A 510,507-nucleotide genomic window follows, 5' to 3' on the forward strand; every position below is an offset into this window, starting at 1 on the left:
GTATCAGTAGAGATGTATAGGGGCTTTGTACAGAAAATGTCGTGCATACAGGTTTGTTGTATCAAGGCCAGATGTTTTACTGATTGAGAAAGATGTGCAGCTAAACCAGATAACTTCTTGGGAACTACAGCATTAAGTCATAAACAAGTGCCATTCACACCCAAAGCTTGCAGGTAGTCATCACTTCCAGTATTCAGAAAGTGAGTGCTTATTTATGAAGAATTCACAAAGCAACGTACGGCCCAAGTGACTCTTACTATTCTAGTTGAACAAATGAATTGATGCTGATACATATACCAATGAAGTGTCATGGCATTATCATATGCACAAAACTTTAGAGGGACGTAATTTTTGCAGATTTTGCGGTTACTTGGCTGTCTGCGAAAATTTCACCCTCAAAAATCAATGATCATCAAGATTGGCTCATTGCTAAATAATAATAATTAGTAATTTAAGTGAACAATGAGCAATCCTAACAGCAAAAATCCTTAATCCACAAAAAAATGTGTATCTTGAAAATTTGTACACATAGGATAGTTAAACAAACACATAACTAAAAAATTTTGCAGGTGATATATCTACCACATTACTCTAGGGTGACATGTACATGATTCTGTGTCAACATCAGTAGTTGTTAGTAAAGTCTCATGTAAGGGTAAGGAGCAACACTTATAACTAGTCAAACTGAGCAAGTTCTGTGAGTCAGTACAGGCAAATCCTCCTGAGGGAGACACCATACCATATAGGCAATGGTGTCAGCGACCAAAGTTCAAGTTTTCACACACACACACACGTAGCCAATACAATAAAATAATATCAGTTATAATCAATGTAGTAGATGTTAGATTACAAGATGATCATACAACATGGTGTAGTATAGCCCCCACTTGTTCTATAGGCCTTGTTCCATCAACTGTCTCCCATCTGTCATCCAGGACAGGTACATGGTACAACATATTAATTGCTAACAAATTGCTGCTACTAGGTCATCTCATTATGACTGGATGATACACAGCTGAGTATGAAATAAGCTAATGAACTATTCTAGGAAATTTATGAAAAATTATGTTGATGGGTCATTAGAGGAGTCCAGTCAGGACATGAATTAATTTGTCCTTGAGAGCATATATCAGGATTTTTTTTGAGGGAGAAATTTTTGCAATTTTTAAGATTGGCGGCTGCCACTTAAAATCTCCCCCATTGATAACTTGTAGCTGATCAAAATGACAGCTTGACATTGTGTATGAATGTATAAATGATCCTGAAGTGTGTAAATGTCCCCCTTCAAAAGTTTGAAGCTTCAGTTGCAATCCACTTTTTTTCCTCGATAAAAATCCTGCTATACACTATGAGAAATCAAGGGGCATGGCTAGTCCATGTGAAGAACATAGTAAAAAAAACAACAAAAAAATAGCTGATTCTATTAATTTTATTCTCTATATGGATTTATCTATGGTAACACAGATACTATGGTAACACAGATACTATGGTAACACAGATACTATGGTAACACAGATACTATGGTAACACAGATACTATGGTAACACAGATACTATGGTAACACAGATACTATGGTAACACAGATACTATGGTAACACAGATACTATGGTAACACAGATACTATGGTAACACAGATACTATGGTAACACAGATACTATGGTAACACAGATACTATGGTAACACAGATACTATGGTAACACAGATACTATGGTAACACAGATACTATGGTAACACAGATACTATGGTAACACAGATACTATGGTAACACAGATACTATGGTTGTTTGATAAACAAGATGGCCATGATTAGTGACTGGTACACGTCATCACTAATGAAGTCTGATTTCTTCATAACAGAATTGTTTGTCTCATGAAACTTGAAGACCTCCTCTCAAATATACCCACCTACCATACCCTTTCATTGATATTCATACAGTAACATTACGTTTACAACATCACATAGATGACATAATTTATATCAGTTCTTCACGTGGAATTGTTCTATCCTCCACCTGGTAAGGCATATATTGATAGCACTGCCTACCAGTGTAATGTAGATGGATATTCACAACTCACTCCTTCTAGCATTAATATATGATAATTCCCACTATCAATGGGTAAATATAGCTACACTGCCATTAATGGCTCGACAACCTTTCAGACCTGGGCAAGCTTCTGTACTTAGATAATTATCAGTATACAACTTGTCTTTTCAACTTTGTGTTTACAGAATGGACTTCTGTAGCCCAACACATGCATTTGCATAGTAAATACAGCTAACATTGAGGTTAATAATAATGTCCATGTGTTTGCCTATTGGACACTGTATGGTCACTTAAAGGGACAACATGTTCAGTTTGATGACATGTTTACTCATATACTTCCATTTCAGATTACAACAAATTATAGTTTTAACCAATCACCTTACAGAGGTATATCAGTTGGTAATAACAATAATCTCCACAGGTTATTTTATTACATTGTTCAATGGTACAAATAATCAGATGTGTATGAATATCAAATCACTGTAAGTGTGATTGATGACAAACAATAATTAGATGAGGAAGAAATAACTGCTAATTTAAATGCTTTTCAACACAGACCAACACACTGAGTCACAAACACAAATGAATTAACAGCCATCGTGGAGTTTCACAAACACATTTAGGCAATAAATTCGCTTCATACGGTCAGTGAAACTGTCACCCACTGACATACACACAGACGAACAGAACTACATCATTGTCCTTGACTGTACATTGTGGGGGCACTTGCACTTCGTTGGCATGCCCTAATAAACAAAAGACTTGTAAAGTATTATCGCTTTGAGTTGGAATTTGCGTGATGCTTGCAACTGGCATTAACACAAGCAGTGTCAAAGAAGGCGAAGTGAGCAAGTGATAAAACACAACCAAAGACAAGAACACTTCCCAACACTACAAACCACACACATGCCCTGGTCCCTCAGTGAGGAAATACTCCGAAGTATTTTGCCACCCGCTAGGATTCTTCTAATTTCGCGCACAGGTATCCGGATTTTCTCGTAAACTGCCACAACCAACCATCACTGTCCCTCCCCTTATGTAGTATCGAGTGATCATGTTGCGCAGTTTATTAGCGGTCAGGTGGAGACCTCGCTAAGTTATTTATCGTACAAGATGTTGCCGTGCAGTAGCAGCAGCAGCAACAGTGACACTGGAACACACTGGAAAAGAGTTTCGTGGCTAATATCGTATGTAATTTTGTTGGTGGCGGGTACGTTGTTGTTACCAACTGGAACAGTTGGTCAGAATCCGGGTGAGCATTAGTAAATGTTCCTTTGTGCTGTATTAATGTTGTAAGTGTAAAGCTGGGAATAAAAACCAAACACGTTTTAGTGTAAAATATTGGGTATGCCGCAAAGTTGCGAAGGAGCTGCAGCTGCTATAATACTTGATATTGTTGTTACAGAATGTGCTGCAATTGAGCGATTCGGCACACCTCACAGATGCCCAAATTCACACTGCATAAACGCATCAAGACTGTGCGACGGCGCTAACGATTGTTTGGATTGGAGTGACGAGCAGGATTGCCGTAAGTTGACAAATCTGTAGGGAGTAATGTAACGGGTTACTGTGCTGTATAACTGAATAGCAAAATGGTGACAATGAAATATAGGCGGTGCTAGGGTTAAGTGTTTAAAGTTGATCATTTTTATGATTTCGCATCATGCAGCTGAATTATCCCACTATTGTTTACAGAAAACCAAACCTGTAGTGATAACCAGTTCAAATGTAGTCAACATGGCAACTGTATTAACTTACACTGGAAATGTGATGGTGACAGAGACTGCTCTGATGGCTCAGATGAACAAGATTGTGGTAAGTCTACCAACTACTGTGTAATGGATGGGGAGGGAGGGAGTTTGGTTGGAAGAACTTTGTGAGGAAAATGAAATAATTACATCAAGTTTATTTTGCTAACTAGCTACTTGTATTGATCAGTGTCAACGGTGTGGTGTGGTGTGGTGTGGTGTGTAAATCTGATCAATCAAAGTATGAATTGTATTCTGACTTGAGTTTTTATATCACTTAGAAACTGGATATGATTTTGATGATAAAAGGTTTTTCAAAATTTGTTTTACACATATAGGATTGGAAAACTTGTAGTGCTGGTTATATACACTGCTCCCAATTCACCCCATACCAATCTGTTATACTGCTACAGTAATGTGTTCTGGGAAGTATAATGGATATCATATGAAGTGTGTATATGAACTGTTATCACTGACTGGTGTGGTGTGATCTGTTATCAGACCTGGTATAGGATTGAGTAGGAGTGGGATGAAATTAAGTTTGAGGAGAAATGTTACAATTCCACAAGTCTTATAGTGCACAATGTCATGTAAACACAACAAAAAGGATGACTTCTAAGTAACAGCTAGTAATATGATTTTCTAAAATATACATATTAGAAACAGGTGGTCTCATTTTAACAAGCAATTAGTAGGTGTTGTAATGTACTAGGCCAGTAGTGGTTATGTGTCAGTATAACTGGTGTAGAAGTAATAATTTGTAGTGTTTTGCTATCTCAAAACATGCTGGACTCACACACAAATAGGACTTTATGGATACAGAAGACAATTGAGGACTTCTACATAATCCAGATACTTAGATAGTGTTCTAAATTATCTCTTAGTGTATAAATTTACCTGGACATTACTGGTTGCTGTGGTTGGTCCCCAAAAGTGTATCCATGTATTTCACAGGTCATAAGCCTTGTATACTTGTTTACTGGCTGGGTCATTACTGCTGCAATATTAGCTTTGCTCTTATTCCCCATACAGATACACAACGACCTTGTCACCATGATGAGTTCCGATGCTCTAATGGTCGTTGTATACCAGCTAGTTACAAATGTGATGGAGATAATGATTGTAATGATGACAATGGTGATGAAAGCTCTGGTGAAAGCTCTGATGAAAAGGACTGTGGTAAGTAGTCCCAACTGTACCATAGGCATCTCTCTGTAAAGGACACCCCAAATAAAGGACACTGTACCACAAGAACAATGATCAGCCTCTTCATAGTGACTACATGTGTGTGTGTATATAGTGGACCTCTCTTAAAGGACTAAGCTGGGGCTCACACCTGTACTATATATAATATAACGACAGAATTTTGGCCCAACAAGTCCAGCTCCATGCAACTGAACTTGGCTGCCACAATGTCTTGTGTGCATATTTGTGTTTATGTGGTTGTCGAGGTATGTTAATATTAATTTACATCTTATCCCTTCAAGTGGTTTTCCATTTAACCGTTTTATTCCTTAATGGTGAAACTGATAGTTTGTTTAGCACATGCTGACCTTTGCAACTGACAGTAGTCAACAGTCTAGTATGTCTTTCTTGTGGGCTGTCCACTAGACTATGGTGACATGTGAACTATTTTAATTGCCAGCTCATGTTTTTGTATTTTATTCATTGCACAGTATCAGTTTCTTGTTGTGAAGGTGCTAGTTTGTACCCAGTGAAGTGTTACTGGTAACTTTGTTACTGTGTGACCACTAATTGGACCAATTATATGGGAACAAATTAATTCATGTCTTCAATAGTGTGTGTTGGCGTAATGGAGGCCCTACACTTGTGTAGTGTAGTGTGTGTGTGTGTGTGTGTGTGTGTATGTATCTGGTGTAAATTGGGAAGCAAATGCCCAGCTGTGTTAGTCTTGCTAAGCAGTATTGGGGCTGTTATAGACCTTTGAGGTTCACAGTCTCTCTCCGTGAGACCTGACAGTCCTGCATCCTGTCCCAGTGCCTGAGTGATGTACAGGCATCCCAATATTGGGTGACAGTAGCTGTGTTTTTCACAGCTGCCGGAGGCTTTGCTTTGCTCTTTGCCAGTGTGTATTGTGGTAAAGTTTACTCACATTGTCCCAGTGTAGCCAATTGCAATTGTTAATAGGACCTGGTGACGTAGTGTCAAGTGGGCATACAAATGTCCAATTCTTCGTTCATAGTAGTATTGTGTGGAACTTTGGGTTACACGACCTCTATCCGTGTGTGATCGAAACTTGCTTCACTGTGTGGCGATAGAATTGTTTTGTAGCAGCTAATCATTTAAATGCTAGTATCATTGCATGTAGGCCCTACAGGTAGACAGTTTCACATTTCAGCTTGATGATACTCTGTGTGGGTATAGATGTGTAGGGTGTTATGAATCATATATCAACTAGTATGTGTTGTCCATCCAGCCCAGCTAGTGTACCCTAACTACACTGAGCTACATGAGTAATTGAAGGACATAAAATGGTGGGCAGTAGGGGACCAGCTGCTTCACCTCACATTCCAGTGTGATAATACTTCAATTGTGGTACCTCAAGAATTTGCTACTGACCAATAGTCTCCATAGAAGGTGTAGTGTGAAGCCTGTTAGTGGTACTGCCATCTCTATATTGTAGCCACCTGTTTAGCAAGGCCACCACAGCTTCTGTTTTGTGGTGCCAATAGTACACCTCTTTTGTGTGTATTTGCCATGTTAATGTTAATGGTCTTTGTAAGAGCTTTCTTCAACAAGGAACACCTTGCCAATCATTGTTTACCAAATGATACCACCCTGTTGCTATGGGTAACAACAGGTCATGAAACAGTGTAATTATTAACATCTCCACACAATGGTCCACCATATCTATTCCCTGCTGTTATAGTTGTGGAGTGCAGGGAGTACCAGTTGATGTGTCAGTCAGGCGAGAAGTGTATATCACTTAACTGGAGGTGTGATGGAGAAGATGATTGTGATGATGGGTCTGATGAAACTAACTGTAGTAAGTCTCAACTAATGTAGAAAATTTGATGTGATGTTTACAGACAATACAACTAGAACACATTAACAACTTAAAACAACACTAACACAAGTTAGAAGGCCTACACCTTTCTGTGTTAATTATGGAATAACCACCAAACCTCATCTACAACACAATGGAGATAAGGTTTACTGTTGTTTTGTCATGGCATAATGAGTGGTGAACTGCCACCTACACTACTGCTATACTAGGACAAGTTACTGTTGACTAATTTCAGTAAAATTACACAAATGCCTCCACACAAAACTGAACATTGATCACACGTTCATCACTGATATACTACTATATGTGAATGGCTGTATTGTGAGGCTGAGTGGTTAGCTATAATACATGAACAATAAGTGGTCTAGCACACCAAGTAAACAAAATAACTAACACACACACACACTCACAATAGTCCTGGTGATATAGAATTATTATTATTACTGTATAGCGGGTTTTTCTCGCGGCCAAATTTACTTGCGAACATAAAATCATGCGACACTTAATCTCGCGAGGCGGATTTATTACTCGTCATAATAAGTATTCGCGTACAAGATGGAAAGCAGTGAAATTTGTTATGTTTGCCGTGTTTCTTTGTATCTATGCTTTTATCCATGATGAATTGATGCAGGCGCCTGAAGTTTGCTAGGAAACGAATAGGGATGTTTAGTGAAGAAACACATGTTGTGTAGGGGAACGAGCAACTGATCAGTTGCTTGAGCTGTTACAAAACATCAGCAAGCTGTTATGTACAAACAAGCACCTGGTTTGTTGTGGAACGTTAAAAACCTTTTGGTAAACAAAACTCCACATGATAAAATATGCCGCAAATTTTAATATTGCAAAGTTCCCAAAACGCGAGATTAAACTCCTCGTGATAAAAACCCGCTATACAGTATGCTAAGCATATAGCTAGTAAGAGCTGTCCTTATAAGATAATTACATAGCGAACAACGTAGACGAATGTCCTAGGTATAGCCAGACATCTCCTCATAGTTCTTAGTAGAATCGATATTACAAAGATACTTCACATGTGTGCACCTGTATGTGTGATTGGTGAGACCTGTGTGCATCAACTAACTTGGTGACTTATAGCATAGACTAGCTGCTCATTTGACAAGCTATTGTGGCCACTTACTTAGAGCCATTGTGGCCTTTATATTGGATGTATTTTGTTCTTGTTTGAAATCATTATGCCTTTTATTTGAGATAATGTTGCATACACTGCTCTTAATACTCTATGTAGTGTACGGTAATCACATTGTAGTTACTGTTATATTTGATACTTTAATCTTCACAGCTGCTATTACCGTCGCTTATTGTCCTATCGGAGATTTTGACTGTAGAGGGACTAACGCCAGCTCCCAGACCACTCCACAATGTGTCATGTTCTCCTGGGTGTGTGATGGTGAAGCTGACTGTGACAATGGCTTGGATGAGCAGATGTGTAGTATGTTTGTTGTGTATGTGTACTACTGCTATTGTAAGCCTCATTGTGTCTTTTATTAAGATCCGGGCATTACGCCACCGTTGTGTCAGCCTGGCCAGTTTGCATGCACTTCAGGAGAATGTATACCTGAAGTGTGGAGGTGTGATGAAGATGTGGACTGTGTTAGTGGAAATGATGAGCTGAATTGTGGTAAGTTGTAGAGAGAGAGAGACACACACACACACGCACGCATGCACACACACAGAGAGGGCACACATACTGCAGGACAACCTGTCTGACAACTTCCCAACTCCTTCATAGAAAGTGGCTAGCTATTAGCTGAGTAATAAAATTTGAAACTTGTTTCAAGCCAGTTGGGAGGGTTTAAACATCCTGGACAATAATTTACTTGGATCTGATGATCACATCAGGGTAATAACTCTGTCTCATAGCATGAAGTGTATATGTATAGTATTCCTGTTCGTTGGCTTGCAAGGGCAATGCAAAGGACAGATCTCCATCAAGAGGGATGCTTCTGCACATATTCACACAAGAAACAGTCTACACCGTTCACTACAGATTGTACTGTGTTGGCTAGTCAAGGTGACAGTTGAGTGCACACAATTAGTCCACTAGTTACACAGTCACTGCTGATACACTTCTTATTAGACCACTAGCTACTTTTTGTACACTGGCTATACTGGCTGCTGCTGACACCATCATGTAGTTGTGGGTGCAGCTGCTGGAAATGTAGTGTAGTGTGTGCCCACATGATCAGCCAAGCAGAAACAGGTTTAACATAATCCCTCGTCTGTGGTGCTAACTGACTGTGTAGTTGTGTCCATCACGATACTTTGTAGTGCCTTGTAGCAGATAATGTATGGCATACTGTAAAGGAGATGTGAAGGTTGTGTATAATGTGGTAGAGTATTCCCAGGACTTGGAATGGTGCTATGATTAGATCAGTACAACTGAGAACACAAACAGAAGCAGCTAAAGGTCCCCTATTGTTATCCAGTACTCTCCAGTACTACTATAATACTGACAGGCTTTCAAAAGGTTTGGTCCTCACGAGTCTGATTTACCTTTGCAAGGTTTATTGTGAAATAGAGTCATAGTTGTGAAGAGAACATAGTTCACTGTGCATACATGTTAGTGTATGCTATATGTGATGTGGAGGTGACATAGTTGTCAGTTATGTTATTACCTCACCTGCAGATCCAGTTTGCCATCAACACCAGTTTCAGTGCACATCTGGGGAATGTATTGATGGTATGATGGTGTGTAATGGACACCCGGATTGTTTTGACAGCTCCGATGAGTTGGTACCCACATGTGGTATGTCTGTGTGTATGTCTGTATGTCTCTCTCTGTGTTCATTGTAGTCGTGTGTGTGTGTGTGTGTGTGTGTGTGTGTGTGTGTGTGTGTGTGTGTGTGTGTGTGTGTGTGTGTGTGTGTGTGTGTGTGTGTGTGTGTGTGTGTGTGTGTGTGTGTGTGTGTGTGTGTCACTCATACTATTGTAATGTGTAGTGTGTACCTGTGTACATAATCTGTACAGTAGTTTATTAAGTGACTGTTTTTCTCCTATAGAGAACTTCATCCAGGTCCGTCAGGTATGCCAACCCAACCAGTTCCAATGTACTGACTTCAGTCGCTGTCTGTCTGGAGAACATTACTGTGACAACCGCACACAATGTGCTGATGGCTCTGATGAGCAGGACTGCTGTAAGTAATAGCCTCAGGGAGGGAACCTTGCAGGGTGTTTAATAAATATTTAAACTCTTAGTCATATCCTAGACATCTGCTGCTCCACCAGCAGTGGAATCACTTTAGGTTTGGCGGAAGCCATGGGGTGGGGGGGGGGGGGGGGGGGGTATTGTGTCAGCAATAGACTACCATATTGTAATATCAATACCCGTGATCCCAGTGGGGGGAACAGTACAATTAGTGTTACTCTTCTGTTGTTTTGTAGTTTTTAGCTCATGTTTCCTACCAGCGAGGCTATCAATAGATTTGTTATCAAACTAACTGTCTTAGTTTATTCTAGTGTGTGTGTGGTACTGGCTGCTATCGATATTGTAGTTTGTTATTAAACACTTCAGTAGCATGGTGCTGTTGGTAAACTGTTCCACCTCTGTGTGTCAAGGATGGTTGATTACAATACTGATTAGAAGGGAAAGTGCATTAGTTCAAAAAATTACTTGTCAGCTGTTGAGCTGTGTCATACCAAGTAGCAACAGATACACAAAACAAGGACACAACCACAGTGTACCTGTTGTTATACTTGTGATTGTGGCTTGTTGTAAGAGTTGTGGAACATTATTTTGTGGCTACAGTACACTTGGTATTAGAATTTTAAATGGTTCTTTTTTTCTTTTGATGTTAGATGACACTTTGCCCAACCCATGTTTATAACCAGGTATATATTTTTATCATCTTTCAAAGGTAGGAAGAGTTTTGTGGTGTGTCCAATGGAGTCTTTGGTGTTTGTTTACATACCATAACCATGGTAACATTATGACATCATCAACCCATACATCATCAGCAAATTCAATTGTAAACAGTTAGGAAACCTCAGAATGATACAGGCTAGGATTTGGGTCTCCACTGAATTATCATCTGTGTACACAATAATGTAGTCCTGTATGATGGGACCACTTGGTACTGTAAGGCTCAGGAGGTCCTTCCTTTCTTCCTGAAGCTCCTTCCAGTTCTAAACTTTACTTGTCTACTCTGAAATGTGGATGTCATACTAAGGGATACTTTGGGGCCTTGGGGTGTCCTCAATTAGGTAGTTCCACTATAATCCACACATCTACCTTGTTAGTTAATCGTCATATCGATGAATGTCAGCTGGATAATGGTGGTTGTGAGCAGCTGTGCCATGACACGCCCACCAGTCACTTCTGCTCCTGTCATCATGGCTACCAGATCAATTCCAACCGACAAACATGTGATGGTGAGTCAGCTGAAACCATCCTAGTGTCATTGAATAGTATTGTAACTATACAGTGTGGCCCTAGGATATATGGTAATATATTACTATACTATTTTATCTGTGAAAGTGGACTACCTATTACATCATATTACATCATTGTGTAGATGTTGATGAGTGCAGTGTATCCACCCCATGTGCTCAACTGTGTAGTAACACTGTTGGTAACTACACTTGCTCCTGTGTGGATGGTTTTGTGGCTGATGGGCCACACTGTCATAGTCAAAGTAAGCATCTATTAGAATAGCTGGTCACACTATACCTGGTGTTAAGGCTTTGTTATGTGTTGTGGAGATTTGTAAGGTCTCTGACACAGATACAGAGATGTCAATGTTGATTGACTTGTGTGACAAACCTGTGCTAGTGATCACCTTGTTGTGATCAGTGAGTACATGTATGACCAGTTTTTGTCCTTACCTGTATTTTAATATATTCAATCCCCCCACTAGTCACAGGTATACCTGGGTATAACCCTGGAGCACACTACTGTAATAACATTGTTAGGATATTTCATGGTTTGTTGGTAATAACTTTTTTGCTGAAAGTTGATATGCAATTGTTGCTTTATCACTGTGTAACCTGCTGGAGGAATTCTGCTGTTGTTTTGGCCAAATACTACATGTAGTTGAGAAATTGCTTACTAAATATGTCATGTCCCTGTGCCATTTATTGTAAGAGCTGTAACATGTGTTATTGTTCACACATCTCATGTTGTCCTTGGGACCACTACACTGAGAGGTAGTACTGGACTGTTATTAGCTATTGTCAGTTCTACACTTGTTGGGGTGAGCATGAGCGAGCCCCACACTAGCGAAAGAACTATGAGTCACCGTCCATTACATGGCAATTTACAATCAAACATGGTCATCGTTCATTAAATGGTGTAGATTACCGAATTTCCTTATTTGTACTGTAAACGAAGACTTGTACAATGGATAGAGATTAGGAATGATTACCAGCTATCTAAGAGGCTGTCCACATGTTTTGGAATCTTCGATAACAGTGGAAGCACAAACTCACAACTCCAAGATAATGTGCACCTTCACAGTGATAATCCAGACTATCTGATAGTACTAGTGATGACATTGATAGTACTAGTGATGACAATGATAGTTCTAGTGACGACAGTGGTGAAAAGCTACCATATTATTCACCATGTCCATGTGAACTAACTACGCAGTCTTAATTCTCCACCTACTGGGGAAGTACTGGCGATGCAAACCCCGACCAAGTCTCAACTTGCAAACCCTGGGAATACTGTAGCTAGGAGGGGATTTGTACAGTTGTGTGGCATTGGCCTAGCAATGAGTTAGTTCGAGTGGATTCTAGTATGAAAGTAGTAGCTAGCACCTGAGATACTCTTTCCTAAATTCTGCTGCCTCAGTGATTTTCTTTAGTGAAGTCACGGGAAATTTAGGGATCAACTCCCCCACCATCCCCGACCTTCCCCCACCTTCAGCCTGTGTCTGTGGTAGTCGGACATTACATTGATAGGCGCATAAAGCGAAATGTAAATGCTTCAACTTATGAATTGATTTTAATTGTAATATTGATGCAGTTACCGTATAACGGATTATTTTCGAAGGAGTTTAATTTTTGAATTGTTTGAAAAACATAGCTTCTACAAAAATTTAACTATTCAAACACATTAAAGCTGCCTTGTTCCAGGTCGGCTGATCCTGGGTTGAAGAAATACAGAACAAATCATCAAATACATGATATCTCTTTTCATACCTAGGCCAGCTTTTATTGATGCTGCAATGGCCACGCCCACAGCAAATTGACAGTGAGGATTACCCATTTTTCATTGGCAAAACCACCTCTCCTATAGTGGACCAGTCCCAATACAATAACGCCTAATGAATGTCTCAATTTCAGTTGTACCATTGCGCATGGTCACCGTCTTCACTTAATTTAATGCACACTTACGAAAATAATTTTAGTGGCTCTCAGCATGACAAAAAAAATTATACTTTCAAAATTTATTTTAGCCGCTCTTCGAAATTTTCCCCTTCAAAATTAACCCATTATTCATTGCTGAATGAACATGTTCCAATATTGTAATGACTGCCACTACTTCACTACTTACAGAACAGAAACAATGTCATACTGTCACAAAAATCATAAAAACATAATTACAACTACACAGGCTCGGCCCATTATGCTGATAGCATCTGTCTAGTTACTATTGCTATGCGTTTTGTTGTAATGATCATCCCTTGTTGTCTGCAGGTGGCGATGCCTGGCTGTTGTATTCCAATAGAGTTAGTTTACAGCACACCTCTACTGATGGTCAACATAATCAGGAGGTCGTGCCCTTGTTGAATAACTCCATAGCTGTGGATTTCCATTACAGGTCTGTGTGTATGTGTGTTTGTCCCTGTGTATATGTTTTTGTCCATAAGTGTATCAGTTGTACTTTTTATACTGAGAAGATATTTGTAATGTTATGTTGTTATGGTACAGGTTGGGTTATGTGTACTGGACTGATGTGTTCCAGAAGACGATACAACGAGGTTACCTCAATGGATCTGGTATGGTTAACACTGTTATTGGAAGTGGACTGGAGGAACCAACAGGTTTGTGCAGTCTTTGTGTGTGTTTGCTCGTAAGCTTGCTAGCCCTGTCTGTCTGGTAGTCTGCATGTCCACTCTTACATTACTCCATGTTACCCATACAGGTATTGCAGTGGACTGGATTACTGACAAGTTATACTGGACGGACAGTACTACTAAAGTTATTGAGGTGTCCGAATTAGATGGTAGCAATCGTAAAAGATTGTTCTGTGCCGACATCGACAACCCTCGACCCATTGTAGTGGACCCCTTCAACAGGTATGTTGCTGTAACAGTGCAATAGTGCTCTAATAGAACACACATGTATTATCTTGTTCCCTTGTATAGACACATCTACTGGGGAGACTGGGGTATCAATGCCAGGATCGAAAGAGCTTCAATGGATGGAACTCAACGCACAGTCATACACGGCACCCGGCTAATCTGGCCTAATGCACTTACAATCGATTTGATTGGACAGAGACTGTACTGGGCTGACGCTAAGCTACGCATCATTGAGACATCACATCTTGATGGAAGCTACCGACAAGTGCTTGTGCAAAAAGTGCTTCATCCATTCTCAATTGCCTCATTTGGCAATGACATCTTTTATACCGACTGGGAGGGAAGTGGTGTGTACCGAGTGGGCAGATTGTCAGGGACAATGGACAATGCAACACGAATAGTAGAGACAGCTCCAGTAACCACGATGGGAATTAAGGTTGTACATCCATCACTACAGCAACCAGGTGAGCATTATTTAGAACATTTATGGTCATGTGTTACATATGTGTACAGGTGATAACCCTTGTTTCCCTGACAACGGTGGGTGTAGCCACTTGTGTTTGCTAAGTGCCTCATCACCTGGGAGAACCAGTTGTGCTTGCCCAACTGGACGTCGTCTCGATAGCAACAACAAGAATTGCCTGCGTGAGTTGGTTTTAAGTCTTTTTGTCAGTCTCAAATGTATTACTATTTTATATCATCAGCAACATGTATTTATACTGTACACTGTGTATTTCACAAAATAATGTAATTCATCAAATCAATTAACCGCATGTTGTTCCTCTAATTAGCCTTAATGGAGTATTTGTTGTTTACACGTTCTACTGATATTCGGAGGATTTCATTGGATGATCGTTGTTACCATGACACTGTACTACCACTTAATGACCTGAAGTATGCCGTTGGACTTGACTGGACAAGAAGGAGGATGGTTTGGTGTGATGTCACAGATGCTGCTATTTATACAGCTTCTTTGGAGGTGGGGAGTTTCTTTAGGATTTGTAGCCAGTATACTGAGACCTGATTACATGGTTTAGAGGGATTCATGGCAATGTCTTTCTCTTCCTCAGGGTACTGACAAGAGAGTCTTGACAATGGCAGGGCCGGGATCACAGCTAGTTGATGTTGCTGTTGACTGGGTCAATGACATGGTTTACTGGACGGACTCTTATCTTGATCGTATTGAGGTGGTAAACATGGCAGGGACCCTGCGTACTGTGTTGGTCTACACTAAGCTGGACAAACCTAGAGGGTTAGCTCTACATCCTTTGAAAGGGTAAGGAAGTAACTGTTTATCACCGTACGATATGGAATAGCGGTGAATTTTAAAAGTTCGTATAACTGTGATTTATTGATATTTCAGAGCTTTCCCCAGCAAAATAAAGTAGAGCAGTAAAACTGTCAATTTTCTACCAACATCAAAGTCAATTTGTTAATTATATACATTCCTTTTACCACATCAAAAGAACAGCAGAGTGGTGTTGCTGCACCACTCTACTGCTCTCCTGTATTTGTTATCATCAGAGCCAACTTTTCTGTTGTATGGTAGGAGGTGCTTGTACCGGGGTGCTTATTAACAGAGGATATGCACATTTGTTATTTGAACAAAAAATGATCAATATAATGAGATTATTGATGTACCCAAGAGTTTTTGACTGTTAATGACTATCATGAATCCCATACAAAAGTGTGGGTAACAAATGCAGCTTGGACTATAACTTGCCACATGAGCTACCGATGGGGCTCCTCCTTCCAGTTACTCTGTTATACACATAAAGAATCTATTGCTCTGGAGAAACTCTCGTAACTGGTCTACTTTTTGCAATTCACACTTTCTGTGCATACTTACAATACATTCATTCGCCATCGTCACGTTGTGATGTCACGTATTGTTTTCAGTTGTAAAAGTGTGCATATCTTTTATTAGGAGGTGTTTGTGCTGTATAATAAGGGGTGCTTATGAATTGGGAGGCGTTTGTTTAATAAGGGCGCTTGTGTATTAGGAGGTGCTTGTATATGTCATTGTGTGTATTTGTATACTGTGTTGCCAGTGTTACAGAAAGTTGTGTATTAATAAATGTTCACTCTGTATATGTGCAAATTCCAAAAGTTGTAAAAAAGTTTGTCATAATTTTATACATTTCAAAAAGTCGGTACACATGTATTATGTATGTGCTGATATGATCACATGTAGTCATAGTTGATTGTACTACCTCACTAGACTGATGTTCTGGACTGATTGGGGTTCTACTCCCAAGATAGAACGGGCTAACATGGATGGTACTAATCGCTCAGTAATTGTCAGTACCAACTTGGCCTGGCCTAACGGGATTGCTATTGACTATGAGCGAGATATGTTGTACTGGGTAGATGGGTACAACAAGTCACTGGAGTATTGTGATTTTTATGGGAACAATCGTGGCACCCTGCTCAGTCAAATGGTGCTGCATCCGTTTGGTATCACAGTGTATAAAGAACACGTCTATTGGACAGACTGGGAGTCACGGAAACTGGAACGAGTTAACAAGATCACTGGAGAAGATCGGCTGGTGTTGCATAGCAACCTAGCCTGGATGATGGAAGTAGTGGTTGTCCATAGCAACAGACCAAACAGTGAGTACACATTTTGTATGACAGTCTAAAACTAGTAGTCTATGGTCTTGTTGAAACTTTAGTGTTGTTATATATTGCAATGTGTTGTTACACAATTTTGGTATTTAAGTGATGGTCTCCTTTCCAATTTCCAACTTTAACCGCTTGTAACTACAGGAGTTACGAGCAGTTAAAGTTGGAGGCTTGGAATAGCTACTTAACACTGAATTACATTTACAATGTAATACTCATTCACCTCTAGTAACATCCAACCCTTGTGCCATCAACAATGGAGGATGTAGTGACTTGTGTCTACTCCGAGCATCTGAAGATGATGGGATAGTGGCTAGTTGTGCTTGTAATGCTGGACTGAGGCTGATGAGAGATAACAGAACATGTGATGAAAGTATGTGACTAGTAACTGCAACTCAGATCCCACTTATCCAGATTATCAGTTAACTAAAAATTACTGCTCTATTTGAGTAGTGACTGTTCTATTAGGGTAGTTGATAATGCAGATATATAAATACTTATACACAGTTTCAGAGGTGTGGACTTTTCAGCCTTATGAACCACCCCTGATCCCAAGGGGTTCAAATAACTGTGGTTCCACTGTAGTGCTTATTAACTGGGTAGTGACTACTTACTAGGCAGTGTGTACAATAGCTGTACATGTCAATGTACTGTCTCCATTGCAGATCCGGATACTTATCTTGTATTCTCAGTATTTCAACAATTACGCAAGATGACCCTTAACACAGCCAACCCTGTGGACATGCATATCAACATCAGTGATGTCACCAACGCTGTAGCAATCGCAGTTGATCCCATCAGTGAGGACATCTTCTGGGTGGATACCAATAGAATACTACGAGGCTCTCAGCATACTGGCCATACTGAAGTGATAGCTCACATGACCAGCACATCATCCGAGAGGTTCAGTCATACTGGCAGTACAGCATATGAGGGTATTGCCCTTGACTGGATTGGTCATAAGGTATATTGGACTGACTTTGAGAACCGATATGTTGAGGTGGTTACGTATGATGGACATGTGAGGAGTGTCTTGTTGACTGTAAGAGATGGGCTGAGTGGACCTCGAGCCATCACACTGGATATTAAGAACAGGTGAATTATAACTTTTATAACTTTTGCATTGGCTGTTTATACATGCAAAACTAATTTAATACAAACCCCATCATGTATCCTCTTTATCAAGGCCTGTATACTGATTGGTTGAAATTGTCACTTATGAGAGATATGGTGTGTGTTTGCAGTAGTTCCTCCATTATTTGGCCATTAATAAAACAAATTATCCGAACAGTAGAAATGACTGTTCTATTAAAGTATTTTGTTTAATGTGTGTATTCTATTAGAGTAGTTGAACAGGGCTCTGTATGTAAATGAATGAACTGGACTTTTTGATTATCTCAATGACACACTCCTAGTATAGCGGCATAGCCCTAAAAATTAGCCAAATCACATGCACATTTTCATAAAAGCATGAAATTTTCCACATAAACAGTGTTCCTCATAACATGTATTTTTGATATAGTGCCATCGTAGATTTGACCATTTTTGTCCAGAAATTTGATCATTTTTGTCTTTATCTCCCTGAGGCATTAATTGACATGTTAAAACATGGTACCAAAGTAAAGATCTTGATGAACGAAACAACTTGGTTTTTATTTGAAGTTAATAGGTAATTCTGTTTTGAAGTTATGATTGTTTTTGTTTTTTTTGTTATCTCCAAAATTGAGTTTGCCTGCCCTTGGAGTGTAAATTACTCATGGGGATGTAAATCATCTCAAAATTCATAGGTAATATAATTTTGGAATGAAATCATCTATTAACTTCAAATAAAAACCAAGTTGCTTCGTTTAACAAGATCTCTATATTGGTATCATGTTTTAATGAGTTAATTAATGCTTCAGGGAGATATACAACAAAAAAAAATCTAATTTCAAGATAAAAATGGCCATAAAGATCACCAAAGGTCAAATCTGCAATGGCACTATATCAAAAACTTTTGTCATGAGGATTACTACTTATGTGGAAAATTTCATGCTTTTATGAAAAACTGCACAATTTTTGCATTGTGTTGCTATACTGTCAGGGCCCAATGAGTTGGGACCACTATATGTTGTGATTACTAGTGTGTTTTGGTGGCAGGTATTTGTTCTTTGTTGATTGGGAGATGACTGATCAAGGCCACAGAACTGTAATCAAGAGATCAGAACTTGATGGATCAAATTTGAAGGTTATTGTTGATCGACACCATGCTGGTCAAGCCATTGATCTTGCTGTTGATTACCAGGGTATGTCTTGAGTAGGAGAACTTAGTAACAGTGGATGCTTAAATGTAAAATGTGTCTAGTTCATAGGGAGGGCTTAGCGGCAGTGGGTACTTAAGGATGCAAGTAGGGTTTAGCTTAGATTTTTGTTGATGGTGATTGCTGGTTGTACAACTGAGTTAATGTATTCCACTTGTTACAGGAGACACCACTAAGTTATACTGGACTAATTCAGATCGTAATGGTAACCCCTCAATAATATCGGTGGATATTGATGGCGGTGATAGACGAGTGTTACTGGAAGGCCTCACCAATCCTAATGGTATAGGTGTCACTACAGATCGTGTCTACTGGAGCACATGGAACAGTGGTAACATCTCTAGTGTTGACAAGATGACTGGTTCTAGTATGAACACTGTGATACAGTTCCCCCGACAAGCTATGGGTGACATCTCCATATTTAGTAGTGACCAACACGAACACTTGGCCAATTATGACTATCCTTGTAACCCTGAATCACATGAGTGTAGTCATCTGTGTCTGCCGAACAAGGGTAGTCGTGGTTACCGTTGTGCCTGTTCTACTGGTATAGTGTTTGATTCTAACAGAAACACCTGTAATAAAGGTAAGATCATGTGATCTAGTGTGAATCATGTGATCCTGATATGGAGGGAGTGTACTGTTGTTAAATGTTGTAATGTTCCCATCTATAGCTCCTATTGGGTTCCTGGTATTGGCACAGTCCTTTGATAAGGATGTTAATGGATCACTGGTGAAGATCTCTCTGGATACTCCAGGCAGTTATGACAAGACCACACTACTACCAGGAATACACAACCCAGTTGCACTGCAATACTACCATATCAATAACTTCACTGGGTACATCTTCTGGAGTGACCCCACGATGAGGTTTATCGGGAGGGTGGCATTTAACGGCAGTGACCCGACAGTGATAGTTCAAGATGTGGTGTCTAATTCTCTGGCAGTAGACTGGATAGGAGGTAACCTCTACTGGACGGAGTTTGAAGGTGATGAAGATGTGGTGAACAGATCAGCTCTCTATGTGTCCCGGCTGGATGGGTCGTACAAGAAGAAATTATTAAGCACTGACCTGGGTAGACCTCGTGGTATAACTGTCTATCCTAAGGAAGGGTGAGTGAGCAAGTGTGTGTGTTTGGGTGTGTAGTGTACAGGGACCTGGGAAGTGGTCTACTTGGCTTTGTTGAATAGGGACCTGGTGATAACTGGGGAAGTAGTCTATCCAGCTGTGTTAATGGTGACCTGGTGTTAACTGGGGAAATAGTCTACCCAGCTGTATTAATGGGGACTTGGTGTTAGTAGTCTACCCAGCTGTATTAATGGGGACCTAGTGTTAACTGGTGAAGTAGTCTACCCAGCTGTATTAATGGGGACTTAGTGTTAACTGATGAAGTAGTCTACCCAGCTGTATTAATGGGGACCTAGTGTTAACTGGTGAAGTAGTCTATCCAGCTGTATTAATGGTGACCTGGTGTTAACTGGGGAAATAGTCTACCCAGCTGTATTAATGGGGACTTGGTGTTAGTAGTCTACCCAGCTGTATTAATGGGGACCTGGTGTTAACTGGAGAAGTAGTCTACCCAGCTGTATTAATGGGGACCTGGTGTTAACTGGTGAAGTAGCCTACCCAGCTGTATTAATGGTGACCTGGTGTTAACTGGTGAAGTAGTCTATCCAGCTGTATTAATGGTGACCTAGTGTTAACTGATGAAGTAGCCTACCCAGCTGTATTAATGGGGACCTAGTGTTAACTGGTGAAGTATTCTACCCAGCTGTATTAATGGTGATCTAGTGTTAACTGATGAAGTAGCCTACCCAGCTGTATTAATGAGGACCTGGTGTTAACTGGTGAAGTAGTCTACCCAGCTGTATTAGTGGTGACCTAGTGTTAACTGGTGAAGTAGTCTACCCAGCTGTATTAATGGTGACCTGGTGTTAACTGGTGAAGTAGTCTACCCAGTTGTATTAATGGTGACCTAGTGTTAACTGGTGAAGTAGTCTACCCAGCTGTATTAATGGTGACCTAGTGTTAACTGGTGAAGTAGTCTACCCAGCTGTATTAATGGGGACCTAGTGTTAACTGGTGAAGTAGTCTACCCAGCTGTATTAATGGGGACCTAGTGTTAACTGGTGAAGTAGTCTACCCAGCTGTATTAATGGGGACCTAGTGTTAACTGGTGAAGTAGTCTACCCAGCTGTATTAATGGGGACCTAGTGTTAACTGGTGAAGTAGTCTACCCAGCTGTATTAATGGGGACCTAGTGTTAACTGGTGAAGTAGTCTACCCAGCTGTATTAATGGTGACGTAGCGTTAACTGGTGAAGTAGTCTACCCAGCTGTATTCATCAACTCTTAGTACCTGTATGGTACATTTTTCAGAGACTTAACTGCAAGCTCTTTCCCTTTTACTCATACAGTAAGATATTCTGGTTGGATTGGTCACATTGTGATGCTAGTCTACACTCCTCCAACATGGATGGGACAGACAAACAAGTCATTCTACAGTTGACGGACAACAAGAATTGTAAGATCAGTTGGCCAAACCAATTAGAACTAAACCACATCACAAATGAGCTACTCTGGGTGGATGGTTATCTTGATAAGCTTCAAAGCGTCAGTGTTACTGGTGCCAGCCATCGTGTGCTATTGAGTAATATCACCTACTGCTTCGGTCTGGGGCTAGATGGGAATGGAGATGTGTACTACACATCATGGAATATTCACGACTACAGTTTGTGGAGATGGAATAGTAACATTTCCACAGTGAACGTGTCCATACTGCGTAATCTTCCCTCTAGACCGATGGATGTTGCTGTTGTGAGGAGGGACAACAGACCTTCAGGTATTGTATTGTGTCTACTAACAAGTGTGTAATGTATCATCTTTAAATCCTGACCCTTGTTACCTGAACCCTCCAGCAACTGCTCATATACTCTAACATGACATACACCCTAATTGAACAATCATTCAGATTAATAAGGGACAGGACAGCCTTTGCCTCAAGTCTCTTGGTTACAAGCTGGCCATATAGAAGCCTGTAAGATTGCTCAGTTCACTCTAGTTACCATTTCCCTACAGGTATTCATGATCGAAATGCTTGTGCCTTCAACAATGGAGGATGTCCCTACTTGTGTCTGCCCAGTAACCACACCCACTGTCAATGTGCCTGCCCTGACAATGTGGAATCCTGCACTGAACATGGTGAGAAGTGTAGCCTCTGTGTGTGTGTTTGTGTAGTGTAATGTAGTGTAGTGTGTGTGTGTGTGTGTGTGCTTGTTTTATTGTACAATAAGGTATCATCTATGATGGGTCCAACTTTGCAGTCAATGCATACCTGATAACACTAATTATACTTGGCGAAACTGTCCATGTTTTTACCTGATATAATGGTGGTCATGTGGTTACAGTGTGTAGTGTATGACTATGAAGATATTATCACCTTCACAGCTTGTCCAGACCCCACCATTACTCCTTCAGCTACTGTCAGATCTCATCCCTCAACCCATCATGTGTCACCAACTGAAACAATCATCACTCCTATCAAGACTAAAAAGCCACCCGAACCACCTTCCTCTAGAGGCAGCTCTTCAGGTACCAAAAGTGATGTACTGTGTTGTGGCTACTTCTATTATAAATCAGTTAAGGTTCTGACTTCCATATTAGGAGGCCAGATCAACAACACTTCATGTACTGATGTATTCAGCACCGAAGGAGGTTGGTCACGCCTCATAAGCCTATGATGTAAAATGCAACTAAGCATCATTCTAGGTGTTAAGGCTTGTTTAGCAGCTAGGAAAGCAGCGCATTGTACTGAGAAGGTTTGTAAGGGCACTGGGATGCTCTGGTATGGACATACAATCTGTCTTTCAAAATATTAAGAAGTGTGAATGTTGAATTAGTTCAACCTTTTCTTTGAGATCACAAGATGAGTGATGACGCGTGACCAACCTCCTCTGATTCAGCACAAATGTCTAACTCCTTACAATGTTCTTATATTGTTAGTATAACCACACACTGATACACCCCTCAACAGGTGGACATGTTGTGTTGTTGCTTCTTGTAGATGACTTCACTGCAGCCTTCATCGTGCTAGCTGTCATGGCCGGGTTAGTGTTGTTTGGCCTCATCATGATCATCTACTGTGTAGTAAGGTGAGTGTGATCATGTGATCACTAGCAGTAGCCATGTGTGTGTTCTGTTAGAGTAATTGAGAGCTCTGTAGGCTTTAGTTATCCATACAGTCACATCACTGAATAGTTTCTGGTACATGGGTGTTAGGATAATGAGGGGAGGGGGTCTCATTGTACAACTCATTTAGTGACTTCCTTATGTGTGTGTGTCTCTTTCTCTATTTACAGATACAAAGGGAGATTACCTGGTAGGTTTAGTCCTCGTGATAGCAGTACCAGTTCTCTACTAGCTGTGGTGAGTTGTTGTGTGATATCGTATGGTGGAGTGTTTTAGGGAAATTTTTCATGATTTTTTTAGGATTTTCAGTTACGCGTGAAGAATGGTGGCAATCCATTATCCTTGACAATTAGCTGCTATATAGGGCTGGGACGAATAGTGAAATTTACTTTCAAACGTTCGCTAATAAAATGTTTGAACATTTGAAGCTTTGGTGGCAACTTTCTAGTTACAGGTTTTCTTGCATTTATGCACATTCTTCTTAAGTTTTATCTCTCTAAGTTTGTAAGCATTTGGAAAATGCATAGTAACAGTACTGAATGACACAATGAATCGATTGCAAATGGGAGTGTCCACTATACTGCAATCATGCATAGACATACACCGAATATGGTAGCAAGCTAAACTGCGATGGTTTAAAGTGGGCTTGGCACATGATGAATGATTGCAAAGACAAACATTGATTTCCCAAGATGAATAAGCAGTTGCAATAAAGACGATGACGTTTATTTGTTGTTCTTTCGAAGGTTATGAGTGCATTCGAAGCTTTGAAGGATAGTTTTAAAATTCGAAGTTTACTTAACCATCAAACCCATCAAACCCATAAAACATTTGAAGCTTCATCCCAGCCCTACTGCTATATATGGTAGCTCTGATAAGGTCCTTAAGGTGTCTGACATAATGTATTATGTGTTTGCTGCAATACTGTTTAGGTCCTTTTTCAATTTTACTAATAGTTGTCATTCAATTGCTAACTGCTTTTATGTTGACCTGTGCACTAGACACTAATGCTGTAGTATGCTTTAATGTTACTGTATTCTGTTGTATGTAGTATGGCCGATTCCGCAGCAGAAAACTACCAGTGAGTGCATAAATGTGTATTAATGCAGTGTGTGTTGTGTCTGTGTCCCCAATTGTATTGTTCCTTACCACAAACATATTGTTGCTTTCCACTTTGTCACGTTGTCCTACCCTTTGCTGCAGGAGGAGTCACAGAATGGCTGGACTGATAAGCCAAACAATTACATCGATCAACTGCCAACCACCAAACAGCTTGAGAGTGCTGCCAATGGAGTATGTAACTCCCACCCTCCACCCCTGGTGCAGAAAGGTCGCCGCTCAATGAAGGAAATGGATGGGCTCTGCCCTAAGACAATCAACGAGAAAGCCAACAACCTAAATGTCAATCCCGGTACTCCGCCCTCCCCACAAACCCCCAATGAACATGAAGCTATGGTCAGAATAGAACCAGCTAAAGTTGTCTACGAATGCAAGTCTAGTTTTGTATAATATAATACCTCAAGCCATGATGACTTAATGTCCTACTATAAAGTTGTTATTGTGTATTCTATTATTTTTGTATTCCACTTGAATTGTACCAGCTGAGCTGTGTTGTCTGTATGTGTGTATGTCAGTGTAACTGTATTGGGATATATTTTGCTACTACACCAAGATGTAGATTTCATTAATTCTATTTCATTACCTATTACTCTTGTGAATTATGTGATTATCATAATCTAGAGTCTGCACTACAAGAACTGGCTCACATCAAATAACCATTTAATACACTACATTCAGTTTAGAAGGCTACATGGTCATGCTAGCTATTATGATCTGAGTATAACATCTGAAGACAATGTCTTGGTTTGTTAACAGAGCAACTATAACTTGTGTAGATTAATTGTTTGGTGAACACAGACTTGGGACTCCCACTATTATTGTATATGAGCTGCTGAATATTATTGCTGTACATTGTAATACCTACAAGATGAGCCACATTTCCACTTACCTTTATCATACCACCCCCAATTAGTTTACCTATTGTGGGGTTGTGTATAATCAAAGCTCCTGTAGTCTGGGTGATCCATACCCATCACTAATTGCAACAAAAAATTTTTTTCTTCATGGCTAACTTCATAAGAAGTGCCCAGATCAACACAATAAAAATGCACCCAAATTCAACTTGGGAGAAATATGATGTGAATGTTCTATTAAAGTATTTTATCCCAGCTATTTGTCTTGTGTAACTGTAGGTGTACTCTGATTAAACTACTTCTACAATGGTTCCTATATGCATGCTGGTTTATAAGTCATTCTGATAAGTTTTCAATGTTTCCATGACGAAGGGAAGGTATATAGATGCCATAATGGCACTGCTGTCAGTGCTCAGGAATGCATTAATGAGAAATGGAGGCAGTAAAGTGGAACCTCTATATTACAGACCTTTTGGGACCCAGAATTTTTGGCCACTTTTTGCTGTAAAAGAGGTTTTCCTCTTTTAGAGGTAAAAAATGTATTAACCAGACCTGTTGAGACCAAAATTTCTGTCCTTATTATGGAGGTTTGTTCTACTGTGTCCTTAATTCGGGGAGTTTGTTAAGAGAGGTTCCACTGTATACAAGTTACGTCCCTCCCAGGAGAGATATAACTTGTATATATATGCCACCAATATAGCTTTTTAGTCAATAGTGTAGCATAGATGCTATTGTAAGCCATAAATTGCATGCTAAACTCTAAAACAGCATGCGTGAATGAGGAAGCGGTGCACATGGTTTAAATCCCACAGTAGTCAGGTTTCTTTTACTGATGGCTTTTAGTAAGGATATTATTGATTTGTACTGACAAATTAGTAGCTATATTATCAAAACAATTTGCAAAGTTATAGACAACTAGCTCCAGTATTAGATCATAGACAGAGCTAGTAACCCCAGGCCCAGGTACGGAAAGTACATTGAATTAGCTCATATTTACCACTTGTATCCAAAAAAAAACAAATTGGCTTTAGATATCAGATCAGATGTAAATGGAACATCAGTATAGCACTATAGTATGTTCACGTTGAGCTGAATCCTCAAAAACATTTAATAACTCATGGATGATGCAATTACACATGATCTTGAAATTTGGCTCATTTGTAGTACTGCTTGACCCGCTAAAAATATTTCAAAATCTTTCTGTTCAAATGTTTGACATAGTATTTATGGCCAATCAAAATTTTCACAATACATTTCCTATGGGAAGCCATATAAGTACAGTATCCATTACAGCCCTTTCCCGAACTTGTAATGGAGCCAAACCATACATGTCTGTTGTTGACACCTTTGCTGTTGCAAATAATCATCTGGTTTGCTGAAATGTTAACTCTGTTGAGAAAAAATCCATTTTTTATTTTTAGCTGTTTTTCAGGATTCAGCTCAACGTGAATATACTATAGGTATGAGGCTATTATGCTCCAAAAATTTTGCATTATGCTTTTGAGAATTGCCCATTATTCCCAAAATTATGCCACCATAATTGGCTAATAATGCCAGTTTATTCTGTATCAGACCATTTTCCTTGATATAAAGCTTCAAATAGTCTTGAATTCTTTAGCTGGTTGCGTATTTCATTTCAATGTGACTGCTTTATTAGAGTAAATAATATTCAGCGACAGTCACTGTTCTATTAGAATTTCTGACTGCTCTATTAGAGTATTTCGATCTTCTTTAACGGAACTGTACAATCTGCAGATTTTCCTACTGTCAAAGCTTTTAATCACCTCAAATGCATAATTCCTGACTCCCACACATACCTATTATGCCAGCATAATCGCCGCATCCCTATAGCACATAACTGTCAAGGGGACTGGATATTGGAGAGCCTTAACCAAGAAAGGAGACATCTCTCAGACCAGTTAAACTGCAATAGATCAGAAATTCAATCATCTTTATGCAATGCAATACAATAGAATTGACCACCAAATGGGTCTGCCACCAATTACATAAGGATACAGTTCTAAATCAATAACAACAAACAAAGCCATGACAATAATGTGCTCTACAGTGACATGCTCGTGTTGTATACAGCAGATTTTGATTGGTCTCCTGTACGTGCAATGATCAAGATTGCTGAGGGTGCATTCTACAGAGGTGATTAGACTCCCAAGGACTCAGACGGATGTATAGTTTGTTGATGGTCAAGTTCCACACAATATACACATCGCTGTAAATGTTCACAAGTAGCAACCATTAATTTTTGGCTTGAAGAAAAGTCATTTGATGTAGCTATGAGCAAACCAGCATTATTTAGATAATTTTGTATGATCATTATTACTTCTCACACCTTAATGGCATCACAGTGGTTTATGTTCAGCATAAAATGACCTTGGAATTAGCTACTTATGTTTTCATGTTGTCTAAGGAATGATTCACTTCATTGTCCTGCATTAATCATAACTTGCAGAAAATTACCTCCTGGAGTTTAATTGCCTTAATTGACAGTATGTGTCATAAACACTAGTGAATTACTTTTACTGTTATTGCTGTATACACGTATCTGGTGATATAAATTGTGTGATCAATATAACCATCACTTCTCCAATCATTTATGAACTTCTTACATTGAAGTTCCTTGTAAGTCCATTGTAATAATCTCAATGCATCAAGCAATGTCAAACAATTTCCCTATACAATCTAATTATCATTGAGTGAGATCAAGTCCCAGATGTTATATCATAATATCTTTTCCTGCACATAAACAATTGACCCATCAAATATGCTGTTCTCCTGTACTTTACTCCCACAGGGACAACTTGATCATCCAGTTCAACAGTAAGATATTCTAAATAATATTACTAGCTATTGGGATAGATATGGAGAGAAGGTGCTATCCATACCTCTTTCACATAATTACAATCAGATGCAGAGAAAGCACTGAGAAGGGGAGGGGCTCAAGACAAAAATATGTTTGGGCAACATGGAACTGGGGTTGGGGAGGGGGTGTTTTCAGAAGAAAGATTTTCATCATAATTACTAACACAGACTGCTTTATTAGAATGAATGATTGTTCTATTAAACTAGTTTGAATTTCGGTTATTTCCCAAGGTGCATTCTTAGTATGGTGATTTAGGAATTCCATAAGTGTTTTATAAAGAAAAACATTCTGTTGCAATTAGTGATGGCCTACCTTATTTTGACTAGACTACTATTATCCCCACCTACAGGAAATAATTGGGATTTGACCACAATAATTTAATTCTCCACACCTGGAGCATATTAGTGGTCAAATCCCCACATAGTATGGCCCAGCTCCTATATAGCTTGCAAATTAACAAATATTAATTCCTACCTACCGGTAGAGTAGAATTTCATATTAATTGGACCAAAATCCCCCACTGAGCGTGTAATAGAGGTATGTAGGGGCAACTGGGAGCAGCAGCATAATCATTTACATGAAAAACTTGAAAGAATTGGCCAATCAATGTTAAAAGCACCACCAAAGGTTTAATATAATTCATGGTGACAAGAACTGCTTGAATCAGCAACTACCATAATGTTTATCATTATTAATAAATGACTGGTGAAGCAGGAAAAATGATTCTTCCGTGTGCAATAAAGTAACACAAAGCAATCCCATTAATCTGCTGTATAAATCATATCCTGAATATTAAACATTTAAAAAATACAACAATTATGTGTACACACATCAAATTACTAAATTACACACAATTACATTCAAACGTTGAGCAGTGAGGGGCATTAATAAGAAAAGAGTTTCAGTAGGCGGTCAGGACATAGAGGGTGCCAATCTTATCAATGGTCAGGAAGATGGTGAAGTCAGGACTGAACATGATGTGTTTACCAAATAGTCCAGTAAGGAAGAACGTTCTCTTCAGTTCACCATTTGTACTCCACCACTAGAAATGTCATGAAATAGCATAACAGTTAGCAACAGTAAATATTACAATACATTAAAGGTCATTTCACAGAGCCTCTACTAAACCTACATAGTATATAATTGATAAAGTATACTACAAAATTACACAGAGAATTTGTTGCAACAGAATCCTGTGCAGTGTTACTCTTGTCACTTGCTATAGTGCTAGTAACGCAGACCAGAAATGGACCAATAGAATTCTCTTATGTTAATAGCTATCCCATTAAAGTATGCAATGAGTTGTTAATAGCTGGGATGATTGGCCTTTTTAGCAATGAGGCGTCCACACTACACTTCATGTAACCAGGAAACACACACACACACACACACACACACACACACACACACACACACACACACACACACACACACACACACACACACACACACACACACACACACAGAGCAGACAATACCTTGATGCTATCAGACAGAGTCACTATTTGGGTCTGATCAGGAGAGAAGGAACAGTCGATCATCCAGTATAACGAGTGGGTGTGTCGCTGGAACATCTTATCACTAGTGAGGTCCCATATCTGTTGTGACGACATCATAACATTGTTCACAGGTTATCAGATCATTGTAGTAAATACTCAATAGCTGGGACCACGATATACTTATCATGAGCCACGATAGTGGGTTCATAATAGGGATTGCATGTTTTTTTTTTTTGCAAAAACTAATAGAATGCACACCTAAAAACCACCTTGGAAAGCATCGTCCAACTCAAAACAACCCTCTGGTGGTTATTTGCAATGAGTATTGGTCCACTAGTAAGTATCAAGTGGAAAGGAAACAGTATGTGTATTTTTACACAACTGAAATTTGTTGTTTTGTTCATCTTCATATTATTATTATTCTTCTTCTTTTGTTTCACTTATGTACAGCAAAAGTTATCCACTTTTTTGAGCTAAAAACTATACAGCCATGCTTACTGAGTCCTTCCACATGTCCACGATGTATTAATCAGCCCGTATTCCACAGATCGCGAACCATCCTAGACCTTGAAAATTTTCTAAGTTCTCTTCACCATTACACTATTGGCAGCAGTTTTGTATACTAAAGTAGTATAACAATAAAGTGACAGGATAATAAGTAGAAAGGCTTGTTGAATGGATCATTGTGCATGTCCACGGCCTATTTTTAATTTCATTTTTGAATGGAAACAGCCCAAACCAGGCCATTTCTTCTTGCCAAAATGCCATTATGTATGAAAATCCATACAAGATCACACTCAAAGTTAGGTTTTTTGGTGCGCTGTTTGTGGCTAATAGAATCTGTCCTTATTAAGCTCAGTATAGGCCAGGAAGCTTAATCTGATTTAAAGTACCATTGCTTACAGACAGGTGGTTATAACAGGGTCACACACAATTCAGTAGCAACGTTAACATGACATTTTAGGGTTTAAAAGAGTTTCTGGATGCATTTTTAGCTGAAGAATAAAATAGTCAGTCAGGGAGTCTGGGGCATACCCCTATATTTTGCCTCCATATTTTTCAGATTTTAGATGATCTGAGATTAGATATTAAGACTTATACGGTAAACGCCTTGAAGAACAAACGTCACGCTACTCTAATTTGATTGTTCTATTACAGTAGCTAGCTGACTGAAATCACAAGTATTGCTGATAACAGCCATAACAGGTGTTAGTTAAGGTGCAGTTGGATTTATATATCAAAGAGGCCACAAAAACTGATCTAGATATGCTACCAAGCACATACGCCAGGTTTGATTGTCGTTAAACAGAAATCTTAAACTACCATGACAAGATCATGCCTTACACTCACAATCATAGTATCACTTACTTTGTCATGTACCAAACAATAAGAAACTTTGATAAAATCTGATTAGCAAAAACTCTTTAACAAATCGCTGCACTTTGTCAGGTGTCACTACACACTGTACATGAATGATAACAACAGTTGGAAATATACTTTGGTGGAGTAAAGTTCATCAAAATAAAGGACAATCCACCAAATTTACCATGTTATATACTGACAAAGCTATCTAATATACAGGAGTAATGTCAATTACATAGTTCATCCACTACTTACGACCGTACTTCTTAGTACTTGGTTGTATAACTAGATAGCTGAATAAACAAGACTGAGAGTGTATCTTTCTGAGACTGTTCTCATTGCTTAATACTTTCACTAGGTAGTAGTACAAAATTAATGATGTGGCATTATATGAGGGATGGAAACTAATTATCAACTTAGTGGCTTTAAACTAACAATAGACCAAGTATAAACACTGGAGGGTATCAAGAAGAGCTTCCTTACTTATAATAATGTATTAACATAAAATTGATGCTTCATCCTTTACCTGTAGTGATCCATCATCATAGCCGACACAAAGGAACTTATTGTTAACAGCACACACACGAGCACAACGTTTGTATGGTGGTAACAACTTCACTTCTTTACCATCAGACACACGCCACACCTGTAGAGGCATTATAACACAATCCTAAACTCTGTAATGAAAGACAGTGAGACATGGCTATATAGTGAGTTACACAGTGACTTATTGTAGCAGGTAGCTACATTAGGCAGGTCACATACACTCTAGTCATTGCAAAAACAATACACCCACTAAAAATATCCATTTAACATGCCAAATATGGTTAATTTACTAACCACTGCCAAGTTCTGGTGTCCACTTCCACTGGTAGTGGTTGCCGCTAGCAGCTGATCATCAGGTGATACATTGATACACAAGATGACCAGCCCACCATTGTCATGGTTACCAAACTGGTATGTTCTGATGGTCTCTCCAGTATCAGTGTTCCATAACTGAAGAAGATAACAAGATGACAGACAGGAAAACAAGATGACAGACAGCACAATGAAACTTCTTTATACCATCAATTATCTGAACCTCAGGGGACTAGTTCCGTGGGGATTACCGCTGGCATTCATATAACTGACAGTGCACTTTAAAACAATGTTAACACTTTGGGAGGTTTGATTATACCCAAGCTGTCGTGAAGGAAAAATAAGCAGCTAGTTAGTTATAGGGTGATACTTTTGACCAGAAAAGCCCAAACCTCCACAATCTCTACTTATCAAGTTCCATAAACAACACATACTTAACCAGGCGCACACCCCGCAGGTTGGACTTAACCAGGCACATGCCCTGCAGGTTGGCTGTGGGGCATGCACCTGGCTACTGATAGTGTGTGCGTGTGTGTCTGTGTCATTTTGTCCACGTGAACAAACAGTTTTGTGTCAAAATCAGCCTGCATATGTGAAATGAAGGCTTTGTTAACACTGTATAACAAGAAGCTAAGCTTTATTCTGAGGCCGCTATTTCAAAACTCAGGTTAGACGGGTTAAAGAACACATTGTGAAAAACTTTCCTAATGGGTTGTATGGGCGTAACACAACAACTGAAAAACAGCATACTAGACCTTATAGGATATCAGACATAACAAGTTCCTTCAAAGAGAAAGGGTGATTAACCACCCATGCCAATACGAGTGAAACCACTGGATCATTTTATACACATGCCTGAAAGATTTGATTGTGGCTAGGCAGTAGGTAACATTGCAGCAACATTTGTTATAATAAGCGGACAGGTCATAAAGATATCATGGAAAAGTTGAGTTTTGGCGAATTGTGGGGAATTTACAAGTGTTCTAAAGTTAAAGGATAAGCTTTATTGTAGCATGTGTTATCTGTAATGCGGATATGGTCAGTATTCGAAAACGTGCTGATACGCTTGTGCCTTGTGTACGTGCAATAAGACAGTTCTCACCTTCAACTAATGTTTCCCAACTTGTAAAATGTCAAGGATACTGAAACACCTCCATCTGAGTGCTTCTTGTGGCAACTCGTGATAATAGTCACGTGAGCATTAATTTATTCCCATAATTGATTTCGTCCTGAGCTTTTATAAAACAAACCAGACAGTACCACTACCTCATGAGTTAGAGGCTAACCACACGGTAATATCAGATATGTATACCCAAAATTCTTTTGATCTGCCCACACAAAGTGTTATACAAATTGTATGGTATCTTTTATACTGAGAAATACAATAGTCACAAGGCTGTTACAGGCAGGCTACTTTTGGCAATTACTGTACTGCAAATGAGCAAAATCTAGGCATGTCCATTCAAATATTTCACCTTTCCCCCACACATATACACACTAAACACAGACACACTCACCTGTACACTACCATTCTCCTGTGCTGACAACAAGCTCACATGATCCAACAGGAAGTGACACACCCTCACACCCTGGGAAATCCCCTCATGGCTGGAGATCACATGACCACTATTAGTCCACCAAACCTAGGGATCATGTGATCCATGAAGGCAACATATTGATCACACTCACCTTGTGCTGCCCTGGTGACACCGTGACAACCCTTAAACCATCCAATGAAAACACACATCTTGTGATTCTGTCTGGATGGGCTGATTGTACTGTCCATAATGGATCACCAGTCTCCGTGGCAACCATCTGTAGAAAATTTATGATTTAAGGAGATCATGTGATCTGAGCCCCACCTACCAGCAGTTCTCCAGCAATACACCCAATCACAATCCTTGTACCATCTGGTGAGAACTGCCATGATCGAGGGTTACTAGGAGTGGACAGGACACGAAGCAGCGATGCATCCTTGCCATGTAGTAACTAGTGAACCAAATGACAGTAGTGACACATACTAATCATCAGAACCCTCACAAATCAGCAACCTCTTAAAGTGACATATCATGTCATGTTGTTGAGAACATGTTAAAATCCCTCAAAGAAAACTAACTCTTGCTCTCTACATTGTAACATGATGCTTACTGGGAATGGAAACAGAAGTTGTGCATGTGATAATTTTATATTAAAACTACGCAGTGGGTGGTAAATCTCTTTTGAACTTATCCGTGTTTTGCCTTCTCTATTTCTGAGTGTGGCAGACAGCTTTGTACAGCACAGATATACTAGTGGACCTGAATTAGGGATTAAATGTCCACTGGTCTCTTGTTTCCCTAACTTTTTTTCTATGATCCCTAATCATACTTATACTTGCTTGCCTGTAATGTTATTGCAACTGATGAACTCACATATACTGCATTGATGGTACCAGAGGTAATGTTTTTGACTGAAAGTCCCCCCAAACTATCAATTACTGACTTGAAACATTACGCTTCATGTTCAGCCATTTTCAATACAAACAAAGAGCAGTAGGAGAAGTACCTCTGCAATCAATCCAGTCACCATGAAAAATATGCCCATTTACAAATGTAGAGGGAAACTATCGCGTTACCACAAATCGACACCTTGGGCTGTCAGCAAATGGGACACAAAGGAAGACAAAGGTAAGTCCATGATGCATGCCAATACTAGGGGGATGCCCCAACAGGAAAAAAATTGAATGTTTTGAGATAGAGTATATTTTCAGCAGTGAATGTGTACTTGGATAGGATATTATGACAGGATACTTCTGTGGCATTATGGCAAGGACCATTACTAAGACATTGTACAAGTAGATAGATCAGTAAATGAAGGAATTTCAGATTGCACAAGATTAATTGCACCAGAGTAGTTAGTTAGATGACTGCTCTATTAGGGTATTTCATCTCATGCACTCCCAGCATTGATTCATGTGGAGTATTCCATTACTGCATAACAAATCCCAAGGAAAAGTAAGTTGACTAATGACAATAAGAGGTACAATAGTTGCTGTACTTTAGCAACTGGGCATTGGGAGAAGTGAGGGCCTCTAGCTACTCTTCAAGTAGAGCAGTCTGCCCCCCCCCCCCTTCCATTTCTCCACCCGTCACACTATACAGTACTAGTTACACACCATACTGGATTACCTTCAGTTTATTGTCTTTCATATCACAACAAGCCATGATTGGTTCATACTGGTCATTGGTTGCTTGGTAACTAAAGTGGGCAGCAAACCGACGGTAGAATTTCATTGGCTCTTCTTGTACTTTGGTCACGTCCCCACTCTTCCACTCATTTTTATGAATCTGACCAATAACATTGATAACAATGACTGGTAACCATGGTTACAGCTCACTTTGACAACACCCATATCATTAGTTGACAACAACATCTCGTTATCAGGTGAATATCCTACACACAATACAGCTGAGGCATGAGTGGTAACCAATGACAACAGTGATCCATCTGAGGTGTTCCATAGCTACAAAACACAACACATTGGAAGGGAGCTAGGGAACTCACTATGGCAGAACAGTTTCACATTGTAACAAAGTTCAGTCAGTTAATGTCATGCAGGTACACTAAGTCATGTGAGACACTTTTCTCTGGTTAGTACTCTAATTTGACCAGCTACCTTTTCATAACCATGTGAAAAGAGAAAGACCTTATCAGCCTGTTTTGAACATCTGTACAATACATGTACATTCCCCAGTTTTAAGTCAGGGTAGACTGGAGCAATGGAAGTAAAGTTTCTCTCACCCCACCGGCACTAAATCTAGTACCTTATGATTACAAGATTAACATAATCATACGGTAGCTCAACACGAAACAGCTACGGCCCCTCAGGCTATACTAACACAATACCTTGACACTGCCACTTTGCTCCCCTGTTATCACGTGGTTACCATGGATACTGAAGTGACAAGCTTCAACTGAGGATGAACACTGTAGGACTCCCACACACTTGTAGTCACGGGTATCCCATAGCTACAGCCAAGTGAATAGTACAATGGGATATTTAACTAATCAGATCTCACCCTTGTGGTGTGGTCAATACTACCACTACAGATCATGTGATCCCTGGAGTTGAGACAAGTGATCTGTTTAGTGTGGTCAGTCAGTGATGTAATATTCTTTCCCTGATTGGTCCAAATCTGTGTAGGGAAATTTGGTTATCAGTGATTAACTAACAAGTATTGTGTACGTGTGTATGAGTTGGACAGTATACTACATATCACGTGAATCATGACAAAAGCATACTAAGACACCTCGAGAGTTTCAAGATATAGTTTGGTACTGAGTCAAAGTAACTATTATACTGATAGCATTGTTTATAGGATGGGTACAAGTCATCATGATACTTGGTGTAAAGAGCATACACTAATTAACACATCATGATATCCCAACATTGCACACCTTGATTGATCCATCAGTGGCACATGTTGCTAGTGTTTTCCCATCACCAAGGAAACAGCAGTACTTCACACCCACAGATTCAGGGGATGGAGCGTCCACCAAATGTTGATGATTCCACTTGCATAACAACTCTTGTTGCTCTAGCGACCACAACTGGAGAAGTATCACATTATGGTAACTGAATATGTACAGTGGACACAACATGACAAGAATTATCCTAATTTTGTCATAATGAAGAAATTGAACAAACTCTTAATGAGATATTAAAATTGTATGATGAACCAGACTTGTAGGACTTCTAATTAGGGAGTAAAGCCATTGTACACTGCATAGTTACATTACTCTAATTATCACCCATCACTCACGATGATAGTTGAGGCTACATCACATGACACAATTTGGGACTCATCTGGGGATACATGACAACACTGCACACCAACAAGGTGACCGTCGCAGTCAGCTAAGTGTTTGCCACGTTCTGCATCCCAAACCTACAGGAAAGAGTATGCCATGATATCAATGACTCCATCACCACACACGTCACCAAGGAATACATGTGTGATGTCAGTATACATAGAGACCTAGCAACAACTATATTATTCACTGACGTTGGATGCTTTGTTGTATCAGAGTTGCTAAAGGATTAATTGAACAGTTGAAATATTAAACAACTAGGAGTGATGTCTTCCTCTGGAAATATTCAAATCCAATATCAGCAATAACGGTAGCCATTTTGTTCAATCAATCACGTGATGTGATAATGAAACTAAATTGAATGGAAGAACTTACTTGCACTGCTGAGCTGACATGTAGTTCAGCTATAACTAATTTAATAGCAACATGTACCCTTGTCACATCCTTGAATTATTCTGATAAAAGTCGTCCCTGCCTGACATACAAGTGTGCCATAGAAATTATGTAGGTGTTGTACCTGACATAAAATTTTAGATCGCCAAATCCATGAAAGCTTTCGACACTTATAGCTACACTATCATCTTACAAAGCTATTATTGCAATTTCCATATGTAATTCCAATTCATCAAAACATTCAGTGTAATAACATATATGGCAATACTGTCAGCAGCTGACATACTTTGAAACTACAGTAAGTGTTTGAGGAGGAGGCTAGCTGGTATTATCACAAAGCCTCATAGTGCATGTATTTATGGCATGAGTTTGTAAAGTCTGCTTTGTCAATGATGTTATTATTGATATAAGTTTGCATGTGTGTGTACTAGTACAAGTGTGTACATATGTGTGTGTTGTGTGTGCTTGTGTGTGTGTGTGTGTGTGTGTTGTGTGTGTGTGTGTAGTATGTGTGTGTGTAGTGTGTGTGTGTAGTGTGTGTGTGTGTGTGTGCGTGTAGTGTGTGCATGCGTGCGTGTAGTGTGTGCACATATGTATGTGTTGTGTACGTATGTTGTGTACATGTGTGTAGTATAAGTCATACACACCTTCACACTACAATCCTCTGAGCATGACACAAGGTATTTCCCAGATGATGACATCACACAGTGGGTCACATGATCCTCATGTCCATTAAGGTCATGTATTACACTGCCCGTGGTGTGCTGCCACACCTGCAGGAATACATATGACATGGTCACTATAATAAGGTGGTCTTATTCATAAGAGATTGGAAGCACTTCAAGTGCTACTTAAAAAAATATTACATATTTTGTGAACCTCATTCATCGCAATACAAACATTAGCTACCAGTGGGGCTTAATGGGGATCATCAAATATTTAAATTGTACTTTGTGTAAGCATTAAGGTAATACGGAAACAACTCTAGTCACGTATCTTCTAGCACTGACCAAAGCATGTATATTCTTGTGAGAAAAAAACAATGCTGCCACACTCTGTTATATCTTCCACACATTTTATTTCATTCCAAAAGAATTGGCCTTCTGTGCAATTAATTTCTAAAGGTACTTAATCACTTCTGACTGCAGCAGCAGCAGCAGCAGCAGCAGCAGCAGCAGCAGCAGCAGCAGCAGCAGCAGCAGCAGCAGCAGCAGCAGCAGCAGCAGCAGCAGCAGCAGCAGCAGCAGCAGCAGCAGCAGCAGCAGCAGCAGCAGCAGCAGCAGCAGCAGCAGCAGCAGCAGCAGCAGCAGCAGCAGCAGCAGCAGCAGCAGCAGCAGCAGCAGCAGCAGCAGCAGCAGCAGCAGCAGCAGCAGCAGCAGCAGCAGCAGCAGCAGCAGCAGCAGCAGCAGCAGCAGCAGCAGCAGCAGCAGCAGCAGCAGCAGCAGCAGCAGCAGCAGCAGCAGCAGCAGCAGCAGCAGCAGCAGCAGCAGCAGCAGCAGCAGCAGCAGCAGCAATGCATGTAATAAGAACTTCTCCTCCACTACCACATGTGAATAGATTGATTCTTCTTTTGTAACGGGAGGAACATAACAGAAAACAAGCTGAAACGGCCAGTGGCAATTGCAGACCTATAATATGGCACATGTATAGTTGCAGAATTTCAAATGGTCTAGGGATGCAATCGTAGGACTTAGCAACGAAAATTTGTTAAAATGATGTAAAATACAAATTTATATTGCAAATTTCTCCCAAGGTTATTTTATAATTTAACATTATTCTCCAAGATGAGGAGGAGGGAGGGGGCAGGAAATGGCCACTTCAATAATTTTAGTAAATGGTAGTACGGGCACACATGAAAATGATGTTAATCATGTACTGTCCAACTACTGGTGTCTTCTTTCCTTGGATTCGGCATCAGTTATATTCATGTTACAAAAAGTGAATGAACAAGTATAAGGAAAACTTAGGAGTTCAAAGAAGGATTATAGAAACAAAAAGTAAGGGAGGTTGCCTACACCTGAAATGGATATTTAATCTCTAATTCAGTTGTGGGATTAAAAGTCACTAGTATATCTTCAGGTGTAACGACCTTCCTTGTTTCATTTTTTTTTACCCCTAAGTGTCCATGAACCTCACATTCCTGATTTTTCCTTATACCTTAAAAACTTTGTTCAACTACTCTAACTCAGCTGTCACTTTAATGTCAAGTCACAATAGCAGCTGGTACACACAGATACAAACAGTACCTTGAGCTCCATTTCACTGGAACAGGACACGACTTTCTGTGAGTCATGTGAGAACTCTGCATGGAACACATAACCATTGTGTATCTGGCTGCTTAGCAACAGTGACTGCTCTGATTCTGATGAAGTCTTGTTGCTGGTGAAATAATACCAAGTATAGTAATAATGACACTAAACATAGTTGTACATTAAAGTACCATATTTCCTTGGTTAAACGCTACATCTTCAATAGAAGCCACACTTGAGTGGTGCCACAATCGACTTTGAAAGCCATTGTTATCAAGTGGTGGCCAATATAGCATAGTTGTCAATATAGCACTTAACCAAGTAAATATGATGTAGTGTTAACAGTAATGACATATAGCACTTGTTCAGTGGAAACCACTGGACTAAGTTGATCTGTTCTCTACAGATTCAGTCATCCCAGTATTACACCACCAACCACACCAGCTCCTGTATCTCCCGCATTGGAATATGTTGTCCAGCTAGAACCCACAAGAAAGTTATAGAGTCTGTAATACAATTAAAGCAGAGTCACCAGACCAGATGGTACATAGTGACTTGGTCTTGCAATATAGGCACATAAAAATGATACTTCAATGTTTACAGAATTCTCCCTGCTTGCAATGCTGTGCATGTGTGTACACAGCATATATGGGTATGGGTTGGTCTGAACTGTAAGGTACTAATAATAATAATACGTAAACTGATTTTTGACGATATCTCATAATTTTAAGCACAGTACTTAGAGCTGGATAAACACACGTACACACAAACTCACCACCAACAAAGAGAAAACAATTTCTCAGCTTTGGCAATTTCCATTGCTTGTTTGTATATATCTGATGTATCCGGTAGCAACAAGGCTAGTTGTATGACATCATCAACATTGTGATCTAGTACCAACTTGTCCATGTTACGACTGACAAACCTCTGGAACAGTCCAGCCCGGCTACATGCCTGTGTGAGAAAATGATATATCACTACACCATATCGTGTACACCACACTTCTTCAAAATTGTGATCCACTCTCTTCTTGGGAGATGTCCCTTTACCTAGCTAAAGGATGCTGAGTATCCCATTTTATTAAGCCAGGAGGGTAGATTGGCAAGATTGGCAAGAAAAATTATCAGGAACACCTGATCCACTGAAGTAACCTAAGCCACACACATCACTACATAAGTACAGTACATACACACAAAATACTATCTATGACAACACACACTAACACACACACACACACACACACACACACACACACACACACACACACACACACACACACACACACACACACACACACACACACACACACACACACACACACACACACACACACACACACAGAGACACAGACACACATCTTCAATACACTTTCTGACCCTACGTACAATACAAACACAACACACATCACACTCACATCTCCAATACATTCTCTGATGTACCACCTCAATACCACACTGGGGGCACAATGTGCCAGGCAAACTCTCAACCATCGCAGGTCACTAAGCAACAATGACCGGGTCACATGATCTCCTGCCATTTCCAGGTGATATAACAACTGCTGATGGACATAGCCATCAGGTTTAACCAATGGGAAGTCTCTGTTACATTGTGCCCGGTACCTATCAACAAGTTTCTTATGGTAGTCACGTGTGGCTTCTTCCTGGGTAGTGTCTCTGAGATAGATGATAATGATGTCATGAACAAGAAATGAAAAATATCCATCATTGCCTGAGGGTGGTCTGGCATAGGCTAGTGACTGGTCTGCTAGTTCTGTAGGGAAGAAGACAATCATGTGATCACCATAAGCACACTCATCCTTTACACACTACATAAATGATATTGTGAAATGTTTGCATGTATGGCAATTAGAGCTAACTAGCTATACTAACAGTGATGTTCACTGATAGTAGCTATACGTGTGTCTACTATTTTAGCCAATCTGAGTTGTGCTAGTTTCATATGATATGTGTGACATGCAAAATGTATGATTCTTGTTCAATTTCAGTTAACCGGATACTGCGACATCAGAGTAGAAGTGAAAGTGATAAGGCTCAGTCGGCCTCTCTGTGTAGTATGCATTCATCTGGGAGGGGTGGAGGAGGTGGAGGGGAATGCTCCCTCTTTTGTTTTCAAGATTTGTAATACTCCATAACTCTCTCTCTCTCTTAACATAAAAGCTGACAGGTACCAGGTAAGTATGAAGATTGCTATATCAAGTACTACAAGTTCATTACATTTACTTTATCAAGTTTGAATTTTAGTGGTGTAACTTTTACTGTGATGCCCTTGACTGTATAACCATGTTATCTGTCCAGTAACCCCTTATGATACTCTAATTGAAATGCACACACATGTACAGTTGCACACACTTACGCAACATAATCGCTTCAGCATCCATTTCATCAGTGTCCCACACAACTGCAAGAGCTTCTGATGTTATGGCAACATTGTTGTCAAGGACAACCAGGTGATAGAAATATTCCCGTAACTCTTGGTCTAGAGCTGAGATACTGAGTTCAATGGAGCTCAGCAGTGTCATGTTGCGATATTGCCATCCCATTGGTGGCCGGCGCAATGCAATACTCAACCGACGAGACCGCAACTTTTCCATACACTGAACCCAACGAGCATCTGTTGGATTAGTCCTAAGAAGGGCTCCAATTAGAGATATAACCAAGGGTGATCCATTGCTAAGTTGAACAATAATATCAGCATGAACTGGTAACTCGTCAAGTGATTTCTGTACCCATTTAGCAAGCAGCAGACGTAACTGTTCTTCTGTAAACATATTAGACACATCAAGCGATGCTTTACTAGGAGTGGAAACTGACTGAGCCACTGAGGCATTCCTTGTAGTGGCAAGGACACGACAACGTACAGAGAAGTATTTGGCGACATCAGCTCTCCACAAATTGTCCAATACAAGAAGACACTTAGGATGTTGCTCCATAATAACATTTTGAAGGTAGCTTTGTGCAGCTCTCAGGTTTGGTGGCTGGTACCGAGCTTTGTCTAGTCTTAGAATAAGATTCTGCATTTTTACTAACAGTTCGGACTCATCCATGTCTGAGGACAATGCGTCTCCTTCGCCCATATCCACCCAGTACACACCCCCAGGAAACACCTCTCTTAATAATTTAGCATCTCTGAGTGCTTCAGATGCTAGTACACTCTTACCACACCCAGCTATTCCATATAATACCACCCAACCATCTGTGTTGTGTAGACCTTGTAGTAGTTGTTGTACAAGAGTGGAGGCCTCGGGGCGGTAGACATGTGTTGACCTCACTAGTGGAGGAACTTGACCTGTTTTAAGGACCTCTTCAACTTTTGTGACCTCTAGAAGGAGAGGAGACAACATACATAGATTAGAGACACTAAACTGGTTGGTGAAAACATTAGTTAATACCCATGACTGAATTAGAGATTAAATGTCCACTAGTAGATGTGCAGGTGTAGGCAACCTCCCTCATTTCCATACTTTTATTTCTGTGATTCCTAATCAAAATAAATTACTAATTTCTCCTTCTACTTGTTTGTTTACTGGTTTTTTTTTGTTTTTTTTTGTAACATAATTATGACTGGTGAACAAGTATACACTGCATCAAGAAAGAATTAATGGCATCATACTTAATGTTTTTGAAGTGGCATTAATTATGCTTCGTTTTCAGCAATGTTCAGCCCATTACAGAACATTGTGAGAAACAACTGCAGTCAGTTCATCCACTGTGGAAAATATGGATGATTTCCGCTATAAATGTACATTAGGGAAGCCATACATCAAGAACTACCATGAATCATCTTGCGTTGCCAGCAAGGAACACAAAGGAGGACAAAGGTAGTTCTGAAGACACTTTTGTGCTTGTAACCAATACCACCAAGACACATCGTGAGGATGGTTTCTGGTCAATGTTTTCTGTGACAGATGCAACCTCCATGATCCCTGATATACAGCACATACACATACCTACTAGATCCTGAAGAGATGTCAACATTTGATATTTAACTTAACACTCAGATGTAAATTTAAACACACAAGCACAGAAGCATTTACTACATCCATCAAATGGGTACAGATTGTTCTGTACAGGATCACAAATGACAACCAATAAACTCTATTAGCATGTGTACTTATATTGACCATATCCTGTATACTATTGTTCACTTGTTTTAAGATCAGAATAAACATTTTAAATGACTGGATGAGCTCTTGAATGTTGACATTCACTCTCACGCCTTAATATAGTATGTGTTGTAACACTGCTAGTACCATATACACATGTATATACAGTGACTGATACTACAACTACATAGTACAATGTCTCATGCACACACCAAGCATATCGTATAGCCTAAATATTTTGAGGGGGAAAATTTTTGCTGATTTCACAGTTAAATTTTACCCTTGAAATATTTAGACCTCCATATAGTCTAATACATTTTGAGAGTGTTTGCAAATCCACGAAAATTTTATTTTTAGCAACATTGCTCAACCTCGAAATATTTCCCCCTCGAAATACGGTACATGAGACAGTCAGGCAAACACACATACAACAGGACAGACACACAGACAGATGTCCACACCTTGACTACTATCATCATGTGACCCCAACAAGTAACTGGCTAGACTAGAGTAACCATGGTGATCCAGCGCCTCACGAAACTTCACATAGCCAGCTGCCCCTTTAGATGTGACTACCTTGAGCAGTTGTCTAGCACGCTTTACCATTGTATCTGCCTCCATGATCTCTTCAGCTTGAACATGATCTACCACACCCTCTCCAATCAGCCAATCAATGACTGCTGATACATCTAATGACTCTGCTATAACGTGACGATGATGCAGCCACAAATAACGTTGTTCCTCTGACAGGGCTGTGCTCCAATCAGGCGGGCTAGGAGGCTCCATGGGTACTGTCATCAGAGCATCAGCAATATAGCCCACCCTGTCTCCATATAACCCCTCCGCGTCTCTTAACGCGTCAATGAACTTCTGATAAACGCTGGGATCAGCTATAGCTTTCTTGTAGACTATCAGTAATATCTTGGAACATTTCGCGTTCTTAGTTTTCTGAGAGTCTACCACTTCAGTATCCAGAGGTGTGATAACTTCGTGTGACTGAAGATACGGCAGCACGAGTTCAGCATCAAGCGAATGAACTATTAACACATGGTTACGAATAAACGACTCCTTTAAACCTGTCGCCATACTCGCGTATATCTGGTGCGCATTATAAAGAAACTGCATACATTGCGAAATAAATAGGCGTGTATTAATTTAAAATGCATCATTATAGTGGCGCTTATTGCGGCACAAAAATCATTTCAAACATCTTTCAAAATAAGTGGCCCCAACATAACCACCCCTCATTGATTTTGTAACATTCTGTTCAAACAGTCTACGATTCATTCTCAGTACTTCAGCAGCTTCTTTGTTCAGTGGGTCCTCAGGGTTTGGTTCCTATAACAACAACGTGATAATGTAAACAATGACAGTGTTCTACATACCACAGTAACATTTGTGACCTTATAAGGAAAATTATACTATATATAGATATTTAAGCATGAATTGCACATGGTTAGACATGGCACACTTGTTTTGCTAAATCAGATTTTTTGTTGGATTACATATACCACATTGTGGCCAATAAAAGGTTGACTAGTTGTTACTGAGGGTGCCCTACTGCGAATTAACACCTTGCGCTGTCAGCAAAGATAAATGGACACAAAAGAGGACACAGGTAAGTCCATGAAGCATGGGTTGTACGTACTGTGGTATGTCAAAATGCACTTTTTGGCCTAAAGCAACATCGAACAGTGAAAAAACCCAGTCCGTAGCCTCAGCCATTGAAGGCACGATTCAGTCCGTCAGTCAGTAGAAAATTCTGTTTCAAAAAAATTGTAGCAACCTATTGGAAGTATTTTGGGTCGTACTAGGTTATACCTAACCAATACTGCCAAGGCACCAGGATGATATTGTGAAGCTGTTTTTTTTGGGTGATACTAAAAACCCAAAACTCCATGATCCCTAATTTGTACAGTATGATACACATGCTGATCAATATGAGAACCCATGGACCCTAGACATCCTCTATCAACACAAAACATGCTCTGTACACACTAGAGGACCAGTTGTGTACCATCTCTTGGATGTGACATAAACAACTTGTGCAAACTTCTCTAAAGTATTTGAACAAGATTATAACCAGGTTTTTACCATTAGTCTTTTCCTTCACAAAGAACAAGCAGTATAAAATTTTACGGAACGTGTTTTTGCTATTGAATTCATTACCTTTGCAAGTGTTACTGCAATAGGATTCATCACATTAAGTTTGCAGGAAATTTCGTCCTGTAACACTTATCCAGTAATTACACTCGAGTTCTTGCAGATCTGGCCATATGAACAACTACTAGTGTATGTGTAGTAAGAATGTGATGAATGTTTATGGGGAAATTTTGCAATAACAATAAGGCTTCTGAATCCTGCTAGTCAGAACATTGTGAAACACTTCGTTTTAAAATTAATATATATATATACATATATATTGATTATGCTAGTTTGTTCACCTTTTTGATTATGCATAGCATAGCCATGATATACATGTCATGACCATTCCATTATAATTAATGGATATAATATTAGGGGACTGCTTTACTAGAGTATTTCAACCTACTGCTGTATTGAGTTTTGTAATAGAAGATCAAGAGGTGTGGTCATCTTGTCTCAGCCACATGATGTCATTAAGGTAATTAGTGAAGTGTCCTGGTTTCGAGGCCTAAAGGTGATTTACACTAATACAAATGAGAAGTATCCTGATCATTCACTAGTAGATGTGTTCTAATTAGAGTGGTCTAAAGGAGTGAATGGGATCATGGAGAAGTGTCTTTGTATCTTTAGTCTGTACACACTATCCCACTTGTCAACAACTCAGGTTGCCTCTTATGCATATAACAAGAGCTAGGGAATGTACATGTCAAATAACAAGTGCACATTGACAATAATAAACTTGTGACTACTTAGATGATCAATAAAATGGTACTAGAATTGTAGCGATGAAATCAGTTGTACAGTTGTTGTACGTATGCTTCAGTTGCCAGGAATACCACCAGAACAAAACTGTCAAGTCTACCAGAAGTGTATATACATCATAGCAACATTTCAGAATGCTTTTAGCATGACAAAAAAATTGTTTGAGGCTCAACAAAACATTAACCTGAGTTGAGCATCTCAGAATACGTTCAAATCGTGCCTTACCCAACCAATTCCAGCCCATTTTGTTTTGTTATGCAGCCAGATTCAATTAAAATTTACTTAGAGTTGTGTCGTGGTTAGAAGGTAGTATGAATGGGATGTAAAACTAGCAGTCACAAATGTTATGGCAACTTTACTGGTTCACCAAACACTGTTACAGACGTTTACTGTTGTTGATTAGTAGTAGTCATCATACGATGTTATGGATGATGTCACGAAGTGTAAGGGAGCAACGCAAACACAAAATGAAAACTGCCGACACAGGAAGTACTCTTGAACTTTGGAACAGTGTGGGTAATTTTTACCCAAAGTTCATGCAAAGGAGAAATGTAATTGATTTGTATATTTATCAGCCTCATTTAAATCACAATTTGAGGACATCTAGACATCTGAGTGACCAAGTGAATAAGTAGAATTCCTAAAGAAATGACTTTCTTTTGAAGTCATTTGGAACACTTTACGAACATGCATTCATTCATTCATTGAGTTTTCTATTTAAATTCCCACTTTAGTATATGTCACATAACACAGATCATAGATCACAGAAAAAGCTCTTTGTCAGGCTGACTGAAACAATACAAGCTTCTAAGAAGAAGTGGTGCAATAGTTGTCAAGTATATCAGTAGCAGCACCACTGTCCTTTAGCCAGTTTACAGAGTACAGAAAGTGTTCTGTAGTTTTAGCCTGGGAGATAATGTAGACAAAAATTATCTAGATACCTAAATCACATAAGATAACCCATTTGCTTATCGAGACAAGAGTAGTGAATCTTTGTAAATCAACCAGTCATATGGAACACTTGTGGAAAGGTGTCAAACTAGTTGATAATTTTTTTTGCTTAATAACCACTACTCAACAAATATTTAAAACTGTGTTTACAAAACAGTCCTATGATGTCACATCATTATTAATATTATTGAAATCGAAAGGGTGGTTACCCTTATCAAGATATAGGTTTTACTATTTTCACAACAGCTGTACCCTAATATTAATATCATATAGTAGGGTCCACAATCCGAAAAATCAACTTTCACAAATCAATCTCTCTACCATTGTGGGATGTTCATTGTAGTACCTCATTGCTAGATCCACCATGAAACCAGAGGCACGGTTGTTGTCTTCACAGAACTATTGATTTTAGTATTTCGTGAGATGCAAAAATTATTTTTTAAATTTCGGGCTCCACACAAAGAACAGGATAGAACTTGCTGCTTAGCTAGATATTATCTAGAGTTAATGTAGTTAAAAAGTACGCACAGTAATAAGCAAATGATTCACTGGGTTCCCGGCACAGGGTTGCTTTCTCTCAAAAAGCAGAAAATGAAACACAAATTTTTGAATTCAAACTGCCCTACCAGCCAAGACAAGAAAAGCCAACTCTTCCTCATAGTAATGTGATAAGGTTAGATGCATAGTCTGTCTATGCTGTTAGTTTGGAAAGGATCTGAGACTTCTCACCATCTCGGTGAAGAACGTCAAAATTTTCGTGCGTCATTTCAAGGGATTCTCTCAATGGTACCAAAGTGCTTTCCAGTACTTCTGATGCCACACTGGTCACTTAATTTTGTTTAAAATGATGATAAATGATGGTTCAAAACGTTTGGTAGTAGTAGTAGTAGTTGGTGTTTCTGTGATTTCATATGATGTAGTATACCAGCAGCTCACCAGGAGCTCCATCCAGCTCAAATAAAAAATGAAAGATTTTGTGCATTTTTCGGTTTGTTTTGCAGCATAATGGTGATGTAGGGTGATCTAGTGAAGATTTGAAGCTGCTGTGGAGCGTGAGAGGTGAAGTCAAATTTGGACGATTTTGCTGCCTCCCTTGATGCATAGCTTAGAGCGAGGCGTAGAAGCTGTGAATGAAATAATAATTGACAACCGCTGCTACCAAACGTTCAGGGGCATCTTTTGCCATAGTTTTAGTCTATAATTGATGATTGTTGTGGCTGCAGAAGCGCTGGAAATGGGTAGAATTCGCAACACAATTCTTTGATGCTGCAAAAAATTTTGATGCTCGTCACCCAGATGGTGAGAAGTCTCAGATCTTTTCCAAACTAACAGCATAGACAGACTATGCACCCAACCGTATCGAAACACTATGAGGAAGAGTTGGATTATCTTGCCCTGGGTGGTAGGGCAGTTTGAATTCGAAACGTCGTATTTCTTTGTCTGTTTTTCAAAGAAAGCAACCCTGTGCAGGGCACCCAGCAAACCATTTACTTATTTCTGTACGTAGTTTTCAACTACAACAACTCTGGATACGATTTGGCTAAGTAGCAAGTTTCATCCGGTCCTTTGTGTGGAGCACGAAATTTTAAATATAAATCTTGCATCTTGTGAGATACTGAAAATGATATTTCTGTGAAGACAACAATCGTGCCTCCGGTTTCATGGTGGATCAAGCAATGGGATACTACAATGAACATCCCACAATGGTAGGGGGATGGGTTCGTAGAAGTCGATTTTTCGGATTGCGGACCCTACATATAGAGACTAAATCTGAATTAGGGATTACTATATCTGCAGACAGAGACAACCTATCTTTTTTCACAACATTTTGATCTCCAATTTTTCTTCTACTTGTTTTTACAATGTAACTATGACTACTGAACCCACGCATACAGTAATTACGCTTCATTTTAGCCTGTTACACAGTGTTACAAACAAAGAACACTATGAGAAGTGTCTCAACAATTAATCCAGTTGTTACAGAAATACAAACAATAAGCATGATTGATACAGAGAAGCCATATTTGTGATCGCAAATTAACACCTTGCATTTGTCAGCGAAAAGAACTTCGAAATAAAGGAGGAGAAAAGTAAGTCCATGGCGCATGTACATACTGTGGTTGGTGATAAAGCATGTCAGGGGATGAAGTGATATTGAACAGTGAAGAAATCAAGCCTTATTCATTGCTTGTTTGAAGGCATCAGTTAGTTAGTCAACATTTTGCTAAATAGGAATTTTGATAGAAATTTGTTGGAAGGGTTTAGGATCACTCTGAAGACATTCATGGGCTGGGATATGTCTACCGTATCACCAAGCTGGAACAGTGAGGCCGTGTGCTGATCATTAGTTTCTTCCATCCCATGGACCAATAACTAACATGTTATCTGCAACCTGTGTAGCTATATAGCCTAGTTTGAGGTAGCATTGTTAAGATGCAGACTAGTGCTGGGACGAATGTGAAAGATTCGAAGCTTCGTCCGAATGTTACATAATTCGAATAGAGATACACGTGATTCGAATCCATTATGAGTCACGTGCGCATTGTTTACAACCGAGTAAAACGCCATGGCATCTGGTTCAGGCGCCAGCTTGGATTTAGGTGACCCTTCCCGGCGTAATGGGTCGGATGTGTGGCAGTACTTTAAGAAGGACGGGAGCAGAAATGTTATTTGTACTCTTTGTAAGGGCAAGTTTGCTTACCATGGCGGCACGTCAAATTTACGGGACCACCTGCAAAGAAGCCATTCCACTGTGTACGCTCGTAATTCTGGACAGCCCAAGATTGATTCAATAATGAAAGTACAAAAGTGTAGCCCAGCGCGTGCGAAGATTCTAGACAACCTGATAGTTGGACTGACCGTTCACGATTTACGACCAGCGAGAATGGTTGAAGGACGGGGATTTCAAGAGCTAATGGAGTACTGTGAGCCTGGATACACTGTACCATCACGGAAACATATCAGTAAGCTTATGTTCGATCGATACACAAATGGAAAAGCATTACTCACTGACAAACTTCAATCAGACGCATTCTCACTCTCCCTCACCACCAATATATGGACGAGCAGTTCTACAGAAGCTTACATTTCACTTACTTGTCATTTCCTTACTTCACAGTGGGAATTCGTTGATTGTGTACTTGCTACAAGATCATTTCCTGACCACCACACAGGAGAGAACATTTCTTCTACTATAAAGGAGGTGCTAGAATCTTATGAAATTGCTGACCGTACAATCAGTAGTATTGTACATGATAAAGGATCAAGCACGAGACGTACGGGCCACTGATCTGTTGCGAATTGAAAAAGGATGGGCCGGAGTGAATTGTTCAGCTCACATCCTGCAACTTTGCATTAATGATGGATTTAAAAATAATACATCTATTGATAGAGCTCTTGGTGCTGCCCGTAAATTAGTAGGCCATTTCCATCACAGCACATTGGCAACAGCTGAATTATACAAACAACAGTCTCAAATGAATATGAATCAACAAAAACTCAAAATAGATTGTACAACGAGATGGAATAGTACTCTATATATGATTCAGCGTTTAGTAGCTAACAGGTAGCCAGTTTCTGCTGTACTTTCAGATACTACCATTACAAAAAGGCAAGACCGTACCCTCGATCTCACAGCTCATCAGTGGGTTTTACTGGAAGAGTTAGCTAAATTGCTTGAACCATTGGAAGTAGCAACCGTTTTCTTTTGTACAGAAAGAAAGGTGTCAATATCTTGCATTTTGCCAATAATGCATAATGTGTTTACTAGCATGGACAGTGAGGAAGGTGATTCAGCAAGTATCATTGCATTCAAGACAGCTGTTAGAGAATCCATCATGAGAAGGTGGAGCTTGGATGGAATTGAACCGGATTCACCACTTGTGTTAGCTGCTGCATTAGATCCTCGATTCAAGAGCTTGAAATTTCTTACAGATGACTTGAAACAATCAGTCAGAGAAGAGCTGTTGCAACGGAAGGATGCTGATTGTGGAAACCCCACTTTTCAGTGTGTTGCTGTCAAAGAGAAGGCGCCATCTGAAACTCCCCCTGCAAAAAAGAAAAAAACAGCATTGGATATATTGTTAGGAGATGACAATGACTCAGAGGGCTCTGAAAATGATAGAACTTGAAGATTTTTTGCTTGAGAAGTCACTACCTCGTAATTCTGATGTAATGATTTGGTGGAATATGAACGAGCACAGGTTTCCAAACCTAGCTAAACTTGCTAAGGTTTACCTTGGCATACCTGCTACATCTGCCTCTTTGGAGAGATTGTTTTCTAAAGCAGGAATCATAACAGCTAAGCACCGAAATTGTTTAAAAGCCAAGAATGTTGAAGCCATTGTTTTCTTGAACAAAAACTCAAAGTTTCTTAACCAGTAGGCAGTGGTTACTTATTAGTTGGCTGTATTCTTCAAGTTCTTAAGTTGTAATTATGTATAGTTTTGTATAGTACCCTTGACTCACTTACAGCTTTGAAACAGTTTTAAAAGTGTTTTGTTATATGAAATGTAAGAAACAAATAATTCGAACATTCGTTTACTTTATTTATAGAATATTCGAATGTAGAAAATTGACATTCGTCCCAGCACTAATGCAGACATTGTGTTCCTAATGCTGTTGCATCATACAGTAGGATAGTACTGTATAGTAGGGACCACAAAGAAGCAAGTGTGGCCGACAGGATAACATCACCCAAAAACAATCTCAATTTTCCCTGATGATGATGAGGCAGTCAGTATTGGTTAGGTAAAACTAAGCCCAAAAAAGTTTTCAGACTGACCTGAAATGCTTTCAACAAGTTGCTACGGAATTTTTAAAAAGACTTTTTAAATGGAATTTTCTACTGACTGACTGAGTAACTGACTGATGCCTTCAGACAAGTGTGACTCGATAACGGCTAAGGCCATGGGCTTGATTGTTTCACTGTTCGACATTGCTTCAGCCCAACAGATGCCTTTTGGCATACCGCAGTATGTACAACGCATTCTTCATGGACTTACCAGTGTCCTCCTTTGTGTCCCATTCATCTTTGCTGACAGCGAAAAGTGTCGATTTGGTGGTAGCACGTGATGGTTTCCCTTCGTAACGAAAAAGTCTGTATTTTTCATAGTGGCTACTTTGATAGCAGAGGTGCTTTTCGAACGGTTCTTGATTTGTACTGCTGTGTAACGGGTTGGACGTAGCCGACAAAGAAGCATAATGGATACTTCACTTTTCAGACAATAATTGATATAACTGGGGCGCGTGACACCATTTCTTTCTTTCAGTATGCATGGATTGCAGAGGTGCTTTTCAAACAGTTCTTGATTCAAAATGCTGCGTAACGCGTTGAGCATAGCTGACAACAAAGCGTACTGGATACTTCACTTTTCAGACGATAACTGGGGCGCGCAGCACCATTTCAGATGTGACATGCGTGGGTTCACCAGTCACAATAATTATTTACAAAAGAAGTTAACAAACAAGTACACAGAAAATTTGGAATTTTCAACTAGAGTAGGGACCATAGCACATCGATAGAAGTATTGAAACAAGCTGGAGTAGTGCATGATATTAAATCACAGTAAAACAATAAGTTATAGTTATATCCCGGTACGAGGGTGATATCAATGTTATTACACGAGTCCGAGGCGGAGCCGAGGACGAGTGTAATAACAATAATATCATCCGAGTATACGGGATATAACTGTTTTATATCCCAGTGCGCGGGAGTGCGCAGAAGTTTACGGATAGTAAATTAAGTTCCGGTTTGACTTCCTGTCACTGTGCTCAAGATTTCGTCCGAATTGTGTGGAGATTCTACTTCGTAGCTACAAGAGAGACCTTACATACTGCCTACAAACTGTAGCGAAGGGCGGTGTTATGAAGCAGTGGTTCCAGGTACGATTCGCCTTCGTCAGAAATTGGTATGGTGGTGTCGCGTGGTGTGCAAGAGAAAAATAAAGACCAACAAGTAGCTACCATAGTCCAAGATAGAACGATGAAGCTAGAGGAAGTTAGTTCTTCACCATAGTGACCGTTGGGAGTGATTGCTGGAGCGAAAATCGTCACGGACTATTCTTGACATTTGTTAAACTAGCTATCACGGTATTGGTAACTTGTAGTGTTATTGTGTAAAGGATTAACAGTTTTCTTGTAAGATTTAGGTAGTTTTAAGTGCTGTATCGGTGTGTTTTGTATCAATATTTCCTTATTTGGCTCTTTGTTCCATTGGTAAACAATGCCATTCGCGGTTATTATGATGTCACGAAAGAGACTGAGTGGCTCCGCAACAGGGTGATAAGTTAGTTATCACTGGGTGATAACTAATATATCGTACAGTAGCAGCACCGCTCTGTCTAGCTGTATGGTAGTTATAACCCAGCGCGGCGCTTTGATACTCCCACGCACTGGGGTTTAAGAAGTGTTATATCCCTACTGTGCAGTTCCATTATGGTATCTTAAGCACAGTAGGGATATAACACTTCTTATTTTTTTACTGTGATATAATATTGTGCACTACTCCAGCTTGTTTCAGTGCTTTTTATCGATGTGCTATGGTTTCTACTCTAGTTGAAAATTCCAAATTTTTCTGTGTACTTGTGTACTACAAACTCTGATCAGATTCAATGCTGTACGTGTCAACAGATCTCTAATAATATTATGCCAACATCACAGGAAAACCTGGGATAGTTAGGATACCACACCAACCTCGGGATCAACTTTATCCTAATTAGGTAACTTACTTGTGCAATGCAATTGCCACACTTGTAGGAGTGCTCTATTTAGTGTGACCAAAACAAGTGTGATTGATCTAGTAGTCTAATCTATCTCATAACATGTTCTTCATAGACTACTAGTGTGAATACACTATTATAGTTTGTATTGCTCCATATTACTCAATTGCTTGTCATATCTTCTGTTAGACTGAACATATAACAACTATTCACTAGTGTAGGGTTTGTGCAAATAAAACGAAAAGACTGAGGGAAAACCAAAGTATACTTAGGACAGTAAACTAGATTAGTCTAAATGTATTGATCAGCTGTTTTACTATTGTTGTCTATACAATTTTTATAGTCTAGAAACTGTTTCGTGCATTTCATAGCAAGATGCGCTAGTGCTAAAATGGACATGCCCATAGAAGTCCTGTTTTTAGGATAACTGGATTGTTCCAAAACTATTTTGCATTTATTGGACAATTCTGGATAAGTGTTTGCTGTTAGAACAGTTGAGTTAAATCGTTCTTCGAGTTGAAATCTATTGCATTACAAATATTGTACATCAGAGGAGACAGGTGGTGACTACCCTCAACTGTTTTATCATCCCAGATGAGTCATGGCGCACATAACTACATATTCGCACATAACTACATATTCGTATGGTCAACACCAAAATGCACAAGAAAGAAACTGTGAAATGGCTATGGATTGCAACTTGACTGGGTCTATGGAGTGTAGGGCGGATCCTGTTGCTTGTTAGGGTTGGTTTTTATTCTTATAGAATGAACACTTCTAGATTGAGCAGATGTGTTAACAAGGTACATTACCTAACTCTATTGAAGCATACTAACCACCTAATAGAGTAGTGGACATTATGAAACCAGCCAAGCATGAAAGTGAAACATCAACCACCTTCAACCAAAGGAAACAATTTTAGTATTAAGTTCCTTCAACAGCTATGCACACACGCACATTAAATACACACTCACTACTGAGGACTTACCAAGAACAGAAACTGTAGTCCGTATATGATGGAGTTTATGGTTAATACTGGCTTCCAATCCTCCCTATATATAATGACACAATACACTTCTCCCTTCACTACAAGTAGATACCTTAATATATTGAGACAGATGTTCCCCTCTAGGTCAATATTAGGGTGGTATACTTGAGTCTCACACTTCACTTTTGGTGGGTCGTGAGGATAACCTTGTCCTATCTATTGGCACGTTAGTATAGTGTGTAATGTGGTGAGGTACTTACTTGAAAGTTAAATACAAATCTTCCATTTCTGTAAAATCCCTGTATGAGGTGTGGAGTTGTAGTAATGGTATTAGGCTGTTAAGTGATAGATTTACCTCATCTGGCATAATTATCAGCTTAAAATTCAACAAGTCATCAGGATTTGCGAACTCCATACGGCACGTCTTGGGCAGATTCAACTCTGCCACATCTACACCGGATTATAAATATGTCACTTATAACATGACGTGGTGTACCTTTCTGAACTCGTAGTTGAGCGGCTGAGGATTTCTTAGCGGAGGCCTGTCCCACGCCTTCTTTACCTTGTTGTTTCAGAGAGAATATTCTAATCATCGTCCCCACTCGTGTTACTATCCCCCGCCGTGCTCTTCCTTAACTGTCTTGTTGGCCCTTTAATTAGAATATTGGTTATGCGCCAGACAGCTAGCCAATCAGGTGGTTCGTGATGGGCGGGGTTATGGGGCGCTAATGAACAGGGTAGGGGCACGTGTTTGTAGAAATTGACCCATGGCAGTATTTGGACTAGTGGAGAAGAGCTAGAAGGGTGAAATGGCTGCGTTAGCTTGCGTGACGAATACCCACTACCTTCGCTTGTCAAAGCAGCGGAAGAGAAGACTGAGTCAAGTGGTAGACGCCAGTGAGGCTGCTAGAAAGGAAGCCAAGCGTTCACGCGTCAAACCCAGCAAGTCTCCCCTGGGGTTATTTTTACTCCTACCATGTGAGATGCAGTACATGGTCCTGGAGGAGATGGACTTGAAGTCGCTTATTGCTTTGAGCTTGACCTCGAGACAAATAATGTCACTAGTGGAGAACTACTCTGTATCTACAATAGGCTGGAAGGCCATTCTTGCTAACTTGTCATCTCCAGAAGATTTCAGACAGCTGGGAATACTGCAGAGATTAACTGGTAGTTTCTACTCCAGCAAGAAGAAGTTAAAGACTGCAAAACTAGTCCTGGAAAAGGTAAAAACTTGAATTGTTTGTTTGTTGTTTAAATACATACAATAAACATTGTACAGTTGGACACCACACACAGGACAATGTGTGAGGTTAATGGATGCCCTTATTCGTACAAGTGTTTTGGAGAATTGTTCAGTGTGTTTATTAATGGCTGGGCTGAGTGTGATAAGAAAAGAGCATTCACCTTGGTCTACACCATTGCTAACGTCAAGGAGAGGCTTGATAGAGTGTTGTCTTCACCTGCAACATTCTTATCTCATGAAGCTGATGTGAGGGCCTTACTGAGGAGTTTGTTCTTGGAGAAGAGTTCCTGTGAAAATGACTATGGCTTCTGGCTAACTATGATACTCAAACCATTACCACTGACTTATCAGTCACAAGTGCTCTATATCCTAACTGCTCCGACAGATTCGAATGGTAAGTGAGTAGCATGTGCATGCATGTGTAGTGTATTTGTGTGTGCATGCATTTTGTACATCCTTTTCCTTGCCTACACACAGGGTTTGTGTCATGGACACAGGAGTGTGGTTGTTCCACACTACAACACGAAAGTTGTACAGTACACTTCACTGAACTATCCCGAGCTCTGATGATACTATATAGTGATCGTTCAGAATGGAGTGAAGATGATATTATTAGCATTATTGATGAGATGACCAGTAAGTGTTGTTGCTGTCTGTTGAATCACTGCATCTACCAATGTTATTGTCAGGTTATCCCAATGAATGGTGTTTAGAAAATGTTGCTCGGCTCTTGAAGGGTTGTGGTCCTGAAATATGTAAAGAGATGTTTGGTAATCGTGTGATCAATGGTCGCTTGTCGGAGGCCTGCATCATGGCATACTACTTGGCACAAGTGTGTGTCAGCTCTCAGGATGAGACCAGTACACACACCACCTGTTGGTTCATTGATGTGTTACAACATGTCATATCACTACTACCAGCTAAAGATAAGAGCAAATTTGCTGCAATGTTTATGAACACATGGAGTGATTACCTGTCAGCTTTATTTGAAGATAATGCTGAAGATTTAGATGAAGCAGATAGGTCTGATTATCGGCATGAATTCAACTCTGGAATAACATCACTTACTAAATTATCAGCTGTGCTCATGTGTATGGCTTTAGAAGCCTGACCCATCTCAAATCATCAGCATTTGATGCTGAATAATCAATATTGTACTATATTGAATAACTGGTCCCCATAGAATGGGGATTAAAATGTCTATAATGAATTTTTAAATATTATGTATAATTCATATTACTTAAAATGATAAAAAAAAATACTTAAAATACATAAGTATATATTAAATAATAATTACCACCTAATTTCTTGGGGGTACTCTGCTAGATAGCTTCTTTAGACAGGGTTCTAGAATGACAGCTAGTTCCTCAATACGATGTTTAAATCTTGCTCTGTCTTGTGCCACCTGTTCCCAAGGGCCACGCCTGCATGCCCTGTAGGCATAATCCCATGCAATCATGTGATGCACTGTAACTAGCTGATTGGCTGGTTTAAATGACACCCTCTTGCACTGAGAGGGCAACTTCACCATTGGAATTTCCTCATCAACACTTTGTGCATCTTGTAAGGGACAGGATGATGGTTTAATAGCACAAGTGGGTGACCAGAATGTACAGCTCTGAAACTCTTCCCATAACCCATTATCCTCATCTTCATTATCACTGCAGTCAAAGTCGTCATCACTAAAATTACAATTACTAACATCAGAGAAGTCACTGCTTCCTTCAAATATTCCACTCTCTTGTCTGTGTACTTCACTGAACAAGGGGCTAGCACTATCAACTCGACTTAGTTCATTGTCACACAATTTGTTGTCGGATTTGCAGCCCAGGTCGGTGTATGGCTTGTTCGCCATATATCTCGATGTGTAAATGACTCGCCTTTATGATGTGTAGTTGATTTCTGGAGGTCTCGCTGGGAGTAGTCACTGTGGTACTGTGCTGGGGGAACAATGTTGGACAGCAATTGAATAACAACTAGTTGACAACTGTAGTGTGCTCCTCGCTGTACACTGCCGGCAACAGCCATGAAATAAGTTAACAATAAACGTCGAAAACTATCTGTCTCTCCACGCACGTGGTAGTTCCTAACTAAATCCTTACTCCTTCACTAGAGTGTATGACTTAATTTCTTCACTTTCTTGTAGCGCTGATCAATCTGTTCTATTGGAAGTGCAAACAAATTCGACGATTACTTAACAGTCAACTTTTCTGAGAAATGTGTAGTAGCGGAAACCAGACTAAGGATGACGAAATTCGTTTTTTTTTTGTTCGCGCTAAAAGCTAAAAATGCCACAACCAAAAGTGATATGTTACTATAATTAACACGATCAGTGACGTCACACAAAGCATACTTTACATTCCATTGCCAAAGTGAAAGTAACCCATCGTGTCCTTATTTGTCCTTGTTGATGTAGCATAGAAAACAGGTCATTCTGACTCAGCTATTATTATAGTAGTAGCTAACTTATGCTAGCTGCTGCTTTAGCACATACAGCATGGCCTCAGCTCAGTGCTTTGTTTTCTTAGCTACCCACTAGAGGGATCTACAAGGAGGTAAGTTGGAGGTGAGTCAGAAGAAGATGAAGAAAGAAAAAAAAAAACAGACCAGAGCAGCATGACTTGATCACAGACTAGTGATATGGCCCAGCAAAACATATTATTGCCTAGCGGTTGCTGAATAAACTGACATCAAGCCCATCATCAGTAATCATATAATCCATGCATTAGTTGCTATGGTCACTAATGGTAGTTGTGTTGTGGTTACACTGAAATCATATACTATACACCAGGAACATGTTATTCATGTGCTGGTAGTCATTGTGTTATGATAACTAACCAGAACACACACATATACCATACAAATGCCAGTAAAAAATTGTTGCAAGCTATAATTATTTTCTTTTATATAGCTTGTGTGTGTGTGTGTGTGTGTGTGTGTGTGTGTGTGTGTGTGTATGTGTGTGTGTGTAGTGTGCGGTAGAACTTTTAGAAGGGAGTGTAATAAGAATAGATACAAATGCCAGATGAGAAAAGGAAGCCTGTGAGTGAGCAAAGAGGAGCCGTTATGTACGAGATGGTTTAGGAGTAAGGGTGGCATGGCAGTACATAGATGAAGTGTTTAACCTGCTGTCCCTTATGGGACAAGCGTGACAGATAGTCGACAGCTTTTTCAACAAGACAGGTGTGTGTGCGTATGTGTGTGTGTGTGTGTGTGTGTGTGTGTGGGGGGGGGGGGGGGTGAACATAGCTAAGTGGTTAGGGCGTCCACCTGGTAATTGAAAGGTTCCAGGTTTGATTCCCAGCTGGGCTACTTTGGTGTTGTTGTTGTTTCCTTGAGCAAGAAACTATACTCACATTGCTCCAGTCTACTGAGCTGTTAAAATGGGGACCTGGTGCCAACTGGGGAAGCAGCCCACCCAACTGTAACATCAATGGATGCCTGGTATAAACTGGGGAAGCAAATGCCCAACTGTTCATGTCTCGTATAGCAGTTGAAGGTCCAGATGAGACTTTAGGTGCCCACACCTTCACCTGTGAGACATGGTACAGTCTCCTGCAGGTTACTAGTTCTGCGCATGCCCCAGAAGGGCATGCCTCATAGCACCTGAGTAGCACACAGTTGCCCCAGTGCTGGCACTGGGCAGCATGACCGCTTAGCGGCAGCTGAAGGCTTTGCTTTTGTGTGTGTGTGTGCGTGTGTGTGCGTGCGTGCGTGCGTGTGTGTGTGTGCGTGTGTGTGCCAGTGTGTGTGTGTGTGTGCCGGTGTGTGTGTGTGTGTGTGTGTGTGTGTGTGTGTGTGTGTGTGTGTGTGTAGTACGTAGTATGTGTAGTGTGTAGTGTGTGTGTGTAGTGTGTGTGTATAGTGCATAGTGTGTGTGTGTAGTGCGTAGTGTGTGTGTGTGTGCGTGCATGTGTGTGTGCGTGCGTGCATGCGTGTGATTATTATATGTGAATACATTATTTTAGCCAGTAGTTTAATTTTATTTAAAACTTTGCAGTGCTGCTTCACATGATGGTCCACTGGTATCCTGTGCCAGAAGTTATACATGAAATAAAATAATTACCTTAATTATGGCTACACCTTAAGTACAAGTGAGAATTACATTGATCAAGTTCTCAGGTGCTTGCTACAATTAACATAAGTACACAAGAAGGAGTAGCTATAAGTACATTTGATAAAGTTTGACAGAGAGTGATTCCAAAGGTAAGTATGTAGTTCAGTGTAAGAACAATGAGATCAAAATCAGTGACATGGAGGTGATTCCAAATTCTTGGCAGTCTGTTGAAATAGAAATTTCTGCAGGCCGGTGATGTTGTCTGAAGACCCTGGTTTGATTCAATTTAGCATGTTGAGCAATTCTAGTAGCAAATGTGATGTATTTTGTGATGTCAAAGCCTGTGTGAGGTGATTTGTAACTCTTGATGAAGAACATGAGTCAGTGTGTAGCTATATATGCTAATGGTATAACTAAAAACCGTAATTTGAAATGAGTCTGGCTTATAGTCACTAGTGAAATGTTAATTTATTGTGTGCACATGCATATGAAGAATTAAGTGCATCCATGTGTAGTAGCATTTCAGTAGCGGGGGCTGGATGGGCTGGAGACCCCTCAACTTTCAGATGAGAAGGGCAGAGCTCCTGCAACAATTACCTTGTGTGGCATCACAAGTGAATCACGAGATTAAATATTGTTGTGGTTTCCAAACTTGCAGCCATGCATGCATGCATAATGGAAGGATTCATCATATATATGTCATTATGATAGCTGAAAAAAATTATAGCAAAAGTTCCACCTGTTTTCTGGGGAGGGGGGCATGCCCCCAGACCCTAAAGGGAGCATGCTTTGCACGGTGAGTGTGCTTAGCACACTGTTGTGATCACTGCAACCATGAACATCCTTACAAGTGTCAGCTCAAATAAGTTTGAAATCCCCCCCCCCCCCCCCCCCCCCCAACTTTTTCACCTTCCTCCGCCTCTGGATATAGCTAATTGTGTGTTCACAAGTATGCATACATGCAATATGTCATAAAACCAATACTGCCATACAGGAAAAGTGAGTGATTATTAAATTGTGTCATCTATTAGGGTGGAAAAGTGCAAACCTTGATCTCCACAAGCTGCAATGTCACTTCTAAATTGTATTGTTGCTCAGCTAAGCAGTTTGAAGTGTGCTAGAATTGAAATCCAACATTTATTTATGATCATTTGTGCTCCACTTACTTGAAATGATTATATTGTATGATGTGCAGACTACACCTGCTATGGGTATAGCCATTGATGCATGGCACTGGCAAACAATTGCATGCATTTTAAACTTTTCTTTATCATCTGAGCTCCTATATGCAGGGAATGAAAATTCTAATATAATGCTCAGCTAATAATATAAGTACTGCAGATAAAAGATGTACTGTATGGCGCTTATAGTGTATATGATTACACCTTAATTTGCTTAAATCAGCTATAACAATAATAAATATATAAACCACTTCTAAGTCGATGTATATAACCAAGAGTTCATGAACTCCTGATATAACATTGCCATATATACTGAATTGAAACCACATGCAACTCCACCTTATAGCAGCATCATTGTGACACATGCATGCACTTTAGTTGTTTAGCCTTATAAGTTGCTAACTTTACACTTTTTACTATACTTGCCACTTTCCTGTGGGTATACATGCACCATTGTATTGACACTGACAGAGGTGAGGACGGAAGTGCCGGTATGCATGTGCATGAATTTAAGTGTGCATGCCAATCACTAGCTAGCACTGAGATTATGAACCACCTGAAGTTACATCTCATTGCATGCATGTATACAGACTTGCAGATAGACAGTTCCAAAGTTACTAAATGCTTCCTTCCTTTTAATGTATATGCATGCATGGAACCCTGTATTTTTTAAAGCACTGGAGTACATACTGTAAAAAAATTCACACATAGAAGTGTGCCCTGTGACACCAAAACAGCACACTTTGGTGTCTCAGAGCACGCTTTTTGTGCTGTACAATGCACAACATGATTCATTTTTACAGTGTATTATATCCTATATATTTCTGAGATCAGCTTTTAGAATCAGACTTGGGGTCAAATGCAGTGCATAGTTATTATAACTGTAAAAAAATGCCAACAAAATGACAAAGGCATACAGCAGACCTGTTGATTGCTGTTTTAACATTCTAGATGTTTTAATGAAAAGTGACTGCTAGTGTAACGACAATTTACTGAACAAGAAAATATTATATCAACAAAAATTCCTCGTTGTTATTTCAACAAATGATGCATTTGCTGTTTTTTGCCTTTTTTTTGCAGCAGCAGCAGCAGCAGAAGCAAGTTCTTCATTAAATATGTTTTTACAGTGAAATACTAGAATAAACTTTTGTTAGGACAGTATTTAAATACAATATACTTTCTGAAGTATATATAGATGCAATTATATGCATACACGCACATGTAATATTGATATTTTACTGTTGTTAAATTGTAAGGCACTATGATGCATGCTATAGTATGTGTATACAATATTATGTACATGCACAGGTGGTGTATGTGTATTGTATACACTATTGATGATTGCATCTCATGGTTGAATATTTAGTTTCCATAACTTAAGTGGATCCTTAATTCTCTTGTGGCAAGCATGGATGCATGGTGACAGTAAACATTCTTTGACCATCAAAGTGGTATAATATAGTACTAAGCAATGTTATGTGGACAGGAGTCAGAGCCCCAATTAACCAAGAAAATGCTTTTCAAGAGACATGCAGAATCCTTTATGATCAAAGATTTATTTGATTTTATAATCATCTTATTTTGGTAAAAGTATTTGAGATAATTGTAAGTCAGTAGCTATTTAAATAATGTATTTGATATGCAGATATTTATTGAGATTATCACTTAAGGAGCTTAATTTGCACGTCCACATACAAACTCAGTTTGGTCATGATACTCATTGGGTTCAGATACTGCACGAGTCAATGCTAAAAAACACATTATCATGTATTCAGTGTTATAAATGTGGAAGGAGACATTTTACAGCATAACTGTCAGCTAGGATGCATATACTGCTTTTAGACACTCCCCTTGAAATCCTCCCCTGCATAAATAGCTAATCACTCCTAGCAATACCATCTGACCAGACAGTCTAGACCGCACTTTTGTGTAGGGGCAGAGTAAAACACAGCTAGGTCTGGACTAGACTACTGACAGTCTAACTTGTATTACTGATCAGACTAATTGACCTGGACTGTACACTGCAAGAGGATCGAATGGCTGACAATGCTACCGTGTTTTATAAGAGTCTTGCCTCCCTCCTTTCCAATGGGACACACCTTATGCTGCTGTTATGGGATGGGTGAGATACTGTTTATCTTTTGTCCCTCTAGTTTTGACATTAGATGTTATCATGGTTACAACATACTGTATTATCAAACATTGCTAAAAAAGCATCAAATACCTTAACTTTCTAAAATGTAACTTAAGTGACTGTTCACCAGGTGAATCTAGTCTAACAATGCATGGTACGACCTCAGATGGAGTACGTTTCTGCTATTTGGGATCCATATTCCATATTATAGTGATAGAGATAAATTCAGTGAAGAGCAGCTAGATGGGTTTTAAGAGATTTACTGTAGCTAGTTCAGTATGTATGTTGAGTCAGTCAGTTATCTTGGCCTACCTTACAAATTTGATGGAACATCTCAAGCCGATTAGCTACAACTATTTCACAAGATTTTTCATCTTCAAATAGCTATCCCGCCCACCTGTCAATTCTAACTTACTACCTACCTGTAACAAGAGACATACAACACTATCACCCTTTATCATTTCATTCTCCCACCTTTATCAACCACATCACATCTATAGCTACAATCATTTTTTAAAGACTGACAATCAAAGAACGGAACAACCTATTCTAGACACGACTGACTGTAAGACACCTTTTCAAATAATTTGCAACTATTCCTAACCAATGTAACTGTATATTAATTCTGCATGTAGCCACCATAGATAATAGCTATGCTGGGCTTATTTATTTATTTATTTATTTTATTTATGACGTACTTTTAACCGCGTTTCGTATTATTCTTAGTATATATATCGAGATATATATATATATATATAGCGTAAGCGATCGATTGTCGACCAGCATCCGCTTACCTTCGGCGGTGCCCGTACTATACCAGGCGCACTACGATTTATTAGTTTTACAATACCTTTAGTACAAGCATAGTCTCTGCCTGTACTTAAACAACAGTTTCTACGTGACAAAAAGTAGTGACAAGCGATTTCCTTTCTCTCCATTTGTTTCCATTTTCGACCACGGATATATTATTAAGTCGACCGCTATACATTTTCCAATAGGCTTTTGTAAAAGGGAGCGAAAACTCCGCACCTGCGAATAATTAGGTATTATGGTCACCCGTGTTTCTCCGCGTACCAAAGTCAGGTATTAACCCTTCCTTGTGACCTTAGTGGTGACCTCAGTTGGTTGTTGGACTATTAGTGCTATTGAGCAGGTGACGATTTTCGCTGTTTCACTATGGAAGGTATGTAGTTTCACTCGTGTATGTGCACCTCAGTAGTGATCACGAAAGACTGTAGGCTATTCCTCAGCCAGTGTGTCACGAGTGAATAGGGCCATAGATAGGGCTAACTTTAAAGATGTAGTGGTCTTAGCCTCATGGATGTACGGATTGTGAGCTTGTCACCTTGTGGATTGTATAGGGTAATTAACTTACAGTGGCTTTTGTTTAGCCAATTATACTCCTATCAATGTCATGCCCCACCCCCTGGTAGGGTGGGGCTGGGGCTAATAAGCCTGTCAAAACCCCACCATGTCCCCACCTCGAAGAGGGGATTTATTTACCTAATATAATAATTTTTGGTTCGGCAAACTACTGCTGTCAGCCTCAGGGTGGGGTAAGATGTAGATGTCAAATCCCCTTATGGGGACCCCCAGGGGCACTAGGCACATTACCTGCCTGCTTGTTAAATATTTCAGGTAAACGCACCATCTGGCTAAGAAAAGAGCAGTTCAATGTTGTACAATTTATTAAAACAGCACCTTGGCACCCCCTAGGGATAATTTCAAATCCTGGGAATCATGATATCACTCTACCTCTCAAGTACAAGCAGACTAAGGGATCAGGTAAGCGCTGGATTTGACAACTTCACGAAGCATATGGCCCACAATTTTATGTGCTACCATTACCTATGAACTGATGCAAAACTATATACGTAGGTAGATTCAGTGGTGTAGCTGGACTTTTTGCCATGCCAGGGCACTGGGTTGGCAAGCCATTCAACCATGCAACACACATACACATGCCCATCTTCATATGGACATCATTACAGCATTTTAAAAATATGTATGCATCACTATAGTATACTTTACTGTATGCAGGGTGATTAGTGTACTTTAGAATGGTATGACTCTTTTACAGGTTTACTAAATCACTTAGTCACCTACACATGTTCTCTTAGTAACCCGCCCTCAAGCAATTTTGTACATGATAATTATAACACGAAAGGCACACTGGAGTACTTGATAATACTGTAATGCTCTTCTTCTCTGTGTTCTGCAAATAATTCTGAACAAATAGTAGACTAAGTGGCATACCTACTGTAGCTCTAGCCATTACATGTAGTAACCGGTCGAATAATTATTTTTGTGGATGCTGTTAGAACTTCAGGAAGAAACCGTTCCACTGTTCTGCATTGCTCTTTCACCCCACACTCATGCTCTGGTTATAAAGGTACGTACTTTAAACCATAGTCTAAATAAGTTAGACACCGCGACCAAGTGATTTAGTAACCCCTCAGGCCCTTAGTAGCGCCCTCACTGCACTCGGGACGCTACAGCTTCAGGCCATCAAGGTTACTAAATTGCTTAGTTCCCTTGGTCTTGGTGTCTAACTATTATTTAACCTTACTCTAAGTGAATGCTAGCAAGCTATTGGCCTTCTTACTCCATGCATACATCTCTGTGTGTGTCTTAATACCATATCAGACTAGGAAGAAACACACGAGGTACTTTTATTGTTGTATCATGTGATGACTATGCCCTGCCACTGCCACTAGAGTTGTCAGCTTAGAACAAAAAAAAGAAAACAGTTGTTGACTGAACAAGTATTCCGTGCTGTTTTAACTATCACTAAGTAGTATCTACGCAACTATTGCTTCAAATATCTTGCCTCTGATCCGAGTTTTGACCACACTGATAGTTACACAAGTTAATCCAAATGTTTAACTTAACTGTCAATCCCACTATACTGGAAGAATTAATACCAATCCTTGTTCTTCACTCTATGTCACAATGCTGCATGGTTTTTTGTAATCACATGATCTCACTTCTATTTATTGCCTCCTATTATTTCTCCACAATGAGTGATATCCGCAATGATATTTTTTGACATTGCAATTACAAAATTTGATGTCATAATTGACAAAATGGCCGTGTTAGTGTTGGGGCTTTAGAGACTTCGGCGCACAGTATTCGAAATGAATGTTGTCTGTATATTTTTACACATGGAACTACGAGATAATAAAGGTAAGAAGTAGTACACGTACTGTGACAGTGCAAACTCCAACAAGGAAAACAAACCAAAAATTTTAAAATCGCCCACAAATAGGCTTATTTGAATTGCCTTATACTATAAGCCTCACCTTCGCCCTTATTCGAATTTATAAATGCTATCATAGGGAAACACCATCTTGCCCAATACCTCCATGTACAAAGTCCCCACACTACAGCGGCCATTTTGTTTTGTGACATCACAGATAATGCACGCTACGTCAAGAAACGTAATTGCGGATATCACTCATTGAGTTACTCATAGGGAAAATCCCTTGGATACCCCATCTCTGTCCATCAACTAGATGGGAAGAAAAACATCGGCGACAATAACACGGTTAGTATTGTGTAAGTTAAGCTACTGTATCACAATAATGGAGTAGCTAACTTTAATCCAGCCTATGTCTATAATTGCTCTGGGTGGCTGATGGTGAGGTAAATTAGTCTGATTCCAGGGCAATTCCCAGGCCAGGTTTGGCTACACCACTGGGTAGATTGCTAGTTTTCAACAACGCATGTGTTGGTATACCTTTTTGTGGGATACTAGTTCTACTACTGGAAGTTAATAATTTGTACACACCTAAGTAGTGCATGGGTGGCCCCGTCAACTGGGTAGGCATGACAAATTTGCATTGTATAGTATGTGCATGCATGCATACGTGGTATGTATGTTTGTGTGTGAGGCATTAGAAATGTACATAACTATTATGCCAGCAGCAAACAGAATGAGAAAGTGTGTGACAAAATTGATGTTGACTAGCAGGTAGGAAAAGTTTTGTTCCTAGCTAACATGATTAGTTCTCTGGTGCAGCCTGTCACTTGGTTTCTGTCCTGGCATTTAACCAGTAGCCCCTATAGTAAGTGCTACAGTAGTGTTGTGAGCCCTTGTGGCACCACTCAGATGTAGAGGTGTACCAATAATCCGATTGGCTTTGGCTATGTTGGCCTTGTTTTTTTGCATATCATCATCAGATCGGTAACATGTGTAAACAAGCAGCAGGTATAGATACACATAAACTATTATTTATGAGCACTCTTGTTCAAGTAATATCCTAGCAACACCTGTTGTCAACTGTTGATCAAAGCCCCACACTGTCACTTTATAGCTGAAGTTAGAGTGAAAATTGTAAGGGGAAGGGGTCTATGCTACCATATCAGATCAGCTTTGTTACTGCATGTAATCCATTATCAAAATTAACTGCTTAAACAGCTTACATGTACCTCTGCTAAGAATCCTTAATTTGTATAGACCTTTCCAAATGTATTGTGTCTCGTTGTCCTCCTATTTGTGTTGGGCTATTGAGTGCTACCAGAATAAAGGTACCTCTTACTGGCTCTCAGCTATTTCTTTGGTGCATTATGGCTTTTCACTTCACAAGGGTCAGTTTGTTGTGTTTCTGTTACGGTTTATTCCCACTTTATCTACCTTCTCATTATGTGTGTGTGGCTAAGATTTTCTGTGTTTCATGTTCACATGGTACCTTTGTGCCAACTTCTAAATTGTTATTTAAGGTGTGCCATATGAGTCTCCCTGGCAATCCCTTACAGGGAAGTTGTTGCATAATTGTTCTGCTGTTCTTGAAAAGTAGATCTTTGTGTTTGACTACAGGTTTTTAGTGGTCTATTAATGTGCATGTTATTTAACAACTTTGTAGCAACCAGTTGGTCTTCCACTCTACTCACTTTCTCCAGTCTACACAGCCATATAACAGGGACTTGGTGTCAACCAGGGAAACAGCTCACCCAGCTCTAACATCAATGGGTACCTAGTGTTAGCTGGGGAAGCAAACTCCCAACTGTCCTTGTCTTGTTTAGCAGTGTTGGGGTCAGGGATTAGGGATCATAGAAAAAAAGTAGGGAAACAAGGGAGGTCGCCTACACCTGCAGATACACTAGTGAACATTTAATCCCTAATTCAGTCTTGGTCTTGGGGTATAGACTGAATTAGGGATTAAATGTTCACTAGTGTATCTGCAGGTGTAGGTGACCTCCCTTGTTTCCTTACTTTTTTTTCTATGATCCCTAATTGAAATTAAAATTTCTAATTTTTCCTTAAACTTGTACACCCAAATACCATATCATTACAACTCAAGTGTGTGGGGTGTGTGTCCGTGTGTGGGTGTGTCCATGTGTGCATGTACATGTGACTGCATTTGTGTTTATGGTGTACTTTAATCAATCCGGTTCAGATCCTCGCCTTACTGGGATTACTATCTGGGTCAGTGATGCTAACCTGGTTCAATGCAAGCTAGTATAAATAGTTTTCCCCATACCTATTGTTCATGCAGTTGTTATGTAGGGCTAACTAACTGGTACCAACAAGGCTAAATAGTGCCAAAATACATAGCACTTGGTGGATACCTCTGTCAGTGATGGTATACACACTTGCCCATGGTCCCATTTGCAGTGATGTGCAAATAGTGGTGGCTTCAAGAGACAGAGTTGAGTCCAGAAATGTATGACAAAATATGTGGGTCCTTGACTTACTGATTTGTGTAAGTCAGAGGTCTGTAGTGGTTGGTGAGTGAGTGGTAATGGTGGCTACTTTATTTGAGTGCTGGTTGATGCTGACATTTGCTAACCACTATGGATACATTCTTTCACCTCACTATATTAAGGATGTCCCAAGGTGTCAGCCATTCCAATGAAATGACATAATATTGTGAGTTGCACCGCAAATAGTGAAATGCTCTTTCTCTTTTTACTATAGCTGTTAGTGAATACCATGTTGAAGTCATGCTACCACATGCAAACCTCTGAGAATTATGTAAGGTAAAAGCTGTAACACAGTTATTTCTGTTGTATGTAACATTTAAATTGCAATATGGCAGGTCCCTATAGATGATCATGACAAGGACACATGACTTTCACGCTTCATCCATATACTGTACAGTGATGGTATGTATTTAGTGCATATGTCAGCAATACTACAGTTCTCTTCTTTCTCCTTATTTCTAGCGAATACATAAGAGACAATTTGCTGAATCATCAAGGAAGTTGAATGCTGTCTTTCTAAGAAGTGGCTAGGTGAAGAAGACTGGAATGGACTAACAACAATAGTTTTTCATCTATCAAAGTTTTGTCCTACCTAGGTAAACGAGGGGCTTAATTAGATAAAAATTCATGATCCATGATTTAGGCTAAAGTTACATCATAGGGTGATGCATTTACTATGTAGTCACTATGAAATAGCAGCCAGTTTACTATGTGTTCACTTACAAACAAATTGTCTATTCATTTGTACCATTAGCAGGGGCGTAGGCAGGATTTCCAAAAGGGGGGTTCTGCCCTAAGTATAGAATTTCGTAAGTGTGCACATGTAAACACGTGTACATGTGTAAACATGTGTATTCTTATAAATTCATTCGCAATAGCGAGTAGAGGTACTTGAATTCCTCTGCCTGAAGACCTGTAGCTACCCATTTCAGTGGATTTGTGTAAGTTAATTCAGTTCTAGTTAACCAGTATCACAATTTAAAAAACTTAACTCTGAAAAGGGGGTTCGTCCGAACCCTTTGAACCCCCCTGGCTACGCCCCTGATTAGTGTAGCCAGTCTGTACCACCAGCCCTTGAGGTGGACATCCAGACTACTTTTTCCACCAGAGCAATTTACTTTGACTTGAGAGTTGACCAAATCCCCCTCTTTGCTGGCATGGGGTTAGACTTGATGGGTGCATTGTTATTCACTATAACTTTTTATGGTAATTTATTTTACGAATAGTTTGTATTGTTATTGTACATAAAACTAAAATTTACGGTAAAATTACAAAGAATGAATTTGGCGCGTTATTCGAGTGCAGAGAGTTGAGTTGCGGGTAATTGTCACATGTTTGTACCTATCGCGAGATATGGCCATTAATGCTACTGAGCTCGAGTCCAAGAGTGGAGATCAAGCGATTGTGGAGTGCTGTAAAGGTATACTGATGTATATTTGTGCACACGATCATCGTGCTGCAGCTGGCATATAGTCAGCTGTTGTAGGTTTAGTAGTGCATTCCATGCCTCGAAAGCTACCCTGTAGCTAGACGTAGGACGTATACTGAATCACTGATGGTGTCGTGGTGAGCTGTTTTCTGAATTATTTGATCAAAGCTAATTGTATTCATGATTGCCAATGCCGAAGTCTATTAAGTGGATGTAAAAGGTGTAGCTAGAGAGCTTTAAGCTGGCTAGAAAGTTTTTCTAAGGGGCAGGAAACTAGCTTCAATTCCATGCACTTTGTACAAAAATTAATAGTTACGCTTGACTTAATTAATATAAAAATGACAAGCTATTGAGGCATGGATCCAATGAGGCATGCTATAGCTATCACATTAGTTACCTAGATCAGATCATAGCTATATAAAACAATGCAAACAAAATTGCATGATAGTGTGCATGTCACCATGCAGTGCTTTCAGAAGTGTGTATGTGAATAAATATTTAGTGTAAGCTACAACATTATATTATGTGTGCCTTATAAATGCAGCTGACATAGAAATCTTGGGTCGCTGCATATCATGCTACAGAAATAAGAGGAGTACTGAGTATTGCCGAATGATGAAACAGCATGAAGAAGCTGGTGCTGATGTGTGCAATAGCTGTGATGACAAGCAGAACAACATCACAACATATCACCAGCAGCTGCGACATGACGGAAGCAATGCCACCTGTAAAAAAAAGTTGACCGTTGCGAAGAACTGGGACTTCCTCAGTGTTGCTTAAACTTAGCAGGTCTCCACCTGGAATGTTATGCTCCAAACCCAGACAACTTGAAGACACCAAATGCAACTGGTTACATGATGCCGTATAATAAGGAAAAATGGGAAAAGTGGCTTTAACAGTTTACACTTCAAACACAGTGTGAATACACTGCCTGATATGGCTCTAAAGCCAACATTAAAACAAGAGAAAAAGGTGTTATTAGAGTAAACAAAGGCCAGTTCTCCTATACATCATCATGGGTACATACATATAATTGCTTGCGTGGAGGCAAGGGAAAATTCAATCCACTGCAAGTCTAGATGTGGAGAAGAAATCACGTGCTTCAATTGGCTCTCGTCGTCTTGGCTGTCCAAATTTTAGAAATCAAAGTGCCATTGTTACGTGCACACTTGTCATCACACACTCCATCAAAGATCAGCTTACAATAAAACCTCTAACTGAGATAGAGCAGAAGGTCACAGACTTGGTAAGAGAAGGCTTAATGAAACTGGCAGAATGGAATCCATCATGGTGTCCGCAGTTCTTTATGACTGACAAAAGTACACAGGAACTAGGTATATCACCCGTGAACAGGATTGTTCTTACCTTTTATTTCAGGAGCTGTTAAGGATATACATCCAAATTGTGTCAGGCTTGTGTGTGATTTCCACACCCTTCAAGCTTTTGAACGATGGGTAAACAATTCCCACCATGGTGTATCACCTGAAGTGAAGCAGTCTGCAAAGAAAGCATTTAAAGAATTGATGTATTCTAGAACCGGTAAGTTTGTTTGTCTTGTTTTAGAATAGTATTTGTATTAGGATTGTGTATAGAAGAAGATCATGAAAAGGCCTTAGTAAAGATCACTACTTCCTCCTGGTACAAAGACAGTGAAAAGTTACAGACATATCTGCAGAATGAATGGCTGAGTTACAAGCCAGTAAGTTTTTTTTACTGTATATACAGTGTACATAACAAACCATAATGTAAATTTCACAGCTTTGGTGCCATATTTTCAGACAAAAGTTTCATGGAGAAGTAAACACCAATAACTACACAGAGTCATTTAACAATGTTTTGAAAAACCACTATTTTATTTTACGTAATGATAAGTCAGTCTTTTCCTTGATAAAACTCCTACTACAACATGTCTTTCCTGAGCAAGAAAAGGAGTACATAGAGTTGTCAGCCAGGCAAGCTAGAGATCACCGACTTCCAAGGGAGCTTCTTCCTTCATTTTTACATAATCGTCCCAAGCCAGTCATAAGTGCCTGCCTATCAAGTATTGAAAAAGCCAAAGCTATCGACATCTCCACCATTACTGAAGTAGACAAAGTAAATGGTATTTACCAAATACGTTCAAAACATGGTGAGTATTCAATTGACATTAAGGGTGGAAACTGCACATGCCCTTATTATACATTGCGCCAAATACCATGTAAACACATGTTCTGTATTTTTCAAAATTTCTGCTGGACTTGGAATGACCTTCCTCCATCATGCATACAGTGTCCTCACATGACTTTGGACAACGAAATTGACATGTACATTAATCAGGATGACTATCAACTAGCTGATCAACAAGATGATGCACACAATCATGATAACTCATCAACCACAATGCATTCTTTAACCCCCATTCCATCTTATCAAACAGCTGGTTCAAAGTTACTCTGTTTGCAGAAACAGCTAAGAGATGAATTAGCAAATGTACTGCAGCTGCATTTATGATTAATGACATTGAGGTTCTAGAGACGTTAAAAGAGAAAGTACATGGCATACACCTAGAACTAGTTTCAGCTGCCTCGACATCACAAACAGAAGCAGGTCTATTCGCTATGAAGCAATTGATGAAAGAAGAGGTGTTGGACTCCAGAAAGAGATCAACAAAAATTTGTAGAGTAAATCGGGTGACAAAGAAGTACAGCAAAATGAAGAGGAAAACCAAAGGAGAGTGCCCAGTACTACCGAAAAGATCCAGACCAGTGCAAAGAGATGATCCACTCCAAGGAACTGCACATGCTTCAGTTGGCCGTCCAAAAGGCAAGAAACATTCTGCAGCTACAGGTACAGTTCATATCTCAGTCACTGAGTTATCTTATTATCTATAAATTGTTTAATTAACAACTAGAAATGATGGATCATGGTGGTATATCACAAAGTGATAAATCACAGTTAACCAGTACCACAAGTGAACAGGTATTTATAGCCTTTGTAATGTAGCAGTATAAGTTATGTTGTATATAGGCATTACTTACTCACTCACAATTGATGGATGATAAATTCTCACATGCTAAGAAAGGTATAATATACATAGCTACATGCACATATTTCATATAAAGTTGTCATCTGAACTAAACGACTGAGATTGCATAAGCTTACTTCAATATTTTAGAGTTTACATTTTATATACTAGAAGTGATATTGCTGCAAGTCTCCTATACACAGCTGTTGATCAGCTGTTTAACATCCATTATACCACTTTGACACCTCAGATCAAAGGAAACCACTCACATATTGTCCTGACCACAGGGCGACATCGCCCTAACCTTACCTGTGGTTAGGACGATATCATACTATAGCCCTGACCACAATGCCTTTTATGCTGAAGCAACTAAAAAGCATCAGTTCCCTTCGATTCTCTATATTTATTGGGTTTCTTAAAGTTTTGCATTGTGGGCTTGAGTTTATTTAGCATATAGGCTTATAGCATTCTCTTCACGGAAAAATAATCAAATGAGTCATCATCACATAGTTCAACTACTACACACCACTAAATAATTCTTTGTGCAGTGTTGGGGTTGGTTCTCAAAACAGCACATTTCAACCATACGTAACCTCTACTCTTCAGCACTTACTCTAGTACCTTAGACTATTTCCTTAACTGAATTACTTGGCTAGAAATGGTACCACTAAAACCAGAAAAATCCACAATCATTTCTTTTTTGAATAGCACAGCCCAAAATTCAAACCCACAATAAATATCTACATAGCTTTGTAGTGGTGAATGTAGTTTTGTTTCTTCACATAATATTAGGTGAACATACCCAAGTGGTATATTACTTTTACCATGGCCACTCCTGATATATATGCCCACACCCTCGGGCATATATACCCTTGTGGCCATGGTAAAACTATTAAATGTAAATATATCACACAAAGTATTTACAATGGTTGCATATATTGGCTATATGCTTTAGCTGATTTTGCATATAAATGTACGTACTTATTGCAGGACAAAAACGACAAGGATGTGGTCAGTGTGAGGCATGTACAAAGGCAGACTGTGGAAAGTGTTGTTATTGCCTTGATAAAAAGAAATTTGGTGGAAAGGAGAGACTTAAACAACGTTGTATTCATAGAAAGTGTAGGAAAATTCACATCAGGGAAAACAAACTTTCAGAAAGCAGAAAGGTATGTATGTATTATGCAACTGTTTGAGCTAGATATAATCGGATTCGTATACAAACTTTTAGTCTTGAGTCTCTTGACCAACTTGTCCATAACAGGCAAATTACGTGCATACATACATACTTCATCTAAGTACGTGCCAGTACTTCATGTTGTCAATATATCACGCATATCAGCATAAATGTAAACATTAAAACCTTGTAAACATAAATGTAGCCATGCAAACATTATAAGTGTAGCCATGTTACACATTAATATGTACGTATTCCAATTGGAGTGCATATAATGTGCTAAAATATTGTTATGTGCCTCTTAAATGATGTGGGACTAAAGTTGAGGTTAAGACAAAAATCTACAAAATTTGTTCACTAGTTAGCTATAATGAGTTTACTCGTAGCAGTATGAGTCTACCTATCACTTGACAAACTCATTCGCCAATGCAACTTTACCCCTAAATCTTACGGTGAATTCTATGTGTACAGCTATATATAAACATGAATCATGTTTCCAAACTATTGAGACTAAGACATAGCTATAGACTTACAATGCTATGGGCGTATCTTTGTATAGACACTGAACTCAGTGGAACAACACGTCGAAGCATCAATCAAGTCATTACACACAATTACAAGTCAAATACTGTGTACATCAAACAGGCAAGTTATAAATGTCAGAATAATAACATACTGATTACATAAAGTAACTGTAGGGAAATAAATCCTGTCAAGCTGTCACTATCTGCTAGCAGTATTTTCAGTTACCGTCTTATGTTGGCAAGTACTTTGAGACTAGACATCACAGAAGACCAGTGTAGGGAAATTTCAGTTACGCCACCTAGTCCATCAACTTTCTCCATCCAGCTGTTACTATCTGAGCAGAATAGGTCTCTAGATAGGATCATTGGTGATGGTAATTGTCTTTTCAGATCATTCTCAAAGGAGCTTTTTGGGGATGAGAAACACCATACAAACCTACGAGGGATTATAGTGGAGTTTATATCAAACAATTCAGACACTTTCAAACAATTTTTATCAGACAGCTCAGAAAATATTATTCAACACTGTAAAACAGTAAGCAGAGTAGGCACCTTTGCTACACAAGTAGAGATATATGCTTTCTCTTATTTTCTACACCTACCAATTTACGTGTACAGTATGGTTGGATTGGCTTCATCTTGGAAATGGCTCCAGTACCAGCTAAAGAACACACTGAAGTATAATCCCCTACATTCCAATTTGCCATTGCCATCCCCAAGCAATTACCACATTGAACTGTGCCATACCAATGGGAACCACTTTGATCGTGTAATACCAATAAGTCAGTTATTCAAATCAGTATCGGACTCATCATATGACCAATACATAAAAGATTATCCAGCATTATCAGGGACAGAAAACAAAGAAAACATTATTGAACTGTAAACACATATACACAAACTGTAGCTTGGTATCTAAGACATTGTAACATCTGCTCACGTTTCATATATACATTATATCATACAGTTTGATAGCATTAAGCAGACCATCAACTAGTTATAAATACACTCGAAACTGTAATACATAATTCCACGATGTAATGCTGTCTCATATAATTATAACAAGTCAAAGTGTACTGTATCTTTGAATTAGTTGGACATCAAAGCCATGAGTAAACCAAATTCCATGATTTGATATGCAAGTGAAACCTCAAGTGGCACCTTTTAATGCCATGCTAAACAGCTAAAAGTGGTATATATAATAATGATATCAAGATAATAAACTTGAAACCGTTGATCTATATGGCAATCCCTGGATCGGAGCTTGTTAACTTATTACATTGCAGTAAAGTGGACAAAATTTTAAGACACACACAATTATTAACTTTTTGGGATACTTCAAACCTTACTTGGTGGTACTCATTTGTTCTAAAACTTTTACTACAAGCACAATGTGGGTTAAAGTATAAATCATAGCCCACCCATGTTTCTAAGTGCGATACGGAGGTATTTTTCCTAATACAATACCATTCTTCAAAAAATGCAACACCACCCACCCACCCACCCACACACAATTATATGCATGCACACAACCACAGTCACCCATGCACGTGCACATATACGTATACACACACACACACACACACACACACACACACACACACTACACAATGCAAAAAACCCAGTTGACTGGGCTACCCTTGCACTACTTAGGTGTGTACAGGTTATTAAATCCCAGTAGTGGGACTAGTACTCCACAAAAACACATGTGCTTGCAACTTTGAAGTTAGTTGTAAAAATGTCTAGCTAGTTGTTCTCTTATTGTATATGCATATCTAGTACACAAATGCTGTGCTGTAGTTGTGTACTTATAAACCACACACTCCGCAGATTGGACATCAAGTTATGACTGTCACTCTAAGGTGGTTTGAGGCATTTGCAACTAGTGACTAGTGTAAGTACCGTAGATTCCCTAATAATTCGGCAGAAATAAATTAATTCTGTTTGTGTCTGGCCGAACAATTAGGAAAAAATGTACCAGCCCAGTGTTATTGTTGAATTTTTAGGGATCTATCCCTAATACAGTCTACACGCTTCATGGCTATGTTATTTGCGATCTGCTTACCGGTTACTTTCTGGATTTATTTCTACAGGGACCAACAGGAACGCCTTGTGGCGGAACTGACGATACTGGCCGTAACACTCACTTCGCTGCAGCACTATATACCGTGATTGCCTACATTATCCAGGACAGATCAATGTCATTACTGCATCGCTTTTGTATACAGTCACTCGACACTAATAATAATAGAAACCACAATCAATATTATTAAACTAACTATCTCGTAATAATTAATTAAATCTCGCTAGCTCCCAGTTACTGCATGAAGTGTTCCATGACTAAACAGAGCGTTATATCTGAGGATGTATCATGTTTGTGGGCTCCAGGAGAGATGTTATTCTGTGAACAGAAACGAAGATCGTTTTGTGGTAGCCGTGATGTCACACGATGATATTGTTGGGCACGTTCGTTCCGTGAACAATTTTACACTTTGTGCTTAGGCAGTTCATCCAGCATCGAGGTAGCATAATATGTGAGGTCACTGGGAATCCTCAGTACTAAAGAAACCTTCGTCAATTAGTACTCCAAGTGCCGAAAAATTAGCGTGCTTGTAATAGAAACTTTCTTTCCGCTTGCAGAAATTTAGAGCACATTGCGTTCAAAGCACGGGGAGTGCCGAATATTTAGAGATGCCGAAATTTTAGGGAATCTACGGTATACTGTTTATGCACCTACAATTTGTACCCCAAGTACAAGCTAAACAGGTGGAGTTTACAAATAAAATGTTCCACAGGTGTGGATGGCCATACTTTTTTCACTTTGAGTCATTGTTTCTCATCACCACCTGCATCATTCTGACAACTCATTCCCATTGTATAAATTCACACAAGCCGCCACTTCGACACATGTGTTCTTTACACTGCTATGATGCCATAGGTACTCACAATAGAATGCTCAATACTTTTGTCATCACTTTTCCCCGGAAATCTGAAGCCATAGCAACTTCTTACCAGACCATGCCTTAGGTTGCAACCCGTCTATAGAAACCACTTTTTCGAGGTGGGGACATAGTGGGGCTTAGACAAGCTTCTCAGCCCTAATACTGGGGAATATAACACTAGACTTTATCAAATCTCCTGTACTACCCCAGGCATGACATTGATAGGTGCATAATTGACTGATTATAATAAAAAAGTCAATACTGTAAGTTAATTAATTAACCCTATACAAACCATGAAGTGAAAGCTCACAATGCATGCTACACGAGGCTAAGAATTCAATCACGATAAAAACTAAATTGCAAATATTTTTCAAAACTGTACATCAAGAGTGCCCACCGTCAATCCCTTCCCAATGGAAAGATCTACCAGACTATATCACCCAAGACGATTCATTATACCAAACTCATCCACTTATTTGCACCAAAAAGTTTTTATTAAAGGATTGGAACAATCTACCATCTAATAAACAACATTAACTCTTTTTCAGCGGAACTTATAGACTATGTGCGATCTAGGGCGTGGCACTTATTACATCATTAAAAAATCACGTGAAAAACGCATCCGCCATTTTTTGAGGGCAAAAAGGAATAAGTGATGCCGTCGAGTTGCTGTGCTGTTGAGTGCCGAAATCGTTGTAAAGCGGGAAAAGTTACATTGTAAACCTTCCCTAAGAATCTGTTGCGAAGAAGACAGTGGATACAAGCTATTCACCGTGAAGCTTGGGAACCAACTCAGCATTCTCGGGTCTGTGGAAGGCATTTCATTTCAGGTAGACACGGGATGAAAGTGTGTAATAGTTATACTGTAAATAATCAGAATGCTGCTTGGTTAAGTGTAATATTTTGAGAATGCACTACAACCACTACTGAAGTTTTTCTGTATTTTACAGGAAGACCTTGCAGGTTGAAATGGGATCCTGACTATGTTCCATCTATATTCTCATTTAAAGAGAAGAAATGAAGAAGCAGATAAAGATAAGTTGGCTAGAAGTCATAGATTGCAGAACAGGAGAAGGGGCTATGCATCAAGTACACGCTCGAGTACACGTAAGGCATCACGAAAGTGCAAATCAACTACTACTCGTGATCAGGTGCCACAAGTTGAAAATGCCGAGGAGTTGATGTCGACAGGAAATGATATAACTGATAGCACTGGAACAATGGATAATGAAATTTTAAGTAGTGCTGTTGAGACCATGTAGATTGACCATGAGCAGCATTGTGATGGTCCTGACGATTCTTCTGTGTTACATCAGCCCCGAACGCTTTCACATCTAGCAGAAGAATGTCTTAAGGGATACATACCTTCACTTGTAATGATCATTCATAAGCAGCAGCAGATTATTCAGCAACGACATCACGTTATTGATGCACTTAATGATAAAAAGGTGTCACTGGAAAAATGTCTAGATGAACAAAAAGAGTTAACTGAAATGGTGAAAGAAGAGCTGCAGACTGCATCTGTATTACTCAGCCCCTCTCTCCGAATGATGATGAACAAACTTATTTTTATTCTGGTTTGCCATCATATTCTGCATTTACCACACTACTTGCTTTGCTTTCTACTGTTTTACCTCCTTACGAGCACAGAGGAATAAGTCATAGTGGCCAGCTTCTAATGGTCTTGATGAAACTGAGACGGGCAACAACGAATCAGGATCTAGCTTATCGATTCAGAATTGATGTAACCAGAGTGTCTAAAATTTTTCATCAGTGGATTGATACAATGGCCTTTCAGCTAAAGCCTCTAGTAAAATGGCCAGAAAGAGGAATGATCCGGACCACTATCCCTGACTGTTTTAAGCCAAAGTATGCCCGTACAACATGTATTATTGATTGTTCAGAAATCTTTATTCAACGCCCATCTTCATTAGCAGCAAGAGCCGAGACATATTCTAATTACAAAAGTCATAACACTGTGAAGTTTCTAATTGCTATTAGCCCCACGGGTGCAATTATCTTTGTTTCTAAGTGTTGGGGAGGACGTGCCAGTGACAAACACATTACTGCATACAGTGGGTTTTTGGACAAGCTGATGCACGGTGACTTGGTTTTAGCTGATAGAGGTTTTGATATAACCGAACCTTTAGCTCTTCGTGGTGCTTCACTAGCAATTCCTCCTTTCACAAAGGGAAAACCCCAACTCTCACAGAGGGAAGTGGAGACAGCTAGAGAATTGTCTAGGGTGAGGATCCATGTGGAACGAGCCATTGGGAGGCTCAAAAACTTCAGAATTTTACAGTCAACTCTACCAATCACCCTGGTGAAATCTGCTACTGATGAAGAATTTTGTACCATTGATAAGATCTTATTTGTATGTGCTGCATTATGTAACTTGCAACCACCTTTGGTTTAAAATTATGTGAAGAAATTATATACGCCACAACATTTTAGTTCATCAGTATGTTATAAAGAATTCACAAATCTAAAACTGAACTATGATGCAGAATATAAAATGGGACAGTACATAATCACATATTAAGAAAATCAAATATTACAGTTAGGACAGAACCAATCTCCTCTAGGGGCTCGCTTTATGCCAACACATTTGAAGTGAAACCATGAAATCTTACACTCAGAATTATCACAGCAAATCATCTTTCCATGCTCACCTTCTTGACAAAAACAGTATGTAACTTCTTCATTGCTGGTGGCTGCTACAGTGGTGGAGCTGGACAACTCACTTGCATCTAATACATTGCGAGTTAGGATTTCTGGTAACATAATTTCTACATAAAACTTCGTTAGCTTTCTAATCAAACTTTCAGTGAAGTTAGAATTTACTTCCATTCGCTCTATTAGAATTCCCTCGGGTGTCCATACAACAAAATCACAGTACTGTTTGCAGCTAACTACAAGCTGTCCCTGTACCTGTGTATAATATTTGTGATTCTGACGAAGCCCAGTTTCATTTAAAAATGAGTTTTTCAATCTGTGAAGCTGTGATGGGTGAGCACCTTTACCCGAAAATGGGCACTTAATCTCCACACTTCCTTGTCCACCACAGCAACTACATTCTACCAATGCATCTGGGCTTGCACCCAAAAAAGGATATTGGGGGTTAACAACCAACCCAGTCAATGTACACCGGAATCCTTGATGTAATGATGACATTTTGGCAATGTATTCTCTCCTTGCTGTGTCTTCTTTTTCAACTCCCCATTTAATGGCCGGAATGTGACTGATGTCCACATTACATAGCAACCTCTTTAAAAGACTATCAGGACTATTTTTTTCCTTGAAAGTGAAGACATCGTGGAACAAAGAAGCAGTAATACGACCTTGTCGTTGACTATACCAGTCACTGCTTAGCCTTTGGGTGCGTGTTGCTAATTCAATGGCCATAGCTTGCTCATCAGTAACAGACAAGCTTACAAACACTTCTTTTGACAACTGAAGCAACATTTCCTTACTCAGTTTTTTGTGTTTGGGATCAAATAATTCAAGCAAAGGCTTTGGGATATTGGGTACTACTTGTGTAGTCACCAAGGAAGAAATTGATGCATCAGCACTGGATGTTGTTGATTCCATCACGGGTGTTGTGACCATTGATGTATCAGGACTCACTGATGATTCCACCACGGGTGTTGTGACCATTGATGTATCGGGACTCGATGATGATTCCACCATGGGTGTAGTGGCCGTTGATGTATCAGGACTCACTGATGATTCCATCACGGGTGTTGTGATAATTGATGAATCAACACTTGAGGATATCATTCCTGAGTCAGTTACAGAATCTACAATTGGTGTACCAACACTCGATGTCACTTTGGATAGCTGAGAATCGTCATCAGGTTTTGGAACAATAGTAAAGACAGAAGCATGGGGCAAACAATTATTGATTGCACTGTAGAGTGTTTCTGGTGGTACTTGTGACAAATTTCTTTGCTGCTTTTTAACTGAAGAAGTAAACTCACTGCAAGTCTGTTTTCTTTTAGAACTGTGTTTAGGCTTTACAAAATTAATATTTCTGACTTCAGCAGGATTTATCTGTAGAAAGATAAAAATTTATAAACACTATTACCTAATTCGTAAATACAGCAATATGATAACTCACATTTTCTTTATACCAGTTGTTCCAATTACAGCTTGTGGAGGTGCACGATGGCTTAGTAAGACCCAATCGAACAGCAGTTTCAACCTTGAAAAGTATTGCCGCTATGTGACTGCACACTTCACCCAGGCTACATATTAAACCAAGAATGACAATATATCTGTACTACCATGTAGAACTTACCCGGCTTTGCAAGTACAATGTGCTGTTATAACTTCAGCATCAGCCTTCTGCAATATGACCCAGGCCTTATGGGCTTGATCTGGAGTCTTTTGACTGGGGTTCACTGTGACCAAAGCTTTTAGGATGACATGATTCCCATGCCCATAGCAGTAGACAGTGCGGACATGACCGTTACAAAAATAGTTGTACGCGTCCAAAGACTTGTGGGCTTTCAACTTTTCCTTGGTATAAGGCCCTTTGGTTTCGATTAAATATGAATATAAATCACCATACACCAGATCTGGCCACTGTGTCATATCATCCGTCCACGATTCCTCGCCAATAGAGTATGGATCAGGTAGTACTTCATCACGTATTGTGAGCTTTTCAACATAGCGTCTTTGTGCTAAATAATCTAACGATTTAAAATACTCAGAAGTCATAATTTCAACATTCGCTTTTGCCCTCAAAAAATGGCGGATGCGTTTTTCACGTGATTTTTTAATGATGTAATAAGTGCCACGCCCTAGATCGCACATAGTCTATAGCACTGTGTCGAACTAAACAACATCATTGTAACTACATCCTGTGATTGCACTAATTAATTTCTTTTCCTGAGTACATCAACTGTGCTGTCTGCTCAGTAATGATTAAATAAAAAAAAATAAAAAAGACCACTACATCTTTATAAGTTAGCCCTATTCACTCGTGACACACTGGCTGAGGAATAGGCCTACAGTCCTTCGTGATCACTACTGAGGTGCACATACACGAGTGAAACTACATACCTTCCATAGTGAAACAGCGAAAATCGCCACCTGTTCAATAGCACTAATAGTCCAACAACCACCTGAGGTCACCACTAAGGTCACAAGGAAGGGGTAATACCTGACTTTGGTACGCGGAGAAACACGGATGACCATAATACCTAATTATTCGCAGGTGCGGAGTTTTCGCTCCCTTTTACAAAAGCCTTTCCAATATCTCAATGTCGACCACCCTGGTTTTCCCCTTTGCCATAGTAATTACATGTACGGAGTTTTACTATTATTCATACTATGGTGTTCTATAAATAGTAAGGTGTAAGTCCATATATAGTGTTACTAAAAATAGTGTTGTGTTAATATTGTATTCTAGAGTTTTCGGGAGTCAGCTGTTGTGTGAACGCGAAGGAGACCTTCGCCTTCGTTCAGATGATCTTTCATCGCCAGATTAACGCAGCTACTATGAATTAAGTAAGTGTAATAGTCGCTATAACCACTTCCTTTTATTTGAGGCTCCCCACAGCGTGATTCCCGGCCTTGTTAAGCTTCCTGTATCCCATTTCCATTCAGATTGTCACAACCTCAGCACATGTTGACATTAATTAAGCAGTGTGTTTTTATTATAATGTTATAAACAATATGTACAACATGTATCAATGGAGTATTCTAACACAAGAGTGTAGGGTAAGCAATACTACATGAGTAGGGTTCCACAGGCATAACAAACGTACACACCATCACAATTTTCAAGGCAATCGGTGTGGCTCCACACATTGCAATCTTCATTGGTATACCTCAGCCACTCGACTTGTTCTGGGTCCTCTTCGTGCAGCCCAAAGCAAACAGCACATTCATCCTCTGAAATCTCACGATGCTGAATACCACTTTCAGGACAATTGTCCTCTCGTTGCCGTTTCGCTGCTCTCTGACTGTGTGATGATGCGTTTTGCCTTTTTGATCCAGAATTGTTTCTTTCGTCCAACCTTCTTTGCTTTTCAGCCTTCTTCTGCTCTCTATCCTGTACTTTGCGCTTCTTTTCTTCATCTCGAAGAACTTTCTTTGCCTCTCTTTCTTTTTTCTTTTTGTCTTTTAAGTCTATTTCTTCTTGCTTCTTACGGACTTTCTCTTCCAGCATAGCAATAGATTTTGCACTAGTCAAAACCCGGGCACAGCTCTTTGGTTTCGATTTCCTTTGTGTAGGAGTTGGATATACGAGGAGCTCTGAAAAAGGAGATCTTGCAGTTGTAGAGCTAGTAGCAGTACCCACGGTGCTTGTAGAGCCAGTAGCAGTACCCACGGTGCTTGTAGAGCCAGTAGACATACTCACGGTGCTTGTAGAGTCAGTAGCAGTACCCACGGTGCTTGTAGAGCCAGTAGCCATACCCACGGTGCTTGTAGAGCCAGTAGCAGTACCCACGGTGCTTGTAGAGCCAGTAGCAGTACCCACAGTGCTTGTAGAGCCAGTAGCGATACCCATGGTGCTTGTAGAGCCAGTAGCAGTACCCACGGTCACAACATCAGCATCCAAAATCTCTACAGCACCAAAGTAAGCATGTACATACATAATCACACAGAATGCAAAGTTGTACTAACCAGGAGGGAGATGGTCAGGATGATACATCCGCATCCACTGCACATAAGCTGGATCTGTATAGATGTTGTACCCATTCTCAAATCGTCTTTCAAATTTCTTGACCGTCTCTGCCAAAAAGGTGACTGGTTTAGCTGGATTAAATGGGCAAACACTTGTAGTGCGGAAGCCCGTAGCAGTACCCAATGTGCTTGTAGAGTCAGTAGCAGTACCCACGGTGCTTGTAGAGTCAGTAGCAGTACCCACGGTGCTTGTAGAGTCAGTAGCAGTACCCACGGTGCTTGTAGAGTCAGTAGCAGTACCCATGGTGCTTGTAGAGTCAGTAGCAGTACCCACGGTGCTTGTAGAGCCAGTAGCAGTACCCACGGTCACAACATCAGCATCCAAAATCTCTACAGCACCAAAGTAAACATGTACATATATAATCACACAGAATGCAAAGTTGTACTAACCAGGAGGGAGATGGTCAGGATGATACATCCGCATCCACTGCACATAAGCTGGATCTGTATAGATGTTGTACCCATTCTCAAATCGTCTTTCAAATTTCTTGACCGTCTCCACCGAAAAGGTGACTGGTTTAGCCGGACTCTTACTGATAGTAGACTCGTCTGTTTCTTTCTGCTTGGGAAATTTGCTCAAGATTGCATCTGGGTTAAATGGGCAAACACCAGTGGTGCGGAAACCTGATGAAATGTTATTAATGGTCATACTCTTGGACCATGCTTCTGAAAACAAAGACGAAAAGTGAAACTTAGTAATGACCCGACTAGGATTAGCAAATAAATATCTGCGACACACATCAACCCAATGGGTCTTCAGTGGCTTAAAACAACTGGTGTCAAGTGGTTGACTGTCGGCAGTGGTGTGGGGAGGAAGACAAAATATTATGACATCTTCCTCAGCAGCTGTTTTGACCAAGTCTAGAGTGTAATGAGACAAGTGGCCATCGAGTAACAATAATAAAGGTCTACTGGAAACAGCATGCTTCAGAAAATGCTCTGAAACCCACTCTCTAAAAAGCTCTTGGTCCATCCATCCCGATGGTGACATTCCATAAAGAGTAGCAGGGACCCCTCCTTTAGCTAAGGCACTGTTGAAATGCTTTCCTGAAAACACTACCATTGGAGGTATGGTTTGCCCTGCAGCGTTGGCACAGGCAAGGATTGTTATTTGAGTCTTAGTTCCTGATGTGCACTGTCTCACCTTCTTTGTGCCTTTGGCTGCAACAATTCTCGGCAGTTTGTACTCCAAGGGTATGCCAGACTCATCACAATTATAAATCTGAGCTGGTTTGTCTTTCAGGCCGTGCTTAGTTAGTGTTTCATCGAGAAGATCAAAGTACGACTCAAAAACTGTACGGTCATCTGGTCACGCACCAAAGGAAAAGAATCACCCTTACGGAGTTTGATTTCTGGCCATCTTTTACAGAACTTTACCCACCAGCCCTGGGTAACTCCATTTTCCAGTTTAATGCCCTTCTTCTCCACCATAGCATGAACAATACCCAACACCTCCTTTCTGGTTTTTCCGTACCCCATCTTCGCACAATTCAACAAAAATTCAACCAGCTCCTGTTCTTCCTCTCGGCTCAAGTACGGTTTTGCTCCCAAATTGGTGCCATGAATAGCTCGCCCGGACAACCTGTCTTTCAATGTTGTCGGTGGTATTTTGTAATCTCGTGCTGCCTCATTAACGCCAAGAATGCCAGACTGTACGGCATTCAATGCGCGTACCATACCATCATCAGTCCATTGTCGTAGTTTCGATGGCCTTTTACTGGCTGGTTTTTGTACATTATTCAGGCGTCTTTCTCTTCGCTTCTTCTTCTTCCTCTTACGCGCCATAGCCTTTTTAATACGCGCCAATTCAAGAGCAGTAAATTTACGGATAACTTCAAGTCATTTCTGTGGTCGACTTTGTAAACATCTGTGGTCGACATAAGATACCGGTCGACATTCGGTCGCTTACGCTATATATATATTTTTTTTTTTTTTCAGCCTGAGCATTTAGCTACCTGGTAGCTAACCTGTTACCACGCAGCTGTGCTGACTGCTCGGCCCAGTACAATAAATAAAATAAATGTTTAGGAGGATCAAGATCTTCCTAGGGATGTTTAACATCAATCCAGGCTGAAGGGTTAGGGCATAGATAGGGTTAGGGTTCTCCGGGCTGCGGACGATTTGACGCGCTAAACTAGATAGTCACGTGATCTAGACCTACAAAGTAAACTAATGACTGACTCAGAGACATCTCTCCCCAAAAGGGAACCCACAAAAGTGAGCAATGTGTAGTGTGTAGCTGTGTTTGAAGAGCTGAAGATGGCGCTCGCCTAGACATTTCAGCTAATGAGGTCGATCGTTGTGAGACCATAGATTTACAAACGATGAGAAGACCTACATTGATGTAAAAGTTATTAACCCAGTAATCTTACTATAGGACCATTTACAGAAAACATGAATTGTGTAAGAAGCGATCGTATGAAGTGAAGTTGAACAGCCGAGGCAAGGGGGCGTCACTCAGGCTCTTGCTGTAGGTCGATCTGCGACCGCGGTCAAACTCTAAGTCAACGGTCAAGGCCACTAAATAGCCCTTACAGTGGGTCAAGGATCGATCAAGACGATACAGAAGGTTCGAAACCCACAATCGCAAACTATACGTAGCTATTATCAAGTTTACGGAATTATACGTAACTCACAAGAAGTAAGGATCTCCAAGAACAGGCATTTTGCCGTAACCATAATGATTTTTCTCTCCCAGCTGCTAGTAGCACACACTAAGAAAATATTATACTAGGTTACAAGCGCAGGTGCATATAGGAAAATAAGTGGAGGGCAAAATTTCAAAAAGAAACGCTCAAGTCACAGGTCAAAGATGATAAACGCTGCAAGTCAAGGGTCAAGGTGAAATTTCCCCGGTCAAGACTTTGACCGCGGTCGCAGATCTACCTACAGCGTGAGCTGACGTGACACCCCCTTTCTAGGCCAGGTTGGTCACGCGTCATCAAACATCTTGTGATCTCAAAGAAAGGGTTGAACCTTCACATCTCTTAATATTCTAAAACAGGGGTGGATCCAGACTTTTTAAAAGGGGGTTCCACTCTAGAATTGCAACTTCAGCCTGGCTGTAAGTCAAAGACCAAAAAAAAATAAAACAAAGGTCATCACCTGATGACAATACCTGCCCCTCACCATAGATACCCTCACCAACTATATTTCCTTATTTATAATTCCACTACTACACTGCTCCCCTTAAGAATACTGTGACTGCTCTATTAGAGTATCTCGATCTTGACTGCTCTATTAAAGTATCTCAAGTAAGAGAGGCTCTTTCAAAAGGGGGTACCATAGAACCCTTTGAACCCCCCTGGATCCGCCCCTGTAAAAGACGGATTTATATCCATACCAGAACGTCCCAGCACCCTTACAAACCTTCTCAGTACAATGCGCTGCTTTCCTAGCTGCTAAACAACATTGCTTGGTTGTGGAATATTACATCATGGGCTTATGACCCATGACCAGCCTCCTCTGCTTACAGGCATTGCCTTTTGTGTACCCTGTGTCTTTGACAAAAATTGAAGATGTCATTTTAGACCTATACTAGATCCAGATACAAAAGAACAGCTTCTAAACATTACACAATTGTGTTAGCAAGTTCACTGCAGTATATTATTGTACACCAGTCCATATCATTTCATATGACACTTTTTCATACAAATAGTGAACCTGTTTTTCAAAATCCACACTATTGCAGTGTTACAATATCAAAATCAGATACCACGGTATAACTAAATAATTGGTATATTGCTCATCACTATTTCCAATGTTGTGTGACGTTTTAGTGTATGTGAATCAGCCCTTCATTTATCCAGCATTAAAAGAATCAGCACATCAATATGCAGCAGCAATAAATTTACAAAATCAGTGTTTTTTATACTAGTAATTGTTTATTGTTTCTATAAGGTTTCAATTACATCAGGGTTGCATCATCACGCATCATCACCAGTTACTTATTACAGTCCCAGTTCTCAGCTACTTTACATCATCTCCTCGCCGGTATAAGCTCGACCCGAGCTTCTGCACTAGGCTTCTTTCGACTTCTTAGAAAATATCGGTGCTCATCATTGGTTGTATCTGTTGATGTGACTTCCTTAACTTGGGAAGCACTTGTTGGTGGAACTTCTGCTGGATTAGTTGAACTAGTCTGTGATGGCTCTGGTAATGACTCTGCTGGAAAAGTTCCTGTGGCTGTTGGCTCTGGTAGTGACTCTCTGTCCATGATCTTTGGTCCGGGTGTTGATTGATGTTTCATTTCAGCGTCCAGGTTCTCCAATTGCTTCAGCACTTTCTTTGGTGGTCTACCAGGTTTTGATCGCTTGTTCCCATACCAGAAGAAGCCTGTTGGTAAGGATGGAGGACAAGGTTGTACTCTGGATTGATGGACTTGAATGGCCGGATCATCAGGGAAATAAATCTTGGTCACTACAACATCTGGGTCATCTTGGGACACTATCCGGTATGGTCCATGCCAAGGCTGAGAGAGTTTCCTGTTTTTTCCAGTCTCATCTTGAGAAAAGTAGATTAATACCCAATCTCCAACTTTGGATTTAGATGGTTTAGCTGATTTGTCATATTGGGTCTTGTACCGCTTCTGAGAGATCTTGTTAGATCTTTAGCTAGGTTCCTAGCAGTTGATAGGGACAGTACCATCTGTTCCCGATAATCATTCAGATTGGTAGCCTTCAGTGATCTGGTTGGCAGTAACGCAGCTTCAGTGGGAGTGCGACAATCAAAGCCATACAACAAAAATGATGGCTTCTCCCCTGTGGAACTGTGAGGGGTGTTACGATAAGCCCATAAAACTCCACTGAGATACTGGTCCCACTGCATCCCGAACTTAGCTGCGTGCTTCCTCAACATGGTCTTGAGGGTTCTGTTAAATCTTTCTATGGCCCCATTACACTGTGGGTGATTCGCTGTAGTGTTTAACTTCTCTATTCCAAGCATTCTACAGACATCTTTCATAAGATACGATAACAAGTTGGTTCCTCTATCAGACAAAACAGCTTCAGGTACACCAAAACATGGGACTATTTCTTCAACCAGTAATCTTGCTATACGCTCTGTCTTCTGGTCTGGAGCAGGGAAGACCATGGGCCACTTGGTAAACAGATCTTGAAAAACAATCACATAACGGTTCCCTCTAGTGGTGACAGGTAGTTCCATGATGTCTACTTCAAGTATTTGGAAGGGACGCTCAGTAGCAATGGGTTGTAGTAGTGGTTTCTGTCTCCTTCCTGTACCTTCTACTATGGCACACTGTGGACAGTTGTCAGCATACTTCATCACATCAGTATACATATGTGGCCACCACCAACACCGTATCACACTCTTGTACAACTTGGGTCCTGAGAAGTGACCAGCCAATGGTCCATCATGGTGTTCCTGCATTATTCTATGACGCAAATGCTGTGGCACCACCACTCGTGAAATCTCAGTCTGCTTGGGACCTACAAAGTATAGCACATTGTTACACAAAGCATACAGAGTTGACTCAGCTACTATTTTCTTGGCCAGAGTAGCATCTCCTGGTAGTGTTCCATCTCTTAGGTAGAGAATAATTGAACTCAGTTCTGGATCTTTCATCTGCTCATCACAAAATGCAGTACTATTATGCTCCGCTTCTCTGGGTTCCTCTTGTAGCACATCACTGATAGTGGCTGGTAGCTCACAAGAGATGGCTGCAACTTGTACCTCAGTGTTACTATCTTTATCTGAGGGTGCAGCCATGACCGGCTGTCTAGAGAGACAATCAGCATGTGGGTTCTTTTTACCTGACCGATGAATTATGTCAATGTGCTTGATGCCGCTACCATAGACTTTACTCCACCATCTCGCGTGTCTTCCAGTGAGGTTTGGTGCACCAAGAATGGCTCTGACTGCAGCATGATCTGTAAAAACAATAACATTATGACCATACAGATAGTAGCGGAAATGGGTAACAGCCCATACTACTGCAAGGGTCTCTAGATCGGTTATGGCATAATTTGCTTCAGCATTGGATATGGATCTGCTGGCATAAGCAACAGGATGTAGCTTCAGATCATCTTGATATTGCGATAGTATGGCACCCAGTCCCAGTTTGCTTGCATCAGTCTCCAGTGTGAAGTCCTTGGTAAAGTCAGGGTAAGCAAGCAGTGGTGAAGAGGACAGTTTCACTCTCAAGGATTCAAATGCCACTTCACATTCTGCTGACCAGCTAAACACTGCTCCTTTCCTAGTGAGGGCATGAAGTGGATGGGCTACTTTAGCATAGCCAGGAATAAACCTTCGATAGTACGAAGTCAAACCAAGGAACTGTCTCAACTGTTTCAAGGTGGTGGGTTGAGGAAAATTTCTCACAGCTTCCAAGTTACGATTATTGGGCTGGAGTCCACAAGGTGTCACAATATGTCCCAGATATTCAACCTCCTTGCTCAATAACTTGCATTTACTAGGGTTGAGCATCAGTCCAGCTTTCCTTAGTCGATCAAACACAGCTCGAAGATGTTTGATGTGATCTTGCAGAGTCTCAGAAAACACTATCACATCATCCAAGTAAACAGAGACAAATTCAACTGTAGATGATGTCTGTAATCCGGACAACACTCGCTGCATCAAACGTTGAAAGACTGCTGGGGCATTGGTAACCCCGAATGGCATCACTCGGAACTCAAACAAGCCCTTATGAGTGATAAATGCGGTCTTCTCCTGGCTGTCATCACTAACTTTAATCTGCCAGTATCCAGACTTGAGATCTAATGTACTAAAATACTTTGATTTCCCCAGTTGGTCAAGCAGGTCATTAATTCTTGGAAGTGGAAAAAGATCTGGCTTTGTTAGTGAATTCAGAGCTCTATAATCCACACAGAACCTAAGTGTTCCATCTCTTTTCCTCACTAATATGACGGGGCTTGCCCATGGACTTTCAGATGGCTGGATCACATTGTTTTGCTGCATCTTATTAAGTTGATCGGCTATCTCTTGCCGAGCCCCAAAAGGGACTCTTCTGACTGGTTGCTTCCTTGGCTGTGAATCTCCAGTGTCAATTTTGAACTCGACTAAATCAGTCTCTCCCCTTTCATCATCACTCAGGCTGAATACATCATGGTACTCAGATAAAATCTTACTCAACTGCGTGGACTTATCATCAGATAGCTCTCTGTTAGACTTTATTAAGATTCCTCTAAGCTGTTGCTGTCTCCATCGTATATGCTCATTAGAGCTAAGATGGTTATTGGACAATGTATTTATAGTCCATACGTTCAACTGTCCAGAAGCTGGTTGTAACGACTCTGGCATACTAGGTGAAGAAACATCAGAAATAGTAGCATCATCTTCAAAGCAACACTTCTGGTCTGACAATTGACTCTTCTCTATAGTTGATTCCACCTCCACCTCACTAGCACATGCAAGCTTGATACTACTCTTCAGTTGATAAGGTGTTTTGCTGTTGTTGGAAACTATTACAGTGGTTCGTCCCTCTTGATTAACATTCACCAGAGAATCATCAATGCTCAAACAATCATCAGGTAAGTATTCTGACTCTATCAGAACATGTCCTCTCACTGCTTCAACCTCCACTGGTACAGCTGCTGAATAATAAGCTGGTAGTCGAACAGCAGTAATCAGTTTCACTCGTGCAGGCTGAGTTTTAGAAATATCGCCAACATCATTCGAAGGTGGGTATCCATCACTACTTATCAATTTTGACTCACTTTCCTTAGCATCGGGCAGAACATGAATAGCTGGAGTATCAGAAGACTGATTCATATCTACTACTGGAATCTTATCACTAGTAGAATCACAGCTACTCTGATCAGAAATTGAGGCTTCATTAATGCTAATTGGGAATTCCTTCTTTTCTTTCAGAGGTTTCTCTTCACTAGTAGGCTGACACCTCTCAGCTGACTTCACACTGGGGTGATAACTCACAATTCCCAAGAGGTGACAAACTTCTTCTGACAATAGTAATTCGTCAGGTGCAACTAGCTTGATATAAACAGTAGTAACAATTGCCTTCTCACTAAAACTAAGACTCATCTTCATCTGTCCATCTAGTCGTATTGGTTTCTGGTCATAAGTGCAGGCTCTAATCTGTTCAGCAACTTCAAGATCTTGTACATTCAAGCCAGCTTTTGAGACTATGTTGTAGAATTGATCTCCTCTTAGTATTGTGATATCGGATCCAGTATCTATAACACCAGTTATGGGAATTCCTTCAATGTTGACTTCCACACTACGGGATCCACACTTAGGGTGACTGTGAGGAGTAGCTCGAATTACATTAGCACCAGGTCTAGAACTAGATGATTTAGTCTGTGTTGACTTCTTACCAGAGCTCTCGGTCTTTGGCTGTTGACATTGCCAAGCCAAGTGATTTGGGCTATCACAAATGTAACATCTTCGTTGTTTCTGCTGTAAGACTGGGCTGCTACTATCTTTCTGCGACCTGTTCCCTGGCTTCCAGTGCCAGCTTCGTGAGGTTGTAGGCTGCTTGTAGGTTGAGCCAATGATCGATTGCTTAGCATTCTTCAAGTAATGCTGCTTCTTCTTAAGCTCATTGAGCCTCCTCTCCTCTCTCTTGGCTGCTAAACAAAGCTCCTTGTAGTTCTGGGCACCAGACACAGATGGTGCCTCCATCAAAGTGTAGAGTAGGCCCTCCTGTTCTTGCCCAAAGAGTAACATCTCCCTTGTCTCATTGGAAAGTTGTTCACGCCCAAATCCAGTCTGGAACACCTGTTCTAGTCGACCTATGAAATCTGAAACAGATTCATTTGTGTGCTGTGAAATGTGACGGAAATCAAGAGCTGCCAAAGTATGATTTCCCGGGTCTAACCTCTCCTTCAGAGCAGCTATGGCAGCTTGGTATGTCCTCTTATTCTCTGGCTGTAGTAGTTTCCACTGTTGCGCTGCTCTTCCTCTCAAGTAGCCAGCCAGCTGCATCAGTGACTCTTCAGTGGTCCACTCATTCCACTGGGCTGCTCTCTCTAGTGTCAGTAGCCAATCCTCAAAAGTTACTGTGACCTCTTCAGCATTGAAAGGATCTATTGGGGGTGCTTTCCCTCGGCGAGAATAAGTCTGACTGTCGGTAGCCGGCTTACTACAGTTAGCAATTCCAATAGAGTTTATAGGTCTGCTGACAGAAAGGGCATCAGATAACGATGCACTTATATTGGTTACCTCTTGACCAGTTGAAGGTAAGCTCTGCTCATAAGCACTTCCTAGAAAACCACTCCGTTCACGTTTGTTCAACTGTCCCTGGGTTGTTGTTGGTATGCAGCTGGTAGGTAATGGCCATGGCTGTTGGAAAGGATTAGATGTGGCTGCTCTTGTTGTGACAGGTAAAATATCAGCTGATGTTGTTGTCACATGTCCCAAAGGTAAGGATGTTGTTGTTGTTGTTGTTAGTGGTGCTACAGGTACAAAGGTCTGACCTCTGTGTTGCTCTGGTGTTGTTGAAGCCATAGTAGTTGGATAACAAGTAAAATTAACATCAGGGCTTCTCTGGAGACCTCCTCCAGGTAGGTTGTCTCGAGCAATTCCTGTAGGAAAAGAAACACTTTTACCATCAAGTAAACTCACTGACTCCTCCTTGAGAAGTTTAGCAGTATCACTCAGAATTTCTGGCCTCTCCAAACTCGACAGTTTCAACCTGGCTAGCTCCAGCTCTCTCACTTGCAACTGTTCCCTCAGAAGTTGCAGCTCCTTATCTTTCTCGGACATAGCATTATCGTACTGTATTAGTTGCTCACAGTTTTCCTGCCAGAGTTCCAGGATCCTATCCTGGGCGATACTGAGCTCAGCCTTCAGATCATCTATTTCACCTCTCATTAACTCGAGTTTGGCACTTAAAGCTCCACTCTCTTCCTCTCTCACTTGAAGAAGATTACGTAATTGGGTTACCTCAATTGCTAGACTCTCCAAGTCCTTTGCTATGTCCAAATCTTCAAGCTCCTCGCTAGAAGTAGACACCATACTGGAAGCCATACTAGATGCCCTTCTGGATACTCTGCTAGATCCTCTACTAGGCAAGGCTGGCAGTGGTGGAGCAATCAAAAATGTACCCTCCATGTCTCTCAGTGAAACTAGTTCTCCTTCCTCAGTCAGGGAAATAATGACTTGAACTTGTGCTTCTTCACCACGGGTTTCTGCTATCCTTCCAGTAATCATTACTTCAAGGTCACTTCTTGGGGCTGCTGCTGGCAAGTCAAGGGCTCTTGCCAAGTGCTGAATGTGCTGGAGTTTTAGCCTTTTCGAGCTTAAAGGGTAGGCTGTCCCTTTCACTGTTCCAACTGTATTGTCCATTCTCACTAAAAGAAATTCTCCTACACTGAAAGCCAAAAAGCCAAAAGTTCATGGGAGTTGTCTCTTTACAGTAAGCTGTATGTTATACCAGCAGTACCTGTCTTGTTGACCTTTTCCTCCCTGTCCTTCCTGCTAAAGCCAAGAGTTCAGTTTCTTGCCAATTACTACACAAAGTAAGCCTGCAAGATCTCGGTAGGACCTCCACTGTGAATCAGCCCTTCATTTATCCAGCATTAAAAGAATCAGCACATCAATATGCAGCAGCAATAAATTTACAAAATCAGTGTTTTTTATACTAGTAATTGTTTATTGTTTCTATAAGGTTTCAATTACATCAGGGTTGCATCATCACGCATCATCACCAGTTACTTATTACAGTCCCAGTTCTCAGCTACTTTACATGTAGAACATTTTCTTGTTTTCTATTTGCTACATTGTATGGTACACATTCACTGTCAAGTTTCCACTTTGTCAATCTCTATCGTTCCTTCAAGACAGCTGATTTTGTGCCGCCATCATTTTGGATAGTTTTGGCCATTCTCTTGTGGTACTTATTGACCAGTGGTCTGAGTCGAAGTGTTTTATTGGTTCCAGTACTGACGTATTGACAGTTTTTAAAAATCATCCATTTATCAGTACAAGTTTTTACCTTAGAGCTATACATACTGTTACAGTTTTGTGTGAATATGAATACCTCATCTATGATAAGGTTATCTCCACACTTCAAAGGTTGTGGTGCTATAACACTCTGGTAAAAGTGAAGGGACCATCAAGTTTCACGTACTGTAGATTTTGGAGATTTGTCCCTTACTCATGTTGTATACTACAGCTGTTGTAACTGTACTACACTTTAGGGTACACATCACATATGGTACATGCTGTTACCGAGGATATGCATCAGTTGCTAGTCAGATAGTAAAGATCCACTACCACCTGAGCTCACACAGAGGAGCCAGTGGCGTAGCCAAGGGGGGGCAAGGGGAGGCATTTGCCCCCCCGTCACTAAGTGATGTTTTTTAAAACTTGCGTCACAAGCTTTCCAGTAACTGACACGCATCCCAAATTACTGTTTGTGCGCTACTATGCGAGTGCACACAACATTCAACTCGTTTGTGAATGGTGATATTAACTATTAACACGATGACTTCTTGCGCGTTTCAAGCAATTAATAAAACGATGCGCTAAAATAAGGTATGCCCGAATCCCCAGGGGTTCCCCCGTGTAGTCACCGAACGAAAATATTAGACTATTTACCCTACACTACTCACGTGATAGTGCATTTTTCGAATCTAAGACAGATTACCCACTCAAAGTGACTTCGCAAGAGTCGCAACTCAGAAGTGACAAGTGATATGCAATGATGCTACAAACCTACGAGGTGATAAGTGATAAATGGACAAACTTTATTTTCCTGAGTTAATCACACTGGATCTTCGTACAGTGTAGTGGCATGCCAGTTTAACTTTTTTTCACTTTGTCAGTCAGTCAGATGATTCGTCACAAGCTTACAAATTCTGCTAACAGGAAAGGTGTAGAGTTGGGATTTCGTGTCAATACATGGTGTTTGAATTTCGCCTGCGCTGAAGTGAGTGAGCTCATCATACTATGCCAGTGTGCTAGGACTGCAGCACAGACTGTGGCTGACATACGTAAGACACAATGTATTTGTACTAAAACATTCACAATATAGTTCTACTGGATTGTGGACAAATTTGTTGGAGTACAGTTGTGGCATGTGCGATGATGCTCGACGAAAATATTTCCATTGATAAGTGATAACTGGAGCAATCAGTAATGAAGTAGTTATGTAGCTAGTTACATAAGCTGTAATAATACAACACTGTATGTTGGCTAGCCCATGCATCATTGGGTCATTAGCCTTTTGTGCAATTATGAACAATGTCGAGTGTTTTGTGGGGGATGCCTGCCCCCCCACCACCGTCTGGCTAGCTACGCCCCTGAGAGGAGCTGCTGCATGTATTAACATGTACATCACTCACTTCCAGGGTAACCCTGACAGTCAGCCAGTGATGTCTATCACAGTTGTACAGTAATTGAATTAACAGTTACTGTCTGCTGAATAATTTCATATGTAGGCACACTTATAAACTGATGACCACACCCCCTAATGATCATAACATGTGTCTTGATTAGTGTGCGCTCAATGACCACACCCCTTAATAATCTAACTACAATAATTGTGGTTTAGCTGTAGAAAATTAGGCATGTCAAACCACGTCCCTTAATATATTGTGTAACTCACTGGGAGATTGAGATACTCTAATAAAGCAGTCACTGCCATACAGTGAATCATAGCTATACTAATTTGCCACAAATGGAAATAGTAGAGAATGTGTATGTTCTATTAGAGTATTTCAACAGAGCTCTGTATATAAATGTATAGGCTTCACTTATCTGAACACTTTTACTATTGACTTAGACCACTGAAGTTACTGAAACTACATCATTTATTGATACTCAGGCCTGACCCTGGTTCTGGCTGTGTCACTGCACATGTGTCTGAGGTGTATGTAATTGTATATTAATGATGATCAGTGGGGAGTAACTTTGTAAATACTTGATGTCCTCACAAATTCTCTTTGCTAATAGCTCACTGCTTTCTATGCAGATATTATAACTAGCTGACACGATATGTAGCTATGAACAATGATGGATAGTAGTTATTCTAATATAGACACTGCACATTATCGTATGGACCAGGAGTGCTTACAACACAGCCTGTGTCCTCTCCTGTGAAAAATACATAAAATTAGACTCTATTTAGGTTGTTTAGGCTGTTTAGGCTGTTTTGGGTGGGTAATAAATCTCATATACTCCACCTTGTTTTCTAATATACTCCATGCCTTCAGGCACAATATAACATATAAAAAATCTAGGTTTATCCAATCGCTATGTGTTGTTCATGTGCAGTGATTTAACGAACACTATTATTTTGTCATGTGAGGACGCATAGTTGCCATGGTGCTAGTATTATCGCAAAAAAAAACAACAAAAAAACAGTCGCTTTTGCCAAGCTTACAGCAGAAACAGCCGTGGATGAGGTAAGTAATCTGAGTGTAATGTGAAATAGAGTCTAAAGCAGTTATACAGGCACAATGTGGAGTCTATGAAATTTATAAACCCTCAGGCCCTTAGTAGCGCCCTCGCTTCGCTTGTACGCTATAGCCTGGGCCTTTGGGTTTATAAATTTCATAGACTCCGCATCGTGTCCGTATAACTATTTTTTTCAAAATATAGTAAATCACTAAATATAGTAAATCTCAAAATATAGTAAATCACTAAATATATATAGTAATCTCAAAATGTAAATCACCTTTACTTTACGAGCACAATTATTTAACAATTCACACCAGTGATAAATAAGTCAAAAACTGCTCAGAAATTGTTCTACCTTACCATTGCAAATCACAAATGTAATAGTTTCTGGCACTAAACCATCTTTTCTGGCTTGATCTGCTAATTATCTATCTAATTTCCAGTAAGGTAGACACATATAGAACTGTCAGAGCCCCAAACTGTCAGGCTACGTCAAAATACAAAATATTAGACTCACTATCTTCCCTTCTTTGTCTCTTCCTCAGCTAGTGGACCTATAGTAAGTGTTGATTGTTACAATACTGACAGCTCGTATTTTGTACGGATATGTTTTATTTATTTATTAATGCTTTACAGCACAAGTGCTGAAGGTCTGTAGGACACCTGATCCTACAGCCTGCTCAAAGACTTTAGCTACTTAGACTTTAACTACTTAAGGTGTGTTTGAAAAGTTGGAGAAAGGAGAAAAAAATCCATGACTGGACCTAGGTAGCCTCGAACCTGCAGCCATCCGATTTACGCTCGAACGCTTACAGGAGTCTACCAGGTGGTCAGGATGTTTTCTCCTTGTTATTTTCATGTAATTATATCCATAGGAATTCTAGAGAGTAACTCATTATCTCTAAGTACCCGAAGTAGAACCAAATGGACACTAGTTTATTTATTAATGCTTAGTGTGTCTGGTTGTAAGGTACATATTATCTATGACTTCAAATTTGATACATTTTTCAAGAAATAATTTTGGTTCGTAACATAGTGCTCAAATACAGCTCTACCAATAAAATTACAATGTATTTCAAAAATCATGGAATAGTTTTACTTCAAATCCATTGTACAAACAACTGGATATTGTATTTTACCAAAACCTGATGCCTGGTCTTCCTGTCTGCCTGCCTGCCAGCTTGTCAACTTACCTGACCACAGTCGCAAGGCTAGAGGCTAAATGAAGCAATGCATGACTGCCTTTTCTGGTTCTGACAAGTGTCTGCTTTGCCTTAATTGTCTTTTATCTTCAATTACATAGTTGTCTACCCCAGCAAAATAATCCTGCAGGACTCCTGCAGGATCTTGCAAAATATTCTTGCAGGATCGTACATCTTGATGCAAGCAAACCAATATTATGGCGTACCAAGGTGTTAATTATCTGCATCAACACTTCCTGTATTCTGACACCACAAAACTATTTATAGCATTTAAGCAGTTTAAATGTGGAGTAGATATGTGTAACTACACTTTTACAACTATCTCATGGTCCAACCACACCTCTAAACGATCAGAACATGCCATTAACAATCAAAGCACACTTTGACCACGCCCCTTAATGATCTAGCTACAATCAGCTGTGGTTTTGCTGTAGAAACTATACATGACAAACCACACCCCTTAACCCATATAACTCATTCAAGACAAGTAGTGAGATCAAGATACTCTTAATAAAACAGTCACTACCATATGTGTATATCATAGTTATGATATAACAAAAAGTTAAACTAGTACAATTAAAACTGAAAAGTGAAGTAAGGTTTCAGTAGTGAAACAAGATTATATGAATGATATAGCTATTACAACATGGCAATGTGAGAAAATCCCTATTTTGGCATTGAACAGATGGAGGTATTGGAACATGCCAATATTAGGAATTTTCCCACATAGCTATGTTGTAGAAGCTACCATCATTCAGAAACGGGACCTCTATGGGTGTGTCCGTTTCAATACTAGCACATCTTGCTTTGAAACATATTTTACAAGTTATAGCAAGGTTAATATTTATTCTATGAGTGAGCTATGATGTCATGCTGCCATATGGTGGTGGTGACTGTTAATGAATTTCACTACCTTTTATTACTGGACTCAATTTTAACAAGATTAATTGTTACTATATAACAGTCTATGGTGGTTATAGACATCAACTAGTTGTGTAAGAAGTTACTGATCACATGTTATGTGTGGGACTGTATTACTGTTACCATGGTGATGTAATTGTAGGAGGAGAAGATAACGACAGCAGCTCGTACTGGTGATATTAGTGTTCTTCAACAGTTGTTCACCAGTGGGGTGAATGTCACTGGTGATCTTGATGAGGTGAGGACAACATGTCACTATCATACTCACACATACACTCACTACGTCTGGGGGAGATCATGTGATCACATCACTATTGGTATTGTCTGTTACAAGTTACTATCAGACTATAATTGACATGTAACATTTGTAGTGATAATTGTGCAAATAGAAATGAACTTTAGAAAAATTGTTTAAGAGGAAAAGATCAGCTGAAAAGATGTTAACATATTTATAGTCAATATGACATCATATCCTCCTTGAAGGTAACAACAACAAACAAGTTACTTCATCACTATAGTGATACTATCACCTAGTAGTAAATAGTGCTAGTATTGGTGATTTTTTTTGTAAATTTAATATTCGTCCTACTGTAATTGTTTTCTTGTTTTTAAACCAGGTGCATGCCTACAGGCATTTTCCAGTAAAACGTATGTGTGTTTGTATGTAAATGTTTGTTGTATATTTGTTTGTCTTTCCACGCTCATGTGAGCAGCTAAAAAAGTAGTGAAACAAGAAAGATTGTCTACACCTGCAGATAGTGGAGATTAAATCCCCGAACTTCAGTCTATACCCATGATTGAATTAGGGATTAAATGTCTGCTAGTATATCTGCAGGTATAGGCAACCTTCCTTGTTTTACCACTTTTTTCCTTTGATCCCTAATCCAACTTAAAATTCCTAATTTTTCCTTCTACTTGTTTGTTTACTTGTTTTAATAACATACTTATGACCAATGAACCAGTGCATACCACTTTAAAGCACCAGGAATGCTGTAAAAGTAATTTTGTGTCAGAACACATACCCCAATAGTCAATTACATAATGGAAAGGAAGGTGGCCGTTATGCTTTGTTTTCAGCTACACTTCTCCCGTTATGAATGAAGAACAGTACGAGAAGCGTCTCTGCAATCAATCCAGTTGCTATGGAAATATAGGTGATAAGTATATCTAATAGCCAACACAGCCACAGGGAAGCCACATTGCGAATTGACACCTTACGTTGTCAGTGAAAAGAACTGGAACACAATGAAGGACCATGATGCATTGTATTGTATGCAGTTGGTGAAAAGGCACGTGTTGAGATAAAATGACATCGAACAGTGAAGAAATCAAACCTGTACCCTTATCCATTGTTGAGTTATGCTAGGCTGGAGGCATTAGTTTGTCAGTCAGTTGGGCAGCATAAAATTGTGTTAAATAGATTTTTAGGGGTGTGTTCCTTTATATACTCTAATAGAGCAGTCAGATATGGTGTCTAACTACTCTAATAGAACATTTGTTACAGAATACAATTTTTAAATGGGTATTAAAAAATAACATTAAAATTAGCAGGTAATACTTAAGTTTTAACTTGGAGGATTTGGAGATGTATATTTGGGTCACTACAATATTTGACCAGCTGTATACCATTATTGGCATTTCTATGTCAACTTACTGAAACTAAGCACGTATCAAAATACCCATGAAGTCATGAATCTATAAAATTTTGAAGTTCAAAAACTGTCAGCAGCTAGGGGCTGAACTCTCACACCCCTGCACCTATAGATGCGACATGTGTGGGTTCACCAGTCATAATAATTATTTACAAAAAAAGTTAACAAATAAGTACACAGAAAAATTTGGAATTTTCAACTAGAGTAGGGACCATAGTACATCGATAAAAAGTACTGAAACAAGCTGGAGTAGTGCACGATATTAAATCACAGTAAAACAATAAGAAGTGTTATATCCCTACTGTGCAAAATTTTTCGAGGTCGAGCAATGTTGCTAAAAAATAAATTTTTCGTGGATTTGCAAACACTCCCAAAATGTATTAGACTATATGGAGGTCTAAATATTTCAAGGTAAAATTTCGCTGCTAACCCCCAAAACCACGAATTCAGTAAAAAAATTCCCTCTCGAGATATTTAGGCTATACAGTAATTGACTCACTACAAAATATGGAAACCACCTCGGATATGCTTGGATACGCTCCCTGCTACACTTTTACTGCAAAGAAGTCTTATGTAACAGCAGCCAGTGAGAGTACTCTATTTGTTTATTTATTTATCATACAGTACGGTAGTACTATCTATATATTGGGGATCATGGAGATTTGGGTTTTCCTAGCCAAAAAATTCACCCAAAAACCAGTATGGGCTGGTGCTATCCGGCAAACATCACGAAGTGAATTACATTATGAATTTGATTGTATGGTTGACAGTGACTGGAACAAGCACAAATTGATATGAAGTTAATTGGTACTATCAAACATCACACAATAAAATGCGGAATCTACTTGTGCAATCAAACACTCCAAATATGGGCTGGTGCTATCAAATGATTAATTGCTGAAACTCCAAGTATGGGTTAGAACTATCAAATAAACAATGCAATGAATCGTTGAGACTTCTGGTATCCTTCATCAGTTCTAATCGAAGATGATCGTAATTCATAAACGCCCCTGGAAAAGTGCTAGAGGACACTGCATGAGACTCTCGAGAGTGAAACGAGGATGGAAGGTGCTATTGTTGAATGTTCCTGTGAAAGTCAAGAAGACAGACATAGATGAAGGCATAGGGAACTGTACAGACAAAGACACGACAAAGAAAGTTTAGAACAGAAACAAACAAGAGTAGCCAGACAGAGAGGATACCACAGACAGAGAAGAGCTAAGATGACACCTGAACAATATGATACTTTATTGCTACAAAGAAGAGAAAGGTATCGCCAGAGAAAAAAAGTAATGAGCCCTTGCATGATACAGAGTGGACTCCACTGAATACCCCATCACCATCATTACTGAATACTCTGTCAAAACCGTCACTACCATCACTAAATACTCCATCACCATCATTACTGAATACTCTGTCAAAACCGTCACTACCGTCACTAAATACTCCATCACCATCATTACTGAATACTCTGTCAAAACCGTCACTACCGTCACTAAATACTCCATCACCATCATTACTGAATACTCCGTCATCACCATCACTATGGTAATTCCCAGTCACTCACCTATTTCCTGACATATAATCTGATTTATTCATTAGTAATAAAATAATTTGCAGTTGAAAGTTAACTACCCAATTATACAATCACACATATAGGATTAGGGACACTTCTGGCACAATCAAAACATCACATGAATTTATTGCTTGTTAAAAAAAATTGATCCTCCAAAGATGATCAAAACATACATTTATGAACAGTAATTGATACAGTTAAACCTTCTATACATCGTTATCATCCATTGTGATCTGCTCAGGTTTGCTCCTTGATGCTGTTAGCATCTGTATATCATATGATAACATGTACAGTAAATAATTTGTGTTGTTAAGTGAGCAGTGTCGGTGTGTTAGTGTAGTTGTGTCTTCCTACAGGATGGGAGGACTGGACTACATGTAGCAGCTAGTAATGGTCACTACAATGTGGCCTCAGCTCTCCTCAATTGGGGAGCTAAGGTGGATGCTGTCTGGAAAGTGAGTCAATATGTGGTCACCAGTGTAGGTGTGATGTGTGGGTTGTATGGCTTCCCTCATTATTATTATAATTACATAATAATATGTTCTACCAAATCACAATAATAAGGGGTTATGTGTTGTTTGTGTATGTACTGGTGAAGCCATATAATATCACTTGTATTACACAGGTGGTCAAATCTACACCACTACATTTGGCTGCTGGTAGTAACCATACTGATGTGACAGCCCTACTGGTGGATCATGGGGCTAATGTTAATATGAAGGATGTGGTGAGCTAGTGCAATTAATATTAATATGGCTTTTTGATTTTTGACTTGTATGGTTTCTATTACTATAATGAGGACATATAACCAATAATAACACTGTATGTGTATGTCTCTCTGATCATATTGGATTTGTATGACCTTCATTGTGAGGTTCATAAAGGAGGTGATGATGTCACTCTATTGTGAGTGAAAATGTGCCCAAGTGTTTTGTTACACACATTAACCTCTCTCTGATCTGGCGAAAATGATAACAAACTGAGATTTAATTTAATAGCATTTGAAAAGTTGTGATTAGACGTAAACAATTAGAACAATCATTTAAATGTCATAAATTGTACGTGCTTGTGTTTATATTTATCAAAACCAAATATAACTGTGGTGATCACATGGTCTGGTAGAGATCACATGAGTCTACTGAAATCACACATATTTTAACAGTTCTTATGGGACAACAATAACAAATGAGAATATATTGCACAAGATTTCAACCAATTTTGTTCTTCATTGTCCACTTCACAAAATTACACCTATTATTCCACTCATTGCTTTACTAAACTGTTATGTCAAATTTTGCCAAAAATTCAACACATTACTAGACATCACTAGTGAGTTCAGCCGTGATGTTTGAGTATTGTATAACCAAATAATAACAATCATTTCCAGTCTATTATTATCTTATATATAGTACTAACAAAATTATGAACACAATTTCAATTGCACACAAAAATTGCACTCCACACAACACACACTATAATATGATGATGGTGTGAATGATGACTTGTAGTCAGTGATATTTGACTTGTTATGTGAAGTGAAACTTGTTAATGTCCATTAATAGTAGTGGCTATGTGTACTGACCCACCCAAGTGTTCACTGTATCAAATCATTGTATGTATTGTATCACTATAGGATGGGAGAACTCCACTGGTATATGCTGTGCTCAACTCACATAGTTCCACAGTGTATTACTTCATCAGAGAAGTGGGGATGGACCCCACACAGTGTGATCAGGTATGGTAGTGGTAATCCTGTTGTGATTATTGGTAGGGTAGGGTTCCACCAATACAGAAATATACCTACTGATCTGATACCAATACCTAGCAGTAAATTTTTATCAATGCAGATACCAATATAGTATAGCAGCATAGTGTGCATTTCGTGCAGTTTGTGATACAATTATGAACCTTTCCATATAAATAGTAATCCTTGTGACAATTATTATTTTGATAGCATATTTGGCCTTAGGTAACCTTTATAGCCATTTTTGCATTGAAAATTTATCATTTTTGTTTTTATTTCCCTGAAGCGTTAAATAACACTGTTAAAACATGGTTTCAAATTAAAGGTGTTGATCTAAGAAACAATACAACTTTTGTTTGAAGTGACTAGCTCATTCCACCACAAAGTTATGACTACTGTAAGTAATGATAAAATTTGTTGCCCTTAGGGTGTAAATTACCTGATGGGCAGTAAACTTCATAGAATTCCATGATGGATAAAACCACCTATTGACTTCAAATAAAAACCAAGTAGTTTCTGTCAGCAAGACCTTTAATTTGTAACCATGTTTAAACAGTGTAAAATAATGCCTCAGGGAGATAAAGACAAAAATGATGAATTCTCGATTAAAAAATGGCTGTAAAGGTCACCAGAGGTCAAATCTGTATTAAAAATTAGTTATCACAAGGAGTACTATTTGTGTGGAAAGTTTCATAATTGTATCACAGAGTGCATGAAATATCCAGGTTTTTTTGTGCTATGCCGCTCCACTAATACTGATAAATGCCATACAATTTACACACCTCTAAAGTTACCTATAGGTGACTGCTCTATTAGTATAATTGTGCAGTGACTGTTCTATTAGAGTATTTCAATCTTATTCATGCAAACATAGTAAGTAGCAGTTACTCAATGTTTAACAAAGCAATTTCTGCCCCTTTCCTGCTAGAATAATACTCAACACTATTTCCAGCTTGTTATACCTCAAGTTTTACTAGCATAACATGTATGATAATAGTTATGATGATGACAATTGGTGTGAGTGGCTATTAATCAGTATCAGAATACCTAAATATCTGATACCCAATATTGGCTCCGATTCAGTACCAATCCAATTATCGGTGGAAGTACCATGGAACCCTAACTATTGTTAACTTGTAACATCATTGAAGTGGAACTAGTTGTGATGTAATGTATTATAGTCAATCAAATATCAACTTGTCAGTATTTAAACACATCTCCATGGTGATGATACACCTGATCAACATGTGTTGTCACTGTTTGTTTCAATTCAAAATTATAAAATCCAACCTGACAGAAGAGGGTGTGTAGTGTGCGATGTATCATTAATGGAATTAGTAAAAGACTAATTAGCTAATCTGCCATTGTTCCATTAACTAGTATTTTTAAAAAAATTGTTAATTTAAAAATGAAGTATGGATCTTTGCAGTAAAAAGTAGTGAAACAAGAGGATGCTATTGCAGCAGCATAGCTTGATGGGAAAGTCCCTATGGCACATTAACTAAACAATTATTTTGTTCTAGTGGTGTGCGATAATAAGTTTGCAACTATATCGATTAATCACGATAATTGCATCACAATACGATAGTTATCACGATAGTAAGTCCAAATGATAAGATGCATAATGTAGCACTAATTTTACTTATTTTATGAATACCAGTAAACAGGTAAAGGCACATCCTGTATATCTGAATGCACATATATATCATGCCAAAATACAGTAAAGTTCAATTTCAGAAAACAATTAGAATACATCATTGGATAAACAAATAAATGCTTAAATTGTTCAAGTAATTCTGGCGAGGTAAGAATGTCTAATGTTGGTGCTCACGATAATCACAAGCTATTATCATATCATGATAATGAACCACTGTGATACAATTATCACACTATCAATATTATTGCACATCACTATTTTGTTCATTGCCAAAGTAGGGACTTTCCCATTGAGCTATGTTGTAATAGCATGCATCATTCATCTCTTGTTTCACTACTTTTTATTACATAGATCCCTACTTCACTTTTAAATTAACACATTTAAAAAAATACTAGTTTGTTTAGTTTTTTGTTGTAGCACACAGCTAAATACAATGTAACTTGTGACTGTTCTATTAGAATACCTTACATGACTTGTATTAGAGCATATCTCGAGTCAGCCAAGGGGTGTGCAGCTAGCTATACCAATAAGGGCTGGAGTGAGGTCATCCTGTTTATTGATAAGTAAATAGCTAGTTTGTTAAGAGGTTCATGTATTCTCCATACTCTATTGCTATTAGTACACATAATTATATAGATTTGTATTTGATGGACGTGGTCGCAAACCTATCACGAATGGGATCCCAATCGCGGAGTTGCAGGCAGATATCTCTTCTATAGTAGTGCCAGGACTGAAACACTTCTGAAATGCAGCTCTGAAATATTTCTGTGGTGTCTAAATATGCTGCTGAAAGAAAGTGTTGATACAGAAAATGCCTTGATATGGATTCATTGGATGAAGAATACAAGCAGCCTGACTGAAGATAAAAGAAAAGACAAGGCACAGAGGGCCTATTTCGTCAGAACCCAGAAAAACACATACTACTGGTGAGTTTGTTATTGTGACATAAAATGGTGGCCATGGGCTGGCCTCTAGCCTTGTCACTGTGGACAGGCTTCTAGCCTTGTGACTGTGGTCAGGCAGGCAGGCAGGCAGGCCAGGCAGGCAGGCCAGGCAGGCAGGCAGGCCAGGCAGGCAGGCCAGGCAAACTAAAATTCGAGTTTTGTCGATTTTTAAAAATTCTATATCTGGCCACCTGTAAGTATTTTGTTATATTATATGGACTAGTACTATTCCGTAAAGGTGATTTTGGTGGCATAAAATGTTTCTAGGATGATTTTTAAAGGCAGATTTTTTGGCGGCATGTGAAATTTTTGAGAGGATCCCTACTTAAACAGTACTACCATACTGTTTAATAAATGTGGTCTTCACCCTGTGTACCTGACAAGCAACTGTTATCATTTTACATAATAAAATGTTTCATGTCCTCTACAGTGAGCAGCCATATTGTAAGCATCCCACACTTGTTGATCAGTTCATCATGTGACACTATATTAATTATTCTGACACTTAATTTGTTCAAGAAGACATCTTCAGTATCCCTAACTGTTTTGTACAGTAAATGAGAAAATTAACAAATTCATTTTTTTCCATTAAAAGTTTTCATGAACTATCTGTCAGTGTGTTATATACTGGCCAGATAATATTTACAGTTTACAAATATCTTCAATTTCCTTCCTGCACAATGTCTTGTATATAATACAATCCAGCATTGAAACCGGGTCGGGTCATCCGGGTCACATTTTCTCCGGGTCATCCGGGTCTGACCCGGTTTACAATTTATCCGGGTCTGACCCGGATTGGATCACGTGAGGAACGAAATTGTTTGTTTGACAACGTGGAAACTTATAAACGCTATCGCATAGCTCTTTCGTGAGCCACGCCCACTTATCGCATTACCAACATATGCTCAGCCACGCCCATTTATTAGTAAGTGCAGTATGTAGCACGAAACTGAGGGTATCTATGGTGAGGGGTAGCTATTGTCAATAGGTGAAGATCTTTTCTTTTTTTTTTTGGTCTTCAACCTACAGCTAGGCTGAAGTTGCAATATTTACTCAACACGAATCCAATGCTCAAATCTAGACTTGTTCGCTCACTCGAGACTAGCTGAAACACGTCTCGGCTTTAATTAATCCTGGTCACATCTGGGTCAGTGGGTCATCCGGGTCAGCAGTAGTGACCCGGTTTCAACGTTGATACAATCTTGTTAGTTGAAAGTACATAATTTGTTAACAGGTTAAGAAAGCTGTTTACCATTCACTTGTGTTAAAAGTTGGTTCATCATGCAGTACGGTAGTACTGTATATTAGGGATCATAGAGGTTTGGATTTTTCTGGCAAAACAATATCACCCAAAAACTAGGATCATCCTGATGCCTTGGCAGTTTTGGTTACAAGCCCAAAAGTGCCTCAGTACAACCCCAATAAAATTGCTACAAAATTGTAAAAATGTTTTATTCAATGGAATTTTCTACTGACTGACTATAGCCACCTGATGCCCAAGCGTAATGGCTGAGGCTACAGGCTTGATATTTCACTGTTTGACGTTGCTTCAACCCGACAGGTAGGTACCTTTTGGCAAACTACAGCACGTAAAATATATACATTATGGACTTACCTTTGTCCTCCTTTGTATCCCATTTCCTTTTACTGACAGGACAGCCCAAGGGATCAATGTGTGGTAGGTAGCACAATGGTTTCCCTATGTTTGTGAATGAGAATCATCCATATTTTTTTGTGGTGGCTGGATTGATGGTAATGGAGCTTCTCCTACTGTTCTTCGTTTGTAACGCTGTGAAACAGGCTGAACATAGCTAAAGCGGAGTCAGTAATTTGATAGTTGGGGTGTGCGTTCAGTTGAAAACATTACCTGTGGTGCCATCCTTTATTTTGATGCAGTATGTGTGGGTTCACTAGTTATAATAAGTGTCACAAAAAAAAGTGAACAATCAAGTATAAGGAAAAATTAAGAATTTTAAGTTCGATCAGGGATCATAGAAAAAAGTAAGGAAACAAGGAAGGTTGCCTCCTACCCCTGCAAATATACTAGTGGATATTTAATAGTCATGGGTATAGACTGAATTAGGGATTAAATGTTCACTAGTATATCTGCATATGTAGGTGACCTCCCTTGTTTCCCTACTTTTTTTCTATGCATCATCCCTAATCAAACTTAAAGTTCTTAATTTTTCCTTATACTTGTATAAAAGTGAGAAATACGTGGAACATTCAGTAGTCCTGATGATGAAGTATTTCTAACTGTGTTGAGCTAGTTAGCAAATTACGAAGTGCCTACATGTTTTATTGTCTGTGTTGAGCAAACTGAAGGAGTTGTGTAAGTCTATGAGACCGACTGTCACTACATGAAATAAGCCAGATCATCATTATGCAGTATGGTAAGACCTTGATTATCCTAATAGTATATGTGACTGTTCTATAGTGGTTATCTGTTTGACGTCACAGTAAATATTTTCCACATAATCAACGGTTGTCTTCGTAAACGTGTGAGGCAAGAGTGAGTTACAAGCCGAAGAAAATGAGAAAGCTGTGATGTATTTGTCATGTTATTTGTTGCTTAGTAATATCACTTCGCAGCTGGAAGAAACAGGGCCATTAAACTGCAGCTGCTTGTTAGCTTGTAACCCAGTGTCCTTTGTTACCTGCTTTTGAATTGGAAGTAACTCATGCACTCAACATAGTGATTTTCCATCACTATTGCACAATCACAAAAAAAAAATTCATTTTTCTTGCATAGGTCCCATTGATTTTTGCCTCAAAAACATGGTGTCTAGTAACCGTTACTAATTTAAAATGATGTAAATGGATAACCTCTATTAGACTATTTCAACAGGTGTATGTTCTATTAGAGTATTTCAACAGAGCTCTATATAAATGTTATTGGCTTCAGTTTGAACACTTTTAATGATTGAACTGGCACAAGGTGTTTGGGTAATATAACTGGTCCTGGAAGTATTGTATAGTAGGAATGATGAACTAAAATTCAACCAATATATGCTTCCACATCATCACATTTAGATTGCAAGGTTAGATTTTTGTGGAGTTTTGACAGGAAATTACGAACCTTACTAAAACCCAGTCCATATAAAACTTGAAGTGGTTCCAGCAAGTTGCTAGAATTTTAGAAATCTGCTAAACTATGGGCTTTTATACTGACTGACTGACTGACTCACTCAATCAGTCTCTCGCTCACTCTCTTACTCACACACAAAGCAAAGCCTATGGCAGCTTTGCAAAACACAGCTATTTCCGCCCAGTGAACCAGCACTGGGATGCCTGTGCACCACTCAGGCACTTGAGCCTTGTGCAGGCAAATCCTCCTGGGGCAGGGCTAGTAACCTGCAGGAGGACTGTCTAGGTTTCATGGAGAGAGGTCGGGGAACCTATAAAGTTCCACCATGACCCCAAGCAAGATGAGGACAGTTGGGAATTTATGTACGTACTTCTCCAGTAAGCACCAGGTACCCATTGATGTTACAGCTGGGTGAGCTGCTTTTACAGTTGACACCAGGTCACCAGGTCCCCAATACACAGCTAGGTAGACCGGAGCAATGTGACTAACACACACACACACACACACACACACAACTGCACTTCAGATAAACTATACAATATTGTAGTACTACCTATGTATCTTGTTAAGTTGTCTCCTTCTTCAATCAGTGACCATGCATGGCTTCTCTGTGAAGGTGTTGATTTGCAGTGTTCAATGGCTTCATCCTATACCTCACCTGTTGTTCACGTAACATGTCTACTGATTCAGTAATTTTGGGCAACGTCCTATTTCACAATTTACTCAAGCAAGCATCATACCATAATAAATAAACTGAATCAAGTTGTACAATGAGGCCAGACACATTTCTGATTAATCAATTTTAGCTCATAAAAATAATAGTATGTTAATGCATCGTAGTCTAGTCCTGCAGCAGCCCAGCTTTTTTTGAGCCATGCCCACTAATCAGGTTTATGTTTTACTGTCTGTAAGTGTACATAGAGCTATGCCCATTTATCAATAAGGTGTGTTGCAGTCTATAGGTATACATGAATCGATGTCCATGTACATGAAATGTGTTTTGCTGTCTGTAAGCTTATGTGGAATCACACTAGTGCTGTGCGATAATCGTGATAAATCGATTATCACGAAAACTCATTATCGTGATAATTGAAATCGTGAAAATTCCATTATTGTGATAATGGTAAATTCCAGATATTACTGTAAACTACAAGTGGCCAGGGAAAATTCTCACAAATTGCTTTAGGTATAACTTCTAGTTTTAGTTAGCAGACAAGTCACACAATGATAAATGTATAGATATATAAGTATTAAATATGCATAAAAATTTATTGTGGTAATAAGGTACATTATCGTGATATTAAAAATTATATTATCGCACACCCCTAAATCAGACCCACTAACTTATCATTATTGTACATGTCAACTTGTCTGTCTGTTATCATGTTTACCTGTTTACTTAGTAGAGCATAAGCTTTTAGCACACATCACACTTTTAATTAAACTGGGTCAGATCCAGTTTTAACCAAAATTACTATCCAGGTCGGTGGGTCGGTCATCTGGGACAGCAGTAGTGATATGGTTTCAACCCTACTCGTTTGAATACATTAGTGGAAAGTTAACACATTGCTACCACTAACTGTATACTACCATACCAGATCAATACAAGGAAGCCATATGACTAAAAGTATTGATTTCTTAATATTTATAGTTACTATAAATAAGACAATCTTGAACATCATACATATTATAACATGTGTTGTATTAGAGTAGTTCACTGACTCACACACCAGTATAATTGTTGACTATATTACAGAGGTGCCAACAGAGGATCCAACAACTCCTAGAGGAGGAGGAGGAGGAGTCCAGGAAGAAGAACAATGAAGATCAACTAACTGGATCACATGATCGACAACAAAGTATGATCTAAAGAACATAAGATGTGGTTCGCCATATAGTTCACATAAGAATTGAAGCAATTGCAACTTGCTTTACGTCATTGTAGTCCACTTGTTTTATAAATAATAACAAAGGATGACAAGCACCAACAACCAATACATCAGCCAGTAAGAAAAAGAAATTGTTGGGTGCCAAAGTAGTGCAGACAGATGGCTTTTCACATTGACAAGGCTACTGGACCAAGCAACTATTGATAATGTCAATAGACTGAGCAAGCTGATAGGTGGGGACAGGTATTGGCTTTTCACACAGTCGTCATAATTAACAAGTAACAGTGACACTACAGTTCGCAACCTGTTCTTATACAGTACATAACTATTACAATAATGTGTATCTGTGGCATTCTGTGCCATCTTCAATTTGTTGGACTACAGTTGTATCAATATAGCTACATGGTAACTAGAGAATACGGATGATAACCGGAACATTGACATATAAATAGACTGAGATGTATCATTGTGTTAGTTGTGCTTGTCATTGATTTCGTGTCCAGTTGACAATAAATTATTTAAATTATGTATGCGATCAAATAGGGACGCTCCTTATTCTCTATGACAAGCACAACTCAACGCTGAGGGTGACGGCTGTCTGGCGACTGGCTTCCTCAAGACTGGGACGAAAGGCTTGGCAATCTACCTGGCGAAAGGTCAGCTGGTCCAATTAAAGAGCATCGTTGTAAGAAATACCTTAGAGCTATTGTGGAGTTTCCTACACCTAGAAACATTACAGATGTTAGATCATGGTTCGGCCTACTCAATCAAGTGGCATATGCCTTTAGCATGGCTGAACGGATGCTCCCATTTAGAAATCTGCTCAAACCAGCATCGGGATGGTAGTCTTAATCAGTTATTTGAGGAGTCCAAAACTGTGATTGTTTCTGAAATTTCTGATGGGGTAAAGATCTTTGACAAAACCAAACCAACTTGCCTCGCTACAGATTGGTCCAGGCATGGCATAGGCTTCTGGCTTTTTCAGAAGCACTGCTCATGCCCATCAATTGGCCTCTTCTGTTGTCGTCAGGGATGGAAGATCACCCTAGTGGGCAGTAGATTCACTCACCCTGCAGAATCCCGTTATGCGCCAATTGAGGGAGAAGCTCTGGCAGTGGCGGATGCCCTCAACAAGGCAAGGCACTTTGTTTTGGGATGTGATAATCTTGTGGTTGCAGTTGACCACAAACCTTTATTGAAGATATTTGGAGGTAGATCTTTAGATCAAGTAAGCAATCCTCGACTACGTAACCTTAAGGAAAAAACTCTCCGCTATAGTTTTAAAATGGTACACATTCCGGGAGTCAAGAACAGAGCTTCCGATGCTATCTCTAGGTATCCCTCTGGTGACCCAATCCCATCCAAGATGGAATTATCAGATGATGACATCTCCTACATCACCTCAGATCCTCTCGTGTCTCCTGGACTTAACATTCCTCTTCAACTTTTTGCAGGTGTACTTTGTGATGATCAACTACCATCGGATGACATGGAGACTGCTTTGAGGCATTCTGCGGCTGCTCAACTTGACATTCAAATAGTTGATTGGAATCAAGTCCGCATTGCCACAAGTTCAGACACAGATATGCATTCCTTACTCTCTATTATTGAAGATGGTATGCCAGACCAAAGATGCCAGCTACCATCTCAGCTTAGAGACTATCACCAATTTAAGGAGCATCTGTACAGTGTAGATGGTGTAATTCTGTACAAAGATAGAATCGTTATTCCACTATCTCTTCGGCAACGCTGCTTGTCTGCTCTTCATGCAGCGCATCAGGGCACTTCCTCAATGATTTCTAGAGCGGACGCTTCAATCTTCTGGCCAGGTATCACCTATGACATTCAAGCAACTAGGGCCAATTGCAGCCACTGTAACCAGATGGCACCATCCCAACCTGCTTTGCCACCTACACCACCAATTCTTGCAGTGTATCCTTTTCAATGTATATCTGCTGATTATTTTCACCAACAGGGAATGAACTACCTTGTCATTGTGGACCGATATTCCAATTGGCCAATAGTTGAAAGGGCGCAGAATGGATCCGAAGGCCTCATTGTGGTACTTCGACGGACATTCTCCACTTATGGGATCCCGGATGAGCTGTCTTCTGATGGTAGGCCTGAGTTTGTCTCCCACATAACAAGATTGTTTTTATCTAGTTGGGGCGTTCATCACCGACTTAGCTCAGTGGCCTTTCCTCACAGCAATTGCAGAGCAGAAGTTGGAGTCAAAACAATCAAACGACTAATTGTCGACAATGTTGGACCTGGAGGTAACCTTGATGTGGACAAGTTCCAACAAGCAATTCTGCAATACCGCAACACTCCAGACAAGGACACCAAACTATCTCCTGCAATGTGCATATTTGGCAGACCTATCAAAGATCTCATCCCAATCCTACCTGGCAAATACCAGCCACATCCAGTGTGGAAAGAGTCATTACTGGCTAGAGAGGCAGTACTGAGGAGGCATCACATAGCCAATCATGAAAGATGGCAAGAGCATACCAGACGCCTTCCACCTCTGTCTGTCGGGGATCATGTAAGGATTCAGAATCAGGTTGGTAATCACCCCAGAAAATGGGATAAAACTGGAATTGTCATTGAAGTACGTCAGTATCATCAGTATGTTGTTAGAGTGGATGGTTCAGGCAGAATTACTATCAGAAATCGTAAATTTCTACGGAAATACACTCCTGTGTATAACCCTGATAGGAAAAGATCGATACTGGATGACTTGAAGTACCTGCCACCTAGCTGCTCTGCTCATCAGTCACCACCAACCTCCACTACACATACTGATGATGTACTCATCCATCCTGATGTTTCCTCTCCAGGCAATTCACCTGAGGTGCACATATCGACCTCCCCTCCTGTTGAACAGGATCAACCAGTAGCCCCGATCCCTCCACAAAGTTACTCTCCTACATTGTCACCAAGACTACCCTCAACAACTCCAATTATCTCACCACAGCCAGCCCAGACGGAGACTTCACCACAGCCACCTGTTGAACCACAGACCTCTCCAATCAAGTTGCGGCGCTCTACCCGGATCAGACAACTCCCTAAATGGCAAACCTCAGAAGATATCATCCTTTATTAAATTAGTCTCTACCATGTGATTATGATACAGACTTGGGGGGAGATAGAGAATACGGATGATAACCAGAACATTGACATATAAATAGACTGAGATGTATCATTGTGTTAGTTGTGCTTGTCATTGATTCGTGTCCAGTTGACAATAAATTATTTAAACTGTGTATGCGATCAAATAGGGACGTTCCTTATTCTCTAGTAACAATATACAAACTAAACATCCATGGACTATAGTAGTATCATTCCATATCCACTATTTGACTGTATCTGATGGAATACAGTGGAAATGGCAGGGAACTTGTCTTGAACATCAACTACAGTAAATGGAAGATTGTATGTGTTTGATGTGACTATACTGATCACCCTCAACATTGCAACATCTGATCAACACACACACACACACACACACTACACGTATCAGATTTTGAAGCAAACTGGTTTATACAGTATCCTTTCATCCAGTTGCTGCACAAAATTATAATAAGATGTTATGAATATAGTAATAATGTCATGTACAATTTATTTGCAATGAAATTGACTAGACTACATTTCTTCCCTACACTACCAGTCAGTAGACTATACTATGGAGTTGGAGTCATTTGATAGAGCATCCATCAACTACACAATAGAAACACATCACAATACAAGACTGTGTATAATATGTTGTGTACATGACAAGTAGTCAAACATGAATAATATTAGCAGATTTCACTGACACATGTACATCAGAAACTGTTGATATCAACTGGGTCACATTTTGTGGCATCTCTGAAATTTTTGGTTATGGGTCAGTAGTAGGGATGAAACGAATATTAAATTTTAGGTATTCGAATATTCTTCAAATTAATGTATGAATTAACGAATTATTCTTTAAGAATTTTCTGTATAATTAGGTGCTTGAAAGGGACAAAATCACTTTGATTACTACTAAAACTTTAAATGTTAGAAAAGAAAAGTCCTTTACATGTATTATTAAGATGAAAAATTATATTTTAAAATGACAGTTTTCAGTTGTCAAAATGTTTTCAAGGTTAAATGTGTACATTATCCGAATATTTAACGAATACGAATATTTCTTAACGAACGAGTAACGAATATTCGTACTATTCGTTTCAGCCTTAGTCAGTAGCAACTATATTTGTAAACATGACAAGGCATATCCTACAGATATTATGTAGAGCAACCTTACAAGTTTTGTATCATGTCAAGATTGGAGTTTACTCAGTCGAAACGCAACCGTCAAAAAACAGGCGATTTTAGTTGCACGTGCAATTTACAAGAAGTTCAAAATGGCATTTTCGACAGGCCACGCGGACGAGAGAAATGGCGTTCAACCAGTAAATTTCTGGCAGATTTTCGAATAAAAGCAGTTGAAGAGATGATTTATGAAGATAATTATGCCGTTTATTTAATCTTGAAACATGTGGGCTGGGAGTATTTCAGTGTTAGAACTGAACAAGAATTTTACTACTCCCGATTTCACTTTGCTGTGGATAAACGAAAAAGAGTGCACAAAATCTGAGTCAACGAAAGTGATAAGGTTTGTATGGAACACGTGTAGTAGCTGTATGAAACTGTATACATTTGTGAAACGAATTTGTACTCTGTTAATATAGAAGAGGTTGTTATTCAGTATCTTGTTATACACAATAAACCATACACCACAGTGCCATAAGGTGTTAAAACAACTTTTGTGGATTGCCAAAATGTAAAAGTAACTTTTTTGAAAGAAATTTTTGTAGTTCAGATATAGATCTCTCAATTGTGAAAATGTCTCAGTTGTTCCACACCTTTTGTACATGGACTAAAATCAAGTACAAGTAAAGATTCGCAACAGTGACATCATTATGGACAATCTCCGTTACGGGTTCAGTAGTCAACGGTATCAGCCTCAGTTTACACTAATATAATCTTCATATAAATCTTTAATCATTTAGTTGATACTGAAAAAATTCTCATATCTTGTCTTGGTGCTTAGAAATAGTGCCACAAAAAAATATTGGTGCTATACCTGTGGAACCATGCATAACGATGAAGTTTGAAACAAACTGGCTGTATGCCACCATGATGTGATAACACTCACCCAATGTAAAAGTGATAAGGAAACTAACAAGATAATTCATGAAGAAATAAAGTTGAGTTTGTGAGATAGTCTGGACTCGTAACAAGGATTGCCTGTACATAAAACTATGGGAAAGACATCTCCCTACATTATCTATGATAAAATTTTGTAGATAAGATGCCTGCAAAATCCATACAATCTCTTTATCCCACAAAAATTTCGTGTTACAGTAGTTTCAAAATAATAACCATTACTGCTATCTTAGTTTCACACAGTGGTGTACATATTAAAAATAAATCATCTGTTACAACGTCTTCTACTAGGTCAGACTCTTGCAGTGCAACTGGATTCAGCAACTTGTGATTTCACATCCAATGGTAAGGGCTTCCCATTGCTTACAGCAAATATTGGCAAGTTAGAACATTGCTGTATGTTATGCGGACTTAAATATTGTCCCACGGTAACCTGAATTTTTTTACAGTCTTTATTTAGACCAGCTGTAGTTGCATTTTTAATGTGTTTTACAATGGTGCTTTACCACTGTACATAATTGCACGGAGCTACTACAGTGTAACCTCTCTATTACGGACATTTTGGGACCTAGAATTTTTGGTCACTTTTTTGCTGTAATATAGAGGTTTTCCTCTTCAGAGGTAAAAAATGTATTAAACAGACCTGTTGGGACCAAGTTTTTGTCCTTATTAGGGAGGTTTTTCTATTATGTGTCCTTAATTCGGGGCGTTTGTTAAGAGAGGTTCCACTGTATATATATAATATAATAATACAAATAACTCCTTGAAGTTTTGAATTTGTAATCACTGATAGTTACTCGAAATGGATGATTACCATAAGGCAGGAAATTTTAAATTATAAATACCTTTAAAAGTATGTTTAGATCTACAATTTCTTGATTTTTGAGGACATTTAATTTACCAAAGCTACTGAAATGTAGATTCATCAATTTTTCTTGTCGTGCGGTATCTCTTTTATGAGTCTCTGCTTTACAAACTTTTGTTCCTGTTAGCACCCCCTGATTTAGTATGATGGGCGTTGTTGTCTTCTAAACTCTGAATTCGCTGAGAATTGTATTTGCTGGATTTTGATGGTGTGAAATGTACTTTTGTAGCATGTATGTATGTATGTGGGAAATGTCACGGAAGTTTTTTTCATTACTGCTGTAAGAAACTGTATTGTACCCATGTGTACTTGTGACGTTTGTACTGTACAGGTAACCTTGGTTTGTAAAAGCTGCCAGAACAAACTGATTGTACCAGATGCAGTGTCGTACCATGATAACTCCGTTTTGGAATTAGAAGGCCCTTCTGAAATAACAATGACTTGGATAGATGAAAGTGGCCTTGGTAAGTTGGTCGGTATTGTGAGCTCTCTTTGTGGCTAGCTATCCATTCCTCAATAGATTTTAGTGTGATTTTTTTTCTTTTGATCAATTTACCTCACATTTAATAATACTACATTCTAACGGCTAGTACATCCAGTTGTATCTTTGATGTACTTTGAAACTATTACAGGATTAGGACTGTAATGGATGACCAGGCCTCTGTGTATCTCCACGACAGGAGCAGTATTATGCGGGATTTACCCTGGACACAGTAAGAATGGAGTCCTTGAAGATGGCTGTACCCCAAGCAGTTTCAAGTTATTGCTGAATTTGATGGTACAAACTTTCATCTCTGGTCAACTCGGAGTAGTGGCAGCAGTATTCTGGCACAGGAAGTCTCCACCAGATAATTGTTTTAGAAATTGTTGATTTAAAGTGTGCAAAAATGCTATTTGTCATCTTACTGTATGTGTAAACAGCAGCCAAAGTGCACAACTTTTTACAACATAATTATCAAGTTTGGGCTTTTGTCTAGTTGTGCAAATTAATTAGCAACACTAATATGGCTTGAAACAAATTGTACCCACACCTCAAAACCACCTTGCCATTACTCACCAACTTTGTTCAGTGCTTTGTAGCTCGTTGCTAACTTACTGCACCTGTCGAATTTGGTTGCTGTGAGAGAGACTAGGACCTGTTGTTGCGTGACCCCCAGTGCAAACAGGAAAGAGCATTGCATCTGGCAGCTACAAGCGCTTGTAGTCAGACGGTGTTCTACCGGAAGAAGCGCTTGTTTCTTCGCGGGAAAACAAGCTGTGCAACTAAATACGTGTAATAAAGCGTATTTTGACGGTTGCGTTTCGACTGTACTAAACAGGTGTAAGAACAAGTTGATGTTGTGCTACTTCTAAAAACCAGGCACCATGCATCATCTGGAATTAACCAATTTTATTATTTTAACCAATAGGTATTTGGTTGTGCAATAATATATAATTAATTTATTGTAATTCTCAGATTTCATAATTCATGAAATTTTCAATTACATTGCTATACACTGCTAAGGAAGCGATTGTTAAACAAACCACTTTTAACAACATATTACGCACAGAAGTATCTTCTAAACTGTTTTATAGTTTGACTATTGTGTTTTTTTCCCACAAATTCTCTCAACAAAACCTCAGAGCTGCTCTTCATTTTTGTTTGCATACGTAGGGGATACGTCCCCTTCCCAACTTGAAGGGATAGGCTATTCCTGGTAGTCTACGAGGCTAGTATTGTTGTTTCTCAATTGTTAAATGCCTGTAAAACCCGAAGGGAAGGTAATTCACAAAGTCCGAGGAGAGTCAACACACCCATATTTCAGACCACCAAAAAACAAACCACCTCAAAGCAAAGTTTACCAGTGTGGAAATTTAGTACAGCCTTCACTTTGCTTTTATTTCTTATGTAAAAGCTGCTTTTACTATTCAACGGTTTTGCTCATGTGGGTACGTACGGACAAACATAAATAGGTAGATAGGTACACCCAACACACACACTATTACGAAAACAATTTTAGTAAACCAGGCGCGCGTCCACAGCCAGCCTTTGGTGGGCGCACGCCTGGTTTAAAAAATCAGAAATTTTAGATTTGAGTAAGATCACAGAAATAAAAAGCAATGAAACAAGGGAGGCCAATTACACCTCCCTCGTTGAGACTTGCTCCCCCAAGTAATCACTTAATAATAAAACTGCATTTTTTTTCTTTGCAGCACGTGTAATTTCTGAATCACTAAAGTTTTTGTGTTAAAAGGGTATGCTAGGAAGATTTTTGCTTTAAAAAATCAACAGTTCCTAAGTTTGAGGCCATGCATAAAGCCAAATTATCAGTTTATGAAAACACTATAGTAAATTCAACCAACTTTAATGTAATACTGAACTACTCTAACAGAACAATTTAAATGATATTCCACCAAAACACCGGTGTATAACTGAGGTAATACCTGTATACAATATTAACTTACTCTACTAATTCCAGGTAGGTTTAATATCAGTCCAAGCACTGGTGCTCTCCGTAGGAAACTTATAGCATGAGGGAATATTCCCCTGTATAATACATGTACATTATTTCCCCCAATATGTTGATAGCACTTACCTAAATAACAAAAAAAATCCATAGGATTCAACCAGCATTCCAATAAATGGCCACCCTATGAGAACTATGGTAATACCAGCAAAGAAGAAACCAGTTCCTTTTAGCTTGTGACGTTGGAAAAAGAAACTGTAAGTCCGTGCCATACCGATGATGAAACCAATTCCAGCAACAAATAAAATCTGTGAAGAGTAAATATCAAGTAAATACAAGTAAATATCAGGTAATACAATATTGACCCATAGTAGCACCAACAACTGGTGGGGAGAGAGTAATCTGACTGGAACACTGTACACTCACTAGTAGAGTGATGTAGTGTGAACAATATGTACTTTGCGATACAATTATGAAACTTTCCACACAAATTATACTCCTCATGACATTTATTTTTTGATATAGTGCCATTGCAGATTTGACCACATAACTTTGTTTTCATTCCAAAATTGTGATCATCTGTATTATCAGGAGCTCATCAAATCCTATGGACAAGGAGTGTGTAACTCCATACACTACTAATACTACGGGGGAAATTCAAACATGGCGTCCAGTGTTACTATGTATATAATTGGTTACATCATTCTTACACACAACAAGGATACACTGAATGAGCTGCTACTCCATTGTCTTGTGTGAAGGTAGTAAAGCTGCTTTGATAGGAAGATCATCAAGTCAAAGGTAAAGCTTGGAATAGTCAAGTGAAGTAATTTTGCATGGTAATCGACTGTAGAAATACTTTTCTGCTAAGCCTGTACTATTCCTCCATTGTGCCACTGAACTTCGTTTCCATAGCTTCTCTTCATTGCAGCGGAAACATGACATGCTTGAGCATGCACCTCTACATAATATCCTAATTAGGAAATTTCAAAAGTTACTTATAATAGTGCATGGCAGCCATGTTTGAATTTCGCTGTTTACAGAGTTACTGCTCCCTCGTCCATAGGATTCGATGCTCTCCTGATATTAGCCATGACGCTTCTTGCCCATTAGTAATTTACACCCCAAAGACAGATAAATTAAGAATTACGACTATTACATAACTTTGGAATACATGGTTCACTTCAAACAAACGTCAAGTTGTTTCTTAGATCAAAACCTTTAATTTGAAACCATGTTTTAACAGTGTAAAGATGTCTCAGCGTGATAAAGACAAAAGTGACGAATTTGAGAGACTAAGGAGTCTGGGAGATAATTGTATAATCACACATTGGACTAATCAACATTTAGAAAATATTTCTTCATATACAATAACATCCTAACTTTTGTTGTAATGTCTTTATGGTGTGGCAGTTGACTCCATACAATTGTCTACTGGAGCAATTAGTATACCTCCGTACTAGGGCTGGAACGAAGATCATATTTTAACCTCTGAAGCTTCTTACAAGAAAGCTACCAAAGCTTCAAAGCTTTGTTGATTACATCATGTTGGTAATGACTGATACGATGGGTGCATGGTCTCACTCTTTGCTGCAGCTATTAGTACAGGCTCTAGTACAACAGTTACTGCTTAGACCACAAATATACCAAAATTTGTCAATGATAGTTACATGCTTCCAGGAATGGCTTTTTGACTAATTATACATGCTAGTACCCATGGTTACGAAGCCTTGGATGGGTACAACTACCTTCAAAGGTTACAAAACCCTCAATGGTATCTGAAGCTTTGTTCCAGCCCTACTCCAAACACAAACTCAAAGTGCATTGGTTATCATTCTTGCTAAAAAGTAGTGATCATTAAAAGGGTGTTTGTAAAATGGACAATATGTCACCAGTATGACTACTAGTATCACTAGGGAATGTGAATGAGTAACTTACACAATGCAGCTGTGAAGCCATTGATGTACTATTGTCACCCACATAGTAGTGAAATTGGACATAAAGAAGAACAAAGATAAATCTGTGGATCTACTTGACATGGTCATTGTAATAAGGTGGTCTTATTAATGAGGTCATGAAGTACACCTTAGCTATGTTTGGGACCTACTTGACATGGTCACTATAATGAGGTGGTCTTATTAATGAGGTCATGAAGTACACCTTAGCTATGTTTGGGACCTACTTGACATGGTCACTATAATGAGGTGGTCTTATTAATGAGGTCATGAAGTACACCTTAGCTATGTTTGGGACCTACTTGACATGGTCACTATAATGAGGTGGTCTTATTAATGAGGTCATGAAGGACACCTTAGTTATGTTTGGGACCTACTTGACATGGTCACTATAATGAGGTGGTCTTATTAATGAGGTCATGAAGGACACCTTAGTTATGTTTGGGACCTACTTGACATGGTCACTATAATGAGGTGGTCTTATTAATGAGGTCATGAAGTACACCTTAGCTATGTTTGGGACCTACTTGACATGGTCACTATAATGAGGTGGTCTTATTAATGAGGTCATGAAGTACACCTTAGTTATGTTTGGGACCTACTTGACATGGTCAATATAATGAGGTGGTCTTATTAATGAGGTCATGAAGGACACCTTAGTTATGTTTGGGACCTACTTGACATGGTCAATATAATGAGGTGGTCTTATTAATGAGGTCATGAAGGACACCTTAGTTATGTTTGGGACCTACTTGACATGGTCAATATAATGAGGTGGTCTTATTAATGAGGTCATGAAGGACACCTTAGTTATGTTTGGGACCTACTTGACATGGTCACTATAATGAGGTGGTCTTATTAATGAGGTCATGAAGGACACCTTAGTTATGTTTGGGACCTACTTGACATGGTCACTATAATGAGGTGGTCTTATTAATGAGGTCATGAAGTACACCTTAGCTATGTTTGGGACCTACTTGACATGGTCACTATAATGAGGTGGTCTTATTAATGAGGTCATGAAGTACACCTTAGTTATGTTTGGGACCTACTTGACATGGTCAATATAATGAGGTGGTCTTATTAATGAGGTCATGAAGGACACCTTAGTTATGTTTGGGACCTACTTGACATGGTCACTATAATGAGGTGGTCTTATTAATGAGGTCATGAAGTACACCTTAGTTATGTTTGGGACCTACTTGACATGGTCAATATAATGAGGTGGTCTTATTAATGAGGTCATGAAGGACACCTTAGTTATGTTTGGGACCTACTTGACATGGTCACTATAATGAGGTGGTCTTATTAATGAGGTCATGAAGGACACCTTAGTTATGTTTGGGACCTACTTGACATGGTCACTATAATGAGGTGGTCTTATTAATGAGGTCATGAAGTACACCTTAGCTATGTTTGGGACCTACTTGACATGGTCACTATAATGAGGTGGTCTTATTAATGAGGTCATGAAGGACACCTTAGTTATGTTTGGGACCTACTTGACATGGTCACTATAATGAGGTGGTCTTATTAATGAGGTCATGAAGTACACCTTAGCTATGTTTGGGACCTACTTGACATGGTCACTATAATGAGGTGGTCTTATTAATGAGGTCATGAAGTACACCTTAGCTATGTTTGGGACCTACTTGACATGGTCACTATGATGAGGTGGTCTTATTAATGAGGTCATGAAATACACCTTAGCTATGTTTGGGACCTACTTGACATGGTCACTATAATTTTTGGAAGATCTTGCCTAGGATATCCCAACTGTACCAAATGGTACCAGGTGGACACTTCTATGGAATTATTTCTGCTTAGCAGGATGTATAGTACCAAAGCACAATCCTACCCATAAAAGTTATTGGTGACATTTGTGGGTTCGCACTTTCTCATATTAACCAGAAATCAACACTATAATTATTGCTTCCCGAACGCTTTTAAAACTTGTTATATAACAGTGTGATGTACTAATAGCTGCTACTTAGCAATGAAAATTTATTAGCAGTCCACACATCTAATAGCACTTTTAGAAAGATGTACCATATCATGCATTGTATTGTATCAGTGACTACACAGCTGTAAGATACTGTTTCAGGTATATTGCACATCATTAATAAGACCACCTCCAGTGTTGGGCAAGTTACTTTGTAAAAGTAACTAGTTACATATTACATATTACTTGCAACTGAACTATTTAGTTACAGTTACATATTACCGATAAAATAAAGTAACTATAATAATATTACATATTATATTACTTTGTGTCCACAGCCTTAAGCTGTCACATGTGGAACTACCACTTTATCACGTGACATGATTGTGTTGTTGGACAATGTGTAAATCTTGGTTATAAGTAAGAAGCTGGTGAATAAGCTTCATTCAGTAGGCTTCGTTACTTCGTTGTGGCTAGGCGTTACTCAGAGGCTAACTAACGAGATTAGTAACTTCGTTGCTTGTAGTAATAATATTACGTAATATTAGACTCATTACAGTAACTGTATTACTTAGGTAACGCATTACATTTGTAAGTAAAGTAACTTGAGTTATATTACCTGTTTTATAGCGTATTTCGTTATATTACTTAGTTACTACAAAAGTAATAATATTATGTAACACGTTACTCCCAACACTGACCACCTCATTATAGTGACCATGTCAAGTAGGTCCTCAAACATAACTAAGGTGTACTTCATGACCTCATTAATAAGACCACTTCACTATTAAGGACACAATTTTCACTCCCTATAGCTAGGTTGCCCATTGTAAGGTTTCGTTGTGTTAATTACCACACGTCAACTCACATTTCCCATGGCAAGTAATCCTCGATCAAAGAACAGCATCACTCCTAGAAATATGAACACTGCTCCAAATCCTGTCAGCCCCACCCCTATTTCTGCAACAAACCACATCAAAGTCAATACTAGCTAGCTTATGCATTACTTGTATTTAGCACCATTTGGGGTTTCCCCCTGGGTATATAAGCTGAGCTAACACTCTAATACAATAAAATATTAACTCACTAACATTGCTCGTATATACACAGCCTGATACACTAGGGTAACTTGTCTGATCTCATGCAATTTATGTATTTGTGGCGATCAAATCTGTTGCGTGTTCAGTCCCGGTTGTGTACGGAGTGTGCTACTTACTTTGCATATCTGTCAAGTCCAACATCGTCAATAGTCAAGGGTTCAAGGAGTACGTCTTCTTTGTGTAAACTAATTCATTAGAATACAAACATGTATCACGTGATTACAGCGGGAAAGATGAATCAGGTGATTGATGAGGTTCAGTTGCAGAGAAAGGCTTTCTCCCGTCAACCAGGTGACTACGTGTTGTCTAGAGATAGTGTATTAAGCCTTTTCCACAGCTCGAGCAGTGTTGGTAGATTTTCGACCGCCAATGGACTCGGGGACGTGCCTGAATATGGTCCAGGCGCTAACAGATACTCTAATGTTGGCGTGTAATTTAACCGGCTCGGTTAGGATCCCCTTGTTCAGTCTGATTACACTGGGACTGTATCCTGAGGTGAAATAGCAGTGGATGGACTGTTTATATTGCTAGTCAAGTGATACATCCACAGGCACTCTACCCATTACAATCTATCAATGGTAACCGCGTGAAATTGTTAGGAGCATTGAGAGAGCTGAAGGTTCTGTGTTCATCTACATTACCAGTTAGCTCTAGAAGTAATAATACCCTCTTTGTGTGTGTGTGTGTGTGTGTGTGTGTGTGTGTGTGTGTGTGTGTGTGTGTGTGTGTGTGTGTGTGTGTGTGTGTGTGTGTGTGTGTGTGTGTGTGTGTGTGTGTGTGTGTGTGTGTGTGTGTGTGTGTGTGTGTGTGTGTGTGTGTGTGTGTGTGTGTGTGTGAGAGAGAGAGAGAGAGAGAGAGGCAGCTTAGCCAAATGGCTAGAGCATTGGCCTGGTAATTAATGGTTTGATGCTCGGTTATCAGGGCCGCCCAGAGAAATTAAGGGGCCCAGGGCAGAGTTAAAGTGGGGCCCCAGAGGCAAGGAGGTTTCCATTCTGAATCACAACTTCACCCAAGCTATAAGTTGAAGACCAAAAAAAAAAAAAGGTCACAGCCTGCTGACAATGACAATAACTACCACTCAAAAACCATATATCTCCCTATCTATAAGCTTGTTACACTGCTCCGCTGAAGAGTACTGTGACTGCTCTATTAGAGTATTTATATCTGACTGCTCTATTAGAGTATATCAATCTTTTAAACAGGTAATCAAGGGGGCCTCCTGGGGTTCCTTTCAGGCTGGGGCAAAATGCCCCAGTTGCCCCCCCTGTGGGTGGCCCTGTCGGTTATGCCGAATTGGTGTTATTGTCTCCTTGAGCAAGAAACTTTACTCACATTACTCCACTTTACCCAGCTATTTAATTGGGTACCTGGTGGCCTGGTGTCAACTGTCCCACCCAGCTGTAACATCAATGGGTAACTGGGGAAGTAAATGTCAACTGTCCATGCCTCACACATCCAGGTGTGCCCACACCTTCACCTCCTATGGTACAGCCTCCTGTGGGTTACTAGTCCTGCCCCAGAAGGATTTGCATGTGCTGACTCCTAGCTACTCAGTTGACTCCTACAGCGGTTTAAGCACTTCTTGCAATTTTTGTACGGTAATCGTCACGTGGCTAAAACGTATGCGTGACTTTTTGGAGTGAGTTTTTGGATGAATGGCAGGATCTGAATATCGTACAAAAGCCAACTCAGGTGGCAGTACAGGTTAACATTGTTGGTAGAGATGGTGCCATAAGGCCGCCATTATTTATCTCACCTTCAGCTGTCTCCTCATAATAACGCTGTGCACCGATATGGTGATACCACTACAGACATCACAGTGGATACTAGCAGTGAAGTTCATCGTGAAGTAAGTTTCTGATTAGATTGATATGCTGGTATGTAGTACTCTAGAGATAGTCTCGTGCCCAGCCAGACTTGCACTAATGCGTAAACACCGTGACAATGCTCGAGTTTCTTGGGCCTGGAAGTGCGATCCAGCCAAAATATTGGCTGGCCAATCAGAATCGAGGAGTTGCACAATCGCATGAATGTATTGGAAGTAGATGAAAAAGCAGACTATTTAAAGCCGTTTATTAGAAGTTACTCTCCTAGACTATTCAAGACGTATGTTGTCAAGTTGTTTTTCCGGTATCACCTTGTGAATCGTGACTTGATGTTTCACCAGAAATGATACGCTATCCTCTACTAATATGATAAATGAAGAAATTGCACTAAGTAAACACCCTATTTTGAGTTTTATTTTATTCCTAGCCATTTTGGAATGGTATTTCAATGTTTTAATACGATTAAAAAACTCCTCGATTCTGATTGGCCAGCCAATATTTTGGCTGGATTGCACTTCCGGGCCCAAGAAACTCGAGCATTGTCACCAGACAGTGTTTGTGCACATTAGCGCAAGCCCAGCTGGACACGAGACTACTCTAAAGATGGGACCATATGACATGAATTGGTTTAATTGGTGGCCACTAATGCCCCTAATTGCCTGATTGAATTGTCTGGCATGCTTGAAATTTGCCATCCTAATAAGCCCTTTTGTGTTTGTTAGGTTCTATAGTGTTCAGAAAAGTGATTTAAAATGTGTCCATTAAAATGGCTATGTACAGTATATAGTGGGAGAGTCAATCACATATAGGTACCTTTTAGTTAGTGGGTCATCTGGTACCACCTACAGACTTAAGATTGTGTATTGTAAATAAGTTATTATATAGGTAACAGACGACTTGTCTAATTATTATTAGGTGTCCAACAGTTCTGTTCACTCATATTGCTATTCTGTGAAAATCATAAAATCTGGAAAGAGTAGCCAGCAAGTCACCCGACAAGTACACAATTTTACAGAAAAGTTTTCATCAATTACTGGCATTAAAGTGTTGCTAATAGACAAGTTTGGTAACCAAGTACCAGATAATCTGGATTTTAATCTTAGGTATTTTGAAGGAAAGTCATCCAAAAAAAAGTTGGCTATGCTCTAAAGAAGACCTCAATACCATGCATAAGTCGCTCAAGAAAGACAAAGAGGTAATGCCATGGTGTGAATCAAACTCATCAAAGCGCAAAAAGCAGAGTATGTCCCATATCAAAAAGACAAGCCAAGTAGGATGAGATTGATTCTACATTTCAGTCACTTAAGAGAAAGCACAATGAAAAATATGAGATTCCTAAATTACGACTGTGGGCCAGGATGATAACTAGTGGGTAGCATGACAGTACTGATGAGCCCCCAGACATACCTGCATTTCGTAGTGGTGGACTTAAGAAGAAAAAAAAAACAACAGCCGAAGCAATTGGTGGAATAATGGATGCATTAGTTAAAATTGTGGAACAGAAGGCTCCTGGACCAGGTAATTCCCCAAATACATCAGCTAAACCAGATATACCTGTGTCTGAAGTATTGTTTGCTGGTGTATCCTCATCAAAAGTAGCAGAATTATGCATGAAGAACTTTGAACAATTGCGTTACCTCCAAGGATTGATTGATGATAGCATCATAACAGAGAAAGAGCTTGTTGAACAGAAACGAATTGTTTTGGATTGCCTTGAGGAAACTCACATAATTGTGTGAGGCATAAGTAAGTGAATAAAGGAATCAAAATCTCCCTTGTCTTCTGCTCATTGTTATAAACTCATCTATGTAGTTAACTCAGGTTTTAAATATATATATTTGTGTGTAGTGAAACTATTGCCCTTTCTGTATTTGCTGCAATTGCTACAGATGATTGTAAAGCTTGGATAAATGACTCCATGGTATACAATAAACTTTAAAAGTATCTTCGTTTGTTGTTTCCTCTAGCAGCTTTATGGTAGTTTTCACTTTGGAAATAAGCTTCCTCTAAGGGTTGAAATTGGGAGAATAGGGTGGTAGAAACTGGACAAGAACACTGGTTTCTTTGATTGCACTTACTGCTGGTCCAGTATGATGTTATTAACACTTTACAGTGACCAGCACTGAAGGTCTGACAGCAGGATTACCTAACCTAATTTCAAGGACTTAGACTTAATGACTTGACCTACTGACTGATAAGGTGTAACAGAAAAGGGGCCAAAGTAAGGAATAAATCCCTAGGATTCGAACTGCAGGTCACCCAATGTCTACTTGGGGCCACACTCAGTCTTCTTCCAGGAGGGATGAATAGATGCATTGTCTAAAATAACAACACGATGGGTGTTACTGTTATCAAAGGGCTGTAGGTGTGCAATCAAGTTAGAAAGTACAAAATCATAAAAGGTATTACCAGTAACAGCTTCATTGACAATCTTACAATCCAGCATCCCTTTTGCTGACATTGCAGCAATTACTGATATACACTGACCTTGACACAAAAGTTGTTGACTTATAGCTGGTTGCCCTTTGATACTGTAGCCACGCCTTTGTAAGAGGTTCCTTCTGTCTGCACCTGTTTTGTCAATGAAAATCAACATTTCTGGGTCATACAGTGATACGTTGATTGCAAACAACATCCTTAATTCCTCATCTCTTAGTCTAGCTATCAGCATCATCATCTGGTAACTGAACCCGCTTTTGTGAAGAAAATCACATATGGCTGCTTGATTTAATTCCACTCCATACCCAGTAGCTTGCAATTCTCTAAGTTTAACCCTAGATTGCTCAATAACCATCGTCAGCAGAATAACTTGAACGACAGGTGTTAACTTTTTTTTGTGGACGGTTGGAAGGATAAGGCACATCTCCAGTAAGTTCAAACAAATCTTTCTCTTCACAGTAGCAGTATGGACACAGGTTTTCAGTGATATCCCCGAATGTTTTGTTTAAAGCTAACCTCTGCCAAACCATCAAGTCCTCGTGATAAGCACTAGATCGCTTGCAAAAGGCCATTCTTCAATAGATATTTGTGATGATGCTGTAAGTGCACAACTACATACATGCATACCCTGTCATGCTACGCATACCGCACAAAAAATTTCAAGAAGTGTTTAAACTGCTGTTGCACCTGAGTAGTGTACTGGTGTCCCTGTGTTAGTATGACAGCTGAAGGTTTTGTGTGTGTACTGTGTTTGATGTTGTTTGTATTTGTATTTTAATGATAAAGGCTTGTCCATAGACAAATTATGTACTTAGCTATTCTAATTAATGTCTGTCCTTAAAATCATTGAGAGAAGGAGAATCAACAGTAGATTGGGGTAATGAATTCCAGTCACTGAATCTGTCATAGTTGCCTTTGAGAATTTGGTATAAGTACAATGATCAAATCACCCCTTCATCTACGGTGTTATAAAGATGGTAGGTTTAGATATCTTAATCTGTCGTAGTATAATAAATGGCTGATAAATGGAATCATTCTGGTTGCTTTACGCTGTATTCTTTCAAGTCAAGTGTGTGGGAAGGTCTCATATGACATGTTCGGCGAACAAGAGCTTATATTGACATCAGAGTCTTTACACTCAAATAATTTACAGATGAGACCAACTGTAATCTGTTCATGTTCACCTGAGCCCTTGTTTCTTGTTAATAACTCTTGTTACATGGGCCAGCTTCCCCAACATTTAGTAGCACTGTGAAGCCCTTTAAACGCTGGAACTGTTAATCAAAAAAGCGCTTTGATATGGGCAAGAACAAGAGTCAATTTGTATGTCAAGATCTCAAATGTAATCCAATAGCTCCTGCTTGTTGTTTCCTTGAGCAAGAAACTTACTCACATTGCTCCAGTGTACCCAGCTGTTAAAATGGGGACCTGGTGGCCTGGTATCATCTGGGGAAGCAGCCCACCCAGCTGTAACATCATTGGGTATCTGGTGTAAACTGGGGAAGCAAATGCTCAACTGTCCATGTCTCATATAGCAGTTGAAGGTCCAGGTGGGACTTTGGGTGCCCACACCTCACCTGTGAGATATATGATACAGCCTCCTGCGGGCTACTAGTCCTGCCCCAGGAGGATTTGCCTGTGTTGACTCGTAGCACCTGAGTAGTGCACAGGTGCCCCAGTGCTGGCCACTGGGAAGCGTGACAACATAGCAGAAGCTGAAAACTTTGTAATAAATGGTCTGATACCCCACATTAAAATGGTTGCCAACAGAAAAGTGATTGGTAGTGATAAACTAGCAAAATGATCAATGTCATTTCCCTTGCTCAGTGAATATATATGTGACCAGATTTTACAGAACCGAACCAAATCGCACATCAGGCAAAATCAAACTAACACCACCAGTGGATAGCTACACTATCGTACTACAAATTTTGACCCTTAGCACTACTCAAACTACACGAGGCTGGTTTTAATAGACGTCTTTTCTGGGTGGTGTGGAGTGCCCAAATGGCAGTTTCAGGCCTTGTGAAGGACCTGGCTTGGCAAGAATCAGTGGTTTACTGGTGGACAGCCTTATAATGTTGGCCAGACGTGTTCTCTGTAGATTTTGCTACATATCAGCCACTAAGGAGCCAGCACAGCCCTGTAATCTCGTGTCTGGACTCCAATCGTGGTCTGCCTCCATTTTGAGGCCTATCTTTTGCCCTCCCCGCCACCCCCCAGCCTCCACCCCTTTGTGAGCACTCGTGATACTACTTCGCTCGTCCAACTGCTCAGATTTTCTATCTTATTTGGCGGGAAACTGTACAAGCAGTTACAAGTACTGGAAGTGGCTTGAAAGGTAACAGATTGATGCATCTTTTGTGTAAATTTCATACGCGTGCTTGCTATCCTTGGAGAGTTATGCTGGCTTCAATTCTTTAAAACCGCTTATCTCGAAACTTCTAATGTGCGATTTGGATCGTTTTTCCAAAATCCAGTCACATATACTAGATGTGTACTAGTGAATATATACTAGATGTGTACTAGTAATATATACTAGATGTGTACTAGTGAATATATACTAAGATGTGTACTAGTGAATATATACTAGATGTGTACTAGTGAATATATACTAGATGTGTACTAGTGAATATATACTAGATGTGTACTAGTGAATATATACTAGATGTGTACTAGTTTTTGCTGTTGAACTATCGTGATATGATAATTAGAACTAACTATTACGATATGGCTGTAGCATTACTAAAAATGTTGTTACCAACTTTATTTAACTGTTTTGTAACTCTAGGGCTTTTCCATGAAATGTTTTGTAACAAGCTGTTATCAACTGCCCGTGCAATAGTTGATTAATTCGCGAAGTGTCTGGAATCCCACTAAAAATGTTGCTTGAGAAGTTGGACTAGCTGCTATTTGGCTTGCTTTTTCATAAAACAGTCTGGGTGTAAGGTAACAACAATTGTAAAACTATTAGCTGCTCATGCAATCAATTACCTAATTGGTGTTTGTGCATTGAATACTTAGAACTTGCTTGAAGATCATCACTCCTCAATCATTGTGATATTATTGTATTGTGAATAAGGCTTCAATATCTATCATGATAGTGAATTTTCTACTATCGTACACTATTATATTTGCCTGTGGCTGGCTGTGGGCACACTCTTTTTCTTTTGGAACTCATGTGAGGAAGGTTTCAAGCTTACGTCAATAAGACATTATTCAAGGCTATTACAGACATGGCTTGTGAAGATGTTACTAATAAGATTTTTTTTTGCATTAATTGAAAAGGTGTGGCTGGTTTTCGAAATGGTAAAATGGGGCTCTTAAGGACTAATATTTTCAGAGCGATAGTTCTCATTGGCCTCACATGGTAGCAGAATAAAGAAAGATTCGACTTATGTTGTACCGATAATTGGTATTTACTAGGTAATTAGCACAAATGCTGGCTCTGATAGTTGATGTTGCTACCGATACTGCAGACATGGGCCAAGTACATGAGTAATTATACTTAAATACTTTCTTAATTACCACAATGTACTTGTACTTCACTAAGTACTGGTATGTACTTGAGTACTTAAAGTACTTGTAAGTACTTGTAAGTACTTGTAAGTACTGCAAACATTATAGTTAGTACCCAAAAGCAGCTGTTATTCTGGTTGGAATTTTGTTATAATAGAAACAATGCTGTTGTTTAAATTGAGAATGGTTGACCAAAACCTGAAAGTGCCTGTTGTCCTAAAATAATAAAGTTTGAGACTGTAAGGTTAAGTGCAACCACTGTAATGAGTAGTTCGTTGAATTGGTGGTAAGAAAATATTATTTATAATGCTTGCAGGAAAACGTACAGTACTTGTACTTTACTTAAGTACTTTTGAATGTACCGTATATGACCGTATTAAAGCCGGGCTCAAATACACGCAGGGACTCAAATATACGCCGGGTACAGCTAGGGAACTGTCATAATAAACGCCGGGGCTCATTTAAACGCTGGGGTGCTAATGATATGCACTGAAAGGGGTTCTAAACTCGTGTCAGCTACTAACTATACAGTGATGTCTCGTCACCAGTCTTATGATGTCTTGTCTTGTTCGACTATGTCTTCTCTTCTGGTGATGGCCATAGCGTATTCATCGTGGTCATTGTCATCTTTCCGCCCAACTTCCAATGTTTCACCCAGCAGAGGAGTCCAAATGGGTTTATGTACGTGATGGGCTATGGATTTCGTATTTCGTAGGTACTTGTACTGGCACCTGTCATTCTCAACGAGTGGCTAGTAAGAAATAAACGCCCGGGTCCAAATTAACACCGGTCTCGTTTAAATGCCGGGTCAAAAATGATTTATAGGAAATAAACGCCCGGGCTTCTATACGGTCATATACGGTACTTGGCCCCATGTCTGACTGATAGTAATTACATGGCAAGTGTGAGTATTGTATTTACAGTATTATCTACTTGTTTGCTGTAAACAAATCCACCAGTAACCCTGTGTATCTACATGTAACCCTGTGTGTATCTACATGTAACCCTGTGTGTATCTACATGTAACCCTGTGTATATCTACATGTAACCCTGTGTGTATCTACATGTAACCCTGTGTGTATCTACATGTAACCCTGTGTGTATCTACATGTAACCCTGTGTGTATCTACATGTAACCCTGTGTGTATCTACATGTAACCCTGTGTGTATCTACATGTAACCCTGTGTGTATCTACATGTAACCCTGTGTATATCTACATGTAACCCTGTGTGTATCTACATGTAACCCTGTGTATATCTACATGTAACCCTGTGTGTATCTACATGTAACCCTGTGTATATCTACATGTAACCCTGTGTATATCTACATGTATCCCTGTGTGTATCTACATGTAACCCTGTGTGTATCTACATGTAACCTGTGTATATCTACATGTAACCTGTGTGTATCTACATGTAACCCTGTGTGTATCTACATGTAACCCTGTGTGTATCTACATGTAACCCTGTGTGTATCTACATGTAACCTGTGTGTATCTACATGTAACCCTGTGTGTATCTACATGTAACCCTGTGTGTATCTACATGTAACCCTGTGTGTATCTACATGTAACCCTGTGTATATCTACATGTAACCCTGTGTGTATCTACATGTAACCCTGTGTATATCTACATGTAACCCTGTGTGTATCTACATGTAACCCTGTGTGTATCTACATGTAACCTGTGTGTATCTACATGTAACCCTGTGTGTATCTACATGTAACCCTGTGTATCCAAGTGTAAATGATCAATGGGTGGGTAATTTCATTGCTTATACAAATGATCATAACTTTGTAATGAAATTAACTATTGATAATTGACTTCAAATATAAACCAAGTTGTTTTTTTCAACAACACCTTTAATATTTCCTCAGGAAGATTAATACATTTTCAATGTAAAAACAGCCTCAAAAGTCAAAATAATGACACTATATCCAAAATAAATGTTATTCGAAGCACAATCAATCCATGTGCAAAGTTTGATGCTTTTCTCACAAAGTGCATGAAATCAGTTTGTGTGTGTTTTATTAGAGGAAATGAATGGAGATCTATCAACAGGCTAAACAAATTCACTCTCATCAAGCCCTAGGGATAAACGTGTTTAGCTACAGTGTAACTGAACTGGATAAACTATATTATTAGAAAATAGTGTACTACAAAAATGTAACTATCTGTCATTTACAGGTTGTTTATCTGAAGGAATTGATGAGGCACTGATACAGCTGAGGAGACAACAGGTTAGTGGGTGTGACTATTGGCTTGGAGGTGTGGCTACTACTTTTTGCAGTCATTGAACAACTCCAGCAATAGTAACACAAGCAGTCAATTGGAGATTACCATAGTAACTGCAATCAGTTCGTCTACTGTGGCTCATCAGTTGTCCAGCCTGTCAAACTGCCCCACCTTGGAGTGTGTCAAGGTTTGTGTCACTACCTGTGTAAGATCCACCCTGTAGTGTGTTAAGGTTTGTATCACCATCTGTGTAGGGCCCACCTTGTAATGTGTCAAGATTTGTGTCACTACCTGTGTAAGATCCACCCTGTAGTGTGTTAAGGTTTTAGACTTTGTGCCACTATCATATAGCCATACTCAAGGTAGTTTATTTTGTACGGCTGAGGGGTGCTGGCATGCCACTAGAGGGATTGGTGGTTGATGTATTTCATTGCAGTTATTTGTTGGGTCACCATCCCTTCTGGTTTAAAATTGCAATGTAACACTTTTGTCACCTCAAATCAAAGGAAGGTTATATTTAATAGTTGTAACATAGGCACGAGGGGCTTTGCCTGAAAGGTATGCCTGAGGACGGAGAGCATACATTTCAGGCAAAGTCTGAATGTCCCATGTTACAGCTAATATGTAACACTTCCCATCTGTATCAGGTTGATAGTTGATCAATCACCCAAGCTAATACGAGCACATACATTATACATGCATACCTTAAAAAATTGATTATAGGTCAGCAGCTGGTTACGTTCAGTTACAATGAACAGACAAATCCTAGAGATATCACAGAATTTCAGTTATGCAAGTTTAATGTTGTAATCGGTGCTATTGAATCGTTTATGGAATAAATACATGCAGAGTTTACTAAAGGCCTAGATACGTAAGCTTGCTTACTTCGTGCAGAGTGGTAACTTTGCGATGGGATGTGTTCCATATTTGGAAATGTGCTGAAATGATTGATGAATAAACTATAGCACTAGTTCTCATCTTAGCCCAGTGTTTTTCAACTCGTAGGATAGGAAGGACAACAAAATGCTCTTCGTCTGAGTGGTTTTCATGGCAAAATCCAGGTCATGCATACTAATCATGCAAGTATTAATTGATCCCCACAATTGATTTCAGCCCTAACACTTATATAGTTGATGTCTAGATGTACATTTTGTATGTAGCCCGACTAGCTGGGCTACATACAAAATGTAGCCCGGGTGGCTCCTTTGATCTGAGGTGTGATCTGAGGTTTGTTCTTTTCACATATTAGGTGAGCACACCTTAGTGATATATATAGCCTCCACTCCATTGATATCACATGGTTTAACATTCCATTCTTAAAGACTGCCTATTGAATTGGGAGTCGGAACATAGTGTTAAGCAGGAACCATTTGTAAAGAGGAAGTTCCTTATCACATACAGTATAGTATACTATATATAGTTTGCTGGTTAGCATTCTACCACATATCCCAACTGTGCAGGCTATGACATCCTGGATCATGTTGTTGTGTGTGTCAGTGACAAGTATTTTCTATGTTCCCTCAGCACATACAGTACTGCATACTAACTGACATGTGTATTCATCCTTTAGAGGATACAGGTGTTGTGTGTTCATGAAGGAGAGAGAATGTTGAGTAGTGAACAAGAAGATGAACTAAACTGTAAGTGCTGTGACTTCTCTTATCCCAGCACCTGTGTAGTGAGTGTTTGGGATGTGGACAATGAGTGGTGCTTAGTGTTATTGTGTGGAATCATCCTATGTGGATATACTCTCCATCCCTCTGTATGTGGGCACATTTGGTGGTGTAGTGCTCAACTACTCTTATAGAACGTCCACTTACTGTACAAAATACTCTAATAGAACAGTCACGCTCAGTGTTGAGAAAATTCAGTTAATCAACCTTCAAATAATCCATTTCCTTCTGTAATCATCTTGTATCTCAACAGTGTTAGGAGAGGATCATTCTGAATTACTGGCCAGTCTGTTGGATATCCTACCAATTGAAAATGGTGAGTGTACACTGTAAATAGTGCACAGTCATTTTTGTGTATACATCATGGCACTTGTATGTTGTACAATTTTAAAAACATAAATAAAAGGTAATGGAACAAGAGAGGTATAGACTGAAATGTACATCTTCAGGTGTAAGCGACCTCCCTTGTTCACTACTTTTTATTTCTATGATCCCTAATATACTTGTACTTGTTTCTTTTCTTTTTAATACAATAATTGTGACTGGTGAATCCACACATACTGCATCAGAAGAAAGAATGGTACCTTAAAAATAGTCATTTTGCATCTAAGCGTATGCTTCTACTGTTATGCAATGTTTTCAGCTATGTTAAGTCCGAGTACACAGTGTTGCAAATGAAGAACAGTACTCCTGCAATCAATCCAGCTGCTAAATACGGACTGTTACTGTTATAAACAAATACTAGCATCATTGATATACCCGGGATTGGAAGTTGCCTCATCTACTCTACATACAGTAATATCTTATAGCAGAAAATTTTGGCGACTTGAATGAATTCGCCAAAATTTTCTCAGCCAAAATTTCCTGCTTGTAAAAAGGAAGCATACGGCTCTGTACCTGTTGTGAAGATGGCTTTACTTCAGTACTTCAAACGTAAGAAGGAAAGGCAGCACTTACCAGACCCCAATGGTCCGCTCAGTCTTAAAGTCCTGTCTTCTGGAATTTCTGCAGCTAATTTGTATGTAAGCAAGCTACTGGATAAGACCAGCGCTGATACAAGTAATGGAGAGTGCAGTGTGACACGCACCCGAGATCCATACACAGTGTTTACCCCAGCTCAAAAGTATGAGATAGGCAAGAGAACTGCTGAAATTGTAACAACGGCTGCAATGAGTTATTATGCCAAAAATTACCCAAATCTCTCAAAAAAACTGAAAGAAACCTCGGTATGGCGGTTTAAGGACAAGTACAAAGACAAACTTAAGAAATCGATTCACATATGAGTCATCACTGGCAGTTAAAGAGTTGGTTCCCAAGAGGAGAGGAAGGCCATTGCTAATTGGTGAAGAACTGGATGATCAGGTTAAAGAGTATGTAAGAGAACTCAGGAGAGAAGGAGTTGTTATTAATAGCGACATAGTAATTGCTGTTGGAACTGGAATTGTGATGAACAATAATGCTAATTTATTGCTTGTCATATTAGATGATCTTACTAAACATTGGGCACTAAACATTGGGCAAAATACCTTCTTTCTTGTATGGGCTTTGTAAAGAGGAGAGCTAATACAAAAGCCAAGGTTAGGGTGGAGCATTTTGATGAGCTGAAGAAATTGTATTTACTTGAAATCAACAATGTAGTAATTGAAATGGATGAGATCCCCTCTGAATTAGTGGAACCAGACTGGTATAAATTACATCCCTGGAGCATCATGGATGATGGTGGAAGAGGGGTCTAAAAGAGTGGAAATGATTGGCAAAGATGACAAGTGACAACTAACTAACTACCTTGTTTGCATGTTCCATGTCGGATTTTCTTCCAATCCAATTAGAGGAAGCCTGGCATCATTTGTAATGGTTTTCCGGTGGCAGGATTATTGAAATAATTTTGTTGTGTGTATTACCAATTTTGATATGTGATTTGTAAATGACGCTATACAATGATTATATAGATTGTGTGATTGTAAACTTGTGTACATAATTTCACATGATAATTTGTCTTAAAGGGTAAATCAAAAGTACAGAAATCAAAACACGGAAATGGGATCATCTTGTTTCCGAAACAGTTAACTAAGTGTGCTCACATTGACTGTTACTGAAACTTTTGTCTAGCTGGATTCTGACCAAAAGCAATGGATGTTGCAAAAGCTATAGAAAGAAGCCCACAATCCTTAACTCCCATTTGCTTTTGTGGCCTTATCACTTTCAACACTGGAGAGCTTGTAGTACTTGACTGAAACAGTTGTGAAATGATGGCCTTTGTCTCATCATCTAAGGAACTGAATAGAGAGTCAACAATGAGCACTTGGTTATTTGTACATTTCACTGTAGTTGCTACAGTCCAATGATGTCTAGCTTGCAATGAATTATTTGCAATTTATTCTTCACCTCATCTACTGTAAGAAGATCTGCGGATTTAGTTTGCTGCAATGTTGACTTTAGGCCATTTAAACTGAGCCTTTAACAAATTTTGTGCCATGTTGATTTGGAGGTCAGAGAGTTCAACGCCTATAATGATGTTCTCTGAGTCAAATTGCTTACATTGTAACTTTAGCCTTTTAGTCGGAGGTTGGTTGACATCTGCCATGCTGAACATCTGTGATACATCATCAATCTGTGCTGGTTTAATCTTGATTTGTTGACTCCAGTGGTAGCCAGAACGTGTCCAGTGCAACTCTCATAAACCATATGGTCATTGCGTACTGACCAGGCTCGCAGGAGTCGCAACTCGCAAGTGACAAAGGAGACCTGGCTGTATTACACTAAAATATTCACAATATAGTTTTACCGGATTGTGGACAAATTTGTTGGAGTCCAATTGTGGTATGTGTGATTATGCTCGACAAATATACCTCCATTGATAAGTGATAACTGATAGCAATCAGTAATGAAATAGTTATGTAAGCTGTAATAATACAACACTGTATGTTGGTTATCCCATCATTGGGTCATCAGCCTTTTTTGCAAGCATGAACAATTTAGAGTGTTTTGTGGTGGGGGGGCTTGCCTGCCCCTCCATCACCTTCTGGCTAGCTACGCCCCTAGTCACTACAAGTAATGTATGACTACCATGCTGCAAACTGATGTTTATGTGATCATTTTTTGATAGTCCATCCTAGATACTCTCTCTTCAATTATTTCCTCTTGGTCACTTATGCTTCCCCTGTCAACAGCTTTAATCCATCCATCCTCCAGAATGAGATTTCGACAGCAACCTTTCTGATGTAAAACCTAAATTTGTCCGTGGTAATTGCTGTGTGACATCTTTTCTTGTGGCACACATTCACACAACATAACGGTGATTTGTTGACAAACTTTATAACAGGTATTTGTTATCAGTTGCTATGGCTCTGGCTTCTATGTTGATGGAACATTGAGCTGAAGGGAATTATTTGCACAAAGCACCTGTGAGAGGCTTTCTGGGTAATGACAAAGTTGGTACTAATGTCACAGTGTTGAAACATTGAATCATAAACTCACACTTCACAAAGCTAGAGGTCAATGGTGTCCTCCAACAAAGTGGACCAGTGGTGGAAGATCAAGTGTCCAGAAAGTCGCATCAACAGTAACAGATAAAGTTACAATTAAGTTGCATATAAATAATGACGTGATTATACTTGAGTCTCCTTGCATTGTTGTTATTACTAGCTCTGTTTCTCCTTGGTAACACTAACACACTGTGTCCCCTTCAGTTTCCTCTCAAACATGACATAAACTTTTAATGATTCTGCAGGCTGGTGTGTTGTTTGTGAACTCATCATTATGTGAACGTGCAGGCTGTGTGTTGGCAACCAAAACATTGTTTAAGTACATCACGACGAATCTTTCTACTATGGAAAAAAAAAACTGGAGGTGAAGAAGTGGAGGAGACTGTAATGGTTTGATAGTTTTGTTACCTGAATGTCAATAATTATGAGGTAGAAAGTATTCCCAAAATTCATTCAAGGATACATCCAAAGAATTAAAGGGATAGTGTGATACTATATCATGTGTAGTTAGGCCTGACTCAAAATTTTGTCCAAAATTTTTACCTATTATGCTCTTTTAGTGTTCACATTATGCATTATGCTCCTAACATTTCTTACAATTATTCTGAATCGGTGAATACTCTATTAGAGTATTTCATTATAAGTGACTGTTCTTATAGAGAGTATCGATCTAATGAACTATGTACAATGCATTTGAGTGCTCCATTGTAGTTTGCAGCTGCTCTATTAAGGAGTATCAATCTATTATGAACATAAATAATGTTCTAATGAAAAGTTTTTTTTGCAGTAATCGCAATTGCTAGAGATAGTTGATCACTACTAGTGTCTTCAAAATTAAGTGTACATATGGTACAATAATTATTATACTGCAAGACTAACACAATTGTGTTGCTAGTAAAAGGGAGTATTTTTGTATCTGATGTAGTAGTAGTAGTAAGGTCTAAAATGATATACTGATGATACAGTTGTACCACAATATCAATTAACAATATCATACCGTTTATGAAGTATTACACTGTAACACCATTCAGTACTAGCCTCACGTTGTAGCTTGTCAGTGAAAATGTTCCTTTAGGCATTCTCATGTAGAATGTTTAGTTGATGAATATTTCCTCTCTATTCACTATGTTAAATGAAGTGGTTTATCATAAACACCTGCTCAGTGGAGTGCTTGGTAAAGGATTTTGTGTGTCATATGATGAAGTACATGTAGTGAAATGCATTCTAGCGTGAATATCCTCTAAAGTTACCAGTTACTTCACAAGTGGAAGAAATGTTTCATCAGGGTTTCCTGAAAGTATCTTACAGTTAGTAAGGATATACACTAAGCTCAGCTCATGCTGTGTTGTGGAAAGTGCAGGACAACTTGATGTATTGAGTTTTTCACTTTGAAGACTCCTTTAATGTAAAACAAATGAAGCATTGTGCAAAGCTCTTGGAGCAGTTGCAGAAGTATGCATAAATTGGCACTACTAATTGTTATGAGGATATGCATAATGAAGGAAGTTGATTGTTCAGAAAGGCTACTACTGACTTGGAACTGTGTTGAGAAATATAAGATGACAATAAAGTGTTATATAACGTTAATATTATTACCAAGAATGATTGATGGAATAAGAGTATTTTATCTCATGCTGCAGTGTGGGGGACAATTAAAGTGCTGCGGGTCACCAATTGTCTGGATTTATCAATTAATGCGTAGGAGCACTCTTGAAACCAGCTGCCATGTTCATGAGTAGAGATGTAGACTAGTCTAAATGCGAAATGTTGGTAGAAGTTGACGATAATTAAGATATTGAGAATCGTAAAATCTTGTAGTTATGGTCATTAAGAAGAGAGGAAGGCCAAGACAAACAGCGATTATTGCCTAACTTTTTGATTAAAGCGTTTGTGAAATAATCCACTTCACATGTTTCATTACCGCATAAGACAGCTACCATAACCCTTGGAACCCTGAGGGTTAATGATCTCTTCATCACCAACAGAAACATTGTACCAGCTTTTTCCCTGTGGCCGTAACTTTAGAGTTCCCTTTGTACAATGGCAGTGTTATTGTATCAGATTGAAATTAACTATTGGTGTCATACTTTGCCTCATAATGACACGTTTAGTTGAATGCTATAGAGAAATATATACATTCAAGCTTGTGTACATGAAAGGAACTAATATATTGTAGTAAGGAGTAAATTATAAAATGGCCAATGCTGGTATCAGGAGCTCATTGAATCCTATGCGTGTAACTCCGTACACTACCAATACTACAGGTGAAATTCAAACATGACGTCCAGCGTTACTATGTATATAATTGGTTACATCATTCTTACACTCAACAAGGATACACTGAATGAGCTGCTATTCCATTGTCTTGTGTAAAACTACTCAATAGGAAGATTGTCGAGTCGAAGGTAGAGCTTGGAATAGTCAAGTGGAGTAATTTAGCGTGATTTCACATGATTAGTGACTGTAGAAAGACTGTTCTGCTAATCCTGTGCTACTATTCCTCCATCATGCCATTGAACTTCGTTTCCATAGCTTCACTTCGTCACAGCGGAAACATGATGTATCAAGCATGCATCTATCCTAATTAGGAAATTTTAAAAGTTACTTATAGTACATGGCAGCCATGTTTGAATTTTGTTGTTTATGGAGTTACATGCTCCCTTGTCCATAGGATTTGATGCCCTCCTGCTGGTATATATATAGTATAATATTTCTACATCAAATTACCATTTGGTCCTCTAGAGGCTGGATGGTTATGGCTGCCCCTAACTATCCAAGCTGATTAGCTCAGCTAACTATATGATGTAACTCATACTGTGTCACATTCTTACAACATACAGACTCAATATGGTGTCTCTGGTGTATCTCATGACTATATACCTGCTAGATTTAAAAATATATACTATATTTCACTAAACTAAGACAAAGTTTCTAGCCATGGTCATTATTGGTTATACTTGTCTGAAGGCATCAGTCAACCAGACAATTTTCCACAGTATTATTATTATTTTTTAAATCAAAGCAACTTATTGAAAATGATTTGTATCACACCGAAGGCACTTTTGAGCTTGAATATACCAGTGGTGCTGTGAAGGTTTGTTAGGCTGGTTTCTGATCAACATATTTTGTGAGAAAGTGCTAATATCCCTAATATACCGTATGATTAGTCCACAGTACAGTGCATGATCACCACGGATACATCAGGCTTTATGTACAAAGTTCACTTGCTGCAAGAGTAACTATAGCACCCTTGTCTGCTATTATATGAGACATATAGCAACACAAACAGTGTGTTGGGAACTGAGTGGCTTGTAGTTCAAATCTCCTGGGGTAAGAGTGATAGAGGGAAGCTCACCTTTGTATAGAGTATACTGTATCAAGTAACTAACCATATACATATTATCCAGATGTACTCAGTTTCCAGTCAGTGTTCCAGTGTTGGTTACATGATTGTAACATGGACAGTGAACACCTTTGCTTGCTACTGCCTGCTGCAACTGGTGAGCCCCACCCACCAATGACATCATGTGAGGTCATCATTGCTAGATGGTGATGAGGTCACTGTAAGGTGTGACCTTTATGAGAGGATACTGGACCCTGTGTTACTGCCGACTAGTTTATCCAGTCATTATGTGAGTGTGTAGAGTAGCGTAGTGTGAGTGTGTGTGTGTGTAATGTGTGTTGTGTAGTGTGAGTGTGTTGTGTAGTATGTGTAGTGTGTTATACAGAACTCCTTCATTACGCAGTTACTTACATCATTACTGGACCACACCATGGAGACCACCAAACAACAGCCGTTACTCGCTACAGGACATACTCAACACGTTCCCAGACACAAGCTGAGAGCAGTTAGCTTAATAGCGTCTGGTGGAGTGTGTGAATCAGTGGTGAGTGTCTGTCCGTCTGTGTGTCAGGATTGTGTATATTGTGAGGTAGCTATAGTTGGAATGAGCCAGTCCTTGTTGATAGAAATCTACCAGCCTTTATACCATCCTATCTGCCAGTGTTGTATAGTGACATACATGGATATACATGTAGTGTGACTTGTTCACAAATTGTGTGGCTTAAAACATAACATACCAATACTTCTTTTAAGGTGTAATTAACTGAGGTTTCAGTTTCAGCCCTAGATACTGAAAGCTTTAGTGCTGCAAAGTGGCAACAACAGAAGATGGTGATAATTCAGAAAGTTAACCACAGGAACTTAATTTTAACCCTTAAACCCACATATGATAAGCCACTCAAATATGCATGCCTTGCACAGAGTGCTATAACTTTCAAAGCATCCATCCTATGGCTACGCAATTTACAGCATTCTACTTTTGGGCACCAAGGGTTTTTCCCTAACATTAACAGTGAAGCCAAAACTATAGCCATGTAAATGACTTTTTTTGGCAAGGAAATGCATAAACCGTTTACATACCTTTATAAAATAGTCCATGGTGCAACAAGTTCCGTTGATTCTCCCATAAAATTTTCTATCAGGCCATTTATGACTCATGTGAGTAAACCCACAATCAAAATTAAACACGTGGAAAAGAATCTTGAAACACAAAGACGTGACTTGCTGTTGCTCATCACTTCATAACGAGTAAGCCACTGTAGTTACAGTGTTCATTTAACCTTCTCCAAGTAGCCTAGAAACAGACTTTTGAAAAATGTTAAGTTACCCCACCAAGCATCGCCATGCTTGCCCATATTGTGTAAACAAACATTCCCCAAAAGTTCTTTGTGGGTTTAAAGGTTCTCGTACAAATGTGGTCTTATATCATGTCCCCCATTAAAGGTCCTTCCTACTATGCAACCAGGGTGAATGCAAAAACTGAGAAAAAGACAAGAGTAATGTAACCGCATGCCAAATACTAGTGCTCATGTATTTGTGTCTCATTGGGAACACTGACACCAACAAGGACTTTCCATCTTCTTGCTTTAAAAGATACAGTTGACTCTCAGTTATCCAATCCTCGTTCATCTGTACCCTTGTTTATGCAAAAATAGATATGATTCTAAGTATTTTGAGTAAGGGTGTATGTTCTATTAGAATATTTCAACAGAGCTCTGTATATAAATGTATGGGCTTCAGTTATCCGAACAATTCAATTATCTGATCACTTTTATCATTGCCTGAGACACATTGATAACCAAGGGTGCACTGTACGATGGTATCAAAGTTTTTGCTGTTACACCTTGAAAAATAGGTGGTCAAAAATTATAATTTATTCATCCACTGTGTTGAATCTGCTGTATAATTAGTCTTGTGCAAACATGTGGGGTTTATGTTGCATTACCAGTTATTGCTGACCTCTGCACAGCTACATCTATAACTGTTTTCATTGGACTGTATTGTATTCTCCTCCCCACAGCTCTATGGGATGGTGAGGCAGCCATTGTTGTTGTGCCCTTCTCACCCGCTATACCCCCATTAGCCATTAATCATGATGCCAACAGCTTGTTGGAAACTGGACTGGGAAGATCTGGAGGTGAACAGAGATCACTTCTATTCCTTGTGTCATTTGTTGAGGGAGAGGGTGAGCTAGTCATGTGTGTTTTGTGTGGGGCCGAGTGTGTTTTGTTTGGTGGTCCAACCGTAGGTTATTGTGTTGAGAAATTGTACTATTAGGGGTGTACTATATGTTGATTGGTACACACTGACAGTTAACACTACTCATAGGGTCAGCTACTACTAGCCTGTGAAGTGACCACACCCCCAGTGGGATACTACCTTATACTGCCCTCTCCTTCACACACTCTACTCATCAAACCAATAGCTGTTAGTGAACTGATGTTGCCTATTGAAGTGATGCAACAAATGGATAATCCTTCTGATGTTGCTCTGCATCATGTGCAGAATAGTCTGGAGAAGGTGTGTGTTTGTGTTGTGCAGTGTACTGTGTAGTAGCAGTAGTCAGGGTTTCATTTGAGGGTGCAGTGGGCACTCTTTCTCCTTAAATTTTAAGGAATAGTTTAAATGAAATGAGTTACAATAAATGTTTCACCACTGACCACTGTGTTCACTACTTTACTGTCACATGTTTATTACTGATTGATTGTGGGTTTTGGTTAATTAGCTAATTATTTCTGCTTTGGTACAGATACTGTTATTTGCAAAATTAACTAATAATATCAGCTCTTACCAATTATCAGTGCAACACTAATCATAAGCAATCTACGAAAGTCTAAAATGCAAAATAAAAATAAAAATCAGAAGCGGCATGTCATTCTCAGGTACCTGAGCATCACATATTTGACTTTTGGTGACCTTTATGACTGCCATATTTGCTCAGACATTTGACCATTGCTGTTTTTATCTCCCTGAGGTATTGACAAGTGGTAGTCTCACGTGTTTTCAACTTTTTGTGTCTTCTTGCCCTGTAAGTGCTACCATGAAACGAAAACAATTTGCATATCCCTGAGAGGGTGCGCAGTAAGTGTCCCACTACTGTTGGGTTGTCACGCAGCAGCACACATCCCCACTTTTGTGTAATGCAAGTAAGTTCCTTGCCAATGACAGGAGTCCAAAATGTCTTTATAACATGGTAGCCATGTATGTAACTGCTTAACAACACTTCCATCTCCTCATTCAATGCGTTTCTATCTGGTAATCAAAGTTTTAAAAAAATCAGCTGATTTTATTTTTGCAGATAGCTGCGTTCGCGAAAATTTGTGTCGCGCTTTTAAGATTTGGAATAAATGATAGGCGCAGTAAAAACCCGTTATATGGTGTTTACCAAATGTTTTGTTCAACAAGACCTTTACTCCAGTACCATGTTTTAACAAGTTAATTAATGCCTCACAGAGATAAAATTAAATTTATGTGCAAACAATGGCCATAAAAGTCACCAAAGGTCAAATCTACAATGACACTGTGTCAAAAAATTATTACTATACATGTGGAAAGTTTTATGGTTTTGTATAAAAAAGTACACAGTTTTTTGCATTGTGCCACTCACTATACTATAATGTAAAGGTCAGTTTAGTGGATTTAAAGTATAACAAATGCTGCGAGTAAAAAAAGGTTATGTCACAGATTTTTGCAAACACCCTATTGTCTCACAAATGAAATCTCACAGCTATTTATTATCCTTTTAGACGCTCACCATTAGAGATGAGCGAAGAGGACACATTGAAAAATGACCTTGGTGTTCCGCAAAAGCTCTTTCTTGCATTCATGGCTACCACATTTATAATGAAACAAGTATACAGAAAATTTTGGAATTTTCAACTAGGGTAGGGACCATAGCACATCGATAAAAAGTACTGAAACAAGCTGGAGTAGTGTACAATATTAAATCACAGTAAAACAATAAATAATAGTTATACGGGCACAATGTGGAGTCTATGAAATTTATAAACCCGAAGGCCCGGGCTGTAGCGCACGAGCGAAGCGAGGGCACTACTAAGGGCCTGAGGGTTTATAAATTTCATAGACTCCACTTTGTGCCCGTATAACTGCTTTAGATTCTATTTCACATTACACTCAGATCACTTACCTCATCCATGGCTGTTTCTGCTGTAGGCTCGGCAAAAGCAGCTGGTTTTCTTACGATAATACTAGCGCCATGGCAACTATGCATCCTCACGTGACTAAATAATCGTGCTCGTTAAATCACTGCATGTGAACAACGCATAGCGATTGGACAAATCCGATTTTGAACATATGTCATATTGTGCTTAAAGGCGTGGAGTATATTAGAAAACAAGGTGGAGTATATGAGATTTATTACGCACCCAAAACAGCCTAAATAGAGTCTAACACTTCTTATTGTTTTACTGTGATTTAATATCGTGCACTACTCCAGCTTGTTTCAGTACTTTTTATCGATGTGCTATGGTCCCTACGCACAGTAGGGATATAACACGTCTTATTGTTTTACTGTGATTTAATATTGTACACTACTCCAGCTTGTATCAGTACTTTTTATCGATGTGCTATGGTCCCTACCCTAGTTGAAAATTCCAATTTTTTGTGTACTTGTTTGTTAACTTTATTTGCAAATAATTATTATGACTGGTGAACCCCACGCATAATGGCACCACGTTCCCCTATTATTGTCTGAAAAGTGAAGTATCCATTATGCTTCGTTGTCAGCTATTTCCAACCCGTTACACAGCATTTCGGATCAAGAATTGTTCAAAAAGTACCTCTGCAATCCATGCAAACCGAAAGAAAGAAATGATGCTGCACATCCCAGTCATCAATTATCGTCTGAAAAGTGAAGTATCCAGTACGTTTTGTTGTAGCTTCACCATACACTAGGACTCGTAATTAACATGTGTTGCATGAACCATTAGCAGCCTGAATGCACACAAACTAGTTTAACAAAGTAACTCACGCGTAGTTCACCATAGTTTGGCATAGAAGATGTTCATCACGTATTTCGGCAGGTAATAGTCAAAACCCACTATCAATTCTATTGTGACACATGGTGAAGTATTTCCGTGATATCTCCAGGGCTTGTCCGTTCACATTAACAAATGTAAAAGCAACATTACCTACTCCCACCCATCATTGAAGCATTTAGGTATATGTATAGAAGCAATCCAGTGGTATTGGCTGGGGTGATTGATCACTCAGCGCAGTGAGGCTATCAGCCTTTACCAGCTTGGGTGATTAGTTGTACTGGCGTGAGCCCCACAGGCTTAAGGCACGTGGGAAACTGTGCTTTATTACCCATAAAGAGTGCTTTATGTATATGTTAAAGTATAGCCGCGAGTGCTATATGAAAAATAAAGTACGAGGTGCGCGGCCGAGATGCTAATAAAGCACTCGGCTTCGCCTCGTGCTTTATTAGCATCTCGGCCGCGCGCCTCGTACTTTATTTTTCATATAGCACGAGCAAGGCTATGCTTTAAATGATTTATGGAACTTTCTAGTCGTATAGCTTCACCATACACTAGGACTCGTAATTAACAAGCGTTGCACGAACTATTAGCAGCCTGAACGCATACAAACTAGTTTAACAAAGTAACTCACGCATATTTCACCATAGTTTGGCATAGTAGACGTTCATCGCGTATTTTGGCAGGTTTTGCTCACAACCCACAATCGATTCTATTGTGAGTCACATAGTGAAGTATTTCCGTGATATCTCCAGGACTTGTCCGTTTACATTAACAAACGTAACAGCAACGTTACCTTCTCCCACCCATCATCGAAGCATTTAGGTATGTCTATAAAAGCAATCCAGTGGTGGAACTCGTATTGGCTGGGGTGATTGATCACTCAGCGCAGCGAGGCTATCAGCCTTCACCGGCTTGGGTGATTAGTCGTACTGGCGCGAGCCCCGTAGGCTATTAGCCTACATTAAGGCATGTGGGTAACTGTGCTTTATTGCCCACAACGAGTGCTTTATTGCACCGCAAAGAGTGCTTTATTGAACGAATAAAGCACTCTTTGCGGTGCAATAAAGCACTCTTTGTGGTCGATGAAGCAGTTGGCCGGCTGAGAGTGTACTTTATGAAATTTAAAGTACACTTTTTCCTTTGATCTCGCCCACGCAAAGTTCTATAATGTACAAATAAAGTTTTCTTTGTGGTCAATGAAGCACTGTTTGCTGGAGTCAAGTGTACTTTGAAATTTAAAGTACACTTTTCCCTTTGATCTTGCCCATGCAAAGTTCTATAAATGGCAATGTTACCCTGTATCTATTATTGCTCACTACAGCTGGAGATGACAGACTGCTATAATCCATTATTAGTGTCTTCTCAGTTGAGCAGTGTACTGTCAACAATGTCTGCTAACAAGAGGAGTGGTCCTAATGTGAAAGGAGGGGGTGTGGCTACTGCAGCTAAGAGAAAGTATCAGCCACCCCCACTGGTATGTCTAGTGTGGCTTATATTCTGGTAGTGTTTCTTATGTTAGTTAGTGTGTCTTAAAACTAGTAGTGACCCTAGTGATGCTCTATTAGAGTATTTGACCTCCTTACTGTATAGTATTGTTAGAACAAAATAATAGATGTTTGGACAAGATTATTGAACATTTCACACAATTTCCTTCATATTGGATGTTTCACTAACAATGAATTCACAGATATTTGTAAATTAGAAGCTCAGCTTATGTTTTGCGCCAACAATAGAATATAATTTCATGTGATGTAATTGCCAGTACAGTATTGTGTTCCTCTCAATAATAAACTGACAGCACTTACAAGGATCAATAATTATATTACACAATGACCTAATCATAGAAGTGAGTTGCTGGGCTCACAGGCTTACACCAGGTGCTTCATCTCAAGATATAGAATACACACCATTTTGGGGTACTGTGCAGGCTGTAATTCTAATAAATACCTACAAAATCACGTACTATACAACACCACACTTCACGCTGTGTTTCATTGAAACAAGAATCATTTTCAGCATCACTTTATCCACTATCAGCTCTAAGAAATATAAACACTTCGAGTACCTAACCACTTAGCATCTATTGTGTTGAAAGATCCTCCATGTAGGATTCTGATGAGACTACTTATTAAGTGCTACTACTTATCATGTGGATTCTGATGAGACTACTTATCATGTGGGAACACAATGGTCTTAGTGTTCCCACATGATAGAACATGAGTAACCAGTAGTCCAAGTGACCAGTGTTTATACGTTATTTGTGGACCAGGTTTGACCAAATAAGGTCATTTGACAATATATACAGTACAGTCAACATTCAAAATACTCTAATTGAGCAGTCACTCTGAAGGTTAAGGTAACTGACTACCATAATATTGTTGCTAGGTACAGCCACATCAGCAACTTGTTGCTAGACCTGGAGGGGGTGGGGCTAGGAAAGTTGCTAACTCTGTGAAGAGATCACGAGGTTTGAGCTCTAGCAATGAGCCATACCCACATAGTGGTGCTGCAAGGAAGGGGTATGCCCCTTTAGACAGTAAATTCCATTAACTAGTATCCTGAAATATCCTGACTTTTGTGATACTCCGTGTTATACATGATGTAATATAATATTGTAATATATCACATGTGATGTGTCTGAATTTCAACAATTTATTAATCACTATGTATGTGAGTATTATCATTTTTATACCAGGAAGGGAATTTCCCATGTGAAATTTTGAAGTGTGGACAAATCAGTAGTATAGCTGAAGTTTGATTGAAGTCAGACATGTGCTATCAGTGCTGTTTAAAAATGTTCTACATATGAAGCATTGAGTATGTGTAGTCTAATTTATTTGTGGATTTAGTAAAAATTGTGGAAAACAAATGAAATTTACACTTTGAACATTTCCAACTAGTGTACAATCACTGTCAAATCTAACTAGTAGTTTCTAATGACCTGCTGTGCAACTATCTCACAAGTCCTGCCCTCTTACAAGAACAATACTTACAAGAACACATGTCAAGTACTATCATCATATTTCTCCCAACAAAGTGAGCTAACTGTAACTTGGTATTAGCGTGGTAGCAACATCATATCATAACCCTGGTCTTGAATATGTTAATCAATTAGCTTATTAAGTTCATTGCTACTCATAATCTACCTTTTCTTTGTCTATTGCTGACTGTGCAAAAGAAAACACAGACAGTCCATGTATATCAAAATATTAAATCTACAATGTAATGTAAATGACCTTAACTCAAAAGAAGCCAGATCTATCGTATAATGAAATAATTTAAAAGGTTGATAAATATTTCATCACAAGTTGATGTGATTTCTTTTAATTCATCAAAGCTGATTAACTGTAATTAGTAAAACTTTTCCTTTCATCAATATTTCCTGTTGTATACACAGTAACATAATATTAAGTCCCTAGGGGCTTATATCATCTATGATTACAAGTTGAGTAGTTGTGCCAAACATGTACCTTTATGGATCCTCCAGAGAAGTGTGTTGAATGGACATTTGGATACAATTTTGTTTATTGGGTATAATATTTCAAGAATTCTATCCTGGACACAAACCAGTATTAAAACAGGAAAAATAACACATTCTATATCATATTATAGTGTATTCATATAGTATTATTACATCTTATCCATTTCATTGTCCAGGATGGTTTCCACAATGTGTTTCAGTCCAATAGCCATTTGTGTACTAGTGTAAGGCTTTCCTATGGTAGGGAAGTGTACAAACAATGTTGGACTGGTACCAACATGTAGTGACTTGTAGTAGATGAACTCACACAGGTAATTACCAGCATCTTGTGATACTAGTACAGTGACGTCATTTTGGCGCTTATTAGCGCCATCACAAATTAATTGTACATTTATAGTGGTTTCGTGTCTGATCGGACCTCCTGCCTCACATTCATACTTCTCCGGGCACTTCCCGTTCACGTCGGGTGGAAAGTATACCGAATTCCTGGCATATTGTTCAATCTTCAGCTCGGTATAATGACTCACTCCTGTGTGTATGCACAGGCGCGGCTTGTGCTCGCTCCATAACTTGGGCACTTGTTCATGTACCGCATCGTATACCACCGGGATCTCTTTGATAACGAGAGGAACAGTTTCGTCTTTATGTTTCACTCCGATAGAGTTCAGTTCTTGCACAACCACCCAGCTGCCGTTAACCTTGTGGTGAGCAAATGGACCGTATCCAGTGAGCAAAATTGGACCATCTCGACTCATTTTCAAGAGCAGCGCTTATAAAAGTAATAACCACAACTTTACAGGCGCTTAATAAGGACTTACCGTAAACCCTAAATATTTCGAGGGAGAAAATTTTCGCGGCTTTGGGGGTTATCAGCTAAAATTTTAGCCTTGAAATATTTAGACTTCCATCTAGTCTAATACATTTTGGGAGTGTTTGCAAATCCACGAAAATTTTATTTTTAGCAACATTGCTCAACCTCAAAATATTTAGGCTATATGGTATCTGGCCCATAGAGGCCTAAATACTTTCAAAAGATTTTGATTTTTTGGCAGTTAACAGTGAAAATTTTATCCTTGAAATATTTAGACCAAAATACACATTCAAGGAAATCCTTGGAGAAAATTTTCTCCCTTGGACATTGTGGTATGCACACAATACAAGTTATTAAATATATAAATATTTAAAGATGGCGTGCAGTTTACAGCAACAATATAATAATCTCTCATTGATTAAAAAGGACACAAACAACACATCTATCCCTCCCAAAACTAATTTTGCGTTTTAGCCACCACAGAGGCTGATACAGGGTCCGTATCATGGTCATCCTGAGGTGGATGTTTCTGCAAATCTTTATCTAATGATATTAACCGTTGAATGAAATCTTCTAAAGGGCTCAGTTCTCTGCTGTCTAATAGCTGGAACTCCTGTACAAAGTACACAAAGTGTAGGAACACTGTGTTCAGGCAGTCCTGTACTCTTAACAGCTGGTACTCATGGAAATGATGGTGATATAAGTGTGCTAGGATATGGAAGTATAGCCGATAGATCTTCTTCATAATCTGGAACAATGCTGGTGGAAACTCATATCCTATAGATGGTGGACAAGATGTGATGGCATACACTAATTGTACATGTGTAATACAACAATAGATTAGGTAGCACACAAAATCTGTACGTGTATTGCATACCACAGGACTTCAGGTGCCCACACGTTCACCTGTAAGACATGGTACAATCTCATGCAAATTCTAGCCCTTTGTGTGTGTGCGTGCATGCGTGTACATTGCTCCGGTCAACTCAGCTGTTTACCTGGGGACCTAGGGGTCTGAAGTTAGCGTCATTATGACGTTAAACGTACCAAACTCAGTTTGGAAATTCCCCCCACTTAGACCCTTTTCATGTTTATCATGTGCACTTGCACTGGTAGTGCTGGCAATTAGTTTTAAACCCAACAGTTACAGGTGGAGTGATGGCATATTTCTACTAAATGACCTCTATCCAAAATGATGTCACAACAAAAAAGGGGCCACCAATAGTGGGGGGACTTTAATATTTTCAAGTACAGGCACCTATGGAGACAAAAATTTTGATCGATCATATTTCAGCAGAGATGGAAGATATGGAGCTCTAACAAGTATGGTTATAAATAATATAAGGATGAACTTACACTATAGTTGAAATCTACGATCAAAAAGCTTCCAAAAGATGCTTAAATGATTTATTGTAATGTCTTATATAGCTCTGTATCTCTTTTCTCGGCTGAAATATGACCAATCAAAATTTTTCTCCATAGGTGTCTGTACTTGAAAATATTGAAGTCCACTCCACTATTGGCAGCCATTTTATGTTTGTGACCTCAGGTCATTAACGATGTTACAAGCAGCTGTCAACAGTGCTAAGGTACAACAACTACATAAAGGGTCTAAATAAGTTAAGAGTTCAGACCACAGGGGTCTAAGTAATTTAGTAGGCCTGAGTAGCACCTTCACTTTGCTGAGGCGCCACAACACAGGGACACAGGGCCATCAGGTTACTAAATTACACAGACCCCTGTGGTCTGAAGTCTAACTATTACATAGACACTTGTTGGAATTGCCCTGAAGGTATTTACATGCCAATACTGACTGCCAAGCTGTTATGAAGGAAAGAGGTGAGGCTGATTTTTTGGGTAATATTGTTGGACAAGAAAGTAGTGTTGAAGCAATAATCTGAGTAGCAGCCAATATTTAGTAATTTCGTAAGTATCGGTATCAGAAATAAATAGCTGATTAACCAAAACCCACAATCAATCGGTAAAGACATATGACTGTCAAGTGAAAGCGGTGAACGCAGCAGTCAGTGGTAAAACATATATTTATTGTAACTTTTTTATAATTGTTTGTCTACAAAAAGTATGGTTGTAAGGTTATAGCAGGATGGGTACATTTATCGGGTGCCAACGCAATTAGCCGATCACTTTTCACAAAGGGTCACTAAAAACACTGTTTGAGAAGCTGGCTTAGCTGTTTTATAACTACTTGGCTTCCTTTTTCCTAGTAGCAAAGCTGTAGTATATAAAGGCCTTTTCACACTCAATGCGCATTGAAAGCAAATTGAACAAGCGAATTGTAGTGCTGAGCGATAGTAAAAATTTTACTATCACGATAGTTACTCATTAAATATCACAATAGTGAATACTATCCCGATAGTTTATGAAACACTTTGCTCTTAACAAAGTCTTAGTTGTATAGCTATGATTTGTAGTCATATAGAAAGTTATTTTGCATGCACAGGACATTTGTTAATTAACTGCGTGGGCGGCCGATGAATATGGACTTTGGCATAGCTTTTACAGGCCACTCCTTTGTAAGAAAGCTGGTAATACCAACTGTAAAATAGTATAGAAGGGTTGTTAATACCATTTTAATACAGATCTGAGCTTATCATAATTATCACGATAGTGATATCCCTACTATTGCGATATATCACACTATTGATACTATTGCTCAGCCCTAGCGAATTGACAAAAGTGAATTGAATGTGCATTAAAGGATTTCACATTGGCAAATTGAAAGCGCATTAGTGAACAATCACGGGATATATTGATTGCATGTTTCAGCACGTGACTCTGTAGCAATGGCGTTAGATTTCACGGCTGCGGCAGTATCTTTATCGTGTCTACTACTCTACAGTTATTTTTTTACCTTACCCTTAGGCAGAGAAATGAGCGTTGCAGACTTTGAAGACGACTGGACATAATGAAGAGAATGAAGTTCCGGAGAGTGATGCTAGAACGGAGACGACGAGTAACTGCTGTAACTCTATGTATTGTTCACGTAAGAACATGTTTATTAAATATTCTTTTGTTTGTTGTAAACTTTCAACACAATCTATTCCTTTAGCATTGTAAATTTTAATATAAACAATGGATTTATTATAAAATCACACTTGTACTGTCTTGACTAATTTTATAGGATTTATTGGCTAACCTTACTGTGTAAATGTAGAGTCCATCGTAGCATATGGGTTAAACCAAGACCTCAAGAATACTGGAATGCTGTGAAAGGAGGTTTGCTCGGAGAAGATTGGTGGGTGGAAAACTTACGAATGACCAAAATATTAAAGTCACCAATGAGTTACAACCACACTTGGCAAAATCTGCCACCAGGCTCCGAATGCTGATTCCTGTAGACCTACAGCTAGCTGTGACAATCTGGAGGCTGGCTACTAATGTGGAGTACCGTACTATTTCAGCACTATTTGGGATAGGCATTTCCACTGTCTGTGACATAGTTCATCGATCTTGTCGTGCCATGGCTGAACACTTGTTGCATAGGTACATAAAGCTGCCATCAGAAGAAGGATTGAAGAATATCATTGAAGAATTTGAGACTTTGTGGGGTTTTCCCCAGGTTATTGGGGATATAGATGGATCCCATATACCAATTTTAAAGCCCACTGAGTCTCCATCTGACTACTTCTGTAGAAAGGGTTTTTACTCTATTATATTACAGGGGGTTGTGGACTCAAGGGATCTGCTTATTGATGATGGCCCGGAAAAGTTCATGATGCACAGGTATTTACTAATTCAACATTTTATAGTAAATGCAATACTGGTACACTTCTCCCAAATTGGAAAAAAACCTTAGATGGAACTGACATACCTTTGTTAGTACTGGGAGACCCTGCGTATCCACTATTGCCATGGTTAATGAAGCCCTATCCAGATACTGGAAACTTGAGCAGAGCACAACAGCTTTTGGTAGATTGAAAGGAAGATGGAGGTGTCTACTGAAGCGTATGGATTATTACAATATTGAATATACCAGATGTAATAGCTGCTTGCATTGTTTTGCATAATATCTGTGAGCTAAATAACGACACCTGCAACCCGGAGTGGATACATATTGATGAATCATCCCATGATACTACCTCTCCTGCTGCTGATGTTTCCCGACGAACCACAGAGTCCGCTACTCGTATTCGTGACACACTGAAAGATTATTTGTATGCACACCAATAATAAATATTTTTAGTACATACACTTTTTAACAACAATTCACTAAATCACAGCTGATAATTTGTTACACACACCATCAATCAGCTTGTCGATAAAAATCCAAATCACTAATTATGGTCTCCCCCTAACACAGAATCACTCGCATTCATAGAAGTCTTTCCTCCATTAAAGTTGGGAGCACTCTGACTGGCAGGTGAATATGGCATGTTACTGTAGTAGTTGGGCACATAATCATGAAACAAGTTAACACCATTTCTGTACATCTGCAGAGCTGTCATCTGCATCATCTGGACCATGAAAGAACTAAACATCATCAACATTCTTTCTTCATGCTTTTCTTCACGTTTGATACGATCTTGCTCCCTCTTCAACTCTATATCTAACCATTGTTTAGTTTGTTCTTCCACCTTTTTGTCTTTTTCTTCCTCTAATTTTATCAGCTTGTCAATAATTTCAGTCGTGTCTCTACCCTTACGCTTAGTTAGTCCTAATTTTGACAGCAATAAATTCAAAAAATTTAATAACACGCGTACTCACGTTTCATTGGCTTTTTATCAGTAGTAACAGTCTTAGTGCTGGTAGTAGTGCTGGAATCATTGGTTGTTGTTGGTCTTTCGGCAGCAGCTGAGCCTCCTGATTACTGGGGGTAAGCGGACCATTTGTGCTTGAAGAAAGTTCTATTGTGATTTTTAAAAAAGGCATTTCATAGAGCCATGGTTACCTGACAGAACTTCATCTGTTTGCAATGACTGTTCCTCCGTGGTACTACCAGTAACGTGAGCATCTGAACTGAAGTCTCATCTTTCATGTCTATGTATGTAGCCATTGCAATAACCATAAGACCAGTATTGCTACACTAATATTACATACCCTCTAATAGACTTTTCTCCACTCTAACTACACCACTGTTTTCCAGTATTGCTACAGGCTCTGAGCATGCTCTCGTTCCTAGCATGGCATCCAACTCCAAATGGACAGCGTTTTCTTCCACTGCCTGTTTGGCGGTTATTATCCTTAGCCTTAAGTTTTACATGGTGAAAACACAAGAAAAATCTATATTATGCATGCCTGACGATACTTTTGAGCTAAGTTCTTCGCCTTGGTTCTACATTGTTTCCAATCGTAGTTGTAACCAGCCTAATGCATGCCCTCCTCAATTTCTTCATAGATTGTCCGGTTTCTTGTCACGCCATCCAATCACCCCACAGAGATATTAAAATATGTGTCGCGTCAGTTGACCAGCCAGCACCACGCGCCATTGTTACCTGGTAGTATCACGTGCAACGGCGCGCTACTGTGAATGCGCATTCGTCCGCATGAAACCACCTGGTGAGGTGCATCAAATTTGATTCGCATCTAAGGCGCTATGTTGCTAATACGCATCAAGTGTGAAATCGTCAATGTGCATTAAAGCCTAGTGTGAAAAGGTCTTAAATCTATGTTGTAGCAGAACTTGTAGAATCAGCTGCCCAACACAATTAATTACATTATCGTTACAAAATGTACACACAAAGTGATTTTCTACTCCTCCTCTCCTGTTGAAGAATGTTGGTTATAATGTCAGCATGAATAGGCAAACAATTGGTATCAGTAAATGTGAAAATATGCATATCGGTGCAACACTTGCACTGGTTTATAGAGAGGAGAAAACCTTACTAGTTGGAATTTTCTACAGTAAAATAAGAACAAATAAACTAACAGGAAACAGGTGGGTGGAAGCTCCCTCAGAAGGTATTATCTTATTACAAATCTTGTAATGGAACACTCAACACCTGTAACACTTGTAAGGGTCCAGTTTAGAACTTAACACATATCAGCTGATTTTGATGAAATTAGAAGTGTTCCTCCTGCTCCCTAATAAGGTCACTACCTTGTTACTCAGCTGACCATATACACTCATTGCTCGTAATAAGGATCACAAATTGGTTGACCATTTTAACTTTTTTGTAACTAATGGCTTCCCCACAGTAATTTTGTCAGACCATCAATTTTAATGTTGAAATAGTTACTGTCATTGTCTAGTATTTCCACCTATAGTAATTACCTTATCTACCATATTTGACTGGTTAATAGCCAAGGAGTTTGCATGGTATAGCTACTATCCAGGGCTGCTACTATCGGCTTCAGCCAGCAGTGTTTATATGGATTCATAAGTGAATGAACTTGTTTAATCATCCTTCAAAATATCATTCATCTCAAAACACTATTTCCTGGTGTAAAACAACTCCTTTGCCTGGTTTCTACTTCAAACATGTCCATTATCTTGCATCGATATATTCAGATACAAGCCACAGCTCTTATCTGAAGATAGCTCTTATGATGACTGTGGAGCGGCTACCATCCGGGGGTGGCTATTATACGAGCCATGACTATTAACCGGTCAAATATGGTATGTATCTATTCTATGTCAGGTGCCAAAGGAGGCCTCTGATGGTGAGTTTCATTCATACATACACACACTATATATTTACTATAGATCATATCAGCATACAATCAGACTTTGAATACAACCAATCAAACGTTTACTCTTTACAGCTATACGAATTAAGGACATGGTAGAAAAATCTATACAGATTTTGTCCCAACAGGTTAGGCTCCAAATGTGTTTGCCTCTATTACAGCAAAAATGGTGTCACCTCTAAGTATCTGTTATAAAGAGGTCATGCTGCTGATAAGGAAGTTACTAATAGCTAAACAAGTAGTAACACACAGCAATTGCACACACTCACCAAATTTAGTAGGGAATATGGAGTCATCTTGGAGTTGCTTCTGTATCATAGTGAGGGCAGAGTCAATGTATTCTTTAGCTGGTAGTTTAGAGTGTCTCTTGTTCTTACCATCTTGCCACTCATATGTGCTACATAGAGAGAACAATATATTATAAGGATCTGCTATAGAATCACACTATCCTTCAGTGGATGATAAATCTTATTACAGGATAAATTCCTCATCAACCACAGATGATGGGACTCTCAATAATGTTAAGTGGGCTCCCTTGAAATTAGGACATCTCCTATTTAATGAGCTAGTCTGGGAACATGTTATTATCCAACTAGTTAGCAGACACAACATCAGATTCCTTGTAGTAGGTTGTGTTGATTAGGAGTAGGGTATCATGTGTCATAATACCAAGACTTACAGTAGTGAGTTGTGAGGCCAAGAGAAGCAGAAACACATGTCACAGGCAACAATTATCAACTACTTGACTTCTTTATAGAGGCCACACATCTTTGTGGGATCAACCAATAGTGTCCTGATTATCAATGTGTCCTGATTTTTCATATGTACTAAGGGACACTTTGGGACCTTAACTAATATAAGTGTCTGGATAATGTAGGTGTCCTCAAGTGTCCACATTAACAGGTTCCAGTATCCTCTACATGTAGGTTACAAAAGGGAGGATGAACTTGATCTTCTCAACGTGTCCTTATTAGCGAGATGTCCACATTTTGAGGTGTCGTTAATAAGGACGCGTTGATAATCAGGACACTTGTCCATTTGTATTAGCAAGAGTACATAATATTAAAAGGTGAGGAACTCTTGGTATTAGTGTCCCCTGAAATCAGGACACCTCACTAATGAAGACATTTAACTGGTCATGAATATTAGCAGGTGTACAGATCAGGTGATGGCATATCATGTGAGATGGTACTGCCAGAAGGTTTGTAATGGCTGGCCCTGAGACACATGGCATGTATACACAGGAGGTTAGTCACACGTCATCAAACATCTCGTGGTCTCAAAGAAAAGTACAACCCATTCAACCTAGACACCTCTGTATCAATATAAAGTATTCTAATGTGTGAATTGATAGTGATAAATTATGGTTCCCAGAGCCTTTCTATCAGCTGCCCAACACTTTGTGTGGCTGTTATAACCAGAACAAATGCTACATTATGTATACTTCTCATGAACGTGGCAAAGCACTTCATAATAACGATACTAATTTCAGGCACCATGTTTTATTGTGTAATCATACGCAGTAGTAGTACGTCATATAGCTATGACTAGTGACCAACCTCCTCTGTAAATTAGCTACATTAAATTATAATTCTAAACCATTGGCAAATCCTTTAGTAGAGATGAAGAGGGCAGCCCTCTGCTATTAAGGCCAAAACTTGTATGTGACCAACTTCCATTCTAATTCAACATTACAAATTGATGAATGAGTATGGTGTGTAGTCAACCACAGTACACACACTTACATGCTACCAGCTGACATGGTAGGACAAGTTGATGCAGTACATAGTTCAGACACTACCTCATACTGAGTATTAATCTGATTGAAGAAGGACAGTGCTACAGGGATATACACTATTGACAACTGGAAACATAATGCTAAAATCACTTACTGTTTGTGGCCAGCCACTCACAGACATCAGCATGTGGAGGTAACTTAGAAATCTCATACATCTGCCCGACTAGGTTGTATACTAACACTAGACCTTCTGGTTGTAAGTAGAGCTTCTTTTCTGAGTTGGCTGTGGGTTTCCTATCTCCCCTAAATGAGGTTATTATCAAATAGCGTTATTGAAAGTGATTCAGTTTATTTAACACATGCTACTAAATGGATGTAACATGTATTGAACTATTTCACTACTGCATGGCTTCCCTGCTCCACTCCAAAGTTGTCCCTACAATATATAGCAAGGAACTAGTCAAGTGGTATTATATCCCAGCGTCTGTCATTTTTATACCAGCTAGGGGCGTTTAGCTGTTTGGGTAGGTTTATTTGACTCGAATTTTGAGCCATTTTTCACACGTCATTTAGTGCCAGAGTAAACATAACTTATTCGCTAATATTACTCATAAACGTGGAGAGTTAAGGTAGCCAAACGACCCCGGAACTAGTTTGAGATACGCTTGCAAGTCCCGGCTTCGTTGACAACATAAACAACACATATTCGTACCTTCTGAACAAAGCAGCCATGTTTACGTGACAGATTCACTCTGTTAACTCTTTCACCATTCATCAATCTACTCGGAAAACTATCGAATACCTTCTTTCGCCATTCCGTACAAGCTAGAAAATAATTTCGTATATTAGTAATATACGAAGTAATTCTAATCAATGCGCTCTTGATGTGCACTGTTTAGAAAAATGGCAAATGTTATAACGGAAGAAGACACGTGCCCAGTTTGCCTAAAGGAGTTTGGGGATTCGAAGATAGGGAAGCTACCATGTTCTCACATATTCTGTTATGTGTGTATCTTGGAGTGGTCCAAGGTAAGCTCAAGCACGCCCCTTAATATTGTAATAAACATTGTCATATCTGAGGTTATATCGTTGTGCTTAAGTCTTCTTATTTTTATCTTGACTATTAGGAGTGGTAACTGTACCACATATAGCTCATTAGATCAGTACTGTTTACAATGGTGTTCTCAATGCAAGCATAAATAATATCTATGATGGCTGTGATAACTTATGAGAAGTGAGAGAGTCTTCTAATGAGTATAGCTAGTACAAACACACTGTTCATGTTCTGTTCAAATTAATACCTCTACTGGTGACTTGGTAAGGTCAAGGACTAGCTAGTGGTTACGTGTCCCATTAACCCATTGTGTCTCGTATAACAAACACATTATACACTACTAGAACACAACCAATTGTAGTTGGTTCAAACCTCTTGATAACCAGTCAACTTTGTTACTGATACACCTCCAGCTAATTCTCTAGCAATCTATTTCATTCATGACACATTCAAAGCATTAAAATTACCAACTAAGTACCTGATTAGAGATGCAACAATATATCACGTATCGTATCATTATAAGACAATATCACTGTATCAATACAAAGTCAAACTGTCTAGTATATTGCGTATCATGATATATCAACATATCGTGGCTTGTTAACATGGCTGACAATCAAATTATTGTATATTGTGGTTAAACTGAACAGTATGTAATGCTTCTCAAAGAAAAAAAATGGCTCACTTATTTCCCTTACAAAAACAATATAGACCATTGTTTAGACTACACTTTGTATCACGCAATATATTGCTGTATCGTGATACACCAGAGGCAATATATCGATACGTCTAACACTGTATCGTTGCAACTATAGTAGATATAAACAATTAGGAATCCCAGTGTTACTAGTGGGATGATAGCAGTGGTGTAACTAAACCTGGACCTACCTGGGCCTAGGCCCGGGTGTCAGCAAATTATTAGATTGTCAAGATAGGCTTGGTCAACCAGCACTGACTGTGGGCAATGTATCAAAAATTCGAACAAAACAGCGAAGAAGACTTACTGGTCTTAAGTCTATACTCTAGAGTATCTCTTAGTGAGCAATAGTGGACCATTGATCGATTTGATCTAGGCACAAACTACCCGGCGTGCCCCTTAAATTAACTTTCACGTGCATACCGTATAGCCTAAATATTTTGAGGGGCAAATATTTCGAGGTTGATCAATGTTGCTAAAAATAAAATTTTCGCAGATTTGCAAACACTCCCAAAATGTGTTAGACTATATGGAGGTCAAAGCTAAAATTTTTGCTGATAACCCCCAAAACCACAAAATCAGCAAAAAATTTCCCCCTTGAAATATTTAGGGTATACCGTGTGGTGTTTAGACCATGTAAACAATGTTGACCACGTGTCCTAACACATAGTAACAGTCATGCTAAATGGCCAGCTTCTTCAGTGATATTCTCTTCAACACTTCCACTCAGTCCATTTAGCGAACGTGTGATGCTTGAGATAAGTAACAAAAATATTAGTTACTCACACTAATAATTAGACTAGCTTACTCACGTGATAGTGCATTTAAATAAAGGCGGTTGACCTTCTGCAATTGAGGCTTGAGATAACACTGATAAATGGCACTACAAGGCGATGAATTGTTGAGAGAGTTGGTCTGCTATGTATTAAAGTAGAGGGAAATAGAGATAAGGAGTCAAACTGGAATCTGGAGTGGTAATTCAATAAATTCAGTGGACGAAATCAATGTGGCCAGGAGTGTCTAACGTAATTATAACGTATTATAATTCTATACTGCCAGTGATGTATAGCTTTACTTGATCATGGACGAATATGTTGGAGTACAGTTGAGACACGTGAGAGTGAGATGAGGTTCAATCTGTGGTGGTTACATTATACTTTGTAAGTTGTAATAAAGCAGCTACTTGGATATGATATGATATGTTAGCTAATACTACGCTGTATATTAGCTAGCCCATCATTGGGTGATTAGCCTTTTTGTACAATCATGACATTAAGTGTTCTGAGGGTGTGTGTCACCCCATCACCTTCCGGTTAGCTACGTCACTGATTGCACTAGGCCCTGGTGTCAGCCTGGTTCTAGTTACGCCACTAGATGATAGCTGTAATTCAATATTTTGAAGTAACCTTATGTTACAGTATTGAAATAGTCACATCCTAAATACATTTAGTGACATGTCATGGTTATTGTTGTAGAATATAAACACATGTCCGGTGGATCGGGCAAGATTTCATTGTATCAAGATGTTCCTCCATGTGAATGGAAAGTGTATAGGAGAGGTGTGTGTAGTCTGTTTGTCTGTGTGCAGTCTGTACTGTATGACACATAGATACACACACTGTTACACATTATACAGGTGTCAGTAGCAGACAAGGACACGACGCAGTTACTAGCCGGGGATGATGAGAACACAGTCTGTGAACACTGCTTGAGATCTAATGATGAACATTTGTTACTACTTTGTGATGGTTGTGATAGAGGGTGAGTGTTTCTTGTATACACTTGTTTGATCAGAGGATCACACAGACTAATTTCAGTTAATTACTCTAATATAACAGTCAGCTGTACTAGTACTATAGTAACACAGTACTGTACAAAAACCAGCTCAATACTCTAATAAATCATATGCATATTCTATTTATTAAATGAAAAATGATCAGTTTGAGTCGATTAGTGGCGTGCCCGAGAATATTTGACAGTGAACAACTATCGCAAATCCCATACAAAGTACCAGTAGCAAAATGTGGCTTGAGCCACTAATGCTGTAGTCAGGGCTCCTCTTTTCAGTTAATGTGTTATACAGGTAGAGGAATCTTATCATTCCAGAAGAAGTACTGGTAAGTGGTCTACTTCCTGAGATTCAAATTTTCCCATGTACAATTATTGTACATTAGATTGCACTCGTTCACCATCGTGACATGTTAAAATATCATGTGTCTTAAGAATGTTTTCAGTAGCGCATATGGTCTATTGTAAAGAAATGTGGTGGTATATTACAGTTACCTGTCCATTACTGCCTCCTTCCCTTGATAATATCCTAATTGAAGGTGGAAAAAGTGTACAATACACTCTCCAAAGCTTCTTTTGGAAATGTTATCGAAGCTTTGCTAATACTGTGTCAATAATTAATTAATGGTTATTAGGGTGTGCTGGTGTGCTTGTATAGCTCTGGTTTTTAACTACTTTGACAGCTGCCACAAGATCCAAAACTTTGGAGCAGTATCTGAATGTAGCGAAGTTTCAAAGCTTCAAACTATTTATCTCAACTCTATGGAGAAGGGATCCCAGGAACCTCTTGACTGGTTGTCAGGTAATCAAGTTACCAGTTGAACTGTTGAGTTTCACCCCCTACAGTTGTACAGGCTATAGTGGGACAGTAATGAAGTTTCTTCTTTTATGTACGGTATGGCTTCTATGTGTTATGTTGTCAGACACTTCTAGTTAACACAAGGACTCACTCTTATTCAAAGGACAAAACTACATACGCATGCGTACAATAACATGCATACAATAACATGTGTACTCATAATATAGGTTCTAATTAAGTTTCAATGTTACATCACTTGCCCCTTGTGAAAGCTTGTCTTCAAGCGTCTTATAATCTATATCGGAGGGGGGAGCAACTGTTCTTGTATGAGTCCTCTGCCCTCTTGGGGATTGTTGGATTTCATCTTCATTTAGATATATCAGCTTGTTCCTGTTCAATTTCATCATGATCTTCATTAGTTTCCTCAGATACAATAACTTGTTCATATTCCATTTCATCACCATTTTCACTAGGTGTATTAGCTTGTTCACAATCCATTTCATAACAATCCTCTGCAGACTCAGGCTGGTCTGGTATCTGCATATCATCAGTGGTTATGTCCACATCATTCTGTATGAGGCTACCATTTTCTGGTAGTGAATTTTCAGCTAGCAGTCTGTCAACCCACTCTGGAGGGTGGCCAGGGCCCACACTCTCTTTCCACCATACCAGAAATATCCCGCTGGAAATTCCATTGGACATTGTTGGATTCGTCTCTGGTGAACTTGAATGTTTCCATGTTCTGGGAAATATACTTTGCATACAGTAGTTATGTCTGGATTTTTCTTTTCCACTATGCGGTATGGTCCGTGCCATGGGCAAGACAACTGCCTGTGTCATCCTTTGGGAAGTACACCAACACCCAATCACCAATCTTTTGATGTGCTTGCTTGTCATGCTGTTTCTTGTATTGTTTTTAAACCTTGCAGATACAGTTGGTAGATGCTAAGCTAGTGATCATTTCTTGTCGGTAATCTGTGAAATCACTAGTTGGATTGGTATCAGTTGGAGGTAGCAATGCTGAGACCAGCGGTCAATGCCAAATAATAGAACTGATTGCTTCTCTCCTGTTGTTTCATAAGGAGTGTTTCTGTATGCCCATAAAACTCCTGATAAAAAATTATCCCACTGTGATCCATACGTGGTGACCTGTTTATGGAGCATTGTTTTTAAAGTCCGATTAAACCTTTCAACAAGACCATTACATTGTTGGTGATAGGCTGTTGTGTTGAGTTTTTTCACCCCCAGCAGTTCACACACATCTAACATCAGATTTGATAGTAAGTTTGTTCCACGGTCAGACAAAAGTGCCTCTGGGGCACCCATAAATGGTATCACTTGTTCCACCAAGAGTTTAGCCAGAGTAATGGCTTTCTGATCCACCACAGGGAAAATCATTGGCCATTTGGAGAGAAAATCCTGAAAAACGACTACATATTTACCACTCTTTGTCTTTGGCAGCTCCATTATGTCAACACTCACAATCTGGAACACACGGCTAATTGGTATGGGCTTTAGAGGAGGGACAATTTTCCTACCTGTTCCTTGTGAGATTGCACACTGTGAGCAGTTTCTACTATGTGGTAAGAAATCTCCATACATACCTTCCCAATACCATCACTTTGAGAGCGTCTTGTATAGTCTTACCCCTGAAAAGTGCCCAGCCATAATACTAGAATGGTAGTCTGTCATGATCTGCTGTTGTAACTGGTTCTACTGCCCGTTTCAGGTTCTTCTGCTTACAATCAATGAAGTAAAGGATACAGTTATCTAATGTCATCAACAGCACCAGCAACATGACTCTTCATGCTACAGATTCATTATTGGGTAAGTGTTTCTCTTCCAGGTACAGTATGTATTAAGGAGCTTTAACTCCCTATCCTTTTGCTGCAGATCTGCCAATTTGTCTAGACTCCTGACTTCACCATCTGTACTTTGCAGGAGTGATTCAATACTCACTTGTTCGATTGAGTTGCTGACAATAGCACACACTTGTACTTCACCCTCTGATATTCTCTTCCGGGGGTGGTAGTTGTGGTTGGTAAGACAAGGCATCAACATGGGAGTTTCCCTGCCAGCTCGATGCATAATCTGAACATCCTTGACTCCACTTCCATAAAATTTTGTCCACCAATGCACATGTTGACTATTCTTGCTAGGGCTTCCCAATACTGTCTTTACTGCTGAGTGCTCTGTCAGAATTATCACATTGTGACCATACAAGTAATGGTGAAAGTGGCTCATAGCCCACACAACTGCCAATGTTTCTGACTCAGTCACTGCATAGCGGCGCTATGTAGCTGACAGGACTAGCATATGCCACTGGGTGTCTTGTCCCATCATTCTGCACCTGTGACAAAATAGCTCCTAGCCCTGGACACTGGAATCTGTTTCCAGAGAGAAATCCTTCTGAAAATCTGGGTAAGCTAAGACCAGTGATTCCACTAACTTGCCCTTGAGACAGTCAAATGCTTCTTGACAGGCTGGAGACCATAAGAATGTTTCATCCTTACAAGTCAATTTGTGCAGTGGATCTGCCGAAATTTGATTCTAGAAAATGAAACTAGACCCAAAAACTGTCATAGGTTCTTCACATCCTTTGGGACTACAAACTCTTCTACGGCTTCAAGGTGACTTGAGGTAGGTTTCAGACCCTCAGGAGTAATGACATGTCCAAGGTATTGTACTTGTGTACGGCCAAAATGATGGTTTAGCTTTAAGTCTACTTCTTGTAACCTCTTTAGTACTCTGTACTGTGTGTTCTTCAAAGATGCAAGAAAAGATAAGTACATCATCCAGACATACTGACACAAACAACTTGTCATTATTGAGGTCTCCCAAAACTTGTTGTATTATCCTTTGAAATAGGGCCGAAGCATTTGCTAAACCAAGTGGCATATCTAAATTCATAGAGACCATCATGGGTAATAAAAGCTGTTTTCTCACATGATTCCAGGTGAACCTTAACTTGCCAGTAACCTTACTTCAGGTCCAAGGCGGAGAAATACTTTGATTTCCCTAGCTCATCTAGTAGGTCGTTTATCCTGGGCATTGGGAAAGCATTAGTTTTAGTCACCGAGTTCAATTTGTGATAGTCTACACATAGTCGCAGGGAGCCATCTTTTTTCCTTACCAACACAACTGGGCTCGCCCTAGGGCTATTAGATGGTTGAACAACCTTCTGCATAGATTGCATCAAATTTGCTAGTTCTTGACAAGCTGCAAATGGTACCCTCCTTACTAGTTGTTTCTGGGGTGGTGCATCACCTGTATTAATAGTGAGCTGAACCATGTCAGGTCTAACCTTTCTCGTCTTCTCTAGACTAAAAGTTTGGTGGTACTCTGACAGTAAACAATCTAACAATGTAACTTATCTCTCTGGGCTGTGTTTAATGAATTGTCAACCTTATCAACTAAAATTCTTAGTTGTGACTTTAGTCTTTCCTGTGATGTGACTGTCCTCACTACAGCTGGCTCTTCACTTGTCTGTTTATCAGTATAATAAATAGGCTTGACTTCATCACATTGTACTGCTGTACCCAGCTTTGTATGTGGTTCCAAAATCTGTGTATAGGCTGTCGTGTTAGATATAATCACATGGGACTTACTACTGTTATCAGACAAGGAGAGTAATGACTGTTCCACTTGTACAGGTACCTTTTCAGTACTAAACTGGTTCCACTAGCCATGCAGCTTCTGTATTGTCTATCCCAGTGACCTCCACAGGAACAGGAACACTTTGGTGAGGTAATACATGAACCGATTTCACAACAGAAGCCTTGACTATGCATGAAACGGTTGCCTTCTCTGTAATAGGATACTAGTGATTTAGGCAGGCTCTTTGGTCTTACTACATCCTCACCATTTCTCAACTGCTGGGTGGTAGCTAGACCACAATATCTAACAACCTACACACACCACAACTGGTCTGCCGCATCAAGTTTAATATATACTTGTGTTGACATTTTCTTATCACCAAATGTAATAGTCAGTTCCATGCGTCCATCCAGCTTGAAAGGGCGTTTGTCTTAATTACGAGGGATCTTGTCTGATGGTTTGAGATTCTTCTTCAAACATGCCACACTTGCTACCTTGCGAAACAGCTTCCCTCCAATAATAGTGATGTCTGCTGCGGTAACTACAATTCCGTAAGCTGGGACACCTTAGACTGGTACACATTTGGATGAACTACCTTGGCATCTTTCACCCTATTTGCCTCTACCTTGTCATCTGAATTGGAGAACAACAAGTTCATGAGAGCAAAATTCATTGTCCTTTCGACTGTTCTCTCCAGAGTCCCCTACAACTTCCTTGGCACCAGCAGCTTTCTTTTGTTCCAGGGAAATACCTCCTTTACTCTCTGATTTATATACTCTAAAAAAATTGGCCAGATGGTCAGCTCCATTGTAGATGTAACACCTCCTTTGGACTTGTGCATTAGATGTGGTGTAAGCAGACTGGTGTGACTGGTAACTGTGCTGTCTCTCTCCCTACCATCTGATTGTACACCTCTAAACTGATATTGCTGCCTCTTTGCCAGTTCACCTTGTCTACATTCCTCATTTTTTGCTGCCATGCACAATTCTGCATACAATTGGGCTCCAGACACTGCAGGAGCAGACATAATACTGTACTTCAATCCTTCCTGTAGCTGACCATGTAATAAGGTATAACATGTTTCTTCACATACTTTATAAAAACCCGTATGCCCGGCGAAATGTTTACTCCAGTCGAAGGATGAAGTCTGCAACAACTTCATTCTTTCCATGAGCCAGATGGTGGAAGTCTTGGGTTGCTAATGCTTTTCTGCTAGGATCTAACTTCTCCTTGAGGGTTGTAGTGGCCTTTGCATAAGCCAACTTATCTGCTCTTCCAAGCAATGACCACTTTTGCAGTGCTTTGCCTCTTAGGTAGCCTGCAAGTTGAATCAACATCTCTGCATCTGTCCACTCATTTCATGTGGCCATACGTTCGAATGCGGGAAGCCACTCCTCAAATAACGTAAAGTCGGATCCTTCACTAGCAAATGAGTCTACTAGTGGCGCCTTCCCCTTCCTATCCACTGGCCATACAATCATCTGGCGAGTGGGTTGATACTCTTGCCACTCAGAATACAGACTGTCATTGTCACTATCGTACTATCTGATACTCAGTTCTTCAGCTGATCTACTACGTATGTCTGACGATCTACGTAGGCGGACCTTCAACCTCTCTCAATCTCTCTGTCCTTTAGTTCGATCTCGTCTTCGTGCTTCCTTTGTAAGTCACAGTTCTCTCGCCACACAGGCACTTCAATTTATGCTGCTGTTTGTCCAGAGCTGACTTCAACGATGTGATCTCCATAGTGGCAGAAACTAATTCAGACTCAAGGTTAGAAATTCTTGTGGTTGCATGCTCCAACTCAGTTAACAGTGAAGCAACTTAACCTTCGATCCCCGGGGATTCATGCTGTGCTGTAGTCTTGCGTGGCCAGACCGCTTTTTTCTCTTTGTCATTGGGTAGGGAGAAAAAAGGGTCTGGTCCGGTTCGAATCCCACACTCGTCTTGACATTATCCGGATAATTAGGTAGTGTTAAACAAAGAAACGTGATATATCTTTAAATAGTAGCCGCTCGCGTCTTTGATGTATCACGTTTCTTTGGTTAACACTACCCAATTATCCGGGTAGTGTCAAGACGAGTGTGGGATTCGAACCGGACCAGACCCTTTTTTCTCCCTACCCAATGACAAAGAGAAAAAAGTAGTCTGGCCACGCGGGACTAGCTGTGCTGGTGGTACACCACTAACGTTACTTGTGTGATCACTTGTCACGTGACTTTGGTGTGCATTAATTTGTTCAGTTAATTTAATAATACCACAATCAAAAATATAGCAAATTCATCAGTCTTACCCTGCACAACTACCTGAACATTTGTCGCCTCATAATGAAGGTCTGCAAGTCTTCCTTCAATCATCTGTTTAACTAGAGGCGGAGGTTGGTAACTCCAATGCCTGAGCAATTTGCTGTATCCACACTGTCTTCAAATTTCTTGAGTTTAACGGGTGTCTGTGACCGACGGGTATGCTGTCCTCTTCCTCATCTGACATCATCGGCAGTAAACTCACACGTTGTGGTTCCATAAAAAATCTGTGATCCGTTTATCAGTAACACAATACTGGTGACCTATTCTTGTAGCTGATCTCGGTAGGACCTCCACTGTTATGTTGTCAGACATTTCTAGTTACCACAAGGACTCACTCTTATTCAAAGGACACCAAAAAATTACATGCGCTTGCGTACAATAACATGTGTACTCATAATATAGGTTCTAATTAAGTTTCAATGTTACATATGAAACAAAAAGGTTAATTCTGTTATTGTCTCCTAAAGGTACCACACCTACTGCCTGTCTCCTCCTCTTCCTGAGATACCAGACGGGTCATGGTATTGCTCAAGATGTCTGCCAATAATCAACAGCTTGTCATCGTCAGCAACCTCAGCTGGTAATATTGGTGACCTGTTTAGTAGTAGTGAAGATGAAGACTTCACCACCCCACTACATCATAATGTAGTGAGAAGAAGTTCAGGGACAACTAGGATTAGCTCTTCTTCTAGTGAAGATGATGAAGACTATGAAATGCCATATGATAATGATAATCATGTCACCATATCTCAGAATAGTAGCATTGAAGAGGATCAATCTAGTGTTGTAGCCATAGCAACCGACCCTGACACATCAACTTCATGTAGTGACATGCCGGAATTTGTGGTGACTGCTAGTGACAATGATAGTGATATTGCCTCACACCCCATTTCCAGTCGACTGAGATATTCATGTCATCACTCAGGGAATTCCCCTTTGATAAAGAATGACATCATTACTGACACTGGTTGTTATACTCCGCTGAACAGTACACAATCTGATGGTAACCATGGTAACAACATCAAACGTCGCCTGAGGGCACACAGCAACACCCACAGGCTTCACTCATTAACAACAACTGGTAACAATACTGCAGTGACATGTATACTATCCCGTGATGATGATGACATATTAGCCAGTGTGATGTCATCATCCAGCCCTAGTAGTGTCAGCCCTGTGAAGCACCAATCAAAATCAGCCAAAACATTTACCATGAGAAAAACTAAAAAGGTGACTAAACTGAGGTCACGAGGTATCAAGAGGCGCAGAAAGGGCAGAGGAAAGTTGAGGAGAAAACGTGTTAGGAGAATCCGTAGGCATTCAAATGATGAGTCATTTGTACCCTCAAGCAGTCATTCTGCATCCTGTAATAGAGGTGTGGCTATAGAAACAAGAAGGACACGTGCAACAGTGCCAAACCTGGAGTTGACACCTCCTATCAGTGTTGCTAGGAGAGCACGTACTGCAGCAAACAGTCCAAGAGTGGTGCATGATACACCACAATTAAGAATAAGACAATTAGTCAAGGCTCGTTGTCAAACAGGGACACTAGAGGAAGCCAGACAAATGAGTACAGTCAAAAGACATTCCCAGATACCAAAAAATGATGTCATAGCTCGTCAAGTACAAGAGAAGAGTCAACAGCCTGTGTGGTGGGATGATAAAATGATAGAATGTCACAAGAGCACAGCATATAGCCCACTGGAGATGACAGTTAGGAGACATCCAGCTGTGTCCTCTACTGCCCCTGTGAAACAGTATGTGTTTTTATATTTATATTCATGTGTAGTGTATGCTTACTCTTGATGCTTTATGTTATGTGTCCGTGTAGTGTCAGTGTGTACGTGTAGTGTCAGTGTATACGTGTAGTGTCAATGGGTGCAGGTAGCATTCCTCTTTTTCTTTCCTCAAACTAATTTTTGTGTGCATTTTTTCTGGGTCACACAAACATTTACAACTCTACATCATAATCACTGAAGTATGTTGTGCTAATAAAATTACAGAGACTAGTGATACAGCAGTGAGATCATCAATACCAGTCCTACAACATGAATTGTTTGGGTTGGACAATGTGACAATAACCTCCATTCTAAGTGATATTATCCCACTATACAGGAATGTAAATAAATACCAAATTCAGAGTACTCCATCAATAATCTGATTCTTATCAGATGGGGTTGATATCTGTCTGATGTTACACAAAGTTGGGTGTAACTAAGTTACGTAACTAGTTACTTGCTTTGTAACTAGTTACAACTGCCTGAAAAGTAACTAAGTTACAATAGTAACTAGTTACATTGTAACTATAGTTAACATTAATTAAACTTTAAAAGAGCACTTCAATTTTTGTGCTACAGCCACATTAAGTAGACACTTTCTGTGTACTTTTCTTCATGATTCAGCTTGAGCAACAGACGTAACTGTTTAAATTAAGCTGAAATGGCTACAGAATCGTTATTTTCAGCAAGTGTGCTTATAATTATTATATATGGTTCTCTTCTGGGCAAAATAATCATATTAATGAACAAGCATAACTTATAATACATGAAAGTAACTATAGATACTTAGTTACATTTTTAAAAGTAACTATAATGTAACTAAGTTACATGGGGTAAAAGTACAGTAACTAGTAACTACCCTAACTCTGAGCACAATGGGCTGGAAATAGTATAGCATAAAAGACACACGAACACGGAGTAGCACCTACTTATCACAAATTGATAGAACAAGTCACTCATAGCTCTAGCTTACAGATTAATACCAAAAGTTCATAACCATGAACTCTTCACCCAACAAAATAGAGCGGTAAAATTGTCAATTATTTGTAATTATATACATTCTTTTTACCACATCAAAAGAATTTTGTGTACAGCGGTGCTGCACCACTCTTTTTGGGAAGCCCCTGATCTATATACAAACAAGTTTAGTTAATATAAAATGAATAGTCAATATTTGTATCAACAGTATCATATAGTTGTATTGTGGAACACTTGTCAAATAAAACGAGACAATAAATATCATTTGTAACTTTTGTATACAAGTGTGATGTAGTTCATTGCTTGTGCAATTGAAACATGAAGTGTAATTTCTTGTAGGTTGAATTACAAACCACATCAAAGTCAAGGACAAACATCAACAGACGTACTTAGTGACATATTCACTGGTATGGATACCTTGTATAACAAGGAAGCTACAGTACTGCGTTCTGGTGATATTTCTGTACCACCCGCTCACACAAAGTGAGAACAATAGTAATTATTAATGACTTGTAAATAATGTGTAACTGTGTAATTGTATTATCAAAATGTCTAAGAATATTTCCTACAGTCTATAGCACATAATATCTATTGTCCCAATAGCAACACTACATGTTTTCTAGGTATCCAGTCTCTACTTCACGTATTGCAGTCTCCTTGGACAGGGTGGTTGCCTTGGAAACGCCACCTAGCAACAGAATAGCTCCACCATGCAGGGGTACAGCAGCTGGTTGCACTCTGGTACAAGTTGTTGTGCCGACGTGTGCCCAGGATGTGGTCTGGCTGTCATAAACAAACACCCCAGGCAATTCATTATCATTGTTGGTACTTCCCCCAATCAACATTGGTGGGTTGACTCCGGGTACTAATGCAGAGTAACGGTGTGGGGGTGGGGCAAGTGTTGTCACAGTTCCAGGGGATTCCCCAAGAATGGCCCCCACAGGTATAGAGAAGATGACTTCTTCGTCAAAGTATTGATCACTAACCCCACCATTATCAGTAGCATCACGAACTTGCCCCATCACTATGAAATTGTCACCACAAACACTGCCCTTAGCTTCCTGTAAACCATGAGGTAACTTAAGATCAGACACACGCCATTCACTCTTCTCAACATCCAGTACTTCAATAGTATCCAGACTGTGGTCCCGACCTAGCCCCCCTGCTACCAACACGTATCGTCCAGCATATACCCCTACAGCTGGGTTGAGCCTCGGTACGGACATGGCTGGGTAGTCTTCGGTCCAATGTTTAGCTTCCCATGAAAACACCAGGTCTGTAGTCTTCCACTCTGTTGCTAGGATACCACCGACCACAATCAGGGATGACCTGTCCTTGCCAACCAGTGCTAGGCAGCCATATTGGACAGGGCAGAGAGGCAAACTGGTCCAGTAATCATTAGTTGGGTCATAGACTGAGATAGATGTTGAGGTGGCTGCTTCAGTTGTCCATCCTCCTCCGATATACACTTTACCATCACTAGACTTGAGGGCTGTAGCCCCAGACATGCCAACTGGTATGGTCGAGGTCTTCTCCCATTTTAATTTGTACCTCTTAGTCAACAGCAGCTCACTGATATTAGCCTGGTGGGGGAAAAGGACGACTGATAATACACACATCACTTGGTGTTGTACCAACAGCTAATAGACTATTGTTAACTCTTGTGGTTGTACCGATTGTATAATATACTGAGAAATGACCAAATAAAGTAAAGTTACTAGGACATGATAAAAATTATAATTTGTTACCAGGAGCCCATACCACTTATGCATAATTAGGCACACACACTACACAGTTGACATGTTAAGAGTATGTGTGTAGCAAAAGATGTTAATGAGTTATGACAATCACAGGTAGTGTCCTCAATTGAGCATGACCAAATATTTGTATGGGCCATACAAATATTATGAACTTTTAGTTATGATTAAACCATAAGATGTTACAGTACCCTCCAATATCCATGACTAAAATACTTCACAAGTGATACCATAAATGGCCATGACATCATAACTAACACTTGGAATCAATAATTTTACTACAATAAAGTGGTAAAGTGGTTGATCTCTTTCAGAGGTGAAATATATGGAGGCAGGCCAGTTGGTCTTTATCATTTGTTTACAAGGAAATTCAATGTATTATTTAACACTATATAGAAATAGTGCGAAATCAGTAACATAGACATGAGTCTTACAGACGTACATAACTCCAGAGTTCAATAACACAGACCCATCCTTACTGTTATGCAGGCTGAGACACTACCTACACGAGGAGTCACACAGTACTCACTCACATATTGTGAGAAGATCTCATGAATAGTGGTGTCATGATCATCAGAAGATTAGAAAATTGAGTGGCTGTTTCAATATAAACACGTTTGTATGCCCCCAGAATGTGATTCATGAGTCATACAGTACTGTGATGGGCATATACTATACTAGTGCTGAAATAATTATTCGGTTATTAGACTATTTGGTCGGCATGACACTATTTGATTCATTAATACACTATTTGAATAATCGTTAGCACTTTGTACGCTGTATTCAGATGGAAAAGCCAACCTTGAAACTTAAGATTATGAATGAAGTGATGTATCTATGCTGTAAAATTCTGTTAACTCTTAGGCTTTACCTTGCTCCCTAACAAAGGTTTCTGTACTTATTCAATAGAAGTGTAAGCTTAAAGAATAATTGAATATTCGCTTGTTTTGTTCACAACCATTCGAATAGTAAAAATTGCTATTCGTTTCAGCACTATTAACTATACGTATATTGGGAGCACAACTTGGAATTTTGGGACCAACTAATAGCGTTGTGATTATCAAGGTGTCGTAATTATCAAGGTGTCCAGGTCAGTTTAGATACTTTGGGGTCTTAACTAAGTGTCTGGATTATGTAGGTGTCCTCAAGTGTCCACATTAACAGGTTCCAGTGTAATATGGACACCTTGGGACTAGTTTGTTTAGTGTACTTTTAGTAAGACAAATATGTATTAGTTAACAAAAACTATAACTAAATCTAAAAAGAAATGGGAAAGATAACTAAAACTATAACTAGATTTTCCTATGTACAGCTAAAACTAAAAGGTTTTTAGAAATTTTACTTTAACTAAATAATTTTAAACTAAAACAAAACAAAACAGAAAATAATAAAAAAAAACTAAATCTATAACTAACAGGAATTAAGAAAGATATTACTAAAACTAAAATTATTGACGAAACTAACTAACTATAACTATAACTAAAACTCCATACTAAAACAACACTATAGAGAATAGTGTCCTTAGTGTTTTAACAGGTTCCAGTGTATGCCAGTACACCTCACCAATGGCATGTTGAACATGTTATCACTTCCTATACGAGCTGTGGGATTCACAGGAAGTTACCCTTTATGAATGCACCACATTTGCCATCATCACAAAGAACAGTGTAAACCATATACTGTAACTACCACATTGCTGGCATAAGTTCTGCAGGCACACATCACTATAGTGATATGATGACTTGATTGTACTGTACCTACCAAAATGATATGAATACTCTCTACTGGAGGACTTTCCATAATAAGGACATACTAGGAAATATCTGTGGGTCTTTTTGTGTTATTGCAACTATACAAAAAATGTAAAATACACCCCGTATAATTTAACAAGAAGTGGTAGAAAATAGTTAGCATGTGATGACTAGCAGTGGGTGGATGTGTGCATAAGCATTAGTACCATTGTGTTAATACCATTACACGTTAACACGTCAACATTATACATACACTGTTACTAGGAGGCTATCCACCTAGCTAGGGAGCACATTTTGTGGCCAGCGGGGGTTAATCTAGGGGGGGCACGCCCCCCCCCCCCCCCGGGTTAGCTATTGCTCCCCCCCCCCCAGGTTTATACCTAAAGCCTTGAGAAATGGAAAGGTTTAATTGATCCCAAAGTTGTATAATCCAATGGTTAATATTCAATGGCATCACAGTAAAATTTCACCAAAATTGAGTATATTTACACCTAAATTTACAAAATTTTCCTGGGGGAGCATGCCCCCAGACCCCCCTAGAATCCAAAGCAACTTACTTCGCCCCCTCTAGGTTAATATTCCGGGTTGAGCCCTGGCCAGGTAAGCAAACACCTAGGAGAGTGGATAACCCAAGGTCTGGTCAATGACCTAGTACGTGTTCCTGCAAAACAGAATGATCAAGATTGTAAGCATGATGTAATGCCTTGCAAAGGAACCCTTGGTCTCCAGTACATGGTCATCAGGGGCAGGAGTGTTTCCAATGGTCATGCAACCAACTAGTAGTGTGTCAGACCCACAGTAAGGATGCACACGCACGTATGCATTATGCTTATGTACATTATGCGTGCGCTTGCACACACACACACACACACTAACTTGCACTCCTCCAACAGAAGCACACACAGCATACTGGAGGGTCTCCTTAATTTCTGCCAGGTTATCACTAACTTCCTTAGCTGACGGACGTTCAGACTCATGATCCTTAATACAACTGTACACAATTCTAAGTAGTACATTATCCTCTGCTACTAGAGACAGGTCAGACTTGCGACGTTGTACTTCAGGTTGTTTGAGGTTCCTGACAGGTCTGGGAGCTTTACGAGTGAGGATCTCTAATATCAGCACACCTAGAGAAAACACATCACTGCTGGCAGTATATGATCGGACATCCCGAAATATCTCTGGAGGCAGGTATTCTTCGTGACCTGGAATTGATGTGATCTCCTTCTTCAATATATATTCTGGAGGAATTAGCTTGACATTCATTAAATCAGCTATTTTAGCTCTGAACGATGAGTCCAGTAATATGTTGTTTGCATGAAGATTTCTATGAAGTATTTCTGGCACTTGAGAATGTAAGAAGTCTAGACCTGTAGCAATATCATGTGCAATATTCACCTCATCTCTGAACGTGATGGTGTCCTTATGAACGTGTAACAAGTACCTCAGGTCAATGTGCATCAACTCCATAACTAATAGAGGCATCGCATTAGGGTCATCCTGATAAATGCCTATGTACTTGACGACGTTGTCCACTCCAGATGATGTCCGCTTTAGATTGAATATAGGGACGCATTTCCTGCAGAAATCCTTCAAAGAGCGAAGTGTAAACTTCTCTACAAGTAGCGATTCGTTCATTCTCTTAGCGGCATATTCTTCTTCTCCGTGTGTAACGCGTAACATGGTACCGAAAGCACCCATGCCAATCACCTTTCCGATCTTGACACGTTTGAGATGTAATATATCGTCCATACGCAGCGCAGTGATCCCATACGTTTCTGTGGGGTTCGAGGTGGAGTTCGCCATACTGCTCGCCATACTTACAGCATGCCTGGCCTACAGCATTATAAGTATGCCTACAGTAACTGTGTGTTAGCAAATAGAGATCACGTGTATACGATCACGTGTCACGGTTACTGTCAGCACAGCATGGGCAAGAAGGCGAAGCCTTCACGACGTAAACCTCAGATAAAAATTGACAAGGGAGCGAAAGATTATAATCCTTTTCGTAAGTTTGCATAGCGTATTTGTGTTTAAAGTTGTACACTTACCTTTCTTGTTCTATTTAATGCCTACTGAAGCTGCCCCTATTTCCCAAGAAAAGTTCAAACACCCAGGTAGGCCGGTACGAGTGGTGTTCAGCTATTTCACTCCTATCTTTACTATACAGCGGCTAACCCTCTAGATAACTTCGTTGGTGAGTACGACACAGATGAGCAGAAAGTGGCGGGAAAACAAGAGACCAAAGACTCCATGAATGAAAACCACGTGGCCCAATTTATGCAGGTAAGCCATTTTAGCTACATGATGTTTTGTTGAGCTGCAAGAAACGAATGCAATACCACTTGTCATTGTACACTCTTGACTGGGTACTAGTCTGTTGTCATGAATACTTTGTATAGCTCTTAATGTGTGATTAGTCTAGCATATTGGGAACTAGTCTCACGTGACCAGACCCTTTCCATGCAACCACTTATTTATTGTGAATTGTAAGCATGGCATTACAAGCTGGAATAGTTTTTAAAAATTCTCAACACGTTATTGGTGACAATTGGGTAACACCTAAGATACAAAATGCTACGGTCTTCCCTTGAATCTTTAGTCTGTTCTGATCTGCTTTTCCTGTAAATCAAGATAAACTGAGCTTGTTTGTCTATGTTCAACCGTACTTGTTGAAGATTCAGTGGGAGGTAGAAGGCAAAACCAACCCAGGTCCATAGTCATCATCCCCAGAGGCCTTCAGCTCATTCTTCAGTAATTGCACTACTTTGGCAATTAAGGGATCGCATGAGTCAATTCACACTTCCCATCCACTAGGGATTGTAGTTTGTTTTTTTAGCACGTGAACTATTCTAGACCCTTGTAGTGCAGTGCTTATAATTTCCAATTGATAAGTGGCTGCATGGAAAGGGTCTGGCCACTGAGACTAATTGGGAACAGGTACTTTTAATCTCTAATGGTCTGACTACATGAGGCTATTGTGTGGTGTGGTTGTGTTTGTTGTATTGGTTTATCAGTGCCTGAACAAAACTAGCTTTAGTATACATTTCAGCCATGGCCATTCTCCTAGGGATGGCACCCTTATCAGTTTCTCTTCCCCAAGAACCATCAATTTATCTACACAAAATGTTATTACAGTTTCTCAACCACTTTTACAACACCATTTGACACATTGATAATATGTGCCAATTGTTTACCACAAAGATCCTTTTCAACTGTAAACAGCTGAGCTTATAGGATGTGGGCAGCTATATTTCTCTTGTTTAAATGATACCCCTGTCTGTTTTCTCATGCACTACCACAAATTCAGGAACACCTGATATTTCTCTGCTAGATATGAAATGTGTATTCCAGTGGTATTGTGGGTATCGGTATTGTAAAAAAAAAGCAATCCAATCGTTATGATTACACACTTGGAAATAAAATACAATTGCAAATACTTTTTGTCAGGACAGTATTTCAATACAAATACTTTCTGAAGTATTTATATAGTACAATTTTAAATACTTTGTTGTTATTAGGTCTTCCAATGACTCAACTACTTAATTGTCTATCTGCACTGTACGCATGTTACCTTCTAGTCTATACACATAATATCATTATTTTTATTTTTATGAATGCTGTACAATAACTACTTGTTATTTAATTGTAAGGATACAGCCTGTAGCTCTATACATGTACAAGTGTATTGATTGCATCCATTAAACATCAAATCTTATTTATCTGTTAGCCTGCATCTCTTGTACTACTGAGATTCAAATGACATCACTTATGATCAAAGATTCATTATTAAAGTAACTGTTAAGTATTTAAATAGATCAGGAGAGTATTTGTAATTATAAATACAAATGCGTCTGGTTTCCAAACAACAAATACAATTAAATTACTCAAATTTTGTATTTAAATGCAATTAAATACAAATATTCATGTATTTGACCCCAAGTATGGTACATACCTTATACTGTGATGTACAAGGTGGTTATTCTACTTGTAGAATTTCACAGAGATGACGGACAACTTGTCCACAGAAGGGACCACAGTGAGTACAGATAATACAGCTAGTGAGGGTGAGACTGGGGGTGTGTGGCATGAAGTACTGGACCCTAACACTCAACATGTCTACTACTGGAACCAACAGGATAATATCACCAGCTGGGTGTTACCTCGTGATGCTACTGTGATGAAGTTGTCTGGAGCTAGTGACAATGGTGTGTGTGCATGCGTGCGTGCGTGTGTGCTAAGGTTGTGTGTATTAATGCTGACTGATAGTAGAAAATTCACTATCACACACGATGCAATAATATCACATTGATTATACTTTGTTCCAGAAAATTTTAATTATTCTATGTACAAACCAACTAAACCTGATTAGTGGATTGGTATTTAGTTATTAATTGCATTGGGTGGTTAATATTTCTACAATGTCAGGTCTTGACACATTTTCTGTGGCCTATCCACTCTACTGGGGTCATTTCACTTGGACTAATATAAAAGGCTTGTTAATAGGTTACTTGGTTAGGTGGGGAGGCTCAGACGTGCAGTGAGGATGTGTGGTATATGTCATACATGTATATTACAGATCAAGTGGACAGTTCATCAGCTATGGATGAGGCTCCATCAGAAGAAACAATAGAATATGGTCCCCAGTTACCAGATGATTATGTCCCTCCCAACAAGGAGCCGACTAGTGAACAAGACAGTGTAGGGGATGCTCCATCAAGGAAACGTCCTGTAATGGAGGATGAAGCCACAGAAAATGTTGATGACTTGTTGGATGAAGCCATGGAAGTGAAACGTCCTCGGCTTGATGAAGGTAGGTTGGTAAATGATTAACCATGCGGTGTACTTCAATTAGAAGTTAGCACCATTAGTAAATTATAAGCGGCTTTCTCCAGTAAGTTTTATATCAATGGTGAACCTTAATTGGAATCAAATCACAGGTGATCTTTAATTAGAGTAACCATAGTTCGAAGGTGAGGTCATTTGCTATGGTGCTTATTTGTTCTAGTGCCTCATATCACGTGTGCCTTGTAAATAAGCTTGCTAATGACCCCAAATGAAGTCACAGGTAAGTACTCATGAAGCTAATAGCTTAGGAAGGTGGTGACACTTAACTTGTTGTAAACTTGTTTATCTTGTTTAGGTGTGGATGATCCTGCTGCTGGTGCCCATAATAACCAGAATGTCAATGCTGTAAGTTGGTTAAGTTTGTGATCAGACGTCTACTTAGTTTAGCTTCTTATTATTTGGTGCATGCGTGTGTGTAGACGTCAGTCAACACTATTATACTGGGTGGTAGGCTGGGGAAAAGGTAAGGCACAGGTGGTTTGTGGGTGGGACAACTTGTTATCCGAGTGAATGCTGTGAGTGGGTGTGTGTTTGCCCGTTTTGTTACTGTAGGAACACATGGCCACAGAACTGTCTGATAAATTGAAGATCCTAAATGCATCCAAACTGGGTATCAGTTCACTCCAATTAGTGCTCATCCAGTATGAGGTGAGTATAATGTGTCCATGTCATATGTATCCCAGAACCATCACAAACCTTGTACATTGCTTTCCTAGCTAAGAACCAAGTGCTACATTATCCAAAAGCTGTGACACCTACTATATTGTAGAAACATTATTGAATGGACCTTATCTGTCATAGTTGACAAAATGGACTTCATCACAATAAACTCTGCAGCTTCATGACATGAACCATTAAATATTTATGTTGTAATGATCCTTATCCACCGTGCTGCTACAATGCTATAATAAACCATTTTCATCCTCACTTGTTGCTAAGTCCACAAGTTAAAAAAAAAAAAACTCCAAAAGCAGATAAGTGAGTGGCTCTTGAGTGATTGATTTTGCAAACAATGATACATTGTATCAACCTACGATGGTGGAGTGTAACATAAGCTGAACTACAGTTCATCGCTTCATATCGAAAGTGCTCTGTAATGTTGTGTAAAACCTGTTGACATGTATAACAGTAACTTATCGTAGAACAGCAGATGGGTAGCGCTCAGTTTATACCATATATCATTGTTCGCAAAATTATTCACTCATAAGCCACTCACTTAATCTGCTTTTGGAGTTCATTAATGTGGACACTTTAGGGATTCAGACACTTAGTTAAGTTCCCAAAGTATCCAGGACAATCTGATAATCAAAACACTTGGTTGGTCCTAGGGTATCCATATTACTCTAGTGGTACTGCTGTAGTTACAACTAATACGTTAACATTCCTTACAGACTCGTATACTGGACTACAACTCGGGGGCCATTAGCGAGGCTTATTTGATAGAGAAGTTACAAGAAGCCAGTCAAGTATTGGACACATACGCCATCTCAGTGGCACCAACAGGCTGGACGTGTTTCTGGAATGGGTGGGTGTGTTAGCTGTGTTGCTATGGCTACATTTGTTATTGTTAGTGTATCAGCCAGCTTGTTGCTAGGATACAGTCAGTGGAAGGTTCTATGTTTGGCCGATAATTTGGTTGTGTCACATTTTGTGATAAACTGTGTGCCCTTAGGAATGAGCTACATTACATGCAAGTTGGCTTGAAATGATGCCAAAAATTTGTTGGTGTGCATTAAAATAGGGGTAATATGATGGGCATTAATTAGAGGTTGTGTGTCAATTGTTCTCTGTACAGACAAGCCAGACAATACTGTTTCCATAACGACCAGACTGGAGAATACAGATGGGACTACCCTACACCTCAAGGTATGTCATGATGTGTGTTGAATTAAGAGGGAATCCCAGGTTGTGTTACTCTGAGGAACTTGCCTGAGACTACAAGAGAGATAAACAATCCTTTATATTTTAGTAGCGATAAGGACCTTACATATTTCCATTACCAGTTCAAGTGGGCTTGTGTTACCCCATAATAAACTAGCTTATCACTATATGGTATTGTTTATAGTGATTAGTCGTAAACCAACTGAGCCAGTGGATCAACTGGTGGGTATGGCAAACCACTCCTCCAGCATGTCTGCAGAAGATGTAACAGTTGAAATACCTTCACACGGTAAGTAGACAATGGATAGCCTGAGTGTGTCAAACGTCACATGTTTGTGCAGTATTCAAATTCTTTTTAAATATTATTACTAGGGCCACGTCACATACAACCAAGTACATGGTACGTACCAACATGACAACCTAACAACAGGGCAAGGCATATACAGTGTGTAGCTACCACACTGTTCAAGGGAATAAAATATACATAGCAATACCAATATGAAACTGACTGTTATATTAAGGAGTGACTGCTCTATTAAAGTATATCGATCTGTGCAAGTTTGCAAGCCTGACACACAGAGCTTAGCTTTTGTAAACAGTATTTGGGGTAGAGAACTAGACTGTTTCTAGCAACTAAGTGTGTGTTGACTGCTCTATTAGAGTATCTCATCTTGATTGTACAGTACTATACAATACAACAGGCTTATTTCCACCCTTCTTACAATCTTGCAAGCACCTTCTCTCCAATGCCTGACAAGCAGGCGAAACACTGGTAGTGTTAAGCCACCATGGTCACCTACAAAACGGCAAATGGCTATGAAGCACACATCGGTGGATTAATGCTTACATTTCTATGCCTACTTATGATGTAATTTTGACCACATTTCTTATTAGTACTTGGTTGTATAATTACATTACCGAAGAAGTACTTATCTGGAGCTTCAGCCCTAGCAGCTGAAGTTACAGAATACCAGTGATGTGAAATTTAAAGCTCTGACTAACCACAAGGAAATCATCAAAGATTTCTCGTTTTACCTTTACTTAAAGTATTCTTAAATTTGATATTTTACTCTATATACTTCATATGATAATATTGTTCTGCCTTGTACAGGAGACAAGGATACTACAAAAGTAACTCAGGAGGAAGCCATACCTGCTGAAGTTGAAGCCACGTCTACTAATGTACAGGACACACCCACTGGTATAGAGGTTACATCAGAGCCAGTTACAAGTGAACTGACCAATGGAAATGCCTCAAATGTTGTTGCAGAATTGTACTCTGGAGTAGAAGCCCTGCCCACCACTGATGATAGTCAATCTGATGTACCAACTGTTAGCAGCAGTGATGTCATAACTGGATCAGGTGATCTTAGTGTAGGTGACAATGTTACAACAGGTGATCACCATGATGATAGTGATGTCACAGCTGCTGCAGTAGCCCCACCTACATCCTGTAATAATGACATCATAACTGGCAACATCACAGATTCTGATGAAGAATTGATGTCCACTAAGTCAGCAGGTAAAGATGATGACTGGGTAATAGTGGAGCGGCCCTCGTTGACCTCTGATGATCAATCACTTGATAGTGTTGACAGTATTGTTGATGATGAAGTGTTGCCTGAGGGTAATACCGTTACTATAGAAACCACTGATCAAGAGCCAGAAGAGGTTGAGATGACCGATGTTGCCACGGAGGTTGTTGATGATGACAAGCACATTTCCATGGAGATTGTTGAAAATAATAAACATGTTACCATGGATACTGTTGACAACAATAAACAAGACAATACTTTACCATTGCTATCGGATACAGCAACTAATCAAGATGGAGGAGGGTCTACAGCAGACGATGAAGCTGAAGATGATGACGAGGTGGACACTAAGGATTGGTGGAGGACTAAGGGACCATCAACAACCACTAGTGTGGACACTAAGCAACAACCAAGATGGACGTCATTGAAGTTCACACGTCAGTTAAAGAGTAGATGGGGAATGACATCATCATCACCAGTAGCAACTATGACAACTGTTGCCAAGGAGCCACCCAAGACAAGCACAAGTCCGGTGTTGCCATCAAAAACTAATGAGTTGTCAACATGGTTCCCTGATGAGGATGATCGTAAGGAGCCAGTGTTTCCTTCAGCTGGGGAGATTGCAGAGGCTAAACAACTACAGGAGAAGATGGCAGCTGAAGCAGCAGCTAAGAAGACAAAGAAGTCATCACCAACAACTAGTGATCATAGTGACAAAGAACAACAATGTGATACACAACAACAAACACAATCACAACAACAAGAAACACAACATAAACAAGACACACCACAACAGGAACAAAAACAACAACAGCCTGAGATGGTGGAAGATACACAACCCACTGATCAGCCATCATCTACAACTGATAGTGGTGAGTAGTGTTGTTATCATTGACCTTGGTAGTTGTGCTATATGATTATTGTAGGTGATCAGGTAACCATGGTTACTCAGTCATCCACCAGTGAATCACAAGACCAGCAGGTGCCCCAACAGGTTCCACAACCAGTCAAACAGGTCAATGATGATGAGGACAGCTCATCAGACAGCAGCTCAGACTCCAGTAGTAGTTCTAGCAGTAGTAGCAGCTTCACCATGTCTTCCGGTGAATCATCATCTAGTGAAGATGATGATGATGACAATGGGAAGAAGAAAGTAAACAAACAAACAATGGTGACTGTGAAGGACACTGCATTACAACAAACAACAACAAAGACATCATCTGACAAGGATACAAAATCTCAACATAACAAGGAACCAAACAATGAAAGTGTTCAGAGCCTTCATGCTGAGTTATCTCCTTCTGTTGGTGTGTCTAAGGAGATAGAGGAAAAGGAACCAATCAGTGCTGCTCTTTTGGAGCCCCATCCACCTCAAGATAGTTCTCCAGCTATTGAGGAATCCCCTATTGTTAATGAAGTAGTTACAGCAGCAGACATCTCCACTGAAGCCATGGAAATTGAAGCATCACCTGATCTCACTGATGAAAGTAAAATGGTGGAGGAGGTTGTCATGACAACAGAAGCACAAGGTAACCGTGACTACTAATTATACATTGTGACTACAGTAGACCCTCAACCCTCGTTTATTCAAAATTGGAAAAGGCCATTTTGAGTACAGGTGTATATTCTATTAGTATTTCACAAAGTATGGACTTTAGCTTTATCTGAATAATTCACTTATCTCAGCACTTTTACTATTGTCTGGGACGGATATTTGAGGATGATTATACAGTACAGTAGTACTGTTCTTCATTTGTAACACTGAAATGGACTGAATATAGCTGAAAAACGAAGTGTAATGGCCATGTCTGAGTCAGCAATTGATAGTTGGGCATGCACAAATCAAATCGTCAATATTTTTCATGCTAACTAGATTGATAAGCTTCTCCTTCTTTTGTAGCGTTGTGTAGTGGGCTGAACATATATAGCTGTAAGGGAAGTGTAATGGCCACTTCACTTTTGAGTCAGTAATTGATAGCTGGGACATGCATTCAGACTAAAACATCGATGTGCTCTTCTTTCTTTTTATGCAGTATGCACAGGTTCACCAGTCATAATAACAAACAAGTATTAGGGATCATAGGGGGGAAAAGTAGGGAAACAAGGGAGATTGCCTACACCTGCAGATATACTAGCGAACATTAGGGATTAAATGTCCGCTAGTGTATCTGTAGGCAACCTCCCTTGTTTCCCTACTTTTTGGTCTAATCCCTAATTGAACTTAAAATTCCTAAAAAATTTAAAATACTTGTGTTTATAGTGCTATTTTGGTTCCCCGTTAGTATCACATTGGTCATTGTGCTATGGTTGTTAACCTTCACCAGTTTTTGCCAAAATTCTGGCACAGCTAATCAAAATAGTAATCACTTGAGGTAGAACTTATGAACTGTGAAATGATGTATCGTCTACCAACAAAATACTGTCAAAGGTTCCCTGACAGTTTTATAAAATAGAATTGACTGACTAGTTAGGCTTGTATCTCTGACTCTGCATACCTTGAGAGAAAGTCTGACAAAGTTCCTTTTATATTTCTGTCTTTGCTGGTCCTGTGTATTGCATTGATCCATGTGTCATATAGAATTTCTCTTTATTTAGTTATTGTTTCTGTGTAATTATGTAGCTGTTGAAATATCTGCTGTTGAAACCCAACCAATGATTGCAGAGACTGTACAGCCACACCCACAAATAGAAACACCTCAAAAACAACAAGAGGAGCCAAGAAAGCCATCTACACCTCCTGCCAGCAAAACAAGCCAATCAATGAAGCCGGTGGTTGCTAGAGAGGAATCTCCGCCCCCTCCACCTCCTCCAAGCACTAGTGTCGTTGCCACAGCAACCAGTAACCCTCATTACTCAGGGTCAAGTACCACTTACAGTCAAGCCTCACCTGGCAGTGAGGGTTACTCTGCTTATCTGCAGGTGAGATCTTGGGTTTGTGTATATGGTGTGTGACCATAAATGTCTTCAAAGGGAGCCTAAACCTAATGTCTTCACTACTTTTTAACTATTCCCTTGTTCACTACTTTTTCTTTGACCCTTAATCCAACTTAAATTATTTCTACATGTATTGTAATGTATTGTAAAAAAAAAAAAGTTTAATAACCAGAGTTATACTTAGAATGGTGTGAGCAAGGTGTAATTTTTTTTGTTAGTGTTCATGTAACCTTCTCCAAGTAGCCCAGTGAACAGACTTTTAATCAATATGTAGTTTTTAGGCTATAAAGATTAAGTTATCCTACCTAACGTTACTGTATGTGCCATTGCTCAAACGCTCATTCCCCAAAAGTTTCTTGCAGGTGTAAGAGTTAAGAAGGTTGTTCTACCAAGTCATAAAAAGCTTTTTCGTGTACATATTTGGGCCAGAAGAGAGTTTGGTCTGTTTCATACATGTTTACCTTCTGAAACAGGACAAACTCTTTATTGTAGCTAAAAATGGTCCACCGTATATCTTGTTCAAGAGGTGACTGTTACCATTATTCTCCATAGGCATATGCTTATTATGCTGCACAAGCTCAAGCACAAGCTGCACAATACTACGCTAACTACCCTCAGGCTGCAGCTTATGCTAGGATGTACCAGGCTTATGGTAGCCCGTATGGGAACACCACTGCTAGTAGTAGTAGCTATGGCAACCAATACGACAGTACATCCTACTACAACTACGCAGCGAGGGCGTACGCTGCACAAGCACAGAACTATCCTACTGCATCATCAAGTGGTGTACATCAATTGGAGGATGATAGCTCGGTGAGTGTACTAGATCATGTGATCCACTGAGTGTTATGTTATGCCACAGGCTAAATCTGACAAGTCAAAGAGAAAGTGACCATACACTGTTAGTTACACCTTTAGCACCTTATAAGGAAATAATGTACTGTTTGTTACTAATTTTATTTTTAGTCACTTAATATACCACCTAACATTTTGTACTATACCAATAACTAGTGTATGTGGTGACTGGGGTAACTGGTATAACTGGTATGAGGTTGTGTTAGTAATCATGACTGATCAATAGTAACACAATCCAACCAGTCCTACTAACACTACACCACATACCAGTTACTCAACTTGCAATAACTGGTTAACATCACACTATTGTGATGATACTATTGTCTGAAGTACAGTAACTGTTTAGTGCGGGAAATTTAACACATTGTAACGGAATAATTATTCTGGTATTTGATCTTCATTAACACTGAGCAATAGCTGAGATACTTGTAAGAAGCAAATAGACTGACCCCCATTCACAGTACCATCTATAAGCCACTAGGGGCCAACAAGAAGTACTAGACAGTATTCAATATAAAGGTATGTACACACTGAACGGTGTTTTCTGGATAATAGAAATAACAAAACTTGCAAAATACATTGTAAATAAAAATATTTTCCACATTAAATAAACAATTATTTTTATTAGTGTAAGATATTTTGCAGATGTTGCATATACTCGGTTAGATTTCAATATTCATCAGTTGTATAATAACATGATGAGCAACTTTGTTATATTATTGATATAATGCCATCACTACAACAAGGAATAGTGTGTTGAGTACAGAAAACCAGTTAATTTTGCTGTAAACACAATTACTCTGTGAACTTTTGTGTTATCCTTAGAGCCATAATAAGGTAGTCACTAAGGTGGGGTGGTCACTAAGGTACGTTGATAATGTTAGAACAGATTAGTGACACAATAGAAACTTCTGTACTAAGGACAACAGGTCTGCCCCTTATTGACCACCTTAAACACAACCTAGTAGCTTGACATGATCATAAACTTGATCCCTTGACATGATCATAAACTAGATCCCTTTGGGTGTCCTCAATTGTCTTGAGTATAATTAAATCCCAAAAATGTGACTGGATTTGTGTGAAAAGGGATCTTCCACACACATCCAATTCTATGAACTTGGAAGACCATGACTTTGTGTTCAAGTGACATTTCTCCATCAATTAAGCTATGTTGGTACTCACTACTGACTAAATTTCAAGGCATTAGCTTTTTCCAACTGAAGATATGGTTGGATGTGTGGAAGACTCCTTTTTTGCAAATCTGGTCACAAACTAGTCTAAACTGGTTTCAGACTTTCAGGAACTAAATTTCACTGACTGCTTTATTAGAGTATTTCACTGGTAGTATAACAATGTAAGATGTCCATTGACTAATCTATTGAGGTAGACAGGAGAAAAAAATCCATGAGGCAACCATCCAATTTATGCTCACAAATGCTTACAGGAGTCTGCCAGATGGTCAGGATGTTTTCTCCAAGTCAATGCTACATGTTATTATATGATATGCTAATAGAAATAAATGTGTCATTATCCTTGTGGTACTATGGTTGCTGACAACATTTAGTATCGAGAAAACAAGATTTCTAAATATACTCTTACATGTTTAATATTTATATACAAATTACTGGCTTAACTGAGCACTTACAATAAATAAATTAATTACAAGTATACCGAGAGGTTCAGTCTAGTTTCTCTCTCAGTCTCCTCCTAAACAATACTGGGAGGATGGACAGGACGGACAGCACTGCTAACATTCCGATCGAGAACCAAGAGATGTGACTTGTTGCTGTTGTCAACTCATAAAGTGTTGTCCCAGCTCTGATAAAGAGGAATGAGGGTGGGGCTACTCCTGCAGGAAAAACAAGATAGGTGACTATTAGAGCTGAGCAATATCATTTTAGCAATATATCACGGAAGTATTGATATCGTGGTATTTTGTTAATAACTATTGTGATATTATGTTGTGCATTAGTGCCATTAAAAAACCATTTGTACAGAATCCTTGTACCATCTACCTGTTTAACTGAATTAATGCTGCATGGAGGTGTGAACATCATTACATTAACCTCAAAGCATGTGTTACAATAACTGTTAACAAGGGTGATAGTGGCAGTCATGTAGCACCTGAAGGCATACTGAACAATACAATATGTATGTGATTGAGTATTGTGAAGTATCGTCAAGAGTTAATAACAGTAGAGAGGGCTCCCTACTATTATTAACTCTTGGTATCATGAATAGTTGGATTAGTACAATCGTGATACTAAAATGGCAGCATTGGTCAGCCCTAGTGACTATATAATATGTGGGACCAACCAATAATGTTGTCCTGATTATCAAGGTCCAAGTCAGCTTATGTACTAAGGGATACTTTGGGACCTTAACTAAGAGTCTGGATTATGTAGGTGTCCTCAAGTGTGCACATTAACAGGTTCCAGTGTAACATGGACACCTTTGGACCAACTAATAGTGTCCTGATTATCAAGGTGTTCAAGTATGGCTGTTTAGTAATAGACAGTCATCACTTGTTGTATTTGCAAGCTCCAAAAGCCACCAGCTCTGGAGCTAACTGTCTTTTACTTTGTCTGTATTTGTTTGAAAATAACACAACTGTGAATTACAGTATATTACACTTATTGAATGTACTAATAGGATAACTATTAGGTGACGGTACATGTCAAAGATCACCTTTTATCAGTCATATACATACTTGAATGTTTATAGAATTTCTACTGAAATTTTCCACCATTGTGTGCAAAAAGTGTGCAAGTGTGCAAAAAAAATGCAGAGAAAATGTTAGTGTTAGTATGTAGACTGTCCCTATAATTATGAGAAGCAACTTCACTATTACTTCATAATAGACCACATATTATTACTGCTAATACATGGTGTGGAATGTTGCTATGTTGCTTGGACTACCAAGACACTACATTCATAAAAGACATGTTTACCTATCACTGTGGCGATGAAGAAGGGTGTTATGGGAACACCAATCACAGGAGAGACAATGTTGATAAACCAGTTTGGTAGGAATGGAGTCATCCTCAGGAAGATGATGTAATTGATGAGATCATCCTTGTGTCTGGATACCTTATTAGGAAAGTGCATGAAATTAATAGCATATAAACAACCAGCCATAAAAGGACATTAATAGAGCGTAATTACATTAGACACGCTTAGAAAAATGTGTGGCAAGAATCCATTGCCACAATGCATAAAAATGCACATTTGAATCTACTGCCACAGCACAAGTATGGACAACTTAACCACTAGTGTTACATTCACCTGTCATGAGTTATTAATACTAGGACGAGAGTACAGCTGTTTGGTTTCTGACTTTAGTTACGAAGCCAGATGCCTATTAAGGTTCACTATTGTGTTAAAACAGTTCTTCTGACACAGTAAGAAACTAGTTTAGCGTTGTCATACCAACTAATAAGTGGACCTGTTTTGAAATGCGTGAGCGAATATGTGCTATTTTCATCATGCAGCCAGAAAGCAAACAGGCTATGTTCCAACCACTACAGTATGTTAGTACCTGATAACAGACAATTATCAACACCGACATTCTGTGAATGCTATCCCACTAGGGACCTGTGAGAAGGCTTAAAGCCTGTGACATAGTTTGGCTGTTAGTCACTCTACAATAGCAGCACCGACTGACTGTAACAAATGCCACACACTTCAGTTGAATGCTGCATCTGTGACATCACATACAACCGCTCTATAGCAGAAAGTACTTTACTAAAGAACACTATTATATTGGCCATTGAATGTTTTATTAGAATATATCCATCAGTCAGTAATAATGTTATAGGTTAGTGAGCACTGTCTACAGCTGTACTAGATTTGAAATAACTAGGGCTGTGTTAACTGAGATAATCCCTGGTGATATTACCTCACTATATACCAGTAGTGGCAGTGTGTTTCATGTGTGATAATTTACAGCACTGTCACCTGAGTTATAATTTTATCACAAGTAGTCTTGTAAGAGATGGGGCAATATTCCATCACACAACCCTACTAATATCAGCATAGCTTACTGAGAGCTACATTAGATAGTAACACTACAACTAGGATAACTATTTGGCTCTACTAAAAGTGGGGTAAACCATAATTATAACTGCTCTCAAACTATCACTTTGGGATAGTTACCTATACACAACTAACTTGTTCTCTCCATTTCTCCGCTCTTTCTGGTATATACTTTCTGACAAGACCTCGACCAATTAGAGATGACAGCAAGTAGCAAAATGTTGCACCAATACCAGAACACTGTGTTTGAAAAGTGATCCACACAAATCAATAGATGATCACACTTACAGTACACACTAGAGATAGAGCTAACACTGTAGGGAATAAGAATCCTGATAGTATACTGAGAAATATGCTACCTGGTATGGCAAATGTCTGTAAACTATACCAATTGTCAAGGAAACAGCATTGCTGTAAATAAGAGTTTCAAAACTCCACAAATACTTTGGTAATTACAAATCACAAAGGATACAATATATAAGTGAGGAAGTAGGATGACAGAACAGTGTAATAATGACTGTCCTTGTATTTAGAAAGAAGACGACCAAGATCCTTAGCATCATTTATTTCCCTAGGTAACCTAAGTTGTCGTGTGTCTTCCCTATATAATGATAAAGTGCTCTTACGTATGTTATCGTCACAAACACAACAAGCACATAACACACACACACACGTACACTACACACACACGCGCGTACACTACACACACACGCGCGTACACTACACACACACGCGCGTACACTACACACACACGCGCGTACACTACACACACACACGCGCGTACACTACACACACACGCGCGTACACTACACACACACGCGCGTACACTACACACACGCGCGCGTACACTACACGCGCGCGTACACTACACACACGCGCGCGTACACTACACACACGCGCGCGTACACTACACACACGCGCGCGTACACTACACACACGCGCGCGTACACTACACACACACACGCGCGTACACTACACACACACGCGCGTACACTACACACACACGCGCGTACACTACACACACACGCGCGTACACTACACACACACGCGCGTACACTACACACACACGCGCGTACACTACACACACACACTCACGTACACTACACACACACACACCCACGTACACCACACACACGCGCGCGTACACTACACACACACACGCATACACTACACACACACACACACGTACACTACACACACACGTACACTACACACACACGTACACTACACACACACGTACACTACACACACACGTACACTACACACACACGTACACTACACACACGTACACTACACACACACGTACACTACACACACACGTACACTACACACACACGTACACTACACACACACGTACACTATACACACACCTACACTACACACACACGTACACTACACACACGTAAACTACACACGCGTACACTACACACACACACGTACACTACACACACATACTCATCCAATTCAGGGAACTGAGCAAACACCCACACCATTCCCAATAGTGACATTATGAACACTACTAATACTAGCAGTGTTGCTGAACGACTGGATAGTGTGTCATCGTTACCCCGGAGGGGTGGGGAATTGTCTAGATGTTAAACCACAAACAAATCCATAATTATGACTGTACAAAATACCATCAAATACTTACTGGGCACGATCTCATGGTCTAATGTCGGGGTCTTCTCCATTTATATTTTTTTCAGGGCGCTTATTCATTAGAACGTCTCTCTGCCGAACTACCGGTATTAACAATGTGTATGTGTTCTTTCTTGTTTTTTTGTACTCTGTATTTGTCCCCTCCGTTTTTGGTTTTGTATCTTCTAGGGAAACACCCTCGTACAGGCTCTGCCTTTTGGTGTCACCCTGTCTTTTTTTGACAAATCAGATAAGGCCACACCAAGTCAAACCTTAGTTTCTGGTCACCCGCCCGCATGGTAAACCTGGAACCCTAGTTTATGAGGACTATGATTAATATTACAGGTGCTTAAGTGCATGTGACCCAGCAAGACACTTATTTTTTTACTGCAAAAGATCGAGATACTCTAATAGAGCAGTCAAGGATTCCAATAGAGCAGTCACACTACTCTTAACTCTAATATTAGGTATATATGCCACACTAATAAAATGTTTCTAACTATAGCTAGTTTTGTCCTTGATTATATAGCTGTTCAGATTATAACTGTTACTAATGCTTCTGTAACCAAAGTAATTTCAGTAGCATTAACCACTAGCCCATCATGTGCAGATGGGCCGTAGCTTTAACTTTATAATTCAAATGTAGTCCTCTAATGATTAGTCTAGTAACTTCAAATTCCTTATCACTGAACACTACAGGGGTATGGAAAGCCAGCAACATTTGGTGAGCTTAAACTTAAATTTTTCCATAACTAAAATTAGATTGGCAAGTAGGAACCCTTATAGTTTAAACATTCCCAGATGATCACTAAAAAACACTAGCCTGGAGCACTCAATGACTCAAAACTTTGACAGTTACTTTTCTCAAGGTTACTGAATAGAAGGCTGGAAACGCATAGCTAGTGGGCTAAGACTTCACATTTGAATGAAGAATTTCTGATGTGAAAATAGAAGTTAAATTTCATTTTGGATCATGATCATTTGAACAACTTAGCTATAAGTCATAGTAATGCTTTCCTGACATAGCTAATGAGACATTTATATCACTTGGAAAGCATAAGTAGCTACATGAACAAAACATCTCCTATAGTATATTCTAAATAAATAAATAAATATACTTAAATGCTATACATCAGTGTATAGCTAGCCATGATCCATCAACGATTTTCCTAGTGCATTTTTGCCGAAGCACAACTACTTATGTTGTTGGTTAAGTTTGACTAAAAACAAAATCAACATGAATTTGCTAAATTGAGCAAATAATAATACCATACAGTATATTGTCACAGTAGAGTCTATAGTCCTGATCATCCGCCCGCCCGCCCGCATCCATTTGTAGGCTTGGGAGTGATCAGAAACTAAGGTATGACTTGGAGTGGCCTAAATAATAATAATAATAATAACAAACTTGTTGTAGTTACCCTACCGATAATTCACATACATTATGTAAACATTTTCCAGGACAGCACGTTCTATAACGCTTTAACAGTCCGTTTTTCAAGTACAAGCGCCACCAAGTTAATTAATTAATGTACATTTTAGAGGCGTTATTGAAGGCGAAAAGAGAACCTCCTCCGAGGCATTCTCCTCTCTGATGGATCATAGTGATAGTTCATCAGAAGAGTCTGATAACGACCCAAGCAATATTGACACAACTGATAAACCGGTTAAACAATGTATCGAAGATATCTATGGCAAACTTGACGGATTGAAGTTTAAGGGAAAGCATAGAGGTCGACGGGAGATGACTCAGCACCACATGCCTGAGCCAGTTACTCGACCAGTGTACGAGGTTGATGACAGTGCTGTAAGCAGTGTGCTAAGAATGATATGTCAAAGAATAAAGCAACTGGAACATGAGTTGAAATTAGACAAAGAAATATGGAAAGGTATTACAGAGTGGAATGGAGTGCACACAATATGGGGAACAAACACTTCAACAGATGATCAAGCACCAGTGTTTTATCAGGTTAATGGCATTGAGGTGATCATAATGACAAGTGACCCTACTACACAATATCATGCTATTGTTAACATCAGCGTAGAAGTGACATCAGATTTGTGATTGTACTATTATGCCATTACGGGTAGTTACACTATTGTAATACGGTGTGTATACATGTTGTATTTATTTTATATCAGACAATTCAATGAGGTCACTTTCTGTGAATACTTAGGTAAATGTAAATATATTTATGTGTATGTGTGATTTCTTTGGGGTGTTGATGGCCCCCTGGGCGCATCGGCAATTGCGTCTGCTCAGTAATAATAAATAAAAATAAAGTGTATACACAGTTCTTGTGCGACAAGAACAAGCGAAATCACATGCACAAGATTTTAACCAAATCAATTCATTTTTGAACTTGACTTTGCTTTAAATTTGTTGACCTGTGTACTGTCATGTGCCCTTTCAATTTTATACACTTGAAAGATTCATGTGACAAAGGTGGTTAGGGTTAGGGTGTAATAGAAATTGTGTCTGACCCTATTGCCTTCAGGATGACGTCAACCCCTTGTAGTGATCACTAGCCACTGTAAAGAACAATATAGTTTAAGACTGGTCAACAGCCACAACCCACCATCATGAAACACTTGCACAGCCCAAAGGGGATCAAACAAACTTTGACCTTACGGGATGTTGTATCTGCATGTGCACATTCAGTATTCACTACATACTGCTCAGATGTGTTAAAACATGTACTTTGCAATTTATTAATAACACCACCTCATTACAGTGACTGTGTCAAGTAGGTCCCAAACAAGGTATGAGTATTAAACTTTAACATGAAAATCATTAACTTGTACAAGTGACAGGACAGTATTTCATATTAAAATATTAAAGCATTAGAATCATTGGTCACATAGAATTTAAACACAAAATAAGTGACAAAAGGTATACTGAAGTTGATTGTATACATCACTCATCACTGTTTACGTCCTGTAACATGATGTAATGATGACATCATCACATAATAACACATACCCTCAGCTAGTTCCCTCTCAATCTCACTACAGATATTGGTTAGTTTCTTGATCAACTTTAGTGAGGACAGCAGAGTGGTCCAAGTCTTGGGGCCAATTCCTTTATCTGTTGTCAGCCATTCACTGAGCATCTCCAGACAACAATTCTCTGGATCATTACTACCACCTCTCTGTTGAATAATTCTGATTGTGGGCTGATCAAACTCCAAATTGATAGCTACAATCCTCCAGTCTGCAGCAATCCTTGGCATGACAATGTTGGCTAACTGTTTCATCATAGGGACTGTAATGATGTAATTAGGTGGTGTATAGTTGATGGAAATATACTGACCTTGTGACATTACAACACCAGTAGTTCCTGTGGATACTTGTGACATCACAGCATCAGTAGTTTCTGTGGATACTTGTGACATCACAGCACCAGTAGTTCCTGTGGATACTTGTGACATCACAGCACCAGTAGTTCCTATGGATACTTGTGACTGACTGGAAAGTCCTATATCAAATATGTTATATGTAAAATGTAAAACTTGCTCTTCATCCTAATAAACATTATAAATACAACACTCACCAACTGCACTGCCACTTGTGACAGATAATAACGACAAGTAAGTCTTCTTGGGAACAACCTTCCCAATACTCTTGGAACAGTAGAGATCATGTGATTCACTGATATCTGACAGTCGAAGATGTGGCAAATGTTCTTTGTCATGTTCTAAAGGACACTCCAGATATCCTATGGGACATTTTGCTGATGGAATGAACGTTTTGTGAACTTCAGAGATTGCCTCTTCCAGAAATGCCAGTAGCTCTTGACGCTGCCTCAACATCACCTGTTGATCTTGTGCATGAATGCTGATGAAACATTTAATACACTGAGTGGCTGAACAATGTTGTAGTGTAAAGCTCTGCTCATTTGTGGTGAAAGCAAAATAGCCAGAGCCTCGATATAAGCTACAGGACAACACAAGATTTGCTATATATACTTCACAATATTTTATTACATAGCATATACATGTGTATTACAAAACTGTCACTACAACTTACCAGTGAACATGATGTTCTTTCTCATTACACCACCGAACTGTCTTCACTATCAGATGATTGTAAATGTTTTCAGGAAGATATCTGCCAGGAAAGTGGTACAACACGACCACATCATCAACCTGTTTCTGGTAGACCTTCATCTTGTTGTATACCAACATGGAGGGAACCACAAACACTCTGCCTTTCTTTGGGACTTCATAAGAATCGTCTTCAGCATCAAATTTTGTGTCCACAGGCACTTCTACTGCAAGATCAAACTTCTTCAACAAGCTTAAGACAACATCCTTTTGATGGAGACGACCACACCTATCCAACATATCATCAAGCAATGATTCTTCCAGTAACCCATATGTGTCATAGCGGTCACAGGATAACTGCAAATCAGCTGAGGATGGCTCACAATCATGTGTGGAAATGACAGAGGAGACAAGATCAGACACTTCTTGTGGATCCACAAACACCACATCCTGTAGGGCTGGCATGTCTGGGTAGTATAGTAGGACACCTTTGTAGGAGTAGTGGAGAAGGGCTTCTTTTAAAACATTTTCTTCAATTTCAGCTCTTCTTGCAATCTCCAGTGCTTCTTGGTGACCGATGGTGGGCTTGATTTCTGATGCATGTAGCAAGCCAGTTTCAAACTGCAGGTAAGTTATGGGGCACTTCTTTTCAATGACAGGTTTGCCTGCCTTTATAATGACATCCTTCACTTTCTTGAAGACCACAACATCTCTGGCTTCATTATCAATGAAATGAAAAGCATCGGCACGTGATTTTGGTAGGTGATCCATGAACCCCTTGCCAGAAAACACTTTGTAAAATCTGAGCTCAATGTCTCTTTTCTGCTGATCAGTGAGACCCTTGGCATGTGTGGCAATCATCAAAATTGTTGGAATACGTTTGGAAATGTACAAGTCACCCTCAGCTTCAACCCCACAGTGGCTGTACACAGACTGGAAAAGTGTTTCCAACATTTCAAGATTTGTTTGCATTCCTCTGGCTGCTACCTTCTCTTGAAACCTATCCAAACGTTGTCGGCTGATCACCGACTGGTCGAGACCTTTTGATGCATCAAACGTCATCAGCACAACATCTTCTGGGGCCAAGAACATAAAGTGAATCTCGTAGTAAATTTCTTGGCCCCCAAGATCCAGTATGATTACTCGGATATCACCATCAGATACCTCCTTGGCATCTACTACCTCTTGAACACGGGATACAACTTCTTTTGGAATTTCTTCTTGTCTGTTTGAAGTTGCAACTTTCTTATCATCAACATTCTTTGACACCTCGGCAACACATATTTTCATTCTACTCTTAAACTTCTTTGGTAGGTTTTCCAGTTGATCTTTTATTTCACTTTGTCGCCATTCAGATGCAAAAATGCGTTCCACAGTACATGTGTTCAGGGAAGCCCCAACAGTAGACTCCTGGTCCTGCTGGAACTGCTTATCAAGGAGAGATCCAACGGTGCTTGTCTTTCCAGCTCCCTCGGGTCCGATCATTACCAACTTCAACTGATTGGAAGCTCTAGTTCCCTTCCTCATTGCTTGCTTGTAAGCATAGATAGTCTTCTTAGTGATTCTACCACGTCCCATGGCAGTAAAGGTACCTACAAAATAATATTTTTACCCTCCAAACTTGTACTAATTTGAATGCACAAGTGAAACATAATAGGACAAAAAGGTTGAGAAATCAATGAAAGGTGGTCACCAAGAAATGGTTGCAAAATTGTTAATGTCAATCCTTTTTGATGATCACCCTCGTTACTATAAATTACTGACTTAAAACTGTTTCTTGGCCGCCATGTTTGATTTCACAATCTTTTCTTTCTGGGGGCCATATCCTTTTTGTGGTACAGATAGAAATGAGGTCACCTGTAGACACCTACAGCTACTGCTATATAGTGCACATTTAATTCCTAGCCATGACTGAAGAAGAGATTAAACGTCCACCAATATATCTGCAGGTGTTGGCATCTACTAGCTGACTTCTCTTGTTTCACTGCTTTTATGGATATGATCCCGAATTAAACTGAAATTTCCTACCTTTTCCCTTCTACTTGTTTGTATACATGTTGTATTACGACTGGTGAACCAGCGCATACTGCATCAAAAAGAAGAATAAAATATTTTCATCTGAACATGAACCTGTTACACAGCACTACAAACAAAGAGTGTTACACTACTTCCAAAAATGTGGATAAGGGAAGCCATCAAGTGCTAGCTACCATGAACCAACACCTTGTACTGTCAGCCAGAAGAAATGGGACACAATGGAGGACAAAGGTACAAACACTGTATACACTGCAGTAAGCCAAGAGGCACCTGTTGGGCTGAAGCAACATCTAAATCAAGCCCATAGCTTTAGCTGTTATTGAGCTGAACACATCATGAAATAAGTTATCAAGTAAGTTAATAAGTTATCGTATTTCGTTATCAAGTAATATAACGAAATGTGTTATAAAAACAGTTAATGTAACTCAAATTACTTTACTTACAAAAGTAACAGGTTATCTAAGTAATGAAGTTACCGTAACGAGTCTAATATTAAGTAATTTTATTACTACAAGTAACCAAGTTACTAATTTCATTAGTAATCCACTGAGTAATGCCTAGCCACAACGAACACCTTGAATTAATGAATGAAGATTATTCACCAGCCTCTTACAATTATTATATGGATAATGTGTAACTGTAACTAAATAGTTCAGTTACAAGTAACATGTAATGAGTTACTTTTATAAAGTAATTGCCCCAACACTGGTAGTATATATCATACAGTATGGTAGTACAGGTTTGGGTCTCTGGCAATAACAATCACCACTAAACCAGCTTCACAACTCCATCCTAGCACCTTGGCAGTATTGGTTAGGTATAACCAAGCCCACAAAAGTGCCTTCAGTACAACCCTAAGTGCTTAAATTCTAATATATACAAAAACAAGTTTTCTACCAACTAACTACCTGCCTGTCCTCCTTTGTGTCCCATTTCTTTCTGCTGACTACCCAAGGTGTCGATTCACGGTAGCACAATGCATGGCTTCCTGCTGGCCTTTGGCCAGCTGTGGGCACATGCCTGGTTTACTGAAATTGTTTTCGTAAAAGTGTGTGTGTATGTACCCATCTACCTACCTAACTATGTTTGTCTGTACGCACCCACGTGAGCAATATCATTAAATGGTAAAAGCAGCTTTTACGTAAGAAGTAAAAGCAAAAAGAAGTCTGTATTAAACTTCCACATAAGGTAAATTTTGTTCTGAGGTGGTTTCTTTTCGACGGTCTGAAATACGGATGTGGTGACACTCCTCAGACTTTCCTTCCCTTCGGGTTTTACAGGCATTTAACAACTGAAAAACAACTGTGCAGGCCTCATACTGTATAGCCTAAATATTTTAAGGAAGAAATTTTTTTGTTGATTTTGCAGTTTTGGGTGTTATCAAAATTTTACCCTTGAAATATTTAGACCTCCAAATAGTCTAATACATTTTGGGAGTGTTTGCAAATCCACAAAAATTCTATTTTTAGCAACATTGCTCAACCTCGAAATATTTGCCCCTCAAAATATTTATGCTATATGGTAGACTACCAGGAATAGCCTATCCCTTCGAGTTGGAAAATGGGCGTATCCCCTACGTACGCAAATGAAAATGAAGAGCAGCTTTGAGGCTTTGTCAAGAAAATTTGTGGGAAAAAACATGATAGTCAAACTATAAAACAGTTTATAAGATACTTCTGTGTGTAATATGTTGTTAAAAGCGGTTTGTTTAACAAACGTTTCCTTAGCAGTGCATAGTAATGTAATGGAAGAATTACGAAAATTTCATAAATCCAAGAATTACAATAAATTAATCATGTATTAATGCACAACTAAAAACCTATTGGTTAAAATAATAATATAGTTGGTTAATTTCAGATGAGTTACAGTGTAGCTAGCTGTATGGCACTTGGTTTTTAGAAGTAGCACAACATCAACTTGTTTTGTGAGAAGTACAAACCTCAATAATCCCTAATACCATACAGTGTGATTTAAAAAAAAATTTTTGGGGGGGGGGGGGATTTTTGTGGATTACTACTATCCAAAATTTTGAGAGAGAAATTTTCACTTTATCAGATCTTTTGTGTTTAAAATACTCAAACAATGTCAACTGCAAATTTTGAGGGGGTACAACTATCCACGGAAACCACAAAAAATCCACAACAAAAACCACAATATGGTACAAGTACACAAAAAAATTGGAATTTTCAACTAGAGTAGGGACAATAGCACATTGATAAAAAGTACTGAAACAAGCTGGAGTAGTGCATGATATTAAATCACAGTAAAACAATAAGAAGTGTTATATCCCTACTGTGCTCAAGATACCATAATGGAACTGCACAGTAGGGATATAAATTGTTTTACTGTGATTTGATTAATATCATGCACTACTCCAGCTTGTTTCAATACTTTTTATCGATGTGCTATGGTCCCTACTCTAGCTTGAAAATTCCAATTTTTGGTGTTACCTTTTTTTGTAAAATAAAATTATTATGACTGGTGAACCCACGCATACCGCATTAAAAGAAATGGCGCCACGTGCCCTACCTACCAATTATCATCTGAAAAGTGAAGTATCCATTACACTTCGTTGTCAGCTATGTTCAACCCGTTACGAATCAAGAACTGTTCGAAAAGCACCTCTGCAATCAAAGTAGCCACTATGAAAAATACGGATGATTTCTGCAACGAATGGAAGCCATCATGTGATACCGCCAAATCCTGTCAGCAAAGATAAATGGGACACAAAGGAGGACACTGGTAAGTCCATGAAGAATGCATTGTATGTACTGCGGTATGCCAAAAGGCACCTCTCGGGCCAAAGCAACGTTGAACAGTGAAAAAAATCAAGCCTGCAGCCTTAGCCGTTATCAAGTTACGCTTGTCTGAAGGCATCAGTCAGTCAGTAGAAAATTCCATTTACTAAAAATTCTGTAGCAACTTGTTGAAAGTATTTCAGGTCGATATGAAAGCTTGTTTGGGCTCAGTTTTACTTACCAATACTGATTGTTGTCAGGGAAAATTGAGACTGGTTTTTGGGTGATGATATTCGTGGTCCGTGTCTACATCTTTGTGGTCCCTACTACTGTACGATTATACAGTTACCATTGTACTGTATCAAACAGTACAGTAGTACTGTTTAAATAGAGATCCCTCCTAAAATGATACAAGCTGCCTAAAATGTGCCTTTAAAATCATCCTAGAAATATATGTTAATCATTTTTATGGAATAAATATTAGTCCATCAAATATCTTATACAACATTGAAAACCAAAAAACATTTACAGGTGGCTGGATATAGAATTTTAAAAACTCAAATTTTTGTCTACTTGCCAGACCACAGTTGCAAGGCTGGAGGCCAAACAAAGCAGCACATAGCCACCACTTTAAGCCACAACAACAAACTCACCAGTGGCATGTGCCTTTTGCATGAGGTTCTGACAAGTTTGTGTCCTCTGTACCCTAAGAGACCTTGCAGCATATCACCATCCTGCTGGCTGTCCTGTTTGTCTTACAGAGACAAAATCCTTCATTAATGTGCTTCGTGCACAAGTGTTTGAGCAGCTATATTTTACTAGTATATTAATTCATAAATGAAGTAGGGATCCAAGCAATAAAAAGTAGTGAAACAAGAGATGAATGATGGTATTACAGCATAGCTCGGTGGGATAATCCCTGCATTGGCATGTTATAACAATCATTTTGTTCATATGCCAAAGTAGGGATTTTCTTACCGAGCTATGCTGCAATACCATCATTCATCTCTTGTTTCACTACTTTTTATTGCATAGATCCCTACTTTTCTAATATACTGTTTTTTTTTGTTATATCATACAGCTACACACGTATGAAACTGTTCTATTAGGGTGATTGCTGTATTAGAGTATCTCAAGTATAGAGCTGTACCGATAATCGGATCGGCCAAAATATCAGCCACCGATATGGCAATTTTTACCAATATCGGCATCGGTACAGAACAGTACGAGGACCGATATCGCTATCGATATTTATACAGCAATAGTTTGTACATAAACGGATTATAATATTGGTTTTCTACGTTATCCATGTGGCTGTTCAGTAGCAGTGGCTTATTGTTCACTGTACAGCAAGTGCTACGCTACAAGAAGCCATACAAATACACACGATTCTAGTGTTTGTTGCTGGAAAGCTTATCAGTCTTAAATAAATAAAGCAGTTATATATAGTACCTTTGTAATAAAAGAACAGTCACAAGAAAACCTACTGTACCAGCCTTCACACAAGCCAATAAAATGCGGAGTAATGCAGAAATATCCGTTTAAGGCTCCATGGGAGTATGCATAAAAATGTTTGTGGGTGCCTAATTGTCTAGATTGCACAATAGAAACCCAAGCCACTATTACCACAGGCATAGAGTGAGCAATGAATATATCCACATGTTGTTGTAGAGTAGGTAACTGTACACTTTTGCACAGATTAACTATGACTTTTGTTTGTAATGCAAATATCGGATCGACTATCAGTTATCGGCTTCTTTTGGTGGTATCCATATCGGATATCGGTACATGCCAAAATCCCATATCGGTACAGCTCTACTCAAGTCAGCATTTCACCTACCAGGGTGTGTGTCACTATTTCATATTTTCATTGTACTAGCATTATGAATACAGCTAGGCCAATAATAAGGGGGTGTGTCACTGTGATAGACTGTTAGGAGGTGTGGTTTTGGTGCTTGATTATTATTAATCAACCAAGATCGTGTTGATTGGTATGCATGGAGCCTATCGTGAGGTTACTAAGCATTAAGTGCTTAAATAAATTTGCAGTATCTAAATATGTTGCTCAAGGAAAGTGTTAATAGGGAAAATTAAAGCCTCAATATGGTTTATTGTAACAAGAAGACGACCGAAGATAAAAAGAAAGACAATACGTTGTGGGTGGGTGAGTTATTAAATGTAGAGTCAGGCAGATTTTAATCTTAATTGGGTATCCAGTCATTAGGCACCTGATTATCACTTGTTCAAAACTGTTTGATATTTCTACAACAGGTAGACTGCTTTAGCATAGTACCAGTTTATAGACACACAAATATCACATATATCCCACACTCAACTGTGTTGTACTACAAAAGGACACAACTCATATGTAATGACATCACAAAAAAAAATATATATATATAACATGCGACTATACCTTGTTGTGGATCATGTGATCCAGTTAGTTGGTCTTGACTATTCTTCCTCCTGGACTCCTCCTCCTCCTCTAGGAGTCGTTGGATCTCCTGTTGGTGCCTCTGTAATATAGTCAACAATTATACTGGTGTGTGAGTCAGTGAACTACTCTAATACTACACACAAATATGAGCACATGTTTCAGTTACTAGACAGCCAAGTCACATGATCTAGCTGGCCTGCAGCTCAAACATGCTGACACTATCAGTGAATCTGTGTAGTGTGTACTAGAAATGTCTCAATTAATATACTGTATATTTTTAAAGATACAATTGTAATGAAAAACTAGAAATTTTATAGGAAGTCATCTACCCCTACAGCTATACTACTGGACATTTAATATCTAATTCGGTCATATACAGCATAGGAGACTCTTACAAATAAACTGATGACGTTCATCTCGGCAGTATTGGGTAGGTTGTATTATTGACAGGTTGTGTTGTATCACTGTGAGGATGGCTTTCATTAATGAGCTATCACTTAGTCATGAGGTCAGTAATAACAATGACATAATGTGTTTACAAACAAGTTGATGCTGTGCTACTATTAAAACCCAGGCACCCAGTAAATACTATCAATAAATTAAATTAACCATACAGCATGCTATAGCTTGTTTCTTGCCTTGTTTTGTAATAATACATAAAGTACATTAAAATTAAAATGTATTTGTAATTCATACATCTGTGTTTTCTTCAGTTATGCTTCCATAGCAATACATAGCAACGTAATTAATGAATTATGATCTTCTACCTGTTTCAGCCGGCCAAAGAGTGAGGGGGCCAACTTTGACAATGAAATTTACCCAATAAAATTTGAAACATAAAACAGATAATATGATGTTATTCTTTGGAGTCTAGGGAGTGAACATTTAATCCCCCCTTTAGTCTATATTCCCATAGGGGTTAGTGTTCACTAGTATACCTGCAGGTGTAGGTTGTTTCCCTATTTTTCCATGATCCCTATTCGAACTTAAAATCCCTTAAACTTCTTTTTTTGTAATATTGCTATGACTGGTGAACCTGCGCATACCACATCAAAAGAAAGAATGGCACCAGAGTTAATGTTTTGGCTGAACACATACCCCAGCTATCAATTATTGACTTGAAAGTAAAATGGCCATTATGCTTTGCTTTCAGCTATGTTCAGCCCGTTTACACAGCACTACAAACGAAGAACGGTAGTAGCACATCTGCAATCATTCCAGTCACCACAAAAATATGGACGATTTGTGTGCCCCAACTATCAAATACTGACTTAAAAGTTTAAGTGGCCATTAACGCTTCACTATCACGGCGTTACAGTATTAAAAGTGCCTCCGCAATCAGTCCAGTCACCATGGTAAATACAGACGATTTCCATTTACAAACTGGAAGCTATGCATCACGCTACCGTGAATCGACACCTTGGACTGTCAACAAAAAGAAATAGGACACAAAGGAGAACAAAGGTAAGTCCATGATATATGAACTTTATGCACTGTGGTATGCCAAAAGGCACATATCATCTTGGGATGAAGAAAAGTCGATCAGTGAAAAATCAAGCCTGTAGCCTTAGCCACTATTGCGTTACGCTTGTCTGAAGGCATCAGGCAGGCAGTTGGTCAGTCAGTAGAAAATAATATATTATATAGTTATACAACGGCCACGAGTGCTCTGCCTGATATAAACGCACGAGCCTGAGGGCCGTCAGGCCCGAAGGCAAGTGCGTTTATACAGGCAGAGCACGAGTGCATGTTGTATAACTGTTATGTACCACTCACCTAATAGGTGGGGAGAGTTTCACAAGACAGCTGTAACACTTATAAAGGCCAGGTTTCTAACATCGATTGTGGGTAACCAAGCCAGACGTTGCGATGACGTTCCCCCTGCAGTACTGCAGCCACCTGAGATATTGAAAACTATATATCACTAACCTGCATTCGCTGTTCGACTCTCATCATGTAGTGCTCAGCATGCCAGCGTGCCATATAGACTAAGCACCAGACTAATCACCATAGTGATTCTCTCGAGCGAAAAAAAAGCAGCTAAATAGACGGTTTAAGTAAACAAAACCTAACTACTAGACGATACTAGTCTAATTCTTACTATTCACACTGGCTAAACTCGAATCTGGTGGCATGACAAAACTGGTTCCCACAATCGAACGTAAAGGTTAGTATTATTTAGAATATATTTGTTTTATTGAGTCATTGTCGAAGTGGACTACAGTTTAATCTGGGCTAAGATGGCACCAGACTAGTAAGGTGTATAAGTACGTTTATATATATGTAGACTAGAGTTGTGGCCACCCGCATTGGCTTTTTCGATCGCCATTGGCTGCTTGTAAACATTATACGTATTAGTGACGTTATGGCCCACAATCGACCTTTACATGTCAGGCTATAAAAGAATTTGAGTGATCTGTGAAGTGTCTTTCCACCTATTCGGTGAGGTGTCGTAGTGGTCTTCGCCACCGGCACTTGTGCTATGCTGCACAAAACCGCAGCCAGTGCAATATCTGTATATTGCACTGCGGTCGGTGCATTATAACTTATAATGCACTCGTTGTGGTCTACAAAACCACAACCAGTGCGTTATAAGTTATAATGCACTCGCTGCGGTCTGCAGCAGTGCAATATACAAATTATGGCACTGGCGGTGCCTTTGAACTGCCACGCAGAGTGGTACATATATATATATACCACACCTGTGGTTGAGATCAAAAGCGCCGCGCTGTGGTATATAACTGATATACCACGGCAAACTGTGGTATATAACTGATATACCATGCTTTGTGGCTACGCTTACCATATATGGTGTAACTTCACACATTCCGTGAATCCTTATCTAAATGGTAAACAAGTCTCTAATAACAAGCGCCTAAATCAACCAACAATTATTCACCTCAGGAACTGGAACAAGTTTCGATGAACTCCTGTCTCCTTTGTGGATAACTCACTAATCGCAACTATGTGGGCGTGGCACCGTTTAAAGTGTAAAACGTCTGATCCATCAAGAATTTCTATTGATTTCCATCTCCAGGAGGTGCTGTTTCACTATAACTTACAATCTGTAATCGTTTTCATCTACTGAGATGTAGAATATAACAGTTATAACACAATTACTCGGGATATGACTAAATATACGCACTCTCACTCGAGCGCACTCGAGCGATGCGCACTCTCGTGAATCGTGCATATATTTTAGTCATATCCCTCGTAAGCGTGTTATAACTATAAATTAAATTATAGCTACCTATTGGAAGGTTCTAGCATCATACTGAAGGCACTTTTGGGCTTGGCTATACCAACAGTATATAATGGTATGTAACACTTTCACACCTCAGATCAAAGGAATTCCAGAGGATACATATGCCATGTTACCTCAACACAGGGAGACATCTAAATGTACACTGGTGTACATTGAAATGTATCCCAGGAAAGTGGTTGCACTTCTAAAAGAGCAAGCCACTTTCATCAAAGCAAGTATAGCCTTGATGTGGATGAGGTAGTGGTACCACCCTCTGTTTGTTTTATACAAGCTCAGACAGAAATTGTTTGTGGGAATAAATCAATGTTCATGTGATGATTACCACAAATTGAAGTGTTGCCAGTAGTAGCAGTCAAATGAAAGAGTTTTGGTATCCTTGTCGTTCTACAAGTTGGAAAATGTTACTTAAAGGTGAGAACTAGTCTTACAGTGCATTCCCAAGCGTTTCGGCACTTGGACACGCCCACATTACGGAAGACATGAGTTAACCACTCTATAACAAAGCTTACCCTCTTTAGGTCTTTAGTATACGTTGTGATTAGTCTTTAAAACACTTGTAACTTCCCTGAAATTTGCCCTACTCTACTTTCCACGATATCCGTAGGACTCATCCGTTTATTATAACAATCGTAGCTACAATGTTACTTACTGCCTAACCATAATCGAAACTTTCAGGCATGCATATATAACGAATCCAGTGATTCCACTCATATCGGCATTAAGGCTATCAGCCTTAACGAAAGTGTTACATATTAGCAGTAACATGGGCACTTGTGATTTGCTAGAAACGTATGCCCAAAGTCTGAGGGTGTAGCCCGAGGACTGCAGCAGGGGTTAATCTAGGGGGGGGGGCGGGGGGGGGGGCACAGGCCCCCTCTGGGTTAGCTATTGCCCCCCCTAGGTTTATACCTAAAGCCTTGAGAAATGGAAAGGTTTAATTGATCCCAAAGTTGTATAATCCAATGGTCAATATTCAATGGCATCACAGTAAAATTTCACCAAAATTGAGTATATTTACACCTAAATTTTCAAAATTTTCCTGGGGGAGCATGCCCCCAGACCCCCCTAGAATCCGAAGCGACTTACTTCGCCCCCTCTAGGTTAATATTCTGGGTTGAGCCCTGTGCAGGCATACATTTCTGGCAAATCATTCGTGCCCGTGTTACAACTATGAAATATACTCTTGGTTATACCTAACCAATACTGCCAAGGTGCCAGGATGATATTGTGAAGCTGTATTTGGGTGATATTTTTGGCCAGAAAAACCCAAACCTCCATGATCCCTAATGTACAGTACTACCATTTTCAGAGCTGGGCAGTATAAGATTTGTCATAGCTGGTATGGTATAATAGAAATATCACAGTACAAACACATACCATGGTATGAATTATTAATAATTTAATGAATAAAGTGAACTTACTTTTGGAAAGGGTGATAGAAGGTTGATGAAACATGTTAAAATGATTTTAACGCAATTAGAAGGTTATCTTTACATTGGGAAGGACAAGAAATTACAAGATGATGTTATGAATCAGCCGCCATCTAACTCTAGATGGTATAACTCTAGATGGTATAACTCTAGATGGTATAACTCTAGATGATATAACTCTAGATGGTATAACTCTAGATGGTACAACTCTAGATGGTATGGCGTTATTTTCTAAATTCCTAATGGTACGGTAGTACTGTACATTAGGGATCACGTCGAACTTAAATTCTTACTTTTCCCCTACACTTGTTAAAACACTTTCTCCTACAATACATACCAGTACATCGCCTACCGTGCTGTATGATTTCAGAGAAATTATTTGTTTTACTATTAAGGCTGTGTGATAATATCATAACCTATATCTTAATAAGTGACAGCCATTTGATCTTGATAACCGAAATTATCTTGATAATGGAGTAATGCCATAGCACTGCTTAGTAAGCATTTGTTGACCTGATGTCATTTACTGCTCAATTAAGTCAGTAATTTTATCACTGCCTCAAGTAAGTCAAACTTCTCCACAAGCTTTCCATCTGATATGCAATAGATTACGGAGATTTACTATTATCTCGATAAGTACAGTAATCGTTATCTTAATTACCCATAGGTCATTTAAGTATCTCGATAATCTTTTATCTAAACTATCTCCTAACTCTATTTAATACACATGTTGACCAAATCATACAGAACGATAGTACTGATCATTGGGACCACAAAGACCAGCCTCACTTTTCCCTGACGACGATAGGGCAGTATTGGTTAGGTAAAACTAAGCCCAAACAAGCTTTCACATTGACCCAAAACGCTTTCAACAAGTTGCTATGGAATTTAAATATTTAATGGAATTTTCTGACTGACTGACTGACTGATGCCTTCAGACAAGTGTACCTTGATAACAGCTAAGGCTACAGGCTTGGTTTTTTTCACTGTTTGACATTGCTTTGGCCCGAGAGGTGCCTTTTGGCATACCGCAGTACATAAAATGTATTCTTCATGGACTTACCAGTGTCCTCCTTTGTGTCCCATTCATCTTGGCTGACAGTGAAAAGTGTCGATTTGGTAGTAGCACATGATGGCTTCCCTTCAAAACGGAAATTGTCCGTATTTTTCATAGTGGCTACTTTGATTACAGAGGTGCTTTTCGAACGGTTCTTGATTCGTACTGCTGTGTAACGGATTGAACTTAGCTGACAATGAAGCATAATGGATACTTCACTTTTCAGACGATAATTGATAGCTGGGATGTGCGGTGCCATTTCTTTGGTGTGGTATGCGTGGGTTCACCAGTCACAATAATTAATTATTTACAAAAAAAGTTAACAAACAAGTACACACAAAAAATGGAATTTTCAACTAGAGTAGGGACCATAATAGCAAGAGTTAATAATAAGAGATGAGAGTGTCTAACGCTGTACAGGCCTGTAATAGATTATTGCGCAGAAGCTAAACGGCTTCCTTTCCGTGTAACGTGTAGGCTTCTAGTATTTGTTCGTTTCCTAACCGCAATTAGTTTAGCCGCACCGTGATGAATCCTCGAGAATATTCGAAGACTGAACTAAACACTGAGCTGGTATGTACAGGGAACAGTGCCGAACAGTGCTCCTTCAATTGAAGAATGCTCAAAGGTAGGGTAACATGGCGAAGCAGTAAAAATTCGAAGTGATAGCTACTCCGCCTTTGGTTCAGTGTTTATTGATTTCTCAGACGCTCTCCCCCAGAGTTATCTTCGAGGTTAACAGCCACACTTCTTAAGCAACAGAACGATGCTCTTCGTGGTGAACTTGAATATCGAGTTGAACGCACGCCCTTGTGTCTGGGATAGCCTTTGTGGTTATATGCGAAATTATACTAGCCAGTCTGTACGTTACGCGGAAAAGAAGCCGTTTAACTTCTGCACAATCATCTATTACAGGACTATACGGCGTTAGACACTCTCCTCTCTTATTATTAACTCTTGATAATACACAGTAGGGATATGACACTTCATGTACCATGAAACCACCTAACTTCAAAGGAGAATTCCAGGGCCATGGTTTAACTTAAATGTACCATGGCCTTTACATCTGATGAGGTAACGTTGTTTGTTTTTATAAGAATCCTGGCAGTATTCGATTGTGGGAGCTTATTATTGCTCACGTGATGAAAACCATGAACCCGATTTTGCATTCTACAGCACTCAGAAGAAGGCGATTCGACACCCTTACCACCCTATGAGTCGACAAACGGAAGTTTAAGGTGAGAACTAGTGTCATGGTTAACGTACAATCGCGTGTCTGTATGTTTGATTACGTACCACGCCTACTTTCGTATATCACGAGGTACCACTCTACAGCAAAGCTTACCCCTCTGGATGTTTAGAAAATGTTGTAAACAGTGGTTAAACGATGTAGCAACTTTGAAACACTTGTTAAATCGCAAAATTGAGTGTTTCTGTGATATTCATAGGATTTTCCCGTTTATGTTAACAAACGTAACTGCAACGTTACTTGCTGCTGACCCATAATCGAATTTTACAAGACTCTCTATATAATAAATCCAGTGGGTTGCCTCGTATTGGCTTGGGTGATTAGTTGCCCACCACAGTAGGCTATTAGCCTACATGGTACATATCAGTTGTATCACTTGCCCTCGTGATTTGCCTGATATGTACACCCACACTCTCGGGCCTAATGGCCCTCGAGCTTGGGTGTACATATCTGGCAAATCACTCAGGTACATGATACAACTATCACTCATTGTTTTACTGTGATTTAATATTGTGCACTACTCCAGCTTGTTTCAGTACTTTTTGTTAGAGTTAAAGCACCGCCGCGCGTGTGTATGGAAAATACAGTACGAGGGGGTGTATCGAGAGGCTAATACAGCAAGAGGCGAAGCCGAGTACTGTAGTTGCCTCGAGACACCCCCCGAGTACTGTTTTTTGTACACACAAGCAAGGCGGTGCTTTAAGTGTTATATTGTACTTCCTGGTCGTGTCTGGCTCAGAGCGATTTTCTCTAGTACTCAAACCGCTGCGATTTTCAGTGATAAGGATACCAGTAAGTGTTTAACTAATCTATTTTTAGTTGTACAACGAACTAATAGGATTAGTTTGGCTAGTTTTAGCGATTTACAATGTCATGCACGTGATCAATCGTGCTGTCTTAGTGAGTCGTGTTTAAAAGCTTCGTGATCAGACGATCAGTAAGTGTTTATACAATCTATTCCTAGCCGTAGAACGAACTCGTAGGATTAGTTTGGCTGGTTTTAGCGATTTACAGAGTTGTTTACGTAACATTCCACAAATAAATTCTCCGTGTAACTGTACTGTATTTGCCCAATTAGCTGCATAACTGTACTGTATGACTCATACAGTACAGTTATGCAGTTGATTAGTACTGTATGGAGAATACGATACGCGGCATCCCTTTGATCCTCCCACGCAAAGTACAATATATCAATGCTATGTAGTGCTGGGCAGTATACTGGTATTTTTACATACCGCAGTATGGCTATTAGATATGGTCTACTATATTCAGCATTAAAGGATACCGTTTATAATTTTTCAATACTGTCCAGCACTAGTCCTATGGTCCCTACTCTAGTTGAAAAATTTGTGTACTTGTGTACTCATTAATGACCAACAGTAGAAGTGTGATAAACTGCACCCACCACATTTTCCAAGTAATTAAGATACTACTCATCAGTGAACTTCGTTAGAAATGGCGATCACAAGGAGTCATTGTTATTGGTAGTAGCAGCTAGAGATGTGCTTGGTGTGTACTCAAGTGCTGATACTTCCCAACTGAGTAGTTGGTATTTGAAGTATCAGTAAAAAGTGGAATCAGTACAGCCCTACATAGAGGTCCACTGTGTAAGTACAAGTAATGATACCAAGTACCTTTAAGTAGCTACTTCATAGTGCACACATTTATTAGTAACACCAAATATAGTGCATTTCATGGTATTCTTGTACAAGCTTTTATGGTTCGTGTTTATAATGAAGTAGCCAATCACAAGATTCACAAAGAAAGAAGTCAATGAAATACCAGTTTAATGGATATTCCAGTATTCTTCTGTACTTTAGCTGGAGAAGTGTAGATAATATCATAATGATGATAACAATAACACAAATATTATAACAAAACAGTCACTTTTACCTGATTGCTCTATTAGAGTTATTGACTAGTGCTACTAAACTAAGCAAACGTTATTTTTAATCTTACACGTGATAAGAATCAGTATCTGCAACAATATAATGGCCGATTCCGATACTTCATGAAAACAACAGTATTGGCCTGATACCAATACTAGAATCAGTGCAGCCCTACCCCTATGATGAAAGTGTTCAGATAAGTGAATTGTTCAAATAACTGAAGCCAATACATTTACACTTATACAGAGCTTTGTTGAAATACTCTAATAGAACAGTCACCATACAATCAAGGTCCTACCACATGTTATATTTTGTCCATTAGTGTTTAAATGAAGAACAGTACGAGACACATGGATCCACTGGTCACAATTAAGTTAACAAGGAATTTTAAGTTTGAGTAGGGACCATAGAAATATAAAAGCAAAGGTGATCACTTATCAGTCATGACTACACCATTGACTACCTAGCTATGAGATGTTCACTAGCATACAGTGGACTCATGGGTCAATGGTAAAAATGTTCACATAAGTGAATTGTTTAAATAACTGAAGTCCTTACATTTATATACAGAATTGTTGAAATACTCTAATAGAACATACACCTGTACTCAAAATACTCTAATAGAACAATCATTCCTACTTTCAGTCAACTCACTACAGGACGTTCCTCCTATCTTCTGCTCACATTCTATGCAGCACAAGCTTGCTGCAGTGATTTCAACTTTACATCCTTAATAAACAGGCCTCTAGCATAACTATATAATATATGCTTAACAGGTAGTGCTCGATAACTGGAGTCTAAACATCTCAATCCGGCATACAAACACCTCTTGCAGTTTGGTGCGTGGGCAGATCAAAAGCTGCCGCCAGTGTTACAAATCAGTTTACAAATAATTGTAGCATGGCTAAGTACCTCCTTTTAGCCACACAGTCTGGCCACTAATTAGTAAGACTTCAAACGAAACCAAACACCAGACCAACACAGGAAGTGACAATACAAGGCTAATACATCAAGGAATTGATAAGAAGGTAAATCACTCTGGAACGAATGAACACAATACTGCACTCGTCTGAATGAATGGGAAGCAGTACAACCACTGGGCTATAGCGCTGCACCACTTAACAATGAATATCACACACTTCAGCTACACCAGTCTAAATGATGCGGAAGCAGTACAATGGCTGGAGTAATTGGCATTGATGATGGCACCTCACGCTCGTGCATAACAAACTAACGATCAATTAACTAACCATCAAGACAGTAATTAATGGGTTAAATCGTTCCTTGTACACAGAGCTAAGCGGTAGTCAATATTAGCCTTGCGTTCTTGCTCCTGTTCCTTCTGTGTTACAAATGGGCGCTCTTGATCTGTGCACGCCCCATACCACAAATCAGTTAGAACACACCCATTTGGTTTGTATTGGATTTGTAAACACTCCACCCTTGGGCCTGCAGCCCTCAGGTGTTGTGTTTACAAATCAGATACAAACCTCATGGGTGTGTTACAACTATTACTTGAGGGCAACAGAGTTGCTTGGTAGGGATCAGGTCCTATTAAATTACACCTAGATATTCCCCTTAGATACACACCACTGATCTGTAGCACTGATGGGCACATTGCCAGCAATTGTGGGATGTACTAGATACTACTCCAATTGTTACTGTCATTTACTGGTGTGTAAAGATAACAACTATCACATCTCCACAATGACCAGCTGATATGAAATATTGTCAATTTTTTAAATATTAGGAAATTATAGTTTAAGCACATGTTACACATCACCATGACAACAACTATAGCTCAGACTGAGTGTTAGACATCACCATGGTTACCAATTTATTACAATACTCACATGGCTTGGGTCAGTAGTTTAATGTGGGGAAACCCCTTTGTGGAATATGTCTGAAAGGAAGACTTAAAAATAACTAGTGAAGCTACAGAAGTACTAGCTGTGTATCTTCTAGTGTAACTGCTTCCTGTCTGCTTACAGCTTTAATTTATTGTAGTGATGTGCAATATATCGTATCGTGATAAATTTGCATATCGTGATAAAAAAATAAACTATTATATATGGCGTGACATGGTGCGGTACTTTTACACAAAGTTTACTAGAAAATGATGTTTAAGACATTATTGTAAAACTTAGTTTCTTTAATAGAGACTTCCAGTAGGTGAGGTGGTGCTATATTGGTACTTATTATATATGTATAAGTGTTACATTTGTAATTTATTACCATGACTTCATGTTGACTATCATGATAAATTATCATATTGTGATAAAAATGTATGCAATAATCATGATAGGTGATGTACAAATATTTTATATTACACAACACTAATTTATTGTTGTTGGTTAAGTAAGTGTGGTCTACAGGTGGTCTACAGGTGGTCAGTGTTTAGAGGTTTTACTATATTGAACCATGTGTTATACAAAATATCATATTAACTGTACAATTTGTGTTACAAATTAACAGTAAACATTACTACTATCATACCTGACTACACTGTGTGGGGTCCATCCCCATCTCTCTGATGAAGTAATACACTATGGAACTATGTGAGTTGAGCACAGCATATTCCAGTGGAGTCCTCCCAAGCTATAGTGATACAATACATACAATGATGTGATACAGTGAACACTTGGGTGGGTCAGTACACATAGCCACTATTATTAATGTTCTACACATTTTATTAAAGTTTCCACCACAGGCAAGTACTATTATGTAGTGATACAACACATCTTATTACAACACATTTAATAGTGTCAGGATAATATCATATACGTAATGTACACTAGTAAACTGTTCATTACACTACTCCATTTTGAGTATTAATTAATTAACTATAATTCATACATGTTAATAATGACAGAAGCCATACAAGCCAATTCTACAAAGCCATATAATTCATTTATCATCACACTGTATTCACACTAACTCACCTTATCCTTCATATTCACATTTGCTCCTTTCCCTACCAGTAGGGTCACTACATTAGTGTGACCCTCACTGGCAGTACAGTGTAGTGGTGTACACTTGTCTACCTGTATAATACAAGTGATATTATATGGCTTCACCAGTACATACACAAACAACACATTACCCCTATTATTGGTGGGATTGTGATTTGGTATAACAACACAATATTTCTACCAAGAAACACAACAGTGTATTAATTAATTTGTTATATTTTATTAAATTTATTAAAGATTTACAGCACAAGTATCAATGTCTGTAGGACACTATTATTGAATTGTAGTTTGAAAAGTGTAAGTGGCAAAGGGTCAAGCAGCTTCTCTCATGTTATTCAACAGTCATTGTACACATGATATTGTAGTAAGAACTATTACTCCAGCTTCCTCAACAAATAATGGGGTACAGATAAGCATTAGACTCCGGGTAAACCTATAACTGATCGGCTTTAAGTTATACAGGTAAGTTGTTTTGTACAACCAGATAACTTATCTCTAAGATATCTTTGAGATATTCACACAAAATAGTTCACTTAATTATCATTGATACCACACTTGTAGTGATTGTGTTGTTGTCGACGGCCAGTAAATAATCTGACAAGTTGTACATGTATAATTATATATATACCACTTTAGCGTGGGCGTTCAAAGGCGCCGCTCGGTGTTTAACTCGCATATTGCCCGGGCAATATCAAGATATTGCCCGGGCAATATCATGGGAAAGCGGTTTGCCAATGACTTTGATACCCAGCCAGTTCAAAGAATCGATGCGCTTTGACTCGTTATATTGAGCGACATAGAGCTTTGTATTGTGGGACTCGGTTTTGTAGAGGTTGCTAAGCTTAGTACATAGGCTAAGATAGAGTAGTTGGTTGTTACTAAAGGATAATGAAGGCACAAGATAATTGTTTGGGCGATTGTGGATGCGTATTTCTACCCACCGCGTATCAGCCTTTGAACAGACCATGGAACAGCAAAGCTACTACTGCTACGTTGAAATAGGTTAGTAACTTACAGTTCTAAGTACTTAACTTAATATAATAACTTACTTACTGTCCCAATAGCGAAGTTAGTTGGCTTAACTTAGTACAAAAATGATAACAATATAAACTCCATCCCACAATCGCAAGTTTTCTAACATTGCGTGTTGAAGCATAGTAACGTATTAATGACGTTTTAACGTATGGACAACGTTTTGATGGCTATTAGCCCACGCTATTAAAACCACAATCGATCTTCAGATGCTACTGTATAAAACAAATGAGATGAGTTCTCATTAGTTCTTTCACCTATTAGGTGAGTGCGCCCCAAGTGATATATATCACTTGTACCATGGCTGCTTGGGATTTTGCTGACATATACACCCGCAGCCCTCGGGCCTGCGGCCCTCGTGCTTTGGGTGTATATATCAGCAAAATCCCTCGCAGCCATGGTATAACTATTACATGGTACAACTGGATAACTGACAGTTATGATCTGCTCAGTAACCAGTTATGATATTCTGTCGAATTTCTCTGTTACCACACCATCAGGGATGTCAGAACTCTATTTCCCTTTAACACTGTCATGTTTACACTTGATGTGACCAAATTAGGATAAATACAGCAACTATTAATGGCAACATAAACAAACAATTACTCAAGTATCCATGTAACATTTTCACGTACTATTAAACTGTTACTCTTGATAGCACATGAATACAGCATGATATCTCAAAACACTTTCCTTTACAAGACAACAGCTTGTGTGAATAAGTTGATATTACAAGAACCCATAGTGAAGATCACCATGTTCTGACAAGCCATACAACTCACACATCACACCTATACTGGTAACCACATATTGACTCACTTTCCAAACAGCATCCACTTCAGCTCCCCAATTGAGGAGAGCTGAGGCCACATTGCAGTGACCATTAATAGTTGCTACATGTAGTCCAGTCCACCCATTCTGTAGGAAGACACAACTACACTCAACACACTGACACTGCTCACTCAACAACATCAATTATTTACTGTACATGTTATCATATGATAATATTAAATCCCGGTACGTGGGAGTGTCAAAGTGTCATTCTGATAACTACTAGACGAGGCAGCTCTGTTACTCTTAATCATCACCTGGTGATAACTAGGGCGGCAAATATTTAATTTGTTGTTTGGATATTTTAGAATTTTGGTATCTGGATATTAAATTTACCATTCGATTCATTTACTAGTAAATTACAAGTGTGTAAAGAGGAAATGGGTGTGGTTATCAGCTACATTTCTACAAGATGACTTGTTCTGTTATGTAAAACTGATCATGAAGATAACTACTGCATACAAAGTGGTAAATGTTACTGAATTGTGCTCAGTACTTGTTTGTTAAGACATCTAAAATCCAAATATCCAGCTATATTTATTCCCTTGAGACATTATTTTTCGTTATTAAAACATGATTTTGACCTAAGCAACAATTTTGTTTGAAGTGAATAATTCATTCCACTCCCAAGTTATGACCATTTTTATTAGTGACAAATTACCTTATTACCAATTAGCAAGTAACCTTATGACTTCATGTCAATCCACTTTGAGAAGTAAATTGGCCGTACAAGTCGTTAGATATCATGCAAAGTATGGCTATTAGGCCATGACTAAAGCGATGACATACTTAGTGTTATATTCGGCTTGTGGAAGTGATACGGTGACCATGAGTGAGTGTTGAAGGAATAGCATACCATTCTGAAATCATTGTGCCCGATACATGTTTCCTTATAAGGACTAACCAGCTTCTTGGCACCCAACATTTTGTAAGTGTACTAACAACATTCCTCACTGTGAATACTTTTCTGACTCCAAGGAAGACAACGATGACCAATACCATTTAAAATTTTGTTACATAATCAAGTAATAATTCATGTACTATGAAAACAACTTGAATTTAGTTGCTGTACATGTAGTGTGTTTGATGTTGTATACAATCACTGGACTGGACTGGTGGACTGGACTACTGGACTCGTTTTCTTTTCTTTTTTCATTTTGGCACATGTTTGGGCAACTGGTTGTAGCTATTGTTACATTGAATGTAAAATATGCAGGTGAACCTGTCTACTTGGCACCGTCTGTTATCTTAGGATTGTGTGCAATTCTCTCTCTTGGCATAATCTCTATTGTACAACTACCATTTGTCTTATCATGAAATACAAACCATACAGTATACATATGTATGTAGTGTTGTAGCAACCATGTATCCAGTCATGGAGTCAGCTAAATTAAGTGGTGACAGTCAACTGTCTTGCTATTCCATAGCTTTTACAAAGGTTCTATAGTTTTTGCACGACAGCAATAACAAGTGAAATCACGTGCACAAGATTTCAACCAATCAAATTGATTCATTTTGAACTTTAAACTATAATTACCGCATGTGACTTCTGTTTTAGATTTGTTGATGTATAATAACTACTAGAACCTCTGTACATAGCTGAATGTTGACAAATCTGGCATGATCACACCTTTCTTTTGTTTGTGTGTGCGTTTCTTTATGTGTGGGGGAGTGGTCTAACTAGCATACTTACAACCAGTTGCCCAAATATTTGGTTTAAAAAGGGAAAACACCTGAGTCCAGTAGTCCAGTCCACCAGTCCAGTCCACCAGTCCAGTCCACCAGTCCAGTCCACCAGTCCAGTCCACCAGTCCAGTCCACCAGTCCAGTCCACCAGTCCAGTCCACCAGTCCAGTCCACCAGTCCAGTCCACCAGTCCAGTCCACTAGTCTAGTCCAGTGATTGTATACAACCTGTGCTTGATGTGCATTTGGTCCACTCTCAGCCTGACCACAGTCTCAGCCTGACCACAGTCTCAGCCTGACCACAGTCTCAGCCTGACCACAGTCTCAGCCTGACCACAGTCTCAGCCTGACCACAGTCCCAGCCTGACCACAGTTGAATCTGCATTAAATGCACATTAAGTGTGAAAAGGTCTTTATATATTTCATGGCTGACATAAACAGTCATAACTTTAAAATGAAATCACCCTATTGACTTCAAATAAAACAAATTGATGTTGTGCTACTTCTAAAAACCAGGCACCTTGCAGCTAGCTAACTCATCTGGAATTAACCAACTATATGATATTACTATTTAAGTTTTTGGTTGTGCAATAATATATATTAATTTATTGTAATTCTTGGATTTCATAATTCATGAAATATTCGTAGTTCTTCAATTACGTTGCTATACACTGCTAAGGAAACGTTTGTTAAACAAACCGCTTTCAACAACATGTTATGCAGAGAAGTATCTTCTAAACTGTTTTATAGTTTGACTGTCTTGTTTTTTCCACAAATTCTCTCAACAAAGCATCAAAGCTGCTCTTCACTTTCATTCGCATACCTAGGGATATGCTCCCTTTCTAACTTGAAGGGATAGACTATTCCTTCTGAGAAGAGTTGCCACACCCATATTTCAGACCACCGAAAAGAAATCACCTTAGAGCAAAGTTTACCTGTGCGGAAGTTCAATACAGACTTCATTTTGCTTTTATGATTTTGCTCACATGGGTGCGTATGGACAAACATAGGTAGTAGGTACACACAAAACACCACGCACGCACGCACGCACACACACACACACACACACACACACCACACACTCACCTGAGACGTGTCTTTTGACATACTGCAGTACATACAAATTGTATGTACTGCAGTATGTCAAAAGACACATCTCAGGACAAAGCAACATCGAACAGTGAAAAATCAAGCCCATAGCCTTAACCGTTATCTAGTTATGCTTATCTGAAGGCATCAGGAAGGCAGGCAGGCAGGTATGCAGTCAGTGAAAAATACTATTAATTTTTTTTAATTGAAAAATCTATTGGAAGCATTTATGGTCATACTAAAGGCCCTTTTGGGCTTGGTTATACCTAACCAATACTGCCAAGGTGCCAGAATGGTATTGTGAAGCTAGTATTTTTTGGGTGATATTTTTGGTCAATAAACCCATACCTCCATGATCCCTAATGTACAGTACTAATGTACTGTATGATAGCCTGTATAACGTCTCTCCAGTACCTACAGAGTTAGATATCTACACAATTCAGATGAAATCTTGCTCAAGTAAATTATATAGAAAGTTCAAAACTGCAAGAGTATTTGCATTATGCTAAAACGCTCAGCAATAATTCTAACATGTAATTTGTTTACTTCATGTTATAACATATAGCTATATCACTCATGGCTGTTGTAGTAGGGTGACTGTTTAGTTTTACCAGTTAAGTGAGTTGTGATTGGTTACACAGTGTGGTTGCCATCGCTAAATAATTAAAGGACAAGGCTGTCACAGTTATCTGCTGCAAAACGATTGTTATAACTGTAGCTGTTTACTCCTTCTTACAGCAATATAAGAAATTTCACACAATTTCATGGTGTCTCTAAAAATATACTCTCCTCTAAAGAAAGTGTTGATATGACACCTTGATAAGATGATAACCAGTAAAAAAGACAAGGTACAGAGGGGGCACATACTCAGTGGAACACTTAAGAGTTAGTTATTCCATAATGAAGTGATAGTCATGTATTGCATAGCTCAGTCTGTCAGACTGGCTGAACAAAACTGGTTTTGGAAATTTATTTTACTATTTACTATTTGTTCTTCTGAAAACAGTTTTTGTTTTCAATATTAGATTTGATAGTGAGACGCTTCCACACAGTTTTTCTACATAAAGAAATATTTCTATTAACAAATTAAATTGATCTGTAGTAGTAGTTGTGTGTGTCAGTGTGTGTGTGTGTGTGTGTGTGTGTGTGTGTGTGTGTGTGTGTGTGTGTGTGTGTGTGTGTGCGTGCGTGCGTGCATGCATGACATGTCACAAATAATTCAACAATAGTCCAGTGGACATGTCACTCTTTCATGCCACTTTTTGACTCACATATGACACGTTGTCTTCATTAACTACACTATACACATACTCACCTCATCAAGATCACCAGTGACATTCACCCCACTGGTGAACAACTGTTGAAGAGCATTAACATCACCAGTACGAGCTGCTGTCTCTATTATCTTCTCCTCCTACAACGACATCATCCTGGCAACAGTAATACTAATAACACATAATTATATGTCGTGAGGTGACAGCTCCATAGTGATGGATAAAACATCAAGAATGCTGCAAATTTCTTCTTACACTTTTTAAAGCCTACATTGTGTCCAGAATATCCCATTAACAATATATACCTCAGTCTTTATATATTGAAAACAACCCTTCCTTTTCCACCACCCCAACCCACTCTGAACTTTCCTGTCGTGATACAGCCTGATGATAAACTATCGTATACATACAAATTTCACGGATCAACAAATTTCAGGATTTTAGTGGTTTAATTTTTTGAGGATCACTTGTAGTGGTGTGCGATATATCGAAAAAGTATCGATATCGCAATAATTTGTCAATATCGTTATCGTATCGATTTTTATACCACTTTAGCAGATTTCGATATTATCAAAAAGTTTCGATAAATCAACAGCATTTATGTGTGATTGTGCAATCACGCTAGAAATGAAGGTTGGTTCTGTACAATCTAGCCACTTTAAAAGCTTGCCTACCAGTTTTCTAGGCTTATTATTAGTTATATGCAATAGTTTTGGAGTGTAAATTGCATTTGAAGCATATTTATAAATATCGGCCGCCAACGCAACTACTCCACCCACACAATTAAAAATTATCGAAAATCGAATCGACATTTTGATATTTACCCTATTATCGTATCGAAATGAAAATCCTGATATCACACACCACTAATCACTTGTCCTTCACTGAGGTCACCTATTATAGAGCTAATTATGATAATTATTAATTTTTGAGGATGAAAATTTCGCGGAAAGCCAAGCAACCACAAAATATGTGTGTAACCTTACCCCATACATAACTCCTTACCCCATACATAACTCCTTACCCCATACATAACTCCTTACCCCATACATAACTCCTTACCCCATACATAACTCCTAACCCCATACATAACTCCTTACCCCATACATAACTCCTAACCCCATACATAACTCCTTACCCCATACATAACTCCTTACCCCATACATAACTCCTTACCCCATACATAACTCCTTACCCCATACATAACTCCTAACCCCATACATAACTCCTTACCCCATACATAACTCCTAACCCCATACATAACTCCTTACCCCATACATAACTCCTTACCCCATACATAACTCCTTACCCCATACATAACTCCTTACCCCATACATAACTCCTAACCCCATACATAACTCCTAACCCCATACATAACTCCTAACCCAATGTTTACATATTTTGGAGGTTAATTGTAATGTACTGTTAATATGTCAATACAAGGCTATGCCTTTTGGTGCCACACTGTGTGTCAAATTAACAAGGAATTTAGGATCACTTCTAGGATTTTGATGAAACTTGATGTGTTTGTAGTATCTGTGGTGCTCATCACCCATACAGTATCACCCTTACACTTTATCATAACATATTTGTCCACTGTAGCATATCAAAAGAGCTTTTACACAAAAACAATTGAATATGGAATCACTTACCTACGGCAATAATTGAACATGATGATCTGAACTTATTTACTGATAAATTACTAGACTTATTAATCAATTCAATGTAGCTAGCTAAACACTTGTAAAATCTTCGTAAATTCTTATTTTTCCTGGGCACATCAGCTGAACTGCCTGACCAGTAATAATAATATATACATTAAGCCGTCCATCTGTCCATCATGCCAATTACTTACCAGTCCCAGCTATATTGACACATTTCATGCTAAAAACAAAGCACTGATCACCTGACTACTGTAAGGATTTCATTGCGGGTTCGCATGTGTTTCCGTTTATTCTTTACAGCACATAGAAGGCCACAGAAAACTTGAGTTGCAGTTGGTTTTAAATTATGCACTCTTTATTGACAGTAAGGTAAACATCATGTAGAAACTGAAACTGTACCATGTGTAATGTACATACAATTGCCTTAGCTTGCATGCAGTTTAACTAATTAGCCCTGCATGATCATTATTTCACTACATGTACCACATAAGGATCATGTACCTTAAAGCACTATCGACATGCATGCTACACAGCAAATATAGGACATTAATATTTATGCTTGGTTCCCAATATATTAACTACTACGTCACATTAGTTGTCCTACATGTAAAGCAGGTACCATTGCTTTTGTTTGTTCTTTACAGCACGTTGAAGTCACTGGTAGGGAAGACTCAATGAATAATTGAACTACATTCCTGTCAAAACCACAAACAATAAATGTTGGTGTTTTGCAGCAGGACAGCATAAGGAAACGTCATATTCTTTTAAAAGTGACATCACCACACACGCTACATAACTACATGAGCAGTACTGGTGTTTAATGCTTGATCTCTGTTCCTGGCATTAAAATGTTTAATGTGGAGATGGTCCTGCACGAAGGGCAGGTACCAATACTAGCAAATGAATAAATACAAATTTCAGGTACACCACATGATTTCTGATTTACGACCACAAATATTATATTTCAAGAAAATTTAGTCTGACAAAATTGCCCGTACAGTTATTTTGTACTGTGCTAATATCTTCAAATAAAATTTTCAGCAATTGAAGACTGATGATTGGGCACAACACACAAATTTTTAACCCTTAAACCCGCAGCGAACTTTTTGGGAATGTGTATTTACACATTATGGGCATGCATGGGGACACTAGGTGGGGTAACTTAATTCTTACAGCCTACAAAGACACATAGATTAAAAGTGTATTTACTGGGCTACTTGGAGAAGGTTAAATGAACACTGTAACTACAGTGGCTTACTTGTTATGAAGTGGTGAACAGTGATGAGTCATACCACATCTGAAATGGTGCCATGCCCCAATTATTGTTTGAAAAGTCAACTATCCATTACGCTTCGTTGTCAGCTATGTTCAACCCGTTACACCGCATTTCAAATCAAAAACTTCTCGAAAAGCACCTCTGCAATCCACGCATACTGGAAGAAATGAGCCGCGTGCCTCAGTTATATCAGTAATTATCATCTGAAAATATCCATTAGACCATTACGCTTCTTTGTTGGCTATGTTCAACCTGGTTACACAGCAGTACAAATCAAGAACTGGTTGAAGAGTGCCTTTGCTATCAAAATAACCACTGTGACAAATATGAACAATTTCCGTTACGACTGAAGGGAAACCATCACGTGTTATTGCCAAATCAACACTTTTTGCTGTCAGCAAAGATGAATGGGACACAAAGGAGGACACTGGTAAGTCCATGAAGAATGCATTGTACGTACTGCGGTATGCCAAAAGGCACCTGTCGGGCTGAAGCGACGTCAAACAGTGAAAAAATCATGCCTGTAGCCTTAGCCGTTATCGAGTTATGCTTGTCTGAAGGCATCAGTCCGTCAGTTACTCAGTCACTAGAAAATTCCGTTAAATAATTAAAAAAAAAATTCCGTAGCAACTTGTTGAATGCGTTTCGGGTTGATCTGAAAGCTTGTTTGGGCTTAGTTTTACCTAACCAATACTGCCTCCTCATTGTCGTCAGGGGAAATTGAGGCTGTTTTTTGGGTGATATTATTTTGTGGGCCATGCCTACTCCTTTGTGGTCCCTATTATTTTAATCTTGACCGTTCCTTAAACTGATAAATCTGTAAAATCTGTGTTGAAACAGGAGCATATCAAATCCTGTGGACAAGGGAGCATGTAACTCCATACACTACCAATACTACAGGTGAAATTCAAACATGGTGTCCAGTGTTACTAAGTATATAATTGGTTACTTCATTCTTACACACAACAAGGATACACTGAATGGGCTGCTACTCTATTGTGTAGTGTGAAGGTAGTAAAGCTGCTTCGATAGGAACATCGTCGAGTCGAAGGTAAAGCTTGGAATAGTCAAGCGGAGTAATTTTGCATGATAATAGACTGTAGAAAGACTGTGCTGTTAAGCCTGTGCTACTAGTCCTCTGTTGTGCCATTGAACTTCGTTTTCATAGCTTCACTTCATAGCAGCAGAAACATGACGTATTGGAGCATGCGCCTCCACATAATAATTATATATTATCCTAATTAGGAGATTTTAAAAGTTACTTATTATTATAGTAAACGGCAGATATGTTTGAATTTTGCTCTTTACGAAGTTACATGTTCCCTTGTCCATAAGATTCGATGCGCTCCTGGTTGAAGTAATTAAGAATTTTGTAAGGTCATCCATCAGACATCTGTATTGGAGTGATGATAATGATAAGTGTCATAGGTTCTCCGATAGAAAAGTTTTGGATAATTTTGTAGAGTAGTTACCAGGGATGGATCCAGGCTTTCAAACATGGTTTTTTTGCTCTAGAACATGGTAATTGGGGAATTTGCCGGTAGCTTCAGTCTAATCACTATAGTTAGCTACCTCAAGCTTGCTAGTTAGCATAATATTGATGACAAAATAATCTCCAACAATTAAATAGTACCATTTTAGTATAGAAAATGTAAGAGAAGCCTTTAGAATGAGCAGTAATCAGCTTTTAACATTATAACGATAACTATTTTTAGAGGAGCTCATTGTGTGTGGAGATCTGACTAATCAGCTTTTAACATTATAACGATAACTATTTTTAGAGGAGCTCATTGTGTGTGGAGATCTGACCCCTTATATGGATGGTGCTAGGATGGTATCAAATGATTACTAGGCTGTTGCTTATACATATTACAGCAAACTTGAATTATGTACTTAGCTGCTGGTCTACAAATTAGGTAGTTTCACCCATCTGCGCCTGCTCCGTAAACTGATTTTGGGCGTGCACCTTATTTTCAGAGGGGGTTTTAGCTGAAACCATTGCAACCCCCCTGTATCCGCCACTGTTGATGTTATTTCTTTTTGTAGTCAGTTTGTTAATGGTGTTGCTTGTACGACCCACAAGACAGGTACTACTAGCATCACACATACAACTGGATAATACTAGCAACTATAAAACATGCTACACAAGAGTATTGAGCCTAGCCTTAGAATAGACCAGATTGATACTAGCTGTTACAGAACAAAATACAGATCGAAGATCGATGTCCCCTCAAGCATATGATGGCAGACCTCAACAGTGAGAAGAGCCTACGTCTCAACTAAAACAAGGATGGACTATATGTGAGGGGGCATAGGAAAAGGGACCTATAGTGGTTAACATGGAATTTGAGTTATGCTAATCAAAGAATTCTACAACTCACCAGCTATTCATATTTCAAATTTCAAGTCAATACTCAATTGTTTCACTTAGTTATGAAGAATTTAAATACAAGTGTGATTTCCCAATGTATGCAATTTACTATAATTACCTAACAATAAACGGAAATTTACTGACTTTTACTCAAAAGTTTAAAAGTCTCTAAAGGTCGCTTTTCCTATGCCCCCTCACATATATTATTCATATTTCATTTTGTCTACCAACATGGAAGTTCCTTGAGTTGACATGTCCTTTAGATTCAAACCACATCTCAGCTAGGTCCAACAAGTAGAGCAGAACAGAATACCAACAAGTGTTAGCAGAGCTTAATCGTTTGGACATTCCAAATTTCTGTGGAACACTGGAAGTGTTATCAGTATTTGTTAATGCAGCATTTCATTGATTACTACCAAAGGCCTCTATGCAACGAATGCTGGGCACTGCTGCAAAGAACTGTATATCAGCCTCTTAGAGGATATTTATGACCTGGAAATGCAGTAAGTAATCTTTAACTGGTACCAATACATATTAAAATGTACGCATACACTCAAGTCAAGACGCATGGGCAGCCAATCAAACCAGATCAAACGTACATTTACTGTTCTGTTTTCATTTTAAGCTCAAGGTGACGCCCCAAACACCAAATTACATTTAAGCTCAGGGCGACGCCCCAAACAACAAATTATAAGTTAGATATCATTGTACACATCAGTCACCTTAGTGGGTTCCCTCTTGGGTTGGTCATGTTCAGTGGGTTGGTCACGTTCTGCAAGTCGCGCGTCCGCCATTTATCTGCTAGTCTCGTGCCCATACCCCACCCACATTGAGTGCGTTATACCAGTCTGGCGCGGCCGCCCCTACGATTAAAGATGATCTCTAAATCGAAGGGGCGGCCGTGCCAGACTACGTAGTAAGTGGGCTGCAACATAGATCTCTCTCGATAATCTAGAACTACCCCCTGATTGCCTAGGTGCTAACGGGCAGAGCGTATTAGACTCGTCGCCAATGATGTGGCATGTGTGCTCGCATGTGTGACGTGCTCGCATGTGTGGCCACCTCCCCCCCTCGGGCCACCTTTCTTCACGGTTAAAATCGAGGTTAAAATATCTCAGCAGCTGGGGGCTGTGCTCCCAAACCTGTAACTCAATACTGCTGTTGGAACCCCCCTTCAAAGAATACTGGCTACACCCCTGTGCAGTGAAGCAGAAAACTCAATTGGTGATCAGGTGTAACAATATCGAGACTACCAAATCTCAATGGAAGGGCACATTGAAGAGCACCATGAGGGTCAAGGCACTGGACAAGTAACCGAAGCCTAGGAGTCTACTTAGTCCCACCACGCATGAAGCACAGAAATTTACCACAAGCCGAGCCACAAGCTGTGTGACCCTGATATGAACTGTATTGTGTAACACACTCCAGCATGGAGGAATGGCCACCTGTGAGTATTTATTAACTATCAACCAATCAAAGGTACAGTGGCTGGAGCATAGGATGGCATTGCTAGAGGGTAGTAGTAGAGCCATCAAAGCTTCAGTGTTGAGTGTCAGTTAGTATTTGAAGAAGTATGGACACATGCTGAATGTTATATATACTAGTGGGGCAAAAAAATTATTAATTTTCAACAAGTAGAATAGGGATCAAAGATTTGATTTTGAAAAAAACTGCGTAAACAAGAAGTAATAGGGATGATAATCCACAAAATTCTATGCATCATCAGTTCAAAGCAAGTTATTTGAATAGTGTACACTCAATTTGCGATTCCTATTTCAACATTTTAACAAAATTTAACCACAAGTTGAAATAGGAATCGCAAATTGAGTGTACACTATTCAAATAACTTGCTTTGAACTGATGATGCATAGAATTTTGTGGATTATCATCCCTATTACTTCTTGTTTACGCAGTTTTTTTCAAAATCAAATCTTTGATCCCTATTCTACTTGTTGAAAATTAATAATTTTTTTGCCCCACTAGTTTCATGATTTTTTTCATGTCCATGCACATGGACTACTTCTTAAATATACGTTCAACAGTACATGATTGTTTAATAAAGAAACCCATTGTAATATCAACTGGCAATAAACAATTACATAAATAAGTTTAATAAACAATTAGTTAACAATACAGTTAACAATACAGTTAACAATACCACTTTCCTTTGACGAGTAGATAAATCCACTAGTGTGACCGTTTACTGCAACGAAGCGGTGCGAAATCTCAACACGAGTAAAACACACGCTTGACAAAACGTGGTCGACTCCAATTAAAGTGCTGAGTATCCGGAGTATCCCGCTTTTTATTTTTCAATCGCGTACGGAAGGGACACACCCCTTTTCAATTCGAAATTTACCAGTGTGTTCCAATAGCTTACAAGCCTTGTTATGTCGACTCTTAGCTGGTAAACAGCTGAAGAATATAATAGAAAGTATACACGAAAGGCGTACAGTAATAGTTTAAGTGACGAGGTGCGGGCCACACCCCCTTCACTGTCTCGTAATGAAGGAAGTCTAAAACCCGAGTTTCAGTGAACAATAGTTATGTTTAATGTTTAGTGTGATACAACTTGATGCATTTTAGTCCTGTGAGCTAAAGCAATGGAATTTTAAACAATTCTATATTATCATCTGTATGGCTTCTCGATCGAATGGCGTCTCGAAGAGTGATTCTTGCTCTATATCTCGCAATCGCATTAGAGAGGGAAGATTTTAATACCACACAGACCTGGGTACGAATGTTTTTTAAATACGCCATACGTTTTTAGGGCTGATATCTACTTCCTACGAGCTGTAGGCGCGCGAAACAAGAAAGAAAGAAGAAAGAAGAAAGAAAGAAGAAGATGGAGAATCTAACCATTTTCAAAATTTTAAAAAACACCTAAAACCATTTCCCTTACTTTTAATACTTGTTGGCTAGTGTTGTAAACACAAAAGAAAGGTCTAGAATGTTTTAGAAATAAAATCTAAAGCCCGGAAGGCTGCTTTTGGCGTGCGTTCTATTAGAGTGTTTTGAAAAATTTCTGCCTGATCCCTATTATGTACCACTACCGTGGTACATGATATATCACAATTATGAAAGTTTAGTTTTGTGGCCAGCAGGGCTAGGTGTCTAATCACTACTTCTGCATATAATGATCATTTGATTCAATACAAATTAAGTTATTTATTATTTAAACTCGCAGTACTCGGTAAAGCCGTTCTTCCGTACTGGAATACACATAACATTACAAAACACGTACATGGCAACACTATGATATACAAAGCTACACTATATAATCTTGGCTGGCTACACACAACACATAAAAACTGCAGTAGACGTAACAGTTCAGGACAGCAAGTCATGTAAAAGGCTCCTTGATATTGTATTTAATAAATTGATCCTGTCTATACAGACTTTGGACAAGAACACAACAGAAGATGAAATCTAAAATATTTGGTTTTGAACAAATGAAAAAAATCCATCACAACTATCAGTGTTCATAATCTATACCATACTTCATATTAGTATTATTAATTACCGGTAAAGGCACTGCCTGTATACTGGGTCAACACAAAATTTGTACAATCATAAGATGGCTATACAAAAATAAATCAAAGTGAGAACAATAATTTAAAATAATTAATTGAACTAGCATTTACAACAGTCAGGTAAGCCATTCCAGTCATTGAGAATCCTATTAAAAAAATAATCAGATCTACATTTTAATCTTGAAAATGATTTAAATAACTTAAATTGATGTCCCCTTGTGATGGTATTAGTGTAAGTGAAGTTGTGAAAGTCTGAACTAAAATAATTGTTTAAAATTTTGTATAACAAAATAAGATCACCTCTTAGTCGTCGATGAGCTAAGGATGGCAATTGTAGTAAGGATAATCTTTCAGAGTAGGATTTATCAACCAGTGTTGGTAACAAACGGGTAGCTCTTCGTTGGACTTTTTCAATCTTTCTCTGATCCAAAATAAAAGGTGGCCCCCATACAGAGTTACTATATTCCAGTATGGGCCATACGACACAAACAGTTTCACCAACATATCTGGCTCCAAATATTCAAAGGACTTCCTAATAATCCCCAAGAGACGATTAGCCTTAGCAGTAACCTCAATGGTATGATCATGGAACTTTAGGTGGTTATCGAATACAATACCAAGATCCTTATGAGATGTTACACTGTCGACTAGAGTACCATTAAGGGTAAAAAGAACCATAACTGTGTGCTGTTCCAAAGTGAAGGTGTTTACACTTAGCGACATTAAAATTCAACTGCCACTGAATGATTAAGATTAAAGCTCTGCTACACTGGTAGTCATTATTGCAGATCTACGGCACAACTAAATACTCTAATACAACAGTCAGTGAGTACCTCCTTGTCAAGGTCTTGGTTTCTCTGTCCCCTCAATAACATTCAATATTACTGTAAATCAGGAAAAATTTCAGTGTAGAAAATTTTCGTCTATTAAAATTTTGACACAACTTATTCGTCACTGGCATAATTGACGAAATTTTTTGACAATTTTTTCTTGATTTGCAGTAGCTATTCATGGTGGCTACACTGTGGGATTGAAATATAAAAAAATCTACAATAGATACACAAATCAGTCTGAGTCAATAATAATTACTGAATTTTGTTTTGCTCTTTTGCTAGTAGTCACTTTGAAGTCTTCAAGGCCAGAATCTTCACAACTGCTATCAAACAATACCCCCTTCTTGTGCCGTTCACTAAACAATTGTTTCTTGTGACGTTTCTTTGTAGTAGTAGTAGGATTAACTGGCAATGGAGTGACATCTTCAAATGATCGTGAAGTGCCGACAACATCATTTAGTGGTTTAGCAGCTGAGGTGTTAGTAGAGGTGATGATACGAAGTGACATTCTACCAGTCTTGATGGCATTAGCTCTGGGGCCAGCCACAATATAACTGATGGTAGAGTAGGGAGTGAAATGAAAGTCTTCTTTCAGCACACCCTCAATTATCATGCTCATTATCACCTGCTCACATGAGCTTGTTGTTAGGGGACTACACCCCTTACCCTTCCATAACTCTAATAGTTTCAGGAAAGTTAGTCTCTCTTTGGAGGCAGTTGCACCTTCAAGCACAGTTAGTACGTTCTTGCAGTATGACGTGACGTCCTCATCAGTTGTTGACTGTCCATTACTGCAAATGTCACACATATTGTCACAGTCACTGGAGGACCAGTGATCACCAAAATGGTGTGCCACAAAAGCTCTCCGGCACTTTGATTGCTCCAAACAATACCTCAACATCTTGTACAAGTTTTGTAGTCCAGTTTGTTCTGTGAACACCATACCACTTTGTTTGAACACATCAACATGTCGGTACATGAGTATGCAATGAGCCTGTAGTCCATCACGACCTGCCCTACCACTTTCCTGGTAGTAATTCTCCACTGACTTGCTGAGGGTGTGATGGATGACAAACCTAACATCACGCTTGTCTATGCCCATACCAAATGCTACAGTAGCCACCACAACCTAACCACAATAGGAACAAATTACAACTAATTCACAACAATAACAATTATCAGATCTTAAGTCCACACTTATTTATTTTGTAGTTAGCCATGGTAATGAATTAGTTTAAACAAGAATTATACTATGCAAATATATATAGCAGTAAGCTTTAGCACTCAAGATAACAATTCAAGGTATGGGGTGGCTATTATGAGCTGCACTATTAACTGGCCAGTATGACATCACTGGGGGTTGTACCTGTATGTCATTATTAAGCCATTGTGAGTGAGCACATGTTCTTGCATCTGGTGACAGGTTGGCATGGTAACAGGAAGATTTGATGCCATTAGCCCTGAGGTCATCAGACAGCTGTTCAGTATCCTTACATGAGAGACAGTAGATGATTCCTGTAGTACAATACTCTAATAGAACAGTCACAAGCAACACTGCAATACACACTGAAACCTCGTTAATAGGACCACCTATAGGATAAGTGGCCATATTAGTGAGGTGGTCCTATTACTGAAATCTCATTAACGAGGCCACAAAACATTATTGAGGTTTTTGACAAACCAATCTAGTTAATGTAACAACAATGTACAAACACTACATGTATATAGAATAGTTATATCACTAGGCAGTTAGGAACAGCAACCTTTGCAGTGATACTTTACTGCTGGCCCCTTTATATTGAGGAAATATTGTGCTAACGTTACCAGTTTGGTTCTGCAGTTTGTGGCCACTGGCTTCATTGATGAAAATTAAATCAATGTAGTATGTTCATGACAGATGATAATAAGTTTTTGTTCATAATTGATTTGCCCCCACCAATTCTACTATAGTAATACAGTATGTGTGTACCTGACTGGTTGTTAAATCTCCCCTTAATAATGCTCACCACCTCTTCTACCTGTGTTTTGTGCGATGAAGACTTGGGCAGCACCTCGTAATACAGGTTTTGCCGGTTATACGACGTCTTCAACACCAGGCAGTTCTTCAGCCCCAGTATCTTCTTGATGTCATCCAATACCTTATCTGTTGCAGTAGCTGTCAGCCCTAGTAATGGCACAGCTGGGAACTGACGTTTGAGAATACCAAGAAATTTGTAATCTGGCCGGAAGTCATGTCCCCATTGGCTTGTACAGTGGATTTCATCAATGACAATACGAGATATCAGTTTCATGTCTTTAGCCTTTTGTAGTTTGGACATAAACTGTTTACTCTTTGCTAACTTCTCTGGAGTAACAAACAACAGTTTCATTGTGGATGGTTTAGTGAGCATTAAAGAGTGGACAGTCTTCACATCTTCCTTACTGCTACTAGCATTCAATGTCCTACACATGATGTTTAGCTGGTTTAGTGACATCATTTGGTCCTGCATTAGACTGACCAGTGGGGATATCACTAGGGAAAATCCCTCATCAATTATTGCAGGTAACTGGTAGCAAAGGCTCTTGCCACCTCCTGTGGGCATCACAAGGATGACATCATGTTTTGATAAGGTAGCATTTATACAGGATGATTGCATTGGACGAAATTTACTGAGTTTGAACGAGTTCTCCAGTACTTGTTGTACTTTACTGGACCATACAAACGTGCCAGTCTCTAGTCTATCAGAGTCTTGTTGTAATTCATTGTAGCGGCGCGCCTCTCCACGTGCCAGCTCTTCCAGCTGGGTCAAGATTAGAGTCTTGCGTTGTTGAAGTGACTCTTGTTGAGCCAGTAAGTGATCTATCTCATCTTGAATGGAAGTCAGTTGTGTCGTTACGTCTTCTAAATCTTTCTCTAACGTTCTTACATCCATTAATTAGCTTACAACATCGATTGTAGTAGTTTCTAAATAACGCACACCCCCAAATCAAATTAATTTCAAATAGAGAGCACATTACGTAAACATTGTAATAGAGCAGTCAACACAAAAATACAAGTTGAATGGCATTTGATAGTATTGATCATGATGAGATTAATAACGATATTTAGTGGAGTAGTCTTTTGGTGACACAACAAGTCCACGACCTTTCCTGGCCCCGCGGTATACAGTCTCTACAATGTCTATCATTTCTTGTTCATCCTGTAGTGGCCAGTTAATCTTGTTATTATTACCAGTCCCCAAGTCAATCATAATGTGTTTATTACGGTAGAAGAACATAGTAGTACACGGGTCATACAACTCGTACATCTTGTTAAAATCCGGTACCTCCGTACTATCCACCACGTAGACAACCGCGAAGTTTTTAATACGCTCTGCTATACGGTACAGTATCTCGTCCATCTGCATACACATCGGATCCCAGTCGTGACCGAAACGTATCACAACCACTCGTTCTTCTTCTGACATTATCGCCTGGTCCACTTGCCAGCCATTGTTTAAATGTTGCAACATGTACGACATCTTCGCCCTATCACACCAACAGGAGACTAAAAAGTGAATCACGTTCTGTTGACAACCTGTGAACCCACAATCGATAGCTTTGATACCACTATATAAACGCCTCTACTTTTCCCATGGAATCAAAATTATTGATGTGCGCGTGTTGATTGATTGGATAACAAAAACTATTAAGAGATACTAGTGCAGTCTACTCAAGTCCTCTACTAGTTTGACGACCTCCTCCAACAAGTTGTTGTTGATCCCTCCTTGTGGTGCCTCTGGAGCTCCAGCTGGCTGTGACAACTACAAGGGGATAAAATAATAGCAGTGCTCCATTGGTAGAATTCCAGACAACTACATAATGAGGTCACCTAAACCAGCCTAATTGATAATCCCCAAATGGATCATTTGTGTACAAAGTGACTTCCCTAATATGTAGCCACCTGTTTAATAACGTTAGTACAAATGTGACACGTTAACAAGCCACAGTTGAGGCCGAGGTGTACCATAAAATGACACATCAGCCATTTATCAGACATGTCACTTTTCCTTGTCAATATTTGATAGTGAGTAAATTTGTCAAAAGTTTCCTCAATCAAATTATTATGCTGCTCTACTGGTGATGTAGAGTAACAACTAATGAGATATGTGAGGACTAGCTAGTAATGGTGAGGAGTAGCTAGTAATGGTGAGGAGTAGCTAGTAATGGTGAGGAGTAGCTAGTAATGGTGAAGAGTAGCTAGTAATGGTGAAGAGTAGCTAGTAATGGTGAGGAGTAGCTAGTAATGGTGAGGAGTAGCTAGTAATGGTGAGGAGTAGCTAGTAATGGTGAGGAGTAGCTAGTAATGGTGATTTGATTATTGGCAATAATCGACATTGTGTACTTTGATTAGAGATAATCGATATTGGCAATTACTGTGCAATAATCACAGAAATATTTGTGAGTTTTCATGTGTTTAGCGTATTTCATTACTGCAGTTGTGTGGGCAATAATCATGATAGCTCCATCTCTACTAGTTAGCTGGAGTGAAGAATTTACTCACTTTCATGTTCTTCACTACTTCCTCCATTTTGTCTCGTGGGAGGTCAAGAAACCTCTCAACAAGGTCACCATCGATGAACCCAACTGACACTCTAGTACGATGTTCTGTAGCAAATGATCTCCACCTAACAACCAGTCAAGGAGTATAACACATCTGGACTTGTTATCATTACTTCATGTATAAACAAAGTGAAGTCATCTGGCCAGAGATCCAACATTATACAGAGGACCACTCACATCATGGCTAGAATGATTTCTTAAAGCCACCTAAGTGTGATCACTTCAACAGTTGGATGAGTAATGAAATAATACAACTTGGTGTTAATACCAGTAACACAAAACCACTTCTCCCTCTGATGACTCCCAACTAAACAGGCTTTAGCCTTATTGTGGGTCCTTGAAATAGCCATAAAAAGGATACACAGAGTGGTCGATGTTTCCAACACTCTTCACAACCATCAACAAGCTCTCCTGTAAACTGGCCAGTAATCTGTACACGTCATCCTTTAGCTGACACACCATCCCTAAGGGGGTGGAGTGGGGGAGATGTGTAACCAACAAAGTAAAATGAACACAAATTTATAACAAGACACAAGTAACAGTGTTAGAAGAAAACTGGTAGGAGTACACCTGTATGGCAGTAATATTGCAGGCTGATTGGCCAGGTGCCAATATAGTTGGCTATCCCTGTCACCTGAATATTAGTCCTTACTTACTCTTGTCTAGGGATGCGGCGATTATGCCGGCATAATTTCGGGCATAATAGGTATGTGTGGGAATCAGGAATTATGCTAGCATTTTGAGGTAAGTATAAAGCTTTAACAGTAGGAAAATCTGCAGATTGCACAATTCCTTTAAAAAATCGAGATACTCTAATAGAACAGTCAGGAATTCTAATAGAACAGTGAAATGAAATACTCTAATACAGCAACCAGGTAAAGAATTCAAGACTATTTGAAGTTTAAACATCAATGAAAATGGTCTGATACAGCAATGAACTGGCATTATTAGCCAATTATGGTGGCATAATTTTGGGAATAATGGGCAATTCTCAAAAGCATAATAGGTGATTTTTTTAGCACCGCTCAAAAGCATAATGCTCAATTTTTGGAGCATAATAGCCTCATGCCTACTCTTGTCTCTGCACTATGGGGACACATGTGCACACACAAACACACACATACGCGTACACACAACATGCACACTCTTTACCTATAGCTCCAAACACTGTTCCAAATATAACTGGTTTTCCTAATATGGGTGTAGTGGTCAGTCCAGGGTGTTCCATCACTAATGAACCTGTTTAGAGAGTGTGGTGGACACTAATAGGAGTCAGATATTTCCTCACCATGTCTGAACACATTGACACTGTCTCCAACATGAACTTGTGATGGTTGGATCATGTACCTCATGTCTTCTTCTGTTGTGGCATCACTAGAAAGTGAAGTAGGAAATGTGACTGGGTGCGGAAGGGGTGTGGTGTTATTTACGTGTTAAGTGTTAATCACACATAGTGAAGCATCTATTCAATAATGCCAACTTTTGTGAAACATTGGTGTTGAGTGTTTCAGCAAATTAATTTTATATACCAAATCAAACTCAAGAGGCAATATTTGTAGAAACTGCAGCTGAGTAAATAACAGGTGAGCTTGTAATACTGGAAACCTTAAATAAATGGCAGCACTGCATTAGCTGATGTCTACAATAATAATCTGCTCACATATAACAAAATGTAGACCACAAGTGATGGTGTACATATTGCTCATTTAGCTCAGAGTGCTTCACTTGGTGTAAACACCACTTCATTATGTGTAGTGGTTGGCAAGAGAGATGTAGACAGACAGACAGACAATTTTCAGTTTAAGTGACCACCTGAGAAAACCTGCCATGTTTGGTGAATTAACATGAGTTGCTGTTATGGTTGAACAGATGACATAGCTTCTTGTGGGGTAAAATGCTACATAGTAACAGTATCAGTCCTGTTTGAAGTATTGCAGTAAATTTATATTCTGCCATGCCAACTATGAACGTACAGCTAGCCAATGAAATCAAATCCACCACATTTCAGTGAAATTCACAACTTTGTCTACAGTAATTCATCAGACCCTATCTGGCCGACCAATGTGACATTACTACTAAAAAGGTAATATAGCAGCAGTCTGCCCTCCTGAAACTAGTTTGCACAATCCTCTTCTGTTATCTATAGTAATAAAGGAATGGACTGCCAAGGTTTGCAAGCTGAATAGTTACAGTGCTATTGAAAGTTAACAGCAAGGGATTCAATTTGTACAGTAACAGGCACTGAATTAGATGATATTGTACTCATGACTGAAACAAGCTGGTACTTGGCTCAATCTGTTCACTACAATCAAGAGTTCATAATATAAAGAGGGAGGGTTCTATAAGTATATGTTCAAGCATTGCCGCGAGTGCTATATGAAAAATAAAGTATGAGGCATGCGGCCGAGATGCTAATAAAGCATGAGGCGAAGCCAAGTGCTTTATTTTTCATATAGCACGAGCAAGGCAATGTTTTAAATAATTTAAGGAACTTTCTAGTCGTGTAGCTTCACCATACACTAGGACTCGTAATTAACACGCGTTGCACGAACTATTAGCAGCCTGAATGCACACAAACTAGTTTACAAGGTAACTCACACGTATAGTTTGGCATAGTAGACATTCATCATGTATTTTGGTAGGTTTTAGTCAAAACCCACAATCAATTCTATTGTGACATATGGTGAAGTATTTCCGTGATATCTCCAGGACTTGTCCGTTTACAGTAACAAACATAACAGCAACATTACCTTCTCCCACCCATCATCGAAGCATTTAGGTATGTCTATAAAAGCAATCCAGTGGTAGAACTCGTATTGGCTGGGGTGATTGATCACTCAGCGCAGCAAGGCTATCAGCCTTCACCGGCTTGGGTGATTAATTGTACAGGCGTGAGCAACTGTGCTTTATTGCCCACAAAGAGTATACTTTAGGGCAAACAGTGCTCCTTGTGGTGCAATAAAGCACTGTTTGCCCTAAAGTATACTTTATGAAGTTTAAAGTACACTTTTCTCTTTGATCTCGCCCACACAAAGTTCTATGAAGTAATATAAAGTTCACTCCCTCTTTATATTATGAACTCTTGCTACAATCCATTAAGGTATAATTGCTTTCCTTATATTCCTCAAAGAAAGCTATTCAAATGAGGTAAACTTTATTTCTACTACATCACACACAAGTGCCTGTAATTCACGTGCCCTTTACTACATGTGAACAAGATACTACTCTCCATGAACAGGAAGTGTATAACTTGTGTTGATTGGTGAATGTTGCATCACAGCAACACTGTGTACCAAACTGATTAAACATTTGTGGTGTATGTGGTGTATGTATTTCAATACTTCAATTGCATAATAGAATTGCAAATATGGCGGGATTTTTCTGAGCTAGTCATGTAGTATGATAATTGCACAGACTTTGTATTGGTTGGCTCCTTGTCATTCTATTTCTTACTCTACTTTCTACAGTGTGGAAAGAAATTTGTTATCTTCATGATGGTATTCAAGTCCCGCACTGTTGTTGACTCCCACCATTGTCTATACACTAAATAGAAGGTTGACAAACCTGTTTTTCTGGCAGATAAACAGGTGTTGTGAGTCAGCCCCAAGAAAAGTATCATCATCTATGATCTCAATTGCCATCATCATCGCAGGGTTTAAATTAGTATCCATGGAGATCTAACACAACAAATAGCCAATCAAAACACACAGAATGCAACAAGCTCACCAGACCCAGCTCCTCATTCTTATCAGGTTTGAACACTAACAGAGAGAATGATCGTAACAAGTCACCAACCTGTAGTGAGAGGGGACACAATGTCATTACAATAAGTACAGTGGAGGTTATAGCCACATCATAACTCATCTAAGATATGTCAACAATGACATTAGATGAATACTAAATATTTCATGTCATGTGTCCGGATCCCTTACAAACCTTCTTAGACCATAGCACCTGGTACCATATTTGGTAGTGTAATCACACATCAAAGGGATATGTGATCAACTTCCTACTATTATTTAATATCTGTTAATACTCTAATAGAACAGTCACTTTTAGGATTATCAAAGGTTTGATAGACTCAGAATTAAGACTGAAGCAATCATAGTTTTAGTATTCAAGTACTCTCTAGAGTTAACGATCAAGTACTCACAAATACTAGCTACCTTGTAGTCATACCCATTTGACATGTTTTGTACTGACTTGAAGCAGTTTACAACTTTTCAAGTAACAACAATGATACACACACTGTATTAAAGTACTGATGTTAGTGTTCCTGACAAGAAATTAGGCCAATCAAATTCTACAGCCTTCAATGTGTCACTCCCTGGTGGTAAATACACCATGTGAGCTGGGTCATGTGATCTTAACAACTACTAGAGTACCAATTTTACTATCCGAGTACCAAAATCCTAAACAAGTACTCACCGAGTAATAGTATTAGTTTCAGCCCTACTAGACCCTTCTGTATTGTTGATGATTAGTTGCCCAACAAGCTAACAGAGTCCGACATCACTTCATCAGTAGACTAGCAGAAAACAAGACAGATACTCTCACTGACGGACATTCTTGAGGCCAAAGAAATGTCTCTTTATTGAAGGGGAACCGGAATCTGAAATTGAAAATATCTCCCAACTGGCAGCTCAGATTGATCCAGACCCCAACACTGTTGTAACAGCAGTCACTCTACTGCAGGGTCCAACCTCACTGGAAGGTACGTCCACACAACACAAACACTGAAGAGCTGCCAGTCACAGCCACACCCCAAGAGAACCATGTGGTCACACCCCACATGTCATGCACCAAGTTAGCAGTGGGGATACTACTTGTCTAACTAAGCTCAATATACTGATTGATCCATTACAATGGCAGTCTTTCTAGGACTGTCTCAAGGCAACTGTGCATTATAACTCCTCTCTAACTGATGAGTCCTCTCTAACTGATGAGTCCTCTCTAACTGATGTTCAGAAACTGAATTACTGTATAGTAGGAATTTTTAAAAGGTTTAATTTTTGCAGAATTTGAAATACAAATACGTCCCTGAAATTAATTTTTCGCAATACAAGCATAAATAATGCGATAGCGTTACCCAGGTTGAGGTGAAGCAGACAATGTTATGGAAGTACTTCACTAGCAAGGAACCTACGAAGGAGGAAGTATTAGAAGCAATCCTTTATCAACGTCAATGCCTAGCTAAGCAATTGAAACAGCAAATTGTACATCTTTCAGGGTAGCATCAAAACACCTACTCATGATAAGGATGAGGAGCAATGTTCCAATACTCATGGAATATACCAGATATTTGGCGATACAAAAAGAGCAGCATAAAGTCAGCAATGCGACACTTTTCTAAGATGGAATCTGAAAGCAAGCTGATCAACAACAGAAGATTTCTCCCAGCACTGTGCATGATTGGAAGGTGAAGTATCTAGGTGTGCTGAATAAAAGCATGGACCAGGTGAAAGCTGAGAGGATATATTGTTACTGCTATTTACTGTGTAGAACTCAAAAAGAATACAGTGAACCTCTCTATTGTGGACATTTTGGGACCCAGAATCAGAGTATTAACCAGACTTGTTGGGACCATTTGTCCTTACTATGGAGGTGTAGTATCCATAATTCAGGGAGTTTGTTAAGAGAGGTTCCACTGTATGACAACAACACAGATAATTATACATAAATCAGATTTATCATTACAGTTCGACTAGTGAATCAGGTAGGGAATTCCACAATTTGATGGTAGAAGGGAGGAAAGAGTTCAAATATGTGTCAGTTCTGGCAAACGGAAGGTTGCTGTGCTGCCAAATAAGAAGCGAGGAAGTTCTGTACTATTGGGTAAAGAGCTGGACGGACATGTGGAGACATTCTTGCAGCAGTTGCTAGTGAATGATGTAGTGATAAACACAGATGTAGTAATGGCTACAGTAGAAGATATTGTCTGTAACAAGGACAGCAATCTACTGGTCCCATTCTGATATACCAAGTATGGGAAAATGACAAGAAGGAATCTTGAGAAAAGGAAAGCTACAACTAAAGGGCATGTCTATGACATGAAGGCAAATATGGAGCTTGAGGAGATTTCAGATGACTTGGTCACTAATTGGGACCAGCTGGTACGTTCCTGTTAGTGACTGATCCATGAAAAGTTGCAATCGCAGGTGTTGATGATAGTGATGTGCGATATTAAGATTTTGGTTTCGGTACGATGTCAATATGATAATTGGTAAAATATTGAAATTTCCATACTTTTTCGGTATTTTTTTCTTTTGATTAATTGCGTGGGGCAAATGTTTATAATTAGCAGCTATGCTTTATAGAATTTGTGGTGAAGGTAATAACAAGCCTTGGAAACTGGTAGATGCTTTTTAAAATGGCTAAACTGTGCAGAACTGAGCTTCATTTCTACCGTGATTGCACAATCACACACCAAAAGTTGTAAATTACCAAAATATTACTCAATATATTGAAAATTGTAGCAAATATTGACTATACGATAAATATTGACATCAGTTATAAAAATATTGAGATTCGATACGATATTGAAAAAAATATTGCAATGTCGATAATTTTTCGGTATATTGCACATCACCATATAGTTCCTTCTAGATGGTAACCCAGCGACGCCCACTGCAATGAATAATCTGTAAACCCCTGTCATCATTTTTACATATCGTGTATGTTACCAGCTTCTCCTTGACATGACAGTTCTTCACCAATAAAACTGGTCCATATCTCCTCAAACAACAGACTCCATTGAATACGTTGTACTGCCGCTGTCCACCATCACAGGTAAAGTGTTAGTTACTTAGCGTAACAGGTAATCAATGCGATGATACTGTATAAGGGTTTTTGAAAAAAAAAATTTTTTGAACCTGCTGTCAAGCATTATTATTGAAAATTTCCTGCTATACGCACAACTGCAACATGATGCTGTAAGAGTGGTAACTGGTTTACACTGACAGGAATCAACTATGAACATACTGCAACAGAGATATGGCTGACCACATAAACTTATCAATGAATACCTTACTTGAAATACTCACCTTACTGGGCAAATCCTGTGATACAAACAGTTCACTGTAAGTAGTGAACAAACTTACAGCAGATTTCAGAAGAAACTTAGCAATACAGCACAACAGGACCATTGATGAACCACATGGCGCCTAGCTTACAGAAATCAGAATTTTAGAAATGGGTTCACACTACTCATTGAAGAGCCACTTCAGTTCACAGCCTCATTTCATACAAACTTCAAACTTTATGTACAGCAAGACACTCAGAAGAAACCATTGTGCATACTGCAAGTTGTGCTGTTAGTACCTGTAAAGATATCAAGGAGATCACCAGAGACATTTAGACACATTGTAATTGCTTGGGCCATCAGAGTATCTCAGTGTCGGAAATGTGGCAACAAACACAACACAAGTATTAGCACTACTTACAATACTGTCTGCTCAGCCACCTACCCCTTAACACAGACCAAGGGAGCGCCAACAACTCAACTTCACTTACTGCTCTGACCCCTCACAATGTACTTGTTTAGGAAAACACCTGCCTGTTGAAAACTGCCTTAGCAACAATCACCTCTACACTGAGGCCAACATATTGTTTAACAAAGGGTCTCAGTGTTCCTTCCTGACCCAAGACTTGGCCAATTAGCTGTCACTAAAACCTCTCAAGAAGATATTTCTCTTGCCACAAGTCAGCTAACCACAAGATGCAATCTAAACATTTCATACCTATATCACTCCTCATTGCTTCCCTACTACTGTTGTACCACTAAAACCCACCCTAGAGAACTATCATACATCAATTATCTGGCCATTGATTAACCAAACTTTCGGTTATCCAAACTGTAGCGATGACTGCTCTATTAGAGTATAAGGTGTGCGTTCTATTAGAATAATTGAGCAAGGCTCTGTATATAAATGAATGGGCTTTGATTGTCCGAACTTTTCGATTATCTGAACACACTCAAGGCCCAACGAGTTCGGATAATCAAGGGACCACTGTATCTACATCTAGCCCACTCCATCAACACTCCTTCTATTAGGATATTTTGGAGAGAACATCACCAGAGGGTACAGTCCAACTGATACTAGTTCTAAGATTGTCAATCTGTTTTCAGGACCAGTTTCACAATTCAAATAAGCAGTTTTGCAAGAGTACTCACAGACATATAACACTCGTCTCCCAGATAGCTTCTACTAATAGCTTTCTTCATGTCCACCTGCAGAGACTGGCTCAGTAATCTCAACAGTAAAGCTCATCATGTACTGACTCTTTAGAGCTGCAAGTTAAGTATTTGAGTTGTAAGTTCACTATTTATGCAGCACTTACAACACACCATACTCACATGACATCCAAGCCAATTTATATGTTATCACATACTACAAATATAGTACCACAACCCAATATCAGACTGCTGGAGCTATTATGTATGCCAGAGGTCAAACTTAAATTGAGATCACGAGTATCAGACAGTTCACAAATATCAAACAACTCACAATCTATTGATCACACACAAATACTGCTATGCCTGCCAATGTACTTGGAATCCACTGGTATACAGACACACATGTCTCTTGTTTAGTAAACTGCAAATGTAATTTCATGGCACACTGGTACAAGGATTATCAGTAAGCAAAAAGTATTTTTTGTTTTTACTGTAGATGTGCTGAAGATCATAACATACTTAATCTTAGCAAAAGAGGAGAAGATACTTTTACAACTAACGGGTTTAGTAATTGGAAAAAGGCTCTAGAAAACTTCAAGATTCATTCTCTTTCAATTACTCACTGTGAAGTACTGATGAAGTTTTAACAGCTTCAGCAACCACCCGTAAGCATTTATCTAGATATACGGGCAAAGAAATCTCAAGCCAGTAGACGGAATGCTCTACTTAAGCAACTCAATGCAAATTTATTCTTCGCCACGGAATTACATTGAAAGGCCATGACGAGACAGAAGGTAATTTATATCAGCTTTTAATAATGTTGTCTAATGATTGTCCAGATGTAAAGAGCTGGATCTGTGAATAAAAGTATATGTCTCATGAAATTTTTGATCAGCAATTTCCCTAATGGCTAACAGATTGTTAAGATCACTGTTAACTGCCATTTTAGAAAATGACCTGCCTGGTATGCGTTGATTGGGGATGAAGCAACAGATATTGTTAAAAGAGAGCAATTGAATGTCTCCATTAGGTAGGTAAATAGTAACTATGAGATCTCAGAAGACCTTGTTGGTTTGTACTGCCTGCCAAATACTGCTGCTGATACAGTGTATGAAGCCAACAAGGATGTTCTTGTCTGATGTTATCTTCCTCTTTCACTGTGCAGAAGGCAAGCGTATGATGGGGCATCAAATATGCAAGGAATACAAACTGGTGTTGCCACCACAATATAGACAGAAACTCCAGCTGCATTACCTGTCTATTGCTTGGTTCATTTATTAAATTTATGCTTACAGGACAGGAAAACAGATTCAAATACTAAAGGATACTCTAGATGTAGTAAAAGAAATATCTCAGTTGATTAAATTTTCACCAAAACGATCCCATTTTTTCTGAGAAGTTAAAGCAGACTAAGTGACCCTGGAGTGACCCTGGAGTGACCCTGGAGTGACCCTGGAGTGGCCCTGGAGTGAGTATCAAGTTATTATCAAGTTATTATGTGTTACCCGTTGGACTGCTAGACATGGTGCTTCTGAAACAGTGCTACTCTATGCTAATGCAGACCATGGAAGATATTAACATGAGAACCCATGATGAATATGGAGGTGGGATTTTGCATTTAATGGAAAAAATTCTCAACCTTGTTTGTAGGATGTCTTGTTTTCGGTGCATCTGAATCTTTATCAAAAACAATACAATATAAAGACATATCATTCCAAGAAGCCATTGCTGTTTAGCAAAATCATTTTACAAAAGGATACGGAAAGAGAAAGAATTTATGACAGAGTGACGAAAAAAGCTCAAAGTGTAAAAATTGACCCCCCCCCACTTTACCAAGGTATAGAAGAGCTCCCAGAAGGGTGGATAATGGCAGTGTTCCACATCAGTTTTGCTTCACCTAAAGATTATTTTCGTTCTCGATACTATCAGGTGTGTGATTTGCTGCTAGGAGAATTGGATAAAAGGTTTGAACAGTCTGAGTTATACCTAGTATTGTAGCCTTAGAAAGATTATTACTAACTGCTGCCAATGGAGAATCTTATGAGGAGCATATTCAGTCTGTCTGTAATTCTTGTTACAAGGAAGATTTCAATTTAGCAGAATTACAAAAACAACTACTCCTGTTGCTGGATGTAAACAAACAAGATGCTCCATTAGCTAAAACGGTGACTACCATTAGTGAAGCTATGAAGTACAAGGACACGTGTATAAAACAATGTTGTCTGAGGTACAGAGTAGGGCTGAGCAATAGTATCGATAGTGCGATATATCGCGATAGTAAATCACTATCGTTATCGTGATAGTAGGGATATCACTATCGTGATAGTTATGATAAGCTCAGATCTGCATTAAAATGGTATTAACAACCCTTCTATACTGTTTTACAGTTGGTATTACCAGCTTTCTTACAAAGGAATGGCCTGTAGGAATGGCCTATGCCAAAGTCCATATTCATCGGCCACCCACGAAGTTAATTAACAAATGTCCTGTGGATGCAAAATAACTTTCTATAAGACTACAAATCATAGCTATACAACCAAGACTTTGATAAGAGCAAAGTGTTTCATAAACTATCGGGATAGTAAAATTTTGCATGATATCGGGATATTTAATGAGTAACTATCGTGATAGTAAAATTTTTACTATCGCTCAGCACTAGTACAGAGGTTGTTAAGGTTGTACTTAACTGTCCCAATTATTTCAGCAACATCAGAAAGAACATTTTCAGCTTTGAAGCAAGTAGTCACATATTTACAAAGTTCTATGTCTCAGAAGAGACTTAATAACTGCGTATTACTATACATGTACACAAGAAATTACTGGATGGAGTTGACATAGTAGATGTTGCTAAAGAAAAAGCCTTTTCCATAATGACGTCACATCAGTTTTCTATTTGAGGCACTCTTATATTTTTGAGTATTGCATCCTATGACAACAAGTTTTTCATGAACCATTTAGTTGTTAATAAAGGATGATATTGAAGCCAAGTTACCAGGTATGGTTACAACGTAATGTTATTTCTATTCAACCTTCAAAACCAGCCGAAATTTTCAAAACCCACGTAAACAATTTAATTCCGCTGTTATACTCATACCCGTTAGTTTTAGCTCGATATCTCACACAAACGATTAATCTTCATTTGTCACCCAATATCACCTGTACTTGAAAACATTAGAGTCACCTAAATAGAAGTTGCCATTTTTTGCTCTGACGTCATTATGGAAAAGGCTTATTTGTTCTGGTAAATGATGAACGCATCAAATAGTTTGATTTAACAGTTAGACTATTATATACTAAGATATAGCTCATTTAGAGGGTTACTAAATCACTTAGTCACCTGACATGCTCATTTAGTGACCTACACATGTTCATTTAGTAACCCGCCCTCAGGCAATTTTGTACGTGAAAAATAATTATAACACGACAGGTACACTGGAGTACTTGATAATACTGTAATACAATTCTTCTCCTTGTTCTGTGAATAATTCTGGAGAATAGTAGACTAAACGGCGTATCTACTGTAGCTCTAGCCGTTACTCTGGTTACCGGTCGAATAATTATGTTTGTGGGTGCTGTAAGGACTTCAGAAAGAAACTGTTTTGCTGTTCTGCATTGCTCTTTCACGCCACACAATGCTCTGGCTATAAAGGTATGTACTTTAAATCATAGTCTAAATAAGTTAGACACCGCGACCAACGGGAACTAAGCAATTTAATAACCCCTCTGGCCCTTAGTAGCGCCCTCGCTGCGCTCGGGACACTACAGCCTCAGGCCATTGGGGTTACTAAATCGCTTAGTTCCCTTGGTCTTGGTGTCTAACTATTATAAAGTGTACATGCATTTACAGTAGTGATAAACAAAATTATAAAATGCATATTTGTTTCTAGCATACTGAGTTATGTATTATATGCTTAGTATGATCTGCTGCAGCAGATAGTTCAATCCATCAGTTGTTTCATTATTTTTTCACTCTAAGATTGTATCTGCAATTAGATCCAGTGGCTATAACATGAGCCAGTGAGTATAATACTATTTGTCCATTGGGAAACTGGCAGCAGCTAAATGTCCTATATAGTGGAAGGATAATACCAAGAGTTAATAATATAGAGAGGAGAGTGTCTAACGCCGTATAGTCCTGTAACAGATGATTGCACAGAAGTTAAACAGCTTCTTTTCCGCGTAACGACAGACTGGCTAGTATATTTTCGCATTTAACCACAAAGGCTATCCCAGACACAAGGGCGTGCATTCAATTCGATGTTCAAGTTCACCACGAAGAGCATCGCTCTGTTGCGTAAAGAAGTGTGGCTGTTAACCTCGAAGATAACTCTGGGGGAGAGCGTCTGAGAAACCAATAAACGCTGAACCAAAGGCGGAGTATCGCTTCGAATTTTCACTGCGTCGCCAAGTTACCCTACCTTTGAGCATTCTTCAATTGAAGGAGCATTGTTCCCTGTACATACAGCTCAGTCTTTAGTTCAGTCTTCGAATATTCTCAAGGATTCATCACGGTGCGGCTAAACTAATTGCGGTAAGGAAACGAACAAATACTAGAAGCCTGTACGTTACAAGGAAAGGAAGCCATTTAACTTCTGCGCAATCATCTATTACAGGCCTATACAGCGTTAGACACTCTCCCCTCTTATTATTAACTCTTGATAATACATAACCTTACCTGAACAATGTTTAAAAGTGCCCTCAGATTCAATCTCATAGCACCTAATTTTCTAAATTTTCCTGGGGGGGGGGGGGGGAGGAGAGCATGCCCCAGGCCCCCCCCCCCTCCAGAGGGAGCATGTTTCGCATGATGAGTATGCGCATGTTGAGTGTGCTTTGCACACTGTTGCAAGCCTTGTCAACTCAACCTAAATTTGAGCCCCCCCCCAACCTTTACACCTTCCTCCACCACTGTGTAGTAGCTACAAGAAGTGATTTGTTATGGTGAAAACTTGTATTGCTCCACTCAAGTGTTCAACTTTGCATCACTTGGAGCTCATGGCTGCATTGACTACTACACATCTGGACAAATTGATTATTGAGACTGACAGCTAGACTGTGTTATACTGGACCAGAAAACTCTTCACTGTTTTCTACTTGAGTAAGTGAGACCTACAAAGTGCTGCCATCAACTTCCTAGAAATTTTGCTCAACCAGCAGATTCTCTGATGGATTGTAACTAGTTGCAGTTCTCATTGATGTCTACCTCTGCTCTACAGAAGTCCTTCAGTTTCATGTTTTATTAGTGGAAGTAGAGGAGACTACACAACCAGAAAGACAAAAGTACTGCTACCCAGTACCCACCTGTAGCCTCTCAACATACAACAAGCACTTTTACCAGTCTATATAACATCTACTACATGCTGGAGTAAACTTGAGCCATCATACAGAACTATTGGACTCCCTGAGTCAGACAGCTGATATGGCAGACTCTGCAGGAACAAGCCCTACATAACACCAGATTACCTCCCCTTGTTATTGTTCAAGAAACACAGTCCTTTGTAGTGACAGACATGAACTTTACTGGTGCTCTGTATGTGAGAGACATGGAATTGAGTAAAGTGTGCGTCTCGCTGTAAACCTTGAAACAGTGACTGACCTTACCACTGAGAATTTCATACAAGCTTTCAGGAGGTTCAGTAGTGGCAAGTCACTGGCCAGTATTCAGTGAACTCAATGAACTATCCAGTTCTACATCCTTACTGTATGCTATAAGTCAGGAAGGAGTTACAATGGAGCAACTTATTGGATTAACTGAGGCTTGTGTGAGTCAGGCTTGACCTACAAACGATCATCACAGAAATCATCGTGCAAGATGGCAGAGCAAGCTAGTACAGATACTACAAATGACCTGGAGAATGTAGATATTGAAACCAGCCAGGAGTGCCTTCGTCCAGATGTCTGCTCCACCAGAAAGACATTATTGAAGGCCAGTGCTAGGTTGGTTGAGTGGAGAGTAACATTTCATGTGGCCTTGGGAAGGATGTGTGACACTTGTAATCAATAGTAGCAGTAACTGTATCGTTCAACAGTTTCATGTGATCATACTTAATCACCTGTTTTTATTACAGAGTTGAATTGATAACATGTGTACTTCTTACAGATTAGGTATAAAATTGGTAGATCACATGATCTCATTTATTTGCCCATATAATGCATTTGTCATTACCACAAAGGTTGTCGCGTTGGAGGAATTGAAGGAGTCAGTGTCACGTTTGGGGAGCTACTCTTCGCCAGTAAGTCACAACTTACTGAGTCTTATCATTGACTAAACACTGATTGAATATTGTGTATGCAGTAGCATTTTATACAATAGTACATGACAATGATGACATAAATGTTTATGATGTAATAACTTATTATTAGGGCTAATTCAAATAGTTTGTTATTTGTTCTAAATCAAGTATTGTAGAACTTTAATGTCATATGTCATCATAGACTTCATGTCACAATACACCTTGTTTGTGTTGATGTATTTCCACAACACATCAATAATTTCAAGGGTACAATACACACAGTAGCAATAGCACGTATAATATTGTTTGTTTACTAACCAAATTAAAATATCTGACAGTTTTGATATCAATATATTTTGTAATGTTAAGATTTCAGTCAAAATTGTGTGCTATTTCAAAGTCATGACATATTTTGTCATGGAATTGTACGTCATGATATATCGTATGTCACGACTATCATGACATCTTTATTAATTACTAGTCAGGAACACTAACACAGTATGTGTGTGTGTGCGTGTGCGTGTGAGTGTGTGTGTGTGTGTGTGTGTGCGCGCGTGTGTGTGTGTGTGCGTGTGTGTGTGCGTGCGCGTGTGTGTGTGTGTATGTGTGTGTGTGTGTGTGTGTGTGCGCGTGTGTGTGTGTGTGTGTGTGTGACTACTGTTACTAGTAAACTGTTTACATATCACATGGTATGGACTACTAACACTACAGAGTAGCTCTAGTACCATGATATTCTTACCAAGATGAAGTCTCCCTTCACTTTCAAGTAGAGAGCCATAATATTGTTAGTGTACGTCGATACTTCTTTTAACTCTTTATCTACCGTCCAATTGTACACCGACACCTACAGAAAATGATTTGTTTCATAATTAGAAAAATTTTGTAGCAAGCATTCCAGGTCGTACTGAAGGCATTTTTGGGCTTTGTTCTATACACCTAACCAATACTGTCAAGGATGGTACAGTGAGGTAGCTGGTTTTAGGTATAATATTTTTGGCCAGAAAAGCCCAAACTTCCATGATCCTTAATATATACAGTATCAAGTTTTGTTCTTCAAAGTGTTACTACATCTTTTATTCCCTTGAGTGGTACTTAATTACTGGTGGGTGCTAGTCCCTTACTCTGTTATTGACGGCGGCTACTATTCGACCACTAAATGGTACAATACAGTAGACACATCCCGGCACATCAATCTCACTGACCACCTCCAGTTTACCTACAGTGAGACATACAATAGGTCATTGGCTGGCCCACACTAAATACCATCTGATGACAAAGGTATGATCCAATCAAAATATTTATTAGCCAGTCAGTAGCTAGTACAATAGTTTAACAATACAAGACAATAGCATAGTGTTGATAGCAGTGTGTGAATAACTTCTCAACATGTGTTGATGTATTGTCAGGACACTGTGAAAGTTGAGTGGACATCAAGTGATTTGACCGGACTATTTTAACATTGTTTCTCCTTTACTGTGTTTTTACCAACTTGGATGTTTGCCTCTGCCAAAGATTATGTACTCATTGTACTGTAGAGCTTATTACTACTCAACCACTCACTGACACTACGATATTGTAAAGGGTTGCATATAAGAACTTATATGAAATTGATTCTGTTGCAAGGGGATTTGCAGGGAATGAGTCATAAGGACTTCTTCTATCAAGGCCTTCTACTTGCTTTTATATTCAAACTTTATTTATGCTGCCGTGGTTTAGAAAATATAGTAGCTCTATCCCCCTAATACAATGTACAATGTCCTGGTATAACGTACTGCTATCTTGTTCATTCTAGCTTAAAATATAAAACTGGTTGCACAAGTGATCATGAATATCACAAGTAAAAGTACTACTGGCAATCAGGTTATAAATACATTTTAGTACTGCAGTACACAAGTAGGCTGGCACACCGGATAAGAGTAGCACTTGCAAAATCATGACATATTACATGACTTTTTTTTTAAATTGTCTAGCTGAAAACTTTCATGTTTCGACAACTTCAAAGTTATTGTACAACTACTAGGTTGGTTTTCAGCTGAAGAACACTGAACAATGTCATTGGATAATGTTTGTATTAATACAAGCCCAAAAAGTATGAGATTGTAAAACACTTTACAGGTTTGGGCAAATGAATTTGTCACTTTGGCAAATGAATTTGTCATTTTAGTAATTGAATGTGTCATTTTGACAATTGAATCCGTCGTGCTGGCACAATAATTTGTCATAATTAAATTGTCTTCAAGAAAGCACCACTCATCATGAAGTGAATCATTTCTCCATGGAGAGTTATGCTTGAGGCACTAGAAAGTGGTTGTACGCAAAGCAGATAGCTGTCTGGCAAGTTAATTAGCTTGCTCACAAGTGACCATGCCCATTGCTAATGGCGTAGTACCATAGATACCATACTAATAACATGGGATTGGAAGCTCTGTTCGTGACTCAATATTACGGCACACTCTGCTTACAAGTCCTTTTAGTTTCGCACGTACTTACTTTGCTACACCTTCAAGGCTAGAAACGAGTGTAAAGGTCTGGTTGTATAGACACAAACTTCATTAAAAGTTATTAAGAACAAAGGTACATATATATATAAGTGCATTTTTCTATACAATTCAGCCTAACTTATCTCGTAGCACAACACTAAACGGCCACATAGAACGAAACAGTATGTCTTTAATGACCTACAGTGAAAGATAGTAATACCTTGGCAATACTGTTTTAAAGTGGAGGCAATTCCGGGTGGCTTGTGCCATATGCTGTGCAGCTAAACATAATAGCTAGTGTGCTGTTGATACAAATGAGACACGAAGTAGGCCAGTTTTGTGTACCTGTTTGAAGTAGTTTTCAGTGTCTTTCTTGTAACTGCTGTAATTATATTGAAGGTTAATAATACTAGAGTGGCTCAGTATAATAGTTACAAATCTTACCTTATGTTTTATTAACTTATAGGGCTGGGAACTTTACATCTTGTGTTGTATGCACTCAACTATACTTTCACAGAAATGCCAAGAAAGTTTAAGCTATATAGGAAGACACAGAAAGAATGAAGACCGTCTTAAGGCAGCCAAGAAACAGAGAACTGAAGATGGTGAAGTGCATCAAGGTAACTGCTTATCATTATGTGTGGAGCTTTCTCAACATAATATATCAGCAACAGAGACACCAACATTACTAAACAGTCCATCTTGTGTTAACTACCTTTTGCAACACCATGACAAAATGAGTATCTGCCAAGGTAATCCAGAACTAGTACCACCACGAAAAGGCATCTTTATGAACAAAGAAAGTGAGCTACACATAAAGGGTATCCATGGTCTATTACTAAATGTGTCATGAAGTAAATTAAAACTACATCGTATTCACAGTATGTTGCAAGTGTATAGGAAACTATCCATCAGCATGTGTAGAAACAGCTCTGACTGGGGTTCCTACTATCTGTCATGTTGAATGTTCCGTTCTGACATTAGATGATGTGTGTTGTCCACCTTGTAAGGACCACAGAAAATCCCTGCATTCAATGTTATGTCTCTTTGAAGAGCTGCAACCAAGGGAGCACAGAACTGCTCCAGACAAGCATGTGAATTACTGCTGCTTAACACCATCTGAGACTAAAGAAAGATTATCACGCTTACATCCGGAAGTGAGAAACACAAAAGAACTAGCTGCAGTTACTGTACAACTAGAGAAGTGCTCTGGCAGCTAGGAAAGTGTTGATGTACAAACTCATCAAGATTTGCTGGCTGTAATGGAAGCCAGAATGAGAGGAAGTTTCCATTGAATTCATTTCAACGCCTGTTTTGGGACCAACAGCTTACAGCTGCTTGCTCCAAGTCACCATCTGCTATGTGATGGAACCCAACAATGATTAAGTGGTGCATTATCTTTGCCATCTTTCTAGTGATGGATATGAAGCCCTAAGAAAGTCTGGTTGTATTGCTCTTCCATTGCGGTGAACTCTTCATGACTATACTGCATGTTGCTAATGTCACCTCTGGGTTGTCTAGTGATGTCAACTTACAACTAATCGAAGCAGCAAAACTCACTACTTGTTCAGAATATGAGAAGTGTGTGGTAGTGCTTATGGATGAGATGCACATTAGAGTGAGTTTAGTGTATGACAAAGTGTCAGGTACATTATACAATAGTAAGGCTTTGTGTATTACTATACATGTAGGTGCTCTAGTGGGTTTTGCTAACCTCGGAGAAATAGACACTAAGGCTGAGCGATACTACCGTTTTAGCGATATATCGCGATATTTTAAAAATATCGATATCGCGATATTTTGTTATTAACTATCATGATACCATGCCTGTACATTACTGTCATTAAAAATCCATTTGTTATGTTGTACTTGGCTAAGAATCCTTGTAAATGATAAAGTCCACCCATCTGGTTTCCCCTGCAGAGAGGTGTGAACACCATAACAACCTCAAAGCATGTGTTACAATAACTGTTACTGTAAACAAGGATGATAGTGGCTAGTTTGCTATCACCTATAAGGACTTCCTGCAGGAATGCTGAGCAATATGCTGTGTGGCACCAGCTATGATTGACTTATTTGTAAGTATCGTGAACTGAAGAAAAATGGGTGTCTATTAGTGCTGAGCGATACTCCCATTTTAGTATCACGATTGATACTAAAGCCACTATTCACGATACTGAATAACAAATGAAGTAGCAGTACACCATACGAACAGCCATTAGCAACTGGTTCTAATGGTCAGAGGTCTTTACAGTGGCCTGCAGTTTCCATATGCCCAATTTCCCTGTTATAATTTAAGTGGAGATCGAATGTTTCATGTGTTTTGAACAGCAGTAGGACGCTTAAAGAGGATCAGATTCAAGGTGCTTGGTTTGACATGTGATGGTCTGTCAGAAAATTGCCATCTATTTCGATTGCATGGTCCTGCAATATCCAAAGAATTAGTGTACAATGTCAAAAACCTGTATACTACCTGTATACTACCTGTATACTACAGATAATAGAAGTGTGTTCATTTTTTCAGAGCCTCCTCATCTCTTGAAAACCATCAGAATTTTTTACAAGTAGACAAGTCTGGGTCCATGTAACTAATTGTACACTTACGTAATTGCTATTTGTTTTTACAATTCAATTAGCCAATTAGCTGGTCACACGTTGTTCAGCTGTATACTGAAGGAAGGAGTAAACAAGAGGCACCTGGTTCTTCTTTAGTAAGAAAGCTAAAGTATGAGCAGATATACCTGATCATTTTAAAGATGAGAGTAGATCTGCACAGTTGGATCATGAATTGTTGTTCACTAAAAAGGAAAAAGTTGCCACTTGTTGACCTAATTAACAAGTTTTTGATTGGGAAATCACACAGGAGGCCGGGACAATCGAACTGCTTTTAAGCAACTATATCACAAAAGTACTGATTTTAGACTAGAATTTTCATTTAAATTGAATTGTGCATATTCTTAAATGTTGTAGTTCCTCAAAGTATTACAATACCTGGAGAATTGGGAAGAGGCTGTTGCTAAAAGAGAAGGTTTCAAGGACAAAGAAAAGAAAAATATGCTATTGAGCTTGGAGATATCTAATGGCAAGAAACTTACCAGTAAGACATGATGGACACACTACATGAAGTAGATATTAATAAACCTTTTGTTGCTATATTTCCTTGCAGTCAAATCTTTTCTTGAGTTAGTATCATATCTGCTGTCATTGCCTGGTGCCCCTGAGTTTCTGAGCAGACGGATAATGCAAGATTCACAGGATTACAACGTCAGTGAGGAATAGTGAACAACAACCCAAGTACACAAGAGTTTTGCAAAAATTCAAAAGCAATACAAGTAATCCAAACATCTATGGCAACTGTTAAGGGAATTGTAGGGGATGTGAAATGGAAGACAATACATAGCTAATGCAGTCATTAATGCAGTCATTAATGCAGTACTTGATTCACTGTATATAACATGTACATTATTCCATGGTTATAGCAATTTTATTGTTATGGTACACATACATGTTCACTTGATGTCTTACGAAGAGGTTTACATTCCTAATAGATTTCTGATTGTTTTGCTTGTATAATTCAAGCCAGTCACTGACAAATGAAAATCCCCTTATATGGTAGTCCACAGTTTTACTATCATCAGCAGTACTTCATTAGCTTCTTCTGTCTTGATATCTGATGTTAATACTGCCCAATGAAATGGTACCTCTTCGTTTTCTATGATGTAGCTAATCACACCATCCTTGTACCCCTCAACCATCTGATGGACTCGTGATAAACAGAAATGTTCCCTAACTTCCTCCTCCATTGTATTAAATAGATAAAATGTCCCATCTTTCACATGACATAATCCTCCCTTATCTATCATCTCTATCCATTCCGCTGACAGTGCACTTCACCATGGCCTCCTTTTCTGTAACCTATTCATACAGTTTATCATTTGCTGGTTTGGGAATGTCTTCTTTTCTAGTTTCTCCTTTATCTTCCTACAGACATACCCAACAGCATATCGTACTATGTTGACATTTTTGTATGTAATTGGTTGGTCTACACTATCACATGATGAACTGGAAATGACTCTTTGATCATTTGTTCATACAGCAAATCTGATAAAATGTGGTCCAGGAGTTTCAATACCAACCTGAGCAAAGAACTTCTCCCATAACACATGATGAGATCCTACTGCAGTTTGAACTGAATGGTACTCCCTGCACAATTTGGATTTCTTGGTCTGAAAAGATATTTCCTTATTGGAGGTAGCAAAACAGGCTTGCAGTTGTTGGAGTACTTCTCTTTCCAAAGAGTCAAAGTTGTATTTGAATTGCTCATATCTTTCCAGCAATCTATAAGTGGCTCACAGAGAACTGGCAGTGGGTTCTACTGGAAGGATGAAACTACTATCCTTAGTAATGCTCTCAATAGCATTCTTCAGCATGAGTAAAACTCGCTGGCTAAACACCTACGCAGCTCCACTATTATAATACTAGGGCAACTGGTATAAAAAGTCAGTAGCTATAGCTAAATATTGTTATTTTTCTAAGCAAGATATAAGTCACTAAATAGGCCCGTCAACCATAAACCATGACCTAGCAACGTGTTCTTCTACGATGTAACAGCTAAACTAATTATTTCCAATACAACGAGGAGTGCTGAGCTCCGATCCAATCCAATCCCATGTTATTAGTATAGTATCTATGGTAGTACAGTTGTGAATGTTACTGAAGAAGGGAAGAATTATCACCTTATAAAGAGTTGTTTACTACAGTTGTACCTGAACAAGGTCTTGTAGCAGCTGCTACATCTTGTTTTCGTGTTTTTCCAGCTGCCAATCTTGTAATGTCAAAGTAATGAATTCAATGAGCCTTATCCATAATGACGTCACGTAACAAAACGGCCGCGTTATTTGGGGTAGCTTTGTATTGATGTCAATGGAGATTTTGAGTGAATCCGAGCTTTCAGACAAACTCGAGCAGTGTAACAAGCAAGGTATACCTAAAATAGATAATTTTACTTAAGAGACAACATTATCATCATGTTTCAGGCGGGTGCGATGTTCCAGGCGAGTTTCCCAACACGGAATGTGTGTCACCAACGAGATCACCAATGAACCCTAGTGGCTTTGACGGAGATGCCAAAGATGATAGCAAAGTAGAATTGAGTTGCCATGATGAAATTCTGATGTTAACCAAATTGGACATTCCTGGTGCATCTTTCAATAGTAAAGATCCAAGACAGTTGAATCTCATGCAACTGAAGAGGTGGTTATCTTGTAGAGGAGCACCAGTGACTGGTACAAAGCCTGAGCTTATTGAAAGGTAGCAAATCAGTCTATAGTATACTTGAAAATAACCCGGTATTGTGATTTAGCTATTATATGAATTCCAACCTTTCGCATAAAAAAAAAATACTGTTACAATATGACGGCCCAACCTAATAGTAAAGATGTAGTACTTGCGTGTGGTAATTGTGTAACAAATTTGCAATTAAATTATACTGTAAACTGTTTTGCAGGTGAATTGTTACATTGAACATGGATGGGATCAATACCTGGTAGATCCAGACAGAGGTAAAAATTGCCATAAGAAGCTGGTCTCTGTAGCATCGAAACAACCAGAATCGTTGTCTTTTCAATTACTGCAATTTGTACCGCCTCCCAATGATCCTCAATGGACCAATCAGTTAAACAAGTTACCTGAAGTAACATACAGCACCATTTATGACTTTCTGGTGGATCGAACAGTATTAATTAAGAAAGTTAGCTATTAGAAGGTGTTGCCGATGAAAATGCTGATGCAAGTGAGGGTAGTGATACAACTAAGGATTTTAAGAAGCTTAATGAGTATGACTCTTATGAAGCGATTGAGTATACAAGAACTTTTAACAAAGGATATCGTTTCTTTAGAGATGGTCACATTCAAGAAATTAAGTATCACCCAATGCCACATAAAGTAAACTATGTGTGTGTAAGATCAAATGTTTTACCATCCATGAGAAAGGACCGCATGTACACTACAAAAAAATTTTTTTTGTGAGTCTACTGCAAATGTTGTGAGTGCTTTATTGTACTTGCATTGCTGGTCTCTCTGGATGCTGCAATCACATAACAGCAACTTTGCATTATTTGGAGGAGTACATTAATACGGGCCTGTGTGAAGATGAGCTGATAGAATGCACAGATCTGCTTGGATTAAACCAAGAAAGAAAATGTTGAAGCTCGTTCAACAGATGAGGTTGTATTAAGGAAGGTGGAATATGGAATTGAGAAGAGACCAAAACTTCACCGTGTAAATTCATGGGACTGCCATCCGGTATCTAGGAGAATCATTGATCCCAACAGAAGCAGGAGCCTCAGACAACATATGTCTTTGCTGGAGCAGTGCAAAATTGAAGCTTGTTTTCTTCAGATGTTGGATGATAATGCTCCTCATGCTGAGAATAGAATGGAGAAACAGAAGGCAGAGCGGCTTAAATTAGCAGCTGCTCAGAAGAAGAAACTGCTTGATGATTTATCAATAATGCAGAAACTACTTCAACATGACCATTCGTACAATTGTTCTACAGGTACAAGTGACAAATGTAATGGTTCAGCTTTTGAAATGCCAATGGATATGCGGAAGGATTTAGTGCATAGACTGTACAAACATCATGTTTGTCTGAGCCCAGAAGCTTGCGTGCAAGTTGAAGTCAGTACGCAAGCACAGTCTCAATCAGATACTTGGCAGAATGAGAGAAAGCTAAGAATTACTGCCTCCGTAATGAAAGAAGTTTGCCATCGAAAGTCATCTACCAGCTGTGAGGCTTTTATTCAAAAGAAGCTAGTTTTGAGATCTATCAATACACCTGCGATTCGTTATGGGCAGCAGAATGAAACCATTGCAGTAAGGTCATATGTAAACTACCAAAACAAACATGGTATAAATATCCAAGTAAATCCTGCGGCTTTTATATTGACCCCTCAGCACCCTGGTTGGCTGCAACTCCAGATGCCATTTTGCTTGATCCTACACTGCAGCAACAGAACAAAGGCTATCTGGAAGTGAAGTGTCCCTTTTCATGTGAAAAGATATTGTTTGAAGCTGCCTGTAAGAGCATTTCAGGGTTTTGTCTTGTTCTAAACAATGGTGAATTGTCTCTATCTAGAACACATGTATATTACTACCAAGTGCAGACTCAAATGCATGTCACACGTTTGCCATGGTGTGATTTTGTAGTGTGGTCACCGATACAAGATGTGTTCATTGAACGGGTGCTCTACGATCCTGCATTCATCACAACAGCAATATCAAAAACCGAAGACTTTTATTTTAAGAAGTTTTTTACCATCGGTGTTACCATACATGATAGTGACTGATATTAAACAGGAATCTGCTTACATGGAGCCAACTACTGTGAAGGCAGCCATTCCACCCAAGACAGAGCCAATGACCATCTCACCAACCACAGTTACAATGAAGAATGTGGAGCCAACTACAGTGAAGGCAACCATTCCACCCAAGACAGAGCCAGTGACCATTTCACCAGCAACAGTGAAGAAGGCAATCCCACCAACAAAAATGAAGAATGAAATCTAACCAGTTATGACCAAGAAGACAATTTTACCAGTTACGACAAAGAAGAAAAATTCTTTGAAAGAGACGGCAGGCATCAAAATCACTTCAGTTACAAAAGGATTGTCGTCAACTCTGCTTAGTGTTTTGCAAACCCTGAGTGTCAGAAAACACTCTGTAATTGGTGATGGTAGCTATATATATCATGCCATAGCTCATCAAGCAGGCCTTATCTCAAAAGAAAGTAGTGGTGACAACACCATTAGTATGCTTTTACGACAAACAGCTTCAAGAATGATGACAGAACATCCTGCTGTATGGTTGGAAGACAGGTTATCACCAACTCAGTGACTGCAAAAGAAACGCACTATTCTTGACCCTGCTGAATGGGGTGGTGATTTGGAATTGCGCTTATTGGCTATTGGCTTAAAGAGAGATATTGTGGTAATAACTGACGTACACAATGGTTTTACTTGTGCATGTCAATTTCCTTCTAAACCACCTCCAATTCCCAAAATGAGAGGAGGGATTTCTATTCCATGGACATCTGTTGAACTTTGTAGCCAGTGGACATCACTAGAACCTACTCCTTTGTTGGTAATTTACAACAGACACAGCCACTATGATTCAACTCGTGTAGTATTAGTGTATAACTAACATTACATTAATACTGTATATATGTACATTACACTGTGTAAATAATGCCATTAACATAGCTACGTTGGCTAATGTCTTTCAGCAAACTAATGGGGGGATAAAATTTGTTAGCATGCAGCAAATATATATTACTTCATGGTACTGGGGATAACACCTTGCAATATTCTGTACTCCTTGACCCGTCCAATAACTCTCTCTACGTGTACTCGCAGCTGAGCTATTTTCTTCGTTTTGACAACATCTTCCACTGGCATTTGCTGCTTTGATTGTAAAAGTGGTGGCACATTTAATCGTACACCCAATGGTGCAAGAAGATCTTGAATCAAAAAGCCTTTATCTGCCATCAACTCATCTCCCGTTTCTAATTTGTCCAGGAGCCCACAAAGCTGAACTAGCTTCCGGTCAGATATTGATCCTCGTAACTCTGAGATACATATGATATAGCCCCACTAGGTGTGATTCCAATCAGTACTTTGACTGTATTTCTGTTCTTATAATTAAAAAATGTACAAGCCTGATTTAAAAGTGATGAAGGTCGCTTAATGAAAAATTCTGTAGCATCAATTATAACTCGTGTGTTTGGGTAATGCTGTTTGAAAGCCTCAGGCATATATTTGTTAACCACATCCCACGACGGGAAGCGTTCAATAGCCTTAAAGTTGTGATAAAGCAGATTTACCCAAGTCATTGTAATGCGTGACACAGTTGACTGTGAAACACTGAATCTGTTGGTCAAATCTAGCTCTGGAAATGCCATACGCAACCGTACTAAGGTCATGAACAACTGTTCTAATAAGGGTAACTTTTTGAGATCGTCCACGTTTTAACTCGTCAAAATCATCTTTGCAGTATTTTCCCTTCCAAATCTTCATGACCTCTGCATCCCCCTTCAATATTCTTCATAGAAGATCATCAAAGTTGCATAGTCTGGAATGCCTGTGTACGGCTTCACTAGCTCATCGTTGTTCTTGATGTTTTCCAAACGGAAAAGTTGACTTTCTGATTTAACTTCTGCTTTCTGTAATTCATCTTCCAGCTCCTTAATCCTCAGCTCCAATTCAATGACTTTGCTTTTTAACCTATCCAGTTCACTTGATTGTGAGTCCATATCATCAATCATAGTGGTGGAGTTATCATCCCATCCATCAGCTGACCAATTATTGTAATTAAGATTGTACCGCTCTTTGGATGAAACAGCTATCTTCGATGCTATACTGTTACGCTGAAAAACTTGAGCCGTCCAAGGAAAGACTGATGGAACAGCTGTTCGTCTGAGACGAGGCTTGCTTGATGGAATCTGATACTCACTAAATGTATAGTCATCAGCATTGAAATGTAGTGAACAGATTTTAGTATTTTTAGTAATTTTGAAGTTAACCCCAGGATCCCTTCTTATCTTTACAATCCATTCTTTTGCTCTATCTGTCTTTAAGTCAGGAAAGCTATGAAATGAAAGTGGTGGCATTCCCAAACGTTTGCGTTCGGACTGCTGCCCTGACGAACTATGACACAATGGAACACAACAGTAGTGCCCTTTCCTCTTTTTCACTGCGTCAGTCATATGCTCGCTTGAGCGGTACAGGTGAATAATCACGATGATCCGATCATGAGTCGTCGTCAGACTAGGTGGGGTCATTTTCAGAACTAGCCTCAAAATCGCCCTGCATGTCAATTGGCTGGCACCTTTTTTCGCTAAAAGGACTATAGTAAGTTAACTTATCGCTAACATTATATCTCTAGCCTTACCATCCTTTCTTCACTATTCAGCACTCGAATCTGTAAAATTTGTCAATGGCATCAATACAAACTACCCCACATAACGCGGCAATTTTGTTACGTGACATCATTGTGGATAAGGCACATTGCTAAAACCTGTATTACAACCAAGAGTTCATGTGATCAGATCTGCAAAAACCCAATAAAATAGTGCAAAACATTGATCACAGTGGGTACACATTTATCACAGGGGTACACATTGATCACACTGGGTACGCATTGATCACAGTGGTTGATCACACTGGGTACTCATTAATCACAGTGGTTGATCACACTGGGTACGCATTGATCACAGTGGTTGATCACACTGGGTACTCATTGATCACAGTGGTTGATCACACTGGTACTCATTAATCACAATGGTTGATCACACTGAGTACACATTGATCACAATGGTTGATCACACTGGGTACGCATTGATCACAGTGGTTGATCACACTGGGTACTCATTGATCACAGTGTTTGATCACAGTGTTTGATCACACTGGGTACGCATTGATCACAGTGGTTGATCACACTGGGTACGCATTGATCACAGTGGTTGATCACACTGGGTACTCATTGATCACAGTGGTTGATCACACTGGGTACGCATTAATCACAGTGGTTGATCACACTGGGTACGCATTGATCAGAGTGGTTGATCACACTGGGTACTCATTGATCACAGTGGTTGATCACACTGGGTACGCATTAATCACAGTGGTTGATCACACTGGGTACGCATTGATCAGAGTGGTTGATCACACTGGGTACTCATTGATCACAGTGGTTGATCACACTGGGTACGCATTGATCACAGTGGTTGATCACACTGGGTACGCATTGATCACAGTGGTTGATCACACTGGGTACTCATTGATCACAGTGGTTGATCACACTGGGTACGCATTGATCACAGTGGTTGATCACACTGGGTACACAGTGATCACAGTGGTTGATCACACTGGGTACACAGTGATCACACTGGGTACACATTGATCACACTGGGTACACATTGATCACAGTGTACATGGCTCTAACAGCAAAAACTTTGATAACATCCGATTTGCCTACCTTTTTTAATTGCAGGAAAACTACCGTTTGGTTGTTAACACATCAAAAGGTAAGATTCCATCAGTCTTCTTTTACTATTTTCAACTTTGTGGAGAGGAAAGATTATATAATACCCTTCACCTGTTCGTGATGGTACAAGTTAACTCTTAACTAGGGCTGGGCAGTATTGAAATTTTACTATCACGATATATCATGGGAAAAAATATCATGATATTACTAATTATCACAATATTCTTGTCATATTTTGACAAGTGTTCTACCATCAAACTACACTTTCCAGCACAAGTGACATACGGTAAGTTGGTGAATGGATATGCTAAACAACATAATAATACCATTCATTATACTATGCATGGAGACAGGGCTGTCCACGGGGGGGGACAACTGAGGCATTTTACCCCGGGCCCCAGCCTGAAAGGAGCCCCAGGGGCCGCCCCTTGAATACCTGTTTAAAAGATTTAGATACTCTAATAGAGCAGTCACAGAATTCTTCAGAGGAGCAGTGTAGCAAGCTTATAAATAAGGAGATATAGTTGGTGAGGGGCAGCTATTGTCATTGTAACATACCTGCATTGTCAGCATGTAACGATTTTTTTTTGGTCTTCAACGTGCACTAAGCTGAAGGTGTGATTATGATTCAGAGTGGAACCTCCTTGCCCCTGGGGCCCCACTGTGACCCTTTGCCCTGGGCCCCTTAATTTCTCTGGACGGCCCTGCATGGAGATACAGACATCAGATAGACTTCAATTTTGCTATATACAACTAAGTATAGTGAGGATGTGTTTTGTACACCCAAGTGTATGATATAAATATAGGAGGTCCCTAAAAAGCAGCAGACTAGCAATAGAAGCTCATACTCAGCTTTGCATATAATGCTACAATGTCTGCTGTAGAACTATTCCTTCCCCAATAAGTTACCATAATTTCCTTATCACATTTCATATTTGCATGAATGCTTTATTAGAGTATCTCAATCTATTAAGTAATAGTTATACCATGGCTGTGAGGAGTTTTGCTGATGCATACACCTGAAGCATGAGGGCTGCAGGCCCGAGAGGTAAGGGTCTATATATCAGCTTATCACATTTCATATTTGCATGAATGCTTTATTAGAGTATCTCAATCTATTAAGTAATAGTTATACCATGGCTGTGAGGAGTTTTGCTGATGCATACACCTGAAGCATGAGGGCTGCAGGCCCGAGAGGTAAGGGTCTATATATCAGCTTATCACATTTCATATTTGCATGAATGCTTTATTAGAGTATCTCAATCTATTAAGTAATAGTTATACCATGGCTGTGAGGAGTTATGCTGATGTATACACCTGAAGCATGAGGGCTGCAGGCCCGAGAGGTAAGGGTCTATATATCAGCGAAATCCCAACACAGTCGTGGTATAAGTGATATATATCACTCAGGGAACACTCACCTGATAGGTACACATTACTCACCCCATTTGTTTTATACGCTAACGTCGATGATTGATTGTGGTTTTAATAGCATGGGCAAGTAGCTCTCAGAACATTACTCCTGCGTCGCTATGTTTCAACACACGCCAGAAACTTTTGATTGAGGGATTGTTTTTTGTGGAGTAAAGTTTTCAATACTACATTAAACCTTCGCTATTGTGGGCAGTAAGTAAAGTTAATGTTAAGTACTTAGGACTATAAGCTACTCACCTAGTTGTCATATTCTTCTTGTTTCATGGTCTGCTCAATGGCTGAAATCCCCCCCACAGTGGGTAGAAATATGCATCTGCGCATCGCCCAAGCAAGCAGATCACTTGTCTTAGAATGTAGTTTAGTTACTGTCAAATCATTTAAACTTAGCAACTACACTGTACACTGAGCCTTGCCTAATGTTTAAACTAAAACCCACAATAAAATGTTCTGTGTTACTCAATAAAACGAGTCAAAGCGTTTCGTATCTTTAAACTGGTTGGGCATCAAAGCCATGAGCAGACCACGTTCCCATGATGTTGCCCGGGTATTATTTAGATATTGCCTGGTGAATATGCGAGTTAAACCCTGAGTGGCACCTTTGAACACCCACGCTAAAGTGATACATAGCTTAATATCCCCTCCGTAGATCCTTCTCTAGATCTTTACATATTATTGTATTCATAAAATTATTATCACACCTGTAATATATTTCCTTATTTGCATGGGAGGATCAATATGCCACCATGTGCTGTATTTTCCACCATATTGTATATATCCAATAGTTACATAACTGTACTGTATGGGTCATACAGTACAGCTATGCAGCACAGTTACGTAAGGAATGTTTGGAAAACAACTTACTCAGACAGCACGATTGATCATGTACATGACATTGTAAATGAGTAACATTGTAAATCACTAAAACTACCCAGACTAATCCTACCAGTTGGTTCTATGACTAGAAGTAGATTACGTAACACTTACTGATATATGACACACAAAATTGAAGCAACAAACCACACAGATGGCACAATGGATCATGTGCGTGACGCTATTAAATGCTAAAACTAGCCAAACTAATCCTACCATGACTGCAAGAAAAATACAGCACTTGGGGGTGCTTCGAGGCAAATACAGCACTTAGCTTTGCCTCATGCTGTATTAGCCTCTCCACACACCCCCTTGTGCTGTAGTTTCCGTACACACGCATGGCAATGCTTTAACTGTAACATATGGTTGCTGTACAAATTGGTCTATCTGTTTTTACTACTTTGTGGGCGGTGTACCTTCTAAAGTTTTCACCATATAAAACTGAAACTTTATTAAAACATTCCTTTGGCTATGCAGATAATAACAATGCAGATTTTGCTCACATACAGTATTAGGAAGTGTCATACTATGATATAGAACACACAATACACCACACCACAAAACACACAACACGCTACATTATAGAACTTTACGTGGGCGAGATCAAAGGAAAAAGTGTACTCTAAATTTCATAAAGTACGCTCTCAGCCGGCCAACTGTTCATCGACCACAAAGAGTGCTTTATTCGTTCAATAAAGCACTCTTTGTGGTGCAATAAAGCACTCTTTGTGGGCAATAAAGCACAGTTGCCCACGTGCCTTAGTGTAGGTTAATAGCCTACAGGGCTCGCGCCAGTACCACTAATCATCCAAGCCGGTGAAGGCTGATAGCCTCGCCGCGCTGAGTGATCAATCACCCCAGCCAATACGAGTTCTACCACTGGATTGCTTTTATAGACATACCTAAATGCTTCAATGATGGGTGGGAGAAGGTAACGTTGCTGTTACGTTTGTTAATGTAAATGGACAAGTTCCTGGAGATATCACGGAAATACTTCACCATGTGACTTACAATAGAATCAATTGTGGGTTGCGAGCAAAACCTGCCAAAAGACGCGATGAACGTCTACCATGCCAAACTATGGTGAACTACACATGAGTTACTTTGTTAAACTGGTTTGTGTGTGTTCAGGCTGCTAATAGTTCATGCAATGCATGTTAATTACGAGTGCTAGTGTATGGTGAAGCTACATGAGTAGAAAGTTCCATAAATCATTTAAAGCATAGCCTTGCTCGTGCTATATGAAAAATAAAGTACTCGGCCGCACGCCTTGTACTTTATTTTTCATATAGCACTCGCGGCTATGCTTTAACATATACCTACAGAACACGCACTACACTACACCACAGAACACACAATACACCACACCACAGAACACACAATACACCACACCACAGAACACACAATATACCACACCATAGAACACACAATACACTACACTACACCACAAATCACGCACACATTTTACCATTATCACAACTCATCACTATCATTCTTCCCCTGGTTGACTCATAATTCTCTTGTTCCGTTACTCCTGTTCCCACAACAACATACTCCTCCCCTCCTAGCTCACATGATGCAATAGCCAGTGAGCACTCATTGGAGCGTAATTGGTGGGCGTGTAACACTGGATCACATGACAACAAAATGGCTAATACATCAGTTACCATGTTAATACTCATAAGCTATTACAGTAAGGAAGGGTATTAGGGAATGAGAGGGGGTGTAGTCCCAATGAACTTGAGTGATCTTTTCTGAAAACAGTTTTCCACTACTCAAAGAAGTCTCAATGTGTCAGACGCTACTACACTAATTTATATTTCACACCATACACTTAAATACAAGCCACAGTGCTTATTGAGGCACAGTGCTTATTGAGGGTAGCAGTCAGTTTTCCCCAGCCAGATGAAGTAAAGCAGTAAAGTATTCAATTAGTTACCAATATCAAAGTCATTTTATTAATAAAAAATTATATTCTACATTCCTACTACCACATTACAGTACATTCCTACTACCACATTACAGTACATTCCTACTACCACATTCTTACTACCACATTACAGTACATTCCTACTACCACATTACAGTACATTCCTACTACCACATTACGGTACATTCCTACTACCACATTACAGTACATTCCTACTACCACATTACGGTACATTCCTACTACCACATTACGGTACATTCCTACTACCACATTACGGTACATTCCTACTACCACATTACGGTACATTCCTACTACCACATTACGGTACATTCCTACTACCACATTACGGTACATTCCTACTACCACATTACAGTACATTCCTACTACCACATTACAGTACATTCTTACTACCACATTACAGTACATTCCTACTACCACATTACGGTACACTCCTAACAGTACATTCCTACTACCACATTCTTACTACCACATTACAGTACATTCCTACTACCACATTACAGTACATTCCTACTACCACATTCTTACTACCACATTACAGTACATTCCTACTACCACATTACAGTACATTCCTACTACCACATTACGGTACATTCCTACTACCACATTACGGTACATTCCTACTACCACATTACGGTACATTCCTACTACCACATTACGGTACATTCCTACTACCACATTACGGTACATTCCTACTACCACATTACGGTACATTCCTACTACCACATTACGGTACATTCCTACTACCACATTACGGTACATTCCTACTACCACATTACGGTACATTCCTACTACCACATTACAGTACATTCTTACTACCACATTACAGTACATTCCTACTACCACATTACGGTACATTCCTACTACCACATTACAGTACATTCCTACTACCACATTCTTACTACCACATTACAGTACATTCCTACTACCACATTACAGTACATTCCTACTACCACATTCTTACTACCACATTACAGTACATTCCTACTACCACATTACAGTACATTCCTACTACCACATTACGGTACATTCCTACTACCACATTACAGTACATTCCTACTACCACATTACGGTACATTCCTACTACCACATTACGGTACATTCCTACTACCACATTACGGTACATTCCTACTACCACATTACGGTACATTCCTACTACCACATTACGGTACATTCCTACTACCACATTACAGTACATTCTTACTACCACATTACAGTACATTCCTACTACCACATTACGGTACATTCCTACTACCACATTACAGTACATTCCTACTACCACATTCTTACTACCACATTACAGTACATCCCTACTACCACATTACAGTACATTCCTACTACCACATTACGGTACATTCTTACTACTACATTACAGTACATTCCTACTACCACATTACGGTACATTCCTACTACCACATTACAGTACATTCCTACTACCACATTACAGTACATTCCTACTACCACATTACGGTACATTCCTACTACCACATTACGGTACATTCCTACTACCACATTACGGTACATTCCTACTACCACATTACGGTACATTCCTACTACCACATTAAAAGAACGCAGAGCAAAGTGGAGTAGTGCTGGAGTGCAAGGCCCTAAGTGTTGATATGATACAACGAGAGTTAAGGGACTAATACGTTAATATTGTATTTGAGATGTGGCTATAAAGAAATGATGTAATAGTTACTAGAGTAAAGATGTGCCTTAGTAATTTAGACAGAATTTTGTTAGTAATTCACAAAGTATTTGCCTGACAGTTTTGCCACCCCATATACAGTGTAAATGTATCTCTAAATCCCCATATAAGGTAAAATACAGATGTGTACAGGGTGGCTGCTCACCTTCAAAGTTCACAGAATCTATTAATAGCACACATGACACTTCTACGGCTGCTCCACTGCCGATCAATGTCTTGGGACGAAGATGATCACCTGAGTCACCTGTACTGTAGGACCGACTGGTTGCTATGGTGCTAGCACTGGAACAAAACACCATATTTAAATAACTAACTAGAAATATCAAATCACAACATCTAAGCTGTTTACACTAAATCCATGAAAACCTCGTAGCAGGCTCAGATATTACCCCTGAGCTTCAGCAATTTAAGTGGTCATTTTTAAAATTCTTACCAATCCACAAACCACCACTACTGGGGGTAACACTGTCACCCAACATGTGTAGCTGCAGTGATAGTGGTTAACATCATTGTCCTCAAAATCATTATCACATAAAGCTGCTTTACAAATGATGTCTATTTAAATAATTGATTGACATTAACATCATTGCAGCCATTTCTTAAAGAGAACTAAATTGTTTTGTTTAATATGCACTTGTGAATTTGTTGTGAATCTGTTGGATGAAAGTTCTATTGTAGTATCGTGATCACACTAAATTACACATGTTAGGCTTATCCATAACTCCATAGCTGTTAGTGTCCAACTTTATTGCAACCACAAAAGTTATGATCAATAGATTATCCACACAACAATTTTCAATTGGTTATTTCATAAGCCACTTGTCTGCAACAATTAATTATTCTTTACAAAATCATGATCACACGCTAGCAACCATTGTGTTCTGGTCTGTTAGCTGTTACAATTTCTACCAAACCACACAAAGGTTTAAGGCTTGACAGTTAACTTATCCACAGCAATTACACTCTAGTAAGTAACTATTTATTGTATTCAAACCAAATCTGGTATATACCAAGATCAACTGAAACGGATTTTTTATTACAAGAGTTCACAACCACGTACATTTATTGTCTCAACATTGTGTTGTTGGTGATTACCAAATAAAACTACTAGCAAAACGAGGTGGTTTGTACTTGTTCCCTTAAAATGACAAAGAGTTTATGATGCTGCTGGATAAAGCGAAGTTATAGCCATAAGACTGGGATGGCTCATCAACCTCTCTGTTGTGTTTGAAACATTAGATGGATCAGTATATGTGACTGGATTTTGGAAAAACAATCTAAATCGCATATTAGAAGTTTCAAGATAAATGGTTTTAAGAATTCAAGTCAGCATAACTCTCCAAGGATAACAAGCACACGTATGAAATTTACACTAAAGATGCATCAATCTATTACCTTTCAGACCACTTCCAGTATTTGTAGCTGCTTGTAGAGTTTCCCACCAAATAAGATAGAAAATCTGAGCAGTTGGACGAGCGAAGTAGTATCACAAGTGCTCGCAAAGGGGTGGAGGGTGGGGGTGGCGAGGAGGGCAAGAAATAGACTTCAAAATGGAGGCAGACCGTGATTGATGTACATGTGATTACTGCCAGCCTATGCCAACAGTCAGAGGATCTGTTTGTTGTCAAGAAATTGACACAACCGTTTGGTTGGTGATCCAGTCCCACACAACACGTCAATACTAGCCTGTGCAGAGTTGTACTATTAACTGCCTCTCATGGCCACCGACACTATTATGGTACTGGTGATATCCCTACTGAGGAATACAGGTAATTACTTTTATTTTTAAAAGTAAAGTATGTTAATTTGGTGTATATATTACTAGTGATGGTTTATGAGAGAATAGTGTGACCTTATCATCATCATCATCCTTCATGCAGTATTGGGTGGTCTAGGTAGTTAGTTCATCACAAAATCTGAGCAACACAATGTACCATATTAACACAATCAAGGAACTGCAATTAGCTTTGCTCCCTATTAGGTTTAGGAAAACAGAGTTGCCTACCTTCTGCTCTTAAAGGCAAAGAATTGACCACACTGTGATAAGCTACCAGTTTAGTACAATGATGACATGTCATGTAATAATCTGGTGTTTATCAAGCTTCTTACTTACCTTACTGTAAGCCTGTACAACAACTGCTAACACCAAAGACTTCCACCACTTCACTATCTCACCACCAATACAAATGATTGTTGATGCTATTGATCCACTCTCCAATGAGGTCAAACGAAGAAAATTAGAAGCGTCTCAGCAATCAACCCAGTCAACACAGAAAGTACGGATGATTCTCATAGGGAAGCCATTTTTTACTGCGAATCAACACCATTGGCTGTCAGCAAAAAGAAATGGGACACAAAGGAGGACACTGGTAAGTCCATGATGCGTGCATCGCACGTACTGCGGTATGCCAAAAGGCACATCTTGGGATGAAGCGATGTTGAACAGTGAAAAAATCAAGCCTGTAGCTTTAGCCATTATTGAGTTATGCTTGTCTGAAGGCATCAGTCAGTCAGTCAGTCAGTCAGTCAGTCAGTCAGTCAGTCAGTCAGTCAGTCAGTCAGTCAGTCAGTCAGTCAGTCAGTCAGTCAGTCAGTCAGTCAGTCAGTCGGTCGGTCGATCAGTCAATCAGGTAGACAGGCAGGAGAAAATTCCATCGAATAACTTTTTTCTTGGAAATTTTGTAGCAATCTATTGGAAGCATTTAGGGTTATACAGAACACTTTTGGGCTTGGTTATACCTAACCAATACTGCCAAGGTGCCAGAATGGTATTGTGAAGTTAGTATTTTTTGGGTGATATTTTTGGTCAATAAACCCATACCTCCATGATCCCTAATACAGTGGAAGCCCTCTAAGACGGACACCATGTGGCCTCTACTACACTATCCAGACAATTAGGCACCACAAAAAATTTATACATGCTCCTATAAAGACTTGTCCAGATTACTCCATATTTGATTAGTTATCAAGATGGTTGGCTACACAGATTATGTAGTTTATCCTGTAGTGCAGTTTATTCTTAAAGTACACCAGCTACTATTTTCAGAAGACCTGGGTAAGAACATTAACAGCAGTAATTGTATAAGCATTCATGTGGCTTCTTGTAACTTCAGCGCTTTATCTCACACTTTGTAGAATAGGCAATACAGAAACAGTACACAATACAGAAACAGTACACAATACAGAAACAGTACACAATACAGAAACAGTACACAATACAGAAACAGTACACAACACAGAAACAGTACACAATACAGAAACAGTACACAATACAGAAACAGTACACAACACAGAAACAGTACACAATACAGAAACAGTCTGCATTAATTAAATGATGTAGTTTGATTGATTGTTGTAACTCATTCCTACTTGTATCCGTGATTAGCGAGGTGTTGTATAGTGCTGTGCGATAATTGTGATTAATCAATTATCACAAAAATCCATCATCGTTATCGCAAAAAATTTTTATCATATTATTGTGATAATCGGACACTTCTGTAAACTAAATGTGGCCAACCTGAAATGAGAAAATTTTGTATAATTCTAATGAATACTTTTAATTTTTTGTCATGATACTGGTTTGTCATGATACTGGTTTGTCATGATACTGGTTTGTCATGATACTGGTTTGTCATGATACTGGTTTGTCATGATACTGGTTTGTCATGATACTGGTTTGTCATGATACTGGTTTCCAGATATACAGGTAGCTATAAAGCAAGCACAACTCCATAATAAGTGACACAGTGATAATTTATTTATGAGACATTTACAGTATCTAATTGGTTTTTATGTGTGTTGTCAAGTATCGTGATAATCGTGATAATGAGGTACATTATCACAATAATAAAATTTTCATTATCGCACACCCCTAGACTATTGTGCTGTAGTACTTGCCATGTATGGGAATTGTGCAGTGTCCGGTTTATGGAATAGAGAGGTGTCCGCTATTCAGGGGGCATTAATACACACAGGTATTGGAAGTTGTATTTGGGACTTTATTAATTGTCCGTTATAAAGAGGCTGTCCTCCATTCAGGAGTGTCATTGTAATCCTAAGGCTGAGGCATATGTTGCTGTCAGACCCTCAGTGCTGGTCACTGTAAAGCTTTAATAATAGTATTGTATGATAAGTAAATTATAAAATTGTATTGCATGAGCAACAAACATCTTTATCAAAAATTCCATTTCAGTTTACCTTTGAACCTTTCCTATGTGTGTGAAATTTGGATAACTCATTCGTGTTTAATGGCAGCTTTTGTAAGTGTGCAACAAAAGAAGGGAATTTAAATTCTGAAGATTTATATCTTGTAAAAGTCCGGAATGAATATACTCAAATTTGGTATGCGGACTTCTTGAAGATGGAGGATATTTCCATAGCAACAAATTATTTGATTTGGTATGAGCTAAGTAGTTAATACAAACACACACACATGACGTGTCCTTAATAACTATGATGTGAACAAGTTCACTGAGACACAGACAAACACACACACACACGTACCTACTCCTAACAGGCATATACTGAGATGCACCATCAACACACACTGGTACATCATCTCGAACTGTAACCACACTGAACGTCCGACTGGTAGAGTGAAATGTGATACGCCTGCAGGGGTGATTAGTGATGTCATCATTGTCATGTAATACAACAAAGTTCTACCCAGTACTCAGACTGTTTGTTTGTTTGTTTGTTTGATTGTCTAGGATAACACTCTAATCCAGTACACTCCTCTAATCCTTCGGCCTGTTATGTAGGTCAACACTCTAAAAGCTACAAAAACATCCCAAATAGCCACTTGATCCTTAAGTCTAGGCAGAATTCTGTGTCTGTGTCTGTGTGTGTGTATGTATACTGGTTACCGTGGTGATTCAAACAATGGGATGGTTCGAATGTGTAGTTTCTGTATTTCATCCACAGTGCCAATTGTAAGGAAGGAGGCATTAATTAGAGCAAGACTGTCAGGGTATGCCTTAGAGTTGAGTGAACACATCTGAGTCACTTCCTAAATGATAAATAAATAGGAAAATATTACCACCAGCTACAATGGCTGCATCATATGACCACCAACATTACACCTACTGACACTACAATAGTCATCACTCACTTTCATGTTGACATTTGAGAACAACAACTTGTGGTTACTGCTATAGATGATGGTTGGCTGATCAGAACATGCAAATATGTTGTGAGCCCCTCCCACTACAAAATGGCGTAATATTACTGGTTTGGTGCCCAGCACCAGCCTCTTTTGATTGGTTGTATTTCCTGTAGCATACTGGTACCATTATGACCAAATAAGAAGATGTTACCAGAATTAGGATCAATGTTGAAGTAGAATAGTGTACCATCACCAAGGGCAACCAGCAGATATGAGATACCCTCAAAGTGCACCATGGCAACAGAACGAGGAATAATTTCTGCACAAAACACACCACATGTCAACTAGGTAAATATTGTGTAGGTAAATATTGTGTAGCTACTAAAGGTAATAGGCAAGGTTGTGATACAGTACAACTTGATGTGAGGATTACGGGACCTACTTACCTGGACCACAAAACATGAACTATATTTGATTGGAACTGTATTGAGGCACTTTATTAACTAGTGATACTAAAACTTCCTCAGCAAATACAATATATTTACAAGGAGAGCCTTCTGGCAGGTTATTAGTAGGATATCACTTCTGACCTCATTACCCCCTTAAACCCTCTGAAGAATAGCCGAATAATCTACAAATAGAATCCCATGTTACATGTATATATGGCAATACTCACCTCCACCCAAATAGTGGGTGTGTACAACTTCTAATGAGGGTAACTTTAGGACACGTACTGATATGTCTGTCCATAGCCCCAGGGCACATAGGTTGGCACAGCAACTAGTCACATCCAACGGTGTGATGTCAATACAAGCTACCTCATGCTCCATGGTAACATGACTGAATAATGTGGTAAAATAATCAAACACTTGGCACACAATACACTTACCCAACGCTTGTGAACACTCCGATACCAATTTCTAAATAATGCACATCACGACCAATTGCAACTACAATTTGTTCCTGGTTACAAGCCACAGTGCTTATATTCCGGCCAGAGGGAGGCTTCCATTCACTAGTACACACAATGTTAAGACACAATCCAGCCAATCAAAACTGACCATATCAGATTTAAACCACTGGCATCTATCATTCTAATGGCTGTCATGGTAACTTGCACTATTTGATCATGTACCACGTTACCAACATGAAATGACTGCTCAGCATCAGAGAAGCCTGATAACTCTGCCTCTTCAACCTCCTCATCATTTAACAACAGTATCCTAGCAACATGTTATACATCAGGGATTAGTTGGTTCTTTTAACATAATTACGTAAAACAACACAATTTATTATCAGCTTCCTGTGTCTCAAATTAATAGTACTAATCCCTATTATTCTTATGTACAAGCAGAAGCATAGGTTACTTCACATATACGAGTATCTGCACATTTTAGAGACCTGAGGAATGTACAATAATCATTGAAGATGAATTGTACCATTCTGAAGGTCCCTAATAGAGTAGATGTTCAGATGTGTGCAATAACTACATGTCTTGTACAACTCTGGTTGTTGGGTTAATGGTGGCTTGCTGTTAAATAAGTTGTAATTTGTAATGACATCTGTACACACTAGCAATGATTTGCTGTAACTGGAATTAGGCAAAACATATGACAAAAAATATGTCATGCATATCACCTAATCTATTGGATTATAAATACTGACTGTACTATAGCTCAATATGAGTAGCTCACCTGGTCTGCCCCACAAAGGACAACACGATGGAGTTGTTGAATGATATGTTGTCATCTCCAATGTGCAGCGACCATACACCTGTTACACATAACCACTAACAAAATGTTTGGACAATCACTTCCTGTACAATGACCTAATAGAAGAGTGATCATGCAAGTGCGCAGTTGTCATGGAAACAAGTCACATTAGTGGGGCCAACAAAATCATAACAATTACACTAAACCCTCTGAACATTATTAGAATGATAAAAGTGTCTAGTCATTCGTGTTATGAAATACTCTAATAGAACACACACCTGTAATAGAACAGTCATGATGTTTACATGTATTACATGTGTGATCATGACCTGCTGAGCAAAAACCAGCCATTTTCACAAAGTTCTATTTTGCAATAAAAACATATTGAAATGAACAAAAATTTACACACGTTTTATTTGCATTGGTATGCATAAAACAAAGCTCAAATTAATAAAACCTGCTCCATCAGATTAGTGAGTAAGAAAATTTTTGAAATGTGTTTGTACAGTGTAAAGCGTGTGGAGTTATAGGCACTTATTTACAATACAGTAGAAATAAAGTTTACCATCGTTATTTCATTGTTGAAATGGCCTTCTTCTTTGTCCACACACAGAGACGTATAAGAAAAAAACCTATCAATTTGCCTGAACAGACTGAGCCGAACCCCGTATTTGTAGTTGTGAATTATGATTGATTAATAAATGTCTGTAATTTATTCGCCATATCATTTACTGTACAAATCCCTATTCCAACTGTCCAGCGCTATAACTCATTACAAGCTGAAACTTTGGCTGTCCACTCCATTGTTACCATAGATAACAAAATGCTATTCAAGGAATGTGTGAAAACAAACGGTTTTTGCTCAGCGGGTCACATATAACTACCTTGGCACTTTGCATACTGTAAGAAGCGTTCTAATACTATATGATAGTATTAAAGTATTAGTATTAAAGTATGGACAATGTACAATCATTACAGGTTAATAGGCCGACGGCCTTTTAGTCTGTCCATATCCAATTTGATGCCAGTAAATATCTAAATTGTTCTTAAACTTATTTAAACTATCTGACGCGATCACATATAGGGTGAGGGAATTCCACTGATTTACAATTCGGTTGGTAAAGAAATTTAATCTTGGGTTGATCCTGGAGTGGTGCTTACTGTTAAGATGATGTCCTCTAGTAGTACTATCAACAATGGTGAAGAATGGGTCTGGTGAAACTCTATACAAATGGTTAACTATTTTATATACATCTATTATGATGTGTCAACCATTGAATAGAATTAGCATATGTCCCATACTGTATGGTAACACTTGTCCCATACTGTATGGTAACACTTGTCCCATACTGTATGGTAACATTTGTCCCATACTGTATGGTAACACTTGTCCCATACTGTATGGTAACACTTGTCCCATACTGTATGGTAACACTTGTCCCATACTGTATGGTAACACATGTCCCATACTGTATGGTAACCCTTGTCCCATACTGTATGGTAACATTTGTCCCATACTGTATGGTAACACTTGTCCCATACTGTATGGTAACACATGTCCCATACTGTATGGTAACGCTTGTCCCATACTGTATGGTAACCCTTGTCCCATACTGTATGGTAACACTTGTCCCATACTGTATGGTAACACTTGTCCCATACTGTATGGTAAGACTTGTCCCATACTGTATGGTAACACTTGTCCCATACTGTATGGTAACACTTGTCCCATACTGTATGGTAACACTTGTCCCATACTGTATGGTAACACTTGTCCCATACTGTATGGTAACACTTGTCCCATACTGTATGGTAACACTTGTCCCATACTGTATGGTAACGCTTGTCCCATACTGTATGGTAACATTTGTCCCATACTGTATGGTAACGCTTGTCCCATACTGTATGGTAACCCTTGTCCCATACTGTATGGTAACATTTGTCCCATACTGTATGGTAACACTTGTCCCATACTGTATGGTAACACTTGTCCCATACTGTATGGTAACACTTGTCCCATACTGTATGGTAACATTTGTCCCATACTGTATGGTAACACTTGTCCCATACTGTATGGTAACGCTTGTCCCATACTGTATGGTAACCCTTGTCCCATACTGTATGGTAACATTTGTCCCATACTGTATGGTAACACTTGTCCCATACTGTATGGTAACACATGTCCCATACTGTATGGTAACATTTGTCCCATACTGTATGGTAACACTTGTCCCATACTGTATGGTAACATTTGTCCCATACTGTATGGTAACACTTGTCCCATACTGTATGGTAACACTTGTCCCATACTGTATGGTAACACATGTCCCATACTGTATGGTAACGCTTGTCCCATACTGTATGGTAACATTTGTCCCATACTGTATGGTAAGACTTGTCCCATACTGTATGGTAACACTTGTCCCATACTGTATGGTAACACTTGTCCCATACTGTATGGTAACACATGTCCCATACTGTTGGTAACACTTGTCCCATACTCTATGCAAGCACACATGCTTGTAAGATCAGGCAAAATAGATCAGCAGTTTATCTCATCAGCCACTTTCTCAAATTTGATGATTGTGAGAGGCCATTATTCATAATTGAATACCAAATCAATAGGCCACCTGTCACTACAAGGATTATGTCTTCTAAAAGTTTGTTTTTTAGAAATGCTTAAGCGATGGTTAGTCTATCTCAACACAGAAATGTTTGCACATGTGATATTGATAGCAATAATGAATTATGAGGTAGGAGAGTGGAAAGTGATGTGGGAAGGTGATGAGAATCAAAGAGTCAACTTAGCTTACCCTAATATCTAGCAGGTTTGAGATCTACCACAAAGCAGTTACCATGTTTTTTCTTGGAGAAAATTTTTGCAATATGTGCAGATTGGTTGGTATCCATGAAATTTTCCCCTTAGAGATTTGCAGCTCGATTGATCCTGAAGAGGCAAAAAATTTCCCCTTCGAAATTCTGGATGGCAGTGATCTGTAAAAATTTTTACTTGGATAATAACCTGCCATGTGGTATAAGCCTATTAATGATGTCCCGCAAAGTTTCTATTTGGGAGACTCTTATATTTTCAAGTATTGTTACCAATGGCGATTGAGATTCGAAAGATTGTTACAGTGACTAACAAACAAGATATCGAGGTGAAACTACCAGGTATGGTTTTTACAACAAAGAAACAATACTATCTCTACTCGGAAAACCAGCTGAAAATTCTAACACAGCATCAGACAATAGCTTTTATACCTTTATAACCATACCTCTTAGTTTTAGGTCAATATCTTCTTCCAGGATTAAAGATTAATCAGTTTCTTATTAAGCTCCATTAGAACTCACACTTGATCGAATAATTATATTATGTTGGAGTCCCCCAAATAGAATGTCCATTTGCAATCGGTGACATGAAGGCTTATTAGTACAAGTACACAAAAAAATTGGAATTTCAACTAGAGTAGGGACCACAGCACATCGATAAAAAGTACTGAAACAAGTTGGAGTAGTCCATGATATTAAATCACAGTAAAACAATAAGAAGTGTTATATCCCTACTGTGCTCAAGATACCAAATGGAAATACACAATAGGGATATAAATAATAGTTATATGGGCACAATGTGGAGTCTATCAAATTTATAAACCCGAAGGCCCGGGCTATTAAGGGCCTGAGGGTTTATAAATTTCATAGACTCCACATTGTGCCCGTATAACTGCTTTAGACTCTATTCACGTTACACTCAGATTTTCTAGCTCATCCACGGCTGTTTCTGCTGTAGGCTCGGCAAAAGCGGCTGGTTTTCTTGCGATAATACTAGCGCCATGGCAACTATGCATCCTCACGTGACAAAATAATCGTGCTCATTAAATCACTGCACGTGAACAATACATAGCGATTGGATAAACCTAGATTTTGAGCATATGTTATATTGTGCCTGAAGGCGTGGAGTATATTAGAAAACAAGGTGGAGTATATGAGATTTATTACCCACCCAAAACAGCCTAAAAGAGTCTAAGAAACTGATTTAGTATTTAATCTTTAATCCTGGAAGAAGATATTGACCTAAAACTAAGAGGTATGGTTATAAAGGTATAAAAGCTATTGTCTGATGCTGTGTTAGAATTTTCAGCTGGTTTTCCAGGTAGAGTAGAGATAGTATTGTTTCTTTGTTGTAAAAACCATACCTGGTAGTTTCACCTCGATATCTTGTTTGTTAGTCACTGTAACAATCTTTCGAATCTCAATTGCCATTGGTAACAATACTCGAAAATATAAGAGTCTCCCAAATAGAAACTTTGCGGGACATCATTTAGAATATGGCTTATAGTAAATCGTAATTTTTAAAAAAAAGTAGTGTATTTCCATTATGGCATCTTGAGCACAGTAAGGATATAACACTTCTTATTGTTTTACTGTGATTTCATATCATACACTACTCCAACTTGTTTCAGTACTTTTTATCAATATGCTATGGTCCCTACTCTAGTTAAAAATTCCAATTTTTTGTGTACTTGTTTGTTGACTTTTTTTTGTAAATAATTATCATGACTGGTGAACCCACGCATACTGCATCTGAAATGGCACCGTGCACCCCCAGCTATATCCATTATCATCTGAAAAATGAAGTATCCATTACGCTTCGTAGTCAGCTATGTTCAACCTTTACACAGCATTTCGAATCAAGAACTATTCGAAAAGCACCTCTGCAATCCCCACATATCGAAAGAAAGAAATGGTGCCATGCGTCCCAGTTATATCAATTATCATCTGAAAAGTGAAGTATCCATTACGCTTCGTTGATGATTATGTTCAACCCGTTACACAGCAGTACGAATCAAGAACTGTTTGAAAAGCACCTCTACTAATAAAGTAGCTACTATGAAAAATACGGACGATTTCTGTTATAAAGGGAAGCCATCACGTGCTACCACCAAATCGACACTGTTTGCTGTCAGCAAAGATGAATGGGACACAAAGGAGGACACTGGTAAGTCCATGAAGAATGCATTATACGTACTGCGGTATGTCAAAAGGCACTTCTAGGGCCGAAGTGACGTCGAACCGTGAAAAAATCTAGCCTGTAGCCTTAGCCATTATCAAGTTATGCTTGTCTGAAGGCATCATCAGTCAGTCACTAGAAGATTCCGTTAAATTATATATATATTTTTAAAATTTCGTAGCAACTTGTTGAAAGTGTTTTGGGTCGATCTGAAAGCTTGTTTGGGCTTAGTTTTACCTAATCAATACTGCCTCATCATCGTCAGGGAAAATTGAGGCTGTTTTTTGGATATGTTATTTCGTGGGCTATGCCTACTCCTTTGTGGTCCTTAGTATCGTACGGTATGATATATTGACTGAGAGGGCCTTGCATGAAATTATAGGAATGAATCATTACAGCTGTGTCAGTGCTGCTCATCCCTGACACATAAACACTAGCAGACACACAAACAGATGGAACAGTTATACCTTTAATATTACTGAGATCGATGGATGCTAGCTCATTGATTCCTATTCCATTCCTGATGATCCTTAGTGACCCTTCCTTGCCAGCCCCAGAACATGTGACCAACTAGAGGGAGAATAATACCACAATCCTGCCACTACACATTTCACCTGGTCATATCCCTGCCTAGTGAGATCTACAGTGACCATATCAATGATTGGTCCCAGTCCAGTATAGGTCTCCAGTATTTGTACAAATGATCCACTGACATCAGATGGTTCTGTGCTCAACTGAAAAGGAGTGGGGCTTCTGATCACATGACCTCACATGATCCACTCCACTCACCTTTACCAACTGAGAATCACCAAAAGATGAAGCCACAAACACCACTCCATTGTCAAGGTAACTGAGACTCTTACCAATAGCCGCCTACATGTGGTTACCATAGCAACACATAATTATGGATAGTCAGTTGGGAACTTTTAACATACAAAATAAACAGTGTGTGTTGTATTAGAGTAATACTGCAGAACCTGTATAGGACACTTAGCGTCAACAGGTTTTAATGAGCCAGGAACTTAATTTGGAGATCTTGCTAAGAGAGGTTTAGCAGGGGATCATATTTCAGTTAATATCTGTATCTCTACCATAGAGTCTGGTTGTATATCTACCATAGAGTCTGGTTGTATCTCTACCATAGAGTCTGGTTGTATCTCTACCATAGAGTCTGGTTGTATCTCTAACATAGAGTCTGGTTGTATCTCTACCATAGAGTCTGGTTGTATCTCTACCATAGAGTCTGGTTGTATCTCTACCATAGAGTCTGGTTGTATCTCTACCATAGAGTCTGGTTGTATCTCTACCATAGAGTCTGGTTGTATCTCTACCATAGAGTCTGGTTGTATCTCTACCATAGAGTCTGGTTGTTATACAATATATTAAGCACATACTTGTTTTTTTTATGGTTGATAATTATGTGCATGCAAATGAACATGAAGCTCCATGCAGCTATACAGGAGAAGAAATGCTAAAAGTTTGTCCACCGTGTGAGGTTCACATGGTGCATGGCCAATAATAACAATGTGGGCTTTACTTTGCTTCCCAAGTAAAACGATCTTCTTCTTCATCATGCAATTCATGCTCCACATGAACTGGAACTAGACTCCAATATATTGGTACATGTGATTATTGTAAATCAACAGTGTTAATCCATGAACACTCATGACAATGGTTATTCTACATGTGCTTAACAAATGGGTCAATGTTTATTAAGCACTAGAGGAGGTACCATTTGTATGGAGTAATTAAAATGCAAGGTTCACCACTGGCTTTATAGAGTGAGTGGAGACATCACCACATGATGAAGAGCTTACAGCACAAAACAGAAGACAAACAGCAACAGTGGAAAATGTATTTAAGGTCTCCATAATCCCGTAAAGACAGATAAAGCATCAGATTAGAAGTTAAAATAATTTACATGAATTCTTTTTGATAGGGTTTAATGTGTGTTGTACCTCTTCTGATTAAGCACATATGCTTAACAACTAAACTCTACAGTATCACTACATGGCAGGAGAGCTCTTAGCGATAGTGCTGATACAAAAGTGGTAAAGAGGATAAACATGACAAAGTTGAAGATTTTGTACACACAGTTGCATCTATGGTACTTGTCCCAGTCTTGTCCCCATACCGCATACCATACTCACTTCTCCAAGAAGTTCCAGTTTAAGTTCAGTGACCACTTCTTCTTGCCCCTCTCCCATCCTCTCCTCACAGTGAAGGAACAACATGAACAACTTGCCAGTTGTGTCACCCACTAAATATCGGTGGTCGTCCACCCTCCCATAACACTGTATCACCACATCCTAGACATCATTGAGAGAAGATTGGCATTAGTATGATTTTTACACAAGTTTCTATACATAATCTGATGATGAGCAGCAATAAGAATGACCAGCAAAAATTGAGTGGTATTTGCTGGATCACCTGAACCAAGAGTTCATAATACAAGAACTTTACTTATATTATGGACTCTTGCCTGAACTGATCTCATTCAACAGTTTCAATGTACTATACTGGGTAGTAGTATTAGTTCTCAGCCATGTTTGTACTTGTATGTAGTGATTTGTAACAGTTACTAAAAAATGTTTAAATATGATCTATTAATTTAGTGACAGAACACAAAGCCATATTAAGTCATCCCCACAAACTGACCCATAACAATAGTGATATCATTAATAGATTATAATGGAGGAAGTGATGTCATATGATGTCATCATGGTATTTCCTGTGTATTATGGGATCATGCAATGATGGCAGGGTCTAGTGGACAGTACACACAATACCATAACAAGTTATTTTCAACACCATCCACCATTACCATCCACCATTATAACAGGTATAGTATTTACTTGGTTAAACACCACAGCTACTTAGAGCTGGGCAATATCGTAATCTTAACCAACGATATACTGCCATCTAAAATATCACAATACTTACACTTCTTTGAAGTTAGAGATGATACAGAGAGAATAAAGTGTTATTTTGAAATGCATTAGAAATCACCCTTGATCTTTGCCACCGATGAGTTTTAAATTGTGGTCTCAGCTCTTACTTTGTTTTCTACATTTCTCATTGAAGAATTATATGTGCAACTTAAATGATTTTGTAAATGTGTAGAATTACAGCAAACACTCCAGAATTACTTAAAGACGATAGTACGGTATCACAATTTGAAGACGATATTAGAAGCAAATATGATAATATCGAAATATTGCCCAGCTCTACAGCTACTATAGCTTAGTGTCAATGTGGATACTATTCAACTAAATGAGGACGGCATTTAGAGCATAAAGCAACTAATTATAAGTGTGACAACTATTCTGTATATCAAATAAAACTTTTGTTACAAGAAGAGTATGTAGTTACTTGCTTCATAAATTTATAGCTCTATAGTACATTCACTGTGGTGTGCACTAAAAGGGAACAGCAGATGAAAGGTATGACATCCAAATACATAATGTAATAGAACGGTGTGCTTTTTCCTTACTGAAAATATTACTAAATAACACTGTACTTCACTTTTCAGACAAGCAGATAACTCACTAAAACAATCAACAAAAAATAGCTGCAGTGTTGGAAAGAATTACATAATCAGATTTTTAAAATCACAAAAAGCCTGAACAGACTTTAAAGGAATGTAAAGCTTCCTGGACGCTCTTTACTTCAGTATTGGCAGTGCTCTCGTCCATAGGCGGATCTGAGGGGGGGCCGGGGGGTGCTGTGCCCCCCCCCCCCCCCCCCCCCCCCCTGGCCTTTCTCTTACCCCCCTTTGAGCTCACAGTTGATACCAGAAACTGGAATCATGCATTCACACTGTATTCAGAAGTATAGAAAGCAAATGGGCAAATAGAAGACAACAATTGTAGAATGTACACAGTTATACTGTACATTGTAAAGAAAGTGAGACATATAAGTTTGAATTTTTGCGCCAAGATCGAGATACTCTAATAGAGCAGTCACTACTCTAATAGAACAGTCACAATTGTAATGTCATTACAACAATACTAGCTACACCTTATTTCTATTTAGCACACTTTACCATCAAACAGGTTTTATCTCAGATAGGCTAACTAATCTTTATATGCATTGTAAGCATACACTTTGTTAGCTAAATGCTATCAAAAATGCTCCCAAATTCAAACCTAGGAGGTCTAATTTTAAAATTTTTTTTCGCCAACTACAATCTTACAACTGTATGTCTATCCAGCTATACTGAATAAAGTTATGCAACTGAATATAACTTGTGTACTAGAATTCCTCTTAGTGGAATAAACACTTTTGTACACTAAAACTTTTGCCCCCCTTGGCCCCCCCTGACAATGCCTCCTAGATCCGCCAATGCTCTCGTCCCTGGTGGCTGCTTTCCCTCCACAAGTCAAGGATGAATGGGGTCATTACACCACTGAAATTAGCGTAAGAAATTAAGCTTTCAACTGGTACACAGTTTTAGCAGTACTTTCCAAATTATTATCTGTATTAACCTTATGGCTCATGTGAGCTGTGTCGTACCTCCTCTGGGTATGTCTATATCTTTAAGAGCACAGTGTGGTCACTATTCAAATGTGGTCACTATTCAAATGTGGTCACTATTAAAAGGTGCAGTGTTTAACCAAGGAACTCTTCAGGGTTGGAATTGATGATGTTTGTGAAATGTTTCTGCATTCATCAGAGTTTAAATGTAGTGACTTCCTGTGGTGGTTCATTAGCTTATAGTTAGCTAGCAACAATGTACTACACTAGTGCAAAAAAATTTAATCCCAGGATCTGTATAGTATCCAGTATACAGTATGTAGAATCCAGTATAGACTATGTAGTATGTAGTCACACACCTTGGCTAGTTGCAGAGACTTGTTATAATCCTTGTTATAATAAGTGATTGTCTCCAATCCTACAATGACACAGCCCCCCCAGCTTATAGGGGTGGGTATGACTATGTTACTACACGGCTCAATGTTGTGCTGCCAAATGCATGGCTTCAGTTCTACTTCAGAGAGCGAGAGGGGAAACACCTTTAACTGACGAGTATCCTTCATCTAGAATAAGAGGAGGCGTGACATGTGTATCACATGATCATATAGTTACCTCAGCGATGTAGGCAATAGTAGGAGTCTTACAACCATGAAGGAATGATAGGTCAACGATGAATATGTCATCAAGCCTGCAGTGGTAGAGAATATGGTTAAAATGAAACTGAGACCCAGTAAAAGGGTTGTCCTCTTTCAGAGATACAAATGAATGGAACCTGTTGAGACTGAATCTTTGTCCTTTCCTTAAAGCTACATACTAGACAGAATTGTGCATGTAGTGATACCATCACAAATTAGTAGGTCACTGACTCATTGTATCAAACAACATTGTCAACAAACAGGACAACACAGTAGGAATTACAATTACCCAATAGGTCATTTTTTATACTAGACTAGTCCAATTGGTAGTAAGAACTACAATTACCTGATATCCATAGCTCGCAGCTCTTGCCCAGAGTCTAGTTCTAATGGTACAATCTTCAACAGGCCAGAATAGATGTGTATGCCAATCACTTTACAATCAGGATCAACCAGTCCGATCATTTGAATCTCAGTTGGTTTACCAACCCTGCTCTGTAATGGGGTGGATTATAACAGACAATGATGTTAGGGACTTAGAGCTGAAACAAATATGTAGTTTGGGTTAGTGCTAAGCAATACAATGATGAGTGATATCTGCTTTTGATAATGTCTAAATTCTTAACCTGTGAACTGTTTATAGCTGAACTATACAATGAAGTGTACATGTGTGAATGGATAAGGAGACACATTACTTCACTTAATTGGCAACATGATTATGTCCTAAGTACTGCTACTGTGTGTCTACAAGTATAAGGAATTTTAAGTTCGAATTAGGGTTAAATGTCCACTAGTGTATCTGCAGGTGTAGGCAACCTCCCTTTGGTTCCCTACTTTGTTTCTACGATCTCTAATCAAACTTAAAATTCTTAATTTTTCCCTATACTTGTTTGTTTACTTTTTAAACACTATTATGACTGGTAAACCCACCCACATGAAACAACAAGATGGCGCCAGAGGTAATGTTTTTGACTGAGCATGCACTCCAATCATCAATTACTGAGTTGTGGGTGCCTTGTTGTAGTGATAGTAATACAAAGTGGTAAGCTTAACAACATTGTTGTAGTGATAGTAATATGAAGTGGTAAAGCTTAACAACATTGTTGTAGTGATAGTGGTAAGCTTAACAACTCTCGTAAACTGCACTCAAAGTAGAGAGTGTTTCACTTAGCTACTAACTTCAAAGTTACATAACAACAAATTTACAACACAGATACAGACACAGCCAATCATATTATAGCATGTGACCAGCACATGATTGTCTATATTGACAAATGTATGTACTGTGGTATGCCGAAAGGTACCTGTTGGGTTGAAGCGATATTGAACAGTAAAAATCAAGCCCATAACCTTAGCCGTTATCAAGTTACGCTTGTCTGAAGGAAGGAGGCAGTTAGTAGAAAATTCCAACTCCCTCAGGGTAGGGCACCTCCTATTCCAAATTTGAGTTGAATCCACCCAGCCATCACTGAGATATGCACCTTCAAACTTCATCTTATTTTCTTCGTATTTTTCTTCTTAATCTTCTTACATAAGTTTTCTTTTCGCACACTTTAGAAAAATTGTAATAACTCGTGTGTGCTTTAGTCAATTTAACTTCAAATCTGGAGGGTAGTAAGAACATAATGCAACACATTTACAGTCCAATTTTCATACAGATCGAACTAAGAACACGAAATTTGGAAAATTGTAAAAGCGATTTGTTATCATGCCTACAGGGTAATCCGTTTGACAGAATAACTTGAAAATCATGGAAGTCACTATCAGACCTTCGTGGTTTGAAAGCACTGAGAGTATTAGCTAAGGAGATATAAAGCAAAACCAAACAAGTGAAAAAAGAATCAAGGTACTCTAATAGAACAGTCACTGAGGAGTAAATAACATGTGCAAAAATTTCAAAAATTTTTCCAGGTTTTAAACCAGGGACCTCCACACTTATATGCCCAAGCCCTTTACCACTCTGCCACTGCTGTCAGTTGCTCACCTCACTTAATTTCTACCTTATAGTTCTGGTTTAGTACACTAGAATGATAACTTGCTAGATCCATCAGTGGAAATTCTAGAACATTCTATATACATTGTACTGAAGTACACAGAAAAAATGTGTGCTCTATATTAGAGTACTAAAAAAATTATGAAAATTATAGCCTACATCAAGTGTGTTGTGTGCCAAGTACAGCTGGTGTGGGTGGGCGACATACTCATTTTACGGAACCAGAAAACACCATTTTTGTAGTTCTGTAGCTCTATGGTGCTTGAACGGTATAATTATCCATTTCTGCTGTAGATGTTTCCTCAGGGTAGGGTATCTCCCACTCTAATTTGATGCCCAGCTATCATTGGATATACGTGCCTTCAAAATTTGTCTCATTTCAGCCGTTCTTTGTAAATACATAAATAACCACACGCAGTCCTCAACGATTCCTGTAGTAAAGAGGAAAAAGTTAAAAGGAAGTATCAAGGCCAACCACAGGCTGACTTTGGAACTTGTAATTACAAAAGTGAAATCTGCACAAAAACAGCCAAACTGTGAAAAAAGTGCGGCCTTAAAAAGTCTGGGTAAAAAAAAAAAGTGAAATCAAAGGTGGCGGCCAACAAATGGCTGCAATGATGTTAATACTAATAAATTTTAATGGCTATGTGCATTGTTAGCATTAACATCATTGTAGCCATTGTATTAGCCGCCACCTTTGATTTCACAACTTTTTTCACCCAGGCTTTTTTAAAGCCACACCTTCTTTCACAGCTTGGCTGTTATTGTGCAGATACAGTGTAAAGATTTAAAATGACACCCAAGTAGCTAACTATGACGATGCTTTAATGATACTAAAACATCTAGTAACAATCTAGTTCACTCCATTACTCTAAACACTGAATATGTTCACAAGGCTATCAACAAGAATATCACATAATTTAACTGATTGTATTTTAATATTCACTCATTGCACTACCCAAACTATTAAAATATCAGCCCTAATAAGGGGTTACCTTGACGTCACCATATGCCCTAGTGATGATGTCACCAGATGCCTCATCATATGACAATATACACACATGATACTTGGCAGTAAGGACAAACAACAGATCTTGTTTCTCTGACTGTGTGAAGATCATGTACTCTAATTAACATCAATGTCACACCACACCCACTCCACATGACTGGTAGGGGACTACTGTGACAATTCCCTACCCATGGGGACAATTTAAATGACTAATATTTACCCCAGGATCACTAACAACATAACAATACTTGTTGCAAGACCACCAGAAGTGGAGTAGGTGTGACACAACACTCGTAGGTTGCACAACACACCTGAGGATGGAATAGCTGCAGACAAGCCACCTTACCATACAACCCTACATCAATAACTGCCTCTAATCCTTCTGGAGTGGCTGTGTAAACCTCTAATCTGTTGCCTTTAGCAACTATAAGATTAAGATCACGTGGGCTGGTGAAGTGGCCGGTCACAGAATGTGTGGCAGAGGTAGGCCTCTGAGCAGTGACCAGGTAATTGTAGCTCATGACGTAGCAGAGTTGTTGATGTAGAGTGAGTGAATTGTCTAATTAGTGCGCAACATACACAAATAATACCTCAACACGCCGACTCTACCAGACACAAACACTACACTACTACACTAATTCACCTCAATCAGGTCTGGTTATTTATTCGTACTGAGCTACCCGCCACTAAACATCTGTCTCACGTGGACCTGGCGCACTTGTACGCTAAGCGCCGAAATGATTTTACAATAAAATATATTATTTACATGTGCGTGTTATCTGGTGAGGTATTTGAAGGCGTCACTACCAAACTCCTTCACTAAGTTACGCTGGAACTGATTCTTTATGCGCTGGAGACACCTGTGGGTACCGGAAATGGTGGTTACTATGACAACAAGGGATGACTTACTGTCTGTAGTGAGGGTTGGAACGGAACATGGAGATATCGAGTGATGGAGAATGTGGTATGTGAATGATAAAGTGGTCGGGTATGACATGAAACTGATACCTGTACAAAACAGTATACATGTTAACATCATGTTATGATTTATTTATTCCTGGATCAAGTGACCGGGAGTGTTTGTGCTGTATTCAGTCCCTAGAATGATTTGATGGCAGTCTGAGCTTTTGGGTACATTGCTTTTTGCTTGCCATCTTCATAAACAATGAAGTGTTTAGACATTAGCTATCTGTGAGGTGTGTGTATGGGGAACTGTAGTTGCAAGTTAGATTCCTCGGCTCATATATAGCATTGCATATTCCTAATATGGCTATATAATTTCCATAACATTTGGTCTTTGCTGGTCACACTAAACACCTTTGTAGCTTATAATAACCGGCTACACCAAAAACAATGTGGTCATGTTACTGATACCCTAGTGCCCAGCTGGTAGCAATAGTCAAATTTCTTCATAGTCCCCAGCAGTGACCCTACTAAAATACATACAGGTGTGGGAGACACACAGTTAGAGGGTGGGGGAACAGGTATCATGTGATTTATTAGAAGTCTGATTTACAGCCCTACTACCTCATCATATCCCCTGGAGAAGACTTGTAACAGATAGCAAGGCTACACATGTTAATGGTAACCTAAGGCTATCCTGTCAGTGATACGTATGTACTGTATGACCAAGGAGGATTTATTTTACTCATTTTTTTAGAGGGGGGGGGGGGGGGGGGGTACTACTAACAGGATAGCGTTAGGGTACCACACTAGCAGAAGAGCCGTTGGGTACCACCAACAGGATAGCCTTAGGATACCACTAACAGTATAGGCTTAGGGTACTACTAACATGAAAGCCTTAGGATAGGATAGTCGTATGACCAATAGAGTAGCCTTAGAGTAGGGTAGCTGTAGGAGGTCACAAATAGGGAACAAGTGCACAAGGTTGACAACTTAACAAGTAACCTGTACAGTGGTTATAGCCAGTGTATTTTAGCCAGTGTATTTTAGCCAGGTGGTGGTGCATGAGGATATTGATATATCTTTAGATCAGGGAGTATGGCATGTCTTGCAGTACCATCGTAGAATACTTCTAGAGTATAGAAAATATTCACTGTATGGCCATAAACAAATCATTGCTGTTAACTGAGTCAGCCAGCCCAGAATGTGTTCACATTGTACCCTACCAGCCCACCTCGTCTTGTCATACTGGGCTGCCAGTTCAGCACCCTGGACACACTGCAATTTATTACAAGCTGTGTCATACTGTACCTGGGTTAGAAGGTAGTGTGAACATAGTGTAACATGCGTAGTCTTAAGGTGCCACTAGCCTTGTTCCCAGCCCGGCCCATGCTAAACAGTGCAAACACTGTCTGCTCAAGCTCAGAAGTCAAATCCAGCTAAAATATTGGCTGGCTAATTAAAGCCAATCGAGTAGCAGGAAGGGTGGATAAGAACTCTGTAGTTTGATGGTTTGAAAGCAATCAGAATATCTAGTCTTGCCAGTTTTCCCAACTAAATCACATAAGGCTGGCTGGAGAGACTACAAAATAGAAGCCTTAGAGTGAATGAGTGATCTATGTCGTAAAGGCAGTGACTGCTATCATAGTGGCCTGGTGGTATATCCCCTGGTATGTGCCAACTATCCCATATCTGATGTGTAGACTAGAAACATGAACAACATCAGCTATCAGTTTGGTGTGCTGCCACAAAAATGTACTGGATTTCCTAGAACACATTTCTTGCCACCCGCCACTACCCTACAAGATCAACTTGGTAATCCAATACACTGTATTATGTGTGCTACCAGTCAAACAGAATACCCAGAAACATGTACAGTTTTAATCATCGAGATATTATTGTGAAATCTCTTTGGGGCTAAGCCCAGCTTATACAAGTTGTCCACTGTTAGAGTTGAAAACGTGGACCCAAACCCGTTGTGGATTAAAGAAAACATCGTTATTTCACTTTTAAAAGGATCACCTTTTTAAGCAAATTCTCTCCACCATCATAATATTCTGGTCCCACTTCCACCAAGTAATCACCTTTTCTATCAACATTAGTGATCAGATGTCTACAAGTCACAAGGTCAGGTTTTCCCTTGTCTTCATCTTGTGATAGTGTTCTTTGGCACATAGAAACTACACGTATGTGTATCAACACTCAAAATCACTTTATTCAAAGAGTGTTGTTTGTTAGAAATTCGGTCAGAAGCAAGTAACACAAGAAAATTGTTCAGGTTTCTGTGATTGTGGTCTTTCAATGGATGCGAGTGAAGACCCCTGTTGTGAATCTATTATACTCTCTCTCCATTTCTATGGTAACAATTAGTAGGTAATTCAACAGAAACTGCTAACACAATAGGATGTAGAGGATTCAAAGCCTGCCATGATAGTGTTGTGGCCACAAGTTACAACTTGCTTGTAGCAGTGTTCTACATCTTGTCCAGTTTATTTGCTGGAGGCATAAACAAACTAGGTTTGTAGTGTGTGTAATGTTGTAGTGAACTAATTGTTTACAGCTGCCTGTAGCACAAAGTCAATAACAACCCTCTGGACACCACACAATACAGTTATCCGTGCTTCCATTCTTTGCTAGGCCCAAGAGCATAACACCTATTTAATAAGGACACTTTCATGTCCCTGGAATTTATGGGGCTTCACAGTGTACCTTCACCCCTGACTTTAAACCACACAACTCCCAATATCACTTGTGTTTAATGAACCATAGAATGTAGGATACAGATCTCTCTAAAGACTATAGTGTACTACTGACCACACCTCCAACTTCATTAAAAAGCTAATATGAAGAACTGAATATATTAATTTTAATGTTTCAGATATGGCTGGCCAAACCGTAAGGGAAATTTGTGGTCAAAGCATAACTGAGCTTGTAGATGTTGGAGGGTATATTACCACACTACACTTTACACAGTCAGTTACCCCATAGCATCCAGCCTCATGATGTGAGATACTTTGTTCCAACCAAACCCGACAAATTGTGTATCATACAATGGTACATCACTGCGTACTACTATATAAGGCTCATAGTCTGGTGACCACTCCACCTGTGACATTATTGCTATTAACAGTAACATTGCTAATAGTAACACACCTTATATGGATTTACAGCTGTTCTCCATTTGGCATAGTCAGTAGCAGAATGACCTCTCTTCCAAACATGGTACCTATAGTGATGTAAAGTCTACTAAACTACTTGAGGACTAATGATAAATTGACTATAAGATAATGTCCATAATAGGGAGTCCCCATAATAGGGACGCTTCATACTTTGTTATCTCTTTATTACAGTAAAAAGGGCCAAACAATCTTGGTGCTAAAACTGTCTCCATTACAGGTGTCCACTGAATACCATACCTGAATGTATAGAGAGTCCCTTCATCCAACATTCTCAATAAACTAAGCTTATCACTGGGAAACTCTAGCCGATATCGAAGTGTCTCAAATGCTGGAATGACAAATATCTTCCTCTCTGATATTTCATCTTTTACTAAACCTCTACAAGTGCAGCAGCCATATTACACACACCCCAATAGGTGATATACTAACTTGAGATAATCATGGAGCCCATAGCTCGGCAAGAAATCAATATCAGATAAGAACACATATTGAGTGTTGGCATGCCTCAGGGCTACATTGCGCATGTAATTGACAGGATAAAACCCCTGCAATTGTAGCAGTTGATTAAACAGTTTTCATTAAAGGTTGTAAAACACCCAACATTACATGACAAACTTACTGTAATGGAGCTACATGTGCGGACATAACAGGTTACTATAGTTACAAACAACAATAACAACACAACACTTACTGCATCATTGATCGACTTGTACACCACATGAAATGCAATATTAGTCCTGTGACTAATGACAGGAGAGCTAGTAGCTAGTTGTAAGAAGTGGCTAGCCTCAGGGTCAGTGAGGTATAAGGATAAACTGATTGGTCCCTCCCAGTGGTCACAAAGTGCCTCAAGCATGTGTAAACGATCGTGAGACAATTGAGCTACCAGCGTGACATCAGTGTGACCTGCTGGCTAAGGGAGGGGTATAGGTGACAAAGTGTGTGTAGGGTTGGTGGGTACCTGTTTGTAGTTGTAATGGATGAAGTAGGGGTGTGTCCTGTATAGTGTAGTGTGTTGTGTGAACTGCCAGCAATGATCACTGTTGTTAACCTGGAGTAGTGTTAGAGTTGCAACACTACACTATATAGAGTCACCATTCTACTGTACATACACACTACACACAGACACTTGGTATCAAACTACACACACTAATACATTAAAGTATTCCAACAATGAGTAAACACTACAAACCTTAGAAGATATGTTACTGGTGACATCATCATGTTGACCACAGAATAATAGAGGTGACCTACATAGGGTACCACACTCTGTGTGTGCATGTGCATATACTGGCCAGGGAAGGTTGGTCATAACTCTTTACACTACCAAATAATGTCATCAAGTGATTGTTAGCTAGGAAAGCAACGTTGAGAAAGTTTGTAAGGGATCTGGGACACATGTGACAATTTTGAGATCATGAGATGAATGATGACCAACTTCCTCAGGTCTTACCAGCTAACTACCTTAACTGACTGCCATCCAGCTGCATGAAGATGTTATGAAGATGACGAAAATGTTCAACATGTTTGATGTCCACATGTGTCTTTAATGGAGAGTTCCAGTGGATCACCTGACCCCATGTGACCTCCATTAGTAGCACGTACAATATATAGTGGAACCTCTTTATAAAGGACATTTTGGGACTAGTAAGTTTGTGCATGTAATACCGTAAACAACAAAAGTTTGGCAAGACAGTTTGGCAAATCAGCATGCGAAGCAGGTTGGCAGACAAAAGTTTGGTGAATTTACCATGTAGCTAATATGGATCTATATACTGAATAGCTGATTGGTGAATGAAAGTTTGGCGAATTTCCTCGATTTGCCAAATTCACTAAACTTTATTTACTCCAAACTTCCATCGTTTACGGTAACAGGTTGTTGTTTTCAGATGTTAATATCTATGGAGACCTGAATTATGGAGGTATTAAGAGGTTCCCCAAGTTAATACCCACCTTATACTGGTGTTCACCATGGTAACAGTCCTATAGCAACAATGACATCACAGTCTAGTTGGGGGTAATTACCTCACTAAGTGAGTGTTCACTAAGCTGAACATTCCAATAACAAGGGATGATGTAATGTATATCAGGATAGTGTTTGATGACTGCATTGATGATGTCCTATTGATGATGTCATCACTTGAGGTTATCAGCAATAGCTGGACAGTTTGGAATGAGGATATTGAGTGAATTAGCTAATAGTAGTCTGTCTCTTCATAGTACACTTGTGATATTTACTGTTTATCATTTTAGATGAGGTAATGAATCATAAGGCGGGTGTGTAGTATGCCTAGATGTCAGAGTTCTCTTTTGCTAAAGACCCAAAACATTTGCTGGTAGCAGCAAAACAGTATAGCAAAACTTACAGATACACTTTAGTTTCATTATACACTGCTCATTCACATAATGTCCTTCCACCAAACTGTCCAGTTATAGTGTTAGTACCTGATCAGCTAGTGGAGTTGACTGCTTCACCTTCAACACTCTCATTGCAATACTGTTCCATGTGTGGTACCAGTTGATGGATCTCAGGCCAGTTAGGTCCATCAACATCACTCCTGTATTAAACCCCCTTCCCTGTAATGTACAGTACGTCTGTAGCATAGTCTGTGTGTACGTGCATGAATGAGTGTGTAGCATAGCTAGTGTAGTGTGTTGTGTAGCATACATTATTTGTAAGGGATCACTGTTTGTACAGTATAATGTTGAGACATCTGATGACTATATAAACAACACAAGGTAGAGACAGAGGTGGTCACTTACAATGGCTGGCCACACTTTATAGTTCCTCCAGAGAGTACCCAGGTACCAGTCACTTTGGTTCTCAACTAAACCTAACAACTGATGATGACTCCTTAACAACACATGGTGTGTACAGTGAGGAAACCTTGCTAAGGCCTTTCATCTTTGACATGATCCTCCATAACAAGGTAACATCAGTAGTGAATGTTAGATCAGTGTCAAGAACTATCACCTATTAGCAACATGATCAAAGTGAGCCAGACATCAGCTAGGGTTACCTGTGATAGGGATACAGGCAGGGCTTCAGGGAGGACCAACTTCATTAGCCCATACACACCAGAATAGTGAGCATTGTCTATCATTGTCACTCTAGCCTGGAGCAATACAATAGTGACACCAGTGGAATATCTCTTAAGAGATTACCAACAGTAGACTACATAATGGATATAGTCAGGTGACTTGTCTGTGGTCCCATTTCTATTAGTTTACATGCACACTCTGAAATCAGGACACACACCTGCATGGTTACTAAGGCTCAATAGATTATATAAAGCCCTAACCAACATGACAATGGTGTCCCCTTATAGAGCAGTTCCACTGTACAGGTGACACTGTCCACTCACAGCATAATCATCCACCTTGTAGTAGCTAGTATTCACTACACAACAGGTACACATGGTAAAGTGTTATAAACAAAGTTGGAGGAGTGTACCTGATGGTAACTGCCATGAATGAAATAAAGTGTTGAGTATGTGTCTAGCTATTTGATCTGTAATGAAATGGAAATGTAGAGGAGAACGACGATAGAACAATATTGACTTGATCAACACCACGACATCTCTGCTGGTGTTGTACCCTGCGACAACTATTGCAATGTGTATGACCTGTTAGAAGATCAGTGATCATGTGTGCATGTTGTTGACTGTTACTTACCTGACAGCTATCAGTTGTCAATGGTAGATCAAAGTAATTGTAAATCCGACTTTGATTGCTAACATTGTTGTTTGAAGCAGCAGTGTGCAACTTCCCCGGTGAAGACAGCCTGGTTTGTTTACTGTCACTGACAACTCGATCAAGTTGTTCTATATGATGTGCAGATCCTAGACGTGATCATCACATTATTAACTTTGACATAGTCAGGTATTTAGAGAGGTTGACAGAATTCTGTTACGACTGACTAAGTCAATTGGAACGTCTACGGTAACACCGAGAGACTGAAAAAATATTTATCTCTTTCATCAAGGAAGGGCCAAGTCTTATGGCTGCATGACGTACTGCTGCACAAAAGGGGAGGGACTGTCTCACTGGAAATCGTTTAAGGTCGTAGCGTATGTTAACCACTCACCAAATATATACCACAGGCTAAGGAGAAGGCCACAGATTAGAAGGAACGTTACTAGCTGTCTCCTTCGAGCAAAGACTCTTCGCTTCATCGACTAGTATCCGGACTCCTGCCCTACCCGGACTAATAGAGTTTACGGAGTGACCGCCACCAAGTTTTAGAACACAAACTTTTCCTCAACCATTTGTCAAGAATTAAGAGAAGTGTTGTGTTGTCTCGTCTGTGTCGAGAAGACACGTACTGTGGTCACAGTGGAACAATGGAAGGCTACGACGCGAAATTCCATCCTCCGCTTGAAAAGCGACTCGAGTGCCCCATTTGTTTACTGGCTCAACGAGACCCAATGCAAACGCCGTGTGGACACCGCTTCTGTGCCGTGTGTATACAGAGAGCGTTAAGGTAAGTTGTAGGAGTATGTTTACCCTGCTAGCTACCTGGTTATTGTTTTTTGATAAGGGAGATTTCTCAGGGTAAAGGGTTAACATGTTGTGTCCCTGACACATAAAGTGTTGTGTGTTATCTACCTATTGTTCTAATAAACACTTTGTAATGAATGAATTAAAACTTGACTACTAGCATTCCAGGCCAGCTGCCAGCCTGGTGAATGGTTTACAGGGGCATTCATTTATTTAGTGGTGTATTTGATTGTTGGGGTGTTAAGGGTTCTTCAATAGCGTGTAAACAGTACAGCCAGATGCCTCACAGCACCTGTGTTTAGGGTGACAATTATGAATAGTGTGGTATCTGTTTTGTTTGTGTGCAGTAGGACAGGCTAGCTGGAGCCATATACTGACCTTACTATATAGTAACATGCCACTACACGCTCTATATGTTACACATGTACCACACACACACTTAGTCAATACTATATACACGTGTTTCACTGCTATACACAACGCTATACACAACAGTGATAATGCTACTTGCTCTGTGTACACACACTGCAGTACACAAGAAGTTGAGGACAGGAGGTCCACACCTTTGTGTGTTGATGGCCTACAAAATGATTACAGTAAGGTGTAAAGATTGTTTACCCTTTGGAGCCTGTAGACTTGTTAATACACACAACACAATAGCATACCAACTGTGATGAGGTGGGAATTGAAGCCTCATTGGTACCTTGTTTTCCTAGCAGCCATAAAAGCTGTGTTGTTGTTTTCCACCAAATACTTCATTTCTTTGGTGCATTTCATGCCTGCAAGTCTACAGCCCCTCCTTGTTTTATTGCACCTTTCAACATGGGTCACTTTGTTGTGGGCGAAGCCATTAAAAAGATTGTTTGTTTTCTGTTACCATGGTTCCAGCTTACCTTAGTAACATTCCAGCAGTGTTGTGCTCATGTGTCAACAAGTGTGTTGTGTTTGTAGGGAGACTGGACCAAGATGTCCTGTGGATAATAGCAAGGTGTTGTCTAGTCAGGTATGTGAGTGTGTGTGTTGTGCGTGGGTGTGTATGTATAATGAAGACTACTTGGGACCTAGTAATAGTGTCCTGATTATCAAGTGGTCCTAAGGGATAGTATGCGACACTAAATGTTAGGATTATGTTGGTATCCTCAAGTGTCCACATTAACAGGTTCCACTAGTGTGTAATACACAACTCCTAATGTCGTTGTTTTGTATTCAGTTGTTCTATGATAACTATGCCAAACGTGAAGTACTGTCACTACATGTCAGTTGTCATGGTGACGATGAAGGATGTAACTGGAACGGTGAACTCAGAGAATTGGAGGTATGATCATGCTGTGTTGTTTGTTGTGATTTGTATGTCCGTTATAGTCCCACAGCCAAGAGTGTCAGTTCATATTAATCGACTGTCCTAATGGTTGTTTGTACAAGTGTAATCGCAAGCAGATGACGTTACACACTAATGATTGTCCCAATAAACTGCTACCTTGTTTAACCTGTAGCCTTCACTTCTCTGCTAGTAAACTAGAGGTATGTGCATGCACGCGTGTGTGTACTAGCATATGTGATGATATTATACATTCCAGGACGTATCATACATTTATATTCTAACTTACTTTTACAGGAACACAATGTCAACTGCTCCAAGATCAAACTACCCCAGTCCATGTTGCAGAGCTTGGAACAAGTAAGTAGTACCATAGACTATCCCACACCAGGGACACCCAAAGAGGGACACTGAGCAACTTGTATTGGACCAACAAGAGCTCTGGGACTAAGCCCTGCAGCAACATACTACACTACACTACATCTCTGATAGTAGTGTATTGTATTGTATAACCCATTGTATATTTGTATGTGCTACAAGCTGACAATGAAGCTTTAAACAAAGCTTAGTTAGCATTAACCTCACTGTGTATTGACAACCATACACATACATGGCACACAACACACTACACTCACATTGTTTACAAGAGGTTTAGTTTCAAGTGTACCCAGTGAAGGTACAAAGGTCAGGTTAGCTACCTGTAGCAGCTAGTCAGCTATTGTTGTACAAGTGCTATTGGTATAGTGTACACTGTGTGTAGGGTACAAAGGTCAACCATCATGTGTACTATAAGGCACCTAGCTACATATGTAATATGGACACTTGAACCATTCAACCAATAGGACATAAACTAATAATAGTCTGGATTATGTAGATGTGCTCAAGTGTCCACACTTATAGCCAACATTGTTATTCACACATAGAATGGGGAAACTGTACAATGGAGTGGAGTACTACATTGGATGGTAATGGTGAGTTGTGTGTGTTGTTATTGTTGTTTTTTACTTGATGTTTACTGTACAGGGGCGTGAGGTACAAACAAGTTGTTTCTTGGCTACCTACAATAATCGCAACCACTGTCACTTGTAAGGCTTTGTCGTATGTTATTTCACTTTTGCATGTTATATGTGTCAGTCTCATGTGGTATATGATTTGTACATCAAGCCTAGCAGGTGTGTGTAGTAGCTGTTGAGTAGTAGCTGTTGAGTAGCATCTGCTTGTGTTATCATGTGTCTAGTGCTATGATATGTCAGGATTCTATTAGTACTCCCCCAAGTGTTGTCATTGAGTTGTGGTGATTAACAACTATGTGCAGCCACTATTGGATAGCTCTTTGTATTGTCCTTATATGGTTTAATGTGGACACTTCAAGTCTGAAACCGTTTTAAAAAAAAGCAAAAACTTAAAACTCCAGTGAACTGGATTTCATACCGTCTCTTAAACAACTCCTCCCATAGTGCAATGACTGGTAGAAACTACAAAGGCCATTTAGTCACACTGTATAATTGATGATTAATAAAATCTATATTGACTGAATCCTTTATGAGGTATGCCTGTTTGAAACTAGATGTGTATAGATTTGCAAATAGTTTAAGATAGGGCTCTAAGTACATGAACTGACCTGGACAACAGTTGTGCTGCAGTTCTAAGAGATCTCTTATTTTGTTACAGATGCACTTCAGGATGGAAAAACTTCATTAAAGTTTATCCATTTGTCCATCCCAACATCAAGTCATTCCTCCATCAACTAAGATTGTCAGCAGGGGACATGACTCCATTAAACTTCTACTTCCTCAGTACCTCACAGGACCCAGCCTCCACACAGTTCCTACAACAACTGAAGAGACATACAGTAAGCACCTGTGACTTATATTTGAACAGTGTGGGTATACATTAGACTGACACGTCAAGCAATTTTAATAAACACTATAACTAGCTAATATACTAAATTCATTCGTCTTGATTAAATCCACATCAGGGTGATAATTGATGATCATTCAACTAAATGTTTAATAGTAGAGGTGGTTACAGTTTGTGTGTTACTAGTAATGGATTATATGTTAATAATCAAGTCTACCAGTACCTATATAATTCCATAAGTATTAATTATAACCCATTCAAGGTCAAATTCTCTGGCACCACTGGCTGAATTGCCGAATCACATCATACTAACCATCCAATGGATGATATCCGCTATGACGAAATTTGATGTCATAATTGACCAAATACCTGTGTTAGTGTGGGGGCTTCAGAGACTTTTAAATGCAGTATTCGAAATGAATGTTGTCTGTAGTTTTCTATACTTGGAACCACAAGATAATAAAGGTAAGAAGTAGTACACGTACCGTGGTGATGAAAAACGCATTCCAACAAGGAAAGCAGACCAAAAATTTTAAATTCAGACACAACTAGGCTTATCTGTATACTATATGCCTCACCTTCACCCTTTATAAACGCTATCATAGGGAAACACTATCTCGCCCAATACCTCCTTGTACAAACTCCCCACACTAGCACGGCCATTTTGTTTTGTGATGTCAACAAACGTCATTGCAGATATCGTCCATACACAGAACTACTTAGTAACCATATATCAAAATACTCACTATAAACTTAGGAGGTCGACTTTGTTGTTTTTGTTTACATAACAGTAACCACAACAGTCTAAACTTTGGTAAAACCATCCCGAACAAGCAACGGAATCCCAACTAACTATTTACAAAGGTGTATTATACTCCAAAGAACTATTCTATGCAGTTTTCTTACAGTGCGATTCATTACACAGCTGGTTTCTTCGTGATTTGTTGTGGCACATACATATCTGCACTTGTGTCCACCATGCCACATCTGGGACTTTACCTGTCTCCATCAATGTATAACACTTTCTTTGTTATCTGCTACTAGTTTTTTAATTCGAGGAACAATTTATTTTGCCTATTATAAAAGGTTACACTTTACTCTATTACATAACAAATGCACACTAGTTTCAGTTATCCTAGAAACGGGACCTCTATGGGCATGTCCGTTTCAGTACTAGCGCATCTTGCTATGAAATGTATGGCAAGGCTAAAGTTTATTCTATGAGTGAGTTATGATGCCATGCCACCACCATGTGGCGGTGGCCGTTAATGGGTCAAAATAAAGTATCTTTGTAGTTATTCATGACTGGCAAAGTACATTAAACTCCACAAATCAAACACCACAGCTTTCGTGGTGTCACTTCTTGTTAACAAATGTATTTAATAGTTATACCACAGCTGTGAGAGATTTGCTGATATATACATCCAAAGCCCGAGGGCTGCTGGTATATAATATCAGCAAATACCAAGCAGCCGTGGTATAAGTGATGTATATCACTTGGGGCGTACTCACCTAATAGGTGAAAGAACTAACGAGAACTCATCCCGTTTGTTTTATACAGTAGCATCTGAAGATCGATCATGGTTTTAATAGCGTGGGCTAATAACAGCCACCAGAACGTTATCCATACATTAAAATGTCATTAATACGTTACTATGCTTCAACGCGTAATGTTAGAAAACTTGTGATTGTGGGATGGAGTTTATATTGTTATCATTTTTGTACTAAGTTAAGCCAACTAACTTGCTACTGGGACAGTAAGTAAGTTATTCTATTACGTTAAGTACTTAGGACTGTAAGTTACTAACCTATTTCAGCATAGCAGTAGTAGCTGTGCTGTTCTGTGGTCTGTTGAAAAGCTGATACGCAGTGGGTAGAAATACGCATCCATGATCGCCCAAACAATTATTTTGTGCCTTCATTATCCTTTACTAACAACCAACTAGTCTATCTTAGCAAATATACTCAGCTTATATAAGCAACCACTACAAAAATGAGTCCCACAATACAAAGCTCTATGTCGCTCAATATAATGAGTCAAAGTGCATTGTTCTTTGAACTGGCTGGGTATCAAACTTTCCCATGATATTGCCCGGGAAATATGCGAGTTAACCCTGAGCAGTGCCTTTGAACGCCCACACTAAAGTGGTATATGTGATAAATATAGCACTAGTTTGCAGTATTGCCCAATCTTATCACTTGTAGTGTTCTGGTGTTGGGTTTGTTGACCGAGTCTCCACCACTGGGCATAATGTCATGTTCTTCACATGGAACGATGTTCGTAAGAAGATAGCAGCGTTCACTGTGGAGCTGAGGGTAAGGCTAACACAAAACAATATGTTGTTGTTTATGATGTGTGTTGTGTGTAGGGACCCAAACTGAAGGAGTTATTGGTAAGTGATGAGTAAAATCCCTTGAAACTGTACTAATAAGGACATCCTGACATTTGTCCATGGTCCCATTTGTATTAGTATACACACATTTAAACCCCTGAAATCAGGACACCTCACTAATAAGGACAAGTCACAAGGTGTCATGAGGGTTATGTCATTGTTAGTGTTACTCTGTGTGTGTGTGGTCACTTTTAGAACTACCTGAGGAGGAACAAGGATACCTTACATCATCGGTCTGTGGTACAGAGACCTGAGAGGGCGGCTTATGCTCAGGTATGACTTCTTAAGCCTCCTTGTTTGTTAATACCTTTTAATGTGGACACTTGAGAACAGCTACATAATCTAGATACTTTGGACCCTGAGGTGTCCATATTACACAGTACAACAAGCTTGATCTACTGTAAGGGATTAAGTTGTGAATTTAATTAATTCATGATATTCTTCATGTCACTTGAATAAACAGCATGTCAGAAGCCATGGTAATTATTATTTTAACTAGTTAGTGTCTGTGTAGTGGTAGCTAGTAGTGTGATGTAAGCCAGTATCACTCTCATTACTCCAGCACATGTGCTGAAGCCAATAGTGTAGACAAGTAGTCTTGATGAGTGAAGGGCTTCTAAATACACACTGACAAATATAGTAATTGACTTTGTCGGTCATATTTCAAGTTATCATTTGTCTGTATATAGGGACCATCCTCGTCGGGTATTCTCCCTCACCATCATCAACGTGCACAATCAGCAGCAAATTTTCCACCACCATTGCTGCCATCATCACAGCCACCACAAGGAGTTCAGCCATACTCCAGTTCCAGTGGAATATTGCCTGACCTCTTGTCCTGGCACATGTCACAGAGTCTACAGCCATGGTCAATACAGGCCACAGCTCCCACTGGATCATTCTTCACGTTCCCAGCCACTCCTCCTCAGTTCATTCCTTCAAACACGTACTCTTCACCATACACCTTTGCTCCATTTCCTGCCATCGCCTCTCATTTCCCAATTGGAACACTACCAGCTCTCTCTACTGTACCCACTGCCATCAACCTGCCCTATACTGGGGTAGCTGCTGTACCACAAGTCCCTCAAGTGTCTAACTACGTTGGAGCACTTCGCTCTACAATGGGAGATAGGCCACCAGAGGTGCAGCCTCATGACCAGCCTACAGGGGACATCAGTGTCATTCCTATCACAAGGGATATCTTCCTAGTAGGACCTCATCATAATAACCCAGCTGCAGTCAACTACAGTAGTAATTCTAACAATAGAGAAGACATGGCTGCAGTGGTCTCTAACAGAAGGGGTGGTCAGTTTTATCATCAGCAAAATCAATCACCTGATGTAGCTGACTCCCCGTCAACCTCACCAGAAAGAAGTGAAGATATTTCTTCTCCAAGTTCCCTGGCCTCCATTTTAATGAACTCCCCATCTTCATTATCAACGTCTCCATCGATGCCAGTGATGTCACCTTCACGTTCAAGGACCCCCAGTCCCTCTGAAGCAATGTCTGCAGGGGGAAACCCCTTATATTGCCCAGAGGATGGTAACACATCATCACTAACTACCAGAGGTCATTACTATAACGGCAATGATGGATCCCTTCCTGGACCATCTACAAGAAATGGAGAACAGCTACCTGTTGGTCATGGTAAGTGTGTTATAGTGCAGTACATCTCTACACGTTTATTAGACAAGTGACGAAGCCACATAATCCTTAGTGTGTATGGAGGAGGTTTAGAAATAGCAGAAATCACTAGTTTACTATCCAGTAATTGGGGCTGTATTACTCCTAAAGGAAATGCCAATTTTGGACATGTTTATTACATATGGCTTTAGGTAGAGTCAAGTTTCTTATCATTTAAGTTGTGTGGATGAGCATTGGACCTGTTCAGTCCTAGGGTAGTGTTATTTTGATACCTGCTCTAATAAGGTCAATTCTGACCTTATTAAGCAGTAGTCTTGTGTGGCACAGACTATATTTTAGGCACAGGGCCTTATCACTTTCAGTATAAGCACCTGTGCCTAAAATGTTCAGTCTGGCACATTTCCAACACCAAAGTTGTTCTAAGAAGCCATACAAGTACAGGCACAACTGTTGTGTCTCAGCAACACTTCGTGGTAGTTCTACTTAGATACTACAGGCAAGACTAGTAGAAATGACATAGTAGAAGCCGACATTTACCTTGTGTTCCATAAGCATTATGCCTTCGTTGACAATCATAACAACCTTCGTTGCAATCTCTACTCTCCTGAATGTGTGCACGTGGACCCATTATACCTGAGGTGTTATCCCAACCTTTCTGGGATCCACAAGAACAACTTTGGTGCCGGAAATGTGCCAGACTTTTTCTAGGTGCGGGCACTTATACTGAAAGTGATAAGCCCCTGTGCCTAACAAGTGGTCTGTGCCACACGAGACTAATTAAGAAGGTGGCTACATTAGGCAGGTCGGTTTGACAAATTAGTGGATTTTTAAGTAGACAGGAAAGTTTGGCCAAATTAAGCAGATTTCACATAATCAACCTGGTATTTATTTGGGTTATTCCCCTCTGTAGGATCAAGAGGACACGCCTCTGTTATACAGAGACATTCATCAGTAAGGAATCCAGCCAATCTCCAGCCACCAGCACCATTGTCACAGCATTCAGTACGCCCAGATGTAGACCACACCCCTCAACATTACCATGATCAACCAGTTGACCCATCACCAAGGCAACAACAAGCAGCGGCAGTCCTAGCCTCACCATTACACACACTGGCTACAGCTGCTGTCATCGTGGAGCAGAACAACCTTGCTGCGGCCGCAGCTGCTGGTACTCCGAGGGATCATCAAGTAGTCGGCACTGTAATGCCAACTAGACAGTTGATTGGCCAGCAGTTGCCACACCTAGTAGCTATGGGGGGTGTGGCTGTAGCTCATAATACTAACAACAATCAGAACTCTGTTGTACCACCAGGGGCTTCATCCACCTCAGATCACCAGACCACCCCTCCTATGATCTACCACAATTATGGACGCCATTTTGTTGACAGTCGACCTCAAAATGAATCAGTAAATGATAGCCCAGTCAATTTTGGGCTGGGTTCCCCATCATTTGTGCACAACATATTTGCATGGCCTACTGTTGCTGCTGCAGCCACACCTCAGGGACTAGCCACACCCCCTAGGATGCAGGGCACACAACCACTACAAAATGACCTGTCTAGTGAGATCAGACCAACTGGACTATGGAGCAATATGATGGTGAGCTGTAATTAGAGTGTAATTGCAAGCTAACATTCCATAGCTAGTTATCTACATGTTGTAACTGTATTCTAATCATATTGTGGTCTCACAGGCAGCTGCTGCAGCTTCAATGGATATTAGGAACAGTGTTGAACAAGTGAGGACGACCCAGTGACCACCTGTGGTCATTAAGTGAGTACTATACATATTATCCTGTAATGGACACTTTGGGACCAGTGATATCATGAGGCCCACTTTGTTATTAACTGTCTCAGGAGGTCAATCATGCTTGCATAACATAGCGTTTCTTTCTTAGACTAAAAGCGTTGGGTAGCAGCTGTAGGAATCATAGTTTGTCATGTATTTTTATCAATACCAAGATGTTGGGGTTGATCCTTTAATGACATGTGACCAAACTCCTCTAGTTCATAAGTTAGTCTTAATGGAGCTATTTTACTTGTTAAACTGATAGGTGCATTGGACAAATACCGCTTGGTTGCCTATTAAAGATCGTCCAGGATTACAGAGAGTACGCTGGGGGGAAAGAACCTGTACACTTTTTAAAAAATGTTGGTCTTAATAGCAATAATTTAGTACTAAGTTAGAATGTTTAAGGTGGTGAAGGTTGAGTTGCAGCTGGATTCTGAATGACTGCTTCAGAGCTGGCTATATATATATATACACAGCCAAGTAATGTTCAACATTGTTTCAATGCCTACATTCTGACAAGTCGGAGGACTTTAGCTAGCAACCAAAAATATTAACACTGATCATACAATACTATCACTATATTTTACACTTTTGTGTAGGAGGGAGGGGTAAGTATATGTATGTGGAATAGCTGGAAATTATGAATACCTAAAGTAATAAATTTCTCAGTTTGGGATATTGGAGTCGGCCTTTGTAAGCAGGTAGTGGTCACATGTTATCAATTATGTAGTGAGGCTCCTTATCAAAACAAGCTGGTTGTCATAATAACATCTCTTACCTCTACAGGTTCAAATTTACACACGTCACAAATTGCACTTCAGATTTCATACGTATATCATCGTTATAATTGTTTTGTGTTGTGTACAAGTTTATTGTTGTTAGTCAACTAACTTTTATAAGTTTTGTAATTAGCATTAATCGTCTCTCATTATACAGTATGTATGTATCAACATTTTATTTATTGTAAAATACACAACATTGCAAACAATAAATTTTTTTGATATCTGTACAATGGGATGATAATATATCTTTCTCATGTGTTGTTGGATTACAAAACTGTTCAATATTTCACTCGATGGTCACATGTTATATTTTAAGCAGCTGGGTAGGTAGCTGAAGGAATTGTAACCACTTGAAGAACACATTTAGTAGTTTTCCCCATATCTGTCTGGCTAGTTCTGACTTGAGGTAGACCAGTCTGGCTGATATTATGAAGACCAACAAGTTGAACATGTAGCGGATGTTGCGTAACCTGTACAATAGTGATGGTCGTGATATGTAACTACAACAACTTGAGATGGGACACCATTTTGGGGTTAATGGTGTTGAGAGATGTCCTTATCTCTTAATAGCAGGACTTGGATATGATGTCCTTTAAGATAATGAAATGGATTACCATCAATAAAAGTAAAATTCTACAAATTTTTCGCTTCAAGGATTCAACGGGTCATATTACGGGTGCTTTTCTAACAACCATTTACTGCAGATTGATATCTACAATACTCACCTAGTGATCTGTTTACGATGTTGTGGTATCTTGGTCATGTCATCTTTCAGTATAAACTCTTTGATTCCTCGACAGTATCCCTCAAAGTAACTTTGTAAGTGTACCTGGTGGAGATTGAAGTTGAACAGTTCCTGATCCTCTGGGCTCATCAAGGACCACAACTGTTCTGTGTTGTCTCTGCTCCACTGTAGGGGATGTATGGTAAGGTGACAGTATGGGGGGTGATCAGTACAAAGGGATAATGAGATAACTAAGTGAACTGTAAAGTCAATTATTTGTTTTGTTAACAGCTTGATAAGAGATAAGACCAACATTAATTATTTTTGTTTATCACCTTAAAAACAACTTGTTTTAATTATTGTTAAAATCTCTAAGCCTATACCCCATCCACTAGCTAATTATAAATAGTGTAACAACAAAACACAAAGAAGTCATTCTCATAAACAATCCTAAAACTTTGATCCACACATCTTGTACAACAAGTAGTTCTACATTTCAGACACATCTGATACAGTTACTTACCGTCCAACGATTGCAGGTGAAGTATTCTAATGTATTCAGTGCCTTACTGAGTCTGCTATAGATGAACATCATCCTATAACAACAGTAATATAGTGACTGTACTAATAGAGTAGTTGATAGACTGCCTACAACTGTGTATGATGGTTACTGTGGCAACAAGGTGGTATTTTCATTGTGTTTATTAAGAGGAAATGAAATATGACCTTGCTGATCTGTGGTGTTGTTAACTAGTGTTTCCATACTAACAATACAGGACCTTGACATGTTGCATCAGTGTTGGGTAGCCATACCAACATACATAGCACCCAACAACCAAATACACACATACGTACAGATAACACACAAAGGTACAACAGACAGATGGACTCACTGTGGTTTCCTGCCAGTCAGTCTCAACATCAAGTCAGCCACAAAAGCTGGTATAAGATGACTGAAGAAGTGATATATTGGGTAGAGGAAGGCTGGACGTGATGGGGAGCCATATGGTCGACGAAACAACTGGTCAAATGGGTTGTCGGTAAGGTAAGGAGTGAGAATAGAGTCTGTAATGACAACCACCAGACTGTGTAACTGTTAATGTAATGATCACCATCACAGTGTGCAACTACTATTGCAATGACCACCATCACAGTGTAACTACTATTGTAATGACAACCATCATAGTGTGTAACTACTACTACTACTACCATATAGCAATGGAGGGGGTGTGAATTTCCCTGGATTGACTCCAATCTGTGAAAATTTTCCCCTTCAGGGTTTGCAGCTTGAAAGAAGCAAAAAATTCCACTTCAAAAATTTTGGATGATGGCAATCTGCAAAATAGTTCTTCCTCGAAAAGTCCACTATACGGTATTCTAAATGCTCACACACAAGCAAAGCAAAGCCTTTGGCTAGCATGGTCACACACCCACCCAGTGAACCAGCTGTGGGGAGGTATGAGTTCAAATCCTCTTGGGACAGGACTATTAACCCACAGGAGGCTGTCACAAGTGAAGGTGTGGGCACCTGAAGGATCTTCACCTACTGTGTGACCCCAACTAAACCCAACTGTAACGTACACACACGCGCTCTCATGCACGCACGCACACACACACACAGACGTACACAGATCAGCCCAGGTACAAGCGTTGGTTGGTAGAGCAGTGAAGTTATAAACCAGTGGACTGGATGGCCTGCAGGGGAGAGGCTGTTATTAGCTGTTACATGTATCTAGCCACACCCACTTGTCAACGGCAGTGATCCAGGCAGCAGAGATGATCAGATTATCCACCATATCAACTGGTATAATGTCGGCTATTGATCCAATATCGACCTTCATCACCTTCAGCAAGCCTTTACCAAACTGTGAGGGAGAGTAGAGGGGTGTGTGTTATGATTGGTGTTAACTTACTGCAGCAATGATCCCTGTAGAGCCAGTGATCACATCTACCCAACCCTACAGTGGAGAAGCCATACATGACTTTGTTATGTACATACAATACATTTAATAAAACAGTTTCAGCTACTAATAGGTCATGTAAGTACCTTCCCTGAGAAATACTGGCTATGGCCACCTGTGCGCTACTCGGGTGTAACAATTCAATGTGGGGTAGACTACTTCCCCAGTCAATACCAGGTCCACTCACATATTGTGCATTCACACACAAAGTCTAATCATCATAATATCAGTGTATGCTTGTTTGTAATCTAAATTATGAGCAAAGCATATTACAGTATGTGAGATCTTCTAGAAAGTGATCATATCACTATTCCACTATTCCATAGGATATCTGGAAAGATTTTGTTCTGGATATCCAGATAGATTGCAATCCATTTCAGCCCTACCACAAAGAGACAACCACACCCAAATACCACTATTGTAGTCATAATGCATACTACAGATCATGTGATGATAGTATAGCCATGAAAAGATATTCTAATAGAGCAGTCAACCACTATTATATTGTCAAACAGTACAGTATGATGTGCACCACCCAAAATTCTGCCTAATGTGCTGCCTTTAAAAATCATCCTAGAAATATCTGGTGAAAATCACTATATATAATATTCGTCAATCTAATATCAAATATGTGCCTTTTGGGCGTGTGCCCTCTGTGCCTCGTCTTTCTTTTTATCTTCAATCAGGCTAGTCTTCATGCAATAAAACTATATTGGGGTGTTAATTTTCCCTATTAACAGTTTCCTTGAGTAACATATTTAGACACCGCAAACATATTTAAGTGCTTATGCTCAATAGATACCAGTAACTTCACGATAGGTTCAATGCTATGCCTATTAATGCGATCTTGCCAGACCAATCTATTTACTCAATCATGATGACACACTCTGTTATGATTGGTCTAGTATTCATAATGCTATGAAAATATGCCACACCCCTGAAAGGATGACTCAAGATACTCTAATACAGCAGTCACCCTGATAGTGTGTATAACAGTATGCTATATCAAAAATACCAAACTAGTATATTAACTTTAAAATGAAGTAGGGATCCAAGCAATAAAAAGTCATGAAACAAGAGATGAATGATGGTATTACAGCATAGCTCGGTGGGGAAATCCCTATGATAGTTAATATACTAGCTAAAAGCTATTAGTGATGTGCGATATGTGATATATATCGAAATATTGTGATAAAATTTTAATGTTGTGATATGATATAGAATCTTTATGTTAGAGTTAAAGCACCGCCGCACGTGTGTACGGAAAATACAGCACGAGAGGGTGTGTCGAGAGGCTAATACAGCACGAGGCGAAGCTGAGTGCTGTATTTGCCTCGAGACACCCCCCGAGTACTGTATTTTTCGTACACACAAGCAAGGCGGTGCTTTAAGTGTTATATTGTACTTCTTGGTCGCGTCTGGCTCAGAGCGATTTTCTCTAGTACTCAAACCGCTGCGATTTTCAGTGATAAGGATACCAGTAAGTGTTTAACTATTCTATTTCTAGTTGTAAAACGAACTAATAGGATTAGTTTGGCTAGTTTTAGCGATTTACAATGTCACGCGCATGATCAGTCGTGCTGTCTTAGTGGAGTCGTGTTTTAAAAGCTTCGTGATCAGACGATCAGTAAGTGTCTATACAATCTATTCCTAGCCGTAGAACGAAGTCGTAGGATTAGTTTGGCTGGTTTTAGCGATTTACAGTTATTTACGTAACATTCCACAAATAAATTCTCCGCATAACTGTACTGTATTTGCCCAATCAAGCGCATAACTGTACTGTATGACTCATACAGTACAGTTATGCAGTTGATTAGTACTGTATGGAAAATACGATACGTGGAATCGCTTTGATCCTCCCACGCAAAGTACAATATATCGTGATATAAGCCTAGGCATAGATTTTAGCTATAATTAAAGAAAAATGTACCCAAGATGTCATTGTACACTGTACTTTTTTTGATAAAAGAGCTTACAATGTTGTATGCTAGTCATGTACCATGTTGTATTGTACTTCTAGTACATCACTGCTACAAGTGTCATCAGTAGTGTAAATACACTATCTGAGTGATGAGTTGTATATCGTGATATATGATATGTTCTGTGCAATAGTCGTGATAGGAAAATATCCTATATTGCACACCACTACTAGCTAATAAAATAACTTTACCGAATTTTTAAACCATATTGTGATATTGAGTGACATTGTATGGGATACAGTACCCCTCCAGCCTCTTCCCCTAGCACCTACAAACAACTCACATCAACTGGTTCCTTGTAAGCAGCTCCTACAATGGATGGTCTCACAACAGTAATGGGCAGGTCACTGGCCTCCTTCCTCAGGTACTCTTCAGCTAATTTCTTAGTATACGTGTACGTGTTGGGCATGTCCTTGACTAGTGTCGGACTTAGTAGTTCCAACTGGTGGTCTGTCATCCACCTGGGAAGGGGGTGGGGATTACACACTAACACCATTGCATGTACACATACAGAACCCTGTACATGGTGATCCCATGATATACCACACAATTGTAGCTACTCTATGGACACATTGATAAACAGTTTACTACAATTTTCTTAGAAATAAAAGTCAAGGATAACACATTGAACCACTTCTATTTTCAAAGACACAATGAAAATTTTAGTTGCACATTTGAGGTGTCCTCTAATAAGCTAATTACCTGCTCGACAAGTTTAACTAGTTCTACCAACACATTCCACTCACTTCTTAGCCTCCAGCAGATGGGTGGGATCAAAGTCACAAGGGTACAACACCTCATCGATGTGTTTCCTGTCACACTGACAATAAGCTGTAGAGGTGTGTACAAATGCCTGTAGTGTAGTGGGCATGTGAGGGGTGTTTAATGACAGACATGTTAGTGATCACCTCTAACTTCTTTATCTTCCTGGCCACATCAAGTATGTGTTTCAACCCCACTACATTATGATCCAATGACTCCCTGTAGTGATGAGATAATGCTACATCACATGTACATCACATGTACACACCTCAGTGGAGCATCAAACTTGATGGTGGCTGCTGTATGGAACACCACAGATACTTCATCACTAACATGACGAAGATCCTCCTCACTCAACCCAAGGTCTGGCTGTTCTAGTGCTCCCTCCACCATCTTAATCTTTTCCATCCAGTTGGACGACTGCTCCTTCAGGACATCAAACACCTGAAGAGGGTGTGGTCCTAACTCATAGTTCATAATATGTATGTGTGTGTGTGTGTGTGTGTGTGTGTGTGTTAGTGTGTGTAGTGTGTGTGTGTGTTAGTGTGTAGCATGGTACAGCTCAAATGTAATGTCGTCTCATGAGAGTGGAAGCGATTTAAAAACTTGCTGGCATGGTATCCGTTTTCCTGCGAGTATTCATGCCAAATGAAACGGGTTGAATACTCACAAGCGAAATGGGTGCCACACCCTTCAATTAGCAAGGTTAATAATCGCTCACAAGATGACATTGCATCTGAGCAGTACGTGTGTGTGTGTGTGTGTGTGTGTGTGTGTGTGTGTGTGTGTGTGGTGTGCTTGTATGTACGTCTGTGTGTATGTATGTGTTTAGATTAATTTAATAATCCAATTTTACTTGTTCCTCCTCAAATTAAACTAACATTATGATAGTAGCCATTATACTTCAAATAAACACCAGCCTTACAGGCAATCTTGTCATATCATCTTACACTATTAATTTACTCCTTCAGGCATTACTGGTGGTTTATGTCAATAAGTAACATGAGCTACATTGTTACATAATATGTGAGAGTAGCTTGTAAGACAAGCATAGCAACAACTGTGTGGTCAAGATGACAGGCAAAATGACAATGGCCATTCACATTACTGCAACCATCAACCAGGAATGTGATAACCTGATAACTGTGGTGATGTGATGAGTTTGATGTTTGCAGTCTGAAAATAACTAGTGACATGTTGTGGCTATGTTTTCTGTGGTACATATTATTATATTTATTACTGTGCAGCAATCAAAAGATTATAACGCACAGGTGTGATCATAAAAGTTACTTAAGTTATTACAAAACTCATTAGGGGTAGAGGAATTAATTACATCAGCAGGGAGTTGGTTCCATAATTTGATGGTTGATGGGAAAAAGGAAAATTTGTACACATACCTAAGGACGGATTAGGATGAAAACAACGTATTATGAATTAGGACTAAATCCAACCAGTAACTATTAAAGCAACCAACTTAATTACCCATGTGTGTCCTAATCAGTACACTATACAATATGTTCATATTCAGGAGACACATAATGGGTCGCAATAATATTGCTGTGGAAAATGCTGACTAAGGCTGGCACAGAAAAGCTGCTAAAACTGACTTTATATAATGCAATGGTTAATCCTGGTTATCCCACACAAGCTGTCTTGTAGTGGTCATACTTCCTGAACTAGTACTCCAGGAATACAGCCACACCCTTCCCGCTGCCAAGTAAAGGTCAGTATAAACTATAAACTAACTCTAGAGGATAGAAGGTCTTCTAGCCGCTCCTTGCTCGTCTTGCCGCGCTTCTGTCTCACTAGTATGTACACGACGCCAATATCCGGCACGCTGCGTAGTAACTTTTCCACTAGAACTTTTCCCATAAAACCGGTCGCGCCGGTTACGAAGATCCCCTTCCCAGCGTAGAACTCCTTTACGCCCATCCTCGAATCAGTTTCCTGAAAGTGGGACATCTTCGCAAAACACGTACGTACAGATGACAGCTAGCACCAAGGCAGAGACAGCTATCAACACTCGTCAACGCCTGACCTTTAAATTAACCTTTTTCACGTGGGTGGCACGTGCTATGCGTTCAGATTACACCTTTCACCAAGTGGTCAAAAAATATTATCATTTTACAAGAAAAAAAAAGAATAGGGATAACTGACCCCAAACTATTCCGTGTTGCCCCCCGGCGCTTAACTAAATGTTGCTTTGTATTTATCTACTATTGTACTGTTTTATTTGTTGTTTTTGTATTTGTGTGTTGTCCTTTTGGGGAGCACATTTGCAGGCTCAACCTTTTGTGCAACTCTTGTCATTTGACTAAAATTGATAATAATAAGTTATTCCACTGAAATTGTTCTGGCTCCAAATAGCACCACATGTACAAAACAGAGAGTGGCATTATCCTCACTATAGGCTGCATTGAAGCATAAAGAATTTATCACTCCATACAAATAAATCGGCTGTGCCGTACAACAATATACAGGTACCCACTTTGGTAGGTGACCTTCTTGTCTTTCCCATGCGTGCTGCCATGATCACTGGGAGAGGGTGGGGACGTGATCAATGCATCCATGTCCCACTGTCGCTACATCTACACTTTTCAGAGTCCAAACTAGTACCCTGCCCAGGGGTTTTAACCAAAATATACATAGATCCTTTACTTACAAAAGGATCTACAAGATATATTTGCAATTGATTGATATAGCTACTGGGCAGACAGCACTAAATTACTGATCTGAGTAGTGAAATCTGATCTTTTTTTTCTGCAATGTTCTTGTTACATGTTTCAGACTCCCTGTATTCACAGGCTTTAGCCTTCTCACAGGTCCCTAGTGGGATAGCATTTAATCTGCATAGCTATAACTATCAACTTGGACGTCTCTCCAAGAATTTTGTACTGCATTACAAGGTGCATTACGTTTGCAGATTTCACCACAAATATTTACAGTCTGCACATGCTGATGTTGTCCAGGGGACTTGACCTGTCCCAACTGAGGAAAACCAAAAACAGTCTAACTACAAATAAACAGGTTAATTGTCTTTTTAATCATGAAAATATAATGAAGATGTTGCTAATAATTATGTCACCTGGTAGCTTTGTAATGAACATGAGAGTAATGAGCTGGAGTGGAGTCATGAGCTGGAGTGGAGTTATGAGCTGGAATGGAGTCATGAACTTGACTTGTGGCTAGTGCACAGCTAGATGCCTCCACCTCTTGTCACATTAATCCACCCCTCCTGGCATGTGTTGAGGATCTATACAAGGTCAAAGACACTAGCCCCCTAGCAACATGCACTAGCCCCCTAGCAACATGCATTAGGTGGGTAAAGTTATAAGATCAGATTGTACACTTTTGTCACAAGACCATTAGGAGTACACAAAAGGCAAACATGTCCCCAAGCAAAATATCTAACATTTTGTCATTTTAAAGCAAATACACGTGAAGGACCTTTCCCACATCAGATTGTAACTGAAGAATATGATAAGGAGTTCCTTAGCTAACTTAACTGCTTTACAAAATAATATGAACAGTAATATGATTGATGTACAGGATGGTGTTGATGGTAAGGATTGAGGAGGGAATGTTAGCACACTTTTCAGTGTTAGTAGTAGAAAACTGAAAATTTACACACATATATGGGATAGAATTAGTAGTTAACTACTACGTGTTTTGCAATAATTATCTCATGCAGTACGGGGTGGAAGTCATTGATCACCTCATCGCTATAGCTACCGCTGGAGTATGGTGAAATGTAACTACACACAAAAATAATTGATCAATTATTAATCCAATCCCACAATCAGCTACCACATGAACCTCTGCCAGTCAGAACTACCAGTCCAGTGGAATGGACGATAAAGGAACAAGTACAATGTGATCATGTTAATGATGAGGTAGGTTAGTAGTTCTATTCCAACCTGTATGTTACTGCCTGGACCAACGTGTAGTCTATGATGTAATATAACAGGTTAGCTCTACAAGTGGTTCCTTACCTGATCATAACATATGGTATAATGAAGTATCGGAATTCTATCAGTTTCTGGGGTACAGTTGCCATGGCTACACACACCATAAACAACACTACCCTACATCATGCAATTTTACACACATTGTTACAAGTGACTACACCTACCATGGGCTGATCACATTATCACCTGTAATAAACCATACAATCACCATAGCAACTGTTGTATAATCCTGCAATATTCATGTTACTCTCTTTGTTATTGTGAGAAATGTTAATATATATAAGTTGCTTTCACATGATGTAATATTTGGCATGGATGCAAATTTACAGTAGCTACAACAGTAGTCATTATTAATAGCCAGTAAACAGAATTGACATTGTCAGAATTGATGTTGTCTGCTGCTATTGAGGCTGGTCACAAGACTAATATTTTAACAGAGGTACAAAACAAGATACATGGTCACTGCTGTTAATTTGCTCCATTTGAGCCTCTTCTCTCCAGTGCATAGTGGTCAGGATCATAGTCAGTTTTTGATCATACAACACATGGTTACCATACAACACATGGTTCATGGTTACCATACAACACATGGTTACCATACAACACATGGTTACCATACAACAACACACTGTACACTAGACAGTTACTCACTCAATACTGATACACAGAGAAATGTTGCTATTCCAAACATGGGTGCCAGCAAGTAAGAGATAGCCCCATGACGGCTACATAATAACACATCAACATTACACACTGACAGACAGACAGACAGACAGACACTCACCCAAGAAGATCCTTCCACATATAGAATGTGTAGTGACGATTATCAGCCAGTAGGTATGGGTGGGTGTGCCTGTAGTGCTGTACTCTAATTGTTTCACTACACATACCACTACTCACATAAACCAGTGGACAGCACACAATGCTACCATGGTAACTATGGCTAGTACAACAAGCCTGTATGGGAGAGATATTACCAGTCCCATACATCATCACATTTATAATTCAGCCCCACCCACTTGATGAACAACTTGTCACTCCACCAGCCACGCCCCCTCAGCAGCAGCAAGTGTGGAGCAGCAAAAAATGCAGTGAACCTATTCAACAGTATTGGATCATGTGATCCATGTGTTGAGATGGTACTCACGAGAAGAAATAGAACAGTTGTGGAAGATGAAGGACGGCTTGATGGTGTGATCTGTCACCTGAGGGGGAAGGAGTTACCATATAAGGCAAGGTCTATAGTTTGAAATTAGTATTGCTGTGCAGAAATCAACTAGTACAGATTACAACACAATTATAACAAAAATGAACTACATGCATATCACCAAGATTTTATCTACAAGGAAAATTAGTGATCATATAACAACCTATACCTGCAGATATACTAGTGAACCTACTACAGTCTATACCCATGACTGAATTAGGGATTAAATGTCCACTAGTATATCTGCAGGTGCACAAACAACCTGTACTTGTTTCTCTACTTTTATATCTATGATCACTAATCAAACAAATTTTCAGCTTGCTGGTAAACCACATTATAGTATGATCAGGTTGAGTTGAATCCTGAAAAACAGCTAAAAATTAAAAGTGGATTTTTTCTCAACAGATTTAAGGCCACTCCAAATAAATTCTCTGTTTCCCGTCCTGGATTCAAGCATATTTGCAGCGGGCGGGCAGTCCATTTCCATTATTTCATTATAAGATTGGCAGATTTTCAAGCCATTATTTGCCTGGCACAACCATAAAAAACTGCATAAAAGCATGTTTAAGCTTGTTCCTTCCTTTTTAAGTTGTAAAAATAGCACAAACGTGAAGTTTGTGCCGACTTGATAGCACTGCTGACACGTGAGTTGACATGGTTTCAAGTGAGCCTCTCAGTATGCAACAATAACCGGAAAATAATGGAAGAATACGGAATAATGGAATATTTAGAGCTGACAGTAACTAGATGCGGGCGGTGGATGGGAAACAGAGAATTTATTTGGAGTGGCCTAACATTTCAGCCAACCAGATGATTATTGGTAACAGCAAAGGTGTCAACAACAGACACGTATGGTTTGGCTCCATTACAAGTTCGGGAAAGGGCTGTAATAGACACTGTACTTATATGGCTTTCCCATAGGAAATGTATTGTGAAAATTTTGATTGGCCGTAAATATTATGTCAAACATTTGATCAAAAAGATTTAGAAATATTTTTAGCGGATCAAGCAGTACTACAAATGAGCCAAATTTCAAGATCGTGTGTAATTGCATCATCCATGAGTTATTAAATGTTTTTGAGGATTCAGCTCAACGTGAACATACTATAATAGAATGGTACCACACTTAATGTTTTCATCTGAATGCACACCCCCAACTAATGCACACCCAACTATCAATTACAGAAAACAGTACTTTTCGTTTTCACAGAGTTACAAAGAACGTTATGAGAAGCACCTCTGCAATTTTGTCACTACAGGAAATACAGACAGAAATTAGACACAAAGGAGGACAAAGGTAAGTCCATGATGAATACATACATGGTATGTCAAAAGGAACCTGTCAAGCTGAAGCAAGTGAAAAATTAAGCCTGTAGTCTTAGCCTTTATAGAATTAGGTTTGTCAGCAGTTAAACAGCAGAAAATTCTGTTATATAGTTTTTTAGTACCATAGCAACTTAGCTGGAAGCGCTTCTGGCCACTCTGAAGGCACTTTTGGGCTTGGTTACCAATACTGCCAAGGCACCATGAAGGTATTGTAAGGTTTCTTGTGATTTTTGTGACAAAGCGCACAATTCCTAATATGTGACTGGGTTTTGGAAAAGCATTCCAAATCACACTTTAGAAGTTAGTTTTAAGAATTCAAGTCTGCCAAGAATAGCAAGCACGCGTATGAAATTTACACAAAAAATGCATCAATCTATTACCTTTCAGACCACTTCTGGTACTTGTAGCTGCTTGTAGAGTTTCCTGCCAAATAAGATGGGGGTGGGGTGGGAAAAATATAGACTTCAAAATGGAGGTAGACCACAATAGGAGTCCAGACATGAGATTACAGGACTGTGCTAGCTTCTTACTGGCTGATATGTAGCAAATCAACAGAAAATATGTCTGCCCAACATTATCAGGTCATCCACCAGCAAACCACTGATTCTTGCCAAGCCAGACCCTTCACAAGGCCAGAAACCGCTATTCGAGTTCTCCACACCACCCAGAAAAATGTCTACCCAAGCAGTTTGAGTAGTACTGAGGGTCAAAACTAGTAGTACGATAGTGTAGCTATCCACTGGTGGTGTTAGTTTGATTTTGCCTCATGTGCAATTTTGGATCAGTTTTATAAAATCTGGTCACACATACAGTACTACCATATTATGATAATATAAATCACTCTAATAGAACACACACACACACACACACACACACATCACTCACCCACTACAATAGCTCCATTGTACCAGATGAACATCACAAACAAGATGGCTACCATGATGTAGGGGAGGAGGTTACGGAACAGTCTACCACGAGGATAAGGGTACAACCCAGCCATAAAGGATAGTAGGAACAATGGCAACATCAGTAGCTGTGATCCAGTGATGACCTTCCATGGCTTCTCTATCTCCCTGTGAGTGAGGTATAGGCTCGAGTCTATTTACTTATTATTCCTTCCAGAATTTCCCCAAAAAATTCACCCATTATTCTTGTATGTAGCCTATTATTCCATAATTATGCTCAGTTAGTTTCTGTAGATAGTAGCTTAGTTGTCAAGATGCTGACATAAGTGGTTTAGCCAGATTTAATTAACAGCCATCAATGAAGCATTTTATCTTACACATTATTTTTCTAGCCATAAGTAGTTACAACTAGGGCTGTACTGATACTGATATTATATCGATATCGGCACCGATATTACGAGTATCGGTATCGGTCAATTGTAAGTCTATAGTACAGACACTTCAGTGGAGGAGTGTAAGTACTAGTAAAAATACTATAAGTACTATTAAAAGTTCTTATCTTGCACAAGTGACTTTGTAGACAAGTGGTAAGATCCTGGCTACACTGTGAGTTGTCCTGGGTTTAAATTCTCCAAGTGGCTATATATATATGTGTGTGTGTGTGTGTGTGTGTTTTTTTTTCGTTTTTGAGGGTTTTTTGTACCACTTTTTTGGTAATACATTTTTGTTGTATGATACTACTCTGACATTACACTGAACAAAAATAGACAATTTTAGATGAAAACACTTTGTGAACAATGAATTTTAGTAAATTCAAAACAGCCATAGCGATTGTGGTATGTAATCTTATTATGCTAAATCTCACAATAGTTACAATTATTAAGTATCGGCTGAATATTTAATATCGGATTATTAGAAAACGTGTATCGAAAATAGACAATAAATATCGGAGATTGGTATCGGCTGTAAAATGTGGTATCGGTACAGCCTTAGTTACAACACATAGCTATAATCTGCAGTAATAATTCAAGAGCTTATATTAGTGTATTAAAGCTGTATAATGACATGTTCAAAGAAGACACACTGGTATAAGATGTACAAGTTTGATAACTATGCAGTTAAATCTTGATGCTGGCTACAGATTGTTAAAAATAAGACAATCTGACTGCACTATTAGAGTATTTGAGCGTTTTATTAGAGTATATCAATCTTTAGCCTCTTCTTCAGCCAGCACTTGTATGCTAATCAAGGAGAGACATGCCCCTTAATTCCACTGATTACTCCCGTGGGTGTCTGATAATTCTAAAAATCCTATAATTCCAGAATTATTCTCACAAAATTGGTGACCTGTTATTCTCAAAATTATGCTGGCATATTAGGCGCAAGCCTAGTGAAGAAGTGTAGTGTCAGCTTGTGACACTTGTGAGCTCCTGGTAGTGTCTGGCTAATATATAAAGTGTGTGTGGCCATTACAGCAGACAGTCAGTTCCATTGTTCAATGATAAGATGAATTGTAGAGATTTATATTATACTCTAATAGAACACACATCTTCTTTACTTGTGTATCTATTTTACAATTGAGACATACAAGTTACACCATTAGCGGCTAGAATAAAAATGAACACATAGAGAAATACAAACAAACACACACACAATGTACACACCCTAATGTCACAGTGCCTGCCACGAAGAAGGCCCAAATGATATTTGTCTGACGGAACAACACAGCAACTAACAGCACCTGAGTGATACATATTAACACTCTGAATAATGTACACATAGCAACGACTGGACTAAACTTTACAAGTCAAGCAATCAAAATTATTATTCAATTATTTTTATTACTCTACCACTCCTGTAGTTGGGAGGCTATGAGCCTGTTTGTTTTGTTGTAAAATTTGTTGACCAACATACTCCATACTACTGGTCAAATAAATAGTTATCAGTGACTGCTCTATTAGAGTATCACACTGAGAACCATTAGCAGTAGTACAAGTGTGCTGGTGAACATCAGGATACAACAATACATACAGCTACAAATTCATAAGACACTGGACTTATTCAACCCGGCCATCTTTCCTATACTATAAATAAATATACTAATACTTTTTATATACTAATATTAAATAATTTACCAGAATTGGTACAATATTCACAGCAATTTTGTTAACTTCCTTGTATATAGGACACTAAATAGCAGCACAATTTTCAGACAAATAATTTGAACTGTGCAGCAAACAGAACTGGCTAACACTAACTAACACTGGCTAACACTAACTAACACTGGCTGACACTAACTAATAATGGCTAACACTAACTAACAATGGCTGACACTAACTAACACTGGCTGACACTAACTAACACTGGCTGACACTAACACTGGCTGACACTAACTAACACTGGCTAACACTAACTAACAATGGCTAACACTAACTAACAATGGCTAACACTAACTAACACTGGCTGACACTAACTAACAATGGCTAACACTGGCTAACACTAACTAACACTGGCTAACACTAACTAACACTGGCTAACACTAACTAACAATGGCTAACACTAACTAACACTGGCTAACACTAACTAACACTGGCTAACACTAACTAACACTGGCTAACACTAACTAACACTGGCTGACACTAGAGCTGTGAAATTGGACAGAAGATCACAACCGGTCACTGGGTAAATCATAACTGCTGATTATCCGGTTAACTGAACTTAACTAAACTTTCTCTAATTTTTATGCTGGACTAAATTTTTAAGCTACATGCACCTTATATTTATAACTGATTATAGGCCAAAGTAATAGGCAACAAGTCATTATATGTAAAGCTGAATCCTACAACAAGTGTGATATCAATGTTGAAGAATGAAAAGAGTACCCAAACCATACATTGTTGAGTGAAAATATTAGGGATCAGTTATCCGGTTATGAAAAAAATAACTGATAACTGAATTCGTAAAAATAATTGGTCAATTAATCGGTTAAGTGTCACAGCTCTAGCTAACACCCGCTAACACTAAACACATAATAAAGCATTTTAAACACTGAATGTATGAATGTAGAACAAGAGTCAATAATTAAGATGTAATACTTAAAACATAATTACTGGTATCAACATTCATATTTGGCTGCTCCAAGTATTAGCTCTTTGATGGAAACCTCACATGACTTGTACTGAGGATCACATGACTTGTACTGAGGATTACAAAACTTTGTTGATACATACAAGAGTTCATAATAAAAATATTGACATATTTTTATTATGTACTCTTGATACATGTAAATAACTCACAGAAGTGTCTCACACTTATTTCTTTGAGGTACATGCTTTTTACTTTCTTAGTCATGTGACTCTGACCCCACCAGTTCCTAACAATATTACACTAACTCCTCTTGTTACAGGAACACAACAATATCATGTACCATAGCCTCATCACTATGACAACCTCTTTATATCACATTACAACACCTACACCACCACTAGTTTCTATAGTGTATACACATCCCATAGTATTATCATCATTACCAGAAGAGGTTAGTCATCATTGATCAATACTGCACATCCTAAGATAACCTTGTCATGTGTCTCAGATCTCTAACATTGCCATCTCACTTGGTGCCATATTTGGTAGTGTAATCCACACATGAAAGGGTTGTGATCATGTGATCAACCTCCTCTGGTGAGGTACTATTACAGTCCATGTAGGCCAAATGCAAAAATATCACATGAATAGAAATAACCAATGAAATTTCACGTCAGGTAGATGTCACTAGTTTAAACTAAAGGCTACTGATCTTATTGGCTACTTTCAAACATGCGACTAACCCTTTGTATCCCTAGTAATCAACCAACCCCTGAGGGTATTACTAACAGTCAAGGGTATTACTAAAGTTCTCTCCATGAGGATATTTTAACACTACTCTCTGAGGGTATTACTAACATCTCACCCCCTTAGGGTATTACTAACCATTCCACTAGTGACATGACATCCACACAAAGATAGCCAATAGGATAACAGCACACAACACAATGATCCCTGGTCAGTGTAATACAGGAAGGTGAAGAAATAACAAACTGGAAATAATGACAGGACAAATGATGACACAGCAGTAGTCGTGTTCTTTTTCCCCTGAAGGTGTGTCATAACACAATTCATGAGTATAAAGTTGATGATGACAAATATGATATTGTGTGCCCTTAGGGCGGTCACTGAGCATGCTGTCTCCATGGGAACACCAATCAGAACCAGTGGTTGTACTAATATCAGAGAAGTCAGGTACCTACAAGTAAAAATCATCACCATGACAACATCACCATGACAACATGTCACAATATTATCAGTAAAAACAACATTAGTAACAGACTATTGACAGAGACCTAAGGTTCACTGATCACATCAAAGTATTGCACAAAAGGCAAACAGTGTACTAAGTATAATCAAATGTACTTTCACTTGTAGAGATGCAAATACTACAAGACTGCTTTAATCCACCCTCACCCACCCAATTCTTGACTATTGTTCTACTGTTTGGAATCCCCACCTCATAAAGAATACAGAATCAGTTCAGAGAAGAGTCACCAAACTTATATACTCCCTGAAAGACTTCAAAGACTCAATTTTCCAAGTTCACTGTATCGTAGAAATAAAATAGATCTAATTATGAACTTTGAATAGACTTGTAGCTATGGACAAGCTATGAGGTCAAATGAGTTTAAACTTTACAAGTAATAATTTAGTACCAACACAAGGAAATTTAGTTTTTTTTTTTTTCAAAAGATAAATAAATGATTGGTACAGTTTGCCCCATGACGTGTATCTGCCCCTAACAATTATATATATCACATGTACGTAACTGCCGTTTTGATGTTGATTACATATTGGTTGTAAATATGAGATTGGTTTTATAAGACTTTGTCTTTCGTACCACCAATTAATAGTAAAATATATAATAATAAATATAATGTTGCTCTGTTTGGTTTGAAAAGCAATTGTTGTAGTGACAATTAATGCTTAGTTGTTTAGTGGGCAAAAAATATCAAACAGGATGTGGGAAAATGGTCTTGTCACCCATGACAGCAGGTTTGATTTTTCACCACATACACAAAGCTACATGAATACATCAAATTTCATTGTCAAAATGCTTGAGCAATGCCGACTAGCCCAGTGGTGAGCCGTACGAGCACTCTGGCACCTCAATTCTCAATACCCTCACCAGTGATGGATACTGGGGGTTGTATTGGTTTCCTCTCAAAATAGTGTGCATGCTTTTCAGAGCTGATGCAGCATGAGAAACATGTAGTTTTGCACAGCAAAATGTTTGAAACTGTACAACAACATCTTTAGTTGTCAGTTACTCTAATACTGCAATCATGTAATAAAACGGTTGGACAAACCTGAGAGTACTACTGTAATAGAGTTTTTAAGTAGTTAAAATGCATCGTCCATGCTCCTGATTTCCTTTCACTATGCATTAAACACATCACTACCGAGTATTGGCCAACCAATGCCAATGAAAATAAATTTTCCAGAATAGTTACAACGTTGCTGAATTTGATTTTTTTTTGGAATATATTATAAACATCTCATCACACTGCCACACATATATTGTATGTGCTCCATTACATGTCATGAATAATGAGCTTTCTTCCAACATGTGATTAATCACCATGGTTATTTGTTTATTTCAGCAAATTTCAGCAAAAATTGTTCACACTCTGTACAACCTCAGAAAGTTAAAATGTCAAAATTTTCCTGTGGCACATTAATTAGCTTTTCCCTCTACATGCCAGTTTTTAGAATTGTCACTAAGCAACAGACTGATGCATCTCAGCAGTTCATATAATGCTTCTTATCAATTAATCAAAATTGTAGCCAAATTCAATCTCAGAAGGTTAATTTTCCTGTGGGGGCATGTCCCCAGACCCCCTAGTTAGAGCATCACTTGTTGAGTGATTAGTTCCCCAGGATCTGCCCCTGCTGACAGTATATTAACTACTGATGAATTATGAGGATAATTAAATTTTCCTTGCTAGAGATGATGCAAAAGCATCAATGATCTCACTAACACTTCATAATCCTTACTGTTACCATAGCATCGGTAGCATGACACATTGCTGCATGTGGGTAGTGATTAGGTTACAGTGGTCTATATAAACCGCTGAGCAAAAACCATCCATTTTTGCACATTCCTCAAATTCCTTTTTTTTTGCTTCTCTGTTATCTACAGTAACAAAGGAGTGGACAGTCAAAGTTTCAGCCTTTTATGATGAATAGTCTTGGAGTTATAGCGCTAGACAGTTGGAACAGTGATCTGTACAGCAACAATATGGCAAATAAATTATAGGCAATTATTTAATCGATCACAACTGAAACAAGCTATGAAGATGGGGTTTGGTTCAGTCTGTTCACCATAGATTGGCACATTGATCAAGGTATAGCGTTTTCCTTCTACATCTCCGTGTGGACAAAGAAGAAGACTATTTCTACAATTAAATTATAATGGCAAACTTTATTTTCTACCGCATCGTAAATAAGTGCCCATAACTCCCATACCGTATGCTACACAAACACAAAACAAAGATTTTCTTACTCCCATGAACAGGACAATCTGGTGGTGTATAGGTGAGGTTTGTTTCAGTACACAACGAAGCAATTAAAACGTGCATAAAATTCTTATGTAGCACACATATTTTTACTCAGTTTATTTCATAGAATTTTGCAACAACAGCCAGTCAGTTTTCGCACAGCAGGTCACATATTACAATTTGCTTCCCATGAAGCTGTTCTCTTTTCTATGAAATCTTTTTGAGTTTGGTGACCAATGCTTGGTAAGAGGTTTTGTCGAGAATTGACATCAGCATGATTGTATATAGACTATTATGTAATTATGAACAGTCACGTGCAGGCCACGTACAGTAATATGATTGGCCGTAACCATGTTGTAGAGTTGGTAAAGTTGTAGCTAAAGAAATGCTCTTTACTTAGTTGTTTGGCTTACCGCTTCATAATACTATTATACATTGTTGGTGCCGTGACCAGGATTCGCTTCGCCTTATGGCTAGCTATGCTTACCTTTGTAACCCATTATGGAAAAGTTGTGGTACCGTGGCATTTGGAGTGAGAACAGTACCCCAGAAGGCAAGCGAATTTATTTGAAGAACTATTATTTGTTGTATTCTCTTTACAGTTAGCTACTGTTGATTTGTGACAAAGATACAGTGCAATGGAGAAGTTACGTCGCTGGCAGTCGTCTCGCAAGGCCTACCGTGCAAAGTTACATCGAATAGTAGCTGAAAAAATGGACTTTAGTGAAGCAATAGACGATTCTAAGTTGGACAGTTTGTCTACCTCTGTCAAGAAACTGCAATGAAAGGCAAAGGCCATTGGAGAACTAGATGCCAAAATTGCTGGAGAGATACAGAACTCAGAGGAGTTAGAAAGGGAACAATAGAGCTACAAGACGGCATTACCGAGAGAATTGACCAGACAAAATGCTTTATCTCACGTCACACAAAACAAGTAGAGCCACACACCCCAAGTAGAACTGCTAGTCAGAGTTCAAGTTTAAGTGCGAGTGTGTAACCGTTAGTACCACTCAACGTGGTAACTCACTTATGGACAAGAGATACAGAGTGATCTCCCAAGTAGTAGCAGCCATGGCAGTATGGCTAGTCAGTCCAGTCACAGTGTCAGTCGTCTACCTAAGCTGAGTTTACCCACCTTCAGTGGTGACTTCTTGTCCTGGCAGACTTTCTGGGATTGTTATAGTAGACTCCAGCCCTGTCAGGAACACAAAAGTTCAATTACTTAAGGGCTCAGCTTCAGGGAGAAGCTGTGGCAGGGTTTCCACTTACAGATGGAAACTACTTACATTCAGTTGAGATCCTCTAAGAGAGATTTGGGAAAAGTCAACACTAGTAATTCCTACATGCAAGCCCTGATGAATCTACCTTCAGTGAAGAACACAGTGACTGAATTAAGAGCCTTTTATGACTCCATTGAGAGGAGCCTACTCTCTCTAGGAACTACTCCTGAATCATATGGTGCTATGTTGATTCCAGTTATGCTAGGAAAATTACCTGCAGAAGTGTGACGCAACTTGGCGAGAGAACAGAATAGGTCAGAGTGGACCGTTGAGAATCTTAGAGAGGCCCTATTGAGAGAGATATGAATTCTTGAACAGGGATTGTTCACACATAGTACCCATTTACCAACTGATAGTTCTTCACCTAAGATGACAACATTCTCCCTATATGCTGGTGCTAAGGGTGGCAACCATACTAGATTCGATCGAGGTAAACCAATTAAGAAGCTTGCATGTGTGTATTGTAAGGGCACACACACACACCTAACCACTGTGATGTAGTCAGTAGTACTGAGAAATGCCTGGAACACATCAGGAAGGCCTATGCTTCAATTGTTTAGGTAAACACAGTGCTATTCTCACCATGTTTGATCAACACTATCTCGGTGAAGGTATCTTACACCAATAGACTTTACATTCCTACAGAACTAGATGTTCACCTTGGTTTGCAGACATTTCTCGATTCAAAATGATTTTTAGTCAGCGCTTCTTTCGGCATCAGGCTACAGTGTGGTGGAATTCACTGCCACCTAATTTATTTGATGACATTGCTAATTTTCATGACAGTCTGCTCAAGTACCTACATGACTTGTCTTAATTGTTTGTTCTTTTGTAATTTAATACGTTGTAATAGTTATTTATATATCTTTGTTGAATGTAGTTTTGTTTGCTGTGTACTATGTGTTGTGTATTATGTGTTGTGTAATATGTGTTGTGTATTATGTGTTGTGTAATATGTGTTGTGTATTATGTGTACTATGTATTGTGTACTATGTATTGTGTATTATGTGTACTCCAGTACAGAAGAACGGCCTTGCCAAGTACTGCAAGTTTAAATAATAAATCAATCAATCAATCAATCAATCAATCAATCAATCAGTGCACATCACAGGCTCACTGCAAGAAATGTAACAACATACATCATACCAGTATTTGCAACACTGACAGTACCAAACCAAGACAATTACCTCCCGCTATAGTATGTACAAGTTGAGCCGAATCCAAGAGCTGGATTAGTGACCACAAGATACAGCCTAATGAAACAAGTCCTAGTCAGGTGACACAAACCACTGTTCCAATTTCAGCCACAGTAGTAATGGCTATACAGGCACATCTGTGTTGTGTAACTCCGGTAACTCTATTTGTTTACTGAAGACTGCTGTGGCTAGAGTAATTTCTGAGACAGGCAGCGACACTGTTAATATTTTATTTGACGAAGGTGCTCTCATCTCCAAGAGGCTAGCAAACACTTTGCAGCTGACACCAAGTAGACAAGAGAGTGTTTCTCTGGCTGCATTTGGAGCTGATACTTCTACACCACAATATTAAGATGTAACAGATATCACAATTGTCAGCCATACAGGAGAGATGGTACCACTGTTTCCAAAGATTGCTACCCCCCTCCAACATGTCACAACTTCTAAGTTACGGGAGTTTCCCTATCTTAGGGATCTCACATTAGCTCACCCCATAATGAAGGAAAACAGTCAGTTTGATAATATCTCTACTAATCGGAGTTGATTACTATTGGAAGATTGTTGAAGATCACATTGTAAGAGGAGATGGACCCACAACTGTGCAGTCAAAGCTAGGCTATCTTCTATTGGGGCCACTAGCTCTCCCATCCCCTCCAATACAGTCACAAGCATGCACATTGGCATTCACAATGATTCTGAGAATGATGACCAAACTCTTGAAAGGTTTTGGGCAATAGAATCCAGTGGAACATTACCTGCAGTGAAATTTCAGACCAATTTATAGACAGTTACCTGAAGACAATCACACGTGAAGAAAATGGCTCCTATGTAGTTAAATTCCCCTGGAAAGAAGATCATGCTCCATTACCATCAAACTATGACGTATACAAATGAAGAAACAGATCACTTGTCTGCCGACTGGCTAGCACACCAGAGCTGATGATAACTTATGATAAAATTATCAAAGACCGAGAGAGGAGAGGGTTTGTGGAGAAAGTTAACTCAACATCAAATGAGCCAGCACATTACATACCCCACCATCATATCAAGAAGGATTCCATTACTACTCCAACATGTGTGGTGTATGATTGCAGCTTTCAGATGTCCAACAATCACACCCAAGTCTGAATGACTGTCTGTTTAGAAGTTGGACCATCCCTAGTGAATGATCTTTGTTCTATTCTGCTCCGTTTTTGGGTCCACAAGTTTGGCTTGACCTGATATTGAGAAAGATTTCCCTCATGTTAAGCTTCACGAAAATGATCGAGACTTTACCCACTTTTTCTGGCTGTCAACTCCAGAAGATTCAGAGAGTGAATTTGATGTTTATCGTTTTAAGGCAGTGCTGTTTGGATCACCAAGCTCACCTTTTATGCTAAATACCACTCTTCATCTACACCTCAGTAACCAAAACTCAGAAACAGCTAATGACATGATGCAGAACCTATACGTAGACAATGTGATTTCTGGAGGTCCCACTGAGGAAAGTGTTGTACAGTACTTTAGAAAAGGCCAGAACTTATACGTCTGAAGCAAACTCCAATCTGAGAAGTTGGGCATCCAACAGTCCACAGTTACAAGCCATTACACACATGCTGATCCTAGCCAGATGGTCAACTTGTTAGGCTTACACTGGAATGTATCAACATACCAAGTGTGCTTCATACCAACACAGCTTAATTCTGATACTGACTTTGCAGTTACTAAGTGAAATGTTTTACAGCTTTCATCCAGAATTTTCGATCCACTTGGTTTCTTGTCTCCAGTTAGTGTCCGTGCTAAACTGTTGATGCAGCAACTTTGGAAAATGAATGAATGTTGGGTGGGATGAACCTTTAGAGCCATCTATAAGAGAACAGTGGAACAATGTTGCTGACAACCTACAGAAAGCAATCCAAGGTTCTATCTCAAAGTACTATTTTACTGTTGACAATGATGACTGCAACACTCAAGCTCAAGAAATCCATGGCTTTGCAGATGCTAGCTTAAAGGCATATGGAGCAGTAATCTACATCCAACAAGGCAACAAAGTGTCATTTTTCATAGCCAAGACACGTGTTACTCCACTCAGCAAACTCACACTGCGTGAGCTTGAACTTACGGCTGCACTGGTTGCTACAATACTTTTGAAGTTTGTCACCGAATCATTAAATAGTCTTTATCCTAACATGCCTGTTCATTTGTGGTCAGATAGTCAGCCAATTTATTGACAAGGGGGGGTGGACAGTGGTGTACTCAATGATCCTCTATGTATACAGGGTCCTTCTTGGCCTCTTGGATTACTGAGAAGTCTAAATGGCCACAATGGAAGCAAACTGAAATTCTACACATACAAACAGAGTTAACTGATGATAAACCAATAACAACTGAACAGACACCACAGACAGGTCTGCACAAGATTCTAGAGATGTCTAACTTCAGCTCATTGACAAGATTGCTATGATTTACAACAGCCTACCTTCTAAGATTTCCTCACAACATGAAACATCAAAGTGCTCTCGTGGTTAGTGTGCTAACTGTTCAAGAAATTGACAACGCTTTAGTTAAATGGATTAAAAATTGTCAACAGACTTACTTTCACCGAGAAGTCAGACAAATGCAATCAAATTCTGCAAAGTGCTTGCCACCTATAAGACAGCTCCGCTTATTCCTGGACGATGGCTTCCTTCGATGTGGTGGCAGAATTAATAATGCACCACTCTGTGAGTTGTCAAAATTTCCATACCTCCTGCCAACAAAGCATCCACTGACTAACTTAATCATTATCGTGACTCATGTCAACCAACTTCAAGGTGGAGTAAACAGTGTCATCACAGCTATACGACAGAAGTACTGGATACCAAGAATTCGTCAAACTGTGAGGAACTTGTTAAGGAAGTGTGTACTTTGTCAAAAGGTCTTAGGAAGACCATATTCTGTGCCAGAAGCACCTCCACTGCCTAAGTCTTGAACACTGTGTGCTGCACCATTTCATGTACCTGGGGTCGATTTTACAGCTTTGTTTGTATATGATTTAGGAGGGGAACAGAAAGTGTACATATGCCTGTTCACTTGTGTCAACACAAGAGCTGTACACTTAGAAGTTGTAGCAGACTTAACTGAGAAGTTCGTTCAGGCATTCTGTAGGTTTGTTGGCCGCAAGTCCCTCCCTCAGCTGATGATTTCAGATAATGCTTCCACCTTTCAATCAGCTGCCAAAGAGATTGAGAAGATCTCTCTCCTACCCTAAATGAACATCTGAACAAGCAAAGAACAATACGGCTCATTGGGCTTACTAACTTGAAGGCCACATTAAAGAAGGTACTTGGGAGGACATTCATCTCCCTGATTGCCTTGCAGACAATTGTAGTTGAAATAGAAGCCATTCTGAATGACCATTACATATACTTCAACTGACCTGAATGATCCAGCCCATCACATTTACTACATGCAAGAAGAATTGTTGCACTACCATACCTGCAAGTTAGTGCAGAAGACATTACAGACCCAGATTACATGACTGCTCCAATAATCCGTGAAGCTTTTACCCATCCGGCACAGATTCTTCAGCACCTCCAAGGTTGCTGGAAACAAGAGTATCTAACTGCTCTGAGATAGTTCTACAAGGTAAAGGGAACATGTGCCCCTCAAGCAATTAAGGTTGGAGATGTTGTCCTCAAACATGATGAGTCCTAGTGATGGGAGGTATTGAGAATTCTAAGAATCAATACGGTATTAATGAAATAATTGAAAGTTATTCATAAATTTTGCAATTGGCATTTGTGATTATGTACATATAATGGACATTTAAACTGAAGCAAGGAAGTATGTAAAAACTAGGATATCAATATTCACTGAAAAATTGTAGCATTGAAAAGTTGCATTATTTTGAAGTTACAAATCAGTCTGACATTAATAAAATGCTTTGGAATGGCTCACATGTAATGTTTACGCCAACGGTATCTTGCAATTACTCTCAGTATTTGTAATATATTGCGATATTTCAATTATCACAATACCAAAAATACCATTCGGTGTATTTATACTTTAATTATATTGAAATATTGATTTCTTGCCCAACTCTAATGATGACTTACCTAGGAGTAGTTGGAAGATGGCAGTGATCAAGGGGTTGATTAAGGGAAATGATGGGTATGTTCGGGCTGTAGAGGTGAGAACAAATAATGGAAGAACAAATCGACCAATAACTAAGCTTTATCCACTGGAGATAAGTTGACACTATGTACCACTAATCTTAAGAAGAATGATATCGATAATGAACATTCACTAACGAATGATGCAACGACCAATCAGAAGCTCTGCTACTATAGCAGGGGACAAAATATCTCAATTGAGCAAGGAGATTATTGGCCCTCCCCCGGAGAATGTCGAGAATTGACATCAGTATGATTGTATATAGACTATTACGTAATTATAAACAGTCATGTGCAGGTCACGTGCAGTAATATGATTGGCTGTAACCATGTTGTAGAGTTGGTTGTTATGTATCTTAAAAGTTGTAGCTAAAGAAATGCTCTTTACTTAGTTGTTTGGCTTACTGCTTCATAATACTATCACACAGGTTTCCTGTGCCTTTTGAGTCTACCGGAAGATTTCACTGTTGTATGTTTACCGTATTGCCTTGATTTACGGCCGGTCTCGTATAAACGCCGGGTTTCGTTTAGTAGCCGGGGGGTAAAAGCACAACTACAGAAATAAACGCCGGGGTCTCGAATAAACACCGGGTACTTTTAAGTTTCTAATAAATTTGGGCAGTACCACCTGGTTTGCACCTGATATCGAATGGCAAAGCGGAAAGCTTCTTATGATATTACCTTCAAGTTAAAAGCTGTAAAGTTTGCCGAAGAACACAGTAAGGAAGGTTCCGCACGACATTTCAATGTTGATGCCAAACGAATCCGTGAATGGTGTAAGCAAAAGGACTCATTTACAGAACAAAAGAAGAAAGGCAACAGCTCTCGAAAAAGGCTTACAGGAGCCGGCCGAAAAGTAAACGATGTTGAAATGGAAGAAGAGCTTTTCGATTGGATTGTTGAAATGCGCGGACAAAATCTTCGGATTTCGTTGAGGATGATACAAATAAGGGCCAAGGAATTGTCCAGTTCTGATTGCTTTAAGGCAAGTCGTGGGTGGTTGTATCGCTTTCTGAAACGCAAGAACTTATCTTTGAGGAGGAGGACTACTTTGGCTCAGTCAACACCAGCTGATTGCATTCCAAAGCTGGTAAATTTTGTCCTTCATTTACGACATCTTATGATAAAATCCAGCTTTAGTGAACAAAATATAATTGCCATGGATGAAACTGCATGCTGGATGGACATGCCATCAGACACTACCATCACATTTTCTGGTTCACATTCTGTGCCTCTGAAGACGACTGGAAATGAAAAGAACCACTTCACAGTGGTGTTATCAGCTAGGGCTAGTGGCATGAAGTTGAAGCCTTTTATAGTTTTTAAAGGAAAAGGTACTAGGTTGATCAAAGCACTAGAAAAGATCCCTGGTATTGTTGTCCGATTCAGTGCGAATGGCTGGATGAACGATGCGCTTACAGTGGACTATTTGCAAAGCATTGTTGGTGCACTAAGCTTTGGTCAGAGGCTCCTTGTTTGGGACTCGTACAAGTGTCACATAAGCAGTACCGTCAAAGCAGAGGTTTCTCGATTGCAACTCAAAACAGCAATTGTGCCAGGTGGTTGTACAAAATACATTCAAGCCCCTGATGTGGTATGGAATGCAGCTTTCAAGAGCAAAGTTAGGAGTCGGTATGATGCATGGATGGCTGATTCAGCTGGTCACCAATTCACACGTGGTGGCAATTTGAAGGCACCTTCCAGAGTTTTGCTTTGTGAATGGATAAAATCTAGCTGGGCGGAAATTTCCTGTGAGACCATTAAGGCTTCCTTCAAGTCTTGTGGTATTACAACAGCCACTAGTGGTGTAGAAGATAATCTCATTCACTGCTTTAAGGAAGGCCAACCATGTGCAGATGGGTAGTCGATGCTAGATGAGAAATCACGCCAGTTATTACAACGATTGCAGGATGGCGACATCGATCCGTTTGCAGAGGAAGATGAAGAGGAAGATGAAGAAGAAGCTGAAAGTAATGAAGTTAGAATAGACGAAGATTTAGACGAAGATTCAGAAACAACCAGCAGCGACAATGACAGTAGTGAGTGACGGCAGTGCTCAGGACCATAGCTAGTTACTGCATGTATTCTATGTACAATACATCATTTTCAGTGTGATTTTCTTATCATGTATATACTGTACCATATTCTAATCATGTTCAATCATTAATATAAATTATTGATTTTTGCCAATAACAACATGCATACATTTCAGTCAATCTTTGTCAGTATCAGCCTCTGCAAGGAGCTTCTTTAGTTTTTTTACATGCTTTGAAGGCCCACAGTAAATATATTTGCAAGGTACTTCTAGGCCTTTTCCTTTCTTCCTTCTTCCAGTAATACGACAGTATACAGAGCCCCCAGGTGAAATAAAACGCCACGTGATCATTGCAAAATTTTCTGGAATGTGGCCTACTATCTGGTGATCTTTAATTACAGCTACGGCGAAATCATCATATGGATTGCTGTACTCTTGTTCGAGGTAGAGTTGCTCTCCTATTACTGGTGTCCATACTGTTTTATAAACATGGTGGCCTCGAACCACGCTATAGATTTCGTAGTCTGCTTCATTTCGTAGTCTACTCGCTTCACTCGTCTCACCAGCTGCCATGGTCTTCTAAACTCACCAGAGCTAATAAACGCCGGTCTCGTATAGTAGCCGGTCTCGTTTAGTAGCCGGGGTTAAAAGTTGCTTGAAGGAAATAAACGCCCGGGCCGTAATTCGAGGCAATACAGTATATGTGTGAGCTAGTGTGGATATAAAATAGCTATGGGGTCCCTTGCTTGTGGGCCCCCAACAAAGTGAGTGAAATGCCCCACCCCCATGTTGGCAGATCTGCATGCCTACATGCCAGGAAACGTATCTGCAGCTAACACACCCTGAGGAGTGCTAGTGACATTCTCAAGCTGTTACTTTACTATACAGGTGTTACCACTCTTGAGGTGTATTGTTAACTTACAGTCCAGGTAATGTGGTTATCATGGGGTCCCAGTAGGAGTAGTTGCCATGACAATATCTCTGTACTTGTGGAATATGAAATATCTCATCCTGTATGGGGGTAAGTCATTATACCATTAAACTAGCGGAGCTTACCATGTACGGTTGAGGCTGTACAGAGTTAATTAATACAGTAATTACTCCACTTGCCATCACGTGTAGGGATGTTAAGAAGACTAGCTTTTGTGAGAACATAATGATACTGCACGAATGAATTAGAGCACATAACCCACAATCGAAACCAATTATATGTACTAAAATTGTTATACGAAATCATAAATTTGCGAAAAATTCGTTTTTGGTGTCTGCTTTAGATTCTATAAAGCACTTCTTGTTATCTCTGCAACTCAAGTTTTTCCGGGTACCCCACTTGTGCACGTGCCCTTCTGCAGCAGACAAGCTCAGGAACTGAGTGGGCAGGGCTGGATAGTGAATATATAAGGAGCAAACATCACGTGTAGTTTATCAGTGACAATGAACGAAGGAGACGGCATAGATGAAATGGACAGATTGGAGTCCATTAATCACCCTGAAGACCTTTACGACTTCTTCGTGCAGACCAAGCGAATGGATACGATAGTGGCTTCATTTGACAGACTAAAGGCGGCCATTGGAGTTGAGAAGGACGACTATGATGTGATATTTCCCGCCCTTAAGAAGAGCCTAACAAGTTGGAAGTGTGCGTCACTATGGAAGTTACTAGATCAGCGAGCGGGCCAGAAAGAATACAAGAGCTCGGATTGTTCAGAGATGTCAATATTGATTATTGGTGGGGGCCCGGTTGGGCTTCGTGCGGCCATTGAATGTCGCATGTTGGGATGTAAAGTAGTTATTGTTGAGAAGAGGACTCGCATTACTAGAAACAACGTGCTCCATCTGTGGCCATTCACTATTGAAGACCTCAAACAACTTGGAGCAAAAAAGTTTTATGGGAAATTTTGTGCAGGAGCAATTGACCACATAAGTGAGTGTGTGATCTGACTGTGATCACATGAGACTGAGGACTATATTGTATGTACTAAATTATCTCATTTAATAGTGATGATTCTTTATATGTGTTATGGGTCTTCCACACACATCCAATCCTATAACAGAAACAGAAAGGATCTGCTAAGCTTGTTGTGGCTCTTTTCACAACAATATAGTTTTTGTCAATTTGTAGTATCACCAATATAGGTAGATGTGTGAGGAAAGACCTGTTTTGATAATTCACTAATCCTATTGTGTAGTATGGTGATTTGATCACAGGCTATTCCTTCCTGCAGGTATAAGATCACTACAGACAATCCTACTGAAGGTCAGTTTAATCCTCGGCGTTGAGATCCACATGGGCGTGTCCTATGAGGATATACGAGAGCCACAAGACTCATCCGAAGGGTGGGGCATCACCATGGAGCCCAGTGATCACCCGGTAACTAAGAGAACATTTGATGCTGTCATCGGCTGTGAAGGGACCAGATATTGTCTCAAGGGATTTGACAGGAAAGAGTTTCGTGGTAAACTGGCGCTGGCTATCACAGCAAACTTCATAAACCGCAACACAGAACAGGAGGCTGCTGTTGAAGAGATCAGTGGAGTGGCATTCATCTTTAACCAGAAGTTCTTCAAGGACTTGAAGGCTGAAATGGACATAGAGTTAGAGAACATCGTATACTACAAAGATGATACTCATTATTTTGTCATGACAGCTAAGAAGGATAGTCTGATAAGGAAGGGTGTGATCTTACAGGTAATAAGTTGTATGGCTTCTATAGTGGGTATGTTGGGAAGATGTGTGTGGGTGTGTTGACCTAAGCATCACGAAGGTGTTGTTGTTTCATAATGTGATAATATCAATAGGAAATGATGGAGAAGTGCAGGCAGTTTTGGTTTTAATAAATCACTGGAGTTCACTTCTGTTTAGTGAATCAACCACAACATTTTCACCTTGACAGACTGCCACATGTTTTATGAAAATTAAAAAGTTTGGTCTGGCCAGGTGGCTAAACCATCTAATATATAGTACATGTGCTTTATTCCTTACAATATTTCACTAAAGACAAATTTATTTACACTATTCAAAAGTACTGTATTACTCTTTCTGCACTTAATTGTGGCCCTCTCACTACCTGTTATTTGATGTTTAGGACAATAAGCAGTTCAGCAGTACTAAATCATTGTGCATGTGGTGTGTGCGTGTGCGCGTGCTTGCGTGTGCATGAGCTACTATGTTGAGTATCCAGTCAGATACATTGTTGGTGCCGTTCTCTTCTGTATTTGTGACTTCCTGGTCAGGTTATGTAATAGTATTACTTTTGCAGTAATATGACGAGAGTAACGTTTAATAATTACCAGAGCAATGGCAAGAAATTGGTTGTCTGTTTGTGGATGGATGGCAGGAGCTTTTGTAGCATATAGGCTTCCCCATACAGGTCTAAATGTATTTTAGCTACTAGCCACTATAGCCACTGATCTGATACGGTCAGTAAGGCTATATCTAATTCATGGATTATATTAGGTAATTCATAGATTACCAATTGTCTAGTAATTTTGTGTTTAGTGTTATTGTATTGGTGAGAAGTGTTATTGTAATAGTGAGAAATGTTATACCAAATATCTGTTCCTTGTCATGTGTACTAATATGGTACAAGTGGTAAGGGTTGTGTATTGAGAAGGCTTTACAGAGACTAGAGGATATTCAAATTTTCAGGGGACAATTTCTGTATTAGGATTCTGTTGTCTACACAAAAGCTACTCAAGTGACACCATCCTTGACAAGTTTTTTTTTTTTTTCAGAGACCTGTTGACCCCCGATAAATGTGTTGAGGCCTTACAAGTTCTACAAAATTGAAGCTACAAATTAACAGGATGTCGTGGGGTAGAGGGATATGTTAGGGACCATTTGTCAATGGGATTCACCGGAGCTGTTAGTGTACTATGTAATAAGTTATCAGCTTGTGGTGTGGTCACTATTCCATTGTGGGTAGGTGATAGCAACACGTACACCTAGTACTAATCATATTTGGTGGCTGGTGTGATAGGATTTATGGTGATAAAATAGCAAATTTGTTACTATATTAGCTAATGCTGCTCATTTGCCTGCTATAAATAGCCTCTTAGTTGGAGACAACACTACCAATGACATCAAGATAATAGATAGCCATGTCATAAGGTGTCTAGTCCAAGGGAGTTAGTGTACAACCTGTACATGTTTACTATAACAAGGTTATCTTATTATGGGGGAACTGTACCTGATAATGTGTAACATATCAACTTGATAACATGTTAAACTACTGGTGATAATAAACACACCGGGAAGGTACTATGTTAGTCAAATGATGACAAAATTGGCTTTGTGATAACTAACAAACTGGTTGTCTTGTTACACACAAACTAGCAGTGGTTTAAGAGTACAGCTCATGTCTCAACCAACCAAACGATATGTCATAAGCCCCTTTATGATTTGTGACTTTCACCTTCTAATGTTGGAATTGTGGGCTAACTGAACTGGTCATATTCAGTAACACAGTTATACTGGCTTACAGGTCTTACTCACTGCTACACTGGCTTTACCACACTGTGTGCAAGTGTGTATGGAAATACGCATGTGTCGAGAAGCTAATACAGATAAGACAAAGCAAGTGCTGTATTAGTCTCAAGACCCCCCCCCCCCAGGTGCTGTATTTTTGTATACACAACATAGGCAGTGCTTTAAGTACTTTCTGAGTCATCTTGTTCAGAATATGCTTAAACTGCTTCAGTTTTCACCATCAGAGGCTATCAGTAAGTTTCTAGTCATAGTTTGGCTAGTGATTAAGATTTACATTGCTGATCAATTGTGCTGTGGGATTGTTTTTGTAACATTCCTGTACCATATCTTTCACATAACTACATTTGGTGTACTGTATTTGCCCAATTATCAACATAGCTGTACTGTTATCCTCGTGTGTTAATCAATAACATGACAGAGGAGCTGTAGCAACAAGATCTGCTTTATGCCAGTGGGTATAGTAGATTTGGCTAGAAGGGCAATACCATGATGGGGGTAGGGCAGGCCCAACCCAGCTTCCCGATTGCTTGATCCTATGCATCATGTGAGCATTTTGGAGCATAAAACTATGCTATCTGTTTGGGAGCTGGTTGCAGGCAGTATGGTGTATAACTGCAGTTCAGGTCGTTCCAGTAGTTAGCAGTGCTGGAACAAGCTGAATCCGAGATACCACCCAAAGAACCTTAAATGTCCCCTACCACCTCTGGCCTTTCCCAGTTAGTTGCGAATTCTGGCCAATTCCAAGAGTATCTCTTATCAGCCGGCCTTGATCTTTCTGTGCACTCTAGTAATCAGTTACAACTTGCCAGTATAGTTTGCATAGGACAATTTTATAATTACAAAATGCGTTTCAATAAAAGAAAACTATAAGTCGCTAGTTACTATGAGTGTGTATGAGTCAGTGTTAGTGTTATCTGGTGCTAGCTGTAGCTAGCTACTGATTCCAGCTGTCAGGCAGGAGGACTGGATAACCGGGCAATGTTAGTTGGGGGCAGCTTGATGTATATCGGGTATGCCAAGCTCCTCCATCTTCCTAGAAGCTTTATTGTGGCATCCCACGAGTATTTGAGAGGGTTTATCCATTCCTCTGAAAGCTTGATGAAACTCAGCAGTAAAATCACTCTGGGTAAAGAGCACTCCGTAGTGTACTGGAATAGCTGGCCTACTCTGTTGCTTCTTATTACCAGCCATGCACATGGCTGCCACAGACATAGGAGCCACCTGCTTACCTAAACTGTTGTCTCATGCCTGAGTGGGTCCATCTTTGATTTCTTCAAGAGGACCTTATGTATGAGGATTTTGATATCGGAAAAGGTTATGTTGCAGGCTGCGTTGTGGCTGGACACAGATTTCCCCATACCTGAAGAATCCAAAGAAGCGCAGCATCACAATCCCCCCCATAGCACTGTCGTCTGTAAGGAGCTCTATTTCCCATGATTCCTTGATTGTGCATAGTATCTCCAGAGTAATTGGGATTTTTCATTGGGGCTGGGTAGGATTGGTGCAATCCTTATGTCTTTTAAAACCTGTGTCGGACATAGCATCTCTGCAATCTTACGGTCCTTTGCCCCCTTGCTAAATCTAGAGTTGGCATACTGCTGCTGCTAGATATACCTTTATTGAGCTGGTAGCAAAGCATTTATTTGCCAGGCATAGTGTATTTTCTTCAACTGGAAAGGGGGGTAATGAGAGACTACTACATAACTCTAAATAATGTTACTGTCCTGCAGAGTATGTTTTCACTTGTTCCACAAAGTGCTACACTGAGGCGCTGTCCATTCCAGCCTGGAGATGATTACCAGAGTTCCGGGATGTGAGCCAGTTGCTTGTTGGCTTGCAGGAATAGGGAGTGGAAGGTAACCAATTTGTATCTTGACAGTGCATCAGCTGAGGTATTGTGGACTCTTGGAATGTGTTTGGCAGTGACACAGAGATGCTGTCTTGCTTGGATAAAGGCCAGACATCTCATCATTCACCGTTCCAGCTGGTTCTTCTGATCAGGATGTCTGCTGTCTGATCTGGGCAGGACTTTGCATCCCCTCCATTTGGCACCCCAGAGTAGTAGCTACCACAATGACTATCATGGCGAGTTCTTTCACTGTGATGTGGGATTGGCTGAAGCTGCCATTGCACGCTACTTGGAACCACTCCCTGTCTAACAGCGTGCCACATCCCAATATATCTGCGGTGATAACTCCACTCAGAATTTGCTTCTTCAGGGTGGTCAGTGTGGAAACACCATTCCATGTCTGAGCAAATTGGTGCCACCTCTCTATATCTGAGTGGGCATTGACATTTAGTCAGACTTCGTCATTCATCTCTCTTTTTATGAAAGTGAGATCAAAGTTAACCATGTAATGAATGATCGCCCTGAGCGTACAGCTTTGCAGGTGTGGTTTAACAAGCCTGCAATGGACTGCAGGTGTTTCTGAATACAATTCTTTTTGTCATGCCAGGTGTCAAGTAGTTCTTGTAATTCCTGTATTTTTTGTGTGGCAGCCTGATCACTTTGGCTACTGTGTTGCATTCCTAAGAACGTGATCTTGGAGGAGGGGCCAGCCATTTTTTTGGTCTCATTGGGAAGACTGGCATTTTCGTACATGTACTCCATGATTGTTCTGTCTGTCTGATGATGCTGGACCCATCGTCCAGGTAATGTCCAACCCGAGATCCCCAAGTATCATCCATTACAAGGCATCTGCCACTGCAGAGAAATTGATCAGAGTGGATCCCAGACCAAACGTAGTACCTTGTTGACGTAGACATTTCCTTCCCACTGCATGCCCAAGAGGCGGTTGTCTTCCAGAGCCACAGGAACGTTGCAGTACGCCTACTAGGTGTCCATTTTTCCTAGTAGCCCAGCTTCAGATCTGCTCTACCATGTCTGTTACTGAGAGGTAGTACAAGCCTTGGTGATCCTATCATTTATGCTATGGTCTTCATGTGCAGAATCAGTCACCAGTGGTTGGGCCTGCCCTTTTAGGAATCACCCCAAAGGGGCTGATGTGCGCCTTCAGCTGTTTTGAGTCAAACAGCATTCTGCTGTGTACTATGCTGTGCCCTCCTGTAGTTCCCCCTTGAGGTAGGTAGACGACAGCTCTGTGGGACTCCACTGACAGCATATTTTTACGGGAACTCTTTAGGAGGGATGTTTCTCTCTGGAAACCAATCTTGAAGCCTTCTGTAAATCCCCATAGAATCCAAGTGGCAAACTTCTGATCATTGTGTTTGGTGAGGTGGGTTCACCTGAAGTGTACCTTAACTGGGGTAACTATGGGGCCATAGGATGGCTGGGTTGATGCTCTCCCTTCACATCGGTCCAAGGCGAGGAGTTGTTCCAGTTGTTCCATGTAAGGGTAGCCTGGAACGAAACATTACCCCGGCTCCCCCTGGCATGGATTGGGACTAGCTAGTTGTGAACTATGGAGTACCCTCCTTGTCTCCTTCAGGAGTCTTTCCCTTTTTTATCTTGTCTTATATCTTTAATTTAGTTTTATTTATTCATATTTTTTTTTGTTTGTTGTCTTAATCAGTACTGAGATTAATTAAATGATCAGACATATGAATTTTAAACATTAAAGCCTAGAAATGATGTTATTGTATTCGCCTATTACATGTAGGGTCACTTTACAGGCCTGCCTGACCACTAGTCATACTGTCCCAGTGACTTCTTGGGGCAGAATGAGGCAGGTGGTCTTTGTGGCATCTCTGGCACTTGTGCAGGAACTTGCATCTTCAAATCTGCATACCCCATTGTTTCTGTTAAATTTATTGCAGTAGGGGTTGTCCTCCTTTGGTGAAGCACTCACTGGTCTAGACCACTTGGTGGAGGGCCCAAAGGGCACTCTTCTGCCTCATGATCAATTGACAGGCATTGTTCACACCAGCCTCCACTGAGCAATCCGAAGCTCCTTGAATAGATACTAGAGTCGACCTTGGCCCAGGATTCTCTTCCTGTAGTTCTGGTCATATACAACCCATGATGTGCTTGGCATGGCAAGCTGTAGACAGCAAGGTCGGCCACTTTCTCAGGTTGTTGGGACACCACGACTGTTGTATAAAGCATGAAGCACTGCCAAAATACAAAAATCAGGGATATGTCTGCAGTGTGCACCCTACTGACTAAACTGCTGACTAAGCACTATTTCATCCTCCATTGTAAATTGCCTCCCTTGTTTGCTGATTCCTCTGGCTGAGGGAGCTCATTGAAGTCCATGTCATAGTCACCTACCAGCATCTTTAGTTGAGGCAGCCAGGGGAGCTCCAGTCCAACATAGACTATCGTACTAGTGGCCCCTTGACTACCATTTTCATTTGGTTTTTCCCATTCTGTTATGTTTAGCTGTACCAGCGAAGTTCCCTGTGGGTTATTCCATCCCACTGTGGAGAAACTTGGAAGATGCCATTGCAATGTGTGGGGGCCGAGATTGGCCAAGCTGGGCATTGCTGCCACTGTTCTGGTGTTAACACCCAAGTTCTCCAGTTGTAAAAGGGATGGCATCTGCCCCACTGTCTACCTGCAATGGGTCGTAAAGGTGGGTATCCATACAATATTTCATTATTATTTTGTACTAATCTTTGCAAGTGGGCTGCCGCATGCCTCCTGCCAGGTAGAGAGTCTTTGGATAATTCCCGCTAGACCAACTGCCTTTCTATTACCTTTCTATTACCTTTTATGTCAATAATGTCATGTTATGATGTCATCCCCCCTCCCCCAAAGTTTAAAAAAATTTAAGCAGGGAGAGGTACAAACGCTTATGTTGCTCCTTCTTAAGGTCCAATTAGCCTCCTCAATAGCAGTGAGTGGTCCCATATGGCTAGAGGCACCTTCTCTTTATCCTGAAGTACTGTTGACCATCACAGTACCCTCCCACAGGTTACGATGGGAGAGATTAGGTGTGCTCCTAGTCCACTTTTTGTTTACTTAGACACAGTTAGTCAAAGCAAGAGGGGACATAACTGTACATCCTGTCATTGACTCAGTACTAGTGCTGTGACCCCAGTTGGTGCAGGACCTAGAGCATCCTTGGGCAGGGCCTTATGTCTAGTGTGGGGTGACAAATCAAATTCTGATGAGAGGTCCAGAGGCTTTCTAAGGTACTTCACATATTGAACTCCTTGCCTGCTGAAGAAAGATATTGGTACATTATATTTGGAGCTTGGGTCAATTGTCATGCGGTGTGGATGGGTAATGTTGAAGCTGCGGGGCTTTGGCCGGTCAGTGTGATGCCAGGAAAATGTCGTCCGAACAATATTGTAAGCAATCTATCTGGCTTGGAGGGGGAAATAGTTGCATTATGTACCCCTAGCTTCTAGTGCTATGTGGTCACTTCCTCACTTACGAGAAAGGAGAATGGGGCTAGGAGGGACCAGTTGTGCTCCACCATTCACACCCCCCTGCAAAGCAAATAGTTTTACAAGTAACGAAAAAGATTACATTACTTACAAACCTGTATTACGACTGGTAGTGACGACTGGGGACAGCATCTCCTGGGAAGTGGTTGGTGCTTTGGTTGGCATTCCAGCTTCCTGGGTTGCTCCTCAATTGATCAGCAACTCCAACAATGATTTGCTGTATGGCTTCGTCATTCAGTCTCAGCATCACTATCTGTGAAGCTGTCATGATTGTCAGTGGTGTCGTAGTAGTTGTTGGAAGGTCAGCCGATGATGTCTGTGCAGTGGTCAGGGGGGTTGAGCTGCTGCTGCTGCCGCCGCCGCTGCTGCTGCCGTTGCTGCTGCTATAATCGTTCTATTGCGACATCATGTAGGCTCTGGTTAGTCAAGATGGTCGATCAAGCTAAGCGAGATGATTATACAACTCTGAAGCATGCCTTGCATGTGATAACTAACCAGCTAGCTGGTCTTCCAGTGATACCCATCCCGAGACTTGACTCCTCAGATAGCTCTGTTTAACCTCATTTATTGGCTAGTTGGTGCTGTATGGATACTTTAGCACATTGATCCTCCCACACAAAGTACCATATAAGGGAGTAGAAAACACTTCTTCAATGGTACACAACTAGTAGAGCAGCACGGTGTGAAAATTATGTCATTTGTAAGAAACATTCCATATCAACTGTTCTCCAAACGATATTCATTTTTTGATGTAGTGTCATCGCAGACTTGACCTTTGGTGACCTTTGCAACCATTTTATACTGAATATTTGCCATTTCTGTCTTATCTCCCTGAGGCATTATTTTACACTGTTAAAACATTGTTCAAATTAAAGATGTTAATCTAAGTAACAACTTGACTTTTGTTTGAAGTCAATATCTTATTCCATTCCAAAGTTATAAAATTATTTGAATTTGTCTGCCCTTGGGGTGCAAATTACGAATGAGTAGATAACTTTATAGAAGGATTGCATGCGAAACGTATTATGATGTATTTTTGTAAAATGCTTAACAACCTGCTTGTCAGACATTTGTGTTTTTGTGAGGTATGCAAGTGAAGGCTACAGCCATTCTCAATAAGTTCACTAGGTTAGTCACTTGTATAAACAAGGATAGCCATCGTCAAAACTTTATAAAGTATTTACATTCCTGAGTGACTAATCTACAAAAAATTGATATCATGCTTGTCCGACTTAAGAGTTACTAGTTACTAAACAACACTAATGATCATAACTTAGTACCTATTGACTTCAAATAAAAACTGAGTTGTTTCTTTCAACAAGACCTTTAGTTTGAAACCATGTACAATGGTGTAAAACAATGCCTCAGGGGAATTAAAACGAAAATGGTGAATCTTCAATGTAAAAATGGCCATAAAGGTCGCCAAAGGTCAAATATGGCACTATATCCAAAAATAAATGTCATTGGAGGCACAGTGTATGTGTGTGACCAGTTTGATGCTTTTCTCACAGTGTACACAATATGATCGTATTTATGTGCTGTGTTGCTCTACTAAACTATTTTACAATTATTATATTGCTGAACTGTAGTGCTGGTAGCACACTATGTGCACCACAAGTGGTAAGTCCCTGCAATGTTGGAGTAGTTAGAGTTCACAGTATCTGTAATACTGATGGATTTTGACTTTACTCCAGACCAATTAATGATAAGATTTTTGTATAGCATGTGACCTTATTTGGTGAATGGCTTAGTATGATGTGAGATTGTGTGATGTAGGGGTTTGGCTGGACTAATTATGAGGATGAATATTTCTCCATACAGGACTATCCCACCTCACAAGAGCTATTGATGAGAGACAACATCAACCTTAACAAGCTACAACAGTATGCTGTTGACGCTGCTCAGTTCTCTACAGATCTGCCGAATCTCGAGTTTGCTGTGAGTAATGACTTGGTGATATTTGTATGGGGAAGAGTATCTAACTGACCCCAGTATAACCTGTACAAACACACTGTCCCCAGTATAACCTGTACAAACACACTGTCCCCAGTATAGCTTGTACAAACACACTGTCCCCAGTATAGCCTGTACAAACACACTGTCCCCAGTATAACCGGTTATACTGGTAACAGTGAGGTTATACTGGGGACAGTGTGTTTGTACAGGTTATCTGTACAAACACTGTACAAATACACTGTCCCCAGTATAGCCTGTACAAACACACTGTCCCCAGTATAACCTGTACAAACACACTGTCCCCAGTATAACCGGTTATACTGGTAACAGTGAGGTTATACTGGGGACAGTGTGTTTGTACAGGTTATCTGTACAAACACTGTACAAATACACTGTCCCCAGTATAGCCTGTACAAACACACTGTCCCCAGTATAACCTGTACAAACACACTGTCCCCAGTATAACCTGTACAAACACACTGTCACCTGTATAACCGGTTATACTGGTAACAGTGAGGTTATACTGGGGACAGTGTGTTTGTACAGGTTATCTGTACAAACACTGTACAAACACACTGTCCCCAGTATAACCTGTACAAACACACTGTCACCTGTATAACCGGTTATACTGGTAACAGTGAGGTTATACACACTGTCCCCAGTATAGCCTGTACCACTCTACTGGTAATAGAAAAGTGTTGATAGCCCTTTATTCTGAGAACACTGAGAGTGTTACAAACAAGCCTTTACTTTAGTTACATCTCCCTGTATTCACAGGCTTTATAGTGGGATAGTATTCCGGCACAGAATAATGACATTGCATTTGGAAAATGGCAATCTCTATTTGGGTACTCTAATATTTTATATTTTCAATCCTATGGGTGGTCAATGAAGATCAATTGTTTGTGTAATCCAAAAAGAAAATATCACAGTAAATCCTACTAGCTAGTATAGTGAAATAAGCAGAATTTGAACTTATTTATGCTAATTACAAATTCTTGGCTGGTTGTCTAAGCTAGTAGAAATATTACTCTATTAATGACCTAGTACCCATACCTGATCATTGCACCTCAATATAGGTTTCATTAATCTCATCAAACCATATATTTGCTTCAGTACTCAAAAATATAAGAGCACCCCAAAAAGAAATTACCGTGACATCATGGAAAAGGCTAATGACAATGTTCAATCCAGCCTCACATACAAAATGATAGTAATATTATGAGCTATTTGTACCTACACCTGTTTATTTGTCAATTAGTCTCATTGTCACTTGTGTATCGTGATGCTGTTATCCTATTTATAGCCTGGTAACCGGGGGCAACCAGATGTGGCATTGTTTGACTTCACTAGCTTGTTTCAGGCAGAACACTCATCTCGTATCATTCGTCGCTATGGCAAGACCTTGTTGTTGATGTTAGCTGGTGATAGTTTACTAGAGGTAATAACTCTATATAATGCACACCTCTGTATATATGGTACTGCTCAAACGCAATGTCTTGGGAGAGTGCTAGCAATACTCACTAAATTAAAAGGCGTGGCACCCATTTCGCTCATTCGTTTGGGATGGGATGCTTGCGAACAAAACGGGTGCTACATCCTTTAACTAACAAAACAGGTGCTACATCCTTTAACTAGCAAGTTTTTTAATTGATTACACTTATGCTTGAGCAGTACTGTAGTTGTATCTGCAAAAATACAATCCCATTTGATATCATTGTGTGTCTTGTTCTCTGTGGACACATGAGTAGACCCACTGAGATAATTGGTTAACAATATATGACTAAATTGTGTAATGTGCATTATCCAGTTGTACTCTTATTATTGCTCACCAGCCATTCTGGCCAACCGGCACTGGACTTGCTCGAGGTTTCCTTGGAGCTCTAGATGCTGCCTGGATGATAAGGGAGATGGCAGCTAAGAAGCCCTCTCTGCAACTTCTCAGTGAGAGAGAAAGCATCTATCAGTTGTTATCCCAGACCACACCTGATAAAATGTGTCGTAATATTAAGACATACACCATTGATCCTGCCTCACGATATCATCGACTGAATCTTCGTACCATCTCACCACATCAGGTACTGGAGCTGTCACATGTTATATTGTATGCTTTGGGAGGGGCAGAAATAGGGGGGGTGAGGGAATTCCAGACCAGCTTGGATGGCTCCCCAGCCAGACTACAAGTTGTGTAGGGATCAAGTCACCACCAGCCGGTCTGGTACAATTTTAAGTTATTGTGACTACACCCCCTAACTGGTGTAGTGGGTCAGTAGTGTGGCATGCTAACACTTGGGAACAACCAGTAGTGTTAGCAGCTGATTGTCAAGCTGATATACTTATACCACCAAGTGCTAAGTATATAATTCAGTTGAAATTATGTCATGAAAAAATTAATGTATACAAGAACTACAAACATGTCCTAACTGGTAGGGATGCCACGATAGTCGTGTCACAAGACATGTTGTGACATAAAGCTCTATGATATGACATAGGCTTCTTTATGTCATGACAAATATCTCCTAATACACTTTTCCATTCATTTTGATCAAATTTGATGCAATAAATATGAGAAAATTGACAAATAAGTATGAGCAATGTTGCTGATGTCATAGTTAATATTATTGCTGATAGTTAAGTTGATATTTTGAATGTTTGAATCAAAATATGTAGCTATACAGTTTTATAAGTAACAGCTTAAGTTGTGAAACTTAAAAAATTACTTATGTCATGACAAACCTCTATGACATGTGCCATAAAAATTTCTATGTCGTGGCATTCCTACTAACTGGAAATATACACAAATTGAGATACTCTAATAGAGCAGTCATTTAATGCTAATGTCTTATACTGTTTGTGTTAGAGTGCAGGATAGTATATTATAGCAGTCCAGTAGCACTCACATCTCCATGTTGTTACATGACCGATATGTTCAGAACATGTCAGATATTATTCTCTTGTGTTGGCTACACATTGTATCTTGTTGTTAGGTCCTTGTAGTAATAATAATTTTCCAGGTCAATTTATGTGCTAAGGGATACTTTGGAACCGTAACTAAGTGTCTGGAGTATGTAGGACACACACTCACTCACTACACACACACACTACATACACATACACACGCACACACACACACACACACACACTACACGCACATTGTTACAACTTTGAATCTGTGACCAACATGTGACTGGCACATGATCACTGACATGTACACTTGTAGGTTAGCAGACTGTTTGATGATAGTAAGACAAGACGATTATCATTAAAGAGAAGTATTGGTGAGTGTGTTTGTAATACCATGTGGTTGTCACCATGGTAACCACACACAGATCTGTCCACTGAACAACAGCCGGCAGTAGTAGAGGTGGGTGTGATTTGTTACCATGATAACCATAATGATTGTGTGCATTGATAATTTTATTATCATGAATGACATCATCAACTCTAGCTTGATATTTTATAGTCTGTATTGTGGTGATTGTTTCTCATCCATCAATATTGTACTTTGAGTGTGAGGGTCAAAGTGCTGTCGTGTACTGTATTTTCCATACTATACCAAATTGGCCACACTGTACTGTATGAGTTGTACAGTACAATGATGTAGAACAGTTTTATAAGGAATGTTACAAAAACAACTGGCATGTGCCTTTTAGGGTTCTGACGAGTGTGTACCCTCTGTGCCTTATCTTTCCTTTATCTTCAATCAGGCTGGTTGTTCGGTCTTCATGCAATGAAACCATATCAATACATTAATTACCCTTATCAACACTGTCCTTGAACAGCATTTTAGATACCACAAACTTCTTTAAAGTGTTTACGCTCAGTAGATACTTGTAACTGCGTTAGGTTCTATACCACACTCAGTAATGGTCTTGGTTGATTAATAAAGATCAAGCATGGAGAGACCACGCCTCTTAACACTTCATTTACTATGACAACACTTATCATTGATCTAGCTGTATTCATAATGATAGGACAGTGAAAATATGAAAGAGCCTAAAACAAGCAAGCTATCACTGTGAAGTACCTTACACTAACAGAAGTCAATGGAGCGTTTTGTTCTCTGCCCTTTACAACAAGTAGGAGCTTAGCAACACGCTTGGTGCAAGAGATTTGCTACTTATCTAATTCTATATCAGCCTTATCAGGTGTTTAGTTCACAAATTAGTTCTACCAAGAGTATATAATGGGGAGGGAGAGTATCGAACTACGCTATACGCTGTGAAAAATGAGCCCGTAAAGTCCTATGGCATCGTTCAAACGACTCGGTGATTTGTGTTGATTGGTGACTAATTACATGATTATAAGCGCAGTGGGCGCACTTTGTACATGTGACTACTGAGTGAAAGAACGGTGTACTCGAGAAAAGTATGGCACATTACACAGAGGAACTCGCCATACAAAGAGAAAGACAGAAGCAGCTAACCTGGAAAGCAAACATCAAGGTTTCATCATGGTCGAGCGAGGTCGATATTTCGATATTTCATCATGGTAAAGATTTCATCATGGTCGCCATCCCATGCCTCGCCTCGACAATTGTACTAGTTAAAGTGACACGTCTAGATGGAATTTCAGCCATTGCGATTCCATACGTACCACCCATTAAAACATTTAAGGTGTTAAATCTAAGCAATCAACAGCGGTCAGGTTTACGACAAGAAACGAAAGTATGCGGGTTACTTTACGGGCTCATTTTTCACAGCGTATAGCGTAGTTCGATACTCTCTCTCCTCTTTATATACTCTTGGTTCTACCCAAGGCTTGAAATGACTTTATCACAAAAAAAGTTGTCATTTCTGGGTGGAGGGGTATAAAAAAGCACAATGGCTTACTGAAGCCATATATGTTATAGTAAAATGAAGTAGCAATAAAAAGTAGTGAAACAAGACATAAATGATGGTATTATAGCATAGCAGCTCTGTGGGAAATTCCCTACAATGGCATGTTATAACAGTTATTTTGTTCTATGCCAAAGTAGGGATTTCCCACCGAGCTATGCTGTAGTACCATCATTCATCTCTACTTTTTATCACTTGGATCCCTACTTCATTTTTAAATTGTAGTTTGTTTGGTTTTTTGTTATAGCATACAGCTATACACGTGTGACTGTTCTATTAGGGTGACTGTTGTATTAGAGTATCTCGAGTAAACCTTTCATCTACTAGAGGGGCATGCCACTATGCAATTTTCACAGTGAAGTTAGAATTTGGTCACCTTAAAGCATCGCCTATGCTAGTGTGTACAGCATGAGGGGACGGGTCATACCATAAATAGTTTCTCCATTATATAGTCCTAATGGTTCATATATTACACATACAGTGTATTGCTAGGTAAGGTACTGCACATGTAATAATGCTTGTAGTGTGTTGTATAGTCAGTTGTGCTGTAGTACATCAATGTTACAAGTGTGATGAATTCTAGCTGTATTATAATGCCTACATACATACAGCCACTGAAGAAGCCTAAACCAGACTCGATATCTGAAGTGTTAACAGAGAATGGACAAGCAGTAGACGATGATGACATCATAACAGATGATGATGTAATGGTTAATGCTACTCTGTCACATGGCACCATCACACGTGCCTTATATGGAGATGAAGAAGGTACTTTGTGTACAGTAGTGGATACCCTACTAGTTCATATCAGTATGTTCTAATTGTGACATGCTACAGTAAACAATTTAATGTCGTGCTAGCTATACAGGTAGGCCAGCTTTGGGACTTGCCAAACTGTGAAAAAATGGTACAGCGCTCCAAAAAGGCCAGGGTGAATAAAGTTGTGTAATCAAAGATGATACCAATACACTGTCATCATTTACAACTTTTTTTTCACCCAGTCCATTTTAAAGGGCCACACCCTTTTTTACAGCTTGGCTGTTTTGGTATAATGACTGAACACATTCTCTCACAACAATTAATGGAGTGTGTTTTGTTTTCAACTATGTTACATTAGAAATGAAGAACAGTACAAGAAAGCATCTCTACAACCCACTGACCACAGAATTATCAATATGACGAGATTACCACGACAACTACCGTCAATCAACACATGTACGATAATGATAAAAGAAATGGTACACAAAGGAGGACATAGGAAAGCCCATGATGTATGTAGCTGATGCGGCCTCAAATAGGGAAGATGACAAGCCGATATCCTTAACCATAGTCAAGTTATGATTGGCTGAAGGCATCAATATATTCAGTTTAATAATAGAAAATTCAGTTATTTTAATTTGAAATGGAAGAGTTAGGGCTTGCTCTGAAAATATTTATGAGTTTGGCTATGTCTAATCAATACTGCCAAGCTGTTATGAAGGAAAAGTGAGGCTGGTTTTGGGTGATATTGTTGGACAAGATAGCCCAAACCTACATGATCCCTAAAATATATTGGTATAAATTATTAATTTAAAAATGAAGTAGAGATCTATGCAATAAAAAGTAGTGAAACAAGATATGAGTGATGGTATTACGGCATAGCTCGATGGAAAAATCCCTACATTGACATTGAACAAAATGATTGTTATAACATGCCAATGTAGGGATTTTCCCACTGAGCTATGCTGTAATACCATCATTCATCTCTTGTTTCACTACTTTTTATTGCTTGGATCCCTTAAATTAATATACTAGTTTTTTTGTTGTTTTTGTTATAGCATACAGCTATACACGTGTGACTGTTCTATTAGGGTGACTGCTGTATTAGAGTATCTTGAGCCAACCTTCACCTACCAGGGGTGTGTGTCACCAAATGTTCACTGCACTAACATTGCATTACAAATACAACTATACCAATAATAACATCAGGGTGTGGTCATTGTGGATGTCGTCTCAGTGCTCAATCATTATTAATCAACCAAGATCATTGATCTTAAACCTGTCATGAAATTACAGGTACTGAACGTAAGCACTTTAATTAGTTTGCAGTGTCTGGCCAATAAATAAATAAAAAACCTGCTACGATTAAATTCTGCGAGGTGAAGAGTGATAATTCAACAGATTTATCAAAAATTTTTACTGCTCTGAATCTAAGTACAGGCTGTATACTGCTCAAGGAAGGGAAAATTAATGCCTTAATTCATTGCATGAAGAAGGACAGCAACCTGCCTGATTGAAGATAAAAGGAAATTAATGGAACACACTCGTCAGAACCCCAAAAGGTACATCCCACTGGTGAGTCTGCTATTGTGGCATAAAATGGTGGCCGTACGCTGCTTTGTTTGGCCTCCAGCCTTGCAACTGTGGTCAGTTAATTGCATTATCACTAAGTAATATTATAGTTAGTTAATTGTATCTGAGAGCTATACAACACTGTCCTCAATTAGTTGTGTCCTCATAGCTATCAATAAATTTTAGTAACCATGTTGATATTTCAAGTGTCTATTGTGTATAGATTTACTGTACCTGCTCTCGATTGCTATTAGGAATGTTCAACAGATCAGCCTGAAACTTTAATAGCCAATAAGTGAAGTGATTAGACCAACTTTAAAATCCAAATTTGTTTCAATTGCTAGAAACATGAGTGGGAACATGTTAGAATAGGAGAGAGAAACATTGTTAAACAGTTATAAAGATATTTTGCACTCCTGTCATTGGTGAGTAACTTGCTTGCATTATAGAAAAGTCAGGATGTGCGCTGCATGATGATCCAACAGTTAACTGTATACCCCTCAATGATATGTAGTTTGTTTTCACTTCATTGTGGTGCAATAGTACGTAGCAGCATTACAGGGCAAGAAAGCACAGAAACACTCGAGATAAAATAAATCTGAATTTAATTACTGCAGCTAGCCACTGTTTGCAAAAATAAAGTCTTTGCGGTAAAAGCCCTCTATACATTATGATCTAGCTATCTAGGTGTTAGTGGAGCATGAAATGATCTGTATTTATTGAATTACCATGTTATGTGTGTAGCTGACATGGTAACAAGTCTGTTTGTCCTTGTTGCCTTGGTAATAATTGCCACTGTTATTGGCAGGTTTGATCAAGGACTCTGGTGACCTGTTGTCATGGTTACAGCATGCTGTGGACAGTTACAATATTAAGGTCACTAATTTCTCAGACAGTTGGTCTAATGGATTGGCCCTAGCTGCACTGATCCACCGATACCATCCTGAGTTGATTGACTTCAAGTCTCTGAAAAAGAATGACTCTGTGAAGAATAATAAACTGGTGGGTGGGGCTGATCATGTGATGAAATGTGCTGTGCTAAATGTCAGAGGAAGTTGATCACACATCCCTTTGATGTGTGATTACTCTACCAAATATGGTACCAGGTGTTAACGGTTATTTATTAGCTAGTGATGTGTTGTGTTGAGAGGGATCTGGTGACACACATAACATGGATACACAATTTGTCCTTTAGAATATTTGATATTGATTGGGTGACAATGTTGAATTAGTTCAACATTTGTTTGAAATCATCGCAAGATGATTGATCAACCTCCTAAGCTCCATGGTTGCACTGTTATATTTGGTTAAAAGTTACTTGAGTGTTGTCCCCTTCACTTGTTGTCACATAATAACATCACTGACTGATTTAGTAATGCTACTAACAGTTTGTCCTTCAAAATATCTTGCTAGGTGAGAGCCTTCATTTGTGCTCCTGTAATATCCAGTACAACTGATCTGTCAGTAGTAGACTAGTGGAGTTGATGAGAATGCCTTGTAGTCAGTAGTAGACTAGTGGAGTTGATGAGAATACCTTGTAGTCAGTAGTAGACTAGTGGAGTTGATGAGAATGCCTTGTAGTCAGTAGTAGACTAGTGGAGTTGATGAGAATGCCTTGTAGTCAGTAGTAGACTAGTGGAGTTGATGAGAATGCCTTGTAGTCAGTAGTAGACTAGTGGAGTTGATGAGAATGCCTTGTAGTCAGTAGTAGACTAGTGGAGTTGATGAGAATGCCTTGTAGTCAGTAGTAGACTAGTGGAGTTGATGAGAATGCCTTGTAGTCAGTAGTAGACTAGTGGAGTTGATGAGAATACCTTATAGTCAGTAGTAGACTAGTGGAGTTGATGAGAATACCTTGTAGTCAGTAGTAGACTAGTGGAGTTGATGAGAATGCCTTGTAGTCAGTAGTAGACTAGTGGAGTTGATGAGAATGCCTTGTAGTCAGTAGTAGACTAGTGGAGTTGATGAGAATGCCTTGTAGTCAGTAGTAGACTAGTGGAGTTGATGAGAATACCTTGTAGTCAGTAGTAGACTAGTGGAGTTGATGAGAATACCTTGTAGTCAGTAGTAGACTAGTGGAGTTGATGAGAATGCCTTGTAGTCAGTAGTAGACTAGTGGAGTTGATGAGAATACCTTGTAGTCAGTAGTAGACTAGTGGAGTTGATGAGAATGCCTTATAGTCAGTAGTAGACTAGTGGAGTTGATGAGAATGCCTTGTAGTCAGTAGTAGACTAGTGGAGTTGATGAGAATGCCTTATAGTCAGTAGTAGACTAGTGGAGTTGATGAGAATACCTTGTAGTGGGTTATTATAGTGTCTGAAATTTCATGCAAAACAACTTGGCAAAAGAAGTACATTACTAAATCATATTATCAATTTTAATTAAGATATACAATGTGAGCAAGTAGCTGCATTTTGTATCCTGAGTCATATCTGTAACAATTCATAACTATGACAAGGATACTTCTCCTTAGCTACACTTCTCTTTAATTCTTGTATGTAGCTAATCGTGCTGCCCACGCATGCGCAAGCAAAATTTGACTTTGGCTTGCATTACTGGACACAGCTATAGTAGGTAAAAACTATCTTCCCTGAGTGCTCAGTGATGGAGAACTTTCAACAGCATTTGACCTTAGCATAATCACTTGATAGTGTTTTTAAAATTAATGTATCGCTATGGAAAACCTGTGATATATGGCCTTCTTTGAAAATCACAAATTACTCTAATATTGAATGAAGGCTTTAATGAGAGTAACACATTTATCTACACAATGTATACTGCTGTATACCTTGTGTAGTTGATTAACTTGTTCTCTTTTTGTAGTGTTTCTCAGTGGCAGAGAAAAACCTTGGTATCAGCAGCCTGCTGAACCCTCGCGAGATGAAGCACCCAGACAAGTTGGCGCTAATCACTTATCTCTCATATTTCTATGATCTCTTCCATGATAAAGATCCTGCCGATAGCTATGGCAACAAGCCACCCAAGTCACCACCAGCTGCTAGTCTCCTAGCAACCAGTCCACCAACAAGATCATGGAACACTAAACTAACCTTACAACGACCTGTGAATGAGCCTGCCATGGTGATGAAGCGTCAAGTCACCCCTAGGGCTATGTCACCACGGCCCCCTAGCTTGTTTGGTGGTGCTAACATAAATGCTAGTGACAAGTGCTACTTCTGTCAAAAGAAAGTGTACTTGATGGAACGACAATCAGCTGAGGGTGTGTTCTTCCACCGATCTTGTTTCAGATGTCACCACTGTCAGATGCAGTTAAAGATTGGCAACTATTCCTACTCCCGAGGGACTGGTGAAGAGAAGGGACGCTTTTACTGCACCCCTCACTTTAGACAATTATTTCTCTCAAACCCTGAGGCTATTAATTACGGCCGTCAACGGGAAGGACAGCCTACCCCAGCTGCTGCTGCAGCCACTAAAACTAATACTGCAGCTCAAAAGACTGTCACACCACCACCACCAGCAGTGACAAAGCAAGAAGATAAACTGAAGCAGAAAGAAGATCAGCAGAAAGAGGAACAAAAATGGCAGGATCTGGATAAGAAACCACTTGAGGCTAAGAAATTTAATAATGCAGGAAAGGGGCGTGGTAAAGTGGTTGATCGTATCAAGAACTGGGAGAGTGGTCATGTGGTTCCTGTGGACACCACACCCCCTAGAGTCCATGACGACACAAGGATACAACAGACACCACCTCGAGACGACAAGCCCCAGGGAGGTACAACACGTCGTAGCATAGTATCCAAGGCTCACCCGGTAGAGCAAGACAGTAGTAGCGATGATGACGTTGTCATTGGTAACGTCATGATTACTAGGGTACCTCTAAATGATGTCAAGGTGTGTCACCACGGTAGCAGTGATGAGTATAGCGAGGATGATGAAGTGATGCCATTGGCTAGTGCTCCATCAACAACAAGACGGGTGGTACATTCAACACCTCGACAGGATGATAAATCCATCCAGTCAGATGAGGAGGAAGAGACTGGTCATCGTCGTTCAAGCCAGGTGATCACCAAGCCACACCCTTCGTTGAAGAGAAAGCACCAATCAGATTTCAGTCTGCTCAGTAACAGTGAACCCAGGGCACGCCCTCAACTACAGAAGCGACAATCATTTGGTGTACCCTCCAGATTGGGTAGAGGTCAGAAAAGCATCTTCCGTAAGATGGTGTCCCAAGAAGATGAGATTCAACTGACTGATATTAAACTACAAGAGCATCGTAAGCATCGATCACGACTGCTGAGGGTATGTCTGTCTGTCTAATTTGTGTAAATTACATGTATAGTGTGAAGAGGAGACAGGTGTCCTTTATAAAGAGGTGTCCTTAGTTAAGAGGTGTATAAACTACCAGTACTGTTGATTTGGGACCTAGACAAATGTCCTTTATAAAGAGGTGTATAAAGTACTATGGTATGTACAAGTTGAGCTGGATCCTGAAAATTAGCTAAAAATTAAAAGTGTCTCAATAGAGTTAACATTTCAGTCAACCAGATGATAAATGGTAACAGCAAAAGTGTCAGCAACAGACATGTACAGTTTGGCTCCATAACAAGTTGGGGGAAGGGCTGTAATGGACACTGGACTTTTATGGCTTCCCACAGGGAATGTATGGTGAAATAATTTTATTGGCTGTAAGTATTATCGAGAGTTGATATTATATATAAGAATTATATATTATCAACTCTTGGTATTATGTCAGACATTTGAATGAAAAGATTTTGAAATATTTTTAGCGGGTCAAGCAGTGCAAGATCATGTGTAATTGCATCCATGAGTTATTAAACGTTTTTGAGGATCCAGCTCAACGCGTACATACTATAGTAATGTTGATTTGGGACCTAGATGGGTGTCCTTTAATAGGAGTTTTACTCTGGTGTATATATTTGTACAAGTCTATTGTGATGTGATGATAATTTCCTAATAAGGCACAAGAGGTTCAACGAGAGATGAGTCAACTAGAACAACAATATGATGAGTTGGAACAAGTTGGTTGTCAGATAGAACAAAAGTTACGAGGAGCAGGACCTGATGATGATGTCACCAGTAGTCAACTAATGAGACAATTCCTCGGACTTGTCAATGAGAGGAATGCTCTGATCCGTAAGATCAATGAACTATCACTGAGGTATATCAATCACTGACCCTCACTGGTACAAGGGAAAATTAGAAATTTTACACTTGAGGAGAAATAAAAAGCAATGAAGTCATCTACACCTACAGCTATACTAGTGGACATTAATCCATAATTCAGTCATATACAACTTGTCAATAGTATAGTTGTGGTATTCACTACCTTGTTTCATTGCTTTTCATTTCTATGATTCCTACATAAGTATAATTTTTTCCTTAAACTTGTTTGTAACATGATTTGTGACTGGTGAACTAACACGTACCACATCAAAGGAAAGAATTGCACTAGCCAGACACTTGATAAAATCATTTGACCACCTAAATGCACAGCCTGTTGATCAATTACTGAAAAGTGTTGTAGCTATTCCACAGTTTTGTTCCACCCATTACACATCGTTACAAGCAAAGAACAGTACAAGAAGTACCTCTACAATCAATCCAGAAACTACAGACAATCTCACGATAATGAGCCATAATATGTTACCACAAATCAATACCTACCCGCTGGTGGAGAACAAAACGGAGCTGGAGCACAAAGGAGGACAAAAGTAAGTCCATGATGCATGCATTGTAGCTTTTGCGGTTGGCAAAAAGACACATCTCAGCCTGAAGTGACATTGAACAGTGAAGAAATCAAACCAACAGCCTTACTAGCTTACTGGGGGTAATAATCCTGCCAGTGAGGCTGGTTTTGGGATGGAGAATAATCCCAAACCTTCATCATCCCTACTGTATGAAACAGAGGGTCTGTTATACATACAATACATATAATGTTAAGGGTGCTCGCGGCTATTTGAAGCCATACAACATGCAATTTTTGTATTGTTGCTTATACTCGCATAATGTATAAAATGAATCCATATGCTACTTACGTTGGAAGTGCTTCTCTTTCTCTTCAACACAAACCAAGCAGAATTCTTCTAGCCTATACCATTTTATAGCTATGCGTAGTTCTTTATGAAGTGCTTAAATCGAAACTAGTCCTCCATTTTTCACAGTAGCGCACTGGAAACCACATTGAACAAACTTCAGCTTATAACTCACAACTCTATGTTTAGTATTAGTACACAGCGTACATATAACTTAAGTTAGTACTAAAAGTGTGCTACACCATTCAAAACCTCATGTTCTCGGTGCCGTAACTCATGAAGCCATAATGCTACGGACAAAATCTAAACATAGATCTCTGGAGAATTTATCAGCGAATCTCCCTATAAAATTTGAAGCCTTCACGGCTATCACTCAAAAACTAGTTTTATTTTTAGTAAACATGTGCAAAGATTGCGTGCGCCCAACATTATTGATACAATAACCACACAAATTCCTATTGACCGCAATCACCAACTTTTCAAAATAACATGTCATAAACACTGTTCTAAACACAAAAAGCTCTGCTTTCTCTTCTTCACACACAGGAACAGCTTCTTGCTCCGCCTGGAGTCTCCAAGTCGCTCTTGGATAGGTTACGCTAGGCACGCCATCATCAGCAGCTTGTAACGCCTTGTGATTCCAGCTGGTAACATTGTCCCCTACATAAGCAGCTTACAATTACAATACTAACTACCAGCATACCCTATCACTCGAGAAAACTAGGCACGAACGCATGTTGCCTACAAGCGAAAAGTGCGTTCACCTTTGTTGCCTTAAATAACACTTACTTTTAAATTAATTCATGTTAGTGTAACTGTTGATCCATCAGACAATCATTTGCTAACACTTCAGTGACGATTCTGAAGCGAAAAAACATGCTATTCTTCCTCATGTTCTCTGGCGCAAAACATGTCCGCTTAACACGGATACTACAAGTATGCGTAGTAATGCCAATTATGATGCAATAGCCGCATGTGGTTTCTGGGCTGGCACTTAAACGGCTTCAAATATCAGCGAGCACCCTTAAAGCATTGCCGTGAGTGCTATATAAAAAATAAAGCACGGGGTGCATGATCACATGATCACTAACCCCTCCCTTGTTATGATCACATCACTCTTTGTTATGATCACATGATCACTAGTCTCTCCCCTACTACAGCATCAAGGAGCTATCACTGGAGGACAAACAATATGAGATTGATGCTAGACTGGAGGAATACTGTGATATACAAGGTGTGAAATAATTGTGTTGTGTGCAATTAAACTATAACTACAGTAATAGTGTAGTGATCATAGTAACTAGTGAATTGTAACAAGTTGTTGTGTGATTTAGTTGTATAGTGTGTTTGTGCAACTGTGTTTATTAGCTATACACTGTGTTTACTAGCTATACACTGTGTTTACTAGCTATACACTGTGTTTACTAGCTATACACTGTGTTTACTAGCTGTTCACTGTGTTTACTAGCTATACACTGTGTTTACTAGCTATACACTGTGTTTACTAGCTATACACTGTGTTTACTAGCTATACACTGTGTTTACTAGCTATACACTGTGTTTACTAGCTATACACTGTGTTTACTAGCTATCCACTGTGTTTACTAGCTATACACTGTGTTTACTAGCTATACACTGTGTTTACTAGCTATACACTGTGTTTACTAGCTATACACTGTGTTTACTAGCTATACACTGTGTTTACTAGCTATACACTGTGTTTACTAGCTATTCACTGTGTTTACTAGCTATACACTGTGTTTACTAGCTATACACTGTGTTTACTAGCTATACACTGTGTTTACTAGCTATACACTGTGTTTACTAGCTATACACTGTGTTTACTAGCTATACACTGTGTTTACTAGCTATTCACTGTGTTTACTAGCTATACACTGTGTTTACTAGCTATACACTGTGTTTACTAGCTATACACTGTGTTTACTAGCTATACACTGTGTTTACTAGCTATACACTGTGTTTACTAGCTATACACTGTGTTTACTAGCTATACACTGTGTTTACTAGCTATACACTGTGTTTACTAGCTATCCACTGTGTTTACTAGCTATACACTGTGTTTACTAGCTATACACTGTGTTTACTAGCTATACACTGTGTTTACTAGCTATACACTGTGTTTACTAGCTATTCACTGTGTTTACTAGCTATTCACTGTGTTTACTAGCTATACACTGTGTTTACTAGCTATACACTGTGTTTACTAGCTATACACTGTGTTTACTAGCTATACACTGTGTTTACTAGCTATACACTGTGTTTACTAGCTATACACTGTGTTTACTAGCTATACACTGTGTTTACTAGCTATACACTGTGTTTACTAGCTATACACTGTGTTTACTAGCTATACACTGTGTTTACTAGCTATACACTGTGTTTACTAGCTATACACTGTGTTTACTAGCTATACACTGTGTTTACTAGCTATACACTGTGTTTACTAGCTATACACTGTGTTTACTAGCTATACACTGTGTTTACTAGCTATACACTGTGTTTACTAGCTATTCACTGTGTTTACTAGCTATTCACTGTGTTTACTAGCTATACACTGTGTTTACTAGCTATACACTGTGTTTACTAGCTATACACTGTGTTTACTAGCTATACACTGTGTTTACTAGCTATACACTGTGTTTACTAGCTATACACTGTGTTTACTAGCTATACACTGTGTTTACTAGCTATACACTGTGTTTACTAGCTATGCACTGTGTTTACTAGCTATGCACTAACAGGCTTGAGGTAGTGGGGGAGGTAGCAAATGGACCATTAGACTGGCACTTTTTGCTTCTAATTATATTCTCAATATTTTAAAAACATGTTGACTGTAATATATCCTTCAACACATTACGGCTACCTTGATATGAGTACATTTCCCAAAAATGTCCTATCTAATGTCCTATCTAATGTCCTATCTGTATACTTACTGTTAAAATGACATGTTGGTCATATACAATTGAAGTTTTATAAGGTACAAAAATGCCTTCTTTACAAACAAGAGCCACAAAATTTAAACCCTCCTTCTATAATTTGACATACTCTGAAAGACTCCAAGAACTTAATCTACCCAGCTTACTTTACCGTTGAACCAGAATGGATCTGATTATGACTTACAAAATCCTGAACAATTTAGTATCTGTGGACAAAGACTATTTTTTACTGTTAATACCAACCCCACCCGATCAAATGGACTCAAACTTTACAAAAATCGCTTCAACACTGCTATTAGAGGTCATAGTTTTTCACAGAGAATCATCAATGATTGGAATACCTTACCCCACGAAATTGTATCTGCACCTAATGTACTGATCTTTAATTAGATGTATTTTTATATGACCGCTGGTTTGATTTTATTTAGATGTATTTGAGATTGGTTTTATAAGACTTTGTCTTCCTTGTACCAATTAACAAATAATTACCTATTATACACTCACTGCTGGGTACAACTTATGGAAGCTACCGTATGCCTAACATCTCACCACCAGCTAGCAAAAATAATAACAATTGCCTCCTTAACCTATTTAGCAGATATCATGTGCACATCAGTACTGTAAATTGTAATGTTTTATTGTCTTTCTTTGATCAGTAGTAATGATCAACTGTTGTATTTACCCCAAAAATAAGATAATTGGGAGCTTGAGGTTAGATATTAAAACTAAGACAAACATCAGTGACACGTGTACATGGTAGCTGCCACATATCCACAAGTAGTTAGCTGATGTTGTATCAGTGTACAAGTGGCTATGTACATAATGTAAATGAAACAGGTCAGTGTAGGGGAAGTTTCTACAGTTAACACAAACAAACCTGTAGCTAGCTACCTCTAATTTGAAACTACTTGTACACATGTAGAGGTGGACATGACAGAACAACAGAAGAAGCTTTATGAGCAGCTGTTGACGGAGAAGTTAGAGGTTGTGGATGAGCGAGATCAACTGGTCCAACAACTAGAGGCCGATCGATTGAGGTAGGTCTGTCACTGTGATCATGTGATCTTGATGTACTGGTTGTTACCTAGGGAACAAGAAGAGGATGAAATGCAATGTACAATGATAGAAACCAAGTTTGGAGGTAAGTAGGTCATACTGGTTTGACTATTAACCAGTGAGACTGGATTGTCTGGATTGACCAGTAATTGTACAATCCCAAACATAGTTTAGGTGTACTTCATAACCTCATTACTAAGACCACCTCATTATAGTGACCATGTCAAGTAGGTCCCAAACATAGCTAAGGTGTACTTCATGACCTCATTAATAAGACCACCTCACTATAGTGACCATGTCAAGTAGGTCCCAAACATAGCTAAGGTGTACTTCATGACCTCATTAATAAGACCACCTCAATATAGTGACCATGTCAAGTAGGTCCCAAACATAGCTAAGGTGTACTTCATGACTTCATTAATAAGACCACCTCACTATAGTGACCATGTCAAGTAGGTCCCAAACATAGCTAAGGTGTACTTCATGACTTCATTAATAAGACCACCTCATTATAGTGACCATGTCAAGTAGGTCCCAAACATAGCTAAGGTGTACTTCATGACCTCATTAATAAGACCACCTCATTATAGTGACCATGTCAAGTAGGTCCCAAACATAGCTAAGGTGTACTTCATGACCTCATTAATAAGACCACCTCATTATAGTGACCATGTCAAGTAGGTCCCAAACATAGCTAAGGTGTACTTCATGACCTCATTAATAAGACCACCTCATTATAGTGACCATGTCAAGTAGGTCCCAAACATAGCTAAGGTGTACTTCATGACCTCATTAATAAGACCACCTCATTATAGTGACCATGTCAAGTAGGTCCCAAACATAGCTAAGGTGTACTTCATGACCTCATTAATAAGACCACCTCATTATAGTGACCATGTCAAGTAGATCCCACACAAAACTAATATGAACCGCAATTCAGTCGAACCTCTCTAATCTGACATCTGCATAATGCAGAATCCTCTCTAATCCAACCAAAATGTCATTTACCAATACTTTTGTATAGAAAACAACCTCTGTAATCTGACACTCTGTACTCTGTAATTCGACACAAAAATTTGATTCCCTAGACTTGAAAATACGTACATTGTTTTCGACCTTTGTAATCTGACAGAGAATAATAGCAGCTTTAAAAATAATCACAAAAGAAAAAAATTTTTAAGCAACCAAAGTATTTAATTGGTTGACAGTAATAGAAAAAAAGCTGTAATACTTGCTAATTCTAAAATTAATTCATGTTTAAAACATTGTGTGATCCATTTTACTTTTAATTTACTGCATAATCTGACATAATTCTAGATTTACAGAAGTGACTTGAATCCAACAACCTTCTTAATTCAGCAAAATTTATGGCTCCCATTGAGTGTCGGATTAGAGAGGTTAACTGTAGTAGTAGTAGGATTCATCAATGTTATTTGTTATTATACAAATCCTAATGGAACGCACATCAAAAAACATCAACTCAAAACAACCTTATGGTGATATAAGTATTATGGGTCCACTAGTGGAAGTATTGTACTTGTTATGAAGAACAGCAACTTGCATTTTCCATAATGCAAATTTCTTTCCACTTGTTTAATTTGATTGTGGACGTGAATCCTAATTTAATGACAATTAAAACGATGCTCATTTGAAGTGGATAGAAACAACCCTCGTTTAGTTATGTATCATTTTATAAAAGTATGTAAAGGGACTGTAGGTTTTGGGTGCACCATTTAGCACGAGGGTAACCCCCTAGGTGTCATTTTATGACATCATGAGTGAAATGCAGAAATTACATATCCATAGTGTGCTTCAACACTTTGTTTATGTTTGTTTATGGCCAAACATATTTACCAATATATATATATAGGCTTTTGTGCCTTTAAGAGTTAAAGCACTGCCACGAAGCGCTGCCACACGTGTGCAAAGAAACTGCAACACAAGAGGCCCAATACAGCAGTAGGCAAAGCCAAGTGCTGCAACCGGTGCCTCTACATGTGCCTGTGGTAATCATGCATATATGGAATGGAATTTAATTTACAAAACCTAAATAAATAAATAATATAGATTACATTAATCTTTAAATCCCATAAGACTCCAAATGAAGACAATCCAAAGACCCCACAACTGAAGATATTCAAAATATCCCTATTAATAACAATACAGAACCAAAAAAAATTTTTTTTTAAACAGAAATAAATGCCACTTGTACTTTTTCCTCTCTTGATCCCCATATCCCTATTATAAGATACATTGGAATTAATACACAAAGTTGCCTCAAAACACCCTCAAGTGCTATATTTTTCATACACACAAGCAAAGGTGGTGCTTTAAATTTTATACTGTACTTCCCGGTCTTCTTGCTTTGAGCATTCATCTCTTGCATGCCCGAACTGCTTCATTGTCGGTGACCAGTCTATCACTAAGTGTTCATGTACTGTATACCTGGAAATTTTTGCGGTATGCATATTTCACGGTTATGTCCTTAGTCAGGATTTTTGCATTTTAAATTTCACAGATCACTGTTGCTCGATTTGAAGATTTTTGTTCTCAACCACACAGCTATGAAGAGTCTGGATTGATTATTACTTCAAGCATCATAAAGATTGCTAAACCGCACCTGAACCAAATAGCACAGTAGCAGCAATCTCCGTGCAAGGCATGGTTTGGTCTTGTAGTAGGCCAACTTCATTCGTGAGCCACGCCCACTTTTATATCAGGAATATGTTATACTGTTTGTAAGCATATGTGGAGTCCACATATGCCTACAACACTATCACACACCAGGAGCCACACTAATTTACCAGTAAGGTGAGTAGGACACACATAAATTTTCAGGTGATAAAATTTCATGGTAGCTTTACTAACCGTGAAAACTACGTACCACAAAACTTTCCGGGTATATGGTAATCTATTTCTAGTCATAGAACCAACTGGCAGGATTAGTCCAGCTAGTTTTAGCAGCTTACAGTGTTACACAGTACACACATGATCAATCTTGCTGTCTGAGTGGTGTAACGTTCCTTACACAACTGTTCTGCATAGTGTAATCTTCCAAGTATTGGCACATGAATCGTCTAACCTCATAACGTCCAGCAGGAGCGTCGTACAATTTAAAACTTCATATCACCAGAAATGTCTAGAGTGCCTCTACAAAATATTCTGGTTACAAGCTCTGATGGGTAGTTACAGACGTGTAAGTACTGACATACGATTTTCAATTATTGGCACGTGTACTATAGTATTGACACTCCATTATTATTAATGCTTCAATTATTGGCACTTCCACAACTAACTGCCTGTTTACTAATCTTCCAAGCCTTACAAAAATTCCCCATGTTTTATCAACCACACCCATCAATCACACAGCTGAAAAACATTTTCCATGGGAGATACATTTTTTTAAAACGTTGCCTGCCATATATAATAATGTACAATAGCATAAAGTCATGTAATATGGAGTCTACAGCACACAGTAAGGACAAATCAGTTCCCTTCCATTCTTATCCATAACTACCTCAGAATAACAGCCATATTCCACAAACACATCGTACCCAAAGAAATCCAGTCTCTTCTATCTGATCCTCTTCATATGTCCGAAAACATACACAACGCTGGTTATCAATATCATCAGCAGCAGTGTTGTCATTTACTGTGTTGTGTCTTATACCTGAACAAGTAGGATGCAATAATTCAACACTTCATCAGAGTATTCACTGTCATTGTCACCTTCAATACATCGCAGCCTCTTCACCCTCTTGTTGCTGACAGCACCAGCAGCACTGTTACATCTCTTATGTGATGTACTGATACTTGCTTGATCTTCATTGTTTCTCCCCCTCTGCTTCTTGCAGCTGCCCTACTTCTTGCTGCTTCCTCTTTCTTCTTCACTGCTTCTTCCTTTTTACATGTTGCTTCTTGCTTTCTTTTCTCACTTCTTTCTGCTCTCAGTTTAGCAGCTTCATCTCTTTCTTCTGTTCTCTTGCAGCTTTCCTCTGCTCCTTTTCTTCACATTCTTTTCTTCTCTTCACGCTCAAAAATCATTTTGGAATATTCTTCACTCAAGTATTCGAGCACCAGTAGCACGTGAAGCAGGGGCTTTCTTGGACTTAGTAGGCACACACTGTATCAAGCACTTACTAATGTATGTGTAACAGCACGCCAGCCGCCAGAGGAATCAGGGCAAGAAGAATCCGACGAAGAATCGCAGCTTAACAGTTCACTTTATTGAGGGCTAATTTGGAAGGCAACAATATGCATTTAAATGCCCTATTTATACAACAAAACATGTAGTGACCTCAATGACGTGTCATGTAGTGATACAAATAACAAAATAAAAATCAGGTGATAACAGTCAGTCAGGTGAGTGTCACTCCATTCAGCTTCTCTATCACACTCCTCCCTCCTTCTTTAGTATCACACAGCTCTGTTGAGACATCTTCCCAGTATGGTAATCTGGAGAGAGCATCTGCGTTAGCATTATCAGTACCCTTCCTATGTTGCACTTGGAAGATATATGGCTGTAATGCCAGACTCCACCTCATCAGTCTACTATTGTGATTCTTGAATTTTGTGAGCCACTGTAAGGCTCTATGATCTGTCTGAATCACAAACTCTCTGCCCAGCAAGTAAACTTCAAAAGCTTCAATACCCAATTTGACAGCCAAACACTCCTTCTCAACTGTCGAGAACCGCTGCTCTCTAGGTAGAAGCTTCTTGCTAAAGAAGGATACTGGGTGATCATGTCCCTGATCATCCTGCTGGCTCAGGACAGCTCCAACCCCTACTTCGGAGGCATCTGTCTGCAAAATAAAAGATTTAGTGAAGTCTGCATTTTTCAAAACGGCAGATGACAACATTATTTCCTTTAGCTTACTAAAGGCCTTGCTACCTTCATCATCTAAACTCACATGTTCCGGAACTGACTTTCTGGTGAGGTTGGTGAGAGGTGTAGCAATAGTGGCATAGTGAGGAATAAAACGTCTATAGTAGCCAGTTAATCCAAGGAAGGATCGCACTTGCTTCTTGGTTGTCAGAAGCGGAAACTGGGCTATTGCTTGAAGCTTGCCCCTCTCTGGCTTCACTACTCCATTCCCCACCACATGCCCTAAATACTTACACTCTGTCATAGCCAACTGGCACTTAGAAGGTTTAGCTGTCAAACCCAATGACTGAAGACGCTTCAACACTGCCTGGAGGTGTTCCAGGTGATCTTCCCAAGAACTGCTAAACACAATGAGGTCGTCGAGGTAGGCACTGGCAAACTTGTTCATTCCTCTAATAACATGATCCATCATGCGTTGGAATGTAGCCGGTGCCCCACACAGACCGAATGGCATCATACGGAACTGATATAACCCCTGGGGTGTGATAAAAGCAGTCTTGGGACGATCCTCTACAGCAACTGGCACCTGCCAATATCCCTTCGCCAGGTCTAGAGTGGATATGTATCTAGCCTGACCCACCTGGTCCAGGATATCATCCACCCGTGGCACAGCATTAAGTCTTCTGTAATCCACGCACAGCCGGATGGTGTTGTCCTTCTTCTTAACAACCACAACTGGTGAGGCCCATTCACTGCTACAGGGCTCAATAATGCCCTCAGCCAGCATCGTCTCTACTTCCTTTTCTACAGCTTCTCTATACACATGTGGCAACCGGTATGGCTGCTGACGGACTAGAGTATCTCCTCTAATGTGAATGTGGTGTTGACAGACTGAAGTCCGTCCACATTTACCACTCATCACCATCTTAAACTTCGCCAGCAAGTCATACAACTGCCTCAACTGTTGCTTAGACAGCTGGTCACTTACAATAGGAGCATCACTACCCTCACACTTCCATGTGGGCATGAACTCCTCTTCCATGTCCATTTGTTCTACTGACCAAAAACTTGTAGCTACTGGTGGATACCACTTCTTCAGCATACTTACATGAAATACATTCTTCCTCTTCCTCTTATTTGGCATCAACACCTCATAATTCACTTTACCTACCCTGCGTAGTATGCGATATGGCCCTTGCCACTTAGCTAACAACTTATTACTACTAGTAGGTAACAACACAAGTACCTCCTCATCTGGCTGTAGCTCTCTCTGCGTAGCTGTCTGATCATACCACTTCTTCTGCTGCCCCTGTGCTGCTCTAACATTCTCTTCCACCAGCTCAGTCATCTTCTCCAACCGTTCACGTACTAAGAGAATATGTGACACAACACTCTCATCACTCTTCTTGTCGGCTTCCCACACTTCTTTAAGCACATCGAGTGGGCCTCTAACTTCTCTTCCATATAGAAGCTCAAATGGGGAGAATCCTGTTGTATCCTGGGGAACCTCACGATAAGCGAACAAAATGTAAGGAAGCAGCCTGTCCCAGTCTCGTCCCTCCTTATTAACAAGCTTCCTCAAGAGCGACTTCAGGGTCTTATTGAACCTCTCTACCAATCCGTCAGTCTGCGGATGGTAAGGAGATGTACGGATCTGGTGTATCCGCAAGAGGTTGTACAACTCCTTAAGAAGTTGCGACATGAAGTTGGTGCCTTGATCCGACAGAATCTCTCTTGGAATGCCCACACGAGCAAATAACTGGATCAGGTGCTCTGCCACTGTACCTGCATCAATGGAACGAAGAGGCATGGCCTCTGGATACCTAGTAGCATAGTCGCACACTACCAATATATACTGGTTACCTCTTCTACTGCGGGGCAGAGGACCAACAATGTCCAAAGCTATACGCTCAAAAGGCTCCTTCATTATTGGTAGAGGTATTAGAGGTACTCTCCGATGGCTTCCCTTTGCAGTACGCTGACATTCAGGGCATCGGCGACAGTAGTCTGCCACATCACGGAATAGAGCTGGCCAAAAGAACCGTCTACTGATTCTCTTAACAGTCTTGTCTCTACCAAGGTGACCTGCTAGTGGGATAGTGTGAGCCAACTTACACACTATCTGGTGGAACTGCTCTGGTAAAACCAGTTGTTCTACAGCTTCCCCTGGTTTTTTCTTCGGGGTCCACACATGATACAGCAGATCATCTTGCTCAACAAACAGCTTAGGGCTTCTCCCCCTCATATCCCGAATGCCCGGAACCTCATCCTGCAGCTTACGCAGCTCCTGTTTAGACTGATTCACATTGGGGATATCTTCTTGAAGCCTCTTAAGACATGCCCATTCATACCGGTCCTTCCTCTTGTCTGATCGTGACTTCTTTGATCTTACAGCCCTATCATCAACAAACATGTCATCACCAAAATCAAACTCACTTGACAACACAGACTGCTCGTTGCTATCCACACTAGGAGAAACACTCATTTGCTCCTCCGGTTGTCCCGTGGCTACCTCAGGTTCCTGTACAGGCTCTACACTACTGGAAGAATCAGCTGATTCCCCTTGCTCTAACTGGGCTGCTTGTGCTAGGGCCTGACGCCTAGTAACCACCATGAGGGCCTGTCCACCATCATTGGCTCTCAACAAATTCAACAGCTCAGGAACATCTGTCCCCAACAACACGGACTGTGGTAAAGTCTCTGATACCGCAGCCTCCACTGACACAGCCTGTCCATGCACTTCCAACTCCACATTGGCAAGAGGATACACCACAGTATCCCCGTGAGCACACTGGACTGTAACAGCCTCACCCTGTCTCAGCTTCTCGTCACTGACAAGGTCACTATGGACTAAGATCCTAGAACAACCAGTATCTAATACAATATCAGATACCAACTGACCTTCCACCATACCCTAACACCTACTCAAAAACTTACTCTTAGAGGATTTGTAAGGACTCCTTGCCCCACAATAAAATGAGCCACTTGGGCATTGCCTTGACGTATGCCCCCTACCTCCACAATTGTAACATACTAGGGGCTTGTCCTCCCGTTTCTTCCTCTCTCCCTTTACAGCAGTCTCTCCCTTCGTAGCATCCTCCCCTTTTGAGGACACTCCTGTTGCCACCTTCGTAGGGCAGTCTCTCGCCAGATGACCAGGTTGCTTACAGGTAAAACATGTCCTTTGGCTGCTTTTCTTTGGCTCCATACCAGGAACCCAAAGATCCCGCTTCCTGGCTTGTCTGTAGTCCTCAGCCAGTCCACCAGCTTCCTCACTAGTCCGCGGTTTCCTCTCCTTGACCCATACTTTAATCTCCTCAGGCAGGACCTCCACAAATTGCTCCTTCACCAACTCATCGACCACTGCCTGGCAATCTGCACGTCCCTTCAGCCACTTTTCTGCCAGATCCTGGATACGGATAACAAGCTCCACAGGAGTTTCATTCTCCTTTGGCCTCACATCACGGAATCGTCGTCGGTAGGTCTCTTCATTGATGTCGTAACGACGAAAAATGGCTGCTTTCACTCTGTCATAGTCCTTTGCGTCGTGGTCGCTCATTGCAGCATAAGCCAATCGTGCCTTCCCAGTAAGTTGAGGGGCTAGAATTGCTGCCCGCTTGTCTCTGTCCATGCCATGGGCTTCCACAGCTCTCTCGAAGGTGGTGAGAAAAGCTTCGATGTCATCATTCTCAGCCAGTTTCGTAAGCTTTAGCGACTCTGGTCCCACCTCTACACGACGCGGCCTTCCCTCGGTTAGCCCTCGAACTAATTCTTCATAGTGCCTCCTGCTGGTTTCCCGTTCAAGGCGTCTCTCTTCGTCATATTGGCAACGTTCCTCTAGTCGTGCCTTCTCGAAGAGTTCTCGTTCTTCTCTGCGGTTCTCCTCTTGTCTGCGGGATTCCTCCATCCAGGCCTTCAGTAGCTCTGCTACTTCTGACATTGCTGGTTCTGTCTCAGGTTGGTAGCTCCTCCCCGAGCGCAGCATACGCGAGCTAGCTAGCAAGCTTAGTAGCCGTAGAACGAATCGACCACTCCTGTCACCAGGTGTAACAGCACGCCAGCCGCCAGAGGAATCAGGGCAAGAAGAATCCGACGAAGAATCGCAGCTTAACAGTTCACTTTATTGAGGGCTAATTTGGAAGGCAACAATATGCATTTAAATGCCCTATTTATACAACAAAACATGTAGTGACCTCAATGACGTGTCATGTAGTGATACAAATAACAAAATAAAAATCAGGTGATAACAGTCAGTCAGGTGAGTGTCACTCCATTCAGCTTCTCTATCACAGTATGTTAATTCACCCTCATGATCACACTAGGTACACTTCCACCAGTGTAACACCTCGGGGTTACTGATGACTCCGTTGTAGTAGCTACCACTTCTACTGTGTCTTAGCAACAACTCATTATTTTAAAGGAGGGCAGGACTATTGCATGCGCATGCACATAACATCACCCACATTACGTATACACACATACATACGTGCAATATAATACAACAACAATAGTTATTATCACATTTTCCCCCTCTTAAGATGAAGCATCCTCGCTGTGATATCATAGTGGACGAAAAGTGTCCAATGGTATAGCAACATTTCTGGTTGTACTGAATACCTCTTTCATTTGTTTGCTGGTCTAAATTCTTTGAGGAGCCATCCAATTTCCTAGTGTAAGATACTCCAGAACCTATGTCTCGCAACTTTGCCTCCTCAAACTTTGCTATCTGTAACAATTTCTCAAAGCTTCCCTCTACACCAGCTAATAACAACCTTGATTGCTTGCCTCAGGCCATCTTCTCCCTGGGACCTCTCGCAAATGTAACACCTCGGGGTTACTGACGACTCCGCTGTAGTAGCTACCACTTCTACTTCGCCTTAGCAACAACTCATTATTTTAAAGGAGGGAGGGACTATTGCATGTGCATGCACATGACATCACCTGCATTACGTATACACACATATGTACATGCAATATAATACAACAATGATAGTTATTATCACACCAGTAGCTGGAATAGAAGATGATTGAGGTGGTTCTCTAGCATCAGAAGTGTCAGTTGTCTCATCTTGTGTGGCATGAGAAGCATCAACATGACATGGTTCAACGGTGGTGGCAATGTCAGCCATCTTAACTTGCACAGTGGGTGACTCATCAACATGACATGGCTCAGCAGTGATGTTGTTGTCAAAAGCTTCATCTGGTACAGTGGGTGACTCATCAATAGGACATGGTTCAACAACAGTGGCAACGTCAAATGGCATGGTGGGTGACTCACCAACATGGCACAGCTCAACAGCAGTGGACTGTTCTAAGCCAATCAGTTCCTCTTCACGACTCAAACTAAACATTGCAGCCAGTGTGGTATGTGGCATTCAAAGGAGGTGAAGACAATTTTGCTGCTCTTGTTGGATGAGTTTCCTTCAGCTGTCATAAATACTTTGGATCTGGGATGTCATAGTTGTACAAAACGCCTCTCTAACAGTTCAATCTGCTCTGATGTAAACTCTTTACTTCTAACAGATGTGTTACTTGCAGACAAACAACCAACATTTGCATTACTGCTACTATTGGCACTATAGTCAAGATTATTAGGATTGAATGGATATATCCCACTCCTCCTAAATCCAGAAATTATATTATTTGGCACCGTAGTGTTGCCCCATGCTTCACAAAGAAGCAGACAGAAATTATATTTAGTAATAACTCTTCCTTGGTTTTTCTAGACAAACTTGTGGGAGCCAATTCTGTTTGAGTGGCTTGAAGACACTAGAATGCAGTGGTTGGGTTTCATGAGTTGTATGCGGAGGAAGGCACATCAAAACAACATCATTGTCTAAGCAATACTTTGATCCCTTCCGGCTGATTATGTGTGCTGTGCCTGTCCAGCACTAAAAGCAATGGTCTACTTCCAACGGCATGCTTTAGGAAATGCTTATTCAGCCACCCCTTAAACAATTCTGTGTCAACCCAACCTGTACTGCTGAGACCATATCATGTACCTGGAACTTACCCCCTGGTTCATTCATAATTGAGGTCCTTTGCATCAAAGATGACAAATGGTGGAATCACATGTCTTGTAGCACTTACACAAGCAATAACAATTACCTGGCTCTTGTTACCGGAATTTCCGCTACGCACCTTCTTCTCACCTCTCTTCATCACAATCTTTTGTGGTTTGTTAACTAACAGCATTCCGGTCTCATCAACATTGTAAATCTGACTTGGGCCATCCATCAACTTGTTCTTCTGCATTCAACTTATCAAAATAATCAGTCATTGTTTCCTCGTTCATACAATCCATTTAAAAGTTGGCTGTGGGCTTTTATGCAGCATAAATCTGTAATACCAGCCATTTGATACTCTTTTACTTGGTGACATCATTTGCTTGTCATGAACTACATTTGTTGCAATCATCTGTACCTGCTTTCTGCTCTTGCCATACCGTTCCTTAGCAGTATCCACTAAAAAACTCTGCCAGTTCAGTCTCTTCAACATGTGATAAATAGGTTTAGACCCAGGATTAGTGCCATGAACAATGCAGCCATTTATTCTATCTTGCAGCTTTTGTCTTGGAACATCGTACTGTTTTGTAGCTCTCCAGATCTTTTGCCCGCCTTTTACAGCATCAGTGGCAGAGTGCATACTTTCATCTGTCCACTACTGCTTTCACTTATTTGGGGCGTTGCTTGATGACAAAACTGCTGGGGCTGAGTGTGAACTTGGACCTTCTCCATCCTTTTTTAGACACGTTTTCACTTTGTGGAATCTTTGGACCACGCTCACCAGTGCCCCCAACACCAATACAGGCCTATATCAACAAGTAGTAATAGATTTCGGGAGTTAATAGGACACTTTTTACCTTGATTTCACTTCACCACTCGTCACCACCTGTTCAAGAGATGCCGTAAATTATTGAAGCACTATACCATAATCTTATGCCGATAATTGAAAATGCTTGTGCCAATAATTGAGTGCTGCCAATAATTGGGAGCTTACGCTATATCTATACAAGTACACAAGAAAATTAGAATTTTCATCTAGAGTAGGGACCATAGCACATCGATAAAAAGTATTGAAACAAGCTGGATGGTAATAAAACAATAAGAAGTGTTATATCCCTACTGTGTGCACTACTCCAACTTGTTTCAGTAATGTGCTATGGTCTCTACTCTAGTTGAAATTTCCATTTTTTTGTGTACTTGTTTGTTAACTTTTTCATAAAATAAAATTATTATGACTGGTGAACCCATACATACTGCATCAAAGGAAAGAAATGGTGCCGCGCACCCCAGTTATCAATTATCTTCTGAAAAGTAAAGTATCCATTACGCTTCGTTGTCAACCCGTTGCACAGCATTACGTATTAGAAACTGTTCGAAAAGCACCTCTGCGATTAATGTAGCCACTATGAAAAATACGGACAATTTCTGTTACAAAGGGAAGCCATCATGTGCTTCCGCCAAATCAACACCTTTCGCTGTCAGCAAAGATGAATGGGACACAAAGGAGGACACTGGTAAGTTCATGAAGAATGAATTGTACGTACTGCGGTATGCCAAAAGGCACATGTCCGGGCTGAAGCGACATCAAGCCCATAGTGGTAGCCATTATCGAGTTATGCTCGTCTGAAGGCATCAGTCAGTCAGTTACTCAGTAAGTAGAAATTTCCATTTAAAATATGTATATATTTTTTCAAATTCTGTAGCAACTTGTTGAAGCATTTCAGGTCAATCTGAAGGCTTGTTTGGGCTTAGCTTTACCTAACCAATACTGCCTCATTGTCGTCAGGGAAAAGTGAGGCTGATGTTTGTTTTTTGTGGACCATGCCCACACCTTTGTGGTCCCTACTATACAGTACTATCATACTGTATGATAAGGACTGTTGTACCTAGAACTAGTTTTTTAAATGCTAAAGTATGTTTGAAGCTTTGTTTGTTTGCAGTCAAAACATTCAATTATTCATAATCAATATTCATTTTATCTCTACTGTTTGTGAAGTTTCACTGTACCATGTTTCCTCTTCCTTATAAGGTGAAGAACCATTTGATGCAAGAAAGACTCCGTCACCTCCTGCCCCTCCGATGAACACGAGCAGAAATGTCCAGCAGAAGAAAAAGAAATCAAAATCGAACCTAAAATAATTAATTATTAATGAATAAATTTGTAACAGTTACTGTGTTCAATTATTTAATAATCACTTGTAGTATATATGATTGCCTCAGTGACCACATGCTTAACATAATAAAATCACTTGTCTAAACCAGCCAACTTGAAAGTTCTTAACTCTATTGGCAGGCAGCAGTCTCCAGATAACTGAGAGATATACACCCATGATAGTTTGTGCTATGAGCCATACACAGAGCACTGGATGAAGTGAAGGATTTGTATGCTACTTTGAAACAAAATTATGGTCTCTCAAATTCATGCAATTGGATGTGTGTGTGTCCTTTACACAAATCTGGCCACATTAATTTTATGCATGTAAATTACAACCATGATTTGCATTAACAATTTTTTGACTTCAAAATTCTTTCATCTATTTACACTATAATTTGGCACTACAGCACTGGTATGGGTTCAGTGATAGCATGTATGGCTTGCACACAGTGGGTCTGTTTGTACACTATTTGTAATTGCGATTTCATGATCAGGTACTTTGAGTGTATAAAGGATTGAGTGATCAGACATGACTTCAGTAATGAAGTAGACATATTGTGAGTTATAGTACATAACACGTTGATGATAGCAAGAGTTCATAATACAGTAGTATGGGTTATTATTATCAACTCTTGGTAGATAGGCATGCAGAGTTATATGAGTAGCATAGCTTTCTTTCACTCTATTAAAATATAACTAGAGGCTCTCTAACAATTATAATTATTATGGGGCTAGCGTTCCACTAAAGTGTTCAGTTGCAGCCCTCAAGAGGTCTAATTGTATGCATACAATGGGACTATGGACAAATGTTACAGTGTCCACATTTCAGGGGGTGTCCTTTTTGATCTAGTTATAACTTTTAGATGGTATGTGAGGCAGCTACCGTTGTTACATGGATACCTCATACAATGCCCCAAAATGAAGTTATACCCACCAGAGAGGATGTTGTATAAACTTTTCCAACTGTTTCATAATGTAAGTGTCTTACATCTTACAAACAGTTGTGTCAGTGTTTGGAATCTATATATTGGTCTTGTACAGATTTCACTAGACATGCAGTAAAGTTAGAGGACATTTCTGAGTTACACACAACAAGATCATAATGTTGTGGTCACAGTGTAAGAGGTAATCAGTAGGGATGCACTGACTTGTAAACTCTAAAAACAACAACATAATTATACACAAAGACATAAGCCCTTAAGATTGGTCTCTGTTAATTGCAAAGGGTAACTACCCAAGATTATGCGGATGGGTAGTCACAACACACCTCAAGTAGCATTTAGTTGCTAAAGAAACTCTGACCAAATTACAATCACCTATAGATTATTTTTCAACGTAATGATAAAAATGACCAAGTGTGGAAGATGACAAATAAACTGGTAGCTATGTTGAGCACTTCTATATAATTAGCTATCATTGAAATTTCTCTCTTGCATCACTAATAGAGCTTAATAATTGTAAAGTTACTAAAATGCTCATGTCAGTGCTTGGTCCCAACAAAAAACTGGATGCAGTGCCCATTCAGGGTTATAAACTAATAGTAAAAGTGCTGGTCAATAATACACATAATATTTATAGTTGCAATGGTTAATACTGGACGACACAGCAGGTAGCCTGACCACAGCAGGTAGAGTTTATATTATATCACAAAATATTTCTTCCTGTCAGCATTGAGCATGGCTTTGGGTGACAGAGTATCTCGAGGAAAGACACAGCAGGCACAGCAGGCAGATACTCATCAAAAGTATATTACTGGTGAGATAATATGATGTGTCATATTGCCGGCCTCTAGGCTTGTGGTCAGGCAGGCTAACAGGATGCTAAAATATTGGAGTTGGGCAAATCTTTTTTTTTAGTAGCTATTCATTTTTCTGTTAACTATGTTATGTTTCTACATACAGTCACCGTGACAGGTATTTTGTGAGAAGCATGGGAGATCCCTACTATACAGTACTACCGTACTGATGAGTATGCTCTTTAGAGTCCTGCAAGTGCTGACTATAGCTTGTCAGTGTATATAGGCATGATTTGTTAGGCTACTCATATAGATGAGAAAATATGTTATAACACCAAGGATATTTGGGGGAGTGCTATGCATACCTAGTCTACCCTCCAGCTGTCCAGCACTTGACAGCCAGTGCTGGGGGTGGTAGGCAAGAGCAGTCCACAACAGCACGTGGTCGTCTGGTTTCGCTCCTACTATATAACTTCCTAGCTATCACGTAGGCGACGTAAACCACTCCATAAAATCCGTATTAAGGCGCAAGCGGCGCTTATACTGGGCTTTGATTGGCTATACTTCCTGCTCTCCACGTGATTAAAATCACTCGAGGCTTGGACTAATGACGGACCAACAAGGACTTATCTTATCTGGTGAACAAGATGGCGTATTCCGCAGAGTATCGCAGGAAGATGATTTACCAGCACCGTGTGATAGCTACTCGCAACTACTAAAGGTACGCGCCATCCACTAGCGGTTGTGCTTTGCCGGCGGTTCATGATTCTTAGCATCTCGATATTGATAATTAGTACACTATATAGCTAGCACGGCATGTGGTACCCAGCGTAATGGATCTAGTTAGTTGAATAGCGAAGCCTCACTCACTTGATTTGTCTAACTTTCTAGCTTTGGTTGTATTAGCTATATAGCTACTATGAGTTTGGCTGAACTAGTGCATGTGTCTGATACTTATTGTCATCACCAGTAGCTACTAATATTGATTGTCATGTGGTCTGTATCGCTAGGCACACACACACACACTACACACACCCACACTACACACGCACACTGCACGCTACACACGCACACTATACACACGCACACTATACACACGCACACACCAGCACCACACAAACACACACGCACACACACACTGACCTGATGACCACATCTAGGGATGGGTCATTCAATAATTGGCACACAACATTACCATATATAGTAAACAACTTGTAATAGTTCTTAACATGGGATGGGAGTACTACATGTTACTATTAGTGATGGATGAGTGGACTAGCCCATAAGGTAGTCAGGGAGGTGTACATGATAGTTTAGCATTAAAAGACTTGCACAATTACAATAATACTGCTTTTATGATAGTGGTATACCAGCTTGGTATAGTGGTCATTGTCAATATTATTATTATTTACCATTTCTTTGGAGTAGCTACTTTTCTACTTGACCGTTTAACACACTCAGTGGTGACTTGGCAATTTTGTAAATAACATGACCAGAACTCTTAGCTCTACCAAGAGGGTTAATGGGTAGCTATACACTAGCTAGACTGCACTACAGCCAATCTAGCCAATCTAGCCTATAGTATGAATTATTGCTGTGACTGAGTTTCATGCAAGCCATACAAGCTTATCACACCTCATCACAATGATCATGTCATAGCTAGTTCACACATTTAAACTACATCAAGATTACAAAATGTCTTGTAGGCTATGACATCTTGAATGTGTGTCATGGATGCAGCAAGTCAGTATTTTGGCAAACAAAAAATAAACAAGAGATCTCTACATCACATATTTGCACATTGTATTTGCAGTTATGGGATTGTACAGTAAGGAGTGATAATAGATGTGTATAAACACAGTAGGAATATATGGAATTGAAGAATCAGAAGCCATAAGTAACTGTAGAAGGAAATTAATTCATCCTACACATAATAAAAGACAGCTGGTGATAACTGATGCAGTGCAAATTTATTGACAGATATACATAATCATGCAACGACTATTGAGTTCTGTTATATAATCAACTAAAAGCTATTATCACTATAATTGTTTATACAAAATAGATTAACTACAGACTATTGTTATTTGCCATTTTTATAAGCTTCTATTGTTTCAAGTTCAGTTTAGGGTTGCTTATCTCAAATCTATTAATTTACCACTGAAGCCATGACACTTTAGCATTTATCAACACCTAGCTATGCAATATGTAGTAGGAAAAGCAAAGGAGGGCAAAGGTAAGTCCATGAAATGCATGCATTGTGCATGGCTTCTGTGGGTTTGCACATCTCAGGCTGAAGTGACATCAGACAATGCAGAAATCAGTAACCACACAGTGTGGGTTGAAGGTATCAGTTGGTTAGTTAGTTAGTCAGTCATCAGTTAGTCAGCAGAATGTATCAGTAGTTAATTAAATAGAAAATTTCATTTAAAAACTTTTTGGAAGGGTTTGGGGTCATTCAAGCTGTTATGAAGGAAAAGTAAGGTGGCTGGTTTTTGGGTGATATTTTGGGCAAACCTCATGATCCCCACTATGTAATACTGCCATACTGACCTGCTGAGTCTACTAGAGGGATAATAGTTGACCAGGAGCGGATCCAGGCCCCCCCCCCCCCCTCTAGAATTTTTTTATAGTGTTGCTCATTGAACATAGGTAGGCACTTTAGACATAATTCAAACATTTTTTATGCAGTTTATGACTATAATTGTGTAATATACTAAATGTGTCTGTAGCAAATTGTTACCAATATTTACTTAGCACAAGGGGAACTAGGTGGGATAGAGCACTCTCTACGTCTAGAGACTGAAATACTCTAATAGAACAGTCATTTACTCTAATAAAACAGTCAAGAGTAACATAATTATAAACAATGTTTGTCATTTTAAACAACTAAAACACCTGTTCTAAATTGAGTTAATGACTCTATTCACACCTTAGTGGCTAGAAATTCTCTGGAGATGCAGCTGCACGTCAAATTCCAGGACTATCTATATGTTTAAAATTTTTGTGATACTTGTGCAGGACCTTATGCCAATTCAACTTAATTTCAGCCAAAATTAGCAACAAAATCATTCTCAAAAAGTCTTTTTTTTCAAAATTTCTTTATAGACTTTATAGCTACTACAGCTCAGTAGCATTCATGCCTCCAGCATTAAATGTTCATAAACATTTACAAATTTTAGTCAAAATTATCTCACAATGTTAAGTTTTCAAAATTTCATTAGGGAACAGTTTAAACTAATTCTGCATGGTTTTTAACTCAGTAACTTCCAGTGTTTGAAAGTTTCAACAAATTTCAGTCAAAATTGTCACCAAATTCAATCTCAGAATGTTAATTTTCTTAGGCCTTTGTACTAATTCTGATTATTAACTTAATAGCTTCCAGTATTTGAACTATCAACAAATTTCAGTCAAAATTTCCAATCTCAGAATGTTAAATTTTCAAAATTTCCTTAGGTAGACCTTTATAGCTATACTAATTCTGGTTTTTAACTCAGTATCTTCCAGTGTTTGAACTATCAACGAATTTCAGTCAAAATTGCCACTATAAATTCAATCTCAGAACATTAAATTTTCAAAATTTCCTTAGGGCCTTTATACTAATTCTAGTTTTTAACTCAGTATCTTCCAGTGTTTGAACTATCAACAAATTTCAGTCAAAATTGTCACCAAATTCAATCTCAGAACGTTAAATTTTCTAAATTTCTTAGGGGGGCATGCCCCCAGACCCCCCTAGAAAGCTCATGCTTCGCATTTCACGGAGTGTGCTTCTACCTGTGTGCCCCCCCCCCCCCCCCCTCCCCTTAGCAAATCCTGGATCTGCCCCTGAGTTCATGAAACATGTTGGTATGGTCTTAATGAGACTAAGGGATAATGAAGCTAGACTAACCCCTGATACATGGGCCATAGGTCTTGAGTCAATTGCAAGTAACAATGTGATAATAATTTCCTAATAAGGCACAAGAGGTTCAACGAGAGATGAGTCAACTAGAACAACAATATGATGAGTTGGAACAAGTTGGTTGTCAGATAGAACACAAGTTACAAGGAGCAGGACCTGATGATGATGTCACCAGTAGTCAACTAATGAGACAATTCCTTGCACTTGTTAATGAGAAGAATGTTCTAACTTGTAGAATGACTGAGTTGTCACTAAGGTCAGTAGCTATGGAACACCCAGCCGATATTATGATGATGTAATAACATGCACTACTAGGGCACATTACTGTATCACTACTACACTAGCTGGTACCATACTGTATGGTATAGGATTGTGGTGTAACTGAAGTCTAGTCAGTGTTCAATGCGCATGTTAGATTAGAGAGGTGTCCTATATTAGAGTAGTGTCCTATATTAGAGAGGTGTCCTATATTAGAGAGGTGTACTATATTAGAAAGGTGTCCTAGGTTAGAGAGGTTTCAATGTAGAGTTAAACAGATGGAATGACATTCATTATTATATTACAGGGCATGTGTTACTCTAGTTCAGTTTGTCCCCATTATGTGTTGTGGTTAGTTAAAGAGTTAATATTGTGTATAGCCATGTATTAGCTAGGGTAGTGTAGTATGTGTGTGTCTTGTGAGCTGAGTCTAGTAGTTCAATAGTGATGTATAACTAGTAGTCACACCCCCAAATAAACCATTAGCCCCTCCTCTCATGGTCACATGATCACTAGTTCTTCTCTGTTATGATCACGATCCCAATCCTTTGTTATGATCACATGATCACTAGCCCCTCCCCTACTACAGCGTCAAGGAGCTATCACTGGAGGACAAACAGTATGAGATTGATGCTCAACTGGAGGAGTTCTGTGATCTACAAGGTGATTTAAAATACATGATCCTTATGCCACCTATTAAGTATGCATGGTAAAATACTGAACATGCAGGCAGAGTTAGTTAAACTACATGCAAGTTAACTGTATACATGGCCACATGTCAGGTGATGTACACATGTCAGGTGATATACACATGGTATAGTTTCAAATTCTACATGACATTTACCTTACTGACAACAAAGAAATTAATTTGTGCATAACATACTGGACAAACACACAGATGGACAAATGCGTTGGCAATTTGCCTTCCTTACCACAAAAGTGCCTATAGCTCAACTTTTTAGTGTTTCTTCCATAGACCAGTGGCTTCATTGCTCTATAAAGAACAAACAAAAGCATGCATTGATTTGCTACCACAATATTCAAGTTGCCAGATGACGGGTATTAAAAACCTGCATTGATACGTGCTTTGCATGCCAAGATACTGTGAGCTAAAAATTGAGTTTTTAATAGGTGTGCACAATAAGGTAGCTACTGTTTAGAAAGAAAATAAATGTGCCAACATGTCGATTCAAACCCACTGCCACCTACATGCTATCAGGCATTCTACTACTCCAACAGTTTGTGCTGTGGATTTTAAAGGAATGTAGCTCAAGTTTTCTCTACACTATGTGCTGTAAAGAAAGAACGGAGCTTGTGATGATAGTCTTAGATGATCAGTACTTTGTTTTGAGCATGAAACGTGTCAATATGTACTGGAACTGGTGAGTAATCAATGTGACGATGGATGGCTTTTTAAACTTTATACAATAGACTTAGTATTGGTACCTGTTCTACGTGCAGGACCATGTCCACACTAACTAAAAGTATTAAGCATTAACATGTATTCACACAGCATGCATGGTGATATCACTTTTAAGCCTGAAAACAATACTATTGGGATGAGCCTGAGCAAGCCCCACAGTAGTCAATTTGACCGTGGACCGTAGACCATCACATAGTTTACACAAAGAATGCAGAAACCCATCAACTGCAAAAAAAGTGCTTGTCGCATGTTCTCATGCACGTGGCACATAACATTCCGTTCTCCTGCTTTTTAGCTTGTGCACATGGCATGTTCTTGTGCAATGGCTAGCAATGTGCCAAAAAGTCAGTGTTGAAAGTGCGAGTGAAAGAAAAGAGAGGGTCAGATAAAGAAGAGATCGGAGTGACATGCAGACAATGAGAAACCAATGAAGAAAGACAAGCAAGGTTTGTAAGCACCTAGTGCTTCGATTTTTCCCATTGCAATTACAGCAGATTACCAGTAATCAAGAACTGTCAAATCTACAAGAATATACTCCACAGTGGATCATCACGCCTCAATTTACACAGCTTCCTACAACCATAGTATGCTAATACCATATAGCTGGAAAGTTTGGCGGAAGGAAACTTGCCACGATAGGATTTTGGCGAGAACAAATTTTGGCGAATTTGTTGAGCTGATTTGTATTGGACAAATGATTTGGCGGATTTTAGTTTGGCGAAACATCATTCACTCGCCAAATTCGCCAAACTTTCTGGCTATACGGTAGTTTAAACACTTCAAGTAACCTTTTCAAAATTGTTTTAATATTGATTTCAGTGATCAGAACCAATCATGTCGTTGTATGTCCAGTTGATTGCATTAAATAGCTATTTACTTCAAGATCAGGCTCGCCCCACAATGCTTTTAGCATCTGTCTGTAGTATGTACATGTTGAGCTGAATCCTTAAAAACATTTAATAACTCATGGATGATGCAATTACACATGATCTTGAAATTTGGCTCTGCTAAAAATATTCAAAATCTTTTCGTTCAAATGTCTGACACAATATTTATGGCCAATCAAAACTTTTGCCATGAAAGTGTACTGTCCGGTACAGCCCTTTCCCAGCTTGTAATGGAGCCAAACCATACGTGTCTGTTGTTGACACCTTTGCTGTCACCACTAATCATCTGGTTGGTTGAAATGTTAACTCTCTTGAGAAAAAATCCACTTTTAATTTTTAGCTGGTTTTCATGATCCAGTTCAACTTGTACCTACTATAGTACTAACATGTTGTGACCATAGCAGTAGTACTAGCATACTAGCAGTAGTACTAGCAGTAATACTAGCAGTAATACTAGCAGTAGTACTAGCAGTAGTACTAGCAGTAATACTAGCAGTAATACTAGCAGTAGTACTAGCAGTAGTAGTAGCAGTAGTACTAGTAGTAGTACTAGCAGTAGTACTAGCATACTAGCAGTAGTACTAGCAGTAATACTAGCAGTAATACTAGCAGTAGTACTAGCAGTAGTAGTAGCAGTAGTACTAGTAGTAGTACTAGCAGTAGTACTAGCAGTAGTACTAGCAGTAGTACTAGCAGTAGTACTACATGTATCTAAGCATATATAGTAATGTGTATACCACACAGGTGTGTACATGTACCTGTCCTAATATGTAGACAATTCCTGTAACATCATTCAACAACTTTCAACTCACTGACCAGCATCACACCATAACATCGGTGCCTGCCCTACAGTACAGGACCTGCCGCTAATGGTATACTTTAAGCTTAAACTTATCGTTTGCATACCATCTCCACATTAGCTTAATGTAATGTGAACCAAGCATTAAACTTCAGTACCATTAATGTGTGTATAGCAATATAGCATGCATGGTGATGTCACATTAAACATGAGGCTACATCCTGCAAGTACACAGAAATGATGTAAGCACAATGATACAGGCAGCAGGTAAGCTTAACAGCAGAGTTATAATTATTCAGGAAAGAATATTGCACAAATAAGGTTACATGATAAGTTCTTATAATATAGAAAAAGGATTTCACTAAAAAGTTGCCAAGGCAAAAAATAGTCTCCAGCTGGAATCTAACTCAGACCTTGGGTTTATAATGTGCATGCCTTGACCACTTAGCTAAACCTCTAACATTAATGGAAAGGCATTAAAAACGGTCTTATAAAGGCACATGGCTATACATTGACTAATATAGGTGCGGTTTGCATGCGATTTACAGAAAGAATTTAAGTGAATTTTTTTGTCTACACCCTTGCACTAATCACGCTGTGTATAGTTTGTGTATTTGGTATATATTTCTGTATGTTATTTCAGGGCTTCACTGAAAATTAGCATAAGCTGAGTGGACTCCCTGCTTAAATATTACAATTATAATTAGGCCAGGCAAAGTAGATTCCTTGTTTCTTATCAGCCTCCCGCTTCTACCAAAACACTGCCGCCTCAACTTTCATTATTACATTCTAGTATGACACACCTCTTATTTTGCATGCACTTTGTGTTAACAATGGCGTTTGTTTGTCTTACCGCTACCATAGATGGGCATGCAGCTATGTAAAAATATTTGTATGGTTTGTATATCATGACATGATTCTTGTGACATATGGCAGTAAAAAACAAATTTTATAAATAATTAATTAACATGATGTCATGATGAATAATGACTGCCCGCCTGCATCAAAATTGAGGAAGTGGCTGATGAGAAACAAGGAATCTACTTTGCTTGGCCTTACACTGTGAGTGACAAACAACAACAGATAGAAACTTTATTCTTAGACAATGAGCACTTTGTTTGGCACAAAAATGCTTTGATATACTGGTGGATGTTTAAATGATAGTAAGACATCGAAACACAGTTCTATGGGTTCTATGGAATTTAGAAACCTGAAAGGCCCTGTGTTGTGGCGCACGAGTGAAGCAAGGGTGCTACTACAGGACCTGAGGGTTTCTAAATTCTATAGAACCCTGTGTTTCGATGTCTAACTAATTTAGACCACAGCTCGTTGTGGTACCTTCACTGCTGTTTGTTGTACTTCACAGTGGCTTGTGACAGGAGAAATGTAGCATTAACAAGCCCAATACAGCTCCCATTAACTTTTAATGCATGTTATGGCACTTGCTATCCAGTTAAATGCCATGCCCATGTGTTGCCAATGTTACAGGCCAATGTTACAGGCCAATGTTACAGGCCAATGTTACAGGCCAATGTTACAATGTTAATTGTATCACCCCAGAGACAGGGATCTATTGAGACATAAGAAGGGATCTACAGACTTTAGATACCTATAAGTAGCTAATGACATTTTTTTCAAGTATTTCACATTGCTGTGGTCTAATCAATTCCTATATAGAGTATAGCCATGGCTGAATTAGGGAGTAAATGTCCACTAGTATAGCTGCAGGTATAGGTGACCTCCCTTGTTTATTTCTATGATACCTACTCAAATATAAAATTTCTTATACGTGTTTGTTGCTTCTTTTTTTTTGTAACAATCACTGGTGAAACAAACATCAAAGGAAAAAATGACACCAGCCAGATATGCCTCAACTATCAGTTTCTGGAAAACATTGTTGCCATTTCACTTTCTTTTCTGCTTCATTCTATCCATTATACAACGTTACAAATATAAAAGCACCTCTGTAATTAATCCAGCCACTACAGAAATTTTGCCCCCTACTATCAATTACTGGAAAACAAATGACCATTCTGCTTCGTTTTCAGGTATGCTCTACCCGTTACACAGTGTTAAAAACAAAGTACAGTACAAGAAGTGACTCTTCCATCAATTCAGTCACCACTAAAATTATGGACAATTCTTGGAACAGCCAGCATGCACTGAATCCACTGTGGGTTACTACAATCATTACCTTCAAGGCAGTGGAGAAAGAAATGTAACACAAAGGAGGACAAAGGTAAGTCCATGATGCATACACTGTATAGAGCAGTTCACAGTTCTGTATCAGATAGTTATAGTAACCTGTTCAATATAAAATACTAAGAGGACAAAGAGACAGCACAACCAGAAGAAGACATTCTTAGATGGACTTCTCAAATTGTTTCATGCATGTTTACCTCAGGTTGAAGATGTTCTCTATACCAGTTAAATTGCTTATGCTACTTTGAATGTGCGCAGGGGTGTGGGGTGTGGATATACGAGTTATAAAATAAAATAAAAACTCCATAAGTTGAATTTTTATTTGCCTGCCTGCCTGCCTGCCTGCCTGCCTGCCTGCCTGCCTGCCTGCCTGCCTGCCTGCCTGCCTGCCTGCCTGCCTGCCTGCCTGCCTGCCTGCCTGCCTGCCTGCCTGCCTGCCTGCCTGCCTGCCTGCCTGCCTGCCTGCCTGCCTGCCTGCCTGCCTGCCTGCCTGCCTGCCTGCCTGCCTGCCTGCCTGCCTGCCTGCCTGCCTGCCTGCCTGCCTGCCTGCCTGCCTGCCTGCCTGCCTGCCTGCCTGCCTGCCTGCCTGCCTGCCTGACCACAGTCGCAAGGCTGGAGGCCAAGCGAAGCTGCACATGGCCACCATTTTATGCTACAATAACAAGCTCACCAGTGGGATGTGCCTTTTGGGGTCCAACAAGTGTGTGCTCTCTGTACCTTGTCTTTCCTTTTATCTTCAATCAGATTGATTATCATCTTCTTCATGCAATGAAACCATATTGAAGCATTAATTTTCCATATCAACACTATCCTTGAGTAGCATATTTAGATGCCACGAAATTATTTACACTTAGTAAATACCTGTAACTTTACAGTAGGATCAAGACTACACCGAATTAATAATGATTGAGCACAGGGATCACTCCTTAACAATCTATTTACTCAATCATGATGACCACACCCCTTTATTATTTGTATTCATAATGCTAGCACAGTGAAAATATGACATAGTGACATGTCCCATCACTGATTCCTTCAGCCAAGCATAACACAACTGTGCTTAATGCTACGGGCTTGATTTCTTTACTGTTTGATGTCACTTCTGCCCAAGACATGCCTTTTTGCAGGAGCTATGGCAAATATATAACTGTTTTATTTACTTTGATCTTCCCACACAACTCGCATGTGTGTTGTATGGTTGGGTCTTAGGTGGAGAACATTTATTGACAATATTTACAATTGTATTGACTAATATATTATTAACTAAATACTATTAAAGTACCTTACTGCCATTGATGCCATACAATAGTCAGTTTTTGAACAAAGAATACTTCTTGTAGCTACTACATGTATCATTTGGGTGAGACCACACAATTGTACAGTCTACACTGATTGGTGTAATTGACAACTGAAGTGTAATACTTAATAGCTAATGGCAAATAATAAGCTGCTTATCCCAGTTTAATAAATTTTATTTGCAGCACCTGATAACTTATTCTACTACTCTATTTATCCGCATAAAAATCTGGCCATTTATTTTCTACAAGTGATTTAAATGCAACATTTAAATGAGCTGGGCATCTATTCAGGCTCAGGCACTTATTTTTCGAGGCTCAGCTAGGGTTATTGCTGACAAGGTGGTACTTATATAATCAACATACAGTTTGGAATCTTTACTTGTAACAATGAAACACAAGATGAAAGATATGTAACTCTAGTATAGCACACAACTCTAGTGTTTATTAGAATTATGGCCTAGTTTTAGCACTCCAGCATTTACTAGTCTCGCGTAGCCAGACCTTCTATGCGCCAGGCGCTTATCGATTTTTAGATTATAAACGCCGGCTGTAGATGGTCTGGTGACATCAGCACATATTAGTCGTTCCGGCGGAATGTTAATTGGAGAATTTACGCATACCCATTACAAACAAAATGGCAGACGCGGAGGGAGTTCAATCCAGCTCAAACCATGAAAAAGACAACTCAATGATATGTGTTGCTTGTGGATTCGACTTGACCTCTCACCCTAAGATACGAAGAAACTTAGGAGAGTCGTCTAAGGGCCATTCCCTTGAGGTACACGAACGAGTCTGTGGTTTGTGGATTGATTTGGCTAGCAAAGTGACTACTACTCCTGTAATGATACGCAACAATATGAAAATGTGTCGTAATTGCTTCAATGACTATGACAAGTATGCTTTGAAGTTTACTGAGCTGAAGAAAAAGCTGAATAATGCAGTTCTCAAGCTAAATTGGATTGAACAGAGTGAAGAACATGAGGAGGAACAGACTGAGGAGCAAGATGATACACAGGGTTGTGCAGAGACAACAACCCCTACTAGGAAGAGACCTGCAGTGGGTGTACAACCACAAGCAAGGAAACGGCAAACATTAAACCGTCCTGTTGTTATTGATAGCAATCAAGATACATCCATACAATTTTCAAATGTGAGTTTTTTACATATATATTAGTAATTATTAGTGAATCTGTAGCTGACAGTTGGATACAAAAATTATGTCAAGAATTACAACCTTGACACGCCTCAAAGGAGGAACATCAGTGTATCAGCTGCTAGAGGACATAAGAAAGGTATTTTATATTGTGAGTTTGATCATATAAACGTTTTTGGACAGGAGTTGCTGACCACTGTTTTGAAGATGAGAATATTAAGGACTATTCTGTGAACAAGGTGGCAATGGCAGTGCGTGATGAAATTAAAAAGATGTGCTCTCATTCTGTGAAATCAGTTCTACAGAATAGCTCTCCATTAAATTTTGAGTGGAGCAAGTTGTTGGATGAGCTTAGCACTCACGCACCGACCTTGATGACTATTTTGAACTATGCTACACAGACGAGGCATGGCAGACATAACAGAGATGGAGTCAAGGGAATGTGTGCTGCAATACTGCTGAAGTTCAGATATGATGAAATGAGTGTGGTTCAGAAGCTAATCTCAGCTATTCTGTATGCAGGGCACAGTGGTAAACAAGTAAGCAAAATATTGTACACATATCCTATGCCACTTATATACATGTAACTGTATAGGTTTACGAGAGGTTGCAAAAGCTATGCCTTTCAGTGTCCCACAGGTCCACTGTGAGATTAGTGAAACAATTAGGACAGCACCATGACAAGGCAGTAAAAGGATGGAGAGATTCATTTATATTAGATCTTGAAAGCCTTCCAGTTCCAGCTTACAAAGAGAGGGGAGAAGATTATGAACTGTCTGACTCTGAACATAGCTCTGAATCATCCAGTGAAGAAGGTGACTCCAGTGAATTTTCGTCTGATGGCTTTGTTGAGTCTGACAATGAAGCTTGTAGTTTATCAAGTACAGATGATGACATTGATATAGTGAGGTCAAGCAAACAGATCCCACTGATTGTTTGTCATCCTGAAGTTTTGGAACCATCACATATAGTGAAGGTGTTACCAGGAATTCCTCTGCAAGCAAGTCACAAAGGCTTTCGTCTGTGTGGAGACAATATCAACAAAAGTGTTCGTAGGCGTCACTTGCGGTCTGATAGAAAGAATCGGTCTCTTTACTATTTTCACACATACGCTGTGGCAAATCAAGTTGATGTATCACATCTGTCAGATGTCAGTGTCCACATAACTGAACTTACATCAATTCAGTATATCCCTAATTCAGTGTTACCAAGGCTAGGCGATGACACCAAGATCAAGGAGAACATTGCAACTTTAGTATCCAGGGTGTTGTTTCTGTATTTAGATAATTTTTTAAGCTCAGTTTTGATGGTGTCATTGAGTGGCATATCCAACATAAGTATTACACTGAGATGAGCAGTAAATCAGAAGTGGTTAGTATCTTAATTGTATTACATAAACCGTGCATAATTTGCTTCTATAGGTTCCCCTAGGTGTCATTCTTCAGAATGAGAACACTAGTGATGGGATGATCGCAATTCTAACCCAACTTCATAAGTACATTCCGCAGTCTACCTACTGTGTTGAAAGAGCAGTAAGTACTGGGGTGGTAGAGAAAATAGAAAAGGCAAACATGAGACAGACTTTACTTGGAGGGGACCAGTTGACTGCAGCAAGAGCCAGGAGTGCCATTCGGGGGAAAATGAATGCACAAACACCAGAGAAAGTGTTGGTGGGAATTGTCCCTGTGATTGAGGATTGGCACACAAAAGCAAACTTCCTTGGAGTGAGTGGTGTATGGTGCATCTTGCACAGTAATGCATTTGCTTTGTATAGGTGATATGGAAGTACTATTACTCATCGAAGTCAGCATCTCAGTATTAGTATAGCGGCACAACCAAAAAATTGTGCACTTTTTCATAAAACTATGAAACTTTCCATATAAATAGTACTCCTCGTGACATGTATTTTTAGATATAGTGCCTTCACTGATTTGGCCTTTGGTGACCTTTACGGCCATTTTTGTACAGAAAATTGATCATTTTTGTCTTTAACTCCCTGAGGTAGTAATTAACTTGTTAAAATATGGTACCAAAATAAAGATATTTTTGATAGAAACAACTTGGTTTTTATTTGAAGTCAATAGGAGAATTCATTCTTAAGTTATGAGTATTTTTATTAGCTGCAAAATTTGATAAATTTATGCATAATTATCTGCCCACAGGTAATTCACACCTCAAGGGCAGGTAAATTTATCAGATTTTGCAGCTAGTAAAAATGATCATAACTTTGTAATGAAATCACCTATTGACTTCAAATAAAAACTACGTTGCTTCTATCAGCAAGATCTTTTGTTTGGTACCATTTTTTAACAAGTTAATTAGTGCCTCAGGGAGTTAAGGATAAAAATGATCAATTTTCTGTACAAAAATGGCCGTAAACGTCACCAAAGGTCAACTTAGTGATGGCACTATATCTTAAAATGTATGTCATGAGGAGTACTATTTGTGTGGAAAGTTTCATGGTTTTATGAAAAAGTGCACAATATTTGCCAATTTTGGGGGTTACGCCGCTATACTATATGGTACTTTGTACCAACTAAGAAATCTTACAGGAAGGACGAATGTGAAGAGAAAACCAATTGACAGTTTTGATCCCTGTGAAGATTTTTTTCTTGTTGCAATTGAAGCCCATATAGTAGTTGCAGCTATGAAAATGCTGAAATTGACATCTGTACATGGTACGCCTTCAATAGAATTCGCTCCTCAAGGGATGAAATGTGGACTGAGACAGCAGAAAAGCGGAAGGCTATAATCGACCATATTTCTAGTTCCTTGGTTGAGTCTTACATGCATCCAGATTATAAGACCACATCACCTGGGACTACTGACTCTTCTAGGACCATGTCACCTAACTTTGATGATGGTGTCTGTACCTATGCCACAAATTTGTTAACACTTGGATGTTTTTACATGGAATTCAGGGATGCCATCAAGGAGGGAGACAGCTTACGAGATTTAAGGTGTTACAGGTATATGCTGCCAATGTTTTTAAGTTCTGGTAGGACTAATTATTCTATTGAAACCCTGAATTTGTTGTTGCAACATGATTTTTTGTCAAGTCCACGTTTTGCCGAAGAATTACTTTGGGGCAGGTTCATAAATACTCATGTACAACCAGGCAAGAATATTCCCAATGATTTGCATTGTGAACATTTAAATGGATTGTGCAAAAACAGCATTTCCCATTTAGGAGCCAATAAAACAGAAAGTGCTATATGCCAGGTAGCACAAGCACTTGGAACCATTCAACCCGTTTTAAATGGATTTGGCACTGACAATTCTGTAAATGCGAACTCTTCTCTACACCCTGAAACAAGTAGTGAGAAAGACTTTAAAATGATTTTGGAAGTCTTGCAGAGACAATCTGTATTTGAAAGAAAGTCCAACAGGAAGCACTGCTCTTTCAGTAATCCTAGTGACCCGCTCCATGTCAAGCCACAAAATAGCATCATCGAATGGACACATGACCATGCTAAATGTTATTTTGATAAATAATCAGAATATGGAATTTATGAAATAAAATAATACACACTGATAATTATATGAAAGTTTCACATGATCCGCAGTCGCACTGTAATTTACAAATGTCACAACACAGGCATTTCTTGCCCATGTCAATGTGAACATAATTGTCAGTATCTTTGAAAAGTACATCTCGTCGGCATTTTGTTTTATTGTTAATGTATCCCAAAATGTCCTTATCACAATAGCGATTGAACTTGCTTGCTTTCAGCAAAACTGCTGCTGTTAGGTTTCCGTCTCTTCCACCTCTCCCTGTCTCTTGGATATAAGAGTGAATGTCACTTGGCGGTCCATAGTGAATTATACGACGGATGTCAGGAGTGTCAACACCCATACCAAACGCAACAGTAGCACAAACAATTCTCAGTGGAAATGATGCAGAACCAAAGGATTGAATTATCTGTGTCTTTACTTCAGCATCTGTGTCGCTCGTAAACATCTCCACCAGTCAATACTTGGATAGTTCTTCAGGTGCATCAATGGGGTGGGTAAAGTGTTCACCTAATCCAACCTTGAAAAGGGAATACAGGCTACTACAATCTTAACATCGTCGGCAATAGATAATGATTCTTCCCATTGATGTCAGCTTTTCTTTTAGTTCTTCTAGAATGGGGCCAAACGTTTCACTGATGGTTGTAAAATTTGACACTGCATAGGCAATGTTCCTCTTACATGGAGAAACAGCAACTACACTTGGGTTGTCTAAGCAGATTGCATCAGAAGCTTTTCTCCTCAGTTCCTTTGATGCAGTTGCAGTCAGTGCCATAAATCGAACATGACTGGAAACAATACTTTTCAGTTCACCAATTCTCGAAAGAGTTCTTCTAAATGTATCACCCCTATGTAGTAAACGGAAACTATGCACATGTTTACTTATCTAAGTACCTACCATTTTATCACAGTGTGTGCTTCATCTATGACTACAAATTGAAGTCTCTCCTTATATACATCACTACATAAAAGGCTATGCCATCTTTTGTGATTCAGTATTGCTTCGGGAGTAAAGAATATTAGCTGAAACTCTCCATTGGCAACTCCTTCCAGAATGGACACATTGGTACCACGCAACACACATCCTACAGACAAACCTTTGGATGAGAATGATTGAACCTATAGTTGTGTAAAAAAACTTCACTGAATGCATGACAGTTAGCTATTATTACACACTTTATTCATTCAGTAGCTATAAGTTTAAAAAGTAGCTAGTTCAGTATACCTGATCTTCAATAATAGCTGTTAGTGGAGATATAACACAGACAATTGACGGCTTGATAGGCTTGAATATTTCATCAAACACTAAAGGTAAACAACCATAACAAAGGCTTTTTCCATATCCTGTGGGCAGCACTGCGAAGACGTCATGACCGCTTAAAACCTCGGAAATCACTTTCATCTGTAGATCTTTGACTTCATTGTAGCTTAGATGTTTGGCAGCTTTGTCAACAGCGTTTTTAATCACCCCATCTTCGAGCGCATCCTTGCCTACATCTATCAAGTCAGCCATCCAAACGCAGAAAGAGTTCGTTCACTTTATTACACAAATCAAGAACTTTTTCCGGCACATATGTCATTAGAATGTACTTAATTGGCTAGCGTACAAATACTGCGCTGGAACGACTAATATGTGCTGATGTCACCAGACCATCTACAGCCGGCGCTTATAATCTAAAAATCGATAAGCGCCTGGCGTGTAGAAGGTCTGGCTACACGAGACTAAGCATTTACATGGGGGCAGATTCAGACTTTTGGAATGGTAGAGTCAAAATGAAATGACACTATAGGGAAGGCACACCTTAGTGTGCAAAGCACGCAAGCATGCCAACCTGAGGAAGTCTGGGGTATCCCCCCAGGAAAGTTTTTGAAAATTAAACCCTCTGAGATGGAATCTGAGAGAGATAGACACAGCTACCCCTGTGTCCAATTTCATTTGTATTGGCTTGCTCTTTAGATACAGATGCCTTCTCTATGCTCTCCTGTTACTGGTACTGTCCATAGTGCAAAGTCATTTGGGACATTTTCTGCTGCACCAACTTCAATATGCTTAGCTGACTTTAGTTTAGATTCTCCTTTTGACTTTGATGTCCCCTTTGCAAACAGACTGTAGGTGGCCTTTTTTCCACACTTGGAATAATTATGGGTAACCTGAATTGGCATACTGTTTCATTATACCCATTGTTTCCCACAGCACCAGCACGTCTGGCAAACTGCACACTGGTCTGGTTGTTGATCAGCTGGCACAGAGCCACTGTAAAACAGCCATTTCTGCTGTGACTGCAATGTCTATAGCCCGTTGCAGAGTCATTTCTTTTTCAGTTAATAGCTTCTTCCTTGTATTGTGGTAAGCAATTCCTTGTATTGTGGTTAGTAATTCCTTGTATTGTGGTTAGCAATTCCTTGTATTGTGGTTAGCAATTCCTTGTATTGTGGTTAGCAATTCCTTGTATTGTGGTTAGCAATTCCACAAACAAGTAGTCCACAAGGCATTGTCAAGAATTGTCCATACTGGCAAGTGCGGGCGAGTTGTTGCAGTTCTATCATAAATTCATTGATATTTTCTCTGTGTTTCTGCTCTTGCTGCTGGAATGCGTGACTCTGGTTTGTAGTAGCCAATCAATTTTGCTTTGATGTTAGCCAGTGAGCTGTCTTTTGGAGTGGTTGGAGCCCGAAGATTCTTTAACACTGCATAGGTCCTTGTGCCAATGTCGCTCAGAACACAAGCTACTTGCTGCTCTTCTTTCACACAATTTACTTCCAGAAAAAGTTCCAATCGCTTAAAGTATTCTTCAATGTCCCCAGTTTCTGTATATTGTTCAAATCTCAGGGGCGGAAGTGCCATCCTCATCACCAATGTAAAGGATCGACAGATCTAACTCAGCACGCATTAACACAAGACCACCATTAAATTTTAATAAGATCACATTACAATCATGTGCATTCTATATATAGTACAATTACATTGGAGAATAAACTTACAATTCAGAAAATAATTATAACAATTATACAATTATCAATCAGTCTTAATTACTTATAAATGTTTGTTCATTTCCCTTGAGCTTATCTCATATTTCCTCAATATACCATTTGGTGGGTGGGCTGACTCGAGAGCTCCAACGTATCTCAGTGCTTTCCACATGTGGTACAGCAGTGGGTAACAGTGGCAATGGTTCCTCCATAGCATGTTCTGTGCTGGAACTGACATCATCCCTGATTGTCAGTTGCTTCCCAGATGACACATCACTAGTTGTGTCAAAGTTAAACTGTCCATCATGCTCTAATGTAGATTTGACACTTATTGCTGGTGCCGTTCAATGGTAGGCCATCGGTTTGGTTGTGTGAGAGTTAGCCGTGTATGTAAACGGCATTTGAGAAAAAGCTCATCAGGTCACATTTCAGTAGTGGAATGTGGGGTGGTTTGATAAACAAGTAGAAATCGTGTCAACAGAACATTCAAAGGCACCTCTGTCCCCATCTGCTTTGCAGCTGCTTGCACCACTTGCTCTGCTGCCCTATTTGATGCAGGGTGATATGCCGGAGTACGTGAGTGTTTGATACCATTATTGTCACAGAATTCTGGGCTGTGAACTGGGGTCCATTATCACTCACTATTTCTGCTGGCAACCAAAATTGCCAAAGAATACCTGTAGTGCCTCAACCGTACCATTTGCTGTGGGCTTGTGCACTGGAATTGTATCTATCCACTTCAAATGTACATCAATAACTATCAGCACCTGCTGCCCTCCATTGTCTGCATAGTCTATATGTACTCATTCTATGGGGCTGCTTTCCCAGGGCCAGCTATGTTGTTGTGCCTTTAGGGGTAAGTGATGCCAGTTGTGTTGACAGCTGTGGAATGAACTTGCCATAATAATTCATTAGTCCTACAAAAGCTCTCAGTTGACTCACATCTGTTGGGACAGGAGCATTCTGGATAGCCTCCAGTTTCAGTTGGGTGAATTCCTGTCGTATCAATGCAGTGTCCAAGGTACTCTACTTGTTGCTGGCCACACTGACACTTCCCCTTTAGTAGCCGGATACCAGCTTTCTCAAGGCATTCTAACACTTACTGCAGCCACTAATTGTGCTCTTCTTGTGTCCTACCTTCCACTGATATGTTGTCTAGGTAGCAAGCAACTGGCAGACTTTGTAAGATGTAGTCCATAACTGACTGGATTATGGCAGGTACACCATATTATGGGGACTACAAATAAATCATGGCCCACTTACTGGTCTGCACTGGTTCCAGGATGCCTTTATTCTGATCTGTAATCTGGTAACTACTAGTAAACTCTGCATCCAACAGTGGCTGTAAGCTAGGCATATGCTAGTGATCTGCATTTCTTAACAACTGGTTTGCATGGTTCCTTCTTTTAGCCTCACATCTTCCTGGTATACATCCAACTATTGCACCAACTCCCGGTTGGGAAAACATGACTGTAACATGTCAGTAACTCTTCTACAGGACTGTGGAAGATCTTGCTGAGATGTGCCCAGTCCAGCTTTAAAGCACTTAACCAATTTCTTCCAAGCAATGTTGGCCGTTGGTGTCCTGCTATTACTACTAAGAGTAGTTTAAATTTCTGTTTCTTGTATGCCACTTTCATCATGCACTATTCTTTTACTTGTAACATACAGCCAGAATAAGCTATTGATGCTATTGTCCAACAAAATACATGCCATCCATCCAGGAAGTATTTGAGGATGTGTGGCTAATTTCTATACTATTACTGAATATTTGTCTGCTGACACAGTACTGTATATTTGGTGGCTTTATAGAGTATCTCAATTTTTATGTTTATAGTGTACAGTTGTTCAGGGTTTCCAGCTACCCTCCTGCTGAACTATATAGCCTGTACAGCAGTTCTGTACAGTAAACAGTTAGCTGCATGCTTTTGTACAACACTCAAATAATTGTGGGTTTTAATTAGCATGTGGGCTGGCCATTGAGACTCTTGGGAGTACAGCATTTATATGATAGATGCAGCTAAAAGTCACAAATAGAAAGATACAACATCGCTGGATGAGATTTTCATGACGTATAAAGTACAATTCACATGTATACTAAAAATTTTTGGAGGGGGTCAAGAACCTCCCTTGACCCCCCATAACTCTGCCACTGGTGGTGATGACACTGTGTTATACACAGATCATGATGGGGGGAGGGGTGGTGATGACACTGTATTATGACGGGGGAGGGGTGGTGATGACACTGTATTATGATGGGGGAGGGGTGGTGGTGACACTGTATTATGCCGGGGGGGGGGGGGGGGGGGTGGTGATGACACTGTATTATGACGGGGGAGGGGCGGTGATGACAATGTATTATATGCAGATGATGAGATGACAGATGAGCAGATGAAACGCTACACCGGCTTGCTACGTGACAAGGTCACTGTTACTGATGAACGACAACAATTACAGAAGAGGTGTGACATGTGGTGATCATGTGATCTGATGTACCATTTATCTCCTACAGCAAACAGGCACATGGTGTAATGTTGATGAAGTTTAAGTTAGCAGGTGAGTGTTTGGTGAGCATAGTTGGTAACAGGTAGCATCATCAAAAGCTGTTTTTAGTGTACTAAACTGATAGTTACTAATAACACAATCATAACATAAGCCAAACTTCATGCCACATTTTTATAAAGCAGACAAGCTTCACAGCAGAGTGGTGCATTGTTAAAATGGAAGAGAGTGACATTGGTTGAAGTTGACAAAGTTATAAGGGTTCAAAACCAGTAATAATTTGTACAAGGTGTTATCCAACTCTGTGGAGTTGTGTAGCCAGATCCAACAATTTAATTCTGGCTGATTATCATGTGGCACAATATCAAACCTTCATACATGCTGCTAGAGTAGTTTTCCCTTAGTTGGACAGAATCTACTTTATCTATCGCTATATATTATATTAATCCAACAAGTGAATGTGTTACATTATTTCAAGCGATTTGCCAATAAAATTAGTATCACACTTGTTTGTCAAGGTCCCTTGACAAAAACCTGAAATACTAATTTGATTGGCTAAAATAGTGTGGTGTGTTTCTATTAGAAATAAATATCTGACTTGACAACTAGTGTTACCATAGTGATAGATGCCCCATGGCATAGCAGCAATATGGTTGCTAAGTAACTGTTGGTAAGGTAAACATCATTTTGAGAACATAGCAACTGTTGCTAAATGTGATTGGTCTTTTGCAGTGGTTATGTTTTGAATTTCTGTTGCCTAGTAACAGTTGCTATAGTTGTCAGATTAATTTGCAATAGGACGGATGGCTGTGGTATTCGGGATTAATAGTTCTCGCATTGTAAACAGGAAGCTTGGCTTTGCCTTGCACTATTTTACTCCTTCCTGTTTACAATGCTCACGCTATTAATCTTGAATACCACAGCCATCCGTCCTATTACCACAGATGTCATGGTATTCAAAATATATACCAAAAGATATAAAAGATGTTATAGTGCGAGGCTTCAAGTGGTTGCCTAACAACGGTTGCTAGGCGGAAAAGTTGTTGCTAGGTAACAGGTATTGGTTACTATGGTAGCAGTAGTTGTCAAGTCGGACAGTAAAATGACTAAACACTATCAATTTAGCCAATCAGATGTTTATATCAAATGTACAAGTGATATACTAATTCTATTGGCTAGTTTTCAAAAATATATCACAAGCTGCTATTGGAGTTTTTGTACAGGACATGATATTGATGTTGTATAACCAATGTGTTTTGTCCTTATTAGGCAATGACCTGACCCCTTGTCCTCCCATGAACACCAGAAGATCATCGATATCAAGGAAGTTATCAACATCATCAAAATCAGGGGGTAAAAGAGGCAACATTAACTAGTAAGCTAAAATCATTAACAAGTTATACACATGATCAGCGGCTAGAAAATGCTAAATATATCAAATTGTTTTAAGTCACACGTACTGAAGGCTTGATTATAATTAACCAACACTGCATAAAAAGTTGCCAATTAATTTTTTGTGGGAAAGCACAAACCTCATATCTTTACAATACTACTGTACTGCCAGTAAGGAAATGAAACTTAAAATGTTCAAGTATGGTAGTGACTGCCTAACACCAAACTAATTTCTTCAGACGACTATAATTGTTAGACCAGCACAACAGATGCCCCTACTGCAATATGTGCAATTTGTGACTAGCCAAGCAATAATACAGGGTCATTTTCACACATTCCTCAAATTCTATTATATTGCTTAAAATGTTATCAAGGGAGTGGACAAACAAAGTTTCAACCTTTTATGATGAATAGTCTTGGAGTTATAGTGGAAAAGTAATTAAATTCAATTTGTACAGCAACAACACGGCAAATAAATTACAGGTTATTTATTGGGTGATAAGGTTTATTGATTTGAGCTTCAGTGTAGCACATACCAAAGTGATTAAAACGTGCATAATATCATTTTATTTCAATACGATTTATTATCACAATAGAATTTTGCCGGTTTTAGCTCAGCCAGTCAGTCAGGTTTTAGTCTCATTTGTGACTCATTTTATTTTCTTGCACCGTGAAGGTGTTAATTTGTACAGTGAAGGTGTTAATTTGCACAGTGAAGGTGTTAATTTGCACCGTGATGGTGTTAATTTGCATTAATGACTATGTGTGTTGACTATCATGAAAAAGAAAAACAATTACACCTTCATCAGTCTTAAGTGCAGATAGGTTGATTCTGGCTAGCTACATTTGTCGGATACAGGGAGTTGCTTTGATTTTGACTGAAACCCCTTCTGAAATTATCCACGTATCCAAAATCAGTAAATGGAGCAGTGATACTAGTTTGCAGACTAACAGCAAACTGATGCACAACTACATTTGCCCATAGTTATCATACAGTACGGTAGTCCTGTATATTAGGGATCATGCAGTTTTGAGCTTTCTTGCCAAAAAATATCACCCTAAAACCAGCCTCAAATTCCTTCATAACAGCTTGGCAGTGTTGGTCAGGCATAGCCAAGCCCAAAAATGCCTTCAGAGTGACCCCAAACCCTTCCAACAAGTTTCTGTGGAGCTTTATAAATTTTCTATGTAACAGAATTTTATTCTGACTATAACTAATTAACTGATGCCTTCAGTCAAGCATAACTCAACAATGGGTAAGGCTGCGGGCTTGATTTTTTCACTGTTTAACGTTGCTTCGTCCCAAGATGTGCCTTTTCACCAACCGCAGTACATACAATGCACGTATCATGGACTTACCTTTGTCCTCCTTTGTCTTCCAGTTCTTTTCGCTGACAATGCAAGGTGTCAATTTGCGGTAACATGATATGGCTTCCCTCTGGCTGTGTCATGCTTTTTGCCCGCATTTTCCATAGCATCTGGATTCATTGCAGAGAAGTTTCTTGTACTGCTCTTCGTTTGTAATGCTGTGTAATGAGCGGGACATAGCTACAAATGAAGCATAATGGCCATCTCACTTTTCAGTGTGTAAATGATTATTGGGGGGCGCATTCAGACTCAAAATTATTTTATGGAATCCCTGGCACCATTAGGAATTTTAAGCTTGATTAGGGATCAAAGAACAAAAAAGCAGGGAAACAAGGGAACAGCTATAAAGTCGTGAAACAAGGGAGGTTGTCTATACCTGCAGATATACTAGTGGACATGTAATCCCTAATTTAGTCATGGTTTATAGACTGAAGAGTAGGGATTAGATGTCCACTGGTATATCTGCAGGTATAGGCAACCTCCCTTGTTTCACAACTTTTTAGCTGTTCCCTTGTTTCCCTGCTTTTTTGTTCTTTGATCCCTAATCAAGCTTAAAATTCCTAATATTTCCTTCTACTTGTGTATATTTATAGTTAATTTTAATGGTGCTCCAACACTGCCCCCATCAAGGTCTGAAAAGTAGCAATTTATCATCAGAAGTAGGTGAGGCTACAGCCTCTCCATTTTTATTCAGAGAGATCCATTATTCAATAATGGAGTACTCTAATAGAGTAGTCAGCTATTTTAATACTGCAGTCATGGACTTAATAAAACAGTCAGATTCACCTGAAAGTACTTTTATCAGCATAAACAACTACAATCCACCATGTTCCCTTCTGAGATTTCCATCCATAGGAAGAGTGTGACTGTAGGGCTTCTAGTTTGGAATGTTACACTCCATGGCATTGCTGCATGATGTGCCACTTTTAAGTGTCTGACAATTTATTAGAGTATTATATGGCTATTATTCATGTTGTGCTCCACTTCATGTCACGTATAGAGAATAATGCTGAATAATAAACTTCATGTGATTACTTGCAATGTTTACTTAAATGAAAGGTGGCCAAAATTGCTGCCAAATGCAATCTCATTAGGTCTCATTAGGGCACGTATAGACCCCTGACCCATAACACTATTCTTAGTTCCTCCACATTTAAAAAAAACTGTTGCTATCATAGCCCCCTGGAGCAAGATTAAATTGTTCCTTTATCAGCAAGTACCTTAGATTGATTCTACTATTTGAAGCTGTTAATCTTCTTCAATTAATACCTGAGCAATATTTACCCTCACCCGCAAGACTGAGATTGTAAATTTTACCATATTCAAACCTCTTGCGATACTTACAAATTCTCCTTCTTTTCCAGAACAATGCCTGAATGAAATAACCTACAGTATCCCTTACAGATTATAAACATGTATTAATTAATAACTAACTTAATTTTGTATTAGCGTTTTACCCCTTTAGGGGCTTTGCTAATTAATACAAAATGAAATTGAAACTGTAACAACAGCTAGGAATCCTCTACCATCAGTGTGAAGCCATACATGTAAATACAGCTAAGTGTCACGAGGCATGAGGTGAAGTTGAGTGCTGTATTAGTCTCAGCACACCCCCAAGTACTATATTTTATACAAACATATGAGGTGATGCTTTAAGTGTTATATTGTGCTCCTTCCTGGTTGTCTTGCTCAAGAATTTTTGTCAGTTCCTGAACCACTTCAATTATCAGTGATCAGACCAAACACTGTAACAGAACAAACTGGTTAGTTTGGCTAGTGTTAGCGATTTATAATGAAATATTAACTCATTTTAGCACCTTCCCCAGTTATTTGTAATAATACCTCTGCATTCTATAATTATGTATGATTTCTGCACTGTAAAATCAGTCTCAGTATAAATTTAGTGTTCGCTATAATTAAGGTATTTGTTCACACTGAATGGTAATTTTGACATCATGATAATACTGCAATATAATATTAGGCCTGTGTCAAATATGCCAGTGCAATAAAAAGCATAATAGGCTGGAGTGCTGCTATGCCAGCATCAGGGCCACCAACAGGAAAGGGAGGAGGGAATAAAATAGGGCATTTTGCCCTGGGCCCCACTTTGTAAGGGGCCCCAAGGGGGCCTCCAGGGATAGTAGCTGTCCCATAGCTTTAATTAATATCCACACTTAGCTCAGTGTAAATCTTACTAGAAGGTGCATAAGAAGTCTCAGGCTCAGTATGAGAGATACCATCCAAGTTCAATGAGATCACTATAAGTAATGCAGTGCAGCAGTGGCAGCAACATTACTCATAATATATCTTATAAGGTGCCTATATAGCAGTGTGACTTCTACATTGAGATATTCTAATAGAACAGTCACTTTATTACAGCAGTCAGGAAAATATTCATAGTACTGACATAGGGTACAAAAATTTCCTAGGTGATATGTATTTGGCAGAAAGCTTGCTGTAAATTCAAACTTGAATACAACAATCACCCTATAATTATACTGTGATAATCACTCTCATGTTTTATCAGTTAGTAGCTAGAGGTTTGCCTTTAGTTGTAGTCAGCTTGTTCTTGTAAAATCACTCTCATATTCAATCTCAGAGTCTAATTTTAATAATTTCCTGGAAGGGCATGCCCCCAGACCCCCCATGTTAAAACTGTCAATAAGCTAGCTGACATTTAGTAGCTTGTAGTCTAGTAGCTAAGCTTGTTCTTATAAAATTGCTCTCATATTCAATCTTGGGATCTAATTTTCAAAAATTTCCTGTAGGGAATGCTTCCTAGCTTGGTTTGCAGTATGCTAAAATGGTTAATAAGCTTATCAGTTAGTAAAGCTTAATTTCTTGTAGAACAGTCAGAGGAAACTGCAATACAGTATGTAGCTCCTTAGATCGATACTCTCTAATAGAACAGTCAGAAGAAACTGCAATACAGTATGTAGCTCCTTAGATCGATACTCTCTAATAGAACAGTCAGAGGAAACTGCAATACAGTATGTAGCTCCTTAGATCGATACTCTCTAATAGAACAGTCAGAGGAAACTGCAATACAGTATGTAGCTCCTTAGATCGATACTCTCTAATAGAACAGTCAGAGGAAACTGCAATACAGTATGTAGCTCCTTAGATCGATACTCTCTAATAGAACAGTCAGAGGAAACTGCAATACAGTATGTAGCTCCTTAGATCGATACTCTCTAATAGAACAGTCAGAGGAAACTGCAATACAGTATGTAGCTCCTTAGATCGATACTCTCTAATAGAACAGTCAGAGGAAACTGCAATACAGTATGTAGCTCCTTAGATCGATACTCTCTAATAGAACAGTCAGAGGAAACTGCAATACAGTATGTAGCTCCTTAGATCGATACTCTCTAATAGAACAGTCAGAGGAAACTGCAATACAGTATGTAGCTCCTTAGATCGATACTCTCTAATAGAACAGTCAGAGGAAACTGCAATACAGTATGTAGCTCTTTAGATCAACACTCTCTAATAGAACAGTCAGGAAACTGCAATACAGTATGTAGCTCTTTAGATCAACACTCTAATAGAACAGTCGATTTGTAGTGAAATACTCTAATAGAGCATTCAAGATAATTGTAAGAAATGTTCACCCAGGAGCATAATGGAAACATTGAAGAGCGTAATAGGGGACCTAGTTGATAATAATATTGGAATTATAGAGGATAATAGTGTTCCATTTGATTATCATGTACATCTTATGAACAATAAACTGTTGTAGGGAAGTAATACAAAAACTAGAACATCAATATTTTACTGATAGATGACAAATAAATCTTGCACTACTAAAATTCTTGGAATGAGTTATTGTTCATAAAGAAGTACAATAACCTCATCCAATATTATCACAATAGTCAATGCTATCCATCATTGTTGATCAGTAATAATACTGCTATACATAGTTACCTCATTGACATGTACTATATTTAGTTGTTGTATTCTCTCCTTATTAGGTAGTCATATGACCCTTCTACAAACATCAGAAGAGCTTTAACATCAAATGCATCAAAATAATAGATTTCAAAATTTAAAATAAATAAATAAATAGATTCTGTGTTTACTAAGTTTTAATACAGTTGTAATTGTCTAAATATAATAAAATTCTTTTCTATACTAATTGACTAGTTCATGTTGCTATTCCGCTGGTCTTGGTATTGTGAACACATTCACTCTGAGGTGGCTGGATATCTCCCTACAATCTAGTATGGATGAGATCACCAGATCCACTAGTACAAACACCTGTGGATCACATGATGTCATTATGATGTGCTAGCCACGCCCACTCACAGTCAGCAATGAGAACAGCAGATACTCGGACACCAAGAAGTTGAAGTAGATATTACTAATAGCAGCTAGTGGTGCTAACATGGTGATATCTGCGTGAGGCATTGGACTCCTTGTAATACATGACATCTATAGGGGGTGTGATCATAATAAGGGTGTGGTCAAGGGGATCATGTGATTTAAAGCTGTACACATGTGTATACAGTGTTTTGAATGTCGGTTGTCAGATATACAAAAATTCTGAATGGACTCACATAAAAACCAACCAATAAGCCTTTTCCATAATGATGTCAGAGCAAAAAATGGTGACTTCTATTTGGGGGACTCTAATGTTTTCAAGTACAGGTGATATTGGGTGACGAATGAAGATCAATCGTTTGTGTGATTCAGGAAGATGTCGAGCTAAAACTAACAGGTATGAGTATAACACAGCAGAAAAATAAAATCATTTACGTGGGTTTTAAATTTTTTGGCTGGTTTTGAAGGTTGAAAAATAACATTCCTTTATATACGTTGTAACCATACCTGGTAACTTGGCTTCAACATCATCCTTTATTAACAACTAAATGGTTCATGAAAAATTCGTCATCATAGGACGCAATACTTGAAAATATAAGAGTGCCCCAAATAGAAAACCGATGTGATGTCATTATGAAAATGGCTTATGATAGGCGGCCAGACCTTTTCAAATTCTTAGAGTATCTGATTGACTGTTTTTCATGTGACATCACCAACAAAAGTAATTGTAACTGTAACTGTTAACCGTCTTGCACATTACACTTACCACTAAAACTATACCCAATTTCACTATAGGTACACCAAATACAGCCAGGTATAACATGGAATGTAATTGGTTGAATTTGGACCAATAGGAGTAGCCTAGACCACTTCCCAACACTATCAGTAATGGGATGGCTGGAGAAAGGACGCTGGTATCCTAGTGATTGAAACTATTAGAATATAACAGTTACCATAGCAACACTTACAGCCACTGATGATCCATTCTTGCCTTCTCCACCTCCCATGATGGTTACTAGGCAACGACCAAGGGTAAGTAGTCCGCTCACTATTACACCAATCAATAATAATTGTCGTAATTCAAATTTCCCAAATGCCTGTGAAATATATCACTAGTTACTACACAAGACCATCCTTACTAACCACTATAGTCCACACATCCACCCCACACACAAACGACACAATCTCCACGATGATGATCAGCCACTGTGCCTCTGTCACATCTATCCTGTAAGGTATTAATATTTCTTTATAATGCATATCAAGAAATAGTCGATACAAGGTTATCACTACTGGACAATGTATCCATGCTATTACCATGGAACTCTCATAATCACCTTGAAATACCCATGAAAGTTTCAGTTGGTATTTTTCATGGGTAATGAAATATCTACGAAATGCATGGAGCAAAATAATGTACCAATGAAATACCCAAGTTTTCATGGGTTTGTATGTATGTATGTACAACTCATGAAAAACACATGAAATCACAACAATGAAAAATGTATGGAAATCCTTCATTTACCCATGAAAAATACCAACTGAAACTTTCATGGGTATTTCAAGGTGATTATGGGAGTTCCATGGTAATAGCATGGATATATTGTCCAGTAGTGTATTGCCAGAATTTGTGATTTGTGCATAACTCCGTAATTTTTAAATTCTGTGATACCGAGAGTTCATAATATTGATATGAATATTTCTACAATATTTGTATGTCCCCATACAAATATTACGAACTCTTCATGTGTTGTTGTCTTGTAGTGTACACATAGTTGTTGTTGTTACAGTGTCGTGTAGTGGTAAACAAAGCCTATAAATTGTGTAGTAGCCAGTTGTGACAATGTGCACTAACATCAGTAATTTTCATTACTTCCTGGCTCTTAATGATGAGAGATTAAGGGAGTGAAACAATCGATGAGAAGCAGCTCAGTGAGAAGGATGGTTTGCAACTGAATTCTTCAGAATTTGTGGTTCCTACTTTGCTGGACAAAGAATGACTCAGCATAGCGTGGTTGCCCACTGCTGAGTGTAACAAGGCTGTAGTTAATAATGCGATGACATCCTTGCTGGAAATAAGAAGAGGAATCTTTGAAGTTTTTTTTGCTAATATAAATGACTTAAAAACTGAATTGACAGAATTGAGAAAAAAGTTGAAACAAGCTGAGAGAGAAGTGAAGGAAGCCAGAAGTGAAGGAGACAAAGCAAGAAAAGAACCAGAAAAGGAGTCAGATTGCTAGCAGTCACTCTACCTGCTCTAGCATCTTGTTTGCTACCCTGTAGCTTCCTCTAAGCAGGGGTGTAACAACCACAGGTGTTCCGGGTGCTGGCAAACCCCCTGTAATTTCAATTTTAAAAATTTACTAATACAAGGTACTATCACATGATCGTTAATGGCAAGTCACATCACGTCAGGCTATACCCTATAACAATGTAGTGGATAGTGTGATACGTGGTGATTCAAGTGAACTCAGGAAAAGAAAACGTGCTCATCGATTTCCGTTGACGCTGTGGATAGGAGAGAAGAAAGCAAAGACTCCGAGGAGAGTTGTAGGGATGTTGAGCTGTTAGTGCTACAGTTTTGCTTAAAACTCAGATTTAGAAGAGGGTTCTATTGTTAATAACATCCATGCACAATGGAAGATCGATTGGAAGATGATAGTCCTACATTAATAGGGTTACTGCTTGTAGTACTGCTCTGGTACCACAGCCTTGTACCTGTGTTGGCTGTACTGACTACAACCAGCCTAATCAACCACTGGAAGTGGATCAGTCAAAGCTGACCCAATCCCATGCTAGTAAGGAAAGACAGTACTGCAGGACCATACAACCAGCATGGTACAAAAGATATTCTTGGATAACTGCTTGCACCATTTGGTACAAAGTTTATTACAGAGTTCGTTGCTTGGCCAACATTGACAGGCATCAGTCCTGAAAAATTCATCATTCGTAGCTGAAGAGTTTGGGAATCGGAATAAAGCCCTAGAAAGGTTTGAGATGCATGAGGCATTGTGAAGCCTGGCTGAGAAGCTTGAATATAGGGTATCCAATATAGGGTACCCAATATAGGGTATCCAATATAGGGTATCGGAATAAAGCCCTAGAAAGGTTTGAGATGCATGAGGCATTGTGAAGCCTGGCTGAGAAGCTTGAATATAGGGTATCCAATATAGGGTACCCAATATAGGGTATCCAATATAGGGTATCCAATGTTCATATCGGTAAACTGTGTAATAGGAAAGTTGCTGCTGACCAGGAATTTCACAGATGCATGCTTTTCAAGTTACTGCGAGCCATTAGGTTCTTAGGTAAGCAGGGTTTGGCTTTCAGGGGACATAATGAAAGCTCTGAAGCATTTCAGGGCAATTTGTACCAGCTTTTGCAAGCAGAAGATTGCCCTAAAATGGTTGCATACATTTCACCAAAGATTGATATAATACAATCTGTGGCACTTGATAGCATTGTTGATGAGGTCAGTAGTGCCCAGTGGTATGCTGATGAGGGGCCAGAGATGTTAGTGAGCAATTTTCTGACAGTTCAATGGGTAACTATGTGAGGTTCATGAAGATACATTGGGTTTGAGTGACACCAAAGCTGCCACCATCTTTTAGGAAGTAAAAGGTTTTCTGTTAAAGTGTCCCTTGTCGGTTACTCAATGTAGAGGCCAGGCCTATGTGATAGTAATGTGATTGCTTTTCTGTCAAAACTCATGGAGGAGGTGTACCATTTACTAGGCTTAAAAAGGTGAACACAATAAGCCTACCGTCCCCTGATGGATGGTCGGGTAGAGAGATTCAATTGTACCTTTACTGACATGCTAGAAAAGAAGGTATCACATAATGGCAAGGACTGGGACGTCCAATGTGTTGTTCACTTACAGAGCTAGTATTCACTCAAGAGAGTCCTTTCTGCCTGATGTATAACAGAGACTCTGTCCTGCCAACTGAAATTATGCTCAGGCCTCCACCTGTAAGTGACTATGTCCATAAAGTGACTTAGAGGATGTCTTAAGCACGGGAAGCAGCTCAACTTAAGGTGAAAAAGGCTAAGAAGAAGAAACTGTATCATGCTAAGGAGTCATGTATTTCAGATCAAGTATTTTCAATATGACCTAGCTGCTATGGTTGGTAAGGCTTATATCCTTTTAAGGGACCCTACTGGGTCAAGAAGCTTCTACCAAACAGAGCCGAACTGTTACTGATCAGTAAACCAAATGTTCCCAGCATTTGAGTGGCATTAAATTGTGTCAGATGAAGCCCAAAGAAAATAGATGATTTCTCAAATGAGAGTACTTCTGAAGAATTACTTGATAATGATGAAGTCCTTGACACCAGTATGTTACAGATGGAAAGTCAAGATGCAGCTGTATTAGAATCAGGACATGGTGGTGGCTCTTGTAATGACTTAGACAAGCAGCATCACAGAGACGTGATAATCGAGGATGAGGAAATGTAATGTACCCCAAGCAACTCACCTTAATTGTAATGACTCATATTAATTTTATCTACAACTAGCATTGTTACCTGCCCTACGTGCAGGTATGGGTTATGTATGATTTGACTGTACATGACACACACACACACACACGAACGCACACACACACACGAACGCACACACACACACTTACTAAACATGTTACTACAAAGAGATAATTAGGACAATTGTCTATCATCATCCCATTTGATTAGTATACACCCCTGAAATCAGAACACCTTGATAATTAGGACAATTGTCTATCCTGTTGTATTAGTGTACACATATTTAGGCTCTTGAAATCATGCAGAACACCACACTGATAAGCACACTTTAGCATGGTCCTAAGGTGTCCAGAATAGAGGGATTCCACTGTTAATGAAGTATCCCATTTTTAAACACTCTTAAGTCGTGTAATATGTGCATGGATCTAGTAACAAAAGGTATGTAATATTTAAAACCAGCTCAGTTATTTCTATCCCATTGTGCAGACAAAACAAAGAAAAATGGCTGTTTAATGGCTGGGAATGATAGGGCTTGAGCAGCAATATAAATGCAATTTACAGCATATTTCTGAGGTGTGAATAAACACAATGTACTTTGCTGACAGCTCAGAAATGTGCAATTATGGGCATTTTGTAGGGTACAAACAACTAAGGTCACATGGCACATAGTTTTTGTGTTAGAAGACCCACCAAGAGTAGTGTTATTGATACCTTGGCCTTGGCTGTACCTTAGCTTATTACAGACAGGGTTATAATGCCTGATTTAACAACACATCTATACAATTGAGGTACAGAATGTGGACATTAGCTGGAGTATGCAAGTCAGAATTGCACTTTATTTAAGGCCCCCTAAGGAATGAAGGTTAAATTTTGACCTTTGAAATTTTGAAGCAGCAAAAGCTTTGTTGCTTGTTATGTCAGTAATTGATGGCTGTACACTGCTGTAGATGGTCTCACCCTTTGTTGTAGCTGTAGTACAACTGCTAAAACTACAGGTATGTACACTAAAATTAGGTCAATGGCAGCTGCTGCAAGGAATCACATTGAGCTTTACAGTTAGTTTGACATACCAGCTAGTTTGACATGCAAGTTGCTGTACAGTAGGGAACCTCTCATGGATGGGGAACTCCAGTATCCTCCAGGCAGCTTCGTGGCTGCTGATGTAGCGAGCATTCTGATACTCGGAGATCTCATCCACCTGATTTGAGCGCAGAGCAAATGTTGCCTGGTCACAACCTTTGTGTACATACTTGAGTACGTACTTGATGGAATTGATGGACATGCACAATTCAACATTGTAGTGGCAGTTTAAAGCTCGCAACAAAAACTTTTTGTACGGCACTACCCACCTGTTGTCAATGTCCTGAGTACAGCGACTGCCTCGTACATTCATGGTGATGGTACTTACCTGTCCACCATCTTCAGGGTTTCTCCTCCTGTACATTGGGTAGCTATCAGTACCTTGTTGGGTCTCAGATATGAATGGTTTTGGGTATTTCTTACTACAATGACCATGCTCCATGCAAGGAGACGTAGGATTGATGCTACCACAGGGTCCATGCACCATGTTGGACATTACAATCTGGTGCAAGTCAGGGTCAATAGCCAGGTCAGGGATTTCAGCACATACGATGTCATCAATCTTATCAGGTGTTATCTTGTGTTCTGGAATTAACCACACCAAGAAATGAGCATGTGGTAGACCACGCTTTTGCCATTCTACTGAGTACAGCCAAGCCCGTGGTTTTCCAAAAATCATATCGGTTTTTAACATTTCTAACATTTTCTTAATCTTTAGTCTAAACACTCGAGCCACTAAGTCTGGACGATCCTTGGGCTCCTGACCTGGAAGCAAACTATTTTTAATTTCAGGCCAATTGGGATTACATGTCATGGTTATAAACAAATCAGGGTGACCATATTTCCTAACGTAAGTCATGGCATCTTGTTGGCGCTCATGCATGTAGCGTGGCCCACCTGTGAATGTCGATGGAAGGATAATCCTACGACCTACATTGCTAGGGTCCCCATCCCCATCTACGATTGCATCTCGTAGATCCTGATAACAGTCAGCACGGAGTGCCTTCTGCTCACGTCTCAGAAATTGTAACCGTTCAGTTTCAATTTTACAGTAGACATCTACCAAGAACTGTTGGAATAGTCGCTTAGCCCTAAGCAACACAGATACATTTTGCCTTACCATGATGTGGTAGCGGTAATACACTAAAGTCGTTAATTTTTTGTTATTAGCTAGTTTTAGGTTGATGTGCCATCCATCAGTACCGTGAGAGAAAATCAGTGGGTACTGCAGTGGATCATAGCCCCTGTGCAGTTCTGAAATACTATGAAAGCCACCATCCCTGTAGTGCAACACTATGTCTCTATTGTTTGCATTTTCATTAGGCATCAACACACCTACCTCATCACACATGGGACTATTGTACCTCCTGGAGTGCTCACCTGTAGGTCTCTTTGTTTCATTGATAACAATTTTAATATTTATTGGCTCATCCTGCTGGTCAAATATTTCTTTAGCCACTTTAAAAAGCTGTACATAGTGGTTGTCATGATACAATAGGTGATTAATACCACTAACAATGTCTGGCCTCAACCCATCAACTATTTGACACCTAGTGGCCACTTGAGATTCCTGATTGTAAATTTGACAAAATTTTGGGGACTCACCTGTTGAGGGAACCATGCTACCAATACGATGGTATACCTGATCCTGTATTTTAAAGGAGGGGTTGAAGCCAGGGAAAGCTATCTCATTACAACCAAAGCTGGTCATTTGGAATGCACAATTATATTTACGTATGTTGTTTAGAAAATGTTTACCATCACTATCTGTACCCTCATACAGGTGCATTAAGAACAGCTGTGGTTGAGGGAATGGCTCTAGTTGGACATTACCTTTTGAACAACAAAGGGACTCGGTTTCCCCAGGAAACTTTAATGCATCACAATGTGAACATTCTATGCTAAGTGTGCCTACATCAGTTGTGCTAAAGAAATTGTGTGGCTGGTAATTAAGGCCTCTAAAGCTAGGGTGTGTGCTTGCATGTACCTGATGTCTTTGTGTGTTCTCCATCTGCTGCTCTTGTGCACGGTATAGTGGATCAGCTCTTGCCAGCTGGTGCTGTAGTTGGTCGTGCTGTCGCTCCTCCCTCCTTGTAGTTGGCTCTAGGCGGGCATCTCTTTGCTGTTCTTCGCTTCTCGTTACCGGGTCTAGACGGGCTTCACTTCGAGCAGCTGTGTCTCGTTGCTGTTCTTCGCTTCTCGTTACCGGGTCTAGACGGGCTTCACTTCGAGCAGCTGTGTCTCGTTGCTGTTCTTCGCTTCTCGTTACCGGGTCTAGACGGGCTTCACTTCGAGCAGCTGTATCTCGTTGCTGTTCTTCACTTCTCGTTACCGGATCTAGACGGGCTTCTCTTCGAGCAGCTGTGTCTCGTAGTTGTTCTTCATTTCTTGTTACCGGGTCTAGATGGGGTTCTCTTCGAGCAGCTGTGTCTCGTAGTTGTTCTTCATTTCTTGTTACCGGGTCTAGACGGGCTTCTCTTCGAGCAGCTGTGTCTCGTAGTTGTGCTTGCCATCATTTATTCCTGTCTTGTCGTTGAATTCGTTTGCGTCTCTTTGCCTGAGACGCGCGGAGTGAAGACGTTGATCGTTTGAGCTTTGGCATTGTACTGTACAACACTATTTGAAACGTATGTAAAGCACGTATTGATTTGCTACAACAACACTCCAGTTGCCAGATGATGGGCGTTTAATTTCGCTAAAGTCCCGCGTCGATACGTGCTTTGCATGCCAAGAAATGATGAGCTAAAAGCCGTGTTTTAAAAAGGTGTTCACAAAAAGGTACTGAGTAGAAAGAAAAAAAAAATCTGTCAACACGTGGATTCAAACCCACGACCTCTTACACGCTAGTCAGGCGTTCTACCACTTGAACAGTATGTGCTGTGGTTTTCAAAGGAATGTTGCTCAAGTTTTCTCTACACCTTGGCCTTCTACGCGCTGTAGAGACCGAACGGAAGCACGCGTGAACTCGTGATAACAATCTTAGAGTAGGCGGATGATGAGCGCTTCATTATCAGCACAGACTATGTCGATTCGCGCCAAGTCTGGTGAGTAAGCAGCGTGACCGTCAGACAGACAGACAGACAGACAGCTTTATATATATAGATATTGCAGAGGAGGTTGGACACGCACACGTGAGCACATACATTTTGTACTGAAAATTTAACCAAGTGTTCACGAAAGTTTTCACAAATACCATTTGAGAGTGCACTTCAAGTTTAGTCTATTCAGCCATTCAACCCCACTACTCCAGGCACGTAAATCGCTCTTGAAATCTACGGGGATCACATGTGTAAGCGTTTGCTGGGTGGAATCCATGTGTAATACTATATGGACGCCTTATGTACGTGTATTTTAGCACAATAATTGTCGAAGAAACAAATGTGCATGCTAACAAAGCCTCCCAGGGTAATGAACAAGAGCGGACGCCGCTAGCTTGGCCTCACAGAGAATTGAAAAGAGAATTAGAAACTCGCATACCCTCCTTGCAATAAGAATTTGCTGTTCATCTTAAGAAGCACAAGGTAGCGTGGTGTGGATATTGCTAAACATTTCTTGTATCACTTACTCCCAGTGTTGGGACAGTTAATTTTTAAAAGTAACTAGTTACATATTACATATTACTTGCAACAGAACTATTTAGTTACAGTTACATATTACCCATAAAATAAAGTAACTATAATAATATTACATATTATATTACTTTGTGTCCATAGCCTTAAGCTGTCACATGTGGAACTACCACCTTATCACGTGACATGATTGCGTTGTTGGACAATGTGCAAATCTTGGTTATAAGTAAGAAGCTGGTGAATAAGCTTCATTCAGTAGGCTTCGTTATTTCGTTGTGGCTAGGCGTTACACAGCGGATCACTAACGAGATTAGTAACTTCGTTACTTGTAGTAATAATATTACCGTAAATTCGGCAGAAATAAATTAATTCCTTTCATATCTGGCCGAACAATTAGGAAAAAAATGTACCAACACGGTGCTGTTGTCGAATTTTTAGGGATCTATCCCTGATACAGTCTGCACGCTTCGTGGCTATGTTATTTATGATCTGTTTACTGCTTACTTTCTGGATTTCTTTCTACAGGGACCAACAGGAACGCCTTGAGGCGGAGCTGACGATACCACAACACTCACTTGGCCGCAGCACTATATACTATGATTGCCTACATTATCCAGGAGGGATGGTCAATGTCATTACTACATCAGTCGCTTTTGAATACAATCACCCAGACGTAATATTAAGGATACGGGAATCCTCAGTACCCAGATAACAAAGCGCTATCTGAGGGTGTATCATGTTACAAGGAGATGTGGGACCAGGAGAGATTTTATTCTGTGAAGATCGTTTTGCAGTAGCCGTGATGCCACACGATCATATCGTTGGGCACGTTCCCTGAACAATTTCACGTTTGGTGCTTCACCCAGCATCGAGGTAACATATTGTGTGAAGTCACTGGGAATCCTCAGTACTCAAGAGACCTTCGTCAACTAGCACGGGGAGTGCCGAATATTTGGATGCCAAAATTTTTAGGAATCTACAGTATGTAATATTAGACTCGTTACAGTAACTATATTACTTAGGTAACGTGTTACATTAGTAAATATAGTAACTTGAGTTATATTACCTGTTTTTATAGCGTATTTCGTTATACCACTTAGTTACCACAAAACTAATAATATTACATAACATGTTACTTATGTAACGTGTTACTCCCAACACTGATTACTTCTTGTCACATATTAGAAATATGCAATTAACAGTAATAAATTTCTGAAGCACTTATATTGTGTCCAACCTCCTCTGACTATATTGTATCTTTTACAAAGAAGTGCCTTAATTAGAACTGTGCTCTCTAATAAGAACTGTGTGTGTATTGATTTGAGTTAATGTTACCACCTGTTGTGTAGTGATGTAGTGATATGTTTATGTAAGTAGGCTATAGTGTGATTATGTAATGCATTCATGATGATGTAACGGCACGTGATGTACTCATGTATGGGCTTGTAGTGTGTGATTTAGAACATTGATTAGTAATCGATATTCATCCGTGTTACTATCGATCTCTGACAGACTACTACATAGTGACAGAAGTTAATTAACACTTATTTTACTTTTTCTGGACTGTCGGTTATTTATGCTAAGTTCCTTTCAGTTGAGCACCAACCACATGGCAACCTATCAAGTGGCTGCACCAGAATCATTTATTTTCAGCCATCCCGCGGAGTGGAGCAAATGGATACGACGTTTTGAACGATTTAGAGTGGTGTCAGGGATTGATCAGCAGTCAGAGGAAGCTCAGATGAATACAATGATATACTCTATGGGCAACCAGGCTGATGACACATTGCGTTCATTCAGATTAACAGATGAGGATGCTAAAAAGTACAAGGTTGTTGAAGATAAATTTGATTTACACTTTGTTAAGAAGCGTAACGTAATATTTGAACATGCCAGATTCAATCAACGGAAGCAAGAGGACGGTGAACTGGTGGAATTAGCAGAACACTGCTCATACGGAGTTTCACACAATGAAATGATTAGAGACAGACTCGTGGTTGGAATCAAAGATGCAAAACTGTCAGAAAAGCTGCAACTAGATCCAGACCTCACTTTGGAAAAGGCCATAACACAAGCCCATCAAGCAGAAGACAGTTAAACAACAACAACCCTTGCTAAGAGGGGAGCAAACAAACACTTCTCCAATTGGAGCTATTCGTGGCAAAAAACCATCAGCCTCAAAAGCTGACACAGGTCCACGCACTGTTGATGACAAAGAGTCACACACTACCCTACTCCTGGTGTGGTAGATCTCCAAAACATGACCATCAGTACTGTGCAGCAAGAGAGGCAATTTGTCGACATTGCGGAAAGAAGGGTCATTTTCAGTCAGTACATAGAAGTTACACTAAGAAAGTGAGAGGCATATGCAGACAATCCAATTTCACCTGAAGACCAGTTAAGTGATGAAGGTTTCTTGGCACAGTTTCCTCAGAAGATAAACCAGATAACCCCTGGTTAGTGAAGCTTGACTTACATGGTACAGAGGTTGAATTTCACATTGATACTGGAGCAGAAGTTACAGTAATTTCTGATGCTGTACACAAGAAGCTGGGTAACCCAATTTTGACACAAACTGACCAATCTCTTCGAGGCCCAAGCAACCAGCCTCTGTAAGTTCAGGGCAAGTTTATGGCAGAGTTTCATTATGGTGAACTATTCACAAAGCAACTTTGTTATGTGGTCACTGGCCTTGCTAAGCCACTTTTAGGACGTCCTGCAATTGAGAAACTAAATTTATTGTCCAGAATTAATACCATACAAGGGCTCTCTTCTCCAATTGAGAAATTTCCAAAACTATCACTGGTTTAGGGCAACTACCAGGAAGTTATACTATCAAGCTCTCAGAAGGAGCCAAACCATACTCAATAAATGTTCCCCACAGAGTAGCTGTTCCATTAATGCAACCAGTGAAGATGAGTTGGAACGTATGAACAGACTGAGCTCAAATGGATGAACCTACAGAATGGTGTGCAGGAATGGCTGTGGTACCAAAGCCCAATGGCCAAGTAAGAATTTGTGTTGATTCAACAAAAGTGTATGTAGAGAGCGATACCCATTACCAGCGGTTGAACAAATACTTTCACAGCTGTTAGGGGCCACTGTGTTTACGAAGTTAGATGCTAACTCTGGCTTTTGGCAGATCCCCCTCTCATGAGAATCTGCCCGCTTGACAGCTTTTATGACACCCTTTGGTCGCTACTGTTTTCATCGACTACCGTTTGGCATCACCTCTGCTCTAGAATTTTTTCAGCACCAAATGTCAGAAATGCTTAAAGATAAACAGGGAGTTGTATGTCTAATGGATGATGTATGGAGCAACACAACAAGAACATGACGAGCACTTAGAAGCAGTCCTACAAACTATGCAGGCCAATGGGATGACCCTAATAAAGACAAATGTCAGTTTTCTCAAAAGAAGATACTATTCCTGGGCCAAGAAATTGACGCTCATGGAATCAGGCCTGATCCAGCAAAAATAGCTGCTATTCAGGCAATGCCAAAGCCCATTAACAGAGTTATGCAGGTTTTTAGGAGTGACTAATCACCTGAGCAAATTTATTCCTAACTTGGCAGACAAAGCCAAAGCTTTAAGAGACCTTCTGCTTAAGGACAATGAGTGGGTGTGGGGAACACCTCAGCAAAGAGCATTTGAAGATCTAAATCGTGTGCTTACCTCAAGTCCAGTTCTTGCACTCTTCAACCCAGAGTGACAAACAATAGTATCTACTGATGCATTTTCTTATGGCCTTGGAGCTGTATTGCTGCAGACACAACCACAAGGAGACCTGTTTCTAACATATCACGCTCCATGCCAACTACTGAGCAGCAATACGCACAGATTGAAAAGGAGGCCTTAGCACTGACCTGGGCATGCGAATGCTTTGCTGATTATTTGCTGATTATTTGCTGGGGTTGAACTTTCACATCAACACAGATCATAAGCCATTAGTCCCTTTGTTCAGTACCAAGAATCTAGAAGAGTTGCCAATTCGTGTCCAACACTTTCGGTTACGCATGATGAGATTCAATTTTACTATTTCCCACGTACCAGGAAAGCAATTAGTTATTGCTGACACCCTGTCTCGTGCTCCAGCTGAATCTCCCAGTGATAGTGATCATGAGTTTGAGGTCCAGTCACAGGCCTTTGTAAACACTGTGCTACAGAGTATACCTGCAACAGAACAGAGAATACAGCAAATCAAAGAAAATCAACAATAAGACAGCGTTTGGATTCAAGTGATGAGTTTCTGCCAGTCAGAATGGCCTGCTAAAGCTTCACTTCCAAGTGAGATCCAGCCATATTACTCAGTTATGGCCGATTATCTGTCGAAAATGGACTGTTGATGAGAGGCTGCTGCATAGTAATTCCTTCAGAACTACGGTCTGAAATGCTCAACAAGATCCATGAGGGTCACCTGGGAATTACAAAATGCCGAGCTAGAGCAAGACAATCTGTCTGGTGGCTGGAACAAAAAGTTAAAAACTATTACGAGTGTTGTAAGTATCAGAGCAAAAGGGCAGACCCAATGTTACCATCCACCTTACCAGAGTTACCATGGCAAAAGGTGGGTACAGATTTATTTGAATGGAAGCACAGTAATTATCTTCTAATTGTTTATTATTCCAGATACATAGAGATATCGAAACTGAGTCAGTTAACAGCTGACACTGTTGTTACTCACACTAAGAGTATTTTTGCAAGACACGGTATCCCGGAAGTGGTATACTCTGACAATGGGCCACAGTTTCAGTCAACCATCCTACAAACAGTTTGCTCCAACCTATACCAGTTCAAACACATTACCAGTAGCCCACAGAGTAACGGTGAAGCTGAAAGAGCAGTGGCCACGATCAAGAATTTGACTACTACAGTGACTGAGACAGCTCTGACAGCCAACACATTTGACATCATATGCTAACACATTTGACTGGTATAGGGAAGGTATGGGCATGCCAATTAAATTTGTCTGTGTGTCCGTCCCGTGTGTTCTATTAGAGTAAGTGCCTTCTCTTTGTAACTACAATTCTTTGTAAATTATAACCTGGGTACCAGGAAGTATGTACCTGTGTGTTAAGTTACTTTGCTCAAACTGCAGCTCTAAATAATTCTCTGTCATTGCCACATGAACGCTTCCAGTATAGAAACTGCATAATTTAGCAAAAATTCTTTTTTTATTTAGCTTTACAACTTGAATAGCGCTAATGTTTAACACTTTCAATTTGGAATTAAAAAAATGTTCTGCATGTGTAGCAGCAACATGGTCCTGCATGTAGGGTAGGCATCAATGTAGGGTAGGCACCAATGTAGGGTAGGCACCAATGTAGGGTAGGCACCAATGTAGGGTAGGCACCAATGTAGGGTAGGCACCAATGTAGGGTAGGCACCAATGTAGGGTAGGCACCAATGTAGGGTAGGCACCAATGTAGGGTAGGCACCAATGTAGGGTAGGCACCAATGTAGGGTAGGCACCAATGTAGGGTAGGCACCAATGTAGGGTAGGCACCAATGTAGGGTAGGCACCAATGTAGGGTAGGCACCAATGTAGGGTAGGCACCAATGTAGGGTAGGCACCAATGTAGGGTGGGTACCAATGTAGGGTAGGCACCGATGTAGGGTAGGTACCAATGTAGGGTGGGTACCAATGTAGGGTAGGCACCAATGTAGGGTAGGCACCAATGTAGGGTAGGTACCAATGTAGGGTAGGTACCAATGTAGGGTAGGTACCAATGTAGGGTAGGTACCAATGTAGGGTAGGCACCAATGTAGGGTAGGTACCAATGTTCTTCACTTATAAAATGATAACATGGTGCACATCCCTTAAATGATCAAAGGGAGGTGACCACACCCCTTAATGAGCTGCAGTTTTGCTGTACACAACAAGACATGGCAACCACGCCCCTCAATCTATTATGTAGCTCATTCAAGACAGTCAGGGAGATTGAGATACTCTAATAAAGCAGTCACTGCCATACGTGTGGATCATAGCTATGCTAAAAAAAGTTTAACCCCCTCACTGCCAAATTTGTAGAGGTTCCAATCTATTGCTTCTAAACTGCTGTAACCACCATACCATATATCATTTTACTCGCTATAGAACAAGGAATTTGATTATCGAGTTGTTGGAGCAACCACAAAGCCATTATATAACTTTAAAGTGTAAAAATCAACCTACGTGAAACCAAACATGAAATTTCACTACTTTACAGGCTAGGACTGTTTATAATAACACAATAAATTACTAACCTGTTTACAATTGAAGTGATTATCTCCAAGTCTGGTTTTCCAGCATTTGAGCAAGTGCACATGCACATACAGACACGAGGTCATTGTTTCGAGGTGTACAAGAGTAGCAATACGCCACTACTCCAAACTATATAATCCCTCTCCTTACTGTTTCTCTTTATTAGTAGTGCCATTATCATGTCGAAGAATCATCTACAATGTTTGTTATCAACATTCTGAAAGTACTCAATTGCATCATCTAACTATGTGATACTGTGCGAGGGACCGGTTATCTCTTATGGCGGTGAGAGGGTTAACAAACCAGTGTTAAAATTATTAATTTAAAAATGAAATAGGGTTCAAGCAATAAATAGTGAAACAATAGCCAATGATGGTAGCTATGACAACAACATAGAAAACCTAACTTTGGCATGGTGGTAACTACCAATATAGGGATTTCCTCACATAGCTATGTTGTAATAGCTACCATCATTTATATGACCTTGTTTCACTACTTTTTATTGCTGGAACCACACTTCCCCACTTTAGATTATACTAATATCAAAATCATGACAGAGACGATGATCGACACTGATTATACTGTATTGTGGAAAATCTTTGAGGGATAAATTTTCGCGAAACTGTAAAGTACGATTTTTGCATATTTTTAGTTCATGAAAGTCTAGAAAATGGTTTTGGTAAGGAAATAGCTATGTGTATAAACCTAAAATATGATCGGATTATCATGAAGTTATAATTACTCACGAAATTCAAAAAAGTTTGTTCCTCAAAAATTTCCAGCTTGGTTGGTTTCTGGTAGATATTTTTTGATTTCTACTATAAACAACACAGATAATACTGTGTATACAATCACTAGATGTTATCATGTCCCATGCAAACAATGTAAAAACTAGTTACAATTGCTTACCAGTTAAATCTCAATTCTCCGACAACATAGTTCAGCCAATGGTAGCAGTAAAACAGGCACAACTGGATTGCCATTAGTGCTAGAAACAGGTTTGGTTGCTCATTAAGTGCAGCAGCACCCCCACAACAAGGTATCAATAGAATATTAGACACTGCATCACAGCCATGATCGAACAATTCTCCCAATTGGTTGTTAGTCTTGGTACGTCGAGCTTGTTTACCATCAATAGCATCCAATGACTGATAGATAAACACGCTTAACGCGCACGATAGGAACACCCAGTTAGGTGCCTATAATAGGAATGATCACGTGACACACTCAAAAATAGGCGCTTACCTTCCCCACCATATTCGGGTCATAATAAACAACACAAAGTGTAGCAATTAAGTTGATTAGTAACCCAATAAATGTTATTAAGTTGGGAGCCAGCCATAATGGCATACACGTGACCAGCCATCTCCAGTAGATCTGTGCGACACGTGACACGACTACCATTAACACGTGCTCACCTGTAGGACGGGATCTAACAATGATGTCCCACAAGATTTGTACTTGTGTTCAACCAGCCGTTGTAATTGCGAGGACGTTAACCTCTTCATCGCCTGATTGGATAGATTACTTGATTGTGGTTTTTATTATTTCGTATTTCACCTTAAGTGTTTATTTTACGAACTCTTGCGTCTTAAAATATCATAGTATTAATTCTTTGATTTCTTTATACCCTATCCATAATGATATCACACACATTAGCTAGCATTACAAGCACAATTAGCTAATAATAAGACTAGACCAACTGTGCAAATGTTTGTCCAATAGTAGCTGCAGCATTACAGCTCTGACACAGATTCACTCAGTGTTGTGTTGTGGAATTTTATTTTTTGTTTGTTGATCATATGTGGGTTGGGAGTGCATATGACTGCATAACTATCCATGCTATGGTTGTAATAATTTTTATGCTAGCCATAAATGTTATGTCTTATGTGTAGCTAGCTATTCTAGTGTTTGTATATATACAGAAGAACGGCTTTGCTTTTGCTGGCAAGTTTATCTCAACCAATCAGTGTAGTATAGCGGCACAACGCAATAATCATGCAACTTTCCACATAAGTACTACTCCATATTTTGATATCATGTAGTGCCATCGCAGATTTGACCTTTGGTGACTTTTATGGTTTGTCTTTATCTCCCTGAGGCATTAATTAACTCATTAAAACATGATACCATATAAAGATCTTTTGAATGAAACAACTTGGTTTTTATTTGAAGCTAATAGGTGATGTCATTCCAAAGTTACAATCATTTATGTTATCCATGAATTTTGAGATAATTTACCTCCCCATGGGTAATTTACCTCCCCATATATGGGTAATTTACACCCCAAGGGCAGGTAAACTCAGAGAATGGACAAATTTCATAATAAGATTTTATAGCACATAATAATAACTGTTGCCCATAGCAACCTGAATTTCCCATTACTTTTAGGTGATAATGTCTAAAGTAACTTCTCCACATTTTGAAAGGATAGCATATTTATGTCATAAGATATGATCATGACATTTTGAAATTTGTGGTTTTCCCATACATATCTATGTGAGAGGGCTACAGTTGCCCCTTCTGGGCAATCACAAAAATGAGGTATTTCAACGTCTACAAAAACCAAAAATTCAAAAGTACACATATCTCAATTTTACATAATTTGTAAGTGTGAATGTCAACAATAATCTCCCAAGTTATAAATGGATAGCATATATAGGTCATAAGGTATGACATTCTTTAAATCCCATGATTTGTGTGATTACCGAGAAGGGGCAACTGTTTCCCCTCTCATTGACAATGTATGGGAAAAATACAACTTCAAAATGTCATATCTCATGACTTATATACGCTATCCTTTTAAAACTTGGAGAGGTGACTTAAAACATTGACACCTACAAATAATGTGAAATTTGTCTATTTCGGAGATGATAAAAACAATCATAACTTCAAAACGGAATTACAAAATGAAAACCAAGTTGTTTCATTCAACAAGATTTTTACTTTGGTAACATGTTTTAGCATGTCAATTAATGCCTCAGGGAGTAAGAAGGCAAAAATGGCCATAAAGGTCATCAAAGAGATCAAATCTGCGATGGCACTATATCATGTCATGAGGGATACTATTTATGTGGAAAGTACATGGTTTTATGATAAAGTGCACGATTTGGCTAATTTTGGGGGCTACGTAGCTATACTAATGAATCTATTTGAGAGGCTTTGTGGCAAAAGTCATTCAGTTCTTCCAACTAACAAGAAAACTTGATTATTTTTTGATTGTGTTGGTAGCCATGGTAATGGTAGATCCATACTGAGTTAGTAAGTATTATAGCTAGCTAGCTGTAAAGTCTTGTAATTCTATTGAAGTAAAAAATGATGCTGTGCTACTGTTGAAGTTATAGGGCGAATTGTGCTCCTGATCTTGGAGAATTATACTGGCAAAAGTGATGTAATCCCATGATGATGAAGGTATCTGATGATGAAGCTGATGATGAAGGTATCTGATGATGGAGTTATCTGATGATGAAGGTATCTGATGATGGAGTTATCTGATGATGAAGTTATCTGATGATGGAGTTATCTGATGATGAAGGTATCTGATGATGAAGGTATCTGATGATGGAGTTATCTGATGGTGACTTCAGTGATTTTACAAGAAATAGATATAGCTACATTACTGAGTGGCAAAAGATTTAATACTTATACCAACTGAGGGTGGATTGGGAGGGGGTACCCTAGTCTTGCCAAACCACTTTTTAATCTTTTACATGAGGCACCCCAACGTAAAGGAAAAAAGCACTGTGGGCCCCTTCTTGTCTTAGGCCATTATCTGCCATATTTGTTACAGAATTATGAGGTTGAATTTGAGAGTGATTTCACTGCAGCAGTTTACCATATTATTAAACTGTTGTATTAGAGTGTCTATCAAGGTGACTGCTCTGTTAGACTATCTTGATTGACCTGTTTCTGGAAAACTTAATTCCCTAAAGCCACCCCCTGAAATAGAGGGGTGTATTCAGCCCTGAATACCCTAATTTCTTCTGTGATTGATGGTGGTGTATAGTACAACCACTATGTACACTAATTTGTTCAATTTAATCATTAACTGCAACTGATCAATTATTGGCTACAAGTCACAGGGGTGTATGCAGGAATTTTGAAAAGGGGTTTCCACTAGAGCTAAGTGACTTATATTAGAGTAGTTTATATTGCCTGACTGCTCTATTAGAGTATCTCGATCTTTTCACCAAAATCATAATTCAGAACAATGCTATAAGTGTTGCTATCATGTGAGAAACTATTATTTAACTAAGATAAAAGTTTAAAATGTGTCCTGTTCCATGACAGATTCCAGATTCTGGAAACCTGAAGTTTCAATTTCTTAATCTTTCAAGTACAGAATAAAATTCAAAGGGGTTTCCTGAAACCCCTGGAAACCCCCCTCTGTATGCCTCTGAGTCATGTTTTGTGGTTTAGTGTTAGTTAACGTAGATAATCAATTATCACATTACACAAACAAGTAGTGGTGTGTGATATAGGATATTTTCCTATCACGATTATTACACACAACACATCACGATATTAACTCATCATTCAGTTTGTGTATTTACACTACTGATGACACTTGTAGCAGCGATGTACTAGAAGTACAATACAACATGGTACATGACTAGCATACAACATTGAAAGCTCTTTTATCGAAAAAAGTACATTACATCTTGGGTACATCAATGGCGGATCCAGGATGGGGCATTTGGGGCAAATGCCCCCCCCCCTCCTCACCTTGTGGAGTGGCCTTTAGTTAGCTAGCTACTCCTTTTGATTAAAATACTAAACTTTTTGTCAGACCAACATCAATCTTATAACTCATTAAAATATACACATTTACTTGTGTTTATTATTACAAATTCACCTAAAACCAAAGCAAATCAGTCTAATTAGCTATGAAGTTTCTACCTAGCACCGTTGTGTGTGTGCTAAGTGACCCTAAAATAATTATTGTGTTGCTGCTTTAAAAGACATCAATCCCCTTTTTAAAGACGTCACAACCATCTGCAGGTCAAAATGACAAAATCAACTACTAAGAGGTGGTTTTTGCTTCTTCAAAAATGCAGCAACCAGCAAGAGAATCTGGCTCTCCCCAACCACTTACAGCCTAGCCTGTTTGTGCCCCTCCCCTTGCCAGCTCCTGTACATATTTCTCTAATTGTAGCTAAAATCTTATATCATGATAAAAGATTCTGTATCATATCACGATATAAAAAAATTATCATGATATTTCGATATTATGTGACTGAATTTTGGAAAATCACTCATATGGGTGTGCACAAATTAATTAGAATTTTCATATTGAGTGGGTTGCTAATAAGAGCAGGGCAGTTTTAAATATTCAGTGTGTTGTAGCTCACCAATGGTTGAAGCACATTCCTTACCTTCCAGAGCATTCACTGTACAAGTAGCCAACAGCTAAGTTTCCTGCACTGAGATTGACTGTATCAGACAGACCCAAAAGGGGTGGGAGATGGGGGTTCAGAGGTTATTTGAAACTTAAAGAGGAAGGAATAGGGATAGGCCAAGTTATGGGCCATTTAGGTCTCAACAAAAAATGAAAGGACGTTTTATAGCACAGGTATTATTCTTGGTAAAAAAATCAAAACTGCTTGTCATGGACAATAAGACCAGTTTTCCCAGACCCATATACAAATTACTGTTACAGACCAGTAGTCATGAGACAATAACACGCACACACACACATTACACACAGTCAAAGTAACAAAAATAACAATATATTGAAAAAAATAAATATAATATATCTGTTCTCTAGTTGCCATGGCTACAATCTAGCAAATGGAGACACTGGAATGTGATGATGTAACAAGTGGGTGTGTTGTGGGTGTGGTCCAACCACCTGGTACAATTGGATTGGCTGAATTGTTGAAATTGGTGACATGAAGTGACCAAGTAGCTACACAGAAATTAGACCAATAGAATTGCAGCTACAAGGGGTGTGGCTCACTTGTTGTTGAGTTGCTAGGAGACATGGTGGAGCAGTTGTCATAGTGACAGGAAGTTGCTAAAGAGAAAAGGTACAACTAACAACATAACAGTTTAACCATTTATTAGCCCTGAAGTAATTTCTGATTTCTGACTGAAAAACTGTCATAAATTTAATGTCCTTACCAAAATCAATTTTAAACATTACCTACAGGTACAGAATGGTAACATTAGCCGAGTAGTACAAGAGATAAGAGCTGTACAATTATCTATTTAAACCATGGCTGGCATTAGAGATGTACCGATAATCAGATCGGTGATCGGATGCCGATATGGCAATTTCTACCATATCGGTAATCAGCACAAATGCTCTGAGAACCGATATCGCTACCGATAGTTTGCATGGCAAACACAAAGCCTTTTTGCTCACTACAAAGTCTCTCTATTTCACAAAACGCTAAATCACGAGAAGCCATACGACTGCACGTGTAACAATTGCTAGAATATTCTTACCCAGATCTTCTGAAAACGGTAGCTGTTACACTTTAAGAATAAAGAACTGCACCACAGGAAGGCTGAACTGATAATCTGTGTATAGTAGCCATCTTGAAAACTAATCAAAACACGGAGTAATCTGGACAAGGGATCATGCATTAAAATATTTGCGGTGCCTAATTGTCTGGGTTGTGTATTAAGAGGCAACACCACCATAGGTAACCAGGTATAGCTGTGCCTTATAATTACATCACTTCTGTTTTATCTAATATCATAAGAATAATATACATCATGCAGTAGATACACCTGTAGTTATATTTTATTTACACTTTACAGAATACACAATAATCGGATCGGTATAATCAGTATCGGCTCTTTTAGGTACAGATTAATCAGATATTGGTACAATTGAAAAATCCTTATCAGTACACCTCTATCTGGCATTACACATTTTACATGTACCATAGCCTTGATGTGGGAGCAGTACCGCCAAATGCTTTATATTGTAGTAGCTGGCTAGAAGCCATCAGCCAATACATCATGACGAAGCCATGCTACATCATGAAGTGACAATAGACTATTGATTGCACACGCCTTTTCATGCCATAGGTAAACAACATCTGTTCATTGTCTTCATTTTTGTATAAATGTTTTACATGTTCACATTATCATCAGTGGTTGTCCAAGTCATCATAAGAACACGCTACCTTCACCCGCAGCCAATCCTCAAGGCCTCGACGCTCGTTACCCACATTGGTAACCCTGACGCTCGTTACCTACAATATAAAAACTCAAGCCGAAATCGACTGTGGGAATTTATTATTGGTCACGTGATGAAAGCCATGCATCCGATTTTGCATCCTACAGTACTCAGACGGAAGCGATTTGTCACCCTTGCCATCCTATGAGTTGAGAAATGTTGGTTTGAGGTGAGAACTAGTGCTATAGCATATTCACAAGCGGTTTGCTACATTTTCGAGTATGGACATACCCACTTTTTCAGAAACACACTCTACAGCGCAACTTTTACGTGATACCCTCAGGACTTGTCTGTTCATGTTAACAAACGTAGTCACAGCGGTAGTTGCTGCTGACCCAAAACTGAATTTCACAAGTTGGTCTGTATAAATTCAGTGGTTGGTATCGTATTGGTTTGGGTGATTAATCACCCGTGGGCTCTTAGCCTGCAATTGACATGGTACATATCAGTTGTATCATGTGCCTTCGTGATTTGACTGATAGGTACACCCACGCTCTCGGGCCTGATAGCTCTCAAGCTTGGGTGTACATATCAGGCAAATCACTCAGCCTATTACCTAAACTAACTCTCTAAATTGTGATTGGCTCACTTTACTGGTTACATTACTGGCAGTTTGCTGTAATACATATATTTTATTTAATCTTATAGAACTTTGCGTGGGCGAGATCAAAGAAAAAAGTGTACTTTAAATGTCATAAAGTACACTCTCAGCCAGCCAACTGCTTCATCGACCACAAAGAATGCTTTATTGCACCGCAAAGAGTGCTTTATTCATTCAATAAAGCACTCTTGCAGTGCAATAAAGCACAGTTGCCCACGTGCCTTAGTGTAGGCTAATAGCCTACGGGGCTCGCGCCAGTACGACTAATCACCCAAGCCGGTGAAGGCTGATAGCCTTGCCACGCTGAGTGATCAATCACCCCAGCCAATACGAGTTCTACCACTGGATTACTTTTATAGACATACCTAAATGCTTCGATGATGGGTGGGAGAAGGTAACGTTGCTGTTACGTTTGTTAATGTAAACGGACAAGTCCTGGAGATATCACGGAAATACTTCACCATGTGACTCACAATAGAATCGATTGTGGGTTGCGAGCAAAACCTGCCAAAAGACGCGATGAACATCTCTATGGTGAAATACGCGTGAAGTACTTTGTTAAACTAGTCTGTGTGCATTCAGGCTGCTAATAGTTCATGTAACGCGTGTTAATTACGAGTGCTAGTGTATGGTGAAGCTACACGACTAGAAAGTTCCATAAATCATTTAAAGCATAGCCTTGCTCGTGCTATACGAAAAATAAAGTACGAGGCGCGCGGCCGAGATGCTAATAAAGCACGAGGCGAAGTGCTTTATTAGCATCTTGGCCGCGTGCCTCGTACTTTATTTTTCGTATAGCACGAGCAAGGCTATGCTTTAACATATACATAAACATATTTGACACTGTTATAAGTACACCATTCAGCTAGCTGGCCATTAAGTATCCCAAGGGAACAGATGTTTACTTGACAGGAAAGTGATATCATCCACAATAACAAACAATGATTAGAGTAGTTCAAGTGTCACTGAAGTGTCACACTTGCTTCACTTCCCCCTTGTCTAGATGAGTGAAAGTATTTTGTAGGTGTGTAATAACACTGACACTGACACTAACACTGCAAGGGATCGTGGTGATAGCTGCTGAGTCCTAGAACATTTGCCACAGAGCATAAAAATTAATATGACCTAACTTTGCTCACAATAAACAAGCTATCCTTTACTAGTGTGTTAACTTGTTGTATGTTAACATCAGTAGTCCAGTGCCTAAGCCATAAAACCGTTCACCTTTTATAACAGCACCAAATTTCTTATGGGGTTGGTAGCATGTGTACTAAGTGATTTTAGAAGGAGAAGCATGAAAAAAGTCCTTTTAGTATCCTATTCTTGGACCTTGTCAATAAAACTATTTGTTTACGTGGAAAACAATCAATATCCTATCATACAGTACGATAGTACTGTATAGTAGGGACCACAAAGGAGTAGGTAAATAACATCACCCAAAAACCAGCCTCAATTTCCCCTGACGACAATGAGGCAGTATTGGTTAGGTAAAACTAAGCCCAAACAAGCATTCACATCAACCCGAAATGTTTTCAACAAGTTGCTACAGAATTAAAAAAAAAAGATTTAATGGAATTTTCTACTGACTGATGCTTTCAGACAAGCGTAACTTGATAACGGCTAAGGCTACGGGCTTAATTTTTTCACCGTTTGACGTCACTTTGGCCCGAGAGGTGCCTTTTGGCATACCGCAGTACATACAATGCATTCTTCATGTACTTACCAGTGTCCTTCTTTGTGTTCCATTCATCTTTGCTGACAGCGAAAAGTATTGATTTGGCGGTAGCACGTGATGGCTTCCCTTCATAACGGAAATCGTCTGTATTTTTCATGGTGGCTATTTTGATTGCAGAGGTGCTTTTTGAACAGTTCTAGATTCATACTGCTGTGTAATGGGTTGAACATAGCCGACAACGAAGCGTAATGGATACTTCACTTTTCAGACGATAATTGAAACAACTGGGGTACGGTACCATTTCTTTCTTTTGGTATGCATGGATTGTAGAGGTGCTTTTCAAACAGTTCTTGATTTGAAATGCTGTGTAACAGGTTGAACATATGTGATAATAACTATTATTGCTGTATTATATTGCGCGTATGTATGTATACATAATGCGGGTGATGTCATGTACGTGCGCATGCAATAGTCCCACCCTCCTTTAAAATAAGGAGTTGTTGCTAAGGCGAAGTAGAAGTTGTAGCTGGCTAAGAGTGGAGTCGTCAGTAACCCCGAACATAGCTGACAACGAAGTGTAATGGATATTTCACTTTTCAGATGATAATTGAAATAGCTGGGGTGCGCGGCGGCATTTCCGATACAGTATGCGTGGGTTCACCAGTCATAATAATTTACAAAAAAAAGTTAACAAACAAGTACACAAAATTTTTTGGAATTTTCAACTAGAGTAGGGACCATAGCACATTGATAAAAAGGACTGAAACAAGTTGGAGTAGTCCATGATATTAAATCACAGTAAAACAATAAGAAGTGTTATATCCCTATTGTGTATTTCTGTTGTGGTATTTTGAGCACAGAAGGGATATAACACTTCTTATTGTTTTAATGTAATTTAATATCATGGACTACTCCAACTTGTTTCAGTACTTTTTATTGATGTGCTATGGTCCCTACTCTAGTTGAAAATTCCAATTTTTTTGTGTGTATTAGTTTAAAGGCTGGATCTAGTACAAAAGTCAGCAGCTAAAAAGCCATATAAAACAATTGTTTTCTCAGTCTGGCAGTAAACAAAATGATTGAAAATGCTATTTTCAAGGGGTTTTATTAAAGTTTTTCATTTCCCAATGCTTACAGTTCTATAGTATGATTTACAAGGATCATCCTGATGTGTATCGTTTCTTTATCGAAGGCGCATAATAAAAGTTATTGAATGAAGAAGTTTTAGCCCTTAAAGCAGCATAAAACTTGATAAAACACTACATCACATAAACCATTATAGTGGCTGTTGATATCAATCAATTGATAACTTGTATACGGAAGGTTACACAGACTTGCAATTTAGATTTTTGGAATGCTGACATCACAAAAGAATAAAACGGTACTGATTCTGATGCTCCTTCACCATGTTACGATGGTTTAAACACAGGAGTGTAAATGTGCATAATGTTTTAGAGAAGAAGATATCTTTGAGGTTTGCAAATTCTGTGGACTCTAGTCATGTAGAATGTGTTTCTGTCGATCTACAAGTTGATATGGTCCACGGTGGCACTGTTCAAGCTGTGTCACTCCCTCAAGATTAGTCACCTTGCTGTCATCTTCACGAGTGAAGCGCTCGAGTGAGCTGATGATAATTCTTGCTGATCGAGGACAGATTTTTCAACTGAAACCAGACAAAGAAGACGGCATTTTAATGGGCCATTTGTTGTAGCTATAAGCTTTGTACTGGTCTAATACTAGATCCAACCTTTAAACTAATAGGATATTATTTTCTATGTAAACAAATAGTTTTACTGGCAGGGTCCAAAACTTAGGGTTACATTTATGTGTACAGTATCAAAAAGCAAACGATTATCTCAATTCGAGGGTCTTAGACGCTCTTGTTATGTGTAATGTAATATTAGTTGTAGTTCAATGGGTTAACAAACTCTCCCGACACAAACCATCATAACAAGGAAAATCCATCAATAGACCAAAACTTCAAGGACCTTAAATTCTTCTTTCTTTGTGCTGAATTTGAAAAAATAATATTTCTTGATAATCACACAGCAAATATTCAGATATGCAGTTATATAGTTCCATGTATTGGATAGTTAGTATCCAGCCAGTGGTCACTGAGAACGTGACAGTTACTGGACTTCAATACTGTCAGCTATTGCCCACAGCCATAAATAAAACTTTCTAACACACCACACAAATTAATAACACCAAGTGTTGTGTTGTATGGGACACAAGATCACATGACCACTTACAGGATTAGTGGTAGTTTCCATGGCAGCAGCAGGGAAGTATGCCAGTGTTGATGGGGCTACATTGTATCCCTAGATAACATGTACACACCCATAATTCCAATCAATCATATTCAACTCAACTAACCATATTATAAGGCGTCCAATGGGAAAGAGGTGTGGCTTGTTGAGGAGGTTGCCGACACACTGACATCTTTTGTATCCCATCTTGTACACTAGATATGTATATATGATACTGTTACTATAGTTACTGTAAGCCTGACACTCCAAATAAAGGACACCACACCTCTAAGTCTCACTGGTGAGGTTGATCACACATTATCAAAGTATTAAACACCAAATAATATTTTAACCCTTCAACCTGCATAATCCAGAAAACTGGATTTAAACTTAATAAATATGCATGCCTTGCACAAAGTGCTGTAACTTTTGAAGCGTCCATCCTGTGGTTATGCAGTTTACGTCATTCTACTTGTGATGTAACAAGGAATAAAATGATACCTAGGGTTTTACCCTAATGCTAGGCCAAAACTAGCCAAACTTTTCGGTAAGGAAACATGCAAACCCTTTAAATACCTTTATAAAATGGTCGATAACTCAATGGTAGTTGCTCCTATTACCCTGCAACATCTTCCATTGGATTTGTTGTGAAATTTTCGATCAGACCATATATGACTCAAATGAGTAAACCCACAATCAAAATTAAACACGCAGCAAGAATCTGGAAACCCGGAGATGTGACTTGTCGCTGTTCATCACTTCATAACAAGTAAGCCACTGTAGTTACAGTGTTCATTTAACTTTCTCCAAGTAGCCCAGTGAACACACTTTTAATCTATGTGTAAGAATTAAGTTACCCCAACTAGTGTCGTCATGCGTGCCCATATTGCGTAAAAACTCATTTCTGAAAAGTTCTCTGCGGGTTTAAGGGTTAAAGGACAAGTATAAGGATTTTAAGTTCCATTAGGTATGATAGAGAAAGTACAGAAACAAGGGAGGTCGCAAATATACTAGCGGATGTTTAGTATACATTGAATTAGGGATTAAATGTCATCAATCCAGTCACCACAAAAAATACAGACGATTTGTGTGTTCCAACCATCAATTACTGACATAAAAGTGAAGTGGCCATTATGCTTTGCTTTCAGCTAAGTTCAGCCCATTACACAGTGCTACAAACAAAGAACAGTTGGAGAAGTGCCTCTGCAATCAATACAGTCACCACGGAAAGTACGGACAATTTCCATATACAGATGTACCATGAATCAACAGTTTGGGCTGTCAGTAAAAAAAGAAATGGGACACAAAGGAGGCCAAAACCATGATGTGTGTATTGTATATACTGTGGTATGCCAAAAGGCACAGTGAAAAAACAAGCCTGTAGCCTTAGCTGCGTCGAGTTACGTTTGTCTGAAGGCATTAGCCAGTCAGTCAGAAGAAAATTCTAATCATAACTTCAAAATGGAATTATGTAACTAATAACTTCAAATAAAAACCAAATTGTTCTGTTCAACAAGACCTTTACTTTGATACCATGCTTTAATTAATGCCTCAGGAGGATAAACATAAATGACCATTTTCTCTGTAAAAACGACCATAAAGGTCACAAAAGGTCAAATCTGTGATGACACTATGTCAAAAATTATGAGTACTATTTATGTTGAAAGTTTCATAGTTTTATGAAAAAGTAAACAATTAGGCTAATTTGGGGGCTATCCAACCCCTAAGGCTGATTTTTTTATAAGCTTGCAGTTTGCAATTAATATCACGTCTTAGTATGAATGGTAGATAAAACAGTCTGTCCATAGTTATAGCTTTTTGTTTATCAAATGTCAGTCCTTTTAACACACACACGCACGCACGCACACACTCACTGCACAGATGAGCAGGCCAAACAGACACAGTACACACGGACAAACAGATACAGAACCATGAATACACTTAGTCAGACTACCTAATACTCACACAGACGAACACATTACACAGACAGACAGACGACACTTACATAGGCAGGTGGGTATGAGCAGCAAGATGATACATAGTGATGAATGGTTTCTGTAGTGCTTGACAAGGAGTGATCCGTGACAAAGGGTCAATCTTTAACAAACATGACAAGAAGGAAACAAACTCTGATCGATCCATCTGTCCCACTGATCCTCGCTCAAGATCCTTGTTACCAGGTAACGAGATACGGTTAAGTTCTGATAATGATTGGAAGATGTATTTACGAGTTTCTTTCAGTTTAGTGCCAGTCTCTCTTTCTACTTGAAGGTGATCCTATAATTATATCGTTATAAGGCAATCTCTAAACAACAATTGTGCAGCTACATGTAAATAATTCTCATAGTTATGAAATGTTTGTTCTTATATTCTAATAATTTAGATTTCAGAGCATTCCACAATCCACAACACCCTTATATAAACACAGCATCATACTACAACTGGGCCCAATCTAGACCTTATGTTAAAAATGACATTCTAAAGACTTTCTGAGTGGTGACAAAAAGGGTAAACAAAAACAGTGGACCCGGGGACCCAACTCTTCTAGGAATTTTATATATTTCTATACTTGGCTTGGTACCTCTCACCTCTGTGAGTAGACTTGTATGGCCAATCCACTTTTTCCCGTCACAGTGTCTCACACAATCAATTAGAAATATAAGCACTTATAAAAAAGTGTTTGAAGCTGACTGCATACAGGTCACTCTCGCCTGCTGCACAATGTGAATACTAGTCTATTATGTTGTCTAACAATGTGTGAACAAATATTCCAGGGGAGAACAGCAATTTAATACTACCTTAGTCTATCTACACAAGTTTCAGTCCAGCAACAGACTTCATACATCATGGTGCATTTGAACAATATTTCTAAAACTTTAGTAGCTACATAACATAATAGACAAGTATGCTGATTGTGTAGCAGGCGAGTGGCCTATAAATACGGTAGGCTTCAAACATTTTTTCAGACTTCAGATGCACTTATAATTTCAAACACCACGTGCATGTGAGCATAGATATTATATACTACGCACCTGGGATTGAGTACTGCCGGTTTTCAAAGGAACAATCCGCGTTGTACCCATTAGCACTATAGTTTATTGTGCAAGTGTTGTACCCAGTGTTGTACTAGGCGGCATAGTACTAGGGCTTACAGCATCATATCTACAGTTCCAATGACTAGGGGACAGATCCTGATCAGCTAAGTATCGAAGCCAATAAATTGGCACGAGCTGAGTGGTACAACAGTGGTAATTGCTTCGTGTTGCTTGGAAGGTGTTTGGAGATCTCAGCTCTTGTTAAATGACGAAATATGTTATTTACTATGACGCTGTTGGTTGAGTGGACACAGATGGACAGTTTAAGATAGGCATGGAGATTGTAGCCTGGTTTTCCGAGTCATTACTCGATGAAATATGGCAGCGAGTTTAAGGCTTGTAAAATCATTTTCACAATGCTTATGCTGTATTTCAAGCATCTTCCTGGTAATTCAGTCTATTGAAAGGTGTTCTAGTGTATCCTTGTATTGTCTACTAAATGTTGAAGAGGTTAAATCTTTTGCATTACTAAAATCGCCAGGAGGTGGCCAGTTTTACAGGAAACGTTTACGATAAATAACGGAACACCGTATATTGAAGTACAACACTGAGTGTCGTGTTGATAAGTGTTAACGAAGTCGGTACGCAATCCCAGGTGCGTAGTATATAGTATCTATGATCTGAGATACTGTGATGGGAAAAAAAAAAAAGTGGATTGGCCATGCAAGATTACTTGCAAAGGTACCTAAGCATAGAATACTGTGAAGTGCATAAAAATCTAAGAGTTGGGTCTCCTGTATTTACCAAAAACACTTTCAGGATCTTGAGGAAAAAAGGGGAAAGTGACCACTATAACTCTCTACCAGATATTAGCACTCTGGATTACACACATGTGGCTAACAATACAGCACGTGACTAACATTAAGGTGTAATACTAACCTTAAGCACCCATTGGCCAGTTTGAGCATCCCTAATAAGGAACTTGCTGGCTTTACGAGCTAGTCGCAACATTCTGTCAGGGATGGTACCACAAGTCTCCGTTATATAGCACAGCTAGAAACACAATGTACACCCTAATGTAAGGCACTCACACAGGGTATAAGTCACACCTGGTCATATTCAGAAGCACCTGGGAACAAAGGCCATCCTAGGAACAACTCAGCAGCAACACACCCTAGCGACCACATGTCAACAGCCATATCAAATGGTAATCCTAGCAACACTTCGGGGGCACGGTAGTAACGGCTTTGCAAATATGATGTGGTTGGTAACTGTTGTGGCCGAGTGGTAGATCCAAAATCGATCACTTTAACTCTGAGAGGGGAATTCCCATTATCCACTAACATAATGTTCTCTGGTTTAAGGTCTGCATGGACCAGCCCTAGTTCTTGTAATCGCACTAGACAACTTAAAACCTGCTGTATGATTGGCCGAATTTGCTCCAGTGGGAGTGGTTTAAAACCACGTCCCTTCAGGTAGTCATAAAGATTACTTTCCAACAATTCAAACACAATACATATGTGGCCGCAGTGTAGGAAACTCTCGTAGGCTTTAACATAACTGTAATAGTCAGCATAGTGTGGTCCAAGTTGGTTTAGTGTGTTCACTTCAATTCTTCCTTGTTTGGCATAAGATGGGAGGGACTTTAACACTTTCATAGCAACCATGTCACCATCTTCCTGACGCCAACACTTCAACACTTGACCAAATGTCCCCTTGCCCAAGAAACTGAGTACCTCATAGTGAGCGTGTCCGGACCGGATTACCTCGTGTGGTCTCACCGGATATTCTCCGTCTACATCTTCTGTTGTTGCCATCCTGCTAGGCGGGTGTCACCCTACACATGTGAGATAATATTTTAACACTTCATAAAATCAAACATCTACTATACTACACACATAAGAACTACTGTTATGACATACACGAATCATACTAGGGACAAATAACGCCCCGAAATAGAGGCGGGTTAATTCTTAGCGACCAGTCACGTAAACAACTACACTCTTAATAAAGCGCCCCAGTGTAATTAATACGCACGCGCGTTATTAGCTAAGTGTCACGTGAGGGGAAACATGGCTGCATTAAGTCACAGGATGTTACGACTGGTTCTATCCCACCCTACTACCCGTGTTGTGAGACGTGTTAGTGATGAAGTTACTGCTGCTGCTACTGCTGCTGCTGCTGGTAATAAGAATCCCTCCAATACCATTTTCTCGCGCATCCTAAACAAGGAGCTCCCTGCTGATATTGTATATGAAGATGACAAGGTGCTAATTTATCATGACATCATTGTTACTATGGTGATCATTAGGTCAGTAGTGTGGTGTGGTCTCATCTCGCTCACATGATCTGTATAGTGTATAGCATTCCGAGACGTCTCCCCAGTTGCTAAGGTGCACTTGTTGGTTATCCCTCGACAACCAATACCATCACTGTCAGTCGCTAACAACACTGACCAAAACGTGAGTGATTACATTTGAATCTTTGTTCTGTACTTTTATCACACTTTTTCCTTTTGGTATAATTGTGGATAACTTGCATAGTAAAGGTACAACCGAGGGTGGATAAAAGAGAGTGTACCAGGGTTATAGAGCTATTTCAGCACGTGATCAAAATTACGTAAACCTTACTGAGATGCCATTTTGGTGCACCACCTGATTGATACGAACTGCGAATGTAGAGATTGTCAAGCTAGACTGAAGGCTTCCCGACGAAGCAAAGGAACGATACAGTACAAGGATAAACTATGAATTATAGGTGGGATCTCAGCGATTTGCAAATTTAGCTGACAGTTTTTCCAAGCTTTGCCTGCCTGTTCTGTGAAATCCATGACACCGTTTGTTACTTTGTTCTAAGGACTAGTTTTGTCACAGCTGAGCAGCTTAAAGCATGGAAAGGCCTTGAAGCCTACAACCAGTTTGTAAGCTAGTGGTTGGTTATATTAATTGTACTGAACAGGAAAGTTACTGGAAAGTCACTGGCTGGGTTAGGTATATTTCTTTATTGAATCATAGCCTCTGATTGAATGATACTTGTAAACTATCATCTTACATGTACAGTTCATTCTGTGCACATACAAACTTGTAATTATGTGTTGTATAGGTTTGCCATTCACAGATGATGAGTGAGACGCCGCTGTACATGTGGAAAATTCTAGAGGAGTCCGGTCATGTCTGTTGTTCACATTGCAATTGCATGGCTGGCCTTGGAGAAGTCTGTACGCATATACTGTAGCAGCAGTGCTTTTTATCTGGTTCACACAGACAATTTCGAGGAAACAAAAAAACAAACTTGTGCTTTTGCCAAGGTCCAGAGAAAGGATCCACAGTTGGGTGTGACAACAGTAACTGTAAATGGTTTTACTTCAGTTCATGACTGTTCCAAGGGGAAAGTGGTACTACATGTAGAATTTGCCGCAATTTCTATAGGAAAAGGCAAGAATAAAAAACACTTAAGAAGTACGTGAGGCATGCCATATTATTTGTGTTGTACAACCGTTTGTGTAAAATAAAATATTTACTGTACAATTGTCCATTAATTTTAGTAAGTGCTTTGAAGAATTGGAAACCTTTGCTGGACAGAGCTAACAACACATTCCACATGTGTGCGGACATTAGCAATAGTTCTAGTTTGCTCAACCTCTGCTGCTGACAGTTGACTCTTCTTTTTGTGAATACAGGAAGGTGCAATGTAGCTTGCATGGCTCCCAAAGAAACAGTAACGTCAAATCCACAGTCTGCCAACATTATATTCCCTGGCAAGAGTTTCTTCAAAATACCAGTGTTCTGTTAACTATTTGTCACTGACACAGTGGCACCCTAAACCTTGACAATTTGGTAGCTTTGTCAGCTGGCAAGGCCCTGCTCACACAGTCAAATGTAGCCTTCAGTACTCCTAATTTAGGTAAACTGGTGTGTGCTCCAGTGAAATCGTCACTCACAAATCTTTCCTCACAGAATGGTGGTAGAGGCAAGGGTAGAGGTTCAGTTGCTTGCTCAGTTAGTTCATGAGTAGCTGTCTGGCAATCAGTAAGCTGATCCTGTACAGTTCCAGAACCATCACATCCTGACTTTTCTTGTCAACATTCACTTAGCTGCATTCTTACCCAGCCAGTTACTTTCCAATAACTTTCCTGTTCAGTATGGCTATAAACATCCTTCCCCAACCACTAGCACACAAACTGGTTGTAGGCTTCAAGGCCTTTGTACGCTATAAGCTGCTCAGCTGTGACAAAACTAGTCCTTAAAACAAAGTAACAAACGGTATCAATGGATTCCACAGAACAGGCAGACAAAACTCGGAAAAACCGTCAGCTAAATTCGCAAATCGCTGAGAAACGGTCGATCCACTTATAATTCATAGTTTACCCTTGTATTGCTCCTTTGTTTCGTCAGGAGGGCCTTCAGCATAGCTTGACAATCTCTACATACGCAGTTCATATCAGCACAGGTGCTGAAGTCTGTAGGACACCTGGTCCTACAGCCTGCTTAAAGTTGTTACAGAAAGTGTGTTTGAAAAAGGTGAAAAAAATCCATAGGTGGCCTCGAACCTGCAGCCATCCAATTAACGCTCGTACACTTACAGGAGTCTGCCAGGCGGTCAGGATGTTTTCTCCTTGTCAATTTCATGCATATATATCCAAAGAACTCTAGAGAGTCACTTATTATCTCAAAATACCCCACGTGGAACCAAATGGATATTGGTTTATTTATTAAGGCTTTACAGCACAAGTGCTGAAGGTCTGTAGGACACCTGGTCCTACAGCCTGCTTAAAGACATATTATGCACAGAAGTAATTTCTAAACTGTTTTATAGTTTGACTATCATGTTTTTTTCCCTACAAATTCTCTTGACAAAGCCTCACAGCTGCTTTTCATTTTCGTTTGCATGTGTAAGGGATACGCCCCCTTTTCAACTTGAAGGGATAGGCTATTCCTGGTAGTGTACAAGGCCTGCACAGTTGTTAAACGAGGTGCGCACTAGGGCTGAGTGATACTGCCATTTTAGTATCACGATCGATACCAAAGCCACTATTCACGATACTGAATAGTTCACGATACTGAATAGTTCACGATACTGAATAGTTCACGATACTTACAAATAAGTCAATCATAGCTGGTGCCACATAGCATATTGCTCAGCATTCCTCCAGGAAGTCCTTATAGGTGATTGCAAACTAGTCACTATCATCCTTGTTTACAGTAACAGTTATTGTAACACATGCTTTGAGGTTGTTATGGTGTTCACACCTCTCTGCAGGGGAAACCAGATGGGTAGACTTTATCATTTACAAGGATTCTTACCCAAGTACTGCATAACAAATGACAATAATGTACAGGCAAGGTATCACGATAGTTAATATCAAAATATCGCGATATCGATACTTTCAAAATATCGCTAAAACGGTAGTATCGCTCAGCCCTAGTGCGCACCCACAGCGCGCTGAAGTTGTTTTCGTAAAAATGTGTGTGTATCTATCTATCTATCTATGTTTGTCTGTACGCACTCATGTGAGCAAATCATTAAATGGTAAAGGTAGCTTTTACGTATAAGAAGTAAAAGTGAAATGAAGTCTGTATTAACTTCTGCACTGGTAAACTTTGCTCTGAGGTGGTTTCTTTTCGGTGGTCTGACATACGGGTGTGGCGACTCTCCTCAGACTTTGTGAATTACCTTCCCTTCGGGTTTGACAGGCGTGTAATAATTGAGAAATGATAGTGCAGGCCTCGTAGACTATCAGAAATAGCCTATCCCTACTGTGCATTTCATTATGGTATCTTGAGCACAGTAGGGATAGAATACTTCTTATTGTTTTACAGTGATTTAATATCATACACTACTCCAGCTTGTTTCAGTACTTTTTATCGATGTGCTATGGTCCCTACTCTAGTTGAAAAGTCCAAATTTTTCTGTGTACTTGTACAATTAAGGCTAGGTGGCGCTTAGAGCACATCCAATCTCCTCTGGTTCGAAGCTTTGTTGGTTTCATTACAATTGGATGCTGCTTTACTCCTTCAAATCCTTGTTACCATGGATACTAACATCAGCGCAAGTATTGTTACTCCTTGTGACAGCTGCCATTTACATATTTTAAACCTGCCAAACTGTAGGATGCAGGGTCGGCCTTAAGGGTAGGCAGCTGTCTAAGGTCCCAGGGCCAAGGGGGCCCCCCAAAGCTCTAAAAGTGGGTCCCCAGTTCTCAAAATACAAATACAGTATATAACACTTTTAAGAAGATAGAATCAAAATAACAACTTGTCGCTTGAGGTACACATCACCAATAAGTATGGGTCACATGATGAGCAATACTAAAGCAATAATTATACTGAAGCTTTAAAACTGATTTTGTTACTTGTGTGAACACAATTCAGTGTAGTGTAGGATCCTACCAGGGCCGGCCTTATAGATTCTGGGGCCCTAACTGAACATTTCCAAAAGAAGAGTGTTTTGTAATATGTTCCAGCCCTACAGTATGCTAACTTATAGATATTACTCAAGTAATATGGAACTTGTTGTCAGGGGTGGGTCCACAAGGAGCAAACCTCCTTGCAATTAATCCTACAATGTGACCCGCTGAGCGAAAACCACACTAGTTTGCATTTTTATCAGACTTCTTTGTTATCCAGAGGGAAAACTAATGGGCTGTCAAAGTTTCAGCCTTATTTGGTGAATAGTTGTGGAGTTATTGTGATAGACAGCAGGAAATGTAAAACAATGGATTTGTACAGTGACTATATGGGAAAAAATTACAGTGCTCGTTTAATTGATCATAACTCATGAACGAAACAAGCTATGGAGATGGGACTTGGCTCATTGTCTTCATAATGAATTGGGGTATTCAGCAAGGTATGGTTTTTGCCCTACACACACCCATGCATTTAAGAAAAAAGGCTGCTTAAAAGCAAAAGGGCTGCTTAAACTTAGAAACGATGACATTTACATAATATTTTACCACAACATAAACAAATGCACATAACTTATGTTTGCTTCATGGCACTGAAACAAAACAAAGATATAAGCATTATTGTTATCCACTAACAATGATAAGCCTTACAATTCTTTTTGATTACTTTATATATATTATTGAAGCTTTATAGACTGTTGATATATTCAAGGGTAGTTTGTAGCTCATGATCACCAATTTACCGTAATTAATACGATGGCCTTGCAGCATGTGTCCCTGTTCTATTAGAGTAAATTACTGATTGTGTGCGTACTTGTGTTAAAATTCCAGTCAGTGACATGACACAAAGTTGATATCAAGTTTTTCTGGTCTCAGTAGCTTATATATAACCTCAACGATTATTCTATAAGTACAAATTCCCCTCTCCAAACAGGGTGGAATTACATTCACATTGACCTGTGCCCTACCTCATCTTGTCATGCCATGCTATGGTCATATGAACAGTGGTGTATGTATCCCATATTTATAGGCTTGTTAGCTATGTAGCTACATGTTTGTGTTGTCATAGTTACTAGGTCACCTGCTGCTGGTTACTAAGCAACTAGCTGATGAACACAATTTACAAGAAGGATATCGTGTTGGTGAGTGAGTGGGTGTGTTCACTGTGCTCACATGATCGATCCCCTAGTGATCAACAATGGTCCACAAGGTTGTCAGAGTGTCTACCATCTACACCTTCATCTGATTGGTGGAAATCAGTTGTCATGGCCACCAGGAACATGATAACATGTGTAACGTTTGAGGTTGTGTTATTGTATTGGATGAATTTGTTGTTTATCATGTCTTTTGAATCTTGAATCGCAATAATGGGGTGTAGTGATGAGCAAATCTGTCAGGTAGACTCATTTTCATACAGTTTTAAAATTTTTAACTTTTAATTTGTCAGCATTGTACATTAGTCTTTTCATTGTCCAGTTACAGGATTGATAAGGTGTAGCACCTGTTGTTCATCTATTTAATGATCAGTGGGGAGAGTACCAGGGGCGTAGGCAGGATTTCCAAAAGGGGGGTTCTGCCCTAAGTATAGAATCTCCACAGCGGGGGTCTGGGGCCGTGTACACGTGTAAACATATGTATTCTTATAAATTCATTCGCAATAGCGAGTAGTGGTACTTGAATTCCTCCGTCTGAAGACCTGTAGCTACCCATTTCAGTGGATTTGTGTAAGTTAATTCAGTTCTAGTTAACCAGTATCACGATTTAAAAAACTTAACTCTGAAAAGGGGGTTCGTCCGAACCCTTTGAACCCCCCCTGGCTACGCCCCTGAGTACCTTCAGTTCAAAAAACGGAAGATCAAATAATGCCATGCTAACCAAATAGTCAGCATAGTATATGACTGTGTGTATAATTGTATAACTTTGAAGTGGCATTATCATACTATAAAAACTTCTAGTAGAAGAAACAGAAATGGCTCTCAGGCTCAGTGCTTATAAAATTATATGGTTCACAAAACTCAGCAGTATTAAATATGTAAATTTCAGAATTGAGTTCATTCCTATTTCACTTCTACTCAAAGGTGACAGGGATGATCTGGTGTTATCCAATACCTAGAGATCTCATGTTGCTTAGAGACAACAACATGAAAAAATTGCACTGCATTAAAATTCAGTGTTGGTCACTGTAAAGTAGTAACAATAATAATTTAATGCTCCAAGCAATTAGCTCAAGTACAAAATTGATTAGATATGAATATATTAGAATATAACATGTATATGGAGTGGTTAACAGCAGTTCCAGCCAATCACAATAGCTAGCAGCAATACAAGATAGGTGTGACAGTTCACAGAGGGGGCGTGGTTCAAGAATGGATAAAAGAAATCATCTGGTAGTCTTCGTACAATATTAGTGGTGCTCTTTAATAAGGTACTTGGTGGTTCTGATATTTCTACAAAACTGATGTGCGTTGTCAGGGTAATGTGTCGGTCACCTTGGCAACCCAGACCAGAACACTGTAGATCATGTGATAATGTTAGGGGGTGTGGTAGGGGTGTGTACTCACTTGTGTAATCACCTCTTCTGTGAGATATGAATACTGTGCCCCAAATATCTGTAGTGATAACAAGTAACTGATCTGAATACACACAATACGTACATCTTGACCAACTGATCTAAACATACGTACAACATCAACTGAACAACACATACATCTTGATCAACTGATCTAAACATACATAACAACATCAACTGAACAAACGTACATCTTGACCAACTGATCTAAACATACATAACAACATCAGCTGAACAACACGTACATCTTGATCAACTGATCTAAACATACATAACAACATCAACTGAACAAACGTACATCTTGATCAACTGATCTAAACATACATAACAACATCAACTGAACAAACGTACATCTTGATCAACTGATCTAAACATACATAACAACATCAACTGAACAAACGTACATCTTGACCAACTGATCTAAACATACATAACAACATCAGCTGAACAACACGTACATCTTGATCAACTGATCTAAACATACATAACAACTGAACAACACGTACATCTTGATCAATTGATCTAAACATACACAACAACATCAGCTGAATAACACGTACATCTTGATCAACTGATCTAAACATACATAACAACTGAACAACACGTACATCTTGATCAATTGATCTAAATATACACAACATCAGCTGAATAACATGTACATCTTGATCAATTGATCTAAACATACATAACAACATCAGCTGAACAACACGTCCATCTTGATCAATTGATCTAAACATTCATGACAACATCAACTGAACACGTACATCTTGATCAATTGATCTAAACATACATAACAACATCAACTGAACAACACGTACATCTTGATCAACTGATCTAAACATACATAACAGCATCAACTGAACAACACGTACATCTTGATCAACTGATCTAAACATACATAACAACATCAACTGAACAAACGTAGATCTCGATCAATTGATCTAAACATACATAACAACATCAACTGAACACATACATCTTAATCAATTGATCTAAACATACATAACAACATCAGCTGAACAACACGTACATCTTGATCAACTGATCTAAACATACATAACAACTGAACAACACGTACATCTTGATCAATTGATCTAAACATACACAACAACATCAGCTGAATAACACGTACATCTTGATCAACTGATCTAAACATACATAACAACTGAACAACACGTACATCTTGATCAATTGATCTAAACATACACAACATCAGCTGAATAACATGTACATCTTGATCAATTGATCTAAACATACATAACAACATCAGCTGAACAACACGTCCATCTTGATCAATTGATCTAAACATACATGACAACATCAACTGAACACGTACATCTTGATCAATTGATCTAAACATACATAACAACATCAACTGAACAACACGTACATCTTGATCAACTGATCTAAACATACATAACAGCATCAACTGAACAACACGTACATCTTGATCAACTGTAGATCATGACAACTTAACTAATGTCTAATGAATGTGACAGGTCAGCAAACTCGAAAATAAAGTGTTAAAAACAAGTATTGTATAGGAACACAAATGTAGGGAAGGAAACAGAGCTCCTTGTTTCATCTTTATTGTACTTTGCATGGAAGGATCTAAGTGCCGCTGTGTGCAGTATTTTCCATATTGTACTGATTAGCTGCATAACTGTACTATATGACTCATACAGTACAGTATGAGTCATACAGTACAGTATAGTACAGTATGAGTCATACAGTACAGTATGAGTCATACAGTACAGTATGAGTCATACAGTACAGTATGAGTCATACAGTACAGTATGAGTCATACAGTACAGTATGAGTCATACAGTACAGTATGAGTCATACAGTACAGTCATACAGTACAGTCATACAGTACAGTTGTGTAAAGAATGCCAGACAGCACAATTGATCACATGACATTGTAAATCACTAAAACTATCCAGACTATTCCTACCAGTTAGTCCTATGACTAGAAATAGATTACCTGAACACTTACTGATAGTCTGACATGCAAATTGAAGCAACCACCTCAATACGATGGATCACATACGTGACACTGTCAAACGCTAAAACTAGCCAAATTAGTCATACCAAATTGCTATACGACTACAAATAGATTTATGACAACTTACTGATAGTCTGATGGCTGAAAATTGAAGCGATTGGTTACTCAAGAAAACCACTCCAAGCAAGATGACCAGGAAGTACAATAAAACACTTAAAGCACTTCCTATGCTCGTGTGTACGAAAAATACAGCATTTGGGGGGTGCCTTGAGGCAAACACAGCACTCGGCTTCAGCCTATCAACACACACCCTCACGCTGTATTTCCATACACATGCATGGCAGTGCTACAACATAATGACCTGGTTACTACAACATAATGACCTGGTTACTACAACATAATGACCTGGTTACTACAACATAATGACCTGGTTACTACAACATAATGACCTGGTTACTACAACATAATGACCTGGTTACTACAACATAATGACCTGGTTACTACAACATAATGACCTGGTTACTACAACATAATGACCTGGTTACTACAACATAATGACCTGGTTACTACAACATAATGACCTGGTTACTACAACATAATGACCTGGTTACTACAACATAATGACCTGGTTACTACAACATAATGACCTGGTTACTACAACATAATGACCTGGTTACTACAACATAATGACCTGGTTACTACAACATAATGACCTGGTTACTACAACATAATGACCTGGTTACTACAACATAATGACCTGGTTACTACAACATAATGACCTGGTTACTACAACATAATGACCTGGTTACTACAACATAATGACCTGGTTACTACAACATAATGACCTGGTTACTACAACATAATGACCTGGTTACTACAACATAATGACCTGGTTACTACAACGTAATGACCTGGTTACTACAACATAATGACCTGGTTACTACAACATAATGACCTGGTTACTACAACATAATGACCTGGTTACTACAACATAATGACCTGGTTACTACAACATAATGACCTGGTTACTACAACATAATGACCTGGTTACTACAACATAATGACCTGGTTACTACAACATAATGACCTGGTTACTACAACATAATGACCTGGTTACTACAACATAATGACCTGGTTACTACAACATAATGACCTGGTTACTACAACATAATGACCTGGTTACTACAACATAATGACCTGGTTACTACAACATAATGACCTGGTTACTACAACATAATGACCTGGTTACTACAACATAATGACCTGGTTACTACAACATAATGACCTGGTTACTACAACATAATGACCTGGTTACTACAACATAATGACCTGGTTACTACAACGTAATGACCTGGTTACTACAACATAATGACCTGGTTACTACAACATAATGACCTGGTTACTACAACATAATGACCTGGTTACTACAACATAATGACCTGGTTACTACAACGTAATGACCTGGTTACTACAACATAATGACCTGGTTACTACAACATAATGACCTGGTTACTACAACATAATGACCTGGTTACTACAACATCATGACCTGGTTACTACAACATAATGACCTGGTTACTACAACATAATGACCTGGTTACTACAACATCATGACCTGGTTACTACAACATAATGACCTGGTTACTACAACATCATGACCTGGTTACTACAACATAATGACCTGGTTACTACAACATAATGACCTGGTTACTACAACATAATGACCTGGTTACTACAACATAATGACCTGGTTACTACAACATAATGACCTGGTTACTACAACATAATGACCTGGTTACTACAACATGATGACCTGGTTACTACAACATAATGACCTGGTTACTACAACATGATGACCTGGTTACTACAACGTCATGACCTGGTTACTACAACGTAATGACCTGGTTACTACAACATAATGACCTGGTTACTACAACATAATGACCTGGTTACTACAACATGATGACCTGGTTACTACAACATGATGACCTGGTTACTACAACATAATGACCTGGTTACTACAACATAATGACCTGGTTACTACAACATGATGACCTGGTTACTACAACATAATGACCTGGTTACTACAACATAATGACCTGGTTACTACAACATAATGACCTGGTTACTACAACATAATGACCTGGTTACTACAACGTAATGACCTGGTTACTACAACATAATGACCTGGTTACTACAACATAATGACCTGGTTACTACAACATAATGACCTGGTTACTACAACCTAATGACCTGGTTACTACAACGTAATGACCTGGTTACTACAACATAATGACCTGGTTACTACAACATGATGACCTGGTTACTACAACATGATGACCTGGTTACTACAACATAATGACCTGGTTACTACAACATCATGACCTGGTTACTACAACATAATGACCTGGTTACTACAACATAATGACCTGGTTACTACAACATAATGACCTGGTTACTACAACATAATGACCTGGTTACTACAACATGATGACCTGGTTACTACAACGTCATGACCTGGTTACTACAACGTAATGACCTGGTTACTACAACATAATGACCTGGTTACTACAACATAATGACCTGGTTACTACAACATGATGACCTGGTTAATACAACATGATGACCTGGTTACTACAACATAATGACCTGGTTACTACAACATGATGACCTGGTTACTACAACATAATGACCTGGTTACTACAACATAATGACCTGGTTACTACAACATAATTACCTGGTTACTCTAAAAAGTAATGACAAGAAAGTAAAGTGCTAATACCTCCAATATTTAATTGCTCTGAGGGTTTTACAATTTTCATGTGAAGTATATTGTGAAACATAGACAATTTCATAATCAAAAGTTTACTGTACACGTTGTGACACAGATGTCACAACTAGTGATGCCACAAATAGTGATGTCACAAATAGTGATGTCATCATATGAAATATCATGATGATCATCATATGAAATATCATGATGATCATCATAATAGAGGGTTTGCACACGAAAAGTATTGTGGCACGAATTATAAAAATGCTTAACAACCGTTGCTAGTCTGACATTTGTGAGGTTTACTTTTCAATGGCACACAATGGGGCTAATACACTTATTTTGTCACCACCCAAATAAGGGAATCTCAGTCAAAAGCTAGGACAAGGTTAGAAACAAACATTAAATACTAGCAGTAGTTGGACAAGTGTAATATCAATTTTTCGTCGATTAGTCGTGAACCCTAACACTTTGTACAATTTTGACGACGGCTATCCTAGTTTATACAAGTGACTAACCTAGCGAACATGTTCCATTCTACATGCATTGAGACTGGTTGTAGCCTTCACTCTCGGACCTCACATATGTCTGACAAGCAACGGTTGTTAAGCATTTACGAAAATACGTCATAACGCATCACGCATGCAACCCCTCTATTATCACGATAGTCACAATAAATTATATTAAATGTGTTAATGCTTTCACAGGACAAGTTTTATTCAGTCGATCCATTATAACAATTATAACAATTATAACAATTATCGTGAAATGTTTCTATCACAATTATCATGACATATTGTGGCATTACTACTCACAACATACTAACACTAATATATGATATTTCAGTATCACAGTTTTGGTTTTGCCTATAATAGTATTTTGTTAATACCTGAGTGACTAAATATGGAGTGACTAAATATGGGTATACTGCAGAGCTCTACAAATACACGTAGACCTTACCCTGACATTGGGATAAGTGGAACTGCCTGTGAAGCCATACAACACAACTAGTTGTTGAGTGGTTGCCACAGTAACACATGATGTAGTTGAATCAGATATCTATGATTAGATCACATGATTTAGCGCAGGGATCATAGAGTAACATACCACATCAGGGTTTGACTCATTATAACCAATCACATTCACCCATTCCGATAAGTCCTCAGGATTGGAGTCACCATAGGAACCAATATACTGATTACGATATTGAGTAAAGAAATCTGTTGTCATGGTGCGCAGAGTGCTACAATCTGTTGTCATGGTGACACTACAGGGTACACATGGACAGTTGTTGCTATGGTAACACATACATGAGATCGCATGATGTATCTATGTCCTCTCCAAATAATACCAAAGTACTGCCAGCTGATTGGCAGTTCTGGTTGCTATCGGCAACCCTCAACCATTGTGATGGGTCAGCATTGAGTAATATCCTATGAGGGATCACATGATCATATGACCACACCCACTGACACACCCACATGTCCTGATCTACATTTCCTGCTAGTATAGGCAGTCCAAATTGGTAACCACGGTTACCAGACCTGTGTAGCACTGGTTGGCCATCCTAACATGATCATAGTAACAGTTGTCATGGCAACAGTCTTACTTGTGAATATCGCACAGAGAATGTTTGATCAATGTGGTCTGTTGTCAAGGCAACAGTATCCACAATTACTGTAGCGTTGACACTCATTATTCCATTAGTACCATTGTGGAATATATGATACTCCAGCTACCATAGCAACCAATAAGATGGGTGTGTCCAACAGTTATAGGGGACATACCTTTACTAGCACGCCCTCACAATGGCTGCCATTAATATTCACCATGGCAACCATAGAGCAATCAATCTGATCATCATTGAGAGAGTAACAGACTGTATTAATGGGAACTGTACCAGAGTCTAGTGGTGGTAGCTGTGTGAATAGTAATAATTTAATGAAAAATTAGTTTAGACGATCTCATTATGCATATTCTGCAATAAATTAAGTAGTTAGATACAGCTTTGTAATTGTGATTGGTCTATTAGAGTGGTTGACTGCTCTATTAGAGTTTCAAGTACTGAATAAGCTACTCGGAGCAGTTAGTTTAGCTCAATATTGCTATTTATTAGTGGTATTTAGTGAACTGTAGCTAATGGACTTTGCTACTGAAAATTTGGACTTGTATACTGAAATTGTGGACTTTTATCCAGTTCTTCAGAACCCCCTGTGGTGATGGGTTACTGATAATCACTCACTAAACATTGCAAATTCAGATAAATCACCAACATCAAATTTGTCACTACTAAACTAAAAATCTGATAGACGATACTTACAAACTGTTGTGATTGTATTGGGAGATTTAACTGCTCTATCCTAAAAGTGAGGTTAGGTAAACTACACACACACACCTGCTTGCTGCTTTTGTTTGCCTTAAACCATAAGTGTTTGACTGTTTCCAATCATGTTGTAAAGTATTAATGTTAATAAGGACAACTTGATTATCAGGACACCTTGATAATCAGGACATCTTGATAATCAGGACATCTTGATAATCAGGACATCTTGATAATCAGGACACCATGATTATCAGGACACCTCGATAATCAGGACACCGTGATTATAAGGACACCTTGATAATCAGGACACCTTGATTATCAGGACACTTGTCCATGGTCCCATTTACATATACAATCAAGACCTCTGACACCATACTAATAAGGGCATGGCTCATAACAGACAACATGCCCTCCAGCTACACAATACTACCACACCTTCAATACTAGCAGATCAGTATATGATGATACTTGTATGGCTGCTTCATCTGCCACACACCACCCCCCCTGGGAGATCATGTGATGCACACATGTGACCTCATCTGATTGTAGGAACCCTGTGGTTGTATCACCATGACAACAGTAACCATGGTGATGCCATCCTTACCAACTGGACTCTGATGATTACACTGGCCGCTGTTGAGGGGGCGTGGAAGTATCATGTGATCAATCCTGTCACCTGTTGTGGTTAGTATGGGATCCCCCACCTGCAGTGTTACCGTGACAACATAAAATCATGAAAGAGCATGGTGGTCACCATATAGAAGTCATTCTGATCATCATCATCAGTTGTAGTCAGTAGGTCACCTAGTATAAGGGTAACATCTGATAAACAGTACTATAGTATGTTCACGTTGAGCTGAATCCTGAAAAACAGCTAAAAATTAAAAGTGGATTTTTTCTCAACCGAGTTAACATTTCAGCCAACCAGATGATTATTGGTAACAGCAAAGGTGTCAACAACAGACATGTACGGTTTGGCTCCATTACAAGTTCGAGAAAGGGCTGTAATGGACACTATACTTATATGGCTTCCCCATAGGAAATGTATTGTGAAAATTTTGATTGGCCGTAAATATTATGTCAAACATCTGAACAAAAAGATTTCAAAATATTTTTAGCGGATCAAGCAGTACTACAAATGAGCCAAATTTCAAGATCATGTGTAATTGCATCCATGAGTTATTAAATGTTTTTGAGGATTCAGCTCAACGTGAACGTACTATAGTAGGGTTACCCCTTAATGGTTCCAGCCCTGCTGAACTGCCTCAGTTCTCACAATCAATTCATACAGTTATTAGGATTAGTATTAGCACTATACAAACTTTACTGCATTTTCAGTAATTCAATTAAAACTGTATATGATTTAGTGAAGTGATAAGGTAAAGTGAATGGAACAGTAATAAGAGTTCAAAGGAAGGTTATACAGGGGCAGATTCATGGTTTGGCAAGGTGGGGGGGAGGTAGGCACGGGGGTGAGAGGGGCAGCACTAAAGCTATTTCATATGTTTCAGACTGATGTAGTAGAGTGGTTCTATGCATGAATGTCTGGATCATACTGTTTTCTAAGTAGACTACATCGATCAAGAGTTGTATATTATTAAGGATAAGTGATAGTCATGATTAGTTCAGCTAGCTATAGCTACAATTACTGATTATGAATGGCATACACAAGATCATGTGTATTTCTTACAATTGCAGAATATCCTTAGCAGGCTAAGTGTGTTCATGCATGGGATAATACTAGTTCATAATCAGCAACTATGTTGTATAAGGTGACTTTTCTATTAGAGTATTTGACTGACTGCTCTATTAGAGTATTTCGATCTTGTATATTTATTGCTTTTTATGTGTTAACTGCTATTTGAAGCAGTCACTGTATAAATGGAATAGTTAAACGATAGTGAGTTAACAAATGTTGAGCAATGGTAGGTTGGCAATGAAAAAATCGACCCCTTTAAATTAACTTGTAACTCAGGGGATGTAGCCTACCCATCGTCTAGTGGTAGGTTCAGTAGACACCAAATGCCTTCTGTTTGGGATATAGCTGTGTCGTAAATTTTGACGGATTTTGGTTCATATTCATAAAAATAGGCAGGAACATCCAGAACATTGTCCAGTGTTTTTTTGGGTTATTGGGTGAGGTGGTCTACATAATACACTAGCTGAAAAGGTGATTCGCCGTACTTCAATTTTCGCTAAAATGGTGTTTGACTGGTATGCAATAAAAGATCAACCCACTAAAACTCACTTAACAAGTCCAAGGTTTATTTACTAACTCCCCGGCACCTTTTTGGACCATATTAAGTGAAGCTTGACAATGTTCACGGCCCAATGCAAGCAGGTGCTCTTGCTCACACTACAATTTACAAACTTGCGTCATCTGTTTCCCCAAGAATACACATTCGTTTCAATAGTGTAATGACCACCATGTAATCAGTGTAGGGGCAATTACTTTTTAAAAGTAACTAGTTACATATTACTTGCAACAGAACTATTTAGTTACAGTTACCCAGCCAAGGCCTCACTCCAGCCACTTTTACAGTCCCTTTTAAGGCAAAAGTATTCTTCACGCTACTGCACACCCAGTCATTCCCACTAGCACACAGTACAAGTTCTTGTTGTATTTCAAGTCATTAAGATTGTTGTGACTTGAAACTAAATCAAAACTGGCTCAAGACTAGCTGTACACTGTGTGTCACATCCGATGTTTATGATACAATATCTACTACATCTACTAAACTCGAAGGTTATATAGCCAGCTAGACCTTTAACATCATAACACAAGAGTGGAGAGTAATACCGTACAGAGGGAAACTTTGTTGAATAACAAGGTCAATTGCATTTGGATAAACTTTGGCAAACTGAAGCTAACTCTTTAGCTATACAGATGCTAATATCAGGTCGTATAAGTAATTGGTAAGTTACGGTGAATTTGTAGCAAATAGCCAAATTCGCCAAAGTTTCTCCCCGGCAATATGGTATTATAAACTCTTGGTAAGACTTCATTTTTTTTACATTTTTTTATTAATGCTTTACAGCACAAGTGCTGAAGGTCTGTAGGACACCTGGTCCTACAGCCTGCTCAAAGACTTTAGCTACAGAAGGTGTGTTTGAAAAGTTGGAGAAAGGAGAAAAAATCCATGACTTCATGAAGGCAAACAATTCTTAATAGCAGCTTTTAAGGATATGATACTGTTGAGTGACGGGTCTCCCAACTACCCTGTTCTAGCATCATCAAGGTGTTAATTAGTTGAACAACACATTTTGAGCTCATGAGATAAACAATGACTTCACTGTACTAATGTGCTGACCTGGTTGGGAGTGCACTAATAAGAGTTCTTGAAGAGCAGCTTGAGATGTGATCAAGCCAATCGGAGCATACTCATCTCTGGATGGATCTATTGTTATGATGTGTCAACAAGTGGTTGCCAATGACAACTCACTATTATCTTGGTATACACAGAACAGGTCCCCACTGTTACCACGGATACGTTCACTACGTAATGATGAAGATGCTATGGCATCTGATGATATGCATGATCGGTCGTCTTGACTACTGGGATAGTATCATGTGACATAATAGTTACTATGGCAACACAACCTGTCCCGGTGATCCACACAATCAGTAAACGTTCTGATCAGTTCTTCACTGCATTCAATGTCACAGCAACAATTTGGATCACATGAGCCAACTAATAGATCACATGAGCAAGAACTCCCTACATCAGTTACTATGACAACCATGACAACATACTATTAACGCACCAACAAATTGTTCTGATCTGTTAGAAGTGATGTAGCCAGCTTGGCTGATTGGGGTGGGTGTAGGGGCGCTTGTAGTGGGTGTGGCTAGTATAGTGGTAGGGCTAGGTAATATCATTGACGGAATGGTAACCGTGTTAATAATAGTGACATCACTCATGCCCGACCCCACGCTGTCATTTTGTGCCACACAAACGAACAAAAACGGCACAAATACAAATATTAACGATACGATTAACGAGATCAGCTGCATCGCCGCCTTTTCGACATTTCTTATTAATGCACTCCAACAGTGCTTTTATTAGCGCGCACCCGTGGACTGCGCGTTATTTAAGTAGCAGTTTACCCTTAGCTGAATCAGTCCAGTGTTGTGTCTGTTTGTCGAGGTAGCAGCAAATCACGTGATGGATTTCTCAGACGTATGTTGTGCGATTGCATGGTATAATAGTACTTCACGTGATCTAACCCCTTGCAGCCAGCCTCTCTCATACTAATAGCAGCCATTACCATAGCAACCAGTATAGTGATACGGTCAGCCTTCAGCTTGTATCAAGGCCGCCACAATGTCCGTAATGACAAGGTCACCTTGAATCCTGATCAAAAAGTTGGAGTGACTCTAATGGAAAAGGAGGTTTGTTGTTGATTACATTGTCTTGACCATTCTGTACACTGTTTACTTGTATTGACCTGGATTACTTTTATATCTGAGTCATGTGGGCTATCTGCCCAACCACTTTGCTATTTACTATAGCCCCAAAGCAAAATATGTAGTGAATTGTACAATTTCTCAGCTCTCTGATGAAAAATGTGTCCAATCTTCCTCACTCCTGTTAAGATTGTGCAACGACATCTAATCCAATCCCACAATGACTCCACCTCTATGCCCATACAAAACACTTATTTTCTAAGTTGCTTAGAGACCACACTTTGTGTTTTAGAAACCTTGCTTGGTTTTTAAAATCTATGAAGGTCTTTGTGCTAGGTGATGAACCTATACTTATAGCATGTATGTGTTGAGCTGGATCCTCAACAACTCACGGATACAATACACGCTATCTTGAATTTTTGCTTATTTGTAGCTTGACCCACTACAAACATTTCAAAATCTTTTTATTCAAATATCAAACATAATGTAACAATAAAACAACAGTCAAATTTTTCACCATACATTTCCTATGGGAAGCCATAGAGCTGAGCATAGTAAAAAAAGATATCGAGTATTTGTGATATTAATTTTCAAATTGTATCATGATATTTAGCCTCTACACTATCGTGATGGAAATGACTACTAAGTAGTTCTATTCATGAACCATATTCTTTCCTTTTCACAAGAAAGGAGCAATGTCTATTTGTAAACAATGTATAAATTAGCAAGTTTGTTCACAAAATTCTCAATTGTACAAGCAGCTAACTATACTGATCTGTCATTTAGATACTATCGTGATACATATTGTGATATGTTCATTACTATCAATTGTCTTGTAAAAATTTTGCTATCGCCCACCTCTAGGAAGCCATAACGTGTAGTGTCCATTACAGCCTTTTTCCAAACTTGTAGTGGAGCCAAACCGTACATGTCTGTTGTTGACACCTTTGCTGTCACCACTAATTATCTGATTGGCTGAAATGTTAACTCACTTGAGAAACAAGTTGATGTTGTGCTACTTCTAAAAACCAGGCGTCATGTAGCTAGCTAACTCATCTGGAATTAAGTTATTAACCAACTATATGTATTACATAGGTTTTGGTTGTGCAATAATACATAATCAATTTATTGTAATTCTTGTATTTTGTAATTCACAAACTTTTCGTAATTCTTCAATTACGTTGCTATGCACTGCTAAGGAATTGCTTGTTAAACAAACTGCTTTTATCAACACATTACGCACAGAAGTATCTTCTAAACTGTTTTATAGTTTGACCATTGTGTTTTTTTCCACAAATTCTCACAACAAAGCCTCAAAACTGCTCTTCATTTTGTTCGCACTACGTAGGAGATACACCCAATTTCCAATTTGAAGGGATAGGCTATTCCTGGTAGTCTACGAGGCCTGCACAATTGTTTTTCAGTTGTTAAACGCCTGTAAAACCCGAAGGGAAGGTAATTCACAAAGCCTGAGGAGAGTCGCCACACCGATATTTCAGACTACTGAAAAGAAACCACCTCAGAGCAAAGTTTACCTGTGTATACAGACTTCATTTAACTTTTACTTCTTACGTAAAAGCTGCTTTTCCATTTAATGATTTTGCTCACGTGGGTGCGTACAGACAAACATAGGTAGATAGGTACATGCACGCACACGCACACACACACACGCACACACACGCACACATATACACTTTTACGAAAACAATTTCAGTAAACCAGGCGTGCACCCACAGCTGGCAGCCAAAGTTGGCGTGTGCCTGGTTTTAAAAATTCAATTTTAATTTTTAAGCTGTTTTTCAGGATACAGTTCAACTTGTACATACTATAGTACAAGACAGAGTTCTTAATTTGTGAGGGAGTGTATTTAGCTGAAATACAAATACAAACACCTCTAAATAGGCTTGACCTAGCTTATTGACACTATATCAGTGGTAGTGTTGTACAGGTTATACTGGGGACAGTACGTTTTTATAGGTTATACTGGGGACAGTGTGTTTGTACAGGTTATACTGGGGACAGTGTGTTTGTACAGGTTATAGTGTGTTTGTACAGAGGACACTGTTAGTGTACTGGCTTGTTCCATGCTGTAGGAGATTACTCATGATACCAGAAGGTTCAGGTTTGCCTTACCCACACCGGAGCATATCCTAGGATTACCCACTGGCAAACATTTGTACATCTTTGCTGAGATCGGCAATGATATTGTCATGAGACCGTACACTCCAGTAACATCAGATGATGAGAAGGGATACTTTGATTTGGTGATCAAGGTGGGTAATGTTCCTGCTAATTATTAGAGTTTAACAGTATTATGATCTGCAGATAAGGCCACCTCTAGGAATGTAACTTATCAATGAGGTCATGAAGTACACCTTAGCTATGTTTGGGACCTACTTGACATGGTCACTATAATGAGGTGGTCTTATTAATGAGGTCATGAGTACACCTTAGCTATGTTTGGGACCTACTTGACATGGTCACTATAATGAGGTGGTCTTATTAATGAGGTCATGAAGTACACCTTAGTTATGTTTGGGACCTACTTGACATGGTCACTATAATGAGGTGGTCTTATTAATGAGGTCATGAAGTACACCTTAGCTATGTTTGGGACCTACTTGACATGGTCACTATAATGAGGTGGTCTTATTAATGAGGTCATGAAGTACACCTTAGCTATGTTTGGGACCTACTTGACATGGTCACTATAATGAGGTGGTCTTATTAATGAGGTCATGAAGTACACCTTAGCTATGTTTGGGACCTACTTGACATGGTCACTATAATGAGGTGGTCTTGTTAAGGTTACGGTATAGTCACGGGCAATCATTCAATATTTTGAATGCCTATCAATACTTTTTGAGAAGCCCATAAAACCAATCTAGCAGCGTGAAAAGTTTTAAATGAAGGTGAAGCCCTTCATATTTAATGTTTTTATGTAGCTACAGTGTAGTTTGAGGCAGGTGGAACACTACAATTTGTTGTAGTAACACAAGTAAGCCAGCCCATACTTCGGTCAGCTCCAGCATAGATACTAAATACATAATGGATTGGAAACACAATACATTTTACGGTTACGGCTCGATACGGTCACGTGATTTATGGCAACGTTACCAAGTGTACAAACTGCAGTTGTTCTTAACACTGAGACTACTATTACAGGTTTTATAAAGCGTTAAATCATTGCTAAATGATTCAGCTATTTATTGGTTTGTGACTGAAGGTTAGTCGTTTCGTACAGAAGGAAGGAACACGAAATTTGTGTTCAAAAACTACTGTGGGGGTTTTAGTGCATAGGGCGTATTACGTACGAAGTTTTAGAAGTGCTGAACAGTTTCACCACATCGTAATGAATACAAAATAATTATTTTTAGCACTGTACAGCAGTTACTTTCCGTAAGCGAAGCGAAAGAATGGCTACATGATGGTAGTGGCTGTGGGGGTTTTCCTGGCTTTGTGAAAACAAGTCTAGCGATACATGCTATACTAAAGAAAAGTTCATACCTTCGAGAGTGCTAAAAAAAGGATGAACGAATTAAAAAAGGCACCTGTTTTCGAGAAAACTCTGGGCGAATTCGACAAAAATGTATTATGCCTATTGAAAATGCTGCTGTGCCCCGTAAATGTCATCACGTGACCGTATCGAGCCTGTAACCGTAAAATGTATTGCGTTTCCAATCCATTATGTATTTAGTATCTATGGCTCCAGCTGTCACTACCATGTTTTTCCGCCGCCAAATACAGCAAAAGCTGTAGGCTCTATTGGAATTTCTGGGGCATAGTGATACTGTATATTAAATTTATTAGGTCCTGTGGAAGCGTTTTTGGCGTGTTTCTTCCCAGTGACTCAGATACAAGCCTTCAAAGAGCTTGTTTCACTCGAAAAAACTACTAAAAGTTCAATAAAACGTCTATACAACTAGTAACTTAAAAAATCGCTTCCACAGGACCTAAATATTTTAGTTGTTTAGTCACTTGTGTTGAAATTATAAGGATTCAGTAATCTGTTAGTCTGGTTTTTGGCGGCGCGTTTTTATAAAACATCGCTCTATTGTGGACCACACACCCAAGAACAGTCGTTGTTCTGTAGTAAAAACTAACAAGCACAATTAGTTGTATTGCTAACACTACACAGTTGTTGAAATTATTTATCCCTGCTTGGTTTAAACATAGATAATAGAGTACTTAAAAGGGATAGGAAACGCAATAACGTGACGTCACAAAATACGTACATTTCTATTGGAATTCCGTGTAGTACGTCACAAACATACTCGTTACGCTTGCTGCGCTTGTATCAAAGAGAAACAAATTGTTGTAACGACAGAATTTTGTAACCAACGACTGTGAAACTTCGCTACAGTGAACTCAAGTAAGTAATCGAGGGAACTAGGATGGTACCAACCCTCAAGGAAGTTATACGCAAAATTAAAGGAGATTGAAAGTGAAAAAAACGGTTCAAAAATTACTTTAAACCACTTAACTTTCTTCGTAAATATATTCTATCCTTTTAACTGTGATAAACCTATTCCTTACCATTTAACAGAGGGAACCAGAGGAAATATCGGAGCTAAACAGGAACTGTTGCTTGAAGAAACGACTAAGTATCTTCCATTTTTTACCAAAAGTTTAAACCACCTTGCAGTACAACGCAACGGTAAAAGACTGTGTTGGTGACACGCCTAGCTTACCACAAGATTCGAAAGTGGAACCGGCTATAAAAGAAGCGGTGTCGACGAGGCATGAAGGTACTATGAGCGAAAGTATGGCAGCGTGTAACAATCAAGGTTAATGCGATACGCTTTGTTACAAAATCTACGGTCTGAATTCTCTCGCCAAAATCTCTCACATAGGCCTAAACACTTGCTGTAGTCTGTTGGATTACTATTTACGCTGCTTAGAACACTAATTCCCACAAAGCTGTCTTGTCCTTTCAAGTCACGGGTACCGGAAATCAAACCGGAAATTGCTTGCGTTTCCTATCCCTTTACTCTATTATCTATGGTTTAAAAGCAGGTTTTGTAATTTGTTCCGCCCATGCATTTAAAACTATTCCGTAACTAAGCTAACAGATTACTGAATCCTTATAATTTCAACACAAGTGACTAAACAACTAAAATATCTAGGTCCTGTGGAAGCGATTTTTTAAGTTACTAGTTGTATAGACGTTTTATTGAACTTTTAGTAGTTTTTTCGAGTGAAACAAGCTCTTTGAAGGCTTGTATCTGAGTCACTGGGAAGAAACACACCAAAAACGCTTCCACAGGACCTAATAAATTTAATATACAGTATCACTATGCCCCAGAAATTCCAATAGAGCCTACAGCTTTTGCTGTATTTGGCGGCAGAAAAACATGGTAGTGACAGCTGGAGCTGAGCGATGTACGGGCTGGCTTACTTGTGTTACTACAACAAATTGTAGTGTTCTACCTGCCTCAAACTACACTGTAGCTACATAAAAACATTAAATATGAAGGGCTTCACCTTCATTTAAAACTTTTCACTCTGCTAGACTGGTTTTATGGGCTTCTCAAAAAGTATCGATAGGTATTCAAAATTTTGAATGATTGCCCGTGACTATACTGTGACCTTAATGAGGTCATGAAGTACACCTTAGCTATGTTTGGGACCTACTTTACACGGTCACTATAGTGAGGTGGTCTTATTAATGAGGTCAAGAAGTACACCTTAGCTATGTTTGGGACCTACTTGACATGGTCACTATAATGAGGTGGTCTTATTAATGAGGTCAAGAAGTACACCTTAGCTATGTTTGGGACCTACTTGACATGGTCACTATAATGAGGTGGTCTTATTAATGAGGTCAAGAAGTACACCTTAGCTATGTTTGGGACCTACTTGACATGGTCACTATAATGAGGTGGTCTTATTAATGAGGTCATGAAGTACACCTTAGCTATGTTTGGGACATACTTTACACGGTCACTATAGTGAGGTGGTCTTATTAATGAGGTCATGAAATACACCTTAGCTATGTTTGGGACCTACTTGACATGGTCACTATAGTGAGGTGGTCTTATTAATGAGGTCATGAAGTACACCTTAGCTATGTTTGGGACCTACTTGACATGTGAGGTGGTCTTATTAATGAGGTTATCTGTTAGTTTAGTGGTATCACAGATACCGGTCTCTAAGCTCCTTAGTGTGTCGTTGCTAAGGTGTGTGGTTGTGTACACAGCTCTTAATAGTGCCCACCCTGTACAGGTATACTTCAAAGGTGTCCACCCCAAGTTCCCAGATGGCGGGAAGATGTCCCAGCACCTTGACTCTCTCACTATTGGTAGTATGATAGAGATCAGAGGTCCCTCTGGTAAACTGACATATCTTGGACGAGGTAATGTGTTTATGTATATTAGAAGTAGAAGTACACTGATATAGATATTGGTATCGATAAGTACTATGATTGGTCAGTTTTCACTGCTTGATCTTGTTACACTGTAAGCAGAGTGGATTATAACGGTCGGCCATCGGACATTTACCGATCAATTAGCTCCAAGACCGCCCAATTACCTACTGAACCGGTCAATGATGGCTGACCGATTTCTGCTAAAAATATATCGATATACTCTAATAGAACAGTCAGTGACTCTAATAGAGCAGTCGAACAGCCTTTAAAAAGGTGTACCTAAAAGGTTCAAAAAAGTGAGAAAAAAGTTGTCTGACTTCGGAATCAAACCTGCACCTTTTAATGAAGTGCAATGTGCACTATTCTACCACATGCTCACACACTGTTTCAGGGCATCTAAAGGGTTTTAAATGTCCTGCAGTAAAAACCATAACTGATATGGATACATGTCACAAAACATCACATTGGATAATTTCATATCAAATCATCATAATGTTGTCATTACAGATTTAGTATGTATGTGGTTTAACAATGCATGGCTGCTGAAGGAGTTTTGGGTATCAAAATACTCACATCCAAGCTTTGAAAATCCAATTTTTTTTAGGGGGTATGCCCCAACTTGGCATGCTTACAGCCTTACACATGCTGCTAAGCAGTGCCATACAATGTCAGATAACTTTGACTTTGATCTGACATCATGTCAGACAACTTATAATCCTCTCTGACTGTAAGTAAAGTATAAAGCTATAGTTGCTAACCGTTTTGCAGTGGCTGAGGATTGATTCCAAAGTTAAGTACAAATTCTGTGTTGACCTGGTATACAGGCAGTGCCTTTACCGGTAATTAATAATACTAATGCTAATATTAAGCTGCTCTGCTCTGACCATTTCATCATATCTTTTTCACAAGTCCTTTTCACAAAAATGTTTTTGGCAACCACTGTTTAGCTTTTTTGTCATCATGTTTTAACATTTATTGTAGCATCTACTGAAAACCTGTTGTGTTCAGATGCCATCCCCTTGAGGACGGTATGCTGTAGTTCTCGACTTCACCACGCCAAGGTCTTTAAGCTCTCAAAATTACATCCTTGATCAGATGTAATTTACAGGCATGAAAATATTAAAAAGCTCTCTTGCGATGGCAGTAGTTTGATAAGGGAGTGGGATAGCCTCTGCCCGAAGTGATCTTGCATTACTAGAATATAGTGATTATTGTGGCAGAGTAAGGGAACTTGTAAGATGTCCACAGCCACCATCTCCCAATAGGGATGCTACTGTATGAAATGTGGTGCAGGGGGCTTGGATGATTGGCAGGTGACACATTTGCTACACTACTGGTTAACGTCATGAACCAAACCCACTCAATATCCCAACTTACGTACCTTTGAGTCAGTTTTCTCAGGGCCAACATGTCCAGCACTGACGACATTGTGACATCACGACACTTGCAATAGTCTTATCTGATAAGAAGTGGGACTAACAGACTAACTGCTGCTGGGCCTAGAGTGTATTGTTGGAAAACAATGTCATCTTTCATAAGTGGTTGTGACCATATTTTCCTCTACCTCTGAAGGGGGTGTTGGCCACTTGCGTCCTTTTGGAGATGTGTGTGATTGCAGCAATGAATCACAAAGCTGGTTGACCACAGGATCATTAAGTTGGTACAGAGGAAGGTCAGAGAACGAGTTAGGTGAATACAATGTTGCTGCTTCAGCACTATGGAACTGCAAGGCATCTGCATTTCCATTTTCAGCACCCTAGCTTCTGGTAGACAATACTGAAGTCAAATTTCTGCATGGTGGCAAGGGCCCAGCGAGCAAGTAATCCTTCCATTTTTTGACCTGCTAGCCACTGTAATGGTGTGTGATCTGCAAAAAGGGTGAAACATTTTCTCAGCAAGTTATGGTGAAATTGCAAAGATTATGACAAAACAATCTCATCAAATTACGCTGTAGTTCCTCTCTGCAGAAGTCAAGGTCCTGCTAGCATAAGCAATGACCCTGCTACCTTGTTCTAGAATAGCTTCCAAGCCAGTAGCACTGGAATCTGTGTGTAGGACTGCATGAGAAAAATTAGGATATGCTACTTCTGTCAGCAGACTTAACGCTACTTGACATTCAGGTGTCCAGGCACCTTTGGCACGTAGTGGGGTAGCATTGTCAGATAATTGACGTATGTAACATCGCTAGTAGGATGCAAGGCCCAGAAAGCTTCTAAGCTCATTAACACTATGAGGAATGCTCCAATTACTAACAGTGGCCTCTGGATCTTATTTCATACCCTTTGCCGAGAGCAAATGTCCAAGATGTTTAACCTTTCTCAGCCCAATGTAACACTTCTCACCTCGTAACATCAGACCTGCATCAGAAATACTGGTGAAGAATGTTTTGACATGTTCCTGGGAATCGATTAAAATATCATCAAGGAATAATGTGGCAAATGGCAGGTAACAACATATCCCAACCTCTGAAAGGATGCTGGTGCCCCAGAGATACCAAAAGGCATTCTGCAGGGCCTAAGGCAAGCTTTGAGTTGGTTTTACTTGTGTACTGGCAGCTGCCAGTGTCAGGTCAAGTGTGGAGAAGACAGTACATCCTGCTAGTCTGTCTCGGGCAGGAGAGGGGATATGAGTCTCACTGTCTGCTTGTTCAGTGTGCAGTAGTCTACACAAATGTGGACATCACCATTTTCCTTATGTACAAGCACTGCTGGGGGCATCCACAGGCTTGATCTTTCTTCAACTATACCGTCCTGCAACAAGGCTCATATTTGCTCCTCTATTTCTGCTTGGAAATGTGCTGGTATTCTCTGTGGAGGTATTTTCACTGATCTGGCAGTTGAGTTTGGTCTGGAGTTCAGTGAAACAAATTCCTGTGCTTCTCTAAAACTGCTAACAACATTGGATTAGTACTTTTAGGAATATCTACACATGTGGGTGAGGACAAAGAGAGGTATAGCATAGTTATCCTCCTGTAGCACACACCTTGGCTGCATCTATTAAAGAGATTTCTATTCAAGAGATGGATGAGACCATCATGTCCACTTCTTTCTGTGTCTATGACAGTTGTACTGGACCACCACTACCATATTAGGGTATTTGGGGTAACCCAGCCCCCTTTGGGGTGCCATGTTGGCGTTTCCCAACTGACACTCTCTTGCTAAATGTCCACACCTTAGTCGTTATTGAGCTACTCTGTACACTTGTCTGAAGCAGGAGCTTATAAGTGCCAAAGGTGTGCCCTGCGTCACTTATGAGCTCCTCTCTAAATGCAATAGTCAGTCAGTCAGAAAATTCTGTAGTAACCTATCGGGGTTGCCATACTAACTAACAAGGTGCCATATAAGGTATGGTGAAGTTGGTTTCTGGTCAATATTGAAATTGAAAACTTTCATGATCACTGAAATATATACATTTGTTTAAATACTCTAACAGAACATGCACTAGCACACCAAGCACACACTAGAAAACCAAACATTTGGTTAATCAACACATTTGAGGTGTCACTGTTCAGATCAATATAGCAATAGTTTGTCCATGGTAAAGAGGTGTGTCTTCTCACAGGTCGGATGGAAGTTAAGGAGTTACGTAAACCAGCTGAGATAAGGACTGCTACTAAGATTGGTCTGATAGCTGGTGGTACAGGTTAGTGAGATCACATGATCCGTGAGTCCCACCCACTTGTTTGCTGCAGGTATCACACCCATCCTACAGATCATCCGAAAAGTTTTAAAGGATGATGAAGACCATACTGAAATATCCTTGTTGTTTGCTAACCAGGTACAGTAGAGGTGACATTACATAGTGGCCTTATTAAGCAGGTAGCTGTATTAGGTAGACCATGTTACAGTGACCTTATCAGAAGGTCTCCTCATTTTTATGGCCCAAAGCAACTTGCTGTGTAACTTAACTGTTGCCATGGTAACCCACATTATTTCAGACAGAAGATGATATCCTATTGAGGAAAGAGTTGGAAGATGCTGCTAGCAACAGCTCCTTCAAGTTGTGGTACACGGTGGACCGCCCTACAGAAGGTGAGTAGCCCATGCGATGTGTCATGGTAACCACTATAATATTTACAGGTTGGAAGTACAGCTCTGGTTTCATCTCAGATGAGATGATCCGTGACCACCTACCACCTCCCGGACCAGACACACAGATACTAATGTGTGGTCCTCCTCCGATGATCAAGTTTGCTTGTGTACCTAATCTGCAAAAGTTGGGATATGAACAAGACATGTATGTGGCTTTCTGATGGAGTGGACAAGGTGTACTAGTATACCATCATAACATTGCTTGTTTATTAGTGCAATATTTTGATGTGATTTTGATGGGATTGTTTTCCACACAAAATGTAATGTGCTTCTATAATAGAACAGTTATAAAGTTTGTGCTGACGATAGTCTCGTGGCACCCAATTCTTTGCTTCTTTATGCGAGGGGCGGGCGCTGCCAGACTAGGTAGGGGTGCGCATGCGCAATTGCGTCATAATAAACGTAACAAAAGGATACACCGGTTTTCTTTGCTATGGTTTAAAGAATAAGAAGCGTCTGAAACTTCTGTCTGACACGGTAAAATGGTTGATTAAGGCAAGGATGAAGGCATATGACAGGTAAACTTTAAAGATATTAAATGTGTACACTCACACACCAAATACATACACCACAGACTGCAATTTCTACACCTTTGAACAGAGCATGTTCAGCCTTGACATCCTGGTGGCCAACACTGAGGCTTAGCAACTATTAGTGCAATGCCATGTAATACAGAACGTGCATTGATTTTGGGATTATGCAGTTGGCAATGTCAGGCAAAAACTTTAACAGGAATAACAAACAACTGTGCTCACAAAATAAATTAATCGGGCCATTCAACATGCAATTAATTCTAGTACCAGCACTGGTTTCAGGATACTGGGAGGCTTACATGTGTAGTAGGTTGAGTTCATTTGAGAAGTCGTGTGATTTTGCATGACCACTTAACGATAAGGTGATGTTTAATTGCAATCAGCTAGTCTAACAGTTCAATACTGATCCAAATGTCAGTTGATCAGTTCACCCACAACAAGCCAATTGTCACTTTAGGGATTAGCAAATGGCCAAGTTAATTTGAATATGCACTCAGCACCTGTACACTCTATTTGTAAAGTCTACGTGCTGAGTGGCTGGACCATATATTTTATGCATAACTGTGGCCACTGGGTATTGGATATGCAGAGGAGGTAGGACATGACGTCATGATAATTGCATGATGTGGGCCATACTGTACATTTGTCAATAGAATGTAGTTCTAGTTCACCTTAAAGTTTAGTGCTGTAATTGTCAAAAATGATAATTTACTAATGTAGAAATTGTTTTATCTTATCTACTGAGCTTTATTAAGCTCCAGTGATCTTATGGTGAGTTTTGCAATAGTGCATCATTCAGACTTGTGTAATTGCTCATTATACTAGTTACCGTTAAGAGTTAATGTAATCGACCTCGGCATCTACAATGATGCCAGAAGCTTGGTACATTAGTTTTCCGTTATATAATTATCATCAGAATTCAATTAAATTATGTAACTTTTCACTGAAATCACATGCATTATGACATCATGTCCTACCCCCCTGTTAGACATGTGTGTGGGAGTTCCACTGCGAGTGTGGCAGACTTTTCCATCGCAAGGGATCTCATCCTGCACCAGTGATACTGTGTCAGGTTATGGTTGTGCCAGGTCCAGTTCTTCAGATCCATTACACAACTGACAGGCACGCAATCAAAGGGTTGCAGGTTCATTGCTTGGTTATTCCCAGTTTCTGTTGTTGTTTCCTTAAGCAAGAAAGTTAACTCACATTGCTTCAGTATATCCAAATGTATAATAGGGGACCTGGTGTCAACTGGAGAAGTAGCCTACCCAGTTGTAACATCAATGGGTACCTGGGGAAGCAAATACCAACCATTCATGCCTCACATACAGGTGAAGGCCAAGGTGGGACTTCATGCATGCACCTTCACTTGTGAGACATGGTATAGCCTCCTGCAATCCCCTGGAGGATATGCCAGCACTGACTCCTAGCACCTGAGTAATGCACTCTGGGTAGGGGTGACCATACCAGCATGGTAGCCAACTTTGCTTAGTGTAGTGTGTGTGTGTGCGTGCGTGTGTGTGTGTGTGCGTGCATGTGTGTGTGCTTGTGGGTGCATGTGTGTGAGATAGAGGCAGCATACACAAGTGGTTAAATATCGAAAGGTTCCAATTGCTGTTGCTTCCTTAAACAAGAAACTTCTCACATTGCTGTAGTTTACTCAACTGTTAAATGGGGCCTAGTGTGCTTTGGCCGTTATAATTACAAGTGCCACTGCCTCTATATCTGTGACTCTTAGACAGCCCCAAGTACTGTTCCAGAAGGATTTACCTGTACAGGCTCGACGCACAGGTAGTATAACCCATGTAATTTAAATGTATAGGATAGCAGTATTGTGATCCTATTGTAATATTTATTAAGATCTTGGTGAAGATAAGTTGTATTAGGTATTTTTTGGAAATGCTTTAACACTACCAGCCGCTCCATAAGCCTTTCGCCGGAATCACCCTTGGCTTGGTTACCGTAGCACAGATTTTTTTTGGGGGGGGGGGGTGGAAAGCTCTGAACATAGTTGTCCTTTCATCAAAGTGTGGATTGGTTGCTATGAAACCTTTTGTGACCTTTGTAAGTATTTAACATTTCTCTGATGTGGACGCCTTTGAATTATGTTCCAATAGAGTTCCACTGGTAATTGTATTTCCAAGTATTTGAGGATATGTCCCAAATTATTTTTGGATATATACCGGTGTTTAGAAGTTCACGATTAATAATTATTAGTTGTGAATTTAGCAAATAATTGTGCGGACATTAGGTATTACATTAAAGTGAAAATTAATTGTACAAATACATTATAATAGTGCAAAATGTTGATGACCTTCTTATCTGGCCTGTGCTTTTTGGGGGTGGGGTGCCACCTGTTGTTCTGTTTGACTGTAGTTTCCTCTTTTGTATGTCTGTTTTACTTTAGTCTTTCCTCATTGGCCATAGTCAGTGTCTCCCTGAAGTGGTGATGACATTGGCTGGATCAAGTCTCTTCATTGTGACCAGGGATTCACTGGTGAGCTTCCTGATGTGACTATCACATTTTTTTGATTAGTTTGGTTAGATGCTCCATGATAGTTGCGGCTAGTTCTTGTTCAGCCGTAGTCAGTTTTTGTATCCACTTGGGAGTGAATTCCCTGTGGTCTTTGTACATGATATTTGGCTCAATTTTTCCAGGTGGTACACTGCCACGGGCCAGTGCCATCCTGATTGCCTCACTACTGTATGTCTCTTTGCCTTGTTGATCTGGCAAGTTGAAATCTAATTTTCACTAGTTCTTTCTCCAGCTGGAGCTGTTCAATAGATGTTGAGTTGGTTGTTGGCTGCTCATCAGCGATGAGTTGTGTTAATAATAGATCATCATCATCATTATCTCTGCCATTCCCACTTGTCATCTGGCTACTGCTGCCGTTTGATGATGTTGTAGGAGTGGCTGTATCCAATGTGGGGCTGGTGACAACAGTAGCAATGGCTGCTGCTGATGAAGAGGCTCCACCATTATATATCAGTTACCTTCACCCTCCAAGGGATGATGACATCAGATCGTTAGTGGCAGCTGGCGTGCCAGTTGTAACAGGCTGGACCTCTATGTCGTTGTCAGAGACATCCTAATCCTGACTGTTGGTCTTGATCTGACTCTGTCCATTACACTCAGTTAAAACAAGTTAAATCAGTTTGTATTTTTTGTACATGCACATTAGTGAATTTGTAAGTTTTCTAATAATTTTTCTTCTACATTGTTCAGGAATGTATCAATTGTGGCTTTAAAAAATATGGTCTGATCCTATGGTGTCTATACACTGTAGCTACTTGAATGGAATTACGTACGTACGTAAGTGTGTGTGTGTGTGTGTGTCAGTGTCACATGTTGTAATTTGTATGCTTCCAATAGTTGTTACTCTTGTGCTTAAGGTTGAATGGTTAGCTAGTTGGTTGGATAACTAGCTCAATGTTATTGTTCCTCTTTTTCTCTAGCTATGCGTGTCAATGCTGGCGTTAACCACTGGGGTGGGATTACTACAGCTCACTTGTCATCCGTGGAGTGGTGTTGGATTTTTCATGGAATATTTGAGGATCAGGTGAGCTCATGTGTAATTTCAGATTTTTGTTATCATTCCGTGGTGATGAGGGGTTACTGTTATCAGTGCTGTTGATAGAGTAGATGTCTGGTCTCCTTGTCCCTTTCTATCCAGTTGAGACCTTGTGGGTAGACACATTTTAGTCTGATTTATAAATTCTATTGTTAGATCTATTCGTTGCTGGGGTCTATCTCACGTATTATTTGTACTCTCATGTTGTGTTTGCATTCTCCTTTTCTGGTATTTGAGTTGTCAGTACAAAATGGGTCAGATTGTTCAGTGATTTGTTGTCCCAATTTTGTTAGTTGTGTGTTTGTATTGAGGATGTATATGCATATCAATTTGATGTGTGTTTGTATTTAATTTCTTGTAGTGCTCATTGATGAGCCGGTGGAGTAGTGTTTACACACATGTTGGAGGTCGTCAGAGAGTGACTTGTCCGTACTATGGATAATTTTCATACAGTTGTTTTTGTATCTGTGCATTAGTTTTGTAATGCATGGCAAGACACTTGAAATTTATCATATGTATATCTTCTACAGTTTCTATTATTTTGGTAGTCTATATTTCAATATTTATTGGAGCTGAATTGTGTTGTAGTGTAATATGGGTGGCATTGACCAGAGATACAGTTGGCTGGTTGCTGGGAGTAGGGGCTTCTGTTTGGGGAACTTACCAACTTGGCAACCGTCATTCGGTGTGATTGGCTTGTGGAGATGTTGCCTAATACCGTTTCTAATATCTCAGCCGTCTGGAGTAGCTTTTCAAAGTGTGCGTGTGTGTTGGGGGGAGGACCCTATGGGCTGATTGTTGTGATGTAGGATTATCCTGATGCTGGATGTAGTTTGTGCTGACATGTTCTATTCTTGCAGGCTTGGTCAGTCGTTGGCAATGAAAATTTGCTAAGGATAAATGGCATTTTCTGGTTGATACAAAAAGCATACTATACTATTTCTAAGGAGATTGATGTTGGCATGCCCCCACAGAAACTTTAAAAGCAGCATTTATTTGTTAAACCTCTAATCCAATCATTCACTGTCACTTTAGCACAGGAAACAACCACTGTAGTTTGACTGTTCTACATAATTGGATACCGTACGCAAGGAAATTTTGACATCAAAAAAATTTGACGAATTCAGACTTCAGCAGATTTGACGAATAAAATGTGGACAAAAATGAAGAAATTGTAGGCAAAACCTTTTAAGGGCGCTTATAAACATTTGACGAATTTAAATTTGACGAATTAAACCGATTCGTCAAATTTTTTTGACGTCAAAATTTCCTTGCGTACGGTACCATTTCATCATGTTTGTAACTTCTGATTTTTAATAGAAATATCTGTAATGGTAACAATTTTAAAATCTGATTTATAAACCATCAGCAATACTTTCACACCCATAGCATAATTCAACCAGAGGCTTGATTTGACTGTATCTTAGATTTACAAGACTATACAATATACAGTTGTTACAAAATCACACGACTTCTCAAATACACACCACCTACTACTCGTGAAAGCCTCAAAACCAGTGCTGGAACTTGTATCTTGTAAATGGCCCATACAGTTGTTTCTTTTTGCACAAAATTACATTGCCAACTGCATAATCCCAAAATCAATGCACCCCTCATAGGGTGGTGGATGCAATTCAGTATGGCTATATGTTTCCTTTGTTTTCTTCACCAACACCATATTTTGGTTGTAACCATTTGGCTAATTGTGACTTTGTTTCCCTGGCGATCCAGGAATTGCTAGTCAATAACTGTATTGCTAAGGTTGACTTTCAACCTTTTATATGTAGTCCTTTGTCAGTTGTTGATGGACCCAGTAAGAAATGTCTGGTGATTAATCTCAGACACCTCAATCAGTTCCTGTGGAAGCAGAGGTTTAAATATGAAGACCTTAGGACAGCTCTGATGTTATTTGAAAAAGGTGATAAGGCATTTACGTTTGACCTGAAGTCTGGTTATCACCATGTTGACATCCACAAAACCTGTTGGAAGTATTTAGGCTTTATGTGGCCTGTGAATAAAGTCCAGACTTATTTTGTGTTTAAAGTCCTTCCATTTGGCTTATCTTCAGCGTGCTGCTTGTTTACTAAGCTTCTTAGACCATTAGTTAAGTATTGGAGGGGACATGGTTATAAGATAGTGGTGTATTTAGATGACGGTATTTGCTCTGTAGAAGCTGAAAGGGCCGAAACTGCCAGTAGATTTGTTCAGGAGTCCCTGGCTAATGCTGGCTTTGTGGCTCACCCTACTAAATCCCAGTGGGTTCCTTCCTACCAGGTGTCTTGGTTAGGGTTTGATATCAATCTAGAAACAGGCCAGATTATTGTCCCCACAGATAAGGTGCATGCTTTTAGAAGTTTAGTGTCTTCTGCAATTAAGACAGTAGTGCTTCCTGTCTGTCATATCGCTAGGATCATTGGGAAGATAATTTCTTTGTCCCTTGCAGTGGGCCCAGTTAGTCGACTCATGACTCGTAGTTTGTATGCAGTGATTAATGAGTGTTATACCTGGAGTGACATGTTGTCACTGAGTCCAGAGGCTCTCTGTGAGTTACAATTTTGGGAAGCAAATCTTCAGGAGTATGACTCTCAGCCTTTATGGTGCCAGCCAGGTGCTGTAAGAATTGTGTATTCTGATGCTAGCGATACAGGATTTGGTGGGTATATTGTTGAACATGGTCAGTATGTGGTGCACGGCCATTGGGATGCTGTAGAGGCCCAACAGAGCTCTACATGGCATGAACTTAAAGGCAGGGCCGCCCACAGGGGGGGGGGGGGGGGCAACTGGGGCATTTTGCCCCGGGCCCCAGCCTGAAAGGGGCCCCAGGAGGCCCCATGAAGGGCCCCCTGAATACCTGTTTAAAAGATCGATATACTCTAATAGAGCAGTCAGATCTAAATACTCTAATAGAGCAGTCACAGTATTCTTTAGAGGAGCAGTGTAGCAAGCTTATAGATAAGGAGATATGGTTGGTGATGGGTAGTTATTGTCATTGCTAGCAGGTTGTGACCTTTTTTTTTTTTTTTTTTTTTTTTTTTTTGGTCTTCACCTTACAACTTGGGTGAAGGGCCCCACTTTAACTCTTTGCCCTGGGCCCCTTAATTTCTCTGGGCGGCCCTGCTTAAAGGTGTCAGGCTGGTTCTTCAATCATTGATATCAAAACTTCAAAATTGTAAAGTTAAGTGGCTTACTGATAACCAAAATGTTTCCTGGATTCTTCTGGTGGGTAGTAAAAACCCGGCCCTTCAACAGGAAACCCTAGGTTATGTTCCTTGTGTGTACAATATAGTGTGTCTGTTGAGCCTGAGTGGATACCTCGTACTGAGAACCAGATAGCTGATTTTATTAGTCACATACAAGACTTTGATGATTAGCAATTACACCCAAGTGTGTTTTGCTGGTTGAACAGTAGATGGGGCCTGTGTACAGTTGATCGCTTTGCAAGCTTTTATAATACTCAACTACCTAGGTTTAATAACTGTTTCTGTAACCCAAGGTCTGAGGCAGTAGATTGTTTCACATGTGATTGGACTGGTGAAATGAATTGGTGATGTCTCCCAGTCTACCTCATTCCACGTTTGCTAAGGCATGCTCAGAACTGTAAGTGCAGGGGTATCATTGTACTACCTCATTGGTCATCCGCCCCATTTTGGCCTCTAATTTGTCCTGATGGTAGTCATCTTGCTTCTTTTGTCAGGGATTGGTGTGACCTGCCCCTGTTTGACCATTTGTTTTTTCCCGGTAGGTGTACCTCAGGGTTCTTTTCTGGTTCGAGGTCAACCACTTGTGTTCTTGGCTTGTTATTTGATTTTAACATGCCTGTTGGTGGCCCTCTCTTGTTCTCTTAAAACCATGCATCGTATTCATTGAATAACTAATAAAAAATATTAAAATAAAAAATAAAAAAATTTTAAACAAAATCCCTTACGCAAGTTGTATATGATTAGAATGTGCTCTGTTCAATAAGCCAATCCCAGGCAGGTAGTATACATAGAATTAGTGTAATGAGCACCCTTCTGCTACACCAACAGTTGGTATATCTACACATGTTTATAGGTAAGGGCTGTGTGCCAGCCACTGTCGGTCAGTGTGCTGTGATGCTTTTGTGTTAAGCATTGGTTTGTGTTGTTCCAGCCACTGTTGGTCAGTGTGCTGAGATGCTTCTGTGTTAAGCATCGGTTTGTGTTGAGCCAGCCACTGTCGGTCAGTGTGCTGAGATGCTTCTGTGGTAAGCATTGGTCTATGTTGTGTGTTGAGCCAGTCACTGTCGGTCAGTGTGCTGAGATGCTTCTGTGTTAAGCATTTGTTTGTGTTGTGCCAGCCACTGTCGGTCAGTGTGCTGAGATGCTTCTGTGGCAAGCATTGGTCTATGTTGTGTGTTGAGCCAGTCACTGTCGATCAGTGTGCTGAGATGCTTCTGTGTTAAGCATTGGTTTGTGTTGTGCCAGCCACTGTTGGTCAGTGTGCTGAGATGCTTCTGTGGCAAGCATTGGTCTATGTTGTGTGTTGAGCCAGCCACTGTCAGTCAGTGTGCTGAGATGCTTCTGTGGTAAGCATTGGTCTATGTTGTGTATTGAGCCAGCCACTGTCAGTCAGTGTGCTGAGTTGCTTCTATTGGTGTGTATTGTGTCAGCCACTGTAGGTCAGTGTGCTGAGATGCTTCCATGCTAAACAGTTGTCTGCCTGTTATTGTGATGGGCTTTTTGAATATTTATTGCACTAAAATCATGTGTATTTTGCAGTGGTACAAGGCCAGATAGTATTGCAAGAGTTATTGTGCATGGAAGATCCCCATCTTAAGTGCTTGGCCAAGAGCTTGTTTACTACAGTTCTCAACAGTAAGGTTCCTTCTACAACTAAGAAGTACATGTATGCTTTCAACCGCTGGAGGAAATGGGCCCAGTCCCTTAGCAATATCAACATGTTTGCAGTAAAGCCAGTTCACCTGGCATTGTATCTTCAACACTTGGGAGATTCTAAGCAGTCCCGAGCAGCTGTGAAGGAAGCTACACATGCTATTGCCTGGATTCATCAAATGGTAGGGTTGCCGTCACCTTCCAGCAATCCGTTGGTATATAGAGTGCGTCTATGTCCGGGTGTATGTGGCTTGCAGTGCTAAAGTTACTTGCCCAGTTGCAATGCTTAAGTGATATATGGACATGGGTGGTTTGTCAAACTCCTCTGGAATATTGTTCCGTCCGCTGGAAAAAGGGGGTGAGCAGCTGCATCCATCTGGCCAATTGTCACACACTCGTATATGAGAGCTGTTGTTGGACAGGTTGGAATCTCTTGGGTTCTCTAAGTCAGATTTTTCAGCCTTAGGTCAGGAGGTGCTACTGCTGCAGCTCAAGCTAGAATACCAGACAGATTATTCAAGAGGCATGGTCATTGGTCCTCAGATAGCGCCAAGGATGGCTATGTTAAAGACTTAGTTGCTTCTCTCTTAGAAGTTACACAAAGATTAGGCACCTGAGCCTTATATATACTGAGTCCCACTCTTTGTACCTCTAGAGTGTGTCTATATACATAGTAAGTGCTGGTGCTTGGTGCACGGCCAGGCCAACCCAAGTGTCTGTGTGTGTCATGGCATGCAATAGAATTTAGTGGGGAGTGGTATTTTCTGTCGGTTATGCAATATTAGACAGAAAATACGCTCTCTGCGGTACGTTATTGCGCATGCGTGGCAGGATAATTGGGGGTATTTAAATGAATGATTGGTTGCTAGGGAAATTCTAGGCTGTTTACCAAGCTACTGTTGCTTCATTTTTATTGAGGGGATGTTAGTTTGTAATGGGTGTGATGTGTGGTGTTGACTTCAGTTAATTTTTTATTTATTTTTTCCTTTACAGACATTAGCTAGATGATGAGCCTACTCAGTTGGACTAGACTCTGGACTATTATATATGTATTCATCCATGTGCTTAATCTTGCTTGTGGTTATTGTTATTGCAGTTTGTGTTCGAGAGTGATGCACATGTGGTGCTACAGCCGCATGCATCATGTACGGTTTTTTCCTCCAGCTGTTCTTTTTTTTACCCATGTGGTTTTTGTTCAGTGGGGGTTTTTCCCTTGGGGGCAGATTTGGGGTCGGCTGTCTCCAAAATTTAGGTAAAACCGATACTTTATTGTTGCAGACCCTGCTGTTACAGTAGCATCACACAGGTCTACAGATCACAGGGCAGTTATTAATGTGTTGGGTAGTGTTTCCAGTATCTATGGTGGTGTTTTGTAAATAATTATTTTCAAACAGTCATTAAACTCTTGCTTGGTGCACGGCCAGGCCAACCCAAGTGTCTGTGTGTCGTGGCATGCAAATAGAGAGTTTAGGCCCCTATTCGGTGATTATTAGTTTCTCATTCAGCCTTTCTAATTATGATGCGGGCGGGAGGGTATTACCATTATGCCATTATTTTATAATATTAACACACTGATGTGCAGACTTTGTCCAAATTGTCTTTCTTTCTTACTACAAATATTTCCTTTACCAGCTGATTCTACTTTTCGTGATCGCCAACTGTTTCAGTTTCGACAGTCAACTGAAAGCCTGCTTTGATGACGGAAGTCGATAGAGCACGATTGCAACTGGCACTGCAGCAATTTGCTACAGTTCTCTTGGTGATATATAGCGCATTGTAGCGTTCATCAACAAAAATTATAACAGTTTGGTATTACGTGTTCTTCTGAGCATGCGCAGAGTAAATAATGGCTTACCATGCGGTACTGTGGTTTTCCAAGTTCTTGCAATGCAAAGCGTCATGCGCTATATAAGCATGTACGTGCGCAGTTGTTCAACAGTGGATTTTCAGTGACAACTGCTGACTAACAGGACTTCAAGGATGCCTACGCATACAACTTGACAGCCACAGAATATTACAGGAGTATTTAAAGAACTGCGCATACTGACACATCATTAGCGCATGACGCTTTGCATTGCAAGAACTTGGAAAACCGCAGTAGCTTACAGAAAATTGCATTGTCTTTGCAACTACCGGCCATGCGCGGTTTGAGCATGCGCGTGTTTTGAATAATAAAATGCGTGCAATACAGGGTTTTGGTATTTACTAACTAGTGATGGTCCTACCATTCCTGGTATACTTACCGTAAAAGTGTGTACAATGATTTAACTGACGCTGAATTGAACGGCTTCGATACCTGCGGACTGTTATACCCGGTATTGCGCACGTTTTATTATTCAAAACACGCGCATGCTCAAACCGCGCATGGCCGGTTGTTGCAAAGACAATGCAATTTTCTGTATGAAGGATGCGGGCGGTGGATGAGAAACTAATAATCACCAAATAGGGGCCTTAGCGGGGAGTGCACGAATCTTTAAAAATTGCGTGACGCATGCGTGTTTGCGCACACAAGAATTAAAAACGTTTTGTTTCACGGAACAAGTTGCTTACATTAGGAATCTTAGTCCCCGACATCAGCAACATGTTCCGTGCGAGGTTCCGTGAAACAAAATGTTCTTAAACCTTGTGTGCGCACACACGCATGCGTCACGCAATTTTTAAAGATTGGTGCAATCTGCAGTACAGCGGTTTTCCAAGTTCTTGCAATGCAGAGCGTCATGCGCTATACGAGCATGTACGTGCGCAGTTGTTCAACAGTAGATTTTCAGTAACAACTACTGACTCACAGGACTTCAAGGATACCTACCAGTGGCGGATTTAGGGGGGTTTCAAGGTTTCCACGGAAACCCCCTTTGAAAAATGATTGCGTAACAATTAAATGTTTTAATTATCGCGGCATGAGTCTCGATCGAGATACTCTAATTAGAGCAGTCACAGTAGCTACTAAAGTAGTGTGTAGGAAGTTATTTAATATATTTTATGTACTATTACTAGGCTGTGACCTTTTTTTTTTTTTGGTCTCACCTTACCAAACCAGACGATGTAGTGCAAACTTTTGCGTATCTCATGTCAATATATCTCCACCTTCTAAACTGGAAACGCCCTTTATAAATTCCTAGATCCGCCACTGCCTACGCATACAACTCGACAGCCACAGAATATAACAGGAGTATTTAAAGAACTGCACATACTGACACATTATTAGCGCATGACGCTTTGAATTGCAAGAACTTGGAAAACCGCAGTACAAAGACTAATTACAAACTACATACAAGCACTTAGCTACATTACTCAATTAGTCAAATCATAGATACTAGACTTATAATAGGGATTGGCAACGCACTACAAAATTATTATTTTCGTAAATTAATGCGCGTTTCGCTGTTTCGCTGGTGAAGTAAAAGATGGTGGAGCCTTTGAGTGACAGGTACTCGAGCAGGCGTGCAGTGCACGTATTCTTCGTGCGTTAAAGCTGAAGTTATGGCTATATGAAGTACATTGGATGGGTAAGTTTCTTATTTGTGTGTTTTAGCGCGCTGTCATTTTGTTGTTTACTGTGGAGTTCAACGCTATTTACCGTTGTGTAGTTTTCTTGAAGTGACACAACGTTCCTAAACGGTGTTAACATTTCCCACCCTTTTATTTTGACCTTGGAAGTGTTAATGGATCAAATTTTCTAACAATAGGGGCGTTGTTTGAGGGAGAATGCTTATTTACAAGGCATTCCAGAGCGATATTTGTACAAGTTTGTGTAGTTTTACTGAGCTTTGTGAACTACTTTCTGAAGAGTTTCCAAGGTTCAGTACAAATGTTAACTTTGGAGAATGTCACTCCATATCTAGTTTATGAATCCTTCCTGTTACTTTCGTGTAGGCAGAGTTTAAAATGAGCAACAGAAAATTTCACATGTATAGTCTTGGCATCAGAACTTTGATGAAAGGAGAGAAATTACAAGAAATTCAAGGTTGGAAGACTACCTAAGAACCAGAGGGAAGAATATTACAGATAATGATCTAGTGTGTGCTCTTTAGCAATGGTCTCAAACTGGGTTTTTGGAATTACGTTGATGCTATTGCTGAAAGTTTTGCTTTAATGTGTGTGTGCCTGGCTGCTATACTATTACCAAAAGCTTTGCTTTATTGTGTGTGTGTGTGTGTGACTTTGTAGTACAAAAGTGTGTTTTTGTGTTTGCCTTTTGTGTGTGTGCTGCATTACCAACACATAGGTGTGGTAATGAGAAAACAATGGGTGAAATGTTTTTCGAACTTGTTTTACCCTCTTCATGAATATAATTATGCACATAATAATACGACTTGACTTAATATTGACTTAATATGACGTTTACCAACTACCTCAGTAAACAATCTGATGAAATTGCATATTGCACAAAGGTATCTAATCTCCTTTGGTATTAGTCTTACATGCCAGACATTTTGTTTGGGGACTGCAAGTAAATTACCTGGTCACTGTTCTCCATATTCCATGATCACAGCTGGAGTGTTGACAGGGCTAACTCTACACATTGTATAGTTCACATTATTATGGTTGAATGTGGATTACAGCCTTTTTTTTGCTGAACTTTGAAAGTACTGTGGGCTTAGGTTCTTGACTTCCCCAATACTGGTTCACTATGTATATGTAAATTTATCTTTAGTGCAAAAAATATGATGACATAATTTATTGTATTTTGGGAAAATTTGTGCAACAGAAATCAGGAGTCTTTCCTGCTGCCCACATAAAATATCTGGCAGGAGAAATTACTCTGGTGTAATGAATTATTTGTGGTGTGTTTATGTAGTAGTCTTAATTTGATTTTTGATTTATGATTTATTGTAATGCTAGGTAAGCTGTTAGCATCTGAGTGAGCAGTTGCAGAACCAACATACCTGCTGGCAAACTAGATGGAGTCAGAAGTATAACACAAGACAAGCTGCAACAGGCCCATGCAAGAGTAGAGCAAGAACCAACCTCCTAGTCAGATTTGCAATGTTTACATCATGTAGTTTCATATGACATGTAAATAATAGCCTGGCAAGGTGTTGTTATTTGTAACTTGAGTTGTATGGCACACGAATCAAAGTTGTATAGGGTGTATGAACTGTGCTATGTTTGATCCTGTGTGACAGTACTGCCTCATGGATATGGGATGTCTCTCATTGTTGAGATCAAGGATGATGCTTCACTGACTTCAAATTCAGTTTATGGTCTGGTGTACATAATAGGTCTTACTCCTACTAGAGTTCAGGAACCGGGCACACCCAGTCCGCTACAGTATTTCATTTGAACTTGAGTGGTCTAAACTGATAGAGTGTAATCATCAATGCTGACTTCAAAGGTTCAGATACACTCTAATAAAGCAGTCGATAACTCTAATAGAACAGTCAGTGCTTGAAGTGTGAATAATTTGTGGTTCTGTACAGGTAAGCCAGAGGATGTCCTATAGTTAAATTCATGCTTTAGCAGATTAGTTACAACTTCTCGGCATACAATTTTGTCCAGATACAATGTGGGTGAGGGAAAATTGCTCCGCCATTAGAAAGACGGCAAGAGAAAGTTAATCTCAGCTGCTTAACTCTCATCTCTTAGTCTAGTCTTTTCACTGTCGCAATGCGAGAGATAAATACGAAGGCACCTTCGCTGCACTGCATAAAGACGTAAGGCAGTGCAGTGAAGGTGCCTTGCGTCTAGTGTTTTTATGTAACACATACATACTGTAACTTTTTGTTCACAACTAGTAATTGTAGCATACGTACACTTATTGATTGTAACATACACTTCACTATTGTTGATTTTACATCCTAGGCACACCAGCTGTGCTGTCTGCCTAGTAATTAATAATAAAGAATAAAGGCAGGTTTCACTTCCGTACTGAAATTCCATCACGCATGCTAGCTAGAATCCCTAATGGAGCTACGTACCTTTAAAGACTAAATCTTCGTGGAAACACATGAAACATTCTCAGTAACATAGCGGCACTATGATAGCGGTTAGCTGGTAGTGACTTGAAAATTCCTAACAGTATTACGGGAAGGTGGGGACTATTCTACGGAACGGAACGGAACGGAACGGAACGGAACGGAATGATGGACTAAACCACGGAACGGAACGCTTTCTCAAATTGAAGCTTGCAACTTACCATTGCTGAAACTTCCCTTATAAGTTAGCAGTGGCATCTCCAGTGGGTGGTTAAACATAAGATAAAAAGAATTAACGGATCGATTGTGGGTTTTTGTTGGTTGTCATTAGTAACGAAGTATTATTGTGGGATGAGCTGCATCAGTGATATTCATCCATACGGAAGGGAACTTTATGTGAGCTGTTTTTCTTATTTAGACTTTAGAAAACAGTCTGGGCCGGTCTTTCAAGTCATAAGTCAGTGTATAAATAAAGCAAGCAGGAAGATACTGGTAACAGGAAAGAGCCAGCTGAATTAAAACTTGAAGAATTTTGTGCAGTGTGTAAGGAGCAAATATTTTGGCTGACCGCAAGGAGGGTATATTCTGCAAACATCACTGAAGTGTATGCATGGAGTTATTTATATATTAACAGCTGGTGCAGTGGACTAATGCCGTATTCAATAGTGAGCTGATTTTATCTGTTGCACAATTCAAGGATGTGTCTGACTGCTAGCCTTGAATCAGGCTAAATGCCAAAACTCCAAGATCAGCCAAATCTCTATTATAAGCCGCATGTGAAACCATGCCCATAGCCACCAGGCAAACGTGATTTGGACCAGGATGTGTGTGTAATTTCAATGTATCTAGTCAGACCTGAAATGGAACACTCACATTAATTACATACCACCTAAGAATCCTAGGATTTCTTAAGTGTAACATTTCACATGCTTCACTTCAAACAAAACAGGTTAAATTTGTTCGTCTATTTTCAAGTGATTCCCAGTCCAGCTGGTCCATGAAATTACAATGGGATCACATGTATTTGTTACAGTGCAGGCTGTCCTGTGTTGGATCTACTCTAGAGTTGAGATTTCAAGGTAGACTCACTGCCAATGTACTGACACTAGTACTGTTGTAGCATGTTTAAGTGGAGGACAAATGAAATAGTAATGCTAAATTATTTATGTATACAAATTTTTCATAATGAAATTGATATCCCATTTTGATTTGTACTTCCACTTTGCAACATATTCAAGAGCAAGAAGCTACCACACTTAATCTCCAACCACTGTCATTAATTAACCAAGATCTCACTAGTCTGTAATTCACCTTACTGTAGTGATTTTATTGATTCATCTGTATGTTTTCTTCATTATCCTTTGAAGTTGTACCAAGAGTTCATAATAAGGTGGAGAGTGTCTAACTTGAATACATTCACCAAACACCCTGCTTAAAGTAACACCTCGGCCTTATTTCAGAACATAGGCTTTACCTTCTTCAGCAACACTAATCAACAGTTTTCTATCCCCCAGTAAAGGTGTTGATTTGATGAAAGGTGAACTTTACACAGGATGTTTGTACAGGCCATACTGAGAGTTAGACACTCTCCCCCATACAAATCAGTATTATGAACTCTTGATTGTACAGTATAGGTAAACAAAGATAAGTTTCTCTCCCATCTTATTCTAGGATTTCTATTGACAAGGAAAATTCAATTATTTGTATACAGGCTCAAAATTGAGAAAATATAAAGAAAGTGAATTAATATTATACAGTCAGTTTGCATTTGGATATTTAATGTCTCCAACCACAACAAAACTTCGATGAATCCATGCATCTCATCACTGGTCATCTGAACATTCTGAAAGTGATACCTCACTCAATCAACCATATATTCTGTTTATTAGACTGAATAAAGTCATGATTACCTAAACAATCACTTAATTAATGTTTTATAATTATCCTATTCCATTTTCCTGGAGGTTCCACTGATAAAATGCAATTTCAGCAATGATTGATAGCAGCTAGCCAAGCTGCAAGTTGATTCAGAAAGCATTCCATTCTGTAAAATAGTCCCCATCCAGAATTCAACTCAGTACTCAGGCTAAGATATGATATCTGACAATAGTCCACTACTCTGTTAATGAATCATTGATGTTCACACAATATAGCCTCCTTGAGGTATCTGAATGTTTGCTCCTCACACACTGCACAAAATTCCTTTAGATTCTACTTAGACTGAGTTGATTCAGCTTGTCACCATACTTGTTTCCTTTGTAGTGTAGCTATACATACACATACTGATTTATGCCGATTAGAAAAGCTGGGCCTCAGACTGTACATTCTAAAGTCAAGTAAGTAAAAATAACTCACATCAGTACTAGTAAAAACAAGTCATGCATTAAGTTCCCTACTTGATATATCCGAAAATGAACACACTGAGTCAGCTATTCCCACAATTAGTCCTTCGTTACTAATGACAACCAACAAGAACCCACAATCGATCCTTAAATTCGTTTTATCTTTCTTGGGGTACGTTTGATTACCTGCTGGAAGTGCCACTGATAACTTGTACAGCAATGGTAAGCTGCAAGCTTCAGTCTGAGAAAGCATTCCGTTCCGCAGTTTAGTCCATCATTCCGTTCCGTTCCGTTCCGTTCCGTTCCGTAGAATAGACCCCACCTTACGGGAAAGCGAAACGCGGATTATTTCCGTTTACGCTTGGATCAATAACTATATTAAGAGGCTGACCCACAGAAAGCAGCGTGCATACAATCAAGCTAGATATTCTAACCTACCAACAGACTGGTCTAAGTATTACGATCTCAAAAGACAGTCCCAGCGCGAATGTCGTATAGCTTTTAACAGATATGTATCCAATCTTGTTGATCCTAACAAGAACACAATTACTAAACGTTTGTGGTCTTTCATTAAGAATAAAAGGCAAGATTCTGTTGGAGTGGGCACCCTCAAACATCAGGGTGAAACATTTGTGGATGCTACAGGCAAAGCAAACCTCTTAGCAGATTATTTCTCATCTGTTTTCACCAATGAAGATGTCACTCACCTTCCTACACTAAATACTGATCCAACACCTAGTATACCACCAATTCAGATACATGTGGATGGCATATATCAACTACTATCAAACATCCAACAACATAAGGCATCCGGGCCTGACAACCTTCCTGCTCGTTTTCTTAAAGAAGTGGCATATGAAATCTCCCCAGCCTTATCATTGATCTTCCAGGCTTCTTTAGATCAAGGTACACTACCAAGTATCTGGAAAACTGCGAAGGTAGTTCCTATTTATAAGAAAGGTAATAAATCAGACCCATGCAACTATAGACCTGTGTCCCTTACATGTATCTGCTGCAAAATATTAGAGCATATAGTATATTCAAGTGTATCTAATCATTTAACATCCTTTAACATTCTATGCGATGAACAACATGGTTTCCGTCACAAAAGGAGTTGTGAAACACAATTAATTTCCACAGTAAATGACTTTGCCAAGTGTTTGAATCAAAAAGGCCAATGTGATGTACTTCTACTTGACTTTAGTAAGGCCTTTGATAAGGTTCCACATTCCCGACTCTACCTCAAGCTCCAACATTATGGGATTGATGGATCTATCCTATTGCGGATTAAGTCCTTTTTAACTTGCAGATCCCAGTATGTAGTGCTAGAAGGGAAAAACAGCTACTCTAAACAAGTTCTCTCTGGTGTACCCCAAGGTACTGTACTTGCACCACTTCTGTTTTTATTGTATACTAGCATTGGTACCTGCCCTATGTGCAGGACCATCTCCACATTAAACATTTTAATGCCACGAAGAGGGACTAAGCATTAAACACCAGCACTGCTAATGTAGCTATGTAGGGTACATGGTGATGTCACATTTTTTAAAGAGCATGAGGTTTTCTTATGTCATTAATGATGCAAAACACTAAAGTTTATTGTTTGTGGTTCTGACAGGAATGTAGTTTAATTATTCAGTGCATCTTCCCTACCAGTGACTTCAACGTGCTGTATAGAACAAACGAAACCTTTGCTGCTTTACATGAGAACTAATGCAACAATAATTAATATATTGGGAACCAAGCATAAATATTAGTGTCCTATATTTGCTGTGCAGCATGTATGTCGATAGTGCTTTAAAGTACATGATCCTTATGCAGTACATAATAATTTATAGTGAAGCATGCATGCAAGGCTAGCTAATTAGTTAAACTGCATGAGAGCTATATAAGGCAATTGTATACAGTATACCCTACATTACATACAGGTTGTGTACACACGGTACAGTTTCAGTTTCTACATTTTGATGTTTACCTTACCGACTGTCACAAAGAGAAATGGACTTGAGCATAATTTAAAGTCAACACAATTTGCAGTTATAGTTACTGCATGGCAAGCAAAAGTTCAGAACTTGTCCTATGCACTTTCAGTTCTGATGTTGCAGTGACACATATACCTCTTGCCATACAAAAACCCAGTTTTGAAACACCTGCAGTGTAATTGACCAATAAGGTAATGTATGAATCTTTAGAGTGAAAGCATGTAAGCAGGATAGTGAAACAGTTGTGCCAGGTCAGATGCAGTTCCTCGGTGTAAACTATGGATCTGCAGGGCCGCCCAGAGAAATTAAGGGGCCCAGGGCAAAGAGTTAAAGTGGGGCCCTTCACCCAAGTTGTAAGGTGAAGACCAAAAAAAAAAAAAAAAAAAAAAAGGTCACAACCTGCTAGCAATGACAATAACTACCCATCACCAACCATATCTCCTTATCTATAAGCTTGCTACACTGCTCCTCTAAAGAATACTGTGACTGCTCTATTAGAGTATTTAGATCTGACTGCTCTATTAGAGTATATCGATCTTTTAAACAGGTATTCAGGGGGCCCTTCATGGGGCCTCCTGGGGCCCCTTTCAGGTTGGGGCCCGGGGAAAAATGCCCCAGTTGCCCCCCCCCTGTGGGCGGCCCTGTGGATCTGCATGGTTCCAGTATTATCATTTTTCAGATGCACAGTAGTATTTGTTCAATCATGCAAGCTGCCTATTACTACAGCAGTATTGAGGTAAGTCTGAACAAACAGTTTTTCATGTCAGTGCACACCTATGTGCTTAAAACAAAGATGTATAGATATTCTGGATACTGGTGAAAGAAGCTTTTACCTACTCTAATACAACAGACTGGACCAACACACAGATGGACAAATATGTTGGCAATTTGTCTGCCCTGTCCCAAAAGTGCTATAAGAGTCCCTATTATGTGAGGTAATTCAGTGCCAGTGCTGAAAAACTGATCATAAGAGTTTGTAGATGAAGACTTGCATGAAACAGATAGAGCAAAAAGGTGCATCAAAAAGGTCCCAAAAGTGAAAAAAAAAGTTATTACCTAGGCGGGGATTGAACCCTGGCTGGTTATAATAACTTGGGGTTACGGGAGGTGCACAAATCGCCACAGTTGTTTATCAGTGGTTTTGACAGGAATGTAGCTCAACTTTTCAGTGATCCTTCCCTACACCAGTGCCTTCATCGCCCTATAAAGAGCGAACAAAAGCACGTATTGATTTGCTACAACAACACTCGAGTTGCCAGATGATGGGCGTTTAATTTCGCTGAGGTCCCGCCTCGATACGTGCTTTGCATGCCAAGATATGATGAGCTAAAAGCCGTGTTTTAAAAAGGTGTTCACAAAAAGGTACTAAGTAGAATGAAAAAAATCTGTCAACACGTGGATTTGAACCCACGACCTCTTGCACGCTAGTCAGGCGTTCTACCACCTGAACAGTATGTGCTGTACATGTGGTTTTCAAAGGAATGTTGCTCAAGTTTTCTCTACACCTTGGCCTTCTACGCGCTGTAGAGACCGAACGGAAGCACGCGTGAACTCGTGATAACAATCTTAGAGTAGGCGGATGATGAGCGCTTCATTATCAGCACAGACTATGTCGATTCGCGCCAAGTCTGGTGAGTAAGCAGCGTGACCGTCAGACAGACAGACAGACAGACATTTTCAGCTTTATATATATAGAAGATAGATAGATAGATAGATAGATAGATAGATAGATAGATAGATAGATAGATAGATATAGATAGATAGATAGATATAGATAGATAGATAGATAGATAGATAGATAGATAGATAGATAGATAGATAGATAGATAGATAGATAGATAGATAAATGATCTCCCTGCTTGTGTCAATTATAAAGCTAAATTGTATGCAGATGATGTCCTACTGTACTCCTACATACATTCCGAATCCGATTGTATAGCCCTACAACAGGACCTTGACAAACTTACTGAATGGGCTCATACTTGGCTGATGGAATTTAACATTAAGAAATGTGAACACTTGAGAATTACCAATAAAAGAAATTCCATCATTTATAGCTATCATCTGGAGAATTCTATCATCTCTGAGGTTCCTCACACAAAATATCTTGGGGTCGCCATTGACCAGAAACTATCATGGAATGAACACATTCAAAGAGTCACTAGCAAAGCAAACCAGGTTAATGGATTTTTGCGTCGTAATCTTCACCAATGCCCTGTTTCTGTTAAGAACAATTGTTACAAGATGATGGTCCGCCCCATTGTTGAATATGCATCCTCTGTCTGGGCCCCCCACACCCACACCAATATAAACCAACTTGAATCCATCCAAAGGAGAGCAGCCAGATTTTGCTACAATAATTTTTCTAGATTTAGTAGTGTAACAAGAATGATGTCATCATTAAATTTACCTACCCTCGAAGAAAGAAGAAACAAGTCTAAGATAACTACAATGTATAAGATAATTAATGGAAATCTAAGTATAGCTACCTACAAATGATCTAATACCTAATCATCGTCCATCAAGGGAAGGATATTATAAACAGCTTGTCACTATGATTGATTCCTATAAATTTTCCTTTTTCCCTTCTACAATCAGACTCTGGAACACACTCCCCCCCTTTGTAATTCACTCCCCTACCTTAGATGAGTTTTGTACCAACCTGAACATGCATTATGATCACACCTGTGCACAACAATCTTTTTGATTTCTGCACAGTAACAAATATAATAATAATAATACGCCTCCGTTGCCAATCCCTATTATAAGTCTAGTATCTATGGTAGGGTGAATAATCCGGTGATTTACGTAATACGTATTTTCCCGTAAAATGTTCGATTACGGAGAAATCGCGAACAAGTCCGTGGATCTTGATTTTAGGCGTGATCATTTATTGCAGCAAGAGAAGTAACAAGATCAACTGGCATAAAACGTAAATTATTTTCGTTGTGATGGACGTGGTAACGGAATCCCCCCTTATCAGGGTATTCCCCATACCGCCTTGTATAGTAGCAATTTAAAAAAAATCTTTTCTGTGAATTGTACTCATGTGTGGATGTATAACTTTGTTTTTTTGGGGACACGTTAGCAGGCTATATGGATTTCGTGTACCCTTGTCTTGGACAGAAATGGATAATGTGTTTAAGACCAGGCCAAGTTGATACACATGTTATTGTCTGCCCAGAAGTAAACAGCTATTGGAGTTGCACCAGACCCTTTTTTCCCCACCCAATACACGGAAAAAAGCGGTCTGGCCACGCTAGACTAAACAAATGGCGCCTTCTGCATCACGTGCGTGATTGGCTGGGGGCGTGCGTGATTCTTTTGTGCTAACCACGGTTAAGCTATTAACCTCCATTTAATACTCAGTTTTTGCTCTTAATTGTTATGTAATAAACAACACAAATAGTGTCATTAGGAGAAGATCTAATAACAACAACAAAATATTCAGCCGATTGCTTGGAGGTTAAATATATAAATCAATCAACAGTCAAACTAGTATAACTATTAATCAGTCACTGAAATGAACTTTGTAGACATTTCACAACATCTCTTGCTATTGTCTGCAACTTTGTTAGTTGGTCACTGTTTAGCAATGGGGGTGGGGCTATAGCCTCCTTCTTAACCCCTCCGCTTTTAAAGATCAAGATACTCTAGTAGAATAGTGTGTGTACTCTAATTTTCAATAAAATTTGATTAACACTGTAACAAAATTTAATCAAAGCAGTTTCAAAAATTTCCTAGACATGTCCCCGACCCCCGTAGAAAACACATACTGAATGAGTTTTACAAATTGCTTCAACCATCACTACCCTTCTTAGCCCCCTCAATTTAAGCAATGTCCTTGTTGTTTAGTTCCGTTAAGGATTCTACCTACTCCATAGCGTTGAACATGTACCCTGAGTAAGCCAAGCCCATCATATTTATATTGTACAAAAGATTTACTGTACTTTATATGAGGTGACTAAAGTTGGAATTGTCTTCAATTTAGTGGTAACCATAGTGACAAGATGAAGACTGAGAACATAACAAAGTTGTTGTTGAGGGTAGACTTGTTACTTGCCTTCTTCTTGGTGTTCATGACAACTGGGATTATTGCAACGTTAGTGTGGATCATGTGATCTGTTATCATGTGATCCTGTTAGGTATGTCATTGCAGTATCAGAAGATCACGTGAAGGCAGTGTGGCCTTATATCAGGTGTGCTGTTACTAGAGTGTGTCTGATATTATTGTTACCATAGTGACACGGGTAACTTCTCACCTGAGAGATGTGTCTTTACACTGGTGTGTTGTTCAGGAGCTAGTCTAAGTTAGTCTCTGTGTGTGTAGTGTGTGTGTGTGTGTGTGTGTAGTGTTTGTTTGTGTGTGTAGTGTGTGTGTGTAGCGTGTGTGTGTAGTGTGTGTGTGTAGCGTGTGTGTGTGTGTGTAGCGTGTGTGTGTGTGTGTGTGTAGCGTGTGTGTGTAGTGTGTGTGTAGTGTGTGTGTAGTGTGTGTGTGTGTGTGTGTGTGTGTGTGTGTGTGTGTGTGTGTGTAGAGTGTGTGTGTAGTGTTGTGTGTGTGTGTAGTGGTGTGTGTGTAGTGTATGTAGTGTATGTGTGTAGTGTGTGTGTGTGTGTGTGTGTGTGTGTGTGTGTGTGTGTGTGTGTAGTGGTGTGTGTGCAGTGTGTGTGTAGTGTATGTGTGTGTGTGTGTGTGTGTGTGTGTGTGTGTGTAGAGTGTGTGTGTAGTGTGTAGTGTGTGTGTGTAGTGGTGTGTGTTTGTGTGTGTGTAGTGTATGTGTGTAGTGTGTGTGTAGTGTGTAGCATGTAGTGTGTGTGTGTGTTTGTTGCTTATACTTTGCTTGTTTTGTGTGTGTGTACCACTTTTTTTTCTATTTTGTGTTGGGATAGGGAATTCCCTACCTCAGCACAAAACCACGCGAGACTAGTATGTGTATGTCCTGCTGTAGCAGTTTGTTTTTTCTAGCATAAAAATTTCTTTACCATCCAATTTTTGAGAGAAATGTTATCACTCTTCTTTATTTTCAAAGGGACATTGTTTGCGCTTATTGTCATGTGAAGGGGAAGAGGTTTGCACTTCATTTCAAAGAAATTTTGTGATGACATTTCAGTGTGTATGATAACTAGGTATGTATGCTGTGATGATATGATATTTTAAGGCATAACCACAACATTATCAGTAGTGTGGTGTCCAGGTGCTATGACATCTTTCCTCCATTACTGTCTTTAACTGCTTTACATCCAGGCTTATACTGATCATCAAGGCCTACACTGATCATCTAGGCTTACACTGATCATCAAGGCTTTCACTGATCAGTGTTTTTGGGTACTGTAGTAGTCTAGTGTTTCACTAGATTTGATTTAAGATTTGATCAATTCATTAAGTGAATGTTTCAAAGGGAGAGTTTCCATGAAATGTTGTCAGGTCAGGAAAATATTCACCACAGAAAAACCAGTACCATATCAAGCAGTACAGTAGTACTGTTTAAGTAGGGATCCCACTGAAAATGACACACACCTCCTAAAATGCCGTCTTTGAAAATCATCTTAGAGACACCTTGCACGATGAAAATCACCTTTACACAATAATATTAAGAGTTCATAATATTTGTATGGGAGAGAGTGTCTAACTCTCAGTATGGCCTGAACAAACACCCTGCATAAAGTTCATCAAAGTTCACCTTTCATCAAATCAACACCTTAGAAAAATGTTTAGTGTTGATGAAGGCAAAGCCTTTGTTCTGAAATAAGGCTGAGCTGTTACTTTACGCAGGGTGTTTGGTAAATGCATTCAAGTTAGACACTCTCCACCATACAAATATTATGAACTCTCGATAATATTAGTCCATCTAACATCAAATACAGCATTAAAAACAAGAAAACATTAATAGATGGCTGGATATAGATTTTTGAAAAAATCGCCATAGCTCAAAATTTAGTCTGCCCCACTGCCTCACTGTCTGACCACATTCGCAAGCCTAGAGACCAAACACGTCACAATAGCAAACTCACCAGTGGGAAATGCCATTTGGAGTTCCAATGGGTGTAGGTCCTCTGCGCCTTGTCTTTTCTTTTATCTTCAATCAGGCTGCTTGTCTTCTACGAAACCATATCAGGGCATTAATTTTCCATATCAACATCTACTTTCAGCAGCATATTTAGATGCCACAGAATTATTTCAGAGCTCAGTGTATTTCAGAAGTGCTTCAGTCCCAGCACTACTATAAGAGATATACCACGGGATCCCATTTGCGATAGGTTCGTGGCCACACCCATCAATTAAAGATCTAGGTGGTCTAATTGTGATAGAGTACGGAGGCCACACCTCTTAACAATCTTGCTATTTAAGCCAGGCAAACTTGATTAATTGTTTCTCATCCCCATCTGCATCCCTTTTTCCCCACCGCCTCTAATTTCATTATTGCTATTATCAGTCATGTGCACATGTAGCTATTTTGATGCTAAGGAGGCTATCATTAAGTTTTATAGCACAGCAAATGCTTCAGATGGAAACGGTGGTAAAACGTAAGTAGCTCTTTTAAGACTTTAGCTAACCTTTATAGTAACAGATGGCTTGATTTTGAGTATTTAATAATGAATAATATAAAATAAAGTCCCACAGGGGCGGATCCAGGAGCTGGCAAGGGGAGGGGCACAAACTAAGTTTTAGGTGGCTGGAGGAGATTCCTAATTAATAGATTGTCTTGTTAATTGCTGTACTTTTGAAGAAGCAAATAATCGCCTCTTAGTAGTATGATTTTTGCCAGTTTGGTCTTTGCAGATGACTGTGGAGTTTAAAATGCTATGAGTGCCTGAAAAGTATAATTATTTTTAGAGGCATTTAGTACGGATGAAGATGCTGGTTGGCAGTAACTTGATTTTGGTTCCAGCTGAGAATGTTGTCATGACATAAGGCTTATCATTTCAATCCTGGATCCGCCATTGTCCCGCCCGCAAGGGAATCCAATTTTTTGTAGATTAGAAACAAGTAATCAAGTTTACCTGGCGTTACTTAACAGTATAAACAAGATGACTTCACCACTCATTGATCTAGCTATACCCTTGGCTGACTTGAGATACACTAGCTAGATATCTGAAACTTCGCATTTGGTATCTCGTTTGTGATAGGTTCGCAACCACACCCAGATCTAGGTGGACTAATAGTACAGAGACCACACCTCTTAACAATCTAGCTGTTTACTTAACAGTAAACAAAATGACCTCACTCCTTATTGGTCTAGCTACGTAGCTGCACACCCCTTATATACTCTAATACAACAGTCATGTATGAACAGTCACAAGTTCATCGTGGCTAGCTGTGCTACAACATAAAACTAAACAAACTAGTATTTTTAAAAATGAAGTAGGGATCTATGCAATAAAAAGTAGTGAAACAAGAGATGAATGACAGCATAACTCAGTGGGAAAGTCCCTACTTTGGCATATTAGCTGTAGCAGTTATTTTGTTCAATGCCAATGTAGGGATTTTCCATATTGTAATACCATCATTCATCTCTTGTTTCACTACTTTTTATTGCATAGATCCCTACTTCACTTTTAAATTAACATATTTTATAGTCCTAGTCTAGTCCTACATCAGTTGGCAAGTCGACTTTGCTGTCTAGCAGTCCGCCCCTCCCTCCCCCACATATGTTTACCCTATGGACAAGTTAGTGTTGGCATTCCTGGAGGTTTGGAAAGTGCCATCTGTCACTCGTCACTTTGTTTCTCGTCATGGTGGTGATGATTCCTTGGCTTTGTTGAAAATGGATATGAAAAATGCTTTTAATGAATGTGATCGCTCTGCCTTTTTTATTCGTATATCTTAGGATTGTCCAGAGATTAGTGCCTGGGTGAAGTGCTGTTATTCTCAGCCAGCTGAGCTACGCTTTGGTAGCAGACAAGTTTTAGCTTCCTCTGGGGTGCAACAGGGTGATCCTCTAGGCCCCCTACTATTTTCTCATGTATTCTACTGTTTATTGATGCTGTCCACCTTTGTGACCTAAATTTTTGGTACCTTGATGATGGTATATTTGTAGGTACGTGGTCCTCTTTACTTTCCCTTTTGTCTCTCTTCACATCTCATGGACCTGATTTTGGGCTTCATTTGAATCTGTCCAAATGTGAGTTGTTTTGGCCTTCAGGTGACCCCTCCTTTTCTGAATTTCCTTCTGATATTAAGCGGGTTACTGGCTTGGAACTTTTGGGTTCTCCACTTTGGGGTGATAATAACTTCTTTAAGGAGTTTCTTTCTTCTCGTTTGGATAAGGTGGCTGTAACTCAGGATAAACTGGCCATGTTAGATGACCCTCAAGTAGAACTCCATCTCTTACGTAGATGCCTCAGTAGCTGTAAAATATTTCACTTACTCCGAACTGTACCACTCTCCATTCTTAGGCCTTTTCTTTGTCAATTTGACCATAATCTTCGCAGGCTGCTGCTGCTGTTTTTTCTGACTTTCCCAGTGATTGTTCCATCTCATCAGTATCTCTGCAAGATTTGCAAGCATTTTTAGATCAACGTTTGTTTGATGATTTGTATGCGCCTTTCAGTATTAGGGATCAGGCTCGTTTGACTGCCCTGGCACAAAATCCTCTGGTACCAGTAGTGGTTGGCTTAAGGCTCCTCGAGCCTGTCTTGGATTAGTCATCCCTGGACCTGAACTTGTTGTGGGCCTACATCTGTGGGTAGGAGTTGCTTTATTTCCTCATTCTCCACTGTGTACTTGCCTCTCTCCTATAGATTGCTTTGGTGATCATTTGTTAGGCTGTTCTCATGGTCCAATGAGAATCCGTCGTCATGATGCTCTGGTCGACATCCTTTATAATGCTCTATCACAAGATCACCTGGTGTTCTTAAGGAGCTGCGTTCTTCTTATAATGATGGCTTACGCCCTGGTGATATCTTCCACCCTGACTTCCAGAATGGTCACTCTACCTATTTTGATGTCTCCATATGCAGTACTTTACAAACCTTAGACAGTAACTCAGCTGTGATGTCACGCAAATCATTATGACGTACGAATATTAAGCCACCATACCGACATATCATGGCATGATTAGTAGAAAATTGGCACCACAATTACAGTTACTAGAAGTATTCAGTAAATTCTAACCATAACGCAGGTGGAGTGCATCCCAGAACTCCTGTTTAGTTAGATGGAAACCTTGATCTTGTAGTGGCAGGGCTAACAACCACGAAGAAACTCCAGGTTCGCTATTCAAATCAACAGACAAACAGTTCTTTGAAGTTGTGTAGAGAGACTGTTCCTAATCTCCAGGGCATGTTCCTTAATTGCCATATGCCTGTTCTGATGGACCTGAGCCTTGATGGATCGAGTATCAGGAGGATGAGCACAAACAGACCGTTTAATGATTAGTTATTTGAATGGAGCAGTAATCTGTTGAGAAGCAGCAGATTGAATCACAAATGCTAGTGGGATTAACCACACTTAAGCCACCAAAATGATAGGGAAGAGAAGACAGTAGTGGAACCTGCAGGACATCCACTGAGTGAAGGAAGAAGCTGCAAACGGATAGCATCTTCCAATGGTTGAAAAATGGAGCTAATACCAGGAATAGTTCTCATCAAGTAGACCCAACGACCAATCGACCCATGGGTGAATGCACAATAAGCAGCATGTGGCCTACTAGTAGCAATCTCTGCTAAAGCAGAAACTTCTGCAGTCCAAGACTCAACCTTAGTTGTGACATACTCTTCAGCAAACTCCCTTGAACCCAGGGCAACACCAAGATGTCACTGACCATGTGCAATAATCCTTCTATTTGTATTGGCGAACATGGTCTGTGCACAGTGTGTAGAAGAGAGATGTTCTGGCTTCACTATCAGAACTGTTTTGGTAGCGTTCATAAAGTAGCCATCCAACCGATGAAAGATGCTGCCATCAGGTTGAAAACATCAACAGTGATCCAACTGCAGTAGCATCATCTGCAAACCAAGCTTGAGAAGCACCAGGGACAGCCATTTGGAGACGTCTAATCAAGGGAACCACTGCCAACGCATACATAGCCATTGCAAGGGGGTGGCCCTGTGTTTTTCTCTCAGTAGAAGGGATTTCCCCCTCTCCAACAAAAAACTAATGGACTTGAATTCCTACTTCATTTTTAAACTTATAGTTTTTTATATACTAGTCTGTTTAGTTTTTTTTTGTTAAAGCATACAGCTAGCTATAAACATGTGACTGTTTTATTAGGGTGACTGCTGTATTAGAGTATCTCGAATCAGCCTGCGAAGATGTGTGCTTGCCCAAAAGGGTGTGTGGTCATCGTGGTTTCAGTCGATTATTAGACTAGAGTATCTTGAATCAGCCTACCAACTTGAAGGTGTGTGGTCACTACAGCTAGTGTAAAAGGGGCATGGTCATTGTGGTCTCGATCGATAGATTGATAATATGTAGAATAAAGAATGGGCGTGATCTTGTGACCTATCGTGGAGTACTGGCTCCTCCATACAGTAAACAGTAACGTAGTCTAAGCACCTTAAATAATTTTGTGGTGTCTATTATGCTGATTAAAGAAAGTGTTGATATGGAAAATTAATGCCTTGATATGGTTTCGTTGGATGAAAAAGAAGACAAGCAGCCTGATTGAAGATAAAAGAAAAGACAAGGCGCACAGGGCGTACACTCGTCGGAACCCCAAAAGGCGCATCCCACTGGTGAGTTTGTTGTTGTGGCATAAAATGGTGACCATGTGCTGCTTCGTTTGGGCTCTAGGCTTGCGACTGTGGTCAGTGAGCGAGACAAAATTTCGAGTTTTGAAGATTTAAAAAAATTCTATATCCGGCTGCCAGTAAGCGTTTTCTTGTTTTTAACACTACATTTGATGTTAGATGGACTAATATTATTCTGTAAAGGTGATTTTCACCGGGTAAGAAGTTTCTAAGCTAGTTTTTTTTGAAGGCAGTATTTTTGGTGGCACGCATCATTTCTGGGGATTCCTACTTAAACAGTACTACTGTACTGTTTGATACTATGTGTCATATAGTATACTATGTGTCATATAGTATACTATGTGTCATATACTATGTGTCATATACTATGTGTCATAGTTGCTATAATATCACTGATCCACTACCAACACGTGATGGTTATATTAATGGAGGACAAACCTCATTACAAGTGTTATGTTGGATTGAACCGGCTTGCTTTTGCTGCTGCAGTGGTCTGTGCCATTGGCCTCATGTTGGTTGGCAGTTTCCAGGTAACCAGTTGTGTCCAACTTGTGTTGTGTAATGATGTGTTTGTGTGTAGGATGGGTCATCTCTTAGGGCTGTTCATATGGTTGGAGCTTATCTGTTGTTTATTGGAGGAACATTTTATTGTATCCTAGTAACACTAATAGGACGGCATGTTGCAATCATCCATAGCTTAAGTTTGTTCAAGACATACTTCAGATTGTTTATGTGTGTCACCTTGCTACTGTTTGTCATCATACGTGAGTAACCTGTGTGTGTCACCAGTAGTAACCTCTGTGTGTCACCATTGGTATCCTGTGTGTGTCACCAGTGTCATCCTCTGTGTGTCACCAGTAGTATCCTCTGTGTGTCACCATTAGTATCCTGTGTGTGTCACCAGTAGTATCCTGTGTGTCACCATTAGTATCCTCTGTATGTCACCAGTAGTATCCTCTGTGTGTCACCATTAGTATCCTCTGTGTGTCACCAGTAGTAACCTGTGTGTGTCACCAGTAGTATCCTCTGTGTGTCACCATTAGTATCTTCTGTGTGTCACCAGTAGTATCCTCTGTGTGTCACCAGTAGTAACCTGTGTGTGTCACCAGTAGTATCCTGTGTGTGTCACCATTAGTATCCTGTGTGTGTCACCAGTAGTATCCTCTGTGTGTCACCGGTAGTAACCCACCAATAGCATTGGTGAACACAAAGTTTGAGAAGAAGAGAACACAACAGAACACTTGGCAGCATCTGGTACCAAGGATTGGCACTGTGTTCTCATGTTCCAGTCCCACCACAGATGTTACTGTGTTTCAATTTTTACAGTATTGGACTGATCACTTTGTTGTTATGTACAGTGGAACCTCAATTATCTGAACACCAAATTGAATGCTCAATTAGAGCATTTTGTCAACAAGTGTATGCTTTATTAGAGTAGTTGAGGAAAGCTCAGAAGGAGGCTAAATGTATTCAAGCTGTGATGCAGGTCCCACTAACATGTCAGACTCTAACTGCTGTGGTGCTAAATAATGTTTTCTGTGTGATCACTTGCTAGTATCATTATAGTACCTTATGGTGTGTCACTCTTATTCTATTGTGTGTCAGTCTTACCTTATAGTGTGTCACTGTTGTGCTACTGTTACCCTATGGTGTGTCATTGTTATCGTATGGTGCATCACTCTTACCCTATGGTGTATCATCTAGTGTGTCACTACTACCCTATAGTGTGCCACTGTTACTCTATGTTGTGTCACTTTTACCTTATGTTGTGTCATTGTTACCCTATGGTGTGTCATCTAGTGTGTCATTGTTATCCTATAGACATTGCTACACTTGTTGTGGCTACTCACCAAAGAAGTAATGACAAAGACCATCCCAGTCGTTTCAAGTGGGACTCTACTGATAAAGTATGTGTGACTACCTTATTTGGTGATAGTAGTGTGATCTATATTTAGGGTTATGCTGCACACCTTATATCATCATTCTCAGAATGGGTGCTAGCTGGACTATTGTTTGGATTCTTCATCACATTTATTGGAGAATTTCGTGTTATTGAGTTCAGTACAATAGTCACTCTTAGAGATCACCATGGATACGCTGCTATTAATGGTGGAGATGATGAGGCTGATTAATACTGTGTTGTTTGTTTATTCATTTGTAACTTGTAAGGCTACATATGCCTCTTCCAACCAGTTTTATAGTCCTACAATATCTCTATCGTGATACTCGTTCATATTATCTGACACAAGATTCTCACTGTTGCTATAACAACTGGTTGAGTTTGTGGCACCATAGATAATGTATGCGTTCATAGATTATATATACCACGTACCTACGTACCCTGGTACGTAGTATATATAATCTATGATGCGTTCTTAATGGATTGGAAACGCCCGTTAAATTATTTTCCTATCCTAGTTACGGTGCGCCAATACATTGGGAAATTTGTTGAGTGACTGTTTGGCTTTCTCTCGCTTGTTTGAAGGACGGTTTGAAGGCATGGACATTCCTTTTACATTGTTTATTGTGTTGCGTTGTGTACTGAACAAGAACACAGCGTGTCTATGTGCACTGGGAGAAATATTGTTTGCGACAGGTGACAATGGCAGGTACGCACCAGCTAATAATTCAGCAGCAGTACTAGTAGCCAACTTCTCGTCACCGCATTTACACAACCAAAGAAAATGTGTGATAAATTGAAATAAAGTTTATGCTACAGTAATGGTTGTGCAAATTTCCTGAAGAAACAGAAAGTGTAGCATTGTTTTTATGCTGCTGTTTACACCACTTATAGCAGGTAGAGTGTAGTAGGCTAGTTAGATATTCACTGCTTTGCTGTATATTTCCACTGCTTCGATAAAACGTCACAAAACAGGCACTACTATGTGCTATTGTTTAGCTCAAGCTGAGCGGTACTCATCAGCAGATTTGAATGAAGTTCAACATGTTATACACAATATCAGTTACACCACAGCATTCAATTTCATGCAGATAAGCTACAACTTAGTATGGTGTATAATATCTGGCAAGTTGAAGTCCTAACACTTCGCTAGTATAGTTGAAACTGGTAGGGTGACCACCACTGGAATAGTGATGGACTAGATTACTTCAACACTTGCAAATAGTACCAATTTGATGGGGCCTCAGACTGTAAGGGGGATCCCCTATAGCTTGCAGAAGTCTATAGCTAATTATTGTGGTCCAGTTGTGTAGTGAGAGTATAGGCTGTAGTCCCAGAACATGGCCAGCTACTGATCCTCCATATATGGAACCACAACCAATGGACACCAGTATACAGTCTTGGAATACATGGTCCAGAGTCCTGCAGTATATATTCAAACCAACCTGAATGTCATGTGATTCAACAATTAGTTTACAGATTTTAGCATGGTTTGGCAATCCACTAGCTACATCCTCACCTTTGTTGTTTCTTATGTATGTTGCAAACATTTCTGTGTGGTTGATTCCAATCAATTCCCTCAGTCCTACTTGTTAGACAAATATGATCAACTGTCATCCTGCATGTAGCTATCACTATTATTGTTTCTATACTGCAAGATGGTTTTATGGTTACTCCTTGTTGTACTAGTTATAGTTATTGTGTAATATTATAAAGTGCAGTTGCATGAAATGAACTGAGTAATTGCTCAATATAACTGTATAGAGAAAATATATACTGAGAGGTTACAATGCTGCATAGTAGAGTGTACACATACAGTATTATTAAGGCTCATTTGAAATGAGAAACACACATATCGCCTATTTAAAAGTATCGAGAAATGCCGGTTTCAAGTTAAGTATTTACTGTGTTGTAGCTCGCCAATGGTTGAAGCTATGTGTACCAAATTTTCACACGTTTTACACCAATTTCTTACCTTCCAGAGCATCCACTGTGCAAGTAGTCAACAACTAAGTTTCAGATAGTTTTTAACCCGAGGTTGACTGTATCAGGCGAGCTGCAAATAGTTTTTAACCCGAGGTTGACTGTATCCAGTGTTGCCAGATGATTTGCTCCAAATGTTCATGTGAAAAAATAAATTTGTTCATAAAAAGTTCATAAATCCATAGTCACTTTCCGAAAACTAGCCTACACATTATAAATAGGTGGATCTCTGGGTTAGTAGGGCACTGAAGAGCAAAAAAAGGTTACCACCTAAAATTGCCAAAAGTTCACAGATTACTCCAGGTTCATAAAAAAGTTCATAGATTATTTCAGGTTCACAAACAAGACAAGAAGTTCATAAATCTATGAACTTTATTCACAGCATGGTAACACTGACTGTATCAGGCGAGCTGCAAATAGTTTTTAAACCGAGGTTGACTGTATCAGGTGAGCTGCATGCAAATTGGAGGGGGCCCTGGAAGGCTGGCAAGATGGTGTTCAAAAATTGAAAAGGAAGGCCAAGGGATGAATTAGGCCAACTTTTGAGCCATTGAGGTCTCAAAATTGGCTAAAATGAAAGGAAATTCACAGCAGAGGTACTTATTCAACACCACAGAGCTGTACAGCCACATACAGTCATTCCCAGGCTGACCAGAGCTCCATTAAGGCCCCACGCCACACGTGCGGATTGTCACTGGGCTCGAGAAAAGCAGCCAACAAAACCAGACCACTCAAGTCTAGCTGATTTTAAATGTGGAATTAGATAGTTTATTCATGTAGCTGTGTGCCCTGGGTGAAAAATTGAATCTGCTGACATGGGCGATAAGACCGGTTTTCTCAGGCTGGGTCACATATTCTAATGCATCAGTTGGTGTGTAACAAAAGGTCATAACACGACAAAGGTTAATTACTTCATTGTTACCATAGCAACAGACAATTGTTTTCTTTTACATGACTTTTTTAGGCGAAAATAACTGTTTGTCATGACTATATTCAATTGTAATCGCACTCAAGATTTATAAAGAGTTTTATAATGTACTTATTGTATGATAGAAAGTATAATAATAATAATAATAATATAATATTCTATTTAGTGCCTTGCATGTACTTACCTGAGCTATTATCATGTCATATTGGAGAACTGCGCAAGTCAAACTTTATTGGAAAGGTGAGATTCAGTGAATATCATGCATAAAAAGTACTTTAAACATAGCAAACTATAAAAACAAGCTAAACCGTTAGCTACGTATGTTCACAACACTATACTGTTCTGATGAGACATTAATTGCCTTGACCGCCCTAGTCTCTGTGAGCACACATAGAACATGGACCATTTGCTGGTAATAGCCTAAAGTGTATTGTGAATCATCAAATTCAATCATTGCTATTCAAATGTACTTGTTAGCATTGCAACCCACTAAACACTGTAGACAGATTAATTAGGACCCACTTTTTATAGCATGTTTCAACATGTCAGAGCTATACTCTGTAACCATTCTGCACATAGTTGAAAGGTGAGAAAAACTTACAGACCAATTTTCAGGTAGAGATTAAGTGGCAAATCATTAAAAAGTTATAACAAAAGCGTCGGTTATCCCCCCAGTTGGCTATGACATCATTCAGTTTTAAACAAAATTCCAAAACTGTTACAGATTTAAAGTATGTTACCTTACCTTCATTTGTACCAAGTTGCAAAGTAATTGCAGCATCCACTGACCAAAAATTGCAAACAGCTCAATTTTTCAAAAAAAAAAAAAAAAAACGAAGAAAAAAACTGATCAAATCCCAAGAAAAAGCATAAATCAAAATTCTGTCTTTCAGATTTGTTGGAGGCATCAGTAGCATTGCTCAGTAAAATAGCTAACTAGCAAGATTTCAATACTCCTTATTGGGGTTTATGACGTCCTGCACTATGACATAATATTTATTATGTTAGGAATTCATTGATGGGTTGCTTTGTGCCTGCTGGCACAGTATCAGGAGCAGGCCAAGAGGTGGAGCAACAACGTGAAGTTTGAAAGACATGGATGTCATTCTCGGGGTGTGTGTCCCCAGGACATTTTTCAGTTGTAAACACTCTGACAAGTGTTGGTACAAGTAACTGCTTACAGTCTTTAGTTTGAGTGCTTTGTTAGGTTGGTTGACTGCTCTATTAGAGTACTTCGACCTGAACATTTGCAGATGAATGTAAATTAGTTTTTGGGAACCTCACACTGAAAAAATCAATAGTGAATTTCACTATTAATTTCTGCCACAATACTCACTATTGTTTAAGTAGCGACCCTCACTACACTGTAGTGACCCTGCAGTGACTCTCACTACACTGTAGTGACCCTCACTGTAGTAACCCTCACTACACTGTAGTGACCCTGCAGTGACTCTCACTACACTGTAGTGACCCTTACTACATAGTAGTGAAGGTACATAGCTAGCTAGTTACTGTTCAGTCTCATTAATTTGCACTATGTGTATGTATGTAGCTGTGTTTGCTAGCTAATTAGGCATGGAAGAATGGATGTCATGATCATGATCGGCAAATTAAATCAAAATTATACTGATCAAGCAAATCAATCTGATCAATGAGCCCTCATGTATTCTCAAAATCTCTACATGAGTAAAACAGTCATTGCAACAAAGATAGAACTTTAGTCTGGATTGTAATTTATATGGTATTATAGTTTTTGTGCTTTCCTTTTTTTCCCTGTAATGACAGAAGTGAAGCCTATAGTTAATTAGTTTTGCATGTAAAAAAGAACTGACCTACACACAGGGGCGTAGGGAGGGGGGGTTCCGGGGGGGGGTCAAGAACCCCCACTGTAAAATTTACACTTCTGCAAGCAGGATCCTAACACACCATTTAGTGTGGCAGGACAAAATGAGTGAGCAGTATAGTGTAATGGCACAGCACAACAATTGATAAAACTTACATTCATCTCTCAGGGAAGGATTTACAGAGGTAATATGAGCCCTCTTCAAAACTTGTTAAAAAGATCGATATACTCTAATAGAGCAGTCAGGTATATACTCTAATAGAGCAGTCAGGTATACTCTAATAGAACATGATGTAAATATCCATGTCCATATGAAGTTTTTCAGACATTCCAACATTACATGCAAAACTTAGCATGACCTTATACTGCTATAGCTTTGGTGTGCAGTGTTTAAAGATATAGAGCTCCAGTAATTTATCACTTGTGTTATGCAAAATGAATTCATGCTATGCATATTTGTATAGTTATATTGTTTTGATTGTCATTTGTATCAGTGGATTCATGGCTCCTATACCACAGTGAGATATAACCATCACTTACAGATTACTATATGTGTGTCTATGTGTTATGCTGTCTGTTTCCACTAGGTGACTTTATCTAGTACTACCTTCATCCCAGGGGCACTTAATGCATCATACTTTTTGCATAAAATAT

At 39.4% G+C, this 510,507-nt stretch overlaps 35 protein-coding genes and 7 long non-coding RNA genes across 62 annotated transcripts; 18 read left to right on the forward strand and 24 right to left on the reverse strand.

Annotated features, from left to right (window-relative positions):
- The first annotated feature begins 3,055 nt into the window (after positions 1-3,055).
- Positions 3,056-24,916, forward strand: LOC136259617 (low-density lipoprotein receptor-related protein 4-like). Its single transcript, XM_066053095.1, has 31 exons — positions 3,056-3,296; positions 3,450-3,572; positions 3,740-3,859; positions 4,825-4,971; positions 6,683-6,799; positions 8,121-8,270; positions 8,331-8,459; positions 9,468-9,587; positions 9,841-9,975; positions 11,078-11,209; positions 11,353-11,472; positions 13,478-13,601; positions 13,712-13,824; positions 13,926-14,079; positions 14,149-14,549; positions 14,599-14,730; positions 14,877-15,064; positions 15,156-15,361; positions 16,307-16,698; positions 16,940-17,083; positions 17,376-17,805; positions 18,850-18,995; positions 19,174-19,596; positions 19,685-20,123; positions 21,428-21,852; positions 22,089-22,211; positions 22,458-22,601; positions 23,074-23,161; positions 23,369-23,435; positions 24,250-24,279; positions 24,402-24,916. The coding sequence occupies exons 1-31, from the start codon at positions 3,158-3,160 to the stop codon at positions 24,705-24,707; spliced, it is 5,907 nt and encodes a 1,968-aa protein (XP_065909167.1). The 5' UTR covers positions 3,056-3,157; the 3' UTR covers positions 24,708-24,916.
- A 3,905-nt stretch (positions 24,917-28,821) lies between these two features.
- On the reverse strand, positions 28,822-44,531 carry LOC136262314 (apoptotic protease-activating factor 1-like). 2 transcript variants are annotated; one of them, XM_066056534.1, is made up of 19 exons: positions 43,846-44,531; positions 41,635-42,600; positions 40,676-41,031; positions 40,037-40,215; positions 39,259-39,391; positions 37,660-37,785; positions 36,571-36,696; positions 36,206-36,358; positions 35,827-35,943; positions 35,654-35,776; positions 35,145-35,270; positions 34,936-35,094; positions 33,635-33,757; positions 33,458-33,583; positions 33,286-33,411; positions 31,751-31,906; positions 31,437-31,556; positions 29,528-29,647; positions 28,822-29,091 (listed from the first exon to the last, which is right to left on the reverse strand). In XM_066056534.1, the coding sequence occupies exons 1-19, from the start codon at positions 44,507-44,509 to the stop codon at positions 28,951-28,953; spliced, it is 4,140 nt and encodes a 1,379-aa protein (XP_065912606.1). In that variant the 5' UTR covers positions 44,510-44,531; the 3' UTR covers positions 28,822-28,950. The 2 variants fall into 2 exon arrangements, with proteins under 2 accessions (XP_065912606.1, XP_065912607.1); XM_066056535.1 differs by lacking the exon at positions 28,822-29,091 and adding an exon at positions 30,917-31,010 and having other exon boundaries at positions 43,846-44,509.
- A 3-nt stretch (positions 44,532-44,534) lies between these two features.
- LOC136262316 (NEDD8-conjugating enzyme Ubc12-like) lies at positions 44,535-55,637 on the reverse strand. Its single transcript, XM_066056537.1, has 6 exons — positions 55,446-55,637; positions 55,305-55,399; positions 55,210-55,248; positions 55,062-55,165; positions 54,950-55,013; positions 44,535-44,722 (listed from the first exon to the last, which is right to left on the reverse strand). The coding sequence occupies exons 1-6, from the start codon at positions 55,540-55,542 to the stop codon at positions 44,582-44,584; spliced, it is 540 nt and encodes a 179-aa protein (XP_065912609.1). The 5' UTR covers positions 55,543-55,637; the 3' UTR covers positions 44,535-44,581.
- Positions 55,638-55,669: 32 nt separating this feature from the next.
- Positions 55,670-57,419, forward strand: LOC136262315 (F-box only protein 47-like). Its single transcript, XM_066056536.1, has 4 exons — positions 55,670-56,172; positions 56,229-56,586; positions 56,670-56,828; positions 56,882-57,419. Exons 1-4 carry the CDS (start codon positions 55,759-55,761, stop codon positions 57,301-57,303), a joined length of 1,353 nt encoding a protein of 450 aa, XP_065912608.1. The 5' UTR covers positions 55,670-55,758; the 3' UTR covers positions 57,304-57,419.
- Positions 57,420-61,197: 3,778 nt separating this feature from the next.
- On the reverse strand, positions 61,198-87,765 carry LOC136261024 (uncharacterized). Its single transcript, XR_010703775.1, has 3 exons — positions 87,679-87,765; positions 61,416-61,531; positions 61,198-61,366 (listed from the first exon to the last, which is right to left on the reverse strand). It is a non-coding gene; the product is annotated as an uncharacterized lncRNA (long non-coding RNA).
- Positions 64,629-70,612, forward strand: LOC136261914 (uncharacterized). The gene is made up of 4 exons (XR_010704053.1): positions 64,629-64,747; positions 69,485-69,546; positions 69,606-69,672; positions 69,733-70,612. It is a non-coding gene; the product is annotated as an uncharacterized lncRNA (long non-coding RNA).
- On the forward strand, positions 71,950-72,398 carry LOC136260929 (uncharacterized). The gene is made up of 3 exons (XR_010703761.1): positions 71,950-72,033; positions 72,077-72,238; positions 72,292-72,398. It is a non-coding gene; the product is annotated as an uncharacterized lncRNA (long non-coding RNA).
- Positions 72,543-76,475, forward strand: LOC136260274 (uncharacterized). The gene is made up of 6 exons (XM_066053953.1): positions 72,543-73,525; positions 73,590-73,657; positions 73,706-73,760; positions 74,694-74,872; positions 75,440-75,525; positions 75,579-76,475. The coding sequence occupies exons 1-6, from the start codon at positions 73,186-73,188 to the stop codon at positions 76,288-76,290; spliced, it is 1,440 nt and encodes a 479-aa protein (XP_065910025.1). The 5' UTR covers positions 72,543-73,185; the 3' UTR covers positions 76,291-76,475.
- On the reverse strand, positions 75,449-86,894 carry LOC136260273 (uncharacterized protein DDB_G0280205-like). The gene is made up of 4 exons (XM_066053952.1): positions 85,433-86,894; positions 84,983-85,372; positions 83,414-84,922; positions 75,449-75,840 (listed from the first exon to the last, which is right to left on the reverse strand). Exons 1-3 carry the CDS (start codon positions 86,103-86,105, stop codon positions 84,084-84,086), a joined length of 1,902 nt encoding a protein of 633 aa, XP_065910024.1. The 5' UTR covers positions 86,106-86,894; the 3' UTR covers positions 75,449-75,840; positions 83,414-84,083.
- LOC136260275 (uncharacterized) lies at positions 78,908-80,799 on the forward strand. Its single transcript, XR_010703461.1, has 2 exons — positions 78,908-79,176; positions 79,297-80,799. It is a non-coding gene; the product is annotated as an uncharacterized lncRNA (long non-coding RNA).
- Positions 80,795-83,387, reverse strand: LOC136260272 (uncharacterized). The gene is made up of 3 exons (XM_066053951.1): positions 82,647-83,387; positions 82,467-82,593; positions 80,795-82,399 (listed from the first exon to the last, which is right to left on the reverse strand). The coding sequence occupies exons 1-3, from the start codon at positions 83,162-83,164 to the stop codon at positions 80,894-80,896; spliced, it is 2,151 nt and encodes a 716-aa protein (XP_065910023.1). The 5' UTR covers positions 83,165-83,387; the 3' UTR covers positions 80,795-80,893.
- On the forward strand, positions 87,172-113,060 carry LOC136261020 (fibronectin type 3 and ankyrin repeat domains protein 1-like). 2 transcript variants are annotated; one of them, XM_066054986.1, is made up of 6 exons: positions 87,172-87,259; positions 100,649-100,744; positions 104,091-104,189; positions 104,360-104,461; positions 105,368-105,469; positions 112,924-113,060. In XM_066054986.1, exons 1-6 carry the CDS (start codon positions 87,215-87,217, stop codon positions 113,035-113,037), a joined length of 558 nt encoding a protein of 185 aa, XP_065911058.1. In that variant the 5' UTR covers positions 87,172-87,214; the 3' UTR covers positions 113,038-113,060. The 2 variants fall into 2 exon arrangements, with proteins under 2 accessions (XP_065911058.1, XP_065911059.1); XM_066054987.1 differs by lacking the exon at positions 112,924-113,060 and adding an exon at positions 107,772-107,845.
- Positions 89,022-95,722, reverse strand: LOC136259747 (uncharacterized). The gene is made up of 3 exons (XM_066053268.1): positions 90,814-95,722; positions 89,626-90,753; positions 89,022-89,545 (listed from the first exon to the last, which is right to left on the reverse strand). Exons 1-3 carry the CDS (start codon positions 95,324-95,326, stop codon positions 89,022-89,024), a joined length of 6,165 nt encoding a protein of 2,054 aa, XP_065909340.1. The 5' UTR covers positions 95,327-95,722.
- A 3,560-nt stretch (positions 113,061-116,620) lies between the features above and the next one.
- Positions 116,621-126,829, reverse strand: LOC136261022 (vesicle transport protein GOT1B-like). Its single transcript, XM_066054988.1, has 5 exons — positions 126,678-126,829; positions 126,330-126,421; positions 121,694-121,872; positions 121,563-121,644; positions 116,621-116,776 (listed from the first exon to the last, which is right to left on the reverse strand). The coding sequence occupies exons 1-5, from the start codon at positions 126,700-126,702 to the stop codon at positions 116,735-116,737; spliced, it is 420 nt and encodes a 139-aa protein (XP_065911060.1). The 5' UTR covers positions 126,703-126,829; the 3' UTR covers positions 116,621-116,734.
- LOC136261017 (meiosis 1 arrest protein-like) lies at positions 126,702-147,551 on the forward strand. Its single transcript, XM_066054983.1, has 12 exons — positions 126,702-126,852; positions 126,899-127,056; positions 127,112-127,217; positions 136,533-136,585; positions 136,636-136,767; positions 138,151-138,220; positions 138,507-138,569; positions 145,146-145,238; positions 145,285-145,370; positions 145,485-145,625; positions 147,102-147,266; positions 147,410-147,551. Exons 1-11 carry the CDS (start codon positions 126,768-126,770, stop codon positions 147,162-147,164), a joined length of 1,050 nt encoding a protein of 349 aa, XP_065911055.1. The 5' UTR covers positions 126,702-126,767; the 3' UTR covers positions 147,165-147,266; positions 147,410-147,551.
- A 6,048-nt stretch (positions 147,552-153,599) lies between these two features.
- Positions 153,600-154,370, reverse strand: LOC136261019 (pyroglutamyl-peptidase 1-like). The gene has a single exon (XM_066054985.1). It carries the CDS (start codon positions 154,315-154,317, stop codon positions 153,712-153,714), a length of 606 nt encoding a protein of 201 aa, XP_065911057.1. The 5' UTR covers positions 154,318-154,370; the 3' UTR covers positions 153,600-153,711.
- Positions 154,371-154,717: 347 nt separating this feature from the next.
- LOC136261018 (MOB kinase activator 1A-like) lies at positions 154,718-163,632 on the reverse strand. The gene is made up of 5 exons (XM_066054984.1): positions 163,472-163,632; positions 162,914-163,062; positions 162,767-162,860; positions 161,291-161,418; positions 154,718-155,150 (listed from the first exon to the last, which is right to left on the reverse strand). The coding sequence occupies exons 1-5, from the start codon at positions 163,489-163,491 to the stop codon at positions 154,831-154,833; spliced, it is 711 nt and encodes a 236-aa protein (XP_065911056.1). The 5' UTR covers positions 163,492-163,632; the 3' UTR covers positions 154,718-154,830.
- LOC136261023 (uncharacterized) lies at positions 158,543-161,284 on the reverse strand. Its single transcript, XR_010703774.1, has 3 exons — positions 159,283-161,284; positions 159,099-159,238; positions 158,543-159,048 (listed from the first exon to the last, which is right to left on the reverse strand). It is a non-coding gene; the product is annotated as an uncharacterized lncRNA (long non-coding RNA).
- LOC136261016 (uncharacterized) lies at positions 163,616-178,943 on the forward strand. 2 transcript variants are annotated; one of them, XM_066054981.1, is made up of 5 exons: positions 163,616-163,788; positions 165,986-166,069; positions 166,147-166,271; positions 173,468-174,757; positions 176,096-178,943. In XM_066054981.1, exons 1-5 carry the CDS (start codon positions 163,663-163,665, stop codon positions 176,241-176,243), a joined length of 1,773 nt encoding a protein of 590 aa, XP_065911053.1. In that variant the 5' UTR covers positions 163,616-163,662; the 3' UTR covers positions 176,244-178,943. The 2 variants fall into 2 exon arrangements, with proteins under 2 accessions (XP_065911053.1, XP_065911054.1); XM_066054982.1 differs by lacking the exon at positions 165,986-166,069.
- On the reverse strand, positions 176,241-181,167 carry LOC136261015 (uncharacterized). Its single transcript, XM_066054980.1, has 2 exons — positions 180,141-181,167; positions 176,241-177,339 (listed from the first exon to the last, which is right to left on the reverse strand). Exons 1-2 carry the CDS (start codon positions 181,080-181,082, stop codon positions 176,365-176,367), a joined length of 1,917 nt encoding a protein of 638 aa, XP_065911052.1. The 5' UTR covers positions 181,083-181,167; the 3' UTR covers positions 176,241-176,364.
- LOC136261013 (protein starmaker-like) lies at positions 181,122-191,448 on the forward strand. 3 transcript variants are annotated; one of them, XM_066054975.1, is made up of 15 exons: positions 181,122-181,272; positions 181,346-181,381; positions 181,435-181,550; positions 183,259-183,472; positions 183,844-184,077; positions 184,408-184,457; positions 184,665-184,760; positions 185,504-185,637; positions 185,908-185,978; positions 186,178-186,282; positions 187,105-188,400; positions 188,455-189,057; positions 190,149-190,447; positions 191,015-191,275; positions 191,325-191,448. In XM_066054975.1, exons 1-15 carry the CDS (start codon positions 181,194-181,196, stop codon positions 191,352-191,354), a joined length of 3,624 nt encoding a protein of 1,207 aa, XP_065911047.1. In that variant the 5' UTR covers positions 181,122-181,193; the 3' UTR covers positions 191,355-191,448. The 3 variants fall into 3 exon arrangements, with proteins under 3 accessions (XP_065911047.1, XP_065911049.1, XP_065911048.1); XM_066054977.1 differs by lacking the exons at positions 181,122-181,272; positions 181,346-181,381; positions 181,435-181,550; positions 183,259-183,472 and adding an exon at positions 184,205-184,332 and having other exon boundaries at positions 184,042-184,158; XM_066054976.1 differs by lacking the exons at positions 181,122-181,272; positions 181,346-181,381; positions 181,435-181,550; positions 183,259-183,472; positions 183,844-184,077 and adding an exon at positions 184,103-184,332.
- Positions 191,449-192,876: 1,428 nt separating this feature from the next.
- LOC136261025 (transmembrane protein 41B-like) lies at positions 192,877-198,551 on the reverse strand. Of its 2 annotated transcripts, none has more exons than XM_066054989.1 (8): positions 198,432-198,551; positions 197,004-197,083; positions 196,808-196,940; positions 195,825-195,953; positions 195,641-195,734; positions 195,488-195,592; positions 194,269-194,407; positions 192,877-193,166 (listed from the first exon to the last, which is right to left on the reverse strand). In XM_066054989.1, exons 2-8 carry the CDS (start codon positions 197,041-197,043, stop codon positions 192,997-192,999), a joined length of 810 nt encoding a protein of 269 aa, XP_065911061.1. In that variant the 5' UTR covers positions 197,044-197,083; positions 198,432-198,551; the 3' UTR covers positions 192,877-192,996. The 2 variants fall into 2 exon arrangements, with proteins under 2 accessions (XP_065911061.1, XP_065911062.1); XM_066054990.1 differs by having other exon boundaries at positions 197,004-197,101; positions 198,391-198,528.
- A 1,232-nt stretch (positions 198,552-199,783) lies between these two features.
- Positions 199,784-232,200, reverse strand: LOC136259563 (uncharacterized). The gene is made up of 11 exons (XM_066053033.1): positions 232,055-232,200; positions 226,063-226,161; positions 221,962-222,060; positions 220,081-220,182; positions 219,635-219,736; positions 208,228-208,327; positions 201,020-202,628; positions 200,544-200,926; positions 200,304-200,468; positions 199,974-200,255; positions 199,784-199,928 (listed from the first exon to the last, which is right to left on the reverse strand). The coding sequence occupies exons 1-11, from the start codon at positions 232,124-232,126 to the stop codon at positions 199,915-199,917; spliced, it is 3,027 nt and encodes a 1,008-aa protein (XP_065909105.1). The 5' UTR covers positions 232,127-232,200; the 3' UTR covers positions 199,784-199,914.
- Positions 232,201-235,883: 3,683 nt separating this feature from the next.
- Positions 235,884-238,745, reverse strand: LOC136260025 (ATP-dependent DNA helicase Q1-like). Its single transcript, XM_066053617.1, has 3 exons — positions 237,668-238,745; positions 237,065-237,213; positions 235,884-236,827 (listed from the first exon to the last, which is right to left on the reverse strand). Exons 1-3 carry the CDS (start codon positions 238,608-238,610, stop codon positions 235,931-235,933), a joined length of 1,989 nt encoding a protein of 662 aa, XP_065909689.1. The 5' UTR covers positions 238,611-238,745; the 3' UTR covers positions 235,884-235,930.
- On the reverse strand, positions 238,670-239,300 carry LOC136260031 (thioredoxin-like protein 4A). Its single transcript, XM_066053628.1, has one exon. The coding sequence runs from the start codon at positions 239,196-239,198 to the stop codon at positions 238,770-238,772; it is 429 nt and encodes a 142-aa protein (XP_065909700.1). The 5' UTR covers positions 239,199-239,300; the 3' UTR covers positions 238,670-238,769.
- Positions 239,301-239,323: 23 nt separating this feature from the next.
- Positions 239,324-294,843, reverse strand: LOC136260022 (DNA damage-binding protein 1-like). Its single transcript, XM_066053613.1, has 29 exons — positions 294,749-294,843; positions 294,417-294,664; positions 294,092-294,202; positions 291,450-291,598; positions 291,081-291,156; positions 290,828-291,031; positions 288,143-288,301; positions 286,782-286,865; positions 286,607-286,726; positions 286,460-286,562; positions 280,967-281,045; positions 280,334-280,495; positions 280,162-280,287; positions 279,949-280,112; positions 279,484-279,591; positions 279,279-279,439; positions 279,034-279,176; positions 278,672-278,779; positions 274,314-274,450; positions 271,981-272,139; positions 255,810-255,904; positions 255,428-255,532; positions 244,006-244,074; positions 243,844-243,956; positions 241,568-241,653; positions 241,432-241,518; positions 240,641-240,743; positions 240,221-240,344; positions 239,324-239,480 (listed from the first exon to the last, which is right to left on the reverse strand). Exons 2-29 carry the CDS (start codon positions 294,624-294,626, stop codon positions 239,376-239,378), a joined length of 3,450 nt encoding a protein of 1,149 aa, XP_065909685.1. The 5' UTR covers positions 294,627-294,664; positions 294,749-294,843; the 3' UTR covers positions 239,324-239,375.
- LOC136260024 (xylosyl- and glucuronyltransferase LARGE2s-like) lies at positions 294,805-302,422 on the reverse strand. The gene is made up of 20 exons (XM_066053616.1): positions 302,275-302,422; positions 301,863-302,029; positions 301,642-301,813; positions 301,553-301,587; positions 301,208-301,303; positions 301,075-301,161; positions 300,951-301,028; positions 300,633-300,764; positions 300,213-300,308; positions 300,141-300,170; positions 299,652-299,809; positions 299,380-299,437; positions 299,149-299,238; positions 298,879-299,100; positions 298,617-298,732; positions 298,425-298,565; positions 298,162-298,234; positions 297,990-298,114; positions 295,015-295,113; positions 294,805-294,965 (listed from the first exon to the last, which is right to left on the reverse strand). The coding sequence occupies exons 1-20, from the start codon at positions 302,360-302,362 to the stop codon at positions 294,881-294,883; spliced, it is 2,148 nt and encodes a 715-aa protein (XP_065909688.1). The 5' UTR covers positions 302,363-302,422; the 3' UTR covers positions 294,805-294,880.
- Positions 302,277-312,764, forward strand: LOC136260023 (uncharacterized). Its single transcript, XM_066053614.1, has 15 exons — positions 302,277-302,670; positions 303,639-303,690; positions 303,898-304,002; positions 304,050-304,208; positions 304,303-304,365; positions 304,929-304,976; positions 305,029-305,090; positions 305,677-305,857; positions 308,071-308,181; positions 308,235-308,258; positions 308,454-308,531; positions 308,948-309,905; positions 310,813-311,501; positions 311,596-311,675; positions 312,480-312,764. Exons 1-14 carry the CDS (start codon positions 302,531-302,533, stop codon positions 311,656-311,658), a joined length of 2,733 nt encoding a protein of 910 aa, XP_065909686.1. The 5' UTR covers positions 302,277-302,530; the 3' UTR covers positions 311,659-311,675; positions 312,480-312,764.
- LOC136260027 (fatty acyl-CoA reductase 1-like) lies at positions 312,634-319,970 on the reverse strand. The gene is made up of 12 exons (XM_066053620.1): positions 319,648-319,970; positions 318,170-318,345; positions 318,048-318,120; positions 317,886-317,992; positions 317,423-317,600; positions 315,113-315,157; positions 314,946-315,064; positions 314,827-314,894; positions 314,093-314,264; positions 313,723-313,795; positions 313,201-313,385; positions 312,634-312,945 (listed from the first exon to the last, which is right to left on the reverse strand). Exons 1-12 carry the CDS (start codon positions 319,861-319,863, stop codon positions 312,780-312,782), a joined length of 1,578 nt encoding a protein of 525 aa, XP_065909692.1. The 5' UTR covers positions 319,864-319,970; the 3' UTR covers positions 312,634-312,779.
- Positions 319,971-321,641: 1,671 nt separating this feature from the next.
- LOC136260028 (dol-P-Glc:Glc(2)Man(9)GlcNAc(2)-PP-Dol alpha-1,2-glucosyltransferase-like) lies at positions 321,642-341,922 on the reverse strand. Of its 3 annotated transcripts, XM_066053623.1 has the most exons (15): positions 341,464-341,547; positions 338,450-338,515; positions 337,830-338,044; positions 337,473-337,770; positions 329,280-329,592; positions 326,972-327,048; positions 325,288-325,475; positions 323,017-323,074; positions 322,889-322,966; positions 322,770-322,826; positions 322,654-322,722; positions 322,521-322,594; positions 322,034-322,055; positions 321,894-321,960; positions 321,642-321,849 (listed from the first exon to the last, which is right to left on the reverse strand). In XM_066053623.1, exons 4-15 carry the CDS (start codon positions 337,736-337,738, stop codon positions 321,826-321,828), a joined length of 1,293 nt encoding a protein of 430 aa, XP_065909695.1. In that variant the 5' UTR covers positions 337,739-337,770; positions 337,830-338,044; positions 338,450-338,515; positions 341,464-341,547; the 3' UTR covers positions 321,642-321,825. The 3 variants fall into 3 exon arrangements, with proteins under 3 accessions (XP_065909695.1, XP_065909694.1, XP_065909693.1); XM_066053622.1 differs by lacking the exons at positions 337,473-337,770; positions 337,830-338,044; positions 338,450-338,515 and adding an exon at positions 341,598-341,922 and having other exon boundaries at positions 321,894-321,986; positions 341,464-341,552; XM_066053621.1 differs by lacking the exons at positions 337,830-338,044; positions 338,450-338,515; positions 341,464-341,547 and having other exon boundaries at positions 321,894-321,986; positions 337,473-337,757.
- LOC136260021 (F-actin-monooxygenase MICAL1-like) lies at positions 341,803-382,629 on the forward strand. Its single transcript, XM_066053612.1, has 15 exons — positions 341,803-342,465; positions 342,767-343,230; positions 352,207-352,323; positions 353,648-353,782; positions 354,177-354,419; positions 355,562-355,619; positions 355,671-355,705; positions 357,791-357,947; positions 360,319-360,512; positions 362,335-363,771; positions 364,452-364,651; positions 366,686-366,759; positions 369,405-369,519; positions 369,571-369,623; positions 382,398-382,629. The coding sequence occupies exons 1-15, from the start codon at positions 341,976-341,978 to the stop codon at positions 382,505-382,507; spliced, it is 3,882 nt and encodes a 1,293-aa protein (XP_065909684.1). The 5' UTR covers positions 341,803-341,975; the 3' UTR covers positions 382,508-382,629.
- Positions 373,750-378,656, reverse strand: LOC136259748 (uncharacterized). Its single transcript, XM_066053269.1, has 4 exons — positions 378,557-378,656; positions 377,301-378,493; positions 374,449-377,237; positions 373,750-374,340 (listed from the first exon to the last, which is right to left on the reverse strand). The coding sequence occupies exons 2-4, from the start codon at positions 378,346-378,348 to the stop codon at positions 373,897-373,899; spliced, it is 4,281 nt and encodes a 1,426-aa protein (XP_065909341.1). The 5' UTR covers positions 378,349-378,493; positions 378,557-378,656; the 3' UTR covers positions 373,750-373,896.
- A 2,193-nt stretch (positions 382,630-384,822) lies between the features above and the next one.
- LOC136260030 (F-actin-monooxygenase mical1-like) lies at positions 384,823-412,062 on the forward strand. Its single transcript, XM_066053627.1, has 7 exons — positions 384,823-384,979; positions 388,216-388,415; positions 389,007-389,080; positions 405,031-405,124; positions 405,175-405,218; positions 406,434-406,539; positions 411,899-412,062. Coding segments are annotated over exons 1-7 (633 nt in total). The 5' UTR covers positions 384,823-384,865; the 3' UTR covers positions 411,900-412,062.
- LOC136260026 (uncharacterized) lies at positions 395,470-398,063 on the forward strand. Of its 2 annotated transcripts, XM_066053619.1 has the most exons (6): positions 395,470-396,176; positions 396,222-396,318; positions 396,363-396,718; positions 396,775-397,550; positions 397,601-397,903; positions 397,954-398,063. In XM_066053619.1, the coding sequence occupies exons 1-4, from the start codon at positions 395,661-395,663 to the stop codon at positions 397,531-397,533; spliced, it is 1,728 nt and encodes a 575-aa protein (XP_065909691.1). In that variant the 5' UTR covers positions 395,470-395,660; the 3' UTR covers positions 397,534-397,550; positions 397,601-397,903; positions 397,954-398,063. The 2 variants fall into 2 exon arrangements, with proteins under 2 accessions (XP_065909691.1, XP_065909690.1); XM_066053618.1 differs by having other exon boundaries at positions 396,775-397,903.
- On the reverse strand, positions 411,925-429,175 carry LOC136260029 (choline/ethanolaminephosphotransferase 1-like). Of its 2 annotated transcripts, XM_066053625.1 has the most exons (8): positions 429,038-429,175; positions 428,865-428,996; positions 428,529-428,818; positions 413,391-413,475; positions 413,216-413,344; positions 413,014-413,166; positions 412,233-412,358; positions 411,925-412,184 (listed from the first exon to the last, which is right to left on the reverse strand). In XM_066053625.1, the coding sequence occupies exons 1-8, from the start codon at positions 429,125-429,127 to the stop codon at positions 412,080-412,082; spliced, it is 1,110 nt and encodes a 369-aa protein (XP_065909697.1). In that variant the 5' UTR covers positions 429,128-429,175; the 3' UTR covers positions 411,925-412,079. The 2 variants fall into 2 exon arrangements, with proteins under 2 accessions (XP_065909697.1, XP_065909698.1); XM_066053626.1 differs by lacking the exon at positions 413,014-413,166.
- Positions 429,176-433,266: 4,091 nt separating this feature from the next.
- Positions 433,267-444,423, reverse strand: LOC136259853 (homeodomain-interacting protein kinase 2-like). Of its 2 annotated transcripts, none has more exons than XM_066053406.1 (8): positions 444,294-444,423; positions 443,481-444,208; positions 443,311-443,424; positions 441,342-441,613; positions 439,464-439,551; positions 439,340-439,408; positions 433,579-433,635; positions 433,267-433,527 (listed from the first exon to the last, which is right to left on the reverse strand). In XM_066053406.1, the coding sequence occupies exons 2-8, from the start codon at positions 444,186-444,188 to the stop codon at positions 433,396-433,398; spliced, it is 1,440 nt and encodes a 479-aa protein (XP_065909478.1). In that variant the 5' UTR covers positions 444,189-444,208; positions 444,294-444,423; the 3' UTR covers positions 433,267-433,395. The 2 variants fall into 2 exon arrangements, with proteins under 2 accessions (XP_065909478.1, XP_065909479.1); XM_066053407.1 differs by having other exon boundaries at positions 444,305-444,402.
- LOC136259854 (uncharacterized HIT-like protein Synpcc7942_1390) lies at positions 444,400-450,133 on the forward strand. Of its 3 annotated transcripts, none has more exons than XM_066053410.1 (4): positions 444,400-444,638; positions 444,729-444,833; positions 449,844-449,916; positions 449,964-450,133. In XM_066053410.1, the coding sequence occupies exons 1-4, from the start codon at positions 444,444-444,446 to the stop codon at positions 450,056-450,058; spliced, it is 468 nt and encodes a 155-aa protein (XP_065909482.1). In that variant the 5' UTR covers positions 444,400-444,443; the 3' UTR covers positions 450,059-450,133. The 3 variants fall into 3 exon arrangements, with proteins under 3 accessions (XP_065909482.1, XP_065909480.1, XP_065909481.1); XM_066053408.1 differs by lacking the exons at positions 449,844-449,916; positions 449,964-450,133 and adding exons at positions 445,474-445,588; positions 445,635-449,835; XM_066053409.1 differs by lacking the exons at positions 449,844-449,916; positions 449,964-450,133 and adding exons at positions 445,474-445,584; positions 445,635-445,843.
- Positions 450,134-450,951: 818 nt separating this feature from the next.
- Positions 450,952-462,537, reverse strand: LOC136259556 (tectonic-1-like). Of its 2 annotated transcripts, none has more exons than XM_066053026.1 (15): positions 462,210-462,537; positions 462,046-462,163; positions 461,888-461,997; positions 461,756-461,842; positions 459,199-459,248; positions 459,049-459,148; positions 458,880-458,998; positions 457,909-458,040; positions 457,731-457,856; positions 457,603-457,688; positions 457,432-457,554; positions 457,229-457,388; positions 457,082-457,180; positions 451,336-451,383; positions 450,952-451,285 (listed from the first exon to the last, which is right to left on the reverse strand). In XM_066053026.1, the coding sequence occupies exons 1-15, from the start codon at positions 462,457-462,459 to the stop codon at positions 451,058-451,060; spliced, it is 1,836 nt and encodes a 611-aa protein (XP_065909098.1). In that variant the 5' UTR covers positions 462,460-462,537; the 3' UTR covers positions 450,952-451,057. The 2 variants fall into 2 exon arrangements, with proteins under 2 accessions (XP_065909098.1, XP_065909097.1); XM_066053025.1 differs by having other exon boundaries at positions 461,888-462,000.
- On the reverse strand, positions 454,112-457,073 carry LOC136259558 (uncharacterized). Of its 7 annotated transcripts, XR_010703294.1 has the most exons (4): positions 455,250-457,073; positions 455,096-455,205; positions 454,678-454,809; positions 454,112-454,259 (listed from the first exon to the last, which is right to left on the reverse strand). It is a non-coding gene; the product is annotated as an uncharacterized lncRNA (long non-coding RNA). The 7 variants fall into 7 exon arrangements; XR_010703291.1 differs by lacking the exon at positions 454,112-454,259 and having other exon boundaries at positions 454,551-454,809; XR_010703295.1 differs by lacking the exons at positions 454,112-454,259; positions 454,678-454,809 and having other exon boundaries at positions 454,816-455,205; positions 455,250-455,843; positions 455,932-457,073.
- On the forward strand, positions 462,483-473,605 carry LOC136259557 (NADH-cytochrome b5 reductase 3-like). The gene is made up of 8 exons (XM_066053027.1): positions 462,483-462,625; positions 462,682-462,837; positions 464,946-465,125; positions 469,078-469,207; positions 472,781-472,861; positions 472,911-472,996; positions 473,157-473,250; positions 473,299-473,605. The coding sequence occupies exons 1-8, from the start codon at positions 462,611-462,613 to the stop codon at positions 473,469-473,471; spliced, it is 915 nt and encodes a 304-aa protein (XP_065909099.1). The 5' UTR covers positions 462,483-462,610; the 3' UTR covers positions 473,472-473,605.
- Positions 473,606-485,569: 11,964 nt separating this feature from the next.
- Positions 485,570-487,366, forward strand: LOC136262059 (uncharacterized). The gene is made up of 2 exons (XR_010704089.1): positions 485,570-485,774; positions 487,111-487,366. It is a non-coding gene; the product is annotated as an uncharacterized lncRNA (long non-coding RNA).
- An 8,027-nt stretch (positions 487,367-495,393) lies between these two features.
- LOC136260819 (DNA damage-regulated autophagy modulator protein 2-like) lies at positions 495,394-505,410 on the forward strand. Its single transcript, XM_066054694.1, has 8 exons — positions 495,394-495,439; positions 496,499-496,609; positions 496,653-496,706; positions 496,750-496,817; positions 503,578-503,729; positions 503,780-503,963; positions 505,021-505,106; positions 505,155-505,410. The coding sequence occupies exons 2-8, from the start codon at positions 496,518-496,520 to the stop codon at positions 505,329-505,331; spliced, it is 813 nt and encodes a 270-aa protein (XP_065910766.1). The 5' UTR covers positions 495,394-495,439; positions 496,499-496,517; the 3' UTR covers positions 505,332-505,410.
- The last annotated feature ends 5,097 nt before the right edge of the window (positions 505,411-510,507 follow it).

Source organism: Dysidea avara, chromosome 7, assembly GCF_963678975.1.
Source record: "Dysidea avara chromosome 7, odDysAvar1.4, whole genome shotgun sequence".
Taxonomy (NCBI): Eukaryota; Metazoa; Porifera; class Demospongiae; order Dictyoceratida; family Dysideidae; genus Dysidea; species Dysidea avara.

What these genes read in the sequence shown, in the direction of transcription:
- LOC136260021 (XM_066053612.1), top strand. Translation starts at nt 341,976, where the DNA reads ATGAACGAAGGAGACGGCATAGATGAAATGGACAGATTGGAGTCCATT. An exon ending in GTACCATCTCACCACATCAG is followed by an intron (nt 354,420 to 355,561) that starts GTACTGGAGCTG and finishes GTACACTTGTAG; the next exon opens with GTTAGCAGACTGTTTGATGA. An exon ending in ATCATTAAAGAGAAGTATTG is followed by an intron (nt 355,620 to 355,670) that starts GTGAGTGTGTTT and finishes AACCACACACAG; the next exon opens with ATCTGTCCACTGAACAACAG.
- LOC136261022 (XM_066054988.1), bottom strand. Translation starts at nt 126,702, where the DNA reads ATGTTGGACTTGACAGATATGCAAA. An exon ending in GATTACTTGCCATGGGAAAT is followed by an intron (nt 121,873 to 126,329) that starts GTGAGTTGACGT and finishes TACTCTTCACAG; the next exon opens with ATTTTATTTGTTGCTGGAAT. An exon ending in GGATTTTTTTTGTTATTTAG is followed by an intron (nt 121,645 to 121,693) that starts GTAAGTGCTATC and finishes TGTATTATACAG; the next exon opens with GGGAATATTCCCTCATGCTA.
- LOC136261013 (XM_066054975.1), top strand. Translation starts at nt 181,194, where the DNA reads ATGGGCAAGAAGGCGAAGCCTTCACGACGTAAACCTCAGATAAAAATT. An exon ending in TGGACGTGTTTCTGGAATGG is followed by an intron (nt 185,638 to 185,907) that starts GTGGGTGTGTTA and finishes TTCTCTGTACAG; the next exon opens with ACAAGCCAGACAATACTGTT. An exon ending in GTTACTCTGCTTATCTGCAG is followed by an intron (nt 190,448 to 191,014) that starts GTGAGATCTTGG and finishes TATTCTCCATAG; the next exon opens with GCATATGCTTATTATGCTGC.
- LOC136260031 (XM_066053628.1), bottom strand. Translation starts at nt 239,198, where the DNA reads ATGTCGTACATGTTGCAACATTTAAACAATGGCTGGCAAGTGGACCAG.
- LOC136259853 (XM_066053406.1), bottom strand. Translation starts at nt 444,188, where the DNA reads ATGGCAACAACAGAAGATGTAGACGGAGAATATCCGGTGAGACCACAC. An exon ending in CTGGCCAATGGGTGCTTAAG is followed by an intron (nt 441,614 to 443,310) that starts GTTAGTATTACA and finishes ATATAATTATAG; the next exon opens with GATCACCTTCAAGTAGAAAG. An exon ending in ATTGGACGCCTTATAATATG is followed by an intron (nt 439,409 to 439,463) that starts GTTAGTTGAGTT and finishes CATGTTATCTAG; the next exon opens with GGATACAATGTAGCCCCATC.
- LOC136259748 (XM_066053269.1), bottom strand. Translation starts at nt 378,348, where the DNA reads ATGCTGCGCTCGGGGAGGAGCTACCAACCTGAGACAGAACCAGCAATG. An exon ending in TCCTTACAAATCCTCTAAGA is followed by an intron (nt 377,238 to 377,300) that starts GTAAGTTTTTGA and finishes ATATTGTATTAG; the next exon opens with ATACTGGTTGTTCTAGGATC. An exon ending in GAAAGTCAGTTCCGGAACAT is followed by an intron (nt 374,341 to 374,448) that starts GTGAGTTTAGAT and finishes TTTATTTTGCAG; the next exon opens with ACAGATGCCTCCGAAGTAGG.
- LOC136260030 (XM_066053627.1), top strand. Translation starts at nt 384,866, where the DNA reads ATGACGGACCAACAAGGACTTATCTTATCTGGTGAACAAGATGGCGTA. An exon ending in ATGACTGAGTTGTCACTAAG is followed by an intron (nt 388,416 to 389,006) that starts GTCAGTAGCTAT and finishes CCCCTACTACAG; the next exon opens with CGTCAAGGAGCTATCACTGG. An exon ending in GATGAAGTTTAAGTTAGCAG is followed by an intron (nt 405,219 to 406,433) that starts GTGAGTGTTTGG and finishes TGTCCTTATTAG; the next exon opens with GCAATGACCTGACCCCTTGT.
- LOC136260024 (XM_066053616.1), bottom strand. Translation starts at nt 302,362, where the DNA reads ATGAAGCGAAGAGTCTTTGCTCGAAGGAGACAGCTAGTAACGTTCCTT. An exon ending in GTGAACACTCACTTAGTGAG is followed by an intron (nt 300,171 to 300,212) that starts GTAATTACCCCC and finishes TTGTTGCTATAG; the next exon opens with GACTGTTACCATGGTGAACA. An exon ending in CTGGATGGCAGTCAGTTAAG is followed by an intron (nt 299,438 to 299,651) that starts GTAGTTAGCTGG and finishes TACCCTATGTAG; the next exon opens with GTCACCTCTATTATTCTGTG.
- LOC136261025 (XM_066054989.1), bottom strand. Translation starts at nt 197,043, where the DNA reads ATGGAGAAGACCCCGACATTAGACCATGAGATCGTGCCCA. An exon ending in AGACCATGAGATCGTGCCCA is followed by an intron (nt 196,941 to 197,003) that starts GTAAGTATTTGA and finishes TTTAACATCTAG; the next exon opens with ACAATTCCCCACCCCTCCGG. An exon ending in CAGTTCCCTGAATTGGATGA is followed by an intron (nt 195,954 to 196,807) that starts GTATGTGTGTGT and finishes ATCATTATATAG; the next exon opens with GGAAGACACACGACAACTTA.
- LOC136260274 (XM_066053953.1), top strand. Translation starts at nt 73,186, where the DNA reads ATGATTAATGACATTGAGGTTCTAGAGACGTTAAAAGAGAAAGTACAT. An exon ending in GAAACATTCTGCAGCTACAG is followed by an intron (nt 73,526 to 73,589) that starts GTACAGTTCATA and finishes ATTAACAACTAG; the next exon opens with AAATGATGGATCATGGTGGT. An exon ending in AACTTTCAGAAAGCAGAAAG is followed by an intron (nt 74,873 to 75,439) that starts GTATGTATGTAT and finishes ATCTTTGTATAG; the next exon opens with ACACTGAACTCAGTGGAACA.
- LOC136260026 (XM_066053618.1), top strand. Translation starts at nt 395,661, where the DNA reads ATGGCAGACGCGGAGGGAGTTCAATCCAGCTCAAACCATGAAAAAGAC. An exon ending in CATCCATACAATTTTCAAAT is followed by an intron (nt 396,177 to 396,221) that starts GTGAGTTTTTTA and finishes GTGAATCTGTAG; the next exon opens with CTGACAGTTGGATACAAAAA. An exon ending in CAGGGCACAGTGGTAAACAA is followed by an intron (nt 396,719 to 396,774) that starts GTAAGCAAAATA and finishes GTAACTGTATAG; the next exon opens with GTTTACGAGAGGTTGCAAAA.
- LOC136261020 (XM_066054986.1), top strand. Translation starts at nt 87,215, where the DNA reads ATGACTGACTCAGAGACATCTCTCCCCAAAAGGGAACCCACAAAA. An exon ending in TCACTGGTGATCTTGATGAG is followed by an intron (nt 100,745 to 104,090) that starts GTGAGGACAACA and finishes GTCTTCCTACAG; the next exon opens with GATGGGAGGACTGGACTACA. An exon ending in ACCCCACACAGTGTGATCAG is followed by an intron (nt 105,470 to 112,923) that starts GTATGGTAGTGG and finishes ACTATATTACAG; the next exon opens with AGGTGCCAACAGAGGATCCA.
- LOC136259617 (XM_066053095.1), top strand. Translation starts at nt 3,158, where the DNA reads ATGTTGCCGTGCAGTAGCAGCAGCAGCAACAGTGACACTGGAACACAC. An exon ending in GCTCTACATCCTTTGAAAGG is followed by an intron (nt 15,362 to 16,306) that starts GTAAGGAAGTAA and finishes CTACCTCACTAG; the next exon opens with ACTGATGTTCTGGACTGATT. An exon ending in ACACTGGATATTAAGAACAG is followed by an intron (nt 17,806 to 18,849) that starts GTGAATTATAAC and finishes TTTTGGTGGCAG; the next exon opens with GTATTTGTTCTTTGTTGATT.
- LOC136261017 (XM_066054983.1), top strand. Translation starts at nt 126,768, where the DNA reads ATGTATCACGTGATTACAGCGGGAAAGATGAATCAGGTGATTGATGAG. An exon ending in CACTGGGACTGTATCCTGAG is followed by an intron (nt 127,057 to 127,111) that starts GTGAAATAGCAG and finishes ATACATCCACAG; the next exon opens with GCACTCTACCCATTACAATC. An exon ending in ACAAGAAGATGAACTAAACT is followed by an intron (nt 138,221 to 138,506) that starts GTAAGTGCTGTG and finishes GTATCTCAACAG; the next exon opens with TGTTAGGAGAGGATCATTCT.
- LOC136260022 (XM_066053613.1), bottom strand. Translation starts at nt 294,626, where the DNA reads ATGAGCTACAATTACCTGGTCACTGCTCAGAGGCCTACCTCTGCCACA. An exon ending in CCATTGTTTGAATCACCACG is followed by an intron (nt 278,780 to 279,033) that starts GTAACCAGTATA and finishes TCACCCCTGCAG; the next exon opens with GCGTATCACATTTCACTCTA. An exon ending in TGTCAATGTGTTCAGACATG is followed by an intron (nt 241,519 to 241,567) that starts GTGAGGAAATAT and finishes CTCTCTAAACAG; the next exon opens with GTTCATTAGTGATGGAACAC.
- LOC136260025 (XM_066053617.1), bottom strand. Translation starts at nt 238,610, where the DNA reads ATGGATGTAAGAACGTTAGAGAAAGATTTAGAAGACGTAACGACACAA. An exon ending in GAGATTTAACAACCAGTCAG is followed by an intron (nt 237,214 to 237,667) that starts GTACACACATAC and finishes ATTGTACTACAG; the next exon opens with GAATCATCTACTGTCTCTCA. An exon ending in GGCTTAATAATGACATACAG is followed by an intron (nt 236,828 to 237,064) that starts GTACAACCCCCA and finishes TATTGTGGTTAG; the next exon opens with GTTGTGGTGGCTACTGTAGC.
- LOC136260027 (XM_066053620.1), bottom strand. Translation starts at nt 319,863, where the DNA reads ATGTCCCACTTTCAGGAAACTGATTCGAGGATGGGCGTAAAGGAGTTC. An exon ending in GGAAGATAAAGAAGTTAGAG is followed by an intron (nt 317,993 to 318,047) that starts GTGATCACTAAC and finishes ACTACACTACAG; the next exon opens with GCATTTGTACACACCTCTAC. An exon ending in CATCTGCTGGAGGCTAAGAA is followed by an intron (nt 317,601 to 317,885) that starts GTGAGTGGAATG and finishes CCCCCTTCCCAG; the next exon opens with GTGGATGACAGACCACCAGT.
- LOC136259747 (XM_066053268.1), bottom strand. Translation starts at nt 95,326, where the DNA reads ATGGACAATACAGTTGGAACAGTGAAAGGGACAGCCTACCCTTTAAGC. An exon ending in TGACATAATTCATCGGTCAG is followed by an intron (nt 90,754 to 90,813) that starts GTAAAAAGAACC and finishes CTGCACCCTCAG; the next exon opens with ATAAAGATAGTAACACTGAG. An exon ending in AACAAGATCTCTCAGAAGCG is followed by an intron (nt 89,546 to 89,625) that starts GTACAAGACCCA and finishes ACTTTTCTCAAG; the next exon opens with ATGAGACTGGAAAAAACAGG.
- LOC136260028 (XM_066053621.1), bottom strand. Translation starts at nt 337,738, where the DNA reads ATGGCTTCTATTTCAACTACAATTGTCTGCAAGGCAATCAGGGAGATG. An exon ending in CAATGGAGCTATTGTAGTGG is followed by an intron (nt 323,075 to 325,287) that starts GTGAGTGATGTG and finishes CTTCCCCCTCAG; the next exon opens with GTGACAGATCACACCATCAA. An exon ending in CAACTGTTCTATTTCTTCTC is followed by an intron (nt 322,967 to 323,016) that starts GTGAGTACCATC and finishes ACTGTTGAATAG; the next exon opens with GTTCACTGCATTTTTTGCTG.
- LOC136261016 (XM_066054981.1), top strand. Translation starts at nt 163,663, where the DNA reads ATGGCAAATGTTATAACGGAAGAAGACACGTGCCCAGTTTGCCTAAAG. An exon ending in GTATCTTGGAGTGGTCCAAG is followed by an intron (nt 163,789 to 165,985) that starts GTAAGCTCAAGC and finishes TTATTGTTGTAG; the next exon opens with AATATAAACACATGTCCGGT. An exon ending in TCTACTGCCCCTGTGAAACA is followed by an intron (nt 174,758 to 176,095) that starts GTATGTGTTTTT and finishes AATTTCTTGTAG; the next exon opens with GTTGAATTACAAACCACATC.
- LOC136260273 (XM_066053952.1), bottom strand. Translation starts at nt 86,105, where the DNA reads ATGGTAGTGTTTTCAGGAAAGCATTTCAACAGTGCCTTAGCTAAAGGA. An exon ending in TCCTGACCATCTCCCTCCTG is followed by an intron (nt 85,373 to 85,432) that starts GTTAGTACAACT and finishes TTGGTGCTGTAG; the next exon opens with AGATTTTGGATGCTGATGTT. An exon ending in TCCTGACCATCTCCCTCCTG is followed by an intron (nt 84,923 to 84,982) that starts GTTAGTACAACT and finishes TTGGTGCTGTAG; the next exon opens with AGATTTTGGATGCTGATGTT.
- LOC136259563 (XM_066053033.1), bottom strand. Translation starts at nt 232,126, where the DNA reads ATGGCGGACGCGCGACTTGCAGAACGTGACCAACCCACTGAACATGAC. An exon ending in ATCACATGATCCACAACAAG is followed by an intron (nt 202,629 to 208,227) that starts GTATAGTCGCAT and finishes ATTATTTTGTAG; the next exon opens with GTACCTTTACTGCCATGGGA. An exon ending in AAAGAACATCATGTTCACTG is followed by an intron (nt 200,927 to 201,019) that starts GTAAGTTGTAGT and finishes GTTGTCCTGTAG; the next exon opens with CTTATATCGAGGCTCTGGCT.
- LOC136262315 (XM_066056536.1), top strand. Translation starts at nt 55,759, where the DNA reads ATGGCTGCGTTAGCTTGCGTGACGAATACCCACTACCTTCGCTTGTCA. An exon ending in TGCTCCGACAGATTCGAATG is followed by an intron (nt 56,587 to 56,669) that starts GTAAGTGAGTAG and finishes GCCTACACACAG; the next exon opens with GGTTTGTGTCATGGACACAG. An exon ending in CATTATTGATGAGATGACCA is followed by an intron (nt 56,829 to 56,881) that starts GTAAGTGTTGTT and finishes TGTTATTGTCAG; the next exon opens with GTTATCCCAATGAATGGTGT.
- LOC136260023 (XM_066053614.1), top strand. Translation starts at nt 302,531, where the DNA reads ATGGAAGGCTACGACGCGAAATTCCATCCTCCGCTTGAAAAGCGACTC. An exon ending in CCAAACTGAAGGAGTTATTG is followed by an intron (nt 308,259 to 308,453) that starts GTAAGTGATGAG and finishes GGTCACTTTTAG; the next exon opens with AACTACCTGAGGAGGAACAA. An exon ending in ACAGCTACCTGTTGGTCATG is followed by an intron (nt 309,906 to 310,812) that starts GTAAGTGTGTTA and finishes TCCCCTCTGTAG; the next exon opens with GATCAAGAGGACACGCCTCT.
- LOC136260272 (XM_066053951.1), bottom strand. Translation starts at nt 83,164, where the DNA reads ATGTGCGATCTAGGGCGTGGCACTTATTACATCATTAAAAAATCACGT. An exon ending in CATTGTACTTGCAAAGCCGG is followed by an intron (nt 82,594 to 82,646) that starts GTAAGTTCTACA and finishes TTTAATATGTAG; the next exon opens with CCTGGGTGAAGTGTGCAGTC. An exon ending in ACAACTGGTATAAAGAAAAT is followed by an intron (nt 82,400 to 82,466) that starts GTGAGTTATCAT and finishes ATCTTTCTACAG; the next exon opens with ATAAATCCTGCTGAAGTCAG.
- LOC136260819 (XM_066054694.1), top strand. Translation starts at nt 496,518, where the DNA reads ATGAAGACTGAGAACATAACAAAGTTGTTGTTGAGGGTAGACTTGTTA. An exon ending in TTGTTCAGGAGCTAGTCTAA is followed by an intron (nt 496,818 to 503,577) that starts GTTAGTCTCTGT and finishes TATGTGTCATAG; the next exon opens with TTGCTATAATATCACTGATC. An exon ending in GCTACTGTTTGTCATCATAC is followed by an intron (nt 503,964 to 505,020) that starts GTGAGTAACCTG and finishes GTTATCCTATAG; the next exon opens with ACATTGCTACACTTGTTGTG.
- LOC136259557 (XM_066053027.1), top strand. An exon ending in ACTTTGATTTGGTGATCAAG is followed by an intron (nt 465,126 to 469,077) that starts GTGGGTAATGTT and finishes CACCCTGTACAG; the next exon opens with GTATACTTCAAAGGTGTCCA. An exon ending in GGTGGACCGCCCTACAGAAG is followed by an intron (nt 473,251 to 473,298) that starts GTGAGTAGCCCA and finishes TAATATTTACAG; the next exon opens with GTTGGAAGTACAGCTCTGGT.
- LOC136261019 (XM_066054985.1), bottom strand. Translation starts at nt 154,317, where the DNA reads ATGAGTCGAGATGGTCCAATTTTGCTCACTGGATACGGTCCATTTGCT.
- LOC136261018 (XM_066054984.1), bottom strand. Translation starts at nt 163,491, where the DNA reads ATGGCTGCTTTGTTCAGAAG. An exon ending in TGAGTGGCTGGCCACAAACA is followed by an intron (nt 162,861 to 162,913) that starts GTAAGTGATTTT and finishes ATATCCCTGTAG; the next exon opens with CACTGTCCTTCTTCAATCAG. An exon ending in CATATTCCCTACTAAATTTG is followed by an intron (nt 155,151 to 161,290) that starts GTGAGTGTGTGC and finishes CACCATCTATAG; the next exon opens with GATATGAGTTTCCACCAGCA.
- LOC136261015 (XM_066054980.1), bottom strand. Translation starts at nt 181,082, where the DNA reads ATGGCGAGCAGTATGGCGAACTCCACCTCGAACCCCACAGAAACGTAT. An exon ending in CTTCTGTTGGAGGAGTGCAA is followed by an intron (nt 177,340 to 180,140) that starts GTTAGTGTGTGT and finishes TTCCCCCACCAG; the next exon opens with GCTAATATCAGTGAGCTGCT.
- LOC136262316 (XM_066056537.1), bottom strand. Translation starts at nt 55,542, where the DNA reads ATGATTAGAATATTCTCTCTGAAACAACAAGGTAAAGAAGGCGTGGGA. An exon ending in GATTTGTATTTAACTTTCAA is followed by an intron (nt 55,166 to 55,209) that starts GTAAGTACCTCA and finishes ACGTGCCAATAG; the next exon opens with ATAGGACAAGGTTATCCTCA. An exon ending in ATCTGTCTCAATATATTAAG is followed by an intron (nt 55,014 to 55,061) that starts GTATCTACTTGT and finishes CATTATATATAG; the next exon opens with GGAGGATTGGAAGCCAGTAT.
- LOC136262314 (XM_066056534.1), bottom strand. Translation starts at nt 44,509, where the DNA reads ATGCAGTTTCTTTATAATGCGCACCAGATATACGCGAGTATGGCGACA. An exon ending in ACATGATGATAGTAGTCAAG is followed by an intron (nt 42,601 to 43,845) that starts GTGTGGACATCT and finishes CTCTCCTTCTAG; the next exon opens with AGGTCACAAAAGTTGAAGAG. An exon ending in ATGATATGGGTGTTGTCAAA is followed by an intron (nt 35,095 to 35,144) that starts GTGAGCTGTAAC and finishes GTTATTGGTCAG; the next exon opens with ATTCATAAAAATGAGTGGAA.
- LOC136259854 (XM_066053408.1), top strand. Translation starts at nt 444,444, where the DNA reads ATGGCTGCATTAAGTCACAGGATGTTACGACTGGTTCTATCCCACCCT. An exon ending in CTAACAACACTGACCAAAAC is followed by an intron (nt 444,834 to 445,473) that starts GTGAGTGATTAC and finishes TGTGTTGTATAG; the next exon opens with GTTTGCCATTCACAGATGAT. An exon ending in GGCTGGCCTTGGAGAAGTCT is followed by an intron (nt 445,589 to 445,634) that starts GTACGCATATAC and finishes TGGTTCACACAG; the next exon opens with ACAATTTCGAGGAAACAAAA.
- LOC136260029 (XM_066053625.1), bottom strand. Translation starts at nt 429,127, where the DNA reads ATGAAGAGGTTAACGTCCTCGCAATTACAACGGCTGGTTGAACACAAG. An exon ending in TGTTAGATCCCGTCCTACAG is followed by an intron (nt 428,997 to 429,037) that starts GTGAGCACGTGT and finishes CGTGTCGCACAG; the next exon opens with ATCTACTGGAGATGGCTGGT. An exon ending in TGGATGTGTGGACTATAGTG is followed by an intron (nt 413,345 to 413,390) that starts GTTAGTAAGGAT and finishes TATATTTCACAG; the next exon opens with GCATTTGGGAAATTTGAATT.
- LOC136259556 (XM_066053025.1), bottom strand. Translation starts at nt 462,459, where the DNA reads ATGCAGCTGATCTCGTTAATCGTATCGTTAATATTTGTATTTGTGCCG. An exon ending in TAATCATCAGAGTCCAGTTG is followed by an intron (nt 458,999 to 459,048) that starts GTAAGGATGGCA and finishes ATACAACCACAG; the next exon opens with GGTTCCTACAATCAGATGAG. An exon ending in ATGAGTCAAACCCTGATGTG is followed by an intron (nt 457,181 to 457,228) that starts GTATGTTACTCT and finishes ATCTAATCATAG; the next exon opens with ATATCTGATTCAACTACATC.